A 576716-nucleotide genomic window follows, 5' to 3' on the forward strand; every position below is an offset into this window, starting at 1 on the left:
TCATCTGCCTTGGACCGTGCCATCCTGATCAACAGTTCCTACTCATGGCAGTAAAAATACTCCTCAAAAGTGAAGTGCTAGTAAAGACCAGCTTCCAGTGCTAGAGGAAGAACCACTTGTGTGGATCACTGAGCTGCAAGGCCCAGCCTTGATAAGAACATACGCCTCCAAACAGTTCTCTAAATGAAAATGAATTCTCAGAATAACTTCAAGATTTTTATACTACTGTTCAAGTAAAAGGAATAATCACTTTCTGTAGCACCAGCAAAATAACTGAATGCAGATCTTAGCAGATCATTATTGGTCCAAGAACAGTGGAAATCTACATCTCTGCTTTTGCAATGACAAATTGTTCAGAGGAATGCTTTTATTATAAATGTCTGTGATCTTCTTATATTAACTCTTTCATTACCTTAGCTGCTTTTGTCACCTCAGTTTTGTCCCGACAAGATTTCTTCTTTTCCCTCACTTTCCTTGGTTGCGTAATTATTTTATATAAGTATTTTATATTATTTTTCCCTGGTTCCAAGAGATTACTTCAACTATTAAATCAATAGTTTGGACTCAAAATGAAAATTGAAGTTAAAATGTTTTATCTTTTTGGCTCTGCATTGTAAATTGAAACATAAATAAAGCTTTTTAAATTTTGATAAAATTGATCTTTTATTGTTTGTTTGCTTTTATAGATGATACATTTTGAAGCCTGAAAACAGGGGCACAGATAAGGATATTGAGAAATAAATGGACAAAGTCGTGTTAGTAAGAGTCAATCTGAATGCTGTAAGTAAAAAAAAAATCAGTCAAATATGAAATTCTGCATTAAATATAATATTTTGTCTAAACATGGTAATTTGTGATGCTACCCCAAAAAAGCGTGTCTTTGGGGAGATGTGCCCAGCACGCAGAGGTGAATGACTAATCCATTCCTGCCAAAAGTGTCTCTTAGCAACTACGGGTCATCTGTGCTGCCCAGTTGCCTCATGAGCTATGTCATGCCATATCAAATGGATACTCAACAGCCCTGATATCATAATTTTATCATATTTTCAGTATTTATACATTTATCTTTTTTTAATTTAAGTGCATTGCAAAGATTTATTACGGAAAGAAAGCGTTTTAAATTACTTTTTCAAATCAACCCCTTCTATCCTATACAACAGTGAACTGTCTCCCATCTCTTCCCTTCCCAGCTCCTCACCGCAGGTGTGCCGTGCTGTCGTGGCTGGTAGACCTTTATCCTGTGACTAAACTCATCCTTCCTAACTTCACAAGACACACAAGAGTGATTCCCAGCACCTCTCACCGGGCAGGTGCTTCCTGCCGGTGCCTCCACCCTGACAGGGTCAGTGCCATTGATTTCCCCTCGTTTGGTCTCTGCAGGGCAGCGAGATGGAGAAACAGCAGTGCCCGGGTGGGATCAGATCCCAGATGGCCCCGCACGGCCCCGGCTGCACTGGCCGCTTCAGGGGGCTTCTGGAAAACGGGCAAAGCTGAGCACCGCAGGAGGCTGAGAATGGGTGCGGGCCAGATGATTACCATAATTTTTGACTTGTGGATAGCTACATGTTTTCTATCATGTACTAGCATAATGAATTTATTCCTAGAGATTGGTTATTTCTTCTCCTTTATGAAGTCCATAGGTTACAGGATGAAAAGCATGGGGAGTAACAAGACTCTGCCACCTTTTGCCTTTCTTCCCTCTTTCCACTCTTGCTCCTGTTTCTCCCCCTCCTTGGCTTGGTATTTGTCCCTCTGCATCTCCTTCCCTGCAGCAACCACCACTTCCCAGCTGATCCCTTCTTCTTGTCACTAAAATGGCCAGCCATGCAGTTATGAGTATTAAAATTCACCCACTGACTCTGCAGTGAGGTGGGCTCTGAGGAGCTCCTACCTCCCAGCTTGCTGTGCCACCCTGCCAGCAGATTCGGGAAGGCGACGCCACACTGGTTTGTCCTGGTTTTCTTCCCAAACCCTGACAGCTGGTTATGACTGGTTGAGCCATGGCTAGAGTTCAGCACAATTCAGATGTCTCAGACAGTCTATATAAACATCGTTACTACTTCGAGGTCCTACTGGAAGCAGGGTCTGTTGGGCACTTAGTGAATTACAGGCTTAAGGAATTACCTGGCAATTCTGGAGACCTTGAACCAGACACAAAACATCCACTTATGCAGCCTTTAGCGTCTAAAGTAGGTACTTGGCTGCCAATCGGTTTTAGGCACACTGTAAAGGGACTTTCTAAAAAATATCTGACTCTAGACCAGCATCGCCGTTTGTTTCATCTTGATTTGGAGTGGTTAAATGGGAATTTGTGAAGGAAATGAACAAGGGGACAAGCTTCTTTCATTTAAAAGGGTTCTCTAAGTAGAACCAAGCGACAAAAAAATTCAGTGTAAGGTTTGCAATGTTTGTCGCTCTCGTCTAACCAGATTTACGTCGTCAAAAACAAAACAAACAAACAAACCCCCAAGACCAACAGGAGAGAGCAAGAGCATTTCAGAACGCGTGCATTGCAAGTGATACAGAATATGTATTTATGATTCAAAATTTTGAACAGCTGAGAAATAAATATGCAAAGTAGATTGTTCTGTTTGCAGATGGTAATCCTGCCACACTGATTTTGCTCAGCTGTCTGATTTTTCAGTGTCTGCATTCCTGGTTCCTGGGGTTCCTGATTATGAAATAAAATATGAGTCACAGTGCACGGTTACCTTCTGCGCATCTGAAAGGGTGACTCAGTGACTGAAAACAGCTTATTGGAGGCTGATCCTGCCCTGCTAATTCAGCGCCATGTCAGGGGACTGAAAAACAAATCCCTTTCCCGCTTTGCCCCTCATTTTTACCAGCTCTTGCAGATCGGCTGGCAGTAAGTGGGCTGCCCGGCCCGGCTCTGCTGGAGGTCCCTGCGGGCGGGGATGGCCGGAGGGCAGCGCGCTGCGCGGCAAGGTGAGGCGCATCCCTTTCCCTCCCTCTCCCGAGGATGACTCAGTTGGTTATTAAAAATTTCCAGCTCCCAGCTAAAAATGGCATCAGAAGCGGTGCCCCGGGGGAAGAGGGGGGAGATGTGAGAAATGGGTTCTGTTCCCGTCTCGGCTTCCTAACACACACACACACACACACACGCATGCACACACACGCGCAGAGCTGATGTGCAGCTCGTCTGGGAAAAGTTTATTTTGCAATAAGAGGGGTTAGTATTCTGCTGAAGGCTGTTGCAAAGACTGGATCCAATTTTCGGAGCCCGTTGCCAATATTTGTGAGTCATTTCCTTGGAATCCTACCTTTGGTGTTTATTTCCCTTAGAAGGAAACTTGTAAAAGAATAATAATAGCTCTCATTCTTTGTGGAAAGTAGCACACAGCAAAGTGGGAGACAACTTGCTCTTTGTTCCAAAACACTTTTTTGTTTGTTTTGTTTACTTTCTTCAGCAGACAAAAAGTGAAGAAAGCAATATAATTAATCCCATAAACCATCTAATTTCGAGTGCCAGTGACATGCACGCGCTGCTGCACCGGAGTGAAAGTGAAGTGGGGAAGCGGCTTTAACTGGTACCTCTTCCGAAGAGCAAGCGATGAGAGCTGCCTTGTGATTTGGGAAGTCTCCTTTTCTAACAGAAGGGCTTTGCTTTTTCTCACCCTGCCTGGCTCCTGGGACCCCTTTTTCTCTCTGGCTTCAGTCCCAGTAATAACATCCACCACCTATTCAGTGTCACAACCCGCTGCAAAGGTGAACTAACCAGAAATACTGTCAGTTACAGGGTGCAGCAAGAGGAGAGCCTTTTGCCCTCGGGATGCTCAGGGGTTTTGCAGACGAAACTCCCACTGAGCTAAGTGGATCCTGGACGGAGCTTTATGCGTCTAGCAGGGCTGTGCAGCCACCGGCGGGGTGGAGGCAGGGAGTGTATGAGACATTTTGGCGAAGAACACTGGAAAAAACATTTATGCTTACTGAAGTAAATACCATGGGGCTTTATTGTTCTCCTAGAGCAGGCAGGCGAAGCCGCCTTCATGAGATGGCTGCAGTAAACTTGGTGTCACCTTTTCTCGTGTCTGCTAGACCCCTGTGGCAAAAACACGGGTTGCAAATTTGCTTGTATCTTCATATACTTGATGAATTCTAGTGCGAACTATAACTGTTAGAACCACCGTTCCAGGGTTTATTGCATATAGGCTACCGACAGTACTGATAGGTGACATATACCTACAAAGAAATAAAAGAGGAAACCTCTTTTCTGTCGGTATGGAAACCTCTTCTAGTTCTGCTTCACAGAGACCAGAAGCAGGAGAAAGCACAACTGTTAATAATTCAGAAGAACGTTTGCTTTTTTCCTTTTTTTTTTTTTTTTCTCTGAAAACAATGCTTGCTAAGAAAAACAGGGGAGCCTGACAAACTGAGGCAGAGTAACTCCAAAAAGTCTTTCTGGGAAGAACTCAGCTGAAAACTATGAAAAGAAAAAAAACTAGCATGTGGGAATTAGGAAAGCTAGAGAAATATTTGCGTGGAATTCTGCCTTGAGAAAGAGACACTTGAGCATCTGGAGTTGTATAAGCTAAACTAGGACAGAAGTGAAGTGAAGATACCTTTGAAACACTTCCATGGAAGGCTGTATCTTGACCCAGAAATCAATTTCTGATTTCAAGTTAATTCCTTTTCCACCGAACAGCAAGTCCAGCTCTAGAAAAAGAAGGGAAAAGAAGAAAGCAAAAAAAAAACAAAACCAGTGGATTCCTTGAAATTCCCTGAAGTGAGGGCCAAGAAATACAGGGAAAAACACTAGACTTGGCAAGTCTATAGTTTATCTATACCTCTGACGGACGAAGAGCTGAATTGACCCCGTTGGCACGCAGACCTGTTGTTCTACCAGTCTAGTTATTTCAGCCAGCCTTAACCCTTTCATTTCACCCCTGCGTCGTGTGTGTGTGAGATGGCGTTACACACGGTTCTGGTACGAGGTGCAGCTGAAGGAAAAGAAAATCGTCATCGCCCAGGGCCCGTGCTGTCGCTCTGCCACCATTCCCCTCTTCCCTCTGCCCCCTCCTGGCAGCTTCCAGCTTGCGGCTCAGCACCTCTCCCTCACCACAGACCAGGGACCATTCTGCGTGGGTGCGATGAGATACTGCCATTCGTCTCAGCTATTTGGTATTGACAAGAGAAGGAGGACGAACCTTTAACTCCTTGCTTCCATTTACTGTGACTGGGCTGCCCCAGCGCGCTGCGATCCAGTGCCCCCGGTGTTCCCACTGCTTCATTCACAATGTTACTGTAACTCCATGCATATCTAGCCAGACAATAAACATTTTAATGAAGGCCCTCGTTACCTCCCATCTCTGTTTGTAGCTTCCTCCTCCTTGAACCTGTGACATATCAGCCAGTTTGATCTATTTAAGCACAAGCTTCCAACATCCCCTTCCCTGTCCACTGCTGTGGTCAGAGCCAATCCGCCTCCCGCCTTTCCTGCTTATTTGCCTGCACTTAGTCTTTTATTTTCACGTGCTAGGTTGTCACAGCTCCGCCTTAGCTGTCATCGCCCCACCACTGTCTCTACTGCAGGGCTCTGCTCTCTTCGCCGGCACAGAGATGCTGCAGAGGACGGTGCTGGCGTCCTCGTGGGTTTACCTGCTGCTCCCAGGGGAGCCTTTCGGCCCTTTTCTGTGAGGCTCGTGCCCATAGGATGCCCTGCCTCCTGCAGCTGAGCTGGCGGTACCAAACTTGGTTGCAGCAACCAGAAAGAGCGGGTAGTTAACAGTGAGGTTAGCCTGGAGTCGCTGAAGTGTGATATAGTTGTTTTTTTGTTGGTTTTGATTGGTATGTACACCAGTCCATGCCTTTCACCTTCCTCTCTCCGGCTGTCGCTTGCTTTCCTACAGGGTGGGCCTGCACAGCCTGCGTGCAGTGCTCCTGCAGTGGGATTCCTGACTGCTTCTGCAGTCTAAATTTTCTGTAACGCCAGAAAGGTAACAGCTACCAAAATTATGGCATTTTTTGTTTTCTAAGCACTGCAATCCAGATGTTAACAATGGTGTAGTGCAGTTAAGAAACGCTGTTCTCTTCTCAAGTGGTGTTGTTATGCAGTGGAAACGCTCCAGAATATACGATGCAGCCTGAAACTGCTGCAGTACTAGGGTACAAACCCAGGAGTAAAGAAAGGAATAGTCATCTTAAGTCTTATCCCCTTGTCTTCGCTGATCTTGGTGAGACCTGCAGCATTGTCGCAGGCATTTTATATTTAAGTTTGGGTTTTTAGAGGCGTTCTGGAACTGTATAAAGAGCCCTTTTCACTGACATCACATCAGGCTTGTTATAATGTGAATGGCATCATTATAGTTCTCTCATTAACATCATAATGGCTCTGGAGGAATAGTGAGTGAAAAAACTCCAGCAAATGGAGTAGCGTGGCAATGTATAGTAGTCTTACCGTGTAAAACCGCATACGGAAAAAGTTTGACATTTTAACCCTCGGGCTGGTGTAGATGGCTCGGGGTGTCCTCCCACTGCATGCATTGGCTGACAAAATGGAAAAATTGTGGTAGCCTAAGGACGGAGGGCTGGGTTCAATAAAAAAAATGTGCCTGCTTTCCACACCACTGAAGCCCACACAAGGCTCCCAAATGGATTTTTCAAAATTGAATCCAGCCCCAAGTGTCAACCTTTTGCTGTAATTTTGTACAGTAAATGTATTGTATGCTCAAATGTACATCTTTCATCCTTTATTTCCAGTGGCGTTAATGGAAATGTAACAATGCGTGTGCTGTTCTGCAAAGTCTCATTGAAACGAATGGGATTTTGGATGAAATCCCTCCATTGCATATGATAATGTAATATAAATGGGCTGGGCTTACGGCTGGAGGATGATGAGATCTGGTTCTATTTCTGGCTCTAGCACTGATGTGCTGCGTGACTTCTGGCAAGACACTCGGGAGTGGATTTTGCCACCCTTAACAGGGAGAAAAAGGAGACTGGTTCTTCGGGAGCAATGCCAGAGGTCCTGTTAACGGAGCTAGGGCTGGTAGCGCTTTTTCAGTAAATATCACCTCGCACTTCAGGCTTTCAGTTTTGCCGTGCCCAGCTTCACCTTCAAGGAGGCTGAATTTCTGCTGTGCCGAGTGCTCGCAGCTCCCTTCCCACTCATTTGCAGCAGCTGGAAGTCAGTGCTTCTGCAAATCAAACGGGAACAAATAGCATGCCCAGAGTCACCAGCCCTTTTAAAAGCCTGGTGCTCAGCTTCTGTGTGCTAAAGCAATTCCTTCGCTACAAAATGGGGCTTATTTTGTAGCCAAGTGCCACCTGTACAGCTTTGTAACCCATGCTGAGACCTACAAGCTTGGTTTGGGGCTTTGGTTTTCTGGTTGTTGGGGTTTTTTTTCTCCTAGGGAAGCTCTATTATTTATGTCTTGTTTTTATACAATTTGGAAACATGGAGAATGTGCATGGACGGTAGCTGTTTAGAGAAGTTAACTGGCCTGCCTCTATTAATTTTGCATGTTGTAAATAGCAGAAGCAGTTCATTTACTTTACTGGCTGTCCAGAGAACTCAGTTTTTCAAGATAAATCAGCAGCGCTGCGCAGAAGGCATCCCAACGCTTCCTTCCTTCCTTCCTGTGTGTTTCTGCTTAAGGATAGAGAGTCCTATCTGTGATGAAATATGGTTAAAAAGAAAAAAAAAGCACAGTCAACATCTCTGATTCTCATAAAAACATTCCACAGGGAGATGCTAAATTCATTACGCGCAAAGAAATCCTGACTTTCCCAAAGCAGCAGCGAGTTTCTTCCAGCCCTTATTCTCTGAGGACAAACACTGCGTGTTGCCATCATGGCAACAGGAGAAGATCGGTGTCTCCCTGTGACTGATTCCTCGCTGCAGGTTAACAAGGAGGGCCCATGGGTGCTTTCTAATGACAGTGCAATCTTTTCAGCCACAAAATATATGACTTTTTAGCTGGTTCTTGTGCCACTTTTTGGCCCTGCTCTTAGGTCAGCAGACTGACCCACTTGCTGTTTTGACCGGTCTTTCTGTGTTCTGGTACTCAGCTGGTAAGAAAAGGTGCAGGGAGTAAATAACATGTATTGGCTGTGTCAGAGGTCACTTCCCACGGGCCAGCATCGTCTGGGCTTGCCGTTCCCCGTGTCCTCGTTTCTTTGCCCGGGAAAGGCAAGATGGCATCAACGGGCTGCTGCCAGAGAACGGCTGAGGACCACGGGCGGTCAGTCGGTTCCGAGGAAGGGGTTTAGGCCCCCTTCAGTGCGACTGCACCGAGGTCGGGTGGCCCCTACTCGGGGGTTTCCCCTTCGCCTCCCGTTTTCGCCCCGCTGAGGAGCCTGCGGCCGCCCCACGCACGCGGCTGAGGAACAGAGCTGGCGCGCGCTGGAAGCCCGTTTCTCAGTAAAGCAGCAGCCTGGGGCGTCCTTCCAGGATTCAGGAAAATAACTGGCAGATGCGAGCCGTTTATTTTTCCTCCCTCTTCTGCTGCGGTTGATTTTCTTCCTCTTGTTAGCGGGCGCTCGGCCGCTAACGCAAACAGCTGCCGAAATTCCACCTGCGGCCCCTCCCGCCCGCCGTCCTCCGGGGGGCCGCGCCGCGGGGAGCCCGCACCCCGCCGTCGGGGGGAGAGGAGGTGGAGGAGGAGGAAGGAGAGAGAGAGAGGGAGGAAGGGGGCCGGGCCGCGTCTGGGCGCTCCTCTGCCAAGAAGTAGGTGACTGCGAACTCACCCCCTGCCCCTCGCAGAAAGTTTGCTCCCTCCCCTCCCCTCCCCGCCCTGCCCTCTCCCCCCCCCGCCCGCCCGCCGCGGCGGGAGCTCGCAGCCTGGCGCTGGCCCCGCAGCCCCCGCTCCCGCTCGGCACTGCGCCGGCCCCGCCGCTGCTGGGCTCGGCTCCGGCGGGACGGTGGCTCCCGGCCTGAGACCGGAGCCAGTCCGCCGCCCGCCTCTCGCAGTGCTGCGGCTGGAGGCAGACCCGGCGCGTCCGAGCGGGACGGGTGGGAGCAGCCGGCTCGGGCTCCGCTGCTTGCCGCGCCGGGGAGGCGAGGGAGAAGAAAGGAGCGCGATCCCCAGCTGCTGGGCGCGCTCGCTCGCACACCCGCACACACCCGCACACGCACACACCCGCACGCAGAGGCAGAAGCTCTCCCGCCCGTCGGTGCCGAGCGCGCCGTGCCGCCGCCGCCGCCGCCGCCGGGAGGAGATGGGCAGCGAGTGAGCGGATCCCGCGCCGGTGCGGGAGCGGGAGCGGGAGCGGGGCCGGGGCCGGGGCGGCGGGGGGAGCGGCCGCGAACTCGCCGGCGCCGGGGACCCCGCGCCCTTTGTGGGAGAGGGCTGCGGTCTTTTTCCTGCCGTAAGGAGGGGGGGGGGGGGGGGGAGGAACCCAAGCCCGTGCGCGTCTGTGCAAGGTGCGTGTTACGCGTGTGTGTGCGCGTACCGAGGCGTGACGGCCGCTTGGCCCCCAGGTGCCGCCGCCCGCCATGACCCTGGTGCTGCCCACGCAGCGGCTGGGCCGCCCCATCGCCGCCCAGGGAGCCGCCGACCTCGCCGCCTACCGCGCCCTCTGGCAGCCGCCCTGCTGCGGCCGTCCCGGCCCCGCCGCCCCGCCGCCGCCCCCCCCGGCCCCGTCGCCGGGCCCCGGGCCCCCCGCCGCAGGTAGGCTCCGCGCCGCCGGGACCGGGCCGGGGGGGGGGGGGGGGGGGGGGTGGCCGCGGGGGCTCCGCCGGCTGGCGGGGGGGCCCGGGGCCGGCTGCGCGTTGGCGGTGGGTGCCTCGGGGAGGGGGGGGGAGGGGGTTCCCGGGGTGGCCGGTGCGAGCAGGTGAGGGTTTGGCTCTGTTCGCCGCCAAGGGCGGTGAGAAGCCGCGGCGAGTTGTGCTGCGGCGCGGGGGGAAGCACGAAGTGTTTCGCTGGGAGAGCCGCCGGCAGCCCGCGTGTCATTTGTCGTGTCTGATTTATTGCCCGCAGGATCACATTTCAGGGGAATTTCAAATCCTGTAACAACATCCAAGATCACATACTTTAAAAGGAAATATGTGGAAGAGGAGGATTTCCATCCACCGCTCGGCAGCTCTGCGCACAAAGTACGTGGTCCGATAGTCGTTGTTCTTACTCTGAGTTTCAGATGCGTAGTAACACTGGGCTGACCCATTTCCAGAAGGCTGAAACACTCTGCTGACATTGGGAGGGGGATCCAGCTGTTCGCTCAGAAACAAGTAGCTGTCACTTGTTCACATTTATTGTTTCATTGTCATCGAGTTGCTTAAGAAGCAAAGACGTCTCTTCGTTTGCAACGACTGTGAGCCGAAATGCTGAGAATAACTTTGTCTTTCAGGTCATTTTGTTTTCAGATTGTTTTGTTCTTAGAGAGCTTAGATTACGTTTACAGAAGGAGCTGCGTGACAGTATCTGAACAGCAGAAACGAGGAACGTGAATAAAAAGGGCCCAGGATTCCCCGCTTCATTCAAAACTTCTTCCAGGGGTGAAAATAGTAATAGGCTGCATCTACCCCAAACGGGGTGCAGGTCCTCTAGGAAAACAGAATGATTTGGAAAGCAAATACAAGCTCCTTCAGTATTTAATCCTGTTTATTAAAAAGCTAATAACTCTAAAAGAACAGATTAGTAAATGAAATAATTTTTTTTTTTTTCAATGAAAGCCGTCAAGGGAGGGATTAGAGCAAATGTTTCCCAGGCCAGCGAATACATAAATTGAAATCTAACTTTTTTTTTATTAGAGACTTTATGCTCTCATTCATTAAGGGCTCAGCCCTGCAAGGAGTTGAACGCCTCGAGTGATGCCGCATAAGGATAGCTCGTGCCTTGAGACACCGTCCGTACCTCGCTGGGTCGTACCTGGCCCGTGGCAGTGCAGTGCTGCCCCGATACTGCTGGCGATGGAGAGGGGACAACGCAGTCTGATTAAAGCGCAGCTTACAGGAGGCAGTAGTGCCGCGGCAGCCCCAGAGACGCAAAGCTAAACCAGGTCGAGGTGCGGAGCACGTTTATCCGCTACCTTTACGTGCGTCGCAGAGGCAGCCTTCTGAGGTGCGAGGAGAACCGAGTGCCTCGTCACTGCCGCCGGCGCTGGGCGTGCAGGTCTGCCCGCTGGGATGCCCTTTCGCTGGAGGGATTTCCGCAGAGCAGAAGCCAGCAGTAACGCTGAGCCTGCTTCCCAAGGACCTTGGAGGAGCCAAAGGAAATTTCGGCTACAAATAGCATTGGCTGTGGAAATAAGCACCTGACCGGGGAAGGTGAAAAACTGCCCCGCCGTTAATCCCAGACGGTGGCCGGTCTGCTGCCAGAGCAATGAAGAAATGGCACCGAGGCTGCTGAGAACGTGCTCTGGTTAGCGAGCGTGCCTCCCGCGTGCCGCGCCGCGCTCTGATTTCAGCCTTTTTTTTTTTTTTTTTCTTGGCTAGATAGTTGGGGTGTTGTACCGGTGATTATTTTCCTCGCACAGAGGAGGAACAGGGACATAGCCCTCTCCAACAGCATAAACCCCAGTGGCAGAGGCATTGGCAGGCTGGAGGTGTCCCAGACGTCGATTTGTGCTGTTGTGGAGGTGTTATCATGTCAGCAACCCCGGCTCACCGGTTTCTTCTGTTCAGCACAAATGTGCTTTGGAGTTGGCAGCAGTGAGCTCTGGGGAAGGGAGGGTGCCCACCAGGCTGCTTTGAATTTCGTACACGTTTTTATACCTCTGCTGTCCAGTAAATATAGAGCTGTGTTCTGAGATTCTTTGTCCCGTAGAGGGTGTGATGGTAGGGCCCAGAGGGCTGTTGGCAAGCGTTTGTAGTAGAAGGCCTTTGACAACTTGTTCCTACTGGTGGCCCTCCAGGACGTATCTCCAGGAGGATCACAGTTCAAGGCTTACTGGTTTGCTCCAGGCTTTTTTGGGGTTGCTGACTGTTGCTGCGGCAGGTAGAAAGGACGCAAATTAACCTATAGGCTTAATATAATTTAAAATGAGTCATTTATTATAGAATAATTACTCTCTCTTACAAAGAAGAGCTTCAGCTGTGAACTCGCATGAAAACACAGCCAATTTCTATTTTTATGAGGCACTGTGCTACTTCTAAGCCGTGCAGACAGGACCAGGCTGTGGAAAGAGCTAGAGGGCCGAGGAGGGTTGAATGGATGTGAAAAGCAGCTGTGCGTTAAGCTCTTTCAGTCCTCATAGCTACGACTTCCACCCCGCAAAAATGCTGTAACCATGTGGGAAAGGGAAGAATGATCAAGCCACAGATGGGGGGGATTTAGAGCAGTCTCTCTTTGTGCCGCGCTGCTCTCCTCCTACACAAACCAAATTCTTACTAAAAATGAAAATTAGTTAACGGTGCTTACAGTAGCGTGCGTTGCCCCCTCTCTTACTGAGATTCCCAGGGTAGCGATTACAGCGCAGAATCCGGGGCCTCCCGAGGGCAGTAACCTGCTCGTGCTGCCAGTGCTGAGAAAGGGCGTCCTGGAAGGACCACGGAAGGGAGAACAAATCTGCAGGCGTCAAGCCAGGATTTCTGCAAATCCCGATCCTCTCGTCGTTTCCTGACCTTGTCCCTGCCTCTCTGCGTTCCCACCGGTCCCATAGAGCGCAGGATGCAGTACGCAGGCCAACAGCTGCTCTCCAGATGCTGTGGTGCTTTGAGAGGGGTTTCTCCCTCCCCGCGTGCGCTTTTCTACACGAGAGCAGTGTAAGGGAGCTTGGCAAATGGAGACCTCCTCACTGGAGGGCCTCTTCCCACTGGCAGCGGATGAAATGCTCCGACACTTGCTGCGTGAGCCGATGGCTGCTGGCTGCGTCTTGCAAACCGTGAGGCTGCGGGAGGGGACCTTCGCTTGGCTCCAGAGCTTTGCAGAAGAAGCTCTGCAGGGGGTGGTGGAATTGGGTCCACTTACATCAAAAAGGCACCAGCCATCGCTGGAGCAAAACTGCACATCAAAATTTTATGTTTTAACCCCAAATGCAAATCACGAGCCAGATGTGTGCTTCTGGATTTCTCTCTCCCATGCTGGGTTTGTGCCCTGCGATGGCCTCTGCAGTGTAGCGCTCAGCAACTTAACTTCTCAAACCGGGGTGGAACACTGTGGCCAAGAAAACGCAGGTCCCCAGCTACGTGGGTGCGCAAAACGAAAAGCCAGCTCTGGGTGCCTCAGAAGGAGAACGAGAAAAGGAGTGGCACAGGGGGAATACTTCGTTTTATTTCTGGAACAAAACCGGTTGCCTTCACTTGTATCTTTTCTGTCTTTTACATTTTCAGACAATCTCCGTGTTTGAGGAGCGGGCCCATATTCTTTACATGTCTTTGGAGAAGCTGAAATTTATCGATGATCCTGAAGTCTACCTGCGGAGATCCGTCCTCATCAACAACCTGATGAAGAGAATCCACGGAGAAATCATCATGCAGAACAACTGGTGCTTCTCCGCCTGCTCCTTCGGCGGCACCTCGCCACAAGAGTGGTTTGTGCCTCAGGACTGTCCCTACCGAAAGCGCCTTCGAATGGCGAAGGAGGAATACGAGAAGCTCCACACGTGCTGCTTCTATCAAGAGTGTGGCAGTCACTATTTAAATCTACCCTACTCTGTTAATGCTGGTACAGAAAATACTTCCTCCTCCTCTTCCTCCTCCTCCTCCTCCTCCCCAGTCTCTTTGCCGAGCTGTTCCCAGCAGGTGGATTATGACATTGGCAGTGCCCCTGCCTACAGGAGTGATGACCAGATACCTGCTAACGAGATATTCATCACTGGTGCCAGGTCTCACGGGAATCAGGAAAAGGCGCGATTTAATGACGAGAAAGGAGGTGATGAACCTGAGCGAGAGAGCGCCGCCCTAAACTGTGAACCTGTAAGGGGCACCCATGCTCTCGAATGTAAAGGCAAATTTTATGACTGTTTTGAGACTGGATGTAATGACAAGAGCAACATAAGCGAATCTTGGAAAAAATCCTTCAGGAAAAAGGAATCATTACCAAGTAATAAAACGTGCTGCAGCAAAGGAAGTAAAATATGAGGCACCTTTCTTGCTCGGTTGAAGCATGCGCAGCATGTTCGTTTGTCTATCAAGTTTTTATTTTGAATGGATTTTTTATAGTTTTCTACAGATGATACAATCATGCCTCAAACACTGCGTATGGTTTTAAATGACTGGAGAGCAGATTGCCTACAGCGTCCCTGTGATCTGCATCAGCGGGCTGTTTATAAATATGGAGACTTCGTGGAGAACGCGGTTGCGTTCCTGCTTAGCGCTGTAGTCTGTACAGCTATGGTGTAGCTTTTGTTGCTGAAAATACCAGTCAGCCAGATGGGGAAAACGTATCGTTTTATACATCCCCACCCCCAAGAAGTCTGCCATTAATTAAGAAGAACGTCCATTATGTTTACCGAGGAATTAGAAGTCTGGTAAACAAATAGATGCTGCCAGCAAGGGTGATGTGCTCCTTCTAACTGAGTATTTGTTCTGAAAAAGGACTGTCTACATGGACTGGGAATAAACCATCCTTATGTTTTGTACTGATGCTCTTCCATTCGCTGGATTCAGCATCTTGTTCAACTGACAAAATAGGACATAGCATAAAGAAATAACCTGTTTGTGGGATCTTAATCAGAAACACAACGTGCAGCTCAAGTACTTGCACGTTTTCACCTCGGCTGTAATAACTAATGAGGCTTGTTGTTACACAGGGCAGGTTTTTTTTTGGTGCCTTACTTTTTGTCTTAATTTTTGCCAGTGTGAAAATTAAGTATAAATCAGTGATACAGCAGGGATTTAACCTAAACAGAGGAGAAAAAAAAAAACCACACCCCACAGGGTGGATCAATGTTATTAGAAACCTTTAACCTTTGAAGTACTGAGTTCAACTTCCTATTCAAACATCTCTGTTCTTCCTTTTTGATGCTCAATTGCTTTTTGATTTGCCATACTTAGGAAGGGATTTGAGAAACAATAGAGAGATGTCTCTTGTAAACAAGCATTCGATGCTTGAGTGTTTCTATGGCAACTGTCTGTTGCTGGGGCTCTTTTTTTTCCTTCTTCGTATAATGAAGTTCATGAACCAGTGGCATGTTTTATACTTTATTCTGTTTCGCATAATTTCTCTCTTTTAGATTGCAAAAGCATGCGGGATTTTTTCTATGACTTTTGCCGTTGATTTAAAGAAGACAAGAAAAGAAAGCAAAAAGCACAACGTTAATCGATAATGTGGCGATGAACATGATTTTATCTGAATGAATGTAAGGGGTTTAATTTTAAAAAAGAGCGTTTTGGAGAAATGAGCTGAGATTTCAGTGGCTAAGGACAACGTTTAGTCATCCCTAGGTAGACCGTTTGCAGAAGTGTGCTGTTTAAAATGCGCAGAAGACATTAGTCAGGGTTGGACCGAGAGTATGGCGAGTCGTAGATCCGCCAAATTAATGAGTTCCCACAGTCCCTGTAACAATTGGCGGGACATGCTCGCCAAAATAGCCACATCCGAGCCACGACTGACTCAGAATAGCTGCCTGTTCCCCCAGCGTCGTGCATCCAAGTGGCATCTTCTCCCCTTGGTTCTTGTCCAAAGGGTGAAATGCACCTCTGTGCTGGAGAAGCGGCCGGCTGGGCAAAGGGCCCGAGGGTCCCCGGGGGGCGCCACCACCCCGGGCTGTCCCCGCCTTGGCGCTGACCTCAGCCACGCCTCTGGGCCGGAGACCTCCTGCTCGGGGTTTCGCGGGTTCAGCCTGAGTCCTCCTGGGCCGTGGGTGTTTTGGGTCGCGTGCCCACCACAGTGACGTCTGTAAGCCGGACAGGTTTCGTGACTAAGCCTGGTGGTCGCAGCAAAAAGCTTCCCCACCCCAGCCAAAGTGACCACAAAGAGCGTATCTAGGACGTAAATCAATGATAACCTTTATGTGGTCAGGTGAGCTGGAACTGACGAGTTCTTAAGGGTTACTATTGTGAAGAACAGCAACTAAAGAAAGTGTAAATCTCACCTGATTCCTCCAAGACAGAAGCTTTTTTTTATTAATAATAATAATATTAAATATAGATCTCATTCATACAGTGTATGAGTAGGATCATCATTTAGACATTTGTCCACAAGGACCAATTTTTTAAAAGAAATGATTTTTCTTGTGTTATACCCAGATAGTCTAGTAATGTCTGCTCTTTTCCAATATTTGATAAACACTTGATGTTTTAAGCTTAAATATTAGATGCTTGTATACTAATGTGTTGTTGTAGTAAAGTGAAATTTCCTTGATATATATTTATTAAAATGACCAAAATTCATTTTAATTTTACATCTCCAATGGCTACTGGGTCCTTTCCCCCACGTTCCCCTCGCTCACCCAAGGAAATGCCGTTTAAGCTAACTGCTCCCTGCTGAAGAGGTTGGGCTGCAGTTGACTGCACGTCAGGTTGAGTCCAGGATGGAGCTCAGCCTTCTCCGGGTTTCAGGAGCCTTTAGGACAGTCTGAAGGTGCACTGAGAAGCAACAGACTTGTCTGTGGATTTGCACGTATGGCCAAGGATAACATGTGGCCAAATGCTGCCCAAACCACAGATCAGCTAATGCTTTTGGGGGGGCTGAAAGCTTTTTGACCCTAAGGGGCTCCTTGGTCTTCAAGAACAAGCCTGCACACATAACCCATTGCTGAGTTGAATTTGCATCAGCTGAAGTGATGGATCAGCAGAACTTTCTGTCTGCTCTGGCCTCTCTTTAGTTCCAGGGAGCCCTAGAAATTAACCCGTTACAGCTCTGGACAGTCTTAGTGAGTGTCATCAGGGTCTGTAAGGGATGAAATGTTGTCTAATGAAGGTTGGCCTAGGGATAAAGTGGCCTTTTATGCCTTTCTCAGGACCCTGCCTCACAAAATAGTAGCAAATACTGAAAGTAGATGTATTGGACTCTGGAGCCTGCTGAGTTACCCAGTTTGCTTCAGAAGAGACAGAGGTGTTTCATTGTAGAAAAAGGAGTTGGAAACACCCTTGTCCAGTTGCCAGAAACGCAATAGACCTCGATAGGATTTCCAGCCTGGGCTAGGCTGAATGGATTCCGTGGTTTAAATTTGGTTTGATTTATGGCATGCAATGAGTGTAAACCTGATAGGCCTTCTCCCCATTGCACATTCCAGTACTAAGGACATTTTCCTAGTATTACAAATTTTCAAGAAATAGTGCTTTTCCAAGATTATACTGATGTCTTTCATCCGTTATGTCCCATGCACCACTGCTAAATGAGTGCTCCTGAACTAGCTCCTGGCCTCCCTGCCTGGAAGAGCTGGACAGAAGAGCTGCTCTCTAGGGAGATTGCTTTACTCTCTATCATAAGATACTTTGCTCCCGGAGTGTAAGACTGTAAAGTACTGCGCCTTTCAGCAGGCTAATCCCTGCTTATAATGGTGCTTCAATAACGCGTGGAAAACAGCCACAGAGAAAGATGTTGCTGTTGTCAGGTCTGGTTTACTGTCACCAGGAACAGAAGTGTGATTTTATCTTCAGGATTGCTTTCCACCAGGTAATAGATTTCCCTTGGAAATGCATAGTTCATTTGAGTTGAAGAAAATAACACTCCTTTTTCAAAACATGCAGCGTAAGAACATTGTGCTTCGTATATACTTAATACTTTTGGTAAAATTTTGCTATTTTTACTGGATTAGCTAAACTGTTGAAACCGCTTAACAGGGTTCCTTAAGCATCCCCAGCACTCAGATAGCCTCAGCCGGCACCGATCTGCAACGCCGGCGTAGCAGCCGGCTCCACAGGGACAGCAAACGCAGGCTGAGCTGCCGGAGTGGAGCGCTGCTTTCAGCAAAGCCGTGGGCAGGAGATGTTCTTCTTCACGTCTCCTCTCCCTCCGTGCCCTCCATCCTCCGTTTACGTCGCTTGGCCACCGACTGTCCCTTGGCTGAGGACCATGACGTGTCGCCGGGGTGGGTATGCTTGGGTGCCATCGCCCTTCGGGCTTGCACAGGAGAAGCTGGGTCAGAGGTGCAGCACGATCTAAAGGGGAGTTTAAGCAAACTAACCTTGCTGCAGCGTGTCTCGCTGCCTTGTGGCCCCTCTGGAAGCCCATGCCAGTTGCGACCCACCCAGCTAAATGGCCTTTCCAGCTGCCGGTAGCTCAGATCGTGGTAGAGATCTGGTGATTAAAGGGCTGTGGCCGAAGCAGAGACGTGAAGGTGATTTCTGGCCTGTGTTCGACTCATGCCCTTTCATTGCCTTCTTGAGATAAAGGCTGTAGCCAGAGGTGTAGCAAACACAGTTGCTGCTTACTCATGCCAGGAACCTTGATAAAAGAAGTTTCTTAAGTTTTATCACAGAAAGAGCCAGTCAGTCACCTCAGAGCAAGGTTTAAACTGCTGTGGGGTAAAGGATTTCATCTGGGCTTTTATCCAGTGAAGGTGACTCTCGCGTGGAAGCCTCCCAAAGGGACCTAACCTCTTTCATTGCCTGTCACTTGCTTTGCAACCTCGAAGGAAGGGGCTGCCCTCACTTTCTGGAGGTAACCTTTGGGGCTCCTCGGTACGGGTAGGAGTTTTTCCGCAGCTGCATGAAGCACCCCAGAGGCTTTTCCTGGCAGGGTGTGCAGAGCCTGCTAAAAGATTGCAGCCGGGGAAGCGCTGCAAAGGATCTTGCTGGAAATGTGAGGAGATGTGAATCTTCCACAAGGCATCCCATGTAACAGCCAAGCCGCTCAGTCACGACTACTTGGAATACACAACAATTTCCTGTGTTTTTTCAGTCTCGCTTTAACTTCTCTGACAGATGGGGAAAGATGACTAAACCGAGGGAGTTGAGTTTACGAAAGTTCGTCTTGCGGTGTTTGCAAACTGTCTCTGTGAGGTCCATTCTCTCTAATGTAAACACAGCGGTGGCGGGGTGCCGAGTGCCTTCGCAGCGGTTAATCCTGCTCAGCTTAAGGCTGCTAACGCGAGGTGTGCCCGGCCGGCCGGCTCTGCGCCGGGGAGCTGGACACAAACCAGCCCTGGGGCGGAGGGGTGGTAGGACCAGACCTTCACTCCTCCTGGCTCTCCACCGACAGCGTGAAGCAAAGCAGCTGTGGCTGCAAGATCAGAATGAGTTTACCCCTCGGGGTCGGTGGCTTTCCATGTCAGGGGGCCTGGGGTCAGGTGTGGAAGATTAGGTTAAACTCCGGGGGAGTGATCATACGAGAATGGCTGCATCTGGGGCGGTATTTGGCCGGTCCTTGCGCTCCCTAGTCTTTAAGTCATCACAAGGAAGTGAATGAGCCCCTGGGGAAGGTGGAATTTCAGTTCCTCAGCTTTGCAAAAGTGGTGCAGACTGAAAAGTATGTGAAGCTTTCTCACTGGGTCCTGCTGAAAGGCCAGGTAGGCACGTATGTTAACTTCTTTTAATCTCTGTGTGCAAATTCTCCTCTGAGGAATGCAGGGAGTGTGAGGAGGAGTCACAGATGGGTGGTCTGTGTATGCTCAGAAGTATGCACTGTGAGCAAAAGAACCCCAAGCCCAACAAAAACCCCCAAACAGTGAGATACTGAATTTGAAAAATAGCTTCTCTTCCATGGCTAGTAATTCTTCCCCATTAATACAGCGTTGTTCTCGAATTTACCGCAGAGAGCATCTAATCTGTCATACTGAGATTGCTGAAATGAGATGAATGGTCTGTCTGCTCAAGGTCAATCCATTTAATACTACCTCCTGCAGGGGTACTTTCCTCGTGGAATGCCCCACTGGGCTCTTTTCGCTGTACCGCGGGCTGTGTCTGCCTCCTGAAAGAAAAAAGGGCTCTGGCTGCTGCGAAGGAGGGTGATGGGGTGGCAGTGGTTGGTGGCTGTGCCTCCCCCATGAGAAACTGGCCCATGGCTGTCACAGCCTCGTGTCTCTAGCACGTGCAGAGGGGCCTCCAGATGGCACTTCCACTGTCCCCTCACTACCCTGTATTTCTAATAGAGCATTTTCACTTGTACACTATGGCTGGTGTCATATGCTCTCTGACATTTGCTGTCTGATGTTTCAGACCTTTTGCAGCCAGGTGATGGGCAGTCAGACCCTCAGTTGGCATGAGATGATGCTGTGCCACTGATTTTTTGACAGGTTGTGCCTGGCCATATCAGCTGACCGCCCACACCCATGGCTATTGTTGGTTTTGTCTTTCCCCTGTGGCTCATTTTCTTAATCGGAACAAGTTTCAGATGGCAATCCCCCTCCTCTGGCGTAGGACCGGCTACTCTGTATTTACCCCTTTAGTTGGGCAATCATAGAATCATAGGGTAACTTGGGTTGGAAGGGACATTTAGAGCTCATCTAGTCCAACCTCCCTGCAATGACCAGGGACATCTTCAACTAGGTCAGGTTGCTCAGAGCCCAGTCCAGCCTGTCCCTGAATGTTTCCAAGGTCAGGGCATCTACCACCTCTCTGGGCAACCTCTGCCAGTATTTCACCACCATCACTGTTAAAAATTTCTTCCTTATACCCAGTCTAAATCTGCCTTCTTTTAGTTTAAAACTGTTGCCCCCTGTCCTATCGCAGCTGGCCCTGCTGAAAAGTCTGTCCCCGTGTTCCCTCTTAGGAAAAGCTCCTGCCACTGGGAATTGGAGTTGAGCAGCCGATTCTTTTCGAATCCAGTTTTATTCCCCAACTCCAAAATCACATCTGTCTCTCAATATAGGTGTAAAATCTGTGCTCTATTCCTTCATCAACCCTAAAAATCCTTGTAATTTTTTTTTTGGGTGCTTCTATCCATTGCTCTTTTGGGGCGAAATCCTGTGTACTTATTTCTGTGAGTAGGCCCTGCTTACCAGCCATATTCTCTTGGCCATGCCATGGGGCCATTTATTCCTTAGAATGAAGTAGTGTGGTTTTTGCTCAAAATGCAATTGCCATTTCTATTGCAAATCATCAGACGCTGCACATACATTGAGTGTTGTTATGCTGTAAGTGTAATGTACTTTCAATATTGTTTTCCCCAAACTTATCTTCTGTGAGTCTCAACAAGTATGACCAAAGCAACACCAATTTTTCCATTTCTATTAATATTATCATTATTATTGTCCTAAAAATAGAGTTTGACTAATTTTTAAATGTTGAGCAGCCTACATTTACCTGCGGAGGCTGAATACATATTATTCATTCTTTGACCCCTTTCTCTGCATGACAGATAGGATTCTGGTTCGCCAGCAGACTAATTAGTGTAATAGTGACAAATTTCATTTTGCGTTCGCTGTGAGAAGTAAGGTGCATAGTGTTAACGCAATCCGGAAATGTACCTTCATTGAAGAATTGCTCCAATACCGAAACTTTAAAATAACCTGTATAGTCATCGGTCATAAAGAAAATCTTAAAATATGAGTAGGGCATAAGCTACTGTCAGATAGATCATTTTCCTTATTCTGCATGCAGGCTGAGACAAGGATTTTTATTGTAGGAATTTATCCACCCGTTGAAAGTGCCTCTTTGGTTTCTGAGGCTTAAAGATGACAGTGTGATGTCAGCTTTTGAGGCGTTCCACTAGTGACCATTATAAATCAGACATTCAGCTAACGAGCTTGCCCCGCATTCCCAGTGGTCTTCTGAGCCTCTCAAGCTGCTGATGGCCCCCAGTAGTCCCTTTCCAGCTGCCAAAGCTCCTTTTTCCCTTTGAATGTTTCCATGTGCTATCAATAAAATATCTTCCTAGGCTCTAGAAACTCAGGGACAAGACAAACTCTCTTTTAACTGTATATCAACATAAATAATAGAAAGGCAACCAGGCCAATAATTTTATTCTTTCAGTTTTGAATACATGAAACCTTTTTTTTAACTATTATTTGGAAATTTAATTTTAATTTAATAATACAACCACAGAATTTTCTGGCTGTCATGAATCTGCCACCCATGCACTGAAAATCCTTCATGATCACATAGCGCTACCCTGGTGGGTGCCAAAATCAGAACCTCGGCGGAGCCTCTGAGGTTTGACTGGATGCTTTCCCACACTGCCTCGTTTTTCCCCTTTGCTCAGAAGTGCTGAGAAGATGCATGTGGAGGGGGAGGGGACCCGAGAGAAAAATGTAAATCATGGCAACCTGACTGTCAAGAGGGTATCACTTTTTAATTCCTAGCTCATGTTCCCAGCGGCAGTGCAGCTGCAATATTAAATTGTCCTGTTTTACCTCTTGACTTGGTTTACAGGTGCCAGAAGAGATGCAGCCCCAGCCCCTTGAGCGCAGAGGTAAGCGACCTTGCAGCAGAAAGCTCGCCTAGAGGTTTTATTCCCCTTTGATAGGTCGGGCTGGCACTCGTTGCAGGAGCAGCTGGGAAGAAATAATTAGCATAACAAAGAGCTATGTTATAGTATTGCATTGTGCATTTGAGCCTTCAGATACCTTGACATATTCGGTTGCACATTGCATAAATCTGAATTCCAGGTAGAACTGGGAAAACACAAAATAAAATGAAAATAGATGCCCCCATCTTTAAAGCAAAAACAATGGATACTCTAATTGCAAATATAGAAATCCTCAGTGTTATGTGTGTAGCCATGCTGCAAGTGCAGTCATCTAAAACCAGTTGCTGGCGGCATGGCTGCCCAGCACGCCATGGCAAAGGAGCGTGGATCTCCCTGGCTGGCGGAAGGGTCTGAGGGGGACGCAGGGAGAATTCTTCCTGGTGTACAGGAGCTGGTGGACTGGGGTGACTGGGGCATGTGGTCTTGGGCCGGTGGAGACGAGATGGATGGCCCCAGCCTCCCCGGCAGCTGCTTTCTGCCCCTCTCGGCACAGAGGTGGAAGGGCCGTGCCCGGGCGGTGGGTCACCAAGGAGAAGAACGCTTCGTGTTTTGCTCCGTTTTCATCACCAGCAAACAGCAAAGCTGCACGGTGGGAGCACCGGCGGTTTGTCCTGGTGTAGTTGCACAAGAGGTTACGAACCCAGCCGAAGGCTCCTCTGGCTGCCCGGGTGCTGTCCCTGCCCCGCGGCAGAGGCTGGACGGGGCCCGCAGCGGCTGCAGACCCCGCGCTCTGGTCCCTGGCTCATGCCAGACGCGCTGCGTTGTGCCGCTCGCGTGCACCGTGCCCACCGGCGGTCTGGTCGCCCACCCGCCGCAGCGTACCTCTCTTCTCCCTTCTGTCTGGTTTTTGACTGAGGAAAATTACCCACCCTAGGAGTCAGAAGAAATGCAGAGAACGAAGTAAAAGGAGCAAAAATATCCTGGGGAAGGTTTTTCAGAGCTGATCCTCCCCTGGGTCCAGTGTCTGTCAGACGTGCTTGCAGCACGCAGCTGCATCACGCTGTCAGAAAGAGGGGTTTAAAATCTAACCCGCATATGCAACTCTTTCTCTTGCTCCCTCGGACTGAGAGTCTCTGGCAGGGCGGGAGAGTAAATCCCAGCCTGGGAGGGTGGCTGCGTCGGCCCCGGGGGCAGTCTGTGTTGCAGCGGGGAGAAGCATAAGCTCTGTCATCCCGTGGCGGTGGCGATTTCTGCAAAACCTGAAAATACTTTGCTGAGGTATTTGTGTTCAGCACAGCCTCGTCAAGCGGGGAGATGCAAGCTGAGCAAAGAGCACGGAAGATCCTACAGCTCTGCCCTGGCTGTGCGCGGGGTTGGAAGGCTGCTGAGCCTCGGACAGGGGGAACCTGGGGGAAGAGCCGGAGGTGGGCTTTGAGGAAGGACAAAACCCCAGGGCATTATGGTAACACATTGTTGTTCTTAAATGGTTCTGGTAGTTTTAGGAAGCCATAACTTTCAAATGGTTACCAAAAACACAATGTTATTTAGGCTTTATGCCTCTGATAGTTATAATAAATTGTATCAGAGAAACATATTTGTCAAAACTAGTGAGACTTTTTACATTTAAAACACTCTGACATTGTGTTGCGCTTGCCTTCACGAGTAACGTCTAAAATAAGAATTGTAGTTGAAAGAGATTCGTGAGGAAAAATTACATAGATCTATTCTTTTGTTTACTTTGTGCACTTGACAGCCGCTGAACACAGTCAGGTTCTCCGCTTTGCCTGTACGGTCTGTCAGTCAGTTTTCTGGCATTTGTTTGAGCCTTTCACATAGCAGCGGAGAAGATGGAACTGGGTTTTATAAGGAAGATATGTCCGTGAAAACACAAAGGGTGCTGATGGATTCAGCAGTAGGGAGTGTCGTTGGGTGATGCTTTACATTCATTCATTTCAGGACGGCGGGGGGGGAATTTAAACACATTTTCTTTTTACAGCAGAGAATGCTTCTTTGCAGCCTGAGAGCATAAAACGCCACGCGAGCACTTAGGAAATTTTAAAAAGCAAGAGCCAAAAAAACAAGAATCTGAGGTAAGGTCCCTGCAGGTTTGGGAACGTGGGGCAGTGCCAGCCCACAGTGCTTCAGTCCTGCCCTCAGTGCGTAGCCACAGACCCTGAGACAGTCTCTTCTGTCCACAGCAAACCCAGTTTGCCCCAGGTGTGAAAAACCTCTTTCTTAGGGTCTGCAGTGGTGCTTACGCTGGGTCTCACGGAGGCACCATCAGGTCTGTTCGCTCTGAGCCTGTTTCTGCCACAGCTTCAGAAAATGGGTTGTTCCTTTCTGTAACAACCATATCGCTTCATCTACCACATCCGTTGCCAGTGTCCATTTTGCTAACCTCACACTGCTTACACAGAAAAACAGGCTCTACTACTTCTCTCATCCTAATTTTACTCATTTTCATAAGACATGTGGTCAATTTAAGCAAAGCATGCCAGACTTAGCAGAGGACGGGTGCATAATCTGCTCTGGTACAGAATCACAGAATGGTAGGGGTTGGAAGGGACCCCTGTGAGTCATCTAGTCCAACCCTCCTGCCGAAGCAGGGTCACCTACAGTAGGCTGCAGAGGACCTTGTCCAGGCGGGTCTTGAATATCTCCAGAGAAGGAGACTCCACAACCTCCCTGGGCAGCCTGTTCCAGTGCTCCGTCACCCTCAGAGGGAAGAAATTCTTCCTCATGTTCAGACGGAACTTCCTGTTCTTCAGTTTGTGCCCATTGCCCCTTGTCCTGTTACTGGACACCACTGAAAAGAGCTTGGCCCCATCCTCCTGACACCCACCCTTCAGATATTTGTAAGCATTTATAAGGTCCCCTCGCAGCCTTCTCTTCTCCAGGCTGAACAAGCCCAGCTCCCTCAGCCTCTCCTCGTAGGGGAGATGCTCCAGTCCCCTCACCATCCTCGTAGCCCTCCGCTGGACTCTCTCCAGTAGCTCCTCATCTTTCTTGAACTGGGGAGCCCAGAACTGGACAGAGTACTCCAGATGGGGCCTCACCAGGGCAGTGTAGAGGGGAAGGAGAACCTCCCTCGACCTGCTGGCCACACTCCTCTTGATGCATCCCAGAATGCCATTGGCCTTCTTGGCAGCCAGGGCACACTGCTGGCTCATGGTTAATCTGTTGTCCACCAGGACACCCAGGTCCCTCTCCGCAGAGCTGCTCTCCAGCAGGTCCACCCCAAGCCTGTACTGATGCATGGGGTTGTTCCTCCCCAGGTGCAGGACCCTGCATTTGCCTTTGTTGAACCTCATCAGGTTCCTCTCTGCCCAACTTTCCAGCCTATCCAGGTCACGCTGAATGGCAGCACAGCCTTCTGGTGTATCCACCACACCTCCCAGTTTGGTGTCATCAGCAAACTTGCTGAGGGTACACTCTAACTCTTCATCCAGGTCGCTGATGAAGAAGCTGAACAAGGGTGGGCCCAGTACTGACCCCTGGGGGACACCACTAGTTACCAGCCTCCAACTAGACTCAGCGCTACTGACGACAGCCCTCTGAGTTCTGTCATTCAGCCAGTTCTCAATCCACCCCACCGACCACTCATCCAGCCCATACTTCCTGAGCTTCCCTAGAAGGATATTATGGGAGACTGTGTCGAAAGCCTTGCTGAAGTCAAAGTAGACAACATCCACAGCTCTCCCTTCGTCTACCCAGCCAGTCATGTCATCGTAGAAAGCTATCAGATTGGTCAGGCATGATTTCCCCTTGGTGAATCCATGCTGACTACTCCTGATAACCTTCTTTTCTTCCACTTGCTTGATGATGACCTCCAGGATAAGCTGCTCCATCACCTTTCCTGGGATGGAGGTGAGGCTGACCGGCCTGTAGTTCCATGGGTCCTCCTTCTTGCCCTTTTTGAAGATTGGCGTGACATTGGCCTTTCTCCAGTCCTCAGGCACCTCTCCTGTCCTCCAGGACCTCTCAAAGATGATGGAGAGTGGCTCAGCAATGACATCCGCCAGCTCTCTCAGCACTCGTGGGTGCATTCCATCGGGGCCCATGGATTTGTGGACATCCAGATCACTTAAGCAATCCCTCACACAGTCCTCCTTGACCAAGGGAAAGTCATCCTCTCTGTAGGCTTCTTCTCTTACCTCCGGGGCCTGAGATTCCTGAGGGCCAGTCTTAGCACTGAAGACTGAAGCAAAGAAGGCATTCAGTAGCTCTGCCTTCTCCACATCCTCCGTCACCAGGACACCCGCCTCATTCAGCAGCGGCCCCACATTATCCCTAGCCTTCCTTTTGCTGCTGATGTAGTTGAAGAAGCCCTTCTTGTTGTTTTTGACATCCCTTGCCAGCTTCAATTCCAGGTGGGCTTTGGCCTTCCTCGTCGCATCCCTGCACGCTCTGACCACATTCCTGTATTCTTCCCAAGTGGCCTGTCCCTCCTTCCACATTCCATGGACCCTTCTCTTCCACCTGATCTCCTCTAGAAGCTCCTTGTTCAACCATGCAGGTCTCCTGCTTCCTTTGCTCGATTTCTTTCTCAGGGGGATGCACCGCTCCTGAGCATGGAGGAAGTGACGTTTAAAAAGTGACCAGCACTCTTGGATCCCCCTGCCTTTGAGAGCCCTGGCCCACAGGATTTCTGCCAGTAGCTCCTTGAAGAGGCCAAAGTTAGCCCTCCTGAGGTCCAAGGTTTTGATCCTGCTTATTGCCCTGCTTTTTCCACACAGGATCCTGAACTCGACCATTTCATGGTCACTGCAGCCAAGTCTACCTCCAACCTTCACATCCTCCACCAGTCCCTCCTTGTTTGTTCATACGAGGTCCAGCAGAGTGCCTTTCCTTGTTGGTTCCTCCACCACTTGCATCATACACCTCCAGTGAGATCGGTAACCTGGTGCGGGGGCAGACCCCTGGGCAAGGCTAGTCAGAGGAGATCTGCTGAGCATAGCAGGGCACCCATGGGGTCGTGGTTTCCTTCTCCTCACAGAGCTGGACTGAGGAAACAGATATTGAGCAAGATTGAGTGGTGCAGTCGACATTCCTGAGGGATGGAATGCCATCCAGAGGGACCTGGACAGGCTGGAGAGGTGGGCCTGTGTGAACCTCATGAGGTTCAACAAGGCCAAGTGCAAGGTCCTGCACCTGGGTCAGGGCAACCCCTGGATCAGTACAGGCTGGGAGATGAAGGGGCTGAGAGCAGCCCTGAGAAGAAAGACTTGGTGGTACTGATGGGTGAAAAGCTGGACATGAACTGACAGTGTACGCTCACAGCCCAGAAGGCCAACCTTATCTCTGGCTGCATCAAAAGCAGCATGGCCAGCAGGTTGAGGGAGGTGATTCTGCCATTCTGCTCTGTTCAAATTCCAGCTGGAGTCCTGTGTCCAGCTCTGGAGCCCTCCGCACAGGAAAGTCATGGACCTGTTGGAATGGGTCCAGAGGAGGGCCATAAAAATGATCCGAGGGCTGGAGCATCTCTGCTATGAGGACACGCTGAGAGAGTTGGGGTTGTTCAGCTTGGAGCAAAGAAGGCTCTAGGGAGACCTTACTGCAGCCATTCAGTACTTAAAGGAGGCTTATAAGAAAGATGAGGACAGACATTTTAGCAGGACCTGTTGTGACAGGACAAGGGGTAGTGGTTTTCAACTAGAAGAGGGTCGATTTAGGCTGGATATAAGGAAGAAATTTTTTACAGTGAGGGTGGTGAGACACTGGCACAGGTTGCCCAGAGAGGTGGCAGATGCCCCCTCCCTGGAAACATTCAACGCCAGATTGGATGGGGCTCTGAGCAACCTAATGTAGTTGAAGATGTCCCTGGACATTGCAGGGAGGTTGGCCTAGCTGAGCTTTGAAGGTCTGTTCCAACCCAAGCTATTTGATGATTCTATGATTGAGAAGTTTTGGGGGTCAGTGGGAGCAGATGCCTGCAATGCTTAAAACCCTTGATGCTTGCCAGACCCAGTGTACTTCCTTCAGGCCGATATTGCAGAGGTCTGTAAGAGATAACCTTCCCCGAGAAACAGGAGAAGATCAGAAAGAGCAGAGAGCTATATGTGTGGATTTTCCATAGATATATCTGTGTGCAACTTCTGACACCTACAAGGAATGGCAAATATTTGGAATTGTTTGGTGACGGCCAAATCTGCATGGTATGAAGGACCTTCATGCCCCAGCCCTGTGTGTGGCTAAGTGGTCTTGTCCAACTGTTGTCCATTTGTCCTTGCATTTGTCCTGAGTCCCGACTTCCCTGGGACATGCAGATTCTGCTCGAAAGCTCTGCTGATGTTTGAGTGAGACTTATTGGGAAGAAACAGCTGCCTTATGGCTCTTGTGTAGTTGTCTGGAGAAGAGCTGCAGTGTTGCTGAGGCTCCCAGAAGCGCGGCTGCACAGCACCCAAAGGCGCTCCAACGGGAAGATGCATCTTGGGCACAGCGCTCCACTATAGATGACCCTGTGAGTCCACCCTCCTGCCCCTGCTCTGTTCCTCCTAAAGTCTCTCTGATACTCAGAGGCTGTTGAAGGGACATGACCACATCAAATCCTGTGCCATTGAACCTGGGAAACTGGGGGTGATTTGGTGGTGGCTGAACTACAGCCTTAAGTCTTTTTTTTTTTTTTTTTCTTCTTTGCATCAACTCTGCCTTGACTCATTCTTTCAGACTCCGTATCATTGGACAAGAGCTGCTGCCAGACCCTCTGCTTTGAAGCAGAGCAGAAATGCCTCCATGATTCCCCTAGCCAGTGCCAGAATATGGAGGAAGTCTGCCATGGTGCATGCCCCAGTTCTGCTTTGGGGAATCACTTAGAACTGTTCCTGTTTTGACAGAGCTCATTTACCTCTCCCTAACTGCTGTAATCTCTTAAGAGTGCAATTCAGGTTGTTAATATGAGTACCTTCATAAAGAATTTCCATATGCAAATTCCCAGTCTGAACTTTGCTACAACAAAGTCTGTGTTGCTGGAATATATTTCGCTGCACCCACAATCATCTTTTTTTTTAATCCTCTGTGCACCATACCCTCCCCTACCTGCTCCAAGCTGCTTTCTGCAAGCTGGAAGTTGTGAGCGTGAGTCTAATTTCACCCTTCAGTAAGCAGGGAATTCAGAAAATTTAGAAATGCTGGGATCAACACCAGGCGCTCGCATTTGCGATAGCTCTCAGAGTTAAAATTGTGTGTGTAGCCGCATGGCTGCTACGCTGTTGCTTTTGCTGAATGGGAACCTGAAACCTCTCCGAAGCCGAGAGCCTGCAGGCAGCGGTAGGCTCTGTCTGGCGTGCAGCAGGGAGGCTGGGCGCAGCTCGTCGGAGGACACGCACATGTGTACACACATTCACTGGGCTGTTTCCTGGAGCCCTGGCCTTGTTCTGTCTTGTCTCTGGGCTCTTTAAAGCAAGGGTCATAAGGACTCTTCGCTCTGGCATTTGTTCATCCCACATCCTTCTCTGTATTAGACAATGTCTACCTTACAATGTCTGATCCTGATCCAGCAGAAAATATTCCATTAACGTGACTTGAAGAGAGGAACGTATTTTTCCCGGCCTCAGTCTGTGAAGTTAGTTGCAGCGGGCTGCTTTCTACATTATCACCAAATCAAACTTCCTTTCATTGGCACCAGCTGCAGCGCTTTATGCCTAAACCCAGAACGCAGAGTGGAAAACCTAGGGATCCAGCTCAGAGCAGGAACTGACCTGATGCCATCCATGCAGCCTCAGGTTGGGTCTGCAGCTATCTCCTGTCATACTAAGCTGTCCAAACCAATTATCTCGAAAAAGCCTTTCTTGTGTCTTTGCATCTCATTAATTGGTGGGTCCTGCTCTCTGTCGTGCTGGCACCTCATAAAGAGTCAAAAAGCAGGAGCAGGAAATGACATGATGAGTCAAACCACAGAAATTCAATGTCATCTGTCCAAAGAAATACTAGATTGGTTTAATGGAGGTTGGAAAGGCCATAGCATACATGGACGTATGCTATTTACTCTCGGCTGCTCTTGATCATGGGAAATGATGGCAAACAGAAAAAAAGATGTGAATTTACAAAGTGGCATAAGCGCAGAAAACAGCAACACAGAGACACCAGTGGGAGAGAGGACTATTTAAGATGGGAGTTGGATATAGAATGGAGCAAGATGAAATTAAATATCAAGTAAATATCAGCAAGATCTGCTTGAGTGTGGAACAGCTTCCAGAAAGAAACTGGAAGAGCTTTTGTTTCAGCCACTTAAAACTAGCCTGAACAAGGAGAGGTACACTACAGAGAACAACTCTGCAACAGCCATAGGGCTGCAATGATCTAATAGTTCTTTCCTACATTTAATCTCTGTGCTCTTGCAGTTAATCACAGAATGGTAGGGGTTGGAAGGGACCTCTGTGGATCATTTGGTCCAACCCCCCTGCCGAAGCAGGGTCACCTACAGCAGGCTGCACAGTACCTCGTTCAGGCAGGTTTTGAGTATCTCCAGAGAAGGAGAATCCACAACTCTAGGCAGCCTGTTCCGGTTCTCCGTCACCCTCAGAGGGAAGAAGTTCTTCCTCATGTTCAGATGGAATTTTCTATGCTTCAGTTTCTGCCCGTTTCCCCTTGTCTTGCTGCTGAGCACCACTGAAAAGAGTCTGGCCCCATCCTCCTGACACCCACCCTTCAGATATTTATAGGCATTTATAAGATCCTCTCTCAGCCTTCTCTGCTTCAGGCTAAACAAGCCCAGCTCCCTCAGCCTTTCCTCACATGAGAGATGCTCCAGTCCCCTCACCATCCTCGTAGCCCTCTGCTGGACTCTCTCCAGTAGCTCTTCATCTTTCTTGAACTGGGGAGCCCAGAACTGGACACAGTACTCCAGATGAGGCCTCACTAGGGCAGAGTAGAGGGGGAGAAGAACCTCCCTCGACCTGCTGGCCACACTCCTCTTGATGCACCCCAGGATCCCATTGGCCTTCTTGGCAACCAGGACACACTGCTGGCTCATGGTCAGCTTGTTGTCCACCAGCACTCCCAGGTATCTAATCATCACATACTTATTGTGAAATCTCTGCTCAGACCATTTGTTCAGCCTCTAAGTAGTTACATTTTATATTCTCTAGAGGAGGACAAACCTAGGAGTTTTAATCCTAAATTACACCAGCCAGTGGGCTTAGTGCCATGATTTTGCAGGCAGAAATTTGGATCTAGGTCCAAACTTTGTATCTCTACAATGGGCAGATCTGAAATGCAGCTTCTTTGTTTCTGCCTTGTGCTGCTGTAGAAGCTGCTGCCAAGAGATGTAGATAGTGAATCAAAGACAGGATCTTTTCCAGAGCTGTGACAGTGAGTAGCAATTAAATAGCTTTGGAACTCTTGAACGTAACAGCGTGAATGGAGGCTGTTTTTTCTTTATGCTATTTTTCCCTTGCATCTTCTCCCACCATTTCTGTAGAAGTGCAGAGGTTGGGACTTGGGTGCAATGAAGACAGAGGTGGCCCGAAAAGAGTCCAGACTGTTTGCATGATAAAACTGCCTTTCCAGAGCTACAGCAAGCGCTTCCTCTGGTTTGTGAGCTGCAAAGCATCGAGGTGGCAGAGGCAGCTGTGATCCAGAAATTTGTTTTTGACACTCTGAAAGATGATTATAGATCTGTTAGCAACCCCCTGGCACTATGTAGGCTTGCACAGCAATTACTTCTGCAATTACTTCTACATCACCCTGCTGGTTGTAGACTTTAAGAATATCCCCAAAATAATACGGAGTTTGGGGCTGATGGGTTCTGAAGCAATGAACTGTCAGATGAGCTGTGGCCTGTTGCTCTTCCTCAGTTGCAGAGCAGGTGCAGAGGAAAGCAAATAGCGCTGGTGTCCTCCCCCCTGATCGAAGGCTCATTGCTGCATGTTATCTGTAAATTGTACAATGTGGAGATGGCTAAAGAGCCACCAACAGCGGGCTGGAAGGACACAGGCAAGAGAAATGTGCTGTAACTGGGTCATGAATTGAAACATATTTCTCTGAAATTTGCTGCCTTCCTTCTCTCATCCAGTCATGAACAAGTCGCTTCTCATTAGAGTTTCCGTTTCCGTCCTTTATTTCACCACCAGTTCCACGTCACTCTTCCTTTGATTTTCTTTAAGCTGGTCTTCTCCCTGTTGACGCTGTTCCGTGTGCATGGACTAGTCCTTCTGCAGCCACAGAAGCAGAGACCTGCACTGTTCTTACCTTAACCACAACTTTCTGAATGTTTTTATTGATAACTCCTTTTTCCTTGCCACGTTACCAGAGGATCCTGACAGACAAATTGGGTCACTCTGACTTCCCATCCAAACTTAGTACTCCGTGCTCACTACATGCAGCACAGGTAAAAAGAACTCAGTTTTTTGCGTAAAAGTTGATTCTTTTTTTCTGTGCTTCTTGCGAGGAATGTGACAGGATATAGTTCAAGAATGCACTAATGTCTTGATGATTTTTTGCATCCAAATTATGCACATTAGTAACATGAGCAGTTCCTGGGTATGAATAGATCGGCTTCATATGGGATTTTCTGCTGTGTCAAGCATGGGAAGCAGGTGAAGCTGGAGGAACTGGAAGGAAGCAGTTTTGCTTACAAGGACTGTCGTTCTGAGTTTGGATTGGGGTTTTTTCACCCGAAAACTTCTTCATGATCTGAAGTTTGCAAGTGGGTTTTGTATATGAGTTCATTTTCTTCTGAATGTTGCTTTTGGGGTGCAAAGGGGAGGCTTGGAGGAGCTGAGGCAGTTGGGTCTTGGGAGTCAGTGCAATGCCGGTAATACTGTCCAGCCTCCCCAGCCCCTGATTCATTGCTGGTGGCTCCAAGAGGAAGAAGCAGCAACTGGTTATCCATGGGACTGCTTCAGGAAGGGGATTGCATATCATTCTGCAGCTCCTGCAGATCAGCTGATAAATGGCTAGAAAGAAGCTCTGCCAAAGAAAGAAGAAAGAAGTGAGAGCTTTGCCTTACCCAGCTTTAATGATGGCCCAGAACACTTACTGGGGAGGCCAGACGACCCATAAAAAAACCACAATTCAGTTATGCCTGGGAATAGGGTAAACTGAGATCAGCAATAAAGCAGCTTTTATACAAGTTGGGAGGATGCTGTAACATGCCAGCGTATTTTGCTAGCAGTGCCTTTCAGGGCTGTGTTACGGCAAGTTACATTTTGCATGGGCTATGTCCAGAGAGGATCTTCCTTTTGCGTTTCTTCTTTTTCTATTAATAAATTTTCTGCTGCATTCAGCCGTGGAGCAGAGGTGGTTTATGTGCTTGCCTGGCATTCCTAAGCAGTGGAGCTGGAAGCCAGGCTAAAGGAGTCCTGTGTGGAAAGGGCAGAGGAGTGCCTTAGTGCAGTAGTGCTACATCTGCCTACAGATACACCGGTTAGCAAAAGTTATGAGTAAAACCCACCCCAGTATTTTGTACTAGCTTTCTTAGCAGCCTCAAAAAACAATGTATTTTCACTGTCTTTCCAGTTATGGTGCAGATTACTGATCTGTGCCTTTCCTGACTTCTTTCATGGTTCTTCCCTTCAGTGGACTTTCCCTGGACTGCTTCAGGAAAGATCCTGTCCTACTTAAGAAGCTGTCTCTGGGCAGGAGGCAGGGATAGCCTTGCGCTTGCACATAACTAACTTCCAAATCCACAAATTCAACCTCATGATGAGCGCGTGTTGAAGGGGTGCTCTGTGTCCGGGGCAATCCTCAGATAATGGCCCGATTCATCAAGAAGCATCATGAGCACCAGCTCTGGACTGCCGTGTCAGGGTTACTCAGCTCTCTTCTTGTCCTCCTCTCTCTGCTTTCTCTCCTGTGGTCGGTCCAATTTATGCTTGTGTTGGGCTGACTGTGGCCAGCTGCCAGCCATCCACACAGCCGTGCTCTCGCTCCCTCTTCTCAGCAGGTCAGGGGTAGATAATAAGATAAAGAAAAGCTCATCGGTCAAGATAAAGGCAGGGAGATCTCTTACCAATTACTGTTACAGACAAAGCAGCCTTGACTTGGCAAAAATTAATTTATAACCAATTAAAAGAGATTGGATAGTGAAAAAAAATAAGACAAAACAGCACCTTCCCTCCTTCCTTTTTTTCAGGCACCACTTCACTCCCAACTGCTCTGTCTTTTCCCTCTTGAGCTGTGCAGGGGATGGGAAATGGGAGCTGTGGCGAGTCCATAACAGTTCCTCTGCCACTCCTTCCTCCTCACACTGTTCCCCTGCTCCAGCACAAGTCCCCTCCATGAGCTGCAGTCCTTCATGAACTTCTCCACCGTGGTCTCTCCACAGGCTGCAGGGGGATACCCTGCTCCACCACGGTCCCCTCCAGGGGAATCTCTGCTTCGGCACCTGCAGCACCTCCTTCTTCTCTGACCTGGGTGTCTGCAGATCTCGCTCCTACATTTTCCCTCACATGCTTTCCCTGAGGTGCCACCATCTTGGCTGGGGGGCTCAGCTGTGCCCTGCAATGGGTTCGCTGGAGCTGGCTGTGTCCAGCATGGGGCAGCCCCGCTTTCTCGTCACAGAGGCTGCCCTGCAGGCCCCCCCCCAGCACCTTGCCGTGGACACCCAGTGCAATGACTTCCACTCAGATGGTCAGAAAGTCCTTCCTGAGGGGCTGAAGTCAAGTTTTTGCTCTCTGTAACCCCGGGTGATGTGCTGTGGGTGCCTTGGGGTGTCTGCTGCTGCCTCCCAGGGGTGCTGCCAAGGGAGCCATGGTCGGAGACGCCAAGCATGGTGAGAAGGTGTGTGCTGGGGCAGACACTGCCAAGCGGGGCTCGCAGCAGGGGCAGCCGGAGGTGCAGTAACAGGGTGTCTCTGGAGGAGGGAGAGGGATGCTTCAGGAGGGCAGCGGTGGGCCCTTGGCAACACAGATCCCGAGCCGCAGCTCCCTCGTGATGTGGGCACTGCTGCATGGGCACTGCTGCACGGGCGCAGCGAGATCTGATGTGCAACATATGCTGCGCCATGGCAAAATTGTCGCTTTGGCCCTGGAGTGCTTCAGTCCTGAATTTTTTTTTTTTTGCCTGTTAAGGCTTCGTTACAGTCTGGGAGTCTTTGTCACTTGGGTACACGGCCAGAGTCAGAAGTCTTCTTCCTTTAGAATGTGCCACCAAGTAACTCCCTCTCTGACACTCGCTGTTGGTCAAGCGTTGCCCATGCTGCTGCACCCTGGGGAAGGGTGATGCTCCGTGGGGATTTCTCAGAGCTGAGAGGAGCTGAGAGGAAGAAGGTGAGGGTGGTTTTCTCCCCTGGGCTGAAAAGATGGCAGCCAGAGAGAAGCTCTTGGCCAGGAGCAGTATTTCAGGGAAAGGCGGGGAGGAGGCATGTGCAGCTGGAGGAAGGCTGGGGCTGAGGCTTTTTGGATTTCCTGAAGCTGTGGGATGTGGGAAGCACCGTGGGTGACAGACTTGGACGGAGCTGAGGAAACAGCCCGGCGCGCAGTGGGCACCGGCCCAGGAGGAGTGTCGGCCGCCCTTCTGCGGGCAGCCGTCCTCCCCTGCTCTGGGCCGTCGCGGGCGAGGCGTGCTTCATCGACCAGCTCCGGCAAAGCTAGCGCCAAGCTCCGACGGCTTTGCAGAGCCGTTCCCATCGCTCCCACACAGCAGGGCCCTGGCAGTCTCCCGTGCCCCGTTCCCAGCCCAGTGCAGCCTGGCCCGCAGAGCTGGGGGCTCCCAGCCTCCTGCCCGGGGGTGCTGGGGGGCTGCGCAACCCGGGGGCAATGCTGCTTCCCCAGCTGCCGGAGCCAAAATCGCTAACTGTTCGCCAGAGTGTCTTCTGACTGTGTTTTATGTAAGAAACCCAGGGCTTTAGCTCTTTTTCTTTCTAATCAAGAGTTCATCAAGACAACTGCAGTTGAGCATGGTTTAAAGTCACATGCGAATGTGGGCTCCTGTTAAAGTTTTAGTTTTGCGGATGGTTGCGCTTTGTAACAGATACCATCAGGAACCAAACTCCTAGATCCAAATAGCTCCCAGCTTTTAGACCTGAATCCTGTACGTTCAGAACACTTCTACTTAATCATTAGTAAACCAGAATATTAAACGGCATCAAAGTGTGGCCATGAGCTAGAGATTTTGTCAGTGAGGTTTAACCTTTGCAGTTTCAGAGCCAAAGCTTTGCATAAAGGAGAAATTCTAGGTAAATGTAAATAACACACACGTCTGGAGGATTAGCTGTCTCTTGTCCAGAAATGCCACACCTTGTAATTAAAGAAGAGGCTGTTAGTATGCGACATAGGAATGCAGAGGGTGTGGACCATCTCAGATTTACAGGCTATCAAGTTTTTGAGAGAGACTAAAAGCTATTTAGTGTTACAAAGGTGGTAAGACCTTTGTTCAGCGTTGCCCCAAAAATCTGGCAAGCCTCTGACGGGAAAACACTTTGCAAGTAAGATCTTGCTAGAAAAAGAATCTGTAGGAAAAATTCAGTAGGGAAACTCCAGCATCTTCTGAAATGACTGCTTTTCTTCCTGCGCTGCAACAGGATAATGGCGTATAGGCTGAATGGCAGTGTGTGTGTGCATGCAAGTTGCCTACTGTGAACTGGAAGGTTTGACTGAATATTTTAATTTAACTTTACAAGTATCCATTAAAATAAAAGTACGTGAGTGAGATTTAGTGCCAAAATAAGTGCAACAAAAGCATTTCAGCATGTGAAAAACAGTATCTGTGATGAAGATCTGAATGTAAGCACAGTGCTGAGGAAATCATTTTGGTCTTGTCCTTTCCAGTGAGTTGCTATACCTCAGGATATTTACAGCTTTGTAGAATAATGAATATTAACACTTGCCATCTCACATCCAAAGTGTCATGTTAAAAAAGGGATTTGAACTCTAGAGATTAATGCAATGAAAATTATGACATTTGGCTCAGTGAAAGAAAAGCTTTGAGTTAACCATAAAAGGCTCAAAATGGAAAATCTTTTTTTTTTTTTTTTGCCAGACTGCCATGGTGACTCTGTGCTCTGTGCCACGGTGTCCACATCTCGGATCTGGGTAAGTCTGCCTCCAGGACTCTTCTACAAGTCAGTCATAACACCTGTCAGTAAATCTAGGGAGTTTTATAGTGGGTTTGGTACTCATGAACGGGCTAGCGAAGAGAATCAAATGCACTAACAGGGTGCTAGAGAGAAAATAATCAGAGACCTACTCTAGCACAGCCATGCTTAGTAGAAGTTTGCACTAGGTCTCCTGCAATGAAGGCAAACTGAAGAGACTTGATTGCCTGACTCTCCTGCCTGGTGAATATGCTGTCTCTTTCATTCTTTTGCATGGGCGAAAGTTTCACTTTCTTGAAAGAATGGCAGAAATCCCCTCCTCTCAAGGCACTTGGATGTCTAATGGGATAAAGAAACATTAGCTACAGTGCTCTGAGTGAAGGGGGAAGCAGCTGATTCAGATGTTTGGAGTCTGGAGGGCGTCGTTATAATTCAAAGCTTGACCTCCAGTTGGACGATGTTTCCTTTCTATGCTAGGACTGGATTTGGTTGTGTCATTACAGACACACTATTGTGAGGCCAGATTTTGCCCAGCTGCTACAAGGGGACGCAAAATGCTGAGAAAGCTGCAGGGAGCCTCTTCGTTGTGTGTTCCTGGACAGCAGCCAACCTGCCATCAAAGGTTGCCCATTCCTTGAAAAAGCCCAGGGCTTCCTCCATCCCCCAGCAATGCCACCACCAAAAGGTGTCCGAAGAGAGATGGGAAGGGTATTTCCAGTGTCCCAGTTTGTGGGACAGAGTGTACAAGGTGGGCTGGAGAGGGAAATCTTCAGTGACAGAGAAGATAAGCAACGCCTGAATGGGAGGGTGCGGAAAACCGTCTCTCGGGGACAAAATGTAAGGCATGACAGAGCTTTTAATGGGTGAGCTGTCATCAGATTTCTAGTAATCTTTAGCAGTATGCCTCTGACTGATTTTTACATGCATTTGCAAAAACTCCTGAAACTCATCTGTAAGCTGGCCTGCCTCTGACCAGCACAATTCTTTGTGTGTGTGTTAGTTTGCATCAAATGCAGCCTGTTTCTTATGTAAAAATTCCATGGGAAAATCCAGGAATGACTGCATAACTGATTTGGTATGGCACTGGGCTTTAATTGTTTTCAGATTTCAGTTTTCAAGGCCAAGAAACCAAAACCCTAAATAATGTTTGATTTCTACCCCTTCGCAGACTGAGTCTCTGCGGAATGCACAACTGTAGCACTCAGCGCTGTATATAGAAAAGCACTTCCAGTGTCCTGCAGATGTCTGCTCAGTAGCTTCCATATGGCAAATTACTTGTTATTGGACCAGACTCTGCTCATGCTTGTGCAATTCTGTTGCAGTTGGCAAGGAGGTAAGGCAATCACAGATCGATCTGGCCCGCTGGGTCAGATAAACTCTCTGCACACTTGAGTAGAGGTTTCAAGCTGAATAATGTTGCTGGAAAAATTTCCAGCCCTCGCTCACGCTGGTGCAGCCCTGCCTTTCAGAGCACTTGAAAGGCTTAGGGGTCTAGTAACAGGTTAAGAGTTCTCTGCCACCTGAGTGCTGGGCTGGGTTGGAAACTCTTGGGTATTCCTGGCACCTGAGAAGCCTTTACTGGCCCAGTGCAATAAAATGGTGGTCTTAGTGAGGCGAAGGACCAGATAATTATAGAAACAAAATCTTCGTCCAGAAACTGTTCTCCCTGTCGAGGCTGAAATATTTTGGCAGGGGCAGCTTCCTCAGTGTCTCCCAAGCTCTATATTTTTTGTGGCTTAAGAGAACACTGCATTCACTCGGGGTTTTGAGCCACCAAACCCCATTCTGTTTTCTATTTATAATATTTTCCATGTTGGTTTTTGTGAGACTTCTGTGTGTATGTCTGAAACAAAGAACAAAATTTGAATTTAGACTCTGCAACCCAGTCTTGTCAGTACTCGTGTCTGTGCAGCCTGGCTCCGTGCCCACTTGGTTTCATGCTGGTGGCACTACGGTATGAGGAGGATATGTCTTTTGATGGTGTTGAGTGATGGCTGGAAATTGTTTCTTACATTCAGAACCTCATTCGGAGATATTTTTGATGCAAATGTGCTGGCTTCAGGTGAGTTGCACCTGCCTAGTTCAGGTCAGGTCAAATGCAAGCTCATGAGAGCCCACCTGAGGCTACCCTAAGCTTTAAAGATCCTTCTTCTTAATTAATCAAAAATTTTGCATTAAATCAAAGTTTGGTCCAATTAAAAGAGCTGAATTTGACCTAAAGTTTTTAGATAGATGCTGTAGTAGAAGAAGAGCTCAAGCAAGACCCTGGACAAATAAGGCAGAAATTCAGTGATCCTAACTTGTCCGCTTTTGCAATACAGGCAGTGGGGACACATAAATAAGAAGGTTTGTTCTTTTGGCTACTTTGTTTTAGTGTGCAATTTGCAAATCATATTTGCAGCTCAGCTAATCTGGAAATGGCAGGAAACTCCATTCTAGTTACGAAGAGACACTGGCCATCTGCAGTCTGGCAGTACTTGCCAACTATATGTTTGGGACACAGCAGTCTAGGCAAAAGTGGTATCATCTGACCCTAATATATCTGTTTCTCAGTTTAGGGTGTTGTAAGCATGTCAACAGAGCAGCTCTCAAACATGGCACATTTTGAAACAAGTAAATTACAGCACTAATCTAATGGCTGATTTTGTTTTTCTGACCTACTTAATTAAAAAAATTGTCTAAAAATGGAAATGCTGTTTAGCTTAACGCGAAGACAGAGCTGGCTTTTTTTTTTTTCCCCAACATCTGTGTCCAGAAAGGAAGAAAAATCCTGTTTTGACTGGCCTTCCTCCACCAGCCTTCTTTTTTTTTTTTTATTTCTTGTCTAAAGCAAAGTAAGTTACATAAACATTCCACCTCTTTCCATAAATTGGCTGCAGTTTCTGAACAATAGAGTTACTGTGAAGAGAAGAAAACCACAGACACACCCCACAACTGTTGGTCACACAGCCAAAGAGAACTAAAGACGCATTCTTTGAAAGTACCAAAAAGGAAATCCATGGTCTTAAGGCAAGACCTTTTATGTTATGTTTGGAAATGTTTCTCATTTCTCTCTTTCTTCCCCCACCCCCGCTTCTTTTTCAGCTTTCTTAGTTCAACATGTTTGAGGGAGTGAAATGGCTCTAGACAGAACTTTATTCTTTGTCGAGATGTGTTGATAGTATTTGTCAGTACTCACTAACCTGAGACTGGAGAGTGAAAGAAAACTGAAAAGTGGGATTTTAGAAAGAGGAAAGAAAACATGTTACTAATAATGCCTTCGAGGCTTCCTCAGTACAAAAAAAAACTTCACTTGCAAGAAGAGAGAGACTGAGACAGAAATATCTGTTTAAAGCTGATAGTTCTCAGTTGTAAAAGTAATAATTCTCTTCAGAGAACAATAACTCTGTAGAAACAATTGTTTGCCTCTCTGAAGCATCTCAACACACTTTCCAAATGGGAATTCACACCCATCATAGCCTGTGTTCCCCAGCTGGGCAAGCCGATGTGCTAGGAGGTTAGATGATCCTGTCAGAGTCACGCTACAGCAATAAATACACCCTGAATTACTCTCCTCTGCTGTATCCACCAGCCTGCACAGCCTTCTAAACACAGAACACCAAGTGGTTTGGCACTGTCTGTCGATATTCCCTCTTGGAGGCTCTGGGATTATGATCTCAATGAAGGCAAAGTTGCCGCTGATCTTACTGGGAGTTAAGCAAGCGTAAAGTCAGCAGAATCCTGCAGGCACCAGGACTGCACAAAAAAGCCATGCCTATAAATCAGCGACAAGGTGTCTGCTCGCCTCCTGCTTACTGGTATGTGCTGCGAATATAACAGCAGCCCTGCACGCAGCTGTAAAACCCAGCTGCTCTCCAGCCAGCAAGAGGGCACAGCAGCATTTACCAGCTCGCCTTCGCAGCAGCCCACGCTTGAGGGTCCCCCCGGCAGAGCCAGCGGGGCTCGAGCAGCCGTCCCACTCTCCCCACAGGTGCCAGGGCTCCCGGCTGCACGCCAGCCCTGCCGTCGCAGCCCTCCCCAGCAGGGACACTTCCTCTTGAGACCCCAGCTCTCGCTCCAGAGCAAGTCGGAAGCAACATTCAGATTATCAGCAAGGAGAGTGCTTGCATTTCTGAGTGCATCTCTCTATATGTTGTCGAATGTGCTTTGTTCAGGAGAGCAGCAGAAGTGAGCAAATGTTATACCGTGTAAGGAAGAAGACTATGAGCATAGCTGTTCTTCTGTTAAGGTACCAGCAGAAAGCACATTCACTTTTCTTCAAAAAAAAACAACCCACCCCACAAACATCGAGAGTAAACTTCAAATACAAGGAAATAAAGAAAAGTCTTCTGAAAACTGAAGACTGATTTTTAGAACATGAGATGGTTCTCTGCAATTTTGCTCTGTAGTCATAACTTGCAGTTGTTTGTGTCACGGTACTACTGAGGCATTTAGGCAGGATCGGGCTCCTCTAAGATACACAGTGTACATAAGCTGCTTCCAAGTCTCCAGCTTAAGACAGAACACAAACAAAGGAGGACAAAAATTAAAGAATTATAATCACTTACATGCTATTACAGCCAGATTTATACAGAAGCTAATCTGGTTTTAGACACTGCAGTGGCTGGTAGGTGCAGTACGCAGCATGTGGACTGAAAAAGGTTAATTTTTGCCTTTTGCCTGCCAAATCATTTCTCTACTCCACCCTTGGTGTCCAACTTTCCAATCCCTGAGTCAGTGTCTGAAGTCAAAACAACCAGCTGGGCCTCACTGAACCTTTCACTGTGGGAAAGCTCAGCTCAAAATGGCTGCATTGTTTCTCTGTAATCTTATCCTCAGTGTTTAATATCCTCAGCAATTCACAGAATTTTCAGGATTGTGTTTTGGCCCTATGGGAAATGCTGACCTAAATGGTGTGAAGTTTTTGCTCTTATGTTATAAGGGAAAATATTTTGAAAAAGTAAACTATCCATTTGCTATCTCTATTGATATATTTCACCTACCACTTTGAGCAGAAAGCTGCAGGATTGAACTACATACATCTTTTCTCAGGTTAATTCCTGAAACAGGATCTGATGACCTGCTAAGGTGATAGACACCAGAAATGTACCTGTCATAAAGAATGTGCCGTAGTAACATCTACTGACGGAGAATAGTTTGCCCCAAGATTTTCAAATAGCCTTACAAAATTGCTCATGGGCAAAGCATGCGGTATCTATTAACGTCTAAAGATCCTTATATAGGCAAAAAAAAAAAAGAAAAAGAAAAAAATGTGATTAATAGTAGGATTACAGGAGACAGGAATAATCTGAGAACAAGAAGACACATACTAATTTGGGGGATGTTGTGCTGTAGCAACACTTCCAAAATTTTTAATGTTGAGGTACAGCAAACAAAGGCCATGTTTGAAAAAAACACAGGAGGATCTCCAAATGTAAAGAAATAGGAAGTGTGAGCAGTGTGTTACATGTTGAAGGTTGGGAGGAAAGCTCTGCGAGTGTTTGCTGTGTGTCGGGCAGACAAGCTTGCCTCCCACTGAAGAGCCTGTTTTAGTGGTGCTGGCTAGTCTCATGGGTGCACTTGTTGCAGCAGGTATCAAGGCAGGTCTTGCAGGCTGACCTCAGCTTTGGCAAGGAAAACTCGAGAAGAATCCTGTTAGTACAGTTGTATCCTCAGCTGTGAGCTGAAGGCCAGAAATCCTACGTTTTGTGGCGAGGTTTGAGTATCAGGCCAATGTTGTGACAAGGTCTTTGAAGTCAGGTAGCTGTATGGTGAGGACCTGTTCATGTACCTGTTGTACAAATTGCTCATGTGTACCTGGGATGGCAGTGGTCAGGCAGGCTGGGAAGCAAAAGCAAGACTTTTCACAGCCAAGGTGGAGGGGTGAGGGGTGAATGGGCAAAGTCCCTAGGGTTTGGTTGGTTTAAACCATCTGATTCCCTCATTAAGAACTTGATGTTAATGCAGTGTCTGTGGTGATCGGATGATGATGATGTAAGAAAATCACATACTGGAGAAACTCTGAGAAGCTCTTGAGCTTCCTGGTCATTACAGATAAGTTCTGCTGGAGACTGAGTCTTACAGCAGACAGCTGCAGACTTCTGCTGCTGGACCTTGATCCCCAGTCTATGCCTGCTTCCACCCCATTCCATAGCCTTGCTCCTATATATGGTCTTTTAGTGGTAAGCTTTTTTTTGTCTGTGGGACATGTAAACATCTTTTATTTAACAGGGCACATTTCTAATCTAGTCTTGGGAACGGGATCCCAGGTCTTGAGATATCTGGTGACCGGGTTTTGTTTTGTATGTTCAACTTTGAGAATCAGGCAATTAGCGTCACTGCTGCACAATGTATGTACTCGTGTATGTAAATTAGGTTCCTGCTATTAAACATATGAGTCTGAAAGATTTGGACCTCCCATTTAGGGTTTTCTTCCCCTTAGGGAAAGGAACCCATGTTAGAAAACATAGATATGGAATGTCTGATTTAAGTTTTCACTATTACTTAGTTTACATGAAAAATCACCACTGACATTCCTCTGCAATTCTGTGGTTTTCACAGTTCGCTTCCCTATTGCTTCTGAGGGGATCCCTCCTCACCAGCCTGAAATTCAAAAGATCAATTGTGTTACAATTGCATGAAAAAAGAATGTTGCAATTGTGACCACAGCAAATTATACCAAAGCTCTGTTGCTGATCTATACACAGAATGTCAAAGCCCTTCCACAGATATTTGCTTTGGTGTTGTCCATGGCACTGTCCTCGGGCACCGTGCAAGGAACATGCAGGCGCCATACAAGCGATACTTGGGCTTTTGGCTTTCTTAGGAGCAGTCTGCCAGACAGATCACAGAGATTGTGCCACTGAGAACTCAAACTGATTAGACATGTGTTTTTAAGTGAAATTGTAAATGAGGAGATCAGTAAAGACAGATGCCACATTATGTATAAAAATCTGCAACTTGGTTAAACTGAGTTTCACATGACAATAGGTCCTTATAGTGATCTTAGTAGAGAAGAACTTTCCCTTCTGTTGACTATTCCTACTTCTGTTCTTTGTACTGCAATACTAAGGACTAAGAGGACATCATGTGATGATCTTAGGGCCATCATGCTACTGAAAGACATACCTGAGATCATTGCTTACAGTAAAAGCAGATTGATGTTTGTACTACTTTACAGCTTCTAACTTCTAAAAAAACCCCACATTTTCTAATGCAAAGTTGCAGCCTGGTAGACCTTTTCAAAAATCATTGTATGTGTGACAGGCTGTGGGCCAGTCTTGTGTAGCTACCTGAAATCCTGATACCAAAACAGTCAGAGATGTACTCCCGAGAGAACCAGAAACTTTTTTTTCTTAGCTAAATTACGCACAAATATCCTTACATAGTTCATCATTCCATTAAGTCTTTATTCCGTTTCCTTGTTAGCTGGACCAGGCAAGTTTGTGATGCCCTCAGCTGTACTGTGGTCTGCTTGTATTCCTCACTGTGTTAATTTTTCTCCCAGGTATGTTATTTTCATTAGAGAGAGTTTATACTTTCGCTTGTTTAGCTTTAGCCAGAAACGTCAGCTCTTTCTACTTGAAGTCCCCAGTCAAGCACTTCTACTGTTTTTCCTCAGAGCAAAACATAATCTTTATAAACCTTACTACCTTCTACAGCAACAAAAACATGTTGTATTTTCCAGTCAAAGGTCTCAGGTGCCAAGCACAACTCAACTAGCAGAAAGTGTCTCCCAAAAAGGTTGGTGAATATGTGCAAACATGAAGTGTTTTTCTAAAGGCACTTGCCAGAGCCCTTCTGACACACCAAGCTTAGAAAAATATTTGGCATCAGGCCCTTCTTCCAGAATTTCTCCATTTGTAGACAGTGGAAAATGCCTTCTTTTCATGTATTCAGATCTTCTGGGTCAATGCGTAAGCAAAGCCTTCAATCTTTAGTTCAGCAATGGCTGGTGAACACACCTGTTCTTTTAGCTTTTACTCATGACACAGTTCTTTGTTTGGTTGGACCATTTCAGTTTCCTAACTTCTCCCTTGAGATAAGAGGATATTTTCTAGGGCAGGAGCTGTAGGATGGCTGAGATCTTTTAGCTTTTTTCTTTACCCTGGAGGGAGTATGGTCCGCTGCACCTCCAGCTTGCCGGTCCTCCTGTGATATGGAACTTAACCTCTGCATAAAAAACATATGCCACAAACCATGAACAAGTTCAAAGACTGGGAATGAGGATTTCTGAAAGCCAAGCAGACATGAAGACTCATGGAGATGAGGGAAGACATGAACTAAGGTTACTCTTTTGTGCCACTAAGCTATCTCGGCGATCTGGCTGTATTCTTGGATGTCCTTCCCATCTGGCTTGCAGGTCTTCCTGTAGACCTGTTAAATTTCATCGGTTACCTGTTATACACTATATCATGCTGCATGGGCTTTTCCTCCATTGCAAAGTGCGAATTCATTAAGCAAGCATGGTGCAAATTCTGAAGTAGGTCATGATATGTCCACAGTAAGCTGGTAAGTAGGTCGATAGAGCAACCCAAGTCCATATGCAGGCTTCTCCAGCTACGCTTTCCAGGTATATCCACCACCCAGTTCTGAATACAACAGACTATCACTTGTTTTCACAGCTCCTTCATGAAAAACACAGTGTTAGTCTCTGTTAGAATTCATGGACCCAGCATGTGGACTCCCAGATTAGAGACTGAGACTAGATAAAACCCAACTAATATCTATGATTTTTTCCTAGTTTCATCTCTTGCCACTCACATTTAAGGTATTTCTGAAGTCGTGATGAAAAACCCCACTGGTTTATTTCTGCAGAAGCCAGGGTGCAATATCAATAATCTTTTATTGCTAAAATCTTTATGCAAAGCAACACCTTTCTATCAGCTCATCGCGTTGGTTTTTTTTTGCGTAATTTCCTTATCCTGACAGAAACAGGTGACCAAGAGTTACAAAGAAAAAAATTATTTGGGATTAAGTTCCAAAGAACAATTCCTTAAACAAGTCATTTATGACTTAAGCTACTTTATAATTATTGTAAATCATACCTGGTCATACATCCCACATACACTGAGGGCAATTTATTCCATTGCTTAAATGTCAATTAGTTTATAATTGCAGCACTTGAACATTAACAACATCTGTAGCGTCAAGTGATCCTGCAAATATTTCATTGAAATCCTTGATGTTGTAACTGTCCAGCTGCTATATACATAGGCCAAGATCCAAAGGTTTTGCTGCATTATTACCCAGTTAACAAAACCAAGGACCTTCTTCTGTATAGTAAATCTTCATAGCTACTCATACTAGTTAATAAGGCTCCCTTATCAATTAGACTCTCAAGGATTCTTTTTTTATTTTTTTCTATTTGAATTGCTGTAATTGCCCAGAGCTCTCAAATGCTCAACTCTAGATGGAGGCCAGGTCTGCTAACGTACGTTATATTACTCCATCAGAGTGAGTTACTACACAGGCAGGTAGCAGCATAATCTAATGTAGGGAAAACCTACAAACTTGCCCCATGAACATAATTTCTGGGTAACAGCAGAAATAATTACTCAAAGTCAGAGTTATTGCTGTGTGCTCTGGCTGATAGTAAATTAACAGAAAGTGGGTTTTTTTTTTCCTTTCACTTGTGGCTGATAAAGAAATGCAAAGTGTCTTCCTGAAGGGTCTCTTCATTGCTACGTAGAACCATAAGAGGTTGCAAGATATGGTCCTTCCCTCCTTCTGATTTCCACCTGCCTGTCATTTCTAGCAGCTGTCTCATTTGTTCCTAAACATCTACAAGGACAGGAATTGCTCCTTTGGTAACCTGTGCCAGCACTAACCTATCTCTTTAGCAACTGCCTGCTCCCCACTGCTCTGAAACAGATTTGGCTCTTCAATTTGTTCGCTCTCCAGACATAGCAGGACACTGGTGACTCATGTTAAAGCATGCAGATGGTACGTGCTTTTCAGGGAAGAACGTGTTTGGATGAACAATCTGTAAAACTGATGTTTCTTCCTTTTTCAATTAAACTGTTTGGCAAAAATAGACATTACTTTGCTTTCCTGTTAAAAAAAACTGTTCAGGAACTCTGTGGGAACCAGTCCCACCCAGCTCACGGTGACCAGCTGGTTGTCAATGTCTCTAAGTTCTCCGTGGGCCAGGTTATTGCAACTGTCCTCCCTTGTGTCCTTGTGCTCTCTCGCACACGGGTTGCAGCGTGCTTCCTCCCAGCCATGCGCTTGGGCTGGGCGCGGGGCTGAGTGCCCGCTGACTCTGCCCGGCTGCGAGGCCGGCCGTGCCTCTCTTAAGGGTGTATGGACCGTGCGTAGGTATGGATGGGATAGTCCCCCAGCCAAAAGAATTCCTTGCAATTTGTATCAGGATCATAAAATAGAGCATAAGAGAAAAAGCAACCAAAAGAAAGAGAAGCTCTACGTGCCTGCCATTTTGTCTGGTCACAAACAGGGACGGGCTGTTTCACGCAGCTCGGTTGGAGTCTGTGTTTCTCATCTGTTTCCCATAGTAGTTCCCTGTCAACTACCAGATCCTTAAAAAGAAAGTCACTTTTGTCCCTTTGTTTCAATTTCAGGGGCCTTTGTTATATCCTAAGTGTGGAAATGTGGATTTTTGGCTTGTAACTGGAAACACACACACACACAAATTTTTCCAGAAATTAAACCACCACAACTAAAGGATGTCTGGATTTTTTTTTTATATGGTCTTTATACATGGGTTGTTATGTGACCATGCTTTAAAACTATTTTCTATTAATAATCTTATTTCTTTTTATATGGAAGGAGGGCTCAATAGGCTAAAATTCACTCAGATATTTTGTCAGAACTGGCTAAAGTAAAATCCAAGTTCCTGCAAAATACCATTTTCCCTGAGACTTCTCTCTGTCACTGACAGCTAAATAAGTAATAGACAAAACAAGTGCTTCAAATAAGCTTGTTTGGGGGTTCTCTCCACAGGCAGTGTGAAATACAATGGGATTGGGAATTTCATGTTAATTCATCTCAGAATAAGCATGATAAAACTGTGGGCCACTTAGCAAGCCAGGAACTCCCCTAAGTGCACATACACTTGCAGACATCTCCAGTGTGTGTGCAGAGCCTGGATGTCCCTGCAAGCAGCATCTCCCACAGCAGGCAGGCCTGCCCGCCGCTGGCCCTTGCAGAAGGCAGAGGTGGCAGGGGCACATCAGGCTGCTCGATGTTACTCCCGGCCCCCAGCCAGTGTGGTTGCAAGCAGGGGAAGAGAGAGGGAGGGAACCTGGCATCCTGTTGGGCATGGGTTCCTCCTGCATTGCTGCCCATCGCTGTGGCAGGAAAGAGGCAGCAGGGCTGCGTTTGGCAGCATCCAGAGGGGACGGCATGGTGAGGGACCCCATGGCATTATGGCTGGACTTGGATGATCTTAGAGGTCTTTTCCAACCTTAGTGATTCTATGATTCTATGGCAGCACTGCAGAGCGAGGCTGCCCGAGGGGGCCATTCCGTGCCAGGGGTGAGAGTCCAGTCTGAAGACTGGAATGGAGAAATGAGAAGGGAAGGTAAAAAGAGGTGCTTGGTACAAAACAGAGAGAATCTAGGCTAAGAGAGTGTGTCTCCCGTGAAAACAGGTAGTGTAATGAGGGAGGAGGGGGTCACTTTGACTGAACAAGCAGCTGGAACAAGAGTGTGATGAAAGAGAATAAATCCAAACCAGAGGTCTGGCTGGCAAACTTTGATCCTCCTCAGAGAACTGGTCTTTTTTCTCTGCAGACTTGAGCACTGAAGGGCCTTGTGTAAAGAAAGAGCCATTTCCATTCTTCTGGTGATTAGGAGCCTGCACAATATTTGCAGGCAGAGAGAGACTTCTAAAAACATTTATGGTGGCATATGTTTATTAATTTGTTTTTCCCAATGAGGTTACAGTTTTCGTTGTTATGTGCTGCATTTAGGGTTCATGATCTATGGCAGCTGTTCAGCTTCACTCCAGCAGAGTTTCATTCAAATTTCAGATGATACTTTAACTTAATGGACACGTTTGAATCCCTAGAAGTATTTTTCCCCTTCTATCTTAAATTGACATTGCCATGCATATATGTATCTGCCATGCGTATGCTTTTCTGGTTTCTTCACGCATATCCTAATGATATACCATGATAGCATGTTCTGGTTATAGACTAGAATAATAACACTTTTTTTTAGCAAAGATGTTGAGAGCTTGGATGACTTTCCCTTCAGCCAAGCTATGTGCTTGCTTTTCTAAATTTAAACCTTGCTCAGTGAACACAGTCTCTGGCAGGAATCCATCAGGCGGCAAGTTTGTTAAAGGTGTGATGTTATCGGCCGTTCAGTTTCATGATTTTCCACGTGCTGCAGTACTGTACAAGACAAGGAAAGCAGCAGGGGAAGCATGCATGTTAGGCAGGATAATAGCATAGCAGAAAGCTTCCTGATTCTCAAACAAGTGGGAATTCCTTCTGATAACATGGGATTACAGTGGATTTGCAACCAGGACTTTGGGTTTTACTAAGTCGGTGTATCAAAGCTTTTTCTCCCCATTGTCAGCTGGTTGAGTGATGTTTGCTTGCTCCATCTCAGAGGAGAGGCTGGAAGTTGGTGTAGGACATTGTCTGCTAGATCCTGTAAAGTGATGGTGACTGCAAGGCATGGGGCTAAATGAAGGGGACTATATGCACACCCTTTTTGTACTGTGGAGTAGAGAGGGGCTCTGTGGGGAGAGCAGAGACCTGGAAGGCACAGCGTGTCTATGCAGGGTCCTGCTCCTAGCTTCATGCTGCTGTGTTTGGAGATGTACCTGTACCATGAGGCCTCATATTAAAGCATAGACTGTTTATATTTTTGTGGCATAGTTCTGAGGGACTCATCGACCATCATCCAGAAGGAAGATGTGGCTAGATAGCACCCAGTCTTCTACCCAGTCTGCCTAGGATTTATGGTGAGATCTTCACCATCAACTCTGTACATGGAGCTCCCTGCAAGTTTCATTCTCTGTTTCCCAGGACAGACTAGTCTTTTATATCCCATTACTTAACTCTGGAAAGTTAAACTAAATAAACAATACAAAACTAAAATACAAAATGACATTATGGCTAAGTTGTACCTGTAATTTCAGAGCCACATGCTATGGCAGACTGTGACTACTTTTCTGTCCAAAAACTTATATTTGGGAGGCTAAATAGCGAGTATGTGTCCAGGGGAGCAAGGAGCTAGAGGTCAATGGCACTGATACCACATTCACTTTGCCTCTGTAAGACAATTAATTAAGCTTCACACAGGCAGAAAAGTGAAGGATTGAAATAGTAAATGAAACCAGAATGAAAGGTAATTACACATTTTCTCATGTTTGATGCAAATCCGATTGAGTAAAAGATGGGACACCTTCCCTTCTCTTTGAACCTAAGAACAGCTGTAGTGAGTTAGACCAGACATTTGCCTGTTCCAATGTCTTGTACACAATATGGGCTAATAAGACAGCTCTGGGTAAAAAGTTTAAATACTAGACAGGCATTCAGTCTCTCTCTCAGTGTACCCTTCCAATTTCTGAAAGTCTGCAGCTAGGGGTTTCTTCAGCCAGAGATTGTATCCACATCTCCATGCTGAATAGTTTTTCATGGAGTTTTGCAGGGCTCAAAGTCACTGTGTTCACAGACCTGTCTTTGCTCTTGAGGATGGGACATGAAAAAGGCTGTAGAAATACAAACAACCACTCCACCAAGAGATGGTAGTTGCCAACTCTGTATTGTGGAAATGAGTTTCATTTCTTTGGTGTTACTCATGACTCGTACAGATGCAAAAAGAGAATTGGGCCCTTTTAGTATGTTGTTTAACAGGCAATGCCTGTGCACACAGCAAAAAACTTCAGATGTAGCACATACTGTCAGAAGCTATTAGCTTCCACCTGTTAACCATAATTTTTTTTCAGAAAATGAAATAAAAATTAAAAGCTCCTGAAGACTGCATAGCAAGTCTATAATTGATATGAAACAAGGATGAAGTGCACTTTGCATCACTTCCTAAATGGCAGCTTCTGGTACTTCTCCTGACCAAGGATTCAATGGAAGCAAAAATCTGCAAAAGAAACAACACTTTGTAGGAGTATCCAGGGTACTGGGTATGCACGTACAAGACTTCTTACCAGAAGTATATCTGTTCCATTTACCCCTTCTAAAGGGAGGGACTCTAACCAAATTTGATGGAATAGTCAAATAAATCCATCAAGGCTAATACAAGGAGAAGTAACATTTTATATTCCTTAATTATGCTAACTTTCCTTTTGGCTGCATGTTATACATAATTCTACATGTGCCCAGAAAAAAAACAGTCAGATAATCCTACATACACCCCAAAGTGTCCCCCCACATGCCCTGATATGGGTCTTTTCCAGATCAAAAACTCTTCAGGTGACTCTTAGGAGATTGCTTGTACACTGTCATTATCGCAGTACAGGAGCTCACTGTGCTTGTACCCTTGCCAAATTCCCAGAGCTTTCCTTTCAAATCATACTGCGTGATCAGATCCCATTAAAAATCTCAGCCTCTATATTAGCGTAAGCACTGTTCGGGTTTGAAATATAATTTGGTCCTTTATAGAAAAGCAGAATTTTCAGAAGAAATAGAATGCTATGATCTAATGATTTAGACTCACTGTTTTTGTAAAACATAAAAAATTGGCAGTATCCTCTCTTTGGTAATCCTTTCTCGGAAAAACTAAGCTTCTTAATAAATCTCAGTAGCCATGGATGGACATCCACCAAATGCAACAGTGTTTATTGACCTTTCCAAAGTGTTAGGTTTAATTAGACTTTCAGTAGTACAACTGTACATAAATTAGTCAAGTCAGCTCTTTTCCATGTTTGTGCTGATGAGGTTCTCAGCTTCTTTTAGCCTTGACCGGTTCTTCACTTTAAAGGACATGCTTGCACTTCAGTCTGGAGTGTGTTGTGGAAATACCTGAGTTGACTCAGATACTGGGATCAGTTTAATTGCAGTGGCCTGGAGATGAGCACAGGGCTTACCCCACTTCTTGGCAGGCCTGCAGTTTGACCATGTCCAGCACTTGAGCGAGCTCATTTGAAGCCAGCTTAGCCATCTCTGCACTACGCTACAGTTGTAACACAGACGTGCATCTCGGGTTTAGTGGTGATTGATCCTTTGCTCGTATGCTTGTTCAGTTTGCCTGCTGAGGGAGCATCTTGCACCAAAGAAATACGAGTGGGTCTTCATTATATACTTTTCTTCTTTCTTCCATGCTTGCAGTGTCGTACCAAAAGCAGCTGTAGTCAGGCCCAGGAGGGTGTCTAGTTTTGTCCAGCCATATTATTAGAGCAGTGCAGCTATGCAAACATGACTACAACGTTTAGGAAGTCTTTGTCTATCCAGTTTCAGTCTTATGCTGGACATGTGTCTTTCCACATAAGGGAGAGCATGGAGTGGGAATCAGATAAAAATGCCTGATGTCACACCAAACACAGGTATTCAAACCTTTAGCTTCATTGACATGTTTATTATGGACATTTACCTATCAAATTGCATACGGTGCCTTTTCAGGATATTTTTTCCCTTAGTAACACTGTCTGAAGTTGTAAGAACAGGTTTCCATATTTAAAAATACTGGCTGTAGCCGTATGCCCATCCACTTCTCAAGATTTGACTAGACAAAGCCATGGCTTTGCTGAAATACTGCCCTCCTTTCCATTGGTATTTTCTATATTCTTATGCAAAATACTTTGCTTTTCCCTCAATGTCTATATTCCATCATTTTTGGTATGTCATGTAGTTTAAGACTAGACTTAACCAGTACAATAATTTAATCTAATCATTTGCATTACCCAGACTCCAGAACTTTACCAGGTTTTCCTGGTGAAAGCTGTCTTGCAGTCATCTGACAATGTACACTCTAAGAAAGCAATTCAGTCTTGGCTTAAGGATTTTGGGTTGTAGTGCATGCCCCAGTAATGTGGAGGGTTGACCCAAGAGATAACTCTCCTTACAGCTGCTAATTTGCAGTTTGTTACCTGAATTTTTCCAGTTTCAACTTTTGTGTGTTTGTTTCTCCAGTATCTGATATAATCTTCCTCTGCAATGTTTACAATCAGAATTAAGACAGTATTTAGTACATTTAATTCCATTAATTTCTTGTTATAAGAATCTTCATTTTTTTATCATAAGATTTTAAGGTGGGTACAGGATCCAGGCTCTGTTATGATCTGTATTGATGCAGGCCTACAGAAGTATAGTTAAGGGACATTGTTTCTGTCTACTGCTCTGGAATGAAGCAGTAGAGCAGAATTCTTGAAAAAGCACATATATATATATAAATAAATACATACATGTATTTTAAACAGCTGTGGCCTCAGCAGGGACTTCAGGGTACATTTTCCAGAAAAAAAATCAGTTTAGTTCATTTACTGCTACTCAAATTGAGCAAGGTTAAATTGTACTCCTCAGCTATTGACATTCCCTTTTAGACCAAAAATTCTTCGCAGCGGAGAGCATGACTCTTGTTTACTTATGAAATCACTTGCTGCACTTTCAGGTGCTACAAGATAGATAATAAAAAGCACAGTTTGCAGAGGAAAATCTTCAGAACGATTCAGAAAACTATTATTGATTATTATAAATTACCAAAAGTGTGCAAGAAAAGTAACAGTAGAGAAAACATTTCAGAATGATAAACAGATTTTTTCATTCCCTGTTTGCTCAACCAGTTCAGAGGGGGAATCTTTTTTTCCTGACATTTCTTAATCTGCCTGAACCAAAATGTATGTAAACATAATTCCTGATGTGATTCAAATGATATTCCCAAATACTACTGTTGTGAGGACTACCATGGCCACATGTGAATGCTAATCAGCTGCACAGTAAATTCATCCCCAGATTTCTAAAGATAGCCTTGGGTTTGTTAAGGGTGCCTCATAGGTTTGTTCACCTAACACCTAGGCTAAGGTGTAGGTCAAAACCAAGGCTCTAATACTGGAACTTTTTAAGATCCCACAAGCCACAACAAACATTTAGGCTGACAGGAATCAGCTGTGCTGTGACAAATACTGTAATGCTGAGAGGGCAAGGACAAATCCACACATGGATGTGATACCTCGGTGGGGGGTGGGAATTACACACTAGTTTTCAGAAGATCCCAGTCTTGTGTCACTGTACCACGATGAAATAATGAAAGCTTGATGTAAGGCTTCAGATTAGTTTTTTCATTGGTTAAGTGTGCTGTGATTAGATACCCTGATGGAGAGATTTTTGGAGGGGAGAGGTTGAGCCCTGTGAAACCTCAAAGCACTTTCTTTCCATTGTGGGCATCTCAGTTAAGCTCTCATTAAACTCAGCTTTTTCTAATTTTGTAATTCATCTCCAGACATTTGCTTTTGCTCCAAACACAATATTAGCTGTAGATGTTTGTCTGTGTTTGTGGTGTGGGTTGTTTCATATCTTCTTGTTGTCTGGATTATCCTTTTCTACAGTCAGGTATCAATTAAATATTTGATCCTTCTTTGGCTATAAAATAGCTTGCTAATCATCAGACTAATGCTCTTGAATTCAGGACTTATTAAAGTTTGCTGGTGAAAAATACATGTATTTAGATATATTGGAAGTAACATTCTTAAACTTTTGTTTACATACAATGATCTATAAACAGTATAAGTTTTCTGGCATTGAAGATAAACTTAGTTGAATTCACTTCAGTATTATTTCTTGATCCACCACAATGCGCTTCCCTTTTCCTAGAAAAAAACCTTTTCAAGTCAGTTGCTCAAAATGCATTAAGTGATGAACTGCAGATAGCAAAATGAGCATTTGTTTGAGTTCATGCTTATTACAGCAGTGTTCTGGAAAGTGTCTGTGCTTAGGCTTTTAATAAACTCCCTCTAGAGATCAATTACCGTGATTTGTCTAGTTACTAAGAATAAGAGGTTTTGGGGGGTTGTTGTTGTTGAAATGTTTTTGTTAAATTGAAAGAGGCTTGAATGCTTTTAGTCAGGCAGAATAAAAAGAGAACGGGAAGCAGAACACTATCTCCAAGGAAAAAATAATAATTGATATAGTCTTAGTAAAAGGACTCAGCTACGTTACCAGGTCTTGTAGGACAATTTTGTCTGTATGTTTTTGGCTTGTTCACAGGTAGCCCAGAATGTAGGTCAGCAGGAGGAGATGTGTAGGAAGGAGGATAAGCACTGATAAGTTAATACTCTTGACAAAGTCTTCTCACTATAAGGTTTCAGTATAATCAAAACCAGTTTAGCATTTGAGGAAAAGCACCATGAAATGGAGTAATGGAATTAGCTTTTATGTTTTTCCAGGAACCTAAGCCACATTTCCTGTCACAACTGTATATTATTAATACAAGGCATCTGTTAAATCGGAGCTGCCCTAAAATGTGCACAAATATCATACATCTGGTTTAAATAATTTATTTTTTGACGTCTGTGGTGAAAAACTAAAGCAAGATGCTGCCTGAACCCATCATAAAAAAAGAGCATGATTTAGAATATAGCAAGTTTTCAACATGGTCTCACAGACAGATAATATGATTCTGTTAATTTAGCAGCCAGGACTGTTAGTGCCTGCATTTTTATGTCTTGCTTCCCTTTCATTTTGTATTCTGTGGTTGCAGCAATTAGTTTCCAGTCACAGAGGGAAATGGGCAGCTATCCTGAAACTCACTTTCCTAGCCCCCTGTCCTTTAGAATTGGGAGTAGAAAGTTGTTTGTTTTGTGATTTTTGAGGGCGTGGGGTGTGTGAGACAAAAGTAATCTTTTCTCACGTTGTAACCAGCCTCTGCAGGATTAAGGCAAAGGGCCAAAGTCTGATAACAAAAAGGGATGATCTCAGAACTATAATGTCCAGAATATAATTTCCCAGGGGACTAATGTCCTACCCAGACATTTTTCCACATTAATACCCACTCTGAAAAAAAAATCTGTTACCACATTTTGTTATAGATTACTTCAACATATACCAAGGATGACAGAGGCTTCTTTAGGAGCCAGACAAGCCTGAAAGTCTGGCAGTGAGTCCTGGGCTGTGAATCAGGACAACGAGACTCAGAAATTCCAGTGTAGTTTCCCCAGCCCTTTCCCAAAAGCCTGCGTGGAAGGGCTCTGGATAGTGTCACAGGTATCTGCTTCTGTGTGCTGCTTGTGTCACATTAGCTTCACCCTCTCCCACTGTTGATCATACTGATACCTGAAATCCCACCTGATTACACCAGATGATTTACCAGAGGCCTCTAAGACCAGCATAAACTTTGCACAAATGTAGCTGCAAGCCGAGATGACGAGAGCCCCGACATGGAGATCAGTTCCCTTGCAGAGCTGATCAGCTGGTTTCCCAGCCCTCAACAATTTGTTTTATGCTGACACCAACCTTGTCTTATTCGTCTCATGCCTGTGGTGCCAGTAATGCGTGACCACCTTAGCTTCGGTCTTCGCCCTGTCCCTTCTCCTGAACAGCTCTACCCATTCCCACAGATTGTGCCCTGAAAAAAATCTCATCAGCACTTTAAAGGATTTGCTCTCAATTAAAAATGAACATGTACTGAAACAAACAGTGTGAGGAGCCCCTCTTCTGCTTTCTTCGTTATTCTAACTGCGTCTTTCTTCATCCTTAATCTGTTGTGATCCCTTGGCCGTGTTATGTCTAATTTAGGGATTCTGAGATTAAAGGACAAAAGTGTTAACTAGTTCATGTCCATAGTGCTGTGCAGGTTGATACTGACAGAGCATCTGAATTCATGTGTGCTAAAAACCATTCTGCAGACAATTCAAGAGACATTTCACATACAGAGGGACTAACTTGCCTACCCAGCCGTACAGCTGGTTTGAGCCCTGAATATTTTGGCTGTAAAATAACGATGATATCCAGAACCCAATAGTGAAAGAAGAATTTTTATAACCTCTTTCTTAGAAGAAGATCCAGGGATCTGAAAGCCAAGCTGGGTGTTTTAAGGTTAGCACATCTGCCAGAATAAAGATTTTGCAATTAATTAATAATTTTCTTGGTTGGTGTACCAAAACCAAATCCTGCTCACCTAGTTCAGATTGTGAAAAGAGAAAATATTGTCTGGAGTTTACTCTCCAATGGGACTAATTATTCTCTATATTTCACCCATCAAATTATAATCCTCTTCAGAGAAAAGAAAGAATAAATGTTCTCATTAAATTCTGAAACAGGCATTTTTTTCTGACAAGTTGCTCTTGCTTTGAAGAGGCTAATATCCGATGATAGAAATTGTAAAGAATAAATAAAAAAGCTTTGTAGAGAACAATTTACTTACAATTACACTGTCAAAGAGCTTTTCACAATAATTAAAAAAAATTCACAATGTTTGTGATGAAAACACTATTGAAACCGCAATCTGCTTACTCACCTGGTGGTATTTTCATGTTCTTACTTAATGAACACTCTCCGTGTTTTGTTATTGTAAGGCTGCCTGGGAGACCTGGGCTGGTAGCATTGACTCTTTCTTCAAAGACAGAAGTCTCAGTTGAACAAATCAGCCCTATTCAGCAAACCACTTGAGCATACTCTCAAGTTCCATTAATCTGAATAATTTTCTGACCTGGAGACTAAAGGGTCCCTAGTAGCCACAGAAGACTTTTGCTCTCATTCTCTGCAGAAGGACCAGATGTTTTGGGTACAGTGTGTGTATTAGGGTGAAACTGGATGAGAATGCTTTCCTCAGTAGCTGTGTACAGAGAGTTCAGATTTCCCTATGAGAGCAGTGTGCGTTGATATCCAAGGGAGAACAGACTGCTGGGTGAACGAGAGTTACCTCTTATAGAGGACAGAGAGCAGCCGTTTAACACCTTCAAATTGTTTTGGTACTATGCCAGTTCAAAAGTGAACTCCCTTAAGAAGGCAGACATGGTCAAATGAGGCTCCTGTAGACTGTTATGAACCTGGACTTTTTCTCTTAAAGAGTAATTTCATCATTGCTGGAAGCCCATCATAGAAGTGTGCCTTTTGAAACATGCCTCTTGGCTGCCAGGTGAAGAAATAACTTTTCCTTAGTTAAGGAGTGTCTGTCCAAGTGAAGAAAAGCAGCTCCTCACTTAGCAGATCTATTTGTATATATGAAACAGTGTAATGTGGATCTGTGTGATGTTCCTACCTGAACATGCGAAAAAAGCTTCCCTCATACCTAGGAAAAAGTTGTCTTAGCCGGGAAGTAATTCATCTGGAGAAGTGTAGTCTAAAGTAAGCAATGGTTATGTACTTCTCCAGGCCTGTTTCTCTGCCAGAGGGTTAGTGAGGGGCAGAAAATGTCCCAGAGAAGATCATATCCAATTTTGGTGGTACTGTGCTTGTAGGCTGATACCAGTTACGTGAGGGCAGCCATGAGACTAAGTGGTGCTTCTACCAGTTTGACCAAAGTCTCCTGAACAACATGTCAATGTTTTAAACAGGCTTCCCTGCCCTGGTGCTACTGGCTCCTGCTGTCTGCTCTCCCCCAGCTGCAGGACTTCTTGCATTGCCCTGAGAAAGTGGCATTATCCTGTCCTAATTTTTAAAACTACACTGCACCTATTCTGTGTTCTGTTAACAAAAAATATGCTGCAGGCCATACCGAAGAAATATGTATCCCATAGCTAAGTCCACATGATTTTTTTTTTTAACACACAAGTTCAGACATGGTTTTCAAGCATGATGAATAGAGAACAATGTCCTGTTTGTGTGGGTGTGTGCACTGTCAAGCAGGCGAGGTTTAAGCGACTGCAGATTTTTGAATGGGAATCAAAAAAGGTCATTTGGAAACAGACTTTTGCTCCTGCACAGTTTGTGGCTAAACATCTGGGATTCACAGAGGACACTAGAAAAAGGTATTAGTACTAAACAGGATTTTGCTGGTTTCTTCCACAGAAAGAGCAATACCAAGAATAAAAATGGTAACAGAGTAGAAAATGATCAAAATTTGTACTATGTGCACTTAAGCTGCTTTTAAAAATTATGTTGTTCTTTCTTTGGTTTTTTTTTCCCTCACTCAGAGCCTCAAAAATTGACTAGTTCTAATGAAAAAGAAAAGATGCTGATCTTATGCAGTAGTGGAAAACAAACCAATTTGTTGAAAATTACTGTTGAAAAGTATTCTTCACTAATAGGTCACATTTATCCTCTTGAAACATTGTGCGAATTTTTAAAGTCTTCTGAGGCTGTAGTGAATGTTTCTCATTTTACAATAATGTTTTGAGGAATCGCAGATAGCAGGCATCTCAGAAGGGGAATATAAGTATCCTCCTGAAGCAGTTTTTACCATAATATCATACTTCTCCACCTATTTTCTCTCCTCTTCAGAAAATACCCCCCAAAATTACTTGCTTTTAAGCTATAATAACTTAGCAATTTCTTCATTTATGCCCTTCAAGAAGGTATATATCATACTTATAGTTGTTTCATCTGCCTCTTTTCTGTTGATTTCCCTCATTTCAGAAAATGGACATAAATGAGAGTAGCTATTTATGTGAAGAATACCGTTGCATTATTTTAACATATTTTTTCTCTGTAAACATTCATTAGTTAAAAAGGAACGCTTTTCTCAAAGCACTTCCCAGCACATTCTTGAAACACAATTATCCAGATAGACTACTCCAAGTGCAGGCATCGCCCAGGCATTAATAACCCAGCAGATGAAGGCTTGTTGGCTTTCCTACCAGCGCCATTCTCCTAGCTTCTCTCAGTTCAGGAAAGCAAATGTGCCTTGCAGCGTGCTCTGAAGGATGATAAAGTCAGACTATTATTGGCAATAGTTAGTCTTTAGAGGGGAAGCATGAAGTATTGTTCTGAGCACAAGACAAAATCTGAAACTCCCAGCCCCAGCTCTGACTATGATTCTGTCCAAGGCTTTGGGTAAATCACTTGATCTCTTCACCTCAGTTTGCCTGTAAAGTGGTGATAATATCACTTTGTTTTGCTGAGTAATTTTACAAGATGTTGGAAAACTAATGCTTGGAAAACACTTTGGTGACAAAAAGTGCTTTTTAAATCTGAGGTTCAATACAAACAGCTCATAAGAATGGTGTTCTGCACTCTGTTATAAAGTAATCCAGACAGATTAAATGCTTGACTCATACCGCAGGACCTACAACTGTGTTTTTAGAGCAATCCACAATAGCGTTTCCTTAGAAAAAGCTATAGAAAGTGGAAACCAAAAATGCTCCCCACTGTTTCCTTGTGGACAGAAAGTTGCAATAGAAATGGAGAAGAGAGATATTGTTAAGAATATTTTATTCAAAATGTCCACAGCATGTTTCAGCTGAAAACAAACTGACAGCTCAGTCGAGAGTCATACTGGGCATGCACTTGCCTCTTGAGTGTGGGTCAGCAGCAGCACTGCAGCTCAAGTGTCTTTCTTTTGTCTTGCAAAGTAGCCATGGATCAGGTGGCAGCAAGTCTGGAGCAGAACCAAGCAGACCATGTGAGTAGCAAAAAAAGGCAATAGAAGGCAGAGTTTTCTCAAAGACTACACTTTGAAACAAAAAGCAGTTTCAACCATGAATGGAATAGAAGACCTTTATTTTTTAGCCTTGCTCTCTATGTATGGGCTGCAACTCTGAACGATGAGGCTAGTTGAGGCAGGGCTATTGTCTGACCCTTCCTCTAGAAACTTCCTTCTAGAGAAAAGGCTGTGAACAGTCGGTTGAATGATGGGCTAATTCCAAAGAAGGACCGTCATCTGAAACAGAAATTGTGTAAACTGGAGGTACCTACCTGAACACTGCCACTTAAAACCAGCAGTGCTGAAATGCTCTAACATTTCCCTGTTCGACCCAAAATATCTTCAGGCACCTGGAGCTCTGCTTTATTTCTTGTGCAGACTCCCTCTGTCCCAGGAGTACTGTGAAAACTCGTAGGGTGTCTCTGAGTTTAGTGACAGTCCCTCTGCACTCCCCAACGGCTGCTAGGAACCTGCTTGCCCCAGCAGCCAGAGCAGGTCCAGCTCTCCACACCCTCAAGGCAGCCATCACCACTTTTGATTTAAAATATAATGGTTAGGCCCCTTTGGAACAACCTAAAGTTCAGAGCAAACTTCGGGATGTGTGAGTGACAGATACTGTATTCTCTTCAGCCTCAGAATTTCCACCTGTCTCCACAACAGAAGTGAGCTCATGGAAAACAATGAGGTGGGGTAAGAGAGCTGTCCACTTCTCCATGGAAGGGCTATCACCTGACAAAAAAAAGAATGCAGGGGGGGCAAAAAAGAGAAAAAAATGCAACTGTGGTGCTGTACCTAGTATCTGGGACTCAAGAGGGAAAGGATTTTTCTGGTTTTTGGTCTTACATACAATTGTATTTGTATTTTGCACTAAATCTCCATTGATTCAACTGTGTAAACCACTGTCCAGAGATGGTGATTCCCTGTTGTCTCCTCCAGGCAACCTAGAGGATGATCTGTCTTGTAGGGCTTCCATTGTTTGGATGGGCTGGTCCTTGATTCATTTTCCATGCCAAGGTGGGGCTTTAAAGAGGTGAATCTTCTTCTCGTTAAGGCAGGAAGATTATGGCAATTCATGGTAGATGTGAGGTTTGAAACCTAATCCAGATCTACAGTAGTCAATGAAGACATTGTGCACTGAAAGCAGCACCTTGTCCTGAGGCAGCAAGTTGATGTATTTGCAAATCATGTTGCAGTTATAAGCCACAGTTGGCAGTGACCCACTTTTTTATTGTACACAATGTTACTCAGCTGATTTGTGCTAGTCACAGAGCAACATTTTGGCATTTCAAATAGCTGTAAATATTTATGAGTTCCGTGCAATTTTTGCTAATATTTTAGCACCGTTACATGAAGAGATGATCTGCAAAGGGTGAGATGTTGCTGGTATTTTGCACAGGCACGAAGAGAGCTTTTGCATTCTTTTTCCTATTGAAAGGCATCACTTCAAGAACAGTCTAAAAAATGCTTCCAGTATGACAGAGCACTTCTTCTAATTTATATACGTTCATGGCCTATTACATAAACACAAAAGCAAAACAGAAGATGTCTGCATCCTAAAGTCAGGTTTTTATGACTTGGAAGCCCACCCTGGAGTACTACTCTCCCTTCAAGGGAGACATAAAATGGAGACAAATTCGGGGGAAGTGAATGTGCAAAGCAAGAAAGCTGCTCAGATAAAATATACAAAAGCATTTGTTTTCTGAAATTTCCTTAAAGGAAGGGTCCTCCTGGCCAGTAATATGATGTTAGCTTAGTTCTTAAGATGTTGTCCATGTACTTAGGTAGGAAGCCAGCTATAAGCTTTTTATTTACAATACAATGTGGAGGCAGGTGCAGACAGATCTAAGTGTGCACATGTGTAAAGGAAAAGGGACCCTGCAGCCACAAGGCCACAAATGCACCAGGTAGCCAAGGAGCATGCATGACTGTGGCCATGAACTGGCCACGTTGACTTCACTATTCAGTGACTTTTTAATATGTATGTTGTGGTGGATCTTAGAAGGAACAACTGGCAATGACAGCATCATTGACTAGGCCCCACACAGTCATGGAATAAGGAGACAGTCCCTGGAGAGAGGGCAGCCTGAATAATAAGGGCAACATTGGCATTGCTCATGAAGATAAGATGGAGCAAAATCCGTTCATAAAAGACATCAGAATGTACCCAATCCACTTAGAAATGTTTGTAAGAAATAATATTTTTACTAGAAAGTTGACATAAAAGACTGAGTTCTATATCTTTGCCTGATTGCTATGAGGGAGAAGTTTCTGAGTCCTCTGTGCGTTCTGTCTGGACAGGGCTGTATGGGCTCCATTTGTGATGTTGTGAACAGTCAGCTTCACTGAGTCCTCCTAGTTTCACAGACCTTAAAAAGACAAAAGAAAAATATTCTGCCAAATAGAAATAATCAACCTGGAATGTATTCCCACTCTGTCACAAAGATACAGCAAACAATAGGAAGTAAGGGATAAACCTGTAAAACACAGGTGGTTGTGGTAGCTGAAATGATCCTTTACTGGCTGCTCATACAGCGAAGAGATGGAGAGTTCAGAAAATTTGCTCAGTAGGAAGGAGAGAGAGCATTCTGTCTGAATATTTTTTGTCAATTATGATATAGTAATCTGAGATGTATTTTTTTGCTACGTTTATTCCATTCACTGAACTGATTAAAAAGGCAATGTTTTCAGGAATATAGCTATGGATTAAATACAGATGTGCACAGATAGGAGTAATTTCTTATGCCACTGAAAAAGATGTGTGTAATGCGGTATGATAGAATGAGATTTGCATCTGATTTACAACCTCAGCATAACTAAATTTAAAACACCTTTTGGATCACTTACATTTTGTCAGCTACTTGCCCTGTTTGAGTTCAGGTGGGAGTCTTGCCATCATTTGTAATAATGTAAATTATGATTGAGTAAACTGGCTGTGATCTGGCCTTTTTTTCTGAATTTAATTCCACTATTACTTAAAAATGGTAAGAAAAGTAATACCTGAAGTAGGGATTTTTTTGAAGAATTCCTTCTCCCATGTTTGGACTGGACCATCCTTTCTGCCCAAGGATGACTGAGATACTGAAATATTGAGGTGTTTAAATACTGCAGTAGTGGATTATCCACTTCCTCGCTAGGAATCACAGGTGATTTCAATGTGATGGCTAAAGTATTGTAGCAGTTGACTCACTGTCCCCTCAACTGACATCATTTCACACTTAAAGCTAGACAACTTCTAAGGAGTATTGTAGGAAAAACAAACAAAAAAACTCTTTGTGCTTAATAGGTGACTACTTTGAAATGAAGACTCAAGCATGATTAACTAAGACTCAGACATGATCTAGGTAGCACAGTTGAACCTCACCCCAGCTATGGTAACCGTACAGAAGTGGACTCTACATCCGTGGTGAGAGCAAGGCTGTATGATTTTGCTTACACTATTACTTTGCTTTCGTTGGAGGGAAGAATGGGTAATCAGCAGAGAAATCCATTAAAAGGCTCTGACCAGGAGCCATGGTTTTCAGGGCTTTAGTTAAGCAAAGCAGGTAGTGTATTGATGAGGAAGCCTCTGAGATGTTCAGCATGAATCCAACAGTGAGCTCCTTAGTTACAATACTGTATTAATTTACTGTATTTTTTGTAAAAGTAATTTTATGAATCCCCAGTCAGAAGCATGATGGTTATTTTCCAGCTTCAGAGCATGAAACAAGTTCTCAAAGATGCAAGGGATTCATTAAAAGGAAGCCAAGAAAATTATTGTATCTGCATGCACAGCAATACTGACTTTGCGATTGCAAGGATCTCTTTATAAACAATGTCTACATAGATACAGCTAAGGGTGATGGGGAAAAAAAAATGCTTGGCACTTCACAAAGACCCATTTTCAGAGTTGGGGATCAGAGGAGAGAGGAACCTGTAAAGATGGGGCTATCTGCGATGCTGACCAGTGTAATGTTCGCTTTTCAATAAGCCAAGCCAAACAAGACGAAAAGGGCAAACTTGCACGTTGTCTCCCTGGAGTCCATAACTCCATGCCTGAGATCTCTGGAGGGAGGGTTCACTTTAACGTCAGTTGTGTCATATTTAACTTGGCTGTTGGAAGACTCACTTGGCTCTCTTTGTAAATACCACACCTTTTATATTTCTGACTCTCCCCATTTTAATACTGCTATTTTGCTACGTGGAGATTTCTTGTCATACTTGTGATTTCTTCTAAGTATACATAGCTCGTCCTCCTGTCTGCTGCTGAACTTCTAACTGGCAGACTCTCAGTGGGTTGTGTCCTGTCATTCAGGTGTTACACATGGCGGGGATTGCTGTGTGATTTCCAGAGGGTGAATGAAAACAAGAGGCTTGGTTCAATGCTGTGCGATAGTAACCTGTGAGGGAAAGCTCTGGGGCACCGCTTGTAATTCCCAGGGGCACTTTATATTCAGGAAAGCAGTGAGAAGCCCTATGCTTTAGCCTGCCTGAGGACTTTACTGTTGTATTCATAAATACTCATTTTGACTTCTTAACCGCATGTGAAACAAATGACAAGTTGAAAAAAAGTGTTTCCTCAAAAACATGAGCTTTGGTTTACTTTCCCAGCTGCATCATGCTTCAGTTGCCCACCTCACTGCTTTTTATGGCCCCACTCTGCCCTGTCCCCAAGGCCATGACGAGGCGCTGGAAATAAAGAGTTCTATAAGGAGCTCACCTTGGAAGAACTTGCACAGGAAGGCAATAGTAAGGGCTGCTTAGTCCTGCTACCTCTGTCCTCCTTGATTCTGAAATCCTTTGTTTAAGTTTCCAATGATCACATCTGTAGCTAAAGAAAGGGAGACTCACCAAACAGCATTTGAACTTTACAGTCAAAACCCAACACTTCCAACTCAGCTGCTATACCAGCTTCAGAAGAGATGGAAATAAAAAAGGGGGACATGAACATCTTCTAGAGGTGGATTCTCTTCTAGTGATTCTTGAACCGATCTACAAGAGGCTGGCACTGCACCCTCCGCTCTTCATCGAGGCCATGGCGGAGACTGGATACCTTCCTGCTGGCTCCCAGTAGTGAAGACAGAGATGGACCTCTTTGGCAGGTTGCTGCTTCTGCACTCTGCAGCCATTCTGGTGGAGGGTAAGAGTGGTGCGAACCTTCAAGCATAAGTGATAGTCTGAATTTGCCCCAGAGAAACACCTCTACAATCACAAATCATCATTCTGCCCAAGGTGGATTGCTTTTATGGGCCTCGGAGAAACCTGCCGCACATGTACTCAGCATCACACCACTTTCTTCCCAAAGGGCAGATGCCTTGAAGAGGCATCCAGGCCTAGTCAGCTGCTGGGACACAGGGCAAGAGACATTTTAAAAAACCTCCTTGCTGATAAATGTGAAGTGGGGCTTTCTGCTGCTGCTTTTCTAGGATTTTTGCTCTCAGGTTCCTCCGCTGTCAGTAACTATAGCAGCAGCAGGACTCACTTTTTATTTGTCCCATCTAAAATGCTGAGGGCTGTGTTGATGCGTAGTTGTTCATGGCAGTGATGTCCAGCAGCTTAGTTTACAGCTGATCTTGCAAAGTCATTCATCAAGATTCTTGTCATTTTTCACTATATAAAATTATTTGAAGGGGAGGGGGGGGAGGAAAGGGGGGGGAAATCATCTAATGTAGAAGTCCAGGCAGAGAGATCTTCCAGCTGGGACTGTTGTCAGAGTTTGTCAGTGTTCCTGCTCAGTGGGCTTGGCAGTGACCTTTGTGAAAGAATAGCTGCTCACCTGATCACAGACAATGCTTGGGCTCCTGGATATCATAGAATCATAGAATGGTTTGGGTTGGAAGGGACCTTATAGATCACATAGTTCCAGCCCCCCTGCTGTGGGCAGAGACACCTTCCACTACACCAGGTTGCTCAAAGCCCCATGCAGCCTGGCCTTCAACGCTTCCAGGGAGGGGGCATCCACAACTTCTCCGGGCAACCTGTTCCAGTGCCTCACCACCCTCATAGTAAAGAATTTCTTCCTTACATGTAATCTAAACCTACCCTCTTTCAGTTTAAAGCCACTACTTGTCCTATCACTACATGCCCTTGTCAAAAGTCCCTCTCCAGCTTTCTTGAAGGTGCCTTTCAGGTACTGGAAGACTGCAATACGGTCTCCCCACAGCCTTCTCTTCTCCAGGCTGAACAGCCCCAACTCTCTCAGCCTTTCCTCACAGGAGAGGTGCTCCAGCCCTTGGATCATGTTTGTGGCCCTCCTCTGGACCTGTTCCAACAGGTCCATGTCTTCCCTGTGCTGAAGGCTCCAGAGCTGGACGCAGTACTCCAGGTGGGTTCTCACCAGACTGGAGTAGATGGGCAGAATTACCTCCCTCGACCTGCTGGCCCCAAGACACAGTTGGCCTTCTGAGCTACAAACGCACACTGCCGGGTCCTGTTGAGCTTCTCACCGACCAGCACCCCCAAGTCCTTTTCCTTAGGGCTGCTCTCAATCCATTCTCCGCCCAGCCTGTATTTGTGCTTGGGATTGCCCTGACCCATGTGCAGGACCTTGCACCTGGCCTTGTTGAACTTCATGAGGTTCGCACAGGCCCACCTCTCAAGCTGTCAAGGTCCCTCTGGATGGCATCCCTTCGCTCCAGCGTTGTTGACTGCACCACACAGCTTCTTGTTGTCGGCAAACTTGCTGAGGGTGCACTCAATCCCACTGTCCATGTCACTGACAAAGATGTTGAACAGCACTGGTGCCAGTACTGACCCCTTAGGAACGCCAGTCATCACTGGTCTCCACCTGGACATTAAGCTGTTGACCGCAACTCTTTGAGTGCAACCATCCAGCCAATTCCTTATCCATCGAGTGGTCCATCCACCAAATCCATGAGCCTCCAATTTAGAGACAAAAGATGTTGTGCGGGACAGCTTCAAGTGCTTTGCTTAAGTCCAGGTAGATGACATCACTTGCTCACCATGTAACTATGTCACTATGTCATCACACAACTAATGACAAAGATGTCCTTTTCAGTATAATCGGATGTAAAAGCTGTAACTTGTTATACTTTTCGCTTTTTGAAGCTGCAGCACGGCTCCGGCGTGCACACTGTGTTGTGCAGCCATCTAGAGGGCCTGCTGCCTGCACCGACTTCACACTGTTACCCAGAAACCACAGAACTGCAGGAAAATACAAGCTCTGCTGACCCTTAGTGGCCATAACTCGGCTGCGGTGCTGTGGGAATGTTTTTACCAATTCAGGAATGCTGTTCTGGTGCTTTTATACAGGTGATGGCATATTTTTGGGGGGGAGAAGGTACTGACTAACCTGCTGAGGGCAAAAATTGGGGAAGCACTGTCAGCAGAGAAGAGGATCTGGGTATTGTAGAGGAGAATGTACCTGACGTTGAGACTTTACAGCACTTCCACAGACCAAATGCAGTAGTCTTACGTGTAGGGGCTATCAAAGTTGACACGGTAAACTGAAGGTGAGCTGTTGCCTGGCAAAGGGAGATGGAAAGAAAAATTGGAGGCAAAAGGCAAAATGCTTAGAGACCACCACATGGCTCTCATGAACAGATGTGATTCTTGGAGACACCAGGAGATGCAGGTCTGGGTCAGACAGGGATGACTTGACACCTCATACTGGTGAGACTTCACCTGGAGTATCAGACAGAAGCCTGGCTTTCAAAGATCAGGAAACAGGAATTTGAATATGCAAAGAAGGCCTCAAGGTGATCAGGGGAAATGAAACCCTATTTTATAAGAGGAAATTAAAGATCCAGCCAGCCAGCATCCAAAAAAGGTTATGGTTACCCCCATTAAAAAACTGATATCACAGATGTCAGCCACAGAGAGGCATAAAAGTCACACGGTGTGAGGCCAGATGAACATAAATTGCCCGAACCTTTTGGGCTGGAAAGTCGATGTGTCTTTCACACTAAGAGCAGTGAGGTTCACTGGTTGTGTCTGAAGTGCCAAGAGGAGGGAACCCTCTCTCCTCGCTAAAACGCAGGTTGGTCCCCGAGGCGGCTGTCAGCACCAGGACTTCCAGCCCCACGTTCCTGCCTTGGTGGTGCTCCTCAGACCTGCTGCCTCCTCAGTTTATGTCGCGGTGCCAACAGCGTCCCTGCATCGGTGTGCTGCAGCGGGGGGGGGGGGGGGGGGGGGGGAAAGGCCTGTGAGAAGCTGTTACGGACATCCTTTTGGTCCGAACACAGCCCTCTGCTTTTGCTGCAGCGTTAGTTTACACAGCATCTCTTGGAACAACTTTTCAGCGACCGACAACGTTGAGGCAGACGTCTGTGGTTTTGCTCTTCCTTGCAGCGCTGGACTTGTCCCCTCAGTGCCACCCCCGTGGCTTGTCCCAGCTCCTGCAAAGCACTGAGGCCGGCACCCTCTTCCCAGGACGCTCCTCACGACCCCACCTCTGCGAGGGTGCCCGCGTCCGCAGTCAGGTCGCGACAGGCGCGACGGAAACGCAGACCGCAGCGAGAGCTCCTCGCCCAGCCGGCTCGTGCCTTCGCTCGAAGCCAGCCGGCAGGCTCTGGGCAGGTCTCAGCGCTTCGTGGCCACGGACAACGGCGCTTATCGGTGAAGGGGCCCTGCGGCCGCTCTCCCAGCACGCCGCGGCCAGCGAGGAGGCGGGAGCGGGGCCTGCGCCCGTCCCGTCTCCAGGGAGGAGCCGCAGCCCCGGGGCGTCCGGCGCGGCGAGGCCGCGCGGGCCGCGGGGTTCGCTGCGCCGCGGCGGGAGGGTTGTGGCGCCGCCCGGCGGCCGGCAGAGAGCGCGCAGAGGCGGGGAGCTCCGCCCCGCTCCCGCCCTCCCTCCCTCGGCGGCGGGTGGCCGAGCTGTGCGTTGCGTGGAGCGGCGGGGGCGGCTTGGCCCGGAGCTGCCCCTCGCCGGGGCACCGCCTGCTCGCCGCAGGGCCGGAGCCTCGCCTCGGCGCGCCTGGGGCCGCGGCTGCCGCTCCCGGCAGCGGAGCGCTCCGCAGGTAAGGGGGGAGCGGGATCCCCCCTCCGCCTCCTTCAGTCCCAGGTCAACGACAGCAGCCGCGGTCGGCCCTGGCCCTAGTCCTGCCCCGAGGGCCCCGCCGGGCCTGGGCCGCGCCCATCCCTCGGCCCCGGGGCCTCTGCAGTCGTCGCGGCCGGGCGAGGGCTCGCCTCCCCTCGCGGCAGCTGCCGGCGGAGCCCGGCCGCCTCCTTGCCCCGAGCCCGCCCCGCCGCAGGGCCCTGGCAGCGCGGGGGCCTGAAGCGCGCTCGGTGGCCGCTGTCCGGCCCGGCCGGCTCCCGCGCCCGGAGCCCGGCGTGCGGCGGCTGCGGTGCCCGGCGCGGGGTGTCCCGCTGCTCGGTGCCCGTCCGCCCTCCGCGGGAAAGCGTCTCCCGCCCTCTCTTTCCCCGCAGGGAGGTGGCCGGCGGGGTCTGCGGGGCAGCGGCTCCCGGGCCGATGCTGCTGCCGGCCTGGGAAATGTGTTTCTACGGGCTCCTCACCGTGGGCTCTCACCTCTACGCTTTCCACGAAGCGCACCGAGTGTCCCAAAGTAAGTCCGCGGTGCGGGTGTGCTCGCTCTTGCAGCGCTTCCCACCCGTGGCTGGTGAGGGTGCTGGGCTGGAGGTGTCCTCTCTGCCTTGGTTTCTGCTTTGCTCCGCTGCAGGGAGCGCCTGCAAACCAGCCCTGTGTGAGGAAGCAGAAGCCGTGGGCCAGCTGGGCAAAGAGCTTTGTCTCAAGGCTTTTCTGCCTCGGGTGCTGGGAAGTCCATGGCCAGTGGCGTCCTGGCACTTGACTGTCAGGGAGCTAAGGAGGGAGACCTCTGAGGTTTGGCTACTCAGACGGAGGAAGTTCAGGAAAGTTGAGTCTGAACTGGGGTTTTTCTAGTCTTGAACACTCTCGCCTGCAGCCCCTTGGAGGTGGATGGTTGAGAAGCAGCTGTGCCTCCTGAAGGTGCTTGCTTGGGGACTGAACCTGGGGAAGCCGCAGGGCAGGTGGGTGCTGCCCTGACTGGAGATCTGGGGCTCTTGTGCTGGGCTGTGGGCTCAGAGCAATGGCTGGATCGGGGTTGGGGTCAGTTTGTTTCCAAACACCCACCTGTGGCTTGTGTAACCTCTTGGTAGCTGCTACAGTGGCTTGGTTTTGTATCAGTGGGGCTGTGTAGCACAGCGTAGGAGTAGGTTTTTAAACAATTTAAATACAATTTGTAGGTGAAAAGAGGCTGTGTTCTGGCACATCGGTATTTTAAGGGAAGCGAAAGTATTGTCTAACAGAAGTCTAGCTAGTTAGATAGGCTCATTAGGGAAATGTGTATTGCAACTTGTTAGGCTTTAATCACAAGGTGTTCTACATTAATGACCCTAGCTGGCTCACAGAAGTGCTTAAGGGACAGACAGGAGTGCCAGAAAGGCAGTTGCAGGGCAGTGAGGGACGTGCTGGGTAAATGAGTACAGGGCTGTGCACCCACATGTGCAGCGCGTCTTCTGATGAGATGGCAGAAGGCTGTATGGGAGCAGGCTCTGGAGGCCACTTCTCTGAGCAGCTTTGTACTGGTCACTGTCAGGTCTGTGTGTCTCTTCTGCTCTGGTGGGAGAGACCGGGCAACCCTGAAAGAGGGGAAACAAGGATTAGTGCAGGTTTTGTGCCGTGAAAGGGTGGTTGCCACCTGCTACTGCCCCTGTTGCAAGGGGGAATCAAAGCATAGGTTTTGGGCAATTTGGTGGCTTTGCCTTTGCTGCAGGGCAGAGCCGTGGCCTGGTTGGGCAGCTTGGTTGCTGAGCAGTGACGTGGTGACCTGCCCTTCCCTGGCTCTGAATGTCCCCGTTGGCAGAGGCAATGTAGGAATGTGTTACTCTTGAGCAGCAGAGGTTATGTCTTTGACTCTCCATACTCTGACTGCTGTGTCCTTAGCAAAAGTTTGTTCCTCTCTGCAGAGTATGAAGCTGCAATGGACAGAAGGTTTGGGCTGGAACCAGGGACTGTCTTTCGGGGCCTCAAAAAGGTAGGATGGATGACTGGTACCAGCATCTTATATTTTGTGGCAATAATGCTAACATCATGTCTCTATGCCCTTTGCTCACCGAGCTTCTGATTTAGCTTCAGAGGTTTGTAGTAGCTTTGCAGATTTGGATGTTGATAGTTCATTTTAGTCTTTTTGTTTCTAATGAGGAAGGCGGCCTTGACAGGTGTGGTGATCTAAGAATCATAACCAGAGTTTTGTTTCTTTTCTTGATCCCTGGCCTTAAGTGTTTCTCCTTTGTTACATCACATAATAGCCTTCTGTTTGGCCTTAAAAGCTGTGATCACCCTTGACATTTCCTGCAGCCTTTTTCCCCCTTTTTCCTGTCACTGACGGCTTGGATAATGCTTAACAGCAGTGAGCACACATTTTCCTCTTAGTTGGCCTGTAGTCCAGCATAAAGGAGAACAGATTTTTTTGAGGCATAAGGGCCTAAAGAAACAAGCTTGGTCTCAAAAAATGAGTAAGAAAACTAGCACACCTCTACCTTGAACAAAAAAAACCACCAAACCTCCCCTGCCGTTGCTTGCTTTTAACCTCACTTCATTTTGAAGAAGTGCAACTAACATATGCAATAATGCAACTAACTTTGAGGATGACTTACACAAGACCAGGAATATATGTCTAATGGAAGTATTCTGGTGTTTTGGCCCACTGTCACTGCTGACAAGGACCCTTGACATGTCCTTTCCAGAAAACTATAAAGCAATTGTGGAGATGAACTTTTAGTGGGGCTCTGTAGGGGACACAAGGCTACCAACAGATCCCTCTTACCTAATTTAGGTAAAAACGCTGTGTCACAGGAATCTCTAGCTGAACTGGTTCATCTGATCCCACCTAGGCTTTGCTGAAACAGGGAGTGAAAATTCTCTTTGTTAAAGATTTTGTCCTCACACGAGTGGGTTACACTAGGTATTGCTTTATTCACAACTCAGAGTTGGGCCATCACCTCAGTGAGTGGCAAAGCTTAACTCGCTAGACCAGTTTATATACATTTATTAAACCGATTACATCAAGTCTAGAATCTTCACAAGTTTCTAAGCAACCGTTCCGTTCCTTTAAGTACATAATTTATTAAATTCTTTCTATTCTTCTGTCTTCGTAGAATTCTCCCTCGCTGGTTTCAGGCCTTGGTTGGTTTCAGGGTCGTCTCGGAGTCGTCGTCTGTCCTTCATCTTCTTTTGTGAATTCTGTTTGATACAATCCATACAATTGGTTTCTATCCCAATTGCAACATACCGATTGTATGGTGTCTTAACACAGCTGTGTTTACACAACTGAGTCTACCTTCTAGCTCTATGATTTTATTCTATTCTATAATCAATCTTTATAATCAATCTCTTAACACTCTTCCAGCAAGGTCCATTTTTACCCAAGCTCTTGGTTTTGTAAGGCAGAGCAGAGTTGCTCTCTGAACCCCACAGGAGAGGTGAGGGGCACGCACAGGAAGAGCAGTGCTCTGCTTCTGTGTTGCCTTTCTTAAAAAGGCTGACAGAAGTTGAAAAAAGAAAAATTCCTGGATAAACTTTGCACGAGTTAAGGATAGTGCAAAACTGCGGTTTTTTTTTCCCTTCTAAAGGAAGAAATCCTAAAATTAAAAGGATCAGGGCAAGCAGAGGTGTGAATTTGGATTTGAAGAGATGGCCAGGAAGAGTAGTAGCAGACTAATTTGTTTTCCAAGAAGCTTCCTGATGGGGAACCAAAGCAAGGACATGTTGGGGTAGGAAGCTCTGAGAAGTGGGACCCTTGTTCCGGGCTGCATCTCTGTGTAATCACCAGCCTGTTCCACATGTCCTGAGGAGACGTGTGTGCATATGAGTGCCTCCCTGCCTGCTTTGTGGTTAGAAGACTCCCACGGTGTTCATGGGGAATGGCAGTGATTGCTGCTCAGTCCGGTTCAATGCTAGCATGGGGTTTAGGAGTTACGACACCATCTGAAGCTCTTTTTCTGAATTTCACACCACTTGAAGTCAAATGGAACTCTTGGAAGTCACAGCTGTAAGCGATCAGACTGCATTGCTGAAACAAGACTTTCCCCAGGTGTTGAGTTCTGTGGTGTTGGGTAACAGACCTGATGTGTTACGGAAATTTTCCTTGTCCTGTAAGAGCATGCTTTTATGGCCAGATGCACATACTGACCAGTTCCCTTGATGCCCCAGGACCCCATGGACTTTGAGTGGAGCTACTGGATTGAATGGGGAAGGGAACGTATACTGTGGCTTCTGGCTGGTCACCTGCTGGTATCGCAAGTGTCCAGGCTCTTGGCGGAGAAGGTATGTATGGAATTTCTTCACAGCGGGGAGTTTCTGTGGGATTCAGTTAAGTGTGGGCATGGGAACCTTGGCTTTGGGGCTACAGAGTGTGGGAAATCCCATTCTGTGGGGTGAATTGTGTGAGTGGGTCTGTAACGATGCACAGGTGAGCATGAGTAGGTAGGTTGCCTGAGGTCTGTGTTTGGAGACTTCAGCTTCTAACCCTTGAAAGCATGTTACTTGTTGTGAACCATTAACCAGTGTCAATTGACCTGTTACACAAAAGGAGGGTGTAGTTATTCCCTTCCAAGACTATAAAGTGATGACTGCTTGGGTTTTGGCATGATTGCATGGTTCTGGGAAATGACTGGCATGTGGTGTCACACCTGCTAGTTTGCGGAAGCAAAGAAAGAAGTTGTGTGGTCCCTCAGATCAGGAAGGCTCTTAGTTTCGCATGTGCTGCTACAGAACCCCCTTATCTTCCATTTTTATGGATACAGTTGGGTTTCCCCGAGTTGTTTTATGTGTTCTTAACCTTGTTGACTGCATTTGTTTCTACTGTAGACCCTGCATAGGACAGCACAAATAGTGAGTGCTTGATTTCCTTTAGAAATAATAAAACTAAAAATTGTTCTTTTTTATTTTTCTAACAGTATAAACCATGGTGCTTAATGGTTTATGGAATGGCTGCCTGCTGGTTGTTACTGGGAATCAAGGGCTTTGCTGTCATTTTGTTACATGCAACTATTTCATTTGCTGTGGCTCAGTTTCAGCTGTCACTCCTGACATGGTTGTGCTCCCTTATCCTGCTATCCACTTTACGCGTACCAGCTGTGGAAGAAGCTAAGGTAATGTGAGAAAGACTAATTAAGCATCAAATTAATTATGGTGGTGTTTGTCCATTATGGCAGTTATCTTTATGACAGAGTGCTATCCCTTCAGTTGATGTAAGCAGAGGTTGGCTGGAAAAACCTTAGGTGGTAGAGCTGCAGTGACTTATGCTGGAGCTGCTCCAGTTAGAAAAGTTGTGTTTCTCAATCATGTTGGCTGGTGCATTGTGATGAAAGTATGTGCCTTAATGTGTAAGTGGTAGTCAGGAGAGCTGGAGCACAGTGATACTTCACTAGTGCTCTAGTAAACACATTTCTTATTTGTTGGAGCTATAATCATAACAAGATGCTGGATTTTGGGTTCATATCCAGGAGCTGCTTAGTCAAGCCTGTCCATGCTTTATTGGTGACTGCAGGCTTCTGTATGGGAAAGGAGACTGTTTCGCCAGCACTGTGGTTTGTACCAGATGAATTGCTTGCTTATGACTGGTTGGTGCAAGCTCAGTTTTTCTCTAAGGACTTTTGCTGGGCAGTACAGATTTTAGACAAACTGCTGCTCAGTTGTGAGGAAATGTCCTTATTGCATTTACTTGGACTAAGGGGAAGAACTTGGACATGTGTTTAAAGGCTTGTTGTTCTGATGTTCAGTGGGGTGGCAGAGGGGAGATGAGTGGGTAGGGTCTCCTCACATGGTGTAGACAGATTTGTGTCTCACTGAGGGGGGAAAAAGCCCACTGCAATATAAATGTAATCAGCCAGACTGTCTGCTGGTGTTTCCAAGTTTTCTTGTGATGATGTGTTCTTGCTGTGGGAAATAGGTGTGATGGTGTCAAAAACTAGATAAAGGCTCACTAGCATCTTTCCAGTCTTGGGCTTCCTTAGGAGTGACTTGATTCTCTTCAGATCTGGACAGCTGCCTTGGCTTCAGCCCTAGCAGTCCCTTGGCTGTCTGTAGGGTTGCCAGCTAGTTTGGATATTGTATTACTGGACCAAACCTGAGGGAGATAATGGCATCCTGTAAGAACAGCTCTCTGCTGTCATAGTTCTTCACAACCTAATATATTTCTGAAATCAAGCTATTATCTCTTTGTACTGGTTGCAGTAGCTCTTTCTCCATCAACAGCCAGTGTTTGTTGTTCATGCATTAAGTGGTGCTGTTCACTTCAGATGCTCGTTCCAACTGACGGAGGATGCTTCCTGCTGCTGGTGACCCTGAAAGTTAGGGTCTGGGTGGACATCGCTCTCCTGCCATATTGAAAATATACTGCTTTGCACCATTGTGATCCGGCTTTGTTTTGTCTTACAGAGAAAGTGGTACGACACAGAAAACGAGTATTATCTGCTGCTCTTCACAGTGTCTGTCCGCTGTCTCTTCTGCACTAGCTTCAGCTTGGAGTACTGCTGGCATGGACCTGCCCAGAAGTCATCCCACTCGTTCCTGTGGATGCTGGCATACGTGTTTTATTATCCCACGTTCCACAATGGACCGCTTTTGAATTTTGATGAATTCAGTAAGCAGGTAACAGTGTTCTTGAGATCAAGCAGTTACAGATTTTTAGTGCATCTGCACCTCGGGTGGATTGGGTGAAGAACTATTGAAGCGGCTGGTGATGTCTTTTCAGATGCCAAATCTAGACACAAATCCTGTACTTTGAGTAGATTGAAGCATGATAGGTTGTTTTTTTCCTCATCTTGAGAAATGTCAATACCAAGCATGAGAGTGTGTTATGTAGGCAATTTCATCCAGTTTTCCTTGAGAACTTTTTTAATAGTGTGTTTCATAATGTGGTTTATAGGTAAGCCTGAGTTTCTATTTATTTTCTAGTTACCTACTTGTCAAAAATTGCTACTGATGAGACTTTCAAACAGAAGGTGTTCCTAATGTTAGGCTGTATCTAATATCCTTTTCTCTGTAAGTGTTGAAGTACGCTGCATGTGAAAGGTGAGGCTGTAGTTAGAAACCTGTCTTGGGTATTCATGTTTGTATGCCAGCCATGGCATAATACTGAACTCACATAAGGCTGGTGACTAACACTGAGAATATATTTAGTCAAAACATATTGTCAAAATAACTCTTTATATGTAGTGCTTAGAAAGCAAAACAGTTTTTGAAGGCTGGATGACTAATCTTCTTTATCAGACTCTGATCTCTCTCCTTCTGAAATATTTTTCCCTCACGAGGTACTGGGGGGGGGGGGAAGGGGGAGGAAAAAAAACCCTGACCAAAGCCGAACTACAGAAAAGGAGTTTTCATTCATGTATATTTTGACTGCAGTTAAAGCGTCTGTAACTGGTTCTGTAATATTTTTTTGTCATTACTAATGATTTCAAGAATTTAAATTTTTACTTAGTCCTCGGAGTTTAAGAAGTGTTTGGGTGTCTAAAGCAATCTTCCACGTGATTTTGAAAATATCAAACAACGTTCTCGGATTGTGAAGACTGGACAATTTTGAGCATAGCATTGGGAATTTGACAATGTCTTGGATATCGTGTTTAAGACAAACCTTCCTCCCAAAGTTCTTTTACTTTACAAGATGTTTTTTTGTCTGGCATTAGATTCATCCTCTCAACCAGGGAGCCAGTGACACATGTTGTAACATTTGGAGAGTGTTCATAATTTTAGCACGTAGCTGCTGAGCTAGATTTTTGTTTTGCTTTCCTCTGTCAGGTGGAATAAAGCAACATTTTCAGTAGCAGCTGGCTGTTAACTCTGAAACAGATTTCAGAGTCACAGAAAGCTGCTGGTTTGTATTGGGAATTCCTGAAGACCCCAGTGTCCCTCATGTTGGTGTGAAAACAGCTGATGATTTATTTGGAATGCTTTTCCTCAGACTTTAGCAAGCTGACCAGCTCCTTTAATATGAAAGACCTTCCTATCTTACTGCACATTTTTTCTAGTGCCTTGCAGGCTGCTTTTCAAGCCTGCTTCTACGTGACAGGGCCAAACCCCAGACTTCTGTGCTTTATTGCTTTACTTATTTGCTTGCACACCGGAGTGATATGCGAAACCACCACCCGTGCTGTCTATAGCTAACGTCATTGGGATAAAGTGGATGAGTGGACGTTTCAGAAATTAAAACAACTGTTTCAGTTTATGTATAGAAGCCTAGGCATTGCTTGCTTCTGTTTATACTTGGAAATTTTCTGAAGCCACAGCAAATAAACTGAGCTTTATGAAGGTGAAAACTGAGATTCTGGTGGACCTCTGAGTGACAAGTCCTATGCTCATTTGTCTTCAGTAGCTTTAGAAGAGGCAAGGCTCAATGTTGTTATCCTGGGTCGGAAGTTGTAGGAAAAGTCCGCATAGACTTGCATAGAAACTGAGGTGTTTTTCTTTTTTTACTGCTTATTGTTTTGTAGCTTTTGAAGTGTGTTAAATTCCACCTATGTTCTTGTACCCCTAGCAAAGGAAGAGTTTTTTAAGGAACGTTCCAGTAGATGTGTGAGACTCCCAGGTTGAGAGCAGCTTGGAGGTAGCTGTTAGGAACAATTGGGGGGGGGCGAGGTCTTGCATTGAAACTGAGCTCATCTGATATGGCTCAGCAAAGGCCACCTGTATTCTTGGTGTGAGGAGAAAAAGGAAGATTGAGATGGGATGTCCGTATTTGCAGTGGGTTCTCGTTTAAATATGCACAGACTTGTTTTCTTAAAGCCGTAAAGAAGACAGAACAAACTGAACAACCTTAATGTGTTTCTTGTTGGTGTTTGAAGTGTGTTGTCAGAGCTCTTGCCTGAGCAGAGGGTGTTGCCTTGACAGTTGAGGTTGGAGAAGGTCTCTGAAGTTTGCAGTACCCAGCAGTTGATTCAAAGTGCACAATACAAAGAGTGCATTTATTGCTGCTATCAGAAAAGACCACCTGCAGAACCTTTTAACTGAAATTGAGACTGAGGTGGGAGATCCTGCTGAGCACACTGGAAAGCAGAAGTCCTGGAGAGGGAGACAGAAAAACTGCTGCATGGCCCAAACAGTGCAATACCAGTGCTGGCAATTGGCATCCATTGCCAGGCAAAAATGAGAGACTGTGACACTTCATCAGTGGCCTTGTTGAATTTCTGGGTTGAAGCAGGGTATAGCAGTTCTAGTCATGGGTTTGAAGGCCTGTTGTGCAAATCCCTGCAACTAAGTGGTAGTCTCCAAGCTTTCATCTAGCTGGTACAAGTGAACCTTCAAAATGAGCATCCTGCTTCATTTGTAAGTGAGCAGCACTAACTGCGTGTTAGCTGTACTGTGTGTTTGCAGTTATGAAGGAGGTTGGTTGGCTATCTTGTAGGTGCATTTTTGGTGGCCAGTTAGAGACTGGAGAAGGAGATGTTGTGCACACAACAATGATGGATGTACAAAACATTACTACATTTTTAGGCAATCCTATGTTTCTGTTATTTGATCATATTCTCTTTCACTGCGGAAAGAAGGTAAAAGAATGGTATACCAATGTGTTTGCTATAGTCGGCAACATAAGAGTCTGGGGCATCTGGAGAAGCCTGTGAACTGCAAACCTTGTCTTATCTGATACTTAACTTGCACTTAACTGCCATTTGTTCAGTACACCGTGTAGGTCTTGCTGACCTTGGCAATGCCACAGGAGAAGAATGAAGAACTGTCCTCAAATAATCAATCTCATGCAGCCTGGTAGAAGTTGGAGGTATTTTAAGTGCAAGCAGTCAAAGCCTTCCTAGCTGTAGTTTCTTTAAACTTCTTTGATTATCTCTGAGGCTGGTTAAGTTACAGGAATTAGTCTCATGCCTGGATTCTGTTCAGGTTAACAGCACTTGGCCTCTTCTACAACAGTTTGGTGCAGTTCTGTTCACATTTGGCCGCTTGTTGATTTCTACTGCTTACTGAGATTGAGAGTGGACAGACCAATCTCCCTCAAGAGTATGTCAGGAATTTCGAAATGGCGTTGTCAAATGGTCTGCTTAGTAATGAATAGCAAATGAAATTTAAAAAAATTCTCAGGATGAGTATTTGAGTAAAACAGTCAGTTGTGTGCCATATAATGTCTTTGGATTTCTTCTTTAGATGAGGAGACAAGAAGCCTTCAATTTGAAGACCAATCTCAGCATCTTAATCATGGGCGTAATTCGTGTTTTCTTTTGGTGGTGTCTGGCTGAGCTGATGATTCACCTCATGTATATCCATGCTCTCTACAGCAGTGCTGCACCTCTGGAAGCTGCATCATACTGGGCCTTGGGTGAGTATAGAAACAATAGCAGGAATCTCCCTTCACCCCCTCTTCAAGAACCTCGATCTACATCTCTTTTATGCCCATCTATAGGTACTTATGAATAGTACATTATGGCCAGTCACTGTTGGAAAGGTGTGTGTCTAAACTTTGGTCTAAAGTGGCTTTTCCCTCTCAAGTCATAGAAGTGGACTCTAAAGAAGTTTGTTTGATATGGAGATGGAGGAGGGGAGACGTTAATGATCTCCTTCTGTATTTGATGTTTCCAGTTTGTATTCAAGTTCAAAGGTAAAATGCCAGCACTCATGAAGAGAGCAGAGGGAAGGAACTGCAAATGGGGTGGCCTGAAAGTAGCAGTCAGAGTCTCTCAGCTCCGTTTTCCTGCTTGACTTCCCCCTCCCAGCTCCCTGTTATTTCGTTAAAATACCTAAGTGTAGGGGAGGAAATGAATGCTGATGAATGTAGTGCAAAATGGCAAGAGCTTTGGGTGCTGGTATGTGGGTAGGTGTCGATTGGTTTCATTTTTTCCACTGTCCTATGTGTATCACCAGGTAGGAAGAACAAAAGCAGAGAAACCCTAGGCCTTAAAACTGGGTTCTGAAAAAGCCTTGGTGATTGCTGAATTGAAGGAGATGCCTTTTGCTATACCAGCAAGTAACAAGAATCGATACACACACGCTGGTATGGTCCTGTCAAGCATTCATTAGAGATCATGTACGGGGTGGGGGGTGTGTGTTGGAGGATGCTTGTGTGTCGGACTTCAGTCAGTAGAGGGCATTGTGTACGCTTTGTCTCTACGCACTTAATATACATTTCAATATGTAATTTTGTATATATAAAACAAAGCAAGAGCAGATGGAGAGCAGCGAGATGTTTGCCTCCATGGTTCATTCTACTCGGTCTCTGTTGAGAAAGTGGATTCTGAGTTTTCATTTTCTGTTCTAAGTGCCAATTCATTGATGAATTAAATCTGTTGGCTTCCGGTGTTGTTGGTATGTTACACAAAAAGCTTTGCTGCATTACTGAGCATGTGGAACCTGGTAAGTGCTGGCCACTGGATAAGGTGGGCAAGGCTACAGAATTAGGGACGAAAATTTCCAGCTTTGGTGTTACTGGTGCATTCCTCCCTCCCTTCAAAACTACCAATGTTGATTTTTTTTAAAAAGAGGGGAAAATGTTACTTTCCAGACAATAGTGAAGTAGGCTATCTATTTATTTGATGAAATCAAGTGTTATATCCTAAGAATTAAAATGCATTTTGAACAGGTGATTAGAAAAGGCTAAAATGTCTCAAAGCAACAGGTGGTGAAAGTCAGTGTTTGGATTGTAAAGCTGCCTGATTACAAGATGATCATCTGAATTGAAACAAGTCCCCTGTGGAGACCCTGCTTTTAGGGAGAGGTATGTTCAAAGTGTTAACCCTACTCTTGTTGACCTTTGTCTTCGTGGTAGTGAGAGCAGGATGTTCAAGTATTATTGTACAAATGAGATTTTGAGGCAGAAGTTAGTCACTTTTTAAAATGTTTCCTCTACAAGTTTTACCACAATGATTATACAGGTGTCCTTAGACAAGTGTCAGGACACTGTTGTGACTTGCTTTAGGGAGCCAATGATATATGAATGAGGGTATTGGTTGTATTTTTCTGTTGACCCTTTCCGGATCCTTATGGATCTTACCAGCTTCTACACCAGTTCTTGCACAGAGCCAAACACTTCTCTCCGTTATTTCGCATTCCGTGTTATTAAAACCAATTACATCAGATAACTGAGTCTCGAGACCAAGGAGGCAGCTTGTTGTTGATTCAGGAGAATTAACCACATGGTATTTTAGCCTTTCTGCACTGCTTGTTTTTTTGTTCTTCTTTTGTTTCCCGTTTAACTATAGAAGCTTCAAAGCAGCATGGGGTGTCTAATTACGTCGTGATGCCTGGCTGCCCCAATAGCCTGGTAAACTTAGGGGAAAGGTTGTGAGGCTGCCTTGCAGTTATCTCTAATTAGGGAGGTTGTAAATGCTCCTGCATGATTCTTCTGGGATATTTTCGAACAACAGGCAATAAATGCCAGCGGTGCAGGTAAAGGCAACAGTGCTGTGAGATTTTGCTCTTAAGGGTGATGATGATAGTCAGTATACACCTCAGAAGTGTGAAGCTACATAGCATTCTGCATTACTTTGTGTGTTGTTCCTGTGAGATGAGAATGCAAAGAAATAAAAAAACAAAACACAGCCTGAGTTGCAATGCTGATTTAAAAATGCCAGTGTACAACATTAATAAATGTACATGGCCATAAATGACAAGGCGGAAATGCTGAAGTTACCTGAAGTAACATTACTGAGTGCACACAGGTATAAACTTAGGAAAATATAGTACATGGGAGAATGCGGTACCCAGCAGTAAAAGAAGTATTTTCTCTTGTGTGGAAGGAATTAGGCAAATGAGTTTCTAGAAGCAGCGATGTACAAGATGGTGCATGTATGGTTTTGATACCTGTGTGGTTAACTGTAACAAAGGTGCAAGCTGCCTTCAACATTACTGTTTGCATGCATTAGCTGCTACTGGTAGATTTTGTGAATTGTATGGTTGTTTTTTAAACTTTTTAAATTTTGAAACTTGTGTCCTTTTGCAACTAAGCCAAAGATCCTGTTAGGTAAAATATTCAGATTCTTGTCGCCTTTTACAAGCCAGTACCTGGATTACTGTAACAGCACTTTTGCCTATAGGTTGCGTTACCTCACTCCTTCCAATTCATTTGCAAATGCCTAGTTCTGTGTATTCCACTACTCTTCTGAATGTGAGCCTGTCAAGTCAGTGCAGAATTTCTCGCTTTCTAGAGGAAGCCACTTTCTGTCCCAGATAACCCAGCTGAGCAGTGTGTTTCTTGTGACACGTTACTGTAGTGTCTTAAAGGCTTGGAGGGTGTTGGAGCGTTGCCTTTACCCTTTGCTTGTTGAATATCCTCCAGTCTCTTTATTGGCTGTCTAATCAGGGTAGATCAAGCCTTTCTCTTCGATAAACAGTGATGTGGCACATACTTTCCTGCATTGTTGTACCGTGGATGGAAGAACTGCTGTAATTGAAGTATCTGTGCAATCTCTTTAATTGCTGTTATATGCAGGTTTTGTTTGTAACTGGCAAGTTTCAAGGTCATTAGCTGGGCGATAAGAGTGTTGGGAATTGTGAGCAAAAGACTAAACACAGTGCATGTGTAGTTCTTGTAAAGGTAGACCTTTCGATTGTCTCCAAGTCACCCCTGTTTTCCTGAATTACTCCTCTCCCTACTTTCCCTAACTTGTGCCTGGAAAGGCAGCTTATTTTCTTGCCCTGTGGGTCAGCGAGCCATGGAAGTACATAGTCAGCAACCTGCTCTGAGAGACAGCGGGTTGCATCCTCTGTGCATCAATCCTTTAATAAGTAGGAAAGTGTCTTGTTTGTACCGTGGGCCCTGGATTTTGGGAAGTTTAAATGAAAAATGGCTGGAGTCCTAGCTGGAGAGTCCTTTGAAGTACAGCTTTCTTAAAACTATTCTTTGTATTATTTAGAAGAACTTCTTTACTGAAAGAGAAAAAGGACGTTCATTATTTAAGCTTTTCAGCTAGACAGTACACTGTCTATTGTGTAATTGTTTTCTCTGTGTTGAAGATTTATAGCTGTATTTCTGTCCATGGTATGAGAAAAGCTGGTTGCATCCACATCTTCCATGGACTAAATGGAAAATTATTGTGGATCTGTTTTTGGGATGTCTCCTCCCCTGCTCAATACTGCAATACCCAGGTATTGCATAGATGTCAGAATTTCTTCTACCACATATTCCTCCTCACATTTAAATTGTTTCCTTTAGCATTCTGCACATACTTCTTTAAACTTGCATGCTTATATTGCAACAAGCTGCGGTACTGGAGACCGAATGCCATGTGCATTAACAAAAAGCTGCATTGTATGGGTCTGAAAAAAGTGTATTTTCATGCTGAGTACTCAGCATTAATTTAGTTTCTGCAGTCACCTATGTTTGGAAGCAAGAATAACCTCCAAGAGGAAATGTTAGCCTCTGGTATGGAGGAAGAGGAGGTGGTGAGAGCTAGCTTTGGATAGAGGTGCTTTTAGATATGCAAATATTAACTCTTTTGGGTAACTTTAAATTCTTTCCAGTCAGCACCCATAGCTCTAGCCCCCACAGAGACTTTATTCTTCTCTGTGTAGGGCCGTGGGAATCTTGCTCCCTGTCTGGATGTTGGGGAAGGCATTCAGCCATACCCTCTGGAGAGTGTGAGATAGAGAACACAAAATCCACATGAAATCTTGTACTTCAGTGACTCTTGTACTGGCCTGTGTATTCCTTTCATGGAGTTGGCTCCAGCGGTACCCCACTCTCCCAGCAGAAGACATTGCTGCTCTCCAAGACTCACCAGGCATGATGAGCATGTGACAGCACGCTATTAAGAGCTGCTCATGGGCTGGGCTTCGCTGCTCGCCTCTGAATAGCTCATTCCTCAGAACTCTTTATCCTGACACCCCTGTCCTTGCAGCAAACCTTGGCTTCAAATCCTTTTCTGCAATGCTGATCATCTGTGGTAGGATTTATATGAGAAGCCAGGTGATAGCAAGCAATATGGTTTTCCAGTGGTCAGATATTAAGTCCCACATCAGGAATAGAATGAAGAATGTGATGGGACTGTATCCTTAGTGTTTGGGTTTTTAATTGTCTATACCCGTTTGCTGTAAATGTATGGCCCTTCAGTTTGTGGGAGAGATGTTAATGTCTGAACACAGAACTAATTTAGAGATGTTAGCTGGGCAGCGTGGTACTGTTATTGATTGATCCCAGGAAGCCAGTGTTTGGAGAATGAGAGCATTTTCTAGAATTCACAAATCAGTGTGTCTATATTCACAAATATTTGTGTCTGTGAATAATTAGCTGTTTGCATATTGAACAAAATCAGAGCATTTGTGCTTATTTAACTCTGAGCACCAAATGCAGTGTTTATAGCAATTCCATGTGATTCTGTCAGTGCTGCATCTCATTCTGGTAGCATCGGTCAGATTGTCTGATAGAATTGGGTGCTTTCAGAATTAATGACACAGCGGGAAGACCCGTATTCCATGGTAATGGAAACCCTGATAATTAATTCTTCTCAGGTTTTTAAAGTTAATTTGGATTAATTTGCTGCTTTTACATTTTGCATTGTGAAGTGAAGATTTGCAGGCACTGAAGATAGCCAGTATGGATTCCAGTAATCCAGTATCCTGGTGAACTGCAGCATACCAGAAGAATAGCCACACTGGACCCGGTCAGAGGTTCATCTGCTCTAGTGAGTAATGTTTGGATGTGGTACGAGATGAAGCCTAAGAAAAGAAATAAAAAATAAAGGGCTGGTAGATTGGTGGTCCTTTCTAACATATATTCTTCAGGCTTCTGTAGCTGAATGGCAAGTTCACTGACTTATATAGTAACAGGGAGCTCAACAGCACTAATTGAAACATCTTACATTGAAATAAGTGATTTATTTTTTCCTTTACTATGACAACATAGAATATCAGTGGTAAAACTCACTCTGGTGGAGTACATTTGGTTATATAGAAACTAGAATGGATGTTGAGTGTTGGTAATTCATTTGTGTGTTGTGTGATTCTGAAAATGCACATGTTAAAAAAAAAAAACAACACTGCCTATATCTTGCTTATGAGGCTTCACATTTAGCCTGGTGATTCAGCACCATTTACTCATCTCTGCTCATATGAACAGAGCTTCGTGTCAGTCTCACAAGGTATAGGGAATGATGAAAGCCAGAGTTCTGCATGAAAATGTATTGTCTAATACAATCGTTGCCCTGGATTAATCCAGGATATTAGTAGATACTGTAGTTGTGGAAATATGTATGACTAAGAATCTGTATAAATGTGTTTTCTCAGAGGCGTGTGTCTGATGTAGAGACATCCGAGATGTGTATATGTATGATACAATGTTGTGAGTGTTCTGTGGATTTAATGTATTGGTCTTAACCATATGCCATTTGTTTGTTCTAGTGAAGCATGTACAAGTTAGTGTCAATTAGCTAGCATGTATTAATCATAAACTAGACTCTAGTACTCCAAAAGGGTGTTTATTTTCATGAGCAGCATGTAAGTCAATCTAGAATGATATGGTCTGGTCAAAGGTGGAGCCACCTGGTTTAATCTGTAATTGGTTATTTCATGTTTTGATTTGTTAAAAGAACTTTTACATAAGTTCCTCTATGAACGTGAGACCTACAGAGTAGTCCATGTAAGATGGATGTACGGTGCTGGTTTTGATATATTGCAGTTGTTTCTAATAAACCCATAGATAGGAAATTGATTTATAAATTCATTTTCAGAAGCATGCAGTGTTTTGCTGTTGAAATTGGGGTGTCTGTGCATCTATCCAAATGGTAATGAAATACTAGTAGAGTAATCTGAGATTTTTTTTTTTCCATTCTGCAAGATAATGATAAAGATAATCTGATAAAATATTTGGCATCTTGATGTCTGTTTTGCAAACTGCAAATACAAACATGAATAAGAAAGCTTAGTAAGATTTTATTCTCTAAAACACTAGTTCAGTGCTTTATAGAAAGAAGCAGTGGGAGGGGGAAGCTAAATTTTTTTATAAACTTTCCTGCAGGCTAAACTTCCAGACAATATTGACAATTAATCTACTTTTATGACTACTTTTTTCACTCATGTGATAACTTGATTTATTCAGGGAGTTCTTTCCTGCAAGTATTTGTTAATGAACATAATGCCTACTGTAGATGTTTTGGGAGTATTCAAGGTAGGTGGCTTTAAGGCATGTCTATCCTTGAAAAAACTTCTGGTTTTCTGCAAGTGGCCTGAAAGACCTGCCTGTGCCTTGACCAAGAGTCTCTTGGCAGTTCTATTTAGTCTTCAGTAACTTCACTTTGAGATCTTGATGTCCATTCAACTTTGCCTAAGAAGCAGCACTTAGCCTCCAGGGCAAACATGGTGGTATGTACTTTCCTGCCACTGCTCCATATGTTTTAGGATTTTTCTTGCTGCTTCTGTGCTACTGGAGGGCTGGGATACGAAGCCAGGCTGTTTGAATCCCTGTAGTACTTTTTTATTTCGTCATTCCTTTTGATTTTGTGAGCCAGTACCTCTTTCAAAGCACTGCCAAGCAGCAGTGAAAAACACTGCTGAGCAATGTGAGCCTAATTATTAATTGCATTGTTTTCTGTTCAGGTAATGAAATTAGGGCGCTTCATGTTTCTTGCGCGATGCTCTTTTTCAATGGCTAGAGATGGGAATAACAGAATTGAGTTGTCACTTTTGCGTTAATTTACGTCAGTGCAGCAGGTGTGAGTGGACGGTTAGCCCTGACCAGGGGACGGGACAGCACAGCATGGTGTGTTTGGGATCGCTGGCGATGGCTGCAGGGCTCTGCTTACCTGGCAGCTTATGCCAAGTTGACTTCTTGCTGTGGTAGCCATACGTTTGTGTGAAAGCTTCCCCCAGTGTGAGGTGTAGCCTGCTGCTGTGGTCAATACCAAACTAACTGGGTCGTAGTAGGTCCAGTCCTGGGGCTCTTGGCAGGGAGGAGTGTCCTGCTGTGAAGAAAACACTGTAGCCCAGTGTGTAATCATACTCTTATTGATCGATTAATGGAGCTGGAAATTCCTGATGCATCCTATGATTGTTGGCATTATTGCTGAGATAAATCTGTAGCCTGTCTGCTCCAGTGCAGAGCCATATTCTTTGAAGGAAACTTTAATTTGAGGGAGTTCCTGTGTAATTTTTAATTTTTTTTCTGTAGGAGAAGAGGTATGTAAAATAGAAGAGAAAGGGTAAATGGACCCCTAAAGCCTGATATTTTGAACTTGATGGTATGGCCCCAAATTCTGAGCTGTTTTAAATGTCTTGTTTCCCATTAGATTTGTGCCATGTGTCAGTAACCCTTTTGCAATATAACTGCATATTTCTCTGGTAGGTGTTTTCTAGTTGAACCTGCCCTGGTGCTTGACAGAAACAAGCATCTGTGATCATTAATGCTGTAGGGTCAATGTAGCTGCAAAAAGGGTACACTTGTGCTGTTGTGCTCTTAATAAAATTGCCTGCTAAGTTTCAGTTCTTCACCATGAGTTCTGGTGATGGTTTATGGACAGAAAAATGCCGTGTGGCTTCTAATGCCTGGATCCAAATCTTTTGTTGCTTACTTCTGAAAATGTTTTCTTTGATAATGTCTATCAAAAAATACCAGGCGGAGTTTTGAGAATATGAAAAAAAGGCAATTTAAAATTCTGTGAATAATCTAAATTCTAATTATCCTTGAAACAAGGCTCTCTGAAAATAATGAAATGCAGTTTTGTGGTAAATTTAGGGAAGGTAAATATTTGAAGGTCTAAAAATGCATTTTTAAAGCATAGGAAAATTTAGAATGTTTTAAGGATTGCAAGATGATAAATTGAAAATACCAGTTTCTATAAAAGTCAGATTAATGTGGGACTTAAAACAGCTTGATTTTTGAAGTACGTGGGTTTAAGATTGTGTGGGTACTTCAACTTGACACTTTTTTATCCCTTAACATGTTTCAGTTTTAAAAAAGAAAACTTAACCTTTACTCTGAATCCTTTGAATTAATTTATTCTGAGGACAAGATAGCATTTTTGCAATACTTTTTCCCTTAGGTGTGTTTTTAATATACACTTGATATAGCTTGCTTCCAATTTAAGATAATGCTCATGTGCAAGTTCTTTTTAAGCTTCAAATGGAACACTAGGGAACAAATTATGTGATGTTGCTAATGAATTTGAGAAATTTAGCATTGATCTTAAATTTCTTTTTTGTTTCATGTTTTTAAAGCAGGTGAAGATGTGTTCTTCTGGCTGCTTTGTGCTATAATGGAGCTAAATGCAAAGCAGCTGGAATGTCTCGGGTATGCAGGAGGGTTTTAAGCCTGTGCCTGTTGCCAGTGCAGCCCAGCTGTTTTGTGGCTGTGAATCTTGCCCTAAGGTTTCCATGTGTGGCCAGAACTCTCACACAGCTGGGATGAGTTGAAGACAATTGAGAACTGAATCTACATATTTTGATAGGGACTTTCACATTGCTGATATTGAGTCTTAGAATTGCCGTGTGCAAAGTAGCTAGTGCGTGCTGTGTAGTGATTGGTGATCTGATGTCTACATTTATTTAAGATATCAGTGCTATTGAGCTGTCTGCTATTTAGCGATGATGATAGATAGATGTTACTAGAGACAGTAACATACTTTTTTGCCCCTGAAACTCGCATATTGCAACTTTGTATCTGAGAACTTGGAATCTTTCATAATTATATTTAAAATCAAATTTATTGAATTTTCGGGTCTCGAGAGTGGTAGTCTGTGTCTCTAAATCTCTTTGTCATGCACAGCCAAAGGATTTTGAATTTTACCAGTGCACAGACAGCTGTGATCTTCATAATTAGTTTGTGTGGGTGTCAGCGTTCAGCTCTCCAATGAAATTTGTCAGAAAAGAAATGAGAAACTGAATGATATGGGAATTAAAGCAGAAAGTTGGCTGTATAGATGATTTAGCAGTAATCTAATGTGTAGCTAATTGGCTAGTATCCAAATTGTTCTTCTGATTGTTTGTTTTCCTCCAGGGAAGGATGTTACTGAATACTAGAGGACTGGTTCCCTGGAGGAAAACACATAAGCTTTATGTCTAGGTATTTTGTTCTAACATCAGTGTTTATATTGTATGGCACAACTGTTTCTTATATCATGCATAAAACTAAAAATGTTGGGCTGCAGCACCAAAATGCTAGCCGTGTGTAGGCCAGCAGGAGTTTTGCAATTTACATTATTAGTGCCAGAATATCACCCTAGGTTGTTATGTATTAGATGAATTTCTAATATTTAACTTTTGGTTGTCATCCTGTGAGGACAGGCTGAGAGAGTTGGGCTTGTTCAGCCTGGAGAAGAGAAGGCTGCTGGGAGACCTGATTGCAGCCTTTCAGTACTTAAAGGGATCCTATAGGAAAGATGGGGACAAACTTTTTAGTAGAGACAGCAGTGACAGGACGAGGGGTAATGGTTTTAAACTAAAACAGGGTAGGTTTAGGCTAGATATAAGGAAGAAGTTCTTTACAATGAGGGTTGTGAAACACTGGAACGGGTTGCCCAGAGAGGTAGTGCAGGCCCCATCCCTGGAAACATTCAAGACCAGGTTGGACAGGGCTCTGAGCAACCTGATCTAGTTAGTGGTGTCCCTGCTCGCTGCGGGGGGGTTGGACTAGATGACCTCTAGGGGTCCCTTCCAACCCAAAACTTTTTATGATTCTGTGATTCTATCCATAGTATACTGGTTAGTCAGCAGAATGCAAAAGGCATACTTTGCCAGAAAAGGCAGGTTGTTTAGATGTTCATGGACTTGTACTCCTGGAGTCAGACTGAAAACTTTGTCTCCAAGGAAAGTGTGCTGGAAGGTTTTAAAATTACATGAAGTATCTAATGTACTCTAGTCAAATCACAAGTTAGTTAATATCAATGAGGGAAAGCAAAACACTGGACAGGAACGAGATGTAACAATTGCATTTTATAATTTTTTTTTTTTTTTAAATTATAATAATTTTACTTTCCCTCCTTTGGGATTAGATTTTACTGATGTCAACTATCAGTCAGATGGAAAGTTCACCCAGGTCAGTGGAACTCTTGGGAGTGACCTCTCGCCAGTTGCTGCAAAGGTGTTGGCCTCTACTTTTTGCTGAGCTTTTTCATATGACTATTGGTCAAATACCATTTTATTCAGCAGAAAACATGTAGAATATTAATATGAATCATCTTGCTTTATTTAAAATGCGTTCCAAGATTGTTACTTGCATGACTAATAACTCTGAAAATAGCCAGTATGATTTTCATCTCGCACCTGTGCAAGATGCTGCATTTTGTGCAGTACCCTGAGGTTAAGCTGTGAGCAAACACGCTGCCAAAATTTCTCCTTTGGCCAGCTAAAGCACCTTAAGGAAGTCTTTGTCCTGTGGGTTTAAAAACTGAAATACGCCTTAAGCATTATGCCAGGTGGAGTTCCAGTCTTCTATGTCTCAGCTGCAGCAGGAGGGATCTTTTGTAGGGGGTGTTTTGGGGGACACAAAGAGCCTGACAGTACATGGGATGTTTGTGGAGCTGTCGGGGTCAGCTGCAAAGATAACCATTGTATATACCTGTTCTGGAGGAACAAGTAAAGAGTGGTTGTTTGGGTTTTTTTGCAAAGATCAAATTTATTGTCTCTATGGTAAATGTTCATCGCTTGTATCAGTATGTTCTGATTTTTAGCTCATCATAAGTCAGTATTTGATTTTCATAGCACTCAATACCCACAGTCCAAAGATTCTTGAAAGTAGAACTACAGACGCTTACTTATGGCTTCATATTGGAACGATGGTACTATTTTGTGTGTATGTGCCTAAGGTCATAATTACACATGCTTGAGTCCTATAGCTCTTGCAAAAGTAGGTATTGTATATCCCATCAACTGATGATGCTTGCTTTAGTTCTTTGAAGAACAGATGTTTAGAAGTGATTGGTATTATCAGGTTTTAAAAGTATTTCAGGACTTAAAGTATTTTTTTTTTCTTAAATTTTTTTTTCTTTTAGGTGGCCTGGCTTTAGCTCAAGTACTATTTTTTTATGTGAAATACTTGGTTCTGTATGGCGTTCCTGCCCTCCTCCTTCAACTGGATGGACTCAAACCTCCAGCTCTGCCTTGCTGTGTCAGCCTGATGCATAGTTTCACTAAAATGTGGAGGTTAGTCACTATTGCTTTTCAGACAGTTTATTACTGATATATAGCAGTCACTGTGTGAGAACATGCATGTGTGTTCATGGTCACATGTGTTTGCTTTCATGTCCTTGTGCTTTTTCTCTCCCCCCCATGAGAGACAACCTCGGGGGGTTGGACTAGATGACCCACAGAGGTCCCTTCCAACCCCTACTATTCTGTGATTCTGTGATTCTGTGATTCTGTGATTCATCTTTAGCGCTTTCTAAATGAACTTCAGTGTGGTGGTTACTTTTTTCATACTGCAGAGGGTAGGGGCAAGCATCCCTTTCAGCACTTTCATCCTCTATAATTATTAGAATTAGACTCAGCCTACGTAACTTCACTAACGTAGCAATTATTTTTTCCAGATATCTATTAAATGGTTCGTTTTTCAGAACTGGTCTAAAACCCACATTTCAGCTAGAAATTCTTCTTCCTAGAGAAGTGCTTGACTTTTCACCCTGTGAGGAAAGCTGTAGTTATAACACTTTAATACGTAGAGTCATGCAGTAGAGAAAGTCTCCAACACATTAAAAATACTATGAAAAATGGTAATTGTTTATAATGTAGGATGAATTTCTGGATCCCGTTTGCTTTTAAAGAGTTTCAGCACTGTTTCTCAAGGAAGTATCAGTTCTGGATTTTATGGTTGCTTTAAATCAAAGTTCACTGAAGCATTTTCCCTGAAAATTGTCTCCCGGGTGCATTCTGCTTGCTGTTTAGCCTGAGTGTAACAGTGCATTCACTTCACTTCTCCCCTCCCTTCTTTTCCTCTCTACTGTCTCTAGTTCCTCCAGTCTGTGCAGTGCTGTGCCCCAGACTTCTAGGAACATTACTTAAAATGATTTAGGCTTGTCAGCTTTATAGTGGAGAGACTTTTGTTGTGATGTGTTAGCGCAGAGCCTAGCACAATGGTGCTTACCCTGTTTAGTCTCCAACTGCTTTGCGATATGAATAAAGCTTTTTCATTTTAGTCATAAAAACAGCAGGCCTGCTATTATCAGAGTTTTATTGGATGAGATTTTAATTTTGCTTTTGGCTTGAAGCTAGTTGTAATAAGAAGACTTTATAAGAGTTAGCAAACGTAGATATGTGGTATTCAAAGAAATGTAGTAGAAACAGTGCAGAAAATGGATGAAGTGTTAATTATTTGAGCTACTAGCAAATGCCTTGACTTAAATTCTCTTTCAGAGTTTGAACTGAACTGATGACCTACAGAGTTCATAAAGAAGTTGGTTTTTTACCAGGCACTCTCCTGAGAGTAGCATCTTTTGGCCTGCTGGCCATTGCAAGCAGAGTTGCAAACAGCAGCATTTTTTTTTCATCCTCTCCCAGTTATTATTGCAGGGAATCTGTGTGTTGCTCTGGAGCTGCCAAATGAAACTGAACTTTAGCACATATACTAATGACACTGGTGTGTCAGGTAGTGGTAACAAACCATGAGAACGTAGTCTATGCCTGCAAAGGTGTATGGTGTATCACAGTAAAAACATTGGGTATACTTTAAAAAATATAATAATTACCTCATAAGAAAATTAAACTAGTACCTAAGCAGAAAATTCAATTATTTTTTTACAGAAGGAAAAAATGTGGACTGCTGATAATTACCATTTGCCCAAGTATTTTATTCGTATGTATTAAGCATTCACTGCCAGAAATAATGAAATTGTCGCATAAATGCGATTTGTTTGTTTGCTTTGAAGGTTGAAAAAATCAGTTCATGTACAGCTAACTTGATTTCTTGTTCTCAAAGCTGCGTGGTTAGTAGAATTTCCTATGGCTGCTAGTGAATTATGGGTCATTCTCAATTATCTAAGAAATCTCACATAGCTTGCCCTCTGAATCCCTGAATTATGATGCCCTGATGCCTGTACAGTTAAACTCTTCAATCACTACTACCCAGAGGCTTTGCAGTCTTTTTACGTGTTTATGTGATTTGATATGTTATATAGGAATGTCGATGTTAGAAGAGTGAATAGCCTTTGTTTCTAAACCATATGACTGTCTGAACAGGACCGTAAGTGTGGAAAAAGATGGATTTAGCATAAAAGCTAGCAAAAAATGGTGAAAGTATATAAGTTGTGTTGTGAAGCCTTAAGAACGGTGACACTGTGTTTTCGTAAAGTGCTTAATACTTTTTTTGTAGTTTGTGAACACATGGACTCTTAAGTAAATATTCCGAACAACTCTATCAGAGTGGGTCGAATTTGAATGTTAGTAACATGGTGCCTAGTTTTAATCTGATAGAGCGAGGAGATTTGTACTAGACTCTGTTTTCATAAAATGGTAGCCTGATAAAGCTTATGAAAACCTCCTAGGGCCAGGTTGGGAAATGGGAGTGGGGTGGAATGAGCCAGATGATTACCAGTATTACTATTTTTGTATCTTAAAGCTATTAGCAATGAAGATTTTGAACGAGAGAGGTAGCCTGAAGAGCAAGACAACACGAATGTCGCGATGTCAGGAATGCAAATACGCTACTGAGGACTCTTCCTCCACCACCTGGTGTCCTTTGAGCATAACAAGAAAGCTTTGGATCTGATACAGCATAAGTGACAGGTGTCAGTTATCAGTGCATGCAGACATAATTTACTATGTGACACAGCAGGTGGAAGAACTTTCAGATGGGAAGGTAGGAAAGATACCATGGTGTATCTACAATTTCTCTAGAGTTGAAAATCAAAGCAGGTATTAGAAAAACAAATCAGGTACTCTGCCTCCCTATTTATGGTATTAACAATAAACCAAATTGTATCCATTCAAACTTAAAAACAAAAGACTTTAATTAGAGGAGTTATCAATGTTATAGTAGATTTGGCCTAATTTGCATTTTATTTAATCAAGACAGTCTTTTGAGTCAAAAGATTAGCAGTCCTGTTTACTGGCTCAAGACAAATACAGGTGTTGAATGTGTTACTGTGGTTTCATTTTACCAGGATATCGTTATCTTGCTAAATATACAGCTGCATAGCTAATAAATGCATGATAAATGTATTACTATTCAAAAGCTTGATTAAACCTGTGAAAAAGAGTTTCTGAGCTCCTGATTTCCTGATAGGGCAGCAGTTCAGGGACACACTAACTTAGAGTTTTTAATGTCTGCTTTACCTGAAGTCATGAGGAATTAAAACTTGGCTGTTGTTACCAAGGTTAAAAGCAAGGTGATGAATTGTGTGAGAGCAACCAATGTTCTTGGAAACTTGCAAGTGCTTTTAAATAATTGGTCAAGGCTAATGTCTGGCATATAGCTTCTGAGGTGGAGGGGGGTGAGTTGTGTAGTGCAGCTGGCAAGTTATGCTACTGCTGAAAATTGTAAATTAGTTCAATATGAAAAATATTCTAGTGGAGGAGTAAGAGTGTGGAAACTACAGAAACAATAGATAGCACGTAACTAAGTCCTATATCAATTTTGACACATTGGTAAACGACTTCGGCAGTGTATTCCACAAAGCAACTTGTCAGTTTGTAAATTGGGACAACATTTAGCACAGATGCTGTTCATGGAAAAAAATCGTGCTTCCATTTTTGTTTTCATACTGTGTTACTGAGTGTAATGAGTGCTCTTCAAAGATGTGGGATGCATTGATTCGATGTGTTTTGACATGCTGTGGGAACAGCATGGCACAAGAAACCAGGTATCTGGTTGTAGAGTGACTGAAATGTGCAGAAGCGCAACTCCTCTACCTTTGCACCTTAAAATTTGCACATTCCCAATTATCTTATCCCAAATAATTTGGACACAAATGTGTTGGGGTCAAATTGTGCTAAAACTTAATGCATGTTTAATACAGGTTAGCTTCAGCAAGGGTAGAAGTTCTTCAGGAAGGCAGTAAGAAGTAGTATTGGAAAGGTAGATTTCACAGGAAAAAGAATTTCATCCAGAATAAAGAAAATGGGGTTGAAGCAGTGCTGCTGCCAGATAAAAATAAAGTAGTCTAATGATGGAGAAAGATTGGCCATTTTTAGCTACCATACTGTAAGTTTTAGATCCCACCTTGTATTTAACCCCCAATTCTTGACCAGACAGGAGTCTGACGTAAGTCAACCCGCCCTGTTTTCTTGCATGCTTGTAGGTAGACTAGAGGGCTGTTGTTTTGCGTGTACAGGCACACATACACACTTCATATGAACACGTTACGTTTATCCCACGGACATTTTGGTGACATCCAAAAATGGCATCTGGGTTATGGTTTGAAAGAAATTGTCTGCAATTCAGTCTGGTTTACCTGCCTCATTATTGCGAAAGCATTGCTTGCCTTATATGAGGAAAGTGGTCTGTATGCAAGGTCTCAGTGAATTGCTCCAAATTACGGATTAGAATTTTACCGTAGGCTAGTCAGATTCTCAGAGATAACCATGCCATAGAAAATGGATCTACAAATTAAAATATAATCTAATCTGCGTCTGCTTTCTCATCCTGAAACTTTTTTTGTCTGCTGTCACTGTTGCTCTTGAAACCTTCCCCCTTCTGGAAACAGTTCCTTCTGTATGTCTATCAGAAAGGACTGTACCAGGGTACTTTCCCTTCCTTTCACATTCTTTTCTAGGAAAAGACAAGTCTGATGCTGACGTTATGTGTGAGTGTGAGCGCAAGAGATCGCTGTGACCACATGCAGTAATTTTGGAATGATGAATAGCAAGCAAAAACCTACCATCTCTTATTTGTGGCCTAAAAACTTGATAGTATTTATATCTAATTGCCTATTCTTAGTTTGTGGTGAGGACTGAAATATATTTTTAAACAAGGAAAATAGTTTTTATGACCTGTAGGGGGGGAAAAAAGTAATTATTGAAGTCCATTTTCATCTGTGCTTTTCTCAGTCTGAGCCCAGTTTTATCACATACTTCCCTTCTTTGGGCTTCTGGTTTTTGTATTGGAATAAATAATTTTGGGAGTTAACTTACTAAATATATCAAGACGAATAAGCTGCTGAAAGGCTTTATATTATAAGATATAATGAAGTAGATTTTAAATAAAATCAGAAATGGTGTTTCTGTCAATGCTTAATTTGGGAAGCTCACCTCCTGAAATTCCTGAATAGCCGATGCCTGGCACATGTTAACACAAATGTAATTGTCCAACTAACTGCTACAGCTGTATGTAGTCAGGATGACATCCCTTCCTCTGGGCTCAGAAACAGGTGCCTTTACAAGTTTAGTACTGTACCAAACTCCTGTGGAAGGCTCTTGCTTTTTGTTTGAGTATTGTAGTGCTATTTTGCTGTGGTATTTCTGGATGAGTTGCTGGATGGTCTGAAATTTGAGATGGCAGATTTTCTACCTAAACCTCTCCTTCCTATGAGTTTAGTGCTCTGATTATATCCTAGTAATAACAGCAAATTGCTGTTGTTCAACCTGTCATTTGGAGGTAATTACAGGGGAAAAGGGAAGAATGCTAAATGATGGGTTGTAAATTTCTTCCCATGGCAGGTGTCCTCAGGAGTCAGTTGTGTTAAAAATCCTGGAAGAATTTGCATGAGGGAAAGAGAGGGAGGCAGGTAGTGAAAAGGAACTCTGCATCTCCATGGCAGTGTGAAGAAGGGATTCAGTGCAAATCACCCAGAGCCCAGTAGAAATTTGAATGGTACATCAAGATCTCTGGCTCAGACCTGCTGCCCGCCTTGCTGTGGAATGGGTTGCAGCAGCAGTTCACCAAAGCTGCTGGGAGGACCTTTGCTGGGGTTCTGTGCCTGAGGAGAAGATGCTGTCTGGGGATCAGAGCAGGGATGCTAGGCCAAGCCTACTTGTGCTATGAACTGAGAATCTCATTGTAAGTGCTATAAATGGGCTAGCAGTCAGCTTCAAAAGGATCAGGTATTTTGAGGTGATTTGTTTTGTATCTATCCTGTAGTTCTACACAACTGTGTTTTTGAAAGCTCTCTATTCCCTGCCTCTGATGGGACTTATCCAACAGCTGGAATCGAGAGGCAAGAAAAGGAAGGACAGGCTTATGCATATCTCCCTCTTGTTCAGAGGTTAGGAGTGTCACTTCTGGTATATTTCCAGCCTTTGGTATTTTCAAAGAAAAGGTTGGGCAGTGTGTTTCGGACAGTGTATCAGGTAAAACAAAAGTGTCTTTTAATGATCTAGCTTCTCACTGGTTTTAATCTTAAAAAATGTTAATGCTGCAGCGTTTCTATCTAAAAATCAAAAGGTACGTTTTCCCCAGCTGATATTTTTAAAGATGATCTCTTAAATCTGACGGATTTTTTTAAAATGATAGATGGATTAAATAGAATTACACCCACTGTGTTGAAGTGGCCTAGTGCTCATGAGTAAGGGGAAATTGTATTGAAATCGTGGGTACAGAAGAAATCAGTATTGCTAAAGTTTGCAGAAGTCCAAATACATCAATGGCCATGAGCCACATTAGGCCTTGTTTTGCAAAATTTAACACCCGGTCATAAGATTTGGTTTGTGTCCCCTGTCTGGACAAGTACACTGAATCAGATCCCAAATCATTAGTAACAAGAACGTGCATAAGAACAGTTTTGTTATGGAAAGCTTGTGTTTGCATATATTTGTGGATGATGTGCTTTAAAAAGCTGAAAGAATATTAGTTTTCATTCCTAAGAAGCTTTTTACCTGGTCTTTGAAGATGCTGGGTGAGAGTCTTGGAAAGGAAAGGGTGCTCTTTTTTTTTCTTCCTTCTGCTGATACATAAGGACTAGAGTTGAATGTAAGGCAAGTCACACTGTTGTGTCCTTGTCGCCTACAGCCCCTGTTGTACTTCTGAGCAGTATGCTTCTTTGTGAAGTGCCAGCTACTGTGTGGAGTACAGCTGGGGTCTGCATGGCCTTTCAAAGAGGAGAGCCCTCGTTAGGCTGTGGAGCTATACATAGCCTTTAAGTGTTACACCTGCTTGCCAGTATCAGAATATTTAAGCTGCTTGCCCCAAAGTTGGGCATTTAATTGCAGAATTACTACACATTTTTAGTAGTGGAATAACTTGTTTCTAAGTTGAAAAATAATGCTTTTCCAGATTTACTTGTTTTATTTTGCATTAACTGTTGAAATGCTTAAAGCTGAGCGTTGATCTGTGGCATGTTATTTTTAGCTAACATGTCACCTGAATATATATGAAAGACGCTTTAGTTCTGGACTGGTTAGTCTTTCCCTCACTGAAGGAAACAAAAGATTTAACTGCTTTTGACGTCAGCCAAATTAATGCATGCTACAGTTCTTATCGACTGTACAGCTCAATTTGCTGGTTATATTAAAGCTTTAAAAGGCTCCTTAAATCTTTTCAGCAGTGAAAAAAAAAAGTATTTGTCTCTTTGGAGTGTAAAAACAGGCAATAATGAAGCACCTTAATCCTTCTTGCATCTAAATTGCATAATTAGTGGAAATTTATTTGTGTAGTGACTGCTTTGTTACTGTAATTTGAAATTGCTGAGCTTTTTTAACAAACAAGCTAAGCCCACCTACTGCCGATAACCTGTGAAGCCCATTCTTCACACAATTTGACATGAGCTCTGGATAGATACAAACTATTTCTGCTTCTCACGTTTGGCAGACAGCACTCTGCCTACTCACAACCACTGTAGAAAATGAATAATGGCTATTAATAAACTTCATTGTTCTGTTTGCAGTAAGGATAGGGATCTCATAGTAATTGCACAATCACGCTGTGTTGCAAGGGTCTTACTCGAGGAAAACTGAAAAACTTACCCTATGGGAGTTCGCCACTAGCAGGTATTAGGTTTCATCCACTTTCCATGAGCTACCACAGGCTTTTGAAGAATCAGGGAAGGTATAAAATTAAAGTAATATTTCTTCTGAAGAGTTCTATGAGAGATTAACAGAATACAAGTGAGATTTGCTGTTTTAAGAAACTGTCTGCTGAACTGTATCACACAGATCCAATGTGAGAGATATGTGAGAGAAACAACTAATTTGTTGTGTTAAAGCCTCCTAAGTAGGCAGGCTTGTTAATGCTAGCAATGACTGATATCTGCTTAACGTTCTGCTTGTCTCTCAGGCCAGGAGATTTCAGGGATGGGAGGAAGTCTAGACTCATTAAAACTTTCCTCAGGCCTTCTGATTTAATACAAGTTGTGTGTTTAAGTTGAAATGAAACAACAAAACATATTAGATCGTGGATCCAATTTGTAGGCTGGAGGCCACTATCAGTTTCTGAAGTCTTTTTATGTGTTCCACGAAAGAACTTTCTCCTTGTGGCCATCTTACTGTAGATTTTCTGCTATGGAGGTCTCCAGCCTGAGCTGCTAGCCAGTTACTGAAACTCCACAGATCGAGCTTTGGGCCTCTTACTGGTATTTTCTCCGTAACAAAATGTATACCGAAGTTGGACCATATCCTGCCTTATGCAGGCTGTCCAGAGTCAGTCCAGGTGTTTCAGCTTCTGTTGAAATCAGTCATGGTTTTGCCGCTGTTTTGGACTGGGTCAGGATTTCATTGTGGATTCCCACCATTCTCATAGGTGTGGAAAGCCCTACCTTCTCCTTGTTATCCTATGCAGGAAATGCTTTGCAAGTAAAATGTTTAGCATTTGATCTGTTCAATCTTAAAGTAATCACATATTTACAAAGTATTCTTTTGTGAAGTAAAGTGAATGTTTAAGCATTGGCCATATTGGTGCCGAAGAGCTGTATGGCACTGAGCAGGAACTCCAGGTCGAGGCGTCCGGCACACGCTGAACGCAGCGGCAGTTTTGGTTATTCTAACAATGGAAGAAACCAAAAGGCAACTTAGTACTGCTGAATGATGCCAGGCAGAAACAGAACAGAAATGCAAAGTATTTTAAGCATGAAGTGTTAGAATTCCACTATGTCCTCAAGCAAGTGCCAGAGAACATGATAAAGATATCTTCATGTATATACAAGTCCTCCTTGTTATTACTGTAACAAGAAATTGCTTGTCAAAGACATGATATAAAAGCATTTGACAGTCTTCATATTTTTTCTTTCAGATAACATTGGTTTTCTTTTTTATTCTTAGTTGCGTTTTTACATTGAGATGAAAGCAAGCTGCTACTACTAGTTTGCTGCATTGCAGATGGTTAAAACTTAATCAAAGCTTGCAAACAAAAGACAATCCATTGAGGCTTGAGATCTAGGCTTAAACACGTTCTCATCATTCATCTTCCATCTTCATTTTAGAAACTAACAACACTAAACAGTCTGGGCTTTTTGAATGCTTTCAGTTTTCTAGCTATGTTTATTTCTACTGTAAAATATCTTGTGACAATTTAATTGTTGTTTTTCTATTTTAAATTGTGCATCTGCTTTCTGAGTAGTGTATCCTAGCATGGTGGCAGTTATATTAGGAAGAAGTGTGCTGGTTGTTGCTGGAGAGAGACAAGCTTTGCTGTGAAGGTGTAGGTTTCAAATAAACTGGTTGCAGAAAAAAATTGCAAAAAACAATATATCTGAATCCATGCAAGCTATAGACAGGCAAAAGTGTCTTTTAAAAATATGGATGGCTTTCCCATATCTTTATTTAATAATGAAGATGATAAATCAATTGGTAGCAGTCACTACTTGAAAGATGCTTATTATACTTGGTGGACCTACCCCCTCTAGGGGATTTGCTTTAGTGAAGTTTTATAGTTCATTGAGGCATTAACTAGTAGAACTTAGCAAAGTCTGTATGCAGGTTTTGTATCTGCTTTCCCTCTAGTAGTCTTATTCTTCCAGCAAGACTCTAAAGCATGTTTCAGATTTATGTTGCACACTTGCAATTACTTGTAATTTGAAAGCTTTCCTCTTTGAGGGATTGCCGGCTGGGGAGGCTGCCACAGGCAGTGTTGGAAGAAAGATGAGCAGAAATGGGAGGATCAGGAAAAGTAGTTTAGAACTGCTAAATGGTGGGGTATCCATCATGAATTCTGTCTTTACACAGTCTTCTGGGCATCCCTGCTGTAAGACATTGCTTGAGAAGGAGGGAGAGTGAAGTGACTTGAGTGTTATGTTGGTGAAAGCAGCTGTCATTCAGTGACCTCTCAGTCTCCAGTGCAAAATGCTCTGGTGTGGAGAGACCCTTAGTCAGCAGCTCACTGGTAAAATGCCAGATTTATTTGCAAAGACTGCTAATGCAAGTGCTGGTCTTGCAAATGCTGTTCTGTGGCTAAATAGGATGGGCTCCTCTGAGGATATGTGAATGAGTTTGACTTTCTAATGTCAAGTTTAGCCACATTTGTAGAAGTAAGGGCTGAGAACTGTTGTTGAAACATTAGAGCAACTACAGTGCTTCTTTTAAGAGATGGTGAATACCCACGGGTACAGAGTACAGAAGCTGTTAGAAATGGTGATTAAATTCAACAAGTGGGTTATCAACTTAAGTGGCAACTTGCTACAGTGAAGTGTGGGGTAGCGCTACAGCTTGAACTCCTTTCCTATGTGTAGAAGTTACACCATTCCTTTCTGTGTTCAAAAGTGTTTGTGTTCCAGTGGCAATGTGACTGTTTTTGAGATGACTGAGATATTTCTGTCTACAATACAACACAGTCCCTGGACACACAGTATCACATTTACCTGTCTCCATCTACATTGTTGACCTTGAACTCTTCACAAATGGCAAACTATCCACTTAGATCGATCCCCCTCGAAGGTAGAGCCTGACGTTAGAATTGTGCCACTATCCCTCTGCATGCTGCTAGTGTGATTTGTTGTCAAATTGTGTTTTACCTGCTGTAAAAATGGTTTACTAGTCCTTGACAGAACGGGCACAGACAAACAAATGTTCTCAATTCTTAAATAAAAATATTGACGTTTTTGAGAACACAGGTGATTCAATACAGGATCTCCAGAATTATGGAGTGTTGCAACTGCCAGTGATGGATCTTTTGTCTGTTCAAAGAAGTGCAGAACATACCTTATATTAGCCATAATAGCTCTCCTTATGTCCTTTTCATATTATAAATATATTTGTTTTCTGTATATATGGCTGACACATGCAGTTATTTTGAGTTGAGTAACAGTGTTGGATATATGCCAGTCGTGATATCTAACCTGTTACTTAGCACAGGAAAGATTGTGCTTTCTATGTGAGTTTTCCCTACATAATACTTTATATCCTGTAACAAAGACAAGTCCATTAACATCTAACTCTCTAGGCCATTGGGCTGATCAGAACCCTGATGGTGCGTATAAGACCTGCGTGGTTGTTGCACTTGTTATGAAAGTAATTATTTCTTCCTCTTTAGGAAATGTGGATTTGATTCTTGTCCCTCAACTAAGCGATGTCAGGGCAGTGACTCTCAATATATTTTTGTTACTTCATTTTTGTTTGGAGGGAGACTAGGGGATAATTAGCCCCCACTGCTTTCTCTGGAGTGTTTTGTCTTTAGTCTGTGCATAAGGCTTTTCAGAGTGGTGACATCCCGTGTGCTTGCAATGGGCATCTTTGCTGAAGTGTGCAGTTAGCCAAACACTTCCCAGATTATGATGCATGATTTTTGTGCTTTGTTTCCAGGAATAGCATGCAGCCCAGCAGTCCTGGGAAGGAACTAATGGAAAACAAAGCTGTGCTTGTTTCTCTTCAGCACGTGGTTTACAACATGTATATACAACATCTGCGTTTGACAACTCAAATTTTAGCGATTTTGATTAATAAAAAAAGGTTCTAGTAATGAGCTTAGCTTTAAATTGCTTCCTGTGATCCTGACGTGTGCTTGGTACTTAATTTTTTAATGCTGTAAATCATTGGGAATGAGGTCTCACAATCAAACCTTGTTGTGAGATGGGGTCCTGTAGCCAGCTCAATGGAGTCGTGGTCCCAAACACAGCTAATGAGTAGCAGTTTTCATCTGGATAGGTGTGGGGTTGGATCCTTAAGTAGTGTGAGCTGGCATAACTTCATTGAATTCAAAAGTCGTATACTAAAGCTCATATAACTCCTCTGTTACGGAACATGAGTTTAGACCTCAGTTAAAGGAAGGCACAGGTTTGCGAAGCGGGGCTGTAAGCAGTCCATTGGATAACGTGCACATAGTGCTGACCAGCATGGATATTTGGATGGTGATGCTCAGGAAACAAGAGTCTGTCACTGCATGTCAATCTGTAGCTCCACTGGGAGCCACCCTGACTGCTGGCCGGTGCTGGGCCCAGGGCATGGGGCCAGGAAAATGTGAACCAGCTCCTAGGAGAAGGTCCTGACCACTTTTTGATCCTGATTTTATATTAGTATGCATCAGCCTGCAGTAAGCAGATACAATTGGAAAACTATGCTCTAAAGCACTGTTGAGTGGCAAGTGGGAGGCACAAGATTTCAAAATAAGGATGGACTATAAGGAAACTGGACAAATGGAAATCTCAGAGCAAGTCCAAAGTACCCATGACACAAGGGGGAAACAGATGACTGGCTCCTCTGATACCCGAATTGCAGCATGAACAGAGACTTGTCACAGTTTTGCTCATTTGGCTTTCAGATATCTATATACGCCTTTTGCATCCTGGGGACAAAGAAGGGTGTTTACTCTTTCTTTTTTTTTTTTTTTTCTTTTGTTCCTGGGATTTATCAGGATTACAATTGTGGTGCATGTGCTATTGCTGCTGACAGTGTTTCATACATACCACCTTGTTTCTACCTTTTCATATTTCTTTATATAGGAGGACTCTTCTGCTTTTTTTCCTCTTTCCCCTCCTCAAGCTTTGCACTGAATGCAAATTTGGAGGCAGCTTGTTGCATTATGCATTTAGTTTCAAAGCAGAAACGGTGTGTCTGAAATAATTTTTAAAGTGTACCTTGAGGAGAGACATGTATGCTTGCAAGCAGAGACTTCAAAGATTATATTTTGGAAATGGGCCTTGTTGGTTTAGTGTATGTATATTGTTGGTCACTGATTTATAGTTATCACATACAGGTTCAAGATGAATTTGATTAGGAAGGATTATATGTATAACCTTTTGTTGAAATGTATCAGAAGCTAGAGCTTCCATGCTTAACAAAAGCATTAAAGTTGCATACAGAACAGAACTGTGATTTGAAACCGATGGCCTTCAGAGGATCAGAGTTAGGGACATTTTTATAAGGAAAATAGCTATCAGATTGTCTCCAATGCATAACGTGGTTATGAAATGGAGATTAAATAACTGTCCTTTATTGTTCTACTGACTAGTCAAGATTTTTACCTGCTCAGAGACAGCTATTACTATTTTGACAAACTAGATTTTACCCATTATTTCTAAAAAAAGAAATATATTGCTACTGATATTTGAGCAGTATAGAGAACTTAACTGGCAAATCATTGTTTTACTCGTATTGTTGTGGATATCTTTTCCCTTGTTTTAATTAAAAACCAAATAACCTTTTTTTCAGAAAATTGTGCTCATCATAGGATATAAAAAAGCATTTGTGACACTATGTAACTGAGGTACCCTAAATTGCAAGGACTACCAGATAAATCCTGTATTTTGCAGAGAAGCTCAGGAATGAACAAGCTGTATGAAGCTGATTATAAATTATTTTGGAATATCAAGTAAATATGGGTGTACTTCATAGACAGTAGATTATTATGTCCACATGCATACAGGAGGTGTATTTCTTAGTTAATTGTGGAGACACCCTGTCATGCTTGATGGGCAGATTCCTGTGATGTTGAAGGGATCACTATGACATTTTCAGTACAAATGCAGTGTGATGATTACTTTGTTCTCTTTTTTTTTTTTTTTCATTTAATGAAGTTACTTATTCCACCCTGAAGTTACAATTTGAACACTGCTGTACAACCTCTTTCTCCTGGTTAACTTCTCCATCTGAGAATGGAGGAATTACATCTACAAGATCTGTTTCCATTGCTACTTCACTGTATTTTCATTTCACTTGTAGAGTTAAATGTGGTGTGTATTTAAATATGAACAAGCAGAATGTTTGAAAGTGTTTGTGGTAGTGTTTTGTCAAAACCGGCCTCCCAGAATCCTAGTTTTTCAGTATTTTTGCCTTGCACCATGTCTCCATTATCTTCAGTGCGTAAAAGTGTATGTACCCAATATCCATAGCCTTAAGTAGGGCAACTATTTCTCGTATTTACAGTTTGAGATTGTTCGGCCTTGTTCTTCTTGCTTTGGGAACTGAGGGATGAGACTGACCTGAGGTGTCTTTAAGATCTAGTGGCACACTCTGCTACTGTATATGCTCATAATTCTGTTGGTCATAGTGTAGTTACATCTTTAAATGACTGCTTACAATGAGAATTTAGAAACTTAGGGAGTCAGTTGAAATATATCAGTACAGCATCAAACTGAGGCATAATGGAGCCTGTCTATCTACACTGAGTTATACCTTGTGAGGCTCTGATCTTCTTTCCTGCTTTCTGTGTATTCTAATAAATTGGTTCTATGCATATTCATTTTTAATACCTATTGAAGATTTTTGTGGAGATATTTTAATAGCTATTGCCCATATGAAATTAAATTTGAAATCTTTTTTAACAGCAAGTACATTAGTTTTTGGAAGGAGTGAAAAATGAGAGAAAAGATGGCATGTAAGTCCACAGCAAACTGTCTTATTCTCCCTCCCTATCTGAACCCACTCTGCCTCAGTTTTCTCCACCCAGCTTCCTTCAGATCTGATCATCTCAAGTTAGCAGCATCATTCAGTTTCCATGCTCATCGTAGGCCAAGTCCTTTGGCTTTTGGTTCACTGTCAAAAGTGGTGGTGTTTTTATGCTCCACACTGTTGTCCCTTCAGAGATGATAGCAGATTTGGTCGTTGTCACCAGAGGATAGCTAGGAGAACTTGAAAAGATGAGCTTGGCTGAAGATGTGCAAGATGGCTGTTTAGCATACAGCTGTTCCCTGGAACTGTGCAAGTTTCCTCTTCTCCCCATCCCAGCACAAACATACTGAAGTGCTTGGTTCTAGGAAGAAAATGTTTTCAGAATTATAAATATGGACTGTGGGCAGCTCTGGTACAGAAGACTGCCTGTATGACACAGAACATTTTAGTGAAGAGGGGTAGCCAATTTACAGTATGTGTCTAGGCAGGAGGAATGCAGAAAGATAACTGGATAGACTTCATGCAGTATAATTACACAGTAATAGAATGAGGTAAAATGGGGAATGACTTCAGGAAAGGAATGTGAAAACAGAAGTTTAATGATGACCATGTGCATGTTCGTAGTAGAATATTTTTTTCTGTTGTGAGGCAGCTTTTAAGTGAGAAATTCACTCCCCTCCTCTCCACCCTGCTGAGCCAGTGGACTTTCCCTCCCTGTTAACTCCTTAATTTTCTACAGCTGGTTATCAATCTGCTGCTAACAGGATGCCATTAACTAGCTGATGACTTCTTTCTGTTTTATGTAGAAGGCAGTACACTGCAAGTAATACTGTTAAAATAAAACCATGTTGTACTCAAATGGCCAATTAGTTTTTTTGGAACAGGATGCTTAAGACCTTATTGTATTCCAGAATGTTTCCTGTGTACAGAATGCAAGTCTATTTCAGAGCAAGTCCAGCACTGGAAAGGCATTTGCATTTTTTAGTTGTGCTGTTATGCATGCAGTTAATTGGATTATATTGATAGTCCCATAAAATAGACACATACTTCAGATATTAGGTAAATGTCTCAAATCAGCAGATAACTTCCTGTAGTGTCAAGGATTTGTTAGTGCATTTGTTTGAGCTTGGTTCTCCTGAGCTGGCTGAGGGATGGAGGAAACAGAAAAGGGGAAGAAACACTGGCACTAACTGCCAATGTATGTTGTTAGTGCTGAAGTTTTCAGGCATAGTTCTTGTAATTTAGTGTGATCTAACTTGTACTTACTGTCAAAAGTTCTCAGAGTTATTTTTCTCGCCAGATATAAGTGGAACACACTTGCAAGGCCTACTTCTTGGTGTATTCTGTGTATCTGAAGGATACATAAGGGGGTTCTTTGATTATGCTGTTTAATGGAGAGAATTCGCAGCAATCTTGCATTTTAATGCAGTACAGAGCAGAAAAGGGGAAAGAAAGCATTCCACAGTACTTTTGTATAGAGGATCTACCTGCATACATGACAGAAAATGTGCAGACTCACTGGTCATCAGGATGCTTAGAAAACTATTTTCAGGAACGAAATATACACAATTTAAGTTTTGTAGAGTACGCTACTCTGAATGTTACTGTTTTATTTAAGAAATACTCAAACAAGGAATCTGAGCTTTTTAACATGAATCTAAATCTTTCTATATGATAATAATCTTAAATTTCACATGTCATTACAGAAAGGAAACTGTATATTACACTTTTGCTTCTGTTTTGTTAACTCCAGTATTTTTATATTTCTTTAGTATTATGAATTATTTTGAAATACAGTGTTTGTACAACATCCAACAGTGATATGTTTTTAATAGTTAAAATATGGTGAATCTTTTTTCTTACAGAAGTTTTGACGTTGGGCTACATCGCTTTCTGGTCAGGTAAGCTAATGTTCATTTTGAATTGCAATTCCATGTTGAAAAGCGTTTCTGTTGTGGTAAGTAGAGATGGCCATGTTGTTGCACGCTGGGTAATGAACTGCTATGGTGCATCTTACGCAGAGCAATCCCGAAACAGAAACTGATACAGAACCAGAACCATATCTCCCACTCACCGAGATTTCTTTCTGCAGTCCCCTGATGGTATCTTGTTAAATTCATGTTGCGCTGTTGTGTCGCTTACCACCTGACTGCAGAAGGGAGGCCGAAGGGAATCCCTGAGCAACAGTGTGGTGTGCGCTGAATCCGTTCAGACTGTTGCTGCTTCCTGGTCAGGACAGCAAGATGATCTGGGCAAGGCTTGGTCACATCTGGGTTGCCAATATGTTGTCTCACAAATGGAGCTCGTTGGCTGGTGTGCAACGTACAGTATGCACACAGAGCTGAGATACCAGTTTATTTTGTGTCTGCACAGAGATGGGTGCTAGGTGGTAACTCCACAAAGCTGGTGCACCTGGTTACAGTCACATTGCATATTTATACAGTTAAAAATGTTAGTTCTGCATATTAGACATACCCTGTTATGATTGGTTAGTTCTCTTCTCATTTCAGTTTAAAGATACAGTAGTCCTAAAATTTACTACATGTGCTCAGTAAATAAGGGTGTCTCTGCTTGGGCTGGGGTCTCCAACTCAAGGGGTGTGATTTTTAGTATTATAGTGACAATAGTTCGTTTAAGGGCACTATTTGTCATTCTTCTGCTGTTAATTCCAACTTGTTCAAAAACATCTTAGTTAGCTTGCATATTTTTCTAAGATATACTTAATTCCCAAGGACAGTAGTTCCTGATTAGATGTTCCTGTATCAGCCACTCTCATCAACATCTTGGCCTTCTGTTAACCCTAGAGTACATATTCTAGCTAAATAATTAGGTTAGACTGACCTTCTATACATACTTGTATAATGCTGAGTTCAGCTGACTACAATCTGAACTCAGTGCTACTTGATATGTTCTATGGCAAGATCCTCTTTCTTATTCCATTTATATATTAGTTTGAGAAACATTTAACTATTTGGCTTGGATATCTACCCAATGCTGGTCACTAGGAACCTCTTCAGGTGTCATTCTGGAAAACCTTGGCTCAGGAAACTTCAGTGGCAATGTTCCTGAGGAAATCTTAATTTTTCTTGTACTGAAGAAAGACTTCTTTTTAAGTTTTTTCCACTGTAAATTCGGGTACCTTCCTACCTTCTAATAAGGGCTTTAATTTCCTAGAGAATTGTGACTGTGGAAGGGAGTTTTATTTTCTCAATAGAAAACTTGATTGATTTGATGAAGGGGATGGACCATGTTCTGAAGATGAATAAGGAAAGTGGAATAATTGTTGTGTTTTGTTTGCTGATATTTAGAAGAATTCAGTGATCAAAGCAGGGCACTTCAACAAGAAAAGGGAGGTTAATGCATTTGAATGCTACACCGAGGAGCTGGTTTCGCTATTTGGAATTCTTTTGTGCAAGCAAAGTCACAGGTGTTCACTAAGAATGCGTTTGCATTCATTTTTAACATACCTATCACTATCTATGGATGTATACAAAGAAGTGCGATGTGTATCATAAAAGATGAAATTTGCCATGGTCTTCAGGTCCTTAGAGAATTCATTCTATCAGTTAATTCATCCCACTAAAATGCTGTATTATCCATCTGTGAAGAACTTTACCTTGGGAGAATGAACCCAGTATGAACAGGGCTTTAAACTAGATGTGAAGGGGGAGGAGGGGCATATCAGGCTTGCTGATGACAACCTGTAGGATGATACACAAGGGTTGGAGGGATGGTGTGCTAGTATGGGCCCTCAGACTGTTGCTCAGAGTCACGCTGGGTCACTGCAGCACAGTTAAAGTCTTGTGGAGATGAGCTGGGGGTTCCTGAGGTAGTAGGAGCCAACAAGGAGACTTCTGTGACACACCCCGAGGAAAACAAGGGGTGTTCTGCTAAGAAGGTGGCATGACTGACAGCCCATATGAAATGCCTCTACACGAATGCATGCAGCATGGGAAAGAAACAGGAGGAGCTGGAAGCTACCATGCTGCTAGATAGCTGTGACCTGATTGCCATTACTGGAACTTGGTGGGACGAGTCCCATGGCTGGAATGCAGCTATTGATGGCTACAGGCTGTTCAGAAGGGGCAGGTGGGGAAAGAGGAGTGGAGGTGCTGCCCTGTACATCAACAAATGGATAGAGTGTGAAGAGCTGTGCCTGAAGGATAGCTATGGGTGGGTCGAAAGCTTATGGTTAAGAATCAGCGACAGAGACAACAAAGGGAACTTTGTGGGTAGTGTTTACTACAGGCCACCCGATCAAAGGGAGCCTACTGATGAAGCCTTCTTCCTCCAGCTCCAGGAGGCTTTGTGCTCACAGGCTCTCATCCTGCTGAGGGACTTCAACCACGCCAAGATCTGCTGGGAAAGTAACACAGCGAGCAGCAGGCAATCCAGGAGATTCCTAGAATGCACTGAGAGCCTGGTAATAGACAGCCCTACCAGAGGGGATGCAATACTGGACCTGATGGTCACCAGCACAAGCGAGCTCATCAGTAATATCAGGATTGGAGGCAGCCTGGGCTGCAGTGATTATGCATTGGTGGAGTTCACAGTCCTGAGGGAGATGGGAAAGGCGAGGAGTATAGTCAGGACCCTGAATTTTAGGAAAGGAAAATTCCAGCTCTTCAAGGAGTTAGTCAGTAGGACCCCCTGGGAAATGGTCCTCAGAGACAGGGGAGCAGAACAGAGCTGGCAGATGTTTAAGGATGCTTTCCACAGAGTGCAAGAGCTGTCAGTCCGCAGGTGTAAGAAATCAGGCAAGGAAGGGAAGAGACTGGCATGGCTGAGTTGAGACCTGCTGGTCGAACTAAAGATCAAGAGGGAACTGCACAGGCAGTGGCAGCAGGGACAGGTATCCTGGGAAGAATGTAGGGACACTGCCTGGTTGTGTAGGGATGGGGTCAGGAGGGCCAAGGCATGGCTGGAGCTGAATTTGGCAAGGGATACAAAGGATAAGATGACCTTCTACAGGTACGTCAGCCAGAAAAGGAAGGTTAAAGAAAGCATACCCCCCCAGTGAGCAACACTGGAAAACTGATAACAATGAATGAGGAGAAGGCTGAGGTACTGAACAACTTTTATGCCTCAGTCTTCACTGGTAGTCTCTCTCCTCTCCCCTTCCGAGTTGACGGACCACAAGATGGGGGATCAGGGGAGCAAAGTCCCTCCCACTGTAAGAGAAGATCAGGTTCGTGACCACCTGAGGAACCTGAACATACACAAGTCTATGGTACCTGATGAGATGCTTCCCAGAGACCTGAGGGAACTGGCTAATGTTGTTGCCAAGCCACCCTCCATGATATTTCAAAGGTTATGGCAGTCAGATGAAGTCCTTGGTGACTGGAAGAAGGGAAACATTGTTCTCATTTTTAAAAAGGGTGGAAAGGAGGACCCTGGGGACTGCCGACCTGTCAGCCTCACCTCTGTGCTTGGGAAGATCATGGAACAGATCCTCCTAGAAGCTCTACTAAGGCACATGGAGGACAGGGAGGTGATTTGAGACAGCCAGCATGGCTTCCCTAAGGGCAAGTCCTGCCTGACCAACCTAGTGGCCTCCCGTGATGGAGTGACTGCATCAGTGGGCAAGGGAAGAGCAACGGATGTCATCTATCTGGACTTCTGTAAGGCCTTTGACACCATCCCCCACAACATCCTTCTCTAAACTAGGGAGATACGGATTTCATGGATGGCCTGTTTGGTGGATAAGGAATTGGTTGGATGGTCGCTGCCAGAGGGTAATGGTCAACGACTCAATGTCCAAATGGACACTGGTGACAAGTGGTGTCCTTCAGGGGTCTGTACTGGGACCGGTACATCTGGATGCCATCCAGAGGGACCTGGACAAGGTGGAGTGGTGGGCCTGTGTGAACGTCAAGAGGTTCAACAATGCTGAGTGCCAGGTCCTGCATCTGGGTCGGGGCAACCCCTGATACCAATACAGGCTGGGGAGATGAAGGGATTGAGAGCAGCCCTGAGGAGAAGGTCTTGGGGGTACTGATAGAAGTAAAGTCTGACATGAGCCACCAATGTGTGCTCACAGTCTAGAAGGCCAGCTGTATCCTGTGTGGCCAGCAGGTCAAAGGACTACTACTCTGCTCCACTCTAGTGAGACCCCACCTGGAGTCCTGCGTCCAGCTCGGGAACCCTCAGCACAGGAAAGACATGGACCTGTTGGAGCGGGGTCAGAGGAGGCCACAAAAATGATTCGAGGGCTGGAGCACCTCTCTTATGAGGAAAGGCTGAGACAGTTGGGGCTGTTCAGCATGGAGAAGAGAAGGTTGCGGGGAGACCTTATTGCAGCCTTTCCGTACTTAAAGGAGGCTTATGAGAAAGATGGGGATAGACTTTTCAGCAGGGCCTGTTGTGACAGGACAAGGAGTAATAGCTTTAAACTAAGGGAGGGTACATTTAGACTGGGTATAAGGAAGAAGTTTTTTACAGCAAGGGTGGTGAAACACTGGAACAGGTTGCACAGAGAGGTAGTGGAGGCCCCATCCGTAGAAACATTCAGGGTCAAGTTGGACAGGGCTCTGAGCAACCTGATCTAGCTAAATATGTCCCTGCTCACTGTGGGGTGGGGGTGGGGGGGTGGCTAGATGCATCTAAAGGTCCAGTCCAACCCAAAGCATTCTGTGTTTCTGTGTGACCTAGAGCATGCTGTTTGGGTCACACCATAGGGTTCAGGTCGTCTTAGTCTTCCCTTGATTTGGCCTTGCTACTGAACTCATTGTTTTAGGCTACTTTGTCATATTTCCTGGATAAAGACTCTGTTAAGCCTTCACACTCGTGAGTCCTTGTGGCCTTAATGCGGAGGTTTTCAGCTCTGATTCGCAGACTCCCAGAGCTCTAACAGGTTGCTCCTGATTGCTTTTCACTCCTCTAGTCACTCAACTTGAAGCATGTTTTTTGTAATGTTTTTAGAACCCTGCTAATAGCTCTTGACTGTAGCTGGTACAAGAAGCATACAGCTCCAGACAGAATGATAAATACCTAGAAGCATTCCTCTGCCTTAGGCTCAGCATCACTTGTAAGTGTTCTTTTCGCCTTGATCTCGAAAGTGTCTAAGACAGCTCTTTCGGATTCAGCTTCTCCTCTAGATTATCAGTAATGTGGCAAAATCCAGGAAAAAATGGTAATTCTCTGTCCAAGGTCTGAGTACTAATCAGACAATAATACAAAGGGCATATGTTAAAGGGAAGAATACTGGGTAGTATCATATTGAACACCATACATTTGTGTTTTAAGCTAAATAGAAAAAACATGAAAGATATGAGATCACACAAAGTGTATGTCACAGGGAAAATCGAGTTTGTTTTAAGGTTGCATGGGTGAATGCCCATGCTGACATCTCGTACCCTTTGAGCAGTAGGCTTTGTGACATTAGGGGTTTTTTATGTGTGTCTTTGCATGTAACGTGACAGCTTTTAAGACAGCTCTCTTTACTAAGCCATAGTGTCAATATTGCTGAAGATACATATGTTTCAGTGTGTAGATATAGTTTTTTAGACTATGGAATGTATTTAAGTTCTGGTATAAGTTCTACAAAAATATTTGCATCTATTTTGACCAGCAGATTGATTTTTTTTTTTAACTATCATATAAGAAATAGAAATAATCATATAAGTCATGGTTTAGAAATATGCTACTGCTGTAAAGGGAAACAGTGCACAAGAAGGTGTCCTGAGAATGCGGACAACTACATAACCAACGATAGAATGATGGTAAGCATTGATCTATTAAGCTTGAGCCCCTGGGGTAATGCTTCTGTCACAAAAAACGCTTTCAGTTGCATTGTACAAAGGATGTAAGAAGATATTATTCTCTTATACTGCATTGTTTTACATCCTGTGGAGATGCAGTATTGGAGCTGTATGCTTGTGCAATCCCTGGACTGCAAATACCTGTTGAATTTGAATGAGTTGAGTGTCATCTTTGACTAATGTGTCATATTTTCAAAGCCCACTGTGCTTTCCATGCAGTGTGGTGTTCTAACCTTAGACAGCTTTAATACTTCATTCTCAGTCTGTCACCTACCCCTGTTAACAGCTTTGGAAGCCATCAGATACTTTCTCTGTAACTGTGCTGGTAGGGAGAAAATACTGTTCCCTTCTGTTGTAGCAGTGTGAGTTTTGCTTGGGTTTCCTTAACTAAAAAATTTGTCCTTTGTTTAGTACATGACTTTTGGACTAGGAAGTAGAGGACTTGGTGTTACATGTCTGCTGTTGACCTGCCATGTGGCCTTTAGAAAGTTACTGCTGTTGTTGTTTTTGCCTATTTAGACGGTCTGTGTTCCCGAGAACTTGCAGATCTTCTCCTTCTGTGTTCAGATAGTATCTGCCATAAGAGGTCGTCTTCACAGTTTGGGTTTCTATGTGTGAAATACAAACAGTGGGGAAAAAAACCCAAAACAAACCCAAACAAACCAGAGTTGCAGGAAGTGTTGAATGTCTATGAACTGAGATTTGAAATGTTGAAGAAATACTATATTGTGTTAAATATAAGGACACCACCCCACAGTGGAGCAGGGAACCAAGTATGATGCTTTGAAATATAGAATGTGGAGCCAACAAAAGTAAAACCAGTCTCTGCTAAAAGGACTATTTGTGCCTAATTACTAAAACGCTAATTGAAGGGACTGGGACTGTACGTAGCCTGGCATACAGTCAGTGGCTTGCCCAAGTGAACTGAGACAGAGAATTATAGCTACACAGTTACTTCTGTATTCTTAGCAAAAAAATAAATATAAAATAATTTCTCTCCATCTAGCTGTGACTTGAACTATGCTTCTGATACTTTTTTTTAAGACAGCTTAGAAAAGTTTAAAAATCCCATCTTTTTAAATGTATTTGTTATTGAAAATTATGTATTATACTGAAAATGTTAATTATGTGTTGTTTACTGACTTGGGCTGAACTGGATTTGTAGGACTAGATTTCTAATCACTTGCGTGCTGAAATATGGTGGCATCATGGAACCAGTGTTCGTGAAATGAAAGTGCAGTTGAGTACGTCAGAGTCTGGGCCTGGAGTATTTGTTAGCTACACCACAGTGTTTGAAGCAGGATCCTGGAAATTCATGGAGGAAAATGAGCAATTTAATGATGAAAACTCAGTTTTGATACTACCCATTAAAAATGTACTACAATACTTGAAAGGTCATTTGCCCACTGTTTTCACACAACGATATAAAAGAAAGTATTTGGTACTTCTAGGAACAGCAGAGTTATTAATCAATGTTGTTTAAATCACACGAGTACTATACAAACATATTAATATTTTTTCTTCATCACTACAAGAAAAACAACCCTGTCTTTCCTAAACCTAGGTATTCTCAGAATGGAGTAGTGAGTGTATTATCAGAGTTTAAAATGTGTTAAAATAGCCTTTGGGGTAGCAGTTAGGGGGGAAAGAGCAAGAGAGAGGCTGCCTGGTGCTGTTTGCTTGCTGAAGCTGTTTTATCCAGGCATTTCATCCAGTGCTGAGAACAGGGCATTGGATGGAATTAAATCATGAACATATGAGAGTAGTTTTACTGCCCTGATGCCAAATAGTGCTTCCTCTGGGGCAATGCTGGTGAGGACAGTAGAGAAGAATGACAGTTCCTGGAGGCATGATGCTTTTGAAAAATCTCCATGCTTTCAGCACTGCTGTGCCTTTGAAAAAGTGTGAATCGTGTTCATTCCAGTACAGATCTGGCTTTGAAAAGAGCTGCAGGACCATACACCCTCACTGTCTCCTGAAGGTGTCCATCTGTTAGCAGCGCTCACAGCTCACTCCATGGTTTGCAATGACTTGCTTGTTTAGAGTTGCAGGTTATTTAGGTTTAGCTTATTACCTGGTGCAAAGGTTCTCCAAATACATAACTTGAAAACTATCCCCTTTTCTAGTTTTCTCAGGTGAAGCAAGGCATAGTTTAGCTCTGGGAACAAAATTTAGTATATGTTGCCACCTCTATTAATTTTTAGTTAGAAACAGGGCACCTCCATGTAAGGGCAGGATGGTCCCATGGTGAAAGAGGGATTATGGTGCTAAATAATGTACACTCATGAAAGAAGATAAGGAAAAATCTGTTCATCAGCTGTCTCAACTCCTGTTCTCATTTTCTATGGAATCCCATAGAACCCCACATGTTTCCAAGCTTCCCAAAAGAAGAACAGAATAATGATGTTAATGAAATATCGGATAACTGGTTTAAGTAAACTTAAAAAAAAAAAATATCAGTTTTTTTCCTTGTTATTCTAATCTGTTCAGAAAGGTAGTACTGAGATCAGTTCCTGTGAGGTCAAACTTTTTCTGAGGTGCAGACATTTCCTCCCAAAAGACATCACAACTCTGTAGTTGAGATGGTGAGAAGTCACTATCTGAGTGCAACCCCTATGGGAAGCGTAGACTTACTGAAGTGCTGAATGATATTCAGGCCATCCCAAGCTGAAGATATCTATGCCCCTGCTTATAAAAAAACCAAGCTCTTCTTGGTATCGCTGTTTCTGTTTAAAAAAACAAACAAACAACCTTCCCCCACAAAAAAACTAATTAACAAACAAAAAAATCCCCCAAAACAAAAAAAACCACCAGCAAAAACCAAGGCATCCAAGTTTTCCCCATCTCTCTAATACAGCCAGGTCTTGGAAAGTCAACATCTGATGCAGCTGTCCCTTTCACTTTGTATTGCATCCCTCCTCTAACTCCATTGGTAGATAAGATCAGAGGCGATTCTGGACTCCCAACAGCTGGACACAACCTCCCTGCTGGGGTGCCACATGGGATGCAGTGTGAAGCGTGGCCCTCTTAGGAGCCAAATACCAGTGCTGATGATATACAGTCTCTCTGCTGCTGCTTTGAATGTGGCTGCCTGTAAAATACTATTGATGTTCTACTATACCGTAGCTGGGCTCAGCAGCGCAGTGTTAAAGAGATTCTGCTTTTCTTGCAGCAGGATCGATAGAGGTATTTGGATAACTACCTCTGCCTTTGAAATCTCTGGGTGTAAAGTCCTACAAGGATCCAACCTTTCTTATCTGCTCTGTCAAGAAGTTTGGCTTTTTGGTTCACTCTGTGCCCTAGTCATCTGGTCATCCTTACTGCATGCACAAGAATGTATGCCCAAACTGTCTGCTGGAGCAAAGCAAATCATTTCCTCGAGAACAAAAATCTGAGTGTGGTTCTGAGGATCGTTCATGCCACAGACCCTTTCCAGTAGGTGGTGTGGATACAAGTACACCAACTTTGTCTTCCTGCGCAGTTCCCTGGTGTTACCCAGTATCTTTTACCCTTAGGACTTCTCTTTTCAGGATGTGCTTTTAGTTGGTACACAGCATTAGTCTTCTACCATAAAAAAACGGCCGTAGGGCTGCCCTCGCCTTCCTACAGCCATCTTGAAAAACCACACGGTACCTGAAGGGGCAATTTCTGCATTGTGTGTATTTGGTCAATCTATTCCAAATGAAGTTAAGCCTAACCAATTTTGCCAAATCTTTGTACTGCTTTGCCTGGGAGTCCTGGGTGACTGGTTGGAGCAGATGCATTTAGCTTTTATATGTAGCCTGTGTGTCTATGGGAGACCCACTGAATAAGCAATAGACTTTGTTTTGTGTTACCTGTGGTGTGTCTATGATAATTTTGTATCTCAGTCTTTTTTTTCTCACTTGCATCAGAGCTGACACAAAGGTGCTGTATTGATTAAGCAGCAGTGGATGAAGGAAAATATTTTATATCTATCTGTAGTCAGCAAAGTAACATACGGGGTAAAAGACTTCCAAAGATGCAAGTGCACTGCATCATTCCACTGAAGTCTACTGATACACTTCCTGGGGAAGGATCCAGTGATGCTGGTACTTAGTTCACATGCAGGTGGGACCACTGCGTGTAGGATATGTGCAACTGCTGTACTTGCATTCTCTTTTATTCTCTTTTGGGTCCTTTCTGCCTCCACTCCCCAGCCTCTAAACCAAATGAGGACTAGTACAGCACGAGGCTATAGCAAGTATTCACCAGTCCTGACTCCCTTGGATCACTGTGCTGTTCTGGAGCAGTGCAGATTAAGCCAGTGGAAGTAGCAGAAGCAGTGTTTTCAGTCAAGGGTGTCCAGCTGTGAAACAAGCTTCCAGAGCACGCTAACAGAGAAACAGGCTGTTTCCAAGTTACACTACAAAAACATCCTTTTGGACAAAAAAGCCCTACTGTTACAGTACCTCCTTAGCCAGGGAGCTAGGAAGAACAAAAGGTGATTCTTACCATCTTTTGTACATCTTGCGATGTAGATATGATGTACTGGAGGCAGCCCTTGTAGAGACTGACTTGAAATTTTGTGACGAACTTAGCACATTGAAAACTCAAGTATGTAGTCTTGTTGCTAATAAAGGCAATTGTAGTAATCACTAGATGTGATAGAATGGCTTTGTGTTTAATTTATAAGTAGTTTTAAGGTTAAAGTGTTTATTTTATTACTGTGAAGAGGTAGTGGTATTAGCCTAGGAACTATTTCTTGTTTAAATTTACTTTCTATGTGGGGCCTTAGGGTTTCTGCGAAAATTGTTTTAAGGTTCTCTAACACAGAAGAGAGCAGCAATCAGTCTATCCATAGAGACCCCTGCATGGAGGAGCTGAAAGCTATAGGTCTATTTATAAAAGATTGCAGTTACATCCAGCTCCATCGCAGACTCCCGTGAGCTCTGCTTTCAGACGTGCTGGCGCTTTTGCAATGTTTGCCTGGTGTTGGCAATTTTTGAAGGGGTCAGCACCAGTCTAATTGTGTTCCTGTTGAAGGCAGTGGTAACACTGAAGTGGCATTAAAAAAAAAAAAAAAAAAAAACAAAGCCAAACTGGGGAGTGCTTGGAAGCTTCTAAACTGTGCCCAACCACAAGATCCAGCCTTACTGCCATTAAAGTCCATAGCTGAACTCCTGTGGGTTGCGGTGGGAGGCTCCGTGAACGTTCTGCTGCATGTGTGCTGAGCATAGGTGTGAACTGGGCAAGTGGCTGCCATGTGTAAAATCATTTGGGGTGTCTTGCTCAGAGTGGGACAGTGTCCAAAAAACTCAAATTAATTTAAGAAAAAAGAAAACACCGATGAACTAAACAACAAAAAACCTTGATCAGACATTAATGCAGAATGATGCAAAATTGCATCAGAGTAACTGCAGCCTCTCAAACACCTTCTCAGAATTAAACTCTCTTTTTCTTAATAGAGAAAACAATCTGATGTTACATAATGAATTAGCATGGAGTATGTTGCAAAAATAAGGCTGGGTTTTGTATAAACAAAACTGAATCTTTATGTAAATGTTATGTAAATGTGACATTTTACTTTAACTGTTGGAGTGGGGAAGTCGGGATTAACAAGGTGCAGATCTCATCTTGTTTATGTGTTGCAACTGTGAATTAAAACAGTTTATTATTTTTGTTGCAGGGTGTTTGAGTTACTATCTGTGAGCAAGAAGTACGTCATTTGTGGAACATGAAGTGTTTTGAGATCGAATTCAGGCCGCTTTTAAATGATTTTACAGAGTAGCATAATGGAGCTAGATCAAAGGTTGTGTTTCAGTATAATAGAAGACAGTGTATGCCTGGTAGTCTTGAACCACCTGAGATTGTAAGGATTCTGAATTTATTCTTTGTGAAGTCCAGGAATTTGTATCACAGGAATTACAGAGACATGGTGGGACAGCTTGCATGAGTGGAATGCTGTCATAGATGGCTACATATAGGAAAGACCGGCCAACAGGGCGAGCTGGTGCAGTTGTTCTTTGTGTGAGGGAGCAACTGGAACGTATCGAGCTCTGCCTGGGGGCGGATGAAGAATTAGTTGAGAGCTTATGGGTAAGAATTAAGGGACAGGCTTATATGGGTGTCACTGTTGTGGGTGTTTACTACAGGCCACCTGACCAGGAAGAGGAAGTCGATAAGGCCTTCTACAGACAGCTGAAAGTAGCCTCACAATCACAGGCCCTGGTTCTCGTGGGGGACTTTAACCACCCTGACATCTGCTGGAAAGACCACACAGCCAGGCACGCATAGTCCAGGAGGTTCCTGCAGAGCACTGATGATAACTTTTTGATGGAGATGGTGGAGGAGGCAACAAGGAGAGGTGTGCTGCTGGACCTGGTGCTGACAGAGATGGACTGGTTGAGGATGTGAAGGTTCGGGGCAGCCTTGGCTGAAGTGACCATGAGATGGAGTTCAGGACTCTGCATTGGAGGAAGCAGGGCAATAAGTAGGATCACAACGTTGGACTTCAGGAGAGCTAACGCTGGCCACTTCAAGGACCTACTTGGAGGAATCCCGTGGGTTAGGGCTCTAGAAGGTAGGGAAATCCAAGAGAATGTGTTGCTATTCAAGCATCACTTCATCTATGCTCAAGGTTGGTGCATCCCCATGAGTAAGAAATCTAGCAAAGGAGGCAGGACACCTGCATGGGTGAGCAAGTTGCTTCTAGCAAAACTCAAATGGAGGAGAAAGGTCTGTGGAATGTGGAAAGAGGGTCTCAAAAAATCTGGGAAGATTTTTGTCCCTGACTGACTCTAATGGCCATAATGTGGCTGGAGTTTAGGTGTAAGACTTTGTGTCTTTCATAACTGCAGCAAGCTGTATTTCAGTCACAAAACTGAGTATGTAAGAAATGTTATTTATATTAAAAAATACTATTTACATAGTGCTTCCAGTTCCACCAAGCACTTGTAGTTAACATATATATATATATAAAGATTTTATATGATCTGGAGTATAAATGTACAGATTTCTGCTGAACTTTGTTTTCTTTTTGATTAATTCTTTTGTCTTCCTCACTTTTAATGTTGTCCTTTTTTCTTCCATGTGTTGTGATCCATATTTGTACTCTGGCATACTGAGTGCCATGATTACAGCTTCCAAACAGTAGGATGTGGTTGGTATAAACTTCAACGTTGTATCACGTGTTGTGTTTTAGATGTGTTTTGGAAACGCATGTGCTATTTTTGCATGATAGTATATTGGAATTGAGATGTAGGCCAGCGCTGGGAAAAACTGTGGCAAAAAATAGGATGAAAAGAGCGCCAGTTTTTTTACTCCCAGCTTCTGGTAAATGAGTTGTATGTGGCCCAGCTGCTGTAAATTCCACCTTGGCCAGCCCACGCTTCGCACTGAACCTCTCTGCTCTGCACCGCTGCTGCTGTGTGGAGGTTACCCTCCGTCCTCCCCCAGAGCAACGCGTTGTCAGCCGGCCGCCCCGCTGCCCCGGCCCCGTGCCGCAGAGCCAAACCCGGGACCCGCACCGGCTCTGCTGCTGGCCGCCCGCTCCTTCGGAACCCGCGGGAGCCCTGCGGCGCCGGTCCCCGGGCAGCAGCGGTGTTGCCCAAAGCCCGCTCCGCCTTCGCGTCCCTGCGGCGAGTTTCGGCCGGCACCTTCCTGCCGCCAGGGGGCGGCCTTGCCCTGGCGCTGCCTGCGGGGCTGCGTGCGGGGCGGGCGGCCTGCCCTTGGCGGGGCTGCCTGCCTGCCTGGTGGGCTGCCTGCCCTTGGCGGAGCTGCCTGCTGCGGGGCTGCCTGCCCTTGGCGGGGCTGCTCGCTCGCCCTTGGTGGAGGGTTGCATCTCCTCCGCCCGGGGCCGGTGTTCAGCCGGTCGGTCAGAAACCGCAGACACCGAGCCTGCTCTAGCACATTCTGCCTTAACGCCAGCACGAAGAGCTGCCGTGTGTCTCGCTGCGCTTGCACCTAGCTCAGCTTGGGAGTGGATGAAACTTTGCGCGTTTAAGCTGTGCTTTCCCTCTAACGTTTTCCTTTGTGGGACAGATGTTGCAGGGAGTGACGTGGGAGCCCATAAGGCTGCCCTTATGTTTTTTGGAAGACGGTCCCATTCTAGGAAATGCGCGCCCCAGAAGATGCAATCTGTTACGCGACCTCCTCTGCTTTGGTGCCTTCTCTTTGTGAACATACCAGTGCAGACAGCAGGTAGTTCAGATAACATAAGGGATTCTAGGGACAGCTGCTCTGGGTTCACACAGTGGAATACAGAACGCCTCCCTCCGTCCCCGTGAGCAGGAAGGCTTGTATGCATTTCTCTTCCTTGGCTACCTACGCGCGGAGCGTTCTGGGGACTGAAGGGTTCTGAATGCTCTCCTGAAGATTGCGGCTCTTTGGCTGAGCTTTGTGCTTGGGCTCAGCTTGCTTAACTGCCTGGGTCCAAAGTGGTTTTGAGGCTGTTTGCAATACAGCATATCAAAACAACCACCCCTTAACTTTAATCTGGAGTCAGAAGTTACAAAGTTTTCTCAGATCGTCACACCTGGATAGTACGTTGTCAGATGTGTTGCGGAAGTGGATAGCATTACTTCTTATTTTATGGCACTGCAGTAGCATGCATTGGTTGCAGCCGCATCGCTACCCCAGTAACCTCTGTGGTTGTTAGTACGTAGTCTGCTTTCAGTCCTCGTCCCTGACTGTGTAAGCTCCAATACGTAGACTTGGTTCATGGTTCTCCGAATCGTCCAGGGGAGTTCCTAGAGTTAAGGAAGTCTATGAATTTAAACATCTACCTCAGAGCAAGGTGCAAAGGGTGAGAGTGAGAAACAAATCCAAAAGAGGGGAGGAAAGGATGGAGGCAGGAGGCTTGGTAACTCATACCTAAGTACGCACAGATCAGGTGCTTTGAGGGTTTCAGTGTGGAGGTGAAAATACTTAGAGACACCTGAGTGGTGTCGTTAGACCTTCATATCTGTATACGTGTCTGCAGCAGTATTGATTTCAGTAGTAAAGCTCGAGTAGAGGAGTTGACTGCAGTTATTTACAGCACTGATGGCAATGTTAGTGTGTTTAGAGCTGTAAGCAGGATACCTGGGAGAAGGTAAAAAGTGCTGTCATGGTAGGATGCGAGGCATCTTAGTGAATGTCAAACTGAATAAGATACCATATTGAAAGCCATACTTTCTCTGGATTGATTCCTAAATGGCGTGTGGAGTTGCTGAGTGCAAATTACAGACCACTGGTGTTATGGAAGGCTCTGGGATCCGTCTGAGGATAGGGATGCTGTTCTGGCTGACTGGTGGTGCAGCGATGTAAAGTGCAATCCTAGCTTCGCTGTGGACTGTGGGAATTCAGTGAGATCTGAATTTCACCCTGAAGATCTCCCATGTTTTTTTGTTCCCATAGCTGAAGCAGGATAATGATCATCCTTTGTAAAATGCTTTGAGATCTATGGATTAAGAATGCTGTATAAGAGCTAAACATTGATATTTAGTATAAGCTCTTTACGTAACACCAAGAACAGATGATAAAACAGGACAGGAAATAACTATTGGATTTGGAATTGTTCTATCACAGATATAAATTTAGGGTAAAAACAAAAAAAAAGGAAAGGCTGTGGTTTTTTGCAACCTGTAAGTGCTTTTAATTACAGTTACTTGGGTGGATTATAAATGTAAATAGGGAACTGTAGTAAGAAGTGATCTTTAAGCAGCTAAGGAAAAAGCAATAAAGCATGTATAAATTATGTCAGTTAACATCTTTGCAAATATATGTTGTTTATGATACGCAGTTTAAGGAGAAACTCTTCTTCCCTAGCTCCTGAAGAAATTCGCCTGTGTGAATCAAAATCTCATGCAGACTTCCATCTTAAAGGTCACAAACAGATAATTGGGTAGAGCTCATATTTCTGAAGGAATGAAGAGTCAGAACCTGCAGACTTCTATTTATCTTACTGTCTGAAATGAGAGTAAAGTAACAAGCTGCAAGCTTCCTAGTATATCCCAAAAATGTAATTGCACTGCTGAAGAACGAGCTAAGGTCGTGGCAACCAAAGGATAATACTTTTGATCAGCTGTCACACAGTTCTTGTTTGCTTTCTCCCAGAGAGGACTTAGCATTTTCTTGCAAGCAATGTAGCTGGACACTTGAAAACTAACTCCACCTTCCAGCCAGCCCCTGCTGTTCTGTTCCGTGTGAATAGCAAAATGCCGTTTGCTTGCCTGAGTTACATGATGTTACCCCAAACTTAAAAAGCATTAAATAAAGCAGAATTCCACCTTGACTGATGTAAAGACAGTCAGGATGTAGAAGTATTGCTTCACTATTTTTTTGTGAATACTGATATTATATAATGAATATTATCTACTCTAGCTATGAGGATAATGACATTCCATGTGCTAGTGTTTTTCAGAGACAGTTCTGGTAGATTTAGAGATTATTTCAAAATGTATATAGCATTTTGGTACAATGAATTGCTTTTCAAATCTGGATTAGACTGAAAATATTGAATATTAGACATTTATAACTTGCTAGTGAGACAGAGTGGTTTTAAATACTGACCTTAATTTGTTGATCAGTGATAGGGAGCTAACATTAGAATGTAAACTTCAATAGTGGATTTTTTTTGAGTTCTGCCAAACTCAAATATATATATATATATTTTATATATATATTTTATTTTATATATATATATATATATAATGTCTTCTCTGAATGGATGGCAAAGGGGAGCCAAAACAGGCCATGAGCTACTCAGGTAAATTTTCTCATTTGAGTGACCTCAGAGTGTAGCAACAACATAAGACCAAATCTTCCTCAAGAGTAACCTAGGTAGAGTTGGTCCTGCCATGGAGAAGAGATTAACTGACCTTTGCAGGATTCCCAGATTGTCTAAAAGAATAATAAATGTGTTCACTGATAGAAATTTTTGCAAACGCACAGCAACAGTGAAATGCAGAAGTTTGCATGTAGGATGGTGGACAGGCTGATCATGTTCAAGCTGCACAACAGTTTCCAGGACGCTTTTTGGCTAGCACACAGCAGGAAAAATGTTGTTTCTTAGAAAAATATGTCTGTCTTGGTCTCTGTGTACTACTTAAGTAGACTGTACTGTACTACTTGAGTCACCATCCCTTCAGGTATTTGAAAGAGGTGTAGATGTGGCGCTTAGGGGCATGGTTTAATGGTGGACTTGGTAGCATTAGGTTAATGGTTGGACTTGATCTTAAGGGTCTTTTCCATCCTAAATTATTCTGTGATTCTACTTATCACCTTGTACTGAAATTGGTACTACAGGACTGCTGTCAGTATTGGACTTAGCTACCTTGGGTTTATTTGTGCTTCTTTGCTGCATGAAGACTATGCATACAGGACATAAGGCTATGTGTCGCCTCTTAACTGAATGGAGTCGATATCCAAATACCAAGGACTCCAAAATATCTACAGACTTCCCTGCACTGGGGACTGTGTATAGAAATTCTCGTGTTTTGAGTGGGAGTCTGGAGTCTTCCCAGTACTAGTGGTATCGCAGAGTTACTTGTCATTCCTCCTCCAAATGAGAAGCCTAGCTAAAATAGAAGTTTCTAGGAAATCAAAACAAAAATGACCTGATTTAGATGACATTTTTGCTGAAAAGTGCTGTTATGCAGAATTAACCTTTCATTTAGGGTGATGACTCAAGATAAGAGGAACTTCTTTTGCGTTAGAAGTGCATGATTAACACCACAGCTGTTGACATGGATAGAGCTGGAGAGCGGCCTTTGGTGGTCAGTTTTAGCTGACAGCCAAGCGAGAGCTTTTACTTATAAGTGAGACACCTGCAATTTTATCATTGGTCTCAAGGCAAGGGATCATCTTCTACTGAAAATAAATTATAGACGAAATGAACTGGAGTCAAGGGCTTCCTCTGTGCATGTTTAATAGGGGTTTGTCCAATATAATGTACTTGATAGCACCAGCAGCTAGTAGATGCCAGTGCATCTTTTAGAGCTTCATCATACAGTCAGCTGTTGAAACAGACATGGCATAGGGTGGGAGCTTTCTGTAATGTAGATTTTAATAAATATTTAATTTCTTGTTTATAGTGTCTTGTAGTTTTTAAACTATGTAAACAGCAAAATGGAGATAGTTAATAAAGTAACCATGGAAACCTCCTTGATCCTCTTCCTCTCTCTCTCTCTCTCTGTGGAAATGTTTTTTGATGAAATCTATGATTTCTTTTCCTCCCTGATTTGAACTGAACCAATAAAATAATCCATTAAAATTGTATTTAAAGGTGTTGGTAATCTAGTCACAACCAATAGACCAATATTTGTGTGATCAGTGTAAAGAGAGAGTTTATATTCATGTTCTTGACTGGGGGTAGCACTGCAAGAATAAAGTAAGTGGTACCGAGTAACTGTGTGTAATGCTAGTAGCAAGCCATGACTGGACAAAATACATTTCTGCAGCGCTGAAGAATGGGATCTTCAAATTTGCAATGGCTTGTCATTGTGAAATGCTGGGTGAGGAAAACAGATAAGCGATCATTTGAATTTTTTATTGATATTTCAAGTATATGAGTGCTAACTTGCATAAGAGTAAAGCATCATGAGACAAAATTATTGCACCCTTTGGGCGGGGAGATTCATAAACTGAAGACAGTGCCTCCACTGTGAAGAAATGAAGGTGACATGAAGTCTTATTTAGTTCCTCAGGTTTTGGGAGACCTTCCTTTGGGGAACCTGGTAGGTTAGAGTAAAAGTTAACTACTAGTATAAGAGCAACCATGCGGGGTCAGAGCACAGCTCACCCTGGCCACGCGCTCTGTCTTTGCTAGCAGTGAGCACCTGGCGAGGAGCTGTGTACAGCTGGGTTAGGCCTTGTTGGAGAACTGTCTTCAGCAATTTGTGGTTTTGAACTGCTCAAGTCAGCAGTGACATCTTCGTGTGTGATGGTTTGTAGTGTGTGTTGGCTTTTGGACCTTATGTGTTTAGATCAGAATTACCACTGTGTAGGTGAAATGCCCTCTGAGGAGGGAGCTACCTGCAACACTTTGTTCTTTTTGAACTGTCAGAGTAGGAGCCACGCTCTCTTGGCACTTGTGGTCACTTAGCAGTATTTAAATGGGAGAGCGTTGCTTGCATTTTGGATCATGTAGCCTATTGCCAATATACAGGCAGGTTTCGCAGAGCTGATCAACCCTGAATGTACAGAACTGACAAAGAGAAATACAGAAGGAAATAATGGTTTATGTTTAGAAATCATTAGGCTTTAGCATTAGAAGTACCAGAAGAAAGAAAATCTGTATTAGGTATAATTTAGCTTTCTAATTAATTCCTCACAAAAAACAATTGCAAATACAAAATATGTATTTTACGTAATCTGAGACAATTTTAAGAAACACCCAAGTGTGTTAAAACTTGATGGCAGTGCTTCAGATTCATATTTTATTTCTGGACTATTATTTCAAGATGATTCTCTATGTTGGCATGACAGTAATTAAGCTTAAACTCAGCAGAAAAGGTTAGTGGTCTTTAATTTTTGTCAAATGAACAATTGATTTCAGTAACATAAAACCAAATTTTATTTCTTAGGTTAACTTAGTTTCAGTGATTAGATACAATGAGATATCTATTACCTGAATGTTTTTATTGTCCCTTGATTTCCATAGTTTGGAGTTGGAGAATAACTTCTTAGTCATCCTCCAGTGGACTGGACCATTACTCTTTTGTTTATTACAGTACAGGTTGTGCTGCATTCAGTCTGGTTTTAAGAATTTCAGTTGTCAGGATTTCCATCGCGTTTCTTGGAAATTTCATCCTTGCTTTTATGGGCAACAGTTCTAGTTCTTCGAGATACCTAGCTTTGCAAGATCTTCCCTGTCTTCTCCATTTTCTAATTCCAGAATTGAAGATGTGTTGATGTTTTGAACTGTCTGATCAGAGCTTTGCAAGACTCAAGAGCAGTGGTTAAGGAGCAAAAGTTAAAATGAGTAATTTTGCAATTTCTTATTCATGGTTTTGCCTTGGGTTTTGGTTTGTGGTACTGCAGGGCATTCTGTCCTATGCAGGTTTCCAGTTGCCTAGAGGAGTTGTTATAGCAGGTAGGAATTAAGCCCTGACTTCAAGTGAAGAAATTGTATAGAAGCCTTCTGTATAAAAAAATAGCCTTAATAGGGACAAAGTGTTGAATACAGCTGGCAGAAGATGCTCCTGCAGGCTGATCTTCTGTTATTTGTACTCTCCTGTAGATGTGAAGCTTACTCTTCTGGTTTTTGATCCTCAAAAATTAATAGTGGTAATGTTAGCACAGCTATAACTAAGTGAAAAGTTGTGATTGAATTGTTTGTGGTTGAATTTCTGGGCACAATCTGTGAAGAAGAGTTAAGGCATGTGCCAACAAAACTGCAGATGTCATACAGTGATACATAGATTGCTCAAAGTAGACATGGTCTTATTTGATTAATGTTATCAAGTTAAAATATACTTGGTACTAGGAGGCAAGTATCTGTATTACAGAACATTAACCTTCGTTGCTTTTTGGACAGTGCTTAGAGAAGGGTGTGTGCGGTGTGCAGGTTGGAGGCATAGCACTCAAAAGTGAGTTTCAAAAAGTGTGTGTCTAGTGGCATACATGCCTGTAGTTCCTCTCCCAAATTATTTTTGTGCCTCACATTGCTGTTTTAAATGCATTGTTTTCCTCTTCTTCGGTTGAACTGAGGAGAGATGAAAACTTGATCCACCTCAAACAAGGAGCAGTGGCACAAGGTTTTATGAAATGCTGTCAAGTGCACAGACCAAATCAGTGGGGAAGGCCTGAAATTCTTTTGTCAAATTTCTTTCACCTTAAGCATGGCTTGTAACAAAAGGCTCAGAAAGCAGTATTCAGGCAGAAGCATCTCGCTTCAGCTGATGGTGTCTCTGAAGAGGTCAGAAGTAAATTAGGAAAATAATGACTGCTTTCATTAAAATGTTTCAGCTGTGGAAGCAGATGTGTTGGAGTTACATGCTTTTGCTAAAGTTGTAGATGCACAGATCATTTTTAGGATCAGACTAACAAATCATTTAATCACAGAAAGCCAACCCATCTTTGTGCTGATAACGATCAGTGTCTCGGAGGCAGGATACATCTTGGCTGGGTGATGATCATTTCACTGAAGTAGCAGAGACCCTGCAGAACCCACGCAGAGTGGCTGCTGCATGCCAACTGCTCTCATGTATCCTATGGAAATCTCTTGAGGACGATACATAGGAAGCATATTGTTATGGGTTATTTTGTAGAAAGTAAACATTTGTATCATCAGTCCACAGAATTGCTGACTTGACGTTTTATGCCAGCCTATAGCAAGAAGAGAACTTTTTGTTAAAGTGTAGTAACAGGTGAACGACTGTGCATATGCGTGAGTAAATGTGAGGCCACTTTCCACAGGAGTAAAACGATTTTTTTCTCCTCATTATTAAACAACAAAGTTACTAATGTCATAATGTTGGGTCAGCATTTTGTGCTTTATTGTTTTTGTCCTCATAACATACAGCTGCAGACCTTGAAAATACATACAGTTTTCTTGAAAAAGATTGTCATGTTTGTGTTGATCAACAGACTTTTTGGTCTGTTTCTGTATGTTTTATAGAAATAAAGACTTTGTTTGTGAAGAACTATGTTACTTCAGGTTCTGATGCTGCCCCCAAAAACTGCTGATGCAAAAGTCTGCCCAGAAGTGCATGCGGTAGGTCCTAGTTTTGTTGGAGGGATCATTTGAAAATAAATCAGCAATCAAAATGTCCCATCCTGCTTACCCTCACGAGCTTATCCTGGTTGCTTGAAGAACGCCTTGTCTCCTCCTTCATGATCAGGGTAGCAGATACGCAGTAGAGTGACACCCATCCTCAGGAAGACCGCCATGTATTCCAACTGCTTTCTCACATATGGGGCAAGTCTCCCTCCTGGCCTTCCCATCCGGCCCTTCCTGCAGAGCCCGTATCCATCCATCACAGCACTCAAGTCATGGAACTGCACACAGACTTCCAGCTCCTCCTGGTTGTTCACCGTGCTGCCTGCGGTAATGCAGAGGTGTTCAAAGGAGCCACCTGAGCATGCTGAGTCCCCAGAGCGAGCAGGCTTGAGAGCTTTCCCCATAGGACTGTTCCACGTTGGCATTGTAGTCTTTTGAACAAAATGCACTGTAAAGTATAGAAAGATGTAGTTTTGTAGTCCTGAAACAAATTACGCAAGTGTTTCAAGCTGATATCCTTTGCTGGACATGTCTATTTTTCCTACATTATGATTTATTTTTAATTTACGATCAACATTAAAGAGGTATGGGGTTCTTTTTCAGTGTAATCAATTTAGTACTAGCCCTTAGGAAATTATGTTAATGAAGAAAGCTCCTAAATGATGCCATTTAGATGGACATTGGATAATGAACACGGCTTCCTCTGTTTTGTTGGTTTATCTTGGTTGTAGTTTTCAGACCAGTGTGTGGGTTGGTTTTTTTTGAAAGATGTTTAATTAATGAACATTTTTTTAATACAAAGAAATTAAAGGAAGCTCTAAAGAGAGCTGGTTTATTTGCATTCTTTTATATGTAATAAAACAGTTTGTGATCTATCTATATTAATTTATTCTGGGTTTAATAACATTCTGTCTGTGCTTATTTTGAGTTGTTGCTACTAAACAAAAAGATATCAATGAAATATTTATATATGAGCACCTGGCAACCAGTTGTGCAGTGCACAGTTCTGCCAACTTTGTGAGAAATCTCAGGTCAGAAAAGTTATTAGTGGCAGCTTGCAAGGTGGGGAGCACTGACATGGCAGTGCCAATGATCTTCTGGTCCTGACAGGAGTGGATAATACACATTGTCAATCACTAGACTTAGAAAATGGGGGAACAGTAAGGGAGAATGAGCAGAGGACAGTAGCACAGTTTTACTTGTTGTCTTGTATGTAGTACTGGAAATATAGTTGTGTTGGAAAATGCTTCTGTGTTTTCAATAACTTCGTGATTAATTATTATTTGTAGTCTTTCATCTTTGTAGAAGCACTCCTGTCTTGCAACTGATGTAACTGCATTCAGGGTTGAATCCATTGTTTTTAAAGTCGCTATTTACCACGCGTGAGGACGTAAGTATTGTTTCTCCTTGTTTCTGCATGTTTACCTGTACGTGCTCAGTGTACAGCGTGTGGTCCCAGCTCTGCTGAAATGCCCAAACATAGTGGAAAATGCTATTTAGTGGTTGCAGCTCTTTCCCCAGTACTGTTAGTGCTTTATTGATTTGATCTGAAATGTAAAGCCATACTGTTCAAACTTCTGAAAGAAGAAGGGGGAAAAAGAAAATCTGTTCCTACTATGCAGATTGTCTGAGACAAAACTTTGTTCCTCTGTGGTGTATGTGCTTGTTTCTCACTGCTTTTTTATATGCACAGTAATGTTGCCAATGTTTACAATACTGGGAAGTGAAGGGAAGAGCCTCAACCGATTCCATCTGACTGAAGGCACTTTATAATTTCATGATACCTGCCCCCTCACTGATTTGAGGTAAATTACACTAGAGGAGGTTTTTTCCTCCATTGCCATGGATCGAAGAGGAGGAGGAAACAGGGCTGTTTGTTATTTCTGTTGCATACGCAAATGCCTCAGAAGACATGATCTAAAGGCAGTTGGTGCTTCCAAGAGAGCAGGCTTTGATTCCTCTTCACTTTACAGAAACCATAGCCACAAAATGTACAAATAGGCTGAAAATTGCGATTGTTTTGCTTTTGGTAGTGTCTCCTACCCATGCTGCCAGAGGGTAAATCATAACACTGGGCACTGGAGAAGCAATTCCTCTGTATTCAGGGGAAGAGTGGAATGATGGGGAGTAGGAAGATGGTGCATGGATTGAGTTCTGACAGCGCAGCAGGCTGGGCTGCTTGGCAGCAGATGGCATTAAAATGTCAGAGCATTAAAATGTGCATGTCAGGAATAGGATTGGGCATGTAAGAGGTAATTATTCCACGGAAAAGTGATATTTCTATGAAACAGATTCTGAGAGGATTTAGGATGGTTGCTGCTGTAATTAGCTATGTTAGGCTTATTGCCTTGTCTTTCAGCCCTGGCAGGATACTGCCACAACCACTTTAGTTAACAGACTCTCAATTATTTAAATAAAGGCAGAAATGAATGAATCTTCCAATCCTGCCTTTCTGGTCTGAGAAAGCAAAGCCGCCTTTGCTTGGGAAAGGTCTCCAGAAAGTCTCTTTCCAAGTTGTTCAAGAGCTGCTCTGAGATAGGTTCCAGCTGATCATTTTAGGTAAGAGTATTCTTCCTCAGCTGATGTCCAGCATCTTTGCACCATTTGCTGTTCTAGCAGGACCATCTGTTTTCCTGGTCCTTAAAGATAAAAACCCCACTTCCTAAGAACGGTGTTCATGTATTTTGCTGTCAGTATTTTGCTGATGTCTGGATTCTGCAATCCTGGTAAATCATACAGGCTGGTAAATAAAGCACTGTATTAGTAGAGAAATGTGATGCTTTTATCTTATAAAAACAGTGGATAAGCAGTGTGTGCTGAGTCCTAGTTGTCTGTGTTCCTGGATATGCTCTTTACATATTATCCAAACTGATGGGCCTAGTGAATATTGTAGTAATGGCTGTCTGTGTGTGAAGGTAAAAGTACTCTGTAAGATGTTGCCTATAGATGCAGTATCTGCTTTATTTGGTTGCTTGTAGATGTTTTTTTCTAACACAACCACTGAAGGCCATGACTGCATCTGAATCTAAAATGGATTTTTGGCTGTGAATCTTCATCTCAAATAGATGCCATAGGACAGTTTTGTGTCAGGAACACTTGACTCTGGTGTTCATTTTTCAGTGGTCTAGCTGTTAAAAAAGTGTGTTCCTCCATCCTTCTGGTGCTTAATTCATCCTGTGTGTTATGATGGCTCTTTCGGCCATCTTGTGTGTCTCCTCCCTAAACCCTTGTTTTGAGCCAGAATCCCTGTATGACGCGGGCAGTGCACTGGTCTGTGTAACTATCTTCTCGACAAAGAAGAACGAAAGGCTGGCGGAGTCTGCTTATCCCTACATTCCCAGCTACTGTGGATGCTTCAAGAGAATTGTATAGGATTCATGAGTTGATTTAGGATTTTGTCTACAGCCAGGTCTTGTATTATTTGGTTATGTTTAGTATTAGGATTTCAATCCATTAATTACTTGTAACATTGGTCATTTAAAACCTCTTCTCATATCCTAAAGAAGGTAGCTTCTAAGTAGATTACTGCATTAGCCCGTGTTACTTCAACTCAATGTTCACACCAGTCACTTTTGCTATGAACTTTATACATAACTGAAGCTGAGAGTGAAACTTCCGTTGTCTTTCAGTTCCTTTACAGCTGTTTGTCTTAAACTATCTGGGAAGTCCTCCAATGACCAATTTTCCTTTGGTCATCTGTGCATCTTCTCCTTGTTTCCCCAGTAACTTGCACAAAAAGGGCAGTTCACTTACTACAATGCAGCTACCACAGTGAGAAAAGGTGAAGAAGTTGGTAACGTGATCTTTGCCTGCTTCCTAGATAATTACACTGAATTCAAGCTCAGATTGCTCTGACTTGGCCCTTGAAGTTTTTATGGTGTAGATCGAAGACTGTGATGAAAGATACCTATCTTTAAGGTGAAGGACATTTTAAATGTGACTGTTGTGAAGCACATATGTAAATTTGGTATAAGTTTTGCTATAATTATCCTTCCCTTTCTTAGACAAAAAACTGCATATATGTGCTTTAAATGGAGATACCTATTAAGTACCTTACCCTGGGTTTAGAAATTGTGGGTTTAATATCCTATTTTTGGATGTGTCTACATAAATATCTGAAATTCTTAACATTGAAATAGGTAGGCCGTTTTCACTTAGACACTTATTAGTTACAGAAAATTTTGTCCCAGTCATAATTTTATGGTACAACACCAACATTTTCTAACATCTTATTTGCAGTGTGTATGTTTAATAGATAGAATTGTAGAAAATGAAATGCAGTAGGCTTTGATTGTGAAGAAAAGAAATAGCATTGTCATGTTTACATGATACAGGACAAATAATTCTAGACAGCCAAACATTATCATCTGATGCCTCCTTGCTGTCAATCCCAAATTTTGCCTGAGATTTTTCACAGGTTCTGCGGCTTTTTGCCTAAAAAATGAAAACTGCTCATGAAAACTACTGCAAATTGCTGAAAATTACATTTTTGTATGATTGCACCTGAGCTGACTTTTCTGTTGCAGTGTGATCTCTTTTTAAGTTGTTTCTGTAGCTTGTGTTTTCTGGTAGCCGCTCACTCTCCGCCTTTTAAATGAATTTTAATGCTTTAGCATAACCTTTTCCATTCAGTGCATTTAAGAGTTTGGAATTTTGAGGGTGATGGGTAAATTTTTTTTGTCTCTTTTTAGAACATCTATTCATGTCATCTCTGCCTTTCTCTTTTTCTCGGTCAGATGGGGTTTTTTCTGGCCTTTATAATTTCTGTCACTCTTAACTTTTGGTTTTGCCCCTTCAGCTAGCCTGCTTAGTACTGTGGTGCCCTTATCTAGGCACTGTCTCAAAACAGAATAGAATCATAGAATCATTAAGGGTGGAAGAGACCTCTAAGATCATCGAGTCCAACAGTCAACCCAACACCACCATGCCTGCTAAACCATGTCCTGAAGTGCCACGTCTAGACATTTTTTGAACACCTCCAGACACGGTGACTCCACCACTTCCCTGGGCAGCCTGTTCCAATGCTTTACAACTTTCAGTACAGAAATTTTTCCTAATATCCAATCTAAACCTCCCCTGACGCAGCTTTAGGCCATAAATGTCAAATATAGTTCTCGATGATGATGGTAAAAAAAATCAACAGTGGCAAGGATGACCAGTAATTCCAGCTACTTACAGTGTCTGCTTCCTATCTATTAGCCCTACTCCGCATTCTCCCCAGTCTGTTTCCTTACTTTACAGAAGTCTGTCTTGTTAACTCCCGTGTAGGTAGCTGGAACAGATGTAGCACTGATGGACAGGGTAAGCGGTATTGTTGGCTGTTCTGGAAGTTTTACACGTCCCTGCATTTCCATGACGTTCTATGAGAAGTGTTCCTGTGTCTTGATGAACATTTCAAGGTTTCTCTAAAAATACCTGTGTTGAGCAATATCTATACATCCAGCGCATATAGAAACACTGTAAATGTAAAGTAGGCTCCATATGGTTCATGCAGGTTGTTCACTGTTACTCAGTATGGTGATTTCTTTTTGTGGGATAATAATGGGGGCAAGATCTACTCATTTTGTGGTGTTTCACATATTTCTCTCCCTCTTTTCCCTGCCTCCATGATGCGTGCTTTAGATCCAGTTACAAATTATGAACAATTGGCTTTACCCCTGGAAGGGTGACTTTGAGGATGGTTCTTATTATCCCTGCAGCGGATTGATTTAGGTTGTTTACAGCCTCTTTGTCATTGCTGTTGTTGGGTTTTTTTCCCCTGGTGACATAATGTGTTTGTAGGCTGTCGTTATGCAATGTTTCACATCTATAGAAGGCATCCCTATTTTCACACATAGTTATGGAAGTGTAATGGGTAATATAATAAGCAATTTCCTCCTCTGGTGCAGTCAAGTACTAGCTCATACAACTTAAGTGTCGGGGGAGGATAGAACAGGATTTGGAACTGGATTCTAGGGCAACGCTGCTTGATTTTGTATAGGGTTTGTTTTTTTTTTTATTGCTTTTTATACCATGTGATAGTCTCTAGCTTAGCTATCTTCAGCAGCACAATGCAGCATGCCCTTGAAACAGTACTGTTACATTCAGAGAGTGCTCTGTCTGGGATAGCTTTCATTGCTGAGAAACTTCTGTTGTTCCTGTATAGTGCCACAGTTTGATGATGTGCATTGAATGGTCCAATTGGTACTGCATAGTGCATTTTTTCACTACCATGGGCTACCACTAACACAAGAAAGCTAATCTGCATTCTCTATACTCTTACTCCGCTAGGTACTAATCATATTCAAGGTGTGGGCTTTGTGGGGTGCAGAGACCTGAGAGATTTCATTGTAAAGATCTAGAAGGCAGACCAGGGTCAGTAACCCTGATCTTCAAAGGGAATGAGGCCTTCCACCTGGAGGTGAAAGATGATCTTTTCAGGAGTTTATTCTGTTTGGTAATATAGCCCATGGTTTTGTAGTGAGCACCTACCCAAACTAAGGGCCACGGTATCATCTTTTAGTCCATAGGCAGAGCGGTGTTCTCAAACCTTGTTTATGTGATTTCCAAATAGACTTTGAAAAATGTATGCGCAGTCTCCTTTCACACCAAACTGCTATGCTGTAGAGCACACAAGTTTTTCCATTTGTGGTGAGTGAATATACGAGAGTATTGTGGGTTTAGATTTACTCTTTTTTTTTTTAAACTCAGTACCAGAATGCATTCAGATACTGTAGTGATTGGGATAGAGTAAGCATTTTTGTAGCATAAGCAAGAATGTGGTTTGGCAAGCACAGACTGTTTCAGAACACTTACCAGTGCCTGAAAAAAACTTTGGAGCAAACAGAAATCTTTTGAGTATTGTTTTGAATAGATGTGCTGTCCTGGATCACACTTGACGTGCAGAGTATGGACAGTATGTTAAGATGACATTCAATGTAACTTTGTTGTCCAAGTCAGGTAAGTCAAAAGAATGGAATCTGCATTTTTAACCATTACAATTGTGACAAGTCTTCTTTTGTTTACCTTTTATCTGACTTAATATGGCTTTCCATGTATCTTTTTCATTCAGACAATGTATTGGAAGCTTCACAGGACTCTGAGAGAATATGAATGAGCTGAACCCTATTAGATTGCATATTTTAAAGGTATTTTCCTATGCGTTTTAAGAGTCATTGCAACATGATAATTTGTCTACCTTGAAAGCAACTCTCCCTTCCCAAGTACGTAGAAGGAAATAATATATTTTCAGAAAAGCCATGAGAAACGTATTAAAAATAGTCTTTAGCATCAGGCACATCAGTACAGAATTCATTTGTGAGCAGAACGGTCTAGAGAATAAAGGACTACTGGCAGTGTTCTTCCTATTTGTTCTTTCACCCGTCAAGAGATACGTATTCGTACATTGATAATAATGATGCTTTATTCCTAAATCACTTTATAATTTCCAGGTGCTGCACAGATTTTAATTAGTGTCTCACCTTGCTTCCAGTCAGCTCATTCTCACTGAGTCAGAACACATTATTCCTTGGTATGCAGTGTTTCAGCATAATCAACTTTCAGCTTGCAAATAGTCTAAAATCTGTTCTTTCTAGCGTACAAGCAGTTCTTAAGACTTACACATGGCAAGGTCACTTGCATTTGAATAATTATGATATAATTTGAAAATATAATTACCATCTGGGCAGTAAAACCATTTCCATCATTATCGGTCAAATGGCAAATTTCTAAGATACACTTAATTTCTGTGTCTCATTCCTTTTTCAGCTCTGCTTTAATTTTCATAAATTGAGTCTTGTATTTTAGTTGCATAGGAAGAAAAAGGTGCTGGAAATGAACGAAGTACATGGTGGTTTTTTTCCCCTTCTGCAGTTCGTTTCCGCATAGACGTCTTTTCATGATCTTTTCTCCATCCGCAAACCTGCCAATGAAGACATGAAGTAGGGTGCTTGCAAGAGTATGTGTTCAGTCACTTAGCTATTAGATGAGGCTGATCCCAATGCAATGTAGTAGGGGTTAAAACTTCGGGTTGATATAAAATGTTTTTGGGAGTTTGTTTAGCCGTGTTTTATCTGTTGTTGATGTTGGAATCTTGATAACTTAAGAAAGCCTAGAATTTGAAGGTGAACATGTCAAGCAATTATTTTCTTATTATGATAGAGTTCTTGGTCATGTTTGACAACTTGAATATTTTGCATACTTGATCATGTTTTGCCAGCAGCAAACATAAATGAGAGATACTGATTTATGCTTACCTTTCGACTGACGAAGTGCTGTCAGTAAAACATTCTCCTCTTTCATCTTGGCCCTTTTTCTCTCTCACACGTGCATGCAAAAATTCACATGGAGTTAGCTCAGTGATAGCTGGGGGGGTGCAGGCCTTGCTGTGCTCCTTAGTGCTCTGGTAAGTCCAGTACCATGTTACCTGGCAGTAAGCTGTTAAGTGTTCCTCAGAAATGGAATCAGGGTAGTATTGTAAAATCCTGCCCAAGGCTTACTGGTTTCCTGCCAAAGCGTGAGATATGGCGAGTATTGAGCCAGGGATGCTGGATATTGTGTTGAGGGTGATAGAATTGCACTGTCCGAGTCACGATGTTGTCCTAGTTTCTGACCTTTTTGAGAGGCAGAGATGGGATAGCTGAGTACTTTGCACAAAGTGCTAAATCAGTCTGTGTGATTTAGATTTGGTGACTGGTAATCCTAAGGGAGTTTGGTTTTTGAGAGAGTCCTCTAGGCGTAGTAACTAAGAGAGAAATTTGCAACATGGAAAATGTTGGAAAAAATACTGTGGCTGTGCAGTCCAGGAGCCTGTGAGAAACAAAAAGTGGTGAGTGTTAGTCACTACTCGTTTGAAAAGAGCGTGAATGTATAAATGGAAACCATCTTGGATCACTGTAAAAGGTTTGGGTTCTACGTGTTATGTAAGTACGTGCCTGATGTTAAGCATGTACATACTGTCCCAATTAAGCAAGACAGGTCTATGCCTAACATGGGATCATAGAATCATTAAGGTTAGAAAAGACCTGTAAGATCACCAAGTCCAACCGTCAACCCAACACCACCATGCCTACTAACTCATGTCCCGAAGTGCCACATCTAGATGTTTTTTGAGCACCTCCAGAGATGGTGACTCCACCACTTCTCTGGGTAGCCTGTTCCAATGCTTTACAACTGCTTCAGTTAAAGAAATTTTTCCTAATATCCAATCTAAACCTTCCCTGACACAACTTGAGGCCATTGTCTCTCATCCTATTGTTTGGGGTGGTTAGTTGGGAGAAGAGACCAACACCCACCTCACTACAACTGCCTTCCAGGTAGTTGTAGAGAGTGATGAGGTCTCCCCTCAGCCTCCTCTTCTCCAGACTAAACAGCCCCAGCTCCCTCAGCTGCTCCTCATAAGACTTGTTCTCTAGGCCCTTAACCAGCTTTGTTGCCCTATCAGTAGAGTTTAAATATGGCATTGCTATGTAATTATATCACTTGCCTTGTTTTGTTCATTCACATAATGGCTTTCAGAGCCAGTAACAGCAGAATAGTGTTTGTGCTATAATGATTTTGTCTGAACTAGCAAAATGTTAAATCTAAGTAGCAGTATCAGCTAGAAGACTCTGGAACATGGACAGGACAGGCTTGTCTTACATGTCAAGCACTCTGTACAGTCTGCTGCCCGACATTGGATGATATCTGCAGCCTGTCTTCCTCAGTCTGACATGGCTGTATGGTATCATTGATCCTTGCAGGGTTACGTATGGAAAAGATAAGATACTTGCATCCAGAAAAAGGTTCTTTGCTGCTTTATTTCTTGCTATAAGGAACGTGGAAAGACACTTTCTTAATTACTAAATCTCAATGACTGGACTAGCAGTGGTATTGAAATACTGCTGAAATGTTTTTAGTATTAGCTAAAACAGGACTAGAGTGCATCAGCTGCAGTAAACAGGTGATGTGGTCTGTTTCTTTACCTTGTTTGCACCCAGTGCAAAAAAACCCGAGAGGCAGGAATCAAGCCTGCGTAGTTTAAGACTTCTCTGCCTCTTTTCCAGCAGACTAACATAAAATAAGCAATATATTTGTGTCATACTGCCAACCAGGCTCTTTCCTGCAATGGTCTGGTGGTGTTAGCATTTGTCAACACCAGTGGTTGGTACTTTTGTTTTCCTTCTCTCTCTCCTTCTTGAATAGTGGACTCAGCCCATACTTCCTTTGTCTCTGAAGCATACAAATAGTATTTGATACATGTTTTGTTCACAAACCCAAAGATTGATCATAAAGACATTTTCTTGATAATCTTACCTTTCAAAAATTCTGAGTTAAAATGGAACAGTGTGGTGGTTTTTTTGTATTGCTATTCTCCTTTAGAAAGTGAAAAAACATAGCGAAGGTGGCTGAAGGTTAGCCCTTGCTATTGATTTGAACTCTACCTACTCAGCAAAACAAGAGCAATAGGAATCACAGCTAGGTTTCCTTTACAGAATGTACTCATATTTAATACTGAACTCTATTTTAAAAAATGCTGTATGGTAACTAAGATCAGGTTTTCTTGCTGAGATACAGCTTGCAAATAAAAATATCTATCCTGTGTAAAGATCCTGTTGATCACAGGAGTTATCGTTAAGAAATGTGTATTTCAGAACTAGAATTAGGTCTTAAACTCAATTTACAGTTTAAATTTTGCCTGCACTCACTTTTGTCCACTCTTTGTTCTTCTTACATTAGGAGCTAAAAATCACCTTCTGTTCTGAATGGCAGTAGCCCTGTCTGAAATCCTCAACCTTCTGCCAGCAGTGTATGCTTTGAAGGTTTTAATACCGGCTGTTGCACTTGGCTTTATGCTGTCCCCTATAGCTTTAAAGGGATATTGGAACTCCCTTAAATGAATCTGTGATCAGATCCATTGCCTTCCAACCTTACTGCTTTCTCGTCATGCCAGGCAGGAGCAGAAAAGCCATCACCTGTTGGGATCTCAGGAGAAGCCCCAGCAGCTTGTGCTTTCCAGCTCAGAGGAGAGGTGGTGAGGGAGTGAGGAACAGCAGCTGTCTGAGAAGGATTACCTCAGGAGGCTGTGTCATACACTCAGCTTATCCCATAAAGGCACAGAAAAGAGTCTGAGACACAGAGAGCAGTGTTTGTACGTTTGTTTTCTTTAAACAAAATTTGAGCTTAACACTGATACCTCACAGCTTAGCCAGAGTTAGTACTGTGCATGCATGTGCTCGGAAAAGGATTTAACTGCCAGGCTTGGTGTTAAGGACTGCAGTTTAGATTGCACTATATTTTCTTGATGGTTTCTTCACCTTATGGAGATAATTACTTCTCAATGAATGTGCAAGTAAAAATATCAAGAGATCATGGAAGCGTAGTAAGAGTTTTCATACAAGAATGCTTAGAAGATTGGAACTGGATAGGCAGGTCATAATTATGTATGGCTATTCTGCCCAGCATATAAGACAAGCAAATCATTGTATCTTGCATGTAGTATTAGGTTTTTATAATAAATAATTTTTAACGTAGGAAACATTGTTTTTAACATTAAATCAAAATCCTTTAATGCTTATAGTCTGGAAACTGAACAAACTGAAATAACATTCAAATGGGAAAAAATATCTGTCAAGTTCACTCTGTTAAATCCAATCTCCAGACTAAGTTAGTAGTGAAATAATTTATTTTTGTCTTGCTAAATGTATGCTCTACTTAATGAACCCTGCCCCTGCATCCACAAAACCCACAAAACATGCAGGCATCCAACTGAAGCATTTGTGTGAATACATGCAGAAAAAGAAATATAAACATGCTGTTATTCAATGCTTTTTGTCTTGAAATGACAAGTTGTAGCATCATCTCTGTAACTACCGAAAGGTCAAGGAATCTTTCCTGTTCTTCTGTCCTCAAATTTTGAAAAGCTTTTGATTTGTGTAACTTTAGGGGTAGAACAGAGGAGCCTTAGTGCAAAAGGTACTTGGCAGTGAAAAGCAGCACAGAAAACAGATCCCTATCCATCTGAAATGGATTAAGAAAATCTTGCTGGCAATAAAAGAAAATATGGGCTGGCCTTTTCTCTTTGGAGAAAATAAACTGATCTTAGTTATCACTGTCCAAGAAATTCATTGCTCACCTTGGTAATACTTTGGTGCATGTGCATCAACAGAACACTTGTGTTTTCTCTTTGTCTTGGGAATAATCTAGCAATCTGAACTAATGATTTGTCTGTCTGGTGAAGTGTTCATAGCCGTTAATCATCATTCATGTTTTCAGTCAGCAGTGTCAGCCTGTTACTGTCTCTTCACTAGTGAATCGGCTCTACACTTTCACATTACTGTATTTAATTTCTTTTCAACAGTGTTAAAGTGTACAGGGTGGACTGGAGACTGAGGCACTCACAGAAGAATAGTGTTTTAGGACAAATGGGAATAAAGAGAGGATGGAGTGGGCTGCTGTTGTGGGATTGGGGTCTCTATAGTTTATAGAAAAAGGTGAGAAACATAAATGAAGAAGGGTAGCATCAGTAATAATCAAATGGGTGAGCGTGTAAAAATGAGAAAGTATCATTTTATGGCTACTGAACTTCACATTAATTCTCACTGAACATCAGTAAACAGTACTGTAGGGATGGATCATCATTATTCATCTGTGCAGTGGTGCTGTTAAACAAAACATTTGCAGTGTAAACGGAAGATGTTCCAGGACATTGTCAACACACTTAACACCGGACAATTATATTTGACTTTTTGGTATGCATGAATTCTGTCCCTATGGTTATGCTTTGCTGATGTATGAGGTCATAATTGAGAATCATGAGTTTTAGGTAAAAGATGGGGGAGAATGGGAGACGACTCCTTAACCTCGCTGAGCATTTCTGGTCTGCTTCAGGGCAAACAGTCAAATCACTGGTGAGGGTGCACCTGAAATTCAGGGTCCTTTTCATTGCCTCTTAGCTTTTGGTCTCAGCCAAGAGCTGATGAATGCCTAGTAGCCATGTAAATGCTGTACCCTTGCATCCTTCCTTCTGAAGTAACTTATCTGTAAAGGGGAAGAGTGCTCTGGGAGGCAGGGGTTGTCTCAGCTTGGAAGCAGAAAGCATTGGACAATTTTTTCTGCTTGTAGCTCTCCAGGTTGAGTGATACCTATGCAAGTGGTGATTTGTGACAGGGAGAAGCCATCTCCCGATCAGGGACTGGTCTCTGCAAGGTGGTGGAAAATCTACAGCCAAGAGAAGTGGTTGCCTACTGCCTCCCAGTTGAGGCTGGAGTCAAGGACAAGTGTTCCATCCAGTGTCACCCATGGTTTGTGAGCGTCTGATGCTCTCCCAGGTGTGGAGCTTACAGCCTTGAGAGGTACTCACACCCTGGTGTTGGGGAGTATGAGTTACTGAGTACTGAAGCAGTTTGAGTGCTTCATTCAGTATTTGGTGAATAATTCAAGCAGTTTCAAAGCTAAACCATAGCTATCCTACCATGATGTTCTTTATATTACTGTTCAGACTTTAACTAACAGATTTGGTTTTAGTTGAGGTTTTTCAGGGAAAACATGCCAGTTTGGTGTTGCTGTTTCTAACTCTTTGAAGCTACATGCTGTGTCTTAGCTGGTTAGCCCCAAGTGCTAAGGTTGATGGTAGCGCTGCTGTTTCATAGTTTGTTTCCAAGCTCCACCAAGAAATTGTTAGGCATTTCCCAATCTGTATGGGGTTTTCTTACTCTTGCTTGGTTACCCCCACTTCTGAAGAGAGAAGAGGAGTTTGTTTGCTTTTTACAGTCTGTTGAAATCTCAAGAAGCAGAAAACAGGAAAGAACAATCACTGATGACCCAGTAAACCAGACACTTCCTTGATTACCTTTCAGAATGCTACTGACAGTCTTCGTGGTCTTTAACCTGTTTTCTACCTTTTCTGGCCTACATTTGTACTTCCAAGTTAAAACCAGTTTTGTTCATTTCATTGTCTTGGGGCTTTTCATGAAGATCAGTGCAAAGCTGTCATTCTTTTATCCTTCATTATTTGTTCTCTCTTTGTAACAAACAGACTACCCTTAGAGATGGACAGATATGCAACTAAGTGGTGTAGGAGGATAAGAAGATTTATGGTACATTTTCTACTTACCTTTCTGTGATACCCTAACTGATGGTTTTTTCCTTGACAGGCTTTTATCATTCCTTTTTCCTTGAGCATGCATCTTTTTTTTACCCTATTTCTTTCCCTCCTTACATACATACTTAAAATTCTGGCTGTAGTTACAGCATTTCTTACTCAGGTATTACCTTTGTGTTGGGATAATTTGTTGCAGTATGTTTAAAAGTTATTGGTTTGTTTAGCTCTGGTCCCTTGTTGCTGCTGACTTAACAGGAACCGATATTCCCACTTAAGTTTTCCCATGTTCCCAGCTGGTGTTAGGAGAGTGTGTCTATGCTTTCTTTAGAAGTAAGAAAAAAGTAAAATCATTGTTATTTAAGGGTGCTGCTTCAAGAAAAGAAAATGTTTTGCTTCACTCTGCTTAATTAAATTCGATATCCATTCTCACATATAACAATTAGGCAATGTTGATTTGGGCTGGTAAATAGGGATTGTGCTCTACATCAGAGGGCATTTAACTCTGCTGATGTTTGAAGGGTTTTTGACACAGGCTGGAGAGTGTATAAAAGTTCTTTAGTGTGGAAGATGCTGTACAATCTTAAGTCATCCCAGTTTAGCCTATGCGTCTCAATGCCTTGGCTGTATTTTATAAATAGTCTTTTCCCAGAACTGCAGACAGTATTTTCTAAAAAATGTGGGCTCAGGAGAGGTGAGTGAATTACTCAGCTTGGAATAATGTCAGAAGTCTAACTCTTTAAATTGTGCAGATGCAACTTGGAGGAATATGTAATGCTGCTCAATATTTAAGTAGATACATTGATATTCATCAAGTTTCCTGCAGTATTTAAGCAAGATCTCTTCTATATTTCTGCTTTTTGTTAATTACATGCCTTCACTTTGTTTCAGAGATGCATTTGAAGGACATTTTGTCGACGTTGGTTTATAATCTGAAGGTTGTAACACCTACCGAGTCTTCACTGACTTTGGAACTTTGGATCTCAAACATTATTCTGGTCTCACAATAATTTGTCTTTCTGATGTACCCAGGTGAAGCTCTTCTGACACATTGGTTTCCACTTGTCTGTAGAACTCTACAGCCCAGACAGCCCAGTGAGGCAAAGGTATCGCATGGTTTGATGAAACTGCTGTGTGGTCTGTGGATACTAACAAAGCCCTTTGACATGCATGCGTACAAAGCGATACATAAATGCGAAAGACTCATCAAGCTCTCCACAAAAGGATCTGTGAAGATTAAACAATCTTTTCTGTTAACTAGCAATTTGCAGAGGGCTGTTTATCACTTCGTCACTATGCAAAAATATTTTAGTAAGGAAAATAATACAGGTTCTATTGTAGTGACTGCATTTCATGCACTCCTTTGGCAGAGGCATGCTGGAACAGGCAGCTGTTAAGTGCACAGTGGTGAGTGTATTTTAAACATCTGAATCCAGAGATGCAGATGGATCTGTGTTTTGTCTGATGTACCTGGCATATTAGGATTAGCAGGATAGCTAAATAGGTGTGCTTACACCTAAGGAATTTAAAGCGACTTTCTGAGGGGGGGGAGAAAATGTAGTACTTTATTCTTGGCATGGTCAAAGCAACAAATGACGCATACTTAACAGTTTTTCACTAACTTAACCACAAATAGTTTGATATGTGCAGACACACACGCGGGAAGAACTGTTCTCTGTTGCTTTAGCTGTAGTTGAAAACTTCTGTAAAATGTGCTATTGTGAATGTACGCATATGATGAGAGGGGAGACGGCAAGAGAAGAGGCTTGCTGCAAAGAATTTATTTGTGTGGAAAAATTATGGCTATTCAGCCTCCAGTGCAGATTTGCAGAGCTCCAAATGTTGAGCTGGGCCCTCCAATGTGAGAGTCAGAAGAAGTAAAGAAAATTAGGAAAAAAAAAAATTAATTCTTCTGTTTGTGGTGTTGCTTATGCATTTTGTGTAATGACTCTTTAGGGCATAGTGAGCAATTCCTGGTGCAGAAAGCAGGACTGGTGTCTCTGCATTTCTCTGGGTAATGCTCTAGCCACAGACTTGTTTTTTCTTGCATATTCACCCTCTGAATCTCATTTTCTTTTCTGCCTGGTGGCAGCCTGGTAACAGACAGCTGGAGCACTCCTCTGGGAGACAAGATATGTCGGTCTCCTTGGCAAAGAGCCTGACCTCTACCGTTTTATAAGCAAAGAGTGACAGTGCTATTAATAGATCTCTCCTCCAGCCAGGTTTTCAAAGGAGTATAGCCTGATTGCTGTGCTTCGCGCTGAGCTTGGGTATTATCAGTGCACGGTAGGTGTATTGTGAGTACCAGGAATGAATTGGGCCCCTGAGGGGAGCTGGTTCAGAACAGCTTCCGAGAGCTCTGCAGTCTCTACATGGGAGGAGGCTGCTGCTTCCCGGCTTTGTCAGCCAGCTGGGGACACAGTCCCCTCCTGCCCGGTAGCTGAGCTGTAGGCACTTCCCTCTAAGCTGTTTTGGCAATAACATATAGACTCCGACTGTCAGCAAAAAAGGTGGGGCCCTGGTTGGGACTTCGTGATTTAACCCATCTGTTGGCTCATTGGTCATCTGGAACCTCTCCCATTTCCACTGTGATCAAAGGTAGTTGACTGGTAGTTTTGCATTTGACTGCAAACAGGTGGTAGGCAGGGTTTCTTTCTTTCCTGGATGCGGCTGGGAGAAAACTAAACACAACAGTCCATCAGTAATGAGACTTTTTCTATTGAAAGGAAGTATTATCATTTAGATGAAAATTTCGTTTGAAGTAAATGAATCTCTTTGAAAACATGAGCTTCCTTGGAAGAGTGAGATCAAAATGATTTTTTCAGTATCCCCCAGTTATCTGCCCTTTGACATACGGACTTGACTCAGATCATTTTTGGTGTTGAACGCAAGGGAAGAAGAATGCATTAAGCACTTTTCAGTTTTTCAGTAGAAAAGTGCATACTCAGTCTTTGCGGGGAAACATTCTGACAACTGGAAAGTTAACTAAAATTCAGGTTATGTTTGTAAAGCCGAGTGTTCTTGCATATGAATATTCTCATTAATGCTTTGTAGCCTAAATGGACTTAATTTCTTATTAAACATTTTTGTGGTAATTTAACAAGGCTTGCCTGGAGCCAGCATGAGCTTAAATATTTTAAGGGGTCTGCATTTGTCAAGGTCTCTCTAAACATGGCATTAAGCTGGTGAGGTGAGGTGAGAGAATCTTACAGAGCTTAGAAAGCTTTGCCAATAGCTCAGCAAGATAATTAGACCGTGTAAAAAACTGGATTTCACAGTAAGAACAAGGCTTACCTCTCTTAATGGAAATTTTGCCAAAGAGTATTCCAAATACCTCTGGTTATTTTTTGATTTCAGGTGCAAATATGCGGGGCTCAGCCTTCAAAGTCTTGTTTGCAGGAGATGTTTCTGTGATTTAAAACAGATTTATTCATGTAAGACCCAGTCTTCCAAAGACTTAACAGGTGTGTTTTACTTGTACGCTTTGCCTAGCTCCATCCAAGTCAGTGAAAGCCTGAACTGACAAAATAGGAATCATAAGAGCTCGCCTAGAAGTAAGAATTTGCAGAACTGGGCCTGAAATCTTTTTATTATGCAGTAGAGAAAAAGTTTGAAATTGATTGTCTAAGGCCACAAAGAAGAAAACACACGATTAAAAATAAATACATTAAGGAAGCCCAACCCCAGTTCTGGAGGAAATTGCCTTCTAGTTCTCACGCTATGTCCACCACACTTTTCATTTCAGTCAAATCTTTTTTGTGATGACAATCCTTTAGAATTTAGAAGCAAAGTGAATAGTAACTTGACTGTTTAAGTTTATCCTCAGAATTGTTCAGGCTCACTTTGAGCACTGATTTTTATAACTTAATGATGAAGAACTTTTTATTGATTTAAAGGGTCAGATTCTCCAGGCATAGTGCTGCCCGGATGAACTTTTGTATACATGTCCCCAAATGGACACCATCATTGTACAGAACCTCAAGCGATTTCTGTTGTCAGGATGCAAGAAGGAAGACTTTATTATTGCTTTTTTAACTTTTACTATGTTGGCCATGTAACTGTCCAACTCATAACAGTATGATTGACCACTGAACACTTTGAAATTATAGAGAGGCACTGGAATTTTTAATATCGAATGTTCCCTGAAATAAAACACAAAAAGCTCAGAAATTAATTGTATTTACAAGAAGTTTGCCATTATAAGCAAATTAACATGTTTTTAAAAATTTACATTTCACCTGGTTCTGGATAAGATATTCCAAGACCAATAGTTAAGGAGAGGGAAAGAAAAATCATGGATAGTATGCATCTTGCTGTGTGGCCGTGCTTCAGGAAGAAATTTAAGTGCGTGTTGAAGAAAGCCCCTGGACAGAATAGCATTTAAACAGGTGCTTAACTTGCACTTACTTTGAGATTTAAATATGTTTAAAATTACACGCATGTGGAATTAAGAGCAGTGTATTGAGACCTCAAGGAATAAAAGCCCTTTGGAGTGATTCTTAACTAGTTGCAAATGCTCCTCTTAGTGGTTTTCTAAAGTTATCAGAATAAAGACTTTATAATGTAGATATCATTAAAAGAAATAATGTGTTTTCCAAGTGAATGGTTGTCAGGACTCTTATGATTGTTCTGCACATTACCACTTTAAGAAAACTAACAAGATGGTTATTTGATTTAAAAGTTATTCTCTGTAAGTAAATGTCACTTTTAAATACCTCAGCTATTGTGTTTGTGTTTGCATTACTTTAGGGATTTAAATGGTACCTTTTACATATTTTATCCAATTCTCTAATGCTCACTTGGTGAGTTAAAATGAAGGTAAATTGTGTAAATGGAACAGCTTGCTGGCTGTAGATAAGCTGATTTAAGCTACTGTAAGTGGGACTAAAAGTAAGGCACTTTGTTGTTCAAAAGACACATACACAGTTATGTTTTGTTTGGGAAAGTAACAGGTTTATTAGCATGTCAGTTTTAGTTTGAAATCAAAACATAGTCTATGGAAATATGGTAAAGACTGACAGCATCCTTGCCTTGGGAGGGGAAGGCTAAGACTGCATGTTTAGTGTTGTCAGGTATACGTTCAAATAATTCTTACTATATAACATTCTCTTAATATTTATTTGTATTTATGTGGCTCAAATGTCCCTCAGATATTTTGAGATATTTAATCTACATGGAGTTCTCTTCCCCCTTCTCTGCTCTACATCTAATATGCACAGCTTTTTCTTCTGAAAACGTGAAGTGCCTTTCCTTGTTGTCTTTAAAAGAGATCTCGCCAGTCTAGGAATGGTTGGCAAAGCCTGGCTGGTGGCATTCATGAGTTCCTCTTGGTAGTCTGCCTAGAAATCTTCTTCTCTGTTCCTTCACCTTCAAATTTGGCACAAGTTCTGTCAAGGATTGACTTTTGATCCTCGAAGTTGATGCTTTATTTTTAAATACTCACCTAGTCTGCATTTTTTGATACTAAGCACCTTTCACAGGTCTAATCTTCCCGTCTGTAACTTTCATGGATCTTAAGGGGAACCAGTATTACCCATCCCTCTAAAATAATTTTCATGAGTCTTAAGGGGGACCAGCATTACCCATCCCTCTAAATAACCTGGAGGGACGTGACCAATTACTGTCCTCAAATCTACTTGCCTTAACATCCTTTTCTTTTTGCAAAATACTTTGTTGCTTTCCTTCATTTATCTGTCTTTGGCTCATTAGCCACCAAATAACTGCTGAGTTTTCTTTTTCTGTGAGTATCTGAATTAAGATAAAGTCATTGCACGTTGGCACCATGTTTTTCAGCTCAGTCTGCCTTCCTTGCACGTCTACAGTAAACGTGTAATCTGCTTATGAGCTGTTAAGAAATTCTGCTATGAGGGTGTTCCTTTGAGTTGCATTAGTCTGCCACGAGGACCCATGATTACTTTTATGTGATACTAGTCCCTGAAGTGGGGGTTTTGAGCTTTTCTGTGGATTTTCTGTGATTAGAGATGGAAATAGTCTTAAAAACTATGTGGAAGCTTAAAATGAGGTATTTATGTAATGCCATTCTGCATATGGTGCAGCAGATCAGCATGCTGTACAGCAGCTTCTCCATTTGTGTAAATCCTGAGTTTCTAAACGCAGTACAGAAGGAATGTAGGATAGATGGAAGGTAGATGGTAGTATTGGTAAGCACAAAAAAGTTGGGAAGCATGCAGATATGTAACACATAAAATTGTAGTAGCCATTACCCCTTAATCTCCCTCTCTCCCTGCCTCCCTCCTTCCCCGCTCACAGATTTTGTAAGTGAACTGGAGGGCAGAACCACTTTCCTGATGTACTGGAAGAGGCTCCTTTTCTTCCTCATCCTGCCAGGGGGGAGTAAGCAAGGGGCTGTGTGAGGCTTAGCTGTTGCCCGGGGTTAAACCACAACAAATTATTAGTTACAAAGCATGTGTTGTGTCATAAATGATAATACAGAAGTAACATGTTTCTTCTGGCTTAATAATACTGTTCACTGGTTTATTCTCCCTTAAACTTCAGTGTAAATGTAGCTTTCGGTAATCAAATGAGTACTTTTCTGTGTAAACACGCAGGGTACGTATTGAGAAATTAGATTCCAAACTACTGTGATGCTCAAAAATAAGCAAAATCCATTTTTGTAAGGACAAGGGCTCTTGCAGTAGTTCTTTGCAAGACAGTTTTGATGATAGCAGAGAGTGCAAAGTGGCTGGCAGGGAGCCACGGTCTGGCCCTGGCTGCGCGCTGTCTGAGCTGCCTATTGCTTGTACGCAGCCTTGCCAATGGAAGAGTGGAAGTACAAGAACACATCGTGGTTATGGTGTGCGTGGGTAGCAAGGCAGCAAATACTACTTTTTTTCCTGATGTGTTCTGTAATGTAATAATGGATTTTTCACAAATTTTTCTGCGTGAAATCCACTGGAACATACAGAATTGTTCTTTATGCTGCTTGAGAGAAATGACTTAACATCCATCAGTGCTTTATACCTAGTTTAAAATGACCAGCGGGAATACCCTGAGGAGGGAAGGCAAGGCCATGCAGTCTGAGGGCAGTTACTGCCCATGTGACAAAAAATGGCAGCCAGCCTTCGTTCTGTTTTCTTATGGTAGACAGCAGGGCAGGAGAGAGGCATTGCTTTCTGCTTTACATTTCTCCTCCGGGCAAGGAGGCAGACTCTCCACAGTACTGGAGGGGAAAGTCAAAGCGCTGGTAAGGATTGCGTGACTCCTCTGGGCTTCTGTCCTTCAGACGGGTCTTCACAAAGATAGCCCAAGTGAATTTGCAGTCGCACAATTGCCATGGGCTTCACTAGGAGCTAAAACTTCACTGACCTTGAACATTAATCAGAATCATGAGTTGTTGCTGCTTATGTATCTAGCTGCTGTTGTTACACAACTAAAATCAGAAAATAGCCTACTTTTCTCTGCACAGGAATCTGAAAGCTATTCAGGCCAACCTAAACTGAGCTGCGACTGCAAACGAGCAAGCTGGTGCTGCTGGGCCGTTCTTGCCAGTGCTAGCAGCAGCTCCTGTGCTGACAAGATGGCTGGTGCCTACACCACAGGTCTGTCTCAGTGCAGGGGAAGGGACTGTACAGAAACCCAGTGCTGCTTCTCCAGTAAAAGCTACCTTTTGTGCCATGGATTTAACCCAGGACCGTAGGAGGTCAGCAGAAAGGTTTCCTTAGGGCTCAGAAAAAGGGCTCTGTCACAGAGATGTGTCTCTTCGATGGTGCATGGGTTGCTTTTAAATGCGGTGTTTCAGTAAACGTAGGACAGAGAGTGAGCTTCGCTGAGAGCGGCAGGGCCGGCCGTGTCCTGTTTCGGGCTCCTCTGGGTGAAGACTTGCGGAACAAGGGGCTGCCGCGCTTGCAGGGCGCAGGGCCACGGAGGTGCTGCTCGCAGGGCTGCGCTGTCCCAGCTGCTGCCGGCCTGCGAGGGGAACTGGTAATGACAGCGGGCCCTGCCTAAAAAATAAAACAGTTGGCGTTTGAAAAGGGAGAGCGAAGCTGCTGGGAAAGTATATCCTAAGAGGGGATGAGCTGCTTTGGTCTTTCATTTCTGTAGTCCTTTGCGCAGAAGACATTTGTGGCTCTGCTCTCTTCACCTTCCGTGCCAGAGCCCTGCAGGGCATCCCCCTGGTTACAGACTGCGGAGATGTGCCTCTCTCCACTTAGACTTACTGATTGCAATTGCAAGTGTCTGATTATTGCCACACAGTTTCTTTATATATGTGACGAGAAAAGACTAGACCCAAGAAAAACATAGGAAGGGGAGAACATAAATAAAAACTGTAGGTCTTCATTCCTATTTATTGTCATACGCTTAGTAAAAAGCACGCTTATACCAAAAATCACTATAAATGTAATCGTATGTTCCCTGTAGCAGGTTGGAGTAAAAAGGTGTATTGATGCTATGCTTAGAGAGAATTTGGAGCATTTGACAGTTGTTTTTTTAATTACTTTTCTTTTTACCTTTTGACTGCTCTCGTCACTTCATTTTACCCCATTACTGTATTTTCTCATTTCCTAAGATTAGGAATAAAGCATTGTGTTAATTTTCCATTTAAATTTTTAAGCTAGTGTTCATCTCTGAATGTAAGAACTAATAACCAGAGATAAACATTTCACTGCAAAAAATATCCTTTAATTATCTTAGCGAGTGGGAATAGTCTCAAATGTGAGTACAGTGCATCATGCTGAAGGAATGGCAGCTGAGGAGAACTGTCATCGGCAGTTCTCATATACCGCACCTCCTCGCCGGTACTCATGAGCTGGATGGTGACTCCGTTGCCTGATGAGCTTCTTCAAAGTGTTGACAGAAATATGTGACTTCTTCAGATAAAGGCTGGCCAGTGGCCATGCCTTACTTGGAAAACGCGAGGAGTGGATGTAGCTCTCTAGTCAGGAAGGAAGTAAAGTGACCCAGAAAATGGTGCCAGCATTCAGAATCCATTGCTTCTGGTATTTTTACTGAACAAGCACTTACAAGCATCAATTAAAGACTAAAGTTCCAACTCTTGGATTCAGTTTAAATACAGAATATAATTGCATGCAGAGTGATTCATATAGGTTTTGGGTTTTTTGGGGTACATGTGCTCTGAAGGTCATCAGGCAGGCATGATCCTGAGAGTATGATATGAGAACCAGATAGGACATGTTTTCAGTTCATATAATTTTAGTGAAAGATTTAAAAAGAAAGAAATTACAAGCTTTTAAAAATAAAACATGTTTGCATGTGTCTATGTTTCTGACAAACGAAAAACATACTATGAGTTATGACTATATATGACTTTTATATAATGTTTTACTTTTTTTTTGTTAAGGGTCTTATAATTTAAATTCACATGAACATTACATGTAATTTCTGTGTATATAAGTTCACTTACAATTACTGCAGTTTAAAAAACCTGAACATTTGTCTTCTGCAATTTTGAGAACATAGTTTATGTGATACATTTACTAATGCAGAGTTCCCATGACCGCAAAATTGTCTTTTTTCCAAATGGTATATGCACATACTTCATGAAGTGCTCTACAGCTTTGCAGAAACTAGGGCAAGCTCTGTAAATAGGGTATTTCAGGTAATTATTAAAATTCTTTTTTTATGCCACAAATAAACGGATTTATTCTGTAGTGGATGTTTTTCGGAGATTTCTGTGAAATCTCTAATAACGTTGCTTAACTGTTGTTTAACCCACAGGTACATTTATGTTCCGATGGGAGGATCTCAGTCCAGTCTCCTGGGAATGTTGTTTTCCACAGCCCTCACTTTTGCCTTTGTAAGCTATTGGCATGGAGGGCAAAGTTACCTGTGGTACTGGGGCGCACTTAATTGGCTTGGAGTAATTGTGGAAAATGGCGTCAAGAGGATACTTTCTATGTCACTTATTCAAGGCTTAATTGTAAGTTGAATCTCTCTTCATTTCATGTTCTGCTTTCCTGGCTCCGTGCTCATCTGAAGTTCTGGTTACTCGTTTGGTTTAATCTGGATTAAAAGTCGTAGATAATAGATAAAGAGTTAGTTTTCCCTTGACACACTCCACTATTTGAGGTAAGCCATATAACTAGAATTTTGCAATGTATCAGCAAGGAAAACACTGAAGTATGCATCTTAAAAGCTGGTGCTGCTGTCCTAGAGTAAGCAGCTGCTTGTCAGGTTGTATATGGCTGAACAGAAGCCAATTTTAACGTTTATATTCTGATTTCACTCAGGATGGCTTTAAAATATTAATCTTCATACAGTTAGGAGTGTAGATTTCTAACTGTGTGTTTCCTGGATATACGCATGTGTAGCAGCTGCTTGCATCTGGGAACAAGCTTACGCTGGGAAATCTTATGCCACTAAAGAACCAAATAAAGAAAATATTCTTTTGCTTTGAAGATCTCTGATACTTTCACATTATTTATACTTCTGACCTTCATGCTGTCATTTCGAAAAGACAAAATTGTCTTTGACATGCAATCATATGCAAAAAGCACTATTTTAATTTTCGTGATCATTTTAGTCTGCATTTAGTCTATTAAATCCTAAATCTTCTAATAACTGTTTGTAAGAATAAATAATTCCTATGTCTTGCTTCCTTAGTAGTGATAAGCGCACAGAATTAATACTCCTGTATAATGTTGTGGTGGTGGTAACTCAACCTGTGTCCTGATGAAGTCCACATGCTCAAGTAATTATGCTTGTTCTCCATCCCTCCCATCTCAGTTTTCACTGTTGTGGCATCTCATGTGTGGCAAATGATACAGCTAAGTAATTTAGTAGCCAATAACAGCCAGTACTACCTTATATCATCCAACTGTCCATCACTGTGAATTCAGTGACAGTCTGGAAGCAGCTTGCTTCCTTCCTAGAAAATTAGTTTATTAGATCTATGAGTCCTCCCTCTAGGGTGAAACTGAACTTCAGCATCTGACTGGCTGCATACTTTTGTCTCTGGACTGGAAGACAACATAGTTTTTTAGGCATCCAGCTGTATGAGAAAATATAAGTGTAGGGGCTTTTTGTATTTCATGTCACTGTATTAGAAATTTTAAAAGAACTCTTGAGGGATTAAGTGCTTAAATACCATAGAAATGGTAAGGATGTGGCGTTATGAAGGTGGGGTTGTATGTGTTGAATTAATTTCTGACATGTAATTCTAATTATAGTTATCCAGTTCTGGCAATAGAGTTCTTTTTTTGTATAAATTGACTCCGTAACAATGAACCAACTGCATTTCATAGAACCATAGAATGCTTTGGGATGGAAGGGGCCTTTAGAGGTCATCTAGCCCAACCCCCCTGCAGTGAGCAGGGACATCTTCAACTACACCAGGTTGCTCAGAGCTCCGTCCAACCTGACCTTGAATGTTTCTATGGATGGGGCCTCCACTACCTCTCTGGGCAACCTGTTCCAGTGTTTCACCACCCTCACTGTAAAAAATTTCTTCCTTATATGCAGTCTAAATCTGCCCTCCCTTAGTTTAAAACCATCCCTCCGTTTTCTCCCCTTTGGTTTCATCCAGTGTTTTTAAAGGCCTATCCAACGTCTCCCATGTCTCTCTTGTTTTCCGTTTCTATTTGGAAGCATGGCTGTAGATCTTCCTTAGAAGACACTTTCACATCTTTCCCTGAAATATTGCTGAAGGCACTATTTTCAATGTGAATAGTTTTGTCATGTTAATTAGTGCATTAGGCAGATCTTGCTGCATTTGGTTATGACTGAGACGTGCTTTGCCATGTGCCTGGAAGGTTTCTCTACAACAACATGAGCTACAGTCTTTGCAAACTGCCCCTCATTGCTCTGTCCTCACTCTTTGAACAATCTCCCATGTTCTTCTTGAACACTGAGACTGGGGAGCAGATGAGTAGTTGGACTTTCACCCTTCCTTATCAAGGGGTGGAGTAATGTGAGGTTCTCTAAGAAGCATCACTTACATTTAAAATGAACTGCAAATTCCCGAATGCCCTGTATAAATTTCCTTTTTTCCTTTGTAATCTGGCTTTTGGAAGCATTCCTGTAACCCTGTCTCAGCCAGAGGTGTGCTGCAAGCCTAGTCACCGTGGTGTTGAGAAACCTGTTCTGGTGGATGGGTTTTTCACTTTAAATTTATCTGTTGACAAGTTGAAATCCTTTGCATTCTTGTGCTTCACTCGCTGTGTTGGCTCTTGAAGGCTATTTTTGAAAAGGAAAGTTTATTTTTGTCCCCAGAGTAGCAGATGAGTTTCTGAAAAAATACAAAGCACAGGTATATGCTTTTTATAACCCATTCTATTTACCAAACCTCCTCATATATTGTTGTTACAGTTGAGTTATAGAATTCGGTTGAGCAGGAGGTGTCTAATTAGCAAAATATATTAAAAAATCTTGAAGAATAAGTTGAATTTTATTTCTGCTCTGTTTTTAGAATGGAATTCATCACAAAGAATAACAAGAATTATATCAAAACCACTTCCCTTTTTTCTCCACTATATTGTTTCAATTCTCTTGCAAAAGAAAGATTTAGAAATCTAAATAAAGCACCTTTGAGTCTCATCCATCTCTGAATCCTTGTGCTGACTAAAATATATATATAAAAAGAAGTGGACCCTATATTTATGCAGATTTTATGGTAGTTTAAATCTCAGCACTTGAAACCTACCGCAATATGGGTAAATAACACTTTTGTAGCAGTCTGACAGGTTTTAAATGTCATCTCAGGCATATCAAACTAGAATGAACAAAGAAGCATGAGCATTATTTGTGAGAAGTAAAATCAGTGTATAAAGAAATATTTACTGAAAAGAGTAAATTTCCTGACCCCCAAAACTGTTTCTGAAACTTTTAGTTCTGGTTGCAAACCAGTACCTGGCTTCCTGATTTCAGATCTAAAAGAGCTCATGCTCCTTCTTAGGTACTTTTCAGCTTACACTGCTCTGAACTTTCATGTTTCAGTGAATTGTGTTGTGAGAAGTTATTTATGTATCTTTTTTTCCCCTAGGGATTATTTGTTAAATATCAGTAAATTAGAGCTGAATTAAGTAATATTGTCTTTTCATTAAAAATTTTATATAAAACAACAATAAATGCTATGCATCATAAGCTAGGATGTAGCTGGGAACTTGTATTAAACTGGAGAAGTTTCATTGTGTTTTTATCAGTTCTTTTTTTCTTTGTTTTTCAAGAGTTATTTAGACCAGCACTGAGCAAAGCTGTGCTTTGTTTCAGTTTCTGTATTGATTTCTTACAGCTGAAGAGAGACTCCAGTAGTAACTCGTTTGAAATCAATGACAGAATTTGTATTGACTTTTAATAAGTGACGTGTCAGATTTCTGAAAGAAAATGCTAATGGCTATCATTCTTCCAGTGATTTAAATTTTATTCCTTCTCCTTTTTCCTGAAGGAAAACAAGATATAGATCTATACAAGAAATTAGATCTTGGTATAAAAATAGGTTTAGAATGATTTAAACCTTAGAATATCTGACAGCACCTTTAAACCAATAGACTTTTAAAAAAGAAATATTCAGAAATCATCCAAAAGAAGATGTGGCACAGGGGGTGAATTTGGCAGATTCTTAAAATTAATGTTTTAATTTCAATTGAAACAGCAACATCTATCTTCTTAGTTCTTTCATAAAGTGAAAGCATGTCATTCAGTCTAGTAAGAATTTTTAAAATTGAGACATAAAGATCTCTGTTCTAAAAATCATGCTGTAATGAATTTCTAGTTTAAGATCTTATTTCTATCTTTATTTAGTCTAACTAATTTTAAGCATGGCTTATTTTAAAGTACTTTGTACTATCCTTGTAAGTGTTTTGGTTTTTTAAAGTATAAAATACTTTGATTCTACATTTTCATTTATGGCTGTAATGAGGTGCACTAATTAAGTCCATTTCAGTACACTGTAATTGCCTTTCCAACCCCCCATAAAAAAAGGGAAATATTTTGTGTGATGTCCATGTTTTTGGTTAGTGTGTTAGATTAGATTTGGTCAATGTTTTGTTTCCCCCCCCCTCCCGAAGAATGAACTCCATACATTTGTCTCTCTATGGTTAAAATATCACCATTGTTTTGGGTACCAGAGATGTGGTCAATGAGAACTGGCATCCTCAACTCCACAGAAAACAGAATTTTAGATGTATTTCAAGAAGTTGGGTGTGGTGAGGGGCTTTTGTCTGTTTTTTTTTGTCTGTTTAATTTTGTTTGCTGTTTCTTTTGCTAGGTGCATGAAAATTTCTATAGTTATTCGTAGTAAGTTATGTGTTATGCAGTGATCCTGCAGATGCTGGTGTAGAGCATGGAAAGGCACTGACTGGTGGGCCTGACCTGTGGGCTATGGTTCAACAGGGAATTAAGCTGATCTAACGGCTCACTGCTATTGAAGGGGGAAAGGTTGAATTTCCCTTTTCTCCCTTCCTTGCAGTCGAATCACTGCTTCCTCTGCACGCCTTCTGCTGGAATCTTTGCTGAGCTGACCTAGCTCTTTACCCCTGCAGAAAGCTTTTCTTCTTCTAGTTATTTTATTGCTAGATGATTTGTCTTGTGGAGAGGAGTCTGAAAAGCACCCAAAGCAGTACATTGTAAGAGACAAAATGCAAGGAAAGGAAGTGGTAGAGGCGGAGCTCAACTACTTGCAAACATAGATAAGCAGTACGGCATAGTAGGCTGAGACTCCATATTTAGAGTCAGTGAGTCAAAGAAACCAATTGGGTTCTGCTGCAGTAATTACTCAGCCCTATGTTAGGGCCCAGATTCAGCCTAGCCAAGTTAAAGATTCCTGTGAATTTTACAAACATGTCCAATGTACACTGAGCAAATGCGTAAGTATCTCCTTTAATGACAAAATTTCTTTTTGCAACTATAAATCACTTTTAAACTACCATGAGATAACTATAAAGCTTCCTTCTGCAGATGGCTGAGGCAAGATCTGACCAAACATTAGGAACTCGTTCAAGGGAAGTATGCTTGTTGACCACCTTGTAAAATTAGATCTTTAATAAGATCTCTAATAAATAAAGACCCTTCTCAGCTATTCTTCAGCACACACTAGGCTTTGATCTTTATTTTGCTTCATTTGGTGGAAAGAGTATTTATATCACTGGTTTACTAATGTCAAGCCTGTCTGGCCTTTTCTTTTTTACTGATAGTTTTGGTAATTCATACGTATTTTTATTGCAACGTAGTGATTCAATGAAGTGGCGAGTATTGCCAATGATTACTTTCTTCATAACCTTTTTATGTGCTTGCTGTAGACTTCTCTTGGGTTTGTCGCTTCCCTCTTTGAGAATCTGTAAGAATGTATGGTGGGATAGTTGAACAAAGTCCCTTAATCAGTTCTAGTGCAGAACTAGTTTTTGAGGTATAGGTATCACCCATAATGTCAAAACCCAAACCAGAAAATGGAGCTTGCCCCTCGCTGCAACCTTGAGTTCAGCTATATCATTGCTCTAACTAGAAGTCTCTACTACCCAAAGCAGATGTACTCAGTCTCAAAATCAATGGAAACTCCTTGCCCCGGATGTGAACATTAGCCAGGGCATACTGGTGACAGGTGGCCTTTGTGTGTGGTACCCAGAAGCAGCAACCTGAGTTACTGAGCTGCTGTTTTGTACTGAGCTGCTGAATGACCATCAAAGGTGAATATGGGTTGGCTGATGCGTCCAAGTTTTTTTTCACTGACTTTAGCTTTACCAACAATAATTCTGAGTCGAGTAATTCTTGCCACATTTCCGCTTTTGCTTGATATCATTTTTTTCTCTCTTCTCCACCCTCTTGCTGTTAGTGTTCGTTTGTCTTCATGGAAGTGGATCCCAAAATATTGGGAGAGCCCTGCCAAAAATGCACTCATGCAGGCACACACTTGCACTCTGACTCTGATTTTCTTTACTGAGGAAACTTCTTGCCTCAGACTCGATTACAAAGACTGAAAATCTAGTAGGTGTCATTCTGTGTGAGCGACAAGCATATGCAATGTGATTTACACCACGAATGACAGAAGTGGCCGCAGTAAGATTTCAGAGATAACATTGTATCATTTCCTACCTTTTGAGTACAAGAATCTTTTTTTGTTGTCAAACCTGTGCAAGAAATATGATTTTGGATGCCAGCAGTGGAGAAACTGTTATAATTGTGCATCTGTCTTTAACCAGATGATTGCTGCTGTGCTTCAGACTGTAGTGTCAGGTGGGAAGTCGCTTGTGTAGCTGCTCAGTTGTCATAACAAAAAAATGTTTCTCCAACCTACCAGCATTATTTACTTCCTCTCCTGTTTTGGAGACATCAGGCAGTTTTCTAGTGCTCAGGCCATAATGCAGTTTGAAAAGGAAGTAAATCATGCTATGGGGTGAAGACAAGGCAGAGTGGTGCTGGTTATGCGCTTCCTTTTCACAATTACGTGACTACAGCCTCCCTCTGTTGTTCACAGCAAATATTAGTCCATACATTAGATGTCAGCAGTTAAGGAAATACAAGTTAAAGTACTGAGGAGCGGTCGCATTCTTGTCTTCCTGCTGTGCCTTGAGCTACAGAAACTTACCACAGGGAAAACAAGGTCTGTATTTGCTGAGAATGTTTATCAGACGTCTCCATGGGGATTATTACCGTGTATTATTTATTTGTTAAGTTTCACGGCGGCATTGTGGAAGGGCCATAAGTGCAGGAACAAAACGCAGCACTAGTGATTGGTGAAGTTAGATCCTTTCACAATTTGATTACAATTTAAAAGGTAAAAATGTTAAAATGCGGATGAGGCAACCGAGAGAACTAGAGTGGAAACGAGAAGAACAAAAACGAGGATGTCAGGGACCTGGACGCAGAGGGGAGTGCGTGGCTCTCTCAACCTGTCCTCCTTGGTGAGAGCTGAGACGTGTTTGTAGGAGTATGTCCACTGAATTACTTGGTTAAATTTCCTGCTTTAAACACAAAACAGAAAAGAGGATGGTGTATTTCAGTGCTGTTCATTTCGCACTTTTTACAAGCTGCTGCTTTTAAATAAAATGTTTCGGCAGGTTCTTTGAGGGTGAAGAGTTAAGTGTAGGAGCAAGTACAGAGATTTACTTCTGTGTATGTCAAACTTTCACACATGCATCTGTCAGAGTAGTGCATACATACGAGCTGGTAGGAGGCTTTCTTCAAACAGAAGGCGGGGTTGACTGTTTGCTGAAAGATGCTATAAAAGTAGATCTTTTGGAAAATCTAAAAATGAACCGATGCTAGTGCAAGACAGCATTTTGTGGAGTGAATGTTTAGTAAGACATCAATAGAGAAGATGAGTATCTTCTCAAATACTATATATAGCATTTACTCCTAAATTCAGAAACAAGTTCTATTTGTGAAAATAGATCTTAACTGACAGCTGCTTGATTTTAATTGCCCGGTCCCCTTTTTATAGGAGTGATGTAGGGAATTACAGGGCTTTTGCATCATCCTGTCTCTTGGAAAAACGTTGTCAGTTTCTGCCTTCATGTGCGAACCTCTAGGAGCTAATTTTTACCTTTGCTTTGGAAGGAAAATACATGCCTTGAAAAGAAACAGGAGATGACCTCAGGCCACAGTTCAGCTTGGGGAGAAGGGAGGGAACAACTGCAAGCAAAATAAAATGCCAGAAAAATAAAGCAAAGCAAAGGGGGCTGGTTCTGAGTTAGAGCTAGATGAAGAACAGAGCAAACAGCAATGATTGCCATGATTACTGAAGGGTAAAGTATATGTTGATGGGAAATTAAATTTATTCTTCCATGTGGTGTGGCAGTTGTTAATGGATAAGATCTGGTAGCACATCTCATTCACTTTCTGCTTGCAGGCCTGTTCCTTATCTTGTTACTGTTATAGCTCTGGGAATTCCACAATTTCTTTTGGATTATTTCATAAATTGATATTTTGCATGTGTATTCAACCAGAATTCTTTATTTTTGTTGGTTTTCTGTTCTGTGGTACAATCTCTACTCTTGTTCTAGTCAACTTCTGTCCTTCAGCTTCAGAGTGCAGAAGTAGGTATTATATTGATGTCAGCCTCTCATCAGCTGCCTTTCCCTTGCTCCTGCTGCTCTTCGAGCCTATCTTCCACCAGCATTAATGAGCATATGTAGTCCCTCCCTTTGTTTCTGCAGTCTCCCAAACACTCTTTTGTCACTATTACCCACTGACAATGTGTTTTTACAAATATTTTTAGAAGTTGCCCCACTGCTTGGACCCAAACCATCTTCATTTCTACTGCTCACTTTAAAAATTAAATATATTGACATTCTGTTTGGCAGAGCTTTGTCACAATTTTCAGCCTTTCCTCCATCCCATCTGCTCCCCCAGCTGCTCAGTCACACCCTGCCCTCCATTTTCAGTGTGCCTAACTGCAGAGAGATAAAATAGCCAGTAACTGTTAGTCAGGATGTGTCGCTTCCCTTCCCACCGTCCCATCTGCTCCTCGCTCTCTGTCAGCTTTTCACCCGTGCTCTTGTTTTTATGCTGTCCCATTATTTTTGGCAAATGGCTGCATTGCGGATGACCCAGATTCAAGGGATGCATTGAAGTGTTCGCTTTTGTGGTAATGGGGTGATTACCAGGGGTCAGGGATAGACACTGAAGAGCAGGCTTGTCAGTTATCTAAGAACATTTTCTAAAAGAAAGCACTTAAAAGTGCTTTTAAGATTGACTGGGTGGACTCTGTTGCTTCTGTAGAGAAGTAAACAAATTCGGGCTTTACTTTTCAGTTGTGATGCAATGGGGGTGAAAACCGAAGTTCAGATCCGTAAATTGCACTGGTGAATGGAACCCCAGCAAGCGATTTGGGGTTTTTTCCAAGCATTTTCCTGGGTCGCATAGTGGCACTGCCTGTATCCCTTCTGTACTGCAGCAATTTTACCCACAATCATTTTACCCATCCATCTCCTCCCCCCAAAAGTCCTTGCAAACCCTCTGTAACAGACCTTTGCAGAGAATATTTCATTTAGTTTTTGTGACGTAATGAGGACTCAGCATTACATTAGCTTTTAAGCATTGCTTCTCTAATAAAAACCTTGAGGAAATTGAAATGGTGGAGCTTTAATAACTGTAGGAAGCACACTTACACCATCTCGTACACTAGGAGAGGCAGTGAAAGAGAATGCAGGACTAGGTGTTATATTCATGGTAGTTAATTTCCTTGATTTCTTTAACACAACAAATAGTGCAGTTTGTGTATTTTATTTTAAAATTATTATGGATAAGTTGGCTGATAGGTTTAAGTGGGAGAGGATGAAATCTGTAGAACAGATAGTAATTAAATATTATATGTTTGAAAAAAAGACAACTCTCCTAAAAATTGTACTAGATTATTCTGACCCTTTAAAAACCAAAGGCAGATGAAAATAGAATTATGTAATCTGTAGTGTTGCAGTTTGTAGTATCAAGCACATGTTTCATGTCACTCTGGCCATAGTATCTGGCAGTCTTATTCCATGGTGCATATATTCCCCTAAGAAATATTCCACTGCTTCCCCAGTTTTAGCATGCGCTCTTATTTTGCCACATGCTTAGATTATCAAGTCTCTGGAAGGGTAGTTCAAAAGGAAATAAATGTTGTGACTCTGTGTTTTACTCCATAAAGATGACACTCGTTTAAATTGCAACAAATTTAATTCCCTTACATGGGACTTGTTAAAGTATTTTTAGTATGAACAAGCTTGATAAGGCCACTGACTTTATGTAGAAGTTTTCTTTAATCTGTCCCGGTGCAGCTATATAAATGAGATGTGTTGTGAATGCAGCACGCATAGAGATTTCCCATCTTCTGAGCACTTGCCAAGAAGTTGCCAGCTAATGTCAGTCAGGGGAGGTGAGGCTTCTTGCCACATGTCAACCTGTCATCAGGCTGGGTTTGCAGTGTGGTGGAAAATATGCACCTCAGTTCCTGAGACCTCCCTAAAACAGCGTGATGCATGTGACCTGCTCCCAGAATGATCTACTGCAAATGGATTCTGCAGCCTTCTGAAGAGCAAGCATTTGTGATGCCAAATGACCATAGTGCCACCGCTGTTGCTAGTGAAAGTTTAAGAGTGGTTGCTGTAGGAAGATGTAGGATTGGGTCCCTGATAAAATACTGGGCAATACATTTCTGTAAAAAAATATTTCAGCATGGTATTTTGTATAGGACTGCCTAGTTTTAACTGCTGTACGGATTTCAGTCTTGGATGTCTCTTCAGCTTCCACATGGGAGGGTGGAGGACTGGTCAGTATTCCCCAAAGTATTTTCTCTGTTGGCTAGCTAGGAGATGTAAGTGCATTTAGGAAAAACACTTCTGAACTTTCATTTTAATCTCTTCATGCTATTCAGTAATACTATTATACACAGTTCTGTAAATCTGTGAAAATGCAGATTTGTTGTTGATTAGCTCTAACTCAGAGAAGTTCTTTTAAATGATGCTCTGCTGTCTGAAGCCACTTCTCCTGCCATGTTTGTTTCTTTTATGCTCATAGTGGTGTTACCTTTCAAAGCAAACGAAATGAGTGTTTTCTCTCACATCCTCTCTGACTTAAAAATTCCACCATGTCCTTTAATTTGACTCTTTGTTCTAACCTAAGTGATATATTCTGGTGCATGTTGTCCTTCATGAGGTATCTTTCTCAGGAAACAACCATTATACAGGCTTCCTGTTTCTGGCTTGATTTTCACTTAGAGGCTAAATGTGACATGCATGTGTAACTGGAAATGGATTTAGGAATGGGTATGTTTGGACCATGCAAATGCTTTACACGCCTGTCTTCTTCCACCCCTCTCAAACGCATACACAGATTTACTGTTCAAGGTATCCCACTACATGATAATATGTCATTTATTTTTGCAAGATGAATGAGATGGCCCAGTTGAGAGAGGTCTGATGGCAGCCCATTTTGCTAGACCCAGTAATGTGCAGAGAGAGGTTTTTCTCAACATCTGGCAAAAATGTTTGAGGCTGATTTTCATTTACAGCAGGAACTGGATTGGAATAATAACCCAAACCAGTTCCAGGAGAGGTGGCGTGAGCCATCTGTTCCAAGTCACCTCCTATGTCATGCCGTATGCCTTTGGACTGAGTATCTTGACAATATGTCTGGTTTTTTGTGTAGTTTAAATGCTACAGTCCATTTATTTCACACTGCGTGAGAAGGTGGGCATGGTGGTGATTACTAAAAGTAAAGTATGATGAAGTAGTGATGCAAGATTACAAGTAAGATGTAGCATTGAGTAAGGATGCAATTGTAAGAGTTTCAGCCAGGCAGCTACGGCTCCTTTGTCATTTTAACGCTAGGTGCTCTTTCACCACTCTATCTTCTGGATGTATTTCCAACAGCAAAAGAGGAGAAAGAAAGAGAGAGCAGTAAAATCCAGAGAAACATCACAAATCCATAGCAGCTGCTTGTATTGTTGCAGTGGAACATACTGTTAGAAGCATTAAATAGCATAATGAAGAGTTGTGGGTGTGGAGGGTTTTTAAATTTTGTCTGCTTTGATGAAAACAACTCACTGTATATTCAGAAAAGTCCACATACTGGGAGATGTCTAAATCACAAATTTTATTATGGATTATCTAGACCAGCCTCATTCCTTTTTAATGGGTAAATTAATGCTTCCAGCGTATTAATTTGAGCACAATAACTGCTCAGGTACTTTCATAGTTAGCTTTTTCTAGATGATGTGAGATATTTAAAGAATGATTTATTTTTTTCACCTTCTTTGCAGCTGGGTAAAGGCTGCATTGACATCAAAGACTCTAAGGAAAATCTGTACTGCTTTTTGGATCAATGCCTAGCAAATTTAATGGAAATTTAGCTACAGCAAAGTCCAGAAAGAGTTCATTGTTTATTTAAACTCTTTCTGTCTTAAACTACTCTTTTATACCTCATAAATGACCAAAGGCTTTTATGGTCAGTACTACAGTTAACTTGTATTGTTTAACATATAGCACTTGCGTGGAGGGTGATGTATTATATATGACAATTTTATTTATTTTTTTAGTAACTGTATTCATTTAAAAAAAAAAAAGTGACAGAGCTTTTTTAGAGATTCGTGTTGTTTCTCTTAGTTGTACTTCTTTGGATTGTAAAACAGGCAGACCTCACAAACTTACCAGGTCTAATCAGTGCCTGGGTGGAAAATGCAGTCCGACACCAGATGCCTGATGGGTTGTCATCTCTAACTCTTTCTACAGTTTTACCAGAAGATTCTTTTTTTCCCTTTCCTAATCAGAACTGTTTCTCTATAGAGAGTTGATGAATAAGTTAGACAGACAAAGGGAGAGTGAAAGGTAGATCTGATGATGGACTATGCTATATAGATAAGCTACAGCTCAATCAGAATTAATTAGCATGGTGTAAGAAGAGGGTAAGTTTGGTGACTCTACACACAGAAATTTAAGCTAGCATGACCATAATGGCTCCTTATTGAAACTTGGTTGTTAACATGGATTTAATTGCAAGATTTCAAACATTTTCTGTGTGCATACAGTTATGCATTTTGAAAAGGTATACATTCTTCATTTATGGGACCACGCACTCATACTGTGCATTTCAGGAGGAGACAAACTTAAGATATCCTATACCTGTGTGTGAACTGAAGGAGAATGTTTTGGAAGTCCTTGGGCAGCTTTGGAGATGCAAAGTGCTAGAAAGGGAAAAAGTTGTTTCACTAAGTGACTGTAGGTATCTGTGAATATTTATATAATTATCTTATATTCTCTGCCCCTTTCCTATGATGCCCTAGTTTTCATCCAGAATTTTCAGAGAAAAATCTCAGTCTCTGTTTTCATACATGAATGCTTTTCATAGCACTGTATGGAAGATTGACTGTTGCTGTATTGCACATACAGCCTAATACAGAGTACTTTTCCTTGAAGCTTGCCTGTCCCCATTTTTGTGCTGATTCAGACTGACTTGTACACTAGATATAGTTCTGACTGGGGCTAACATTCAATTTACCAGACATCTACTTTGCAATAATAGGTTAAAAGTGTGCCTTTATGCTTGTAGCTGTTACTTATTTGAAGATTTGTCACTTCATAATCTAGCAGTTGAAACATTTGTTTTGATGCTTACAAAATTAGCAATTTAATTGTCTAGGAATGTATTTTTAGGTCTGCTTTGAGTTTATGTTGTTTCAGGTGTCTGAGCATGAATTCTGGTCCGGCTGCAGCTACTGAAGATTAATTGCTGCTCTTTTTTTTTTTGATGCTGCTGTCACAAGACTTTGTTTTCTGCAACATCAGTGTTTGTGACATGAAGGCTGAGCAGCTTCTCATATTTTCCTTAGTTCTCATACCCTGGCAAATGCTCATCACTTCACACAAAGCATTCAGTCTTTTGCAGATTCAGGCACCATGTAAAGAGACTTTCAGCCTGGGGCCATGATGAGCAAGATATTTTTCCTTATGCAGTAATGAGACAATTTTCCTTGCTCTTTAAAATTTGTTCTAACAACTGAATATTGAAGGAAGCTAAAACTTTCTCATCCTTCTTTCACCATCTTCTTGCAGTCTCCGTGCTGCACTCCCACCTCGGGTGATAATGCAAAATATAGATTCAGAAAAATGTAAACTAATATATGGTGGAGAGAGACCTACTTTATCTGTATCATTAGAACAACAGTACCAAAAACTTGGCAACAGATATTTACACTTCTTGAACATGAGCAGCAGTATTTGCATTGAAAAAAGAATTGGGATTGCATATGTATTTCAATTTTTTTTATATGGAAGTATCTGCTTATTAAGACTCATTGTGATAACAAGATTTTATCTGACTCCAAATTTTTCAGTGAAGTCTTGTTAATCAACCAAAGCATTAATGGCTTCTGAAGTTGTTTGCTGTTTGTTTTGTACTGAAGTGTTTTACTCCATGTTGGAACCTGTTGGATAGTATTATCCACCCCAGAAGCATGTCATTACTGCTTATGTCCACCAGAAAAAATTCATGAAGGAGTACATTTAATAAGAAAATAATTAAGATATGGGATGTATAGAACTGTGTCCAGTGCTGGGCTACCCCCTATAAGACAGACATGGACATGCTGGAGTGAGTCCAGCAAAGGGCCACAAAGATGGTGAAGGGCCTGGAGCATCTGCTAGAAGAGTAGAGGCTGAGAGAGTTGGGACTGTTCAGACCAGAGAAGAGGAGGCTTGGGAGGGATCTTACCCATGTGTAAAAATACCTAATTGTAGGGGGGAAGAAGACAAAGCCAGACTCTCCTCAATGGTATTTAGTGACAGGACAAAAGGCGATGGGCACAAACTGAAATACAAGAAATTCCAAAGATAAGAAAATCTTTTTTACTGTGAGGGTAGTCAAACACCGGCACAGGTTGCCCAGGGGGGTTATCCAGTCTCTTATTGTTGGAGATAGTCAAAACCCAACTGGACACAGTCCTGAGCAGCCTGCTCTAGCTGACTCTGCTTTAATGACCTTGCTAGGTAACCTCCAGAGGTCCCTTCCAACCTCAACTATGATTCAGCACTGCTTTTTGTCATGAAGTCTTACCCAAACTTCAATGGCATTGGTTGGAGTTCTGCTGGATATTTTTAAAGCTTTGAGATCTGTTCATAAGGATGTGAACTTCTGTATAAAAGTTGTTTGTCGTAACTACAATGACTTTTTTTAACATCTCTTGAGAAATCGTAGGGGTTGTTAACTTCATCTGCACATTGTCTTTTGCCCCTCAGGAACGTTTCTTCTCACCAAGAATTCGTCGTCGACTTCATGCTGTTCTAGCATCTGTTAGCACTTCGATGTTGATTTTATCAAATCTAATATTTCTTGGAGGAAATCACGTTGGAAAAATCTACTGGAACAGGATCTTTATGGAAGGCAAGTTTATTTTTTGTGTGCTTTCTAGATAACAGAACTTTCCAAATATTATCTTGAGTAGGGTGAGCCAGGCTCTTCTCTCAGTGCACTTACTGGGAGTAACTTTTTTTTCTGTTCCTGTTCAAAACCATCAAAAATCTGTCTGACAGAATCTAAATAACTATGCAGGCTGTGTGACTAAAATGAAACATTGACTTTCTCCCATCAAGTCCAGAAAGGGTTATCAGGCTTCTCTGTCAATGAAATCACTGAAGATTGAATAATTAACGTGTGACACATTAGCCAGGTTGGATTTTTTTTTTTTTTCTGCTCTGCATTTCATGTACATCAGTAAGAGTAGGCATACTAAAGCCAGCCCCATGGATTCTGTGGAAGGTTAGTGAATGAGATCTGCATAATACAGCATAAATGAGCTATTAAGTTTTTTTTTGTAGTGGATCTGTTGTCGGGTTAGGGACCTGCTGACTATTGAGGACAAGGTTTGAGGACAGGGGAACTTGGGGACAATATCAGTCTGTGGTGTTGCTGAATAAGCAGTATGCAGTGTTGTGCTGTGAGCTGACTCAGGAGACAAATCCAGCTTTAATTTTTTTTTCCAGATCTTAATGTAAGCAGGACTAGTTTACTTCTCAGGTTCTTATTGCTGCCAGAGCCCCACATTGTCAAATAAAGGTCTCGTAGAGAAGTATTTCTTCCTCATGAGGGAAGTACCAATAGGCTTCTGTGCTTAGAAGCACTCTCATACAAAGACCACCATTGTCTATTGCTCCTTCATGCAGTGTTTTGTCCTTTTGTTCCTTGTAATGGTTTAGAGGTCAGCTCTGGAGTTCCAAGGTCCTATGTAAGCATCCCAGAATAATGAAACTATTAAAGAGTAAGCTATGTACATAAAAGAAACGGTTTATCATCTTAGCTCAAGCAAAAAAACATTTAAACAGCCCTAAGAAAGGCACATTTTTAGCATAAAATGTAGTGAAGCTTTTTGTTAATACAGGGCAGGGAAGGCGGCGTGAAATACCTGCTCATGTTGGTTTTTGCTCTCAAAATGTAAAAGATTTGTTTTCCGTTTTCTTACAAAGGCTTCAGTTTCTCTTAAATTGTTTCTTCCCGTTTAGCTGACTAATAGTTTCAGTAGAAGAAAACAGCTGAGAGAAGAAGTTTGGAAGTAAAGTTAGATATGTATAGATATATATGTATATATATATAGTTAGAGATATATATAGCTAGATATAAATACAAACTAGGTTCGAAGGGGGAAGGGGACATCACCCAGCTCACTAGAGATGAGCCCAGGAGTGGCATGCCAGTGTTGGCGGTGAGATCGACAGCCCAGCTCAAGTGCATCTACACCAATGCACGTAGCATGGGCAATAAACAGGAGGAGCTGGAAGCCATTGTACAGCAGGACCGAGCTATGACTTGGTCGCCGTCACAGAAACGTGGTGGGACAGCTCGCATGACTGGAATGCTGTCATGGATGGCTACAGACTCTTCAGGAAAGACAGGCCAACAAGGCGAGGTGGTGGAGTTGCTCTGTATGTGAGGGAGCAACTGGAATGTATTGAGCTCTGCCTGGGGGCGGATGAAGAGCAAGTTGAGAGCTTATGAGTTAGAATAGCGTTGAAGGCTAGTGAAATCCCAAAGGACTATTCAGAACTATGGTCTTCAATTTAAAGTAAATTTAAGTGCTGGTCTGTAGGAGATGTAACAAAAATCTTTACGTATAGTTGGAGTATGCAATGCTAAAAGATAGAGACAAATAAATTTGTGTATAGTCTGCACTGTTCTGGTGAATTCAGTTCATCAACATATTCAGACCAAACTAAATACTACAGTATATATACTCTTTGGTCATTCCTTTGTCAGCGCAAGGACAGATGAGATGACCTAGCTGCTTGTCTTCAATGCAAGTTTTTGTCATTACCTTCATAAAAAATGAAATGGGGATTTCCTTGACTTGTTTGAAAAAGGTAAGGGTAGTGGTAGTGGGTGAGTGTTCTGTGGGGCAGGAGGGTGTTTGTTTTGGGTTTTTATTTTTACACTTTCTTTCTGGTGTGATGCAAGCAGTATGAAGTTCCCATGCATGAAGATTTTCTCTTGTGCACTATAATGTTGGAGAGCTTTCCTTAGAACAGATGTTGACCGCCCACCACTGTCTTGTGAAGACTAGTCAAGAAATCTGGCAAAGGACCCCCAAATGTCTTCTCTACATAATATCCAAGTCTATGTCCTTGCACTTGGTAGACAAAGCAATGTTATAAAGTCCAGTACATTACTAAGATCTGCTGGCTCTGTATCTAGTTACTTTGAGTCAATAATTGTTCGCTTTGGGTCGAGAAGAGAGAAGATACTTGGTGAATTTCAGGTTAAAATATTAAAAATAATATTTTTGCTCTATTAAGAAACTTTTTGATCTGTTTGAAAATCATCTTAGTTTAGGAAGCCCAAGCAGGTTTTTGCACTGCTTGAAAACCAAATCTAGAGAGTAGACATTTGGTTTTGGAGGATATATTCACATTCTCAGCAATCTGGGTAGCAGGACTTGAGATTGATTGACTGAGGTGGCAGAGGGCTCTGCAGCAATAGAGTGACATAAAAACCCTCTGAAGTAAGGAATAGAGAGCTGTGGAAACAAGGCTGTCCACCTGCACATCAGCTACAAAGAACTGTCAGTTCCTTTCCTGTATTCAAATTGCACAATATTATGTCTACAAAGATTTGTACGTATACGATTAGGAAGAAAATAAGAGAATAGATGTGCATTTCACAGTTTGTAAATGTAACTGGCATTTGTAGACCACTAACAAAATTGGTCAAGAACATATACAATAAACTCAAGCAATAAAACACATCTCAGAGCAGAAATCAGATCTCCAGATTTAGGTGCAGCGTTAGGTGTTGTGCATGGCATTTTCAGGTCTGGTCAGTAAATGAACCTCAGAGTATCAATATTTTAAAACCCTGAATGTCCAGCATATAGCACTTTGCAGTAAGAAATTATGAGTTCTATTGTATAATATCTAAAACCAGTGCTTGGAGAGCTGCTTCCCATTAGCATGTGTGTGACAGTGATGCAGATTTAAAATGGCTGACGCTTCAAAGGAAGTTTTACTGAAGCTGAAGGTGTACAGAATGCACTTCTAGTTTCTCTTTATTTGCTGATGAGGATCTACTGTGTTCTTTTGCAAAGACTGAGTATTATCAAAAATCTATACAGTTCTCTGAGAGTGGGAAGGACAGGACACGGTATGAAAGCAGTTAAACCCCAGGACAGCATAGGCAGTGCAGGGAGGACCATGCAAGTGAGCTACCTTTGTTATCAAAGCTTTGTGGATTGCTTTCCAGGAGCAGGATTTAGACGAGGTTGTTTCTCATGTGTTGTAAGCTTTGGACGCTGCAGTGCCCCTTGCCATGCCATAGTTAGACCTTTTCTTTTCCCAGAATTCTTGCTTGACTGATATTTGAACTGTTCTGTAGTGCCTTGGCAGTACTTCCCATAGCTCCCATACCACTGACAAGGGGAGTTTATATCTGGACATGCCAGGTAGGAGTATTTTTTATTGTTTGCTTTCCTCTTGTGAAAAATAAATTAAATTTATCTGGCTTTAAAATTAATTTCTGTGCATCATTAAAACCACTATTGTCAAAATTATGAGAGCAACAGTGTGTGTATCTTATGTGTATTTGTTCTTAAATTTGATCTTGAACTGTTGGACCAGCTTTAGTGCTTGTTTCTAAAACTGAACGGAGAGTCAACCCTGTAAGTTATTTACAAAGAAAAAAGTTCCTGCAGCAGACATTGACTTTTTAAGTAAGGCTTTTCTCATATGAGACAGTGTCATGCTAGTAAGAAAATGAGAAGAAATGTCTATATAATGAGCTGGTTTTAATCCTGTATTCGGAGTAATTAATACTTCACTTCAAAATGAGAGGCTCTGACAAGGGGGCTTCTCTTTGGAAAGGCGTTCTCCTGGGACAAGTGCTGTGCAATGCTTTTGGTTAAGCAGCTGAATTATCTTAGCAAGCATGGCCAAAGGCATTAAGCTGGGAGGGGACCCAAGTATATTGGGTGATAAAAGTGTAAAATGCTTCCTGCTCTTTCTCTGGTTTGCGAGGAACAGAGCCCAGATCAATGAGGAAAGCACACAGTGCATATCAGGCATATTTTGCTTTGAACAGCTGTCTGAAAATTAGACTTCACTGTAAACCAGTACTTTAACTATCCAATTTGCCTTGCTAAATTGTGAGGAGTGCCTCTCTTGAGGGCAGTTCATCCCACGTACATCTATGTTAGCATGGGATGTGATGCAGTCACTCTTCACTGAGCTCAGAGGCATTTTGTATAGGCTGGTTTAGATTAGATTGGACATCCAACCTTTGAGAAGGTGTCCTTTAGTAGACATCCAGCTAAGAGTGAATTGCACCCTTGGTTAGAAATGATTTACTGCAGGAGTACAGAACACCTGGCTGGGCAGAAGTCCTTCAATGGACGATATGTGACCATTCTACCAGATTGCAAACTTTGTGCATCAACAGCGTCATACCACTTACAACAAAAATAGACCTTATGCCGAGATGCATTGACAGCAGTGCAAAATGCATAAAATAACCTCTTCTCCTACATGATGTTCTGAAGGTTAAAGTTAGAATATGTCCAGTTTTGGTTACTGCAGTTTAAAAAAATTATAATCATCTGACAGCTAGGGAGAGGGAAATACAGCAACATGATTGGAAGTCTACGAGCCATGACCCTGAGATAAATTGCATTGCTTTGTTTTGAGAGGAAATTATTGAGGGGAGAAACAGTTACATAGAAGTTTCTGCGGAGAAGATGTTAACAAGCTATTCTGTATTGCCAGTGAGGTCAGGAGAAGAAAAAAAACCCTGTAAAATGTAGCAAGGAAGTTTTGGTTGAGGTAGGAGATATTTTGAACTGTAAGGCATGGAAAGTATTGAAACACATGACATGGTAAGCTGTTGGATTACCATCTTTGGAATCTGTCAAGCGGAGTAGATAATACTGATTTCATCGTGGTGTAGGGGAACCTCTGAATGGCTTTCAGACCCATTCCAGGCCCTGTTTTCTCTAGGTGTTTTGTCAGCAGATACAGGTATTTACATGGAAGAGGAATATGTGTACAGCTCAGCAGGATTGTTGTTTGAATTTATGTATTTCTTCAGTAAGTTAAGGACCTTGGTAATGTACAAAAATGCAGTTTCACTAACATTTTATAACAGTTTCTTTTTGAAGTTTCATGATCTGATAGGGGGAAAAAAGCCCATAGTGCTGTGGCTGAGGTGCAACTTATTGGAAGTCATGGTGCTATTTTAAACTACCAACAAATACTCTCATGGAGAAGTCTGAAAATATTTGCTGTTTCATACTTGCTCTTCTCTTCTAGCATTTAGGATGAAATGTTTAGTGTTGTATATGAATATTTCATTAGATAAATTTCTGAGAGAATTTAAAACCAATTGTACTATGCAAAACTATAGCTGATTTATCAATATTTGATATTTGTTCTTTAACTGATGATGGTGAAGCCTTTATTTTGCCTCCAGTTTTCCCTTTCAGTTTGCTTTGAAGCAAAATCAGGTTTTCTGCTGATCAGAATTCAGTTATTTGGTTAATTTATAGGGAAAAGAGATTTTCTCATCACTACTAGGTGATTACCTGAGCTACTTGATGGAGACAGAAAGCCTTCGGACTCCTTCACAGCTGTGCAGCACTATCTCAGATTGTGTTTCACGGGACGTCTTAGACATTGATTCGCTAGTGGGAATTTCCAGGATAATGGCATACAAGATCCAGAGGTTTCAGTGAACCGAAATTAAAAGTATGCGGTTTGCCAATTACACTGTATCACAGTAGTGAAGATTATGCTGAGAAATTATATTTGTTTCTTTTTATGTAAATCATGTAGTGGATGATTTGAGAATTGAAGGGGTATCAGGATCCTTCAAGGCAACATCCTGGACTGTTGTTACCTTTAGAAGTTTTCGCTTGATTTTGAAGACAGTGAGATTAGGTCCTTTTTCTGAAAAAACCCACTTGTGTATTAGTGGTTGAGATGCCTTTCTGTGTTCAGCAACTGAATCATTTAAAAACCACAAGTTGCTTATTGTATAGCTTCACTGCTGTGTGAGATGTCAATAACAAAAATAGATGAGAGATTCCTGCATCAGGTGTTGTATGGTCTAGTCTGGCTCATGTAAGACCACGTCTACCCATTAGATACGTTGCTGATCGTATGCCTCATTTGCTCCAATAAGGAGTGTAGGATAAACATCTCAGGATGATCAGCAGTTCATAAGACTCCATCTCTCCCTTCAGAAACTAGCTGAATATTGCTAGTTAGCTTAGTTAACAGATTTAACACGTTTTAAGGGCTGAAGGAAGCTAACAAAAAGAATTGGAGCAAAGTAGTTACAACTTGTTATTAAACAGGGTTTTGTTGGACTTTTTGACTCTGAGGTATTTCCAGATAACATACAATGATATATTAGGAGCCAGATTGCACTTCAGCAACTTCTGAGATTGGTAACAGTGATATCTGTAAATATTTAGTTTTGAAGGGGCTTAAATGTGCAGGAAGAATGAAATCACATAGTGAAGGAACTCAAAGGAGGCCACAAGACCTGTCAGCTGAGGTGTTCCTGTGACTGTGTGATACTTTGCTTTTCTGTGTATCTCTTGCAAAGCCTTCATTTGTGTTTCATTGCAGCTGAAAAAGGCAGGTTACTTCAGTGACTGACTGTTCAGAGTTGTCATTGCTTGTGTTTTCAGATGGCCCTTGTTTTGGTTTGGTAGCTTCTGCTGTAGAGTAGCTGGCATATGGTCTTCCAGCTTTCCTGTTCCTCCAGATTTTCACTTTCACTGAGAAATCCCACTTGCTGCTGTTATGCAGAAACTTACTTAAGGTCATTTTTTTGCAATAATACATTTATGAATACTATACTGATGGATTGCATAATTTAGAGAAATATTGCATAGTGACAGGAATAGTACTGAAGATGTCACATTTTTCTGAATGATTCATTCCTCTTCATGCACAAAAGAAACTTGGTTTTACAGTCATTTATGTGACCTTGCTTGGTGGGTGCAGTTCATTGGGAAACTGGGAAAATACCAAGAAATAGGAATTTTGTTCTGCAGTAATAAGGAAGCAGTGATTTCCCCCTCCTTGACCTCCCGAAGGATTAGAGCCGTATAAAAGGAAATATTCAGATTTTTTTGTGGGGTGGTGGGGAAGGGTTGGGGGTGTCTTTAGAGTTGAAACAATAAAGCATGTTCTGCCATTTTCTGTTGATTCATGTTGGTTTGAGCCTCTGTTCTACGTGAAAACTGTTTGAGCATTGCTGTGTTTAAATTCAGCTATTGATATTGAATCTCAATAGTTTACCATTTGTCTTTACAGTCTTAGGACCTGATCTTGAAATCGAATCAATACAGAAAGATCCTTCTGTCTAGAAAGTCCCAGAACATGTGCAGACATGTCTATTGGGATCAGTATGATTGCAGTGGCAGAATCGGTCACAAAGAACCTACATCTCATGTATCACGTTAAAGCCTTTATTTTACATATGGCATGTACAGGTACCAAAAAATGCAGAGGAGTCTGCACTAAGACTGCATGTACAGAGTTTATGTGCCTTATGTTGTATGTGACTTACAGAACTAAGTAAACTACACTGCACGCAGAAAATGGGGAGTTGTTCTTACATTGTGCTGCCTTCTTGGCAATCTGCAGCTCTTTTATGGAAAGGTAAGAAGTTTGCTGCTTAGTGAGCTTCGCTGATCACAGGCAAAATGCCCCCAGATTTTCAGTGACTTGGGCAAGGTTCTTACAACCTTTTTCATATCATTGTAATGATGCCAGTAAAGTGTAGGATGGTACGATGAGCAGTTGATGTAGTGGGTTGGTCAAGTCCATCTTAACATATGTAACCTTGCTGGTAGCAATGTGCGTAGTGTGGAAGCTGGAAAGAATGATACTGCCAAACATGTGCTGCTGGTGTAGCAGACCAGTATGTGCTGTTTTAGCATAGTCTTTCAGAGACTGAAGCAGTTTGAATGTTGTGGACTCTGTGTCTTAAACTGAGCATGAACATAAAAAATAAAACTATTTTTTTGTCTCAAAAAGCTTAAAATTACCATGACCTCATGACTGGTTTTCAACATGTAATTCAGCTTGTAATTCCTATAGCAGAGCTCAGCAAAGAGGGTGGGAATGGTTCTAAAATTCATGGGAGAACTTTTTTAAAAAAATAAACTTGTAACACCTCTAAAATGTCTTTCTCTTTTGGGTCCTTATGCACATAGTGTACAATGATAGACACATCAAAAGGCCGTGTAGAAATACCGAAGGAACCACGTTTTGTTGGAACTGTTCTTTGGGAATTACTAAGAAGACAGGAATAGTGCTCCTCATTTTCCCCTGTGAGTTGTAGATTAACTGGGAGGGACTGGGGCTGAGGGTTGGCAGAGGGAGCAGTGGTGTTGCTTCCAGAAGCAGCACTGGAAGATGGGAGTGTGGCTGTGGTTATGCCAGATATTTTTTGTCACACATTACCAGAAAGAGTAATTTTTGAGGACCATTAGCTTTCTTTTCCACTCCAGGTCCTTCTCATCCTCAGTGCTGAGGGGAGAAATTTAATTCTGGCTGTATCTTGCAGAGGAAGAAGTGTAGTGACCCACACTGACTGTTGCTGTTTCTCTTTCCTGCCATTGCGCTTGCTGGCTCTTGTCATGCAAAATAGCCCAGCCAAGAGCCTTAGAAGGGCAGAGGATGCACACAGTTTTGCCTTCACATTCCCCTGTATTTTTGCCATGCATAGCAGAAGTCTCACAGTGACTCACAGTAACATAGCCTGATATAAAATACTTGAATTGCTTTTTTTTGTACTTACAGTGTCACTATGCTTATTGGGAAATTTATACATAAATGAACTCATGGATGTGGTGGCATGTATGTAACTGATTAGTAAGAACCATAATTTCAGGTAAGGCTTGCAACCATTGAGAAAAGTTGTCTGAAGAATGATGCAATCTTTTTCTTTTCCCTATTCAGAAATTTCCATGAGTCTTGTAGCTGCTGCTTCTTTCTCATCACTGAATCCCGTGTCTTCCTTCTGTCAGCTCCTTTCATCTGTCTTCAGACTGGAACTAGTCCTGATTCTTTCACTTTTTTCAAATGCTTGTTGAGAGAGCAGTTCCCAAATACAGAAAGTAACCATCTAACAGCAGGAACTGGAACACCAGCTGTATTTAGCTTTGCAATCATTGAGACTTTCATGACAGCTTTCTAAATTGTTTATTTCCTGAAAAGTGATGTTAAAACAGCATTGTGGGGTTCCACAATTACTGCTGCTTGAAGCATGCTAGATCAAATTTTCTCAGCTTATAGGAAAAAAAGGACACTTTTTTTTTTCCCAAATGCCAGCCCTGCATATTAGTTTGAGATCGGAAATTCAAGCAGTGTTCATTCTGGCTCTTGCATCTTTAGCAGTGAAGTCAGAGATGTTCTGTTGTGAAGGTGCATGGGCCACAGAGGAGCCAGATCCTCTTCTAAAAGTTTTATTGCCTGTGCACGAGGAATGAAAAGCAGTTAAGAGTTTATTTTTCTCACTAAGAAAGCTTGACAGGAGTTTCTACTGCACTATAGCACAGTTCTGCGTAAGTAGACAACATTTTTACACTAATGCTGTTTTGTCTATAATTCTGTTCTAGGTTCATAAACGAAGATAGTTGTCTCAGCCTATTTTAGCATCTTATTTTTCTCTGAATGAATTTGAGTCATCCTTAAATAGCTACAGCTTTGAAGGATAGAAAAACTGAAAGTACAAGAATCGAGAAAAAACTTGACTGATTTGATTAAGGCGTTGACTGTTGGTTTTTTGGGTAGGGTTTTGTTTTTGGTTTTTTTTTTTTGAGAGGCGAGAGTGGAACATTGTACACATATTTGATAAAATTTATAGACTTACACCCTCATAAATGCTGACAGTTCTGTGAAATGTCTTCTAGCTCCCATCGTTACATTCCTTACTAAATTACATGCTGTGGCACAGTTTCTTAGTGCACTTGGCCCCAGCCCACAAAGATCTGAAACTGTGCCGAGTTGGGATTTAAGTTCATGCCCGACTTGGAACATATCAAACTTTATGTGGACTTGATGCAACCCTATGAGAAACGACACCCTACAGTGGGGCAAACTTAGCTCTGATGTCCCTAAGGAAGCACTTCTGGGAGGGCAGAAGTGGGTCTCCTTCCTAAACAGCTGGGATTTTTTGCTCAGGGTTATACCACTCTATTGATAGTCTTGCTGTCTAGTGAGGCGCCTGTAAAGGATGGATGAGCAGGGAGGAACATGGCTGTACTACTTTTCTGATGTATTTGGGCACTGTCTTCCCCTAAGAAAATGCAGAGATGTCTAACTCATGAAACCTCAGTTCTGTCTGCTGCACAGGCTGCACCCCTGGGATGCAGTGCTCTCCAGTGCTATCGTGTGTGTGACTTCTGACGACCATCTGAATACACGGGTTTGAAGTGCATGGTCCAGGTCCACCTAAGCTCTGTGAGACCAGGTCAAATTAGAGTACTAAATAGCACAGTTCCCAGATTTAACTTCAGTAATCCTAGAAATGCTACATTTTTCTGGTAGTGTGTGTTTGTGTGTGAGTAACAGTATGCAGCTGAGATACTAGACTAAAATGCAAGGAATATTAATGTTTAAATCCAGCTGTAACATCAGAGATCATCACAAGCGTTCCCAGTTATTGTTACAAATTACATCTGATGCCTGCTGTTCGTTCTGTAGTGAAATAATTATAAATTTCAGAGCAGGGAAATTCCTCAAGAACATTTCTTCCAAGAAAGTAATGGACTTAATATTAAGAGTAGCTTGTATTTAATAAACTGTCTTCCATTGTATCTTTCGCTTTTCTCACTTACTATTTCTAAAATTTCTAATATAAGGAGAGGATGTACTGATACCCAGTTGTAACTTATTAGGTTGTGGACATCTTCCTGGGTGTTGAATTTACTCTATTAGGTTAGCTTAAAAGCCTGATACAAATGTCTTAGCCCTTCATGCTTTAGAAAGATCCATTTTATTTGTGATAGTTGTTAAGATACCCGAGTCTTTTTTTCCACGAATATCTATCAAGCTGCCAGACCTGTGTATTCCTGCCCATTCTTCTAGTTAGCAGTAAATGGTGTGTCATCTGTAGCTAGAGTAGCACACCAGTATTTAAACATCTTAAGCAGAAAATATGGTCTGTTGTTAATAACTGATTTAGTGATTTTGATTTTTTTTTTTTTTAAGCGACTTCTTTATTTTTGCAATCTGCATGCAAAAACTGATAAATAACATGATAGGGTTTTATGTATTGTTCAGATTCGTGCTCCTAAACATATAACAACAGTGGACTATTGATTTTTATTACTTCTGCCTTCTTTCATGTGGCTTTTATTAGACCCACAGCTAAGCCTTCTATCAAATATAAGAATCCTTGTGCAAATTCTAACTTAGGCTTTGAAGCAATCCTGGGAGAAGAGGGATTTGTGTATTATAATACAAATTATCCATAAAAATTTTCCCAATAAGGGGACTTTTATGTCTGAATAAAGATTTATCTTGCATCTAGATTGGACAAAAACTCAAATCATGGTACTTGTGTGGAGTATTGTAGCGCTGGAGGGTTGTTTGTCTCTTTAGAAATAGCAATGAAGTGTTATTGAAGTAGTCCCATTGTTCAGATGGAAAAACATCTTCTTTACTAGTTCTTAACATTGAAAGAAAAGTGTAAGTATATTGTTCTGTTACCTGCAGGTTAATACGGATCCTACAGTGAGGAATAGTTTGCAAATAATTGAAAATGGTTTAAGCTTGAGTATTGTGACTGTAATGCTTTGCCAGCCCTTCTGTCTGTTAGTAATATTTATAGTGAAGGCACCTTCTATTTAGCAAAAAGTCTGTATGTACATAGTTGAAAACCAGCATATCATAAAATCAAAATGTTGTCCCAGTTGCTATTACTTTTGACTTAAAATGCTTAAAACAGTGATATTTTTTCTAGCATGTCTGTTTCATGCAGCTGAGAATATTTTATATAATTCTTCTGCCTCGGTTACGTTTTAGTGTAGCAAATCAGAAATGGAAACATTCATGTGGAATAAGATAATCGTCAAGACACAGGCACTGTTCATTACAGATGAAGTCCAACATCTGGATATCTTATTTTTTTACTCCAATATCGAGACTGGAGGCAGTTTGCACATTCCTGCCCAAATAGCATGTTTAAATGTTTAAGAACAGTCAACCTGTAGACTGATTAGCAGTGTGGAAAAAGAAATGACTGAAAAACTCTAGAGGTTGCTAATAGCATATCCAGTGTTTCACCTTAGCTGAAATTCAAATTTTTTCCAGGTCAGGAGCAACTGCGAGTTTGTACCACCTGATAGTTTTTTTTCCGGGCCTCTGGTACATAAACTGGGAAGAAGGGTTCAGGTAAAGTTGCTGTTGTTTAGTAGGAACGCAGCAGTATTGAGGTGGCTCTGCAGACTGCTCTAGCAGTGAAGTAAGCTGGGAGACTGAACTCCTTCTCTTGTCAATAGTTTGGCCATTTGAGACCACAGCTATTGCATAAAAGCTATCGAAAATTTAGGGATTCAGTTTTTGTTACACCCATGTAGCAAAGATGTGCTAGAAGGAGTATTTGCATGGCAGTTTGGATGTTACTTCCTGCAAAAACAGTCTCCCTCTAGCTGATCTTATTCCTAGCCTGACTAAAGACGTCCTAGCAGAATGAGATTCTGTTTTCTAGCAGTTTCTTACACAGGTTGATTACCGCTTCATCAGAAATAACAGGAAATCTGCATGACTAATACAGCACAGTGCCCCCTGTGAGTTGGCATGTAGAGCCAAAAGAGGGATCATCAAGACCCTCATGGGAAAACCATCACTAGAGCTCTGATGGAAAACCATCAATATCCCCCAAAGAGCCTTTTAACATTGTTTGACTCATAATTCTACGAGAGCAGATTACAGTATTTAGAATCCTTTTTTTGTCCATGTGCCAAAAGCCCTCATAGTGCTTACTGAGGTGTGTAAACAGTATTGTTCCCAGTTTAATACAACTCTCATAATGTGATTTGGGCAATGCTGCATATTGAGTCAGGGGCACAAGTAGATGGAGAAATCAGGAATCATGAGTCCTATTCACTAAATCCTCTTTCCATGAAAACTGAATGGTTATAACTTGAGCTCTATAATTAATATCTGGTTGCAGGCCAGCGATGTGATACACTGCTAATGGCTAACCTTGCCAGTGGAGAGGGAGGGATTTCATGCTGGACATTGCGAGTCTGTCTTAATTTTTCTTGGATGAGCATGCAGGAGAAACAGAGAAAGCAGTATTCGTTAGTTAGATGAGACTAATTCAGGTGTTACAAGCAAGCTGTGGCTGAAGACCCTCAAAAGTCTTTTGAGAAGTCCAAATATTCTTTCAGCATTGTGGCAGACTGTCATGAGGACTGAGTTTTAGTACATTGGCCAGTCCTGGCACACTCGAAGGTCTGTCTTCTGTGCTGTTGTGATAATGCTAGCACCCAATACCAGATGCTCGGGAAAAATGCATAAGAAGTAGGCCCGGTCTGGAGAGTGCAGCGAAAGCTTTTGTTCCAGTGAGAGCCAGTACACACCTCAGTCTGAGCAGTGCAAGCTAGGCAGGGGCAAGGTTGTGTAAACATGGGGTTTTGCTTCTCTTTTAGTAGGTCTGGGGAAGCTCTTGCCAGGGATGAAAGCTACATGGGCCTTGTTGAAAATCTGGTCAGTGAATGTGTTGCTGACTTTGACTACGATGAACACCCTCATGCATAGGGCAGGAGATAATTACTGGGCAGTACTGCATAATTGCATGGGACACCTCCATGGAACAGCAGGATTTAGTTTCTCTTAGGGAGCTGAGGAAACAGTTATTATTTCTTTATCTCACAAATATGTGTTTGGTCTCTGCACTCTTCTGTTGACAGAGGAGTCAGATATTTTGGCTTAACTACAACTAAAGCATGAGAACAACAAAAGACAAAAGCTAATTAGTATTCTTTTGACTGCTGCTCTGAAGGAATGGAGCTGTATTCTTGGCTCTTTCTTAAACTCCAGTGGAGATTAAAAGAAGAAAATGACTATGAGGGAGGACAGAAAAAAAGAAATGGAAACAAAGCAGATCCAGCCAAGAAAAATATCTGGCCTATGCTTTTCTTCACACTGCAAATTCATGCAAAATAAACCGTGAAGGGAGACCTGCATTGAAACCTGCTCTGTCTGCAGATTTCCTCCGTGGCTTCATGGCTTTTGCATGGGCTCTCACTCTTTCTTTACTTGGAGAAAATCTGTTCTCCAATTCATTTTACTGAACTGGTTTGTGAAGCAGACAGTCCCACTGCGAAGTAGCACAAGGAACATGGATGGTGTATCATGCGGTGCAAGATACCAGTAGGATCAGCAATATGCTGCAAGAGAACATTCCATTGAATGAATAAGTTATACCTACTTAAAAATGTAATATGGACCAACACTTTCAATCTATAAAAGTAGAGTGCAGATTAACATCTCATGGGTGGCTGCTTTAGCTTGCGCGGCTGGCACTGGCAGAACTGCCAAGGACAACCTGAGCAAGGTAACTGACCTTGGCACTGTAACGCAGCTAGTATGAACTGTAGAGTTAGGGGCATTTTTGGTTTTTTTATTTTCTTTTTTTTTTTTTTTACTGCCATGCAAATGGTTAGGTACAAATCGGCTTCTGTGGCACCAGGAGCAATTCAGAACCTCTGCTGAAGACCTAAACCTGTGGAATTATTGACATCTGCCATCTGAGATACTGATATATCCAAGGAAGTGCCGTTCTGACTTTGTCTCAATTCTTGTTCATCCCCTCTCCTCCAAGTTTTAAAAGGATTCTTTTTTTATTTTGCTTCTTTTCATCTTCAACACTTTCAGTCGCTGTGGCTGTTCTGACTGGCTTTGCTGGCAGCTCTCACTTGATAGTTGACAGTCACCTGGAAAGGACATCTCCCAAGGCTGCAGGATTGTGGGGCCAGTGTGAAGGAAGTGCATCAAGGCAGTTCATAGTTTGATCCTTTTCAATATGTGTAACGGCACATAACCATGAATTCCAGTTAACAAACCCAATAGATATCCAAGAGCACTTTGTTTGAAAGACCACTTTTTGTGCAAAAAGCTTTAGTTTGGGTTAATATTGGCTTTGATGTTGGACTATAGCACTTGTTTGTGTTGTGGGTACTGAGAGGCCAAAGCACGGGGTGCATTCATGTGGCTTATGAACTGCATGCATGCTGATTTTTATTTGAAGTGTAAACTGAATCTTTTCTGATCACTGTTAATGTCACCTAGAGATATGTACCCAGCCTGGGAAAGTTGCTTCAGCAAATCTCTCATGACTGTTACAGCTGGAAACAGATAGGGTTAATTCTCTCAAAAGAAGTTGGGTGGACAGGAGAGAAACAGCTCTTTGGACTGTCCGGTAATGAAGACAACTTTTTCATTGCTGGTAGAGGCTAGAGCAACTGTAAAGCTTTTCCAGGTTCCGCTGAAATTGATAACCCACAACAGCTGTTAGCAGGCTAGAGACTGCAGAATGCAGTAGACTCTACCGTGGTTTAAAATAGTCCAGCTAAGGTCTAGCAAAGATGTAAAGCCTACCTACTATGGCTGTGCTACCCCTCACCATTTGTTCTTTTACTTTCTCTCTAAACCAAAAATACCCATTTATCATGTGTAGAGTGACTTGTTTCTCCATTGAGCCCACTACTTTGAGGTGAAACATCATAAAGTATAACACCTTTTGGCTGTATTTCTCTTTCATTTACCTTAAAAAGAATATAAAACCTTAAGAAAGAATCAAAAAGTTTGTCCTTTCCTACAAAATAGTGTCATCTGGAATACAACCCAAACCATATTCAGCCATTTCAAATTTTTACAAATATGTACTGTCCCTGGCAATATCCCTTTCTGTATGTTCTTTCCCTAATTCCCTCAACAAACCAACCAACCAACCAGAGGGATGAGCCTTTATTATCATTATTATTAACAGAGCTGGCTCCAGGAAAACATACAGGAGTTTGACTTCATCAACACTTACATTTTGCTGAAATACCGTAAGACATTAGTGAGGCTTTGTGCTTAGCAGCCAGTGTACTTCCAAGGCATGAAAGCAGGCACGTTGCCCTTATTTTGTTCTTTTGTTCACATTTTAATCCTCTTAAATCCTCTTTCGTAGTATTTTCCAGGGAAGAATTAAATGCTTGACTATTTTTGTGACTACTTTTATTTCTGTTAATTCTTTGTCAGATCATTCCTTTTGACAGTTTTGGATTTTACTGGTGGTCGTTGAAAGGCATCAGGATTCACTCTAGGCTGGAGGATGTGTGATGGTTGGCCTCTTGGCTGACTGGCAGACTGATGGTAATGTTGTTCTGTGATAACTGTCATGTTCAGTGACCATTTAAGATACCATGGGTTTGGGAGGTCACTCCTTCCCCTGCGATCCCAGTATCATCCTGAATGTGTCTTGATATAGGGGAAAAGAATAGTTTGAGGGCATTGAAGAGCAGACAACTACCTGAGAAGACCGAGTAGCATACAAATGGTTAATGAAGTGATGTATTTGACACTGTTAGCATTATTTTTTGGATAATGTATTCAGAAGGAAGTATATCAGTAATGGGATGTAAAAAGCAGAAAAGGAGATTTCAGTATAATAAATTATGTTCACAAAGGTGTCACCAAATATCTATAGATATTACAGGAGCAGGGAGGATTTTTGTGTGAACTGCAAACACCATACCCAGATTTTTAACTCTGTTGAACACAGGATTAGTACAGTATCTGCTGAAGATGGCATTATTGCTTTGCATTACTTTCATCATTCACCCTACGCCTGTAGGGAACTAGGCAGGTTTCCCCACTGTGTAAGAAATACCAGATATTCACTGGTTCTTTGCTGGTTCCATGAAGAAACTGATAACTTTGTAGCACCTGAAATTATCTGTCTCACTGCTCACCAAATTTCCAGATTGTTTTATTGAAGCAAACAGCACCAATGTGAAATCTTCAAGAACCCCAACTTGCTATGTTTCGCAGAAAGGAATTGGCCTTTCCTCTTTGCATTCTGTCTCTGAACAGTTCTTTCTGTTTGCAAAATACTTTGTTTTTCTACTGGACTACTTGGTGTTCTTCAATACATTTTTGTGGTAACCTTACTAAAAGACTTCTGGAAGCCTATACACGTGAAGTATGCTAATTGAGTTTCTTTCATTCGCTGTCTTGGTGTTGTAATAATTACAACAATTTTCCTACATGAAACTATGCTGTCCTAATCATTGAAAATCTCTGGAAAACAGTGAACCGATACGATCATTTCACTCGTTCGATGGGTACATATATAGGATTTACCAGCCTATGACTCTGCAGATTGAACATGTGTTATTTTCTTCCTTGTTATACATGAACATGTCGGGCGAGGAGAGGGAGACCTGAATTGAGCGCAGACAGTCAGACACCAGAAAATCTAATTGACCGCATGTATTGAGTAGATGATTGTAACTCTGTGCGCTCTGTGTCACAGGTGGAGATAGCTAAGCAGGCCCAGGCAGGACCTTCAAGCAGATATTTTTGCTACCTCCTGTCCCAAGGTAGTGTATGCATCCTATAGCTGTGTAACTTGGGACAGGCACTTGTACAAGGTACTCCTGCAGACCTCCAGTGCTGGGCTTCCAGACTGCTTGCTCCTCAGGTTGCCAGGAGCCTGCCTTTCCTAGCATCCCTGTCAGGCAACCTGAGCTTTGCTGACACAAGGAACTCTTCTCCTTCCCTGGCCACTACAAGCTGGCGGGACAGATTAATTCTTACTTGTTTTAGGTGGCCTTTTACAGATTCGACTGCACCCTGCCATTATTTTTTCCATGTTTCTTTCCATCAGTCTTTCTTTTATGTTGTCTCCAGGTCTCTTACAATTCTTATTGGATGCTTTCTAGTATGCCCACATGTTCAGGTTAGGTAGCCTAGTGATGATGCAGAAATGCAGTCTTTATGTTTCATTAAAATTTCAGTCTGGTTCCAGTTACAATGGGGTAATTTCAAGTTTGAAGTTTCCATTTCAAATTCATTGAAATATCTACCCACGCAGAATTGGTTTGAATACAGCTGTCTTCCCCTTGACTAAAGGAGAGGGGTAAAATGCTTGCCTGGCATCATTTTACCATAGGCTAATTTCAGATAAGGAAGATAAACCATGTTTCTTTTATGAGTGTTCTCAGGTACTTGGTTTTGAAGAAGCTTTAGTCACAGTCCCAGAGCTGTTGTAAAGAGAGGCTGACTAAGTATTTCAGTTTACCTTGTACAAATTAGAAACAGGTTTGCTTATGCCATTGTTGGCATCAGTTTTACTGAGCTAGATTGGGAGTGCTCACATGGTCATTACTGCATTTGCTTAATTAAAATGAGCTGAAAACATACCTTTTCATTAGACCAATATTAAGCTACAATTTTGTTTAGGTAAAAGCAGAAGATTAAATAGGCGTTGAATATTAGCACTGATGTAACTATGATCCAAATACATCTATGTGTTTATGAATACACAAAAACTTAAACTGAAATGGCTCTGCCATTTTTCCTTTTGCTTGCCATAAACTGAGGGAAAACTCATGAGGTAACTCTGGTAGCTCTAACCTCCTGCACAGACCTTGTCTGGCCTCCAGATCACAAATGTAAACTGCTTTTCAGGCAATTGAGCTCTGGTTTCTTTTAATCTGGTTCTAGTGTCATGGCATTTTTCCCTTGAAAAAGAAGGAAAAAACAGTTTGCTAGAGTCATGGCATGGAGCTTTTTATCCCAACAAAGAGTCTGGTACCCCGGAACACTGATGGACATGCAAAACTGGTATGTCTTACAACCTGGATTATGGCAAGTGAAAAAATAGCTTGACGAAGTTTGACATGAGTGAGGGGCAGGTGAGTGGGAATTTGTGGGGACTCTTGTCTTGAGTGAGTTCTTTCTGCTAAAAACCATATATTTTCAGATGTATTTCATTAGAAATACTGCAATTTATCACTTCAGACAGGGAACAAGTACATTTTTCTTTTAAAACAAAGTTCTATTCTGAATTTTGGAGCAATATTGAAGAAGCCTGTAGATACACCATGAATGGTAATGCAGCAGGCTTGGTTTGTTGTTTTTTTTTCCCCCTAGACTTGCAAGCATACAGTAGTTCTTTTCAGAATATGAGTTTAACAAAGGATTTGGGTTTTTTTTAATATTTTCTGTTTACCTGTGGCACATCTGTTGAACATAGTGGACAGTAGAACCTTAAGGCATTGAAACTGCACCCCACTAGTTGCAGTTTGAACTTCAGGTGCTGTCTTTCTGTGAAGTGCAGAAAGGAAAACTTGCTAGGGGACGAGAAAATGCATTTTTGTCATTATGCTAAATGTATGTTAAGCAAATGACTGTACACAAGAGTGCATACATGGAGGTCATTCACTGAGGCCATGCTTTCACTGTGTCTTCATATTTGCAATCCAGTCTGTGTTGCTGCAAAAAAAAAAAGGCAGGAAGCTCATAGCAAAAGTAATATTGTGTGGTTGTTTTGTTGGGTTTTTTTGTTGTTTTTTATTTAATTTTTACTTTTAAAGCAGGTAACAGTGTTACACAATTTTAAAAAGTTACTATGTAAAAAAATCTGTATTTTTTTCCTGGCAATTCAAATTGAAATGCATAGATTAAAATGAATTGAGGCTGAAGTAGAATTTCTACAAGATTTCATTCTGTAACTTAAAAGAAGCAGCAAAAATCAGTTGTACAGCTTTGCATACTAATACGATCATTACCATATTAGGATTACAGCAGAATACTGTATTATCTGAATTTTGAGGTGCCTGTCATTTATTTCTTTTACTTAATGGCAAAGTTTAAGAGGCAAAATCAGCTTTCCTTTTGCTCTCATCACCATCCTGCTATTTGGTGTAGTTTTGACCTGCAATAACTAATTACCGTTCTTTAAGGACACTTAGGAATTCTTCCAAGTTTCTGTTGTTTGCATTTCTCCCAGAATGTCAAGTATAACCTTGTGAGGATAGTTTGACATTTCTGCAGCTGCACTCCATCCCACTATGTTTTGCTCATGACCAGATTTAGTAAATTTCCTGTGTTCTTTATCCAGAAAGAGAATAGATTTATTGGACATCATTAGTTTGGTTTAAATCATGGCTGCTTATCACTCTTACCTTTGTCATCACAGAGGTTGTTTGTAGTTTTTGTTATCTGAATACTTGCAGCATTATTTTACTAATTAGACATGCCAGCATTTACAACTGCTCTCCATGAAACTGAGCCTAACTGCCCTGCAGCCACCTTTTTCATCGTTCAAGAAAAATTGGTTTGTCATTTGGGAGGGCGATCAACTAACTGACTTGGCACCCTGGCAAGTGTATCGCGTAGCTCTTTGGAAACTCTGACTAGTGTCAATGGAGGAGCATTTGGGTATGTTAGCAAGGATGCGTCTGGTGGATGACAGCCTGGGTCAAGCAGAGAAAGGAGGGCTTCTTTTTGCTGTTTCTTGTCCTACTAATCATGAGGGCATCAAAGTAATGCAGTATCCGAAGAATGGCGGGACGTGTTTTGTCTGTGTAGCTAAAAGGTAAAGTTGGGCTGATTCAGACTTTCTGATTTTCAGGGGTTTTCCCCCTCATATATCTCTCTGCTTGTCATAGTTATCGTTACAGAGTAAAGAATGCCTGGCAAATGCAGCTAATTCCATGAATCTCTTAGCTTTATTGCAAAGGCAAATAAATCCAGAAGAGGCTTTGTAAAGGATTGGCAATGGAGTGGATTGCAGTTATAAATAGTCACCAGGGTTCATGATTGTGAGCTGCACTTACACACCTTGCCTCCCACAGAGAGTGACAGAAATAAATTCAAAGATGACAGGAAGGTGATGGATGGAGAGATGATGGATGCAATTGTCTTCTCTTGGTTACTTTAAAAAAAGGGAAAGAATTTTTTTTATATTATCATCTTGCACAAAGCCAATACCTTTCCCAAGTACTAGGGAAAAGGCAGTACAGGATTCAGCTTCGTGTTTGCAGCTTTGGAGCTTGGGGATCAGTCACTGCTTCATTAGTTCATGTGCAGGAGTGACAGTTCAGGACAGAAAGCAGATTAGCCTCTATTAATTACTGTAAATCCCTTATAGCATCTTCTGTGGTGGAATTAATGAACAATTAGTTGCTGCTGGCAGCAACTGAGATTTGAAACATACAAAAAAGTAGCGATGACTCAGAACTGTATCACATTAGCTTTGCATTGGTGTTGAGTTTGAGGATGACCATGAAATTGTGACGGTGGCAAAATGCCACCGCCCATCTAGACAACTGCCATTTCAGACTGACATTTGTAAGAGCTGAAATATTTTTAATTCTCCTTAATTCCTATCCAGAAACAATACCGAAGGAATGAGTTTGTATTCAAGGGTGTGTTTGTTGGCTGTCTGCTGGAAAGGTTTTACTGAATGACTTATTTGGGCTAATGTAATTAAGCTTCTTATGGCTTGTAGCCGAGCCAAAAAAATACCTGTTTAAGTGCGCTGCAGTGCTCGTGGGCATGCTGTGCTTGCGCTCCCTGTATGCAAACTGGCGGGGTCTGGCTGCGCCTGCATCAGCAAGTAGCTTTGTGCAGCCGGAGCAGATCCGTACAAGCAGCAGTCGATGCTGAGGGTCTGTTGATTACAAAATGTTTTTGACAAGAAAAATGAAAAAGTTAACATGGTGTAACAGTCTCAAGTGGATACTGTAACTTAGGTGCACGTCAAAGATTTCAGGCTGAAGGAGGGAAAGCTGAAGGGGATCTTTCTGCTTTCTTCAGCCATTAAGGGGGGGACATGGAGAAGACAGAAACAGAGTCGTCTTAGAGTTGTATGGTCACAGGATGAGAGACAGCAGTCGTAAGTTGAAACGAATGAATATCCAATTAAATATTATGGAAAAAGGTTTCAGAATTAGAATATTTAAGCACTGGAACAGATTGGCCAGAGGGGTTGTGGAGCTTAGCCGAGCAACCTAAGCTGGTGCTGCTGGCATCTGGAGCAGCTGACCTCTAGAGGTCTCTTCTGACCTAAATTAGTCTGTAGTCTCAGCCTCCATCCCCACGACCATGCATCGTGTGCTTCATGAAGAGAAGAGGTTCAGGCTGGGTTTGTTGGACAGCTTTTTAAGGTTTTAATTTCAGCAGAGAGGAATCCAGTTCAGGCAGATCGTGTTGCTCTGTGATGCAAATCAAAGTGCTGTAAGCAGAGACAATCAGAGGATTCACTTCCAAAGTGTCTTTTCTTCTTTAAAGTGACTTTTTAAAATTATTATTTTTTTAAACTCTCCCTAACACACTGGGTCAGGAAATTCCAGCATGAACTAGAGAAGTAACACTTACTCAGGATCAGACCTATTGTTTTAAATGAATCACAGGTGAAAAACTGTTGTTGCAGAACCACTCTGTGTAACAGTCTGGAAGAGTCAGCAGTCTGCAGCGGATTGGAAAAGCTCCAGCTCGCTTCTCATACTCGTATGTTTTCATGCTCTTTGGTGCTGTGATAGATTTTTGGTTTCTGAGATTGCAGTTTAGCTTTCAGATTTACTTGAGCTGCTATAACAGTGAAATGTGATTGTTCTTTGGTGAGGCTTGCAGCTGAGTATTGCAGATAAAACGCTTATCTCTCTTCTACTGTATTGTTCAACATTTTCTAAAGTTGCTTCTAGTTTCAAATGGGAACAATACAGAGAGGATTAGCTTTGTCTTAACAAGCGCAACAAAACAGTGCAAACGAGATGCAGAGGCATCCAGGCTGAAACTTTTACTATTTTGGGTACCTCAAAGATGGGTGCAGTGTAAGCAAGGTGACACACAATTCTGTGTTCCTCTTTATTCTGGCCCAAATGTCTGCTCTTTTGGGTTTTTATTTAATTTTTATTTTTTGTCTCCTTTTCTAGTTCCATTCCCATTTTCATTTTCACTTTGCACATACTGTTTTCTCATGCCCTGTCCCCAGAATTTCTGTTTTGCTGTGACTTATCTGCTCATCCTGCAGGTCTTTCCTCCTTTCACTTATTTATTTCTTTTTGCTACGTTTTTCCTGATAACTTCTCTGCCGTTTTTTTGAATCATCTGCAGCATTAGCTGTGCACCAGCCCAGTTTCATTTGTACCTTTAGTTACTGTTGTACAGTGGTGTTTTCCTTATTCCATTTTCAAGCATGGAATGTTGTGATTTTGCTGCTGCAGAGAAGTAAAATCTCCAGCAGTCCACTGAAATGGCTGTTTGCTACCAGTAATCATAACGCAGACCTCAGGCCTCCCAACACCATGATACTACTGAAATAGCAACAGGCATATGACTGGGTGCAGGTCCTGGGGGTCTGCAGAGATGGAGAGGTCTTTGAAGCAGGGAATTACCTGTGGGATTCGTGTTGCTGAGCTTTCCTGAGCATGCCCTTGCCACGCAGCAGAGTGCTGTGCTGATGCCTCTGTAGGCTTTCTCTTGGGGCTGTCAAGGGTGACCTGTTCCAGGAGTCCTTTCCAAAGCAGGTTTCTCTTCTTTGTCACCTCCGATAAGCCTGATACAAAAAGATGTTTATTCACTGTGCTGACTGCCACCGATTGATTCTGATCAATGACAGCCTCTTTCAAGTTTAATTGCTCAGCTTCATTTTTGCACATTAACTTAATTCTGTAAATCACTGCTTCCCCCCCCCCCCAATTTTTCATTATCTGATACTCTACTTGGTGCAGTTTTCTAAATGACAGTTCAGCAGTAGACCTTAAATGAGATGTGGCTTTGGCTCCTGAACCTGGTACTTAGAAAGATGGAAGCAAAGAAGCATAATGTGTTCAGCTCCTGGTTTTACTGGCTGTAGCTTCAGCCATGGTATGGGCTTAGTCAGTGTCAGGTCCAAAGCCAACACAGGGATATGGAAAGTTGCCAGGGTCCCATCGTCAACAGTGCTTGTCATCTTCATTGTGAGTTCTGTGGCTTTGTATGCTAGAAAACCTTCTAGCTATTAACTTGAATTTCACATATTAAAAGGAGAAATGGGTTTTTTAATTATAATTTATTATTTATTATGTATTTAAAAGGAGGAAAGGTTTTATTTCCCAGATGGCCTTCCTGTTTTTTTTCTACAGTAAAACTGGTGATGGGATGAACACAATCTACCTGCCTTTTTCATCTCTTGTCTGCCAATGATGCATCAAGTTACAGGGGATGAAACTGAGAGCAGCTCATGGTGGTGTCAAGCCAGCTTGCAGCGAGAGGGGCTGCCTCCAGAGCTGCTGCTAATGAAACGGCCCATTTCATTGATGGATATTGATCAGCGTTGGTGTGTATTCCTGAGGCTTGTTGCACAGACAGGGTTCTAGGGAAGAAAACAAGCTGTACACTATGATGGGTTGACCCTGGTTGGATGCCAGGTGCCCACCGAAGGCGCTCTATCCCTCCCCCTCCTCAGCTAGACAGGGGAGAGGAAATATAACGAGAGGCTCGTGGATCGAGATAAGGACAGGGAGATCACTCAGCAGTTGCCGTTATGGGCAAAACAGACTTGACTTGGGGAAAAATTAATTTAATTTATTACCAATCAAATCAGAGTGGGATAATGAGAAATAAAACCAGATCTTAAAACACCTTTCCCCCACCCCTCCCTTCTTCCCAGGCTCAACTTCATTCCTCATTTTCTGTAACTCCTCCCCCCTGAGCAGCGCAGGGGAATGGGGAATGGGGTTTACAGTCAGTTCATCAGACGTCTCTGCCAATGCTTCCTCCTCAGGGGGGGGACTCGTCACACTCTTCCCCTGCTCCAGTGTGAGGTCCCTGTCACGGGAGACAGTTCTCCACAACCTTCTCCAATGTGAGTCCTTCCCACGGGCTGCAGCTCTTCACAGACTGCCCCAGCATAGTCCTTCCATGGGATGCAGTCCTTCAGGAACGGGCTGCTCCAGTGTGTGTCCCCACGGGGTCACAAGCCCTGCCAGCAAACCTGCTCTGACATGGGCTCCTGTCTCCATGGGTCCGCAGGTCCTGGCAGGAGCCTGCTCCAGCACGGGCTCCCCACAGGGTCACAGCCTCCTTCAGGCATCCACCTGCTCCGGTGTGGGATCCCTTCCATGGGGAATATTCTGCAGGTGGATATCTGCTCCACCGTGGACCTCCATGGACTGCAGGGGGACAGCCTGCCTCCCCACGGTCTTTTCCACGGGCTGCAGGGGAATCTCTGCTCCAGTGCCTGGAGCAGCTCCTCCACTTCCTTCACAGACCTCGGTGTCTGCAGAGTTGGTTCTCTGACATATTCTCACTCCTCTCTCTGACTTGAATTGTGCAGTGTTTTCCCCCCCCCTTCTTAAATATGTTATCGCAGAGGTGCTACCACCGTTGCTGATGGGCTTGGCATTGGCAAGCAGTGAGTCTGTCTTGGAGCCAGCTGGCACTAGCTCTGTCGGACATAGGGTAAGCTTCTCACAACACCCCTGTAGCCCCCCTTCTACCGAAAGCTTGCCACACTAACCCAATACATAGACCATGGCTTTGCATCATGAGCTTGTGCAGGCTTTCTGTAAGGGCTGAAATAGCTGTAAGAAGTTGTGAGAGACGGGGGGATGCAGGTCCTGTTATGACAGGCGGTGCCAGCTCCTGATGGTCATATCAAGTCAAGTGCTGAGGACAAAGGGAGAAATGGTGGCATAGTGGAAAGTGCAGAGCAGGAAGGTGGCCCTGGTGTCCTATAAAGGAAGAAGCTGAGAAAAAACAGTGACACCGAACTGTATGTCTGTACTATTGTAAGTAATTGGTGGGAATGCTGCTTAGAGTCAGCAGAATGGATGGTCACTATACTGCAGGACTGTAGTGTGCTGTATCACCCTGGAAACATTTCTCTGAGAAGCCCTTTGTCCCTGTCTCAGTTGTGCCTTGCCCACGAGACACAATTGCGAGGTTGTAAGGGCTATTTCATAGTGCTGAGTCTGATGGAGGAAATGAGCCTCATAGAAACTGTTCTTTTGTGGTAGAAGAAGAAACAAGAAGATGTATTGACAATGTGCATGCAGCACAGGGAGTGTGTTCCTTCTCTGCCCCTAGCTAGATGGGGGACTGGCACTGTCATCCTCAAATGAGATTCAAAGTGCAGAAGCTAAAGGCGAGGAGAAATTGAATACTTGGAAACATTGGCGAGTGTTTTAGTGGCTGGCACTTAGGTGGAGGAGTTAGATCCATAAAACTCAGAGTGCAATGAGTTACTCATTTATTACAGAATTCGGCAAGTTACTGGGTAAAATGGAACAAGGCCACCCAATATTTAGGATATTGAACCCAAATTATACAGCTGATAAAAAGCAAAGAATAGGAGACTTCACTGTAGCACCTAACTAATAAATGTATTCTGAGAGAAAGAGCAGGAGCCACAGGAGTTTTGTTGCTGAGAGTCACTGGATTTGCTACATGGAAATTAGTGGGATTCTGCTCACGCTGCTATCGAGTGACAAAAATCTGTCTTTCATGTAGGTAAAATAAGGCCGTGCTTTGTAGTATTTCTCTGTAATAATGGGCTCCCTGCTTCTCTTTACTCATTCGTATTTGAACTAGTTGTAATTAGTAGCAGCATACATTTGGCAGGCAGTGATGGGCAGGTGGCCATGCCACTGAGCAGAACTGGAGCTTAGGAAGCAGTGATTGCTGTCCTAGCACTTCTCCTCCAACTCAGGTGTAGCAGTCGACCCAGCTGAAACCCTTGCTTCCCTAGCATGTGATTTTTGCATGCAAATTGTATTAGTGAACCAAACTTTGTATCTCATTTTGTAGTATTTGACAATGGCTTTCCAGTAACATTCAGCACATCTTCACATTCTTCTCTAACTGAGAAAAATCAGGCTTTGGGAAAAAAAATAGCTGTCTCATAATGTACAGATGAGTTTATCAGCTTGTCTAGTACTATTTTCATGATGCCCCTGATTAACTCCATTACTTCTTGCTGCCACGCAGTTTTGTTAAAGTGCAGTAGGGAACACTGTTATTTATTAAATCCAGTAAAGGCCAAATTTGAATAAATTTCAGCTATTAGAAATTCAGCTGGAAACATGATGTGTTGTAAAACAAGCTTATACAATTCCCCTTCTTCTGTTGTTGTTGAGTAATTGTTTTGCTTGCTAAATGCACTACCATGGTTTTCCTGAAGAACAGCCTCTCCTTTTTTTGTTGTATTACTTTCCAAAGTAGGTACCTTGAATTTTCAGGGTGGTGATTCAAAATAAATACTAAAATTGCAGCGATTATTTGAAACAGCTGAGGAAGTCCCCATCTACCTTCCCCTCCTTACCTGAGCAGGCACTATTAAATGTTAAATGAAAATGTCACAAAAGAACTAATTTGGCCATAGATTAAGACAGTCCCATTTTACAGTGGACTGTGAACTGGTGTCACTTGGATCTCCTCCTCAGCATTGCCAAAATGATCAAAAAATAATGTGTTAATGCCTTAAAAATCATTTTAGAGCTTTGCTTCATTTGCATTTTCTATCATAATTTTGATCTCTTGGCTTTTGGCTGCAGTCCAGCTGTGCTTCAGGTAGCTTTCTACTGGTGTGAAAGCTGAATACAAACTCTATTTTCAATGAAATGCTCAAATTTTTATGCTACTCCAAGATCTGGGGCTTTAAAATAATAATCTAGTTTTTCCAAGATAGGAATTTTGATTCTGATAGGTTCAACTACAAGTTCAGCATTACTATTTCTGTTTTTCCCCATCTTGAAGCTGTTTTCCAGGTCAGGAAAGAAAGAAAGAAAATTCGAGGTTTGAAGGTGCAAATAATCATACCAGGAGTACTCAAATGGACTTGCAGAGGTCATAGGGGATATGTGTTCCTTTCTATGTGCCAGTGTCAAGTTCTCTCTTTCCTAAGTACGTTGTTTCTGGTTAATTCCTAGTGCTATTTTAAGAGCAGTGGGATTTCTTTGTTTTGTTTTTTTTATAACAAATACGGCCTGCAAATTCTGCTCTGCCAAAAATGTTTGAGGATTTTCCATCTGGTCATTTCATGAGAAGAGAAAAAAAACTTAATGAAGGTGGACTCTGGCCATCACCTTCATTTATCTGAAAGGCTGAGAGCCTTTAGCCCTTTACCTTCCTGCATTTTGCAGATGTTACTTATGTCAACTTTCTGTTGTTCTCCACTCCTGCAGAGAAGTCCTGCTTTCAGCAGACTTCGCACAGAGGGGAATGATTTGTCTTGTGTTGCCTATCAAGACTGTAGCGGAGCCACAAATGGAAAGCAGATTCTCTGATTCTGGTCTAACACTTATCCTTTTACCGCAGTTTGAATTTTGCAGTTAAAGTGGTACATGCGCAGTACAGCACAAACACTTTTACTGGTCATGTAAGCTGTTGATTCTGGTGAGACAGACCGTTACATCCTTAACCTGTAGGGAGCTATAGAGACAAGTGATAGAAAATAGGCTCATGCAGAACATTATGGGCAGGGTTGTTGTCTCATTGTCACATGTAAGATGGAGACTACACTGAGTTCATTCATCCCTTGGCTTTGGTTGCATAGCCATATTATAAGAAAATGCACGATACAGTTATGGCACAAGCCACGGTCTGTCTGAGCAAAATAGTCTGTATAGAGTGAGTATAAAAAGAACCCCGATGCTCATACGTGCATGACAAAACTCACCTTCTGAACCTGTGCTTTTTACATCTTGTGATGATTCTGCTCTTTTATCAAAGTAGTCTGTGTACAGAGCAGCAAACGTGACCATATGTTATATCGTTGGGTTCTAATAAGGTTTTCCTTGAGATGAAGTACTTTAAGCAGCAATAATGAATCGTGGGAAGTGAATGCACTAAATAAATAAATGGGGTTTTAATAAAATTATCTCGTGCCATTTCCATATGCGTATGTCTGTGTGTATTCAAAGGGAAGAAATAAGTAAACATGACATCCTAGCATCCAAAGCTTGTGCCAGATGTCTTATGCTTGGAGACAAGTCCTACATGAATCAAGAAAAGCTGTTGAGTTTAATTGAAAGTCAACTCTGGTCTGCTTCGCTTGATCTCATGCTCAGTAGAGAGCTTGTCAAATAAAGGCCGCATCTGTGAAAGAATGGTTTCTTAGAGAGTAGGAAAACCTCTGTTGTGTTGTCTGCAGCGTATGGTTCCCCGTACCAAATATTTAAATCCCACTGCACTTACTGAGGCAGAGGAAAAGAACAGGCACAATTTTAGTTTTCTCTAATTCCTACTGGTATCCAAGGAGTTCCCCATGCTGCAGAACAGAAGTTCTCTAATCCCTAGAAATGAGAAGTTAGGAAGCCCTTGCTGAACAGGGAGGGGAGCTGTTGCATGGCTGGCACCACATGCTCAACCTTTGAATATAAAAGAAGAATTCTAGGGCTGGTCTGCAAATTGCTGTTGCAAACAGGGCAAATCAAAGTGCCAATATACTGCCATACAAATGAGAATGATAGTGAGATTGCTTTTTATTATGCACGTTATCGATGTTTTGTGATCATTGTCGTTTTCTCTTTTAGAAAGAGAGCTCCAGAGCAAAAATCAAATGAGAGCTGTCAAAGTGAATAGGAGCAATGGTAACTTGGGAAGTCTTCTAGGAACAGCAGTCTGCATATGGACCACAGCGTATGTGACTGACTGTAGCGTGATGTTTCTATCTTACATTTCCATTCACTCTCTACACAAAGAACATGAAACTTGTAGCTGGTGCAGAAATTCTTACAATATCCGGGGAAATGGATAATTTTTATTTTTAATTTCACAGAAGAGGAAACAATGAGGTATGGGAAGGCTTCTGCTCCTTGATGTGGCTGCTGCAGAGCCAGAAAGAGGACTTGGATTGCCTGTTATGGTTTTCCTCTTTGCAGTACTCAAATTCTGCAGGGCAGCTTTGAAACAAATAAAGCTAAGAGGACAGTACTTAATTTGAGCTCAATTTAGCTTTAAGTTGTGCAAGTGTAGTATACACACATACCTGACTGTCCACAGGTCAGGTGGGTAGAAACCTAGTTTGTGCTACTGTGCCTAAAATTACAAGACTGGATGATGGGAATGAGAGAGATTTCTGCTGTTTTCAGTGATGTCAGGACCCCACCTAAAACTACGGTCTCCAAAATAGACAGGCAAATGTGAGGTCAGTTTAAAACAATTAAAGATCAGTATCTGTACTGTGAAATACTGCAATATCCAGTGGAGTCAGTTTACGTCAAAAGGCAAAGGTACTTTTGTCTGAGGCTGGGGGCTCAGCTCTGGCTTTGTTCGTACACTATAGACAGGGAGTTAATTTTGGGAGGGCTGCACAGGGGTGGGACGGTTTCATTCAGTCACCTCCTTAGACCGTCCCGCTTCCTGTGGTAAAGGAAGGAAGACTCCATAGTGCCAGAACAAGTATGCTGAAGTTAGATGCCGGGATGTGTTTCGAACAATGCTGCATTCGGGAGTCCTGCCCTGTTTGCTCAGTGTGATGTGTTGTAAACTCTGCAACCATTTATTATAGCAAATAAGCCGGATGGCAGGAAGCAGCTTGCTGTGCATTTCTTTCCTGCTTAAATGGCTTGTTGAGCTGATAATTAATAAGCAACAGGACATTAGGCTTATCATAACTTTACGGGATGGGTGGTAAATTACTTGCCACTGGAGGTAGTCAGAAAGTACAGTAAACCTGTTGTCTGTCAAGACTTTTCACATCTATAGGAATTGCAGACATTGATGTATGGAATAGAGCACTCCTTAAGAACTGTAATATGCACATGAATTATTATTGTGTCGATATCCCACATGGGATTCTTAAATCATTCCCATTTGCTTCAGCTGAACACCCGGTACAAGAGTATCTCATGGTCTTACAACCGAAAGAAGAGAAACTTCTGTGTTGAATAGCAGAGTCATATGTGGTTTCTGTGTACGCACTTTCACAGAGCTGCACTTAAACCAAGACAATGGTTCAGGACTACACAGAGATGAAAGTATTACCTACTGAATTGTTAAAGACTAAAAATTCCTGAAGTGTCCTCAAAGTTTTCTTTATTAATTCTGCTCAAATCTGACTCTGTTTAGACGTGATGCTTTAGTGAGATGACTGTTCAGTGTCTCCTGCACATATGCATAATGATTAATATAGGCACTAGTATAAGGCATGCTTATATGTAGCAGGGCATGCTGGCTGACATGCAATCCATATCCTGCGGGCTAGGTCCTGCCGCAAATGGCAGGCTGCTGAGCATGGTGCTGTGTTGTCCTGTATCCTCCAGGAAGGTGATGGGGAGCAGGTGCTGCTGACTCACGCGCCTGTGAGAGTGCTGATGCTCATCATAAGCAGCTGGCTGTGAGTAACGCTGCTTCACAGGAAGCTTTTGTGTGCCTGTGGCTGTCTGTCATAGCGGTTTCTGTTCTTGTTTTCTCTTAAGGTCAGCTCTTCTATTAAGGTGATCAAAGTGTGTCTTTAAGACAGGAATGAGAAAAGCTTCAGGTGACGAGCATGTTGATCGTGCACACACCTGCACGCTTGCGGATTGCAGCAGTGGGCCTGTACTTTAAGAACGGACTGTATCAGCGGTTCCCTAATGTGCTGGTACCCACCTGTTCATCAGGGCTCAGTTCAGTGCACACGTAGGTGGTTGCTTATTCAGTCATCAAGCCCTGCAGTGAGGCAGCCTCACTTTCTGGAAACAAAGTAAAGCTGGGAGTTTGTGCATTGCCTTGGTGCTCTGCTTTGGTCACTGCACTGCAGCTAGTGGGAGCAAGACCTACAAAGTCTTGCCCCCACCGAAAATACAGTGCTAGTGTCTGTGAATATAAAAGACCTGTTAAAGCTGCAAGACTCTATGCCTGTTGTAAAGCTTCTTTTCATTGTTATTCTTTTTCCTATTGCTGCTAGAGCGATGTAAAAGAACCTGAAGGATTTTCAGTCCTTTGTGAGGAATCCTTACTCCCAAACTTCTGCTGGGGGATGGAGTGGAAATGGCATAGCTCCGAACTGAAGGCCTTTTTCAATTCATGCTTAACACACAGTGCTGTGAACATCGCTGAGCAGGAATTAAATTCTTGCATTTGAGCAGTTTAGTTCTTTGAAGAGGCACTTCTTAGTTCATCTTTAAAAGCTTGAGGCCATTTCTTCATGATAGTCTGCTAATGCAAGGCCACTGCTAACAGGTCGCTTCTAAAAGCTTGTCACATTTATTTATATCCTTAATGGAAGCGAGCGCTGCGAGAGCTTCTCTGTTAGGGCTGCGATGTAAGAGAAGTGAGTAAGGAACAGCTTTGAAAGAGCTGCATGATCAATCAGATAGGACAGTTGCAACACTTCTTTCTCTGTGCTTTGACAAGCACTGGCTGCGCCAAGCAGCTACTTGGAGCCACCTTCGCAGCAACAGCAAATGCTTTGGCCTGGATGCAGCCAGCCAGGTTTGTAGCAGTTACCTGGACTTTTTGGTATAGCATAAGGCTGCAGGTAATGGTCCCAGATTTGCCTCCTCCTGACAGGCAGTGGGCACTCTTTCAATTCAAATGGACAATCTTTGGCCAGCGTCCTGTGTTAGACTTGTCCTAATCCAACAAAGTCTGTCTTGGAAACAAGAGCAGGACAGGAAATGTTTTTCCTGTTTTGAGTAGGTATTGAGTCTCCAAAAAGTTTCCTGTCATAACATGGGATAAACCCAGTCAAAAAACAGTTGTTTGACCTGTCACACAGGGCTCAGGGAGATGTGTTTGCCTTAGGTTTGAGTTTCATTTAGATTAGAATTCTTTTTGTTGAAAAATAAAATCTTAGTTTGCATTTCAAAACAAGATTTTTGGGGCAGGGATTATATTTTTGCCCCCCCTCCTGTAGGAAATGGTAAAAGGTTGTGTTTCACTGGGGTTTTTTATGAGAAACCACACACACAGAAGGTTTGTATGAATTTGTCTCTCCCTGTCTGAAGTTGCAGAGTCAGTGCTGCAGTGTATCTTGGGTCAGAAAAGTCAGCTGGGTCAGCTGGCTGCTAATATCTAAATACCCGATGTTGAGTCATGGACATTTCAGTGGCGTCCTACTGCAACATCCTTGTGCATCGTGAGTTTGAATGTTTCTTCCTGCAGTTTTAGCATCAGATTCTTCAAAGGGAGAGAAGTTTGGTCAGGATTACAAAGAATTAGAAGTCCTGGATGGAGACAGTAGACCGCAATAACAGCGGGTCACCTGTAGTCCTCTCCAATTGCAGTCCTTCAGCAATCTTTGCCTCTTTAACCACTGGCAACCAATTCAGTGGCTTACAACTGGTCATATTCAGTCTGTAGCAAAATGTACCAATTTCTAGTAGCTCTGTAGAAAATACAAGACTAGATATTGGTCTAGTTACAGGCGCATAGGGAAATATAAATATATCTGTCTATAACTGGTTTCTTACTGTCTCATGCTCTGCAATGCTGCGTATAGCTGGTGAGTGTTTGCACTGTGAGCCTTCAGCTCTGACCTGAGTAGCTGGCTGATTTCTTACCTATTCAAGGCATTAAATGATCATTTGATGGAGAAGGATTTCAGCAGGTCTCAAGCTCACTGCACTCTCTGATTCTTACATCTTGTTATCCTCACTTTGCTAATTTTCTGGCAGACAGATGTGTTCTTTTGTTGCTGTCTGCATGCAAATATTTAATTAAAATACGAAGTCATAACACTTCTCAGTCAGAGGCAGCTGTTGTCCCTACCTCCAAATGCAAAGAGTCAGTTTAACAGTGGCTTCAAAATGCCCGAAAACAAGCAGTGACCTGGTCAGTAAGTCCATGCGGGCAGCAGGCACACGTGCAGCAGATCACGGAGAGGCCAGGAGCAGCGTGTGTCCGTCAGTGCATTTGGCAGCGCAGCTGGCTGCAGCCTGCCTCAGGATCACACAGCGGCACCCAGAGCTCTGCCTGCTGGAGAGCAAAACGTTCGTGAAACCAACGGGCTTTTAAAGAAACAAAGAACTTGGAGCTGCTGCGAAGCTGGCCAGGCTCGAGTCTCAAAGCGGAGGAGCTGGGATCCCTCACACCAGTCAGTGTTTCAGGGGGCAAAATCAGTCCGTTGGCTCTGCTGCAGCCCTCAGCTGCCCTCCAGGCCTTTCTGATGAACCAGCACACTCATCAGCACCATTGTGTGTTTTTTCTTTACCAGAAAGCAGCACACTGAAAACTGTAGCTAAAAACTTCAATTTTCTTTGATGCAGCAGAAGCAGTTTTGGTGTGTTAGGGTGACAGCGTTGCATTGACTGCTGCCTTTCTCATTAAAGTGTCTCAGCAAAAGATGTTGAACAGCTTGCTTGACCTGTTCCTCCCACAAGCATTCAGCCAGGGTATTCAGAAGTAGGACATTTTAAAAAACCCACATGGTGTATTTTTATTTAATAATGAGATCCATTTTCTCTGAGTTATAATCAAAACTTGGTGTATTCATAAATGAAAAAGATTTGTATAATTATCACAGAAAAGATTAAAAATATACAGCTATGGAGAGGAAAGGATTGGAGAAAAAAGCCTTCGGCATTGTCTTTCTGGTTTGATCTTGGGTTTTTTGATCATAAGTGTCCCAGTTAAAAGTGAGTGTTTCCTAGTAAACGTATATATGCTAATTCATTAACTTGCCAGCAGGTGACCAAGAGCCATAGTTGGAGAATGAATTACCAGTTCACTAATTAATCTGTTGGTTTTACCAGAATACAATATCCATGACAGTGACATAGAAGAATGATAGTTCTTTCTGTGAAAATCTGTTCCATGCTGCAGATTTAATAAAAAAATAAAATAAAACTGAAAGGGAAAAGAAAACAGTGAGAGAAATCCACACTCATTGAGGACTAAGCGGCAAGTATATGGAAATCAGTTTCATCATTCCTATTTGTCATTTTTATATCCAGTTTTGAAGGAAAACTAAAGTAATTGAAGTTATTTCTCTTGGTCTGGCATCCATTAAAATCCCCTTGAATATGTAATGAATGTGGTTAATATAACACAAGATCTAAACTGAGAAGGAAGAAGCTTTTTTATTCTGTCTCTCCTGCTATCACTTCACCCTGCTGCTATGTGTTTGAGCATATATTTTTTTTAGTGTAGTAGTGAATACACAAAATACTTTTGTTACGGTTCTCACTTTAACATATAGTGTCTTACCTTATCAGAGAAGGAAGAGCAAGACTGTTTCACTCTTCAGGATTGCTGGGCACCTTTTAAAATCAGTAAACATGGTTAAATGCTCTCTTATAACAGAGTGTATCTAGCTGTTCAGGTTTAAAAGAAAATCTCCACATTCAGGTGTGCGCATATGCGTGCACACACTTGAATGAAGTTGGTGTTATGGCAAATTCGATGCATCATCTGATTTGGAGGTGGATAAGCTGTCTGTCAACCCAAGAGGTGGAACAGTGCAGGCACATGCTCACCTGTTTCAAACTCAGCCGCCAGAGGCTTTCTCCACTAATGAGAAAGCAGCTCATTTTTGTTCTTTCAGCTGTTATTTGTGATGAGATCTCATTCAGGTAATACTGATCAACACCTGGTAGACTTTTCCTTTAAGAACTGGAGAGCATCTGCTCAGTGAGGCAATTTAACTGCCAGTATTCTATGATGTTTGACGTTCCAGTCACACAATTGACTAGTTACAGTAATGTTTATCGGTTGTCTCCATTTATTATAAACAGAATTCTCCAGATTTGTTTCAATTGTTCTGTCTGACACGGGAACCTGGGCGTTTGGAAATGAAATGCTGAGATTCAGCTTTCTAGCTGAACTTTTCTCACAAGCCAGTTTCATGCATTAAATTGTATGAATTTGGTCAAATAAACACAGGCAATAAGCTTGTGAAGATCCACTCGTTATTAGAGGACAATAGTCTTTACGAAGTTTGATTAAAATATTTTAAAGCAATGTTCTTAAAAGTTATGGGTATCTGAGCTATACACTTCAAATCTTGGGCTGTTTAATCAAAATCTAATTATGAGTTTTAAATAAGCTAAATAGTACACTTCCGTAACTGAATTAAGAAATATCACCCATCACCTCCTAGAAGATGGATAAACGGGTTGTATTTTGTCATATTTATACCTCCTTACTGAAACAAAACTTCTCTTTGAAATGATTTTATGAAAAAGCTTCAGCTGTTTTGTAAGAAAATTTGAGCAAACACACAAAAGGCAGACATTTTATATTATCTAATATTATTATGAGCACATTAGGTAAATGTGAAATCTGAACACTATTTATATTCTAATCCCCTTTGTTATATTATCACTTATATCATTTTAATGTTACTGTTTGCTTGCACCAGAGGTCTGTAGAGTGAAAGGAGAGTTTGCTTATCGTCAGGATTTTGAGATCATCTTTTTTTACCTGCTAAAACCATCTTGTAATGCAGTGATAAGCAGAGACCAGATGTTAAAATAGGAGTAGGACAGATGCTTTTTACCACTGGAAAGAGGACATGAACTTCTTGATTTTTCCTAGCTTCAAGGTTAAAGCAATGCTTGGACATTGCTCCTAATCTGAGTATAGGAAGATTACTACACCCATGCAAGTCATAAGGCAGATTGTGTGAAGCAAAGATTTTACTTAGTGTCAACACTCAGAGGTTTCTTTCTTGAAATCAGAAGTAGAAAAAAATGCATTAAAAATTTAGGAAATTCTTAAGTGCTTTTCAGAGTATGAGAAGGAGGAGGAGGCAATTCGTATTTTTCCTGATGGTTCTTATGCTTGGCAAAAGGAAGTTTCGGAGGTATGGGTTAGTTCTATGAAAAGCTTCTCATATTTTAAAACTGTGAATATGAATATTGTTATATTGGGACATCGACGTATTGTTTTCAAATATGCTGTAGGAGAATATAAAAATCTGCTGTTCAGTGCTGACAAGCTGCACAGATCTTCCTCTTAGACTTAAATTGTACAGCTTTCTGATGCTGTAGTTCACGCCTGTTCCCTAAACATAACCTGATACTTTGATCCAACCGAGTCACTGTTCCTCAGTATGAATGAAAACTCGGTGTCTTTCTCTGTACATAGATACCAACTTTGGATTTCAGTGCTTTTGTTGCGTTACTTTCTTTAATGAAAATTAGCAGAAAGTGTAGTGTGTCCTGTTACCATGAATGGATTTAATTGAAGAGCAGGGTTCAATAACAGGGATAAAAGCAAAGAGATTGTGAGTTTATACGCCATTTACAATCTGTAGCAGAACCGGCTTGATGGAGAAGTTTCTTAGTACAAAGTAGAGTAAGGTCAGCACTGAGGTCCCATTTTTTAAAAAACAAGGAGGTACGGATATACCTCTAAAGGCTGGTTTTTTAAATGGATGTAGTGTTGCTCTGCGTTGCCACAATAGCAATGATTTGGGGGCAGGGTGACGAAGAGGCTGCCTTCAGGCAGAAGTCATAGGAAATGGTACATCTTGGCAGCACAGAGCTGCTGAAGTCTTGGTTTGTTGGGCTGGCAATCACCTAGGCAAAGATGGGGAGGTGCTGGGACGAAGCAGCCCTGGCAGGAAGGAGAAGACCTCAGCAGGGAGGAGGACAGGGGTAGGCAGAGGTGCCTTGAAGGCAGGTACTAGCGGTGAGTGGTACGTGGGCTCTGCTTGGGACGAACAGTGTGAAATTCAAAGCGAGGCTTCCTTGAAACATGAATATCTCTAGAATACTATTGGGTCTACTAGTCACTAAGTTTTCATGGGTTTTGACAAGCATAGGAAAACAAAGGGACAGCAGTAAGTCTACTTCAGTCCAAAGTGAATTATTTAAAATCAGAAAGTTTCTACATTCTTGCTTGACCTTATGCTCACAGTAGATGAGGAAGAAACCTGAGGGAATTACTTTCAATCTTAATTTTTTGTTGCATTTGTTATTTTCCTAAAAAAAGGAAAAAAAGAGATATTTCTGATGGTCAGTACAAAAATTCATGGGTTTTTTCCCAAACAAATAATAATGTAATGACAGTCAGAGGCTTGGTGTTTATGGGTATTTTCAATAGCACTGAAGAACCTGTCAGCACCTTTGGATATCTAAGACCTTCAGAAAGTCTGGCCCATACTGAGTCCTTTAGCACCGGGCTCTTACACTCTCTGCCAGCTTTCATTTGCAGGTGAGAAGAGGAAGACAAAGAATATCAGTTTTAGATTCACATTGTGTTTCTAAGTTTTAGCTACTTTAAAGAAAATTTCCTGCATATCTCCTAAGAAAATGGAAACTGAAAATCAGTTAGGACAAAACTTCCTCATTTTCGTACTCCAAATAAAAAAATACTTGCATTTCTGGCAGAATAGTACTTAAAATAGGGCAGGAATTCACTTAGACTCTTCTGTCACAGGATTATTTGCGCATTATTTATAAAACTTGAATTGACATCCACAGCTACAGCTGTCATTTATTCCACTTCTATGTTTATATAAAATCGTCACCTTTTAACTTATTAAACTTCACAACATGAGTCAGTAATGCAATATTTCTTATATAAATTATTTGAACAGATTACAAAAAAATAAAAAATTCAGGAATGTCATCTTGGTTCTTACTAAATTTTAAACAAGTTTGTTTAAAAAGCAAAATGCATTAAAATGTAATTTACATGCTAAAAATTCATTTGAAATCAATTCTTTAATCTCCATCCAGTCATGGATGCAACTACTTAAAATAACTTTCTCTGAGTGTTGGACTGTATCTTCCCTCTTACCAGCTGTGCCTCAGGTCCCAAGTCTAACCTTGCCCTGTGCCGCGCCGTTTACACCAGCATATGCCGATTTCCACAGGTTTTGCTCCGTTGGCGTCTCCAGTCCTAAGTCTGAACTGCTCCTCCATTGTGTCTCCTTCCACTGCTGTATTTAAGTCTTCTGCTGCATTCCACCTTGTGCCTGCACCTCCTCTTTCCCTCTCTAACATGCCTTGCATCTACCATGGAAGCAAATTTCAGTGTCTCTGGCTGCCTTCTGCCAACAGATGTATGTATTATGATCTGTGAGATTAGGAGTAAGCCCTCAGGGAAGCTGGTGGAAGTCTCCTGACGTGGCATATTTAAACTGGAATTACTGACACCATTGTCCTGACAGAGGAGCATTTTATATTCCCTGAGTCTTTTATTGCAGCGTGCACGGGGACTATGAAGCACTTTGATGTTGGAGCTATTTTCAAGTGCCAGGCATTATTGTTTCAAATCTTTCAGCTTAAGAGTTCTCGTGGACTCGGGGAGGCTGCTTTTTATTAAGCTTTCCATTTTATCTTCTTTACACATGGTCTTCTGCTGCACGGACTTGGCTTAAAATTATAAAATGCATAATTAAGTATTAAAGAGGATTTTGGAAAGGTGACTGTCAGCCATGGGTGGCTGATGAACAATCTGGACTTACCACGTAAAATCACGTGGAGGAAAAATCCTCCTAAAGTAGAACTGGAAGAACTCCTCTTCCTTGCTCTGTGCCAGCATGCTGTGTGCCAGGCTGCAGAGTCCATCCAAGGCGGAGGCTGAACTAATGCGTACCTGAATTCATAAGGCTAACAGAAATGACGTCTTTTTCTCTCAGGAGTAGAAAATACAGTTTCCATTTTGATTGTCATGGTATTATTGCAATGTTAAGTCTTGGGAAATAATCTTGGGTAGAGGTTGTTTTGTACATGTTTGTCTGTGTTCCTGAAAAGCCCTTTTTTCTTTGCTGAAGACCCATCTTTTAGTTCTGCCTGGGTTCCTGGAGCTATTTGTTTGTGTTGGTGTATTTCTGTGTTCAGCAAAACCTAGAAAGCCTGGAGCTGCTCATTTAGGAGAGTCTGGCAGTGATTGCTCCTGCCACCTCCAGAGATCTTTCAAAGTGGAAAGAAGATTGGAAAAACCAGGAAAAAAACAATGTCCTAATGGAAATTCCAAGAGCGTATTGGAGAAGTAAATGTGTGGTGCTCTGTTGTTTTCAGACGAGTTGTGTGTTTTGCATACACAATGAAGGCAAAGCTGGGTTCCCAATATTGTGTGTGTGGTTGTTTTTTCAAGGCTGGCCAATCTTCTCTGCTGCTGTTCCCTAATCAGTGATTGATACAAGCTATGAAGACAATTCCAAACAGGCTGCAGGTTTCGGTTGTTGGAGAATTCTGTCAGATATTTTTTTCCAAACTGAAAGTATCTCAGATGCCCGAAACACATTCACTAAAGCAAAAACACATTTACAGGTGAGTTGGTACCTGCATGGCCGGCAAAGTCAAGGAGTGAGGCTTACTGCTAGTGCATCTCACTGACTCGGTGAGTTCTGCTTAGGCATGCTGGGACAGCCTTCCCTTTTAACATATGAGGAAAGTTACCAGACCTTTTAGAAGCTCTGGGGCTTTCAAATTTACTCCAGTGGGATGAGCTGCAAGGTAACGATGAGCAGTTTTCCCACCTACTAGTTAAAGACAGGTACCTATTAAGACCAACAAGCAATATAATTTTGAACGAATATGTTTAAGTTTCTGCCTAAATATTTCTATACATCTGCACCCTGAACACTTACTCATGCTAAAATAGGACTGCGTACTTTTGGTTTTTTCTTACAGTGAAATTAGGAGAAGGCTGAAGACTAATATCAGCATCGCTGTATAATACTAATACTGAGTGAAACTGAATTTATGTATTACAAATAGGGTTAGGAGGACCTCGGATTGCTGACTACAAGACCATTAATTCTTCATTTGCTTTTGGGGATTTTTTCGAGGTTTTATTTCTACTCTCCCTCAGGCCGATTCCTAGAAGAAAAGACTCAGCCAAAACACTTCAGGCATCTCCAGGCATGGGGCTGAAGCACCTACAACCAGGCTGGCAGCTTTCTTTGAAAGGCTAGAGGCAAGGCTTGGCATTTGGTTGGAGCTGAGGAGAAGGGAAAGGGGAGTGTGGGGTGGACTTCGGTTTGTGCCCCAGAGCTGAGCAACAACTGCATCTGTCAGGATTTAGCGTTTTGTCCTATGGGAATTGACCAGTCACTCTTTTCTTACTCAGAAATTCCTGCTTAGGTTAACGAGGGCAGTTGTGCTTTTTTGATGTATAACTGTTATTGGGTGTCTTAGCACCAGTGTAAATCAGTCTGGTGCCTGATCTGAAGCAGTTTGTGTCAGGACTGCAGGACAGAGCCGTAACGTTGGTATATGCTGTGGCTTCCTTGCATTCTTCTGCCTTGCTTGTTAGTGTTTGCTGGTTGTGTGCTCCGGTCTAGGCAGAGGTGCAGCCCGGAGCAGGCACCACTGGGCTTCCCCAAGAGCTGAGCTGGACTATAAAGGAAACGTGACTCTGACTTTACCCTGTTCTCTCTCTGCTTCTGGGGAAGAAGAAATTTTTGCCAGGTGCCTGGGAAGTACATATTACTTGCCTGCTCACCTCCTGTGCTAGGTGGTCCACTTTGCTGATGGCACTGAGTATTAATGGTAAAGAATAAATAGGTGCATGAGTAGGTGCAGAAGGAACTTACGAGGCTTCAGTGGCATAGCAGTAAAGTGGCGGATGAAATTTAGTTCACTTATATGTTAACTGTAGTTCACTTACATGTTAACTGTGTGTTGACAGAGCAGAAGGAGGGAACAAAATCCAGTCTTCGTATCTTTGAGTTGACTGTTGCCATCCAGGAGAGAGCCCCGCATTATCTCAATGACAGTCCAATGAAAACATCAGCTCAGCAGCAGGAAAAAACACACATAAGCATGGTCCATTCTTGGGAATGTGATTTTCCCATGGTACAAGGCTGTGCCATGCCCACATCATGACAGTTTCAAACTTGTCTATGGCTTGATTGGGGAGTAGGTGCAAAAAGCTCCAAAAAAGGCATCTGGCTTGGAGACTCATCTAGTTCTAGGTTGGGTTTCTGCGGTGCTGGAGTCTACCATATGCAAGTTCATAAATGCATTGCATGTAAGCATTTATCAGGCGTAAGCTATACAGCTCAAGCTTATACGGATTTATTGCATAGCTCTGAGTCAGCACAGCAGACTTCTGTCTGCACAATATGGAAAGTAGCATTTGCCCTTCTGCTCTCCTCACTCTGATGTTGTGTTATTTGCACCAGTTTTTCCTCATCTATTTCAACACGACAGCTTTGCTATATGGTCCTGCTTTTCAGACAGTTGTTCCTCTTGTGGTATCTGCTCTATAGACAGTTCCACCTGTGTTTGTTTCTATCCCTGCCACAACTTTTCCCTTTTACAGCTTGTTACTTTATTTGGACTTCCTTCTTCTGCTTTACCCTGCCGTGTTTATCAGTCCTGGATGGGACTTCTTTTACACACCACAGTATTCATGTACAGGCAACCCTCTGGTACTTATATTCAGGCTACTGTTGAGCTCTGTGGTCCCTGCAGCCTTCCCCCAATAGGAGAAAGCGTATCGCAGAGCCTGACATGTTTTGGAGAAGAACAGCAGGGATGATGAAAAGGTGGGACAGTTTTCATGCACAGAATGATCATGCAGGTAAATAAGTTGGTAGCTGTAAGGTAACTATACACTGCAGTGAAAATGTTGATAGATGAAGGAATTACTGCAAAGTTTGTTTGAGTGAAATTTACAGATTGAGAGCAGACGCGAGTGTCACCTTCTGTATTTTAAATGCTTTTCATGAAATTAGGAGTACAAGATCTAACACTTTACAGGAGTCTGGTAGTTACTTGTTAAACACTTTCATTTTACAGAAGTAGTTTGATCTGTCTATGCAAAATTGTGTCTGCTTTTTTTCACTGAAGTAGATTAAAAGTTCTGTTTATTTTCCTGTCCTCCAACTAATTTTACTAGAAAGATGCATCATTTTAATACCCAAGTGTTGCTATTTATTAAGATACTTAATGTATTCCTTTTCTCAGATGGGAAGGTGTGGGGGATAGTTTGGGGGTCGGGGGGGAGGGTTATGAGAGAAGTTCCTGGCATGTATTCGTAGATATCAAGTCCCCCAGGGTGTTGTTCTCAAGAAGTCTCCAAGCAGCGAGGCCATCTCACAAAAAGCTAGTTTGGGGTAAGCTGCATGCTGAATTTTACACAGCCTGCGTTCAGTACACTTGCTGCTTTTTACTGGGCTGAAGATCTATTGCCTGACTGAAAAAAATGAGTCCACGTTTTGTCCCATCAATTCTCTGCAGGAAGCGGCTGTTTTCAGCTATTGAGCTACTTCAGCTTCTGTAGTGGCAGTCATGCCTTTCATCACACAAACAGTTCAATGCACATTTCTTTTTATTCTATGTCATGCTGCAAAACAAAATGAAACAAAAATCTGAAGGAGCCAAAAGCTATTTTATACTTGACAGCAGCATATAATGAACTGTGCTTCCTGGGGGAAAATCACTAACTCCCTCTTGGTGTAAGGGACAGAGGCTAGCTCTAGTTAGAGTGGGAGCCACAGTAATTAAGTTCCTGTCCACTGTATTTAGGAGAGGTTAACCCTGAGGGATGCAGAGTAACTTCAAGATGTCAGATTTCTGAAGGACTAATGATTTCCTAAAGAATGTCTGGAGTTAGTCTGGGATTTCTTTGGAGGACCACTTTTCAAGAGGGAAGAACTGCAAAGGGATTTCTGTCCAGCTGTCTGTATTCTCAATCCACACCCTTGGGCACATTTGCAGGAACAGGAATACCCACAGGCTCTACCAGTAGGACATCTCACATAAATCCATGCTTTGTACCAGTTCAGTAAAACTTGCCTGGATTGAAACAGCATGTACTGGCAGGAATACTCACGTGACTTCTACCAGCAAAATTAAGTAGAACAGGGTTTGAACCTTATTACAGCATTACCTAATGTGGGCAGTTTAGTTGTAAGGGACATATAGCTTTGCTAGGACATTGGATATCATCTTGCTGCTTGATGCTGAACAGTAAAATCCCAGACCCTATCGCAGCAGCCAGGGTTAAAGGCCTTTCCTAGTAGCAACAAGATCATTATGGAGCTCCTGAGGCATCCTTTGCAATGAGCCTGATGTTGACTGACGGTGACACTGTCACGGAGCTCTACGCACACTGCTGTATGACTAACCTGTTTGATAAGATGCAAATTTTACATCATGATACCATTTATTAAAAAAAGTAATTAAATAGCACCTGTCTTTGTGGCAGTAAAACCAGTGTTGCACTGGCAACATGTTGGACAAAATTGCTCAAAAATGTCCCCAAACACCTATCCTTATAAACCTGCATTGTTTCTAATTGCCATTGCTGAAGAGAGAGCATGGTTTCTTCTCCTAATGTTGTTTGAATCTTCTTTGGCCAGCTTGGAGGTTGCAGCAGGTTGCCAGGTTTCTGACCAGTAAAATATGGCAATAGGCAGGTGTATCCTTTTGTTGTCCTGTATTTTATTTTTGACCTAAACATTTGAAGAATTTTGTGATTCCAGATGCTTTACAGCTTACAAAGGGAAACAGAGGCACAGAGAGAAGTAGTATGTCAGTTACAGAAGTGGGTATAGATCTTGGCTTGCATGCCTGCTGTCAGTCAGTGGTAGTTCAGCACTCATTCCTCCCTGTGATGTGCTGTTTCACAGCCCTGCTTAGATACGAAGCTCTTTGAGGTTTGTGAACAGAGCTCGGTAGCACAGAAGGAAGAGCCAGAAGTGATCATGAAACACAGTACTGTTAGAAGATCCTTTCAGTGCATTGGTTTCTGTGCTTCTTGAGGTGACAGTAAAGTCTGTAGTGATAGCAGTGCATGAAAAATCTGATGTATAGAGGGGGTTGCCGTGAGTTAGGCATGTCTCAATTTGTTTGAATTATGCCAAGTTTAGAAAGGTCAAGTCCTTGTTTAAACATCATCACTCACTAACATGAAGGTGTCTTTACATTGCAGTAAGATTGCTGATCTCTCTCTTGGTGAAGCTGGCTCCTGCATTACAGTCAAATACACAGGCTTTTTCTGGTGTTTCTATTTTAAGTAACATTATTGCTGATGAAAGGTTGTGAGATGAGGACAGGAGAAACTAGGAGAGACAGTCAGCATTTACCTGATTTCACAGTCTGGAGGAAATGGCTCTTTCTGTCCCATCACCCTTCTTTCCTCCAGGATTGTCTGTCTTAGCGTATGTGTCTGCGATGCATAGGTTAGGGGTCCTTTATGCTTTAATTGTGGGTCTTTTTCTTCCTCTGAAAATCTGTGCTTGGCTTTACTGCCCACTGCCCAGGTAAAGTGGAGTAATGAGAAATCCTCTGCATGGTCTAGCCTTTTGATGCCTCCTAGGGAGCGCTGAAGACAAGCTGGAAGCATTTGTAGGACGTGTTTGGTTTAGTTTCTGCCAGTTGGGCCACACTGGAAAGTCAGATTTACTTTAAACAGTTACTGGATAGAAACAAAATGTAGTCTGTGGAGCAGGGAGGGGACCTCTCTCTTCCATTCTGCTGTAGGGGAGTGTGCAAGCCACAATGATACAGAAAATCCTGAGGTTTTCATGTAGTGACTCTCTAGCTGAGCCATGGAGCAGCTTCCAAAGGAGGCAGAGAGCTGAGCCCAGCACTGGGGGCAGCTCCAGTGTCAGCCTCCAGCAGAAGCTTCCCAGGGTGAAGCATGTTTCCCTTTAGGAATCTGGTCCAATATAATCATTACCCCAGCAAATGCAGTAGGTATTGTTGCTGTAACATGGTGTGCAGCGACTACTACGAGCATGGCCACTAAGTGGAAAAAAAAAAACCAATCAAGAAAACCCACCATATACCCAGATGTCACATCTTAAAATGCTGAATTTTCAGATGATTGTGAAAAAATAAGGGTTGGTTGGGATTTTTTTGTCCTGCTTACACTTTGCACTTTCTGTATCATCACACTGTCTGTGGTGCTACAGTAAATATCTATAATTTCATTTCAGTGCAGGCACCGCAGTACGTAAAACAACTGTAAAGGTCTGCCTACAGTAACCTTCCTGTACGTAGGTTACAGTAGTAAGTGCTGACCCATCAGTTCTCTTGAAACTGGGACCATGGCAGTGCCGTGCTTAGCCAAGGGGACACTTTATGAGCATTTTAGTCACTGAAGTTAATTCCACCGAGACCCTGTATTACATGTACTACTTTGCCAAATCTGTACTGCTTCTGAAAGATGACACAAATTACTTCCATGACAATTTATAGATGATTCAAAATTAATGTGTAGTCTGATTAGATCTCCATTAATCAAAGATAGTGGTTATTTTGTATAGAAAATGTTCACATTTACTCAACACTTTTTACAGAGTGTTTCAACCGTCTTGTGAATTCTGCAGGAGTAATTTAATTAATAATTCAATTCAATTTATGTACTGCTGCCTTCATTAAAGAAGTTGGCTACTGACAGCACTTGTATTTAATGTTCTGTTAAGCTTGATTGAGGTACAAGATTAAGTCCACTTATATCTCCAAGAGGGAAGACAAGAAATTTTTTCTACATTAGTAAGACTGCAGCTATATTTAAGCTCCTGGTAAACCTGTACCAAGCCTACAGCTCTTCACTGTAGACTAACTTAAGTCTTCGGTCTCAAACAAAATTGGCATAATTAGCTCTAGAAGGCTTAAAAGACTGGACCTGTTTTTACCAGGTAAAGGCCACCCTAGTTAGTAATAACTGCAATTTACAGATTGATGATTTTTGAGGGTGTCTTTTGCCAAATGACCTTTGGTATGCGTTGTGCACGTACAGGATGCAGGTACACACCAAAGGCACAAGGCAAGGTGAGCTACTTAGTGTCCCTGCTGAGGCACACTCATGAGCAGTGGGGGAAGCTTATGTTGACATATGAACTTTGTTTGCGGTTACTTGTAAGACTAAGAATGACCACCTAAGATTTGAAAAAAAAATACTGTTATTGAATCTTTTTTCCTGTCTGCTTTTCTAAAAAACAAGTGTTGTTTAACAAGAGTACTTGAATATTTTAGTCTCTCATAACATACATGATTAAGACCATTTGTTGTCTAATGTAGCGTATAGTGCTCATTCTTTGCCCTTTTTCTAACTGGACTGTTAGATCAGTATTGATAAGTTGAGGAAACCTCTTATGGCTTCTTTTTTAGTGAAGACTTGATTTTTTCAAATCTGTGAGTTTGACTCTTGCTTCCCATCTTTTCTCTTTTAGTGTTTCCCTAATTTCATTCTCAGTCTACCTCTGACATTCTTCCTTCTTGCTGGAGATTCACTTGATCACTTTAACCCTTTGATCTTTGTTTTTTCAGAGTCTGTCTATAGTGATGACACTCACTATAGTGATTTGAGTCACCCTTCTGCTTCCGTCCTTTTCTGTACTTTATGTGTTGCGTTTTGAGGCCACCAGTAGCAAATCACAATGGAGACGTGCCACAGCCTCTTAAGGATTCCACCCAACAATTATAACATCTGTTGCAGTTTAGGTCAGGATTTAAAACAAATCAAGCTACATCACTCTCTGAAGAAAAAAAATAATTTATTAGTCTAAAGCCGTATAAGATACAGGGGCTTCAGCAAAAGGGAAGGTAGAGGTGTTACTAAATTGGTAATGACCTTGGTCCATCTGCCAGAGTAATTTTCCTGTCTTGGTAATTGAAATGTATTCAAATGCAATTTAAAGGTCATCAAGGACGCAGGTCAAAGACTTAAGCAGAATTTCTGATCAAAACATTAAGTACTGTGTTTGACTTTTATGAACAGCTGAAGGATTCTGCCAAATGGTAAATTTCTCTTATTTAATCAGGGTTCTTTCATTGTTACGACAAACTTTGACCGCAGCTGAGCTCTTCACTTGAGTCCAGTACTCGCTGAAACACTAAAGGACAGAGGAAGGTCTTTTATCCATAGTTCTTTTGCAGTTCTGCCGTAAAATGAACGCTGAGACAAATCCCAATGCAAAATAGTTCTTCAAAGGGGAAATATAGGGTCATCTGAGTAGCCTTGGCCCGTATGATGAATACAGAGTGAGCAGACACAAAGGATGCTGACACTGGTGTCAGAAAATTTGATCTGAAAAGCGGGACTTTCAAAATCTATGTTGGCTATGCAGTATCCATTCAAAAGATTTTTTGAAAGAAATGAGTAAGGTGAGATATGATGGCTGGACAACCAGATGGTGCCTTTAAGATTTCCAAGTAGAGTAAAGAGCCAATAAAATAAGTGGATACTATTATCTTATTCTCCATTTTCCTGGACAAAAATCAGCTGCATTAAGTGACCATGCACAAATTTTTGAGAAGCTCTTCCATTTCATCCAGAATGTGTAGTTCAGCATGAGGAATTGGTTTTTAGTAATAATTCATGTGGAACCAGTAGAAGATCCAACTGAGACTAAAGAGGAAGGGAAGATGAACCCTCTATCCTCTCTATTATGTATCCTAATTATTGCCAAAGAAATTGGCATTAATCTTGTCAAGATCAGGAGTAGTACTGCCTTCAGAAGAAAAATAGCCCATTTCAGCAGCGCAAGCCATATTCCCCGCCTCTCCCCCCAAAAATGGCAATCTTCTGGATCTTCTCCAGCTCATCAGTGGAAATGATGGACAGCTTGCGATCTTCATTTGGCAGTATGCTTTCACCAGCATACTAAGGATTGCCAACCTCTAGCTTTGGCAATCCTTACTAAAATGAAGCTGCTCCCAGTCCATTTAACCCCATGCTTGTTTTCACTGTATCCCCTATAAAATCACAGCTACTTTTCTTGGTAGCTTGTTTTCCATGGCTATCTTTCCTTCTGCCATCTTACCACTCCATCTAAGTGGATCAGATCTAATAAGATATTTTGTTCACCTCAGGTTTTAAAACACACAATTTTCATATTTCTTATGCCACGCTAAAAATATTAGCTGCATAGCCCAATTACCATTGGGTCATTTATTGACCGTAATGGTGATGTGAGGAATGATGCTAACAGAGAAACAGGACCTTTGGTCTATCACCTAGAGAGCTGTTCCCCATGTCTTGTTCTTCCCAGCGTATGCTCCATCCCATGCCTTGTGTGCCTGCATGGCTGGGCTTTGTGCTGCTCTGCAAGCCGAGAACTCCATCCTCCTTCCACGCTGGCTTTGCCCGAGCCCAGCCAGCCCTCTGTAACCACCGTGCTCTTTTCTTCAGGGAGGTTACTTCTCCACCTTGATGTTTTAGTTTCAAAATGGGAATGTGAGAAAGTGTTGTTTTGACATGTAGTGATTATAAACAAAGACATTTGAACATGGTCTGGGCCCACTGGAGATGCAAAATTCATTCATTAGCCCCAAATTATATTTAATCTGACTAATCTGTGTGGTGACACCATTGCGCGTGAACTATGATCTCAAATAAAACAAATCAGGTCCAGCTCTGCTCCTCTGAGCTGATGGGGTGGTGCCCAGATTAATTAATTATTCTAGTTGTGCGGCTGATCCCATGAAGAAAGGCAGCACGCAGCATGCACGCCGTGGAGAGGTTTGCTGAGAGGGTTGTTTAGCAGGGACTGTACATATGGAAATTTGTTCTCATTTCTTCCTTTGTGCTGTCCCTTTTACAAATGGAAATGACTGCTTCGTAGCCAGTTCTCATTTTATTTCTCCCCCTATGAGACATGAAATTAGCACTAGGAGAAATCCCCCGGTAGCTGGGGCTGAAGCCTAGTCTCTGCTGTTGAGGCTGCTCCTCCAGGAAAGGGGAGCCGGGAGGCAGCAAGGCTGGCAGAACCCTGCCCTCGCCAGCGGGCCTCAGCGAGGGGCAGAGACAGCCCACCAGTGTCAGCCCAGGCAGGGCGGTGGTGACGAGGCAGGGTGGTGGTGGAGCTGGGAAGTCACGTCATGATCAGGCACAGCATGCATGGAGGATATGCATAAACAATATACTTTTATACAGTTAAATACGGGGTGATGTTGGAGGCTTCTGCTACATCTGATCAGGGCAATGAGAACCCACTGGTGCCCTCACGTCCCCAACATCCATGTAGGGCCCAGCTATCTTCTGGTGAGGGGGTTGCCCCCTCGCTGCCCTCGGGGCTCACGCCATGTCACGTAGTCCAGGTTGTACAGCTGACTTCACTTAACTCCTGCTTTACATCAATAGCAAACAGGGTCAAGGCTGTGAATCACTGAAGTGTCACTTCATTGCACACCTGGGCAAGGAGACGAGAAACTAGCTGCAGACTGCAGAGCTGATGTATCCAAACAGGTCACTAGTTTCCTCTAGAGAGGTACGTGTGTGTGTTGGGGTTGGGCAAGGTGTGTATATTAGCGCTATCAGCAGTCTTGTTAAAACTTTGCTGTGCTACTTTTATTATGTTGAATAGCAGAGCACTGGTGGGACAGAGGGTGTTAACAGCTGTTCATCACATCATGCTCCTTGCGAATTTTAGTGGGCCAGGGAGGCACATGGAAAGATTCTATCTCATTGTGCTAAGCTGCACTATGTTAAAAAAGACAATTTAAATATAGGCACTAGCTTTCCGGCAAGGCATAGTAATACTGTTTGACTTGGTTATAGTATGATGTAATGTAAAGGAGGTGGTGGTTGTGAGAGTTTTCTTTCTTCTAGAAAAGCGAATATGCTGCTAAAGATTAAATAAAAGGGATGTTTTTTAGAAAATCTTTTTGCAGTCACGGGATCGTTCCTTTATATGCTTTGCTTGACCAGTGCAGCCATCATACCTGCAAGGAACATTGTGAGTGATCCCATTCAGCAGCTGTTTAGGAAGCTGTCTTAAAACAAGAAAGCAAGGAGAGTGGGTAGGCTGTTATAACAATATTTAAATCTTTCCCTGTGCGTTCCTCTGAGCCAGCTACAAGGCAAAGCAGTGTTGTTACCCTCAGTGTACAGATAAAGGGGGTCGGGCTGCTGGAATCGCTTTGATCTCGGTTACCACACTGGTAGGTAACTCGCTCAGATTTGTGCTGCTCAAACTCCCTCCCCTCGGGTGGCTGCTTACTGGCCTGAGACCAGATCCCAGGAAGGCGGAGTGGGGCTCTGGAAACGAACTCCCTGTGCTTGGCAATGCTGACAGATGTTGCATGTTGATGTGGCTGCCTGGGCATTTCCAATATGTGTTTTCTGACGTAGGTGATCAAGGGTTTGCTAGCTTTAGCGCCAGATGAGCTCCACGCTTGCAGAGCTCACATAGGTACAGCTGTGTTTTCAGGCATTCTCTGGGCTCCGTGTCCACTTCCAATTCACACAGAGAGCAGGGAATAAGGTATTTCCTCCCTAAACTCACTGGATGTACTCTTGAAATCCAGAATGGGTTTTCTGAGAATATACAATAAATTGTCTAATTTTGACCTTGAAGTCAATTAAATATTGGTATCTTTCAAGTAATTTTAACGGGGTTTTTGTTTTTTTCAAGTGGTCTTGATGGTGGACAAACACAGACTCCTTTTTCCAAAAAAAATGAAATTAATTTAATCTTACCCACAAGCTATATGTAATTGAATATTTTACTGTTAGTTTTTCTGTTTAGTTGCTATGACTGTGTGGGCTGCAGCAGGGTTAGGTTAGCTTGTGCAGGTGAGAAATGAAACAACTGTTTATTGCAAACGAGTCAACCAAGGTCAACCCTGTATGGCCCTTTTCCTACAGATATGCATGCAACAATTACATTTCGTGTGATATGCCACCAGTGGGTCGGAGATTGTTCGCTGTCAACATTTTCTGTTGGCTGATCGCCGCCTTCAGGCACCACTGTCCTTCCAGGGCTGCCTGCCTTAACTCTGCATCAGCCCTCTTCTTCGCCCTTTGGTGACGCTGTGAGAACAAGACACAAGCAGAAGGGGAGTAGCTTCATACAACCTGAGACCAGCAGCGTTACAAATGCCTTAGTCCTGAATCGATTGCTACGGCTCGGTAAGCGATGGCAGGATTGCCTGGTTACCTTATCTGTGCACTTCCACCCCTCAAGATGTTTGGATTTCTGTTAAGTGAGAACTCGGTTCAATGTCCTCACTTGTAGCGCTAGCTTTACACTGATCCAGCAATTATCCCAGGTGCAGTGTTCCCGTAAATTACCGATGTGCGTTCAGCCCTCCTCTCACTGCATCGCGCTCTAACAGGTAATGTAATTTTCATTACGCAGAGCACTTCAGGTACGAGAGCTCTGTGATAACAAGTTGCAGCTTGTTTATTGCTGGCATAGCTGGTTGTAAATAGTTGTTAAATTTGTCACGCTGTCTGCTTTTTCTTAAGGCTGTGAAGGGACAAGACAGTGCCACAGAATTGCTGCAATAGTCTGGGAACATAAGTGATTTTGAGGATGACAAGGAAAAATTGTAGATTAAAAAGTGTGTTCCAGGTAGGAAGGGGGCTGTGAGTAATTCATCCTTAAATAATTCTTCACATTTAAAATTTAATTATTTTATGGTTATTTAAGCATCTTATATTCGTGACCATTCTAGGGTACCTTAGCCAGAAATCGAGTTGGGGAAATCAGTTATAGTACTTCACCATTTTACTCAAATGTTTGCTTGCTGGTGACTGATGATATCCCTGGTTTAAATCCTCTGCTTTTGAGAGTATATAGCCTTGATTTCTCAAGAGATCCCTAGCACTAAAAGGCTAGAGAAGTATTGTTTTATGCAAAAAGGCTGACATACAAACCTAAATCCAAGAACCCGAATTAGATTGGTACAGAAATCTTCCTGAAATTCAAGCTCTAGTAGAGGGAGTTTAATTCCCCCTTCTGCTCAGCATGTCTTTCTATATATAACATGGGTATTTCTCTGCTCAGTAAGAGACAGATGCTCACCTCAGGATCCTGCCAGGCAGCAGCAGCATTCCTAGCTCTGCCTTTGGGACGTTCATGTTCTTCTAGGGACTTACCTTTTTATTCTTCTGTTTCATCTTGCAACTGTAATGAAAGGAGACTTCTGGGTCTGATGTTTTGATTGGTGTCTATAATGCTCTCAGCAAATAATTACAAGTGGAAAACACCCTAAACTTTTTGCGTTATCTTTCCATAGTTGTTCACACCGTGTTTAAGGAGGTTGTGCTGGGACTACCTGAGCAGACATTTATTAAGGATAGTGCTGTCCTTATGCATGCCAAGCTAGATACACTACTCTAAAATGTTTTCTTTGTATAATGCCTTGAACAGGTAGCTCTTTTGCCTTGCTTCCAGGTGAAGATGCATCTTTATTTACAATAATGGTTTTGAAAGCTTTTGTCTCTGTTCTAAAAATATATGAACAAACATTGAGATTTCATATTCTGTGGCCTTTGATTTCACATTATCTGTGTGTAGCTCTCAACTAAAGACCTGGGAGGAAGGTTGCTTTTACCTTGCAGAGTCACTCCTTAATCTGAAAACTAAAGCTGTTTGTTTGGTTTTCTTTTGCTTTCCTGTTAGCAGTTGTGGCAGAAAGATTCTGCCAGGCAATTTTAAGCAGTCTTCCTTACTGTTAATTGAAGTTCAGCAGCAGCGTGAATATGGTTCTTTTCATTTTAGTTGAATTACTCCAGAGTCAACTTGATATGCATGAGACCAGGATTACTGCCTAAAATCTCAGGCTTTCCAGCTCTGCTGGAAACACTAGTAGAGGGTGAAGCTTCTTTATTTTAAAACATGAAGCAGAAGCTATAACTTCTATCATTCTTTTGTGCTTTATGCAATGTCTAGAAGTAAAAATACTGAAGGTAGAATTATAGTCAGATAATACCACAAAACGCCAAGAAATACAGAGGCAAGTTATCAGCATCATCCTGCTCACATCATGTGATACATACAGAGAAAAATAATGCTTCTGATCTACGTTGCACAGCATCTGGAAAGCTGCCAGTGTCATGGTTAGGTAGCGTTAAATGAGGTTCTGGCTCCAAAGACAAAACGGAGAAGCAGTGCAGGCAGGCATATCCTGTGTGGATACCTGCATCCACGGAGCATTTACCAGCATTTGTAAATAAGACAGCAGGGTTGGGTTTTTTTTCTTTCATGTACATAATTAATGTAATGCAAATAGTTTTGGCATCATCATTGAATTGTGTTGAGGAGTGCTTTATAAAAGCTGTAGGGTAGGCCTATCTTTTGAGCTCTATCTATGAGTTTATTTGCAGCTTATCTAATTAATAGGGAAAAGTACGTTCAGCATCCTTAGCTCTAATGTAGGTTGAATTGATTTCTGGTTGTTTAAGAAAGTCCTTGTCAGCACGCAACTTTCTTCAGTGCCGTCAAGGATAGAAGTAAAATGATTTTAGCTATGGTAAAGTGTGGTTCCATGCACAGTAAGAACACAGAAATGCCACAACTTTCGTGACCTCTATCTGCTAAATAAAACCTGTTTGCATTATGAAAACACTAACAGACTATGGCTTTCTGCTCTCAGTAATGCTGATCTGGTTGAGTTGCGGTCATCTTGCATTGCAGATGGTGGTTTTGGACTGTTATCTGCCCATTTTCCGTTTTTCTGAGCAGTGATAAGTACTCCTCAGAAAGCCACAGAGGTAAGCGTTCTCCAGGATGATATAATTTAAAATTCACATAAGTAGACTACTATGTTATACATTTGTTAATGTCTTCAGCTGGAAACTACTTCATGTCTACTGTAGAGGAAGCTTTTGCGGTTACTGCCAGTGTACCTGGCTGAGGTTCAGGTCTAGACCTGGCACCTAAAGGATTTTGTCCTTTTCAGCCTTGTTTCCAGATGCTGCATGGGACAGCTTCTGAGTTATCCTTACAGCATTTCCCTGGTTTTCCTTTGAAATACCTCCTATTGTATAGTAATACTTTTTCTGAATATTTGGACCTTACCCACATTTGAAGCCTAAATATTTTCAACAGCTGGAAATCTATAGCAATAAGTAAGGTCAGCCTGGAATCTCCCAGGCTGGTTCCACTCGGTGGAGGCTTTTTGCTGCTCTGCTCCCAAGCTACACAGTGGATGGAGGAGACAGATGTGGGAGCTGTTTGCTGGGGGCTAAAAAATGGGATGAGGTGACATCTTGAATATAGAGACCCTGTGAACCTGTGGGGTGGGAGGATGGAGATGCCCAGCTGGGACTTTGCGAGCTGTGCATTTGCTGGCAGAATTGACTGCCTGTCCTTCACCATGGCACTGGCGTGCCTCCATCTTCGTGCAGCCTGGGGAGGAGCAACATGTGCAATGTGGAGGCCGAAAGTAGCAGCAAAAAAGCCCTGCCATGGCTAAAGTTAGGGCTTTGCTTGCCATATGTATTCTTTTGCAACTGAACTCACTATCCTCTGTGTACTGCATCTTACCTCACCATCCTTGCAGTTATCCCTGAATGCATGGCTGAAGGTGATCCGAGACCCCTGGTTTGAGTGCTCCCGCACAACAGCCCAGAAGCCAGTTAAATGGAATTGAAATTCTCTGCATCAGCTCTTTTTTCCTGTTAGCAACAGTATTTTATGTATCAGTAGCTGAAATGGAAGTATGCAAAAATAAAATGCTTATTAGTAAAAGCTCTTACACTAGGATACAGGCTGTTCACAGACAGTAGGGCCTAAGTTAGCCATTAATTTAGAAAAGCACCACAGCTGAATTTAAGCACTTTGGTAACACAAATTAGTAGACTCTTCATTTTACATTTTAAACACAGAAACTGGGAACCTTAATTAGCCTTTAGGTGAAGATTTCAAGTATTAAATATTCTGCTGGATTTGAAGAGGAGCAGCTAGAGCGAGCAATGCACATACTTGTATGTTTAAGGGCCTGTCCTCAAATGTGGATTATTTGAACAAACAAACAAACAAAACCAGAAAAAATCTGATTACCAACACCAGGAGATTAGGGAGAATTTAAATAATGAGAAGACTGCTTCCCTGACCACAGCTTTTTGTACAGCACTTGATGCACACAGAAAAAAGTCCTTTAATACCACTGCTCAAGAAAACACAGACTGGTGAAACACTGCATTTCTAGTCAAATTCTGCAGGTGGTACAGAGCAGTGGAAGGATAAACTGGGGAAAAAATTTTTGAATCATGTTTAGATCACTGGTCAGCTCAAGCAGAGCTTGCAGAGATCAGCAGAGATGGGCAGATGTGATTGGGATGGGGTGCAGCTGGGTGATTTAGATACATTAATAAGAATTCTGTCAATCTAATGTTGCTGTACCTACAGTATAGCAAATAATTTAGGTATGCTGCATACATGCAAAAGAGGAATTGCATGTCTTCATTTCATATTTTACGTGAATTTACTTCTCTGCTTTTTGGCCTTATATGATACTGCAGTAAGTTCACTTCATCGCAGAGAAGGTGTAATTCAACATACGTGAGAGCTTTTCCCAGCTTCCTACCAGCTCTGCTTGCATCTTCCCATCTCTAAGTTTTGTTCTTAGTATGAGCGGTAGCACAGAAGTGCTTAGGGGAACGCTGCCAGCCACTAATAAACCACTCCAGGGCTTGCTAAAGCTGAGTCCATCAATTTGAGGCACTAACAGAATTTGATTAGAAACTGAAGGGGAAAGGGAGGGAGGGAGAGAGAGAGAGAAGTGTGAAAGCTAACTTTACTGAATTCCAAATAGGTCTAATACTTCCATAATTGCTTCTGTTTTGTTTTCTTTACACCTGGGGGTGGACTTGTTTACTATTACGGGTTCCAGTTTTATTGAGATCTCTTAAATGTTTGACTTTATTTAATGAATGGTAAAATTACTTAAGCTAGAAAATGAAGGCTGTGCTTGATTCTTTTTCTTTGCGTTGTAATTGAAAATACCCAGTTTCCTGTCTGAGTTAGTTGTAAGTGAGGAAAGGGAGACAGGTAGGAAGGAATTAGCATCTAAAGGCAGTTTAAAGGGGTTTGTAGGAAACCCCTCTCTGTAAAGGGTGATTTGCTATTTATCATACGAATGCTTTTTTTTGAAGGGTGTATTATAAGGACACAAATATCCTTCAGAAATATCTTTTTAAACTATGAATTGAAAATTGTAATTTCTTTCATACTCTGCTTTGGTACCTTCAGAAGAGGAATGAGCTTCAGGAGAAAGAGAGAAGTCCCTTCCATTTCTCTCTGCCTTCAAACACTGAGCTTGGTCTGTTGGAAGAAGAACAGTATCTGTGAGAAGATAGCACAATGAATGTTAGGCTTCTGTTCAGCTGTCCAAATAGAGCACATACTGCATAATGCAGTGCTACCAAGACCCAGAATTGTGTAGGGCTGTGTGTGTCCTGTCTGTGTGTATGGAGCAGCTGGAGAACGTGATGCACAATGCACGGAGCAATTTTGTTTAAACTAATTAGATCACCTTTAATGTGCTTTAAAGTTATCCAGTCTCACATGTGCGTGCTGAATGCTAACACAGCTGAAAATATATAGAGTTTCCTTTTCCAAATACCTAAAGACTAATTGGGTGTCAGACTGCACAGTGTTTTCAATATATGCTGTTGGACATGCCCTGCTATTATGGTCAGCAGCAGTCCACCTGGAAGTGTTGAACAGACCTGAAATTAAAATTTAAAAATCCAGAGTTTATACTCTGCTTCAAATGTTGGGCTAGATAATAGGTTTCTTTCAACTGATCTTTAGTTTTGAATGTGTTATTTTTCCTGAAATTGTGGCAGTTTTACTCATCTTTTAAGGATGTTAGTAATTGTAGCTAAGAGAGGTTTTGGCCTCAAATGCTGGTTTGCTCTGGCTTTTTATTCTGCTTGACAAATTGGTGCCTCTTCCTCCTCCTCCCCCGAGTTGTGTCTCCTTAATTCCACTTTACAGGGGAGTTGCTTCAGTGTCTTGTCACATGCGAACTTTTGTTTGAGGATAAATTTTCCTGAGTTCTAAGTCTCAGAGCAGCTTAGGTACTTCGAAATCAGAGTAAGATGTACGCTCCTGAAATCAAGCTTTTCAAAGAGATTATTTTTCCTGACTTCTATTGATTTAATAACTACTCAGTGCTTGAAGACTTCTGAGGACTGCGTGGCCAAGTCACATCTGAAAATAGCATTAAAGTCCCAAATCTACTAAGGTGGTTTTGGAAAATGCAAAATGCAACTCCTGTCCCTTTCTCTTACATCTCACGGGTTGGAGGGAACAACGGGCCGTTTCCTAGTTATTTGATAATGTTGTGAAACCTGGGTATGCCCAAAACATTGCTGGTGTGATTCTTTTTCATTACTGTAGGTGATTAGGAGATTTGAAAGAGCTTCCTTATAGATACATAATTAAATGTTGATTCAGATGATTTGAACTGGGGTAATGAGGATGTAACTAGTCTTTTGAGAGCTGTGATACAGGCTTTTTGGGTTTAAAGCTTATTTTTACCCCACTCCCTTCAGTTCAGAAATCCAGAGCATGCCAGAAACATGACCTTTCTAGATGTTTGCAGAGTATCCAGAAGCACTCTGGAAGAGGAGGTAGGAAGTTCAAAGCAAGGAGCAACTCCAAAAGCTACTCCTGTTGCAGTTAGTGTTAATTCTGTTTTCACCGTGTAATGAAAACAAGTCTCCTATCCATTATGCTGAAAGTTGAGTACATAACATATCAAAATACAGCTTTAAACCAGCAAGACTACTAGGCAGTAGATCAGATGTGTGTGACAGAGTGTTGTCTCCTGCCTAGTTGGGACTGGAGAACTCTTTGTGAGGAGGTTGTGCGATAGACAGATAAAGCGCTGCCGTTACCTCAGCACAGAACTCGCAGTCCTTTTCAGAAGGGAGTTTGTGTTTTTTTTGCCTCATTTGCAAGTAGCATATTGAATTTGTTCTTGGATTTACAAATAGCATTTGTCGATGAATACTAATTCACCTTTCCACAAACAAAGATTATGAACATCCAAGTTGTGTCATGAAACTTCGCCTTCAAGCCTAAAATCAAATTACTGAAGACAGTCAAGAAATTGTAAGATTTAAGGCGTCATGTGACATGGTTTTGAACAGACAAACTTAACTCAGTCATTTTCTAACAGCTTAGTGCTTGATTTGACCCCAGTAATGTTTTTAAGAGTACATTTTATGTATATGATTTTGTAGAGAGATACTGATCTAGAACGCAGGCACGTATGCTTTCAAGCAGAGTTTAAAGAACGGTGCAGCATAGATGAGGATGCAGTGTTTTAGGGTGATACGGTAAAGCTGGGGAGCCATCGGAAAGAAGAGCCCCTGAAATTGTGTTTGAGGGTAGGAGCAGAATGAGGGTCAGCAAAAGGCCTGAGGGAAGAATGTACCTTATGCTGCTGGCTCAGGTTGAAAAGAGGGATTTCCTTGGAACTGGGGATCCGAGACCATCAGTACTGTTTGGCTGTTTATGTTTGCAAGAAGAAACTGTTTAAACAAGGAGGAGGTTCCTGTGAACTTATCTTGCAAGAGAGCATCTTATGCTGCTGTTTAATTATAGAGATCACACACAAGGACGACACACAGGTCATTTACATGCTAGGCAGAATTTGAAATTGTGTCCTTGCTGGACCGGCATTGCTCGATGTGTCCTTCCCTACAGCATCACCTTCTGGAGACCAAGTTCTTCAGTCTTTTCAACAAGTTTATTTTATATCCAATCCTAAAAAGGAAGAGATGAGTAAAAACAGTTTAAAGATCCCCTGCTCGCTTCAGGCTGTCCTTGGGCCGCTTCTCAGGTGTGGATGCACTTGTGCAAATCTCCTTGAGTGGACTGGAGCTAATCCAGGATTCTGCAGCAGCAGAACAGGATGCCTTTGCTTTGCTCACAGCAGAAGCACTGTATGCATTTCCCCAGCCCCAGCAGCCATGCATTTGGCTCCTGTATGGCAAGAACGGGCCAGCAAGGCAGAGTTGCCTTCTCTTTCAGCCCTGCTCGGAGATGGCTGCCTCCTGCTTGTGCAGCAAGAAATGCTTTGGAAGCTGTGCAGCTTCTCCTAGAATAACTGTAGCAAGATTAAATTTTAAAAATTCCTTTTCCCTTGCCCGTAGTGGGTCATGTTGTCATGCCCCTTCCTCGTAATCTTAATTATATCAGGAGGAGGTAATTTCCAAATGCACCTGTTACTGTACAGGAGAGAATCCCTACGTTCCAGAAGGATTACCACAAACCTGATTATAGTGGCATGAGAGCCCCTTGAAGCCAGGTTGTGGCCACTATGGTGGAATCTTACCATAAATCTAAGGCATCTAGGAAGGATTTCCAGTGCTTGCCTACATATTCCAACAAGATCTCTTATATCTTGGCTGGGGATAACAAACAAGTCAGACTAAAGACAACTGTTGGCCCATTTTCTGTGTGCCAGAGCTTTAAATTATATAAAAATGCAAAATATGTATCTAGCAAGATTTCCAAAAGTGCCCTTTAAAAAAAAAAAAAAGAAAAAATCCCCAACCACTTCTAGACTCAGTCCTTTTTTATCTTTCTGGCTTTGTCTGTATAAAGCACCCACCACGATATTGCTGCCAGAAGAGGTATGTTTTTATTACATCTATTGACATGCTTTCGCATGCAATTTTATCAGAGACAAAGCACAGCTGGGCTTTAGCTTGCTGTTGAAGGTGAAACCCAATCTACAGTAGCCTAATTTCACTGAAGAAAAAACAAGACTATTTTATTGTTAAAAATCCCTTTGGAAATAACTCAGCAATTTTGTTTTGTGAATTAAACAAAAAGTATAATTTTGCTTTAGTGTGATGTGAGGACAAGCGATTAATATTTGTAAATGTCTCAGTGAAAATCACTGAGGTTGCAAGACTATTTCACCACAAAACAAGGCCAGAACAATTAGAGATTCATGAAGCAAGCTTACAGCTCTTCACAGGTCAAAAAAGGTAACTTTTGCTGGACCTGTTTCAGAGTGAAGTGATACACTGCCCTGGCTCTCAGAGCACGGAGGAAGGGTCCCAGCACGTGCGGTCCGCAGAAGCACAGGACCGAGCCTAAGGCAGTGAGCCTGGCTGAGGGCAGGGTGTTCAGCTAAGGCTCAGCTGGACATCAGCACAATTAAACAGTCTCCAGACTGGCATCAGCTTGAAATCTGGACAAAGTCAGCCTCCAAAATACCTTGTAAAAAAGCTTCAGAAAGAGCTCTTCCTGGAGTATCGTGTTGTGGAGAGGTCACATCTTCTCTCCATCTCTTCTCCAGGCCAGTAGAGAATCTCAGTTCTGCTAGCAGGTTCCTTCAGACCAGAGTTTTCCCCAAGAGCAAGCACTGAAGCCCTTCTTTCAGAAGCAGCTGCTGGTAGTTCGAGGATGGTGTGAAGAAAACCAGTCATACACACAACCAAAATTCTTATGTCAACAACGACAATGAAAAAAGCCACCAAAAAAAACCCCTCAAACACCTTCCTCCCTCCCCCTTCCCACAGACAAAACACACAGAAGAACACTAGGGCCTAAAGCTGGGGCTTTCAACCTATAAACTCTACATTTCATAAGTTCTAAGGGGAGGAGGAGGAGGATGGAGGAAGGGAACGAAGGTGCCAGGAAAGGTGTCAAGAAAAGCAAAATCTTTTACCTGATTCAGAAGTCTACAGATACAGATTTTTCGAGTGATCTGCAACTCCACTGGAAAGCAATAGACCTTTTGGCTTGTGACCTCCTCCTTACTGCTTTAGCTGTGAAAGGTTCAAGTGAAAAGATGGTGACTTTCACTAAAAAGGATTTGAAATAATGAAAAAACATGTCATGTCCACAGCAAAAGTTTTATATATTAGAGGAGCTAGTCTTTTTAGTTTAAAAAAAAAAAAATCTAACAAGAACACATCAGGCAAATAAGGCTGGCTGTTCTGCATGGGCACAATGGTGTTCTGACCCCATTAGCTGTTACGGGGCTGTAGAGTCCGTACACCAATTTTACACCCAGCTGCAGGGTATCCAAAAGAGCCTTAATCAGAGGTTTCCCCAGACCCTTTTTGCAGAACAGGTAACTGGATTTATTGTGATTTTTAATAACCTGTATTGTGGCTATGCATCCCTTTGTGCCTAGGAAGCGCCATAGCCAGCTTAAAGTATCAGGGTTCGTTCAGGGATCTGCTTGATAGACGAACCCACCATAAAGGAGAGGATTGAAGCAGACCTCTTTAATTTGGCAAGTATCATTTGGAGGTGCAGAGCACGAATAAACCTGATCCAGTTCCCTGAAAATGGAAAAGATGAGGACTGCAGAGGGTCAGGAATTCCAGAAGCTCAAACAGTCCAGATTTCCCCTTTCAGATTTTGTGGGATGGCTCTACTTGCTTATGAGACTGAATTGCTAATAAAATTAATTAGAAGCGTCATAAGTTGGTCATCCCAAGAGTATTTCTACTTGAAGCAGTCATTAATTATTATGACTAGGATTGTCTGTCTTTCTATTTATAGGCTGGCCATGGGCGACACTGACTGTTCTCGGGTTCCTGTACTGCTACGCTCACGTTGGAATTGAATGGGAGCAAACGTACGCTGTGAATTAGGAATGACGCAGAATGATGATTTTTAAGACAGGTTGATGGCTTTTCTACACTGGATATCCTATCTGCAGAAGGATGCTCTGGGCCTAAGTATGTGGTTAATGTGTTAAAAGTAAAAGCTCTCATGTAATTGATTCTGGATTGTGAATGCAGGAATTGAACCAGAAACACTGATGGGCTATGGCCGGGGGTGTGGAGAAATTATGAAGCATTTTGAATTATGTTATTTTTATAAAACATCATCTCTGTGACTCTGCATACCTTGGAAGCATGCATATCAAAATAGGTATTTTATATATGTTGAAGATTGTGTTTGGTTCTTTCAATGTTTTGCTGCCTGTTTTGAGATACTGAAGAAAAAATTTTTCCTACCTTGCAGAATGGAAAAAGCCCAATCTCTCAGCCTCTGTCCAGGGGCACACAGGGCTGTGCCCTGCGCTTACATTACTCTACGAAGAGCAGGGTGCTCATCAGTTCTTTTTGATTGCTTTCTGATACAATTTAGAACATTTTTGCTGTTCTCAGCGATGGCAGTAGTTCAGTCTTAAGGTACTAGCAAAGTCTGCCTTTTCTCTTTAATTTCTTCATTTAAAATTTTGCCATTGAAACAACACTCTTTTTTTTTTTTTGTAGTCTTAGGAATTGTTTCGTTTGTTTCTTTAAAAAGAGGGAGTAGGGAGGCAGGTCTTTTCTTAATGAGCAGCTTTTCTTTTTAATCAAGTATGACCTTACAGCTCCTTGGGCTTTAAGTGCTCTCTGCCTTGTGTTAGAGCTAAAGCATATAATAATACCTTTATTATGGGGTGAATCCCACCTTCAAGGGAACTGCTCGCTCTGCCTCTTGTATTTTTCTGTTACGAAAGGAGATAACACAGGTCTGGCTGAATGGTAAATCTGTTCATTCTGCTTCATTCTCTGGTGTCCAGGCAATCAGCTCCTGCAATATTAAAGATGCCCTAGGAGTAGCATTTTAAGACCTTTAAAAAAACCCAAAATAGTCCAACACAGTGACACAACATTAGCCAGAGCTCCACGTTCCAAATTCGCCAGAGCTCCATATCCGTTGCCCACAGCCAGACCTGTTACAGTAGCATCTTTGCTAAAAGACCTGGTTGCCCAGAGCTGGGAAGGTCCTGCCTGCAAGCGTCAGAGCTGCTTCCCTGTTTTCTGAGGGAAGGGCAGACTCTACTCCCATCTGGCACAAGGGGTGTCTCCCAAGCTGTTATTTTTTAAACTGATACTGAAGAGCAGCCCAAAGATCTTTAGTCTTTCTAAAGTCTTTCACCCTAGGCCTGGTGAAAGGCCACCAGTTCTGGAGAGGGCTTCTTCCAAGAGCGGCGTCCTGCACCCAAAGCAGGACTCCTGTCAAAACTTGTTCCGTGCCCCCCGATAGGTATTGCCGCCTGTTGGGAGGCACAGTTGGCATCCTACTGCCCATCACTCCTGCAGCTTCAGCCAAGTCCGACTGAGCTTATCCCTTCAACAAGAAATTCAGTCCCTGAGATAGGATTCAGCTTAGTGCCTGCATTCCTGCTGTCTCTGCTGCTCAGAACTATGGCAGCCTTCTTCCCCTTCATTTGTTCCTGAAGAAATAAAAGCAGAGGCTTCAGCTCTCTACCCATCCGGAGAGTAAGCCTGTCTCTTGCTGTTTCAAAGCAGAATCTCCAGCCCTTTATGTTTAGGGAAAGGTTTTTCCACCATGAGAATGCAGTGATTTCCCTTGGAAGTCATTTCTAGGAGATACCGTGGACTGTTGAAAATAAGACTTAACCTTGAACGCTGCCTGGCCAGAGACTGGCCCTCCCGATTGACTTACAATGATTGCAGGGATCCTCTCAGCCACAAAGAGGTATATTGCTGTCAACCTCTGAATTTACTACAGGCATCTGAGATTAGCCTCCGTTTTGGAACAGAACTGAGCTAAGGGCAAGACCTTCCTCAAACTTAACTCAAACTTTGTAATTAAGTGGAATTAGCATTGGATTGAAAAGTCATGAATCTGTTCTCCAGTCTCATCGATTACCGTTATTACATGAAACAAGGGGCGACTAAGTGATTAGATTCCAATTTGTATGCGTGCAAAACTTCCTACTCCAATACGGAGATGACCTTGAAGGTCATCTAGAGTATGCTTATTTCTAAACTAAAGTGGTTTTGTATTTTTTTTCAGTGCTTTATACATCTTTCATAATTTTGTATCCTTTTCTGTTTCTAAAAATAAAGCTCAAACTGATTGTTGTCTTGAGAACTGCATCTTAGAAAGCTACGGTTTGGTGTAAGAAAGGTAAGTGCTTCACTCCCATGAAGAAACACCACTGTGCACTGGGAGCCTGCAGGGTGGGTGCAATGGAGACTGGTCACTTTATCCCTCTAGTGCCCTGCATGGAACATGCGTTCTCTGAGGGTGAGTTTAAAACACAGGTACACCTTCCGTAGATCAGTTAAGGTGAGACTTCAGCAGGTGAAACTTCTGGGAGTGGTCACTGAGAGCAGTACGCAAGTAAAATGATGCTTCCCTTTAGACTCTTGCTATCTTGGTCCACAGTCAGAAATATGAAGCGTGCTTGCACAATTTTTCTTATAGTTTAAATACTTGTCATATGAGCAAAAAATAGATTTCCTTCATGCTCAGTCTTTCCAGGGCTCTTTTTCCTGCTACTTTGAACCGTGTTTCAAGAACAAGCCCACTCACAAAGTTTCTGAGCTGTTTTGCTTATAAGAAGGACCAGTAGGCAACACATGATGCAAGGCATGGGGCATGCTTGGTCAAACACAAATCTCTCAGATGAATTGAGGCTGTGCACTTTAAATGGACGTAGTCAGCTACACCTTCAGCTTGGAGACACACTTCTCAGCATGACATGAGAATTGACTCTTTGTTATCATGTGGCACCTGAAGTAATTGGAATTATGTGGTAGCTGGAAGCGCATCCTCCATGCAAGTCCTCAGTGACGGTCCTAGAGGGGTTGGAACGTGGAGAGGCCTGGAAGAGACTGAAGTTGACACCCCACTTACCGAAGAAAAACAGGGGTGAGTGGAGGAGGAGAAGGAGACTTCCAAACACTAAAGAAAAGCTAGTTAAGGGACCTGGGAAACAGTTGACAAAGACAGAAATTGCCAAAGCAAGACATTGACCATTTTGAACCGAAAGGGAGGCACTTCTAGTCTGGTGGGGACACTACTGCTGATAGACCCTAAAAGTGACAAATGTGACCAAAAAAAAGATGATGGCTCTGAAACTGAGCTGGGCAGACATGTAATGGCTACTGACAAAAACAGTTTACAAGTGATTCTAAGCGGCTAGTGAGGACAGCGTATCGCAATACATGGCTTTGATTGCTACCACAAAGCTGCAGTCGTCAAGTCTCACACGCGCACGCGTCCTTCCCCGACCCCCCTCCTTGGCTAACACAGCCCTCACAGCCGTCGTTATTCCTGGGGACGGTCAGATTATGCTAAGTGGCTCTTTCTTTAATTCTGCATTCATTAGAGGGCGAGCCAGGCTTTGCTCACGTATCTCTTTCACATCTGAGAGCTAAAAGCAGCTTAGTTGGAATAACCAGCTTACCACAGGTCAGAAGAAAAACAGCTTAACTATGAAAACCTGCAGCAATTTTGTTATTAGCCCTAGCAACTACGCAGGGCCTGTCCTTTCTCTGCCGCACCCGCTTAATTTCCTCCGTCACCGCTACCCCCTGAGCCAGCTGCAGCTCACGCGCGCCAAGGGGCAAGGGGAGGCTTGCCATCCGCAGGCATGCTGGCAGGGTTTTCCTCAAGGAGCTGTGAAGAGCGAGGAGATTGCTATGCGTGGCCTGTCACAGCTTCTCCTGCCCGCGCTTTATAGTCCCCCCCTTCCCCGAGTGATGCTGCCCATTACTGCGCTGCAAAACAACCCTCTCGGTGCCCAGCCACTTGTTAGTCAAGGCGGGTACGTTCATCCGGCGGGGACAGCCGAAACACTGCTCGCCGCCAAGCCTGCGAAGAGCTCTCAGGCTGCAACGCCTTTGCGGAATGAGGGGAACTCTGCATTACAACAGCTCGTTTCTTGTATTAGGGGACCTCTGGGAGCAGCCCCCTCCGGTGGGGTCTCTGCTGACCCCCCGCAGACATGGGATGCGCATGGATGTTGCAGGCACGTGCACCGAATTCAGCAGCTTCATCAGCAGCTGCTTGTGGAGCGGTTCCTCCACTAGTTGCATGTAAAAGAAAGAAAACAGGAAGACAACTATTTTATCTGAGATTTCCTCTTCCAGCAAATGCCATCACGTCAGGCACAGGTCCTGCCAGAGCATCTGAGAACGAGCCGAGTCCCGGCTGTCCATGGCATGCATCGCCTACACCTGAGCACACTGCAGATGGGCCACATCGGCTCAGGCATCCCAAGCCTGGGGACAAGCACCAGCAGCTCCAGGTCTGAGAGGCTTTCAGGGATGCCGCCAGTGCCCAGGAGGAGAGGAAAAAGAAAAGAAAATGTCTCACGGATCCGTCCCACATACTTTAGAAAAAGCATCAAGGCCCAACTTGCAGGCAGCCTCGGCGCTGCTCCATTCCGGGCAGCTCCCAGAAGCAACTGAAGTCCTCCAGCCTTGGAAACGACTGCTCCAGGAGGAAACAGGCGCATGCGCTCCGTACCCACCACTGATAATGACAGGATGAAAACTACGCGGTGGCACTAGTCAGGGGAATCAAACATGCTTACAGATGCTCGAAAACCTCCTCATTCCTTGTGCTGGGAGCACAGAGGTCTGGATGAGAGCAAGTTAAGCTAACATCGGGATGTAACAGGCAAATTTTGACCACGAGCTAGGCTGCACCACCTTTTGTCCTATCCAGGGCCGGTTCGGTCTAAGTGTAAATACCCGCAGGTACCTGCGTGCCAGTGCCTTTCAGCAACGGGTCAAACGAAGCGGGCTACCTGTGGCACACGCCCTCCCCAGCAGCGGTCAGCCTCCGGGTAATAACACAGGGATTCCAGAAAAACTGTACATATGGTTGGGTAGCTGAAGTGAATCATTGCTGACAGATGCATCAGCCAACCTGAAAAATTAAAGTTTCCTGAAGAAATAATACAGAAACATAACTTTGGTTATGACCTGTGAAGTTTAAATTGCATTAGCACTCCCTCTAGAGCTGATCTTTCTTGACAAAATTAATTAATTTTTATGGACCACAGAACTTCCATCCCTGCACTACTGCATTTGAGTTTCCAAAATTAGGTGACAAAAAATAGAACAACTGGAAATGGTACTAGAAGACCAGAAACATGTACACTGTTAGTAAGTGAATTGAAAAGGGAAGCCCTAGGGAAAAGAGAAGATCCTGTTGATATTTTTTCAGACTGCTGCTGGAAGGGTTAAAGTTGTTTTAGGGCTCAGGTATGTGGGAGGATTACCTTATAGTAAGCCAAACTGCAGAGACAAAAATAAGCATTTATGAGACAGGTCTTTAAATTATGTTACTGCTGATTTATAGTTATGGGTTTCTTTACTCCTGTGGTGGCAGTTTTGTGCTGAGTTGGTGGTTTATGCTGAAGTTACAGGCTAATAACATTCATTTGGTCACATCTCTGCTCGAGGCTCCTTCAGTAATCTCTCAGCTGCCTTCCCCCACCTCTTGGCACCAGGTTCAGTTCTCATGGCGGTGCTGCAAACACAGCAAGGGCATGGCCCAGGTCTTGCCATGGCGAAGACCTGCCCAGGACCAGGCTGCCTAAGCAGGGAGCCCAGCCCTTGCCCAGCCCCACCGCTGCCTGCCGGGCCTGCCAGCATAGGCAGAGCCGTGGCTTCGGGCAGTACGTAACTCCCCTTTAGTACCCGCCCCACGTGTGGGCTCACCCTGGGCCCCCACGCTAAAACACCACGCAGCGGCAGCAGCACCCGGCCCGCCCTGGGCTCCCCGTTACCAGCCAGTTGCCACAGACCCATCGCGAATCGTGCTATGAAATGGAAAAACACAGAGGAGAAAGAACCGGGCAGAAAACCTTCTACAGACTTACAGACACAAGGACCCTGCAGCACAGGAGCCTCTGACTGCGCCTCCTTCCAGCCCAGCAACAAAGGTAGAGGTTTGGAGAAAGGAAGTGTTGTTAACCCCCCCAAGCCCCAGGGAGGTTTTGAGCCCCCATCACTCCAGACAGCCATGTCCCAGAAGGTCACCAGCGATGTGTGAGCGAGTGAGCTTGAGTCCTGAGCTCAGAGCTTGCCACCTGCGATGTCTCGACCCACACTTCACACTCCACTGCTGGTGCCGTCTGCCCAAACTTCAGCACCCTTCACTCAGTTATTCTCAGAGTTCCTCAGCCTGATCCAATCCTGCCAAACATCGCTTGGTGAAAATATGAGACCTCCAAAGGGTCTTTGGTCTCTGAAGATGTCCTGCTTGCCTTGAACAGTTAGGCCAATAACCACTGACACCAAGAACAGCTGCAAGTTCAGTATAAGCCCTGACATGGTATAAGGGTTTAAAAAGCGTGACGATCATTCCAAACACAACAGCATACTGCTGCTGGAGTACTTGGAGGCTATGAACTGCTTATGACTTAATGCTGGTTGAGGAAACTTCTGGTTTAAGAAAAAAGACATTTTCATAATAATGAGGTTTCCAAGCTCCATCTTTAAGGCTGCGGGGTGCCCTGTGACACTCGTGGGGACAACCTAGGCCGGGTGAAATGTCTCACAGCTCCTTCCTGAAGGCAGCCACACTCCACTAACCAAACTCCAGCAGCTGCTGGGCAGACAGCACGACGGCCCTTCCTAACCTCCAGCCTGAGGAGCTGCCTGGGTAGCCAGTCCCGTTTGCTCTTGTGCTGGTGTTGTGCTTTCATCTGGTGGCTCCTGCGGTCTGCCCCGTGGTGGGTTTGCAGACCGCGCTCACCCTCTCACCCTTTGTTGTCCTAGGCTTTCCTCAGAGGCCTTCTGCAGACACAGCTACGTCTCCTCTATAACCAGTTCTCCTGGACAAAGGAAATGCAGCAGATTCAACCCACCAGGACAGGTATCCAAGGCTGCGCTTCGGCTACATTATCTGCGCCTTCCATGTACTGCCACGACCTTAGCCTCTTCTCCCGACACCTGGTCTAGTGCTGAGGTGCGAGCAACCAGCCTGCAGCTTCTCAGCACGCTGCCTACAGCTGCTTTATTTGCTGCTCACACGTGAGACAGCCGTGCTCACCCCCAGTTCACAGAGCTGTTTACAATTCTTGTTACTGCAACTGTAATTTAATGCCGGAGTTCCTGCACAGTTCCTGCACACTTGCCTAAAGGGTGCTTTTTTCAACTTGGCTTTCAGCTGAGCTGGTTTAGTTTATATTTCTGTCTCCACACTTCCAATAGCCAGGTTCAATACGGCTTCACGCGCAGCATCACCACTCTAAAGGAAAGCCAAAAAACACTTCATTTTGACATGGGGCTACAGACGGATGATCTTAGCTCTCTTGCCTATCCTCACACCACAGCTGAGACTGTCCAACAAATTTTCCTGTTATCATTAGTTCTTCTAAAATACCTTCTGCTTAACAGTAAAACCTGCCAAAAAAAGATTGCCGGAGAGGTTTGAAAGCGATCTGTATTCCCCTTCACTGTGAGCTGCTGCTTGCGGGGAACTATTTGCTGTTCAGCTGTCTTGGTCCTGTTGCTGAGCATCCAGTAGGTTTAGTAACTCCCAGGTTTAGTGAACTGGAGTGAACTCCCAGGTTTAGTACTGCACTCGCTGTGCCACTGCTGCTTAGCGTGTCCCCTGACTGGTAACCCCTGCTGAAGAAGAGGCCTTAGTCCGCCTTTACAGAAAATCCATGCGTGTAACAGAGACTCCGGCACCGTTTCTTTCTCCCCGAGGCGTGTGTTTCAGCTCGGAGAATGGGGCTGTGGAGGCAAATACCCGAACCAAAGCACATCCCCCTCAGATTCGCACCTCTGAACTGCAGCGACATTCGCAGGGGCTACGTGGCCCCCAGGCAGGTGTTCACAGCAAAGCCGTACCTTCGCCTCATTCCTCAGCTGCCCCGACAGAAACGCATTCAAGGGAAATTCCACAGGTGAACAAAGCTTAAAAAAAACCCCAACAAAAACAAAAGAAACGCTGTGTAGAACAACACGAGTTGTCTCAAACACAAACTCTTGGCAGTTGCTCACACGCTCCTGCCTCCATCCGTACCAGGTGGGAATTTTAGGGAGAAAGGCTGAGCGTTGATCCTGATGGATGCACCTGCCAAAGTTAAGCTTGTTTTAAACCTACACCTGTGCCATGGGGGCAGCTTAAATTTGAACTTGACTGTGCTACATGAGAGCTTGAACTTAATTGGGAAGAGGAGAGGAAAAAAACTAAAAAGACAAGGCTTGAGCATGTGTATTTAGCAGATATGTCTGTGCACAAGCGTCTTCGTATCTGCTTCTGACAGATGTCTTAGGAATGCAGTTACTCTAATGCCGCCCTTGGAGCCCTCGCAGGTTTTTACTCAGTCTTTCAAGACCACGACAGGTTATTCCCCCCAGCTTCCACGGACCAGCACTGAGGCTGTGGTGGATTACAATGAAAGGAGCAAAAATGCAATCTTCTGGGTGAAAAATATTTGTATTTGCTGATATTCTTCATACGCTATATGCCTGTTGCAGTGAAACCCCTCACACCGCCAGCAGTAATAAATACCATAGCAACACCGCATCCTTCTCCGCATTTTTCCGGGTGGATCTGCAGCCTCACCACCCACCCTGCCCCAGTGGAGCACCAGGCAGGCAGGGAGAGCAGCTCCCAGCCGGGATGCCCTCGAGTCTCAGTGCCGGCCATGGGCAGCAGGTCGTAGCCCCCAGTAAATGCTCCGCGCCCCTGGGAGGGGTCCCCAGCAGCTGCCACTCGCACGGCAGCGTAGAGGTGAGGAAGGCTCCGTGGGTCCAGGCCCTCTGCCAGCCAGGACTGCCAGCAAGGGGCCCCTTTACAGCCCCACGGAGGCTGTCCGCCATTAGACAGGCTCTGTCTGAAAAAAGGTCTGGGGACCCTTTGTGCCTGCTGTGAAGGTACTCCCGGGTGCAGCGATGAGGAGGGGTCTGGCACAGGGGGTCCAGGGGCCGCTCGCTGCCGCCCGGGCTGCTGCTGCTCGGCTGAGGCCAGGCCTGACTGGCCAGCACGCAGAACACAAACATTTGCAATTCGTCACACAAATCTGGGCAAAACATGCTGCCAGTTGACACCCTTTGATTTGAAATGTTGTGGGGGCGACGAGGGGAGGGAAGCCGGGACAGGGAATGTTGTGTGGGCAATGCTATCCTGCTTTGCACTAATTTAAGCTTGCAGCACAACCAGGGAGGCTGCTAAGAATGAATGCAGGAGAAGCCTGAGCAAAGAAAATGGTGGAGAGTGCAGAAAATGAGAACAATGGCCTCTGGAGACCTCAAAAAAAAAAAAGAGTACATGCCTTCACTATCGGAATTTTCCCTTTTGCAGTAAGTACAAGGAACCCTGTATAACACTAGGGAAAAGAAAGCTGGATTTTCATCCTGGGCAGTGAAACAACGCTAGCGACACGAGATCCTGGCACACTGCATATACCGTGGGTGCAGAATCGGTGTTAAAAATAGCTCCTCGTTGTGCTCCGTGCCTGCTCTCAGCACAGTTGAGCCTCAGCTCCACAATCTGAAAGCTGATGCTTTATTGCTGTTCTTGCAAAGGCAAGATTCACAATCCCATGAAGTGTCTTCATACAGGTGGCAGCCACTTTCACCAGGCCCTCAAGCCAGAGGATGCAGAGTGAGCCACAAAAACGGATGCGAAGCTCACAGGGTCCGGGGCTGAAGACTGAACTTTGCAGACACATCCAGAGTGGCTGCTGGCCCGCAGGAATGGCTGCTGTGCATCATCCTGTCACATATGTCCCTCCTGACTTGAGGGGATTGCCCTTCCCCTCACCTTCAGCTGTGGGTTCCTTTGCTGAGGTAGCCAGCATGGTCACATTCATTGCTGCCTGCCGCAGCGGTGTCACTGACAGGCGACGCAGTACTAGCAGCTTCACTGCTGTTGGGTTTGTCTTCACTTAAGTCCATGGTGTGATCGCCTACTTCTGCAGCAGATGATGGGGCGGCAGCAGCCTGTTTGAGCCACAGTGCTCTGGTTTCCAGAGGTTTTGTAGTAGTTCTCAGGTACTGCAGTAGTGAACACAGTCTAAACCACAGACCGCCCACAGGCCAGTGTACCCTCAGGACAGCGAGTGACCATCTCAGGCAGGTCACAGCCAGTCCTCTGGCCATCCCCGTCCCACTCAGCAGAGCCTGGCCCAGACCGGAGGGCACAGCGCAGGACGCGGCCTGGGGTGCTGGCTCAGTCACTGCACAGAACACCCGAGCTCAGCTCACGGTGACCCTGGAAGGGTAAATCCCGACTGTACGGCTACGCAGCGGATGGAAAGCTGAGGAAACAACCCGAATTGTCTGCAACTGCAACAGTAATATCAAACTTCTCTACTGATAACAATTGAGACAGGTAGATAGATGCAAACCAACAGCAACAAAATGGCTGGGCAGAAGTTCCAGACAGTAACTTAAAACCCCCTTGTTGATCTTTTAAGCGCATATTCAACACATGGAAAAGCACACCATAGCAACTGTAATGTATAAAATAGTTTATTACTATAATAAATAAAATTAAACTTTTTTTTTACAAATATTATTTGTGCTTGTTTAAAAATGTTGAATAGGGATATCATTAACGTAGGTGGCTGCATTTGTAACTGAAACATTCCCAGACAGTGCGTATACATACATACATACATACACAGACTGTCTAGCTACTGGCAGCTGCTTTGCTGACCACAAAAATAGTATCTACTCGTTCTCTTTTTCTAGTCATGCTTCACTGAACAAAGTGACAAATGCAAAGAAAAAGAACCAAAGTATTTGGTGGATTTCTGAAAGGATAAAACCAAGTGAAGTACACTGAAAAGCGCCAAAGCAACTGCATTAACTGCGTATCGATAAAGTGTCCATGCAGTGGTGGGTGGCTACATACTGAAACGCAGACAGGTCTCCAACAGGTGTACAAATATTGATTGTATGTAGGTACAGTAACATAACACATTCATTAGAAAACTTGGTATTTCTTTATATAGCAGTTCATCCTGATAAAAGATTATTGAACTTCTTTCATCTACAGCTAAAATGATTCTTTTTCTATGTTGGTGGTCACAGATTCAGTGGGAGGAAAAAAAAAACCATGAGCCTTTCAGAACAGTTCGTGAAAACCCCAAACTGTTTTGTTAGTATTAGGCATTTAGATCCAGTAACAGAGATGTTCTGGGATTACACATCAAATATGTTTACACAACACTCAACAATCAGCTTGAAACAAATTACAGTCGCAAGTAAATTCACATTAGCTTTGTCGAACTGTAAAACAAAATCTTTGAAGCAAACACTTTTGCGATATGACAGGTTGGCTCCCTGATACACAGAAGTGTTTAGACAATAGTTACTTCTCTGTTTTGGGAGGGGAGAGGGCTATTGGCGTCATTCATTATCCTAACAAGAAGGCAATAAGTGGAGAAAGAAAGGTGATTACCAGCAAGTGATTTGCATTAGATTCAGAAAGCTAATCAAAGTGCTTCATCTTTAGGCAACACTGTAAATACTACAGAACATTAAGAAGGAAGGAGAATGGAATCACAGTTTCAATGATGCCACTTACGAAAGGGTCTTAAGGCTAAATGTTGGATATATCTTATTGCAAAAAGCTTTATTTTTATTCAGTTGAATCAATGCTTGCCACAACAATGTGGTCAAAACTATGTCAGATTGGAGGATACAGTAACCTACTGTGCCTGGAGCTTCCCCTGCACGGGAACCTCTCTGAAAGGTTTGTCGTAGTGAATCAGAAGTGCAGCTGCAACACAGACTTTGTTATTGCCAATACACCCACAGGAGACTATGTGGAAATGAAGAAATCCATAGAAGATGCTTTTTACCACCTAACAACAGGACAAGAAAGCAGACGCGCAGCGACCGTGTGTTACGCTGCCCAGGAGGAGGAGGATAGGCTCAGCACCTTGGAGACAGCGCCTGGTACCGGGGAAAAAGAAACCCGTTTATTCCACCATCCCTCTTCCAGGAGAAGCCACGAGAAGGACCTACCAGGGCAGCTTAGCTTCAGAGATACCGTGAGCAACAAATAGTGGCTTATGAGCCTTATTCCCACCGACTACGCTACAGCATTTTTCCAATTTCATGTGTATTTCTGTTTCCCGACCATCACAACGCTTGCCAGATCTTCTCTCAGTCACAGTATTCGCCAGAGTAACAGTGTAAAGTTGAGGCCAGCTAGAGAAAACAAAAGTCATGGCCTTAAAAGCTCAACAGTTAACAAACAAGAACCTATAGCTAGGGCCTTCGGTGGATGTCTGCTGGGAAGATTTAAGCTCCCTTCTTCAACCGGAATCACTAAATGAGGGATGTGCTTTTACATAACAAAAAAGCAATACATAGACTTATCTATACATAGATATTATATATATGTGTGTGTGTACACGCATCTGCACAAGTGTAATCATACACGGTGTTGTTTATATAGTAAAGACAAATCATGTATTAAATTCTTTCACAGACTGGTTAAGAGTGAAAATATATCACCAGACAGTCACAGTAAATATCTTGTTCGGTTCATTAAAGTGAAGTACTGTAGAAGCAGAACATCACCTTCGAAGCTGTTAAACAGGGTGTTCGCTGGGATTCAGGGCAGCGCTGTGAAAGAGATTTAAAGCAAGAATGGTGTTTTTATAAGCATACATGTAATACCAGACAGAAGCAAATGTATCTGAACACAGTAGGGGTGAGGGCTGGGTTTTGCTTTTTTAATCCTGTGCTGCGTATCAGTACGCTTTCTAATAGTTTAAGCATGAATTTTTAGAAGTTCCCATTTTACCAAACCATAACCCAGGCTCTTTTCTGAACTACCTGCTTTTGACTGAGATCTAACTCCATCGTATAGTAAAAATGGGACAAACAATCTCTTTCAGATTAATGCAGTTTGCTTAGCAGGTTGTAAAATGGCAGAAGCACTATGCCAGAACGTAGTTAAAGCTGAGGCCTTTTTGGTTTTTATTTTTTTCTTATAGTATAACAAGCATTTGCTTGTTAAGGGGCATAGTCTCATGTTCAGAGATCATTCATTTCTAAGCTGAAAAATAATTTAAGTGAAAAGGCTTCCCCAACATGGCGAGAGAAACAAAAGAAAAAGGAAAAGCTGACAGGTAAAATGAAAGAACAAGTAACAATCACGGCGAGTACACAGGACGCCCAGCCGCAGGCATCTAAGCGTAAGGCTCAATGGAGAAAGACAGATTTGTGACACGGGTGCTTTCAGCCACTCTCTGAAGGAGAAGGGCTGCGTCTGCGGAGCCTGGGCACCACAGCACAGGTCCAAATTAGTCCGAGGTTCAAAGGAGGGACTAGGCCCACAGCAGGCAAGGTTTTGCTTGTTTTAACTACTAGGTAGCCCAGGGAATCCAAAGATCAAAGCTCGTCCTAGATGGTATATTTTTTAAAAATTCTCTTACAACATATATGTGTTACTGAGGGATGATGCAGTCTCCTACAACTAGTTCTAGTGCCTGCCAGTTCATAAAATCGTAATAAAATGGGTCTAATCTCAGTGACAGCTGTGCAAATCTGAGTGACACTGACCGCTGTCAGTGCTGACCCGGAGCAGAGACCCTGAACGTGTTGTTGTAAGGAGTGGAGTTTCTCTGGAGTTTCATGACCGTAACAAAATCAAATTTGGCCATAACCTTCAAAGACATCAAATTTTAAGCATAATTTAGGAGTATATTACAATCTTAGGAAGTCTTTACAAATGGATTATAAATGGCTTTATAGGCCATTATAAAAGCCTCATAAAAGCCTTTAAAAAGGTCTCGGTGCTGCAACCACCGGGTGTCAAACAGGGTGTGCAGGAGCGCAGAATGGTGCTGAACTTCAGGCTGCACGAGAAGCACCCCCAGCAGATGGGGACCTGGGTTCCTTCACTCTCAGGTGTGGCCCAGTTACGGGGCTTCTAGGGCTGACTCTGCCGTGACTCCAGACCTGGGCAATCCGCAACACCAGAACAAGTTTTAACATATCCCTGAGGGCACGTAAAAATGCCGCTGAGAAGCATCAGCTCGGTATCAGCAACAAAGGGCCAGGTAACCTGCGACTGTACATTTAATTCTGCATCTGCACTGCAAGGCTGGAGATGCTAGGCACCTGCTTTGGAGGTTATAAACATTCCCTCCCTCATCCACCTGGGACGACCTAATTTCCACGTTGATCCAGCTGCAGGTAGGTGGGTGATGCTTTCACAAAGTGCTTGCTAAGTTCAGCAAGACTGTCAGCCTTTCAAAAATTTTATGAAGAAAACCTGGTTTCAGGAACATAACACTGGTGAGGAATTTGCCTGTGTTAGGAAACCAGCTCTGAGTCAGTCTCTGAAACCTTGCTGGAACTGTTGGGCATCAGTTATAAATCCTTGTATATCAGTGCAGCTGAGGTTTACTTAGGCAGAAGTTCATTATCCAATCAATTTACTGACTGAGGAGACTAGAAGGAAAACAAATCATTCAGCAGTTTCTAACTGAAACCACTGGTGTATGGATTTCTTACGGCAATCATTCCATAGCTATTACAGGTGACTGTCGCCACTCGCAGTGACCCATGCGCCAGACACACCGCGTGGCTTTGGTCAGAGAGAGCCTTCCTCGGCACTGCACGTCAGCAGTGCGTCGCTGTAAAAGGCACCAGTGACCGCTGGAAAAACCGAAACATGGGGCCAGAAAGAAGTCGAGGAAATGGCACCTCGGTTTCAGAGCAAGTCACCTCCCTACCGCCTTTTCCTGTGGGAGGGAAAAGGTAACCTCCAGATTTGATCCCGCTGGCTGTTTCTTGGGAATATTTCAGTCCTTGGGTAAGACTTCCGTAGGCACTTCCATATTGAACCAAGGTGTGAGACCCTTGAAAGCCAATGCTAAACCTCTGGACCTGGAAACGGTGGTGCTGCGCTCGGAATAATCAGTGTCCTCAAGAGCAAGGGCAGTAACCGCAGGAACAGCTACAAATACGCTGACTTCAAGACCTGAGCTGGTGGCTTTGCACAGCGCGGCCTCACCACTGTGCCGGTTCATCAGTGGACCTCGCACTTCGCCAGGGATGTCAGACACAGTTCTGCATTGCACCGTGCAAGCGTCAGGCCAGCAGAAATCCTTTCAAACGGCTCGGTTTCCTTGCCTCCTCCCTACTTAACATGAACAAAAATCTTCCTCCCAAAATCATGTGTTTTTTTGTAAATGACTTAGTGCCATGGAAAAAGAATGAGACTTAACTACTGCCACACTGTGTTAAGACCTATTGCCATTAAAAATGAAAACCCAAAAAGAGTGTTGCACCATGCTTCTGAGCTCTAACCTACCATTAAATAGTGAACATACCAAATCGGTGGACAGAATATACTGTGAACATACACCTGCCTCTGCAGGTGATGACCCAAGCCACACCACCAGCTATGCTACCCTACCTAATGACTAATGAAGAGTAGTTTTGGTAAAGTGCTTCAATCTTCCTCCAAAAAGAGTTATGAAAATATAAGTTTTGGAAACATCTGCTTCTTTAAGAAGTAGATCTTTTTGTTTCCTTGCTACAATAGCACTTGCATACAGTAAGCACTGTATCTCTACCTCTACTATCCATCTGCTTACCAGCTGGATTAGATCAGGAACAACACATCTGGATGTAGAGGAAAATGCCACCATCTAGAATCTTTAAGAGTTCTGTGAAAGCCTTTGGCTACAATGAACATTATCAAAACAGAAAATTCTGGATAATAATTTAACAAGAATTAAAAGAGCAGATTCATAGCAAAACCAGGACACAAATGCCACAGTATATTTTCATGGGGAGGCAAAACTCCAGGACCTGTTCCTGATGTTCACAATGTGTTGTGCAGTGGGCTGTGCTTGGGTACGCTGAACACCCAACCTTCTGTCCTCCGGCATCTGGAGTTAAAGGTCAAGGTAACAAGTATTCAAAAAGACATCTGAGATCGGAATTAAGTTTTAGAAAATCAGTATCTTTGACTCACTGCATGAGAATGTGGAAGATCCCATTTACTAACAGACCTGAAACACTGTGGCTATTGTTGTGGATGTTGTTAAAAGTAATTGCTTTAGCAATACGTTAGTTTGCAATTAAAAAGTACAACTTTTTCATCTTCTTAGCCCTTCCTTGACTACCCAAAAATAACTTCTATTGAACTGAAATACACCTCTCCTACTGCTCTTTGCATTATTACAGATATGTGAAAATATACTGTGACATTGAACATGCTGTACAGGTGACTGCAACGGTGACAGCAGCAGCGAAAAGAAACCCCCCCACCAAATGCTGAAAATGTAAGCACCCTGGCAAGTCCCGATGCACGTGGGCAAACCCCGAGCTAACGACGTAAGGCATGCTCCAAAAACCTCAGCGGTGACCTGGGGCTCACGGGGACGGCTGCTGCTGTCAGAATTCTTATTCCAACATCCCGAGGGAGAGAGGGGGAGCGGGGGGGAATGGGCACCAACGGAGAAAAAAAAAAAACTTTAGAAACTGTACCCTTGCTGTCAAAAAGGCTTCAGAGTCAGCTGCCATCTTGACATGAAGTTGCAGTTCCTGTTACCGCACCTTTTTAGACACGGGGAACATGCTTAGTGAACTGGTCCCTCACTCGTTTTCAAGAAAGATTAAATTTAAAATGTTAGGGGGGCTGTTTTTTTGTTTGTTGGTGTGTTGGTTTGTTTTTAAAAAGAAACACCTCAACTAGCTCCAAACATGTCTTTTTCTGATTCTGGAGACTGGGGCCTTGATATTTCAAACAATTCCTGTGGCGACTGGGAGCTTCTTCTTGAGGTTAATATCCTAAGTATCTCAGCCAGCTGTTTTTCTATATTGGTCATTTTTGTGTTTAAAGCCTTGATGTCCTCTTTCAACTCATGTTTCACTTCTAGCATGGTGGCCTGAAGAGTCTGTTCTGGGATGGGATAAAAGGAATGCTTGACCTCGGTGAGGACCGGGCTGCGGTCCTGCGGGCTTCTTGTCTCCCCAACGTTATCCAAGCGCAAGTCGCTTTTTGTAATGCCACTATCACAAGAGTCTGTCTTCTTCAGGGTAGCTTCTCCCGAAGCTTTAGTTCTCTCTGGTAAAGTCTCCATGGACTCGGCTTTCGAGACCTTGTTCCAGTCTTCACCTTTTCCACAGGCATCTCTGAATTTGGCCCAGCCTTTCCGTCGGGGGCAGTCCCCCGACACCCTACACCCCGCGTACTCCGACGTCGGGGCCTGCAGCTTTGCCTGGTCAGAGGCCCCAGACGTTGAAGCAGACTGGTATGACACGGGGGTCGCCGGGCTCTCCCGTACAGTCACAACGCTGGCTTTGACCACCGAGCGGGTGGAGGAGCGCTCCCCTAAAATGCTGCCCTTCTCCACGTCCAGGTCGTCCGGATCTCTGCCCCTCTCTGCTGCCAGCCGCGCTTCCTTCTGCTGCCTGAACCTCTGGAACAGCCGGCGGACTGGGTGGTCCGGGGGCAAGATCAGAGGCGCTTCGTTCTTCCTCTTCATTCTCTCCTCTTCCTCACGTTTGACATCACTGATTTTCCGGAACACAATCTACAGGGGGAAAGAGATTTCACTCTGTGATTAACTGCAGATTTGTTAGGGGGGACAGTCTGCAGAGAAAGAAGTATTCAAAAGAATTTATTTTCACTGACAAATGCACAACCTCTGCATATTTATAGCAACATTTTCAAGTGTCTTATCTTGTATGGAACGTGGCTTATTTCACTGTTTAAGAGCATACACCATCTGTCTTACAACACCAAAAAGAAAAAGAAAAAAAGAAGAAAAAGATTTCTCCAGTTCTGAGAGGTCAGCAAGGCAGCACACTGTAAATACAATGATCTCCGGAAGGTACTTCTTCTATTTTTTTGTTAAAAGTGACTTGTTTTCCTGACTCTATGGTTTAGCACCAAGTGTCTAACATTATGAAGAGCCATTCCCATGTCTTACCTCAGTCTCCTCCCAGAGGTCACTCACTACACGCCACGCAAAAGACCTGGTATTACTTTAGGGCAGCTTGGCCACTAACGGGGTCAGTACAGCAGAGGCTACTCTGGACTCTCCAACAGCAGTTTGCAAAGTGCCTCTTGCCCTCCCTTCCCTCCCGCACCCTCTCTAGAAGCAAGCTGCAGTTTAGGGATGAGGCAAAGCTCCAGTCAGTCGCGCAGTCAAGGGTACAAGGACAGTGAGGAACAGGCTCTGCAAGACATGGGGAAGCTGTTCGTGGCTTGATTGCTACAGCAGCTTGAAGAGCTTCATGTCTTGGTTTATTTCTTTATTGCTATGGAAAAGAGGACACTTTTGCACAAAGAAACATTAATTTTCCATCTACCTAGCCTGCAGACTAAGGGATCTCTGTGGGAGCAGCCCGAGGATCTCACGGCACTGCTGAAAGCCTCACAGTGCCCCCACACAACCCCAAAGTGCAGCCAGGCAATATTTCTTCCCTGGACTTGATGGCAACACATTCTCTTCAAAAACTCCATGTGTTTTACATCGGTGTTGGTATTTTCCAAGCAAAAAACCTCCAGTGTGGTATTAAAGGAGAACTAGTAAGTAGTCTGGTTTGAAAATTGCAGGTCCCCTAAGCTGAAGTTTTAAATACAGAGTACAAAAGATGTAGCCCCCAGCTTCTACTGAACATTGATATCTAAGCTGCTTTTGGGAAAATCCGCTGAAAGTCTTTACACTCCAATGCAGGAAGAACTTTCAGATTCAAATCATTATTAGGAAATGTGTAAATACACCCACCCCTCTGTTGCAGACAGACTTAAATTAACTAAACATAATAAGCACTGCTTCACCGGCACACACAAAACACATGTTCCTCCTGACTCCAATGATTCCTGACAGTTTTGTCATTGTGAAGCAGGGAAAAAACATCTTAACACTGCATCTTTGGAAGGAAGGAGTTGTCAGACTTGGCAGCGTTTCCCAAATACAAAAGAACAAAATTAGCAGGAAGGATAATTTATTTTCAAGCTGCAATTAGGAAACTAAATGTGAGATAAGAATAAGAAAACAGGGTACTTGACAGTGGTTTTTTTCCCCAGGAAACTCAGTCTGCAGTGAGCTCAGCAGAAAGCGGACAAAGCGGCGTAATCCTTAGAAGTGAAAGAACAGCACCTACTCACTGGGAAGGGAAAATCGATACCACGCTCCGTGCTAACGGCTTCGGCCCCAGCAGCAGCCCCCGCGTTAACTAAAGGACGAGTGTCAGCCCAGCGCTGCCCAGCCTGGAGCCCGGCGATGCTGGGCTGGGTCCCGGCAGGCCACTCTGGCAGCGGGCTGAGGCTGGCGCTGGCACAAAGCCCCAGCAAGCCAAGGCAACTATAAGCCAGATCAGTTTGTCTCTGCCAACCCCTGTGTCCCCAGGCCCCCTCCTCTCCTGGAGCTTGCGTATCTGGCGCTGGCGTGGACATCCACGTCTTGCGCAGCGCTGTGCCAGACGGTCACGCAGTTAACGGAGCTGGTGTCACTTTGCACGTGAGCAGTCTCAGTGTGTCTGGGCCGCGTCTTTTCCTTACATGCTCCGCAGGGGTGTGTGACCTGGGTGGTGCAATGGTCGCTCTCACGGGGATCACAGGGGAAGGCACTCGGGTGCTTGAAAGAGCTAGAGGCCGGGCTGCGTCGCAGAGTCCTTGTCTAGTCCAACCCCTGCATGATGCAGCCCGCTCAGCACCTTGCTGGCAAGCACTGGAGTACCTCTCACTAGCGAATGACTGGCTTTTGTAACGTAAGTGGGTAGTTATTTGACAGAAGCTGCCCCTACCCCTGCCACAGCACCATACAGATGAGATGGCAATGGAGCACATCTCAAGCAATAACTCACGTACAGCCTAGCCCACCCCATCCTTGCACTAGCCACCGCATCTCAGGCAGCTGGTAGCGCGGTCTCCGTGCTGGAGTACGCGAGAAGCAGATTTACTGGCAAACGCAAAAAGGTGAACACTGCTGGCAAATGCAAAAAGGTGAACACTGAGAGAAGAGTCGTGGGTAGTGCTTATCTCCCCACGCCCCCGCTGCTTTCCGCGGCGCTGCCCGGATGAGCCCTGCTGATGCGAAGCACGCTCAGTCATGGAGAAGCTGCCTCAGCTCTCTCGCTGTGTGGTGGTCAGCCTCAGGGCCCCGAGTGTGCCTTCGCTCCTCTGCCTTCAAGAGAGCAGACTGCAACAGGAGCAGGAACAGAAGTTGAGGGAGCAATTACGTAAACACCGCCTTTGCCATGGGTAACTGCTACCATGCTAGTGAGACCCTTAATTTCCATTTTCCACATGAGGCCTTACACCAGCTACAGGGCAAGCACACCACAGCAGCAATGACCTGCGGGAAGGCAGAAATACAACCCTCAGGTCTCCCATCCTGTCGAACATCTTTTATACATATACATTTATGTGACAAGCTGCACTCAGGCGGTGCAAATCAAACCTACGCACGCTTGCCAGAGGACACAGCCTCTGACTCCCCCGTTGGCTGCTTTTAACTAACTCCGAAGACACCGGATAAATACCTGTCAGAGCGCAACTTGTCTTTGGGAAGCCCAGGCGAAGCTGTCACTGGTCTCCTTTTCTGCAGGCTCCACAATGCCATATTTTCTCATGACAGCTCCATAGTTATATATTAAGCAAAAGTGTTGTAACTATGCAAACCTCGGCAGTAATTGAAAAGACTTTGCATAACTGCGTTTTGGATTTTTTTTTTGTTGCTGTTGTTTTTAAGATTAAATGCAAGTCTTTATAAATAAAAATACAAATAACTGCTTTAAATGGACTGTTCTCTTACAATTGTTAAGGAAAAAGCAATTTTTAAGTGGTTAAACAGCTTCAGCAGCATCTAAGGTATTCAGAAAATGTGGCTGTTACGCTGATGGAAAGAAAGGGAAAGAAAATAGGTTTCATTTTTTATAAGGAAGAGAAGTCTGGACCCACACAGCAATTTTCATGTGGAATTAGATATGGCTACAAATATGGATCTGAATCAAAGTTGAAACCCAAAATATTATGGCAAAGGTCCTAAGACAGCTTTTGGAGCAGTTCCTCTTTATCTCTCTCTCCAAGTATTCACTTTTGTCTATGAAGGGACAGTGTTTTGTAACCTCAAAATCTCCCAGCCTGTGTGTTATACGCCACGCAAACACAAGAGACATCTACTTTACAAGCTATGTGGTTCTCCATAACATCATCCTCTTCGGGACCTAAGCACGCAGAAAAAAATCTGGTGGGAGCATTTCGACAGTACATGGAGACCAAAATATGGGCAAAGAACCCAAAGTGAGATGAAATAACAAGAAATTTAAACCCCAGGCCTAAAAGTGCATACTTCACACATCCAATCTCAAGTCTCATTTCATAATTCCATTTTTATTAAGGTGCTGAATCTTGTAGCTTTGAGGGAAAGCCTCCCAAGCTGCCAGAAATGTGAGTGTTGTGGGGGTATCAGCCTAGATTTGCCAGAAACTTGAAAAATAGCTATGTTAGGCACAGATTACGGCAATCACATAAACGCGTAAGTGAGGCATGCAGTTATGATGACTCAATAACACTTCCATTTTTGGACAATGCCCTCAGAGCAGCGGAGAAATGTGCTGCCAGGTCCTGGTGCACTCCTGCACCCGTACGTCCCGCTGGGCTGTGAGAGCACACAGCCTGCACAGGAGCCCTGCCCGAGGGAGAAAGACGGGGTCACACCCCACACGTTTCCCTCCCCTCAGTATTAAGTAGCTGTGAAGGTGAAGTCTTCAGTAAGTTTTGGGGAAAGACTCTGACTCTTTTTAATCTTCAAAGAATTTTCAAGCTGTATTTGTAGAATCAATGTCTTTAGAAATTAAGATCAATATTTCTCCTCAAAGTATTAAAAAATCAGGCAGACATTAATGAATACTTGAAGTAGCTATTTTGTTGTCGAATGTGGAGTGCCCAGCAACTGTTACTTGGATTTGCCTGTGCTCAGCACCGAAACCCAAGCATCATTTAAATAACGCAACATGGACGTTTTTCATGAATGTGACATCCATAATTTCTTCACGATGAGACCAGAATAACAAACTGTAATGTGACCTCCAGCATAAGGTAGGCCATAGGATTGCTCTGAAGGAGCATTCCCTGAAGGGAATCATGTTACAGCTAGATTGCATCTTTTAGAAAAACATCCAGTTTGACGGCAATAAAGAATCCATCATCACATCTTGATAAAAGATTCCTGCAATTTTTGCTTCAGGACTGAGTTTATCTGACATCAGTGACATTTCTGCTCCTTGCTCCCTCAGACACTTAAAAATTCACTTTTAGAAACTGATCCCAGAGTCTTGTTTTTAAAAATCTCTGCAGAAGTATCACAGCTAGTCAGTCACCACTGTGAAGGGTTTAGGCAGTAATGTTTTACTGATATGAAAAAGGCAAAGTTCACACCTTTAGAATTTTTACTTTAACTCTAAGCTTTCCAAGTTTAACTCTTTGGAGATGTTTGAAATATTTTCTACCTTCCAGCATATTTAACTCAAATAGGCAGCGTTCAGTGCTCAAATTCTCACTCTTGCCCAGAGCTAGAATATGTAGTTGATTCAGTTAAATACAAGGTTCCTTTTAAAAAGTCAAATAAAACCAACTAATCCTACAATGAGTCTTCCAGCTGTTTCCCTCCTCTGGCCCACTGCTACCCAGTGCTCTTCCCATCTCACTACTTGCTGATGTTTATCTAGGACTATCTAGCATAGCTCCAAGTTGTTTTTCCTGAGCAGTAATAAGAGGGGAATGGGCACAGGGGTACTCACTTTGTTCCATGAAGACATTTCAGAGAACCTATGCTTAGTTGGCCTTTAATATTGAAGACTACCTTGCAACAAAACCAAAGGCTGACATGCTCGACAACAGCGGTATCTCATCTGCCCAGATGCAAATATAGATGCAGAAATTTAAGTGCCTGCTTCCTTTACACAAAGACAGGTGCGGGTGCTTGAAGAATATGCAAGGGATACATAAAATCACTGATGACTTGATCAGGGCTCGGCAGGGATTGATAATACAGTGTCTTATCCAATATGAAAACTACAGCATCAAATGACAGCAGGAGTCGTCACATACAAACCACAGACAAGTTCATGATTCTTCACCTGAATGCATTAGACACGTCAAAGATGTTGACAAAGGATGCTCTGAATGCAAAAGGTCTACGCGGATTTAACAGAAGAGGCAGGTACAGAATCACAGAATCACAGAATGGTAGGGGTTGGAAGGGACCTTTGTGGGTCATCTAGTCCAACCCTCCTGCCGAAGCAGGGTCACCTACAACAACCTGCACAGGACCTTGTCCGGGCGGGTCTTGAGTATCTCCAGAGAAGGAGACTCCACAACCTCCCTGGGCAGCCTGTTCCAGGGCTCAGTCACCCTCAGAGGGAAGAAGTTCTTCCTCATGTTCAGACGGAACTTCCTGTGCTTCAGTTTGTGCCCGTTGTCCCTTGTGCTGTTGCTGGGCACCACTGAAAAGAGCTTGGCCCCATCCTCCTGACACCCACCCTTCAGATATTTGTAAGTACATATTAGGTCCCCTCGCAGCCTTCTCTTCTTCAGGCTGAACAAGCCCAGTTCCCTCAACCTCTCCTCGTAGGAGAGATGTTCCAGTCCCCTCACCATCCTTGTAGCCCTCTGCTGGACTCTCTCCAGTAGCTCCTCATCTTTCTTGAACTGGGGAGCCCAGAACTGGACACAGTACTCCAGATGAGGCCTCACAAGGGCAGTATAGAGGGGAAGGAGAACCTCCCTCGACCTGCTGCCCACACGCCTCCTAATGCACCCCAGAATGCCATTGGCCTTCTTGGCAGCCAGGGCACACTGCTGGCTCATGGTTAATCTGTCGTCCACCAGGACACCCAGGTCACTCTCCACAGCACTGCTCTCCAGCAGGTCCACCCCAAGCCTGTAGTGGTGCATGGGGTTGTTCCTCCCCAGGTGCAGGACCCTGCATTTGGCTTTGTTGAACCTCATCAGGTTCCTCTCTGCCCAGCTTTCCAGCCTATCCAGGTCACGCTGAATGGCAGCACAGCCTTCTGGTGTATCTACCACACCTCCCAGTTTGGTGTCATCAGCAAACTTGCTGAGGGTACATTCTAACTCTTCATCCAGGTCGTTGATGAAGAAGTTAAACAAGGCTGGGCCCAGTACTGACCCCTGTCCTGGGTTCGGCTGACTCAACCCCAACCTGGCCAAACAGAGCCGGGTATTCCATACCATGTGCCATCATGCTGGGTTCCGGGGGGGGGGGGGGGCGGCACAGCGGGAACTCACTTGCGTTTCGGGAGTTGGCGGTGGCGGTCGTGGAGGGCGGCTCTCCGGGTTGTGCGGTTCGTGTTTTGTTTTCTCCTCATCTGTATCGTTGTTCCTGTTCTCTTTGTTTGCTGTTCTGTTAAACTGCCCTAATCCCGACCCACCGGTTTCTGCCTCTTTTTCTTTCCATTCTCCTCCGCACCGCGGCGGGGGGAGGGGCAGCCGCGTGGCACTTTTGTTGCCGGCTGCAGCTGAACCAGAACAACCCCTGAGGGACACCACTAGTTACCAGCCTCCAACTAGACTCAGCACCGCTGATGACAACCCTCTGAGTTCTGTCATTCAGCCAGTTCTCAATCCACTTCACCGACCACTCATCCAGCCCACACTTCCTGAGCTTCCCTAGGAGGATATTACGGGAGACTGTGTCGAAAGCCTTGCTGAAGTCAAGGTAGACAACATCCACAGCTCTCCCTTCATCTACCCAGCCAGTCATGTCATTGTAGAAAGCTACCAGATTGGTCAGGCATGATTTCCCCTTGGTGAATCCATGCTGACTACTCCTGATAACCTTCTTTTCTTCCACTTGCTTGTTGATGACCTCCAGGATAAGCTGCTCCATCACCTTTCCTGGGATGGAGGTGAGGCTGACCGGCCTGTAGTTCGCTGGGTCCTCCTTCTTGCCCTTTTTGAAGATTGGAGTGACGATGGCCTTTCTCCAGTCCTCGGGAACCTCTCCTGTCCTCCAGGACCTCTCAAAGATGATGGAGAGTGGCTCAGCAATGACATCCGCCAGCTCCCTCAGCACTCGTGGGTGCATTCCATCGGGCCCATGGATTTGTGGAGGTCCAGATCGCTTAAGCGATCCCTCACACAGTCCTCCTCGACCAAGGGAAAGTCATCCTCTTTGTAGGCTTCTTCTCTTACCTCCGGGACCTGGGATTTCTGAGGGCCAGTCTTAGCACTGAAGACTGAAGCAAAGAAGGCATTCAGTAGCTCTGCCTTGTCCGCATCCTCCGTCACCAGGACACCCGCCTCATTCAGCAGCAGCCCCACATTGTCCCTAGCCTTCCTTTTGCTGATGATGTAGTTGAAGAAGCCCTTCTTGTTGTTTTTGACATCCCTTTGCCAGCTTCAATTCCAGGTGGGCTTTGGCCTTCTTCGTCACATCCCTGCACGCTCTGACCACGTTCCTGTACTCTTCCCAAGTGGCCTGCCCCTCTTTCCACATTCCATGGACCTTTCTCTTCCACCTGATCTCCTCCAGAAGCTCCTTGTTTAACCATGCAGGTCTCCTGCCTCCTTTGCTCGATTTCTTTCTCAGGGGGATGCACCACTCCTGAGCCGGAGGAAGCGACGTTTAAACAGCGACCAGCACTCTTAGACCCCCCTGCCTTCGAGAGCCCTGGCCCACGGAATTCCTCCCAGTAGCTCCTTGAAGAGGGCAAAGTTAACCCTCCTGAGGTACAAGGTTTTGATCCTGCTTATCGCCATGCTTCCTCCACACAGGATCCTGAACTCGACCATTTCATGGTCACTGCAGCTGAGTCTACCTCCGACCTTCACATCCTCCACCAGTCCCTCCTTGTTTGTTAATACAAGGTCCAGCAGAGCGCCTTTCCTTGTTGGTTCCTCCACCACTTGCATCAGAAAGTTATCATCGATGCTCTGTAGGAACCTCCTGGACTGCGCCTGCCTAGATGTATGGTCTTCCCAACTGATGTCAGGGCGGTTGAAGTCCCCCATGAGAACCAGGACCTGTGATTGTGAGGCTGCTTGCAGGTACTCGGTAGAGAAAGCCACTGAGTGCTACCAAACAGACAAAACTGGTATCCTGCTCAGGAAATCCCCTGAGGTAAAATTAGTTGGAAGCTGCAAAAGTATTTGTAGGAACTGCCGCACAGGAAAGTTTGGGTTTTATTGCTTCCTTAGGCACCGCTAGGCAACCCAACGATAAATAATTACACAGGCCAAATCTGGAACTGCTGCCTCACTCACTACTGAGGAAACATCCCCAATGAGGGTGATAGGAGAAGTGCCAGAGTGAAAAGCATCAGAAGAAAATATAATAAAGGCTCAAAGATCTGAGCCTTAAACATCTGAGCAGGCTGTTCACCTATTTCAGACAAAGGTTCACTCTCATTGGGCCCTTCACCTGCACACAGGGAGGGGCAGGACCAACAAGCCATTAGTGTGTGGTACTACATAGATTCGGCATCGCTTTGGAACCTGACTGTGTTCAAATGAAACAACTAAAAATGGCATGTTGTTTTAGTACAGCAGGGAAAACTGCTTGGTGCACATGGGGAATTAAGAAGTCCACGGTCTCTAGTTACTCTTGTAACGAACAGCCCCCTGAGGAGCTTCACCGTCTCCCAATCATTGGTAGCCCACAAAACAGACTAGAACAATGGTGCCTGCCGAACCGTCACGAGTCATGTTCTTTACCACACTACGCACTCCCGGGAAGGTGACCAACGGAAGGGCGGGGCAGAAGTAACGTATTAACGTATCTGATTGTAAATGCAACCGCTGTGCCAACACTGCATGAGACAGTTTTAAAGATCAGGGGATGCTTCATTGAAAACACATTATAAATATATTGAAAACCTTATCTTGTCAAATGTTAAAAAAGACCTGCCTGCATCTGAAGTGGAAAGGATCATTTGGTCTTATGCAAAAACATTCAAATCCCTTTTTCAACTTTGATTTGTAAGAATTGATGCAAGACCCACAGGAATAGATAGAAATACGGACTTCACCATGTTTTGAATCAGACTGTCATCATGGAGTTACAATTCTGAGGCTCCTAGCCACAAAGCTGCTGCTATTATTAGCTCCGCAAGCTTCCCTTCTTTCCACCTCTATAGCATGCACAAACACTGCAAGATTTGGCAGGTCTTCCCCAGCATTAACAGCAAGTCGCATGGCAGCATTTTTCTCTGGTGCTTAATAACTCTCTTTCACAGATACAGAAACATTCACAGAGTCTGGAAGTGCTAGATATCATAAACAATTAAAAGCTTAAAATTACTTCATACGGTGCTCACACAAAATGGACTTACGTCTGAGGAAAACAATCACAAAAAGGCATTTATTAGTACGCGGTCCATCTAGCATCTGTCAAGAACTGATGAAAATATCTTCAGGCTCATGTTATTCCAATGAAAATTGGATCCAATCTTTCTTCCTCTTTTTTTTTAAAGAAGAAAACAAAAGAAAAAGAAAAAAAGGAAAGAGCCAGAAGGCTTGAAAATAAAAATGCTTTTGACACCGATGTTGAAGAAACCAAAGCTGCATGCGATCAACATAGTCTATGATGACAAAGAATCCCTGTAGTGTGTATTAGCAGGTGTCAGGGAAAACGGTGGAGAAATGAGACTATGTCTTTTGCAATTATATGGGATGGCTTGTCAGAAAGGAGGGAATTACTGCTCCTACCTTCTCACAAGACATAGGATCAACAGTGCATGCTCATGAAGCTTTCCACCAAAATCTACAATGGGTTTCATTTCCATTATCTATCACCATAGACAATTCCTGGGTTAAATGCTAGTCTCAGTTGCACCTCTGGGATGTGGAGGCATAGATGTGTGAGAAGGTGTGTACGTACACGGGTCACATTTATGACAGGTAAGAGTGCAGATCCCATTATGCAGCTCAAATTTCAAGGCACAATCCTCAAAGTCCACATACCTGTTAAAAGGCTGATGCCAGTTACCCAGTTTGTAGTCCCATGTTGTTTGGCTTTGACCCTGGGTTTCAGCAAATGATGTGTGCATGGGACTTAGGGCCACACTAAAAAGCAGAAGCCTGCAATAATGCAGCAGATGTCAGCAAGCTCTCTCCAGATTTACTGGCTTCAACAGCAAAATTTGGTTTCTGCTTCTGAAGAGGAAGAGGTTTCTCTACAGTTAATGTCACATCCCTCCAGGGCACTGCTGAATGTTTCTAGTTTTGAGTAATAACCTGAAAACTCAAAGCAAACTAAGATTTGGAAGGTCTTGGCAGTGAGGCTGCAAAGGAGCGCCAGTATCAGGGGTGCTGGTATCAGGAACGCTCAGGTATATAGCTGGGCACACACAGCCCAAGAGCCAACACGTGGATGGGCACAGCCCTTCTGCATCTCCAAGAAGCCTTTGTTCTGTGGGGAGTCAACCCTGCTCTTCAGACAGAGCAGTACCTGCTTATTTTTAAAAAATCAGACTTCTGTGCGCTACTGGATCATCAATATACAAGCATTCGGAAGAAATGCGACTTCGTAATTCAAGAAGCACCCACACTATCCAGATGAATAGAGGTAACAAGGTTTTTAGTCTGCGCAGAACAACATCTGGGCCAACTGTTACTGTCATGAGCACCTTCAGCTTCAACAGTACTGAAGGTCATCTCTGTGACAGCATATTTTGTAGCCTAATTACAAACTCTAGAAATACTGACTTGAATATTAGTGTTTAATCATGTCACTATTATTTATTTAGATGTTCTGCACAACTCAAGATTCCACTCCTTTATGTCAAACTCCTCATTCTAATTCATGTTTACAGGATATGGTAGTGTTGAGAGAAAAGGAAAAAGACTTTACAAAAATACTACTGAAAATAAAAAAGAATTCTAAGTCCAGAGCAATTAGTGGATATAATAGACAAAACCTGCCTGATCTACAACAGGCTAGCTAGCAAGTTTTGAGGCATCAAGATATGTCTCTTCCCCAAAACAGGCTCTAAAACATTGTCATTAGTAAACTTAGACAACCAATTAAAACTGAAAACCACACCATTAGCACTGGGCGATAGTTTGGATAGGCATTCACAACTACAGCCCATTATAGCTTGTTTAGCAACCTCCCTCACTAACTTACAAAAAGAATAAAAGAATAATATGAAAAACCACAGAAATATATATTACTAAAGATCTACTAGAATGTCATTATTTCTGAGAAGAAAAGGAGCTGTTGCAAGCAAATACCTAACATGTAGGCAAGGGCTTTGGGGAAATTTTGCTAGATCTGAGTGGGGGAATATTATACCACCTGAGAACTGCGGTGTCTGTCAAAATGTGAAATGCACTGCAGGGACTTCTTGTTTGTGGTAAAGCTGGAAAAAAGAACATTTCTGCTTCCTGTCTGCCAAGTGTTGGCAGTTTCTAGCAGCAACACCTATAAAATACTATTTTCATGGGTTTTTTTTTAACTTTTTGGCACATGGGGTGCTTTTGTGTCTGTGTACACACGTCAGACACACAAACAGCTGATGTAGACTCATCTTTTACTCCAGATCAACACACTACCCTCACTCTTGGGCAGACAACACTACCTCAAAAACTGCTTTAAGGAGAGCCCAAGGCACAGCAGGAACTTAGCTCTCTGTCACCTAAATTACAACCATACAAAATGTCATATAATCTGTACAATGTGCCTTCTCAGGAGTCAGAGCCTGTTTCCTCAAGCTCCCTGTGGCTTGTTGCCATTTACCAAGTGTTTCCTGAAAGAAATCAGGCAATTTGTGAGTCAAGAATTTGTGATTCCCCCCACCCCACTAAATCAGAGACAATTTCACTTGAGATCTGAAATGGATGCAGAGGTTGTAGAGCTGAGGAAAGCAATGATATGCTGAGATAACAGTTAAATTGTATAGTTTATTTTCAGAGATTACATTTTAGACACTAGCTGGTCGTTAAGATAATTGCTTCTTAGCCAATGTCCTTCTTTCACTCACTTTTTTTTCCTGCTTTCATTTATCTGCTTTCTGTCATTAGGCTTACAGTGATTGACAGGTATTTTACTTTCTAAGAGGCTATCAAATGCATTTTCAAATGTATTCAAATCCATCAGGCACCATCAGTCCCAAGAGCTGAGGAGTCATTCAGCTACCTTTGAATGCCCACTCACAAACCAATCCACACAAACACAATGCTCGGTGTCCCTGATGTACAAGGCTTGTGCAGCTCTTGAAATTATAAACTGAGAATTGCATTAAGCTCAGCTAAAGTTCCTTGCATAAACTGCCTCAGATAGCATGAACTCTTCCTTACGTGTCTCTCTGAGTTAACAGGCTTAAAGTTCAGTCATAGTATTGAAGAAAAACGAACTAACCTGCAGCTTTGCGTAGAAAGGGAGTAAGTCTTCCACCAGACAGTATGGCCACACAGCCGTGCACACCCAGATGCCCAGTGTCACTCAACCCGTTTGTCCTTTCCCTGTTCAAGAGCACTGCTTGGCTAACATGACGCAAGAAGGCAACAAACTGTTAATAACTGATGAGAAGCAGCAACAAAAAGTACATTGCTCACTATTTCCCAAAGCAGCTGTCAAATCTTTTCAGCCCTAACTAAAAGGTAGGAGCTTAAAGCCTTGAAGGGAAGAAAACAGTTGACCGTAGTGAGTTGTCTCAGATCTTCTCATTACGAGGAGCAGGTAGGAGGAGGGAGTAGGTCTCCACCAGTTTGCCGCAGTCCAGTTCCAGCTGATGGTAAGTGATGGCCCTGTCTTCCTTGTCAAGTGTCAAAACAGATAGCTGTCTCCCATCTGGTAAATGCACAGGTGAGCTAATTAAAATTGCCAAGAACTGACAGATCCCTCCAAAAAACCTCACAGAGAATCCTTTAGAGCTGTACTTCTTGATTTTGTTACAGGCATTTTTGTTTTGTAAAAGCAGACACTCAGGTCCCATGGCAAATACAGATTCAAACACTGACAGAAGTAGATACTTTCCATCCTATCAGTGTATTTCATTCACACATCTCCAAGTGATTTACAGCAATTTCTTAATCCTCCGAATACGACCAATGCCACTGTTTTTATTTATTATTTACATAGCAGCAACGCTTAGGGTTGTATTAGTCTTTCAGTTTATACACACACACGCAGAGCAAAATGCCATTATCCACTGAGGCACAATGACCTGTCTCCTGGGAGGACATCAGAGGCCCAGCGCATATTGCAATGACTGGTTACAAAACCCCTCAGCAAGTTTGCAGATGACACCAAGCTGAGTGGTGCAGTTGACACACTCGAGGGACAGGATGCCATCCAGAGAGACCTGGACAAGCTGGAGAGGTGGGCCTGTGTGAACCTCATGAGGTTCAACAAGGCCAAGAGCAAGGTCCTGCATCTGGGTCGGGGCAACCCCCAATATCAATACAGGCGGGGGAAAGAAGGGATTGAGAGCAGCCCTGCCGAGAATGGCTTGAGGGTACTGGTGGATGAAAAGCTGGACATGAGCCACCAATGTGCGCTTGCAGCCTAGAAGGCCAACTGTATCCTGGGCTGCATCAAAAGCAGCGTGGCCAGCAGGTCGAGGGAGGTGATTCTGTACTCTGCTCTGGTGAGACCTCACCCAGAGTCCTGCATCCAGCTATGGAGCTCCCAGCACAAGAAGAACATGGACCTGTTGGAGTGGGTCCAGAGGAGTGCCACAAAGATGATCCAAGGGCTGGAACACCTCTCCTATGAGGAAAGGCTGAGAGAGTTGGGGCTGTTCAGCCTGGAGAAGGGAAGGCGGCGGGGAGACCTGATTGCAGCCTTCCAGTACCTGAACGGGACCTAGAGGAAAGATGGGGAAAATATTTTCAGCAGGGCCTGTTGCGATAGGACAAGGCGTAATGGCTTTAAACTAAGGGAGGGCAGATTTAGACTGGATATAAGGAAGAAATTTTTTACAATGAGAGTGGTGAAACACTGGCACAGGTTGCCCAGAGAGGTAGTGGAGGCCCCATCCCTGGAAACATTCAAGGCCAGGTTGGACGGGGCTCTGAGCAACCTGATCTAATAAAAGATGTCCCTGCTCACTGCAGGGGGGTTGGGCTAGATGACCTCTGAAGGTCCCTTCCAACCCAAAGCATTCTATGATTCTGTGATGTCAGCCACACAAAAATTTATGAGCAGGCTGAAACGTTACTTGTGCAAAATGTCCCTTTCTGTTATGACTGGTAAAGGTTCACCCTTACAAGTTCCAGATAATAGATCCTGAATACAATTTGTCAAAAGAGTTATGATTTCAAACACACTTAACTTAAACATTCACGAATTTATCCTGAAGAAAACCGCAGCTCTAGAAAAGGAAAATCAGGATAATTCAGCACAAGCGCATTGTTTTCTCACAAGTATATTGATATATTCATTTTAAAAATATTTATGATTATGTGCATGTCATTCAAAAATGACAAAGTTAAATGTGAATATTGAAAACCTCTACATGCTGACCTCTATTAGCAGGAGCAGTAGGAACCGCAAACAAGAGAACTTGGCGCCATCAAATGCAAGCCTAAAACCTGCCTTTGGCCCAGCCCTCATTTGTATCGCACCTCTCCCCGTTGCATGCAGATACAGGCAGATATGTATTCACAGAGATTTATTCATCCTCAAACACCATTTCAGTCATCATAAATTCAGACTGCATTTGCAACTACTTTTGTTAAAAGGTTTTGTTTAGAAAAAAATGTGCTTGCATCTGACTCTTGGACTACACAGTCATGGTGTTGTCTACCTTTTCCTCAATAGTTGACAGCACTCAGACAGCAGAAAGCAAATTCCCTTTTTCCCTGTGCCAGAAGGCTTTGAACACCCTTCCAGGAGCATGCTCCAGTCACCACATTATGGGGCAGGGCTGCCCAGCCAGCACAGGGACTCAGTTCAAACTCCAAGGTGCAGAGACGCAACGAGGGAAGCTCTCTCTCCCTTTGCCTCCCCTCCCCTGCCCTCCCTCCCCAGAGCTTTGCACCGTGAGGAGGCATTTGTGACAAGAGATGCCTGCCGGCTGCAAGACACGGGCCAGAATGGCCAAGGTTACTCCGGGGAGAGCTGCTGGCAGCCTCCCCTACCGTTTCACTTCAGATACACTACAGGGCATCATGTCTTCCAGGCAACAGAGCCCGTCTCTGTCTTCTTCACCAAATCTGTTTCCAGAAGAGTGAAACGAGTCCAACAGGAAGGGCTGAAGGAAGTCCTCCTGCTGTTAAACGCAGCAGTTGGAACCGAGGTCGCCCAGCTTCCCTCAGGCAGGCGACAGAAATGGTGCTCCAGTCTGCAGACAGAGGCCCTTGCCAGGAATTGGGATCCCCACATTCCGGTTCCTGCTCTAGCAAATGCCCTCACCGTTGGTTCAAAACAGAAAGTCTCAGCTGGAGAGACAACACCACCTAATCCCAGAAACCCCATTGGACAGCAGTTTTACCATTCTCTTCATCTATCTTCTCAAATCAATGAGAAAAATGACCTTCCTGAGCCTGAAAGCTAGTTCAGTTTTATCTAACAGCCCAGTTTTATCTAACAGCCACCTCCTTCTGCTTTGCAACTCTAACCCTTCATTGCCCTAAACTGTTTCATTTCATCTTACAGGCAGCTTTTCATTTCAGCTTTATCCTCTTCTCCTGTTTTTCCACTTCACTGAGGCAATGCTAAACATTTCATTTGCATTTGAGAGGCAGGTTTGAGGAGTTCAGCTGTAGCTTAAATGAGGCAGAGCACAGACTGTACATCAACGTGGCTACATGCTTTTAAGTGATCAATAAAATATTGATTGTTTAACTGTCGTGCTTTGCCATCTCTACCTCTTCCATGTTCTAACATCACATTGGGCGAAACATATATACCTGGGGTGACATCTCCTTGCTTCCTCCTAAGGGGCACTGTAAAACAGTTTTCTCCTTGATCCACTGCTCTGAGATGAGGAGAGAGACGTGACACAGAGCTCGCCCTTGAGCAAGCTGCCTCTCTTCCACTGGTAACACTGGGACGGTAACTCTTAACCTCTAAGCCTCACTAAAACATGGCATATTTTGAGTTCCAGGGTTGCACCGGTATCCAGGAGAAGCCACCACTAAAGCCACCTCTCATGTTAGGAGTGCAGTGAAGCCTTGTAATCTCAGCTTAATTCCCCCACACATTGTACCACAGGCCCTTCAGTTCTCCATGTGCATTTATGGTTCATATTTACAGAGCAAAATTTTTTTATTTTTAAAACAAGAAAAAGGCTTTTTCAAGGAGGTTGTCATACTATGTTTTATGTTACCCATTTTCTAGTCCCATATTTCACATGAACTGATGCTTATCCCAAATGTAGGAATATAAGACACCACCATCTTGACCAGAAATAGAGGCTGTGAGCAGCATGCTACACTCTCACTTTCCTGAAAACAGGAAAAACTGCAGACACGGAGATGTTGGAGAAGCTGCTGGAAGCCCAGTGGGTTTCATGATGCCACAGCCCAGCGGCAGGTGCTGTGACATTCTGCTTCATCACCATCACATTGCGCTGTTGTGCTTGGGGAGAGGAAATAAAGGTTTGACATGTAGCTCATACAATTTGGGGGACACATCCAGGGCCTCATGCACTTGAGATCCAGTTGGGAACAATTCCCAATGCAAACCATAACCTAAGAGTGGACACTCAATAGTGCTGGAAAATTTTTCTGTTATGATAACGATTGTACTTGACTACAGTGTACAAATTTGTTTAACTGTTCAGAATTAAGCAAATGAAACCAAAAATCACTCTCTTCCTGCCTCCATAGAATCATTAAGTTGGAAAAGACCTCTAAGATCATCAAGTCCAACCATCAACCCAACACCACCATGCCTGCTAAACCATGTCCTGAAGTGCCACATCTACACATTGTTTGAACACCTCCAGGGAAGGTGACTCCACCACTTCCCTGGGCAGCCTGTTCCAGTGCCTGACCACTCTTCCCATAAAGAAATTTTTCCTAATATTCAATCTAAATCTCCCCTGATGCAACTTGAGGCCATTGCCTCTCGTCCTATCGCTAGTTACTTGGGAGCGGAGACCAACACCCACCTCACCACAACCTCCTTTCAGGTAGTTGTAGAGAGTGATAAGGTCTCCCCTCAGCCTCCTTTTCTCCAGACTGAACAACCCCAGTTCCCTCAGCTGCTCCTCATAAGACTTGTTCTCTAGGCCCTTCACGAGCCTCGTTGCTCTTCTCTGGACACACTCCAGCAATTCAATGTCCGTCTTGTACTGAGGGGCCCAAAACTGAACGCAGTGAGAGCTCTCCTCTCCTTTCCTTTCTGCTCTTTCTTGTGCCTTTGTAAGACATCTAGTCTGCAAGAGCTACTAGTCCCAAAACACCTTTAAATATGTTCAGGTGAGAAGATGGATGATCTTATACCACAAAAATAAGCTGAGACATGAAAAATACCTATCAAGAAAAGGAAAATATCTCCTCAGCAACTGAAGAGTGCAGTAGGAACTTCGGCAGTTAAGTACATGTAGAAATAATACCAGACTCCATGAAGAGAGTATTTCAATATAGTGGAAACAATTATTTAATGGAAAATTCTAATTAGAGACCAAAAAAAGACATTATTATGCAAAATAATGTTAGTTATGAACCTAAAGTCAAGCAAAGACAACAGCAGGTATGGCCCAGTGTACCACTCTGAATCTGAGTAAGCAATGGTTAGATCGACTTGTTACGTGTACGTATCTGACAAGGACGCAGCTGGACAATTTAACAGAGAGCTCAGAGAAAACAGAAGCGTTTGCACATACAGCAAACAACACTGCAGAACATCTTCCTGACATTGTTTTCAAATAAGAGGTTACGATCCTCAGAAACACAAAGCAGTCATCATTACACAACCAGCACCAGCGACCAAAGCTGTATTTTGGCAATAGCTTCAGCATTCCACACAAAGCAAAAGCACGCTCAGTTTTTTAAATAATGACATCCTAATCAAATGAACTGCACTTAGGGCCACCTCCCTTACTACCTAATAACCCCATTTACAACTCTTACAACTCCTGGCGTGGGGACTCCCCGTTGCCCCTGCTGAAGCAAGCCTATGGCACGTGCACACACCCAAGCTAGTCTGCATAAAGCAGGTTTGCATTCGTCTAATTAATCCACTTCCCAACACTTTGAGCTACTATTTTATACTAAGTTTAGAGAAACTAATTTTTTAAAGTTGTGAGGTCTACCCCTCCCTTCCCAATTTTTATCTAGTACTGGACTTTCTAGCAAACGTTTGACTACAAAGGCACAGAAGGGGCAAAGAGATCATGCATTCGTTACACCAGTGCACTGGCGAATTTGCTTCACATTCAGATGGAAACCATTTGGCTCAGAGGCATCGCTACTTCATATATCAGCTGTAATTTCCATTATTCTCATTGTGCTACAGGGGCATCCAGCCCAAAACGCCTGTTTGGCTGAACCGGCTGGAAGCGCCAGGCAATTGCCAGGATCCAGCTTTTGTTCTTCAGTGACAGAAGGCTCTGGAAAATGCCATCAAGGAGCGCATGGCAATGCCAGCACAGATCACTTAATTCCCCTGAACTCCAAAACCTGCTCATTTGTAACTTGGACCTGATGCCAGGCGTCAGGACAAGAGTTTCCCAGCAGGATGCCAGTAGTGGAGCATCTCTTGATGTGCCTCACGCTTTCTTTACATGGAAAAGCTGTCCTCTAGCTCAGTGGTGTGTAAACAAGCTGCCCCAGCACGCACTTCGCCTGGGCGGCTGTCCCTGTGCTCGGAGCAGAGCCCTCAGGACCACCAGCCCTGCAAGCAGAGGGTGGCATGGTGGCACAGAGGGCAGGTGGGGCAGCACAGGGTTGAGGCGGCACACTTGAGGGCTGTCACTGCCTGCAAAACGTGGGTGAGAACAGCAATTAAACTGCCTGCCTTTGCTCTCTCAGAGCCGGCTCTTGCATCAGAAAAGGTGAAGAACTATAAAGCTTGCAAACCGCCCTCTCCTCTCTCCAATCCCTAAAGCCCAGCAGCAGAACAGGTAGGGGACAAAAATCTTTTTCCATCAGACAAAGCTGGACCCACAAGCCCCCTCTTTCATGGGCAGACAGTGGGAAATGCTGGGTATCACCAGTTTCACCTGAAGTCCATTTATCTCTAACACAGTGCCAGCCTCTGAACTTTTTAAAAGAACTTTCTGAAAAAAAAAGGAAAAAGAAAGAGTCATACGTATTTGACCTCTCAACTCTTGGAAGGCCCTTGGGAAGATCTGTCAGAAATGTGCTGTGCCAGCTGAACACAGGCGTCGGGAGGTGAGGGAGACGCATCCCTAGCACCTGCTGCCTGGGCGGGCGTGATATGCAGGGTGGTGGGAGGTCTGCAGGCAGATGTGCAGTCTTTGATTGCAGACCACAGCAGAACGTCAGCTCAGCTGCTAACAGGCATTCCTGTCTACACAGACGCAATAAATTCCACAGCAGTTCCAAGGAATAAAGTAGGTTTCACTTGTGATGTTGGACTAAATGGAAACACCCTTTGAAGAAGTAGCGCTCAGGAATCTTTTCAATTGTGTTTCCAAATTCACTTCTTCCCCCCAAACAATCTTTCTCATTCAGTTAGGAAAAGCATAGCCCAGCCCAGCCTCTAATAGACATTTCGCTAACAGGAAAGTTTGCCAGAACCAACATTTTAAACAGGTATTGTCTTTTGTATTCCTTTTACTTAGCATTTGCCATTTCATATATGACTTCTTAGGAAAGAAAGCACTTGGTTTCTTAATAAATAAATAAATATTATTTCTAGAACATTGGTTTGGGGTGAAACACCTAAAATTCACACTACTGCTCTTCAAAATCACCATCCTTGGAACAATGTAGGTTGAAAAGCCGTTACTTTCCTAAGTTGTGCGTTTTTTCAGCATTTATCATCACCTGTTCTGCAAGCCAGCTCCCCTCACCACATGCTGTCTGGAACTCAGTTTGCTGAAAATATGAGTTACAACCGCGTCGTCTCTTTTTTCTTGCTTTGCTTTTTTTCACTCTTCTATCACCTGCATCCAAACTTCCAATCTTCTTCAGGTGCAGTGGTGATTAAAAGAAGACGCTTTTAATGTTGTTATTAGAGCTTCTCCCTTGGAAGAGCCCCAGGTTTGCCAGTAAGGAGTGCAGAGCTGGCTGCCTGCTGCTGCTGTAGCGTGCAGAAGGATTTACCAGAGGCGCAGGATGCTGCAGTGACTCCCAGTTAGCTGAGTCAAAGTACTTCACAGGGAATATTGTAACTAGTCAGCACACAAACCTCATCTCTGCCTGACTCAAGAGAACAGGATTCCTGAGAGGGAAGGCAGAAATTTTTCTGTCTTAATAAGATATTTGGCGTATCATGTTGCATTTGATTATCATCTTGAATCCGTCATTCACTGGATACACCTACCACATCAAAGCTTTCAAGAAGCAGTCATCAGGCAGACAAGACGACTTAGCTCAATGTGAGAATACTTTTAGCCCATACCTTAGGGGCGAGGAGAAGCTAAGCCCATCTCCACACCACATCCAGCTACACTGTGTTAGGCAAAGCCTCCACTCTCTGAAAACACTTGGCCCTTGTGCCTGTACTGGTTATTGAAACTGCATCTTGCCAAATGATCCCCAGCACCGGGGCTAAAGCAGTGAGTCACCCTCCATTGCCTGAGAATTTCCAAGGCGTTTGCATGCTTCAGTACAACATGCTGTTCTTGTTCTCAGAGAGGCTTCTTCACATTCAAAACCTGTTCAAGGACAAAGCTACAACAAACAAATACTGACAGCAAAGCAAATGACGAGGAAACATGCCATTCTTTGCCAAGGCACTCCAAAATTTCTTGTTGCTGTTGGCTTTGTAGCTGTTTCTGGTTTTCACATTGTCAGAGGCCGAGCGCTACCCCGTTACTGCTGTGTCCAGAACTTCAGCTGTGCTTCCAACCCATAATGGGCGGCAGGGCGAGGACGCAGCACAGCTCCTCTCCTGCCAGCTTCATGCAGCAATTCACTGGCCAGTCACACATCACAGATGTGACCTGCCTGCTCTGCAGCCTCCAGCTCATCCCCAGGGAAATGGGAGTCCGATAGCCAGGCTGCTCCGTTTCCCTTCTGGGTACCTCAGGGGACACAAACTGGCCTCCTGAACCGCACAAGAACATTCTGATGACTGTGGTGACACCTGCCAAACAGATGAAATCAAAGCTCTGAACAGACCACATTATGCTTTCCATACACACAGACCATTAATTCTCCTAGCAGCAGTCCAGCATGATGATGCCATATCTCTTTTATAGACAGGGAACAGAAGCCAGAAGAAAATAATTTTTTTGTTACAGGCCACCAGACAAATCTTTCTGCAGAGCAGAGAAGTGGACTAGTATCTCCCAAGTCTCAGACTAGTACACTGCACAAAGGTCCTCCTCCTCTTGTAGGCTTGGGACTAACTGATCAGAAGATTTCTATGCAGCTTAGTAATACCAGCCACTGCAGAGGTCCTGCAGGACCTAAATGCTGCATAGTGCTGCATAATGTCAACAGGCTGATGTAGGAATATGATGATCCAACTACGCCTTGCTGGATTTGTAGACAGCCACACACAGAGAAGCTAAACTCTGAAGGTTTCTGTCTAACCAAAATGGCTCCAAACACAGCAACGATTCCCAGACCAAATACCCAAAGGGAATATTGACTGGCCTATGACTTCACTCTAACTGCAGGAACAAATCGGGCAATGAATTTGCAAATGCATGATACACTGCACTGAGGTGTGTTTTGCATCTAAGGGAACCAGGACCATCATCTTTCATAAGGCCATTGCTCCAGTTAGATCTTCCAAAGTCAGATGTTTGTAAATGCCTAACCAGGAGAGAGTGACAGATTTTCTCCTTTCTCCTAGTTTCTCCTTTACTTTGTCAAAGCTGAGACAGGGTCTGGACTCAGATGTATTTCTTGCCTCTTCCCACACCTCACTGCCAGATTGAGGCCTAAATTTTGTGTATAAGTATAGGTGATGGCACCCTCTTAGCACTGGCAGCTTTAAGCAACAAGTAGATGTCACTATAGCTTCCAACACATTGCTGGACATAGCTTTAAAGCATCATGATTTTGTCAAAAACATTTCCAGTTTATACTAGTATTACAAAAGCAAACAAGTAGGACAGAGACAAAGTTCTAAGTGTTTAACAGATAATGAACTCTGCTTCATAGCACGCAGGAAGTACGTGTCACAAGCAAAAGGCTCAGAAAATCAGATCCTGGTCTCCGCGGAAGAGGCAGGCATCATCCATACCATTTCATTTCCTGGCCACTTTCTGTCAATTCTGTAAACATCTGGCAATTGAAATGTCTCCTGCACTCTGTCATATACAGGAAATGGACCCAGAATCAATACAAAACTAACAGTCAGAAGGGACACCCCCCCCCCCCCAATAATTCAACTAAATTAAGTGTCAGACTGTGGTTTTTACAGGTAGTTTGGTATTAACATGAAAGACCATACTTAAACCCCTCCACGGGACAGTTACAGCACATCTCGTTTAACTTCTTGGGCCTTGTCCCCTCATTTACAAAGATCTTTTTAAGATTAGAATAAAAAGCTCCAGCCATAGTCTTTAGGTCAGTAAAGATGTTTTTCTCCAGGAACTCCTGCAGCCGCTGCCCTCCTCACAGGAGGCTCCAAGACAAAAGCGTTCAAATGTTCCTGCTGGTGTAACAACACTGAGGAGGAAGACAGGAGGTGTATGTGAAGTCCTTCATTTCAACTGGAAAATTAATCAGCACTGTCAAAACATTGGTCTTGCTGCACGCATAAGAATCAGTAAAAAATCCCAGTAAAAATAAGTACTTTGGGATTTGATCCAAAGTTTATAAACAACAACAGTCAACTTAGCTTTTTTTGTGTGTGTGACTCCCTATCTAGGCTGTGGTATAAGCTTTAGTCTCTTAAATAGTATCCTTCCACTTCAATACCACCTTTTACCTGGGAATCTTAAGCAGATTCAACTTCATAACAGCTTCTGAGGCAAGGAATGTATTATTGCTTTTGCTGCCTGGATGGAGAGTGAAGAGAGTGAATAATCAGCCTAGCCTTTATACTAGATGCCTGCAGTAGCGAGAAAAGCAATCCCAATTTTCCCAGCATTACAGGATGTTCACTGTAAGAATAAATATTCCAGGGAGTCAAATATATTTGCAGACCAGTTATATACAGTGCATTTAATTACCAGGGCTGTAAATAAATTATTTTGACTTGTGTAGTGCAACAGGAATAAGTGGTCCCTAGTTTAAGTTCACAGTGATCAGCTGCTTTCAGGCAAAAAAGAAGACACAGTGGTAAGGCAGTGATTCTAACTGCTACCACCGTAACGGAAATGAGAGGAGTTAGTTAATCCAAGGGAATTAATTTGACTGTGCTCTACCAGACTTCCATACAGATAAAAATATTCACTTCAGGTGAATGCAAATTGATCTCACTCCCACAGTGGTGTGTAGGCCCCATGAATTTTCATTGCTGTGAAGAAGCTGGTATTGCCAGGTTAAGCTTCGCGGGCAGAAAACACTGCACGCATGAAGTCAGTAATCCGCGTATCTTTCCATCGCCAGAGGATGATACTTCAGCTTCTGAGCGCTGGGGGATTCTGGCAATTTCAAAATCAAAACCAGTTTGATTTAAAAGACTAAACAAGCTTAAAGAGCCGGATTCTGAATGGAGTTGAACACCCCCAGCCTCCCCGCAGCTCAGGGGCTACACAGCGTGCTCAGCACCGGCACCAGCCTCGAGCACCGCTCCCCAGTCCCGACGAAAGCCCCTGCGGGCAGCCCGCCCTCACACACACTGGCAGGGCTGGAGGGCTAAGGCACCCCAAGTTCTGGTTGCCTCTGACATCTCTCCCGTTACGCCACAGTCGTTATTTATGGAAGCCCTGCCCTCTAACCCCGGGCTCCTGCGTCAGGAGCAGTGCCGAGTTCATCAGGTGCTGTCTCTCACAGCATTTTGCACGACCTGGTCTGTCAACCACTAGCATAGGCAGCATCCAAAACCTGCACAGCAGACAAAGTAACTTCCTCACAGGCTTTTCTTGTTGCAGCAGCTTTATCCTTTCCAAAGATTAATGAATTCCTCTTCGCAACCTCTACCCATTTACCCGCAGAAGAAAGATTGCACGACTGCTCCTAGCACAGAGTTGTGCTTTACAATCCAGCCAGATTGTTTCTTTAATATCCATGCATGTAGTTCATCCTTTAACTCAAATCAATAAGGATCAAAATAGGTTATGACTTCTATGCATACAAAAAGGCTTGAGACAGTCTGTAAAGAGCTGTTTGGATTTCGTGGAGCCTGAAGGATGGCTTTGTCTGAAGCACGGAAAGTAGCACATTTTCAAGTAGTCAGAAAAGGGAGGAAATCTCATCAACTCGCGTCAGTGCAAGTGCATCTCTCAGGAATGCCAGAAAATAAGGATGACTGCAGAAATTATTAAAGCATATTGCAACACAACACTTACACATACACCTCAACCCATACTCCTTTATGTATGTAAGTGATAATTTAGGGAAAACTCATCAAACTATACCGTGATCTGTCTTCCTGTAAGATAGCTGTTTGCCATTTTTTTCTAGGTAGCTCTTTCAGGAAGAGACAGATACGAGGAAGAAACAGCAGTCAGGAGCAAAGGACTTCCTGAGAATGAAAAGTCTATTTTCAATAAATCAAAAAAATAATTCAAAAATAAATAAAACTGTATGTACATTGAATGTTTTTTGTGAGGAGAACCAGCACTGTGAAAATAAAATAATAAAAAAAACTCTCCAAAGAACTTTCTATGCTAGGGCAGTAGAAATTTTTCTTGAGTATCAGAAAAATTGAAACAGAGAGTAGCTATGACTCAAGAAAAGGTATCTCCTGAAATGTCTGGTTTACCAATTTGATCCATTTACATTGAAGAATGTTAAAAAAACCATGCAACGGAACAGAAGCATACGAGGCATGAGTCAGCAGTAGGACAGGATCCATCGTTCACTTGATTTAAAGGAGCTTGCAGAACCTCTGAAACATAGAAGCATTCAGAAGCAAGTAACTCGGGGAACTTTACACTTTTTTCAGTCTACACAATGGGGAACGATCGGACAGAATTAATGGGTGTTTTGCAAAATCCCTTCAGTCATAGTGAGATGACTGGTGCTACATTGTTCTTATACAGCATATGTGTAGGAAAATCTGTATATCATATTTATATGCTAGACTATACATAGACTGTATGCAAAGATTTCATGTGACCAGAACAAAAAAGTGCTTCCTACACTGAGAAAACATTATTTGTATTCTATTTTAATACAACTGACACCAAGCAAAGAACAGTCTGCAAAGCTCACACTGCAAAGCCACCCTCACCCTGAAAAGAAGGCACTGTCAGCTTCCCAACAGACACCTACTGTAACTGTGCAGTGGAGACAAGATGTCTCAGCTAATGGGGATTTCATTAAAAATAGGCAGCGAGACATCACTGAGATCCAGTACACCACTGAGCTCCAGTGAGGAGCTGCTTCTACTGCTGATGACAGCATAATGGAAGCACATCCTGGACAGATAACTTTTGAGAAAAAACTCACGGTTAAAAGTTTGTTTCATTGTTGTCCCGGTTTCAGTTAAAACAGAACTGATTCTCTTTCAGAGAATCTTCCTTACAGCTGAATTCTTCTAAGTAACTGCATTTTCCTGAAGCTGGCTGCACATTTTACAGACACTGTCCGCTCCAAAGCTGATAACACCTAATGTTTATAGTTTCACTCAGCTAACGGCAGCAAAGGAATGCAGAAAAAGGCCCCTGTTTAGAATTATTACTATAGCAGCCAAGATCACCGACAGACCTCTTAGGTCCCGCCACTGAGGAGTCGTAAAGGGTCGCACTTGCGGGGAGGGGCGGACAGGACAGGTGACCCGACACTGACCAACGCGGCTTTCCATGCCATGCACGTCATATTCAGCTTAAAGCTGGGGGATCATGAGGGTCTCGCTCTCTTTGTCCATGGCCGCCTTCCGAAGAGGACACTGCTCCTTGTCCTGCCTGCGATCCTGATCTGGATCCCGATCCGTGCATTGCTGAGTCCGGCTCCCGTCTGCTGCTGAGCCCAGTCCGGGACTGCCCGGTGCTCCCGGCAGCATCTGGCCGGGCACCAGCGCCCGGCACCCAACTCTGGGAAACCCAGTATCGGTTTTGTATATTTTGCATTATTCCTCTTATTAGCAGTGTTATTAGTAAAGCTGTTTTAATTTCCAACTTGTAAGTCTCTCTCTCTTCTCTCCTTTTTCCCCTCCCGTGGTGGGGAGGGCAGGGGTCAACAGAGAGCATCTGCCGCTCTGTTCATTGCTGTCTTGCTCTAAAGGGTGACAGATTTATTTGCACCCAACGCCAAGCTCGAGCGCTCAAGTGGGTATGAGTTCAAATCTGGGCTGTGGCAGGAGGAGACCCAGGCTCAGCTGAAAAATTATAAGGTTTTTTGTTTGAGAGTTTCGAGGAGTTTGGAATTAAAACAGGCAGCTTTCATTCATCATGCCAAGTGCCTTGTCATTAAGCTTGATATTATATGATATGTCTCTACAGCTCTGTTCTGAGCTAGGTATCTTGGTACTCTTTGGGTTGTTTGCCAATGGTTTCATGCGGTTTATGAATTTTAGGTGTAGGAAGAAAGACATTGTTTTGCTGTGTGGTTTATTACTGAGCTATGTTGTGGTAAAATTGGCCAGTATCGTTCCAATCTCTCATTTTTATCAAGTGATGAAAAAGAAAATTGCTAAACTCGAACCAGTGCCAACAACTTCATTTGAGTACTTCAAGAGTTACCTTCTGGACTTTGTCGGTAATTGTACTTCTATTCTGAGAAATCATATGTTTACTTGTTATGCTAACCTGACTTTACCAGAGTATGGGCATTTCAGATTTTCTTAGGACTATCAAACCATGTTTCTATTTTTTTTGGCTGCCCTGAATGTTTTTGTGATGTGGTGTATCATTAAACCTTGGTGCAGGCGTAAGTGCAATGGAACCATTTCAGCTTCTCCAAGGTGTGCTGATGCAGCCTCCACCCCCACCGCAGATACTGCAGCCTCGATGGCAAGCACTGCAAATATTGCTGCTCCTGCTACAGCCCCTGCAGCCACTCCACCTCTGATACCAGCCCCTGCAGCCACTCCACCTCTAACAATGGCCCCTGCAGCCACTCCACCGACAACAGCACCTGCAGCCACTCCACCTCCAACAATGGCCCCTGGAGCCATTCCGCTGACAACAGCCCCTGCAGCCACTCCACCTCCAACAACAGCCCCTGCAGCCACTTTGACCCTGACAACTGGCTCTGCAGCTATGTCAACCTCAGTGACAGCCCCTGTGGCCATTCAAACCCCCATGTCAGGTACTGTGATTACTCAGGGGTCAGTAGTATCAGTCACGCCTGCGGCCAAGAGGAAACACAGAGGAAGACCAGAGCAGGGAAAGGCCCCATTGTTAGAGGTGGAAGAGTCAGCACCAGAGGCAACCGTTCACTCCTTATCCCTGGAGGAGCTGCAAGGTATGCAAAAAGATTTTAGACGTCATGAAGGTGAGTCACTTACCACCTGGTTGCTTCGATGCTGGGATAACAGGGCTGATGGTTTGGACTTACAGGGCAGAGAAGCCATGCAGCTGGCATCCCTGGCCAGAGAAGGTGGCATTGATAAGGCAATTGGGGGAAAGAAAGAAACTCAAAGCCTCTGGATGCAAATCTTGTCAGCAGTGAAGAGCAGGTATCCCTTTAAGGGTGATATTGTATGCCGCTCAAACAAATGGACCACCACAGAGAAAGGTATTAAGTATCTGAGAGAACTGGCTGTGCAAGAGATAATTCACAGCAACCCACAGACAATTGTAGATCCTGACGAAGCGCCATCCACTCGACCTTTATTGTGGAAGTTTCTGCAGAGTGCACCATCGACATATGCCCACTCATTGGCAATATTTACCTTAGTACAAAAAGACAGGGCAGTAACTGTGGGTGAAGTGGCCAACAAATTGCGACAGTTAGAAGACAGCATATCTTCCTCCCTGCAGGCCTGCGTCTCAGCTGTGGAAAAGCTGACTGAGAAATCATTCTGGATGGAGGACAGATTCAACTCTCTACCTGCACTGGCCCGTGCCACAGCCATTAGAAGAAGACGCCCTTTTGTGGGATCAGTTCGAGAGAAGTGGAACACGCCATGAGGTGACTTGTGGTTTTTCCTGCGTGACCAGGGGGAAGATATGAGACAATGGGATGGAAGACCTACTGCTGACCTAGAGGCACGAGTATGTGAGTTAAAAAAGAAAATGCCCAAAAGAAAAGTTACTCTGGTTTCCCGTGGGGAGTCCTCCAGACAGGGTAGGTGGAATTCCTGTTCCTCCCTAACGGATTCGAATAAAAGGTATTAGAGGGCCCCTGCCTCCAGCCAGGAGGAGGAGAGGGACAACCGAGTTTATTGGACTGTGTTGATTCGACGGCCTGGTACGTCAGAACCACATGAGTATAAAGCTTTGGTAGACCCTGGCGCACAGCGTACTATAATGCCATCGAATCATAAAGGAGCAGAGTCAATCAGCATTTATGGAGTGAAGGGGGGATCTTAAGAGTTGTCTGTATTGGAGGCCGAACGGGAAATGAATGGGAAAGGCACCCTGTAGTAACTGGCCCAGATGCTCCGTACATCCTTGGTATAGACAACCTCACGAGAGGGTATTTTAAGGACCCAAAAGGGTATCGGTGGGCTCTTGGTATAGCAGCTGTATAGACTGAGGACATTAAACAGTTGTCTATCTTGCCTGGCCTCTCAAAGGACCCTTCTGTTGTGGGGTTGCTTAAGGCTGAAGAACAATAGGTGCTGATTGCTAGCACAACAGTGCACCAACGACAACATTGCACCAACCGAGACTCCCTGATCCCCAATTCAAAAACTGATTCGACAACTAGAGAATCAAGGAGCGATAAGTAAAACTCACTCACCCTTTAACAGTCCTAAATGGCCAGTGCAAAAGCCTAATGGAGAATGGAGTCTGATAGCAGACTATCGTGGCCTAAATGAAATTACACTGCCGTTAAGTGTTGCCATGCCAGACATGCTAGAACGGCAACTTGAACTGGAGTCCAAGGCAGCCAAATGGTATGCCACAAGTGAGTAACATTGCTAATGCTTTTTTCTCTATTCCTTTGGCAGCAGAGTGCAGGCCACAGTTTGCTTTTACCTGGAGTGGTATCCAGTACACCTGGAATCGACTGCCCCAGGGACAGGAACATAGCCCTACCATCTGCTATGGACTGATTCAGACTGTGTTGGAACAAGGTAAAAGCTCTGGAATACCTGCAATACATTGATGACATCATCATATGGGGTGACACAGCAGCAGAACTCTTTGAGAAAGGTGAGAAATTAATTAAAATTCTTTATGGCAAAAGCTGGTTTTGCCATAATGAGAGGTAAGGTCAAGGGACCTGCACAAGAGATCCAGTTTTTAGGAATTAAATGGCAAGATGGGTGTTGCCAGATCCCAACATAGGTGATTAACAAAATAACAGCAATGTTTCAACCAACTAACAAAAAGGAAACATAACCTTTCTTGGGCACTGTGGGTTTTTTGAGAATGGACATTCCAGATGACAGTCACATAGTGAGCCCTCTCTGTTGAGTGACTTGGAAAAAGAACGATTTCCAATGGGGCCCTGAACAACAACAGGCCTTAGAACAAATTAAACAAGAGATTGCGCAAGCAGTAGCCCTTGGACCAGTCCCAGCAGGACAAGATATTAAAATGTGCTCTACACTGCAGCTGGAGACAATGGTCCTACCTGGAGCCTCTGGCAACAGGCACCAGGTGAGACTCGGGGTCGAACCTTAGGTTTTTGGAGCCGAGGATACAAAGGGTCTGAGGCCAATTACACTCCAACTGAAAAAGAAATATTAGCAGCGTATGAAGGAGTTCGAGCTGCTTCAGAAGTGATTGGTACTGAAGCACTGCTCCTCCTAGCACCCCGACTGCCAGTACTTGGCTGGATGCTGAAGGGAAAGGTTTCTGCTACTCATCATGCAACCGATGCTACATGGAGTAAGAGGATTGCATTAATCACACAGCAGGCTCGAACAGATAACTACAATAGCCCAGGAATCTTAGAAGTGATCATGGACTGGCCAGAAGGTGAAGATTTCACAGTGTTGCCAGAAGAAGAGGAGGTGACGTGTGCTGAAGAAGCCTCGCCATATAACGAACTACCAGAGAATGAAAAGCAGTATGCCCTGTTCACTGACGGATCCTGCCATCTCGTAGGAAAACACCGTAAATGGACAGCTGCAGTATGGAGTCCTACACAACAAATCACAGAAGCTGATGAGGGACAAGGTGAGAAAAGCCAGTCTGCGGAGGTAAGAGCTATACAGCTGGCCTTAGACATTGCTGAATGGAAAAAGTGGCCAGTACTTTATACTAACTCATGGACGGTGGCAAATGCTTTGTGGGGGTGGTTAAAATAGTGGAAGCAGAGTAACTGGCAGCGCAGAAGCAAGCCCATTTGGGCTGCCCCACTGTGGCAAGATATTGCTGCCTGGCTAGAGAACTCGCCTGTTAAAGTACATCATGTGGATGCTCATGTCCCTAAGAGTCGGTCCACTGAAGAACATCAAAACAATCAGCAGGCGGATCAGGCTGCTAAGATTAAAGTGACTGAGGTGGATTTGGACTGGTAACATAAAGGTCAACTGTCTCTAGCTCGGTGGGACCATGATGGTTCAGGTCATCAAGGAAGAGATGCAACATATAGATGGGCTCGCGACCGAAGGGTGGATTTAGCCATGGACATTATTGCATAGGTTATCCACAATTGTGAAACATGCACTGCAATCAAGCAAGCCAAACAGTTAAAGCCTTTATGGCATGGGGGTGGTGGCTGACATATAAGTATGGGGAGGCCTGACAAATTGACTATATCATACTCCCTCAAATCCGACAGGGTAAATGCTATGTGCTTACCATTGTGGAGGCAACCACCGGATGGCTGGAAACATACCTTGTGCCTCATGCCACTGCTTGGAACACCATCCTGGGCCTTGAAAAGCAGGTTCTGTGGCGACACAGCACTCCAGAAAGAACTGAGTCAGACAATGGGACTCAATTTAAAAACAGTCTCATAAACAACTGGGCCAACGAACATGGCATTGAGTGGGTGTATCACATCCCCTATCATGCACCAGCCTCTGGGAAGATCGAACGATACAATGGATTGTTAAAAACTACCCTGAAAGCAGTGGGAGATGGAAATTTCAAAAACTGGGATAAGCATTTGGCACAAGTCACCTGGTGAGTTAACACCATGGGATCAATCAGTCGAGCTGGCTCTGCTCAGTCAGACCTTTTACATACAGAAGAAGGGGATAAAGTCCCTGCGACGCATGAAAGGAACATGTTGGGCAAAACTGTCTGGCTTATTCCTGCCTTGGGCAAAGGCAAACCCATTCGTGGGATTGTTTTTGCTCAAGGGCCTGGATGTACTTGGTGGGTGATGCTGAAGGATTGTGACGTCCGACGCATACCTGAAAAAGATCTGATTCTTGGTGAGAATACTCAGTTTTGAACAGTGTGATGTTAATTACTGCATGATACTAACAGTGTTCAGTAAGTGTCTTCCAGGTTAATGTAGTGCTGATGAAACCTGAGCTAGCTTCATCAAGTGGCTTCCAGTAACTTCCTCGAGATTAACATTGCTAACCTGCAATCCTTGGGCATGAACTGCACCAAATTACATACCACCTCTCCTGCCCAGAAAGACTGCTATGACAGACGGAGACCCACAGTTATGAACTAAATGAACTCAGTGAACGTTTTGTGTAAAAAGATGAATCATAACCTAGTGAGATATATATATGTCTGTATGTATGTGTATATATATATTTCAACATGAGAAAAGGCAACAGTGATTTGAGCATGACGTAAATGGTATGGAATAAGGGGTGGAATGTCCTGCTTTCGGTTAAAACAGAACTGATTCTCTTTCAGGGAATCTTCCTTACAGCTGAATTCTTCTAAGTAACTGCATTTTCCTGAAGCTGGCTGCACATTTTACAGACACTGTCCGCTCCAAAGCTGATAACACCTAATGTTTATAGTTTCACTCAGCTAACGGCAGCAAAGGAATGCAGAAAAAGGCCCCTGTTTAGAATTATTACTATAGCAGCCAAGGTCACCGACAGACCTCTTAGGTCCCGCCACTGAGGAGTCGTAAAGGGTCGCACTTGCGGGGAGGGGCGGACAGGACAGGTGACCCGACACTGACCAACGCGGCTTTCCATGCCATGCACGTCATATTCAGCTTAAAGCTGGGGGATCATGAGGGTCTCGCTCTCTTTGTCCATGGCCGCCTTCCGAAGAGGACACTGCTCCTTGTCCTGCCTGCGATCCTGATCTGGATCCCGATCCGTGCATTGCTGAGTCCGGCTCCCGTCTGCTGCTGAGCCCAGTCCGGGACTGCCCGGTGCTCCCGGCAGCGTCTGGCCGGGCACCAGCACCTGGCACCCAACTCTGGGAAACCCAGTATCGGTTTTGTATATTTTGCATTATTCCTCTTATTAGCAGTGTTATTAGTAAAGCTGTTTTAATTTCCAACTTGTAAGTCTCTCTCTCTTCTCTCCTTTTTCCCCTCCCACGGTGGGGAGGGCAGGGGTCAACAGAGAGCATCTGCCGCTCTGTTCATTGCCGTCTTGCTCTAAACGGTGATAATTGTGTATCTCTGTGGGATAACTGTAGGTAGCTCATCTCAAACAGTACAAAATTCCACACTTCTGAGGCCGGTCACACAGAATCCAAAACACTACAGGTTTTCTCAGTCTCCAGACTTGTTTCACCATCAGTTGCATTCATTGTCTTCTATTCTTATTTTCAGGAAAACACAGTTGGAATGTCTCTGTGAAATGTCACAACATGACTGCGATGCTCCTAAAAGAAAACTGTAAGGTGGGTATGGAGCAGAAGCCAAGCTCCTAAACCCAGAGTGAAATTAAATGCCAAACACTCAGCATATCAAGAAGGCAACTTCATTGTTTGTCTGGTGCACTGGAATTACATTTTCAGAAGTCTATTTAATCCCTCAGAGATGTCATCATTTTGGTTTGGTTTTGCAGCTATGTTAGAATCAGTTATCTCACATATTTTTTATTATTATGTCCAAAACATAACTTATCCTCCATTGGTTCAATCCCCCTTTACAATTAAAATCTTAGAGGATTTTGCCTTGGCTTCACTTCTTTTATTCTGCAGGAAAGGATAAGGATGCTGAAAAGGTGCCTTACAAACCTAGTCCCAGTCACTGAAACCCCTGGTTTCAGTAGTAAGAATAAAAACATACAAAAACACAACAAACAAAAAAAATCTGAGTAAGTTTGGAAGATGTTCAACCCTTTTCTTACTTCAGAGCTTGGCATCATCATATTTCTCTTACCAATTCCTCTAAAGAAGATTCACAATATTTTTTGTTATCACAAACATAAATGTTACCAAACATTTTTAAAGCTCTAGCTAAAGTAACTTCCACAGCAAGCTGAAACTGGGAGGCCAAGTGCTGCAAGTGCCTGTAGTTAGCGCCATACTGGAGCCCTCAGGACACTTGAGCCGCAGCACTTGCAGGTTCCCTACAAGTCACCAGCACTTCTGTTGAAGTGCTACACTTTTATAGCACACAGCTTTTAAAGAAAAAATGGCTTTGTGACAAATTAAAAGAAAGATTAAAAATTTCAAGTATCTAACAGCATCTTACAGTGATATTTGAAAGTGCAGTCATTATTCTGCCTTTATTCACTGACCCACATCACTTCCTTACTGTACTACGATGTTAAAGCCAATGACAGAGCAGAGCCTTTTCACATTCATGTCTTGCTCAGCCTGAATCTTTAATGCTCCTATTTTACCATCCCAGATAAGTAAAAAAGTACTACTGAATAGCAGTGCACAAATGAGTAATAGCATCGCCTATTAGATTTATCTTTGCTTCCCTCACCTGAGGTATGCTTTAAAGCATCAATCTACTTTCAGATCTGCAGAGCAAACCTGTTACAAATTTAATAAACCAAGGTTAAATGCAAGCGTGCAGCCTAAGCCTGCATTTTTTCAGAGCTGTAACTCTAGAAAGCGAGAAGTAGTCAGGAACCCACCTAACACACTACCATTTTGTCCTGCCTTTAAAATCCTACCGAAGGTTGAGAGGAAGGCAAGTACATGTCCACATTTGCTTTTCAGAGTCTCCAGTCCCTCTTCCCATTCTAGAAAGGAGCTCTTCTGGGTTGGGCGGCTCCAAAGTGTAGATGCAGATATTCCAAATCTGGCTTTTCATGGGCCATCAGCCATCTCTGCATATTGCTCTGTGTGTCTCTTGCAATGAAAAATGGGCAAATGTTCAGACCATGTGTTTATCACATTTATGTTGGAAGATGCAATGAACAAATTGGTCGACCTCAAGTGGGACTAAGCAGCAATTATATGGCACATCCCAAAGCCAGCAGATATAAAAAATAGCAATTACTAACCTGAGGAGAAACATTTTAATATATTGATGCCAATGATAAACAGTAGAACTTGTACTTGCATGGGCTGCCCTGTATAAGAGTTTCCTGGGAGTTTTTAAAAGCACATAAATTGAGGGGATTTTATTGTTTTGGGGTTTTTTCGCTTGGTTCATTGGGTTTGGGCGGTTTTTTTCACAAACTAGTATCTGTGCAAATCAGATTTGAAACCAAACACAGCACGCAAGAGAGGTATGAGGATTTACCTTACACTGCTGGGTTCAGAATCCAAAAGGCCATATTAAAACACTTTATTTAGAGACACACACTGGATTGCTTATGCCGTAGATAAAATTTTATTCCACTACTGTTCTGGTGACTCACAGGAGTACAATGCCAATTTTCTTCAATTCAATGCTTTTGCATTAGAGCAGGTAAGACATATTGCTCATGCTCAATAAACTGGGAAATACACACTTTATTGTTCATCCTTATAAGATGAGCAGAATGGGTACAACTTTTAAACTGGTTTTATAAACACTGTATTTGGTCAATCACAGGTGAAACGGAAAGCTCTCCTTCAAAATCTAAGAGATTTTTGCATGATTTGCCCTCAGTTCACACATAATCAACAAGAAATGCCATTGCAAAAAGATGGCTAGGAAATAGCAAAGCTAGGGGACATCACAATTGAAACAACAAGATTGTGCCCTGTATGCATGACCTTTGTGCTAAAATCTTTCATTCTGTTCTGTACAATGCTAGTCTATAAAAAGGTCAGATATACTGTATTACCAACCTATAAATAATTCAGGGTTATAAAGCTTCTTATCTGATGTTGAAAATGCAGAGGGCACACAAGAGTGCTCTTTGAATAAAGTCTTCATAAACCTTACGGATCAGAGTATATTAAACTGTGCTGCCTTTACCACAACCCCGATGAAGGATGCATTATTCCCTTAGCCTACATCACATGTCACTGGCAGGTCCCTGGGATTGTCTGCCCAAGTTCCAAGTGAAGATATATTGCAAAGAACTTTAGCTACCCCAGCTCCTGACTAAAAGCCTGAGTGCACAAGCTAGTCTGGGCTCAGAAGCTACAAAGAAACCGTTGATTTGCACGTGGGCTCTGTCACTCTAGACTTTGTACAAGCACAAAATAGTAGCTGATGTTTTCCACCATGAGCTTCGGCCTAAATGCTCAGGAGGAAAGATCACCGCAGCGATTTCTATCACCCCAGTGCAAACAGAGATATTTATCAGAAATCAGGATAACATTGACTCCATACTTCCATGCTCTAAACTCACAGATTGCTGCACCTGCAAACTCCTATGTAACAAAAATCAATTAATACTTTCTGGTGACAGGTCTAATACCGCTATCCATACACTGCCATTTTCATGTAATGTATAGCTTGCTTTCTCTATTTCTCTTAGTAGAAAGATTTCAAAGAATACTATCAGAATTTTTGGTTTCATAACTATTCCAAGCATTTTAGCATATAGCTTTTCAAGTTGTTGAAGTAGACCTGATATTAAATACCCAAACGCCAGCCATTTTAGAACCTTATCTTCTGACAATTATTAACAAGAATTAAATCATCTTTGTTGTTCTTTTTGTTACTTGTGACTTAGAAAGTTTACCCTGCTTCTGTACAAAAAGAGGGAAAGAGATGGCTTTGAAAATGACTGGACTTTATTAGCTAAATCAAAGCTAAATGTTTTTTCTTCCTAGATGACATTTTAAAATATTTGCAATAAAGCAAAAATATACCCTTAATCTGTTTGAACCATTTTTACTCTGTATATATTTTCCCATTGTTTTTATGGATTAAAAAAACATGTCAAGAAGAAACATCTGTTTGACCTTAAAGCATACAATCTGTCCATTGTCTCCTATGGAAAACAGAAATCATATTGATTTTCCAGCTTTTTTTCCTCCTCTGCAATGGAAAATTGAAAATGACTTCAGCATGCTTACAAGACTTTAGCCTAGATCTGCATGGTCCAGCTGGCAATTCTACAGGCGAAATTGATCCTTCAGGATTTTTCCTATCTGTACAACTATCTTTTCCTCCAAAGAGACAGAGAACAGCTGCAGAGAACAACTGCTCAGCACTGACAGATGACTGCCACTGCCTGTGTCTGTACCTACACCCCGAACTACAACCACATCATCCACTTTGATGGCATGCATAGGGTTATGATGCATCTACGACGCGGCTCAGCACTTAAGAACACTTATCAGTAGGAATGGGGGAGATGGGGGGGAACCACAATCCACCTCTGACAGCTTATGGGGATGCATCTGCAATATTATCGTCTGAATATGCCACTATCATTGCTGATTGTTTAAATACCAACCCAAAGCACACTATGTGCTATATAGGCATGTAAAAAGAAAAATCCTTGGCTTAAAGGGGGGCGTGTGGTCCAGTATTATATGGCTACCATGCAGAGACAGCCTTGAATTGCTTCCTCACATCTTCAAGCACATGTGTGGAGAAGCAAGCCACCTGCCTATCTGAACAGCGGCAAAACACAAGGGAGCCAACCCTCACCTCCTACCCCGATTAACCAGCCACCCAGCACAGGAAGGAAAAACTCCACTAGCCAGGACAGGTAACAAACGCAATGATTCTCCTGGAGGCTGCAAATTACAATTTTCTCAGAACAAAGTGGGGAAGAGACAATTTTTTTGGATGGCAAATCCTTTCTGAGGTGCTGTGAGGAGCAGCACAGCTATATACTGCAATTTACAGAAAGATTATGAACTGTGACCAAAGCCCATACTCTGCAAGTTAAATCATTTCTTATACAGGACTGAATTTTACCAGAGACCTACTGCAATCAATCACATTCTCAGAGAACAAGAACCGCAGAACATACAGCAGCAGAGCAGCATCTCAAATGGGAAGAGGAAAAGGAAGAAAGAATACAAGGAGAAATTGTCATGACTTTCGTTTTCTGAGAATTATTCTTCCTTTTCACTTGTTTATCTGTGCCAAAATTCTTATTTCTGATACAAAACAGGAAAGCAGGTCCCAAATGCATTATATAAGTGCCTTCATAATATAGTCTTAGAATTATAAAATGAGTGCTTATGAAGATTTTTTCATTTTATTTTGGTGAGAGAAATAATTAATATTAATGCAGGGAGTATGTTATCAATTTATATTCATTTTGCTTGCTGTTAAATTGCTGTAAATTCCCCACTCAATCTTATTACTCATTGCTATTTTCTTGCTCCCGTGGTTGCTGTAGGAGTGAACTCTCAGATGCTGTCTGTCCGCAGCACGTAGCTGTCTCTCAGTCAGCTTTTGAGCATTAACAGTCACGCTCTGATAAATCTGCCATGGTAGGAACGGGATTAGGTCTTATGTTACTTTAGTAGGATCAGAACTAAGCCTTGAATCCTCGCATATGTTACACACACACACAACAGCAAGCAAAATACTTTAAGTGATTCAAATGCCCTGTAGTACCTCAGCTTTGCACCATTTGTTATGTAGACTATGAGGTAATTCAATCAACAGGCGTCTCATGTCGGATGAGTCACGGCACGGGGATGGACACGCGGTTCAAATGAATGATACCAAAAAGGCCCCGCCAAGGTACCACAGCAGAGCCAGGGAGAGCATGGCTGCCCAGGGAAGGCACAGCAAGGGACGCTGAGCACAAAGCCCGCCCTGTCTCCTTGGCTGCTGTCACATACCAGAGGTTGGCCAAAGGAAAGGAGACTGTGATGCCCAGCAAGCAGCTAGAAAGGGCTGACCGCCGAGAACAGTTCAGTGGATGGCAGCAGTGACAACGGCTACAGACTGGTTCCCAGGCTGCGTGCAGGCGTGAGGCTTTTCAGGAATCTCTCTCCACACACTCCCCTGTGCCAAATGCCTGCTCCTACATCCCTGGCCAAGACTCCTTCCAGGGGCACAGGAGAGGACCATAAATGGAGACAACCTGTACATCCATCCTCTATCAAAAGCTTTGTGCATATGCACCCTTATCACATGACTTGGGGAACAGGAAAGCTTCCCATCTCCACGATAGCCCCTATGGTAATTGGTTTTGCATTAGAGAGCCAAACATCTCACTTATCCAGTGACCCAGCTGCAAAGACATTGCCCCTTCCACACAGTACAGAAATGGTGCCAGAGCAAACAGCACATTCCCTGAGATCCCACAGCACGGAACAAAATTTGCCCTGACGACTTCCATTGCAGCTTCTTGTCATGACTCTCCAAAGACAGCTGTGCCTTCAGCACAGACAAGTGTGACCCCCAGGAGGGGCAGAACTGCATCTGTAACATTAAATAACAAGTCACTGGCCATAGCCACCAATATCACTTACTGTGCAAAACCAGAGTTATGTAGAGATAAATTATCATAGCAATACATAAAATAGAAAAGCCTACTTTGTGCAAAACACACAGCAATGGTACAATGTAATGGGCACATCCACTGCTTCGATTTCCAAGGAAATCTAGTTTTCTGACTTTTTAAAGTACTTCAGAAGACAATGGTAGATCCTCTGTCACCTCTAATCAGCTGCAGCTGCAACTCTGGAATGAGCAATGACACCAATGAGTGTAAAATCTAGAGCAGATAACTGCTTGCAGAGTGGACAGTCCATCTGAACATTTGGGAGTCATGTTCTTTTTTTAAAAACTAGCTGATAGAAGCATATAGGCACATGGCAAGACACTGGAGAGAGGTTTCCCTTGACCTAAAATGTATGGCTAGGCTACCCAATTAACATTTCTGTAGTGATCTGTGAAATTGAAGATAAGATGAACTTTGCTGAAACGCTACTGCATTGGGAATCCACTGCTTCGTTATTATAAAGAAGAGTATTCATGTATTTTGTAATGGTTGTATGCTTTATCATATACCTTTAGATAGGAGTGATCATTATAACCACTACTTAACATTTTGCTTAAATCTACTTTGGTCTTAAAATACTCATTTTATAAGAAAACGGGGAATGCTCTTACATGGCACGCAGCTGGCTTGGAGGCACATTCTCTCCCAAAAGCAGTGCCTAATCTCTGTTTTGTCTATTAAGACTAGAAGTGCCATGCAGCTAAACCACATGTAGGCAACAAGTGCCTGAAGATCCATTTGCATTTACACTTTCCGTATTAAAGGAATTATTAAAGAAAAATAATCAGTCAGAAAGGGGTAGTTTTAGATTAAGGACAAATGAAACTTTTTAAAGTTCCCCCTCCCTCCTCAAAAGCTGTTTTTGGCTTCACTTTAAAACTGGCTGAAAGATGTCAGACATGCAAATCCCTTCCCCTGGCACCTGTTCCAAGAGGAGTAGAGCTGCTGCAAAAAGAGGAGGAGAGACCGAAGCTGAGCATCTGCTGCATTAAGTGGGAGCTCTGCGGCCCCTGGAGCACTCCCCGCTCCTTCCAGCCCCATCTGCCCTGTACCACCCCCCCTCTCCTATGAGCTATTGCTGGAAGAGATGGGTCTTCGTCCTTTATTTCTCCTTCCAGTCTCACAGCAGCCTTCTTGGAGCAGAGTCAACTCCCCTCCTGGAAGGTCTATTCCTCTCCTGAATGAGGGAACACCCACCTCGCACACAGTTGTCAGACAAAGCCCTTAAATAGCCCAGGTACTCTTCTTGGTGAGAAACCACCAAGCTGTTGGCTACCACTGCTACAACAGAAACTGCTACTGGACTGGGGACCCATTTAGGAAAATGTCAAAGGGACAGGAGGAAAAGGGCAAGCAGAGAAGAGAGGCTCAGCTCAATCTGATTTGTAAAGCCCTGGGCCGAGTATTGCTGTATTTGCTGTGTCCTTCTTTTGGGACCTGTACGTGTGCAAGGATAAGTCTATGAAATACATGCGCTTTTCTCCAGAAGGCACCTTTTCAGGGAAAACACTCAGTGAACTTCAAGTTAGGAAACTGTGGCTTCAGTTACCATCGCTGTCCCAAACAGCATTAAAACGCCTGTGTGGTTCATCATGTGAGCTACTGCCTGAACATCTCCTCCTGCCTCTTCAGAAAGCAGGAAAGCCTCACTCCGTTTCAGGGGAAGGCAACACCAATGCTTACATTAGACAATGGCAAAAAAATACCCATGTCTGTAGAAAATCAGAGGCAAATCTCATTCAGAAATGAGCACACCACTTGTGTAAGTGTGCAGCATCTAACCGTTAAGCAACACACATTCTTTAGTGTGTCCCCTCAAAAGACCTGAAGCAACTCCCCACTTCTAGCAAACTGTTCTGCAGACGGTCTGCAGATCTTGCAGACAGCAAGATGCTTTCCAGCCTTCCCATAGGACAGGCATGGAGCAGCAACTATTTTCTTCACAGCTCTGTGGCAGGGTTTTAGAGTACGAAAAGACTTAAGACACTGATTTCGTACCACAGAAAGGACCATCAGTATGCTTCTCCATGTGCTGGCTTCTCCAATACATGCTATAGAGATGGTCTTAACAACTGGGGCTCAATTTATTTCCCTTCAAAAAGTAAATGGAAAAGTCTGATGAAAACCAGTTTCTGCTTCTCACAGGAGGCATTTTCAGAACGATCGCACTAGGATGGCTTGCAGCGAGCTTGTATCAGAAGGGCAAAACACCAGGAGAAAGGCTTCCACGATAGGTAAGATCCATTTGCATAAGAAAGTGTGGCTATCCATTTCGTCACCTTTAGTGCAGACCCCAAGGAAGACAAGAAGTAGCCTGGCTGGAGAAATTGCGGTACCTCTATTCAAAAGGTCTAGAGGAAACACCTACTGACACATAACTCAGCACAGGGTCATTACTGCCACCATTTAATTCAAATAATTTCATAAATAACTGTATATACGTCACTTATATTGCATTGGTCAAGCCGATAGCTCTTGCTTATAAAATATAAACAGAGTAGATAACACCAGGATTAGTTCAGTTTCATCCAACTCAGCAGTGTTAGTATTTTTCCATAAAAATGCACTCAGGACTCTGCATTGCAATCACCCAGGCATAACTTGGTTATCATGAACTAATTATTATAGACAGTTTGCAATGGCTACAGATTTCAGTCTCTAGTAAACAGATTAAATCACTGCAAGATGTCTACAGCGATAATCACACAAGACTGTTACAGTGAAAACTCCATTTGCTAGGTCTTTTTCCTTAATGCTCTGAATATCACAGTCAACAAATACTGTAGTGAGGCTGCCTGTAGGACTACCCGTGAACATTCTGTATGAACACAGGGAAAAATGCTGGTATCTTTTGTGGAAGAACAAGGAAAAATGTAGCCTCACTCTCATATTTTTTTCCTCACAGTGACAAAACTGTATCTCAGTGCTACAAGACACAGTAAGTTAAAGGAAGTTCATCTTCTCGCCCTGCACAGGTGGTCAGAAAGAACAACTATGAGCCAACACACAGGGCAAGAGAGAGAGTGGACAGCCTATGGTAGTATAGGACACTGCTGGTAAGCAACAGCATTGCCAATGATCTGTCAGCCAGTCTGCAGTGATGTAAATGAAGCCCCATTTCACTGATGGTTATTTTTCTACCTGGGCCTCATCATTCTCCCGTAAATTCTTTCCTGGAATTTACTGGAACTGACATCAGCCACAGAGGCAAAAAGCAGGCACACTACCCATGCAAACCTTTTCCAAAGCAATTCTTTGCTCCTGGTGCATCTGGCATCTCCAACTGACTGACAATAAATCAGAGCTGTTGGCGGAGTCAAGGACTGTTTTAAATGCCATTGTCTGTAAAAACTCCTAGCAATTTACTGGTGCTATGCTCCAATGAATGGAAGACAACAGTGTCGAAATGCATTTTAGAGTGACACCTTTACTGTCAGTATTTTGTAAACAATGTTGAGGCTGGCCTGGCTATCAAAAAGGAGCCTGTAAATATTTTGTTACAGAATTTATTGCAAGGATTTTATAAATAAATAAATAACTGTATATACACAGAAATTGCAATGAAACATCTTGGTTGATTTTGTCCAGTCCCTTTGCTCTTTGAAGTAAAATTCAGGCTTGTAGGAACCTCACAGTACTGTCACAGCATTCAGTTGGAAACAGCTATTTTGCACCATTTGCTTTGATGATCCCCCGACGAAGTTTCGGTTTGCTCTCAAAAAAAACCTAAACTTGATGCAAAGTTCCAGAAATTAGTGAGACACATCTGCAGATCCTGAATTATAGATTTTGCTAATATTCAAAAAGGAAAAGGCAGAAGCAGATTATGTACACAATGAACTAGCAGTTTTCTGCCTTGATCTTAACCCGAGGGTTGAAACCAGACTGGCCAGCTAATCCAAGATTCACAAGAGTTTCCTAGATCCACTTTTATGAAGAGGACAAAAAAAATAAATGCAATCAAGTCCAATGGAACTTGTTTTTATCACTCAATTGCCTAGAAATTACCAGGTACATTCACAGTACTGTTGGAAACCTATTATCATTAACAACCATATTGATTTCCATTTACAAAGATTTCTCTGAAAGAGATAATGGCCAGGTTTGACTAGACAATTCTCTTTTAACAACACATAGAAATCTGTGGCATTACGACCCTCTACTCAACAGCTTGTTCTCTACCTATGTTATGAGTGAAAGACATAGTAAAGGAACACTTGCTCTTCTTGTATTTCATGATTTCTGGTATAATTCATGTGACGGCAGTGCTTTTTCCTTTACTGCCCTTCCAGCATGACTTAAATCTTACTTGGAAGAACGGTATTCAATATTTCTGTCTGCTCAAGCTGTGTGTAAACAAATGACAACCACTAAAACCATCAAGTTCTCTGTTTGTTAAGATGACAACCAAGTAACAGTTCTGGTTTTGTGATGTACACATCTGAAAAGGGCCCATTGGTATTGTTCTGCTCATTTAAAAGAGGAGGCTGTGATCTCTGAGGCACGATGCTGCAGGGGAAACCTTCGTGTAACCTAGGTGTCCCGTTCAGGTTTCATCAAAATATTGGAATAGATGGCGTCACCCTGCCACGAGCCCAGTCGCACAATGGAGCAGGTGTCCAAAGAGTAGCAGAGCTGGTCAAGGGTGCTGATCCCACACAAAAAAAGACAACAACTGTTGTTGTGACATTTTGTGACTTCTGCTTAGTCCCCAGATCCGTCAGTTCTGAACTATTTGAGGGTAGAAGCGCAGCTATCGGGAGAAGATTTGACCGCACCTCTGCTAAGTCAGCGGACAGTATGCTTCCTTCTAGAAGCAAATGATAAAGAAATTATGGATCTTCCTATGACTACCTCTAAAATAAAACTTGTGACATATAAATATGAAAGCACAAACCAGCAACAGCGTCACAATATTCAACATGGATAATTTGCCAGCAACTCCTAGACTCTAATTTGAGAAGGAAATAATATATTTAAATTACATTGCAGCTTCAACAGTTCATAACAGATTTCTCTCAATTATATGACAAAAAGCTTTTTCTTAGTTCTTTTATAATGCTTATTTGCCTTTTAACTAGTTTTCCTGCAGGCATATACTATAAAGGCATAAAGGCAAATTTTTAAGCTGCAACACATGAAAAGCTGTGTGCCTGCAGCTACCTTAATGTTATTCTTTATTGAAGTCAGCATCATCAAATTTATTCTTTTATCATTCATAATCTTCAAATAGCTGATACAACTGCACTAAGATCCAAACACTTTTATTTCCAATGCATCCAGGATCAAGCCATTTATTTTGCTTGACTGCTGACAGTCCTACACAGTAATAGAAAACATTTTTGATTAGCTGAACTAAAGCACCCTTCTAGCAAATGAACCCTTGATGAAGGTGTCATTTTCTACCATTCACTGAATTTGCTGGAGTTCTCAATATTTAAAGTTGCTAAGACTGATAGTTGGTTTGGGCTGGAATTTTATTCTTTATACCTATTTGTATCACACATTATAAATTATTGTTTTGATCCTGAATGCAACACCTGGAATGGGGCCACAGAAATATTTCAGTTGTTGTAGATTCAAAGATTTACCTTATCTGCTTCTCTGTCCAATATGGAGCCACAAAGATCTTACCCTCTAGCATTCCTGGGATCATATTTTTCACTGTTTTAAGCCAAGATCTTGAATTAGAATCATAGAATGCTTTGGGTTGGAAGGGATCTTATAGATCGTTGAGTTCCGACCCCCCCGGCCATGGGCAGGGACATCTTCTACTAGACCAGGTTGCTCAAAACCCCATCCAACCTGGCCTTGAACACTTCCAGGGAGGGGGCATCCACAACTTCTCTGGGCAACCTGTTCCAGTGCTTCACCACCCTCATGGTGAAGAATTTCTTCCTAATATCTAATCTAAATCTACCCTCTTTCAGTTTAAAACCATTACCCCTCATCCTATCATTACAGCCCCTGATAAAGAGTCCCTCCTCGTCTTTCCTGTAGGTCCCCTTTAAGAACTGGAAGGCTGCTACAAGGTCTCCCCAGACCCTTCTCTTCTCCACGCTAAAGAATCCAAATTCTCTCAGCCTGTCCTCACACAGGAGGTGCTCCAGTCCCCTGATCATCTTTATGGCCTTCCTCTGGACCTGCTCGAGCAGGTCCATGTCTTTCTTATGCTGGGGCCCCCCGAGCTGAACACAGTACTTCAGATGGGGCCTCATGAGAATGGAGTAGAGGGGTAGAATCACCTCCCTCAACCTGCTGGCCACGCTTCTTTTGACTTCTGTTCTTCTGTGAAAAATTCCCTAGTCATCCTCCCCTCCATCAGAGCCATTCAAAACTTTGACTTACTTAACGCCTACACCATCAATTGCAGTGATCCTCTCTGGTTATGAGACACAAACCAAGCATTATTCTCTGCTTTTTTTCTCCTACTAGAATTACATCAGACTTATGATGCTGTCAGAGGACAAAGTTGGACCTTTCCTAATGACTACACATAGAATCAATAAAACCCTAAAAACAGATTATCCAAATAATTCTATAAAAGTACCTTTTCTATTCTAGAAGTCCATTTTTGCTAAACACACTCTACAAATATTGGGTCTTACCTCTCGTAACAGCTCAACACTGAGATCTGCATTATCAGCGCTCTGTGCTGCAGGCTTTAGACCTATTCAGGAAGGTTTGTACAGTAGAACAGGAGTAGGCCAGTGGGCTGTGGGGCAACAGAAAGCAAAAGTAACCCTATGTGATTGAAACATAAAGGCAAACTCAGCCACAAGTGAAGAGTACTGTAGTGTCATTAGCCTATGTCAAATGTGCACGAAAACGTGGAGGAGATTGCCCCTACAGTTAGCTAAGCACAGACACTACCTCCACCTTTATAATCTTTATAGAGAGTTGAGAAATCTTCTCCTCCTCTCTCCCATCCTTCCCTTCATGTCAGCCATGGGCCTTTCTACACCAGACATTCCCTGAAACCACTGCTCATGTCCTGTGCCCAATTTGAACAGGAAGACACTTTTCCCCTTCCCTCAGAGGAAAAGGAATATTTCAAACACAAAGCAGCACAGATCTTCCAAAATCCCTCAGAGAAACTCATGGCCTCTCCCCAGTTCTGTTCATCTTTGATACTCTCCCTCGCAAATGCTGTGAGCCCAAGGAGCAGGGACTGCACGTTTGGGGACTGTTGGTGGTCCTCAGCCGAGGTTCCTGGACACTACCCCACCATAGGGAACAATGGAAGAAGAGATGACCTTTGTGATTAAGGAATATTTCCATTTCCCTCTGACATTTAATTGTCCACAGTCGCCTTTTCTTGGTTGTGAATGCTATTCTAAACATCAGCTCCTTGTTGCATTAAATGCTTGGTCGTTCCCAGAACTAGCAAACTCCTGCAATGTTTTGCTTCCAAGGCAGAGCACAGGTTCTGTAAAATGAATGGAAACAAAAAGCAGATTTGGGGGGCAGGGATGCAGAAGGGAATAGGAAGAGGTGTTCCCTACAGTGAACAGTTCATATAGGTAGACTTCTGTGTTTTTCTATCTAGAAGATGATAGCAATGCTTTTGGGGGGTACTAACAAGATCACTGTTAAAAATGTATTAGGAACAGCATCTCTTTTGTTTGTTGGGTCATGCTTTAAACACATCAAATAAAAATCAATTCATTTTGCAATCAATGGAGAAAGAAATCATAAAACATCTTTTCACCATTTCTTCACCAGGAATACTTCCACATCACCAAAACATTACAGCATACACCCCAAGTTAGCACACAAAATCTACCATTTTTAATGAATGTTGTGCTAAGATTGCTTTTTAGTGGGGTAAACTCACCAAGATAAAGACTGTTACTGTTGTGGCAGCCACCGTATAAATCAGAGATTCCTTGCACATTGACCTCTCCAGTCATGGGTAAGTGACAGAGAATCATTTATCCTTTCAAATGCCAGATTTCTTAAAATCTGAGCTGGGGTACTTGTATTTTCTGAGACATGTTCAAATCCCACTGTAATAAAGCCCATTTAAAATTAGCTAATAACACACCTCTGTCATGAGTCTAACTCTTTTCTTTCAAGAGGAGTTAGAAAAACTTCCCGTATTGCAATACTGCAACCTTATCAACAAAGCTAATTCTTAATAAGCTGTTATTCTTACTGTTTGAAATCCATTAATATGACAATTTAAATACAACTTACATTATTTTTGCATTTTAAAATGCTGCTTTAGAGAATTTATTAAGTTACAATCAAATGAGGATCTAGCCCAGGCTACAGAATACACCATCTGACAGCAAAATGGCACAGCCTAAAAACATATTAATTTTTCTTTCTACTCTGTAAGAGAAAGATTTTGCCTCTTTTAATTGTCTTAAATTAAGACAAAACAAACAAAAACCTCTTAGCTTAATCTCCTTGTGTCAAGGAATCACATTAGAGGTAGATACAAATCAGTGTTACCTTCTCAATCTCTTTCCTTTGCCCAGGCCAGACAGCCTATTGGCAAGCAGCAGATTTAGCACAGGGAGGTGACTCGCAGACATCCCACTACTGTATGATCATGCAGAAGAAGATGCAGTGGCATCAGCTCAAATTGCTTATGTGTGGAAGCAATTATAACTAAGAGCACAATAAGGCAGTTAGTAGATGTATTTATGTAATAATTCAGAGGCGATGAATGCAAAAACACAGGTAGGACATTTGCTGCAAAAGCTACTTGACTTGATGTCTCAAGGCTGACAAAAGCCAAGCAATTAGGCGTACACAGAAGGAAGCCATGCTGGAACAAATGCTGAAAGTGGAAGGCTTATAGACATCTCAAGTCAAAGACTCTCCCACAACTGGGCATGAAGATATGTACACACAGACATGTCTGCGTACTAACACGAAGATTTGAGAGGGCAAAGGAAGGAGGTGTGAAGAAGAGAAATGCCAAACATACTTTTTGGTCCCGTCTGGCCGTCCCAGCACCTCTGGCTTGGAAACACTGTGAAACAGAACTGACTCAGCAGGTTTCAGTCTTTGCACCTCAAGTGCAAACACCCTCACACATGCACAGTCCTAAGGGCCCATGCAATTCCTCCAATAACATGGAATAAACAGAGCAATAAAACAATTCTAGCCAGCAGGACAGGGGAACGTAGGCTTGCAGGGCAATGACAGCTCCTCCAAGCCTAATCCTGAGCTGTCACAGACAACTGCATCCTCTCCGTCAGCTTAACAAGTTCTGTCTTGGACCTACTTTGACTTTTTTTTCCCTCTTTAAAAGCCGGTTTCAATATCTCATCCTTTCAATAATTAGAAACCTTATTCTGAATTCCATCAAAATTTCTCCATGATCAGTGTAGATTTATTTGGCATAAGCCTTACTCTTTCTTTAGTAAGCAATGGTCCTGAAGTCCCATTTTATTCGTCTTGGAGTTCACCACTGTAATATTTTATATCAAAAGCAATGCTATGCCATTCTCTGCTTTCAAATTAAAGAAAACATATTGGCAGAAAATTGTTTGACCACCAACTCTAAAAGGGTTGGAAGAACAGTTTGTCTTAGAAGACGAGCACACGAAAAACAAAGATTACTGATGGATGCCATATTGACCTTGAATCAGCCTGCGAAACATTCATCATGGCCAGGAAAACACTTTCCAACAGCCAATTTTGGCAGCAAGGGCAGGCTCCCAGCTGGCAGTAAGGTTGCTCCATATCTGTTAAGAAGCAGTACCCTGTTTCCTATTACTTGGAAATTGTTGGGAATTCTCCAGAGTTTCTCCAGGTAGCTTTTGGTTTTTTTGGTACTATCATACTGTTTACTTACAAAAGAAGGACCACAATCATGAAAACATCTTGTCACAATATGTTTGTTTGTTATTCAAGTAAATACAGTAGGTTGAATTAAAAAAAGGTTTAGGGTATTTAATATTAATATATCAGTAGGTCTAGTAGAATTTCTATTTAGTCCTTTAATCAGATGCCTACAAAAGTTAACTGCACATGCATAAATATATATATGTTATACTTCTGTGTCAAGTAAAACATAGTTTTGCTATGAGTGTATGCCTACATCTTTACAACAGAATAACAAAATACATTTCTTTGAAAACCTTCTCCTACGCATAATCTTTAATGAAAGTCCTCTGGCTTGTGACTAGATTCTTTTTCCTTTCCCTTATTTCATACTGAGGCAGATATTTTATAAATAAATGTTATAGCAAACAAATATAAAAATTTTAATATAATTTTAGTGCTTTAAAAATTACAGCCTAATTAAAATAAAAATAAAACTGTTGATTTAAAAGATGTTGGTTATATATAAAACACTATCTACAAAAACCTTGAAATGTAATACTAAGAAGGGTATAAAATAATCTCATTGCTTTTTCCCTCTTCATAACAGCGAGAAGACCATGCTATCAACAATATTATTGCTTACTATCATTAAAATGCCATGAGAATAGCTTTGGAATTCACAAGATTAAAACCCCCAAATACCCTGCTTTTTCGGTTTTGTATCATACACATTTCCAAAGATTTATAATTGTGGGATTCCTAAACGTATGAGTTGGATTTCTTGCATAGATGCTTGTCTCCAGGAATTGTGCCATTGGGGGAAAGAGCACCAAATGGAGTCTTTTCATGAAATTACAGGAGCTGGCAAGCGCTGTGACTCTCGCTATTTTATTGTGAATCTTAAACTATAAAGGGGGGGGTTTTAATGGCCTAGTTCTCAGAACCAAATGGTGCTTGCAAATGAAAATACTTTCAACACACAAAAAGAAAGAACGAGCTGTTGGTCTACAATGGTAGGTTGGCTAGCACTCAGAGGTGTTAGTTTAAATGTATAGTTAAAAAATTCTTCACGATCATGTGAAATGAGATTTCTGGCCCATCCAGAACCCTTCACCTTATACCATCCGCTCTACCTCTCCTGTCTCACAAAGGCAGCTCTGCCCCCACCTTCGACTTCAGCAGAAGAGATGCATGCTGCCAAACATCGGGCAAGTGCACTTTTTTCTTCGACTCTTTCATTAATATCTCTCATTTTCCTTACACTGTAGTAAAGGTAGAAAACCAGTCAAATACAAGCCACTCATCATCCAGAGTCAGTGTAAAGAAACACTGCTGGAAATTAAGAAGTAAAAAAGAGTACATGCTTTTTTAACAGACGCAAACAGTAGAAGTCCATCAGCAAAAGGAAAAACCACTGAGAATTATCACAGCTTCAGAATCTGAAAAATTCAAAGCAACCAAAGGGAGAAAAGCAAATAGCTTGGGGAGTATGTCTGCAGCTTCGTTACACCTCACTCAAGCAACTAAGCCAGCTTCAAGTGGGTTTAGAATAGGGAAGTGCACTTTGGCTGTAAAGACCATTCAGAGCAAAACACAGTTTTGCACTAGGATTAGATTTCATGCAGCATCCACATCTCAGCGTAACCTGGAGGCTACACAGCAGCAGATGACAGAAACAAATTGGGGACGGAAGAGCAGTAAAAGAGGAAGAGCTTTATCCCATGTCATTGGTGTGCTGCTCTCCGTCTGTGGCTGCTTTGGGACTTTTTCAGCAGATCTCAGCTAGGATCAGACTTCTCTACAATTCCAAGTCTGTTTCACCCTTTCTAAAAATTAAAAATGTAAAGTAAATACCAAAAAGCAAACCATTTATATTGCAATACTTTGATTTTACTTTTCCCTGCTTTGAGAAATTCTCAGCACTAAGGCTTTTAAAATAAATCAAAGAGAATTACAATGATGTAAGCAAAATCATGGGTTTCACTGTAGAAAAACAAAGTCAACTAAGCACCTGAAAACCGAACTGAGTGCTCTGATAATAAATTGTACAATGAATGGAACTGAGTAAAAGTAGGTTGCTACACAATTTTAAATACCATGACAAAGTACATTTGGAAAAGAAACAAATTAAAGCCATTTCTACTAACATCAATGACTTCTCTTCCACAGGAATTACTCAGACAAGTTGCTCATCCACGTTCCCAAGGCTAATCAGCGTCTCTAACATATCTAGAGGACACCATGGAAAATGTCATTCAGCAGACAGATGTGCAAGAAGGGAATAGGGGCTGGCAACGGAGGAGCCAGTGCTGGAGTTGCTGTCATGGGGGAAGGAGGAGGAGCAGGGTCAGGCTACAACAAGTAACGTAGAGTGGTCACCACCCCCAGGGTCTGAAATCTGGAGCATCTGTATAAAGAATGTATTGCTTTGATGCTGTGGGGGAAACACTAAAGCACTTATCAGCCGAAGTCTTACAACCAGCTTCCTTATCGCTTCTGGTTGTACAGCAAGGTGTTAACAAGACCATACTCCACACAGTCTTGTGTGGCCTGGGACCTGACCATTTTCCATTGAAAGATCTATTTTACTCAGAATATTCTCCAAAAACACTTGAAGCAGCTCGTTCACTTCAACTCGCTCCCTTCTCCACGTTCAGCAGCTCACCAAAGCTCTGGTTCAACAACAGCAAAAGATGGTCCAGGTCACTGTTCATTTCGTACAACTTTTTTCAGTATCATTGACAAAACAACTCATTCTAATACTACTGACTACATCCAAATGTAATGAATTCATTACAGATTTCGTTTCATAAATAACCATTTTGCTCTTGCACTATTAGATGCTTTTAGAAGTAATAAATCAATTCATAAACACAGCAAGTGGCTTTCTTTTTCAGTGCTGACGAGGTACAAATTCTGTTAATTTTAGATGTCAAAGTCTATCATTAAACTAGTAGGCATATTCTGCATAATAAATACCCAACCATCACCCTTAATTCCAGTTTAATGTTTGCGCTATGACACTGCATTTACTTTTTCAAAAAAAAGGTTGTTGAAAATTGTCCCAGCTGTGACCAGTTATCCTGAAAGAAATGAGAAAATAAAATGACACTGTCAGATTGATTTTATTTCATTCTTTATGTTTTAATAATTCTACTTTCTTTTTTCTGTATGAATCTTTTTGTTCTTCACTGGAATGTTCTGATGGGAAATCACAGAACATACACGTTGGCAAAAAACTTGTAGGCAAGTTGTTAAAAAAATGGTAAGAACAGCAATAAATACGCAATTTAATCGCAATGTATGTGCAACTATGAAACAACTGCGTGCTTTATTCTGTCTGGAAATGCTGATTTCCAAACACTGAGGTAAGTAACAAGGTTCTAGAAGGACATTTCTATCCCATAGCAAAATGGATGTTCCCATTCCAGCAACATGAAGTATTTTTTCCTTTGGGATCAGCGAAGGAAAAACTGTAACCCAAACACTCAAAACTGGAGAGAAACTAAGCAGTTTGCCTTTTTAGAGGTATGCCCAGCAGATTTGAAACAGCCCACTCTGGGAGGAAAGTGCTTCAGAATGGCATCGTCAGGTTATACCAAACTATTCATATTTGAGCCCCTTTTTCTCTGCGTTGGTTTCTATATCTATTTCAGACAAGTATTTTCATATTCTCAAAGACCTAAGGTTGAACTTGGCTGTTAAACTTCTTCCTCTATACCGAAGAATATGCTTCTCTATCAAAGGCTTATAAAAATCACCTCAAAGAAGTTGACACCTATCTGCAGCACAGAATAACACAAACAGAAATCTAATCTGACGCTTTCGTTTCTGAAATTCTCAATGGCGTAACTCAGATGCAACCAAGAGAAAGGTGGCAAATAAATTTGCCCATCATGAACATTTTATGATCACTTGAAGTTTGAGTCATGTTACAGGCCATATACTTTTCAGAACTGGACAAATTAAATATGTCAGATATGTTCAAAAATATTGTTAAAAAAACTGAATTAGCCCAGAATTATTTTGGAGAAGTAGGGAAATATTTTTTTGTGGTTTCAAAAGATGTTCCCCAATAGTACTTTCCTGTATAATTTCTGCCCTACTCCTCGTAAGATTTATGGAAGGAGTCTGGGTTGATGGGGTTTTAGGACAAAAGGAACTAATATATACTATATAGCTAATAAAAGGTAACTAATATATGCAGCATATATGTTCTAAGTGCTAACCTTACTATGAAGATTTATTTTTAACAGTTACTTTTTCAAACTGCCTAACTCCCTAATTTTACTGACTAAAAAACAATTGAAACTGGGAAAAGGATTTTTTTCCCCTCCTTCCAAATTCTTTCTTTTTTTCAGCATTCCTGTTTGCTTGTTTTCTATTACATGATAATTCTCAAAAGGATGTTTTCAGCTAGAAATGTTTTTTTCTTTTAAAATTTCCAAGGAGATATGTGACCTTTTTAGTCATCTGCAGTATTGAATTTATGAAGAAAATGCTAGGTTATAGCTGCAGCCATTCTCACAGCTCAGACCAAGTCTGATTTCTGCTACCTGGTGATAACGCACTAACTTCCCGGAAGAGATCACTGCCTAACATTACACTGTTCATCATCTCACAGATGCTGATCAAGCTTTCAGTTTAATGAGTGGTTACCTTCAAGTAAAATAAATTTCCAATTTAAAAAAAAAAGTAATAAATTAAAGGTTTGTATCAAAGGAGGTAGAATACAGTCTGTACACTGCAGAATATAGTCTGTAGACATAAGTTCTTTGGTATATGCTCTTCACTATACATTGTTCAAAAAAGCATAATGTTGCCCTAAGAAAAATCATGTGGAATCTTCAATGAAGGTCGCTGTAGTGGTGGCTGAGCCACCTTGTCTCTGCATCCAAGAGGCGTGCAGATCCATTGCATGGAGAGGAGGTGGTCAACTCATGTCCTGCCAGTGAGAAGAACACAGGTAGCACGATCCAGCGAAAACATACGGTTTTCCATTGCTGCTCATGTACATGCATTAAGCAGAGTCAAATGGCTGCTAAGCATGATGACTATCGACCATACTTCTGTACGGCATTTTGGCAGATGAGAGTGCTAAACTTTAGACACAGGTAAATGTATTCACCATGGATAGGAAAATGCTTAAGAGCAGCAACAAAACAAATATCTTATTTGCATTGACTATCTCACATATTTCTTCACCATGCCATGGAAACCGAAGTTCACATATGTCCTGGTTTTGGCTGGGATACAGTTAATTTTCCTCCTAGTAGCTGCTGTGATTTGAATTTAGTACTAGAAGAATGTTGATAACACTGATGTTTCCAGTTGTTGCTATAAATCAAGGACTATTTGCAGTTTCTCGTATTCAGCTAATGAGCAGGTGTGCAGGAGCTGGGAGGCAGCACAGCCAGACAGACAGCCAAGTTGGCCAGTGGAAATAATCCATACCATAGACGTCATGCTCAGTTTATGAATGGAGTTGGCTGGGGGGCAGAGAGCTTTTGGCTTTTTGGTTTTCCCAGAGTTTTCAAATCCTTTCTTGGCTAGGAGTTTGAACCTTTTTTTGGGCTGCAAATCAGTCATAGGGTGGTGAGAAAAACTGTATTGTATATAGTTTGTTTTGCATATTCATTATTACCATTGTTATTATCATTAGTAGTAGTAGTAATATTAGTGTTAGTATTTACTCTGTTGTCGTATTAAACTGTCCTTCTCTCAGCCCATGAGTTTCCCCTTTTATCCATTTCTCCTCCCCATCCTACTGGGAGGGAAGGGGAGGGGTGAGTGAGCGGCTGTCTACTACGAGTTGCCTGCTGCTGGGTTAAACTACGATGTCTTCAGTATAATTTTAATTCTCTGCAAACACAATTCTGAATGGTATAGAGCTGTGATATTCCAACTTCAGTCTTCATATATGCAAAATCATTTACATTGGCTGCCATCAGGTTGTTGAAAATAGAAAAGGGAAAGAACTGCCCAACCATCTATTCCATTTCTAAGCCAAGGAAAGGTTTTTCTTTGTTGGGTTTGGGGGTTTTTTACAGTATATTGTTCAATGATCTGCCCAGAATAGATGGGCACTGTGATTTACATTTCTTTTGTGGCACTTTTAATGAACTAATTATTTCTACCAGTAACAACCTAGATAGTGCTTGATATTCTTCTTGCTATAGGAAATAATTTGCATAAAATAATAAAACAAGAGAAATTGTTTTCTTTTTGAACCGGTGCTGAAATATGGCACACAGAAAATCTTATCATGTAGCATGTTGCAGAGGAACATCTGTCCATCTAGGAAACAATTCAGACCCCACACAGCAACAAGCAAAAGTGCTTGTCCTCAGCCACTGCTGCTATTTGTGAAAAAGCAAACAGGGAGAAACCCAGTAGTTGAAATCTGCTGGCTTTGAACTACCCACTCATTGCTATTCACACAATTACCAGCCAATATGTGCATTTCTATTTCTCATTTCTCCCTGGAACTCATCTCTGGGCTGAATCACAACCACATGAAAGATGACTTTTTCCAAGGCAGTAGCATTTCAAAACTTAGTGTGTGCATCAAATGTTGCTTGCCTAGTTTGATCACATTGCTTTTACTGAACACTCACTGAATTACTGCAAGCAACACCCCACCCTCTCTGCTGTCCCTATAGCCAGTGGATTCTCTGCAAACCACCTCACGATGAAAAAAGTAGAAACGGTTTGGTTAAAAGGTACTTTTCAGGAAGTCTGACAGCCTTCCTCAGCTATAGCGAACAGATCTGATTCCATACATTTGCTTCATGGGCAAAACCAGCTGCACAGTCTCAACTACGTAATGAAAAAGACACCGGTTATGAAGGTTTCAAAGCAATAGTGAAAATGCTTTTTTACTGGAAAAGCAATTCCAATATTTTACAAGAAAAGAAATCCAAATGTTCTGGAAGGGAAGAAGGACTACAAGAAATCCTTCTGAAATATAAAGCAAGGTCTCTGCTTTGACATACTTACTTGCACATCCAACCCAGTCACTTCATCCTTCTGTTGAGATTTAGGAAAACAATGACTGAAGGTTAGTCAGGCAGCATAACCCCAAACCAGATTACTATATCCCTCGGTCTTTTCACCCTTTAAAGATCCCAGGCACCACTGTAAAGTGTGATTAGGCCTGTGGTTGTACTAGTTATGTTTTTGGTTTAAAATAAAGAGGTAAATTCATAAAAACATAACTCTGAAAACAACAGCAGGCTCCAAAATTATTCTCTGCTATCCCGCTGACACACAGATTATTTGTTTTTAATTTCCACCCAGTGAGCTGAAAGCTGTATGCTTTTCCAGAATTTCTTACATGCACATCCAGCTTTCATGCTGCTCACTCCTCCGAGCAACTTCGCATTACCATCTCTTGTTTTTCAAAATGCCTCTGCTGTGTGAAAAATAAATAGCTTCCCTCCTCTACAGCGCTATTCACTTAACATTGTGGTGTTAAATAAATATTAATATAAGACTAGACTCGGGCTGTTTTATTAGTAGTAAGTGGTACCTTACTCTGCAAATATTTCCATTCTCTTTAACAGAGCAAGGTATCACTCTGCAGAAGCAAAGGAGGCTGAGCCTGGTGCAGCCCAGCAGCACCATTTACTTCTCTGCACCCCTGGCTCAACACAGTCCACACAGGTTTCAACATAGAAACCCTGCTGCCTCTGGGGAGGAGAGTAAAAGGTGGAGACAGCTCTGCAAGACCCCACACTCAGCTCCAGAGCACAGTGACAACCAGATACATCAACCCCTTCCACCACACCGCAACACCAGGTCCCTTCCATCTCTGTTCTTCTTGAAGAAGTGCATGTGAGAGAGGCCCTTCTGAAAGGGGACAAAATACAATGTGGAGTTATGCAGGCTTGTAGCCACTTACCCATCTAACCAATTTACCTTGCTGCATATTGTCAGTTTGTGAAATATTCCTCTCGCTTCAAAGGTCCATCTTAATTTCCTCAGTTTTACTTTGTGGTACTTACAATAAAACACCAAACTTTATGCTTTCTGTGCTGCTTCTTCACAGTAAAAAAAAAATAAATAAAAAAAATAAAAAATTAAAAGCTGCAGCTTTTTTTGCTCTTGTTTTCTGCTGATTTTTCTTTCTTGACTATTGTTTACTATTTGTATTTTAAGGTATACTGGAGTGAAAGATATTTTTAAAAGAAAATTTTTAAAGGTATTGAATCATATGCCACATTCAATCCAATTCATATACTGAATTTCTATTGAGCTTCCTTCTGTTTGTCTTCCTACATCTTTCTAATAACAAGATGCCATCAACTAAAAGCAACACTTAAGTTCAGCCCATACACAAGTTACATACAAAAAAGCATGTAACATTCATCTCTGTATCCCCCATCTAGCACTATTTCCAGATTTTTCTCACCATTTTTATTACACGAACTGCTCTAGAGTTTGCTGAGCACATTTTCTCTTAAACAGGGGGGCTCTGACTTGCCACTTTAAGCTTTTTGACATGCCACATCACTGAAGAAATTGTAAAAGGATAAAATGTGACTTGTCTTCAATCTACTTTTTCCAGAGTTTGTGCTAATCATCTAGGGGCCAGCTGGCTTGAGATGTGCACTGATGTTTCTATAGAGCACAACCATTTTCCTACACATATGTAGAGTACTTTTCCTCTCTATCAGATTTCTCACATTTTTTGCCATCACAAAGAAAACTGAGCAATAACAGCTTAACAAATCACTCATCAATCCCCATCTCATTTCCTCGAATATTCAGCCTCCATGTACCTCCATAATGTTCCAAATGGATAAAGTCTGTTGAGAGTCACTAAATAAAAAATTCTCACTATCCTCATTATGTTCGTTATTGCTAGCTAATACATAATTACACATCAGAACAGTTACTTTGCAGTGGAACAGATGGCATCATTTTCCTGTTTCACCTGTTTGTAAACTGAGTCAGAGAAAGGTCAGTTCACATTTACAAAGTGATATCTGTTTTGACCAAGTCCCTTTTAGACCTCTGATTCAAGGCAGGCATGGCAGGGACTGCAGAAATGTCCCAGTTTCTCTGGTAACCAGGTCCAAAATAACTCCAACCAGACAATCAAAGATTTGGTCACCTCAAAATCAGACATATTTGGCAGTGAGTGTTTAGGTAATGTCTGTGGACACCACTGCCACAGTACGTAGGAGCCAAATAATGTATTCAACTGCACAGAATTTCAGATTTGTCAACAAAACTCATCTATCAGAGTTAATACTGCAGAGAAGATTTGATGATTCTGCAGGTTAGCTATAAAAAGAGATTAAAGATAACTGAAGGCCTGATGACGTACTTGTGGTTTCTGAAGTTGACAGTTTGTACCTAAGAAGACCAAATTTTCTTGTGTCCATATCTGCCTGTAGTTTTGTGTAGTCTTAAAACTGAAAAAATAAAAGAGAAAAGACAAGATTTAAGCTGGGGCTCTTTTTGCTTTATTTTTAACTTTCCAATAAGCAGTCAGACTGAAACTTCAAGAGTTAAACTGATGATCAGCCTGAGCCCTGTTAAATCAGTCAGAAAAGGTATGAAACCAAACCAGAAGCAGCAAAACCAAAACGTCTTGTATCGAGATCTGCATAAAGGCTGCAGGGAGAATAACTTCTTCACAGTGAAACTTGTTTTCATACAGACCCTGTGTATCCTGGATTTTGGCTAGAAGATGGTGTCCCACAGCTGGGGTGGAGCCAGCCGGCACTGCCAGCCTGACCCGGCTCCCACCGTGGAACAGGCACAGGTCCGAGGGCCCGGAGCGCTGCTAAGCACAGCAAGGGCTGGGGAAGATAAACAAATTCTCCAAAAGAGGAAAAAACCCTGTTACCTGCCTTGCATGGTACAAACTCAAAAAATGATGCTTTATCATGGAAGTAAGTAAGCTCCTGAAAACATCCTCTAAAGATCTACTTGGAGTCAAGCAAAATGCTTCATTTTATTCTCAAGGGGTTTTTTCTGCTTAGATTGTTTTGTGCTTCCAAATTAAACCATTATGAAATGAAACACCTGACTTTGAAAATGTGAAAACAATTTTATATCATCATTTTTTCTCATCATGCTTTATTAGACAAATTCAGCATGAAGCTGTGAATGACAAGTAGTCTCACATTTACCTTGGGGGTGGGGGAGAGAAAGAGAAGAGAGGGAAGGAGCAGAGTAAGGAAAGCACGAAGGGACCTACAGGGAGCTATAAAATCATTAATGTCATGCTAGAGGACAGCGAACAGTTGCTCATCCTCTCTTCTGATAAAAGAATTAAGGGGTATCAAATGACATTAGAAGGTTCAAAACAAGAAAGGCAGGTCTTCTCACGCAGCTGGCTACTAACCTTCAGATCTCCTTGTCACCGGCCTTATGATTCTTAAAATTTTAGCTTTAAGGAGACTCATAAGGTACCAGGATAAAGTCATAGAAGAAAATCACACAGAGGGTTATGAAAGACAAACTGCTTCTGATCCTTTCCCCTAACTGGATGGATGCCAGGAGATTATTCCAAAAAGTACTGTGACATTTTCATCCTGCACTTGTGCTGTCCTCTAGGCAGTACCTACCACTGGACACTGGCCAGCACCGGACACCAGGTCAGATGGACCTCTGAGAGGAGCAATCTCCTTATGCTTGCACCCGTGCTCTTAAGGAGGTTGAGTAAATACTTGTTGTAAGATACCAACACAGCTAGAGCCACATAACTGTGTATTCCACAGTCATTATCCTGGACCACGCTCTTCTTTTTTTCCCTGTTTTACATCACTGATAGAAAAGCAGAGATCCCACTTTATCTTCACCAGATAGTTTCACTGGCTTTGCAAAACTGCATTCCCCCCAGATGAAGGTGGTTTAGAAACCACAGCACTCAAACACATTCTCAAAAGATGTGTTGGTAAAAATGCAAGCGCAAGCACTCTCATTTATTAGGACAAACTGAATGATTGCGTGCATAGTTCTGGAGCACAACTGCACCAAAGCCATGCATGCTAATGCTTGCAGGCAGACATGGATACAGAGTAACCCCGGAGCTGCCTCTGCCACCAAGTCTGAATCATAACACTGTAAGTCAGGTTTTCATCAGGTCCAAGTTTGTATATTTTTAAATGTTCTAGGGCAAAAAATTATATTTGCACTTACGGTGTTCAGGCACAATTTGATTTGCTTAACTATTACATCAGAAATTCAGTAGACTGATAATATATTTTGGACTTAATAAGGAAGAGTATATATTTCCTAAGAACTTGATAAAAGCTTTTAAAAAAGATAACTAACGTAAAAACCACAGACTTCAGTTTCAGCCACAGTGTAAATTAAAAATTGCAAACAGTGACAGTAAGGAAAGAAAGGAGCCTAAAGTCATGGATTTAGACTGAACAGACTTTATCTTGACATGTAAAATGGCTCCTATCATGTTCTTCTGTAATCTTGAAATTCTAACACGATGATACAAGCCCTAGACAAGAGCTGGAACTAAGCAGCATTTGTCCCTGCAAGCTCTCTGGAGTTTACTCCAAACCTGCTCTTCTGCACAGGAGCAGAAGCCAGAAAGAGATATGATTTATTAATTTTTAACAGTTTATAGATCCATTAATTCTTACCAAGCAAACTATGACCTGAGAAGCTATGTGCAGTCTCCCAGACTTTATCAAAACCCTTCCTTACTTAATAGCTTATAGGCAATGCACTGCATCATAAAAAGATCTGACAGGAAAGCAGAAAGATGCTGCAACAGCCACAAAATTTATATGATTGATGGTTATTTGCACTACAAAATAGGAGGCTCAACATAACAATAAAAGATTGCAGGAGCATTCCATTGTGATTTTTGATATAATAAGTAATACTTAGTATTCTGTCAGATATCTTTACAGTAATGCAAAGAAGAATGCAACACAAAGGCGCAGTATCTCTTACTATTCAGGCTGACGCACAAGGTTAGAAAGAAAATCAGATTTCTATTTTTGGTCTCTGTGACGTTGCATACATTGGGCACATGTAAACCTAACAACTACCATTTACTGATTGCAAGCATTTAGCAGGCATACTGACACACTCTTCATTGTAGCTCTGCAGAGACAATGCCATGAAGGAGACGTAGTGCGAGAAGGAAAAGCTGCCTGGTCCCTCACACTGTGAGCGGGAGGCTTGCCTGCTGAGCAGCCCCATCCCACCAGCCGCCTGCGTCTCGCAGCTCTTTCTCAGGGCAGAGAGGGCTACGTGTGACATGGGGTCCTGTCAGCACCCCAGGAAAGTGGGAAGCTGAAATGGGGTGCAGCCAGTGAGGGACTCCTGTGCAGTCTGTTCCCAGTTGCTCCCTTTTTGGACACAACGTGGGAACTCGCTGTGGGCTCCTGGCTGTCATTGTCACTGCGGATTAATGAAAAGGTCCTGAGCAACTCGCTGTAGGTGACCCTGCCTGAGCATGGGGAGGTTGAAAAGATGACCTCCAGAGATCCCTTCCGACCCCAATCAGTCTGTGATTCAGTGCACAAGTGAACCGAGAGAAGAGTCACCAAGGTACGAGGGATGCTAGCATATTCCCACATGCTGTATCTGAGCCTGTTATCACAGACGAGGCTGTAAGTGCTTTTATACTCCAGAGAAAGATGAGTGGAACCCAGCCAGCCCTTGCTCTGCTCCTGAGGGGCCCTCAGGAAAAAGAGTACCACAGCTGGGTATGGCACCAACCAAACTGTCCTTGAAGGTTCACAGATTGGACACTCCTCCTCTAGGTAATTAATTTCATATCTCATAGCAAGAGTCCAAAAGAAATAAAAAGTATTTCAATATCATGGCTGCACTGGAGAGAGCAGAACTGTGTCGCTTGGAGCTCCTTTAGGGTGACAGAGCTCTGCCCCACTGTTTGAGCTGCACCCAAAGCTGGTAGGAGACTGTAGTTCCAGCCAGCCCACAGAGAAATCTCTCAAGGCCACAGGGCCCCACTACATCTCGAGACTAAAGCCAAACTGCCACAACAGCACAAGGCAACAGTGAAATTAAAATGCATTCCCTCACTCTCTGAAACTTTACCATCAGATAAATGACATCACCACAAATTAGGTATTATGGACGTATATAATTAAGTCAAGGTCAGTCATGTCTCCATAAGGTTGTCTAGCTAAGCATAGGATTGTGATTAAAATAAGACTCAGAAATTTCTATAATTCAGATTTCAAATTACAGTTTTTAGTGATGTGTCACTAATACAGTGCAAAGATGGCTACAAAATGCAGGTTTACTTTCCAGGTTTCTAGTCTAAGAGGTATTATGGCCTGCTGGAAGTGACACTTGGCTGACAGGCTCTTTTTCAGGGTCTAGCTCACAGAGAAGCCACCCCAGAAAGTGCCTAAGGACCTGGACTAGGAATATGGCCACCTGGATTTAGCTCCTGAGTCTATCACAGATTTCCTGTGTGAACTTGGGCAAGTCATTTAATGTTGAGGGATCAAAAATAAGAAAGATGTAGAGTAAAATTATTAATAAGGTTAAGCAACTTTTATGGGCGACTGGACCCCGATGGGCTTAGGAAACCCCACAAGGTACTAAACTCTTTTGTAATTTCCAACCCTTCAGACAGAGAGAGATTAATTCCCCGTCAGTACAACAGGAATCATGCATCCTCTGCCCTAACCTGTTTTGCTTCAGACCAGTATCTTTGACATCCTGACTGCTCCTTGCAGGCAGCAATAGGCAAGTCTGAGGGTCTCAATTTTCTAAGGATGCTTTACTGTTACTGAATTGAAATAGCGAGATATCATCATCACAGCCACTGCCTTCAACCCTCAGTGAAGGCACAGGTAAGCAGGAACTTTTCAGCACCTTGCAGTAACACTCATCGCTGCCCAAACCCAACTTTTTAAAATTAAGTCTGGAGTCGGAATAGCGTCAGACAAGTAAATAGCCATCACTGGTGTATTTTGTGTTCTGAGCCAGATCTCTTCAAGTTGAAAAACAAAATAAGCTTATTCTGTTTGGCATGGAAAAGTCAATTCATCCACTCAGGAGTAGCCTGCACCATGAGCAACATTTTTACCATCTCAGTGTCTGACAGAGATTCCATCCCTTCCTCTCCAATGCTGAGCTTATTTACTCATCTCCATTCTTAATTAGACTATAGACTGATACACAATGCACAATTTCTAATTACTGTAGACCACTAATGTGAATCCTCAGTACCATAATCTTTTGTGATAATAGCATATACAACCTCAACTTTTCACTGAATTCCCACGGAATGTAAAATCTTGTTCCATTTCCCACTTTCTCCTCAGCTCCATAACTTCCAGGGGTATGTCAAAACCATTTAAGTTCTAGGGAGAATCCTTGTAAAATCTTCTTTCCGTTGGTATGGAATCACTTTGTACTGTAAAGGCAAAGCCTACTTGCGCAGGACATGAAGGTCTCTTAAAGGTCAGAAATACCAATTGAAAAAGGACCTTCACAAACCTTTCAACCTTCAGTTTAAAGTTGCTAGCTCTTTCCTTGGCCTTTTCTAACAAAAATAATGCCACGTGCAAAAAAAATAATGTAAATATATCATGAAAAGTGAGAATAGCCAACTCTCCCCCAAGGGAAGAGAGAGAGAAGTCATGTTGCTCATGTTGTCAGATGCCTTAGACGGGGGGCAGCCTCTACACTAAAAATGTAATGCAAGAACCTGCCCAGAATCAGAGAAAATGAAAGGGATGGAGGAATGGCAGCGTGACCCACAGCCCACTGCAAGACTCCACAGAGCTGGCAGACCAGGGAGGGGAAAAAGGCAGCAAGAGATGACAAACCTTTTTTTCACAGAGAAACCTCCATGCAACAGTTGAATCTATCAGCTTGTGCCACCAAAAAGGGGGAGACCTCACTAACCTGCTTTCCACTCCAGCTCCTTTCTCATCCCCACTTCCCAACTACCTCTTGTCCCTTGTTGACACCTAATGGTGCTTATCAGACTGGATTTCCCATGACCCAGCCTCTCTCTTTTTCCCAGGTCAGTGAACTGGATGGGCCGGCAGATGGAGTATGAACAGTGTTGGAGTTGCTGGACACAAAATAAGTGAAAACAGTATGCAGCCAGAAACAGGGAAACGGAGATGTCAGGAATTCCTCCCTCTAAGCCACTGAGGACTACCACATCAGGTCAAGTCACCTCATGCAATTTTAAGTTCCTTGCAGCTACTCAAGCTTCTAGAATATAAATTGTCTTTCAAAGGAAGTCTCTCAACTGAAGAACAACCTGAGGAGCCCTCTGTGTAACTTTTTGGATTAATGGTATGTTCCAGAATCACACACAGGAGAATGCATTTTTGGAAGATTGCAGCACTACCTGAGTGCAGAAAAACTCTCCCTCTGAAAAAGTGTACAGAAATTTTTCTTACATTTATGAAATGTTATCCATTCTTCATTGTTCAATGGAGATGCAAAGCTGATTTTTTTTTGTGAATTATTAGCATCTTTATTTCTATACATACAGAAAAGCTCCATTTTTCTCAATACTCACAAAACCTCCTTAGGTATGAGATCTCATGGAAGGAGTTGCATGAATGGCTCCTTACCCTGGAATGCCTAACAGGGCAATAAGAATGATAATAGGCCTCCAGCACTGAAGAAATGATCACAGATAATGAAGAAGAACTGTTCTACGGGAGGAAGGCAATTCACAGAAGACTTCAAAGTGATTTCCTTGCAGTTCCCAATACTATTAAAGGATGACAAAAAAGAAACTTGAATAAATATAAGACAGATGAAACAAAGAGGGTGAAGATTAAAGAGCTACTAGGAATGGAAAGGACAGAAGTTAAAAGCAAAAAGAAAGGTGATTATCTAAATTTCTTAACGCACGAAGTACCGGGAGATGTATTGAAAGAAGATGTGTCAGTTCCAAGAGACACCACATCCCCGCTGCGTTTTCCCCAAGAGCCAAACTCATTACCTGGAATTATCATTAGGAAGAGGAAAGAGCAAGCACCCACAGGCTTCACCTTGTTCAGCTCAGCTCGACCAGTAGGTGTCACAGCAGTCAACGTTATCGCCATACAGCAATTCCAATCCACAGAGGTATCTACTTTGAAGAAAGCTAAATTACGGTAGTTAAAATAAATCGGGTTTAATTAAAAAAGAAAAAAGTCATTAGTCTTTTCCATTACTTTCTATCAGATATTTCAAGTATCCTTAAAGAGCTTGGAAAAAATGCAAACCAAACAGATTGCCAAACATGTCAGCAAATACCACCACTCTTAACGCCTGCACTTAGGGCTTTAGTGAGGCATTGAATACTCCGTGCTGGCACAGGTAAAAAGAACAGAGAGGCTTACTGCCCCCTCCGCAGCTGTACTAGTCAGCCTAACCGGCACGCAGGGCTGAGGGCTGAGGTTTGTTCCCAGACATGCCTCGTCTGTAAACTCCAGCTACCAAACGTCCGCCTGTCATAATGTGAACATAAAGCCAGAGCAGTATGAACTGCAGAAGGAAGAGAATTTCAAAGCAATTTTTAAAATTCTGCACTTCAGAAGAAATGGAAAACAAACATATCTGAGAGACCTCCTTGGGTTTAGCTTCCTTTTTCCTGGTGCATATGCTCCAGCAGCAAAACTTTGGGCTGAATGTTCTCCTACCCTTCCCCAGCGCTGAGGGAAGCAGATGGGCTCCAATCATGCCCCGATATAGCAAAGCAGAAGAAAAGCATATGATGGCATCCCTCATCACGAGTCTGCCTCTATGCTTGCCAGTCAGCTGTGCACATATAAAGTGATCATGACTTTGTTTGGCATTTCCTCTGGAACATATGGTGATTTACTATGCAGTTTCCAGCACGTATTGACACTGTTTTGAATTGCACTTAAATCCTTCTCTACTACACGCACAAACATAAATACATGTGCTTTATGTTTTGGGGCATGTCTACCTGATAGCAGAAGAGTCTTGCCAATAGCTATACAGCAGTTGCTGAAAGCCCTCCTGTCCCCAGTGCTCAGAAATTTAAGTGGGAGGAAACGGCTCTGTATTTTGGGGGAGACCGTGACAACTTGCTACAAAGCAAGTCAGCTTTAAACAGACCACCTGTGGGGCTGAGCACACCAAATGGTTTATGTTTATCAGCATCCAGTCCTGCCCTATCCCTTTCTGCCTAGTCCCACTGAGTAGTGGGTTGCATAGTGATCCAAAAATAGATCACTAAAATATGAAAATTATTAGGCATATTTAATAATAATCCCTGCAGCTACAACATTTTTCATGGCAGGCAAGTGGCTCGCAGGTTACACAATTAAACATCCAAGATGTGAGTCAGAGCAAAAAGAGGGAAGTTATCAGCACATCAGTTAAAAAGCCCCACAGACTTCGGCAGTGCTCAGTTCATTACCAAGATACAGCAACTGTGACAACTGGATCTTCAAAAACCGTGCACCTTTGGAACAAGTAACAGTTTTCTTTTCTCACCAGCAACTGAAGAAATCATCCAACAATTACTCTTCTCATGCCAGAAAATACACCTTTTTTTTCCAAGCAGCATTAATATGTTTCAGTTAGATTTAGCAGAGTGAGATTTCACTCAAATTTTCTAAAATGAAGAGAAATATGAAATAACATGTCCTGTGAAACACCAAGCTTGGAATATTCTTTTCATGTTTGTTTTTCTTAAAACAAAACAAGAAAACCCATTGGATTGCCACTGTATTGTCTGCTGACCTTTACATAGTCATATTTGTAACACTCTTCAAACACTGAAGAGGGGAATCATAGTTTGTCTTTTAAAAGAAGTAATTCCAGTGAGCAACCTTTTAGTCCTTCACTCCTAGAGTAACCTTCCTGCCCACAAGATGCATCTCATCAAGGAAATGTAATTACGTATAATATTAGATGGGGTTCTACTTCACCATGCTTTTAAGAAGCTATTATCATTTGCTGTTCTCAGTGCATAGACTCCATCTTCTTTAACACAGACAAACCAAGAAACCCTACCAAAACAAACCAGCATACTGAACGTACATCTACTTCTCCGAGAAAAAGAGATGAGAAAGAACAAACTACATATGGTAGACGTTCAGGTGTTAGTGCTTTTGCTTTATGGCTCACCAGAAGACACTGGGATAACATGGTTATAAAGGCAGAAGGAGAGCCTGCATAAACCTGAATAGAACTAAAGTTAAAAAAAAAAAAAAAAGTAAATATACTACTGCTATTTTAGTGCTACAAGAACTAAAATTAATTAGGTGAAAACAGGTTACTAATAGCACTTTTAGAGCCTGAAAAAGTGTCACGAAGTCTGCCTTTAAACATCTTACCTTAGAGTGTGTTAAGCAAGCCAGATAAGAAGCACTCCTGATTACTCAAGGTACTTCGGTTAGTGCTTCACTCACTTTAAGGTCCCACGCTTCTGCGAAAAGCTGCTGACTACTGGCTTTGTGATCTGAGAAAACTTACTAGAGACCAGGAATGACACAAACAAGAGCATTTCAAAGTATCACATTCAGTCATCAAAACACTGATTTCAACAATGGTCTTACCAAAACAGTTAGATTTATAAGTTAAAATTAGACTACTGTTGTCTTCCAAAGCCCCTGCTCCAATCTCACATAATGCTGCATGCACGCAGATCCCCACTTCAAGGAGGTTGAGAAAAAGCTTCAGTGTTCTGCATTAAATAGCTTTCTGGAGACAAGTCATAGCCTTGTAACTCGGGCTCTCGCAATGTAATTCACTCCAGGTTGTAGAGGGGAGATGTTTTCTGGAAAGCACAGGTTTCAAGGGAAATCAAAGTGGGAGCTCCTGCCTAGACGAAATAAAAGGACGTTGATGGAACCCTAACAAGCATGAGTCAATGTATTTCAGGCTTGTCTGCCATCAGGAAAGGCAGAGACGCTTTACCAGTGCCCAATAAAAAGAGCAGTTTAATTTCCAAGGTCTAGCAAAAAGCTTGTTCCAAATCTGTTGTTTGCTTCATTGGAGTATAAAACAAAATCAAAATTAAATCATTTGTCTGCTTCTCTAAATCACTTAGGATGTCTAAAGGCAACTGAAGCTTTTCAATAGTTAACAAAGAACATTTGTATTGCAAAACAATCTTTATCAATTAATATTATGCTACTAAAGAAAGCCTTTCTGAAATCTTTTATTGTTCACTCTCCTTCTCCACTAAGTGCAAGTTACAATATCTATACCCTAAAGAAAAAATAAAATGGGAAGCTTTCTACTGCAATGATGATTAGAATGTCCTAAAATAAGCATATGGAAACAAAAGAGCCACTGATCCACCAATAGCCAAATAGCAACTAACATGAGCTACCTTTACACTACATCCATTACAAAGGTTATTTGTTTAGCTTCTTATTATTGTATTAAAAGACTTCTTCCCACCCTCCTCCTATCTGCTCACTCTTGCCTTACTGACCATGCAGAGTTGATTCAGCATGTTACAGAAACCTCTGGTTAAAGAAGGATCAGGAATTTCTTAAATAGAAGTGTTCTCCACTGATGTCAGATCCATTTTAGGAGGCTCCCAGCCAAAAGAACTATTCCTGTTTATTTGTTGTACAACTCCATGAACCACAAAATACCCTCCATTGAACTGTGCTGGATTTCAACGCAACAGTTCATGCTTTGAACAGTTTGCGCTAGCAAACTCAGAATAGCTCAGAAGAACAGTAATCTTTTTTTAAAAGCTTGTTTTCTTCCAGATCAATTAACGTTGACACTTCTACAGTAAAATTAATGATAACCAGTGTCACACTACCCTTTCAGAGCATTCCTGAGTACTGCATATGCAAGATAGCCTCAGGCTGGAGCATGAATGTTGTCTTCCCTGCTGCTGCCCAGCCTGGTGTCTCCAGCAGGTCCTAGCTGGTCTTCAGTGCATTCCTGAGAGGGCACCTACTGCCACAGATACCACCATCCCTTGCAGCTAAGCCAATTTAGTCTCTAATACACACACTGTTCATCCACACCATGCACATGCCCATAACACAACACAGTCCTATGGAAGAGGTTCTGCCTAGTTCTGCTACCTCCCAGCATCTCTTCAGGCAAGGTGAGGGGAATGGAGAAGAAATCAGAACGAGGAGAGATCCAGATCTCTGAGAGGTCAGCCTTCCTCATCTGTCTCCCCAGGCCCATCTGGGGCCATACCTGAAAAGCCAGCCACCACTGACCTCTAGGTGCTTGGCCCAGCAGACCTGTTTGCTCACATGGGGCAGAACACCCCTTCTCCCCCCTTCCTCCAGCTCTTGGCTCCAGTACCTGCTGGTGGGCAGATCAGAGCAAAACACACATGCAGAGTAAATCTCAAGGGAAAACGTGACCTGGCGGCATGCTCAGGCAGGGGTAGGCAGCGTGGTGTGCTGAGGCTGGCTCGGCACCTCCCAAGCCCACACATGGTTGCTAAGTGAGTCTGGGTAGTCTGACAAACCCACATTCGGCACTCATCCAGCAACTGTACAGCAGCAGCCTCCAGCTTGAACACATGTGGTTTCTCTAAGGTGGGAGGGACGCAGGATGCAAGTGTTACATCTCTTCTGGTCCTTAAAGCAGCTTTGTTGCTCATGTTCACATGGGAGGAGCAGGAGCAGCAGGATAAATCATGCACCATTTGGGTTACCATGAGGAAATATCAATTAAGATTGCTTTTGATGATCACCATGGCACAGGCCCAGCAGCATGACCTGCCCAGTGGGAGAGGTGGGCTCCATATCCATGCCACACAGCTTCTGAAGAAGCATGTGAGGTACCTCTGGCTCTAGGATGCTTTGTGGTAGTAGTAAGACATGATGCAGCCTGTACCACCATGGTCTCGCGTCAGACTTTCTAGCAGGCACTGTACTGGTAGGGTTAGACTTGGGTACTAGAGCAACCTCGGATACGAGGTCATCCAAATAGCTGAGAAAGCACCTCAAGTGCAGTAATGTCACTAGAAGGTGCTCCTGATTTCATCACCTTCTGTTGGCTGCTTTAAAGTATTTCTCGGGGATCATGAGAGTGTAGATGTTGCTGTACTGCAAATTCTGTTGGCAGGAAGGGGTAGCAGATAGGCTGTCAAATGGTGTAATCAGAAGGGTTTCCTTGGTGGCCAGCTAGGGGAAAAACTGGTGAATAAGACAATTCCAAGTTGCCCTTTATCACTTTTACTGTGTCCACCTGGTCTAGGAAAACAATGAAAGACAATGAGCTACCTCTGTTCCCAATCATCTACCGCTATCCTATAGCCTCATGGATCACACGCCACCAGCTGCTTCAGTCATTCATTTTTTTTCCACCCATCTCCATGGAGAGATACCAGATGCTCCACTCCTTTTCTCTCCTGCCTCTTTCTCTGTTTAACTTGCTTATCTGCTGAGCAGCTCTCTTTGTACATGCAGTATTCAACAGGGGAAGAGGGACATGCTTGTGTTCCAAGTACTATTTTTCTCGTCTCTCCTGGTAACCTTATCCTTGTTTTTGCTCACTCAGTTGCTTCCTTTAGCACACTTTGTATGTACTATCAAATACTTATTATTCATAGAGTGGCTTGCTTTTCAGACAGGGAACAGACACAAGGGCCTTTTACAAGACTGCAGCACAAAATTAAGAGTCTGCTCTTCCACTACACATAGCATAATTCAACATGTTACGCTACATGCTGCAGACCTTCAAAGTTCTTCCACACTGTGTAGACCATATGGCTAGAAAATCCCGGTTCTGTTCCTCATCACCACTGGGAGACACTGTACAATCCAGCAAGTCACTTAATCCTCTACATTTAAGTTTCCCTTCACATAAGGAAAAGAAATTATTCAATATCTTATAAAAAAATAAAGAAATAAAACCCCACATGAGACCTTTGGATGAAGTGCTCCATTTGTACACCTTAAAATGTTCATTAAGGAAATTCCAATATGTAAGAACATGACAATATTATTAAAAGTAATCTGGTAGGGGTCTTCTAATTCTACAAAGTATGCCTTTCTGAACAGCTCTGTGGTGACAATGATGGGATTTGGAAAATCTTACTGACTGGAAAATGTAGTGAACCAAGCAATATGCAATAATAGATTTTCAGAGAATGCAATAAGAAACACCCCCTCAGTATTTTTTAAGTTATGCCTTCATATCACTAAAAAATATGCTAGATATCATAAAAATAACAGAACAATAACAAATTTCGACAAACTGTCATAAATTTCTGAACTGTATTACAAACCAGAAGCCCCAAGTTTTTCAAACTCCCTTCATGGCTGCATCTGTGTTATAGGATGGTTTGGTTATGAATGAAGGTCGTTTATGAACTGTCTTGATTATCAAAAGCAAATTACAGTTTTGAATGTTACTGACAAACAATACCATAATGCTTTTATGTTACAGGATAAAACTGTTCCCAAACGACATCCCAAATATAAGCTTTATTGCTTCTTCCACTTACTCCAATGAATTTGTCATTGGACTAAATGCAAATCTCCTCTTTCGGAAAGGGTACAGGATAATCACTGAAAGCATCTAAGCCACTGAACTACCCGATACAACTTTTACTCGTACAAGACTTGCTGCTTGAGCAATTTCAAAAACGCGGGTGAGGGAAATCGAAGGCTAGTAATATGTTTTTAGACTAGGCAAAAGTTCTAATAGCAAAGCCAATATCCATTTGTTAGAGCTAACACTATTTTCTTCCTGTGCTATCACTTCGTATCTTAACACGAGCAAAGGCTACTGCATCCTCATATTTCATCTGTAGCCTAAACCATCTGATCAAGTATATGATGGAAGTCAATAGCAATTTTGTTTTCATTAATCGAGATAATAACTGGCCATAAATAACATCTTTCCTGTTACTGTAAAGTCACAGTGGAACTTTGGAAAACAATTCTCACATTGCCCATCTCCTTACTTAGAGCAAGACTGTAACATGCCTAACTTCTGCAACAGTGCAAAGAACGGTGAAGTTTACACAATTTATTCAAATTTGGTACAAAAACCTGGCATCAGCTTTGAAGATTTGAAGATTTATCTATTATGGTCAACCTGGGTATTTGCTCTTCTTAAAGAGTAACACCCTGAGATTTTTCTAGGGTTTTTGTTTGGGTTTTGGGGGTGAGGGTGGTTAAGAATAAAGGAAAGAAAGATATTGAAAAGAGATATATAAATCTGCATTTTCACACAAAGACAATGCTTATGGCAGTTTACAAAGTAAACCATCCAAAGTGTTACAAAATTATTTCGGCAGAAATTTTCTTGGATTCTCTGATGTCAGCTGTTTAAATGAATCACAAAAAAAATTTGTTGTGTGGTATATTTATTACAGAGCATACGGGAGAAATGACCAAATGTGAAGTTTATCAGGATGGTGGAAGCACATCCTCTGAAATTATAACATGAAGGCATAGAACCTTTAGACAAATTACAAGAAAAGGCCAGGCAGGCTGGCTGCATGGTTCCTGTGGACACATGCTGGGAGCCTGGTGTAGGTGTGGCTTGCCAGAGTCACAAAGACTTGGAACAAGGCACGTGTCAAGCATTTTCCTTTCTGTATTTGGAAGAGACCCCAGAAGATGGTGACAAAAAGACGAAACACCTAAGTATATGGCAACAAAAGCACATAGCATTGAAGTCTCAAATATTATCTTCAATGGGTGTCAGGTTTTCACATTCATAATGTTTTCACATTCATAATACTAATTAAAAATTGATTTAGCAGACTTAGCTCCTGCTAAAAATCTGTTGAAAACATTGCGCAGTCTCACAGCTGCACAGAGAGACAATGGATTTGGACCTGTGATTAATTAAGAACACATCCAGCTGCACAGTTGTTTGTGGATAATGCCATTCCCGCTCCAAGTCCTGCATGGACAGCATTCTGGGACACTGAGTATACTCAGAGTAGCCTACCACAGTATGCTCCTGGTTCAGTTGAGGGAAATATGACTGAACTCAGTATATATATATATATATATATACACACACACACGTAAGTGCCCTTACACAAGATACTGAAGTTCACACCCCATTTTGGAATGTAGTAGGTAGAAAGAAAATGAATGGGAACCAAAAAAAAAGTGATAGCAAGAGGGAGAATACTGAGTGTTTTCAAGTGGAGCTGAGTGTAAGTCCCCTCTGCAGTTTGCCAATGTAGAAAAATTACCCTGAAAACACTGAGTACACTCATTTGCATAGGGCTTTAATATTCTACATCAGTGTCAGGTAACATTTCTATTTGAAAATGTGAATCCAAATAGGTGTTTGACATGATAATGCACTTCTTTTTGAGGAAGGAATCAAGCACAGTTAAAGAAGAACCCCAGCTGCCCACCGCAGAAATAATACCAAATAAAGAGGGGCTGATTCACCATCCTACTCTCAAAGTATTTCAGTAAGTTCTCACACTGAGCCACAGCCCAACACAACACCCTCCTTACCACTTGACTTTAGCTGTGGCAATAGTCAGTAGCTACGGTCATAGAAGGCGATTGGCAAGGTGCCATATGAAGTTTTGTTTGCAATCAGTTCATTCCCATGATGGTAAAGCTTACTGGATTTCAAATTCAAAAACCTTCACCAGGCCACACCTAGTAGTTACTCCACTTCACATCCAGCAGTCAAACACTTCAACATCATATTGGAATCGGCAGCAGCCTGTAAAGCAGGTTGACGTCAGACACCACATTACCTGTGGGACTCTCTCGGGATAGGCTTGAGACTAAGGAATGTAGTACCCTCCTGGCTGTGTCCCCCCAGCAAGTTCAAAGGCAACTAGAGGGCTGATTCTCAAGGACAGGTACAAGAAAAACATCAGTTGTCTAACCATGTAGGAGAGTTTGACAAAGACACTGTGGGCACCTCCCAGTGCTCATGAATCAAGCGGGAAAACTGCTCTGTTTCACACAAAATCTTAACAGCATTTGTCACAGTTAAAGTGAGTTACTTGTTTTATGCTCATCACGGTGCGTATCAAATAGAGTCCTTGGAAAAGCTGTGGAGACCTGGCTCAGGCATGCAAAGAGGAGGAGGACATCCTTTGTCTTGCTGTCCGAGAGATCACAGTTACAACACACGCCTCAAAACTTAAGCAAGTAAACAGAACACTCATAGCTAGGGTTTGATGTGGAGCAGGGATCACAAAGTCTCTGTGCAACATTATTAGTAACCTCCAAAATTCTATTCCTTTTGTACAGGGGGCAGTTATTTCAGCTTTCACTGGAGAGCTGAAGAAAGGACCGATCTGATCACTCAGATTATAAAGTTTGAATGCTCAAGGGTGTAAGCTTGTCGTTGTAACTCAGCATTCATATTGCACAGCTATCTACATTCTCTCTACTTCATGGAGTGCCTTGAATGGGTTGAGTATTTGGATTTGCAGACCTATGAGTTGGGCTTTTAGTGACCTTAAAGAAGACCAGAAGATCAAAGCCGTTATGCCAGGTAATCACATCCTTTCAGTAAAAGTTTGTCCTAGAGTCAGCTGGTTCCCAGAACACGGACACCAGAGATCATTTCTGGAGTTGAAAAAAAATAATACAGGAGGGTATTTGGTCACTGTTCTGTCTTTTGCTTGGTCAGTAGTGCTCCACAATGTATGAAGCACCAGGGTATACCAGAAAATACAATCACCAGGGCACGGAGATTATGAAGGCATTGACATAATTAGTGCAGTTATAATACATGATTATAATCACCAGGGCACGGAGATTATGAAGGCATTGACATAATTAGTGCAGTTATAATACATGATTAGAACATGGTGCATACAGGCAAAAAACCATGGGCAAGAGCATTCATATATTAGAAAAAGAGCATATTTGAATTACGAGATTCAGCAAAAGGCCCATCATCATACATATATATACATATGCACACAGAGGGATGACAGGCACTAATAATACATACATTTGATTTTTTAAATAAATAAAAACATACAGAGATTTTGAAACTCTGGCCACTCAGTCATTGTAAGTGGTAGAAGATAGACTCCAAGCTTTGGAGGAAGGGTAGAAACTCTGAATTCCCTTGGAACATCCCTTTTCTCTTTGCCAGCATGGTCCAAAAGCGGACTAAGGCACCTCAGTGCACTTAACTGCGAGCATATGGTAGTGCTCCATGCAGATTGAAAACAGGTGTAAAAAACTACACAGGCTGCTGTTCAGCCTCCCTTGCCTTTCTGTATTACACTTCTATTTATCTAAGTCAACACAACAGTACGAAAAATATGAGTTTAAACTAAGAACTGATCCCTCCTACTGTAACACATACTAGAGAACATTTCACTGTTTTCACAATGAAGATCAGATTCCCAGACTGCGTGAGAGCAGTCACACTGTCTTCTGGATTATTGTCTTCCGTCCCCGGTGGTGGGCCAACATTTAGAACTTCCTTAGTTCCTAGGAAATTCATCTTCGATTTTAGAAAGGCTTCGGGGAGCTATTCTGGGGAATTCTCATTCACACTAAGTAACTTTTATCTATATTAAAATTATTTCTATGCTTCAGTCTATGTGGGTGGAGGAGGGCAAAAATCAAAGTAACGCATTTTCTTCTGTTGTGATAAACAAGTTGGTGTGGGTGGTTGTGCACGTTAAAAATGAGAGAAACCCCTTTTTCTACGTTAATTTTCTATTACTCATCTGAAAATAGCTTCACAGAAGCCAAATATGCCCCCTTTTTTTTAAGGATTAAAATAGTCTGAAAACAATTTTTATTTTAATTCACTATCAACCTTGTTAACTGCATTTTTCATCTACTCAGAATAGCTTTACCATATATGGAAAGACTTTACAAATACTCTACAGATTTTGAAAAGGCCAGAATTTTTTTCTTTTATATTTAAGGCTGCGTACTTTATGGGTCTTCAAGAAAAAAAAACCCTTTCAAAAACAATTCAAGCGGGTCTACTCAAAGTGTGATAAAACAAACAAAATATTGATCCTATTTCTGGATAATGAATAAAGTGCTTAACCTCAATTTCAGGACAACCAGAACTTGTTCCATTTACCATATCTCTCTTCCAAGTACTGACATACAATTGGAATGTCTTTCACTGACATAACATTGACATAGTTTTCCATGCTTAGAAAACACATTGGGAAACGGCTAAAAGTCTGATTTTATAAATTCAGTCTGTACAAATTGAATTTTGAGTGATTAGAACACAAACGATCGTCAAGTCTTTGTCTCCTTCTCTGGAGATATTCAAGACCCACCTGGACAAGGTCCTGTGCAGCCTGCTGTATGTGACCCTGCTTCGGCAGGAGGGTTGGACTAGATGACCCACAGAGGTCCCTTCCAACCCCTACCATTCTGTGATTCTGTGATTCTGTGAAGTATTTAGCAACCAACATGGGAAAACCTATAAATCTATGATAGCACAGAAGAGGAAATATTCTCTTACCGAGTATAATTCAAGGCAGTTATGCTTTTAGTATCAGCTTCATACAAGAATCATATTCTTCCATTTTAAGACGAATTGTAATTCAAAATTCACCCCTACCAGCTCTTCCATTAATTTATTTTATTGATGGTTATTAATACCTATTGATCACTATGTTACTTTTTTTTAATGGGATTTACTAGTGAACCACCTATCAGAATTTCAACAATTTAATATTCCTTTGAGGAAATACACATCTTACTTTGTATGGTATACTAAGTTATTTCCTTATAACAATTGTACAGATATTACACTACAGCATCTATATGTAGGAAAAATTTTTCATCATTCATAGCAGGAGAAAGCATTTCACTTGATGAATTCATCAAATCAGTTTAGAAGGTATTAGTTATTTAAGAGTATTTTAAAGAAGCATTTCACTGCTTACCTGCATAGTCTAAGTTACAGCTAAAATTTACATGAAAATGTATCATGTAGTGAATACAAGCAATAGAAGAGTTTTGTTGTCTGTATTGGGTTTATGTGCCAAGGATTTGGCAGCGAGGGGCTGCAGGGGTGGCTTCTGTGAGAAGGCACCAGAAGCTGTTCTCATGCTGGGCACAGTTCCAGCCAGCTCCGAGACAGACTCGCAGCTGACCAAGGCTGAGCCCATCAGCAATGGTGGTAGCACCTCTGGGATAACATATTTAAGAAGGGGAGAAAAAAACCCCTGCATAACTGCCACCAGGGAGAGGAGTGTGAATATGTGAGAGAAACAATTCTGCAGACAGCCAGGTCAGTGAAGAAGCAGGGAGAGGAGGTGCTCCAGGCGCCACCGCAGGGGCTCCCCTGCAACCCATGGACAAGACCATGGTGAGGCAGGCTGTGCGCCTGCAGCACATGGAGGTCCACGGTGGAGCAGATATCTACTTGCAGCCCACTCAGGGGACCCCATGCCAGAGCAGGTTTGCTGGCAGGGCTTGTGACCCCGTGGGGGACCCACACTGGAACAGCCTGTTCCTGGAGGACAGGAAGGGACCCCATGGAAGGGAGCCACGCTGGGACAGTTTGTGAAGAGCTGCAGCCTGTGGGAAGGACTCACATTGGAGAGGTTGTGAAGGACTGTCTCCTGTGGGAGGGCCCCCACACTGGAGCAGGAGAGGAGAGTGAGGAGGAAGGAGCAGCAGAGACCAAGCATTCTGAACTGACTGCAACCCCCATTCCCCAACCCCCTGCACTGCTCAGGGGGAGGAGGTGGAAGATCTGGGAGTGAAGTCGAGCCTGGAAAGAAGGGAGGGGTGGGGGAAAGGTGTTTTTTAGATTTGTTCACATTTGTCATTATGCTACTCTGATTAACTGCTAATAAATTAAATTAGCTTCCCTGAGTCCAGTTTGTTTGTTGCACAGTTGGAATGATGTGGAATAAGCACATCACCACGTGTACAAACACAAGCAACTTACTCTGGCAGGGAGACGGACTATTCTGTTGCAACCACTGCTCTCTCAAGAAATATCTCCTGACTACGAACTTTGGCTTTAAATCACTAAATCATGCTTGCTTTGTAAAAATGCAGAGTGTTCTTTGCTATTTCTTTCAGTCTTACAAAATCCCAAATAGCATATCTACATCCTACTGCATTCCTTCTTTTATTCCAGGACACAGATTTCAACTTCTGGAAAAACTACTTGTGCTTTCTATAACGATACTCCAAAGCATTCAGAATTAGTTATTTAATCTTTATCCAGGCTAAAATGGCTTACTAGAGAAATCTCAGCTTAATAAATTATGTATAAGAATTCTCTCTTTTATGTAGCATGTGCGATCATTTGAGCTATAACATCATTTAGGGCTGCAGCAGAATGAACTGAACAAACACACTGTGGTACAACCCAGTGTAAGTTAATATTGGTCACAAAGCTCATACACATGGAAAGAAGCAACTGCCAACACCAGAACACTTGCAAGTGCTGCCAAAGGCCCTACACATTCCTAAAGAAGGTGCCAGCAAACCTGCATCCCTCATCACAAGCAAAAGACAAGGACAAGCAGCTATCATGCAAGCTTCTCTCTTTTTACGCTTCTACTAATCCAGAGTTACGAAGTCCAGGCTGGAAACCCAACAGTGTTCAAATACTTGTTGGGGAAAAATAGACCTCCACGCAGCCTGTGAATCCTGCTGCCCTCCAAACCTGCAATATTTTCCTTTCCTCTACCGCACCCTTCATAAGGGTGAGTTTGTCACTTGGCCATCCCACACACTCCCAGTGTCTACACTGTGATTCCTCTCTGAGGTCCCAAAACCAGATAAAAACATCAAGTTAACCTGCTTTAATTTCACAGCATTGTTACAGCAGGAAGTGTGCTGAGAAATGCTCTGTCAGCTTCCTTTCAGCTGCGAAGCCCTTGAGTCTGACACAGCCACCTGCAGCCACAGACTGCAGTTCCAGTATCTTAAGATGTTGGAGAGACAGATGCGGCAGCTGATTCTCCCCCTGCTTCCAGTTAGATGAAAATTTCAACGACTGACAGCAGAAAGGAGTTAAGTAAAGGTCTCCTTTCTCTTCCCCTTTAGGAAAAATAAAGTTTTCTAAGCCTGAGCTCCAGTCACAGCTAACTAGACAGCCAGTAACTTCCACGAGGGATTCCAGCTGCTTGAGGAAACTGCTCGAGGAGTCACCTGACAGTGAGCTGACAGTTTTAGGAAAGAGGTTACTTCACTGGTGTTTGTCGACAAAGTGAGTGAAAGGAAACTGTTTTCACAGCACAGACACGGACAGCCACAGCATGCCAGGGACAGAGCACTGGACGTGTCTCCCTTGGCCACGAAGTCCTAAGACGTCATGGGCAGTAACATTTCATAGCTGCTGCCCTGTCCTAGGGAGGGCATAAAGGGGACACACAGCAGTGTCCTGCCCTCCCACCTCAGCTCAAAGCACACTCAAGGCCAGTAGGAAGAGCAGCAAAAGGGATGGAGGGAGAGGCAGTGTCCTGGTTTTGGCTGGGATAGAGTTAGACTACAGCTGCGTAGTGGCCAGCTGCCGGGTTAAACTACAACAGGCAGGAAAGGGAAGATGCTTTTTACTTTGCCTAATGCAGCTCTAGAGTTAGCTAAGGTCAAGACCAATTGGTTTTTGTACCTTGCAATGCGCGCCTGCATGTCTGTTTATCTCTGTCACAGTCATTAGCAAGTGGATCCAGACCCTAGTAAGTGTGGGGGACACCTGTAAGTACTGCTCACTGGCACCGGAGGGTCTGGGACAGGCAGTCCCATCTCCACGAGAGAAGGGATCGCTGGAGGAGACCCAGCAGCCAAGGAATCGTGAGCATGGTGAAAGAGCAGACCAGTGCTAAAGCTCACTTAAGCTGAGTGAAACTTGGCAAGAAAGCACCTTGCACTATGCAGTGAGACTCACTACCAGGGCCAAGTGAAGGCATATGCAGGCTGGAGATGGGGACACCTCAGAGGAATAACCAAGTCTAAAATATACTCACAAGATCCTTCAGGTAAAAAAAATCCCAAAGGTGCTTTTTCACGTATTTGGAATCTGTATGAATATATTTGTGATGAATATACAGTATCTACACTTCAATTAGTTGAACACTTTTGGAGCCAGAGATGAAACTGTTTATTGAAATGAAAAGTGTAATTCTGGTACTTATATTCCAAAGAATATGCAATATATCACAAACATAATTCACAGAAGGTACCAGTTCATCTCAGTTCTACAAAATTCCATTTGCAGAAATAGACCAGGAGAAGTGTTAGTAAGTGACAGGCTGGTGAGCTATTTCTATAAAAGATTCACAGTTCTTTTAACCAGATTAAATTCCAAACTCTAAAAAGTTGCCTTTTAATGTGCATTACCACCAATCTCTAAAGTCTCATACCTTCTACACATTTTCAAAAGCATATATTATTTACATTATTTAACGTTTGCGTTCTGATTGCAATCAGCCTTCTTTCAATAAAATAAATAAAATGAGTCTGTTAACCTGAAATCACCAAACTCTCACTTCCATTATCAATCAACGTCACTTTTCTGCTGACTGCAACTCAATTAAAATCCAATTATTTGAATAACTGGATGGAAATTGCTATCATAAAATGTACCTTTTTATTAGGAACATTTTGTGTAGAAAATTGACAGCACAGGATTACGATACTGTGGCTAAAAAGTGTTCTGTAACCTGAGCTAGGAAAAGCTATGACGATGAACATAGAGGGAAAGAGTGTCATTCTGGAGTAGCCGTTTGATTCTAAAATTGGAACTTCTGGCTCAGAACAGATACAAAATGATGAGACTCTGCTAGTATTACTGTGGCCTTTAAGAGAGTTGGTCCTGCTATGCCTTAAAGTTTGTTATTTCGACTGATGCTAAAAAAAAAAGTAGTTACATATTCTTAGACCATCTTACCACATTTGCACAGTGTTATTTTAAAATATGCCAGCCAGTGATACCGATGCTTTAGGTCATCTCCATACCAAATTCTTTCATTTTCTTTTACTTCTTACATTAATTAACACCAAGTAAGTAGCTGGGTTTTTAAACTTAGTTTTTAAAACATCTCTCTTCTTCTTCTTGCAGCTATATACTTCTCCTTGTCCTGCAGGAACTCAATGTCATTTGAAAAAAATGTCCTATTAGGAAATCCTCAAGTAAAAATTTGCTTCTTAGTTTTTAATTACATTAATTTTCAACCAGACCTTTGATTTATTTGACCAAAGTGTGGGTGGCACATTCTTCTCTGCCCACTACTGAAAAGCTGGATTCTTTGCTATTGATAACATATGCACATAGAAAACAATCACACTATTTTAATTTCAATATGCCAATTCTAGGTAGAAAAAAAAAATGATACTCTAGGCTTAAAGTCTGATTTTACAAAACAGACTTCAAAGATGAAAAGGTTTCTATTTTTTCAGGTGTAATTATCTAGGACTTACTTGGCACCTGGAAGTTACCATGGAGAACTGGTTTTAGGAACAAAAAAAAAAAATCTCATATCACATGTTTCTCTAGCTGGTCTCACATATCTTTACATCATAATATTTTAAAGCAAGTATATGTGCTGCAATGTATTTATTTGCATTGCAATATTATTGTCTTCTATACTGCATCATAAAATCATATCAACTGAATTAAACCTAATACACTTTTAATAAATTTTTACAGAGATGGTTCACTTCAGATTACACAGAGAATTTAAAATGATATACTAGGCTATGATGATTCACGTTTGATGAAATAACTTGGACTGGCATGCAGGAAAAAATGGTAAGCGACAAAAAAACAAGGATAAGAAAATGGAAATATTACAGATAAGCAAAGTAATTCCAAAATGTGATTGATACTAAAAGAAACATCTCTTGATCGAATCAGTCATGTTCATATTACTTTTCCATTGTGATTACTGTTGTTGACTTTTGTTCCATATATGAGATTTCATGCCTCTCCTTCCACCTTCATCATCACTTCAGGCAACAACCCTAACATCTTTTTAGCTGCTCTACAAACTAAAGTTGTAGAAAGTAGTCAACACTTTATCACAAGGGCATGACAATTCATAAATATGCTGGAATCTGTCCACTTCATAGAAATGCAAAATACTTTCACATATACACAGTCCAGCTCCCTATAAAACTAGCACTGGAATAAATACTTACAGCCTTTCGACTCTGAACACTAGCAGTGTCTCTCAGGCAAACTCTGAAAAACCTTCTTATAAGAAAGGCTATAAAGAATTCCAGAATTCAAGCAATTCAATTTTTTTTTCATACAGACAGTCCTTAAAAGTGATCATGTATATGGTGTATGTTCAAATCAAAGCTACTTACCCTTTTTCTCAAGTTGTAGGTCAAAATGAGATTTCTGGAGAAGGAGTGTGAAAAAGCTGTATAGAACTCCAGCACTTTCTGCAAGGCATCTCTCTTAATCACATGAAGATCACAGTAAGTCAAAGCCCTTACATTAGCACAGGACTGGGCAAGGGTAGACTCCTTCCAGAACACATCACCAAAAACGTCTCCTTTGCCTAGAGAAAAGCAGTAGCATTGCTTTCAGTAACAGTACTATTTCCACCAAAAGTATAGAAGAACATACATCTCATTTACGCATTCAAAGTTCTTCTATTTTATGAGGTCAGAAAAAAAATCTGTCTGCAAGAAAAAAAAATATTTTCAATATTTCCTTGATAACCTTTTCCATTACCCTTTTGTTAATTACTACAGACCAGCAAAATTTCATAGGAATAAACCACAATCAAGAAGTGTTTCATGTGACAAATCCCCTTTCAACATCAGTAAAGGTTTTCCTCTAGAAATCAAGACAAGTGGGTCATTCTTGGTTCTTATTCTCTTCTGAACCCTTTTAAAGTGATTAATTAAGAGGAAATGCTTTTTCCCTTCCTTCTTTTAACTGGCATGCAAAGACTTTGTTTCTTACGTCTATGTTGTAGAGCTTTCTTAATCTGGCTAACAATTACCCACTATTGTGTCAATAAAACTATCTTGTATAATACATCAGTGCAGCTACAGGCTGTAACAAAACACTGCTATACACCAGTATTAAAGAAAGTCTGCCTTACTTCGCTAGATCATTGCCAGAAAAGTCTGTCTTTACAACGGTATAAAAGAGCAGATCTCACAACTCTCGTGGCTCTAACGCTTTGCAGCTCGTAAGAGTCTCAACAAAATCCTTCAGTAGTTGTGCATGTGTGACCTCACATAACACAGCAGAGGTTTAAGGTAACAAGGTTGTCCAAAACAAGAAGAGTACAGGTTAGTTATCACCACAACGATACTGAAAAGGCAAGAATATTTAGCTGTTGCACTTTGGCAAAAAGAAAACATGGCTATTTCCTTACAACCATTCCACGTGCCTGTCTTTATGAGCTTGGGGCAGCCAGTGAAATCCCTGCCGAGAAATATTGCAACGAGGGCATCTGCACCCATCTGGGCACTACACCGCAGGGCAAGTATGCCAAAATCTGCCTGAGGAGCAGCCCCCAGTCAAGATTTTCACTGGTTCTACCCCAGCTGAGGCTGGGCACAAAAAGGAATGCTTAAGGAGAAAGGTACAAGCTCCTTTACAGAGTAACAGTCAGTTTCTTATCAGTTCTTATCTTGATAATGAATAACTACACTGTTCTTGTTTTGAATTATATTTTTCTCTTAAACCTCTGCTGTGGTGAAATATCACCACCGCACATCACTTTTACGACAAACAACAAATAAATACATTCATAATGTCTATCAAGTTGCGGCAGGGAGGGACCAGATGGTCCCTTGCCTTACAAGTAATACCTTGCCCATAGCAATTCCTAAAGCTAAAGCACGAAAATATGTATTAGTTTATTGACTTCACCTGGGCCCTTTTAGATTTCGTTCCCTAAATAAATAGTTATGTATGAAAGTCTATATGAAAGTCAAGAGAACTATCATGAGTAAAGAGGTCAAGAAAACTTCTAAATTAAGCCCAGAACTCCCATCTCAGCCCTTGAGCTGTACTTCCACCATTATGTAATCTCTTCCATTAGATGATAAACGTTTTCTCTTTGAGAAGAAGCTGTCAGCCTGACACCAAGCTACACTGTAATGCAATAAGCTGCGGTTCACACTGATGTGCTCCCAGTCTTCCACAAAAGCCCTATGCAGCCCACCTACCAGGGACCAGTTCCGTCCCTAAACGTGCTGCAGGAGCATAGACTGTATTTCCATTTTAAATGCATATATACACTGAAACCATCAGTTCCACAAGCACATTTTTTCCCCCACAAAGTTAGGCAAAGGCATCATAATGGTACCCCTTCTTCCACCTTTAGACTCTACACACGACAGTGCCAACATCCAGAAACACTACAAAGGCTGCATACCAGTAAGCACGGTGGCAGTCCAATAGCCTGGTGCAGTAAGCAACTTCTCATTTTATTGGCAATGACTTTTTACATTTTCAATTATTTAAATGTATGCTTTTCCAGTAGATACATTAGAAATGGCCTAAGAAAGCTTCTACGCACTTAAAATAGATCATAATCTACAAGGCTTTTAGACAGACAAACACACAATATATTCAAAATTGAAGTGAAACAATTTTTATGCACCATAAAAACTGATATGCTTCACTGGGTAAAAATGTATTGTTTGCCTTTGGAATACATATGCTTTTACTTGCAATATTCCAGACAATTAGCTAAACAACTGTTTTAATTAACGCTCTGGAATCTATCAAGTATAGAAATGTGCCATCACTGATGAGCAACAGTTAGAGCCCGTAGTCCAAGCATAAGGGAATTTTAGCTCATTTCTAAGTTTATTTATTAACATCTCCACACAAGTCTCCCTACCTTAAAATAACAATAATTATTTTACTGCCCCACTGTAGCATGAAGCATAATTAGTACAAGGCAAATACAACCAGTATGGTCCTGCTTTGCCTACATATGAAATGGCATGCAAAAGAAGTTAATTATGTCTTACTCTTAAAAAATTAATTCTGCTTGTCATGTAACACAGAAAAACACAACTGTATCCTTCACCTGTGGCAAGGACTCCAGTTTCCCCTTGTTATTTCTAACTCCCAAAAAACTCCCCCTCCTGCAGTTCCCTGCCGCCCCAGGGAGCTGCTTCCCATTCACGGCAAGAGCAGCACACGAAGGAGCTGCGGGGTCTGCCGGGTGCCCACTGAGCCAAACCAAACAGAGAAAAGCAACGCATGAATCACAAACTGAGTCAGATCACAGAAGCCTCAATTTTTAAGAAACAAACCAGGCTAAACCAAGAAGTTGTACTGTTTTCTATCACTAACCATGTCCTTGAAGTTAATCAAGTTAACAGCCAGTGATCTAGCTGAAAATCAATCCTACTTTACAGTCCGATTTGCAAAGCAAGGCAAACATGCAGGCATCACACCGCTTTGTTTCTGTCAAGTGTGTTTTCTAAATGATACATATCGAAAGTATCAGTCTAGATTGTTGGATTCCAAAAAAACACTTGTGTTTGACATTCATAGAAAAATGGGGGGGGGGGGGGGGGGAAGAAGGAGCAGGAAGTCTTCATAGTAAGCAGGAATCAAAATTCCACCCAGGAGTATCTGCACTGGATTAGAATAATCCTCCTCTTATACATGATAAGGTACTGTATACTATCTCCCTTCATTTATACGTTCTCCATAAAGTAAGATCAATCACTCAGGAAAAAGGAAGAAAAAAGATTACATTGCTGTTTTATCACAAACATCTGTAACCGGAAAGCAAGAAGAGTAAGGTGCAACTTCTAAGAGTGTCAGATGTTGGCTGGCAAAGTCCAATGGCTGCATTAGAGAACTTGAGTCAAAAGCCTCTTTTTATGTATAACTCCAGGCTTTACATATTTCACCTTACCTGTGAAGAAAGGTAAAAAAGCTAGAGAAATGCAGATGGCCGTTTGTTTATCAGTACTTTGCATTTCTCATTCCCAGCTTGCTGAATTCCAGACATTTGCCATGAACACTATCTGTCAATCACACTTAAAGTGGATGATCTAAGCTTTTACCATCAATCATTTATATTCCCTGCTGGATTTGTGGGCTCAGGACCTTTTCCACCGTTAGCTCAGTATGCACTGGAAAGCCAATCAGTTTTCTGCCTTTTATGATTGCTTGTTTGTTTTAATTATAATAACAGCTCCCCAAACTCTGCTATATTTAAACACTGAAGAATTATCTTATAAAACCAGCACCTTCTGTTTCCATATTTATTCTTTCTCAATCTTTTCTCCATATCAAATTTGCTATTCATCTTAAAAGTGAAAAGAGGACTTCTCTGTTACCACTGCAAATTCAGACTGAGTCAGGTCAAGCCACATCTACTCTGTCTCCTGAAAGAAGGTCCAGTTATGAAGATCTGATTACTGAAACTTAGCCAAGTGTTTTGCTGGTTCTGTTCGAGAAAAGAACCATGTTCACACATTACAGCTGTGTTGCCTTGGTGTTCCTACCAGAACAATCCCTTAGCTTTTCCACTTCTACAAACAGGGAGCATTAAAGAGCTCTCAGATAGAAGACACTCCATCCTACTCTGAAAAAATACAACTCTACATGGAAAATTTTGACTGGTAACCTATTTAGTTCACTGTTGGGTTCTCAGTGTCTGGCTGCCATGGTGCAGTTTTGGTGTGATAGCAACAGGGTGAGAAGATGAGGCCATGTATTTATGTGTTGAAGGTTTTCCAAGTCAGTATGGACTGCAATGGATTCACGTGAATCCATGGATTTTAAGTACATCAGACAAAATATTCATGGTAGAATCATTCTCAAATCAATACTAATAGTTTTTACAGCAGTCAACACCAGAATCTAGCTCAGGTTCCTTTCAGATCTGCCTTCATCTGCATGTTTCAACTACAGAAGAATTGTGATCTGACTCAGCAGACCCAAAGATAAGCTAGAATGACTAAAAACTGCTTGATGGTACCTTGGCAGCAATGCAGCACTAAGCATATCTTGGAAATCAGCTGTTAGAAAATACTGTTATCTGTGATGCTGATCCACAGCAGCTGCCCACCTGCGCAACGACTTTCCCAACACAGCTCCCCGAAGCACCCACACTGGCCTGTGCCCTCGGGATTTGTTCTGCAACTCCAAGCAGTGGGAGACACCAATGTCTGTAAAGGCAAACACAGATTCTCTGTATGTTCGTCTCTATTCTAGCAACTGCTCAGTTAAGATCACAGAATCACAGAATAGTAGGGGTTGGAAGGGACCTCTGTGGGTCATCTAGTCCAACCCCCCTGCCGAAGCAGGGTCACCTACAACAGGCTGCACAGGATCTTGTCCGGGCGGGTCTTGAATATCTCCAGAGAAGGAGACTCCACAACCTCCCTGGGCAGCCTGTTCCAGGGCTCCGTCACCCTCAGAGGGAAGAAATTCTTCCTCATGTTCAGACGGAACTTCCTGTGCCTCAGTTTGTGCCCATTGCCCCTTCTCCTGTCACTGGGCACCACTGAAAAGAGCTTGGCCCCATCCTCCTGACACCCACCCTTCAGATATTTATAAGCATTTCCACTAAGGACAGTATATTTACCCCTAGTGTTCAAAGCCAGTGATGTGAGACTCCGGTCAAACCCTCTCCATGATCACTACATGTCTATTTGGCTTCAACTGAAACACCTTTCCCTCTCCTCTCTTCCCTCATCTCCTCCTTATCTGAGTAAGGCATGCAATTTAAATTTTCCCATTTCACAGAGAGAAGAAAGATTCAAGGAAAGTAGAGGCATTTTCCAACAATGTTGGTGCATTGTTTTAAGGCAATGAATATCTGTCAGCCAGAAAAGACAGCTACCATTTGCCATCAAGGCAGAGTATTCAGTATCCAGCCCACAGATGAATTGCACAACTTGACAGCCACTGAATAGCCTGTAGTTTGGTCCTCCAACACCACACAGCTGGTAGGAGATGATGCACAGAAGTGATTTGCTGCTTTGTATTTCCTTAAGATTTCTCAAGCACAAACTGAGACATGTAATGAGAAGTGAATCATTGAATCATAGAAAGTTTTGGGTCGGAAGGGACCCCTAGAGGTCATCTAGTCCAACCCCCCCTGCAGCGAGCAGGGACACCACTAACTAGATCAGGTTGCTCAGAGCCCTGTCCAACCTGGTCTTGAATGTTTCCAGGGATGGGGCCTCCACTACCTCTCTGGGCAACCCGTTCCAGTGTTTCACAACCCTCATTGTAAAGAATTTCTTCCTTATATCTAGCCTAAACCTACCCTGTTTTAGTTTAAAACCATTACCCCTCGTCCTGTCACTGTTGTCTCTACTAAAAAGTTTGTCCCCATCTTTCCTATAGGCTCCCTTTAAGTACTGAAAGGCTGCAATCAGGTCTCCCCGCAGCCTTCTCTTCTCCAGGCTGAACAAGCCCAACTCTCTCAGCCTGTCCTCATAGGAGAGGTGTTCCAGCCCTCGGATCATTTTTGTAGCCCTCCTTTGGATCCGCTCCAACAGTTCCATGTCCTTCTTGTGCTGAGGGCTCCAGAGCTGAACGCAGTACTACATTTGAATGACCAACTGCACTGCAGAGAACATACTATTTTTCATTAACAAGAGGTTTTAAACACTCTTCTCCTCTTATAAGAACTTATGGGGAAAAAAGCCAGCGTATCAGTGCCACAGAAACCAAAAGAACTGCTACAGTGATAACAAAATGAAGTTGCATTTTCAGTGATTCGCCTGCTGGACAAATAGAAACACAGTGTATCAGTTTGTCTTTTAAAACACAGCTTAGTAACATTTTGCAGACAGTTTACTACTCAACTGCATCGATTTTGTCTGTTGAAGCACATTACTGCACAGACAAAATAAAAACGTTTATTTTAGAGCAGGGATGAGTAGCAACAACATGAATTAGTTACAGCTAAGACTTCTATTATTATTATAATTAATGTGTTTATTTGTCTTTCTGACTAGATCATGGATTTTATTTCACTACTTGACTTACTGTGATGAGAAGAAGTTTCTAAATGTCAACTGGGCCCTACCAGGCTTATTCACAAAAAGCTAGGAGGCTTCACCAGAATGTGAATCATTTATCCTTATTTGCTTTTTAATGGTTACTGTAAAAAATGTTCTAAATATGTGGCCAGTTTGTATAAACTCAGAAGATATGGAAGTTGCTAGCTCAAATAACTGGAGTCACAAATGTATTTGAATTTATTTGCATTGGTTGAGTAATAGGAAAAGCGCAGGTCAATCTGTGTTGTGACTGCTTGGACAGTGCTAGTTCTCTGATCAAAAAACCTATACGAGAGGCTCAAATTGCAATATCCTCAGAGTTATCCCCCAATGACTTAGAATCAGGCTTTATGTTATAGCTATTGCTTGAAGCTTATATTAAAGCCCCACAACCTGATTTTTTTCTTTTAGACAAAGTGATTCACAAAAGTTTAAAATAGTAGATTTTACTTTCTGAAATGTATAAATATTTTAAAACCCTCACAAAGTTCACAGCTATAGCATACTCCATTTTATTTTATATTTCTAGCAACTCCTCAAGGATAAATTTAAAAATGTTTCAGAAACTTACCTCTGAAAAAAGTTTTAATTTGAAACTTGGAGAAAACAAAGACAGACAAGTGTTTCATGAAGATTTCCTTTTTTGACTTTTTTTTTTTAACCTGGCTTTTCAGTGGAAAAAAATAATTCTTCTTCCTCCAAAATTCTGAGACAGAAACAAAACCCTACCCAAAATAAAAATGAAAATTAATTTACAGGTTTATCTGCCAGAAATCAGGGCCTCTATAGAAATCCGACTTCTTTGTTAAATTATAATTTCTACCTCTGTTTGGAGTATGCACACAAAGATGCTCTACTCTGCTCTGGTGAGACCCCACCTGGAGTACTGTGTTCAGCTCTGGAGCCCTCAGCACAAGAAGGACATGGAACTGTTGGAGCGGATCCAAAGGAGGGCTACAAAAATGATCCGAGGGCTGGAGCACCTCTCCTATGAGGACAGGCTGAGAGAGTTGGGCTTGTTCAGCCTGGAGAAGAGAAGGCTGCGGGGAGACCTGATTGCAGCCTTTCAGTACTTAAAGGGAGCCTATAGGAAAGTTGGGGACAAACTTTTTAGTAGAGACAACAGTGACAGGACGAGGGGTAATGGTTTTAAACTAAAACAGGGTAGGTTTAGGCTAGATATAAGGAAGAAATTCTTTACAATGAGGGTTGTGAAACACTGGAACGGGTTGCCCTACTAGGAGAGGCTGAGAGGGCTGGGCTTGTTCAGCCTGAAGAAGAGAAGGCTGCGAGGGGACCTAATAAATGCTTATAAATATCTGGAGGGTGGGTGTCAGGAGGATGGGGCCAAACTCTTTTCAGTGGTGCCCAGTGACAGGACAAGGGGCAATGGGCACAAACTGAGGCACAGGAAGTTCCGTCTGAACATGAGGAAGAATTTCTTCCCTCTGAGGGTGACGGAGCCCTGGAACAGGCTGCCCAGGGAGGTTGTGGAGTCTCCTTCTCTGGAGATATTCAAGACCCGCCTGGACAAGGTCCTGTGCAGCCTGCTGTAGGTGACCCTGCTTCGGCAGGGGGGTTGGACTAGATGACCCACAGAGGTCCCTTCCAACCCCTACTATTCTGTGATTCTGTGAGAGGCAGTGGAGGCCCCATCCCTGGAAACATTCAAGACCAGGCTGGACAGGGCTCTGAGCAACCTGATCTAGTTAGCGGTGTCCCTGCTCGCTGCAGGGGGGTTGGACTAGATGACCTCTAGGGGTCCCTTCCGACCCAAAACTTTCTATGATTCTATGATTCTATGCTGGGCAAGCCTTCCCAACACAGCCTGAGATAGCAAGGAACATGGTGGACAAAGACCCTCACCTCCACCACATCTCGATTTCAGTCACCAGTGCATCATGGATCACCTGCCAGTAGCCTGTCAGGCATCACCATCTTCCCAAGGGGACCTCTTCCACATGTGGTGGTGTCAGACTACTTAAGAGCACATTATGCAAAGTTACATAAATTTGCAACAATAAAACATGAAACCATAGGGAAAAAAAAAAAATATCAACTAATTTGAAGTGCCAAGAAGTTCACGACTGAAGCCTCTGTTCACAGGGAATCTCCCTCTTCCCCAGTTATTCCAGCAAGCCGTTAATCCTAAGTGTTTTAAAAATCTGTTTCTCTAATACCCTGCACAGTCTTAGATCATCTATAGACAGCAGTGGACAGGAGCTTTGGCGATTCCTACCTTTAATGCTCTGCCAGAAGTTAGCCATACAACAAGTAATGTCTGGCTGAAGTCTCAAAACAGGCAACTCCTGATGTCAATCCACATTGCATTTTCTAGATGTCTGGAGCACAGGAATAAGGAATACTCTCTGTCCAAAAACACCATTCGGAATAAACCTGTATTTCTCAATAGAAGTTTTAGTGCTGCTCCTACATCCACCGTGAAACTAAGATTTTGTATTAATGTAGACCTCTTCATGCCACTGTCTTTTAAGAAGTTTAGCCAGATCTCCATTTCTAATATTTTTGCTAATAATGTGCTTAGACACGCATTGAGGAAATCAGACTTCTAAAACAGTTCCTTCAGCTGATGTTCGCTGAATCACTTCATAGAAACATGCAAGTTGTCCAACTTGCCTATATATGTCAACCTGGAAAAAAGCTTTAAACTATAAATAGAAAAAGCACTTTAGAACTACTGAAGATAAAGCTGGATTTTAATTTCAATCATTCCTTTTTCAAAGCACCGCTGGTCACATTACAGTCTTATTCAATAGCACATACAATGCCGTGATGTTAGATACTGTCTTTAAAAATAATAAGAAAACTCTAATGCCATCCATAATCCTGCAACCACTTCTTAAGCCTAAGAGCACAGCAGCTTGGCGTTTTTGACACAGGGAGGTGTACCTAAAGCTAAAACTCAGGTGAAAAATGAAGTAGAGAATTAAAGGACTTTTTCAAAGATTTGTCATTAAATCACAACAGGACCCAAACCACACAACTAAATTTTGAAAATGGGGTTGTACACAAAGCAGCTTAGCTTAGGGAAACCTGAGTTAGCTCAGGTACCGGGGACAGTCTAAAGATAGCAGCCTGGGCTCAGCACAGTTAACTTATCTGACACCTTCAAGTCTGCTGAGAAGCAATCTTCACACAATGGTCTGGAAGATGCAATGCTTTTCCACTGAGAAGGTCTAAACCAGACAATACTTAGACAATTAGACAATACAAAACAGCACCGCTGCTTTCCTTCCTCTAAAATAAACCATCCCTGTGGTGCCGTTGCCCTTGCAGTTTGCGCTGTCTTAAGCAGATGCAAATCTGTCCCACCAAAATCTGAATCAAACCTCTTGTGTCTACATCCACATGAAATGCTTATGGCTAAATGAGTAAGCTAAAGCAATTGTAAAGAAAACAAACAATTATTTTTCTAACGTTCCTTTAAGATTGCAATTAGATCAAATTAAATCAGCAGGAATTTCTCCACAGAAAGCAAATGGAGCATTTAATATCCTGCCGAAACAAAACATGGCGCACCAAGCTCTCCTACAATATCACGTTAAAACCACAGTCTCCCCTCTTATCAATGTTACAGCTTTGTAAATAACGATAAAAGATCTGTGTTTCAGGGACACTCAATTTTCATGTCCTCAACCCACACGTGATCTTAAAGTAAATCTTTGTGCATCCTTTGCACACTTTCCTCCTCTCAAAAAAAAAGTTATATATCCCACTTGCCCCCTGATGGTGAAGAAGGCAGTCAGGTCTAGATTATAAATTCCCATTCTTGACATTCTGTTACTGCACACTTTCATACTTATATAATATCTACATCTCGTTATTTCCCTTCAGATTTGATAACAGCAAAAGGAATAGCAACAGCAAACTCTCCTTGTGGAGGGCAATGGTTTTCCTTGCTCACAATTACTGCCTTGATTTCCCTTCCTACCTCATTCACTTTACCTGTCTCCTGTGGAGTCAGGAGTTGGACTCAACAATTCCCACGGGTCCCGTCCAACTCATGATATTCTATGATTCTACGATTAATACTCTTAGCTAACCAACAGTCAATTAAAAAGTTTATTGTTTTGAAAGTTTTTAGCTCAAATAAGGATAGCAAGAACATAATAAACGCAGAACAGCTGGGATGCAACACTTGGGATAAACTGCTTTACTCTTGGGATTAACTGTTTTGTGTGAGGGTTTTGTTTTTTCATTTACATAAAACCTTCTAGTAAATGTTATTTTTCTCATCCATTGCTCAGCTCTGAAGATCACAGTGGTTTCCAAGGTTTTGTTTTTGTAATTGCTAAATAAAGGCTTAAATGCTCCCAGTCTCTAATCAAGTCCGCAAGACTAACCTCCAGTCCTACCATCCATACACACAGGGCCCCCTTGCAGGGATCATCAAGACCACTTCAGCAACTCTGAACAACTCACGTAAATGAAGATCTGCTGCTCGGTCAGGCCGTCTAGGAGTCGTTAACTTACAAATTTTGCAGCAGTCTGAAAATTTAAGGACAAGACACTGCTTTCCCTACTGCTATCCAGAAAAACACCCTAATTTCAAAGGTCTTCTTCCTCTCTCGCCTTTCACTGGAATGTTTTCCTAAATTTCAAAGATTACCCCAATTTCAAGCAAAAAGGGTTGGAATCAACCTGGGTTCAAGAATCACTTGCTTCCTTCAGATTTCCTAGGAAGAGGGATTTTCTCTTCAATCTTGGAGTACAATTACGTCAGTCATATCTAACTTTGAACTGATTATTTTCTAGCAAGATCAAAAATGGTTTTCTCAGTTATACAGATATTTGTACATACACATTAACACAACATAAACTCTTTTCTAACAAGGCTTCCAATCCAGTCCTTCCACGTATTTCCAGAAAATGCTTACGAAAAGTTAATTTTGCTACTATGCCATTATTTTCTATAATTTTCATTAAATTATCTATGCACTCATGCAATTGGAGACATAACAGAAGAACTAGCACTTCCTATAGCAATGGTGAGGAGAGATTAAAAAGGTCCAGACTAACAGGCTGGGGGACCAGGCAGGCACCCTGTTGGCCCCAGCGACAGCAGATCATCTCCTCAGTTGGACTTCTAACATCAGCTTCCTGGCTACTGCTGTTCCAAACCATCTACACTCTCACACTGCCCTAAGAAAATGCGTACCTTCATAGTGCAGAGGAATGTAAAAAGTGCATTGAAAGACAGTTTAGGTCTTCAAGCTTCCCCAAATAAAGAAACAACAACTAGCTATGCAGGCTTATTTCACGCTTCTACTACAATCCCTTTCCCCCTCCATATTTCAAGAAAGCTGCAGCCAGACCTTATGGTCCCTGCCTGGAACACAGTTAATTCAGGAGGAATCTTTTAAGAAGGTATTTGTTAAACTAAAATGTAGCAAATCTCTCCTGAGCATGAGTAAATTTTAACTTTTCAAAGACCTGTGATCAGGTCAGGTTTTCAGATGGCCAGTGGCTCAGCCTGAAAGGTCTGCTCCAAAGCAGCACAGAGCTGCCAAATGAAGTGCATACAAATGCTTCATTGTTTTTAACAGTGAAAAAAACAACCCATTTTCTCTATTCACATTTGGATAAATGGGTAAGTTTTTAAGCAAGAGTAGTTCAAAGAGATATGTCAGTCTCAGATGGATAAAGCAGCATCAGCCCAAACGGGAAGGCTTAGAAAAGTTAAAAGCAAAGCTAAGTTGAAAACAGTCTCTTAATGGAAGTCCTGCACGACCTGTGCTTTGCCCAGTTCTTTTCAGGGCAGGGACTGTGTGATTTGTCTCTATCTTTCACAAAGTGCTGAGGGTACGTCAGCACTTCACCTTACAAAATAACAACAGTGTAAATGGAAGAACAGTGAACTACAGAAAACAGAACTGTATTACATCCAAGCAGCTTCCTACTACCTAATCTTCACTTCCACATAATCCCACTCACATACTTGCACATCAGCATAGCAAACCATAGTAATACAGTGGCTTTTCTTGCTGGCTTCTTTTTCTGACCCATTTGTATCAGAATGAATCACAAATAAATAAATCACCTGGCTTCAAGGCAACTTTCTATTCTTTTGGTTTTGTTTCCTCAACACATCAAATCGAAAGATTGTGTTGCGTGAACTTCCACAATTCCTTTATTTCAGCAGAAATTTTGGATAGAATTCAGAAAGACATCTTTCATTCCAACAAATCAAACTGCACAAAAAACTCATCAATTTCTTTAAATTTTTACTGTAAACATTGCAAAGAATTTTTTGTTCTAAATTTACTTATTTCTGTGTTTGTCTCTAAGTCAGATTCCAGGGGAACGCAATCTTAGGGGACACAAAAAAAATGTACATTTCTTCACTGCTGGTTTGTGTGCAATTTCTTCCAACTCAGTACTCGTACTAATCCAAGTCAATCAAAGTCAGCACTTTGTTGCAAGAACATAAGCCTGAACTGAGAATACACCTGTCTCTTGGGTATTACACAGAACTGATATGGAAGGATATTTTGCAAGTGTACACAATACACTCCAAATTCCAGGGCTACACAATACACTTTTATATGCTAGCCTGTGAGGTTAAATGATTTCAGAACTTGAAAACGTCTCATATGAATTGGATCCTTTAAGGATTAAGTGTAGTTTGCCTTTGGTTTATGTAATGCTGTACAGCAGTCACACAGACTAATTTAGAGATGCAATTTATTTCTCTGTTGTAAGGAAGATACAGGCTACATTGCAAATTTCAAAGGCTGCTTTATTAAGTGACAGCTAAAGCTGAGCAAATAATTCACTCTGAATAATTTATGCACTTATTTTTTATTTTTATTTCAAGAATGTCAGAGACAAGATTACGGTCTCTCCAACATACCTGTTAACTGAAACAGCCCTACAGAATTCCTCACATGGTTTGCTGTTGCACATCTGATGTTCATAGCTATGCTTAGTTTTGACTGGTAAACAAAACTTCTGGCATAGGCTGTTCTGGTTGAACGGTCAGCAACAATCACATTTCTTGCACAATGTAGACATTATTTTTTTCCCCCCTGTAGTGCCTCATTTTATCTGGTGTACTTTTATTAAGAACTTGACAAGTTTAGCTGAACATGACATTACAAAAATCACTGGTATTCTACAGATAAGAAAACTGAGAGTACAAAGAAGTTAGGGATGAAATCCTGACCAACCTCCTTGCAGCATCCCTTGGTAATGTGGTGGTTACATTTGGCAATGCTGAAGGAGAAGAAAGTCCAACTGATTTAGAACAGTGAAAAACTTTGTTAACTACATCATTTCTTAACAGTATAGATAAACTTTCAACAGAAGGCTTCACAGCCTGGGGGAGGAAAGTACAATCACCTGTGGAAGGAAAGGGATTCCTTAGTCCAGAAACTGAAACACAAAAATTGATACAAATTTATCCAAACTGAAATCTCACAGAATCACAAACAGATTGCACTTCATTTTACTTTCCTCTTTGATTATAATACTCACACAGAAAATGACAGAGCTCATCAACTTTAATGCGAGCCAGAGAACTGACTCCAAATTCCAAAAATTAAAGGTGTGCAGGGAAGAGGATCAATAGTTACTGGCCCAGGAGAACAGCAATAACAAAATATTTCTATTCATTCAGATAGCACGGGATTAGCCTCATTTACCGGTAGCTATCACTCTGCAGCAGCAGAGATCAGAGTCTCACGTTTCCTTAACACTGATCGCTCTAGGTCGAGTGTTTTCTAAAGTATTATGATAAAACAAAGAAGTTACTGGTTAAGATGAGGATAAAATTGGTTTCTTTAAAGGACATTTTTAAAAAATGTATTTCAGTGATTTTGACCTATACTGATTAAATAAAGCAGCAAGATGTTTTCAGGTTTTCTTCTTGTGATGGACAGAGGAGGAGGCATTATAGGACGGGAGGTGACACAAAACTGAGAGGCTTTAGTTTGTTCTACATTTGCCATGTTAATTCATGAGAGTTCAACATGGCAAAAGGTAGTAAATTCTCGATGTGCAACTTAGAAAAGCAGAAGTTGCTAATATCATACAGCACTGAACAGCACAGGTGATTCCAGAACAAAAGAGAATCAGTTATTCCCCTACTTTTCACCTTTTTAGTTTCTTGTGTGGCACAAAATATTATGAACTTTACTACTCAGGACACTAAATTCATCCTATGCTATCTATGTAATCCTGTGTAGAAGTAGAGAAAAACTGAACTCAGCATATTTATTAGCCACCTCATTTTCCAGTAGACATTCCTCTTAGGAGAGTTGGGTGTATGTGTTCAGAAAGAGTAAGATTACCAAGATGTTTTCTTCTTCTTTTTCCAGGCTGCTATGAGTGACAGGTACTGGATTAAGCCACCATGAGAATTTACCTTATCACAAAAGGGTCTGACAGAATCAAACGGTAAGTATCACCTCCTCAATGCTCCAGCCACCCCATGATTCATCTACATCTATTGGATTACCACACTCTTTTCTTCTAGCTTTGCCTCAGAATGTTGTTCACACCACTATCAGCTTCTTTTTAATGCCTCCAGCCTAAAGCTGTTATTCCAAGTTAATGCAAATCGGCTCTAAATTTTTACATTACTTTGACTTTGAAAGAGATAGATATCATTTCAACACGAGATCTTAAATAAATCTATTTGGAAAATTTTCAGCAAAAGTGGATTATTACTGGGGAGGGAGGCAGGGCACTTTAAAAATAAGTTTTCTGAAGTCCTCAATGGAATTTCTAGTGAAAAGAGATTCAGCGAGACAGGCAGAACCCCAAGAATGACCAGAATCCCAATGCTCAAGTAGAGTTTCCACTGACCAGAAGAAATAGGGTTGAAGCAATCTAGAGATGAAATGATTGCTCTTCCTATTTACCTATGTGGAACAGGAAGGAAAATAAAATATACCTCACCAGGCTGTGGTAAAGCTAACTTGACTGAAGCTTTTTAAAGAATGAGTTAAGTGCTCGAGTAGAAGAGGCTGTAAAAATGCAGCTATATTTGTGCACAATGCATATTATCAGCTGTGAAACTCACCCAATATAGCAACGACTTCATCATCCTGGATTACTTCCAAAGACCCCGAAACCACAAAGCAAAGGCTGTCGACGCTCTCGCCAGCGTGGTAGATCAGGTCTCCCGGGGCACAGTGCACTGTCTGAAATTCCATGGCAAGTGCTCGAAGGCACCCATCACTCGCCAACCTGAAGGCTGGGTGCTCCTTGAAAACTTTGCGGTTCAGATGCACGCAGATGTCTGCTCTCATGTCCTTAGGGCATATCTGCAAAACCTGAGAAGGAGATTAGGCAATCAATTCCTGTGCATGGCTTATATGCGCCTATTGTCCCTAGTTTACTACACAGGGTTTAAGAACTACTTTCCTCCTTCTTATAAAATTTCTAATCTCAGTCCATATATTTATTTTTATATTATTTATATACACAAGCCACAATACTAACTTAGTCTACTGTACAATACCTGAAGGAAAATAATGTTTTCATCTCAGCAACGTACTCTGCTGGATATTGAATTACCAGGATAAGGTCTCAGGTTTTTAAGTCAACAAAAGCAAGAAGCACAGCAGTACACAAAGTGGTGCAGAAAAGCCTCCTGACAGACTGCTTCTAGAGGGTAGGTCACTCTTTTCATAGGCAGATTTCATGAAAAGCCTGCACAAATTATATGCTCCAAGTGAGAGAATATTGTATGAAGGAGAAGTATAATCTCACATCCCTTTAGCAAAAAGAAAATATCATTAAAAGTTTCATTAACTCATAATATTGAGATCTGCAGGTAATCAAATTCACCCCTCAGTGGCAGTAACAAGTTTTTTGTTCACACAAGAAAGGGACTTTATTTAAGGTATGATACTGTGTTGGGCAACTTTTGAACTTCCAAATGCAAGCTCCTCCCGGCAATTCCTGATGTGTGCTCCTACAGATACACAAACTGATGCTTAGCACAGCAGGTACCAGTCATTGCTGCAGGTTTTTAAGATAATACAGACAGCCGAGTGGAAAGAATATAGAATTACTACTCATATACAGATTAAAAGTTCCTGGCAAAAACACTGGAAATACGTAACACAAACAGGGTTTTGGGATGACACAATCCTTGGAGGACAGTCTGTGATGAAGTACATCTCAGCACGTATTATCTGAGAAAAACATTGAGTAGTAGAAGTCTGCCTCACTTTTTTTTTCCTCAGTAATTAACTATTCCATCCAATTAAGGAATACTCTGGGTGAGCTTCAGAGCTACTCACACACATTTTCCTGGATGGAAAGAGATGGCTGCTTCAATGCAAACACTCCTGGAAAACATAAAGGTAACACAGGAAACACTATGGCTATGCCTATACCTTGCCATGGGGCTCTGTGCAAGATCCGAGCAGAGAACCAAGCTCATAACTCTGTGTATGTCACTGGTTCCAGATACTATGCTTGCTGCTCCAAAGGCAAATGACTCTATCGCCGGTATCATCATCTTTGGCCCAACTCCAAGCAGACCCCCTATTACAGATATTACCTCTGAAAGAGATATATTTCTATAGCACCCAAGTGTAGCGCCCTCATGGATGATCTCTCTTGGCTGTCCCACAGGGAGGAGCAGCTGAACCTGCCAGTTCTCAATTTTCCAGGCTCACAGAAATGGGTTGGGGCAGCAAGACCAGCATTTAACACGGAACACAGGCAGCAGCCGTAACTGTCTTTGCAATTATATCATTTACTCCGACAACAAAAACATTCTGTGTTTGCAGATGCTTGCCAAACTTTGCTGTTGGAGTTATACACACACACACTTCACAGTTACTTGAATACCACTCACAAAAAGGGTTGTAATAGAAATAGTAGTAAAGAAACCTGAACATACAAGAGAATATTTAAGTGAGGCTCTTATCCAAAACTTCCTTGGTTTCCTAGTCTAAGAAGTTAACTCATTTTCCATTTCCTATTTAGAGAAGTTGTCTCCAGACTTCACAAAAATTAAAGGGATTAAAGACATTTGAGAGGTACAGACAAATGGCAGAAGTCTTTCACTTGTATGGGAGGTAAGAAACATATCTTCATGGATTAATTTTAGAATCTTTTAGCAGCTCTTGGTTAAATTTTGTTATACTGGCATTTTCTAGACTTACAGACTTTGCTCTTAGCTGATTATTTACTCTTTGGCATGCCTGCAGTGAACACTGAACTGACAAATTTGTGGCCTACAAAACAGTGAGAAGAACGATTCTGTTGCTAGGTTCATCTTTAAATATCTGCCTCCTCTGTAGCAAGCTGCACAGCATTACACAGCAGCCCAACAACCACTGTTCTGTCACAGGAGCAACACATGTTTTATTCATTGCATGAGACCCTAGAAGTTATACACAGGCATCAAAACAACAGAGCTCAGACCTGCGAGTTTACAGATCGCCACAGCCATTAGTCAGTCTCATATCTGCTAGCTTTTGCTCTGCAGATGAAAGCTGATTTCTTGGTTTTACAGTTATCACTACTGGCAGTTCAGCTATGAACACACCAGTTATTGAAAATAACACCATATTACCCTCTTTGATGTCCTGATAATTGGAAACTTTTTTTCCTGTTTATTAAGATAATTCTCAAAGGCTACAGTGATTTCTGCTTGGTTTGGTTATCCTGCTGTCTCCAAAGGCATTCTTAAAGCATTTCTCTCCTTATCAGAGGGAGCCAAGAAAGAACTTAGAAGATAAGCTAAAACAAACATGTTTTACATAGCAATTTTTTCTTGTTGCTTTGTTAAAATGATGAGAGGAGCTTGTACTGGGGAGTGAATGAAAGTACCACCATTCATTACACTACGTATCCTCAGATGTTGTCTCTCCACCTTCCCCAAACCCATAACCCCGCACAAAGATACTTCGTGAGAAAACAGGCAAAGCAGCTTCTAATCAGCACTATCCAGTCCTAAAATACCATTTCTGAAAGCTAGTATGACGGACGGTGCTTCTCAGAATCATGGTCTGGGATCTAAATGGCAGATATACTGAAGGCCATTTAGGAAAGCAAACAGTACCCTGTGTACCCACAGGTCTCCAGGCAGCCCAGCGTAAGGCCACATCTGTTCTACTCTTTCATAACAACGCTTTAACAGCTAGACAGAAATGAGATTGTTTGCTCTTTAACTGCACCATCTACAGTTTAGAACACTAAATTAAGCTGCCAACCAGAAGGCTAGTGACAAGAGCATTGGTATGATTTCCTGAATGATCCACCCCACAAATCACATCTCTTTACAAGCAGAAGAAAAACAGTATCTATCTCCATAAAAGCTGGCAACTAATATGAAAGTGGCAAGTAGTTGCTTTTGTACATTTGTTCTGATGAAGGGCCATCTATTATTTTAAAAGACATTATGGGAATTTACTTCTAAATTCAGTGAACTAGGATGATAACATTTGCCTCATAAGGCAGATTTCAAACAATACATTACTATTACAGTAATGACTTCCAGCTTTTTTTATTATCTTTAACCCACACAGAATATTACATTCAAATTCTATGAAGACAAAACAAATTTTACTTCATGTTCAGGCCTGCAGTGCTGCCAACAACCTCACAAAATAGAAATAGTGCAAAAAAAATCTCATTTGAAGAAATCATGAGGTTGTATTAGAACCTGGAAATTTTTACTTAATTATCTTCTTTATTTACTGAAAACAAGCTCTTTCCTTTATAATTTTTATACTATTTCATGCCATATCACCAGCAAAACATACATACTTTTACCACTAACATTTGTCAGTATGACAGAATAACTGAAATACTGTATTTGAAAGTTGAAAATTAAGGGAAGCTACTATTTGGAACTATTTAAAGACTATTTATCTTCTTTACTAAGAAACTACCTCCTGTTTATTTTAATGAAATACTTTCAGGATGTGACTTCTTTCCTTGCAGTTTAATTTACTTACCTTTTCAGTATCTATTCCTCTGGACATTGACCAGGTGGAAACGATGTAATCCATCACACGTTCACTCAGTCCTTTAGGGACCTGGTAGAGCTTTAGAAAGTCCCGGACACTGTTCAGCATTTCATGATACCTGTTTGTATTAGCATACATTTGCTGAAATATGGTTGTCACATTACCAAAAATGGTTGCATATAGAAGGGCTGTAAAAAAAGAAGAAAAACAATAGATATAATACATAATAATAAGTTGTGATGATCAGTCTGTGTTCCACTGTGCTTTAAGACTGGAAAGGCGCGACCCACAGAAATGCATGCAATATCAGTGCTTTGTTAGAAAGACTTGATGAGCACAAGCATTTTATAGGTCACCTTCAGCACTACAAATTCACAACCATCACCTACTTATTGAGTCCTGCAACACAGAGTTCCTGAAACACAAATATCTGTCTTTGTCCATCAAACAATTCAGTAGTATCCAAAACCTCATGAAACCACAACAGAAGGCACAAGAATTTTAAGACAAATAGCTTGACAGCAAATACTTCAAAATTTCATCTCTGGTTTATAGCACCTGTGTTGAAATGCCATCAGTGACAGATTTCCAAGCTTTAAGTGCATTACCACAGTAGTAAGCCGAGTCATCATTACCCACCTCAGTGTGACAACAACAATGCATCAAAGCAGAAGATGGAATATGCAATAAACAGCTACCATGGGTCAGTGATTTATAGATGTAAGTTTAATAATACATAAAAACACACATTATGGTTTATATTCTTCAGGCAGAAGAACAGCAAGGCCTGAGGCAAGAGCTAGAGCCCTCAAACACAGACCAAATGCTGTGGAGCCCTTCTGACTTCATTCAGCATAGTTACAAAGCCAGCTGGTTTGTCAAGATGGGTTTAAGAATAAACAGGAGAAGGAAAAAAAGGCAATACTTCCAGGTGTGTAGAGAAGCCGATGAAAACACACTTGAGAAGATCCGCCTGCAAAAGCCCAAGATAGAACAGCAGGCTGGTGGAAGTCTCAATGCTCATGTTTTGATGGCTTGCAGATCAAAATCTGCAGCCAATCCAGCCCTGAATGCAAGGGAAGGACAAGAAACCTCAAGGGGAGTTTTCCCGTGTTGTGAATCAGGTCAGTGATAAATGAGAGGCTGGCTGTACAGGGAGCAGAACAGTCAGATGGGAGATGAGCTGATAACCACCAGTAAGCGCTCTGGCTTGCTGTGGTAGTTCTTCCTCTTTATCATTTCCCGTCCCTCAAAACAGGCACCAAATTGTCAGTATCTCTTCCACTCGAGATAAAAATAAATAACTGAGAAGTCACATTTAAAACAATAAGAGCATATTTTGCCTTACCTAAATACCCCTTTTTGCTCTTTATTTCCTCCCTCACCCTCTTTTTTTAAAACAAAAAAATATTCCTCATCCCATTCATTCCTTTGAGAATGCAGCTATTTATTCAGGTCAGTGTTATAGACAGATATCCTTAAGGCAACTGAGATGCTTCAGGGTTTTCTGGCCAACAAAAAACCTTTAATAATGTGCAAGAGAAACTTACAGGATTGTCTTCTCCCTGATCATCAAGAGATGCGATTTAAATTTAGACTTGCTCAAGGCCTTTACACAGCTGATTCTCTACAGAATTCCTTCTCGACACAGTATGAATTCTTTTCTTTTTATGAGTTCCTGTAGAGACCAACTCTCCCCTTTTGCAACTACCCCTCTATACAGACAGGTATAAACATATATATAAAATGTGCGAACTCAGTTAAAAAATAAAAAAAAAAAGAGTATGAGTAAGGATTCGGTGACCAGAAATGTATAGATTACGTCTCTGCTTAACCTTAACTTGTGCCTGAGCTAAACCATTCCAGGAAGTCTGCTGAAATAGGTACTGAAGAATGAAGAAACACTTTAAAAGACAGATTAACTATAAAAGCTTCTTAATCCTTGAGTATTTTGCACTTGAACAGCATTACCTTTCCCTAACTATGTCCTGTTTCACTCTCTGTTACCCAAACACAACCCTACAATATTGCTACCTTAGGCCCCACTTACCCAGACTTTTACCAGGTTCTCTAAGAGAAACCAAACCCAGGGCCTCCAAAAACCATGAAGTCCCACTGGCAGGACACCGCAGCAGGGCAAGGCATCCACAAACATCGTGCTTCTGCAAGCCAGTACAGCACTGAAAATAGGTGACACATTAGGAAGAGGGTCACAAGCACATTCTTATCTGTAGATTTCTGGGCAGCCATACTTGTGTGCATACAGCTATCTCTTGCTCTCTGGCGAACAGTGAGACCTGCTGGTTCAGTATCTTGGTCTACACCAGCAAAGGTAAAATGGAGTCCCCACTCTGTCCCATTACCGTCCAGCTACTCGAAGCCTAAATTAAAAATGGAAATTGGGTTCTTCATTTTGATTATTCTGAAGCAAGCAGTCCTAGAGCAATTTCCACTGCAAATTGCAGCTACTGTGCTCCAGTACGACAATTATCTTGGCAAGAAAAATTATTCCTGCCTACATTAATCTTTTATTTTAAAAAAAATCCCGAAACTTACAATCCTTAATTTATCATTAGTTAACCACTTGACTACTATTAAAGACACATTAAAGCCAAGGATTTTTGCAGCCTAATATTGGGTAGATACATTAGCATATTAAACATTGACCTCTTCTGCATAGAAATAGCTAGCTGCATGCCTTTCCTTCTTTTCAAAGGAATAATGAAATGAACCCACTGCAGTACACTGCAGCCCCAGAAAGATTTCAGAAGCACATGCTCTTCCACAGGAACAAATCTGGGCAATTCATGACAGAACAAAATCTCCAAATCTTTGTTTCAAGACTGATTAAACACTGACATTAGACCACTGTCTTTTAATAGCAACAGTCCAGGTCATCTGCCAACATCCAAAGGTCCCTGGAGCCCCTGGCCAGAGTTTGTAGTGTTGTCCTACAGACTCTACATAATCTATCAACTCCTCAGCAGTCCTATGTGCAGGGGATCACAGGAATTAAGGAAAAGTATTTTAAGGGGTGTAGGAAGATGGGAGGGGGAAGCATCCTTGTATGGGATGGATTTGACTCAAGCAAGGCTACAAGTGCACCATGCAGAAAGGTCACAAATTAACCTGACTCCAGCAGCTCCCTTGGATGCATCAGCTGGATGGAGGCTGTGTGGTGATTTTTGAGGAACCTGGCCAGGAATTAGCCTGTAGCAACCATGCCTATATATCAAGCAAGGAGAAAACTTCTTCTACAGAACAAGCAATAGCCTGTCCTAACACCGTATACAAAGCTGCAGCACATCAAGCAGACAGCAAACACCTCCTCTCCATGAATGTCAAGATCTCTCAGAAAAGACAGAGCCCCCCCTCGACATCAATATTCTTTTCTGACAAATGATAAAGAAAAAGCACATCGTCCACATCAATGTGGCTACCCATTTACAATGCAGTCTGTGTCACCCCATATAAACCAGTGTTTAAATAACATCAAAGATAAAAGCATAGTAATTTCAATAGCCAATTACCCGCACAAGTGAATCATGAAGGTCAGACACAGGTTGGAAAGGTCATCAAATCATCTGCGACTTTTAATGATGTAACAAATAAGAACAGAGAAATAAATACCAGTCAGTGTAGGTCTCAGCTACCACAGTAAAAGATCTGCGATCTGATTTTAGAATTATAAGAGGAAGAATTTCTATCTGTAAGAATGAGAGGTTTGCAATTACCCCAATTACAGATGTAAGTGCTGCATGCGGTTCCTGAGATGAATCATCAGATTGATGATGATTTGTTCAAAATGCACTCATCCAAAGCCCTTGCATACAAAACGTGTGCCTAAGAACTCTACAGCAACAAGTGAAACCAACATCAACCAGTGAACAACCTCTTGCATCTTGCCCCCAAGACTTGCAGTGCTTTCTAAAACTGAATCTGCCTTCCTTTTCACTTTCTGGAAAGCTGATCCAGAAAGTCTGTCTGTCTGCATGTAAGTTCAACTTAACAACTAAAAAAAACCCAACAACCTTTTACATACTTAAGGAGTAGCCTGTGCTAATCTAAATATTATTCAAAGAGCAAGCACCTGGATTTACAAATACTAGATGACTTAAATGTACAATTGCACTTTTGTTTCATTAACAAGTTCCTAGTTTACAATAAATTGAGTTCATAGATGGCTGAAAGAAAGCACAGTCTTGAAAACCTGTTACGCTGTATCACGTCTCACTGAAGATGAAACATAACTGTAAATTAACCACAAAAATTGCATGCCTCAAAGGCATTTTTCAGATAACACCTTGTGAGGTCACACAAAATTAACACTGATCAGATAAAAAGAAAAACAGAAATTAATAATTGTACATATTATAACATAATTATATGAGAAAACCACATTGGTTTTAAATGTGCAATTAGAACAATGTAAGAGCTTATAATTGCTTGAGATTAGGGGTCTTGATTAGTGGCAATCATGCCTACTTATGGGTAGAGAGCATGCAGTTAAAAGAAAAACACTGAACTGTTAATTACAATCTGCAAGCAAATACCTAACTGAACAGGTATCTATCAACAAATTGTTTACAGCACTAGTTTTGGTAGAATTGTTATTTGTAATCATGCAACTTGAAAGCAAAGCATCTAAAGTAAGACTTACTTATTGAGTATCTATATAACCTTCTAGAATAGTACAGAATTTAAACACATTCCCCCATTTTATATCAAGATAGATGCAGAGATGCTTAACTTGCTATTTCTTAGGAAGCTCTGTGTATTATAGTTTCCTTTTACTTTTTATTAATACATTGTATAGAGATATCATTTAATTTATCTCGTAAAGAATAAATGTAAACATCTTAGCCATAATCTAATAGGTCAATCAATATTATGCACTTTATGAATTTCCACAATATATTTACATAATATTTTCACATGGTATAAAACAAATTATAATTGCTACTAGCTACTTCGCATGCTCATCAATTCCTGAATTTCAAAACTTGGGGAAAAAGATGGTTTTTGAAGTGAAAGTATATTCCCAGAGGAGCTCTCCCCCATGCTGTTCCAGTGGCTGTTGGATCCTGCTCTTCCCACGGCTCTCTATTCTCCTGGACTAAACTGACACACTGCTCCACCTCCCTCCTCTTTCACTCCACCAGCTTGTAATTTGCACCTCAGCTTAGGTACCCCACAAGCAAAAGCAAGGCAGTAGCAATGACAAAGGTCAAATAACTGGCACAATACTACCAACTGAGCACGTCTGAAAATCAATTCAACGGCAAAGAGCAAAGCAGAAAGCCTGAACAGGCCATGAGGCACAGGAGCGTCAAGCTATGTGGCAGAATCACTTGACTTCTAGCATGCAAGATGAGAGACCACAGGCCAATTTTATTAAACTCTTAGAAAAATCCTACTGCAGATCTTCTCACACTCATCATCACACTTGCTGAAATCACCCTGCTAATGACAGACAGGACATAGAAGGACCACAATGGGCTTCAATTACAATGGAAATGTCCCCCCTGCAGAAGGACAGGCCACCAGTGAGAGCACAGCTGATAAAGGCTAAACAACACAGCATCAGAGACATGATTTTTTTTCCTCTTCCCATCACCAAAACACCAAGAACTGCAATGAAATGAAAGTCAGAGACGTAAACAAGGGAACAGCTGCTCTAAGAAGCCACTTAAACAACTACCAAGGACTAGAGCAGCAGAAACATCTGTGCACCTTAAAATAGGCTGTCTGCAGTGTGTAAGGGCAGAAAGGGAAGAGCTGGGAACAGCTATGGAACAAACACCAGAAACAGCTCCCACTGCTTCTCTCCTCACACCCTTTCCTAACTCTACAAAATAAAAGCAGACTGCTACTACAGCAGCACAGACCCACAGGCGAATAACCTCCTGCTATCTCAGGGACTTGAAACCACTTGCATTTTGCCAGTTTAAGACTTAATATGGAAGAAGAGAGGTACGTGTTGGTAAAACACCAAACCTTTCAAAGATGATGAACTCCAGCACCCCTAAGGATGCTTCAAAACTGAAGTTTTTTTATTTTGATTTGATCTGGTAGCACCACACAGCTGGTCACACCAATCACAGGTGTTTTGGCTCACAAGAATTTCACAAGCCTGGGCATCGTGGGCAGCACAAATCTCTAACAGGTTTTGCTTTTGCCTTCAGCATGTTTGGGCTGAGATAAACAGCATGGGAAAACACATAGACCAAAACTGATCAGGGGAGCGATCAGAGCCAAAATGAGTAAAAGCCAATAAAACAAACATCATCATCAGCTCTGCAAGAAAGCTCTCCAACGCAAACAGCTCTCTCTAAATTCACAGTGAAAGGCCAACACCAGTTTGCACTCTATGAAAGGCTCCATCTTGGATCCAAGAGCCTGCTTATGAAAAGAGGATGACGGGCCCGCTGGCAATCCATACAAAGGAAGGGTGGCTGTTACCTCCAGGGCCAAGGCTCCTACCTCTGCACAGCAGCACCTGACTAAATTAACACAATCCCACTAATTAACACTGCAAAGTCTGGATTTTGGCAAATTAAGAAGTATCCAAACAAGTAAAATGGCAAGAATCCTGATTCACAAAACTCATCATTCATTTGTTTTGACAGCTACAGTTTAGTATTATATTTACACTGAAAGGCGCTAACAGTCATCTGGAGGGGGATTTAATGACAGCCACAGACTGCACTGCAGCCAATATGCTTGCAGAAAAGCAGATTACTACAGCAGTGAGATGCACAAGTCAGAACTAGCCTGTGAGGACTCGGATGAGTTCTTGGTTGCAAAAATAAGGAGTAAGAGGAGTAAGAGTCTGGTCGTACATTACATTTGTGCTGTAATGTGAAGCCAACAGAAGACAAACACAAGCATGACACCAAAAGGAATTAAAGAGAAGAACATGCTGGATACAGAGACACTTCAAGCTGCTAAACTTTGAAATTCTTAACCACAAGCTTCTCTCACCTTCAGGAAAACAAGGCTGCATGTTCTTATTCTATAAACAAACAGCACTTGTAGACCAACAAGTTCATCTGATTCACTTACATTATCTGGAGGCATCAATATTTCTGCAAGGCCCTGTACTTCCACTGACTGGTTAGTCCCAACAGGGTAACATCACTTTATATCCAAAGGTGCACTATAAACCACATCTGAAGATATATGTTCTGCCTCAAGTTACAGGTAAATTCTTAAAACTGACAGATAGCCATGACTAACTGCAAACACAGTTAACACCTAGTTATAAATTGAAATTAGGGCTTTAGCCCTTGACATGAAAAAAACTTTCAAAGAACCATTACAGTTTGATCAATGAGTCCACAGAAAGCTCCTTGCTGAAGCAAATTTTATGTCAGTCAAAATACAACAATATGGGATAGCAAGAGCAACAGGCAAGAAGATTCGCAAGGAGAAACGTCAGCGTGGTTACTCAAAGGTAAGACTAGAGAAAAAGGAAGATAATTCCACAGAAATGGCACTTTCCAGTTATCTTTCCATGTTTTATCCTCCACATGATAGGTTCATCTCTGATAAGGCAAGACAGAATGGCCAGGAAATGTACTGATTTTCACAACTAGTTAAAGAAGTACAATTCCTGTAAAGAACAAGATATTTATCAGAATATCTTCAGGGAGGTCATAGAGGGTTTTAAATGTGGAGCAGGATCTTGATGATGCTCTATGTTTTAAGCATGTGCACTTCAGTGAGTGCTAAGCCTTGCTCTAGACTAAGCCAATTTGATTATCATGAGGAAACTAACTGTACGAACAGATTACAGCTGCAAACACCATCTGTGTTCCAAACATATGAGGCCAGACTCACCAGCGGGACACTTTTATCAACAAGGGATGACTTCAGCTCAATGTATTCACCAGCAGGTTTTACCATTATAAGAATTATTAAAAAGGCAAAATCTGATTAAATCCTCTGCAATTTGCAAGAAAGGACACTATTTTACTGTTTTGTAGAATTCTGTGGACAATAAAATTTAAATTGTCTAGAAAATTGAAATGGATTTCCATTTCATTTCCCAGCACTAATGAACAGATCACCATTTAAATGACAACTGAGCCATTTAAGGGCATCATTTTTCTTCTACAATTTATACAGGGTAATGCATGGCCATTTTCAATTACTTGGTTAAAATTAAATCTCCAGATACCACTTCTAGGTTTTTTACTGACTTGCACCAATATGAAGGCTTTTGCTTTGAGAGCTGTTTTTTATCTACCCTCAACTTATCTGAAATGGTTACCACTAATTAGAAGCAAACTCTCACTTTTAGAAGTCTGTTACTAAAATAGAGCTACACATAAAAAATCAGTTAGGGAAAGATTAAAGAAAGGAGTGAATAAATAGGAAAAGCTTTTCTCTTTTCATGTGAAACTGTTTACATACATAGTTTTTATGGTTCCTCTGTTTACCTTACTTCCTCTACTATTTGTATGATGTTTTCTACAAAGCCTTGCAGGAGGGATATCTAGAGAGGCTCAAGAATATCGTCTTTCATCCAAACTTTCTGGCTCTTTCCCTACAACGCTGCCACAGGTTCTGCCTGGCTTTGTACTGCTGGCTCAGGCCCATTCCTGTTGGCAATTCCTGAGCCTGATTTTTGCAATAATCTACCTGCGGCCTTTGAGAGTTCCAAACTGGATCTGAATTTTGCACACCAAAGGCATCATCCAGTACTTATGCACACTGAATTCTGGACTGCACTTCCCCCGACCATTGATGCAACGCTTTTGGTCATTGCTCCAGTCCTCATTTAATTAAGATATCTCACATTTGAATGACATATGTTGCATAATCCTTTGTTCCCAACAATAAATTGATTCAGGTAGATTCCCTCTGCTCCCATCAGAGTGCCCATGTGAGAAGTTGGTAGCTGGCTCCATTTCTTGCTCAGTATGTTCAGATCTGAATCCACCAGTAAAGACTACAAGGAGGAAGGACCCAAGGCCTCCATTGAGGCTGCAGTCATCTCACTTGCCATTAGGCTTAAAACCTGAATTCACCTATGGACTTAATCATAGGCTTTAAACACTACTCCACAGGTGTGAGCACATATGCCTGTGATTAAAGTTAAGGACACAGTCAGGAGAAACACTGAGACAGAGCAGCTCGCTTCAACCGCTGCTTTCATCTGATGGCTTAACAAAAGCTTTTGCAGTCTATGTAGCAAGTACATCACAGTCTTTTTTCAGGCTCTGTCTTCTCTGAGAACAAAAGAAAAGGTAAAATGTTAATGCCTACAAATTATCCCAATATAAAAGCAGAGTGAGATGAAGGTACTATGGTTTCATTGTGAAGTGAACCAGAGGTGGGTGGTAGAGTGCTGGCCTCACCCAGCCAGCTGATGCAAAAATTGCACATCCTTTGTCCCACAGATTCCAGAGAGAAGTAACTTCTCCGGATTGTCCCCAAACCAAAAACTAGTTGAACAAAATTCTCAAAACAACAGAAAGTGTGTAATTGAGATGAAGCCTGGGTCCTCTGTAGCTTACCTGGCTTACACTCACTAGCACCCTTCAAGCCAACTTTGCTCCAAGCAGTCATGCTGCAGAACAACCAGTGATCTATACATTGGCTGCCCAGAGAGGTTCTGTTTATCACCAAGGAGCTGTCAAGCCTGTTCAGTTGACAGGACAGCCAGCTAGACTTAAGGGCACGTCTGCACCTGACAGGACAAATGGATACCTGAGTTAAGGACAACAATTAATTCTCAGTTCAGATCAACTTTGCTGTGAAACTAAGCCCCTAAAGCCATTGCACTTTACTGGACTGTGCTGTACCTTACTGCTTTGCTTCCCCATAGCTCAGGCTCTGAAGCTTCTGATGCAGTAACCTTGGTAAGCCAGGCTCCCGGAGTGGTGTCCCTTCAGTAACCACAGAAAGACTGCAAGATGCTCTTCAGCCGACACCGCGTGGCCTGCCAATCCGCTCTTGGACATATGCATCTTTTCCTTCTGGGCGCAACAAGTACAAACAAGTTATGTGACTCTATTCCATACAGGGTTTTCAAACACTTCCCAAACAACCCTAAAGACAAACTGGTCCAAAAACTTCCCTCTCCTGGTGTCACTACATAGTTACAAATATTTAATGGTGTTTATAACACAAATAAGAATACTGAAGTTTTTAATTGTGTTGAGGAAGCCAATGAGGTCTGAGATACAGACAATATTCACAGATTAAGACTAATTTGAGGTGGTTAAAGAATATTTGTCAGTGGAATGACTAGGTCTGAGTCATGCTCCTCCCACACACTAATCACAGATGTGCTTACAGACCATAGTCAATAGGTACATACAGTATGCACAGGAATGTGAATTGGGAAAAAGCTCACAGACAGTGGCGTCTCTAGGGGGCCTGCATTACTGACGAGTGGAATGACAGGTTAGTGAAGACACATATGGCTTTTCAAAAAGTAACTGAAGCAACTGTTTGTTTTTTTTAATGAGAAACCATGGATGACTGCATGTGAGAAGAATACTTTTCTCTGGAGTGGTGAAGCAGGTTACAGCCTAACTTTCAGAAATGGGTAATCATTACTGTTCCTATGGCTCCAATCTCGAAGATGCTTGTCTTCCAGGCTGACTCTGCTGTTGTATTAGAACTCAGCAGGACTAAAAGCAGCAAAGGCAAGCATGCATACAGCCAAGAGTTCCACACCTAACTTCTAAAAAAGATACATCATTATACTCAGAGGTAAATGTCATTGCATAAGAGATACTGCCTAATTTCTTTTTAAAGCAAACATTACATAGAAATCCTCTGACATCTAAAAAATGTCAGGTAGCTGTGTTTTGTGCTTTGGTGAGTTTGTTACCAACCCAGCACAAAATGCAAATATATTTGCACATATACAAACTTCTACAGTCAGAAGTAATGATGTAGTAATACCTCCCTGGGACCTTTCTAGGCAGCTATACTGCTTGTGCAGTGCCTGAACCAGCACGGCACACAAGAATGGCATTTGCAGAGGCTAATAAGCTGAAGCTGGCCAAACAAAAGTACAGAGAACTCTCAAAGGTAATGAAATACCTCTGTCAATAATTTTCGGCTACAAACCTCATCCAGTAGTTAGGCACACAAAGCTTTTCCTTGCTTAGGGAAGAATGATTTAGGGAAACTGCAACTATATTGCCCTGCAACCAATGTACATCTGGGATACAACAGGCCCATGTTTCAAATCTCCGTGCAGGAGTAGAGACTTGAACTCAAGTCTCCTGTTTTCCTGTAGAGTTCCTTCACTTTCAGGTGACTGGGTAATTTGAAAGAAAAACAAAGGAGAAGAAAACAGTTTTTACTGTTAGACCTGTTCCAGTCTCCATAAATACAGCAGGGATATGAACCAAACATTTCCATGTCCTTGGAACCTTTTAACCATGAAGTAACTGACCAGGATGGGAGAGGCAGATATCTCTGGCCGTAAAAACAGACCCCTCTGTTCATGGCTCCCCATAGAGTAACGCATTTTCTGGCAGGCATGCTCTGGGAAGCTTTACTTTGCCAGCCCCAGCAGGTGAAGAATACCTACTATCCTAGCACTCCCAAATTATCCTAGGACAAAAGGTAATTTCTAAGATTGGTTTAAGTGATCAACACCATCTTAGGAACCACAGTGATGTAAGGTGCCTGTAGCAATTGGTAAAAGCAGCCAGAATCTCCCCTCCTGAACTTAAATCCTGGTCTTTGGATTCCAAAACAAAAAGTCCTGACAGTTCAGATCCCTACTCTCTGCTGACACAACACTGGATCTAGCCTAATCCTGCAGCAGTCCCAAAGCAGTTGTTAAGGAAGCATCCCCTGATACTTCTTGCAGATCCGGAATAACTTTCAGAACATCAGAGGACTTCCAGAAGAGGAGTCTTTGCAGTCATCACAAGTCTTTCCCTTGTTTAAGTACTGAGGAACTTGCCTTCTGTAATTCTCTGCCACATGCAGTATCACCTAAGCAGCATCTACCAGTTCTGAAATTCTTCCTTCCCACTGATGGATGCAACAAGAAGATCTTACAGCTCATATAGTAATTGCAGACCAACAATAGGAGCTGGTCAAATAATTGTGGTAATATATTCCATGTCATCTACAGGCACTGAAGTTATCAAATTATAAAGAACCAAAAATGCAGGAACTCATTTTAGCACTTAACAACTTGTGGTAATAACCTGCATGCTCATCTTTTAAAAGCTATGTGAAATGAAGAACTGTTTGTAAGCTCTGTGTGCTACCACGAATATTAATTTACTGGTCTTGGGAACAAGGCAAGGATAGAATGCTTTCCAACAGCTCAGATTTTTCATATTCTACAGCTACTACTGCCTGACAGATATTAATGATTCTTGACAGAATACTTATCTTTGATCTGTTGCTGTAATCAATCAGCACATGAGCACCAGGCTATTAAAATATTTTTCTGTCAAGTTCACTTGACATGCTTTGAACGGTACACAGCCTCAGCACAGGTTTTTTTCAGCTTTTTGGTTTGTTGGTCTGTTGTCTTTGAGAGTCTACCCACAAACCACACCGCTAGATTTTCGGGATAAGCGTCTCTTGAAGCTGTCCCTAAATATCGCTCCTGATGTTCAGCATTCAGGATCCAGTCACCATGGTTTCAGCTCACCCTGGCAAATGTCCCTCTGACGGGTAACTATCTATCCTGCCTTTCTCCATCCACCCCACACGTACATACATACTTTAAACCACTTCCCCTATCAAATTCTTGTCATCTACCTGGCCCAAAAATTACTCTTCATGCTTCCTTCCAGAAGTCGTGCCCTCCTGTTTTCTCTCACCTCTTCCAATTTTCTATTCAGTACTTTGTCTCCCTCCAGCCTTTCAGAAACCTGTCATGGGAGCAGTGATTTAGCAGTCTCTCTGTATCGCAGAGCCTGCAAAATTTAAACCAACAGCTTAGCAGACCCATCAAAGAGGCTGCCAGATCTTCTTGGCCTCAATAGCAAAGCCTAATGACTGGGAGGGAATCAAAGTTAAATTGGATGGTCAAGAGAACAGGGAGTCTTCAGAGGTTGGAGGATGGGAGGAAGGGGAGGGGTTGGGATTCAAGCCTAAATAAGTAAGAGCAGGATGCAGGAGCAGAAAAGGAATGTAGGTGAGGTTGGGAAGGTGGAACACAAAGCACCGAACAATAGCTGAACTGGTGAAAAACACAGAGTTTAAACATCCAGTTTTCTGCACAGGCTTGCCTTTACTGATACCAAAATCCTCGAAGTCAAAAAGACACACTTCAGTAGCCCTGCAGAGGGAGGGAATAGCTACACAGTGATATGGTATGTATAGAGCACAGTAAAAGACATTCTGTACTAGCAAGATGTGAAGAGTTAGAGAGGCAAGGCAGGCAAAGCAGACACACAGAGCGTTTTGCAAAAGGTCACATGGGACGGAGTGTGACAGAGCTGGGAACTCAGCCCAAACCTGCCAACTCAGGTCCTCTCCGCTATTCACTAGCCCCCACTGGCTCCTGCACTGTATTTGCAGTGTTTTTCAGCATTGATGAGATAATGAGTAGGGTTTTTTTCTCCCTGTGCTTTGTTCTTTGCCTATCAGGTTATTTCCTTCGCAGGCCATAACACCCATTTTCTGTGTCCAGAATCTTCTGCGGCTTCTAGCAGCTAACAAGCACCGATTCTCTCCGAACATTTGGTAACCAGCTCCCAAGAGAAAGCAGAGACGCTGTCTCTGGGTGAATCTCCATTTCTCCAGGAAAAAGAAATCATAGAAAAAACCTCCTTAATGAAGAAACTGTTTTGAGTTAGGATGACATTCACTAAGATCAGTAAGTGTAATGCAGCAGTAGTAGGCTGAGCTGTGGCTAACAACCATCCCTAAAAGCTTTGTTTGAAGAGTGTGTCAGCACTGTGACTGCAATGCAAGACGCTAGACCGTGCAAGTCACACCATAGAAACACAGTGCCTGTAATAACAAATAGTACAGTGAGAATGTCATCTTTGCTAGAAGCTAATGAAAATAAATTGCTCATATTTTTTTAATATCTTAAAGTAAATACTCTACAATTTTTATTTACTTTTCTCCATTTTTTTCAATGCTGAAAGCTTAGGCAATAAGAAAGATGAAAGAATAAACACTTCAGAACAAGCCAAGGGGACTACACAACAAATCTAAAGATGTTATCACAGAGGGCACTAAAGAGAACAAAAATTTTGGGTCCTAACAGTATGCTTCACACAAAGTCTAAGTAAACACGTTGTCACAAGCAGGGTGTGAAAGGGAGGGAGGAAGTGCTTTGTGCTACTCTGCACACTGACAGAACAGAACTTCAAGAGCTTCTGCACAACTACAAGACTTAACAGCATTGTCACTTGCCCAGGTTCTCCTTGTCACTGCGTCATCAGAGACAGCATCCATCCATCCAGAGATCACTGCTACGCAGTTGGAAGGAGAGGAGATACTGGTTCTTCTGAGTGTGCTGCCAGTATTTTGAACCTTCTTCCTCCCCAGCTGTGTGGGTCTATCTTGCTAGAAGCTTTTCCTATTTGACATTATTTTTCTACCACTGACAAGGCAGAGACGTGAAATCCCAAACAGTTCTAAATGCTACCCCATTCCATGCTTCATATTAGTGTGGTCTGAGAAGGGCACGGGAAAAAGGGAAATTGCTCAGTAAACAATTTTTGACTGCAATGTGTTTTCATGTCCCTAATCCAAGTGCAGGAAGGAGAAAACACATAGTGTATCACATAGAATGCAGAAGATTCTTAAAGGAAGTCTTTTTATACTTCACCCCACACATCAAGAATATGTTTCCCCTTCCAGATGATGACCACTACAATCTGAAAATCTCCAGCAGACAATGCCCAGTCCTAACTCCCTCTGCTGGTACTTGGATAGAGTCTCCCCTTCCTCAGACTTAGAAGAGGAGCTACGTCCTTTAGTGTTCACAACAGCAGTATGACAGTGGGAATGTGTTGTCACAGCAGTTTCACAAACATTTATAAATACTTTGTGAAGTATTTGAAAAAAAATGCTTCAGAATGTTTGAGTGTTCATTATCACAATTTTTTTCCTTCCTGCACTGTACTACCTTTGCACTGTCTGATAGACTCATACTTCCAACGAGACTGAAGTTAGAACAGAATTAAGGCGCAATGAATATAAAACCTTTACTTGCCTTAATCCATGGTTTCATACTCCACACCAAAAGGACAACCGCTAATAAAAGCCTCTTCAAAAAAAAAAAACACAACACATTTCATCAATATTAAAATAAGAGCGAAAGCACAGAGAAAGTTGCAAGCTGGAAATGTGGGAGCTCATTAAAAAAGCACTGCACAAGAATGCTCAAGGCAAATGCCATTCAAACTTTTTCTACTCTGAAGTTATTTAATCGTCACTGCAATCACAAGGGATAAGGCAATGTATAAAGGAATTGGCTCCTGTTGGCTTGCTGCTGCTCAGCCTTCCGGAAAAGTATCCACTGTAAAAGTGTCATCAATTTAAAATGCTTCTCAGTTCTGAAAAGCAGTATTTCTAACCTGAGGTTTGATACTTCAAGCTGCAGAGCACCCTCAGCTGAAAGAAGCCAAATGACATGGGGTTTCCAAGTGCCTCAAAAGGCAAGAATGCCAAAACAGGGGCAAACAGAAGTCATCAGCAAGTAGCAACACTTGTTTTCCACACACAGGCACAAAAGCTAAATTCCTCTCATTTTTTGTGTCACTGATTCCAATAATCCACCATTAAGACAGCATAGTTCCTGCATTAGTTCTTTCTGCTCATTCCCTGAGCACTGAAAGCTAAACTAGCGGTGCAGCATCAGGGAAGTCTACATTTCCATGTAATACACATTTTCATGGAACTGCCCGCTTTCCCTTTTCACTTCATTTACAGTCAATTACACTGTTCTGCACAGGCTGGATGAAAACACGCTACAAAATCAGCATGGAAATTTTTATAGGCATATAAATTATTACAATTGCTACAAGGCTGTGGACAAACCAGTCCTAGGCATGTGCTTAAGTAGTCAAATTTAAAAGATCTGAGGTATTCCGAAAAAGGTGTAGCAGCATGCAGGTTACCACAGTACTCACTCCACTGGAGTTACAGTCTTTTCTTGCTAAAGTAACCATTTAGTCATTGCTTTCTGTCAGCTAACAGTCCATATAGAAGACCTGTATTTCTCCTAACTTTCAGCAAAGCCACAATCTGGCCCAGCCTTCCCAGCTGTATGTTCAACGAATGGCTGATTGCTGTGAGTGGACAGAAGTGTGGCTGATTACAGGTGCTTGGGTGAGCTGAACCTAGCTACCATCTCTGATATTCAGCTTCTAGGCACAAACTTTTCGTATTGGCTTTATATGCAATGCATCTCACTGTAAAACTAGCACCATCTCCCTATGTACACACCTCCTTATCCCTCTAAGGTACTGCCAAATTACCCCTGAGGAAGACTACTCAGTTCAAGAAGAACTAACACAAACCACTATGTCATGAAATGATAACAGTCTATCTCCAGGCTCCCATTCAACAGCCTAACATTTGCACTGTGCTTGAATTGCTATTATCTGGTCTAGAAAGTCAGTCCAAAGGCTGGAGCTTTCACACAGAGAAACAACTAGACAACACCATGAGTGGGGAAGGAAAGGACTTTCTTCACTGACCAAGTCCTTTTCGCTCTTGTGGATACTCAATCCGGGCACTCTTTGGCTGACAAACACTGAACCAGCACATTGACTCCTCTGCAACGAGAATTAACAGCCACTGCAGTATCTCCATGCAGAAGATACAAGAGAGGCAACCAGAACTGAAGAGTGCAAGATTTAATCAGTAAGTCTGTGCCATTATCTACTTCCAAGAAGTCAAAGATGCTACATTTCTTTTCTACCTTGAAAGAAATTTAAAAAGTGCTTTCCACTGAAAATCCACATCCTTTCTGATTTGCACCAGACCTCTGCAGACTTTCTGGACACCAAAAACACCAAAACTCACTGCTCATTTCAGTATGGCTACCAAAGATGGGAATCTCATAAAGCCCAAAACCAGCACCTTCACTTTCCTATCATGCTATGCCATTGCTGGTTCTGCCAAAGCTGACTATGGAGTTCATTATGGCTCAGCTCCCAAATCCTGCCTTTACAAGTCAACAGCTCTCCAAAACAAGCTGTGATGCAAAACAGCTAATTGTACTGGGGGGAAAAAAAAAAAAAAAAAAGAAATGCTACAGCAACAAAGCAACACGTAGTTTTTCTCTCGGGGTCTGTGCATCCAGCACAGCCTCCATAAGCATAATGCAAAGTGCACATATGCACCAAAAGGCAAATTAGTGTAAACTGGTGCAAAAGTCTGTCTCCCACCGCATTGGAGAAGAGTCACACTTTCAAGCGCTTCCAAAGAACAGCAGTATAAGAGAAAGCTTAAACTTCAGGGGAAAAATGTCAGGGCCCTGTTGGTGCCAACACACTTGTGTCAGTATCACACACTCCCTACTCAACTCCGCCAACCCAAGGGGTCAGGTTTCGGAAAGACCCAAACGGAGGGGGAGCCTGAAGGCAACTGATTAAACAGCTGCTGTCCAGGACAAAAGTTTAATTAATGTAATCAAACCCATAATTAGGTTAATTGCAGCGTGCAGACATTAACTCACAAATTGCCAGTCCCACATATCTAAAAATCAGTGCCTGAAATGAAATGCACACAGCACTCTCTGGTATCACAGTGGCCTAAAGAGGAACACAGCAGAAGGGAATTCACTGACCCACAGAAGACACAAAGAGGATGCTTTTAAGGATCTCGGCAAACAAAATAGTGCAAAGAGATCCAACTTTAGAAAACACAAAACACGCCAAAAAGTCACACTTGGCTGACAAACAGACATGCTAACAAACACCTGTGCACAGGAGCATTGCTTGGGCAAGGTCTAGCACTGTGCAGAAAACTGTGTCTGTGCTCTCTGAGGCAAGCTTACAAAGAGACAGGTACCAAAGACCAGCTTAGCTAACCAGTAGGTACATACTGTCCAGTATTTAAAAGTTCACTCTGTCCCTCACCTATCACCTTTTCCCAGATGCTCCTAAGTTTCACCCGTGCCTTTGCCTCTAGCAGCACCACTCCTTCTCCAGATGCTACTGCTGCCGCAGCTGGGTGCTTCCTCGTAGCATGTGGATATGGTCAGCCTGCCAGGCTGGGCTGCAGGCAATGGCAGCTAAAGGGTGTCTATATGTCTTAGCTTGTCCTCAGGACAGTGGCTTTCAGCAGCCCATCTTTTCCTGACTCATGCTGAAGTCAGGTATCTCCCTGTCACTTCCATGACTCATTCTCTTGTGATTCATCCGGAGAAGGTAATATATATAATTTTTATGTCCATTCAGCACTTCTACTGACATTAAAGTATGTATATGGCTCGCTCAGTAACAGCATTATCGTGCGTGTAACTAGTGGTGTCCCCCAGGGGTCAGTACTCAGCCCAGTCTTGTTCAACTTCTTCATCAACGACCTGGATGAAGAGTTAGAATGTACCCTCAGCAGGTTTGCTGATGACACAAAACTGGGAGGTGTGGTGGATACACCAGAAGGCTGTTGCTGCCATTCAGTGAGACCTGGACAGGATGGAAAATTGGGCAGAGAGGAACCTGATGAGGTTCAACACGGGCAAATGCAGGATCCTGCACCTGGGGAGGAACAAATCCATGCACCAGTACAGGCTTGGGGCGGACCTGATGGACTGCAGCTCTGCGGAGAGGGACCTGGGCGTCCCGGTGGACGACAGGTTGACCATGAGCCAGCAGTGTGCACTGGTTGTCAATAAGGCCAATGGGATCCTGGGGTGCATCAAGAGGAGCGTGGCCAGCAGGTCAAGGGAGGTTCTCCTTCCCCTTTACACTGCCCTGGTGAGGCCCCATCTGGAGTACTGTGTCCAGTTCTGGGCTCCCCAGTTCAAGAAAGATGAGGAGCTACTGGAGAGAGTCCAGCAGAGGGCTATGAGGATGATGAGGGGACTGGAGCATCTCTCCTCCGAGGATAGGCTGAGGGAGCTGGGCTTGTTCAGCCTGGAGAAGAGAAGGCTGTGAGGGGACCTTATAGGTGCTTAGAAATATCTTAAGGGTGGGTGTCAGAAGGATGGGGCCAAGCTCTTTTCAGTGGTGCCCAGCCACAGGACAAGGGGCAATGGGCACAAACTGAAGCACAGGAAGTTCCAGCTGAACATGAGGAAGAACTTCTTCCCTCTGAGGGTGACGGAGCACTGGAACAGGCTGCCCAGGGAGGTTGTGGAGTCTCCTTCTCTGGAGATATTCAAGACCCGCCTGGACAAGGTCCTGTGCAGCCTGCTGTAGGCGACCCTGCTTCGGCAGGAGGGTTGGACTAGATGACCCACAGAGGTCCCTTCCAACCCCTACCATTCCGTGATTCTGTGTCTTTTGAGGCCAGCATTTTCCAGTGGGTCACAATTAAACATCCTCACACTCTTGGTATTTCTCTTGAAAAAAGGCTTGGGTTTTTTCTAAGAATTCTCCTCTATAAGTGTTCTCTTGCTGCCAAATTTCAATTTCCATCCCTGCTGCTCTTATATATCTGCTATGAAGATCAAAATCTTGCTTTGTTAAATAGACAAACAACACCCTTACTCTCAGAAATGGCTAACCTTGATTATCTCAACTTGGAAACGGAAAAATTTAGAAAGTTAGGAACATGAGTCAAATGGAAAATAGAAAGGAAGAAAAAAGTGTAGACAACCCTAATTACAGATGTTGCTGCATTTTGTTTCTAATACTATCATGATGGCAGCAGACAAATAATAGCAGTAAAATCAGAAATGGCAGGAAGGACTCAGAACACAAGCAATAACATAAAACACATCATCAGCCTATGGAAGGCACAAAGCCATCAGTAAAAAAGCTCTTTGTTTTGGGGTTGAGTTTTTTTCCCTTTCTAATGGGAAGACACTGGTCCAATCAAGCTGTTTTGAATTGATGATCACAGTTGTTATGCTCTGTTTACTTGTCTGATTGTAATTTTTAAAGTCCACAGTCTGAATTACAGCATACCCAGTGTATTCAATACACAGTGATAAAACACAGAAACAGCACAGAGATCACGCAAGGAATACAGAAGCACAGTATGGTTTTGTTGTTGCACAGATATCGGCGCTAAGCTTATCAGTTGATCCTGGGAAGGTGCAGTCATCTCTCTCACAAGGCACACTGCCTATCTGCAAGTTGCAGCTCCTTCCTGACAGGACCAGAAAAATTAATACCAGCATTGAAAGTGCAGTTGTTTCCACAAATAACCAGGGGATATAAGCTGACAGAATTAGCCTATGCTACGAGGCTTCTCTATTAAAGTTTTTCATTCGCATTTTAACTTTATAATTCCATCCAAATTTTCTCTGTTAAACATCCTCCTTAGGTGCCACTGACATCTAGGTATGTACATCATTAACCTGAAAAATCATATACTCTTACACCCATTCCCTGTCTTCCAAGGTCAGGGTTTTCTGCTGGGTCACCAGTAATAAATACTTATAATTGAGTCCAGGTTCGCTGGGGTCTTTCATAGGTGCTAAGCACTCATAGCTATATTTTGTGTCAGGGCCTTAGCAACATGAACTCAGGTTTGCTGCATACCAAGTGCGGAAAATCAGAAGTTAAAACACAAATTATCGAGCACCCATGAAAATACTGGTCAAAATAACTTGCCAAGGGTTAACAGAAAAATGACGTGACAGCACACAAAGCTATCTCTAATTCTGTCAACGGGCAATTTTTTGTTTGAACATGCAAAATCTACATCATTTGAAAATCTGCCATAACAACATTATATGAGGGAAATGTAAGTGCATTTACAAGCAAAGATTCTGAGTCAACCTCAAAAGAAATCCAGCCCTTCAATAAAAGATGTTTTGCCTTCCTTTACTGCAAAAGCTCTCGAAAGACTGGCAGGTCCTGCGGGGTCAGAGCCTTTGAAACTCCTCCCGAAAGCTTGAGGAACAGCACTGCTGAAGTCAGCAGAGGAGAAGTCTGTGTGAAAGTAAAATCTGATCCTTAGGGTAAACAGGTTTTGTGGATTGTGTCTTGATTATTGCCTTCAGTTGGCACATTCACATGCTGCCCACTCTCTCCTGGAGGACCTGATCATTCAGAACTGGAGCACAGAAGTGCAGCTTGCTTTTCCCACCCACCCTGGACATGGGCTCATCAAGTATGGCAGTGGAAAATAATTACAGCAAGTGCTCTTTTTTCACTTTAGATGAATCTATAGCCTGTTGGACTGTGAGAAGCAAGCAATCCTGTAGCATTTAAAATGACCTGCAATTAATAGGCATTTCAAACAGCAGGTCATTTGGGAAAGTAGCCCTGCTTTACAGGAATGCACTTGGTCCACCAGGCAGCCGGCGTCTGATGGCAAGGTCCTCCAAAGCTGTTAAAACAGAAGTACTGCTGTGTAGCTACTGAAGGACAAAACTTTCCTATTGGCAAGCAGTGGGGAATTTGGCTGTGCAGCCTCAGGCAAATATTACTGCGTAGCAACCATTTTGTGCATCGCTGCATAGAAAATGGTACAAAACCAGATACCTTCGTTTTAAAAGTATAAAGCAGTACTCTCTGGCAGTATAAGGTTAGAGACAGCAATTACAAGAGGAAAGCAATGCTAGCAGTACACATACATGCACAAACATAGCAGTCTTATTTAAGTTCGTTCTTTTTCTCCACCCATACTGCTGTCTTCTGGGAAGCAGCTTCTTTCACTGCCCATTTACCCAAAATTAATCAAACTCTTCAGCCATCTCCAGTGTTACCTTAAAGCCTGGGCCTACAGACTCTGGCCCCAACCGCTCCCCAGCCCTACCAGGTCAGTACACTACGTTTGCATATTATACGGGATATCTGGCAATATCCAACATCAAAAGCTTGCAGAAAACAGCATTTCTCATTCATGTGCAGCCGCCAAATGCTTTCCCAGATTCCTTCCCCACTGCTCTCCACTGCTGACTCCGTCTCATATTAAATCTCTGCTAAAGAGACACCACAGCCATGATGCTGCTCACAGACAGCTATAGGAAAGAGAATACATAAATACTACTACTACTGCAAGAGCTGTATTTATGTCATCAGCACCGATTTACACGTTTGTGCAGAGTATGTAAGGCTAGCAAGTTAGTTCTGTTCCTGACCAGTTCTACTACAGCTACTTCCCCAATGCATCAGCAAAAGACAAGCTTCATAGCAGACTGCTGTCCTTCCCAACTGAAGGCGAACATCTTGAGAAGTATGGTTGCCCTCAGGATCTCTTATCTTCCCTGCTTTTCTGAGTGTCTTACCTGACCCAGTATTTAACTGGCCACTGAACTATAGAACTGCCCATTTCACTGCGCTGTGGACCCTTGCAATCATACCAGTACTCTATGTACTGAACCACTCATACCTTTCTGCTATAGCTGCCTGCTGCATCATATTTTCCATTTCAACCCAAACTGGTAATGACTGAGAATTTTCTTCCGTCTGGCTGCCCAACACAATGGTCCCACAAAATAGTAGCCTCCCCTCCAGAGTTCTGTATTGTTGATGTCTGTGTATGAATACAAGAGAACTCCATTCTGGATCTGAACTGCACCCTCATGAAGGGAGGTATCTTTTATATTGCTACAATCACAATTAGAATCTCATACACTTTGTACAGTACAATAATCACACCTGATAAAATCAGTACAGTCAACTGGCTATACTTACCTCATGCCCCAGCATGCACTCTTCCTCCTCACATAAATAAGTATCTCAAATTCCCTTTTCAAGTCTTTGTCTGCTTCAAACCATTATGCTTCAAACCATGCTTTTTCAGTCGCAAAGACCAAAGACTAGAAATACTGATCATCTGCTGGACTACAGGTCTGTAAGTAGTATGAGGAAACAACCATCTTAAACATGCACCGTTTAAGATTCTGTTCATTTTGGAAAGCAGTCAAAAAGAAGTTTAAGAGTTTGCAAAGGAAAAAGAAGAAACTTTAGTTTCAACTTCAGGTTCTATTTCTCTCTCAATGCCTGTTCCGCCTTTTGTCCACCCACACACTCCCCCAAAAGAAGCAAGGGAAACTCAGTAGCTACATGCTTCCATCTCACACCTGTCAGTGCATTTACTACCAGACCAGCAGGAGCCCAAAAAGCAGATGGTCAGCTGTACTGCCCTGAAAGGACAACCTTCTGATGCCATCATTGGAAAACAGGAGCATCCATCCATTTGGCAGCTTCAAGTCACACCCCAGAAGATGCCTGGCAGTGTTACACAGATCTCTGCCTCCCGGGTACTGCTGTTCCCATACTTCTAAACACAAGTGGAGAAGCTTTGATTGATTTGTCTGTTGTAGTTTTCACAAGGAGTGTGCTGACTTACCTTATACCAGTGAGAACAACATAATTTCCGCGCACCTGCCTCTCCTCTTTTCCCATTTTTCCAGAAAGCATATTCCAGAGCCATTCCCAGCCTGTACTGGGGACTCGGCGTGCTCAGGTGCCTCTCGGAAACACCAACACAGGCAGCATGGGGAACAAACAGGAGGAGCTAGAAAGACCATGTACAGTTACAGGGAGATGACTTTACTGGGATCATGGAGACATGGTGGGACGGTTCACACAAGCAAAGTCCTGCAACGGATGGACACAGGCTCTTCAGGAAGGGCAGGCTGGGAGAGTGACAAAGGGGACTTGCTCTTTATTTGAGAGAGCAGCTGGATGCATGGAGCTCTCCCTGGGTATGGTTCAGGAGCCAGTGGAGAACTTATGGGTCATGACTGGGTACACTAACACAGGTGCCATTGTAGTGAGTATCTGTAATAACATTTATCTGTATTTTAGCAGAACTTCAAGCTGAAGTTAAGACTGATGCTCTTTTGAGGGGCAGGTCCCTCCCTGCCTTCCCACACAAAGTCTAAATACATAAGAAGGACAAAGGAGGGAAAATAGGTTATGGAAGGTTAACACCACAGGTTAACACCTCAGCTGGGTATGGGACTCGGCTCCCCTGTGTCACACTACAGGGCACTAGCATCTGGATCCCAATGCCTCTTCCAGACAGCTTCTCGCATGGCTTTCTGTCACTTAAGTTTATTACATACATGAAGCTTCAAAGCAGTACTGGACATTATTTTCTCTGCATGAGCAGATCAGAGCAGCATAACAGGCCAAACGTGGCACACAGGTAGGTATTCTCCTTTCAGCTGCCCAGAGTCAGTGTGGCACCTACATGACACAGCGGTTTGCTCAAAGTAATTTGCCTGTTTCGTAATTCGTCTATGATTTTCACAGGAGATTGCTAACTATGTGGAACAAGGCTCCCTTCCAGAAAATGCTCATTTTCCCCTCCCACATTCTGTAGCTGTTACCTCATTATTAACCTGCAGTCAAGTTATTGGCAAGGAATGTGAGAAAGCCAGTTCCTAGAAACTTTAGTTTTTGGCATACTTGGTTCCCGATCAAATTTATTTTATAATCTTCCCAGTCATGTGAAGAAAGGCTTTTATGAAGAAATAATAAGTACAATTAAAAATATTAAAAACAAAATTTTTTGAATCATGAAATCAAAGCCTATTTGTATCTTTGCAATACAGGAAATCACCTTCCTTTCCCCCCATTTAATCACACCAAACTGAATGAGAAGCTTAAAGAAAAACAAATGTTTAAGGAATAAGAAGTTCAAAGAATTACATCTTATAATAACTTCCCTCTCTAAAAGCAAAGGGACAGAACAAGGTAAGTTGAGTATCTTTTCCAGTTCCTTGTTTCTTATGAAATTCTCTGTGGGAAACAAAAAACAAACAAACCAGGATAAAGCTGCTAGTGTGGGATGGCAAAGCTCAGAGCAGTGACAGGCCGAGAAATGAAGGTTTATGCAGGGAAATAAGAGAAAAGTAGGAAGAAGGAACTGATGGTCCGTTACACGAAAGAGAACTGGAAATAGGAGCATGGCCACGTCAGATTTAAGGTGCACTTATATGAACTGTTCTCAGTGGATACTGGGCTTTTTCCAACAACACAAAATCATTGCCAAACCTGTGTGTCAGATGAAAAAGGACGCATCCTGTCCAGACCACACACACAAAGTGCCACGGTAGACCTGACCACTAGGAGGTAGAATTCCATTCATTTGCCCTCTGAGTATGAAGGGGGTGAAAGATTTTGAAAAAGGAAAATTAAGATACGTTTGGTTCAAAATTGGAGCGAGTGTACTACTTTATATTTTACAAAAGTTGTACTAAAAGTACAAATTGTCAATAAGTGATACAGCTGTAATAAATAACCTTATGGTTTTCAGAATTCACTTAATGAGCTGCCTAGAAGCTCTGAGAGTGTTTCAGGTCTTCGTGGACCAGGATAATCCCAAAACCCTGGCATTATTTTCCATGCTTTTGCAGTAAATCCTAATTTTAGCAGAAAATAACTCACAAAAAACCTCGTTCAATTTCAAAGACAGAAATTAATTCTTGATCTTAAGTCTTATTTTCTCTCCTTCAATTTGGCCTCTGAACACTTGGAAGATGGTACCAGTCTCCAGCTCCCTCTTCTTTTGCAGTGAAAATCCCTTAGGATCTTTCCAATAACATTGAAGAACTACTGAAACATGACCCTGAGTCATCCCACTCATTTGCACTTACCAAGCAATCCATTTCTGCTTTTGAGATGGTGACTGGGGAGGGCAAGGTTTGCCTATTGTCTGACCAGAAGAATTTACTTCCACACCACCTGGTACAGGTACTGATTTGATTTCAAAGAAGAAGGAAAAAAGTCTTCCAAATTCATGTTGAGGTGAGTCAAAACAGTCAGGCCTTAATACCTCAACTACTTCATTCTTTACCATAAGGCACTTAGGATTTTAGACCCTACTGGCTGTCAAAAATCTTTGGTCAGAAGAATAAATTTTCTACTTTCCTTCCAGGCAGGAAGACCTATTAATAAGATACTTGTCTCCTTCCACATTTTTCACACCAGTTGCAGCAAGAGTTGCTGTACTGTGGATAAAAGATACTGACATTTTCACATAGATTCCATATTTTCTCAGGAGATCAGAATTTCTTCTGTCAAGCTGCTGCTTATGATGTGTCTTCAGACAGCAAGTCAAGTTCAGATCTAGAATATTTCAGAGCTCTCATCTCCAAGAAACAAACTGCATGTGACCCACAGCAGCATCTACATCCTCTAGAACATTACTTATCATTTTTATAAACTGACAAATCTTTCTTTGAAATATAAAAGCCACCAAATGCATTAAAACTCACTGATCTGACAATCACAGCTAATCCTTACTCATTCTCAAGGTGTCATGAGACAGCTCATCTGAGTGGTTAGGGACATATCATGATCTCTAAACTACTTCTATATTACAGCTAGGCAAGTTGTTTCTACTCCAACATTTTGTAACCTACAGCAGGCCTGTTTGAATCCAGCAGCAATTAAGATATGAAAATAACTATATCATTTCTGAAGCTGATGCAGAAGTGAAAGGTGCTTAGAAGATGCTTCAGATCTTCTGTCATATTCCACATATTAGATGACAAGTGGCACGATGTGTCATATGAATGGATGTGTTATTTTGCTGTTTTTCCCCCTGACTATCTAAATGGATTTTTCTTTGATAGAAATGGACTTTGAAATACATATTATTCTTGTGTAAAACCAAATCCTTGTCCAGGATTTCTATCCCTCGGCAATCGAGTTGCTGCTTAAGGAAAGGCCTCTCAGGACTGCAAAGAGAAAGAAAAATCTGTCACCTTTTTTGTGTGCTATAGGTATTTAGCCAATTTCACAGGTGGGACCCCAGAATAAAACTCCGACAAGACAAACCATGCTTTTCTAGATTACACTTGTGTGTCTCAGTAATTTAAGGACAAAATTATAAACTGAACCCCCAGGTTTGCTGTCCTGCATATCAAAACGCAGTGTCTCTTGCAGATTCTTGATTTTTTTTTCATAGGGAACAAAACACTCATCTTGTATATTATCCCCTGGTTCACCTACCTGAAATATTCCTTTTACGCTCCTCTGCCCTCTCGGTCCATGTTCTAGATGCATCAGGTACTTGCCTCTCAAACATCAACTTGAGTTAATGATGTTCCTTCAGAACTCAGAACAAGTTGATTGCACATGCTGATGAAAGTTTGAAAGAGCCAGCACATTTCAGCGTTTTAACTCTACTTATAGGAAGAAGTGTTAGAAATGGCCTAAAGAAAGCAAACTTCTGCCCTAATAAGCATGTGATATGAACGACATCAGGTGAAAAAGAGAGACACCCACAGCTGGGATACCTATTTATTTTCCTTATCCTCCTCATTATAATTAAATAATTTAAGGTAAAAATTTAGAAACACTGTGCAAAGAGAAAAAAGCAATTATCTATAACATTACTGTAGTGTGAGCTCTCCCCCATATGCTGAAAAAACCCAAACCATTAACACTTTATAGCTTTCATCTTCTCTCCTGCCAAACAGAACTATTTTTTCTCTATTTGCATTTATACTCCTTTCAAAAGTTGTCCAGTGTCTTGGAGAGCAAGGTTAAGCTCTGCAGGAGACAACAGACTGTAAGAACCTTGAGAATTAAATATTTTCACAAAAATCTCACTTCAAAAATTATCCTGATTGGATTTGCATGATACTGACAGTGATTTGGAGCAAAACTTCCTGGGACTATGCTAGCAATTAAGGTCTAGCATGTTCTGAGGTAGGGCCATTCCCTAGATCCATTAGGCTGAAGTACAGCCTGAAATTTTTGAAGTCATCAAAGCAAGATGACACATCACAAGACAATTCATCAAGCATATATATGTGATACAGCTCTGGAATTTTTATCTTCTTCCCCCCCCACACCCAAAATTACATGGACAATTTACCCTTGCCATTTGCAAATCGCATTTTGTGGGAAATTTAATAGCAATAATTTAACCTAGCTTTAATCTGGTCATACACACTTTAAATAACAAGAAAAAGAATATTGCTTACTCCTTTTGCATAGTAAGAAATAACATCTCACACAAAGTTAGTTTATGTTTCCCCAAACCAGGCCAGCAAACAAAGTACTACCATATTAATATACTCACAAAAACCATTTTCTTTCTTCTATAAATACTGCTTTGAAGTGTATTATGGTGAGGAGATGACTAACCACATACAAATGGACCGCTCCTCATATAGCCATGGTCGTTAGCTCAGGCAGATTTATTACAGCATTAGCACTGGTGTTGTGAACCTGAAAAAACCTTCCAGTCCATCCTGGCCTGGAGACAACGATTTCTGTAGGAGTTCACTATTTACATACGTGTCACCTAAAGGCTGCCCTTTTGCTGGCTTTGACACCAATGTTTTACGTTTCAGTAGAAACGATCCTTAAAAAAATTTGCAGGCCTTGGATGTCTTTATCCAAAGAGGAGGCGACTTTGAAGAGCTACAGTTCAGAGTCTGGAGCCTGCTATGTTGTGAAGCCTGTCAGCACTGACCGCGTTTCTCCAGCATGCCCTGTCTGTACTGAATATCAATGATGTAACTCTGTACGGGCCAGATGCTCTGGCTCATCGGTGGGTCCAAAAATGCCACCATGACCTGCTGCAGTCCCATGCTTACTGATAAGAAATACCGATGTGCTTCACTGAAAACTGCATCCCTTAGGACGCAACTGTCCAAAAGATTGTTTACATAGCCAAAAAGCTTAAAACAATTTTGTCTGTCTGTTTTTTTTCTTCCCCACAATGACTTTGGGATTTTGGTAGGTGGGGTTTTTTTTTGTTTTTTGGAGGGACTTTTTTTTGTTTGGTTTTTACTCTTTTTTTTCCACTCATTCTTTACTGTTAGCAAGAAAAATTGATGTGTTTTTCACATTTAGAGATAACCAGACCAAATTGTGCCCTAACAGCCAAACCCTCCTTCTAACCTTCAGAGAAACTCTATCTGGATTTTCTGCTGACCCTACATCTTTGCTCAAACTTGGTGTAGCTCAGAAGAAACATATCCACAACACTTCTGGAGGTTCATTCTAACTGAGAAAGTATCCAAGCGAAATAAACATTCACAAATCCCAAACAGTTGCTTAATAATTCTAGCAATAATGCACTAGCTCTTCAAAAAGCTGAGGGAATAGATCTGCAAAGACTGTCTCTACTTATTAAAAAGAAATAAAAATTTAAAAAATAAAATAAATCCAGGCCTTTAAATTAGGAATTACTACCTTGAGTAGTGTTGCTGGTGGCTGAGACAGATGGGAATGAAAAGCAATGCTGAACTATCAGCCATACGGAAAGCATGCCAACTGCAGCCTCAGTGGCCAGCAAGAAGTCTGTGCCATTCAAGAGGTTTTTGTCATCTTGTCAGGGTTAGTGACAAAGAGCAGGTATCCAAGAGACCACTTTTGCCAGGCAAGGTCTTTTTCCTTTCCCAGCATGTCCCCAGATCAGAACATCACACTTGCAATAACCATGAATACAGAAAAAGTTTCTTTGGGTTTGAAGTCTCACAGGTCTTTGTGCTCAGCCCGAGTGATACCCTCAGCAAACGCAGCCAGCACTTGGCTGGCCCTCAGTTTCAGGCCACCAGCTTCCAGCAAAACCAATTTCAACATGCCCCTGCCCGCCATCCCCTAGAAGGGATACTAGGCATACAAGTGCTCTTACGATTAGATACGTGTTTGCTAAGTACCCACACAGCATGGCCACATCCATTTGCTCTAACAACTGACGAGCTGCATTACTGGGGAAAAATCATGCCTCAGGAACATCATCAAAGATGATGCGCAATGCACCTGTATCTCGTTCATGCATTTTGATAACAACAGTCTCATTTTCATCAGTTCCTGGCTATCCCTGTTCACAAGAGCCTCTGAGCACTTCCTACCCTGCTGGGGGTCACCGAAGCACACTACTCCTCTGTGAGGCTGTGATGGAGCAACACTGACCCATGTGTCAACACAAGTCACCAAGATTCCCTGATAGTCCAGAGGGATGCTCACATTACTAGGGCAGAGTTCTGTTCCTTTCAGCAAGAGTGCTGTAAATAAAACTACCTAATTATGTTCTCAAATTTACTTAATATTATCCTCATTCCTGGTTTTATGTCTAATGAGAAAGAAGCTATTCACAGACAAAGCGGAACAAAGCTGAGCCAGCTACTCCACGCTCCTGGGATCTGTGTCTACCTTAACCAAGACAACAGCTGACATGCTGCAGGACTGCACGATGCTTGTGTTGCACAAGATCAATAGAGATGAGCGGTTTTGGTCGCCGGTCTGTTTTGATTAATGAACTCATTGGCTGAAAGTTTATTACAGTAGATGAGCACACATGTCCTCAACTCCGACCTTTTAACTCCTACTTTTGTTCTTTTTCCATGATCCCTCTCACTATCCAGTCTAATTTTAGTGTTCACAGGGGAATTTACGATTTAGTTTAGCATTCAAACACATGCCTTTTCCTCAGTGAACTTCATACTTTGGCTAAGCAAGGCCCTGTGGTTCCAGGGAGTTCCTGCCTAACAAGGAGAATTTAGCAGGAACAGGCACGAAAAACTTGGGATCTTTCAGTGCAACGAAGACGACTAAGAAAAGGCTCCCGAAATGACAGATTTTGCTCAGTTGCTCAAAATTCAGATAGGCAAGCATCCATCAGTATTGTGGTATGTTAAAAGTGGAAAATGCAAAGCATTTTTAGAACTGTTCATTCCTACTCCACCTGCACAGCAAGGAGACTGCTGACACAGTGCCCAGATACAAAAACTGCAAATGAAAGTCCTCGGGTTTCTGCTATTGCTTAGGAAAAATAAATAATACGCAACCCAACCTGACAGCTTCACTGAACAAAATATACGAGAACTATTATTTCAAGGCATATGTCTCCACAGGGAAGAAACTAAAAACTGAAATAGCAGGTTTTTTTCACCCCAAGTATTAAAAATGGAAAATATATATCTTTCTACAGACTCAGACAGTGGTTTTAAACCTGGTTTTATGTAACATCAGCCCCTCTGAAAGATCTGTCTGTGGACATACTCCCTATTAATTAGCAATTTAGTGGTCATCTATAAAAAGGGATAAGCAAATACGTTTTGATTCATTTAAAATGAAGCTGAGGAGTTAGTTGCTTTTACTTCCAGTAGTAACACTCATACTTTTTTATATATATACACACATACACTCAATAAATAAAGTGATGCAAAACTATGCAGGTCAGTACATTGACAGATGTGAAAACAGTTTGCTTTACAAAACTGTAATTTACCTTATGTTCAGGAAAAACAGCTATGTAGCAATATGAATTGCATATCCTATTAGAATCATCAAGCATCCACAGAACAGCAATCTTTAAGTGCAGCCACTGGATACTTCATCTCTACTTTAAAATAAATTGTTTGTCCCAAATAGATGTGTATTATTTGAGGTCAAGAATTAAGAGCATTTTTCACCTACCCACGTCCCCGTTTGGTGGAGCTGACCAATGGACCATACATCCCCAGGGCTACACAATGACTATGCTGCAGTCCCTCGCAAATCTACATAAGGGGCTGCATCTACCCATGTCAAAATAAGCAACAGTAAAACACCTTCTCCCTGAAAACTGCAGCCACAATGAGATCCGTAGGACAGTGCATGCAGTCATTGCATTCAAGAGCACAAGAACACTTCCCTGCAGAAGGTGGCCCTGAAACAGACCAGGGCCGCTCAGAGCAAGCAATGCTTTCTTGTACTTTGCCCCAAGTGTAAAACCAACCAACGCAGCCAGCCACACAGGCTCAATACCCACATGCAGCGCATTCACCTCAATCATCCCCTCCCAGTGTCTACACACTGCTAACATGACACACCCACCCCTCCTTCTACAAGCTCACATACCTTAAACTTCTGACTAGGCTAAACTCAGCCGAAATTCCCACTGGTCCAGGACAGCTTCACTAACATATCTCGAAATTTTTAATTAAAAATTGCCTGAATTTATAATGAAAGATTGAATGAAAAGGAAAATGAGGAGTGGTCTTACCTACTTTTTTAAACAACTCTGACATTATAGCAAAGTACTATTACTAGTGGCCAATGGGTCTACAGGGTTAATGCATCACAAGTGTATTTCTGTCACAGGATCAGCTTTACAGAGGGAGTAAACAGGGAGCAGAAAGGGATATATCAGTGGCTGAGCCGCAGAAAAAAAACAGATTTCTTCTTACAGACAATGGATCATAATTACAGAGTATTAATTCCATCCCTCTGTGCATAAGCATACTAAACGCACATGGAAAGACACCAGTTATGAACTGCCTACACTTTCAAATACCTGTAATACTCTGAGCCCTTCTGACACAAACAGCCTCTCTGGATCTCACCACAGTCCTGTGCTGACTGTACCACAAGCCTTTCAGTCAGTTTACCAGTGAAGAAGACAGCAAGTCTTAAAATCACTTGTTTACACTGTAACTCCCCTCCTGAAACACAGAGGCTCAATAGACAACACTCAAAGACCAAAGAAAAAAGGTATTGCTGCTATTCACAACTTTGCCTCCCCAGAAACTATTCAAGATACTCAGCCAATAAATCAAGTAAACTAAAACAAAACTGAAAACTCAGTTTGCTAGAAACAAGGACCAGAAAGCCTGGCAAAACTGTGCCTCCTAGCAATGCTCCTCAGGGCAGCACACACCGTGTCCAGCCTTCCCCAGAGACACAAGAACTTTGCACAATCAAATACGTTCTATTAAAAATAATTCTAGACTATCAAACATGAAGAAAAAAACACATATTCTCTCTTTCTCTTCTTTTAAGTATCACAATATATGTGCACACTCTCTCTGTGTAGATGTATACACTTATGCTATGTATGTGTGTGTATATACATCATTTATTTATTTTTAAGTTCACTGAGTATGAAGAGTTCACACTTCCAAAAGTAAATTCTTCCTTTCCCTCCACTTGATGCCAATATTTGTGCTCCAGGGAAGCAGTTCCTGAGTGCCCCTACCAAATCATGGCTGCACAGCTCACAGAGCAAACTGAAGACCACTGACACCAAAAACCAGAGGGAGAGTACCAAGGCAGGGCTATGGCCCTAAGCTGGATCCAGGAAGGAGCAAGCACCACACTGTTGTGGTTTCTCAGTCAGCCACCAGCAAGAGAGAAGTCCCTACCATGCACTGAAATGGGACCTGCACCCTAACCTTCTGCAGGGTAGCAACACCTACAGCCCATGCAAGGAAGGTGGGTGCTGCAGGCGTTTTCACATGTTGACCACCATCTCAAGATAAATTCAGTTTCTTTTACAAATAAAGAGAAGAGCAAAATTTCTAAGGTGTTCTTCCTAACAAAATAGTGACCATGAGCTTAGCTGGCCATAGTATTGTTTAACAAGCCACTAGTTTTTTGACCCAGTACTTATTGCTATTCAAAAAGAGCAAAGGATAAAATGCACAAAGAGAAGGAAATTATATCATTTTCTCTCCACTCGTCTAAATCTGTCCCCATCAGGCTAATGGAAGTTTTACTATTTATTCACAGGAGGTTAATTGGCCCAAGGGGAAAAAATTACCCTCCTATTAAAAATTTCCAGCCTATTTAAAGTAAAATTTTTCTGGAATCACTTTGAAATATTAATGCTGGCTGTTATACATTTGTCCCTAAATACTCTTTTTTTTCATGACACTATAGTGGCAGTTTTGGAATCTCAAAATCAATCTTGTTAACATATTCTCTTCCTCAACTAAATAAAAATGATAACATCCTCAAAGAAAAAGTGACAGTGTTGTTTTCATTTCATATAGAAAAGGTTGTAAAATTACTTTATTTATTTTACTGGTCTATTTAAATATATAGGTATGTATTTTTGCCCAGACTACAGCCAACCACTTCAAAACCAAGATAAATTCACACAGTTCTTAAAGGCTTATCTTTTAGCAAAGAAGAAGTTAATGGAGCAGTATGTTTGAGGTTGGACCCAGCAAATCCCACCTATCTTCAATTGGAATTTTAGATAGTCAAACAAGTAGGCTCTCTCTGCATCCTTCATGGAAGGAAAATGGCATTCCCTGTGCTACTGAAAGACAGTAGTAGCTTTTGAGAGTGTATCACTAGATAAGTGCTAAAATGAATGCAGTATTACTGGAAAAGTATAAACAAGAAGTCATATACCCTTTTCTTTTATTAGTGGGCAGTAACACATTAGCAGAACTGATTTGAAACTCCTTATTTTTGATGCTTTGGACATCCACAGCCCCTGTCGATCCCATGCACAAATCTATGTGATCTGACAGCTGCAAAATTAGGACCATAACAGGAACATGTAGCCACCAACTGTGATACAAGCGAGTAGCTCAATTCCTAACAACCATGTTAATTGGCCAGGGACAAATATGAATTTTCCTGAATGATGTACAAAAGTTTTGGCCACGAAACTTCTTTTCCCTCCCCCACATCTATCCCCCATAATTTTGCTATGTATCTTTCAGGTTCCCAACAGATCAGACAAAATTCTTATATAATAGCCCTAGTTCATGAGAGCTTAATTCTATAGGAAAAACAATGTTATTTTAACATAAATGTTTATGATGGAAGAATGTCTGTCAACAGTTAAGCTCTAAATAGCTGCAAACAACACAAATCAGTTTGGTTCCTCCCATTCTGAGGAATGACCACAGCTCAAAACTTCAGCATGTTAAAAGCAATCAAGGCCCCAGAAATACCAGAGAAGTAAACTCAAAGACTGGATTACTTAGTTGCCACTCCCGCAAATGCATATTGCAAATGGTCCTAATGGTTTCCAAGTAGTTGTTCACAGGATAAAGGTGTTCAGCTACATTTCTAACCCTATAACTGTCTGTGTAAGGTTCCAGAAGCTCATATTCAAACAAAATTGTTTCCCTCAAACATGATTGCATTCACGAGATTTAAAATTGCCAGAACACTATTTTTTACAACTTGCTACAATTAAAGTTCATTTCAGAATTCAGAGCAGATATCTATCAACAACAATCCTGCACAAATTCAGTTTCTTTCCACCACATTTTCATATGAAGAGTTTGGAGCAGCTACAACTCCAAAATATCCCCATCTACATTCTTGATTTTATGAAGGTTACGTTCATTCAGTATTCATAGTACTAAATAATAATACTGAATAATACTAGCTGTTGGTGTCTAGCTAGTGTCATGAGCACAACCCGATGAAAAACAAGACAAAGGTCAGGATATTTTCTATTAAACAGGTACCTTCAGCAGGAAATATTTTTGGAAGCTTGTTTTGAACTACACTGCTACATTGTCTAATGCACCTTCTCATGATGAAACCGCTAATTGTCTCCAAGATTTATACAAATTTCCCTTCTGCTATACAGGTGTTTTATTAGGATGATGGGATTCCTAGCAGTGGAAAAAGCTAGAAGAACAAAGTTAACAACTTTTATGGCTAGAATATCCCAATCCCTACGCGATCAAGAAAGCTTGTCTTTATACTTCTTCTCACTAACCTTCAGTCTGCTTAGCACTGCACACATAATCTCAGTACATGATTGCAGTGTTGCTGTAAAATGACACATCAGAATCAAAGCTTCGTATTTCTATCATAGCAGGCACTGTGCTGCTAACTGAGTTTCATTACATATTTGGTTTTAATTTTCTGCTTAGCAAGGACTGACTTTTTTCTCCTCTAGATGCAATATTACTGTACAGAAGCTTCTCTCTCTCTCCATATAACAATATGCTCCTCCATGCACAAAATATTTTGGATGAAATTCCAATTGAATTATGTAGAAAAACGTGACCTAGTTTACCAGTGGCCACCGTATGGTTCTCAACTACCAGTAGCTCTCAAGGTACTTTGAGTGCAGATCCTGCACTGAAGTGACACACATGGCCAAAAACTGGACAGCTTGGCAACATGAATCCGTTGCAACAAGGAAATGTGAGCCAGATGTGCCTACGGGCAGTATCATCCCGGTTGCTTTAGGATCTGACTGTATGCTCAGTCCACAGCAGCGTTCGTGGCCTGTAGAGAGCTACTGTTCTCTCTCCCTTACAAGACACTCTCGGACATCCTCCCACTCACCAACCCACTTGTCCAATATATACAGCTCTCAGACATACAAAGATTTTGCCACATACCAAGTGGAGGCACAAAGGTCTGTGCCCACTCTGGTGCATTAATTTTTAATACTTCAGGCTTTACACATTTTATGGTTTACTTACAAGAGAATATTGAAAGGATATTGACAGAATATTGCTTCCAAAATGACTGAATTTTTGCTAGTCACAGCAATACTTCCCCTTGGGATTTTAAAAGTAACAGGTAAGAAAGTGTGCAATAACTATCTTGCCACCAAAAATATTTTAAGCTGCATAAGAATATTTGACACAATTCCAGACGTTCTTATGATATCAGTATTCATGACACACAGCTATTTGGCATTGTGACAGACAGAATTTCTAATACTTACAGCCAATCATCATCATAGCAACAGCAAAGATCTTCTCCCCATCTGTAGTCGGAGCGATGTTCCCAAATCCAACGCTGGTGAGGCTGGTCATCGTAAAATACAACGATGAGATGTAGACTGAATCTTTGCTTGGTCCGCCTTCCCATTTTCCAAACCCTGATGTGTTAAAGCGGTAAGGTGTTCCTATTGACATCCCCAGCTGATACAGCCAGCTCTCAGTTCGGATCGTGTTTGTATCCTCATCGATAACTTCATAGTCTCCTATGCTGTACCAAATGCAGGCCAACCAGTGTGCTGCAAGACCAAACACACACACCAGCAGAACCAAGACTGCTGCTCCATATTCAATGTAGTGGTCCAACTTTCGAGCTACGCGACCCAGCCGAAGTAGCCTGACCACTTTGAGCGAACTGAAGAGACTACTGATGCCCTAGAACGACAAAGCATGGTGACCATTAGAATTTACTATTAAAGCAAACTGTGGTTTCCAAAGACATGAGGTCATCCATCACAAATAGATGGTCAGCAGATAACACCTGAAAAGAGAGGTTGTGAAACATGACAAGGTTAGTGACCCTTTTCAGGTATGGATATACGCGCTCTTGTCTTCATTCACTAACATTTTGTGAGTTGCTCTCTGAACTCCCCTTGCCAATTATCTGAATAGGTCTACAAACATGTTTGTAAAGGCTTCAAATGACAGGCTCTTTATTGCACATCCTATTGTGCAAGTAGATCGTCCCTGAGCATCCCGATGCTACTTTACACTGACTGAAAATAAACGTGGCTGTCACTGACCATTAAACTATACAAACCCAATACCGAAAGGAACATAACCAGACACCGACTGCATTCACTCCAGCGTTTGGAGTCACGAACCTCTTACGGCTACTCCTGACTTCCTTGTGATTGTGGGCAACATGTGTCCTCTCATGTCTCAGATATAACACAGTTTGCAGTATTTAGCTCAGACATACTAGGAAGGCAAAAAAATACTCAAAGTACCTGGTGATTTGTAATTTTTCAGTGTAACAGTGTTTTTCCTATGACTTTACTTTCACACAAGAATTCACGCACATTTCTCACACGGACTACACAAAGCTTAACTATTTCAATTATCTCACTGTCTAATCCCCACATCATATTCTTTTTATGACGGCTTTGTTATCAATGTAGTATTTCTGTGCTGATACTAACATGGCTCTCATGAAACAGAATTAAGCCAGCATGTAAGATTTCATATTGTTAACTTTTAGACAGATTCGCAACTCCATGCACAAGAAGTGAAATGAAAAAAATTCAATGCCATTTGGGGCACTAGAAGGTCTGAAGAGCCTTTCATAAAAATCCTTTTTTTTCTACTCCCTCTTATCAAGACTGTTTCATACATAGAAGTCTGATTAAAATTTAAGCAGACTGGTTTAATGAGTATTTCTGGAAATGCATAATTGCATACTTCTGGTCACCAGCTTTTACTGGAAGTTTGTTTATTCCTGCATAAATACAACTGCTTCAGTATCTTAGGCTGGTTCAATGCACTGAAGAGATGTTTTATTAAATAATTACATAAAGCATATTGACTCATGTTCCCCAGGACTGCAGCAATGTATTTCCCCTTTATTTCATGAATTTGTCATGATTACATTGACACATTTTCAGAGACAGATGTAATTTGTTACCTGGGAACACACTATCAATTTCTACTAAGTATTTGGACAAGATATAACACAACCAGGGGGAAGGGAGTAAAAAGAAAGAATAAAAGAGAAAAAAACAGCCTTCCCGTAAATTAGATATATTTGCAGAGATCTAGAAGAGATCAAGTGATCTATTTTTTTCATTATTATCTATGTCAAACTTCTCAAGTCACTGATGCAAAAATTCCTTCACAAAGTAAAAGTTAATTTCCATTTTCCATTCATTCCATACCCAGCTTTGTTTTGTAAACAATGGTGCAAAGAATATGTTCACAGAACATGACACAGAAGGCATAAGGCCTTCATTTCCCGGGGAGGGAAAGCAGGTACTTCTGAACACTCAGTATGGACAGGAAAAGCAAAGAGGAAAACACATAAAACTACAACATGATAATGACACTTTAGAACTGGATATGCAAGTCACTGAGTGAACAGCACATATAATCTCCACATTGTAAATATCCACATTCTGCCCTTACAATAGAGCCTTCTGGCCTTTTTCCTGAGGACCAATGCCCTTTTCTCCCTTTCCTCTTTACAAAATTTAACAGCAAAACAATAATGTTCTACATTTGGAGAAGTCTCCAGTAATGGCCCGTTTTTAGCTTCAGTCTCAAATCCAAGTTTTTTAATCACGCAGTGCTTACAAGTCTCAGGCAAGGGCACGAAATTTTTACGTCCCAACATTTTAAACACCAGTTCTATTTTTGCTCAAAAATAGTGGTGCAAAACTTGTTCTTAAAATTAAAACTCATCACTGGGATTTAAAAAAAAAAAAAAACACAAAAACAAAACCAAACCACTGTTTGTCAGTATGAGTCCTACCAAAGACAAAAATAATCATGATTCAGGAAGGACTTAAAAGTTTGGAATTTAGTTAATTCTTGGGGGGGGGGGGGGGGGGGGGAGAAGTCAAGGATTAGAAATACTTGGGGACAAAAAAAAAAAAAACCACAAGAGTTTAAGAAATTGGATATAAAAAATGGGAATACAAAATCAAATATCGGAAATTAGATTTAAAATATTTAAGCAAATGGCTTTGCTTTCAGAGTGCTCTTGTCCTAATTTCCCTTGTGAAATTCACAAAAAGAAATTTTGTAAAAACATTTCAAATGTGATAGAACTGCTTCATTTGGGAGAACGGGATTCTACAAATTCTGACCAGAGGTAGAGAAAATTAGGGGTTTTGTACAAACAGAACTTGCTTATTTACAGAAAATAAATACTTGATTTGGTTGCCTTGAAAGGATGCATTTAATATTCAAATTAGTCACAATATTTCACCTAACTGCATTGCCAGTAAGATTCTAAAAGTTCAGAAAACACTAAAAAAAAAAAAGTTTATTTTTATCTCAGTATTAACAGTATTTTCTATTTTATTTCCTCAGAGGAAGGATTTGTCTGTTCTAAATGGATCAATATCAAGAGGAAGAAATGCCCAGGGAAAGAATTATTCATATAACTCTTAAAAATTTCTAAGTGACAGAATTTCAAATGGGTATAAACAATGGAAACTTAATAGACTGTTTAATAGATGATACAGTAGGAAAAAAAATCAGATCGTTGTCCAATACTTTAAAACAATACTTCTTGTCACTAAATTTAGCAAGTAATATTTTAATACTTACAGGAATAGCTCTGCTGGATTCAAAATTGACATTTTTAGATTACCACTTTCCAAAATAGAACTGTACTTTTAGATTACTGACCGTTTTAATGCTTTTATCAGTGCAGATTATTTTTATGCTTTTATCATACAGGTGGCTCCAAGATGTCACGCAAAAGAGCCTGAACTCAATTTACTCTTCTTGATGCACGTCCCACCCTCTCAGATCTTCTACTCCTACAACCTTCAAAAGGCAAACTAAGAGACACCCAGAGCTCCTTCCGCTCAAAGGACATAGATGAACCTCAGTTCATAAAGGGATAGCAACTGCACTACAGGTCCCAAACAGGCACCTCCAGAAGCTCTGCTCTAAAGGATCATGACAAGGAACTTCTGGGTGTCAGGCCGGGAAAGGACAAGACTAAGTAATAACGCACAAAGTCCTACCTAGGCCTGATTTACTCAGGCACAGTTCCACTTTTTAGTACTCTATCAACAGATCCCTTCCCCTGGGGGTATGCAGAAGCTAAGAAATCTGTTAGATGTCCTGGTTAGAAAAACAGTACATTTTTACTACACTTTGTTCCAGAGACAACTTGGGTGCAGCACTTACTTAAATATGCAGCATGTAGTCAAATACGGCAGAAAATGCTGAATTTCATACAAACTTAAATTTCAAATTGTTTGAAGTAACTGAGTGACACTAAATGAAGATTCCACTGTTGATACATGCATATTGTTGTTGACAAATCTTAAATACACTGGCAGCTTTACTTTCTTTGCCAGTGATGGCTGATGCATGAAAACGGAAGAATCTGCAGCAAGTCCTCTTCAAATCAAAGGGCAAGCTCAAAGCACTGACAGCCAGAAGAGATAACTCTATATTCGCTGATTAAGCAAACCTGAGTGTCAAAAGCCCTTAAAATAATAAATACAATCAATCCCCCTTTCTCTCCTCCTATGCAATCTTTGCAGAGTGGAACGGCATCTCAAACACAACAGAAAAACAGATTGGCCTCAGGCCTGGAGGAAAGCAGGACCTGCATTTTACAGTCAAAGAGAATGCCTCAGAAGTTTATGCAGGAAATACTGCCAAAACAAAATTTCCGTGTATAATTTGTCATTAATTAGATCTACTCACTAGGTACTACGCACATTTGCACAGGTTTTCTTTTGTACCTCCTTGTTTTCTGCAAGACATGATCTACTGTCAGTGCACCCCTTGTCTCACACTGGTATCTCAGCCATGTAATCATCTCTCCAAACACAGGATCCAAGGTTATCCATGTTTTGGCTCCAGCTTTGCATCAGACAACATAAGATTTGTGCCATTACTTCCATATCCATAAAAAGAGATAGAGAAGAGATGCTGTGATTAATTACTTTGTGAAGTGTTTGGAAAACATACAGGTTGTAGCAGAGTAATTATTAGTTACTTATGCCATTATGATCCCCAAGGACAGCAACAGTGGACATTACAGTGCTACATGCTGTATAAATAAAATCCAGTTACTGCAGTTCATTTGCCATGGAAAATTAAATTCAACTCAATTCATTGAATAATTGAATTCCATCTAGAAAAAATAAAATACAAATTGTTTAAAGAACAGCAATAAAAATTAACTACAGCCAAAAAAAAAAAAAAAGTGAGATAGAATTCATTTTCCCTTCCAAAAAAGATGTAGGATGAACAACTTTAGGAAAGAACTAAAATCCAACTTTCATCCCACCTCGTACAGCTATAGTAACGCTAGAACTTTCTGGAGAGAGTCCAGCAGAGGGCTACAAGGATGGTGAGGGGACTGGAACATCTCTCCTACGAGGATAGGCTGAGGGAGCTGGGCTTGTTCAGCCTGAAGAAGAGAAGGCTGCGAGGGTACCTAATATATACTTACAAATATCTGAAGGGTGGGTGTCAAGAGGATCGGGCCAAGCTCTTTCCAGTGGTGCCCAGTGACAGGACAAGGGGCAATGGGCACAAACTGAGGCACAGGAAGTTCCATCTGAACATGAGGAAGAACTTCTTCCCTCTGAGGGTGACGGAGCACTGGAACAGGCTGCCCAGGGAGGTGCTGGAGTCTCCTTCTCTGGAGATATTCAAGACCCGCCTGGACAAGGTCCTCTACAGCCTACTGTAGGTGACCCTGCTTCAGCAGGAGGGTTGGACTAGATGACCCACAGAGATCCTTTCCAACCCCTACCATTCTGTGATTCTGTGAACTTCAGTAATAATTCAATCTGCATGACAGTATTCATTTTTTAAGCCATTATTTACTTTCCACGTGTGCAGAAAGTAAATGCACTTAACCCAAGCATTAAGGTTTTTTCTAGGATCAAAGGAAATACAATTTACTTCCTGCTTACTATCTATTTTAAAAAAAACAGAAATACTCAGTATTGACACAAATCTGTTCAAAGTTTTCCAGCACTTTCCTCTCATATGGAACCGCTACAGTTCTGGCTTCATCTCAGTTAAATGGAGATGCAGGAGACTAAAAGCTAACCATTAAAAGAATAAGAAACAGAACAAAAGAATAAATTAATTATTTATCCAAAAAAAGGAGGCAATGAACCGAATTTATCACTACCGTAAGTGAGGCAAGAGCCATGGCAAGCACTGCCTTGTTTCTTGACATTTGATTCTGAAGTCAGCTGTGCCACAGCCTGGCTCTGCCTATCTGCAGTAACATGGCAGCCCTGTCAGGTCATTATTAGGACTGTTCATTTCTGCTATTCGCCTCTTCTGATTTTCTTAATTAGGGCTGAGAACATGACCTTTCCTACAGATTGCCATCTTTAGCAGCCAACAGATGAGATCACGTTATGCGCACAGGTCAAAATCAATATCTAAACCCTCTGCTGCAGTTTTCAGCACTGAAAAAAGCAGATTTCTAGATCCACAAAGCTTATTTTAGTCAAACATCTGTGAGCTTCATTAGAATTGCGGGAGAAACAGCAATAATTCATGTAAAGTGCACAGGGTGTGAGAAGAGATGGAAAGGCTGATTTTTCATTTATAAAACTATGTCCATGCTTGCCTTACACACATATATGCACAGTCAGAAAACCAACAAATCCAGGAAACACTTTTTTTTTACTTTGAGAGGAAGAACAAGGATAAAGATAACATGAAAGTAACCAAAAGAACAGAATCATAAAATGGTTTGGGTTGGAAGGCACCTTATAGATCATCGAGTTCCAGCCCCCCTGCAATGGGCAGGGACACCTTCCACTAGACCAGGTTGCTCAGAGCTCCATCCAACCTGTCCCTGAACACTTCCAGGGAGGGGGCATCCCCAGCTTCTCTGGGCAACCTGTTCCAGTGCCTCACCACTCTCACAGTAAAGAATTTCTTCCAAATATCTAATCTAAATCTACCCTCTTTCAGTTTAAAGCCATTACCCCTTGTCCTATCACTACATGCCCTTGTCAAAAGTTCCTCTCCAGCTTTCTTGCAGGCCCCTTCAGGTACTGGAAGGCTGCCATAAAGTCTGCCCGGAGCCTCTTCTTCTCCAGGCTGAACAGCCCCAACTCTCTCACCCTTTCTTCATAGGAAAGGTGCTCCAGCCCTTGGATCATTTTTGTGGCCTCCTCTGGACCTCCACTTCCCACAGTATTAAGTAAAAAATTTACCCCTGACAGACAGCAATCTGCTTCCCAATGATTCCGATTCAAAGAAGCCATCAGTTCCAGAAGCTTTTTACTTATCTTGAAGAGGCAAAACACCCAAATAAGATTTAGTGTTACTGACATCTAATACCACTTCATCTTTCCAATTCTAATCCAATCCCTAATATGAAATAGACTATAAAGCAACCATTTAGCTACTCAAATAAATACCCTTTGCCGTCTCATCTGACTTTCTGCCTCAGATCGATACAAGTATGCTGAATGGGGGAAAAAGAACAGAATAACTGATCCCCGTCTCTGAAACATGCTTCCCTTTATATGCAGAGTAAGTATCACTCTAATAGCAGCTTTTTGAAATAATACAGAATCTAACATATTCAATTATCTCTCCTTCTTGGACAAAGGCTATCACCATACATTATCACTGAAAATGTAATTCAGGGTTTTAATTCTTTTAGCCTTATACAGATTGAATAGCTTATGTAGACTGCTATTCTCTCTTTAACAGTATGATAAATCATATCATGCTTTTCAAAGCTATGAAGTAGCCCTGAAACACAGAAGCACCCTTACTTATCTGTGACTTAGCAAAAAGACTAATCTGAACATTAGTACTGCATAAGAGGAGGCTAATTTGCATCTTAACAAGCACAGCACAACCTACAGAATAGGTGCTGTCCTCTGGTATTCTCTTTTGGGAGGGGCTATCCATCAGCAGACAGCATAGATCTCTCTGAGCCACCAAGGTGTATGAACCTGGGGGAGACCAGGGAAGCAAGCAGAATTTAGATTCACTAAACACCTTAAGCAGGCTTGGAGCAGAGGAAGGAATTTAACCCTAAATCGGTTAAATGGCAGAAGAGCTCTGCAGCATTTATGTACAATACCAACACAATTTGGAAAACAGGATTTAGGAGGAAAAGGCAGTCTGCCCCTTGAGAGGGCAGCATAAAAGAGGCACATCATTAGTAGCATGGAAGTTGGGTTTTTAAGGAGGGAAGTCCGAGAAACTCGTATTTGACTGAAAAAATGGGAGGAAAAAAAACTTAAGACAATAAAGAGAGACACCCTGAATCAAATTCTCAAGAGACTGTGAACAGTAAGCGCTTCTTTGCCTCCCTGGTTCATATCCTGGCAGTCTGCTTTACCCCAAGTCACGTTACCCCATTTGCATTTCCCCAAATGCTCCTTCCCCCTACCTGCCTGTTAAGGAGTAATTCCTGCCTGGTAGCACAGAGGCATCTACAGAAGTCAGACAAGCAGCCCTCGTCCCCCACAACCACCTTTTCTTTCTTTTGCTCTCCCCTTCTTTCACAAGTCAAGGCCCCCAAGCTGCTTCTGAAGCTCCCAACACCACCGAGGAGCCACACAAACAACCCCCCAGCCTTGCTCCAGGGGCCTCTGGCCAGTTACAGCCCAGCGCACGCACCGCCCTTGAGCTTTGCCCTGTTTCTCAGGGGTTTCTCACAAGGGGACACCCAACCAAGGAAACCTCCACCACCACCACGGCCCCCAACCCAAGGCCCATGCTCCAGCCCAGAAAGTAGGTTATGACTACTTTAATTTTAATTAGCCACAGAAAAATATTCATTCATTACCAGATTTATCAATAGACTCACATGTAAACACAGCATTGCCTAACTGGATGGATCCAAATAAGAGTGGTGAAGTACACACCGTTTCGAACAGATTTCATGTTATACAGCTGTTTACAGTTCCAAAGACTTTTAAAATTATATTTTCCAGTTTGCAAAATTCATCTACTGCAAAATCTTTCTTTATAGGCCCTTGTTTATTCCACAAAACTATAAATATGATAATTTATTCTTCTGCCCATTATTGCAAGCAAATGGTAAAACAAGTCTAGGGAAGTTCCATGCTTTTCAGTGCAGTCACTTCAGTAATTCCTAGATAGCTAATTTGTATTAGCAGGAGAGATTATTCCACTAATAAGGTTTAAATTAATCTATTGCAAAAGTACTGCCTCAGAGAGTTGCCAACAATCTGACCAACACCACATTCATTTTTGCCTCTCAACTCACTATTTACTTTCCAGCTACACCATGCTCACTTAGCACTAAATAGCTTAATTTACTTCTATTACTTCTGTATTGTGTTTTTTCTGGGACTTTTTTTAACATCATAAATTTTGTCCTTTCGAAGCTGTGTATCTTCTTTGCCTAAATGCTTGCTTCTCTCTTATTCATCCACTTAAGCGAACACTAGATCATTTATATTGAATACATCTTTCCTGATGAACCTTTACTATGCATTTATTTCTCTTCTGCCTCAACTAATAAGAGTGATATATGGTTCTCAGTTTGGCATCAGCCAACAATTGATCATAGTGTTCTGTTCAAATACAGATAGCAATTACTACTAAAACTCCCTATTTCATAGATTTATACGGTGGTGACATGACTGGATTCCACTCCTACCATGAGATTTCACAACAGTGTCACATGTAATCAGTCAAATTTTTTCCAATATAAATTACATCTTAGGGTATTACAGCTGAAAACCACAGTATAAAATTGCTTAAGCTGACACTGCAAAAAATATGGTTCAACTTGCCTTTGGAATTCAAAGTCTTAAATTGCATTGTTCTTGGTAAAAATTGTGGAATTTTCTTTAAGCCTGCTTTTTATTAAATCTACTCATTGATGTCTGAACCTAAAAACATAACATTATCCCCTAAAGTAGGTGGCACTTCCTTAAGTGAGGAATAATACTAATTACTGTAAAGGATTACTGACAAACGTTATTGTGATCATTCAAATTCAAAAGAGACTAATACCACGTTTTAACAGCTGTGTGAATTTTAGAGCAATATTTCATTTTCTTACTCAAACTATACTACGGTATGATATATTGTCTTACCAGCAGAAAGTCTAAGCCTAGCATTAAGTTGATTCATCAATCAATGGAATATTTTCTTTTCTTGAAGTTCTATGGCACATCAAGAAATTAATTTGTATTTAACTGTATAATTAGCTTGCCATATAGAAAAGCCAGGAGAACATTTATAACTTTTACTTTCATTTGGGTAGCAATGGAAATTTCTCCACAGCTGTTCGCTCCTTCATTTGTGGAATTCTGTTCATGTCTGAATATGAGATACTGTACCGTCTCTTAGAGCACAGCACTTGAGATCAGAAACTTCATACATTCTCATATTTAATTCTATGCCCTTTAACAAAGACATTAATGTTTTTTCTTTCCTCTTCCATCTGTAGAATGTGACTATTCATACTTAAGTGCCTCTTGTATTAATTGTAGTTATTAATAGTTGTATTGATTAATAGTTAATGAATTCAAGTATTTTTGAGGACAAAAATATTCCCAATGCAGAGAGGAAACTGGAATTTCAATTATATTAAAAAATGTGCATTGAAAATATACTAATGTTCCAAAGTGCAACAAACCCAAAGAATTTTGAAATTGCCTGAAAAACACAGAACTCACACTCAATTTTGTTTCAAGACAATATTTTCCATTACAAAATATAATGGAATAATGAAGTAAATAGCAAAACAAAAAGTTACTTCAAAATGGAAAAAACCCCCAACATCAGATTTTTTAAATTAACATCTGCTTGTCAAAAATACTGATCAACTCTAGTTTCATATGTTACAATTAATCTTATATTGGTGGATCACCTTAAAGAAGACAAAAATGTTTTCACTATTGATCTACCAAGAGCTAAGTGATGGGACAGTCCCAAAATTACCCAGAGCCGAAAGAGCCTCAAGACCATACGTACACAGTTTTTTATTTCTTCAGCTCCAGGTCCTGTGTCACCTGCAAATCAATTCATCGTCTCCATCACAATAATTACAGCATTCTTAAAAACAAACTGACTTGTCAAGTTAGTTCCTCCATGACATCCCCAATGTCTTCAGTGACATTTCTTTCAACAGAGAATGACAGTAGGCAGAAAAAACAATGAGCTTCCACCTGTCCCAGTCCCCCTTCACTATATGGATTGCAACAAAGCCAGGATTGTATGTCCTCCTGTTTAAAATCATATATGGAAGACACCAAATCAAGAAAATAGCAATTCATATTCTTCATCTCATTCTACCACCACTGTTGACACTGGGTATCATTTAATCTCTGGCATTTTTTTAGGAGTATTCACATTAGGACTAAAAAAAAAAAAAAAATCCCACCTACTAACTCTAGTCTCATGGTTCCAAGGGAATATCCTGTGGAAAAATCAAAGTGACACACACATAACAATCCAGTCTGGCTACTTATAACTTGAGCCATGCAGCCTTGCAGCTGACTTAATCCAGCTGTGAAGTAATGTGGTGTGTAATCCAGGATGAGAGACAGGTAAAATTTAAACCAGTAAGTTTGAAAGAAAGAGAGTTGACCTGCAAGGGACTGCTCTACATAACAGAGAAGAAGATACAATGCAAAGCCTTTCTACTTTCAAGACTCTTTGAATGTGGCTTTTTTTTGTTGTTGTTGTTCTTTAATAAAAGGTTATCTTTCTCTCTACAGGCAGTTCATGAAACAGTAATCAGCATATACTGTCCTAAATCCGCACCTGACGTGCACTACATTATTCTGCTGGCATTGCTGGCAAAGCCCTTCAGGTCCTGTAAACCAGTCTATCAGCCCTTAAGAGAAGTACAGCAATTTACACCGTTGGAAACTCTGCTCTAATGACCCTACAACGGTTTACGCAGTTAAATGTCAGAACCCACTAGGGAAAACAGAGATGAACAACCTTGAAAGAACAGCACCAAGAAAAATGTTTTTTTTCTTGGGCACAATAGCTAGAATAACTAAAACACTGTTATACTGATTAAGGAGACTGTTGAAGAGCCATAGGAAAACTCAAGTACCAATCAGCTCCTCATTGTTACAAGGCAACACAGGCAGAGAATCTGGAGAAACTCAAACTCACAAACCAAGAATTTCTCTGCAGAATTGCTACCATGAGGCTGAGAGCTCGTGCTCAGCTCATGGGCTGTCACAGCCACTGGTACAGACATCTTCCTCGGGGATGTTTCGTAGGTCACATCACCAGTCTACAGTTATGAAATGTTCCTCCAGCAAAATCATCAGCAGATTGCTACTATCAGCAGCGGGTGAGGAAAGCTTCTTTCCTTTTATTTTTGTCTCTTGATTTTATTTTTTTTAACTCTTTCAGTCTAAATGTCAGAAACTGACATACAGCCACTCCTTCTATTGCTTTATCAGTGCCACGGCAAAGTAATACATGAAAGCCTTGCACAGTAATCTGCAGCCTAGGTCCTTTTCATGACAAACAAATATTTAAGGACAGGTCTCAAGGCTTTTTTGCTTGATCTCATTTGCATTATTTCAGTCTGTAGCTTTATATAAAATGAAAACCTCTCTAGGGATTTAAATATCAAATAACATTATGGTTTTTCCACTGCATCCAATAGTTTGCCTGCTTGTCCTCAAGTCATTGAGGAAAAATACTTTAAATACTTTAAATCTGATAAAAACCTGTGTAGTGTATTTTTACAAAAGTAATGCAGTTTTATGTTTTTACCCAGATATTTCGCTTTGTATAATTTTCTTTTAATAGCTAGGTTGTCCTTTATAACATGGCCATATTTTAAAGGAATTCACAAAAGTTAAATTTTACAGGCTAAAAACGAAATACAAAGCACTGATGAGATGTGTATGTACGTTACAGGTTTAGTATGTCACAGATAAATACAGACACATAATTAGTTGATGGTAAAGATTTTATAGCATGTAATTAAAAAATGGGCTGCTGGAATCCTCTAAGATTTTATTAACAATTCATTAACTCTCTGAACTATTCAGGCATAGAACCTTACTATATTTAGTTTAGGAATATTTTCTGGGCAGCCTGAACCAGTAGGAGAATAAACAGTTGAAACAGGGCAGTATTGTGGTTGTAAGCATCTGAATGTTAGTTCTTTTGCTGGCTTGTGGCCTGTTCCCAAAGAAATGAGCAAGAATTAAGGAAGAGTCTAGATTTCCAGATTTCTGCCTGTCCTTTCTTCCAATTATGGAATTACCAAACAAGCATCAAAACGGTGTCTTCAACTGCTTCACCTTCCTCTAAAACAACTGTTGCCAAACAATGCTGCATGGATCACCAGATACCCACACTGCATTTTCTGGTAGTCTAAGAAGATTTAGTGAATCACTGCCTGCCTCTTTACTACCTGCTATATTGTATTAGAAGCATCTGAGAAAAATGTATTATACTTTCCAATTGTTCATGTGAAGAATTGCTATTAGCAGACATATCCTGTTCAGTCAACAGTGAATGCAAGAGAACCCTGCCCCCCAGAAACTATCTTGACACACCAGTTCAAGCTACTCATGGTAACTCAGATGAAGCATCTTCCTCAGCGCTGTACAGAGGTTCTGCTGTCTGCTTCTGCCTGCCCTCCTGAACTCTGAGCATGCAGAGTGAAGGAAAATAAACACAGATTTCTGCCACCAAAATCCTCTTCCTCTCCCAGAGCAGCTGAAGACGGACCCTTCTGGCTAGGACTCATAAGCAAAGTTTCAAGTCCACTGAGGGCAGCTACTAGAAACATATGTACACTGATTCAATACATTTAAAAGCATACATTTCTTTCTTCTCTCTCTCATCTCCCCCAGACCATTAAGTACTAATTAATGGGTGGAAGTGGAACAGTATACTGACCTCGTCGACATTCTCAAAGGCATTGATGACATCATACGGCAAGCATGAGAGCAGATCGATCACAAACCAGGTCTTCAAGTAATTCATACGAATCAGCTTTGGGTCAGAGATCACCTCTCCTGCTGGCCCCACAAAGGTGGTATGGAAATTAAGCACAATGTCTACCAAAAAAATAACATCTACAATGCTGTCGACTACTAGCCATGCCACATTGTTCTGTTTGGTTTTAAAGGAGACATTGTAGGGGACCAAAATAGCAGTGTAGAAAGTTAAAATCAAGATGATCCAGTCCCAGGTAGTCTTGAAAACACAATAATGCAAAATTATATGCGGCGGAGTCTTTGGTGCCTCTTGCTTGTACTGTGGGAGGATTTCAGAGCCCAGCTGCAGTACCTGTAGTGACAGAGATTTCAGGAGAAAAAGAAAACATGATTAATTTTTTAATGTAATTTTTCACATTGTGGATTCTTCAAGCTCAGTACAATAGATGGTAAAAATACATGTCCATTAACTCTTTTCAACACCACCAAATCATAAGCAAGTCAGGATAAGTATTCTCTTAAACAAATCAGCATCACCCTAAGAACAGTTGTTGTTTCTTTTAATGCCATTAATTATTTTTTTACACTAAGCCTAATGTGCTGGATCTCCAAGACATACAGAGAAGAGACAGCTCCTTCAGCACAGATGAGACAGATACACGGTGGGCAGGAAGGCAGCTGCAAATAGAAATCAGTGGTAAAACCAGGAACAATACTGCAACTTCCGAGTTCCAGTCCAGCACCAGGACCGCTGGACCACATTGTTTTTCAACAATGCCTATTTAATTCTTCACTATACAGTATCTGAAGTAGTCTTATACTATAATCTATCATGAATGCATGGGCCTTTGTTCCTCTTCTCTGGGCCGTGCAGGACCAAAGCACACAGATAACTATCATTAGCCTCAATAAACTCATTTTGAACTTTAACTTCTCACTGAGAGAAGATCAGCATCTTCACTATCTGATGGTGTACAGTAAAGTTACAATGCAGTTAGGTCTGAATTCAAAACAGCAGTAGAGCAAAAGATGATCTGTCAGCATGTGTTTTAAACCCTGGACCTCAAGTTGAGGACATGCTCCAAGTGTTTTGCATAACTGCAATCCTGATCAGTGCTGCCCATTTTAAGTCTACTATCTCTCCAGTTCTGCACACTAGTGCAAAAAGAGTATGATCATGTATTTAATTCTTGGGAACTAAAGTTTGGTTTACATACCTATGAACAAGAATATGTTTGTTTACATCTATGGATATACATGAGGGTGGAACCAACACGAAGGATCTGTCTCCAAAGAAAGACAAGTAAAATTTTAAAATGAAATATACCCTGGACGAGTTACGGGTGAAAACTGAAACGAAGATGGAGGTTTGCTTGAGTGAGATGTGTTTGCTAATGCCAAACTCACAAAACCTGGGAGAACTATTTGGGAGCGTGGTTCCTTTATCACATTTATTATATTATAGTTCAAAGCAACAGGGAATAGAGAAGGAAATTAAATGGCCACCTTTTCAGGGAAAAGATCAGACAACACAGCTATAATAGGAGGACGTCTTCCTTTCATGCTCCTTATCTCAGCTTTTTTTAACATCAATTGTTTAGACACGGATTTTTATCTGCAGGCTTTTCTGAGTGCTTTTTATTATTCTTTTTTTTTTTTTTTTCTGTGGGCTTTTTTCAAACAGATTAAGCCAAAGGGGACAAAAGAAAACAATCAGCTACAAGAGTCCTACTTGGACAAAACAGCCTCAGATCAAGTTCCCTGTCGCTTTCAACCTCACATAATTACTTACTCTTGTGCACAACGGGGGTGAGACGCTGTCAGATCACAGTCCCTTGCACATGTGTAAAAGGCAATGGGAGTTGTAAGCCTGCTGTCTTTGAGCCCAGTACGTTCTCCAGAAAATAAGTAGCATGACTTGCTCAGAGACCTGCCTGTTAGCACAGAGGCATCAACAGTTTAAAAAAATAAGAGGATTTAGTATTTTTGTTTCACCGAGCTTCTAGAATGATAGCAAAGAGAGGAAAGGAACATTTTCCCCTAAGTAGAACCCTTGCAGACCAAGGACACTGCTCTGACATGTCCACTGCAGTATTAAGTACTCTGCCACTCCTGACCCTGATTTGCGCAAGTTCTCTGTACAAAAAAAAAGCCCACCAAAAAACCACCACAACAACAAAACCACCACAAAAACATGGATCTGGAAACAGCACAGGATAGAAGCAGTCTCTTCTCTGCAGGAGGCACTGGCCAGCCAATGCAGTCCCCAGAAGTCGCTGGTAGTGACTGGAAGAGGCACAGGTTGTGTACTGAGTTAGTGTGTGTACTCAGAGCATTGTTCCCTTCAGGGCTTGTTTGCAGTCCCAGCAACAAATACTAGGATGTCTTTTCTCAACAGAAGCTCTAGCCCAACATCAATACTGCAAATACCTCCTGTCCCCCCTTCTGAACATCACGGCTGTACCTGAATCAGTTGGAAAGCACTGAGCTACTACTGGCTTTTATGAGGATTTGCATGAGTAGCAAGCTCCAACATAAGATCCCAAGCCTGAAACACGCTTCACTGGGCAGGGAGAGTCCTCTGCAATATTCACTCACTGGAATAACTGATCAGCAAAACCAAGCACTTTCTATCACACAGTAACATTTTTCAGTGAGTTAACTGGATTTCAGTTCTAATGCTGAGATCTTACTAGTGTGAGGAGATTGTATCACCTCTTAAATGTAGGGTGAGAACATAATTGCTACTTTTGCAATCACGTGTCTCCTAAAGCTTATTTTTTAGCCTCCAATATTATATGAAAAAGTCAAACATTTTGGTAACCATTCTAATCAGCACAAGAACCTCAACCATGAAAGAATGAAAAAAATAATCTTGTTAGTTCTTGTCAGATTGATTCTTATATATACATACATAAGTTCTAAACTGAGAATTGTATGATGTACTGGATTTTGGCCACTATTGGTCTCTTTGCACTATGAGAACTTGTGGAAATTTTGCATCATCCAAACTAAAGTTACTGGAAAATGTACTAATGTATTCCCACATACCTGAATAATAGGAACAATAGCAATGGCAACAATAGGAAAAATAGGAAAAAATGCAAGTTTGGCAATAAAGAAGGGACTAAACTTAGGTGTCCATTATTTTGATATAAACAAACAAACAAAAAAACCAAACAAACAACAGTAAAGCCAGTAGAACTGCAGGGATGTAAAACTGAACTGAATGCAGAGAAAAACAGACTTCTAGTTTCAACTCGCTGAGAAAATAAACAACTTTCTGCTTTAGTGTTTTCAAATGTCATCACCATCACCAAGCACTCTCCTCTAGCTTATTGCTACAGCACAGGAAACTAAAAGGATTGATGCCTCCTTCCCTTTTTATTTAGGAGGTAAATGTACTCTAAACTATCTGAATGGCTAGTGACCTTATTAACAAATGTTTTGAACTTCTGTTACCACCTTGGAGTCTCTGGTTAAGCTCTACCAAAGGCTGTTTGAAGTGACCAGGGGCCATGGCTTTAGCTGGTCTCCAGTGGAAGGATGTGCACCAGCAGTGTGGGTGTGAATCTTCAAAGGAGGGGCATGGACAGGACAGGAGATGGGCATCAAGGAATGATGTAGGGATATCAACCACTTGCAAGGTGGGGAAAGCCGCCTACGGCCAGCCTAGGGTGTCTTCAGTCTTTTGTTTGGGTGGGAGAGACAAGTTCTAGCCCTGGCTCCCACTCACTACATCACTAATGCGCTCCTTGTAAAACCACTCCAACATCTTGGTGGCATTGCTAGAGAGATGAACTGTAATTTCACAGCTTGAGATGGAAGAAGGGCACTGTCCCAGCTCACACTACCTCTCCCAGGAAAGGCAACTTGGTTTACAGATTGGCAAAGGTCTTGCAGCCTCCGGGACTGCCAGCCAAGAGCTTTCAAAGGTACCAAATTCTTCTTTTCATTGAATGAAGAGAAAAACCCCTATAATGAAGCTTAAATTATCTCAGAGAACAAGCATGTGCTGTTAGCATGAAGTACAACAGGAGAGCTCAGTGCTGTACAGAAACGATGGAAGGAGGTCCACAGAGCTTAGTGCTAAAGATCCAGGTTTTGTCAGGTTGCTGCACGGGAAGTTAGGAGGGCTCTTTTCTCCACTTCTTACCAAGGGCCACACACAGCCTATTTCTTCACCATCATTCCAGACACACACACACAACACCTCTGCATCACCTGGAGATTAAGAGCTATAAACCCCACTCTGCACTATATAGCAAAGCAAGGTAGATGCAAAGAGAAGTACCTTCTGCCCTATTCCAAAGCACGCTTGCTACACTCCAGCCTCTAGGGAGTGTAGTGCCAACCTGAAACACAATGTTTGCCAAAGCAGTCAGGTGTGGTTACCCACCCACATGAACTAACTAGATTCAAATTGCTGGTAAACGTACTTTTTCCTGGAGAGTAAAAAAAAACCAAAGAGATTAATATAAAGGTAATCATGAAGAAAATGTACGCAACTATATAAACTGATAAGCTGAGCTTCCACCCATGTGCACTGAACAAATATTTCATTACTGTAATTTTCTAAATAACTGAAACAGCCCTGGTTTTGGAAGATTTTTCTCTATTATGTAGTTATACCATAGTAAAAGAAATATTTGTTCCAGAAAGTTATTAATGAAAGTATTATTTCAATTACTTATGATTCATCGGCCACTACAGTTGTATTACCTGCATTTATTATTTGTGGTAATGATGTATGATGTTTTAATAGCTCTCTAAAGCCAGAGAATATTATTTCAAGAGCAGAAATGACAAATTTCATCATGGGTTTCACAAGGCTGTGTTTGTGGGGTTTTTTTAACATCACAAAATAAAAAAAAGCTATCCTAGATTTGTTTAAAAATGGTGACTATATCACCAGTTAGGACTCATAAAAGTGCATCAACAAGTCGTTACAATGATTTATTTCTTTTTAAGATTGCATGACTGGGGAAAAAATCCCCACACAAACAATCATTCATTTTCAGCTTAATCTCTCTCTTACATGTTTTCAAAAGCACGTATTTGCTTTCTCTCACTCTCCCTTGCTTTTGTTTTCACAGGCACCCACACAAATTGCTCCCAAGCCAAGGGCTAGGTGCTAAGCCTCCACTTGCAGAAGATTTTAATGGCAGCTACAAGTCCCTGGTAGATAGGCTTTAAAAAAAAAAAAGTGGCAGAAGTTCCATTATTAAGCAGTGCTGCTAAGCACCATTATAATTTTTCTGCTTTTATTTCTCATAACGATCACATTTCTTAAATTATGACACAATCTTGTTCACCCAGAACTGCCTGGTAAACATACAGAATACATCAGCTAACACCGTAGGTGCAAAGGACACATGTGATGAAGAACGATTCTTACGAACAGCTCCTTGGTGATAAAGCCACAGAAATGTATCAATTACTTTATACTCTTACTGCAAACTATACTCTCAGAGTTACCTAACACCCTTTCATTAATTGCATAATTAATTTAAGCAGTTTTCGTATGACTGCTATGAGAGAAGTCAGTCTAAACAAATCTACACATAATGCGAAAGTCAGAGACTGAGGCTTAACAGACACTGCTTGTGTTATTCATGGCCTGTGGATAAAACAAAGTAGCTTGTCACTAACACCTTTCTTAAACTGATATTTCATAAACGATAAAAGAAACTGTAAGCTTTTGTGGCAGGCTCCTGTTTTGTATTTGTATAACACCTTGCCCCACTCAGGTTCTAGGACACAACCAGCTCCTCAGATGTTCAAAAACATAAGTGATAAAGAACGAAGAGCAACACAAACAATATTTCAATAAATGAAGAGCCTTCTCAAGCAAACAAGATTAATGTGAAATGCCATAGTAAGCAGAAAAAGGATGAATTTTAACTTAAGATTTCAAATAGGCTACTGCAGAGATGAAGAAAAAATAAAAATATTTGAAAATACAACAAGGAACAGTTAAGAGATCTCATGTTCAATATTATCGAGAGATCTTTCCAGGATAAGAAGGCTGTACCCCATATATCTTCAAAGGAAGAAAAGTGGGCTTGTCTGTACGATTATCTGCACTCTGCTTTTCTCTAGTGTTGTTCTATTGACTTCAGTGGAATTACAGAAGATATACAACGAGGCACCTAACATCACAGTTGGGGCTAATATTCTTTTAAAATAATGACTGCAATATTCAGCTGGCAATTAAAGAAACTCATTTCAGACATGTAAACTACACACTTGCCCTTTACTATTTGTAATGAATCAACCAGCTCTGCCAGTTAGAATACTTGGCAAAGACTTGTTGAGCACGTCGACTTGCAAGAAGTTTCAGCAATGTGTGGTCGCTTAGGTCCAGACTGAGGTTCACTAAGCCAAACAGAATAACTTCAGAGCCTTTGCCTTACATTCTACTGACTACATTTTTAAATGAACCAAAATTCAAGGATAGACATCTAAAGAGAAGGCAGGATTATTTGGTGCTAAGCCTTGAGTAAGATGAGGAGCAAATCAATTCCAAATCCCAGGACACTAAAGTAACCTCAGGGTGGACGTGCAATAATCACATGGTATTCCTGCAGTATAGTGCACATGTGAATGTCTGCCCCTCCCCTGTGCTAGTATGATCCATGTTATTTCTGCACTTCCAACAGAAATCAGTCTTCCATTCTTGAGTGCATCTGTATCAAATACTGAAAAGGTAAGATCCTGCCCGTGAGAATTTCATCATCACATGTGATAATAGTACAGGCCTGGGCAGGAGCTGTTTATTTAGCATAGAAACTAAGACAGCAATAGGGCAAAATTAACAGAGTACTGACTATGTGGAGACCCCATGGAGCCCATCAATGGCTTACGCCTCCAGCTATACAGGAAGATGAACAATTATTGACAAGAGTCACAGCTGCTGCCATGGCATTCACAGCAATAGGTGATACAGGAGTACCATGTTATATTTGCCATGCTGTCACTAACATCACATCAAGATTTTCCCCATGCTGTTTTTACACCAGAGAGACCCTGCTACGGGCCCAGGAGACGGCTATAGGAAACCTGGGACAGTCTCTCCCCCTCGTGGCAGAAGCCCTAAAACCGTAAGTACTTCAAGGAGACTTCTTTGCCTGGAGTTTTTCTCAAAACTTTGAGAGTCTACTTAAATCATGCCTGTTGCTTTTCTCAAAACTTTGAAAATCTACTTAAATCACAAAGTTTCATTTTCCTAATCTGTCTGCAGTGTTGCTTGTGGGATCTTACAGCTGTTCTGTCCGTAAAACCAGTAACTCACACAGATGTTTTAACCAGTTTGTAAAGCAGGATTGGGATTCCACTGGCAAAGAACTAGACATAAATGAATGCTGAGAACAACCACGTCAAGGATTCTCCAGAATGTCCTTCTGTACTAGCCCGAGTTTTTCTCACTTCAATTTTACACGAGTGAACAGTCCAAGATTCTACTAAAACTAAGACCCTCAGAAGAATGGAAACTAAGCAAGAAAGTGTTACCTTAATAATAATGCCATTGTAAGACTTCACCGAGATGTGGAACACAACACTGCAATTAGGTTACATGAAGTCTCTTGGACACCTATTTCCATCCCACTGTCACAGGACACATTTCACAGCACATGTGCCATATTCTGAGCTCCCATGCCTGCCACCAGGCTTCAGACTCCCAGGGCAAGGGGGACAGACAGTGCTTGGCTCATGCAGAGACAACATACCCACAAAGGCTAAAAACACTTCTTTATGGTCTCACAGGGAAAGAAAACGTTACCTCAGCAAGTCGTGAATGCTTGTGAACGTTCTCTCCTTTCTGCACGCTCGGAGCAAGCTGCTGCAGCACGCCTCGGCTGCTTGTGAGAGCACGGGTCAAGCGAGCAAACTTTCCCCAACCTTGAGAAAAAATTCAAGATTATTCACGTTACCAAAAAAAAGCTGCAAGTGAACCACATAAAGCCTCTCATAATTAAAAAAAAAGTTAAAACAGATCAATCTGCTGTAATAGTGACCACAAGGGAGTATGATTTAACCGAGTACCAGATAAAATCAAGTCACAAAATAGGTGTCAGGGTGGTAATGTAATAAAACCCATGACTGCAGCGTCTTTGTATTCAATGGCTGTACAAGAGTGCTGTTACATGAACTGCATCTTTCATAAAGATAAATGTCCAATTTACAATAATCTTCTATTAAATCCAATGGCCAGATTTGGATCTCACAGCACCGCAGAAGACAGTCCAGACCAACAAGATGTAAGCCTAGAATCACACACAACGAAAATTACAGTTGCCTGTAACAGAAGTGAATCTGGCCTCAGATGTACCAAGCACAGATCTGGCAGAAGTAGAGAAATATACATAAGATAATAAAAAGCAGAGCAGACAAAGCAAAAAAAAATCATTAATTTTATCTTCTCTAAACAAAAGGGGGAAATATACAAGTAGATTTTTTCAAGCTCTAATAAAACATTTAGTAGCTTCTGGCTGAGAAGTCATATACTGAATTTTAATTCAGAATATTTTTTACAGTCATTTCAAATACCCAACAAAATAGAAGACCTTGAATGACAGTCACAAAAGCTAGTTACAACTCTAATTTTTATGAGCAGTACTTTGCCATAACAGAAAGTCAGGCAGAGTATACATCTGGATATTTTTGGAACTCTGAAAAGAAAGTATTAGTGCATTTAGTCTCAATCTTGAAAAATGCTAGCACCACCTGGGAACTGTTGAGCAGTCTCACCTCCTACTCCAACTGAGGATGCTCAGCACTTTGCAGATTCATTTCTTAATGAGAACCTGGTTCTGGAAGAAGACCTCTCCGCATTATGGTTTTATCACCAAAAGAAATTATACTATTAGCCGTGACTGTTCTTAAAGACTAGTCTGAAATTTAGCCTGCAAGCAATCCATGACAAGTACATGAATATGGATGGTTAAAATACTACCCAGTACTCTGAATATATCCTACACTAAAGGACTATTTCCCAGAGAAATAAATCAACATGACAGAACCTCGAGTGACATCAGTTTGTATCTCTTATAAACCTGACTCAAAGCAGTTGATTTATGACAATAGATTTCTATGGAAGGTGGGGGGGGCTGGGGGGTTTGGCTTTTTTTAAAAGATATGTTTATAAATGAGTACTCTACGTGAAGAAATCCAACTACAATTGACAGGCTAAGGCTTGAAGGCCTTACTACCTTCTGACTAAAGCCAGCAGAAGTTAAAAGAATGGCTCAGGTGGGAGAAACCATTCGTAACGGCTAAGCTTCAGCTAATATAACCCAGACTAGCCTTTGTAAAGCCAACGCAGCAATATAGGCCAAGCTAAGCCTTTGCTTTTGCGGGACTTGCATGCCAGCACTGCTGCGTTTCCTCGCTGTTTGAGGACGAGGGGAGCACGCCAGCAGCCCCGGTGCCTGTTCAGCGATGCACAGGCGGGCTGGCGAGGCCCGGGGGCTGCTCCCAGCGGACGGGCGCAAGGGCCCGGTTCTCCGGCCCCGGCGGCGGGGGAGCGCCGGGCGCGGGGGCCGCCCTGGCTGCTGGCCATGGTGCTGAAGCGAAGGCGGCGCCGCGCCCCGCCGGCGGCAGCCCAACGGGGCCTGCTGACAAACGGCAGCCCCGGGCGACGAACGGAACGGGCGACAAGAGCTCGAGCTTCACACGGGAACTCGAAAACTGCCTCCCTTACCAGGCACATACCGCTTCTAACGACAGCTAATATAGGCAGTCCCCTTTACTAAGTCAGAACAGGTAGGGCATTTTCTTGTAAGATATAAAAACTAGTTCGAAACCGTGAGCGTGTGTTTTCTTCCTTCCATCGAGTTTTCTACGAATTGGGCTATCCAGAGACAGAGAGGGGAGCAAAAGCAAAGCCCTTCATCTGAGCTTTCTTGTACAAAAGCACTGCCAGAAGTGTCTGTGGCATGGTTTGTGGCTATGAATGCTGAGCACTTTGGGTACCTCCCCCTCTTCCTGAGAGTCATCTCCTGAACGGTACAGCTTATCCCATTCCTCTGTCCACTGCGACCCTATAAGCACCTCCCCTGACCTACATGTTGCAAATCTCGTTTGTGGGTGCTAAATGGCATGCAAAAGGACTGTTCCCATGAACATCGTATCTCTCAACATATACTCCAAACTCTGATCTGAAAACAATACAACTGTTTGTTATCGGATAGAGACTGTGTCAAGAGGCAGGGCTTTCCAGCTTGGGTTTTTGAACCAGTGCTGGCAGGCTGGGAGTATGTCATACACTGGGTGCAGCACAGGAGCCCAGCCTGGAGCTGCACATGCCACTGTGTGATGATATGCCTAAAATGAGGCACTGAATCACTGTGGAAATGCCTCAGGTGTATGAATCTCATCTTTAGGACAGAACCCTCTCCTCCTTGTATTGCCTTTTTTGTGTGTGTGTGTGAAAGGAAGATAAAAATGTGGGAACTTTGAAGTATAATCATAGTAGACCTGCAGATTGTGGCACAGAAAAAAGAAAAAGAAAATGAGAATGACAGTACTAATCCTATTGAATGATAACTTCTCCAATACTGCTTGAAAAGACAGCAGTACCTGTTGAATTCATTGCAATTTTTCCTCCAGAATCCTAAGGACAGACACAGCCTACAGCAAGTCAGATATTTATCCAGTGAAGACAGGTGAAATAATGGACTTAAGCCACAGGAGATAACATAAACATTAAATTCTAAGGGTCGTGGAGCTGATCAGAGGAAGAAGATGGGGCTTTCCAAGACAAGAAACTAGGTTTCAGAATGGTGTAAGAATATATTGATGTTAATCCTGCTAGAACAGGGGGACCAGAGGATATGGATTAGGAGTTCTCTTTCAATACAAGCTGTTGGTATGTCCCTACATCCATTCTTTTCCTCTAGAAATAGAGAAAATATAAATTCAACTGAAGTCTAATGACCTCAGGTGATTCTCATATAGGGGTATATATCCCTCAAACAGACAAGAGCTCACATAGCAGAGAAGACAGCCTGGAATCTAGGAGCCAACAAAGCTGGATGCCAGCCCCATGGTTGTGCTTGCCTGTGCCTCTGTCTTTGATTCTAACCCATTTTTATCACTGTTTGGTCTCCTTTTTTAGTTCTGCAGAAAACATCATGCAGGGACAAAGCAATGAGAGGGTACTAAAACATCTCCAGATTCTAAAGGATGAAGAGCCTTCAAGATCAACAGCATTGATTTCAGCTGTCCTGTATTCCACAATGCTCTTTGTTTCCCACCCTTTCATTGCAAAAAGCTGAATAGAAACTGCTTCTGAAAACATCCAAGAACGTCCCTACAACAGGGACAACAGCTGTCACCTGAGCTTTGTTTCATGGGTAAACATGGCACTGAAATACACCTTTGTCATGTGATGTTTAACTCATCAAGACTTCTTTTCTTTAAGGGCTGAAGCTTCATTTAACAATGTTCTTAAGTTGAAGAAACCAATTTTCTGTGTCTTGAGGTGAGCATGACCTGTTAATACTGACTCACAACAACATTTACTATTTATTTGTAGATAGTTATTTGTTTCCTACCACTCTCCTCAATCTGATGATGATGACTCGTAAATTCAAACATTAGGAACTGTGGCAGTTACAGAACCCTTGTTATCAAGTTGCTGATCCATGGCTTACACAATCCCTCGAGTTACAACAAGGAGCCACTGCCTGCTAGAGAATAAGCTCGCTTGGTCACAGGTCTGTTGTTCATATAGAACTGTGTAAATGTGAGTAAATCAGGATTCTAGCAGTTTTTGCCTCCACTCAAACCACCTTTGTTTTCTTGCACAAAGATCCTTGCTTACATCCATCATGCCTCTCTGCAGTCTTAATGCTCCTTCCCTTTGAAACTTCATGACTAAAACCGTCTTATTTTTCCATCTGGACTGGGAAAGCATACCAAAGTTTTTTAATATACTCACCACTTCCCTTTCATTTGTTTCCTTTTTTAAGAAAACATTTCATCTAGACAAAAGTAGAGTATAACTTAATCAAAATATTTCTAACACTGGCTCTGCTCATATAAATACATCTTTAAAAGCAGAACAAAAAAACTAGACAGCAACAAAAAAAAAAAACAGAAACAAAAAGGAAAAAAGGAAACACTTGGAGTTTTCCCTGAATTAAGATGAGAGAGGCAATCAAAATATTTTTTGTGTAGCCCTGCTTGTGATGCGAAGGACACAGAAGCTTAGCTGCAAAACGAAATAAAGCTTTTTCTGCAGAGGAGATGGTAACTGGTAACTGCTACAAAGCACAGGAGGTTACAATAGCTAGAAGGCTAACAACCATTCTCCTGTAGGATTCAGTGATGTTGAATTTGATCATCTTTTTTTGTATAAAAACAAAGTATCAAAAGCAAAAATTAGGATCCAAAGAATAATTTCTAAACTTTTATAGAGCAGCATAGATGCATCTGAGTATGTTCACATTGTATTCATACGTGCAAAACCTGTTCAGGCAAACTTCTTACTAGCTACTCGGAGTGCAGGCACAGATCCTATTTGTCTGCACAAATGACTGTTTTCATGAAGTGATGCATTCTACTTTATACATTATTCTCAAATATCTCGTACTTGGTGTGTTAGATCTCAAACCAAAAAAAGACATACACAGACAAAATGCATGAATTCCAAATATAGCATATACTCTAAAATTCAGCTGAGAAGGTGACCTATCACTTCACAAGCCAAATTTAGCTACGCTATAGCTTGATTTTGCCTACTTCTATTCAAGTAAACTATTTTTCCCCGATTTTTTTAAAGGGGCAAGCATATGAGGAAGAGTGGAAAGAGGCTGTTTAAAAATACTATATCAACATCACTGACACACTATTTTTAAGTTGCTTTATTTAGAATGCACTATTTTTAAAGCTGCTGCATTTAAAAGCAAATATACACAACTTCTATGGCAGTCATAAAATAAACATCTTCTAAATTATCTGAATCAATTAACAAAGAGACTACGATTAGAAGTCTACTTTCTACATTACTTTAGAAATATTTTCTTGTTTCATCTATTCCAATGTCTGGTATTATTAATAAAAAAAATATTGAGAATGAAAAATGGTACTGGAATCTTCTATCTAAGTCACCTTCAGATAAAAGATGTCTATTTATTTTTGTGTACAAGTCAAACACCTGTCATTAAAGCTCAACACTTTTCACTCAAGGAGCCACTACATCATTTGCAGCTGAACAATCATGCTTGAAATTGCCAGCAGGTGATAGAAAACTAAAATATACCACAGCTAAGGTTTCACTAGGTTTAGCCTGACAGATTAGTTGCTCTTTGAATTGACCATGTTCTTGTACTACATAACAGTATTCTCCACATAGACATACAGGCATTGATTTTGAAAAACTCAAAATACTTTATGCTATGCCACTCTGCAACTATGCAAATAGCACATATGATAATAAAATACTTGCATCTGCAGGCAGCCTACTACATGTTAAGTGGTCATATGCATAGGAAACTGATTTCACATACAAACACACTAAAAGAAAAGTAGTTCCTAAAAGCTGACTGAAGGTGAAAGAAGGAAAAATAATTGATTTAGCAATCAGTTTTCAGTTGTTTCAATTAAACAATAAATCTCTAAGGTCACAGTTTTAGGTTTTCAGATTGGGAGTTCATTTGATTTTAGAATATGAGAAACGTTGCAACAAAATTCCTATGTAATGTTGTACACAGCAAAAAGAATAGGCCCTTTTCAAAGCTCAGGACTGTAAAAGCAATGATTTTTAGCAGCTAATACAATTTTACCTTTTTTAGATCTTCCAAGAATCTTTTTCCTTTCCGTGAATCCTAGAACCCACTGCAGACAATGGTCTGACAGTCCATGCCTGCCTTTTTGCCCCCTCACAGTATACAACTGCACAAAGAGATCTAATATTAAAGACATGGTCATGCATGTACAATTCTTTAACTGTTTGACAAATCAGCTGTTCTTTTCCAAGAAAATGCTCATCTAGCCATCAAGTGACTGATATATCACCTCCTGAGATGCATGCAGCAAAATTCCAAAGCTAGCCTACAGCAAGTAACTTACAGAAGAAAGGCAGGCCTAGGGGATAAAATAAGGATTAGAACAGAATGTGCAGTTTCATTTATATCGTGTTTGATTTGTGTATACAGCAACAGAGAACCCTTTACCAGCATGAAACTGGTGCAACTTAATTAATTTTAGGAGATTCAGAAACAGATTCTGGAGGACTCATTTAGCACATGAACTCTTCTGTACATTAAGTCACAGCACTCAGGGAAGGAGTACAGAACTGTGAATCAGTGGCCTCTAAATAATGAGTCCAGTTCTTCTGCTCCATCTGGAACTTTTGGTAGTCACCTAGCCAGTTTCCATGGGCCAGATGAAGAAATTTTGCTTATCATTTTAATTCCTCTACCAGTTGGTGCACCTATTTAGTGCTTATATTGCTTTAGATATGGAGCTGCTAAGAATTACCATGATCACTGTAAGAATAGCATAATTTCAAGATCTAAAGGAGATTTTTTAAAAACTAGCATTCCCTTGCTTCAACATACTTCTCTTGCAAACAAAAAAATTACAGTGTTTCCTTGTGTTGAAAGTGAAGGACAAACTCTTTTCACAAGAGTGCATATCACTATGGCATTAAAGATCTGTGAAAGCAAAGAGAAAAGGCACAGCTACCACTCTTGACAGAAAGCCCTACTCATCAACTGACTAAATGAAGCAAGGACCTTCACTCCCAGCAAATGAACAAGAGCCAGCTTTACTGCATCATGTTGATTTATCTTTGTTGTCAATCCTCATCAGGATATAGTGAAGACTACTAGGCACGAAAAAAAAATACTGTAGACCCAACCTTTGTGACAAGATACATTTTTTAGTTTTATTAAAGCAAAGAAGAACCAAACAAACAGTATTAAGAAGAGAAAAAAGTAACCACATAGCTTGGAAGGGGGTATGTTTGTCAAGGTTGTACTTCCTTTTTCATGGTAACAGGTGTTTCCACTTTGAGAAAGTACATTTTTTAAGAATAACATTTTGAGAATAAATGTAAATCAGTTCACCTTCACAGTAAGTTTCCTGTTTAATTTAATACTACAAATATTATTAAATACTACAAAAATGCAAACAACAGGAGAACCTACGTCTTTTTTTTACCCCAGAGGACGCAAGTCTCTGTGGTTCTCCATATGGGTACAAAAGGTCTATTTCTGACAGGCTCTGAACCTGAGTATAAGTTTATGCTGCTGTCACAGCTGAGTTTGTTTCCAGGTTTCCAGGGTGTAACTCAGCAAAGGGTTAACAGCAAAACACAGCAATGCTACTTCACTCACCAGGACAGCTTAAGACGATGGGAATTTCTTCACATATGTCAAAGGAAACTAGTCCAGAACTTTAATATATAGAATCCCATGATAATGGCAAGTAACATCAAGCCAGACAGGATTAAATTATTCGGAGTTTTGCTAGACTCAGGCAGGGTTGATTCCTCAGTTTTTGCATATAGTGTCATGCACAATTTGTACAAGGCCCAAGACCCTTCAACTCCTTCTGACACCAAAGAGGCTGTTTAGCAACACTGCGACTCCTTGAAGGCTATGCTGGAGTGTGGATTAATAATGAATTTTAAAGGAAGAGCAGCACCTATTTACTAAACTCTGCTTCCTGAAGCACCTGTGGGTTTCACTAGCAATGACCCTTTCCAGCGCAGGCCAGAGCCAACTCGCTTAAGAAACCAGCAACCATTTCTTGCACAAATGCTGTTGCCGGTGGCACAGCTAGATGCTATTTTAGCATCTAATTATTTGGCTTTGGTATTTAAAGGACTTCAGCTCTTGCAAGACCAGGGCAAACAAACAGAAGCAGCATAAATATATAATTGTTAGAAAGACAAACCTTTACATGAATCATCCTCAATGGGCTGCTTGAAAGCCGTTATGTCATTGAAAGTGCAAAGAAATAAAACCACTTTATCCTGCTCATTTCGAATTGGAGCAATTTTCACAAAGAACCAGACAGGTGTTCCTGGAAATAAACATATCAAAAAGTTGGTCAATGGTAGGCAGAACAGTAAAGGTACTAGTTTAGATGTTTACACTTCAAAATCAGCGATCTGTAAATGTTACTTTAATGTTGGGTTTTAATCTTCAGGAATCACTCACTATTTCTGGGCTTCATCTATAAAGTGAATACTTGACTTATGAAGTGCTTCGTGATCTCCTGAAAGAAGAGTCCCACGTGGGCGGACACAACACAGTCTTGCTGGTTCTGTGCAGGACTTGAGAACAGGCCAACTGTGCCAAGACCATGACCATAATATAGAGTCTGAGCTTGAGCACGACTGATTTGGTTGACCTTATACTTCTCTGCAAACGGAGCACCATGCCCTAACAAATACATCAGCCTACACCCAGCTTCAAGATCCAGGCTCTGGGAGCTCTGGTCTAGCCTGCAAATCCTCCCATGCAAGGGAAATCTTTTGCAAGCTGCCTTTCAGCTTGCCTTGTCCTGAGTCTGCTCACAATCACTCTAGTGTGAAGCAAGACTCCACTGAATTCAGGACAGAACAAGCCATCAGGACCAGGCCATGGGCTGTGGACAGGAATAAGTTGTACTGCATAGAACTGTACTTTTCCAAGTACTGCAGCAGATAAACTACTAATGCAAACTGCTTAAGAGATCAGAGCCTCCACTTCATAGAAGATATTATCCCAGATAATGACCCTTCAGATACTGCTGTCAATCTTCCTGGACATCTATCCACACAGATCACCTCGTGGAGTGAAACTGTCAGTCAGCCCTGCCTTTCTATACTTCTGGCAGTTCTGCCGAGGCTGCTGAAAAGACCCTAGTGAAGGCAATGAAGCTCCATGTAACAAGACAGTGTCTACCACTCTCGTTTCACAGGAGTCACCACGCCAATGTCAGTGACATTTGAATATAAGCCGATTGAACAGCTCAGAACAAAGCTGAGGGCTCCTGTATGTCATAACATGGCGTCCTTGAAGGCACCATTTTTTAGTCTGCAGTCTTACCTTTGGTCACAAAAACTGCAACTGTGAGGTACACGGCAATCGGGATACTCCAGGGTCTGCCAGGCCTGGGCCTGCAGGGAGCTTGTATGCAGGTTTTCAGAGTGTCCCTACACCCTTAATGATGATGACAAACCTCACCATTGCTTTTGCAGGCATAAGATGCAAGAGCCAAAGAGAGGATTCAGGCTTGCTTGCTGTGAGCAGCATTTCTCTCGAGTGTCCCTTGTGAGCTATGCTTGGAGAGACACTGGTCTACATACCAGTGGCCAACATAAGATGTAAAAATAAGCAGAATTTTGACCATCTGGGAAAGCCAGAATAAACAGCACCACACGTAATTTTTGTCATTAATGCAGGAAAGCCTGTTTTCAAGGTGATCTTAGAAGACTATTTCTTTTCTTTCTCAATCACAGGGCCTTCCTCTAGGCTAGAGATCAGATTCTCTTTCACCTGAATTGCTTAGTATTTTAACATGAGTATTACATAGCATATTTCATGCAACAGTTAGTTATAGCTAGGGCCACTTGTGTTTCCTGACTGTCAAAGGGTGACAGGGAAATCTCAGGTAGTTCACAAGTTACTGCTCAGCAAAGCAAGCAAAGGCAGCTTTTTTTTCCAACTATGTTAATATAACAGAGGTTGTTGCTACTAGTGCCTCACCTGGCTGCTTCCCAGCCTCTGCACTTAGCAATCTTTTCTGGCCACAGAAAGCCAGGGCATCTCCAAGACCCATGGACAACTTCCATAAAAGAAGTTCAATTCCTAAGGCTCCCACTGTGCCTGGATAGCACAGGCAGTTTTAAACCCTGGCTGAGACTCCGTGCCATATGTACAGCCACCTCTATAAACAGCAGGGTATACAATGCATGGAGGCCTCTGCTCAAAAAGCAGACAAATCCAGATGGAATCACTGATGGACATTTCTGGAGCATGCCTGCATGGCAGAAAGTATTCAGGGGGGTGTATATATATATATATATATATATATATGTTTTTTTAAAGAGTTAACATTCCTGAACAACCCCTTCCTGTGCCAAAAAAATCATCACTAACTTGCTAATGAGCTTAGAAGACACTGCCACAAAGCAGCCAACAGCCATTTTCAAGACAGTAACACCCTTCACACTACTCTTTCTCAGGAGCTCCTAAAATTGCCTATCTCCATTTCTTCTTGCCTACTTGTTTTTGCCATCTTCACATGTGACATGTGAAGTATTCTGAGGTTGATCAAATCCATATCTTGCTTTTACACAGACTTCTTGGTGACTAATTGCTTTTTATTTTACCCACTTTGACACCCTTTACTAACACTGCAACTTTTTAATCAGACGGGATCTCCATCTACAGCCTTGCTTTTTGATCTCCATGTACTTGCTTTTCTGATTAGGGATTTTTTTCCCCTCCCAAAACCACTTTGTATTGTTTCGCTACTTCATGCTACAGCCATTCTGCTACTGGCTGCTCATAATATTAACCTTCACAGCACTGAGGCTGAATTACATACTCAGATTCATCTCTGCCTCTCACAGCTATAAAAACTTATTACCTTGCTTTTGAAGATGCTGTACACATCACAGAAACAGAAAGGATGCAATTCACCCTCTTATTCTGGCTATTTGTCAGATGCATGCTGTCATCTTCTCTTTATGATTATCATATGATATGTTATTGCAAGATTTTTTTAACATGTTCTGAATCCAGCAAGAGGAAGGACTTTTCCTGAGAACCTGTAGAAGGCTGATGCAGGGCAAGGAGCTTATATCAGCAAGGTTCTCACCTTCTGACTCCCATGCCTGTCCTGCATTATTTATAGAAAACAGGAAAACAAAATACTGTTTTACCTAGAACCAAGTGTAGATCTTAGTGATGTGCCCCACAGACAATGAGAAAGAGTCAGATATACTTGACAGCTAAAAGTAGGTGTTTTTGATGACTGTCACTATTTGGGTACCCTTATAACTTCCAGAGTGTCAGAGTGCCACAAACAGGGGGTATTCCAGAGCAGGGTGTAAAATCAAGGTGGCAAACGTGGTCTGCGTAAATGATGTTCCAGTTTTGCATCTACACAGTAACACAGCCACAGCAGAAATAAGTAGATGGAAAATTCTGCCAGGCTCTGTATCTGTCTCCCCAACACTACTCAGTATTTTTCCCTGCAGTCTGTTCCCCACCACCTTATCAGTCTCTTTTGTGAATAGGAGACAATTGGATATAAAAATACAGTCATGAGTAGCGCTCAGAGTCCTGGGTTACATGGCTTTTCCCCAGTGCTCTGCAACCAGGAGCTCATTCATAGCACAAGTGGGATCTGAACTGTGGGAACACACTGAAAGGCATAGTCAAGATGTGGCTGTGCTCAGCTTTTTTTCCTGCATACTGGTTTAATTATCAGAAGAATTTTACTTTTTAAACATTAAACAGTTTATTTAACTATTAAACAGGAAAGCTTAAAGTATAAACCACTTATAAATCAGGTCGGAAACTAGCATTTCAACCTCCTACAGCCAGCCCTCATACTCTTGGTGTCAAAGCGGATGTTCCTGCTCATCCAGACAATCACAACTGGCAAGAGGCACAAACAAGGCCATATTATTGAAAAATGTGACAGTCAGATTCAGCCTATGGGTTATTCAGGCAGTGAAACTGCAGCATGTTTCAGGGCTCTCTTAGCCAAACAAGCGTAACTTCCGCATATGCCCCCAGTCCGCACTGATGTACAGCCATGCAGAAACTGTTTACCAGTGTTTCCAACAATACATCTACTTTCATTTACGTTTGGTGTTCAGTCCTGGCAAACTCTCTCACTAGCAAAGTTCAATGATAATGCCAATGCACAAACAAAGAAGTAAACACTCGTGAGCCACGTTGGCTTCTGTTAGATTTGGAATCAACAGTAAAAGAATCCAGAGTTTGTCTAATGGCATAGGACCAGTCCTGCTGGAAAAGGTAATGTCACTTCAAAGCTGGTGAAGAAGCAGTGTGAACAACCGGGAAGAAATGAAAATCCACAGTGAACTTCTGACAGTAGCCATAGAACTAGCCTGTCTCACAGTACCAAAGTTACGTAGCTAATTCTAAAATTAAAAGATGCAGCTCTTCATAGTCTTCACTGGCCTGAGTACAGTACTTAGTGTTGCCTCAAAGGCAAGACAATTTTAAGAGCTGTGGTTGAGGTCCTCAAGTCTTCTACAGACTAACACACAAAAAATGTCTCCGCACCTTGTAATTTCCTATCTGTAACACAACTACTATTGTCTCTTCCCTCTCCTCTTTTCCAGTGTATTTCAACAGTGATATGTTCAGTCTCTTGCTGAGTAGGAAAACCAACATTTAACATGCTATTTAACTTTGGTTGAGGTCCTTCATAAACTCTCATAGCATCAAAGTGAATGAGACATTAAAGATCTATTGCAGCTTCCCCCCCGAGCACACTGATGACCTCTCCTTCAATTTTCCCTCCTGTCAAACAAAAATAGGCTAGAACGAAAATGAAAATCACTGTCTAAATACACTCTTTCCCCATACCTTGAACCATTTAACCAAAGAGGTCAGCTGTTTTTCAAAACTAGAAAATGCATATTGTTTAAATAAAACTGCAATACACAATTTTTCTTTCCACAAAGTAAAACAATACTTGTCTATAAATACAATGAAAAAAACATGTTTTGACAATTCAGCTGATGTCTTCACTGCCCTTACTGAATGGGGCAAGTTTCCTAACAGCAGCACAACCCCTGCATGACTTGATAATGTCTCAATCAAAGATCATCAGACAGGGATTGCCCTGAAAGTCAAGCAGCAGGGAAACAAAAAGGATAGAAGCATGTGCTGTGTCTCCACCAATTCCTACGTGTAGCAATGCAGACAGCAGGGCTTCAGTTATATAAACAGCATGGCTGACTGTTACAGTCACCCCTTTTGGGGTTTCACTTATGCCCAGGTACTCCGTATGAGATTGTTTCTCTCTATCCCACACAGATCGAACAGTTTGTCCAGCATCAAATTGGCAAACCAGCTGATCAGGTGTGATCAGAAAGAGTTAGGCAACCCACTATATCCACACAGATTTTAACTAGGAGCACAGAGAAGCCTCTGACATGTGACCATGCATGACAAATAGCAAAAGTCTTCCTATAGACTTTACCTTCCAGCAGAGAGCATGCACTAAAAGAGAACAAACCAACGCAGTATGTAAGAGCTCACCACTCTAAGCCAATATTAATAGACCTTACAATACATTTCCAGCACTTTAAAAGCTGTTACCTTCAAGTTTTCCATATCTGGTGCTGCAATGCTCTGGCAGCTAATGCTTCTAAAGGTCAGATCTTTACATGCTAAGATAAGGAAAATCAATTTTAGTCCCCAAAGGTGGAATTGCTACACACTGGGGTTATCCTATGACACTGAAACAACACAGCAGGAAAAAAGATCAGCACACACCCTTGTACTGCAGCAGTGTTGATATGGTTTACCTGATGCCGAGTTCTCTGAAGAACAGAAAGTGAGGAAGAACAGAAGAGGAAGACACAGGGAAGTCTTGAAATCTTCTTTCAATTTACTCCAGATAAAATATTCAAGGACTACTACTTGGAAGTCTTACTGTTCTGTACATGTTTGAGGAGATGACAGCAGGTCTTGCTTGGCAACACATTTGAAGTTGACAAGATCAACGGGAATTATCACTTTCATGAATCCAAAATACTTTGATTTGATCTTCCTGAAGGTAAGTGAACTTATGCAGATGGATTTCACAGAAGAGGAGATGCAGATGTGCATGCTGCTTGACCAATATGGAGGTAGATTTCAATGGGAGGCTCAGGATGATACATGCCAGTTTACTCTGACACCCTCATTCTTTCCTGCTTCTGGTCCTATGCAATGACCTGTTTTAGCAATTTATGTACCAAAGATTTCCGTCTGCAGACACTGAAGGCACAGCGCACACAAATATAAATGGTTTTAACCAACACCGTTTATGAGAAATTCTTCCGTGGTGGGAAATCACAGGTCTACCACCCCGCAGTGAATTTTGCTCTCTATAATTAGGACCGGGTGTTTGGTTGTTTGGTTTTTAACCTCTGTAGAAAGCACTGATCCCAAAGATACGTGCAAGTAGAATCTGCCAAATCAGTATTTTGGGTTTATTTGTCATACCTAAGAGCCTTCTAATACACTGTGAGGGAGTGGTGCATGTATTATTAAAAACAAAAAAAAACATCCAACACGCAAAACAAAAAAACCCACACAAAAATCTTCATGGTATTAAATTTGTTAAATATTCAAGCAGTCAGAAAACCAGAGAAGTGAACTCCCACACAAATTGAAAGTGAAGCCCAGCCTGTGGGACTCTCACCGTAATAGATGTACTCAGAGCAGAGCTACTGCCTATCCAAATCACTTCACAGTGCGCAAAATAATTGCCTACAGCCAGCCCTTTAGCTACTGCCATTCCACTGGCCTCACCTGTAGAAAACCTTTGAGAAAGGAAAAAAAAAGCTATCTTATTGCTCTCTGCAGCACTGTTGCAGACCGTAAGCAATGGGAACGTCTTTGCTGAGACAAAAGACACTTGAAGATTTTTTGTAACTCTTCACGCACTTTAGTTTTGAAGAGTCCAGCCCACTTCAGATATTCTTCCACTGAAGCAGACCAAGTACTGCATATAAAAGGGGGTTAGATTTCAGATGAGCACCACCTCTTCATAGGCAGACAGAAGCAAGTAAGTTTATATTCTTACAAAAATTTACTTCAGCAATAATGGAAGCAAATGCGTCTAGAAGCAGCCTGCTTATGCACTGCTTGTAACTCAGACCTGTGTTGTAGATGGAAAACTAGGCAATGAAAGTCTAAGTTTAATTTACTCAGCCATTTTAATTTATGAGGTGGATCATAAAGTGTAAAAACCTAACAAATGGCCATCAAAGTCTCATAAGAAGTGAGATGTTTAAGCTACATCAGTTCAGATAAGCTAAGATATGACTAAGACTAGATACAAAATATTTTCTCATACCTTAGGCCATATCCTTCCTTGGTGTAAGTTAACATAACTCCACTGATTTCAGGGAGACTTAGCAATTTTGATTTTCCCATCTAGACATAAACAATACTTCCAGCATCACTGGACACTCGCATCTAATCAAACAATGGAACTGGAGCTCTCACATGAAACTACTGTCAACCTGTCTGTTGTCATTTTGCAGTACAGATTAAAGAAAGCTTTCAGTTTGTCTTCTTCCAGGTATGACCATGAATCCCCACTGAATGCAACAGGATGGCATCAGAGCAACAATGACAAAAATCTGGTGGCTGTGCACCTGCTTGCTCCAATTGCTTCCAATTATCCTCAAGGAGCTCTGCATTTCCAGGAGGCAATTCTTCCAGAAAATAACAATGACTGTCACGTATCTGCTGAGTAATCAAAGGCCTAGCCCAAGGAACCACCAAACCTCTATCATGTCTTAATTTCAGGTTCTGAAAAGAGGGAGGATAGTCATTTCTGGATGAGGAGAGGGCTGGACAGAGAAAGGGGAGGCCAGGTTAGAGACAGTATCCACAAATGCAAACATGATGAAGGCAGAAGACTACATCATTCTTCCAAATACTACAGCCTATGCTGTTTCTAGAGTGGATACTGTGAATTGCAATGAAGCTGGTGGATATACTGTAGCTATCAACATCTGGATGGGGTATTCTTATCAGACACCCAAGTAAATACTAGCACTGGCTCACCACCATGGAGAGTGCAATGTCAAAAAAAAAGCCTATCACTTCTAGTAGCACTATCAAACATCTCAATCTATTGTTGACACGTCTAGTGTAAGATCAGGACATAACTGTCACTCAGACAGAGAAAGACAGAAGGTTGGTGCTCATAAAAATACAAGATGAAGATTGACCTGCACTAGCAACATCATAGTTAACTTGAAACTCTGCTTTGTTTTCCTTTTTTCTCCTGAAAGCATAGAGATCGTATTGTTAAAACAGCTACAAGTACATTAAATGTACAGGCTGTGGAAAATGTACCAATTATTCAACAACACTAAAATGGAAGAAAAACTTGCTATTTATCATGACTGTTAGTTTATAGGGAGGGAATGGACAGGTAAACAACAACAACAAAAATCTATTTCCTGTCTAATTTTCTGGCTAATTTGAAGCAGAAAAATATAATGAGGGAAGAATAGAGAGACAAAAAAAGAAGCAAAGGGCAAGAAAAGAGACGTCTAACAAAATTCTGGGTCCCTTCCGAAACCTTCAAACTGAGAGTAGGTTGAAACCAATCACGTTCATTGCCTGAGCAGGCAACTGCCATAGTTGCAGGCAGAGGTAAAGTCACCACAAAGGCAAGGCTGCTTAGCAGTCTGGGTGCCAAGTGACTGGTAAGCAAGACAGTGTTTTTCCATGATGTGGCTTATTGTGAGAAAAAGCTCCAGGACGTCCCCTTTTTTGTATTTTTCAGTTACAACTCTCTAGTGTTATTAGTCAGTCTCTGTAACAGTAGTTAATGTACCTCTAAGGCTATGAATCTAACAAACATAAGAGCACTGTGTTTTGTTAAACTTAAAAGCAAGCTCTGTGCTTTCCTTTTTCCCACGCCTGTGACTCTGCGCACACAGCAGAAACATCGCAGCTCTGCTTTTTGGCATGTCGCACAACACAGCTTCTGCACAGCTGGACTTTGTTCTAGGCCACCTCTCCTCAGGGAAGTGCACAGCAGGGCAGGAAACATTCCTCACGCCACGATTACCTTGCTTTAAATCTGCATAAAAGACAGAGGCCCCAGGCTCTACTACAGGCCATATGCTGCAGCAATGACAGAAGAGTAGCTGCATAGCCTCTTGATGCCAAATCGCTATTAACTAAGAGACAACTCCAGACCCTCCGAGATCCCACGACTGCAGTTTATTCACTTGGCTCTGGATGCATAGATGTGAGCTGCATATGGTCCCTACGGCCACTAACTGAGCTAGGAACAGAAATCAGCTTTAAGAAATAGGTAAGCATTGGAGGCAGAAAACACTAGAAGGAAAGAAGCACAAAGCCAGGCCATTCAGATAGCACATACAGCTTTTCAAATGAGTTGGACCTGCAAAGCTGTGCTCCAGAAGGACCCTGAGCAGTGGCACTGTGTCAGAGATCATGATGCTTTGAACAGGCTAAAAAGAGAAGAAAAAGACTGGAGTAGAGATGAAGCAAAAATCTCTGAAGGATTTTTCTTTCTCTCTAAAAGATGACAAAAAACAATTCCATGTACTTTGGCACCACCACTTCTTAGAACAGATTAATTGGAAATCATGCCTGACCAATCTGATAGCTTTCTATGATGACATGACTGGCTGGGTAGACGAAGGGAGAGCTGTGGATGTTATCTACCTTGACTTCAGCAAGGCTTTCGACACAGTCTCCCATGATATCCTCCTGGGGAAGCTGAGGAAGTGTGGGCTGGATGAGTGGTCGGTGAAGTGGATAGAGAACTGGCTGAATGGCAGAACTCAGAGGGTTGTCATCAGGGGCGCTGAGTCTAGTTGGAGGCTGGTGACAAGTGGTGTCCCTCAGGGGTCAGTACTGGGCCCAGTCTTGTTTAACTTCTTCATCAACGACCTGGATGAAGAGTTAGAATGTACCCTCAGCAAGTTTGCTGACGACACCAAACTGGGAGGTGTGGTAGATACACCGGAAGGCTGTGCTGCCATTCAGCGTGACCTGGATAGGCTGGAGAGCTGGGCAGAGAGGAACCTGATGAGGTTCAACAAGGGCAAGTGCAGGGTCCTGCACCTGGGGAGGAACAACCTCATGCACCAGTACAGGCTTGGGGTGGAGCTGCTGGAGAGCAGCTCTGCGGAGAGGGACCTGGGTGTCCTGGTGGACGACAGGTTAACTATGAGCCAGCAGTGTGCCCTGGCTGCCAAGAAGGCCAATGGGATCCTGGGGTGCATCAAGAAGAGTGTGGCCAGCAGGACAAGGGAGGTTCTCCTTCCCCTCTACACTACCCTGGTGAGGCCTCATCTGGAGTACTGTGTCCAGTTCTGGGCTCCCCAGTTCAAGAAGGATGAAGAGCTACTGGAGAGAGTCCAGCGGAGGGCTACAAGGATGGTGAGGGGACTGGAGCATCTCCACTACGAGGAGAGGTTGAGGGAACTGGGCTTGTTCAGCCTGAAGAAGAGAAGGCTGCGAGGGGACCTTATAAATGCCTACAAATATCTGAAGGGTGGGTGTCAGGAGGATGGGGCCAAGCTCTTTTCAGTGGTGCCCAGTGACAGGACAAGGGGTAATGGGCACAAACTGAGGCACAGGAAGTTCCGTCTGAACATGAGGAGGAACTTCTTCTCTCTGAGGGTGACGGAGCACTGGAACAGGCTGCCCAGGGAGGTTGTGGAGTCTCCTTCTCTGGAGATATTCAAGACCCGACTGGACAAGGTCCTGTGCAGCCTGCTGTAGGTGACCCTGCTTCGGCGGGGGGGTTGGACTAGATGACCCACAGAGGTCCCTTCCAACCCCTACTATTCTGTGATTCTGTGATTCTGTGTAATTCTGATAGAAAACAAGCAGTTCCACATATTCACAGATCAGCACTAGCATAACTAACTACTATCTTTTAGCTTTTGTGAAGCACCTGTGGTTCTCTCTTCAAACTCCAACAGCCAGCACTAGCTGGTCATTTCAACAGAAAGACCAATGGTTTACGCATATAGGTAGATTGGAGTACCTTTCCCCAGAAAACTCGTCTTTCAAACAAAAAACAAGGCAGAAACGAGGTTAACTGTCAAAAATTACATCACAACTGTTTCTGTTATGTTTTGTGGTTGAAGTCCGCCATGCCCGCTAATGCAGAACTGATCAAACTGATCTTCACAGCTGTGATGGAAAGGAGCTGAGAGCAGGACGCTTCTGCAAGGTACCCTCCCCTGTACACAGATACTACCAGTTTCATGATTAGAAGGCAAAATTGTTAGGAGCAAAATAAGTTACAGAATGCAGACTTTCAGAAGAACATTTAGCCAGGCTGAAGACTCCAGAATATTTACATTTCAGGTCACATTAAGTAGATTAAAATAACTGTGCCATGACACAGTCCAAACTAGATGGGGCAACAAGTTTGGGGCAAGTAGTTCATCTGCTGACAAGGGCAGTTGGAGACAGACCGAAATTCGTACAAAAAAAAATCATATCCCAATTAAGGGATTTTTGTCCAAAACTAAAGACAGTTTCATCTGAAAATGTCAGAAGTAGTTTAGCTTCTAGAACAAAATATGTGTTCTTTTTATTCCGAAACTACATCTAAATACTAGCTTTGCTATATTTTTAAAAATTAAGTATGTTCTCTGTACTGGAAACCATTTGCACAAACCTAGCTTGTGTATTATCATTGCTGATGGAATCTTGAATGTTGTCTTAAAGCATTACACACAAACTGCTCTAAATGTCAGAACAAATTAGAGAGCTTCGTCTGCCTCCCTGAGTGACTTTCACCCCTAATGTTCTCATTTCTCCTTTGTAGATCAACTGGTAGAACTGGGGCTTATTTAGCCCTAGATAAAGCACAGTCCTCCAGGCTGAGAGACTTGCAGTTTACACTATAATTTAAAACAACTTACACACCTATGTTAACGAATGAACCAATCAACTACTTACTGTTCTTCTTGTACATCAAGATTTCAAAGGAGTTCATCTCATAGTTCTCAAACGTTTGCCGGACCTTGTCAATTGTATCTTTGTCTGTCAGCTCTCCATACATAAAACTGCAAATAAGGCAAGAAATTCAAGTCAGAGACTAGACAAAGACAGAAAGCCATTTGTTTACAGTGTGAAAAGGACCTATTTAGAAATAGCCCTTCTTTGATTTTGTTTCACCTGGAAAGTATATTTGACACATGCAGCCCCAGGAGATAAAAGACAAAACTGGAATAAACAGATTACTTTTCTCCTCAAGCAGCAAGCACAACACTACAAGCTATTTAACAGAAAATAAATCTGTTCTCAAATACCTGCAGGTGCTGCTTTTTTGCATAACTTCTGCTCTGTGATATCCTGATAGCTTGCAAAATCCATCGTTGCTGTAGACAATGGGCCAATCCACTATCTGGGCATTACCCAAGACAAAATTCGTATCTGTTTGAAAGAACACATCAGTTAGACATTAGACAAGGCTGTGGCTGCATTAGAGGAAATACTCATTTTGGAATCCAATTGCTCCAGTCCCTGCACAGTTTTTCCCAGCTACTGTTCCCACTGCAGTCAACAGGATTATTCCCGGTTTTAATGTGAAGTCTTATTTAAAACATTAATTACTTATGCAAAGCTTAAGAGGATGATTTTATGCAAGTGAAACACATGATGGTTAAGCAGGTAAAATTCATCCCTTGACTGTGGACAGATTCACCAAGCTGTTTCCCTCTCTGCCACACACACTGATGTACCATGACACTCAGTTTGAATGTGAAGCCTCTTACACACAGCCAAAACAGCACATGGGCAATATTTCTCCTCTCTGACTCTAGACACAGTGGCTCCTCTCAGTACAGCCTTCGCTGCCGGCCACACAAGCTCAAATACTTCTCGTGTGACGTGTACGGCACCGTGCTCCAAACTAGACACCACACAACTAGGCCTAGTACTCGCACCAGTAGAAAGAACTTTGCTGTACAGGCCAGGAGGAGTTTCAATCAGTAAGAAAAAAACTGAGCAGGATTCACACCTCCACTCTCACTGGATCTGTGAGTGCTACCTTTTTTATGATTGATATCTAGTTCAAATGACAAACATACTCAATGCTGTGCCCAGACCTTGCTTTTCTCTGCTGCTTCGGCTCTTGTGCAGTCAACCAACTACACCTGCACCAGGACAGACAGCAGTGCTGCGGCTGCTTGGGCACTGGCAGGCAGGAGGAGGTGGTGGCTCCTTTCACAGCTGCAAAGACCCCCTGGCTTCTGAAAGTCAGGCCAGACAGCCACATGAGATTAACAGGCTTTCATACTTAAGGGGAGCCTTTCAGGGAGTCCACTACACCGTGTGCTTTTCAGGATCTACCCCCAACACAGCCCTCATTAATGCTTCCTGCAACCAAGACACACAAACATTTTACCTATTCATTGCAAAAAGGTTTGTTTATTTCAACTTTCAGAATCTTTTGTCCTGTTGCAAACTTCAAGTGGATTTAAATAAAAAACTCCTCCAGCTATCTAAATCCACTGCCCAGTCCTATGAGCATGATGAAGTGTATCTTTATAGACTCTTTAGAATGAAATACACCAGTAGTATAACTTCAGGACATTTTAACTGCTTTGTTTCTCACAGCCTCTTTTGAATACCATGGTTTTTGCTTGGTTGAAGCACTTTGTTCCAAAAACAATACAGGTCTTTTACCCCTTCCTATGAATAAGTAAGCCAAGTCATTTCTCATTGCTAAAGCAAGTGCTTTTGAGTGTCTGTTATAAACACTGCATTGTACTGTGTTAGGATGTTTTTAAATTTTCATCAGGAAGTACAAAAAAATGACAAAAAAATATGCATATACAAATGTTAGGCCAGGTCTCGCCCTGATCTGAATGGTGTTGCTTCATGCATGCATCTCTTCTCACTGTCTCCCCTTCTCAAAAGGTAACCTACCCTTCTCTCCACTTCCTCAAGAGCTTTTTCAAGAGTTTCTATTAACGTAAACCGTGGCCTTCCTTTCACATTTAAGCCTCAACATTGTCTTTGGACAAATAACCTCTTTTTTCTTAAAAGCTATCTAGGCCTCTTTTCTGATGACCATTGCAGTGCTAATCCTGCTTTTATCCAGCCTTGCAATGCTTCTGTGAGGTACGACAGTGCTCTTATCCCCTTTTTACAGGTAAAAACAAGTCACTAAGTCCACAAGGGGATTTAAGCACCAAAAGATGAGACTGCTACAGCCTAGCCCCTAGATGCCCAGCTCTCAGAGGCTCTGGAGCTGGAAGCTCAGTGCACAGTGCTGGTGAGATAGAACTGAAAAACATTAGCACAGCAAATAGAAACCTGCCCAAGTTAAACTATGGAAAAGAATGAATAAAGGGGATATTTTAAGGGGTTTTTTTTCCCCTTTCTGATACCTAATATTTTAACATAAGCCCAGTTGTCACAGATAATACCCAAGATTCTTTGCCATTATTACAGGAGCTAAAGAATCACGTTCCCACTTGCTTACCTTTTGGCCCAATGAAGCCTGATTTTTTTGGACTGGCACTTTCCAAAGAATGCTTAGAGAACACGCAAATATTTCCCTCCCTGCTGACAACCTAGCAGTTTGTGTGTTCTCCTACGAGACATGGGGTTACCTGAGGGCAGTGAAAGCTTAGCCTTCATTTCAACTCCTGAATGACCATTCTAATTATCAAGCTACTGAAGAGAACAGATGCCAGCATCCTCACCATATGAGTTTTAATTTAAGACAGTGTGACTTAGCTGTTTTATTTCATGCATCCCTATTAGGCAATCCTGTTGGTCTATGTTGGATGAGCCTCTCCAGGAGGTGGAGGTAGATTGCTTCACTGGACAGTCCAGGCTGGGTTCAGTTGCAAGTTAAAACCAAGCTGAGAGATCTTTATGTATCTACAACACTTTAAAGGCAGAAACTTGGGCACCTATTAATCCAAAAAGCAAGTCAGAGATTTTGATGATCCCACTGTTTTCTCATTTCTAGCTAGTTCCCATTTCATGCATCTTCACCCTTCTTTGATCCAGGCTTTCCAGAGCTCACAAACACACAGCAAGTAAATGCTGAAGTTGGATCCATTCTCTGGAATCAACACCACACCCCTGACTCATCTCTGGACTTGCTCTTCCAACTCCATTGCCACACTTTTTTAGTGCTTGCCCTTGATCCAAAAAAAGTCCCTGCAGAGATCAGTGCTAGGAAACTACCCATGTAGCTGAAAGCCTGCAGAGAAGTCGTTGGCCCTGCAAGCACAGCAGCCGGGCAGCTGAAGGGGCTATAGCATAGCACCATCCAAACTGCTAGCCCAGGAAAGAGGTTTACAACCCAACACCAGCTTTCCTTGGGAGGCTACTAGGCTGAGGATGATCAGTTCCTTTGTTCCTGATTTTGTTGCAAAGGGAGAGACAATCTGCATTGGTGGTTTCCAAACTGCCTGTACCCACTTTTTGTTTTTTTTTAAAACTCGCTGTGGCCTAACAGCCCGCAGAGTGGGAGTCCCAGCATCTGCAAAGAAAGGGTCTTAGAGACAAATAGCAATTTCTTTCCAGTTACTCACTCCTCTTCACAGATCTCTTTAAAGACAAAACAATGACACAACGGTGGTTCTCTGCCTACATGGAGAGCACGCCTGCATTTCTTCAGGCGTGTCTCTGACAATGGTGCTTTGCCTGTGTGAACACTGGCAGGATACAGCATAAATTAAGGACTCCCACTTATGACTCCCCTGTATAGTTTATTCTGACAGATAACCTGGAGGTAGAAGGGCTGTCCTCATTCCTATCATTTACATTCAATTGCATTGATGTCCCTGACAATGTGCTGCTTGGAGACAGCTCATAATCTGTTAAACAATTGTTCCTAGCATAAGAAAATATTAAATAACATCCACTGAGGCAAATATCGCCTCTCCATCTGCAGGGACACAAAGTCCCAGAGGCCAGGAAACAGCTGTGGCTTTGTTGCACAACAAGCACAAGGGATGCTCTAGTGAACTCTTTGAGCATCACAGGGCAAAGCCTCTTGGGCACTCACAAGTGGGTCAACAAGGCCAGGAAAGGAGTTGATCAGAGGAAGACCATGAAGAAATCCACTGCTAAATTCTCTTCAAAGACAGGAGGTAAAATGTGCACGTAATAGCTGCAGTACTCAAACTATTTAGTGACTTGAGGCACCTCTTTGAAAGGACTCAAAGGACTCCCTTACTAGGAAATCAATCTCTATCACAATGTCGATTGGGTTAGCGGTATTGCCTGGCACAAGGAGAAGCTGTAAGCATCACTGGCCCGTCTTATCAGCTCCAAGAAGAATTCAGCTAGGAACTGGAGAGGGTGGGCTCATAGAAAGAAGACATGGGGTTCTGGCTTGTGCTACATTCGTCACAGTATGAGCAAGACCACTGAGAGGCACAGAAATACGTCAAGCGCAGCACAGAGCACCTCATGCTACAGAAACACAAGAAAGAACTGCAGCACCTCAAAGGCAGCAAAATTACCTGCATGAGTAGGGCGGGCTTCTATGATGAGGGTCTGCAGCACTGGTTACTTTGTGAAGTACCCCACTTTGTATTTCCCAGCCTGCACTGTCCACAAGTCAGTTCAGTTCACTGCAGTATATCCGCATGTCGGCCTTTACACACGCAAATGTCAGACACATTTTGCATTATTACTTTAAAATAGTCACAGCTGCTTTAAAGCAACAAAAAAAACCCATTTTAACTCCTTCCAAAAATGCAAGCATGGGTTTTGCTCAGTCACTGAAACCACTACTTTCCTTCACTCACAAAATACATCATCACAGAAGAATCAGAAAACGTCTTTCCAAATAAGTGATCCTTTAACAGCGACAGCAAGTCTCTAGAACACCCAGCTTCTCCAAAACTACCATATCAACTGAATCTTGTTGCTACGTATAGTGCTTTATTTAACCGAAACAGTCCATCAGCTCAAACCTCCAAAACACCTGAGGACAAGAAGCACCTCACAGACATGCAGGTGGTCAAGACTAGCTGGCTGAGGAGAGCTCATCTCACAGAATCACAGAATGTTCGGGGTTGGAAGGGACCTCTGTGGGTCATCTAGTCCAACCCCCCTGCTGAAGCAGGGTCACCTACAGCAGGCTGCACAGGACCGCGTCCAGGCAGGTCTTGAATATCTCCAGAGAAGGAGACTCCACAACCTCCCTGGGCAGCCTGTTCCAGTGCTCCGTCACCCTCAGAGGGAAGAAGTTCTTCCTCATGTTCAGACGAAAAAGAGCAAAGAGCACCGAGCAAGTTACTGCAATGCTTCCTCCGGTCCACTCCCCTGTACTGCCTCACCTTCGCACCATCCCAGCCTCTCCTGTCAGGTGGACCTTGCCACACTGAGCCCCCTGTCCTGGGTTTGGCCAGGACAGGGTTAATTTTCACCAGACTCCAGGAAGGGGCACAGCCAGGGGGTGGGGGCTGACCCCACCTGGCCTAACAGAGCCGGGTATTCCATACCATGGGACGTCACGCTGGGTTCCGGTGGGGGGGGGGGGGGGGGCGGCAGGAAGGCTCTCGCGGCTTGGGCGGGCGCAGCACCGGTCCTGTTTCGGGAGAGCGGCTGTTGTACGGTTCGTGGTTGTGTTTTCTCCTTATTTGTATCGTTGTTGTTCCTGTTTTCCCTCTGTTTGCTGTTCTGTTAAACTGCCCTTATCCCGACCCACCAGTTTCTGCCTCTTTCCTTCCATTCTCCTCCGCACGCCGGCGGGGGGAGGGGCGGCCGCGTGGCGCTTTTGTTGCCGGCGGCAGCCGAAACCAAAACATTAAATTGGCGCCCAACGTGGGGCGGGGATAACGGCAGGGCTGAGCAGCGGGTGTTAAAACTGCTTTCTTACATTTTGTTAAATTTTGTTATACGCATTTTTCTGTGTTAAAATAGTCGCCGGTAAAAATGTTTCTGACTTTGATCAAATATCTCTGCTACGTAAATCCTTACTTGCTGTATGTGTTTGCCGCCGTGCTGTTTGTTACCTCGGGAAAGAAGATCAGGATGATGATTTTGCTCTACCTTACGATATCGACTTATGATATGATAACATCACTGTGCATGAAATTAGTCTTGTATTTGCATGCGGCACTGCGGTCATTTCCGTACCTCGGATCCTATGTCTTAGATTTTGTTAATAATCAAACCCAGTCTGTGGGGAAAGCCGAAGGGGATACCTTCCCCCACTCTTTCGCCCCCCCTCTCTTCCTCAGGCTGGTCCTAACTGCTTTTGAGAATTTCGAGTACCCGTGGGATGCTCAGGGCAGCACTCTCCTTTTGTTCTGCCTGCTGAACGGGTTCTGGGTTTTGTTTAGGGTTAAGCAAGTCGTTAAGAACATCCTGCAGAGACCTGCCCCGGGGCTGGATAGCTGTGAGTGGCTGGGTGTGTGGGACAGCATGGGCAGATGTCTAGAGCAGTGGGCACCACCGGTGTTTTAAACTCACCCCTGAACAAATACAGAATCCGGATAATCTGGTAAAATATCTGAAAAAAGTGTGCTGCCACCCTGGGAACTCCAGAGAGACACAGATCACCACAATGTGCTGGGGTCTGGCCCACGCCTACCGAGCCATGTTCAACACTGTTCAGTGCCTTAAAGGGGAAAGGGGGGGAAGCGAAGCGGCAGGCGCTGCAACTGGCGCTGCCCCCCCAGCCGGCCCTGCAGCCCCTCCAGCCCAGCAGGCAGTCACAGCCCCCCAGACTGGCACCGCCACTGCCACAGCTGCAGGGTCTGCCTCGGTTTCCCTGGCAGGCACAGCAGCTGCTCCAGCCCCAGCTCCAGCCGCAGGCATCGCGGCTGAGCCCAATGACCAACCTGTGCCGGTAGCAGTCGCCCCCGTAAAACTAAAGAAAGACGCAAAGAGAGCAGATCGCTCCGGGAGGGATGACGATGAGCCAGGGTCATCGCGGGAGATAGAGACAGAGATCATCACCCGGTCCCTGTCCCTGAGCGAGCTGCGAGACATGCGGAAAGACTTCAGCCGCCACCCAGGCGAGCACATTGCCACCTGGCTGCTGCGGTGCTGGGATAACGGGGCCAGCAGCTTGGAATTAGAGGGCAAGGAAGCCAAGCAGCTGGGATCCCTGGCCAGGGATGGGGGCATTGACAAGGCCATTGGGAAGAAGGAACAAATCCTCAGCCTCTGGAGGAGACTTCTGTCAGGCGTGAGGGAGAGGTACCCCTTCAGTGACGATTTTGTATGCTATCCTGGCAAGTGGACCAATATGGAAAGGGGTATTCAGTACTTGAGGGAATTAGCTGTGCGGGAGCTGGTTTACTGTGACACAGACGATGAGCAGGTACCCACAGACCCAGATGAACTCCAGTGCTCACAATCCATGTGGAGGAAGTTTGTGCGGAGCGCACCCTCCTCATATGCCAACTCACTGGCAGTTGTAAACTGGAAAGGTAAAGACGTACCAACAGTGGACGAGGTGGCTGTCAGACTCCGCCAATATGAGGAAAGTCTCTCTTCCTCCCTTGTCTCAGCTGTGGAGAAACTGGCCCGGGAGGTGCGGCAAATCAAAGAGAACATGTCCTACTCCCCACCTGTACGGGCCAGTGTCTCAGCTATTAGGGGCAAGCGTTTCCCTGCTCAGGAGAGGGAATACAGAGGCTATACACCCCGAGGCACCCTGTGGTTTTACCTGCGTGACCACGGAGAGGACATGAGGAAGTGGGATGGAAAACCCACCTCAAGTCTAGAGGCCCGAGTACGTGAGTTGCGAGGTAAAACAATCACAAAAGGGGACTCTGTTAGGAAAAATGCCGCTCCAGTTTCCAAAAGCCAGCTCTCCAGACCAGGTAGACAGTTTGACCTTGATTCCGATCCTCTGGAGGGGACCTCCAAGTCATTTTTACAGCAGGTGAGCAGCAATTTCTCTGACGAGGATTAGAGGGGCCCTGCCTCCAGCCAGGTGGAGGAAAGGGACAACCGTGTCTATTGGACGGTGTGGATTCGGTGGCCTGGCACGTCAGATCCACAAGAGTATAAAGCTCTAGTGGACACTGGTGCACAGTGTACTTTAATGCCATCAGAGTTCAAAGGGTCAGAGCCCATTTGCATTTCGGGAGTGACAGGGGGGTCCCAAGAGCTGAGTCTACTGGAGGCTGAAGTGAGCCTCACTGGGCAGGACTGGCAGAAGCACCCCATTGTAACTGGCCCCGAGGCTCCGTGCATCCTTGGGATAGACTATCTTAGGAGAGGCTATTTCAAGGACCCAAAGGGGTATCGGTGGGCTTTTGGCATAGCTGCTGTGGAGACGGAAGAAATTAAACAGCTGTCCATTTTGCCTGGTCTCTCGGAGGATCCTTCCGTTGTGGGGTTGCTGAGGGTTGAAGAACAACAGGTACCCATCGCGACCACAACGGTGCACCGGCGACAGTATCGTACCAACCGAGACTCCCTTCTCCCCATTCATCAGCTGATCCGCCAGCTGGAGAGTCAAGGAGTGATCAGCAAAACTCGCTCACCCTTTAATAGTCCCATATGGCCAGTGAGAAAATCTACTGGAGAGTGGAGACTGACAATAGACTACCGTGGCCTGAATGAAGTCACACCACCGCTGAGTGCTGCTGTGCCAGACATGCTAGAACTTCAATATCAGCTGGAGTCAAAGGCAGCCAAGTGGTACGCTACAATTGACATCGCTAATGCATTCTTCTCCATCCCTTTGGCAGCAGAGTGCAGGCCACAGTTTGCTTTCACCTGGAGGGGCATCCAGTACACCTGGAATCGACTGCCCCAGGGGTGGAAACACAGTCCCACCATTTGCCACGGACTAATCCAGACTGCACTGGAAAAGGGTGAAGCCCCAGAACATCTGCAGTACATCGATGACATCATTATATGGGGCGACACAGCGGAGGAAGTTTTTGAGGAAGGGGAGAAAATAGTTCAGATCCTTCTGAAAGCCGGTTTCGCCATTAAGCGAAGTAAAGTCAAGGGACCTGCTCAAGAGATCCAGTTTTTGGGAATAAAATGGCAGGATGGGCGCCGTCAAATCCCAATGGATGTCATCAACAAAATAGCAGCTATGTCTCCAACAACCAGCAAAAAGGAAGCACAGACCTTCCTGGGTGTTGTGGGTTTTTGGAGGATGCACATCCCAAATTACAGCCAAATTGTGAGTCCTCTGTACCACGTGACCCGGAAGAAGAATGATTTTGAATGGGGCCCTGAGCAACGACAGGCATTTGAACAGATTAAACGGGAGATAGTTCATGCCGTAGCCCTTGGTCCAGTCCGGTCAGGGCAAGATGTTAAAAACGTGCTCTACACCGCAGCCGGGGAGAATGGCCCAACCTGGAGTCTCTGGCAGAAAGCACCAGGGGAGACTCGAGGTCGACCCCTGGGGTTCTGGAGCCGGGGATACAAAGGATCCGAGGCCCGCTATACTCCCACTGAAAAAGAGATTCTGGCAGCATATGAAGGCGTTCGAGCTGCTTCAGAAGTGGTCGGCACTGAAGCACAGCTCCTCCTAGCTCCACGATTGCCGGTCCTGGGCTGGATGTTCAAAGAGAGGGTCCCCTCTACGCATCATGCCACCGATGCTACGTGGAGTAAGTGGGTCGCTCTGATCACCCAGCGCGCCCGAATGGGAAACCCCAGTCGCCCAGGAATTCTGGAGGTAATCATGGACTGGCCAGAAGGCAAAGATTTTGGAGCATCGCCAGAGGAGGAGGTGACACGTGCTGAAGAGGCCCCACTGTATAACCAGCTGCCAGAAGATAAGAAACAGTATGCCCTGTTCACGGATGGGTCCTGTCGCATTGTGGGGAAGCAGCGGAGGTGGAAGGCTACTGTATGGAGCCCTACACGACAAGTCGCGGAAATTGCCGAGGGAGAAGGTGAGTCAAGCCAGTTTGCAGAGGTGAAAGCCATCCAGCTGGCTTTAGACATTGCCAGTCGAGAGAAGTGGCCAGTGCTCTATCTTTACACCGACTCTTGGATGGTGGCCAATGCCTTGTGGGGGTGGCTGCAGCAATGGAAGAAGAACAACTGGCAGCGCAGAGGCAAACCTATCTGGGCTGCCCCATTGTGGCAAGATATTGCTGCCCGGCTAGAGCAGTTGGCTGTAAAAGTCTGTCACGTGGACGCCCACGTCCCTAAGAGTCGGGCCACTGAAGAACATCAAAACAACCACCAGGTAGATCAGGCTGCTAAGATTGAAGTGGCTCAGGTGGATCTGGACTGGCAACATAAGGGTGAACTCTTTATAGCTCGGTGGGCCCATGACACCTCGGGCCACCAAGGAAGAGACGCGACATACAGATGGGCTCGTGACCGAGGGGTGGACTTGACCATGGACACTATCGCACAGGTTATCCATGAATGTGAGACATGCGCTGCAGTCAAGCAAGCCAAGCGGGTAAAGCCTCAGTGGTATGGAGGACGATGGCTAAAATATAAATACGGGGAGGCTTGGCAGATTGACTACATTACACTGCCACAAACCCGCCAAGGCAAGCGCTATGTGCTCACAATGGTGGAGGCCACCACCGGATGGCTGGAAACCTACCCTGTGCCCCATGCCACCGCCCGGAATACCATCCTGGGCCTGGAAAAACAAGTCTTGTGGCGACATGGCACTCCCGAAAGAATCGAGTCAGACAACGGGACTCACTTTCGCAACAGACTCATAGACACCTGGGCCAAAGAACACGGTATTGAGTGGGTGTATCACATCCCCTACCATGCACCAGCCTCTGGAAAGATTGAACGTTACAATGGGCTGCTAAAAACCACTTTGAGGGCAATGGGGGGTGGGACTTTCAAAAATTGGGATACCCATTTAGCAAAGGCCAACTGGTTGGTCAACACCAGAGGGTCCACCAACAGGGCTGGTCCTGCCCAGTCAAAACCTCAGCGCCCAGTAGAAGGGGATAAAGTCCCTGTAGTGCACATGCGGAACATGTTAGGGAAGACAGTTTGGGTTAGTCCTGCCTCGGGCAAAGGCAAGCCCGTCCGTGGGATTGCTTTTGCTCAAGGACCTGGGTGTACCTGGTGGGTAATGCGGAAGGATGGGGAAGTCCGATGTGTACCTCATGGGGATTTAATTTTGGGCGAGAATAGTCCATAAATAAATTGTATAAAGTTAATTGTTAAATAACCCTGTCACTGTCTGTTATCACTGTTATAATTGTTATATTTTGTACCAGTAGTAGCATAGTAAGAATCGTCCAGATTAAAGAAGGATGGACTTTTTCGATGAAAACCTAGCAGAGCACAGCAATGATGGAACTGGACCTGGTTTTCAACAACTGGCATCCAGCAACTTCATCAAGATCAACATCTCCTGCAGACTGTGGGCACGGGCCGCACCAGATACATCAGCCGTGAGCTCGGGATGCAGCAAGTGACCGCCCATCACCACACATCACCTCCCCTGCCACGGAAGACCGTAACGACAGATGGAGCCTGAAGTCATGGATTAAATGAACTCAACGGACACTTTAGAGTGATGATCCATAGACTAAGGGAATGATATCTGGAGACAGGAGAAGTGGTGGTGATCGACCGGACAATGGGGGACCTGGGCATGACGTAGATGGTATGGAATAAGGGGTGGATAATGTCCTGGGTTTGGCCAGGACAGGGTTAATTTTCACCAGACTCCAGGAAGGGGCACAGCCAGGGGGTGGGGGCTGACCCCACCTGGCCTAACAGAGCCGGGTATTCCATACCATGGGACGTCACGCTGGGTTCCGGTGGGGGGGGGGGGGGGCGGCGGGAAGGCTCTCGCGGCTTGGGCGGGCGCAGCACCGGTCCTGTTTCGGGAGAGCGGCTGTTGTACGGTTCGTGGTTGTGTTTTCTCCTTATTTGTATCGTTGTTGTTCCTGTTTTCCCTCTGTTTGCTGTTCTGTTAAACTGCCCTTATCCCGACCCACCGGTTTCTGCCTCTTTCCTTCCATTCTCCTCCGCACGCCGGCGGGGGGAGGGGCGGCCGCGTGGCGCTTTTGTTGCCGGCGGCAGCCGAAACCAAAACACCCCCCCACCTCTTTCCAGAGGCCAGCACACCAGTTGTGCCTTCCCTGTTCCTTCAGTGACACAAGGGCCCTCCTCTGGGACACACTGATCAGAGACCAGCAGGCAGACATATTCCCAGGATGCTGCCAGACACGGTCCCACTTTGCTGCCTGCACAGAGGAAGAACTCGGGGCAACCAAGAAACCTCTGCTGAGTGAGCTGTAGCGCAGACCTTGGTAACAGAGGCTGGTCTCCACTGCACTTTCAAATATGTATGCAGGTCTGTCAAAGCCCCCCAGAGCCCCCAAAGTGTGCTCAGATTGGTGCTACGCACAAATGTAACTTAAAAGTGTTAATATATTTTCCCACAGACATCACACAAATAAAAAACTCAAAAGATTTGCTCCTAATTTATTCCCCTCTCAGTGAAATGCTACCCATAGTCACCGGGGACGGGGGCAGGGGATACAGCCGCCTTAGCTGCTGTTCCCTTAGCTGGGCATAAAGCAGCACAGGGGCTACAGCCCAGCCAGCGTAAGAAGCGTGCAGCAGGCAGAAATCACGTGCAACTGTTGCATGATTAAAGACTGTATCATAGAGTGTAAGCACAAGGGACAGATGAGTTTCTAAACAATTCTGGTATTTACAAACTTGTGACTTTGCATCACAAGTAGCATCATTTGGATACAGGGAAAAAAAGAGATGGGTTCATTTTTGGTAAGGAACACAATGCACCAAAATAGAACATTGTTTGTAAGTAGGCCTGTCAAAATTGCTACAATCACACAGCTCATATTGTGATTTTGCTTTAACAATTTGCATAGGATAGGTATCCATGAATTTTTACTCGTGTTTAGTCTTAGCTCTGAAAAAAGTAAACCAGCAGATTTAGTCACATGGATTGGTTGCACTGTGAAGTGTAACTTCTGAGATCAAAATATGGTCCTAAATTAGCACAAACAAGTCAAACTGAATTTCAAGCATCTACTCAATCCTTCATTCGCATACATGGGATTCAAGGCTCACACTTCAGGGAGGAAAGACACAGGAACCAACTAAATTTTCATCTCAACAGAAGTGCTGTAACTGTATTCAAAGCAAGTACAGAGCTGCTCAAAGGATCAAAAGGCTATTCACATAGTAGAATAAGAGTAATAGGACAAAATTCTGCTCTTCCACTTACATTCTCCTGCAGAAGCCAATCGTGTTACATGGCTACACACATCCACTCAGTATCTTCTTGTATTCATTCCTAGAGTGGGAGTGCATCAATGTTTAAATACCCCATTGAACAACTTGATCTCTCTATAGGATGGATGATATAGGGGCCTCAAAAATGTATATCCTTAATATTGAGACCAAATTATTTTAAGCTGTAGCTTCACTCTACACAAAACATATTATAAAATCCTATCAATAGGTTAATTTGGGCTTACATGTTTTATAAAAGTTTCATATAACTATTTATTTTACAAAAACAAAAAAGGATTTAAAAGCTCCTTGACTGCTAAAGCATGAACACAATCCACTACATGCAGGCATTTCGTGCTTTATTCAAACATGACTTGCACTGTCGTGTGTACTCCAGAGCCTAGTGCACGTACAGGCTGAAAAGAATTATTAAAAAATGCATTTCATCACACTTACCACAAATAAAAAAAGAGACACTAACTAAAACAACAACTTCAAGTGACTCAGGATCATTACAGAAAATTAATGTTAATTTCAGCCAGCAGTATAGATAACAACTACTGGTTCCATCTCAACATTTGTTATTTTGCATTGTTATAGGAAATATTTCACAGTAGGCCTCTACCATTAGAAAAGTTTAAATTGAAAAGAATACATTCTTCCAACACTAGTAGCTGTAAAATCTTCATAATTATTTGTATTTTTAAAATATAAAACAAATCAGTGCAGAACAATGGAACAAGAATAGCTAAAATGGAAAGTGCACAGAAGCTGTCACATGTATTTTCTGCATAGCATCATTCCTTGCCTATCCCTGAAGTACTGTCCACACAGAGAAATTAAAAAAAAAAAAGAAAAAAATACATTTAGACATGTGACATTAGCATGAGATAATTTTCAGAAATTAGAAAGTTCATCAGCTGTAAGAGTCCTACATGGCACCATTCTTAATAAAGGACAAAAATACAGCTTAGAAGTGAGACTTCACCATTTAATTGGTTAGGGGGGTTTTCCTCCCCCATCTCCTCTTAAAAGAAAACCAGGAAAAAGCATGGTTTAGTTGCATTAATTATATGGGTCTTCCATGAGTTTAAAGAAGCCATTTGATTTACTGATTATAGCTACAGCCATCAAAATCCTTAAGAGCATTTGACAAGATCTAACTCCCTGCTCACTTTTAGCTATATGAGTTACAAAAATGCATTAACAAATTCTCCAATGAATGGCTTTCATTAAGATTTGTTTTATGATCTTGTTCTAGGATTAATGCAGAAATGGACTGATATGTTGAATTATCACAGTAGAATTCCTTCAGCTTTCAGAACATTAATTTTAAAACACATTATCTATCATCTCTGTGTTGTACAGTTTTTTTCTTACTATCTATAAAAGTCGTTTTAAGGAAATCAGGTCGTACATTTCTAAATGCATAAAGATACACACACCAAACTAGAAGCTTCTGGACTAGTAAAAGTCAGCAAAAAATTATTTTATATTCGACTCAAGTGATGCTGAGAAAAAAAACGTCAACAGCAAATAGATATTTTGATGTACTGACCAACTGTATGAAAAACATGGATGAAAATAAACATAACTCCACAGCTGTTAACTTAGAAAAGGAAGATCAGGAAGACACAAAACTCTTTCCTTTGTTTCATTCTCAATTTGGGAAAATGGCCTTAACACGGAACCTAACAATTTGACCCCTTGTGATTTGTGAAGGTGTGCTGCTTTCACAGCTAAAGGTCTTGTTTTAATCAGTGCCAACACACAGACTTACACTCGTGGACTTCAGTCAGCCATAAGTGATTTTACAAGAAATCTTGAATAAACTGGGTCTTACAGGTTTAGATACAAAAGAGTACAGACTGAGATTCAAATACCGGATGCCAGATTTGTAGAGGGTAACACTCACTCTGCCTTGCACAGGGCAAGCCATAGTAATGGCAAGAGAAACAAAACCTTCAGCTCAAGGCACTTCATACATATAGCACCATCTTATTATTGACTGAGCAGTTTTCCATGCACTTTTTGCAAGGTGTGGCTCTGGCAAAGAGCTTTCCATGCAGGGCAAGGGAAGCATTCTCCAGGCCAGACCTCCTAATCCATTAAATTGGGTTATTTATGCTGAAATTAACCCACTGAAGTCTGGAAGGTGGATGAGATTTTAAACCGGCAGCATTGAGCAGAAAAACTCCTGCATATCTGCTACAGCCTTCCAAGTCAGCCTGTTTGGGAGCTTTAAGAACTAGGATAGCTTAATCCAGACATTGCACCTCATAAGGAACACCTCCATATTGCTGTTCCCTGTGCACAGTTAACTTCACCCTTTTCAGTACTTCCATGTCTAAAACAGTCACTAAAATGCATTTCTGCATTCAATAGAACCTCACTAGATCATACTAGGATGTAATTTACCTGCAGCACAAGGCCTCTGAGCTGGTCCTCTGCAAATAATGAATTTCACCCGGTGCTTGTTTGAACAGCCATTGATAATTATGCAAATTTATGAACTGTCAGGAAACCAAACATATTCTGTCAAAAGGAAACAAAAAAGTATAGTCCACCCCAAAAATGCGCTTGTTAATTTCATCAAAAGCAGTCCTGTTCTCAGCATGAAAATACTTTCTTGAGGACTGATGCTATTTACCAAAAGTGTTGCACTGGTATGGGGTACCCCAGTGAAGCCCAGGACCTGACTGCCTTTGGCACATCACATATGGAAGAGTGATGCACAGCATGATGTGTTCATACAACAACATAACAGCTCAGTAGTCTGAAAGTGACCCACAGTCCTTCAGACAGTAAACCCTATGTTTGGGGAAGCATGTCTATACTGCTGCTGGACCCACATCGCACTAGCTGCAGCCAGGTCTGCATCTCCCTACCATGCTGCTCACTGCTTCAGGTTTTGAAGGGAAGGCCGGCAGGGCCAGGCTGCAGCAGACACAGCAATGACAGGTTAAGGATCCTTTGCAAACATTTCACTTCAATGAACATTTTATTCAAGTGCAAAAGTATGAAAATAAAACTCGGTTCAGTTCTTAATTCTCTGTTACTTTCCTTTGTATTTCTCTCTGGCTGAACACAAAACCAGTTTCAGAGCTGTTTATAATGGAGTTTATTTCTCTCCTAGGTCTCAGGCAATGGTACAAGGTTAGCATGCCCAGGTTGCAGAATGTTTATTGTACTGGGACTTTATAGTCTCCAATGAAAGTAATGCCATAAATCATGGAAACGTCTCTTATTCTCAGGATTTGTGTCTGAAGGTGCTTTTTCTTTCCCTCTACAGGGAACCTGCTACATTCTCCATCAAAGGGTGCAGGTTTGCTTCCAACCTTAGGGCGTTCCCACAGAATCTAGTGAAAGCAAGACCAAATTCACACGAGCCTTGTGCCCTCTAACATCCCCTTCATCCAACCTACTCGTGTTGTCAGTAAATCAGAAAAGTGTCTATGACTTTCACTGGAATTCCAAAGACATGTAAACACAGGGCTTGCTTTTGCCACCCTTACACATGCACAGTTATCACATACTTCAGTGAGAATTTTGACCAAGGAAGGACTGCAGAATCTATCTGGCATTTACATAAACTGCAAAGTATTTTCGCCTCCCATTATTGATAAACCATTGGAATATCACCAAGAATCAGTATTCTCTATAACATATTGCACCATTTGAATTGGGTGCCTTGGCCATGAACCAAGATTATAACTGTTCTCGTTATAGTGCTTGTATACTGTGGGTGCACTACATCACCCGAGAAAAACATTAATATCACATTAGCAGTAACCATCAGGAGCTAGTGATTCTTTACATATTGCACTGGTTTACAGCATGGGCTCATTTTCTGTTCCACTGGGTGTTCTGTCTTCAAATATTTCAATGCTTCAAACAAATTTTTGTCAACCAAGCACTACATGCAACATTTACTTTTCTAGCTCTACACGGCTAGTATGGAAACATGGCTATTAAACCTTACATACAAGCCAAGCAAGATTATGGTGTCCCTCGTTTCAAAGAAGAACTTTAAGTTCACACTTCATGCAAAAGGTCCTCTTGTGAGAAGAAATCACAAAGGACCAGATGAGGTCCACAGGTCTCAGTGGATGACGTTTTATATATTCTTTCCTCTGTGTGCGCTATCTTAAGGCCATCCCATCCCAGGATGGGCCGAGAAATCCTCCATTCTTTCTTTACTCCAACATGTGCAGAGGAAATACTGTGCAGCTTCTAACACTAGCATAGCTCTTTTGGCTGGCATTTAGTGCACAAGAACCCATTTCAGCCGATTTGCAACCTAAGAAGAAACTCTTGTCCCTAATAACTCTAAAGGAGATGATTCAGACCAATGGAGTTTGAGGTGAGTCTTGCTGCAGATGGTGTGATACAAACACGAGCAAAATACTAACCCTAGAGGAGAAACCCTGAACTTGCATGCCTATGCACACTGCTATTACTTTTAGCCACTGAAGGTGCATCAGCTTATCAGTCCCACATCTAGTATGAAAAGCTGTTCAAAAAATTACTTGTTAAACTGCTGGTAAAAAAAAAAAAAAAAAAAAAAAAGTATAATTAGTGCTGTCCTTAAAGCAATGCTTCCAAAAGTGGTTGCATGCTAATTGCTTTGTTATTACCATACGGCCTCTTTCACCGAGTTAACACCCCCTGCCCCAAAACAGAACACGTAGCCAGAATGTGTTGTCCACAGCTCACCTGTGACTGTGGATGCATGTCATATACCAGTACCTTTAAGTGAAGCACTTATTCAGTATCTGATTCTGTTCTATGACCAAATTCCTCTCCTTTCAAAGGCAGTCCTCCCCCAGTTAGGAATATTCCTGTATCAACTCAGTATCTGTTGGCACTACTTCACTTGCTTGCATGTGCCAGCAAACACGGTTTGACAACAAGCCCAAGGTTGATTTGGCAAATCCCAAACGGCCTAGATAGTTTCATTGTGGGTCGCATTACTACCCAGCCAAATAAAGCCAAGAAGGGGGAGCCAAACCTCAAGCTTTATGGGTTCTTTTAAGCACTCATCCTGTGGGCATCCCAAATCACTCAAAGGCCAAGTAGGCAGTCCAAGACGAGCCACACAACAAGGAAACAGCATGTTTCCCTGCTGGCCAGCACGGCCCTGCCTCATAAGGAGAGTAGAGACTAACCTTGTCTCCTGGAAGAGACAGAGGTTAGAAGAGGCTGATGGTCCCACGTTAGAACTGATTCACACACCACTCATGTGTGACGGCATCACATTTACAGCAAAGCTGGACTGGGTTCAGCAAAAACTAGAAGGCTTATTACAGAAGAAGTGGGCTTCTAAACCTGACTCACTTCCCTAAGCTTCTCCTAATATATCTGAACTGTGCATCACTTCCTACCAGGCTTAACCTAAAAATTTGTATTGATTACAGCCCTCAGGACTCACTGAGCATTTGGAAATGGAGTGCTGTCATTCCACCTGTGCTGCCTAGCACCACACTGTTATGACACGTTGTTAATAACAGGGGAAGAGAGAAGGAAACAGAGCACAGCTTCTGCTGCATGATTCCCCTCACCTCCAAACCTCAACCGATTTACTGCACCAAGGTTTTGGCACTGGAAGTCAAAAGAAAAAATCGGGTTTTAATGAAGAAAATAATCTACAAACTTAAGACAGTTTTGCATAAAACCTTAGATAACTGGTGTTGTAAGATTACAGAAGCAGCCTGCATGTGATGAAATGCAATGTTTCATTTTTTTAAAAAAGAGGGCAAGATTCACTGGAAGAATCAGAGTATTATTTCAGGAATGCAGCTTCCAACCCCTTCCCTTCTATAGGAAAGTTGCAGAGAAAAACAACCTATAAAAACAGTCTTACAATTCTATGTGAAAACACGGTCTTACCAAAGGCTATTTCTCCAATAACATCACCTGATTAAAAAAAAATCTTTGGATAATTTGAGTTTTTAGCTGCTTATCAAGACAGTTAATTGTCTCTGCCTTATCAGAAGAAGGGGAGTACATTTTACATAATTAACTTGTCTTGTCTGGTCTTCAAAAGGAGCTTGATCCTCCATAGTCTCAATCACGCTACAAGTTCTTAATCCCTTAAGCAACCCCACCGAAGTCAATGGGAGCCCTGAGAACGGCAGAACTTGGGCTCAGAGCTCGAACAAAATGCCCATGCCCAGGTTTACACAGAGACACGGCCGGCCGCAGGCTCGCTGAGGGAGCAGCTTTTGGGAAGTCCCTCAGTGGAAGAATCTGGGTAACATTAACGCACACTTGCACGACATTGGGAAATTCGAGGCATTTTCCGCGCCACAGCTTTCCAGGGGAAAGACCCGGTTGCAGCGCACTAGGGAAAAACAAAAATTATGTACCCTCGGCCCTCAAAATGGCAAACTCTCTCCTCACTCACGGCAAACCTTCCCTTCCAACTCGGCCAGGCGGCCCTCGCCGGGCTCTCCCCTCGCAGGGACCATCTTGACTCCCGCACCGCCTCCCCGCCCGAAGCCCCCGGACCCCCCTCGCCCCCCGCCGCCGGGTCAGGCCCCGGCGCTCCCCCCCGCTCGCCCCTCGGCGCCGATCTCGCCCGGCACCGGGCGCAGCCCGGCCGGCGGCTCTGCTCGGGCCGCCCCGCCGTGCCGGCGCACCTGCAGCCGGAGCCCGGCCCGGGGGCGGCCGCCGCGCTGCCCTGGCCGGGCGCTCTCCGCAGGGCTCGGGCGGATCGCCCGGCCGGCGGCACCGGCGTCGGCCCCGGCACCTGGATGCGCCGCTCCGGTGGAACCGCCGCCGGGGCTCAACGCCCCTCGCCCGGGGCTGCCCCCGCCGAGGAGGCGGCGGGCTGCTTCGCCGCGGTGAGAGCTCGCCCTCAGCCCCGGGGCGCGGTCCCCCCTTACCGTTAGACCTTCGCACGATGTTCTCCAGAAACGTGTTCTGAGGCGCCACCAGCCCTCGCCTTCCCCCGGCCATAGTCGCTCTGCGGGAGCGCGGCGCGGAGGCTCCGCTCAGGGCCGCGCCGCCCCGCGCTCTGCCGCGCCGCTCCCCGCCCGCCCCGCACTCCTCATGCCTCCGCCGGGACCGGCACGGCTGTGCAGCACCGGCCCTCCCGCCGCCTCCCGCGCACCGCACACCCGCGCCCGCCACCGCCGGACCTCCGCGCAGCGCCCCCTGCCGTGCGCCGCCGCCCTGCGCCGCCGCTCCGCAAGCCCGGTGCTGCAGCGCCATCGTCTGAGGGCGGGCGGCCGGCCGGGGAGCCCGCCCGCACCGGGAGCTCAGCGCTTCACCGCGCCCTCGTCACCGGCCCGGGGCGGCTGCGGCGGGGCTCGGCCCCTCACCGGTTCTCCCCCGGGGGCCGAGGGGCTCGGAGCGCTTGGAAACCGCTCGCCAACTCTCGGCGGCGGGAGCCACCTCCGCCTCCGCCCCGGGTCGGGCGCCGCCGCGAAGCACCGGCGGCTCCGCTCCCGGTCCCCCGGCGGGCCGCGGGCCGCTGCCGGCCCGGCTGGCGTTTCGCGCCTGCCTGCGATGGCTGCTGCCTAGTGTTAGGGGGTCAAGCTGATCAGCACCTCAGTGGGAGCACTGAGGTAAACTACACACAGCCTTTGGCAGGTCTTCAACTCTTCGAAATATTTAACTTACAACGGTTTTTCACTCAGGGATCAGCCGACTTCGTTCTTTCCCCCTTTACCAATCTATCAATAAAAGGGGAAGGAACAACCCCATGCACCAGTACAGGCTTGGGGTGGACCTGCTGGAGAGCAGCTCTGTGGAGAGGGACCTGGGTGTGCTGGTGGACGACAGGTTGACCATGAGCCAGCAGTGTGCCCTGGCTGCCAAGAAAGCCAATGGGATCCTGGGGTGCATCAAGAGGAGTGTGGCCAGCAGGTCGAGGGAGGTTCTTCCTCCCCTCTACACTGCCCTAGTGAGGCCTCATCTGGAGTACTGTGTCCAGTTCTGGGCTCCCCAGTTCAAGAAAGATGAGGAGCTACTGGAGAGAGTCCAGCAGAGGGCTACGAGGATGGTGAGGGGACTGGAGCATCTCTCCTCCGAGGAAAGGCTGAGGGAGCTGGGCTTGTTTAGCCTGAAGAAGAGAAGGCTGCGAGGGGACCTTATAAATGCTTATAAATATCTCAAGGGTGGGTGTCAAGAGGATGGGGCCAAACTCTTTTCAGTGGTGCCCGGCTACAGGACAAGGGGCAATGGGCACAAACTGAAGCACAGGAAGTTCCAGCTGAACATGAGGAAGAATTTCTTCCCTCTGAGGGTGACAGAGCACTGGAACAGGCTGCCCAGGGAGGTTTTGGAGTCTCCTTCTCTGGAGATATTCAAGACTCGCCTGGACGAGGTCCTGTGCAGCCTGCTGTAGGTGACCCTGCTTCGGCAGGGGGGTTGGACTAGATGACCCACAGAGGTCCCTTCCAACCCCTTACATTCTGTGATTCCGTGAAAAGGAAAATACTCAGATCGTTTTAATTTTAAAGGCAGGTTTTCTTGCTGGCGATGGCATTTACCAGCTGTAAGGCCCCATTACACGCAGCACCTCCGGGCTCCGCAATTCAGGGCGTGCTTGGGCCACAGGTGCATGTCCATGTGGTCACGGGCCTGGGGAACCACGGCATCCCTCAGCGCGAGCACGTGCAGCGCGGCAGGCGATGGCCCGTGTCAGTCCGCTCTATCAGCCTCAGCGCTGCTCCCGCAGAATTGCACGGTCGGGCTCAGCTACGCAGCGGGACATGCGGCTGTGACCACACGCTGACCGCACGCACGCGCTGCCGCAGCAGCCCAATCCGCCCGCCGCCGGCCTCCTGCCTCCCACCGCATTTTGTAAGCGAAGGGACATGCGCTTTGTGCTGTGGAGAGTTGAGGGGTGGAGGCAGGCGATGATGACTTTGCTGCAGCAGGAGCTACAGATCAAGTCCCAGAGCATCCTGGTGCCGGCAGCCACTCGCGCAGCCGGAGACCCGGGTGACTCCTCAACACCCCGAGCAGCCCAGTCCCGCTGCCACGCGTAGGAACCAGCTGTGTCATGGAAACCGCTTTTAAACTGGCTGTTAGCTGTGAACTGGCCATCCCTGGATTTGCTGCCAGAGCAAGACAGGTTAGGAGAGAAAAACCAGGCACCTGAAGTCGCAAAAAGGCTCCTAGTTCTCCCCCAAAAGTTGTTGGATTTTGAAAAATCCCATGGAAGCACTCATTTGCATCTTCACACATCCAAATCCCCAACATGTCTACATACGGAGACCCCAGGTTATTTTGTTACCGCTAGCTAGCCACACAGGCCAAACCTAAAGAGATCTTAAACTCTCTGGCAATTTCCCCAGAAAAACTGTAACCGTAACCTTTGACACCGACTTTACACAACTGCGAACAGCCGGGAGTGAGGTTTTGAAAAACTGGGATCTGGAATACCGTTTCGTTATTCCTCTAAGCCACTGTGCCGGGGGCGAGGTAAGTGCATGCTATCCCAGCTTCTGCTGGGCTCGGCAGGACTGTCTGTGACTTGGGGACACCTGGCAGCTGGCACACATCACAGAAACTTTAAGGCCTTTAAAGAAAAAAAGATTTCAAACTGAATCAGCAAGTACACAGAAGCAGGAGGAAGCAGACACAGAGTAAGACAGAAAAGCTGTATTTTTTTCTGGAACTCCATGAAGCGTGGGCCAACTGCAGTTCGTGCTGCATTGCGTGGTCCAGTCTTTGATTATCTAGCTCCCATTAACTAATTTTTCAGAGCATCACAAGTTCCATGTCAAAGGTACCATTTTCGCTAGGTTGGGGTTTACATCTACCTTGTAACACTGGAAATGAATAAAATGCTACAGCAAATGGAAGTTTTCTCCTTTATCTTCTACATCCTTTAGAGTTTCTTCTCACTGCAAAATATGATTCCTGGTGGTGATATGAATTTTTCAGCGCTAGCACAGAGGGACACTCTGCTAGTGTTTCACTGGGATTATTTTGAATTCTACACTCATTTTCTTGCCATTACTGGTAAATCTTGCAAACCCCACAAAGCTGGAAGCAAAGCCCCACTTGAAGCGGCACACGTACGCTGTCTGACTTCATTATTAGATGGTTACCTCCCTCCAGCTATCTTTTTCTGGGAAGCTGAACACTGGAATTGCTTAATTTGCTTGTTTGGCTACTGGACAGGACTTAATACCCAACACTTCCACTTACGGCTAACACAAAAGGTCGCAGTTTGCAATAGAGGACACGCCGCTGTATTTTATTACGCTGCTCTTTCAGCGTAGTGTTTTTTCCTGAAAAAGGCCCCAAGTCGGGAGTTGTAGTACCCCAGTAAGTGACTGTCCCTGGGCTGCAAAGCCTCAAGCTCCGGTTCCACAGTCACTTTGAGCAGCTGCTGCTGCAGAAATGACAGATTTGCCTTCATCTAAGCCGTCCATATTTGTCACCCCACTTGAATTAAAAACCAGCCTGAAAAGAAACCCAGCACTGGTGGTGAATGAGGAAAGGCAGCTGAGACCCCTCCCTTTTTGGCAGCAGCCTGTATCTATGCCAACCCATTTACTAACATGACCGAAACTTCCAGTGTTGGTACACATAAACATGTTGAAAACTCTATCATCAATAAATAACATTAGTTCCAGGCACTAATTCGTGGGAATGTCACTAAACCCCACGGTATCTATGAAATAAAAACGTTGGAACAGACAGAGGTCCTTTCTTTCATCTCATCAGAAAGTTCACTCCCGTAATTTCCGTTAAAAACTTGCCCTTAGTCAGCCATACAGCGTCCGTAGGTAATCTGTTCCAGCACCTAACAAACCTCGTAAGAGAGCTTTTCCTAACATACGGCTAAGTCACCTGGTCTTTAAAGCTAGTTAAAACTCTTTCTCCTGCAGACACAGAAATCACCAACTCTTCTGCAAGTTTTCAAATGCATGAAAAGTTGCCATAATGCTCCTCTGTCTGCTCTTGCTGCCTTTGGGTCTGAACAAACCCAGTTCTTCCGAAGTTGCAGAAGACTTTTGCTGTTAGACTCTGCCAGTTCTTTGGGACTTGTCATTTCACTTTCACAGCACCAAATCAGTAAAGAAACACAGTGGCTAGGGAAGTCTCATATGCTCAAAATTTCATTAATTTGTATAGAAAAGCACCGATTTTATTCAAGGCCTTTTTCATTTCTAACCTGTTTCGCACACTACACGAAACACCTTTCCTTCTTTGTAAAAAATAAACTGTCAAAAAACAGACTAATAACAACTCCAAGTTATAACAAACTACCACCAACCCTGAAAATAAAAAGAACATTCGATCTTTAAATTCAGTTCCATTTGTATACTACCATGTGGTTTTTGCTAAACTGTCAAAATACAATACATTATTTGATAGGATAACAAATTACAGAAAGTAATGCACAAGTTACTCTGCTATACAGACACTAAATAGAAAAAGGAAATTCTGAATTCAAACTGAGATGGAAAAACCATGATAATTTTTTTTTTAACATTAAAATAAATAAAGCAGTTACTATTCTACAAATTCTTACCACCGACAGTTTGCAGGCTAAGGTCCCTATCTAAGTACACACATACATGAATACTTAGTTGCTTTTGACTATTATATGTTACCTTCTGGAAAAAGCAATGAGAAACAAAAGTCAGACCTGAAAACTAACGTGAGTCCATAGTCTAACAAGTGCATGCATGTCCATCAAAAGGAAAGAATTTGGGAAAACATCTGTGCATGTTACCGAAACTGTTCTACTTATTTCTACAACTTGTTTCAACCAAAACGCTCCAGACATTGTCAAAGTTCAGCCTGAAGGTTCCTAAAGGTCCAATTATTTCTGTGGTCTAAAATCAAATGAAACTTTTAACCCAAAGAAATGTCCAGTTGCACAGCAGACTGTAGACCTAAGAATTGAGGAATGTGAGTGTTCCCAAAGAGCCATAATAAACTTGTCAAAAAATGAACACGGACATTTCTCCAGTTTTGGAATTACTGAATTTCCTCCAAACTTTTTATAGGTAACAAATACAGAAAACTAACTAAAACATCCTATGTTCTGAATGGAAGGGAAAAAAATCTCAAAATAAAACTGATGAGTGAGTACACAGCCAGTCTTTTATTTATACATCTAACATTTGGAGTGTGGGCTAACAGGGAAGAACTGTTCCTTCTTAGAACAGCTCAAAAGGGCATAGAAAAATTTTCCCCATTTGGACAGCATGTCCATCTCCACTTATTTCAACAGGAGATGGCATGCTGTCCTTCCAGATTCAGGAAAAAAAAAAAAAAAAACAACAGCAAAACAAAACACAGCTCAACACAAAAAAAATCCGCACACATCCCAGTTAGGACATCAGGTACTACCACCATTCTCCTGGCTGCAGGTGTCTCTACCCAGCCCTCTTGGCTCAACCTGTCCTGCCCTGCCCACGTTCTCTCCCAGTCTCAGAGCAGAGGCTGTCATCCACTGAAGTGTTAGACTCAGAGGAGGAAAAGAAAATAACCACAGTTTCTTTGGTTCCAGGTCTGGTAGGTTTTTTGCTAGCATTTTTATTGCGTACTTCAGTCGGGTTCGTTTTTCCTGTGTCTGGGTCAATACAAAACAAGGCAAAATGAAGCAACTAGGGTGCAGCTTGCTTGAATTCTAACAGAATGCAGGGTCCCCCACTAAGTAATTGTAATAAATATTTTTATTTGCATGCCCTATCCACAATAAGCCTAGGAACCCATAGTTGTAGGTGATAGTTTTTTGTTAAGCAGCAAGGAGCACTGCAGGCTGTATTACTGTGTTGTTACTGACTGCACTTTTCTGTCTCAACTCTGGTCCATTAGTCCCTGATTTAACAATATAAAAAAGCCACTTTTAATCCTATATTTTCATAATACGCTGTACAAACAATAAAACCAAAACCTAGCTATTTTAGGCCTAGATTCAGATATATAACTCCTAGTTAGGAATATGCTTGCGCTAGCTGGCAGCTCTTCCATCTCTTTTTTTTTTCCTACTTCAGCCCTAAAACATCCCCTTTTGGCCACTGCCCTTGATCCAAACCACGTGATTAGCTTTCTGAACAAACCTCAGATTCTACAGTACAGCAGTTTCCAAGTAAGTAATAACACAAAGAATAATTCCTAACTAATATGGAGATAGACTCCCCAAATTAAAATATATAGCCTAAACTCTGTAGTTAAATTAAAAAAGCAGAACAATCTTAAAAACCTTATTGCTCGTTCTCTGGACAGAAGCATCCTACCTGTGAGGCTGACAGTAGTAAAGACACTGCTAGCGCCTCTTTTACAGTAGCCTCTTCAAGAAGCACATCTCCAGAAGTACCCAGTGTAAAAACTATTCTCAACACAGTGAATAATTTTCTTGCACAGGGCCTGTATTTCATAGCTTTTGCCCTACATGTGCTCAGAATCCCTGTTTTGGATTGTTATATTTCATAAAGTTGATCTCTTACCTCAAGACATTATTGACCATATCTGCTCCTTGTACTATTTCAATTTTAAAAGGTTTGTCAACACACAGAAACCAACCCCCCCTCCAAAAAAAAAACCCTACAACAGGCAAGGGAAAAAAAGCAAAAAACAAACTCTTCTCACTTCATTTCAGTTTTATCAAGCCTAACATTTCATCGTGTATTTCCCACTTTCTGATCTTCCTGTCAGCAGGCTGGATTACTCGCAGTATTTGCTTTCTATGTAGACGGAATTTTGTTGCATTCTCTGACAGTGGGAGGGATATGCAGAAGTAGCCAAACAGCGCAGGAGCACAAATCTGGAAAGAAAGAAAGAAAAAGAGAAAATGAAAAAAAAAAAAAAACCCACAACATTTTGTAACTAGCTTAATACTGCCTTTTTTTAAAATTTAATTTAAATATAGTGATTATTGATTTTCTCACTCTAACTAATCTCTTACTGTTATCTTCTGCAGTTGCACTGAGAAAAAATCCTAATTTTCTAAGTTTGATCATATCTTAATAGCATTTTTTCCAGGGCCTTTATCAGCACTGGACTCATATCTAGGCCTAGTGACTAATATCACACAACCCTAAAGTCTGATGGGCTATTGGTTTTTGTAAACACACGGATACCTGCCATGGTTTTTTTACGCCTTTTCTAATTTTGGTTAATTTTTGTACCATATATTCTGCTCAGGCACTGCCAGGTACAATGTTCATAAGGAGCTCATATTTTACAGACATTCAGTCATGAATACAGATGCTCTGTGAAATTCAAAGTGTTTAAACAAGTAGAACAGCACTCCTTTTTGTGCTTCCATTGATTATTGTGAAGCAAAGACTTCTACCAGTTAATCGATACAAAAGCTTCTGTGTAAAGTCACGCAGTATAGTGAAATATCAGGACATTCCTTGTAAAAGATGAACCATAATATCCAAACCTACCTCCGGCTACCTAACCAAAATACAGTGTATGGCACAAACGAAGGTGAAGTTAGGGAATGAGTGGATGGGCTGGGACACATGCTTGTTAGAAGTGAACGTTTATACAGGAGACATCAGCCGCAGCGTCATCTATCAAAGGTGCTTTTGGCAGTTCTGCAGTATCTGCAGGGAGCAGATCTCTAGCAGTAGGCTCAGAGTGCAGCTTTGAAACTGGATCGTCTCTTTGGTTTTTCAGAATACTAGATGTCCAACACAAATGGACCTCATGACAGGCTCCCAGACTAAAACGTGTTTCAAGCTTTAATTAGGTAAACCCTTAAACCGAGGATAAAAGCCACCTTCATTAAAAGAGATGTAATTTAGATGAAAGATAGTGAACTATATATGAGCAAGTAAAAACCTCACCTCCAGCATAAGAGTATTTTACCAGAGTGAATTTGAAGGCGGTATTTTTCCAAAAAATACCATGGGAAACAGCATTTTCATCTTAAAGTGAAATAAGCATGAGTTTTTGGTTTTCCTCTTGGTCTAACAAACACTCCAGCAGAAACACTGTGAACTGCTGAATCTTCCCAAGGAGAATTTTCCTAGCGTAGACTGCCTCTTTATGTATTCACCCATACCCTCAAATGCAAGGTTGTGCATTTCAGTTTTATATTTATGTAGTTTTTATCTGTCGTCTCAGACAGGAGAAGAGAGAATCATCATTGCTGAAAGCATTATATAATACAACCTGAAAAGCCAGACACAGCCATATTGATTTGTTTGTTGTTAGCTTTTTTATTAACAGAATACACTTAAGAAAACCATTTGCACTCCTAGAAAAATCCAGTGAAATGGTATTATAATAACAGTTACCACGTGGGAAAATAAATCTTACATATTTCAGAAAAATTAATTAGCAACTATATTTTTATTGCTTGCAACTCCATCTTGTAGGTACTCTCAAAGTGGAACCTCTCGCTGATCTTTCCTAAACTGCATACCTGAACTGCAGACCATTACATCAGCCAAAAAATAGTTACAGTAGGAACAGATAAGTTATTTGAATCGCAATAATGTTTTGGTATCTACACGATCCAGCCACAATGACCTCCAAAATCCAGCATAGCTCCATAATGCAGGGATTTCTAAGAAACAGTATATACTTTTCTATAGAAACCAGAAGATGGAAAACAAAAATACAAACACTTGTAATACCTCAGGAACCTGCTTTTGGTCATACACAGTCAGGATTATTTTCCACTTTATTCTCTCCCTCTTTAAACCATAAGAAGCCAGGTAGCATAACCTATGGAGAACAAAATTTAGCAGGAGGTGCCAGTTATGCTGTAGCATAAAATGTAATTATAGTCCAAGGCCCAAGACATACAGCAAAACAAGCTGCCACTACTGATTACTACACCACACTTTATACTTTTTTTCACATGCAAACAGACATCATCTTCCTCAGATGAGGTTCTTAACACTAATACCTTTGGTTCTTTCAAGTCCCCCAAGACTACTCCTACAATAACACTGTGTCTTAAACGGATGGGCAGTACAGGGTTACAGTAATTTTACCTGGTTTGTTCACATTAACATATTGCTGATGCTTCCCTTATTCTCCCTTGTTTTTCCTAATGTTGGTTACACATGCTGACTGGATCTGCATTAAACGGTAAGCTGTTTGGGGCAAGGGTAGCTCTTTTTCAGCATTAGGCACACAGCATAGTAACGTACTAGAACATGATTTTTTTATTCTGATAGGTGTTAAAGGACACTTCTCTCAAGGAAGCGAGTGTTTGGTATTATTAAGTCCAAGGGTAAAAACTTGCACAGTATGTTCCTTTTGTTGCGTTACTTCAAAGAAGGAAAAGGAAGAGAGAAAAATAAGAGGGAGCATAAACATCATTAACTCACAGCAAATGGTCACCTCTCCAGGTACAATAGCAATGGACAACCTGACAAGAAAGAACAAAGCAGTTTATCACACATTTGACTAAGTGCACAAAATCAAAGCACTTGTTTTGCTTTGCCCTTACAAAAAAAAACCAAAACCCCAAATAAACAAAAAAAAAAACCCAGGAAAAATCCAGACGTCATTCAGGAGAAGTAAAATTGCATTTCTTACGGAAGTCCAACTGTAATGATTAAGTGAGATCTGCTTTTCACTGAACAGTCCTACAAAAACTAGTTTAAGTAACTGTATGCAAAAGAAAGACAGTACAAAGCAAAAGCAAACTAGCTTACTAAAACAATTACAATGCCGGGTTTTTTCCTATGGGAAACAACTGGCCCTAAATCAAAATTATTTGTAATGAAATGCTGCCATTTCAGCCACACACGCAAACTATTCAGACACAAAGAATCTTCCCTGACAAAACCAAATGCCAGTGTTCTGATTCAAAGACCTACTGTCAGCTGTTACCAAAATTCACTTTGAAGAGGGTATGGAAAAAATATAAGTAGTTAAATGATGCCTGTAAACTGTCTTTCTGAAATGACCTGTTGTCCTGAGTAGCCTGTGTAACATGAGGTTAAGCCAGCTAAACTCAGGTTTTTCCCACAGTGTGTCATGATAATCAACTGGACACAGAATCCCCTCTACTTTCTCTAAACAGTACAGCTTATCTGCTATTTAGGTTAACTGTGAAGAAATGAAATAATGAGACTGAAAGGGCTGATCAGGAACACCTGTCCCTTCTGTCAAGAAAAAGAGGGTATTTGGAGAATTTCTCATTTTTTTTTAAAGGAAAAAAAATCATCATATAGTGTCAGTGGGACTTACTGCTATAATGAGTCACTGAAACAAGAATCTACAAATGCATAAAGGTGGAACAGATATTTTCTTAACACATCTAGAGGAATCTAAAATTTTTTTTTTCAAAAGATATCAAGCTTTACACTTCAGAGATTCAACAAATCTTTCGAAGACCAAGAATAGGCTTCTTGCCAAGACAGAATGGAGATTATGGCATCTGCCCCCAAACGAGTTCCTCTGTAGACTTTGCTGTTTGTAACTGTCAGGACCAAAGCACTAAACAAGATGGGTGTTAGTACTAACCCATTACACTAGTTCTCAGATAAGCCTTCCTACAGTGCAAAAAAACCACTTCAAAATATAATTTTTAACAGAGTGCCAATTGCTAACACTCCCAGCTTCATTCAACATATCAACCACCCACACCGTACAACACAACCTAAGTCTCAAATTTTGGCAAAGGTTTCAGAGGAGTATAATCGGGTCAGTTAGTGGCAGGTATTTAAATACAGAAAAGTGTTTACAACTGCTGAAGTCCTTAGACTTCTCAAAAAACTACAATGTGATTTTCTCCATTTCCCAAGAATAAGTTAATGACTGTCCTTATACAGACAGTCTATACTATATGATGAGTTGCAAAATAATTGCATCTAGATTTGAAGAGCAGATACCTCTTGAAGCCTATAGCTGGAAGACAGCACTACAAAAATAAAGCAAAGAAAAAAAATCTCAAACCTCAGTTAGGGGATCTTAACAGCAGCAAGTCAGTCAGCAAATGTTCCATTGTTGCATTTCACCAACCAGTTGTAGAACAAATTTTTACCGATTTCTGCCTTAAAAAAAATTAATAATAGAATTCAGAAATACTAGTAAGTGCCCAGCTTGACACCAATGGCCTGATTTTCCAGAGCTGCAGAAAACCCATGGCTTCCATCATCTTCCACTGGTTCCACTAAAATACAGTCTTTGGAAAATTCAAGAATGTTGCATGGAACAAAGCAACCACCACCAGTCTGAAAGAACTAATAAATTTCACCCTGTCCACTCTAAGCCTCCCACTTACCACCCAGCAGGCCCAATTATGTTTTATATAAAAGAAACACAGTACCTGACAGACGATGCCTATATATTTTCCAGCAGAGGAGCGAACAGACTCCAAGCAGTGTAATTTATCTGAAATCACCTTGATTCCAGGCATGCTTTTCTTAAGGTGTTTATGAAGACAAAGAGCATATTTTTCTTCTGAAACATTCATACCAAAGGAAATTACAAATCTTCACATTAAAGCACAAGTTTCCAGGCAGTATATTGCCAAAAGAGTTCACAGTCATCCATTTTTCTCTGTGTTTCACACAACACACGCTATCCAGTTATAATTTTTCTGAAGAAGCAACACATAATAATTTGACCTGTTTCTAAAAAGACACAGATGTTAAATGGCATAAAGCGACATATCCCAAGCTGGGGAACTGTCAAAATGCTCTTTCCAAAAATCCTGAGAGAGTAAACTATCACCATAAGATAAAAAGGCCACACATGCGATCCGCAGTACCTTTCACGAACTAGAAATTTCATAGGCAAGATGGACATAACATACAAGAAAGACATTGAGGTGCTGGAGCGTGTCCAGAGAAGAGCAACAAGGCTGGTGAGGGGTCTGGAGGACAAGTCTTACAAGGAGGCTGAGGGAACTGGGGTTGGTTAGCCAGGAGAAAGGGAGGCTCAGGGGACACCTTATTGCTCTCTACAACTACCTCAAAGGAGGTTGCAGTGAGGTGGCTGTCGGTCTCTACTCTCAAGTAACAAGCAACAGCACAAGAGGAAACAGCCTCAAGTTGCTCCAGGGGAGGTTTAGATTGGATATCGGGAAAAATTTCTTCACCGAAACGGTTCTCAAGCATTGGAACAGGCTGCTCAGGGAAGTGGCAGAGTCACCATCCATGGAGGTATTTAAAAGATGCGTAGATGTGGTGCTTAGGGACATGGTTCAGTGGGGGACTTGACAGTGTGAGGTTAATGGTTGGAGCTGACAATCTTAAGGGTCTTTTCCAACCTCAATGATTCTATGGTAATATAGGCATGTGAAACCATCTAGCGTTTTAAGAAATTATTTTGCTCTGAACAGTCTTTGCTTTCCCATAGCTCACCACTCAACAGTTAATACTATCGTTATCCCTCACTGCAAAGCAATAATAATGAATCGCAAGAGTCCACAGTCTAAGAGCCTGATTTTAAGCAATGAATTCCAAGAACCTACTCTGACAAAGATAATTGCAAGAGGCCTCAAACCTGTGTGGAGCAACCTCAGAAGCCATGTGGGTTTGAAGTGCAGTTAACTCACAGATAGTGAAAGGTATTTTCCTTGAGCTTCTATTTCTACTAAAGCCTTTTAGCAGCTCTGTTAAAAGGCAGAAGCAACTGCTTCACCTTCCTTCGTCTGCAACCTCTCCATTCTTTTATTCCCTTCCTCTCCGTTGCCGTTCGTTTTGCACTCCAGCAATCCCTCCCCTCCTGCCCAAACACAACCCTTCCCTCCAAAACTATGACTTGGGAAGTAAATTTTAAGAAGAAATGCACAACCTCCAAGAGTGAAAAACTGAGAAGCTCAGAAGAAGAATCTTTAGACTGGCCTGAGTCATATCTTCTGAATGCACTGGTTACTGTCCTCTGTGGCTTATGTTTAGAAAGAAAAATTAAGAACAAGGATATATAGTAATATGGCAATATTAGTCTAAGCTAATTCCCTATATGTAGTTTCTACAACAAATGCAGGACCAATCTGACAAACAGTCTACTTCAGCATACAACATCTAATCCAGGAGCTCCCAGACACTGAATGTGACAGAGGAACTGTGGAGAGGGGAAAAAAAATTAAAAAAAAAAATAAAAAAAAGGAAGACTTCTATACAAGTGAAAACATATTCCAAGGCAAGCCAAATCTTAAAATTGCATGGGGAAAAACCTCACTACACGCATTTGCCACTATCTAAGTGCTTGACTCAATGAACTTACGCTGTTTTAATGTAACCTCTGAAATGCAGTTTTAACAGTAGCCATACAAATAACAGAAACAAAAAGGGGCAAGCTCTTAAGACAATTCTCATCCCAAACATACTGACAAGGAATCTTTTTTTTCCTTTCAGCTGATTCCCTTTACAACACTTGGAACAACTTAGCATTCCTGAAAGCTGTTAATAGCTTATTAACATTTGCAGTGGCTTTATCAATTAAGAGAAGAACTGACAGACATATGCGGCTGGACGGGATCCACCCAAGAGTACCGAGACAGCTGGCGGAGGTGCTCACCAAGCCACTTTCCATCATTTATCAGGAATCCTGGCTCACTGGGGAGGTCCCAGATGACTGGAGGTTAGCAAATGTGACACCAATGTACAAGAACAGCCAGAAGGAGGATCTGAAGAACTGCAGGCCAGTCAGTCTGACCTCCGTGCCAGGGAAAGTTACAGCGCAGATCACCTTGACAACCAGACAATCAGGCCCAGCCAGTATGGGTTTATGAAAGGCAGGTCCTGCCTGACTAACCTGATCTCCTTCCATGACAAGGTGTCCCGCCCAGTGGATGAGGGAAAGGCTGTGGATGCTGTCTACCTGCATTTTAGTAAAGGCTTTGACACCCCTTCCTCCAGCATTCTCCTGGAGAAACTGGCTGCTCATGGCTTGGATGGGTGCACTCTTCACTGGGTAAAAATCTGGCTGGAAGGTGGGCCTAAAGAATTGTAGTGAATGGAGTTAAATCCAGTTGGCAGCCGGTCACGAGTGGTGTTCCCCAGGGCTCAGTATTGGGGCCAGTTCTGTTTAGTACCTTTCTCGACGATCTGGACAAGGGGATCGAGTGCTCCCTCAGTAAGTTTGCAGATGACACCAAGTTAGGCGGGAGTGTTGATCTGCTCAAGGGAGGAAGGCTCTGCAGAGGGATCTGGACAGGCAGGGTTGATGGGCCAAGGCCAACTGTATGACATTTATCAAGGCCAAGTGCCGGGTTCTGCAGCTGGGTCACAACCCCATGCAACTCTACAGGCGCCACAGGCTTGGGGAAGAGTGGCTGGAGAGCTGCCTGGCAGAAAAGGACCTGGAGGTGCTGGTTGACAGCCAGCTGAACATGAGCCAGCAGTGTGCCCAGGTGGCCAACAAGGCCAACAGCATCCTGGCTTGTATCAGGAATAGTGTGACCAGCAGAAGTAGGGAGGTGATTGTGCCCCTGTACTCGGTGTTGGTGAGGCCACACCTGGAGTACTGTGTTCAGTTTTGGGCCCCTCAGTAGAAGAACGACATTGAGGTGCTGGAGCGTGTCCAGAGAAGAGCAACAAGGCTGGTGAGGGGTCTAGAGCGCAAGTATTACGAGGAGCGGCTGAGGGAACTGAGGTTGGTTAGCCAGGAGCAAGGGAGGCTCAGGGGACACCTTATTGCTCTCTAGAACTACCTCAAAGGAGGTTGCAGTGAGGTGGCTGTCGGTCTCCACTCCCAAGTAACAAGAGACAGCCCAAGAGGAAATGGCCTCAAGTTGCACCAGGGGAGGTTTAGACTGGATATCAGGAAAAATTTCTTCACCGAAAGGGTTGTCAAGCATTGGAACAGGCTGCTCAGGGAAGTGGCAGAGTCACCATCCCTGGAGGTATTTAAAAGACGTGTAGATGTGGTGCTTAAGGGACATGGTTTAGTGGGGGACTTGACAGTGCGAGGTTAATGGTTGGACTCGATGATCTTAAAAGTTCTTTTCCAACCTAAATGGTTCAATGATTCTATAATGCTGCACATATGCCCAAATCTCACATCCTTAGAATACAAAACTAAAAAGCCTAAAATACTCAGTTTTAGAACTAGAATAACAAAGCCCAGTTTCCTGCAAGTTCTCCTACTGATTTTGCATCTAAAAAGTACAAACATAGGTTCAAGATTTTCCTGTAGTTCTGATACTTGTGAGTGCTTTCTCTTCTGTAAATTCTTTTGTGTACATTAAAATGTTAGATCACATTACAGCTTTTTTCCTCTACTGTTGAGGCACCTGCAGGTAGTCAACCACCTTTGCTTCTACCTTTTCCTTACTAGTCCTTTCTTCCGACTCTTGGAGAGAGAGAGAACAGCAAGCATACAGGAGTCAGAGCTTCTTTTCTTGCATTTTTAATGGTCAGCTGCCAAAAGCTATCACAAAAACAATTCTTCAAAGACCACAATATTCCCTGAGCAGAAAGAATCTTGACAATATTTCTGCATCACATTATAGGAATCCCACATAAATCAGGGGTTTTTCAAGAGTATAGAATTTGACCACACTGGGCTGATTTCAAGGCAAGTATCAAACAACAGCTCCCTGCAAACATGGCAAACTACATCACGTTACAATCCTACTGTAAAACACTAGAGACACTTAGTAGTCACAAGTAGGGACACAAATAGTCATCTTTCCTTAATCTCACTGTAAGCAAGCAGCTGTACCTTTCTATCTAGCATTTTTCAATCAATAAATCAACCTACTTGGGGCAGACAGCTGCCAGGGCGCAGTTTGGGAAGAATGGCTGAGATGTGACAAAGTGTAACGAGTTGTGACAGACGGTCCAAGTTGTAACATGAGACTTGACTACAAGATATAGCAATGGTAACTTTAACAGTTAAGTTTATACTTTTTTTGCTACATCAGGAAATCAGACTGCCAAGTTTTCACTGCATCATTAAAAATCCCTCTAACGCATAAAGTATAGCCATAACGACATTAAACATATTTGCATAGAAACAAACCAGACTAAGGTATCTCCAGGTTAAGCAACAAGACCGCTACCAGCTCTGTAACTCAGCCTCTACCTGGAGCCAAGCTCAGCCCTTTTTTCCTCTTAAAACCTGGACATTTTGATATGAACTGGCTGGTGACACCTGAGCACGTGGTAACACACTGTAATTACGTTAAATAAATTAATAAACAAATAAATACATTTTGCGCATTTATAAAGAAAAGCGGCACCGCGTCACACACGCTTCGCAACACCTGGAACCACCTGCCATGAGGCCTATTTCTGGCGCCGGCTTCCCCGCGCCCTCAATCCCCTCAGCCTGAGCTGACCCCGGTCTGAAGCGTTCTCCGAGAGCCCCGAGCTCGGCAGGCAGCGCCGCTCACCGCGCCGGGCCCCGCCCGCCGCCGGCACCAGCTGCCGCCGCCCCGCCCCGCCAGATGACCGCGCTCCGGCCCCGCAGCCGGCCATTGCCCTCCGGCCCGGCGCAGCTCCGCCGGCCCAGCCTTGCCCGGACGCTGCCCCGCAGCCGGGCCTCCCGCCCGCCTCGCCCACGCAGCCCCCTCGCCCACGCAGCCCCCTCGCTGCGACCATGGTGGCCCAGCGCCTCCCGCCCCTCAACGCAGGCCGCCGCACCACCCCTCCCCCACCGGGATCCTTGCGCCTCCGGGGGAAATAGTCCCTCTCCCCTCCGCCCCCGCCCGCCGGGGGAGCCCCGCGAGGCGGCAGCGGGGCTGCCCACATCGCCGCGGCGGAGGAATCCTTTCTACGCGCCGTCGGCGCTCTCTGCCGGCATCCCCGCCCCCTCGGCTAGATCCGGCCGGGCCGGCGCGGAGGGATTCCCGGGGGCTGCGCGGCTCCGGGGGAGCGCGGGGAGGCGGGGGGCGGTGTGAGGGGGGGAGGAGGTGCCGGCGCCGCGGCGGTCCGAGGGGGGGCGGGGAGGGGGCAACATGGCGGCTCCGTATTAACTTCCCCCCGTCGGCAGCCCGTGCTGCCGCCGCTCTCCCCCGCTCCCTTCCCCCCCTTCCCTTCCAAGCCCTGACATGCCGGGCATGATGGAGAAGGGAGCGGAGCTCTTGGGGGGCAAGAGCCGGGCAGCCCCCAACGGCGCCAAGAGCAGCAGCCCCTCCAACGGGCACTACTCGGAGCCGGAGAGCGGCGGCGGCGACAGTGGCGACGAGCACGGTGCGAGCCTGGGGCCGGCCCCAGGCCGCCCCGCCAGCGGGGGAGGGGGGGAGGTGAGGGGTGGCGGGAGGGGCGCCGAGACCGAGCCGCCTCCTCCTTCCCGGTGCCGGCGCTGCCGCCGCCGCTGCCGTTACTCCGCCGCGCGCCTGTACTGCGGAGGGCCGGGGGGGGGGGGGAGGGGGGAGGGTGCGCGGGAGCGCGCGGCGCGGCCCCGCGGCTGCCGGGCGGCCCCGCGGTGCTTAACGACGGGGAGTGTCTCCCGGGAGCCGCCGCCGCCGCCGTCCCCATTGTTCCGCTGAAATAATAAACTCCCCCCGTCCCTCGCCGGCCCCCTCCCCGCCGGTCGTCGGGGGCTTCATCCGCGGCAGCGGGCGGGGTAGCGGGGGGGGGAGGTGGCTTATTCCGCACGGCCGCGGCGGGGGCTCCCGGGCGGCGCGTCCGCCAGCCCGCCCGCCCGCCCGCCGCACGGCGGTAGCCTGGGACGGCGCCGGCCCGGGGACACCCAAGGCGTTAATTTCTCCCTCCCTCCCCCCCCTCCCCCTTTGCGTTGCAGATGTAGGAATGAGGGTCGGAGCGGAATACCAGGCGCGCATTCCTGACTTCGAGCCCGGTAAATCCCCGTTCGGCTGTGACCTGACATCTCGCCGCCGCCGTTCCCGGGGCGGGAGGGGACGGGTTTGGTGCCGGGGTGGGCTCGGCGCTCTCCCGCCGGCGGGGCTCTATTGATTTTTGCTTTCGAGCCTTTTGTGTTGGCGGTGGGGGGTGGCGGCGGCGGGAGGCTGGCGGGGGCCGCGGCTGCTCCCGGTGCGCCCCGGGGGCGATGGGGGGGGCGGACATCGCGGTGGGAAATTTTCACTTCGTTACCAGCCCTGTTATGTGTGTCCGGCGGGAGGCGGCGGAGCGGAAAAAGGTTGGATACTCCCCCCCCCCCCCACCCCGCCATAAACCATATAATATATAAAGAAGGTGATTTAAAAATGTTTGCCGAGGGGTGATGGATGCGGCCGGGCCGGAAGCGGAGCCGGCCGGGCTGGGGGAGGATGCGCTTCGGGGGGGGAGGTGGTGGTGTTGAGGGAACCCCTGCCCCGGGTTTTGTCTGCTGCGGTAGCCCCGCCGGTGCGGGGTGGGCTGCTTCCCCCCCCCCCCAGCCCCGGGGAAGAACCCTGGCTGCGCTCGCATAGCCTGGCGCTCGGTTTTAGCGAGTTAATGGCCAGCACGCTGTCTGGCGTTACTACGCCGAGCAGCGAGGCCGTAGGAGCGCCGGTCGGTTTTGCCGTCGCGGTCAGATGAAGCCTATCTGCTTTCCCGTTCTCCAGACAGGCTCCATGGGTGTCAGACGGTTCCCTACCGGAAGAGGACCGGGCCGGAGCTGCTCACGTAGTGCCCTGCTAGAGCTGGAGCGAGCCCCCCGGGACGGGCGCGGGTCCCCGCAGGCCGGAGAAAGGGCCGGGGAAAGAAAGGGGGAGGGTGGGATTAATGGATGCGTGGCCTTGGCAGAAGGGAATGCCTTTCCCTGAGAAAGGAGCGCCTGGTCTAGGTCTCTTTGTTAGTGAGGCTAACCGTTTGCACCCTTTTATTTTTACGTTGCCGACATAAAAATAAACATAAATAAAAATGATCGTTTTTAACGTGCAGCCTGGGCTTGTTTTTCCTACAGGCCACTTAAATTAGAAAAATACATAGTGTTTGTTTTTCTTTTAATCAAAAGAACTCTTCACCCCTTGTAGGACAGCTGAGGTTCTGTGGTTTCAATTTTGTAAACTACATATGCAATAGTATCATTGCGTTTGTAACTACGGAACTAATTTTAGGCTCTCTCGTAACCAGACTTTTGGGAGCTCCTAAGTGTTCCTGGGGGGTAGGATTCAACTGATGCTCCTTTCCTCAGTAACTGGGATTAATATATACTCCTTTACTTGATCAGTTTCCTTAATGATGGAAGTCTTTCTTCAGTAGGTTCTGTGTACGAGGCATGATGTATAGTATTGTTCTTCTCAGTGTGTGCATTTTGATTATGAGGGCAAGAAGATAGTAACTTTTACGGAACACTTAAGTCTCTTATAAAATAATTTTTAAAAGTGTAAAAGTGCTTTCATCCGTTTGGTGGTTTTTTTCTGATGAATCTCAAGGCATCATTTTTTAGAGATGGAAGTAATGCTGGACAAAAAGCTGTGCTCCTGTTTTTTTTTTTTTTTGTAGCAGATGATGTAACGGACACTCCGTCATACTTCTAGGTTTGCAAATATGGACACAGGCACTATCTCTAATTTACTAACTTTAATGCTGTTTCTTCTTGGAATTGTTTTAATGCCTTTTTTTGAGGTCTTTCCAGATACATTAGAATGTGTGTTTATTTACAGTACTTTGAGTGCTGTTTTTTTCTAACCCCCTTAAAACAGGTAGGTGGGAGAAGGGAATCAGTGATGGATGATGAAACTAGATAGAAGTCTAAGATAAAAGTCAGCCTGTGGGACACACAGCACAGAGAATACAAAAATGAGTTGAATAGATACCAATCCTTTGCCCTCACTTAGCCTGTGTTTAAAAAATATTTGTAAGCTGTGCTCTATGACAATACATTGAGGAACAAAATATTCGTGATTGAAGTTGTGATGGTAGTAAACTTTTTTTTTTAACCTGAGTTCATGTATAAAATAAATTCTTTCAGGAAGAAGAGTATCAGCTCTATGTCAGTGTCTCCTGGAAGAAGTGGATTGTGGTTAGAAGCAACAATTAGGAGAAGCTTAGGAGAATTTTCTCACTGCCAAAAATCAGTTTTCATAAAGTAAAAATCCTAAATCTCCTTACCTAATTTGCTGAGTTAATAAACCATCTCCTGTACTCCAGATTTTTGTTTTGTCCTGATGGTTTTCCTGTAGTACTTTATATTCGTGATGTGAAATTGTTTGTGCTTGTACAGTCTGTTGCACCTATAGATGCAGCAGGATGTTACTGAGATTGTATCCTTAGGTTGTGGGCTGTTTGCGTTCTCATGGAAAGTGGAGAATGCCATCCGTGGAGATGCACCATACTGTTGTGTCATCCACATAGGAGATAACTGCTAGAGAAGTTTTATGCTACCCAGATTTGGACTTCCCGAAGGCTTTAGTATGAATTTTGCTTACTTAATGCTGAAATACTTGTTTCCCATTTACTCTTCTCTCAGGGCAGGGGCCTGTTGAGAAGAATGTTTTATACTGTTTGAGGTCACTTATGGAATCCATTTCTGTGTATGTCCTTACAAGTTTTCTCTTTCTAGTCTTCCTGTGCGAAAGCAGACTTTCTTAAATTGAAACTATTAAATGGTGTGGTGAAGTATGTAAAACTTTCAGTTTTTTCCATGTCATCTGTCCTCACGTTCCCTGATTTTTAATTTATTTATTTATTTATTTTAAAGATTTTCAGTCCTTGATTTTTAGAAAATGACTTCTTACTCCTGTTAGTTTCTGTGATTCTGTTCCTACTCTCAAAGCTTGATCTTAAGCAGATGATGGTACTTTGTATGCTGGAAAACAATATGCTTCTAAATTGCCATTCTGCCCCACAATTCCTGTAAATCTTGTATGCTGCCAGATTTTCGTTGTATTCTCAGTACTTGGAGTTGTCTACAGAACAGCATCATCAGCGTGTACCTAACTTATAATGCTAAGCTGAAGTTTAGAAAGCGTTACTTTGCTGCTACAGTTTCTCTGTTCTGGAAGCAGTGGAGAGTGCCTGTGGGTCATCTTCAGCTAGCCCTGTTGTCCAAGTGGTATTGGCGGAGGAGCACAGCAGCTGAAGTACAGAAACCTTTTCCTAAGTGGCTTGAATGTGGGGTTTCAGCAGAGGGAGACTTGTATTTGACATGTAGCTCGTGGTCTTTCTCTACCTTACTGGCTTGCAACTCTGCTCTTTAACATGCTTTGGTTAACATGTTGCCTGGTATTTCCAGCCACTGTCAATGGATCTTGCAGATGAAGATCATGTTGCCCTGGAGATACAACACAGCCTTTGTGGGGGGAGGGAGTGCTGCTCACTTGAATACTTGGGACACAAAGGACAAGAAGCAGTTCTGATAAAGGTAGATCATGGTACTGAATATGGAGATGGAGGGATCCCTGATGCTGTAGCTGTGGACATCCTGTGCTGAGGACAGGATGCCTGCCTTCGAGCACAGACCTACCTGTATGCATCCCATCCTTCCTTTGTCATCCTTGCTTTCCTTTTGGTAGTGTGAAGATACCACCTGAAAGGAAACAGTTGTCTGATTCCTGATGGAGAAACAGCACTTCTTCCAAAAGGGGTGTTCTGGTGGGAGCTGCTTGTTAGCCACGTGAGGGTGGCACCTCCGTAGGGCGAGTGTCACCACATAGGTGATCTCCTCCAGGCGCAAGTGATAGGACTCTGAAACTAAGTTTTTTTGCTTTAGTACTTGAATATTCAATACCTGGTAATATCCATGTTACCTATTTGTTTGCAGGTGTCTATCTGGTATTTTTTTTTGAAGGAAAAACATATACTCAAGTTTAGACATTTCTTGCTCACAACCTGAAATTCTGATGCATTTTCTAGTAGTCCTGTTTTCTCCTCATCTCTTAGTTAGTGGAATACAGGGTAGAGGTCATCTACTTGTGATAAAAATGAAGTGGACAAGAGAAGGGTGCCTGTAACGTCTTTGCATTGCTCTTCATGAAATACTGCATTCCTAATGACTAGAAATGGCATGCTTTTTTGTTCTAAAGTAGAATGCTGTATTAAGGAATTTGTTCTCATATACCAAAACCCTTTCAGAGTTTAGTGCTGCGTATGCCTTGAAACTGGTCCTTTATGAATGTATGTACATTTTTAACTTGTGACAGGGTTTATGGTGCATTTAGGTTATCTGTCTTACACATCTCATTTTGGAAGACACATGAACTCTTTTAGTTTTTCTAATTAACTGGTTTTCAAGTTCACAGTCATAATGGATCTAAAGATTGCAAAGATGATAGCAAATACAAAACTGCCAAACTAAAGAGAGAAGAGCAACAAAACATAGTACATCATTAGAAAACACTAAGTTACTCTCTTTTCCAAAGCATTGAATTGGTTTGCTTTGTATCCTTCAATGAGATATAGAACCTGAATATAAAGTATAGAAGCTTAAAGTGTAGTGAAAAGTTATTTGTTTCACTGAATGAAAAAAATCTGTCCTGTTACAAAAAGGATGCAAGGAGAGTTCCTCCGAGCGCAATCCCTCAAGGAATTCATACTGACACAAGTGTAAATGCTCCAATCGTTGAGCAATGTCTTAGCTAGATAAACTGTTGTAAGAAAAATAGATTGTGAGAGGCTTTATGTAATAGCATACCTTTGTAAAATATTAATGAAAAGTAACTATTAGTTAATGCTTTTCCAGTATTGGGGAATCTCCTTTTCATTTACAATGTGTTTTTAAAAATCAAATACTCTGTGATTTAGTGCTTTGTACAAAGTTGCAGCAGTATTGCAAAATCGCTCTGTCCTCCTGATAGATTAGGTAACTTGGACTGTTTGCCTTGCCACACTGAGGTGCAGCTGAAGCAGAAACAAACAGAAAAACCCACCTCCCCCCCAAAAACCAACCAAACAAGAAAAGATTACTTGTACACCCAACTCCTTTCTACAGCTACACAAATTGTTTGGCTATCGATATCAAAATTACATGGCTATGAAAATCAACATAAGAGAGATTGATGAACAGAATTGTTTCTGGCAAGTTACTGGTATAATGCCTTATTGAAAGGATCGGGGATGGTGACTGTATTCTACCCCCTATCGCTTTTTGCTTGTTTGTTTGAAGGAAGCCTCACTTAACACAGTAGATCCTGATACTCCTATAATAGTGATAAATGTTAGAGTACTAATAGACAATCATAACTTCTGGGGGACTGCTCCAACACAAATACCTCTAAATTTGCATCCATGCCAACTTCAGCAATGCACTTTAATGCTCCAGTTGTGGTAACCAGGATCCTGTCTAATATCCAGGTATAATTGAACCTCTTAAGAGTAGTGTTCAAATTCAGCCATTTGGTGTCTTAAGGAAATAATACGGAATTAATGTTTTGTTGGTTCCCCCCCCCCACCCCGAGTAGCTGGACTGGACTTTTTAATACGGTTGACTTTTACTTACTGTCCCATGACTAGTTGTTCGCTAGATCATATTTATAAATACTGAGACTGGCTTGTTTTCTTACAGGTGCTACAAAATATACTGATAAAGATAATGGAGGGATGCTTGTATGGTCTCCATATCATAATATTCCAGATGCCAAGTGTAAGTCCTTCCCTGCTTAGGAACTTGGATTCTTAAGTATAACTAAATAATGGTTTCTGATGTGCCTGTTTGCTCTTTATTGTACACACAGTGAAATTGTAAATTAGTAAATTAAACACAAGGCTTCTCTTTTTTATTTAGAAAACACTGGGTAAAGGAAGGTTCACCTTCTCTTATTTTATAGTTAAGTCTTTGTTTCAAATCACACCACTTGTATCATCATCACAGTCTGTGAAATGTTTAGTTGTTAATGAAAGAATAAGACATCTAAACATGAGGAACTTGCTGCTCAAAACTGGTGGGAAAAGGCGTTGCAGTGGATGAATTCAGAAGAGATATGTTGAGGCCCAGTTCAAGGGGAGCTCTCTTATCAGGAAAACCTGAGCATTTTCTCCCTTCGAAAACGACGTGAAATACAGGAGTCATCTGACTAAATGTGATCAGTTATCTGTTTAATGTAGTTTGAACTTGCCTCCTATGCTAGAATTTCCCATATGTAAAACTGTGTAAACTTTGAGGATGTGGTCTTGAGAACCTGGTCCTCAGGACAGTTTCTACCTATTACCCGTAGTTAGAGATTTATGTCCCTCTACATTTGAGGGAACATACCTTCTACCACTGCAGAACAGTTAGAAATAAAATACAACTATGATTATTAAACACTTTCTTCATTCCTTTAAAGTACAATTAACTCTTTACTGCAACAGTTTATGGCAAGGACGTCTCTGGTCCATTTGAATAATGAGGATATAATTGTTTCCTTTCTCAGTCATGCTTCCTTTCAACTACGTTTAGTTGCCACTCAATTGTGAACTGTAGAAGGTGAATGGGAAGAGTCTGTTTCTCAAAAAATAATTTTAAAAAAGTACCCATTGAAGATCAAAACTAGCAGGACTTAATTGCAAAATGATGGAAAGTGTTCAGCTCAAAGCTGGCTCTAATATGGCCAAATATGATTTTAAAAAATGTGTTATTGGCGAATTTCACCTGATTATTGTATTTTCATATTCTATATTGAAAAGTGACTTCATGCCATGGTTAAAATTAATATTGGTCAGTGAACACTATATTAATATCGAGGATATGCATAATCATGGATCTAGGAACTCTTTACATTAATTCTTAACATGTTTGGGAATACAAACAGTAGTAGTTAGGTTTAAAACTAACTTGGATGTCTGGACACCCCCCCCCCAAGTGTGTCTGTGTCCTTAGGAGTGGGTTCCAAGAAGGCACAGCTTTTGCAAAACCAGCTAGTCTCCAATTTAAATAAATGATAAGTCTCTGTGGCTTTGTTGTAGTGAAAAATGTGAAAGAAAGAATTTTTTTCACTGAGAATTAGCTTGTATAAAAAGTTTATAAACTTAAATGTTGGATTAAAGACAGTGGGCTTATTAGTTATTAACATGAATGAATATATTTAATGTTTTGGGGGACCTGGACCTATGCATTGTATTAAAGTATGGGAAGACTGTTTCCCTGTGTTATATGGCCATTTCTGTATCACCTTATAGCAGAACTAAAAGTACTGAAGAATAATTCTGACATTGCTTTGTTACAGTGGATGAATATGTAGCAATAGCAAAGGAAAAACATGGATACAATGTGGAACAGGTAAGTGCTATGAAATGAGAGTGCTCGTTTAAAGGATTTTTTAATATAAAAGTATGACACAACTCTATTTTTTTTTCCCCCCTTGATTACCATTAATTAACGCTGTTTCTCTTCAGGCACGGCAGCAAACACTGCAGTTAAATGGATCTGCATACAGTTGTGGTCTGGATTCTCTGCAAAAGATTGAGCTCTTTGTTTTCATGACATGCTCAGCTTTTAATGTGCACTTTTGAAAGGTTTGGTATGTTTCTTGATACACTGGGCATGTCATGCAATTGTGTGTGTATATCTAGCTAAAGAATTTCCTAGGAAAGTAGCTTATAAATTTAATGTTAAATACTAGAATTCAAATATAGTACAGATTTGAACCATTAATTGCGATAGGGACAGCACTGGAAAGGTTTCTTGCCTATTAAAAAAAAAAAAGGCAAACCACCTTTAAGTGAGTGTTTTTGCAGAGACAGGAAAACAGAATTAAATTCTAGGTTCCAGAGTAATAAACAAGTTTGCTTTTTTTTTTTAATAGCCTTTAGTCACCATCCTGTAAAAAGTACAGTATAAAACTTTGCTGGTTTGCACTTAGTTCTGTTGCAATTTTCTTCATAAATTAACCAATTTATGTAAAAGTGAGATTACCTATTGCAAGAAAATATTTGGCACACAAGTGGAAACAAGTTGTGTGTGTTTTGGAGGATGGAAGCTCATGATAGCAAAGACTTGCTAGTCAACTGCTACTGGAAAGAGAGGCTGACAGTGTTGCGGTGTCCAGAGTACCTGCAGTTTGGCGATACTTGTTTATGGCTTGGCTTTTGTTAGGGGAGAGAGGGAACCAACCAAGGGATCTCAAAATAGATCTGGAAAAAAGACTTAATTTTCAAAGCATCTTCTGGTACAAAATACTTGTAGACTGTTCACAGTGGAATAGAAATTATCTTTGCAAGAGGTGCTCGTTGCTTGCCATTTTAATAAGTAAGTAAGTTTGCTATGTCTGGGTAATTAGATGATGTGAAATCAGGGGTTTGGAGAGCTGATGAACAGCTGGTGATCGTGTCTGCACTGTACGGTTGAAACTGAGTGGATTACATTTGCCCACTCCCGTGCCAGATTTGGCATCAAATCTGTCATTGATTCTCTGGCAGAAAGTCTAATCAGCATAAAATTCTTAAAGAATATTCAGAAATGAAATTATGTAAGAAAGTGTATTTAAATTTCCATTCCTTATTAGGTGCATGTGACATGGAAGTGGCCGTGCTGCTATTTATGGATTGGAGAGTTGTAGAAAGACCACTCTCACTTTGAACTTTAAGACTTACATTTTGGATGATCCTCTGGCTGCTGAAAAGTATTTTTATTTTCTTTTTCAAGTGGGCTAGTAATAAAGGCCTGAAAAAGAGCTATAAGGAAGTGTGTAGGTGATACATGCTTGTGAAGGAAGAAAGCCAGTCAAGTTTGAGCCTGTCAGCCTAGTTCATGCTACTTCAGAATTACTGCTGCCATGCCAACCTTAGATTGTCTAACTTTCATAACTTTAATAAAGTACAGATGTGCCCACTCTTCATATCATCTCCAATAAGAATCTTTTAACTTATAGTACATAGCCAATGAAATTATAAATACATTGTGAGAAGGGGTTCTGTAGTCAAATTTTGTTTTAAATAAATATATTGCATTTTTTTTAATTTAACTTGTCTCAACATTTTAGAAAGTTGACTAAAACCAAAAAGGGACTATTTCTTTTCAAAGGCTCTCGGCATGTTGTTCTGGCATAAACACAATATTGAGAAGTCCCTTGCGGATCTCCCTAACTTCACTCCTTTCCCTGATGAATGGACGGTTGAAGATAAAGTCCTATTTGAACAAGCATTTAGTTTCCATGGAAAGAGCTTTCACAGGATCCAGCAAATGGTAAAGTAATATTTTAATCAAAAGCATTAAACAGTTCAGATGCACTAAGAAAAAGGCTGCTGTTGGGCTAAAATTTCATGTTGATTTCTGTGTAAAAGCTTCAGGATCAGCCTTGAATCTAAGATTTAAGTTAATTTCAGCATGTCTCTTGGACTTATAGCTTTTTCACTCTAGTAAAAAAAGCCTCTCCCCACCTTCTCCCTTTTTTAAAAATGTATATGAAGTACATCCCTCCTTTCCATCTCATCCATGCATTTAAAACATTTCGGTAAAGGTGGCTGTAAATAGAGCAGAATTATAATCTTGGGTGGAATTTTAATTTTAAAAAGTATTAACATGTTAATGAATTCTTCTAGCTTCCAGACAAGACTATTGCAAGCCTTGTAAAATATTACTATTCTTGGAAAAAAACTCGCTCTAGGACAAGTTTGATGGATCGACAGGCTCGAAAACTAGCTAATAGAAATAATCAAGGTGACAGGTAAGTTTTATATTCTTAAATAGGTAACCAGAGACTGAAGTGTTTCTAGGTCGAGATGTTGGAGTAATTTCCAGCCATTATGTATCAGCATGAGCAGTGTTTTTAAGTTTGAGCATCTATGGCTATGTCTCTGCTTTTGGTAGGGCGTTTGGTACCTGTGCTTTAAGAACTGTATCACTCTGGTTGGTGTGAGTTGTAATAACACGCTTGAGTGCTTTAATGGGTAACTGTAAAAACAAAGGGTTAAAAAAAACCTGAAGTCTGGGAATGTGATTTAGAAATAATGCTTTATTTGAGAAATCCAACCCTGTATTATTGTGTGGGGAGGAGAGTGTTTTTGTGGGTGTGAGAAGTTACATTGTATGAATGACCGGATTGGATTTGGCTAAACCTACTGTTATCTTCTCAACTTTTTCTCTTCGATTTAGTTCAGCAGATTTCATTTTCGCCCCCCCAATGCCTAGATCTTGAGCACTTTGGTGAAAAAGCAGCCCTGTGTTTTCCCATGTTACATTGTCCCCTTTTGCTCCCCACAGACATCAACAAGGCTTTATTCATACGCCTGATGCAGTGGTTTGAAAATTGATCTTTTAAAACTAACATGGCAACTGAAAGGTTATTTCTATCCTTGGTATAGTTGACCATGTAAGTGTTTATGCTGGCACAAGTAGTAGAACTGGAGAAAGGTGACACCAGATTTTTTGGCAGCAATACCAGTACTACACAAAGTCATTTTGAAACTACAGTTTAGGATTTCTTGTTTATCATAGTAATTATTATAATTTAATAAATGAAATAATGTTTGTAACAGCTTTCTTTTGAAAACTACAAATAACTTAGAGGTGCCATATACTTAGAGTAGATATTTTAGAGTAGATAATTCTGTCTTACCCTGGTAGATATTTATATTTGGGGTTAAAAAATATATAAAATGACCAGCTTCTTATCATCTGTCCTCAGTGATGATGACGTAGAAGAAGCTCATCCAATGGATGGAAATGATAGTGATTATGATCCCAAAAAAGAAGCCAAAAAGGAGGTAACAGATAGCTTAACGGTGAATGTCAGTTTGTTTGTTTTCTGTGAATGTGTTACTGTGAAGAATATGACTTGTAGTGAAGAGGTTTAGCTTGTCGCGTGCTGAAATCACGGGATTACTAGGTGATCAAGATCTTGACAACTTCCGGTTGAAACAAAATTTTAGTGTGTGTTTTTGCCATTCTGTGGATGTAAATGCATCTCATCTTCACTATTTCATGAGACGTCTTCAAGTGTTAAGAGATGTATGCTACACTACCTGCTAAAACAACATTCCCTCTGCCTCTGTGTTAATATGTTTACAGTTTTACTGGTTGTGAATTACTGGAATCTAAATGTGTTCTTTGCATTTTAAAATTTAATGACATTTTTCCAAGAATAACTTTTTTTTTTGTTCTTTCAAAGCCATACTGAGGTTATGAATTTCAACTAATTTATGGCTTTATTGAGGAGCTTGCTACTAATAAATGTAGAGAAAAACATTTTTGTCTCCTCTAATGAGCACTTACTGTTAGCTTTGCAGAGAAGTGCTGTGTTTGGGGTATGTTCAGGTTTAGCGTTTTTAGGGGGTTCTTTTGGTAAACATTTTTTATGAACAAGACTAGAAGAACACAGTTAAGTGTGTAAGCATTTGATTGTTTCCTTGATCAACTTAGTGCATTTGTGATTTTCCTAAAATAGGACAGTTCATGCTTCTTGAGAATCTGTGAGAGGAGAGTTAGTGCAAAACCTCAGCAATCCCATAAAGTGGTATCTAGGATTATTAATAAAGCTTTGCAGTTCTACCAGAAGTGATGATGAGCAAAAGATTGACAGGTTTAGATTCCATTATCAGCTTTGCAGTGACCTTCAATGTGTTGCTTTACCTATACTGCCTCAAGGGAGGGGAAAAAAGGACAATTGCTATTGGCCCTTTTTGTAAAAGAGTTTGAGATTTCTTTTTTTTTTTTGTTAATATGCCAGGTTATGTTTTTTAGAATTTGAAATGGCACAAGGTCTAATAATGAACTTTTTTACTTTTCCTTCTGCTGTTGTAACAATGTTCTCGCTATCTGCTCATTGAGTTGCTGCATAAGCCACTTCTAAATAAGGGCTATTTTGTTCAATTTACTTTCCTTAGTTATTGTTTGAATCACTGCACACAGTACAGAGTGAAAGTGTGCGTTCATAGACTTCTAGGAACAGGACAAATAGGTTTGTAGTTTCTGATGAGCTATTCGGATCTATATAAGATAATTTTGTGACCTAATATTTCTGTTAGGATTTGCGTACTTTCACCTCCTAAGTAAAATCTAAACCAAGTAGGCTACTTGAATGTGCAGAGCAATGGAAACTTTCTGTTACCAGAGAAGACTAAAACAGGCCAAACACTAGCTTGGCAAGACAAAAGCTTGAGAGAGTATTTTCACTTTAAATCCAGATTGAACAGATGGGATCTGCAATTTCATACTGAAAGAGCAATGCAGAACCAAAAAACAAATGGTATAAATGGGCCAGAAGTAAACTCCACCTTGGGATTTTTAGATGTCAAAGATGCAAGGCTCTATATCAACTTTCCAAGGAAAAGCAAATATCTTAAATGCTTTTGAGATGGCCTCTATGAAGTCTGTGGGCTGGATTAAGATGTTACATTAGCTGGGAAGAGGATGTGGCAGAAGGTCAAGCATAGTGGAGCAAAACACTGTTTGCTGGTCTGTGCTAATGCTACGGAACATAATAATAATGGCTGCTGCAGTTTGTTTTCTCTTCACTGTGATCAGATGACGACCTCCTCTTAGCATGCATGGATGCCAGCAGGGAGGAGCAGTAGGGAGCTGCTTGAAGTAGCAAAAAGCCTGCATCCCACCTCTGTTCCGGTACTAAGCGTTGCTTTGAATTGGAAGATCCTTGCAGGGAAAGTAATTTTTGCTGCTCTACTCCTGGTCTGTAGGGAACCTACCCGGTTGCTCTGCGGGAGTCACATACATGCAGACTAGCTGTTGTGCAGCAGTGCCTACTGAAGACAAAGCTGAAATTTTTAGGTGTCCTAACATATTGAAACAGCAGCTACAAAGATTTCTTCTCCTCTGTGCTATCGCTTTCCACTTTAAAAAAAGCAAGCAACAAAGGTTTAAGTTTGTGAAATGACATGGATTTTTGTAATGACTGCAAAAGTAAATCCACCCTCTCTCTTCCAAACCTCAAATCCCCTCCCACCGCAAACAGCACTATTGCATTCCAAGTTAGAGTGCTTGCAGCAGGGGAAAGTGTCATCTTGCATTCTTGCCCATCCTGGTTGACTTTCTCTCATTCTTCTCCCCCAGTCTTCACCTGAACTCTTTGTATCTGGCCAGAAATAAATGTGTAAATTCATTGATTATTTGGTTTAAGCATGTAGCATACATATTCTTTACCTTCTGCGTACACAACAGGTTTTCAGTTTTTTGCCCTCTTTTACACTATTTAGACTGTGATTTCTGTACCTTTTAATTGTGTTTTTAGCCATATTAAAAAAAAAAAAAAGTTTTGAAAACTGGCTTTTTTAAGACTAACACAGCCTTATCCAGCAAATGACTGATATGCTCCATCAGCTCATCTGCAAGACTTAATTTGGATACTACATGCAGAGGAGGATGTTAGCTTAAGTTTTCTTGGTCATAAATTTGACATTACAATGCTATGTGATACTTTAATAAAGTTGTATATGAGATACTGTTATTCTTTAATGATTTATTTCTTGTAAATTAAAGGGCAGTAATGAGCAGCCTGTTCAGACCAGCAAAATAGGTCTGGGTAGAAGAGAGTATCAGAGCTTGCAGCATCGCCACCACTCTCAGCGTTCCAAATGCCGTCCACCAAAAGGCATGTACCTGACCCAGGAAGATGTGATAGCTGTTTCCTGTAGTCCCAATGCAGCCAACACAATTCTTAGACAGCTGGATATGGAACTAATCTCATTAAAGCGACAGGTACCATGGGTTATTGGTCTTGTTTTGTTTTCATCTTGGTTTGTTCTGATTGTAATGATTTTGAAGATTATCTATGAAGATTCTGAAACGTCTTTAATGTGAGTCTTCCTGACTTTGTTCCACAGTTGTCACCAGAAATGCTGGACACTAGCTGACTAGCTATTCTTCGGTTTTGTTTATGTTCATCTGCTCTTGTAGATAACATGAAACAAGATGACTTCCTTTAAAAAAAAGGGGGGCGGGGGTATGGCATGAAAACAATGTTACAGATCTGAGGACAGGAGAAAACCAAAGTGACACTTTTTTTTTTTTTTTTTTAAAGTTTGTTAAAAGTATTTGTGTGACAAGTGAGAATAAGACCAATGAAGCAGTGGAAGTTACATCTGTTATGCTTAAAATAGTAGCTGTTTTTCTGGATGTCCTTCCCCACATACTGTGGAATTATAGGGGGGTGAAATCATGGACCGAGTTATTTCTCTGTTTGAATTGATGAGTCTTCTACTTCTCATTAAATTTAGAAAAGCTTTGTAGTCTTCAACTTTAAGAGGACAATTGCCTGCATCCTTTGCATGAAGAACTTAACTTTTGGCACTTAAAGTTGAAACACAGAATCTATTCAGCTTCTAAGGGTGTAGCAGTATGTGCATGCTTGCTTTCTAGGAGCGATGGGGCTACAAAGTCAAGGCTTATCTCCTGGAATTTCTGCCTCCTTATAGACTGCTAACAGCTGCCATGTTGCAAAATCATGGAGTAAATAAAGGGTTTCATGGGGTTTTTGCTCCCTTCTATTCTTTTACAGGATAAAAGTGCTTCTTTCTGTCACAGCAGGACTCTGGGGCTAAATAGCATAGGTGGGTTTCACTCTTTAGCCTAAGTGTAGGTGAGTTACAGCCTTGAGGTTGTGTTTCTCTTTTTTTCTTCCAGTGATGTCAGCAATGCAGCCTTTGGAATATCCCACTGAGTTGTCTGCTTTTTTGTCCATACTTAAAGAACACTTATAATAGCTGTGCAACATAGTGTGCGAAACTATTTCTGTGCCTGTGTTACCTTTTGTGCATCACTGTCAGGTTTAAATGGGTAATAGATATGTGTGTATGATTTGGAAGCTCTAGCCTTTTTGTAGACTAAAATATTTTATTTAAATATTTTAAGTAATTTCAAGAATCACCTTTAAAGGAAATCATGATCATTTAAGGTCAATAAAAAGCAGTCTGTCAGAAAGAACTAGCTGGAAATACTTCATGAATCTTTACCTTTTTTCCAAAGTGCATTTTAGAGAAGAAAGAAGTTAATGTATACAGTACATATTACTTAGATTTCTAAGAACCAAGTTTTATGTCTAGAATATTCTGCATTCTTCTTCAAGAACACATGCATCATTATCAAAACTTGCTTGCTGTGTCCTACTTTTTATATTCCTGCAGATAAACTGTTCTTTTGAAAGACTGGCTTAAATATTTTTCTCTCTGTAGTAAACTGTGCTGTATTTTTTTTTTTTTTTTTAACAGTTAAAAGTAGTGAAGCCTTAAACCATAATATTTCTCTTTCTAACTTAGGAGGTACACTTGTGGCAATCCTAGTGAAGATATATGTGTAAAGTGACCAACTTTCTTTGTGGAGCTGATTAACTTTGTTGTTTTTGACCAAGGTTCAAAATGCTAAGCAAGTAAACAGTGCACTTAAACAGAAAATGGAAGGCGGGATTGAAGAATTCAAACCTCCTGAGGTAAATCAGAATAAATGTTAGAACTTGTGGCCTTGCACTTACGTTAGTGGGAAGCTACAGAAATGTATTTTGCTGCAGCATAGTGTTTGCATTCCAGCAGCAGCTTAAACAGGATCCATTGAATTACATGCAGGGGTGAGTCTGTGTGACTTCTTTACAAGAAATCAGTGGTATACTTTTTTATGGCAACTGGCTGAATAAAGAAGCAGAAGAAACTGAAATGTCGTGTCTGTTCATGACAGTAGGGAGCTGAAATTGAGCCCTGGGTTTTTTCTGATTAAAAGTAGTTACTGTAGATTGCTAGCAGTAAATTCTGTGTTCTGTGTGAAAACATTATATACATTTGGGCATCCAAAGAGAATGATTTATTACTACTGAAGTTCTCTTTTTGCTTGTTTTAAAGGCTTGGATATGAAACATAACACGAATGCAGAACACTCCAGGCACCAAGTCCTAATAGTTTAGATAAATGTAACTATAAATTCAGATTCTGTCTGCATAAAGATCATTAGCTTGTGCATAAGGTATGATATAGCTAATATTAAGAACTGCAATAAAACAAGGGAAAACTGTTGGTATAGTTCTGAGCTCAAATCCTTAAATGCTACTTCCTCTTCGTGAAAGCAATCATAAACTATAAATTTATGGCTTTATAAGCAAGAGATTTTTACCTATGTTTCTAAATGTAGTGCAGGTAAAACACATTCTGATGCTCAGAAGCAGCTGTTGAAACATTTTAATGATCTTTGTGCCATTTCTCTAATTTTAATAGTCTAATCAGAAAATCAATGCCCGTTGGACCACAGAAGAGCAGCTTCTTGCAGTACAAGGTATGTTAATAGTAGTAGCGACTTGAAATCTGATGCAAAGGATTTGAAGAGGTACTCAGGCTTATGTTTGTGTTTCCCTCTCATGAAAAGCTAAACTTTATCTGGTCTTATGAGAAAGTCACTGGGAAAATGGCAGAACTAGTGAGAATATTTAGCACATTCATTCAAGCAATGTGACACTAGTCTTTGTTAGCCATGTTAAATCTTGAATAGAAAAGCTAAGCTGAGTTTAACAACTGTAGTAGTACCAAAAAGTCTCTTCAATCATCTTCTAAATAACCTTACAATAATTTCTCTAAAGTGGAAGACTGACGTAATAGTTGAAGTAATAAAATTTGAAGCAAATGCTCGTTAAGACATCTCTCCATATTCTTAAAGTAGGAAAACGTAGAAGTAAAACTGCTTTACAGTTACTTTTCTCTGTTCGTGAGGGAGTAAAAGAGCAGGTATCTGCCCAGGGGAGGCCTTTTAAAGAGTCTGAAGCTGGATCTGGATACTTCATTAACAGTCTTATTGGAGAAAACCCAACATTTTCTAGCAGGCTATTGATACAGCTAATTTGCAGTTACTTCATTCATACGAAGGAAAACTGACTCTTGTCTTGCTTTAACATGCACTGCCTAATCAAGGAACATGCAAGCGAAATATCTGGAGAGCCTAATGCTGTCTTGAAGTCACTATGTAATGACTCACTTCTATGGATCATCTCTTTTAAGATAATATAATCAGCTCAGTTATACGCATCTGCTTGAATTTTAGTATAAAAGGAGATGAAGAATACAGAGAAATAAGTCTTTCATTTTAAACCTTAAGTTGGATCAGGATATCAGTGTAAAGTTGTCAGGTGTGCTATACCTGGTAGTTGTTAGCCAGATGATTGGACCTAAAGTTAGGTTTACTGTGAAGTGCGAATGGAAATGCTGAAGAGCGTGGTGTATCTGAAGTCATGCTTCTCAACTTAAATGCCTCAGACAGGGATTTGCATCTCCAAACCATTTTCTGTCCCAAGTTTGTTCTCTCAGTATTGCTAACAAGCTCACTTTTTTAAAGTTTTGTTTCCAAATGCAACTGAGGGAGATGCCCATCTTTGATAGGATAGTGTAGTAAGTAGAATACTTGCTGGGGAAGTGGGAAGAATCCAGGTTCATTGTGCCTGCCTTAGCATGAAAGGATTCAGACCGTCTTACATTTTCATGGTTTAGTTATCAGAGGTCTCACCAAGCATGAGTTTGGGAAGTGATAAGAATGCATTGAGCTTTTGTTAAGCTATGGCACTATATGACCAAAAAGGTAAATAATATAACTGGAGAATGGGCAAAAGAGAATGAGGGTTGATGCTGACTTACTGGAGAGGAGTTCTAGTCTTCTGTTCTCTTCTCCAGGGAAGGTTTCCTGTTTTATAAAGGTAGTCAGCATCAGTACTTAAGGGTGGGGTGAGAAATCAGGCCTTCTGGAAGGAACATGTTTTCATTGAATTTTTATGTGTTTCTTGTATTGTTTGCTTTTTATTCACCTTCTTTTGCTGCTGTATAAAATGGAGATGGGAGAGCACCTTAATGCCAGGGACAAAGTATTCTTATTATCCCTCCCTTACCTGCTACCCAGGAGTAGAGTCTCCCTCCTGGAATGAGAGTGCTGTAGGTATTATCGTCCCATCCCTCAGGCTAAGGACCCTGATCTCTTGCTTCAAAGTAATTGCTTGAGCTGGTAGACTTATGCGTGAAGGAGCCATGCTGTCTTTTGCCCTGACTCTGCTTTTAAAAGAAAGTAGCCATGGTTGCTGTACTAAAAGCTGCCATAATGCGTGTTAGGCTTGAACTTGGAAGTTGACTTGAGCACGGGGACATTTGGTTTGTACATTTAAAATACAGTTATTTAATCAAATGTATTGATACAATTTGGCATGTGCTTTTAATAATTTTACAGAAATCATAAGCATTAAGCAGGTAGGTGGCACTTCTGTGGTTTGTTCACTTGAATTCAGACATCATTTTGCTACTGTTTTTCCTAAACATGAAAAAAACCTCTTGTCATCTATAGGCTAATCTCAAGAGATAGGCCGTAACTGAAGAGTAGGTAATGAGAAAACCCACCTTAAATTAGAGCTAAGTGTGTAATGTTAAAAGCAGTGTGAGTGCCTGCTGTGGTGTTGTGGACTAAGGCTTACGATCTCTAAGCCAATCTTTTGCAGTATAACTTAATCAGGTTACTGTTCAACTTTGTCTGAATAGTTACTGAATGTAACAGGCCAAGTTCATCCCTTGAGGTGTTCTTAAGTTACAAACTTTTATGTATAGAAATGTATGAGAACAATAATCCTTTCAAACTAAGATCTCAGCCATACGAAAACTGCAATTGCAAAAATGTTTTAAGACTTGTTTGAAACAAAAAAATTTGCATTGGAAGGCAATGCGTGACTTTCATAGCATTGCAGTGGAAAACAGTTGAGACAACCAGGATCTAACCCTACATAAGGTGGTTGCCATTAGTGCTGTAATCGCAATGAAACTGCAGCACTCGTAACCTGGAGGTTGTCGTTAACTATTTCTGCCTTGTTGCAGTGCTGTGTTGCATCGCTTTGGACCCAGGCTTGTGTTTTGTGTGCCTCGGTGTCTGCTGTACTGCACGGCATTAAGCAACGTAGGCAGCATCAGGATTTTCAAAATCATTGGATTTTTGAGTGTCTCCGGGTTAGACATTTAAGGGGAAACATTGTAACAGTGAGCACGAACATGTTCAAGTGCACCTTTGCAACTGGGCGAAGTTTTGCAGAGCTTGAAGGATTCCCATGATCAGGGCTACTTTCAGATGAGCCAGGAGAAAGACATTCGTACATGTGAAGTGAGGCTATGCAGTCGTCTTTTGAGCTTCAGTTTCAGCAACCTAATAAAGTTATTCTTATTGAGTAACAGATTAAACAGTTTAGAAATAATTTGGGTGGTGTGTAGCACAGAATTTGTAAAGGATGTGTAAGTAATGCGCGCCAATTTGAAAGAGATGATGAGTTGGCATCAACTCTTACAGATATGCCAGCACCTTATGCATAAAGCTGTCATAAACATATATTGAACTTTTTGTTTCTGATGCAGATTAAAAGGGTTCTACTACACCATTGTGTGGAAGCCATTGTGGTGATGCTAGAGCAGTAGTAAATAACACGCTGAAAAGAATCCAAAAGGAGTAGTGTTGTGTGTAGCTAAACTAAGGAAATTTTGTTTTCTTTAGGTATTTCTTATAGTTGGGCTCTCAGTGAAGGCAAGATACACTGTTTTCAAGCTGTTTGCTTGGTAATAAGCTTTAAGAAATTTTCTTTTTGATAACTTCAGTTGAAGTTAGCCAACAGGCTCATTTTTGCAGATTAAGGTGAAGGAAGAAGTATAGACAGCGTAGTAACAGAAAAGGCTGAAATCACTAAAAGTCTGAGTGAAGTTTCAAACAAAAATGTGGTTTGTGCTACTGTGTACTTTGTTCACTTGATTAATTGTACAGGATGTTAGATATGTTGCAGTGGACATCTAATGATAATTATAAATTAGTAAGGGTGGTAATGACAGGGCAATCAAGGAGTAATAAAACACTGGAGGGAGTGCTCTGTGGGCACACGCAGCTTTTAAGGAGTGCAGCTGATACCTTGCACAAGTGATAAAGTGCAGAGCCACATCCCTGTCTTTGCTTTGCCTAGATACATGCCCTCCCATGCGGCTCTGCTAGGTCCCTTTGTTTCCTTTCCAAGGTTCTTGCAGTCAGGATGGTTGGATTGTTCTGTGTGCCCCAGAAAAGATCTTAAATAGTGTAGCTGGGCTCTTGATAGTTGAAACATCAGCTTCAGCTGCAGAAATTGTTATTGTCCTAGAGCTGAACTTTTCTCTTAGTTTGCAGTGAGTGTACATTACCACATCAGAAGTGCCTATTAACGAAGAAAGTAGAAAAGAGCAGAACAAGCTGAAGGTCATACTCTTCACCATTAAGTTGAAAAGGAACATAGCTTTCAGAATTGGAATGACTCTCACTTTCTGAATCCTTTGCTTTACTTTCTGAAGTGAAGCATGAAATCAGGCATAAATTTCTCTTCCTGTAATGAGAGTGCCTGTCCTCTAAACACTGTAATACGTTCCGAATTACTTTAGTTATCAGGAGCTTCACAGAAGAAGTGAAATTGTAATTCACTCATGCATAGCTGAGAGCAAAAAAGGAGTCTTCTGTTTACTGAGTCTGGAATAAAACTCTGTTTTACTTCTTTTGGTCTCCAAACTTTTGGGCTCCTGTGATTAAAAATATACTTTGTGCAGCTAAAAGCTATGTTCTACGATGCTGAAGAGTTTGAGGATTTTCTTCTTAAGCAGGAGAGAGGAGGAACTAGACACATACCCTAAATACAACTGAGAGAAAGTTAATAACTTTAGATCATAATTCCAATTTTAGGTTAAAAACTATGGAATGTTGTACTAAAGTGATTTTTTTTGTTGTATGCAAATGTAGTTTTAGAACTTTAGAAAGTACATGCTGGAATTTTTGGCAAGGACCAGCAGCGTTTTCTTGTGAAGTGTTTGTAAATGAAAGTGACCTACTGATGTCAACATGAAAATGAATGAAAAGAACGATGCAAAGATCTTCTGTCATGCTGCTTCTTGCTGGAGGATTTGATCCTTGGAGGCTTGTGCTGAGCTGTCTTACAAACAGATACCAAGAGCTTAGATTTACCCAAGGTGATTGTTCCAAAACCCCAGATTCTTCTACCCATCTCGAATAGTGAATGAAAGCTTTAAAAAGACCTTGTCAGGTGAATGCTTGCCAGTTCCCCTTTGTAGCCTCGGTAGAGCATGTCACAAGTGGAGGAGTGAGCAGTGTGTCGTGACTGATGGAGCTGTGCCCCCTGTTCTGCCCTGTGCCAGGAGCTGCTGCCCTCTACCACTCCTGCTGCACAGGTTGTGGCCAAAGACACATCTGTGTACAGCTGGCGTGGAGGGAACCTATAGAAGCTGTCAGCATTTGTCACTTGACATTTCTAGTGTTATACCCTGTTTACGGCTCTACACACATGCTCGGTCCCCCTCACTCTCCCATCTTGAACTTGTCTTGGGCTTCTGCCCTTACTGCAGGCACACTGAAGGATTTGCTTTATTTGTCAGAGGCCAGATCTCTGTAGTTTTAGGTTGGGAGGCTCGGTGAGTAAGCCAGGATCTTTAAGAAAAGTGGGTAATGACCTTTTAATAAAGTTCTTGATTTGTATGTTGATAGCTGTGCAATTAAAAATTACTTTGTTATAATGGAAACTGAGGCCTTCTCCTAATTGAGAAGTCCTCGTAATTAGCGAGTCCTTGGTTTGCAGGTCCCATAGGTTCTCTCTATAAATACATCACACGTAGCTGTGTCTGACTGATTCTTCACAGCTATGTTATTTACTTTGCCTTCCAGGTGTCCGAAAATATGGTAAAGATTTTCAAGCTATTGCAGATGTAATTGGCAACAAGACTGTTGGCCAAGTGAAGAACTTCTTTGTAAACTACAGGCGTCGGTTTAACTTAGAGGAGGTATTGCAGGAATGGGAAGCGGAACAAGGAACCCTGGCTTCTAATGGTGATGCTTCTGCTTTAGGGGAGGACACAAAAAATACTTCTAATGTGCCATCAGGAAAGAGCACTGATGAAGAAGATGAGGTGTGTTTTGTGTACCAGAAATAAGTAAGCATGGGTTGAGGAACAGCATTTTATTTAGTGATATAATGTAAGGTTAACTGGTGTGGAGTGGCAAACCGCATTCTAAAGAATGATGATGAGCTTGCATAGAACTTCAGCCAATGTCGTTAACCAGCTGGGAGCAGGACTGCACCTTTCATAGTGACGAGCACGTTACTGTTTTATTGTTAAAATACAGTTCTTGTTCTAGAAAGAAGACTCTTGCTTCGTAAATATTTTTAGTTCTGCTGTCTATAATGTTTTGGTTGATGATTTCTTTTCAGTAACTTCTCAGTTTTTCGGTTTTGTTTTTTAAATGCTGTTTCCTGTGTAGTGGACAGTGGCAGCCCAACTGGATCATGTTCTGGCTGGGGTGGCTGTTCACGCGGTCTTGTCTTTATCCTTTGTGCAGGCACAAAGCACTCCGGCCACTCAGTGTTTAGGCCCTTCACCTCCAGCACAGGCATCTGCTCCAGCACCTACCGCTCCCATGGCAACTTTAAATCAGCCGCCCCCGTTACTTCGTCCAGCGCTTCCTGCTGCTCCTGCTCTCCATCGTCAGCCTCCGCCGCTTCAACAGCAGGCGCGATTTATTCAGCCAAGGCCGACTCTAAATCAGCCTCCCCCGCCACTCATCCGCCCAGCTAATTCCATGCCTCCTCGTCTAAACCCAAGGCCGGTGTTAACCACAGTTAGCGGCCAGCAGCCACCCTCGCTTATCGGAATTCAGACAGAATCTCAGTCCACTCTGCACTGAAGAAATAAAGCGGAATTGTGCTAACTCCTACATTTGAAAAATTCTATCAGTGTACTTTTTTCTTTTTTCTTTTTTCCAAATAATGAAGGGAAGAAAAGAGCAAACCTTCCACAGGTATCGGTCCAGTTTTACAGAGGAGCAAGCTAATAACTAGAAACGGAACCACGTGAATGACCACCTGTATAAAAATATTTTTATGCCGAAGACTTGTACAGCAGAACAATGCCTACAATACAGCCCTCCTCTGTATGAATAACTGTTGAAGGAAGCTAACTTCTTAAATGAATAAATGTTCAACACACCAAGATTTTGTTTAACTGATTTTTACTCTATTTATTTTATTACAGTTCTTTGTAGTCAAGCATCTAACTACAGGAGAGTAGTCTGGCAAATCTAGGAATAGGATAATATTGTAGGAGACTTAAATGTAGCATTGTTTTTTTGTGTGTGTGTGAATTTTTCTTTTTACTTTCTAGTGAAAAAAAAATAATGGCCTTAGGTTCAGAATTTTTGGCCCTGTTTAGATAGCAGTAGAAGCATTTCACGCACTTGTAAAATGTAGGTGTTTCTTCTCCTTTCTGAGAAGACTTTTTCGTGTTTAAAAGGTACTGTCTTAGTAAATACTCCTCTGAAAGAGTATTCTGAAGATTCAGTGAGCTATTGTACCAAACTTACTAAATCTCACGCGTGTTCTACTCGTAGAAGTTAACTGGAAACAGGATTCCAGTTTCCTGATGCAGTATCTCTTGTGGGCTGGGGTGGAGAGAGCGGCAGCAACTTCCACCACCCAGGGGGATGACAGGAGAGGAACCATAAAGCAAGAGCCATTAATTTAATTTGTCATTCCACTAGTTCTTCTTATTTAAGTATAGTAGAATTTCATTCCTCTGAGAATGGCTGTCTGCAGTTCGTGTGTGTTAGATCATTGATATCTCGCCTAAGAATTCATGAGGGAAGAATAGAGGCTGATGGTGGTAGTAGAATACTGGGGCAGTGGAGTTACCTGCTGCCAGCCCAGCCTTACCGTTCAGTGATTGTCTCTGATCTCTGCTGTCTCTGGCGGAGTTGATTAGCTGGGTTGAGGGTATTGTGGGAGGGTTTTTTGTTTGTTTTGTTTTATTGACAAAGCAAAATCTGCATTTGGGTATTCATTATTGCTTCCAAATTTTAGGAAATGGAAAGGTTTTCTTTCCACTACATTCATCAAACTGTCCTTGTCTGAAACCTTGATTTATGCCCAGCAGTGGGGGACGGGGGTGGTTTCGAAAAGTGGATGCCCCTACCTCCAAGTAAACCAGGCTGCAAATCTGAGTAGCAGTGTTTGAAACTGTGTGATCTGTATCAAGCTATTGAAAAATTTTGCATTCTTGACTATGTAATAATGTTCATGTTAACTACCATACTATTGTAGAAAATTATTTTTGCTTGTAGCTGAAATGGTATTTGAAAATGCTTTTAAATCCGTTCTGTTATTAACTAGATTTGCCCTTGACTAAAATGAGATGTTTCTTGAAAATGGGATGTGCTCTCCCTACGCTTTTTCACCGATAAATTGAGTAGTCTAACGATCAGTTTAGCAGCTGGCTAAGGCCTTTTTTATGTGCAAAGGGAAGTTCTTATAGGATCAGATCCTATTTCATTTGTAAATCTAGTATTAAAGTTTGATAGTTGTGGCCTGACTTGCAGTTAAGGTGTTGACCTTTATGCTTTAGTTCTTCATTTAAAAATATTTTCAGACCAAACTTGAGAAATTTTCCTTTCAGAACATCTTTCACTAGTGTGCTGAGGTCTCGTACAAAAGGTCCTTCTTAGAATTTTTCTTTTGCATCAGAGTAGATGCTTAGCCACTACGTGAGCATCGCATGACCTCTCGTCTAAGCAAAGCAGCACTGTAAAACGAGCACCGAAGAATTCGTGGTCACTGAAACTTGTCTTCTGGGAGTCATAAAGTGTCCCCTCACCAGCTACACACAAATCTGGCTGCTCCCCAGACTTTAAAACTGACACAAAACCGATCTGGTACATTTTGACATCCTAAGTATCTCAGTTTAATTGTTAACAGTGATAAGCTACATCTTCAGGATTTTTTTTCTTTTTATTTGTTTTTTAGCATTGAGTCTCCCAGGTGTGTGTATTGTACCTTTTGCTAATTTTTGTCTCTTGTCGATAGACTTCAGTATGCAGAATGTTGGGTGTTGCAGTACAGTTGGCCACCACCAACTGCTATAAAACTGTTCAGTACATTGTAATTCCTTTAAATCTTGTTTAAATATTCTATAACTGGGCGCAAAGGTGCTGTATTTGAAGGGGGGAGGGAGGGTCAGAGATGGGTAGTATTTCTTAATTTACATACACTGTAGCACACAGTAGGGAACTCCTAGCATTTGTAGTACTAAATAAGTATGTACATAGCAAAATGTCTTTATTGTGTGCTTTGCAGAATATGTGCATACAGTTTGCACGTCCTGTTCTGGGGGGTAGGGTTTGTTTTAAGCAGTGTTTGCCTGGAGAGTGATATGCTTGCTGCTTAATCAAAGGATTAAAGTTTCAAAGAAATCTGTGTCTTCTATTTTTATGTACCTTGTAATGGTCTGATATGTTAGGGCCCTTATACTGTGATTCTCTTCTAAATTCATTTATATTTTTTTAAGAATTAGAAATAAAATTATACAATGGTGTTGATTTCGGTGGGGAATTTCTTTTGCCATATCTAGTCTCCTGTTTTGTAATGTAGTAATGAACTCTGACTTCGAGGTTGGCTTAATTTTGTCACTTTAAAAAATGTACAATGTTTGCACACTAAAGTTGGGCGGAGAACGTGTATCCTACATTGTTCAAAGCTAATGTAACTCTACAGCTTTTTGTACAGTTTATTTTAGTTAATAAAGCAAAACGGTACTAAAAAATGACAGGTTTTACAAATGCAAGGCATGATCCGAACAACATGTCTTCTAGGAACGACACTTGCAAAACACGGCTGTACAAGAACTATCAGATTTAATTGTTGCACTTTAAATCAGAATGGGTATGAAGTTAAGCAGGTGTTTCTGCTTTAATAAAACAATCGCTAAACATTGCGCATCATAGTAAAGCACTTTAATTTGTCTTACAGTTGATCATGAGCAAAAGGCATTACAGTTACCTCTGTCCTTAGGTTTTTGTTCATCTTTATATTGTTGGGATTTTTCTGGAACCATATAGAGTTTATTCTGGAAACCTTACAGTTCATAGAACACAGACCGGTGGGTTATGTGCGTGGGAGTTTGTGTACCAGGAGAGCAGAACTGCAGAGTTTAGGGAAGAGTTGAGGATGAAGGTTACTGAAACAACGTTGTCGTGCCTCTTGCTAGCAAAAGAAAGGAACAGGCTGAAGTCCCCGCTGGTGCTAGGCAGAAATGGGATTGTCGGACAAGAGCAAAGCCAGGGCAGAAGCAAACTTGTCGAAATCGTTTGCTGGGAGAGGTGCGCTTCAGAGCGCAAAGGAAGCCGTAGAGGAGCCAGCAGCTGTCACAGCTCCGGTACAAAATGGTGCACTGCAAACTGCACTGAATACAGCTTGGTGGTTTTGATCAATGTGGTGAACCTCCAGGTTTTCTGGAGGTTGAAATAGCTACACCTCAGAGTTTGCCTTTCTGGGCAAGTTAAAAGCAAGCACTGTCACAACAGGCATTTGCTTTAAGATCACAGGAAGTTGTGTGCGAGATACAAAATTTTTAACACCACTTGTAGTCGGTTACTGATGAATTAGGCATCAGAAGTCTGTAGCTGGGTAGGGACAAGAGGCAAAATATACCAGCAACGGTATCTGGACTATTTAATAAGCAACGGGCCCATTTTTTTGTAACAGACATCCTTAAACTTGATACTAAAGTAGAACTTCAGCAAAGTAGATCCTCAGGGCTGTTGCTCATGTGGAAGTTCTCCCTTGGACCGGCACAAAAGGAAGCACCGAGATTCGGGGGTTGTGATCTCTGCTGCTGCTGCTTCAGGGCTGTGGCTTTGTCTTGATGCAAGCCAGGCCTCCTGTTACGCTTGCTGACTTTTAAGAGCTGTGGTTTTAAAAGTAACACCTGCACCCTAATATTTGATGATCCATGTGGTGGCAGATCTTTGTCACCACAAAGCTCCGTTCTGGGGGACTGCAGTGTTCTGCAGGAGGAGGAGGATTGTGAGTGTAGAAAATGACTGCCTTGGGCACTTGACCCCATCTCCAAAGAAACCATTTACCTTTATAAATATTTAGTTACAGAAATACAGTGCCTGTTGTTCTGACGGACGTCCCTGTGAACCTCACAGACTAATCAGGATAAGGATGAAAAGAAGAAAGTCCTCAATTTTTGCAAGAGGGAGTGTTTTAAAAGGTCTCTGGTGTAGTAACGGCTGCTACGCCTTTGCTGGACTCCCTGATGCGATAGTGACAGACACCCCTGGGAGCGGCAAGTCCGAGTCATTTTAGCAAAAGCAGGATCTGAAGCCGTTTTATTTCCATGACTTTTAGAGCTCACCTTCAGCCAACCCAGATAACACGGCCCGGGTGTTTCTTTTTCCGACCGTTTCTTTCTTGTCAGCCTCGGCGCTTCCGTGCGTGTGCGGGACGGAGTTTTCCCTGGGGACCGGCGCTGCCAGGAGCGGCTGGGTGGAAGGACGGCGCAAGGCGCAGCAGCGGGTGGTGGGGGGCGAGCGGCGGGGCCGATGCCCCGGCACCGGGGGCGGGAGGGCGGCCGCGTCGCCCGCCTCTGTGCGGGAGCCCTCGGGGCGCCCTGAGGAACGCGCTGAGCGGCGCGGCCGGGCGGCCGCAGGGCCCCGCGGTGAGCTCCCGGCGGCCCGGGCTGAAGCGAAGCCCGGCCCCCCCCGCCGCCGGGGTCTCCCCGCCCGGGGGTTGCCATGAAACCGAAAGCGGCTCCCGCCCGCTTCCTCGCCGCGCCCCCCGCCCCGCACGAGCCGCGCCCCGCGCAGCCCGGGCCGGCCCCGCAGCTCCCGCGCCCGGAGGGCAGCGAGCGCAGGTGCGGCGGGGGGAGCCGGGCCGGGCCGGGCGGTGCGGCGGGCGCGGGGGTCACGCCGGGGCCGGGAGCGGGGCCGGCAGGTGCCGCGGCCGAGGGCGCGTCGGGAGCGGGGCCGGGGCTGCGCGGGGCCCGCCGGCGGTGCGGGCCGGGGGTCGTGGAGGGCGGGAGGCCCCCGCGGAGGCTCCTCGGCTCGGAGGGGACGCGTCCGCGCCGCGCCCGTTCCCTCAGGGAGGGAGGCCCGCGCGGGGAGCCCGAGCCCGGGACCGCCGGGGGCCGCGCGTGGGCGGGCAGGAGCCCCTCCCCCCCCCAGCGGCGCGGGGGCGACCGCGGGGCCGCGCCGGGCGGGGCCGATGCGGCGGGGACGCGCAGGCCCGGTGCCCGCCTCCCGCGCTGGGGGGGCCGAGGAGGGAACAAGGGAGCGGGGAGCGCCCGGGTGAACGCCCCGGCCGCGGTCGCCTCAGGTTGCCGGGAAGCGCAGCCGGCGTCCCCGCCGGCGTCAGCGGAGTTCCGCCGGGGAGGGGGAGTTTCCCCTCCGTGCGTGTGTGCGCGGGCGGGCCCGGCCGGCCGCTGGCTCTCCCGGGCCGGCAGCGCGCCGAGGCGGTAGGCTCCCGCCGGAGGCTTCCGACGCCCTGAGGATTCGGGAGGAAGAATGGGGAGCCCGTCTCGTCGCGCTGCTGGAGCCGCTCTGCCCGCTGTTCCCGTGGCTGCCCGCTGCCAGCCCAGAACAGCGTTCTTCACAGCGTCCGTCCCGCTGGTGCGGGACGGCCGGGAGCTGTGCGGCCACGCGCTCGGAACGGCCGCGTGTGTCGGGGCACTCGGGGATGGGCCCATGCGGGAGCACCGGCCTGGCCCTACTGCGCATCGTCGCGTTTCGTCTGAGGCCTGCGCTGCCTGCTGGTTTTCGATCCCAGCGCGAGTCGTGGTGGCCGTGTGCCCCGCCCGGCCTAAAGCCACCCAGAGTAGCCACCCTTGCTGTTAGCCTTGGCCATCCTCTTCGTCGCTGTCCCGTGGAGGAGCGTTTGCCGTGGGTGAGGACCCCGGCGTGCCGGGAGCTGTGTGAGCAGAGGGCAAAACCGCAGCCCTTGGCTGAGGGGGGTTTCGGGTTCGCGTCGGGCAGCAGGAGCACGCCTGGGTGCGGGAGCAGGGGGAGACAGCAGGGCCCTCCAGACCAGCGTGATGGTCGGTGGTCGCAGTTGGTCAGAAGCCCGTTGCTCCCAGCTGCTTGGCAAAGGAGATCTTGCGAAAGAGATTTGAAGTAGAACAGTCAGCGAATGTCCCTCCAGAAAGTCTGCCCTCGCAGTACGCACTTGGTCAAACTCAGAACAAGGAGGCAGCGGAGCCTGGTATCATTGTTTGGCCAGAGATGAAACCAGTCCTTTGAAATAGTTGGAGGGGGTGTAGGGGCAAGTGGAGGGGGACTACAACAGGCCTTGAAAGTCCGGAGCCTTTGGTGCAGCAGGAAGTGGAGGGACAGACAGAGCAGCGATGTGGTTGTAGCTGTGGCTCAGAATAATGATCCCTGCAGCAGCACACTGGGTGGAAAAATAAGTTAAAGACTGCGTTTCAAGAGAAATGAGTGTTTGGAAAACCAGAGGGTGATGGTGATGATGATGACGGAGTTTTATTTGTGTAAAAGTGGACAAGAAATACTGTATCACATAGAGATAGAGACAAAGCAGGAGAAGTTGTGAGACATTGTGAAGATCTAACGCTTCAGGGCAGAGAGGGAGATGGAGGTTACGGACCTGTGCGGAATACGGGCTGGCTGTGCTAGCTCTGGGCGCTGGGGGGCTGTGCGGAAGATGGCTTTTTGGGGAGGGCTGGGGGCAGCGGGCTGCCTCCGAGCTGGTAGTCCCCCTCTGCCAGCATACCGGCGCACCGGCCGAGAGCTCAGCCTGCGCAGGAAGATGGTCTGTGGCAATAGGGCACGTCTGCGAGCAGCTGGCAGGAAACTTTGGCTGAAGAGGTGTAAGCTGCTGAAAGATAAGATTCCGAGTAACGTCAGGAAGGAAGAAAGAAAAGCTTGTGGCAGTGCTAGAGACTGTGGAGGGCTTGGGAGGATACACCAAAGTAGTAACTGCAGAGTTTAGAGGGGATGAGGAACGACATCCAGGAGGGGAAAAGATTTGAAAGCTAGAGAGCTGCTGTTGAAGACTTTGACAAAAGGAATTTCAAGTGAGTGCAAAAAGCAGAAACCAGACAGCTCTTTATTTTACCCCACAGGCTTCCTAATCGGTCTCGCTAAGAGAGGAGCATAGTTTTGGTGTAGCCATCAGAGAGCAGAGCTGTGGGCCAGGTCAGGAACTCTTCATTCTGTGCTGCATATTGTTTGGGTCACTTCGCCAAATCCCTTCAGTGGGCTGCTGCGGACTTGTAGGGTGCTTGATCTCCTGGGCTTTATTTGTGTCCCATCTTTTAGCTAAGCTGTAGCCCTCTATCTTCTTCAATTCCTTGTCTGAGCCTTTGGTTTTACATAAATAGATGTCATTTATCATCAATGAAGAGCTGACTGTGGAGAGGTATTCCTTTCTGGCCCTCCGGGGAGTCTATATGAGTTGTAACTTTTCTTGGGCTTCTGATCTTCTGGAGACAGTTGGTGGTGGCTGCAGTGATACAGGTTTCTTTCACCCCGCAGACGCGTCATCCTCAGCGGGGGTTCGGAGCAGAGTGCCAAGCGTGGTGCTGCGGCCGGCACCCAGCTGCCCGTGTACCTCACGGCCAGCGCGCCCACGGGTCTGCGCCCTGACTTGCGCTGAGGATTTCAGAACCTCTGCTTTTGCTTCCTGGTCCTTTTCTGTCCAAGTTGCCCGGCGACTGACTGTGAAGAGTTAATTTTCGCGCTGTTAGTCGTCAGCCCCTTATCTGTACCAGTTTGTGCTGCAGTGTGCAGTTGTTCCACCCTCTTCCCTCAGCCCAGGGAAGAAGCTAACTGCTTCGCCCTGGTGTGTGGCTCAGGAAGGTGAGGGAACTTGAGTCCTGCGTATTGTTAATAAAAATGTTGCAAAAAAACTCCATAATCTCCCCAGCTTGGTCTTGCAAGAAATAAACAAGTGTGTGAGAAACTGTCTGCAGCCTAAACCACGGTAGTTTTGGTATGGGACTGCCCAGAGTGCTCTGTAGTTAAAAGTGTGTTCATCGCTGGGCCAGGGGAATGATAAAGCAAGTTTTTGTATGTAATATACTGATATTTGCATACAGGGATTCTCTAAGGGTAAGTATGTTGCTGTGTGCTTATTTTGCAGAAGATAATATTGAAATGTAAAAGGTATTTTCTATTATTACTCAAAGCCACCTAGTGACTAACCAGACCTCAGGGAGAGGAACAATCTGCAAGGCAGTTTTTCCCGAAGTAGTCACTGTGAGACATGCGATGATCAGACCTGCACTAAGTCATATGGTTTCCAGTCTCTTCCACTATAGCCATGCGCTTGAAACTGGAATGCAGCCCTTACTGGCTATGAAAGAAACAAAAATCAAGGGTTTAATTTCTTAATGTTGCCTCAGAAACAGCAGGTACAAGCGGTTGTCAGATCACGTATTCAATGAAAGATATTGTGGAAGGTTGCTGGGCAGTATCTATAAAGAAAAAAAACTTGTCCGTTTGTCTGTCTCGCCGCCATCGACATTAAACCTTGTGTTGTGGCAGTTTTTTACTGAGGAATGATGAGCGTGGACCTCGGTGATGCCTGAGATGCGCCTTGACTGCACTGAAAACAGCAGCATTGTTTGCTGCTGGGAGCAGTACAGATAAAACTGGTGCCAACAGCGAGAGCAGGGTTGGCTGCTGGCCACGGCGTGCTCAGCACCCTTCTCCCACGGCACCGCGCCTGATGCCAGAAGGGGCGGTTCTGCCTTCCACCCCTCATGGCAGATCACTACCCATCCTCCCACCACCCATCCGGCCCGTGGCGGGGCTTGCTGGGCGGCTGCGCTTCTGCCCGCCTGCGGCAGCGTGCATGGATGGGTGGACGCAAACTTTTGACGGCAGATCGCGTTTAGGGAAGGGGCTGCGGGAAAGCACCGCTCCCAGGTCGTACCCTCATAAGTCTCCAGCTTGTCCTGTTTGATCTCATGGGAAGGACTTCTTAAGAACGTGTCCTTCCCCTGGTTTTTTAGGACAATAAAATGGTGACAATCTTTGCTGCCACTGCTTTCCCAACAGCAAGTCCATGGGGTGCCCGATAGCGTTTGGGTTTTGACGTTAGCAATTACCTTTTCAGTGAGGACTGTGACTAGAAAAATGTGCATCCATCAAATACGTATGTGCGGTAGAGCAAAATCCACTGAACTCGTGAATTCCTGAGGCTGCAGCAGGGGGAATCGTTTACCCCTGGAACACGGGAACATGTCGGAAGAAGGGGTGGCCAGCCCTAGCGACGTTTGAGTGAATAACCATTAAGTGGATTCATAGGTTTACGTATACACGCTGATTAAGGTCTTCATGAAGACTAAGTCAAACGGTCAGGGGTGTGGAAAATTGAAGCCAAGACTCTCTTATGCCTGGAGTAGGTATTCATGGCCAAACTGACTGAGTGGTCAAAGCAACCGAAGTCCCGCATAGCATGTCCCCTTCGGGCAAGGAAGGAGACGTAATCTTAAAAGCCCCGAAAGACTTAGTTCTGCAAAATGTGTAGTGGTCTATTATTTGTTAGGAAAAGTGAGGACTTCCCTTTGGCTCCAATATACTAAAAAAAAAAAAAAGACAGCCTGTTAGTTGTCTTGCTCTCCATCCCTTACTGTTACCTCTTTTCAGTAACTTTTGTTTCTATATGTTGTTCTTGTGTCTCTCTTTCTTTCCTTTCTTTCTGGTTCCTAAATGCTGTTGCTGTCTGTCTTTTCAACCACTTTCATCCCCTTGAGCCTGCTTGAAACTTGGTCAGGGTTTCAGCCCTGCAGTTGGCGCTGGAGATCGAGGGCTGCCCACGAGCAATAACACCGGCCTGTCGCTCTCTACTCATCTGCAGAGTGAAATTGTTTAAAATTCAGATCCTGCTCCTACTCAACTTCTCCATTTGGGGGTTTCCCCAAAGCTTCCCAGAAGCAGATGGCGGTTCCTGGAGCTGTGCTCGCAGAGCACTCAGCGTTCCGCAGCGCTGCCTCCTCCCGATGAAACCGGCCGGATCCGTCCGTTCTCCAGAGCTGCCGGGCTCGAAGAAAGCCTGCGTACGCGCGGTTTTGCTGTTCTGATGTCAGCCTGTGCGGAGGCTGTGTGGAGTCAACAGCCTGACCAGGATGCACCCTGAGGACAGGAGTTCATGGCAAGGACAAAAGAGTATCTGCTGGGTTAAAAAGCTTGACTGTAGAAGTGAGCTTAGGCTGCATCTAGAAATACAAGTGGGATCAATTTAATTGATCCCATAAAGAAGCAGCATGACTTCGAATCGATGCCTTTCCCTTTGACGCTGACTTCAGCGATGACTTGTCTGTTCCTCAGCTTCGGGGAACGTTCAGAATAACATGCCGTAGGTGGAGATGCCTCCTGGGAGGGGAGGTGGAAATTGAAATAGGCTAGAAACGCTCTGGGAGCAAGCTCGGTTAAAGGGAAAAGGCTGAAGAGGGTATGTGTGGCATTCACTACAAGACCGAATAGAAGCTTTCTTTGGAGAACTAGTATTTTAAGTAACAGGAGACTTAAAAATTATTGCTTTTATGGAAAATAAGATACCTTACTTTAGGAGAGGCAAAAAAAAAAAAAAAAAAAAAGACAGAAATCCAGGGGAGGAGGCAGAGGGGAATAAGGAAAGAGTGGGGTTAGTGATGGAGCCCGTGGCGCTGCCGCGAGGGCAGCACGTTTTGTGGTCTGGGGAGGGAGGCTGAGACGGCGTCAGGGGAGATGGAGGCTGCCAGGAATCCTGTGTGCGCAGTTATGTTCAGGCTACAAAATCGTGAGGGTTTATGGCCACTCAGATTATTACAAACCCAAATATAAACATTTCTTAAAACGAATTTTATCTCAGTTGGAGAGTTCTGGTTTAAATGCGGAATGCTTGTGCAGCCTGTAGCGTGGCTTGACGGAGTCGGGCTGCGACCGAGCCGGTGCCGTTTCCTCCGTGAGCCGTCCCTTTGCTTCCTGCAGCGACCGGGTCCGCCCGGGCTCGCCAGAGCTGCCCTGGAGGGGTTCACAAGGCTGGACACGGGTTTTCCTTATGTCCTGACGTAGTTCCTGCTGTCCATGTGTTTTTTCTTTGGTCACACCACTCGCAGCTTTTGTGAAAGGTGAGAACTCCTCTGCATCTCGGACAAAAACTGGGAGAAAAGTTCTTGGTAACCTTGTGTTGCTCCAGGTGGTAAAATCTGCAGTCCCTACATCAACGCAGTAAGGGAAAATACTTTTGTCCTAACACTTTATAATGTTTTTAGACGTGATCTTTTCAAAGCTACGCCGGGGGATTTCCACTCTCTCGCTGTTTTAAAATGCTCGTACTGTTGTTTTAACCACAAAGCTTACGCTGGCGCACTCTCTCTCTCGCTCTCTCTCTCATTTTCTCCCCATTGAGGACCAACTGCAGTTTTCAGGTACGGCTTTACCAAAATGTGTCTTGTTAATGCTGGCAGGAGCCTAACGTTGCTGGAATTATTTTGCATCTCTGAAGGGCTCTTCAGGCACGAGCTGTGGGACAGGGGGGTGTGAGTGGCGCAGGGCTGCATTGGGGGAAGGCTGCAGACCCCGAAACATCTCAGGAACTGAAGTCACCCTTTGAACTGGCAAAGCAGTGTTGTGGGGGTGAGTGGCGGTGCCTTTTTACCAAAATTTCTGTTGGCGCTTGGGAACGTGGTAGCACCTCCAGGTATTGGTACAGAAGTGATGGGAACAAAATTATTTTCCAGCTGTGAATGAGATTATTTTAAGACAAAAATTTTCCATGTTACTGTAATAATATTGTGTTGATTAGATGTAGAGAGATTTCTTGATAATACCAAATTGATTAATTAATTGTTAAGAGATCCAGGGAAAATAGCAGATGTAGCAAATAAGCAAGTTTTCCATAAAATTAAAGCTACTTCAGCGCCAGACACACTTCATTAGCTGTAAGAGTGTATTTTTTTTTTGTCAAATGCTGTCTGTGTTGTAATCTATGCCTTAAAAAAAAAAATGAAGTCAAGTCTTATGGGGATTTATTGTTATGCTTGACTGTAACTCTATGCAAAGGAAACCTTACCGTCTTACTCTGCTTAGTGAAAATTTGCCTATGGATATTAGTAAATTGCTGCTTGCTTAGTAACGTTCTACTGTGCCTTGAGAGTAAGGTAATACTGGAATTCAAAGGGGATAATATTGTCTGTATAGAAAGGAAAACAAATTTGTTCTGCTGCCCTCTGCAGCGACATCCCCTGTGGGGCCTCAGGCACATATCCAGTAGCAAATTATTGCCGTTAGAAAAATTCTTTCCTGGGTACCAGCTGGTCATTGCACCGCAGTTTTTAAGGAATGAGGACAAGAGCAGAACAGCTCCTGAGGCTGAATTGCTGCCTGGTGAAGGAGGAGCGAGCCCTGAGTGTCAGTGGTGGGTCTGTGCTGGTGCAGCGGGGGGATCCTTCCCTCCACCCCCTCGGGGCTGGGGGGCACAAGCGACACAGCCGGGGTCCTTCTGCCCCATGGGGACTCCGCAAGTGCGGTTCGTTGTCAGCAGTCAAGATGTTGCAACTCCTCCTGGGTTGGAAGGAACAAGGGCGATCCCTCAGTGATGCCAGATGTCATTGTCTGCTGTTTTCACATGTCTCCATATAATCTGCTCGTTGTTAAATATGTATTTCAAAGTGTATAGATATTTTTAGTCGTTCTTTAGCAGACTCTGTTACTTGTTCCACTCTGTATGTTAGGAGTTGGGGCGTATATTTCTTGTCCCCAAAATACAGTGTTTTTGTGGAGGACTTTATATTAGTAGTAAATCATATAACTTTGTCATTTTAATTAAAAAATACTAGAGGCAGCTAATCTACCTAGTTTATAAGGCAGCTTGGAGAGGGTCATTTTAATGCAAGGTATGTTCCTCTCCATCACATTTCTGCCTGTCAGCTCCCAATGAAGTGAGTTGATCTTAGGCTTCTAAATTTGATAATTTGATAGAACTTTCCCCACCGTGACTAAGACAGGCTTCCAGTTCTGACGTACCATAAAAGGCAGATAATTTTCAGAGAGAGGGACAGGGCATCTTCTAAGATTTCTCCCTACCAGGTGCCTTAGGGCAAAGCAATAGACCTGAACTAGAGCTTTGTATAAGAGGAATGTAGGTTTGTAACTTTTTCCTATGCCCTGTTACATGTATTTCATGGAAACATGGTAAGTAAGGAAGCTATCACAGTGCTTTTTCCTGAGCAATATCCCAATCCTGGAGAGCAGCTGAGCGTTGCCCTCCCCTCACGCAGTGAACCTGATGGAAGCCGTGCTCTCAGCCTCTGTTTGCTGGGCAGCAGGACCAAGGATCCTGTCTTCTGGTGCGTGCAGGGTGACCAAATCTGTGATAACAACTCACCTATTTGCCCTGCTCAGTCTAAAAGATGTGGTGGTGTTCAGTGCCTGTTCCTCGGGTCTGCCATGCTGGAGGTTTCGGAGCTGCAGCCTGCCGTAGGGGTGCACTCGTAGCTCGTGGGGTCGCCTGCTGACATTTCGGGGGGGCTTGGCTTCGCGTCAGAGGAAACAGGAAAAACATATCCTCTTAATAAAGAACAGCTGCATTATAGGGATGGTTTTCTCAGTGTGCAGTAAGTATGTTTTCATGGCTAATAAAAGTTAACCTGTGCACCACAGTTCAGTGCGATGCTGGAGTTTCACACCGCTCCTCTCCATGCTGGCTCTGGTGGGGAACTGTTTGAACACAGCTTTAAAAATGTTAATGTAATTTCTGTATTATAGTAAGTCATGTCGATGCTGATTTTTGTTCTTATACCATGTTCTGCTCATCTCTTACTCAGTTTCTGAACAGTAAGATAAAACAAGTGTGGAGCATTTTACTGGAAAACGTTTGGGCTCAGTTTGGTGTGGTGGCAGTTAAAAGAGGATAGCCCACATTTAAGAAAGTTTATTCTTGTTGCAAAAACTCTCCCTTTTGGGTTATTTCCAGTGAGGCTGAAGCATCTGCACACAACGCAGTTCTAGAGGGCTGTTCCCAACGCGGTTTGCGCGTGCTGCTGTTGGTGCAGGCAGGGCTGGGATGCTGAAATGGTGGGAAGGTGCAGCTGGGGGCTCTGGGTACTGCGCTGCCACTGAGCTCCCGCTTTTGGTAGCTCTTTACAGGGCTTGGGCTTAGCCTCTAGTGATTCAAACTGCTTTTCTATGTGTGGTCACAATTCATTTGGTGTGCGGAAATCCATTTTTCTGACATGTAGATTTTCAGTGTTCATGGATTGTTGGGGGGGGGGGTTGTTGTGCTGTTGCAGCAGAGTTGCAATGAAAATCCCCTTGCCATGTGTGTTGTGCATCTGCCCCGAGAGCATCATTGTGCAGCCTGAGCCTGCCGCTCTCTAATACTTTAAAACAGCATTGCAGTTCACACACATGCTGAAAAATTGCAATATACACAGAGAAAGGACACCTTCCCATTTCTCTTAGCTGTGAATAGGCAGAAGTGAAAGCGTCGCTGGTCTCCTACGCGGGCCAGGCATTCACGTCAGCAGGAAATTGATTCAGTTAACCACTGGTGTGCTCTCGCGGTCACAAAAAAGCACTTTTTTCCCTGACGGTTTCTCTCTGGTTTCAGTTCCAGTGGGGGTGCTGGAATCCAGAAGTGGAAGCAGAGCTTCTGCGATCCTCCCTGAGTCACTGGTGGGCACTGGGACGGGAATTGCGCGCTGCCTGCGATGGCTTGGATTGCACGCCACCGAGCACTGGCTGGCAGCAGGTCTGGCACGGGGCTGCTATTTCTCGGCTCCCCTGAGCCTGTTGATTCACATGGGCACCTCTCCAGCTCGGGTGAAGCATCGCCATCCACAGGCCCGCTCCTGGGGCAGCCCCTCACCTCCAGCAACGCAGCTGCAAACCCCACAGCAAACCTCCCGCAAGGCTGGCAGTGGTGGCAAACATCCTCGGTGTTCTGGGCACGCAGAGGTTTTCCGTTCCGCCCTCTGAGCAGGCAGGCTTGCCTTTCACCCAAGGTGCTCTTTGCTGTGCCCTGAGGTGCCCTCAGCTGGGCAACGAGCTCCTGAGCAAGGCTCAGGTGGAAGAGGCACTTTCATGGAAATGCTGAGAGTCTCCGTCTGTAGGGATGGAATCTGGGCTGAGAATATTGGTGCATTGTGAAGGTGTTTAAGGAGATGAAGGTTCTCGTTTCCGCAAGAGAGTTGGAAGGCATTGTACGACAGCAAAGTGCTCCTTGCAGAAAGAAATGGGAATGAATGTGGTTGGTTCAGTTAGCAGCAAGAGCTCTGAAGGAGTTTCTGGATGGTATTTTGGGCTGGTGACTCTGCATCTTCTTAAGGCATCCCATGACTTTGTGGTCTAAAACATCTGTAACATTGTTTACCCCAGCTGGAAGTACTTGAGGAGTTAAGGCAGACTCTTAAAGGCAAAAAAGGGTAAAACACAGATTTTTGTTTGTTTGTTTGTTTACATGTGTTTACATAGTGCAGCATTAACTTGCTAAACCATGCCATGAGATGATGTAAGTCCTGGAGTGTGATAGGACTCAGGAAACTGGATGCTGTGTAAGTGGGAGGAAGCACTAATAACAGAGAGGAAGGAAACGTGTTTCGGGGTTGTCACCGACCAACGACAGAATGAGTTCACAGGAAATTCATCCTGCAGGTAGTCTGTGCTGTGGAAGTTAACGGTGACAGCTCTCCATCTGCCTTTGAAACAGCAAGTGTGCTCTGCTGCTGGCGTCCACTACTGAGGCAGCCCAGGCACGAGGCAGGGGATCCCTCGGGCTGCATTTTGGTGTCTCTGGTTGACGTGAGGAAAATAAAATTGCTCCTTATGAAGCGTCAGAGAACCAGGAACCCCATTTTCAGAGGAGAAAAGGTCAGCTGCGTAAAAACAAAAGGAGCGAGATGGACAGTCATCTCTGGTTTGAAGCAGAAGGCTGTTCAATTGGAGTGACCGAACAGGGTAGTTTGTAAACTCTAGTTGGAATAAGAAGTCTCTATGCCTGGAACATGATTAGGGCTCGTAATCCTGTGGGTTACCGATGTTAGATGATCAGTTGTGCTGGAGTAACTCTGACATTCACCCTGGTGGAGAGCAGGGAGGCTCTCACAAGCTGGGCAGGTAAATACTGTGTACAACCATGAACAACGGTTCAAGAGTTACAGGAGCACGTAATGTTTGCTGTGAAAGACATTTTTGTTGGTTAAGTGCTTTGGCTTGTTCTTGAATCAGGTACTTCATGTGTCCGCAGGATTTCCTCACCCAGTATGGGATATTAAAGTAGCAAGGAAAATGGATATTACTTTGTGAAGCCTAAGGTGGTCTGTGGCAGTGCTTGATCTGTGCGTAGCACAGTACTAATCGCTGCTTTCGTGGGCCAAGAATCCGTCGCAGCAGGGAGGTAGGGCAGTATATCAGTACTTGGCATACTATTTCGTGCAGCCCTAAAGTTATTAATGGTGATGTATTGGCCCGGCTTGCCTTCGAAAGCAGCAGATACACTCGGTGACCTTAAAGAGCTGAGTCAGAGCTCTCAGAGAGGTGCTGATGCCAGTAAGAGTGACTCGAGTGACTGACAGGGCGGGTGATGCACATGGAGGAGAAGTAGCATCCCACAGGACAGCTATAAAATCAAGGACTTCCCTCGTGAAACAATCTGAGAGCTCAGGTGCATTGTGCTTTCGTACACACCCTGTAAGGAAAAATTGCCTTCTGAATGCAAAGCCGCGAGAAATGAAAACCAGAGTGGCTCTAGGTCTTGAGCTACTTGCATAAAAAACAACTGCAAGATCGAGAGACCAGTGACAAATATCAAGGTTTGTGACTTAGGGCTGGAAACAAGTGTTGCTGGGTTTCTTATTAGAAAATTAACATTGCATTCCTGTGCTGTGCGTGAGCTTTGGTGGGCTGAGAGAAAAACGTATGTCACGCTTCTGATTGCAGTCTTACTTTTCTGTCTTTTTTTTCCCACCACTTCTTTTAGGCAGGATTAATATAGCCAAGAACTTGCACATAATTAAGTAAAACTTTGAAAAAGTAGGATTAGAGTTTACCGCTATAAATGAGCGATCAGCGGGAAAAACGAAGATGCCAAGATAAGAGGCTTTCACTCCTGTAACACCTAAACCAGAGGTAAAATCCCCTTGCTGCCTTTGGTTTTTTTATTTGCATGCTCCTTGCTGTGAATCCCAAAGCTGTCTCCTGCTTGAACCAGCACGACGAACTTGCAAAGTCACGTGGGCAGCCTCTGTGCTAAGCGTAGACTTCCCTGGCAGACATTAGGGCCAAGACTTGGCCTCTGCTTTCCCCAGCCGTGTCTGTGACTCTTGTCATTTTTTTGAGACTAAGAGCTGCTGCAAGAACATTTTAAAAAGCATAAAAATCTCTATTCTGTGGAATAATTTTCAGATTGTGAAACTCTTTTCCAAAGAAGTGTGCTTTGATGCTTGTCGCGTAACCATCGTTTTGTGGTTCTCCGAGCATTTTATTCTTCTTCCACAGTTGGTGCCGCTTTTCCCCCCGAAACCTGTCGCGCCCGGCTGCAGATGACAACCCTCCCGCGAGCGGCAGCCTGCTGCAAGCCATAGCTGAGGCAGCCTGGCCACCGTTGAATATTTGAAGGGGTTCTCCCTGCGTCTGGCTCCCAGCGCAGCTCCCATGGCCTGTGACGAACTCGCTGGTCTCTCGGGCATCTTCACACGCCAGAACTCTGCCAGCGCCGCCTCTCTGGACTTCGAGCCTGATGCCGACTACAAGTTTGTCGAAACCTTAGAAGACCGGTACAAGTGTGCCTACTGCCACCTCGTCCTTCGCAATCCCCACCAGACGGGATGCGGCCACCGATTCTGCCAGCAGTGCATTCTTTCTCTGAGGTCAGTGCAAACTCCCTCTGCGGCCACGAGCTCCCCATCCTCCCCTTCTTAAAACGAAGTTAACGCCTTCTATAAATCAGCAGTGAGTGCCATAGTAGTAGTACCAATCCGAGAAAATGATGAAGGAGTGAATGGCAAGACTGCGAGCTCAGTGTTTTAAAGGTGTCTTTAAAGACCTGACCCGAAGCTGGTGAGGAATACTTTGGTAACTGCAGCGAAGTCAGTGTAAAGAAATTTTTGATGTAAGCTTAAGCAGTGCTGCGTGAGATGCTGTCTCAGTCTGTCTGTCTCGTATTGTGCTGTTCAGGTGAATTTGCTGCATTAGTGTCTCACAGTATGGGCACTGGTGGTTAGGTGAAGCTGTTTTCAGTTGCTTCTGTATCGTTCCTTTGATTTTAGCGGAGTTACGAAACTAATGTTAGTATTACCTGAAGCTACAGTCAGATCACAAGGCTGCTGGCATCCAGCTGCTTGGGATTTACCTGCAGGAACAAATGAGTTCACCCCGCAGACCTGTCTGGAAATACCCTGCGTCCTGGCTGGCGTACCCGCGGGCAGCGTTTGGGAGGGCTGCAGAGAAGCCTGATCACGCGGATGGACGTCTCCATTCACCTTTTATGAAATTCAGATGCTTCGTGTTTGCCGCTTTCTCTCTCTGGGTTGCCTCCCTTTTGCACTGCCCCACTGAGTGTTTTCCCATCCTTTACCAGAGGACTGCTGGAGGCCCCTCAAGACAGGAGCAGTTGGATCTTGCTGGCATAGCAAGGAGTGCGCTGCTCGCACTGGGCAAAGGCTGGGTTTAATGCACACAGTGGGTTTTTTTCAGATACGACATTTGCAAGCAACAGATGGCCAGAGAGTGACAAAGTCCTTTTAATTGAAAACCATCTTATCAACACTTGTAGGACAAACTCTGCTTTCTGTTACATATTCACTGTCACAGCTTAATGCCCTCTTAGAGCTGTGGGCAGAATTTGGCTGTGTAGTTGCCAGAATAAAGAGTTTTCAAAGCACTTTTTTTGGTTTTTACGGTATCTAGTACTGACTTCTGCCAGAGCCAGGTTCTACCATAGCCCAATTTCATAAAATAAATCAAATTTTCTGTAGGTTAACATGACTTTTCTTTTGATCTAGAGAGTTGAATGCAGTACCCACCTGTCCTGTTGACAAAGAAACAATAAAAATGCACGAGGTAAGTGGCTGTAGTTTTGCGTCAGCAGTCAACATCTGCATGGAAAAAACAAGACAGCTGAGAACAAGGTGGCTCATAGTCTGTTAGTCCTCAGGGGCAGAGCGGTGTTTGTCTCCACAATGATGCTAGGGGAAGCAGTGTATTCAGTGATGCTCTCCCGAAAAGGAAGTAGGGGTGTATAGCTAAAGCTTTATTTTATACCTCATGTTCTGAAGTTATTTCATTTTAGTCCTGTGTATTTCCAGTAGTGTCGAAGAGTTTCACAAAAGTTTCAAATTTTCTCTAGATTTCACATGTCTTTTTTTTTAGGGGAGAGTTTATTGACTTACTTTTTAATGCCCTGTCTCGCTGGGGGATCTTTTTTATTGGATTGTCTTTGTTTTGACTTGGCTATAATTTGCTGCCTTAACTATTTCAACTGCATATCATCAACCCTGCAGACTTAAACTTACTTTTTGGTAACTTTTTAGAGGAAAAGACAAGTTCATGCTTCTTATTTTGCAAGCTCCTGATTTTTTTTTTCTTGGTAATGGATTAGTTTGTCCTTATTTATATGCCACAGCTTGAAAGTATGCTACATACTTGGTGCCAGAATGAGTTTTCCAGTGAAATCGAAGGTCTCCTTCCTCTCTCTCTCCTATTGCTGATAGGAAATTGTAATCAGACTTTCCATGTCATTTTTGTTTTTCACTCGTTGTCTTCTACTTTGTGCAAATTTGAATTTTGATGGCAGTAGTGGAACAGCGAGCAGCTTTATAATGCTTCTTGCAGGAAGATCTCTAAATAAGACTGAAAGTTTGCTCTGGGGACTTATTCGCTTCTGCATACATGACTGGGAACAGTGCTGTTTCTCAGAGTCTATACAAGGGATATCTCAGCATCGTCTCCATCCCAAAGGCACGCTGCGCTGCTCGAACATCGGAGGAGCGTGCACAGAGCTGGTTTGGCCTTTGGGGCCCATTAGCTCCAGCTGCTTTCTTCTACATACAGGCAGGCTCTGGCAGCAGTTTTATAGCTCCTGAGCTACTAATCCTGCTGTCTGTGGGATGGATCAGCATCTGTGGAATAACTATATGTGAGGAAAAACTTTATACTTACTAGAAAATTCATATATGCTTTAATATATATTTTTAGTATACATTTTCAATATGAATTAACAAGAACCACACTCACAATTACGGAGTCTACACTTGTGTGCTGAAAAGATTTGTTGTGATGTTTTGCTTTTTTATATTCTTTATAACATCCCATGTGACCACATATGAAGGCTGGTTTGCTTCCTTTACAGGTATTCAAAGATAACTGCTGTAAAAGAGAAGTTCTCAACTTGCATGTGTTCTGCAAAAACATTCCTGACTGCAATTCAAAAATAATTCTGGGACGATATCAGGTTAGTTTGTTTGATCAAATTTGAAGCCTTTCATTTTCATGTGAACTCTGTGTGTTTATTGTAAGCTAAATTCCAGTGATTGCCTTCAGACCTCACAGTTATTGTAGCAATGTGGTTTAAGTACAAAGGTTATGACTTAGCTATACACTGTAAGTAATAAATGTGAAGCTCAAAATCTTATGGCTTTTAGCTTGTCCCAGCTTTGCCTTAGGTTATTTATTTGACAAGAACCATTTGCTTTATGCAGCTTTAGTATATCCACAGTGTCTATACATACCTTCTGTATGCCTAGGTGCCACACGATGATTGATTCAAGAAAACTTGCAAAGACATACTGGCCATTTGCACCTTTTCTCAGTATATCAATTGAATGAAAAGCGGAAGCCATACAAAGGAGTGTCCAAATTTTCATGTTCAGTTTAGTTTTGAGGTTGGAAAAGAAGAAAGTTTGTAGAGGAAAGAGTATTTGGAGTTTTGTCTGTTACCAAACTGCCGAATAATTGGAACTGTAGAACTTCCAGAGGAGGCCACAAAGATGATCCGAGGGCTGGAGCACCTCTTCTGTGAGGAAAGGCTGAGAGAGTTGGGGTTGTTCAGCCTGGAGAAGAGAAGGCTCCGGGGAGACCTTATAGCAGCTTTCCAGTACCTGAAGGGGCCTACAGGAAAGATGGGGAAAATATTTTTGGCAGGGCCTGTTGCGATAGGACAAGGAGTAATGGCTTTAAACTAACGGAGGGTAGATTTAGACTGGATATAAGGAAGAAATATTTTACAGTGAGGGTGGTGAAACACTGGAACAGGTTGCGCAGAGAGGTAGTGGAGGCCCCATCCCTGGAAACATTCCAGGCCAGGTTGGACGGGGCTCTGAGCAACCTGGTCTAGTTGAAAATGTCCCTGCTCACTGCAGGGGGGTTGGGCTAGATGACCTCTAAAGGTCCCTTCCAACCCAAAGCATTCTGTGATTCTATATTTCTGTGCATCTGCTGGGCAACTGCAGGTGCAGTGAAATGCTTTGGGGTTTAATTTGCTGTTGCATGTTGCAGGAACATCTTCAGCAGTGTTTGTTTGAAAACGTGCAATGCAGTAATGATGGATGTTGTGATCAAATTCTTCGGAAAGACTTGAAAGATCATTTGAGCCAGCACTGTAAATTTCGAGAAGAAATCTGTCAGTACTGTAATAAATATGTGGTGTTAAATAACATAAAGGTAAGATTATAAGGCATTCCATGGGAATCTGTAGCATGTGTTTCCTTTTAATGTTGCTGAGTGAAAAGTTTCCAGCATTGCAATGGGTCTTAACAACTCCTGAAACAAAATTTGGCTGAGTATCTGAAGGAGAAAGTATAATAAATGTGCTTTAAACAATACCAGTTATTGTTGCTCTCTTCTGAAACACAGTGTGATATGGGGCTTGCTCATCTATGTTTGGGATTACTTTTTGCATAGTTCCTCTATGTATACTACTTCACAAAAATGCAAACCATTGCCTTTTTTTGTTTCTTTTTTTCCCAGAATCATGAGGAAAATGACTGTCCTGATTACCCTGTGCCTTGTCTCCAAAACTGTTCACAAATAATTCTGAAAAAGGAGGTACTATTATTTTTTTCATATACTGTGATTCAGCAGATCACACATGTTTATGAAAACTGAAATTTACATTGCAGAGCACATTGGCCTGTGCCAATAAAACTTCATTGCTCTAAATACTTTCTTTGTTTGGTCCTAAAAGGGATGTACGTCCCATCTTGCAAGTGAGGTATTCGGTCACTGCAGACCACTGGCATTTCGCAGTATGGAACAATATCTGGCTTGCTTATGGACTCTGAATACTCCTTTTCTTGTTTACGTGATGGGTGGTGTCATGACATGGGCCTTTATTCACCCTTTATGCAGGCATTCAGATTTTATCAGTGCGGCAAGGTACTTAATGTTTGTTTTATTACGAGTTTCTTTGTTAATATACGCAGATGGAAAAGCACCACACGGTGTGCCCTGAGGCAGAAGTGGACTGCCCATATAAGCAGTACGGCTGTCTCGTAAAGGTACTGTTCGATAGATCTTGTTTGTTCTGGGACTGGAATTTGTCTCCCAAACCAATCAGAGTAATTAATCAAAATAACCAATTTCTTTCACAACCATTTCTAGTATTGGCTAAGGTGCTGTACTAGAGAATCAGCACTGCCATTCCCTCACTTTCAAAGCACAGAGGAGACATTTTAAATGCTTGCATCAATAAATTTTTTACTAACAAACCGCTTCTAAAATCTGTGTATCTTATTATTTCACTCTTTCGCTTTCCCCTCTGCCACATGAAGGTTAAAAGAGGGAAACTTGCTGAACATGAAAACAGTGCCCTGAGGGAACACATGCTGCAGATTTTAGACAAGAACTCTCGGTTGGAAGAGCAGGTAGGTTGTATTTAACGAGCAATCTTCAGCCATTCTTGGCTGGCTGGAGGACGATACGAGATTCTGCATTTGTTGCCTGGTTTAGCTCAGCTACATTTTAAAAGACTCTTTTTATCACCTTTGCACACCTCAGAAGTCAGAATAAGCTCTTCCAGTGAAGGCAATCAATTAGATGGAAACCCCTCTGTGCTCAGGCATGTGTATTCTCCACCAAGCACGGTGGGAGGCTCTCGTTGCCATCACTCACCTCATTTGCTTTCAGTCTCTGCTTCCAGTGGATACGAGGTTTGGAGATAAAGCATTTTAAAGTTTCAGTGGCCGGTCAGTTTGCTCTGAAAAGGAGCCTTTAGATACCCAAGTCACCCACTCTGTAGAGGCAGCACGGAGTAGTGCAGAGCCAGTTGCAAGCACCTTTCCACTCATGATCGCTTCTGAGGCTCCCTGAGGTGACACTGGGTGTATGCCCAGTCCTGCCAAGGTGAATGCATCCAGACTGATGGTTGACTTACTCTTCTGCTTGTTTATGCTAAAAATAAGTCTCCCAAAATGCTACAGCTTGGTTTTGGAGTTAGTACTACTCACTGACTCATCTCTTTTACTGGTTAGACCCTAGTATAGGCAAAAAAGTATATACATACACACGGAAACACGCATGCACATGTGCGCATGTAGGTATGTATTATCCCCCTATAGAGCCCAATGGCTCGTCATGCTGGGGATGAGATACACCAGTCTCTCTGCACCTGTTGTCACACAGATCGATTAAAGAGTACGACTACCTTACGTTCAGTACTTGCCAGTGCTTATCCAGGAATTGTGAATTAAGTAGTGCAACATCTACCTAAGTTAGAGGCTTTGCGTTGTAAACTTTTCCACTTTCTCCTATGTAGTCACATATGTTTTAATTTGTTTGTTCTATATTTTGGCGAGCCTTAGTGTTCTTACTCGTTTTTTTCCCATCTATAGATATCTGACCTGTATAAGAGCCTGGAATGTAAAGAAATTAAAATCCAGCAGCTAGCAGAGGCCGTTAAAAAGTGTGAGAAAGAATTCAGACAGTTTGCACAACTGTTTGGTAAAAATAGCAACCTGATGGTAAGCACGCAGGTGAGACATGAATTTTATCTTTTTTGGCCAATTGCTTTCTTAATCCTGAAACGTGTTTATCCAGTAAGAGTCGGCATTAATAGCAGGGCAGTAACAAATCTCCCAGATGCTTCACAAGCCCTTCTTGTTCTTTTACAGTACAGCACTCTCTTTTCATTTTAACCAGTAAAGAAGTTTGGATATCTGATCTGTGCAAAAAGCACTGTATAAATCCTCATGGCCAGATCCTCATGGCAAATATGCAGGTGTAAATCTGAATAATCCATTGAATGAAGTGCTGCAGTACGAATGGATCTGAGTAAGGGGTGGCTTCTCAGTCACTAAATGCCAAATTAATTGTGAAGGAGCATTTGGATACATTCCTAAGCCAGCAGAGTACTTTCGAATGCACCGTATAGTTGATATTGGCTAAAGGCTTCTTTATTTCAAATGATGGCTGATGTTACGAATGTCTCTTGTCTCCCCTTCCACCCTCTTCCAATGGCATGAACTGGGAAGGCTCTGGCCAGTCACCTGGATAAGTCTGCGCGCCTGGAATCGCAAGTGAAACAGCTAATACAGATGGCGAACCAGCAACAAAGCAAATTAGACTTGCGACCCCTGTTTGACACAATTGAAAATGTAAAACAGAAGATTGCCCTGATGGAGACATATGATCAGCGCTTGGGTGCGTTGCGACTCTCAGTTCTTACCTGCACGGGTGCGGGGTTTTTGCTGATTGACTGGTGGCTAAGCAGAGGCTCTGGTGCTGCAGTCAGTCAGCTCTTCGCCAGAAAGCGCTTTCTTCTTCTCGCTTTCTAAGACCAAGCCGTGGTGGTGCGTGCTGCGTCCTCCCGCCTTCCCCTGTTACACAAAGCCTCTGGAATTCTTGTGGCGCTACAGGGCCAGAGAGCCGGGCTTGGTCGGGCTGAGGCACTGTGGTGGAGGCAGCGGTACTGTCCGCAGCTGGGCATTAAATCTTATTGGTAGTTACCTATTTTCCCTATTCAACTAGAAGCTGCAATTACAATAAACAAAAAAGTTAACAGGTGTAGTAACACTAGTCAACAGCCTGTACTCAGGCTTGAGTAGTTCAGTATTGTCAGCTTGAGTCTGGTTGCTCTTTGTATCCAGTGCTCTGACAGTTTTATTTTATCAGATGTTTCTCTTTTTCTCCCCCCCCACCTTTTTTTCTTTTTTTTGTTTGTCCTCAGTTGTTTTGGAAGGTCAGTCCAGCAAACATGATCTCCAGATCAATATTCACAAAGCACAGCTCAATAAAAATGAAGAACGATTTAAGCTTTTGGAAGGCACTTGCTACAATGGGAAATTAATCTGGAAAATCACGGACTACAAGATGAAGAAAAAAGAAGCGGTGGAAGGCCGCGTCCTCTCCATATTCAGCCAGCCCTTCTACACCAGCCGCTGCGGGTACAGGTTATGCGCGAGAGCCTACCTGAACGGGGATGGCTCAGGAAAGGGAACACACGTCTCCCTCTACTTTGTAGTGATGAGAGGGGAATTTGACTCGCTGCTACTGTGGCCTTTCAAGCAAAAAGTCACACTTATGCTTTTGGACCAAAGTGGGAAAAAAAATCACATTGTGGAAGTCTTTAGAGCTGACCCCAACAGCAGCAGTTTCAAAAGGCCGGACGGAGAAATGAATATTGCCTCCGGATGTCCACGCTTCGTGCCACACACCGTCCTGGAGAACACGAAGAATACGTACATCAGAGATGATACACTGTTTTTGAAAGTGGTTGTGGATTTAACCGATCTGGAGGAATTGTGAAAAGCATGCCTGATCAGTGTGACTGCTTTAACTATTAAGAAATCCTTTCTTGGTGACTACCAGCCATGCAATAGTGAATTGCCACTTGTCAAGCTACTGATAATGTTTCGAGGCTTTCGGACTGCATAGCAGATAATGAATTGCCAAAGCATCAGCCTTTCCTTTAACCTTTTTTTCAAGACTGCGTTTTTAAGGCAGCTAGAAGTCCAGTTTGATGCGAGCATGCATTCGATCCAGGCTTGGCTGAGTCCAGGCTGGGGGGAATGCCTGGCTCCCACCACCAGACTGGCGCCTGGAGACGAAACTCCTCCAGGAAGCCCTTTCGGAGCCCAAGCAGGCCTGTGAGCTTCCACCCCTCATGCAGAGCTGAAGCCATGCCCAAGCGTGCAAGTGCATTTCACCTGTCTGAAATGGAAACGTTTCAACATCAGCACATTTGAATCAATGTGTCTCGATCCCTCCATCTCCTGGATTTTTGAAGCGGGGAGAACGGCTTCGGTTAAGCAGGGAAAACATTTGCCTGGGATCTTGCGTTTTGTTTAATAGTTTTTTTTCCAGAAAGCCCAGAGGAAGATGCCAACCCCTCTTACTTTTCTAGCCTGGTATTTCAGCTGTGTACAGTACCCCCAGGTCGCAATAGCCGTGTTATGTCCTTCCTGTTCCTGCCTAGTGCCTTGGGACTGATGTCCGTTGGTGGTGAACATCCACGGTCCCCATCCGAAGTCAGAAGAAGCCGCAGGTGCTTCTCACCTCTCAGGACATGGCCAGAAGCAGGGTATGCAGCCAGCATAACAGCTCTCCGCTGCACTGCTGCGAGAAGAGGGGCAAAACTCCCGCACTTTTGCTCCTGCATCTGCACAAAAGAGATGTTTTCTGGCCTACCAGCTCTACAGAAGGCAGGAAGAGCTTTGGATATCTGCCTGGGATAAAGCCGATGTAACATGCACTGTCCCCCTCTGCTAGAAACGGGGATGTTTGGGAAACAAGGAGGAAAATGGGCTAGGGAGGGAGGTTGCTTTAAGAACCCAGTTCTCACAGGTAGTGCAGCTCTAGCGTTTGTTAAAAGGCAAGACACGCTGACTACGAAGTTACGTCTGAAGATCTGAATTTTTATTCCAGTTTCTCTCCAAAGGAACATGTGCATTGTGTGGGGTTTACTGGAGACGCACTGAAACCACCATGATCAGGCACTGAGGAACAAGTGACAAAGAATACACGTGCCTTTTTAAAGCCTTTTGGGTGCCTGGAGAGGGATGTAATTTTGCACACTCGGTCCTTTTATTATTACAGGTGACAGAATTCTGTATCTCTCATCTCTCACAGATCAGGTAGCGAAACATTGCAGCGTTACCCATTGCTCCTGCAGTCCACTGGCAGAGCAAACCTGGAACTTGTTGGGAGGCAGCAAGAAACCAAGCTGGGTTTAGACTACGAGTAAACTAGGCAGGATAAAAATCAAAACGGGGCACAGACTGCAAAGCGAAAGGTAAAAAACTCAAGAGGGCAAATGTGGCAAAATCAAAATGCCCTTTCTGTGCGGGACGCTGATATCCACTGAAATAATACAATTTGGGGAATTGATACCAAGACGAAGGCAAAATACCGTATTTTATATCTGCAGTCTCATTGCTAGGCACTTACTTTCCCACGGGGTTTCTAGGACATAATTCAGACAAATATTTTCAAATTCAGGGGCGGGAGGGAAGAGACCTTCATTATCTGTACCTTATGGTGAGTTAGCACATCTGAAATCTTCATTTTGGTCTAGATGTCCTTTTCTTTGTATGATGTCAGGATGTACTGGGCCGCTGTAAGGGCTTTCTGTGTTCCCAGCGATGGATGGTGAGAGTCATATTTTATTTTGTACGGCCATGACTGACTTTAAGAGTCATTTTGGCTGTACAACAGAATTAAGTCTTGTGTCCATAACACTTCATTACAGAAAGAGCAAGCTTGGTTTGAAAATGGTGTGGCATTCTAGGACATCAGTCCCGAGCCTTGGATGTGGACTTCATGTTGATCATTACTTTAATATTTGTCATGTAACTTTCAAAGTGGCACAACTTGCATAATAACCACTAATAACTGATGTAAACGTACCACCCAGGTTTCCTGGGACTCTCCAGTGCATTGAGTGTAAAATACAGAAAGCGATAAAGAACTTGGAGAATCGAGGGAGGCAAGAGGGAAGGGATACAGTCTGTATCCCGGCAAATTCCCAGCCCTCTCGGCCTCCGCCACCCCAAGCATAAAATGGGGATAATAATACTTGCGGAAGCGTTAGGACTATTTAAATGTTTGTGAAGAAATGTGAGCATGAAAAGAGCTAAGTATTATTAAAACTCCATTTCTAATTGTTAGAGTAGGTGATGGCATAGTGACGTGGGTAAGTGTTTAGTGTGTTCCTGGGCAGAGTTTGAAAGCATGTTCGGTTCTAGCCAGTTCGTACTGCAGTCTCTCCTCTACCTGCCAGCTGGGTTTAGGTTTTTGCCACGAATATTCGTTTTAAAATTTTGAAGCACAAATGATTCTTCCTGGGCAAGGGAAACATCCCTTTTGAAATACTGCCTGTTTTATAAAGAGTTAGTTGAGAAAATTAATTTTTTTAAAGACAACCGTCTTTAAATTGGTTCTTTTTATTACAGCAATTGAGACATTTATGTTAAGATTTTCAGCAGTTTTTACTACTCGTGAACAGGATTTTAAATTTCATCCCATTCCTAATAAAGTAAAAAATGTTCCATAGCATGAATCGTCAGGAAGAATTTTGATGTTGCATGAAAAACACCAAAAAACTTTTCAATAATATTGTACTGCGCAAGTAACCAAAAGAGCGTAGGGCATTTCTAGATCAGCATACAGTATGTTTTTAATGTATTTATTGACAGTTTGTAGTCGTTTTAGTATCTCTTACAGGCATTTTTCTAGTCAAATGTCATCACTGTATGTGTAAACTAAGAATAAATGATCTTACCATCCTTCTGGAGTGAGTGTGGCACACATTCCTTTTGTGTGGATTTAAGCAGACTTCTTGGTAAGAAGGATGTGGAGTGCTGGATATTTGCATTTACGTTTATGTATTCTAAGCTAAGCTGGATCAGGCGAAGACCCGCGAGGTCTGAGGCTCCATCAGAGTCAAACCAGGAGGCGATTTCCGTGCGGAGCGGGTTGGGGCTCAGCTGACGCTGGGTTTGTTTCAGACCCGGCCGGCAAGGGAGGAATTGCTTCCAGTGTCCCGCGATTACCTCACGCTCGAGAGCGCGGTGTTTTAAAAACAAGAACGGAAAACTCGCCGGGGCTCGGGGCCGGCGGGCAGGGCCCCGCGGCGGGACGCCCCAAGCGCCCGCCCAGCCAAGCCCGGGGAAGGCGGAGGGGCCTCGGCCCCTGGAAGCCCCCGCGGGCCGGGCCGGGCCCGCAGGCCGACCCCCACCCTCCGCTCCCCGGGCAGGAAGCGGCCGGCACTTCCGGGTCGCAGCCGTGCGCGGCCGGCCCGGGCCGCCCCTCGGTGAGCGCGACGGCGGGCGGGCAGCCGGGACGGGAGCGGCCGCCTCCCTCCCGGGGTGCCCGGGCGGGGGGGTCCTGCGAGCCGCCGCGCCGAGCCCGGTCGCGGGGAGGGGGCGGGAGCCCGTCTTCCCCCAGGAAATGGCGGCGCGGCCCGGCTCGGGGCCCTCCCGGCGGCCGCGGGCCCTAGGGCTCCCTGCTCGGCCGGGCCCGGCGGGCTGCTGCGGTGCGGTGCGGCGGCTGGGGCGGACTCCGCGCCTGGGCTGCGGGAGGTGGCGCGGGAACGGGATTCTGGCCCCGACGCAGAGGGCCGAGAGCCTGGCCTGGTGCTTCACCGCAGCGTGAGGCCGTGAGGCGGGAGCGGCGGGGACGGGGGGGCTGCGCTGGGGCGTGTCGCTGTCCTCTGTCGCCGCGCTGCGCCTTTTTCTTCCCCAAAAAATGGAAATTATGTTGTCGAACGTCTTTTGGAAATGATGCTGCTGAACGTGCTGTTGTCTTTCGCTAGACATGGACAGCGGGAAGGATGAGAAGAGTAGGACGCTGTGTGCAGCTTCGCAGGCAGAGCTGGAAGTCGGAGGTAGGCCTCGCTGCGCTGTTTCGGTGCTGTGGCGTTACCCCTTGGGTCAGCTGCCACGGCTGACCCAGGTGCAGAGCGCTGTCACCTGCTAATGGTAATAAACCATGGAGCACTGGAAGAGGGGGAAAAAAACCCCGCCGCCCCTGCAGAACAGGGGTTCGTTGTGGTTAAGTTCTGTGAAGAGTCGTTGTTGTAGACTGTAGTTACCAGCGTGCTTGTCACTGTTGCCTTGTGTTGTCCTAAGGAAAAGAAAAAAGGAAGCGGAAACGCAGTAGAAGCAGATCATCATCCATTTCATCCACATCGTCTTCTAGCACTACATCCGCTTCTTCCTCCTCATCACGCTCGTCATCAAGGTCGTCTTCAAGTAGTAGAGGTAAGCTACCTCCATGCATACACAGGATGTTTACCAGTGTTGATAGCACTCCTGGAAGCATTTAGAGCTTATTTTAAATGTGGCTAAGCCACCGCAGAGGGACAGTGTAGCATACCAGTACTGCATGTTCAGAGTGGTTCCCTCATAACCCTTTCCAATTGCTGTGTTAAGGTACCCCTGCGCACAGTGTGCAGTGTTCCTGTGTTAATTTAAATCACTTGAGAATAGAAACAGCCATTCAAATAAGTGTTACTTTGTAACAATGCTGTATATATTTATAATTCTGTATTTGTTACACTTTAAAAACACAGATCTTTTCTACCTGACCCATCTATCTAGACCAGAGTTGGGGTTTTTGACTTAGTCTTATTTTGGTCTTAACATTTCAAGTATTTAGCTTTGAGGGCTTGGGTGAAGTTTATTAATACCAATGACCAAGTTCAATGGGAACACATGTGCAAGCATTACAGGACGAAGACTTTCCATACTAAGCTGCTGCTTACTTAGAGGACTTGGGGTAGAAGCTATCTGGGAGTAAGTGCAGATTTTTTCTATGGGTATAACTTGAGACATCGAAGGGAATGTATTGCTGATTATATCAGGACTGCATTGTTTTGGTATTCTGTATCAGAATATTTGGTATCACTGCAGGTAAAGTGACCAAATTGCTGTTTTGTATTAAAAAGTGTCAGGCTAAACACTGAACTTCATGATCTGGCACAGTACTTTATGTTTGTGACTGTGTGTTCCGCAGTTTAACAAAGAGTTATTTCTGCTTCTTGTGAATCAGATTTACATCTGTATGGAAATACTACTTGTTCTCCTACTTCAGTGGCTTGATTCAATGTATCTGACGTAAATAAATTCTGAAAATATTCAGACCTGCGAACTTGTACATTTGACGGGGGGACGTCTTCCTTTCTTCTTGAATGAATTTTATCCCATGTGATACACTCTAGAAAACTTCTAAAAAGAATTAAAATGTCATGTCAGGCACTCACTGTGTGAATGTGCTTGGCATGCTGTCTGGGTCACCTTTTGGAGGGATGTCGAGAAACGGACCTGAGGGAAAAGTTGTTCTGAATTAGGCTCAAGTTCTCAGTCTGGTTGCTAAGAGATTTGCTAAAACTTCACAGCTAAAAATTCCCTAAGTTTTCCCATTCACAGGGGAGAGCAGATGATCTAGCAAAAATGTCCTGCAAGGGCATGTTTAAACAACTCTGTTTACTCCATCTAGGGAAGAAAAGAGGTGAGGTAACTGAGCTAAGATGGGTATGTAGATGTAGGTAGTTTCCACTATAGAGAGGGAGTGAAAAATTATTCTGTGACTTTCAGAGCAAGGAATAATGACCATAAATTGCAACAGGAAGAATTTGAATTAGTAAAAATACATCCTAATAGCAGAACAGTGGAATAGCTTGTACAACTATTCCAGTTAAAGACCTTGAATGATGAAGGTAGCCCCAGTCTCATGTGTCGGGTACAGCGGGAGTGGAGTTAACGTTCCTTGGGATAGCAAAACGGAGATTTCTTGTGGCTTTTTTATATCTGTGTTTCTCCTTGCTTATTTAATGAGTGGAGCTGTAACACTGGCTGTTAGACACTGGGCAGTGCCTGGGAAAACTGAGAGGAAAGTGGGGGAAAGCTGTCTTCTGTATGCCCTGTGCACCTTCCTCAGCCTTGCTGCTAGCATAGGTTAGATGGAAAGTGAAGCTAACCTGAATGCAGCAAGGACGCATTTTGCTGTGCAAACAGAGACATCGGGATATAGAAACTGGGAATGCAGCTTGTTACATGGAGCTGGCAAAGGGGTTCCCCTCAGACAGGAGACAAGCAGGCAAATCAGTGCTAGTAGCAGGGAGGTAGGATGGCTGAGTATGGAAATGAATTGAGCTAGCGAGTAGGCCAGGTGGTGAGGGATGTCAACTCGAAAAGAGTGAACAGGAGGAAAAGATGGCCTGGCTTAGCCTAGGAAGTCAATGGTTCAGTGCAGAAACCTAGAGAAATTCTTCCAGGGTTTGCAGTCATGAGAACCGTGGCTAGGATGGTGGGAGATAAAAACTGATTCTGGAAGAGATGTGGGCAAAGGGATAAAACCAGGCAAGTGTCTGTTTAGCATAGCGTACTGATTTTCAGTCTCTCGGAGGAAACACAGTTTTCTTGAATGTACCGCTTTCCTGACGTTGCCAAACATTTGTAAAAGCCCTCTGGCCAGGCATACCGTCCCCTGTGGGTGCTTAGTCCGGTCCGTTGTTACCAAGAGGCTGAATGTGCTGATAGAATTACCATTTTCATAGTTTCTTCTGACGTGCTTGTGCTGCATTTATCATTAGGAGGCCAAAAGAAGATGGCTTGGGCGGTCTTACCTTAGACTTTTCTAACTTTGGAGTCTGGCTGTGCTCTTGTACATTCCTAATGCTACCTATTGCTTGGAATTTATTGTAAAGAAGCTGCAGAGCCGATAGCTTGAAGGCAGTCTGTTGGAAGACTAGTAAGCTATTTCACAGTCTCTCTAGGGTTACGGCCCCATAGTCAAAGCTGGTGCTTCAAAATCTGCTTCCTCACATACCAGCCACAAGGTAGTCTTTAAAACCTGTGATTTGCTTATAGAACTTGCGAGTTTCTTCTTTACAGAATTTACTAAAAACTTGAAGTCGGAAGGTGAGCTGAGTAAGTATGAAAAGTTTTTCATTTGCCTTGAACAGTGATAATATTTTCAGTGGTTTGTCAGCCCCAACAGTACTTCTTGTTGCCTTCTTTGTAAGTCAGGATCCCTGGCTATAAAACCAATATTTGCAATCTGTTGAGCACAGCTGCAGAAAGAAGAGAGAAGTACTGTCCCCATTAATATAATATATTGGTATAAGTAATTGGTGAGTAAATTGGGTATTTTCAGTTTCTGCGTTAGACCAGTAAGTGGCAGTAAGTTAATGTGTTGCTTTGCTCAGGGTTAGTTTCAACCAGTGCTAATATATATAGCTGAATTAAAGCATTTTCTTCCTACGTTTTACGTTTCTATGTGCCTTATCTGTAAAACCAAGTGCCTTTTTCGGAATGTTAAATTTAGAGGTTTGGTGTTTTTTTCAGATTCTCCAAAGTCTAAATCAAAGAAAAAGAAAAAAGAAAAACACAACAAAAAGGTAAACATTTACTAAGAGAAATAAGTACTTAAAGAACTGAAAGTAGTTCTTTGCATTTCGATAACCTTCAGTGTCATGTAAGATGTAATGCTTTTGTCTGTGGCTATGTAAATCTGAATTGCACTTTTAGGGTTACAGCAGAGGAGCTGACAGGTTGGCGTATACTTGACTGTATACTAGAGGAGAAATATTTTAAAGGTTCCTTTTGCCAGTCGTTGCTGGTCCAGCTAGAATTTAGAGTAGTCTGTGAAGAAAAGAGAACTGGGGAGTCTTGATAACTATATACAATTTCTGTTAGAAGAAAGTATTTGTAGTCGGAGTGAGTGGTAGATTCTTGCTGTTGTAATTTTTCTTTTTTGTTTTATTAGGACCTTCTGTTCAGAGATTTTATATATTAGGGTTACATTTAAAGAGAGATAATCAGGGATCAGACTATTTCTGTTTCTCAAGATCTCAAGGGTTGCTAACTCTGCTGCATTACTTTCTGTGTACTTCAGATAGTACCTGTTCAGCAGTGGTAAGGGCAAGCAGTAGCGGCTGTCTTGACTAGCCGGAAGTGTGAAGAGCTACCCATGGGTTTCTTTTTATTGCCCTTGTAAATCTGTAAGCGTAAGAGTACATGTCTTATACTTGTAGAAAAGGAAAAAAGAGAACAAAATGAAGAAAAAGAAAGAAAAGAAGAAAAAGAGAGAGAAAACAGGACCTGTCCAGCTTTCAAAGGTATGCGTGTGTGAGTCTGAAGTCCCTTTATATTTCTTATCTAAACACTTAGTCTGTCCTGTCGTAAAAATGTTGATACCACCACCAATTTTGTCATCAGCAAACAGAAACCTATTGCTTTGGACAGTTAGGAAGCATAAAATATTATTGTCTGTAATTTTATTGAAGATTTGTAACATTACAAAATAAAGCAAAGCTTACGTGTTTCTTGCATCTTTCTAATGTGTGATCTCATTTTAGTTCTTTAAAAACAAAAAGAAGAATGAGAACTACAGCATGATAACTGGAAAGAAAATTAAGATGAAAATAAAGAAGACTAAGCAGGATAAAGAGGTAAGAGTTCTAATAGTAGTCTTTTGTAGAAGAGTAGCTCTTACAGTGAGGAGTTGTAAATTGATTGTAGCTTTTAATGTGGCTATGATGCCATCTGAGAAATTTTAAATTCATTCTTTTGGCAGGTTTTGTGTTAGAGTGGAATGCTCGGGCATGGGTAGACAAACCAAAGGATGCTTGTGCAGGTTCTTAGAATTCCAGTCTGTAATGTTTTGCTGTTTGTGGCTTTCTCTGTTGATTTAATTTGCACTGGTTTTAATTGTCCTCATCTTCTTCCAGTCTCTTGTGATCAGTTGTAGTAATTGCTGCTTTACTGTGTTTTTCTAATGCTTGTGAGACTAGCCGTTATTTAGAGAGGAATTAAAAAAAGATGATAGTGGTACTAGGACCACGTACTCATGCATTCTCTCAAAGCAGTCAGATGATTTTGCTGAGATACCCAGGGAAATAGATGTAATGAATAGCATTTTGTGATATTGCTGTGCGTGTTGGGACTCAGCACTTAAACAACACGCTCACTCTTTTCAGCAGTTTCCACACCTTGGAGGGATCTGCAGAGGGCTTCTGGTACTAGTCACTAGGCGTTAAAAGTGATACTTCGCTGAGGTATCCAGTTTGGTGGATTCAGATTCAGCCGTAACAGTTCATTCTATAGCTACCAAAACAGACCTGAGCATTCCAAGTTAAATTTGATCAAAAATACATTATCTTCTTTCTGTGGCACTGATGTTTGTGTTAAATTACACTGAACGCTTTCTAGCCTTATCCCAGTAACCTGCTTCTTACAGTATTTGGTGTCAAATATTTGATATTGGTCCTCTTCTGATAGGTGTTCATGGTCATGAACATGCTGAATTGAACAAGTTCCATTCTGCACAATAGTTTAAGATTCAATCATTGTTTTATAAATTGTGATTTTTAAAAACACTGGAAACAAGTGTTTTGTCTGTTTGGGCCATCTGTTATGTGAAGAAAGAACCTAAATTCATGGTTCCCTTTCTGTTGTGCGGCAAACTGATGCTTATGAATAGAAAAAAATGATACTTCTCAAAGCATAAGACTTGCTGTGTGTACAGTGAAAGTTGCCTCAGACACCAGAGAATTGCATCTCTTCTGCTGGCGAGTTCCCTCCTGAGCAGGCTGTGAGCTACATGATGACAACCCAACGGAGCCTCCACAGGGAGCCACCTAGAAAATGTATCGCGAAATAGTACAGCGACAGCTTGTCTCCTATAGCATCACTCCTGAGTACCCATTGCCGTGCAGTTCCTCCAGGCACTCACACCAATCTGGTACCTGGTCATACCCAGCTGTTTGAATGTGGTGGTGTTTGTTGTGCGGTGTGCGGAGATGTGAAGGCCCCACGGAAAGCAGGGTTATGCAGCCTTGGTCCGCTGAGTGCAGGTCTGTTTGTTAAACTGCTGCCTCTGCTTTTCTGCTCTGCAGAGAGACCGGAACCGTGCAGAACTCCTCGAATTTCTGAACTCTGCCTTATAATGGGAAGAGTGCTGACCAAGGACTTTTAAATACTAAGCCAACGATCATCATGCCTAGCAAAACACTAAAGGGAAACTCAGGGAAGAGGACACCAAGTTTGACAAGACCAGACTCTCCTGCTGAGAAGACAGTCGGGATGTCCTATTTTAATGGCAAAACAAAGAGTAACTGATAACTTGTTAATGAAGATCCATGTCCTCCTTTTGAGATCCTAAGGTAATAGCCAGGCTGTGGTGTTACAGAAGAGCCTAAGAGTGTGTCAGTGACAATGATAAGAAATGACACGCCAAAGTCCAATAATGTAATTTCTGTCCTAACTGCATGCAGAACGCGCTCTGAATTTCGAATGTCTTAATGTTTCTAGTAGTTTAAGCAAAGCGGAGTATTTGTAAATGTCTATTTGAAAGATGAGGCGTTTCTATATGTATATTTTTTCCAGTAGTGGTTTTACTTGTCCTAAAGAGCAAGTTGACCTTTGTAAATAGAACGTGCTTTTACATAAATGATTTTTTGACAGTTCATTCACTTATATATAATTTTCTTTCAGAGTTTGAGATACGATCTTTCTCTGGACAGTTTATTGCTCTCTCTCACTAGAAAGTTTAACAGTAAAATACTCTAGAGCAGTAATGGTAGCTGAATTATTTTTATCCTAAAATAGACGCAGGAATGGTCTCTGGTTTTGTTTATCTGAATCAGCTTTTCAAAGGCAGTGCACAATAGATGGTTTACCCCTGACATCTGGAGCTGCAGTTCCTAGACCTAAAAGTTCTGGAGTTCTGGTCTGCCTTTCTGATCCCGTGAGCTGTGTATCAAATCTTTCTCTGTCGGAAGTGTGGCAAGGCACGTATCCAATGTGTTAGTCTAATGTAAAGAGAGAGAGCCGTAGGAATGATGCCAGGGCAGGCAGTGACAGTGACTCTCCAGGTGTGTTGACAGTCCACTCTGAGACAGGTCTGGATGTGCAGCTAGACCACAGCATAACTTGCGTGTGTGAGCTGTGGTAGTTTGCTCAGTTCTGGCTCGCTTCCTTCAGGAGTCTTGACTTTTGATTACCCAGCAGGCCCCTGTGTACAGAACCCTGATGTGGGAATTCCACTTGAACCCCTTGTGTAGCAAGTGCTTCTTGGGAACCACATTTCAGGAATGCCTGAAGAAAAGGAATCAAGGGTGGTTAACCTTGACAAGAATATCAGGTGTACAGTGGTCAGAGTGTGGGGAGTTCATTAAAGAGCAAACAAACAGAAAACTCTGTCTGCCGTGGTGTTTTAAGTAAATCTGAAGATTTGTACCATTGCACAAGGGGTAATTTTAGAACTGTTTTGACATGTGAAACCTTCTGAAGGTGATCGAATCCTGTCTCTTCCCTAAGGTTGTTTTTTTGTGAAACATTTTGCAATTGTAGAGATGCAACTTTTTAGAGACTAAAGTTCTGATCAGAGGAGGAAGTCCTTACATCCTTATGAACATAAAACACGAAAACACATAGGTAAGAACTGCAGTTTCCCAGACTTTTAATGTGGTGATGGAAGCTTTATTTACAGGCACTGTTCTGAAATGTCAGTAGGGGAAGAAACAAACAAACAAAACCCCTCCTTCTTTGTTTCATGTAGATTGTGCTTTGATTTATGCTAATTTGGTATCTTCTACCTAGAGATGTCAAAGCATCTTGCTCAGATAAGCAGCTTTTATCTCTGGACTTCTCTTAACAAGGTTAATCTCAAACATACTCTTAGAAGGCACTAACATCCTTGCCATTCCCTAGGTTATATGTAAAGATAGTATAATTTCCTGAAAATTTAGGAGGAGAGGGAAAAAAACCTAGAAATTTGGAAGACAGAAAGCAAACAGGAATGGGAAACCCAGAGATCTCACTTGTAAAGAACTGTGTTCAGACTTAATTGAAATAATCTGCTTTTTGCTGCCTTATTCAAGCTTGGTCAAGACAGTAAAACTCCTCCACTGTTCCATGCTAGTATGGAAGAGGCCAAGGATCTTTAGTAAGATGATGTGGTCTGTTCCTGTTTTAATCTTTTGGGGTTTTGGTAGTTGCCAACTCTGACTGTACAAAAATGAGTCAGACTTAAAAAAAAAACAACAAAACACCACCCAAACTTTTTTTTTTTGCTGTTTCAGGACAGAGGAATTTTTCCTATTTGGTTTTGACACGCTGGATATGCTTTGGTGACACTTCAAAGTATTTCTATGCCAGCGTGTATTTCTGAGCTATCATTTCTTTTAGAAAGCCAGGCTGCTTAAGTTCTGTGGCAGTGATTCAGTTTTATTCTCTCCTGCCCAGCCAGTTACGAGTGCTGTCTGAAACTTCCCAGCAGATGTGCTTTTATAAGCCTCCTTTTCTTTCCCACCCATCTCCGTATAGATTCTCGCCTTTCTAAAGAGGTTTGAGTTCATGTTGCCTCCTTCCCTTCCCTGTCTTTCCCCACGAGCACTGAGATTACGTGCATCTTCTGGGGACCGAGTGTCTCTGAGGTTGCTGTGTGGAGCTGGCCAACAGATTGCAGTCTCCCTGGTGACCCCAGGCCCATACAGCCGGAGTAACTGTCCATGCCTTGCTACCTCAGGAATGAAATTCATTTTGTTGACCTTTCACTAAAGCATAGCTTCTTAAAACTGCTTCAGATTACTATCATGGCAGCTGAACAAAAGATGGAGCCAGTTGTGAAGGTTATGGTAGTAAGGTAAGAGATGTAGAGAAATGTGATGAAATACAGACAGAGAAATTTGTGTGAGGGAACTGTGAAGCAGTGTGGGATGTTGACCTGATATGCAAATAGCTGACAGAGAGCCTTGCTACCAGGTCTCAAAAAAGTGCATATCATGGGGGAAGATGAAGGCTGGAACAATAGAAAAATAGAAAAGGTATGAGGTAGGGATAGAGGGAGACTGCTGCTGTCAGACATCATGGAGTGGGGCAGAGGTCAGGTGATAAGGAAGGGGCTGCAGAAGCTTACCTGGCTGGACAAGTTGAGATTCTTGCTAAAATGCTGAATAATAGAAGTCTTGCAGATGTGAAACGTACATTTTTGTGTGTGCGTGACAGTCTTCTCTATCACACCCACTTTCTGCGTCTCTGCACCATTTTCCATTCTGGGACTCAGAACTCAACTGATTTTTTTTTTTAACAACAGAAATTCCAGAAACAGAAATCACGGGGGTGGGAAGGAGGGGAAAGATATCTTCTCTGAGCCGCTGCCGCCATGCCCATCCTCCTTGGCACCGTTCTTTCTAAGTATTCTGTGCCGTTCATGAGAAGTTGTGCCACAAGCAGCAGAATTGGTAAGGCTCGATCTCTTAGGATTTGTGCCTGTTGCTCTTTAAGCCCTTGGTACCACACTAGTCCTGCCTCCTGCTTGTGTGCTGTAGTCAGGCAGGCATAAATATAAAATAGCTGTGTGGTTTTCATCAGTCCCATGGTGGAGGGTGTTCATTTCGACCTCCTGGATCTAGTGAGTAATTGTCATGAAGCGGGAAAGGATCCAAGAATTTCTGAAGATCTCTCCACACTTGATACAACTGGTAGTAGTCTCAAAAGCTGTGGGAAGGGAATGGAGCACAGTTACATAAGTTTTGTTTCTTACACAGGGAAGATGGGCAAACCCCCAAACATTAAGGAGTGGTTGATGCAAGTAATGAAGTGCTTCAGCCAGTTCTCGTGGGCAGTGCAGTTCTTTGTTACTCTTGTTTCCTTTGTGATTTGCCTGAACTTGACTTCTTTGCCCATGCAAAAATGTACAAGAGATCAAGATGACAAAATGCTTATTAAATACCACTTTCTCCTGCAAGTACTCGCCTCCATTGAGCTAAGATGTATCGTTCTGCAGTGCTGAGCAGGGCCTGCAATTCCAATACCCGTTCAGTACTGAGTGTGGTTAACCTTAGGCAAGTTGTGCTGTTTTGATGTACCTGGATGTGTCGCACTGCAGGAATATATAAGCTTCCCAGTCATCCTCTGCAGTGGGGAAAACTGAGTGAGCTCTATAGGCAGGGGAAAAGCAGGGGTCAAGGGCTGCAGTAACCTGCTCGGGTGAGGTGCGGGTGGGGGCCTTGGCCACTGGATGGAGCTCTGATACGCTTTGTTGTACAGGTTAAACAGGATCTTGGTCTTCACTGTGCATATTTAGAAGCAAGCTTCCAAAGTTCTTGCTCAGCTCTCAAGGTTGGGAGCTCCACTCTCATTTGGGCACTCTATGAAATGGCTGGATTTTAAGTGGTAGTGGGTCCTCCTGAAGGATACAAGGTCCTGGGCACACCTGAAAATCCTCCAGTCTGCTACTTGGTCGTATTTGAAACTGTAGGGGGATAAGCTGTTGAGGAGCTACTTCTTAAAAGTATTGGCCAACAGCCAGCCTTCCATTTCCATCTCTGGACAAGATGAATGATCAAAATTACTGTCCAGTGCAGAGATCATAATTTATTTGGCTGTTGAGAGCAGGTTTTTTTTTCCTGCCTCTTCAATTTCGGTCTTAAATTGTGATTCACAAGGAGTATGAAACATCTAGTGCTGTCTGAGTGGACAGTAGGACATGATGCAAAGGGCTGTAAGGGAGCAGTTTTCGAGCCTTTTCAAGCAGCGTGAAGAACATCATTAATACCAGTCCGATAAGCGTACATCGATCGCAGAGGCACAGTATTTAAGACGACGACTGTCCTAATACCAACACGCTGGCCACTGGTGCTGCCTTCCAGTAAGGCACTGAACGCTACTGCTAACATCAGCTGTGTTTATCTTGCTCTCCATTCTTAAGCTGTTCTGTGGGTGACAGTGGTGTGAGAGAAAGGTAGTGTGAGAGTGAGGAATCTGTGTTTGTCGGGAGAGGCCTGGTTGGAAAGTTGGTCCCTGTTTCCTTGTTAATCAGTGCTGGGAAATGTGCCGGCAGGTGGCATTGCTGTCCAGCTGGACTGTCACGGATTGTTTTTTTGTTTTTTGTTTTTTTTTTAACCTTTGGACATTGGCTTTGCACTTTCTTATTCTGAAACCCTATAATTAGCCTGCAAAGGCCTAATTATGTGTTGTTGATGGGGAACATTTGTTATTGCTGTCCTCTGAATTTAATCCAGTCTTTGTTCATTTCTTGCTCTTGGCTTTGCTGTGGACAGACAATAGTCTCTCCTGCTGGTGCTTGTGTGCCGAAGGCAGAAGGAAGCCTGTAACTTGTAAGCAGGTGAATGCAACAGCAGCAAATTGCTGAGAGCCAGCAGGGGCCTGGAAGGACCAGGTGTTCTTGCACCATTCCTACCTGGGGCTGCCGAGTTCTTCAGCAACTGCACCTTGCTCGCCTCCATCTCATAAATAATTTCAGACCTACATTGCCAGAATATAGAAAAAAAAATTACTTGAGGAGTATTTCACTGTCACTGCTTCATACGCCATCTGGTTATTAAATAGTCTTCAGACTAAATAAGGTGCAATTTGTTGCTTTATGCAACTGGACACTGCAAAGAATAAGTTTGGAAAAGCTACTGCAGACGGACTGTGACCTGATAGAGGCCTCAGAGAATATGACGTTATGATCACTAAACAGGTATAACAGTAATTACATTCTGAGAGTATATGCTCTGATGTGGGAAACACCCATGCTCTTTCCTATATTGTTGCAGTATCTGCTACTGGGTCAGGTTAGATTTATTTGGTAGAGGCAAAATGTAATTGTGACTAAAATCATAGAATCATAGAATGGTAAGGGTTGGAAGGGACCTTAAAGATGCTATAATCTGGTTATCTAGCCAAGACCCTAGGAATTTACATTTTTATGAAGTGTACAGTATACCCAGATGACCATAAATCACCACATCATTCACTGTGCTTCTTGTAGCCCTTTGCCTTGCCTTTCTGCAATTTTTCTTAAGATCTCAGCCTGCAAAGATTGTTCCTGAGTTTGAGATCTTTGTGCAGCAACTGCACAGAAAATACATCGCAGTCATTGGGAGACCTAGGCCTGAGACCCAACTCTTGAGGGCCAGCACCGTATCATTCTGACGTAAGCCAGCTTGACATGTGGCGTGTCTGTTCATGGAAAGGGAACAAGAGGTCCCTTGTGCTGACAGCCCACAGCACAGACAGCAGTACCAGGGAATAGCAGGGGCAGAGATGACGACGTCTGTGCCTGGCACAGGTGGGTGGAACTGAGGGAGGGTTAATAGCCCTTCCTCTATTGCAGGGCACAACCAAAAAGGCTTTGACTCCTGCAGCCCAGTGCTTCTCGGAAAGCTTTTTGGGCAAAACTACAGTGCAGTGTCCCTTATCAGGGAGGTGTAGCAGAACACAGGAATATCAGAATGGCCATCCAGTCAAGGCCTAGCCATGTATGGTTTTCCTCTGGGAGAGGCCTATAGCAATGTTTTGGGGAATCAGTGTAAGCAACAACACAGAGAGATTTGCTTGTCCACAGCTTCTGGCAAGGAGTGGCTTAAGCCTTGTGCTGTAGGCTGCATCCTGACCACTGTGGTTTAATAACCCTCTGAATGCACGTAGTCACCTTTTGGAACCACTCATCTGTCTGATCTCCAGAATGTGCTGAGCAATGCAATCCATACTTCAGTAATATTTTGTGTGAGGGAAAAATTACTTCCTTTTGTTTAACATTTGCATGTACAACGCTCAGCAGAAGGAGCCATCTGGGGCCATCTGCTATATTAAGGTGTTCTAATACCCAGGATCAGGTACAGAATCAACAGGAGTGACTCAAAAGTATCTGGAGACAAAACATCCATTTTGTCACTTATACCTTCTCATTTCCTGGTAATACTGGTTCATGTAAGACGTGCTTGGAAGCTGGTTGATGAAGACGTAAGTTCAAAGTTGTATCTGTAAACCACTTTGCTTCAGAGAATTTCAGACCTTTGCAGTTGTTTAATCATGGTTATTTATCACCTTAAATCTTGGGATCTGTTTGCAGAGGTAGCAAGATTGAAGACAGGTGGCTGCATTTGTAGTCTGTACAGAGAGGGTAGATTTTTTTGTTTAGCTGAAGTGCCGTTACCATTATTGCCTTTCTCCTTCCACATGTACGCAGGCAGTGTCAGGGCAGTGGAACAGCTGTTGTGTTTGGCTAGATGTGGACAGATTATATTTCAGGAGATCTTTAATTAAAGACAACAAATACAAAAAATTGTTTTCTATTTCACAGCTTTGCTTTAATTCTCTGAGGTTCCATGATGAAATGTATAAACAGTGCAATCTCAGCAGACAGGTATTTCCTGCGAAGCTTACTCCCAGTTCCCCACGGCATGATAGCTGATGTTACGCTAATCTGGGTGAGGAACCTCACCTCTTGCACGCCTTTGCTGGCTACCACAGCCTGTGGGCCAGGCTCACCTGTAGAGTCCATAGAAGCAGGGCTGCATAGTCTCTCTCAGGTGAGTAGTGACTCTGAGGAGTGTTGTTAGCCCCGTGAAGCTGAGCAGTGGTGTTACCGATAGAGGTGTTGCCATTATTTGTTAGAATGTATAGTAAGTCTAGAACTGCTTTTTCCCGGATGTAATAATGTCCTTTGGACAGCATAACACTATCAGCTATGGGACAACAGTGATGCTCTGCGATGATACCAAAATCCTTGCTCACTGAGGATTTAGAATGATTTGTGTTCAGTTCAGTTGTTTGTTAATGATGTGCTGCTATTTCACTTTTTATTCTTGTTAAAGAATTAAGACTTTAAGTAATCACTGGACTAGCTCTCAGGAGGGGCTACAAACAAATTGGAGAGTCTCATCAGGGCTGTGTAGAAATGCTGGGTTTTCCTACACTAGCAGATAGTGCAGCCCAGGAGGAGTAGAGCTGCAGAGTCAGACAGTTGTCGGTGAGGACCTGATGTTCACACTATACAAATTTCATGAGCGTTTACTTCAGACCAGCGTTAGTCCAGCTTTATGGTCCGTGAGCCAGCTGCGATGGATCATTTGGGTTAACTTCATCCAAAAGCAGCCTAGTTTTCCCACTGTGCCTGCCCCATGCCATGGCCCATAGCACAGTAGGTGAGGACAATCAGGAGTTGCATGCTCCTGATTTGAACTAAAATACTAATTTAGCCACACAGAACGTGAAATTAGGACAAGGCAAACATGGGTGGGTAGTTGTTGCCATGTGCTGTGACCAAAGGATCATTTATGGTTCAGTCCATGGCATTCCTAAGAAAAATGAGCACAAGTACAGTGCAGCAGTCATGCATCCTAACCACCTCCCCAGCTCTGCTTCAGTACCTGCTGGTGCACACACAATGCAGAAGGTCACAGTCAGTCTAAGCAGCTGGCTACAAGCAAACATGATACTATTTCTAATACTTTTAAGAGTACTGGATAGCAGGCAGTAAGAACAGAAGCCTCATAGCTTGATATCTGAATATCCCTTTGTCATCAGATGCTACTGTGAGCCTAGTGTAACTTGCAGAAGTGGCACAGGGAGAAGGGTACTGTTTAAAAGCCTGGGTTACATTTTATTGTGGAAATAGAAATTATAGGTAAGTTGAGGCACAGCCTGGCCTCCATAGCATACATGGCTTTGACCAAAGGTCAGATTTGTCTGTTTACTGGCTGTTAAATGAGAATGGTGTCTGCTAGCTGGATGTTGTTAATGAAGGACACAGTATGATCACAGGCTGCTGCGACAGTGTGAACACCCTTCAGGTGATTTCCTTGGCTTTGTATATTGCTGTAGGGAAGTTAGTTACTCCTGATTCTCCTTAAGGAAGAGTAAGCACATTACAGACACTGTACTGTAACAAAGAGCTTTATGTCAGTGTGTCAGAGTGTCCCATCTCTCCCAGCAGTCCATCAAATATTGCATCAATACAGTCAATACTGAAGGTGTCAAAATAGAACGTGAGTGCAAATAAAATGACTACAGAGCTGTAGCATGAAATTCGTGAACTCATCTCAGCCTTCAGTACCATACAGTAGCTTGCAAATGTATATAAAAACGATGGTTAACTTTTTGCCAAACAAGAGTTTTCCTGCAAATTGTGGTGATCTGTTGCTAGACATCCCACATCTTCTAGACAGCTACAGCTACGCTAAGTATGTCAAGCCTTTGTCTTTTACTTCATATACACAATCACATTACTTCACAAGGACATAACAGCCGAAAAACACCAAGCTGATTGTCGGAAGGCTTTAAACTCTCCCTCATTGACCTAGAGTTGAAATAGCCCATCCCAAACTGGATGCTGTAAGTGGAAGCCCTGAGTTTTTAATTAAAAGCAAGCTTCTGCTTTCAGGCCCAAGGAGGGTTGCTGGCAGCAGCGTTTACCAAGGGACTAGAAACTACAGCCTGGTGCTAGTAAGAAAGCCTTGTGTTCCATCTTAGATAGCCCAAAGGGGAGAGAGGAAGAGCCAGAATCCCACAGTCTCAGAGAGCTCTTAAGGGTTTGATCTTGATCTTTGTTTTATGCTGCCCTCCCCAATCTCTGGAAGAAACTGCACGTTTCTACTCTAGGATAGATTTCATGTGCTGGAATTCTTCCCAGAGCTGGCACAGCTTCAAAGGGTTTTGTCTTGGCTGTAGTACCCACATGGTGCTGCAAAGGTCCCCAGGGAAAGGAGTTGGAAATGGGTAAAAGAACAACAAAGCTACAGGGTCCTCCAGGAGGCTATACCCCACAGGGATGATTCCCCAAAAGCCAGTCATACAGGGAAATCCTCATCTCCTGTTGGTCATCACAAAGCATCCTAGCCCTTGGCTTCTCAACAAGACCCATGATCTTCACAGTGTGCCACTCTCATTCCTTTGCTGGTGAGAGTTGTCCTTACAGACGCTGAGTTAGGGCCCTGGTAGCTTTTCTGCAGCAGCATTTTCCTGTTTCTTCAAGGTCTCAGCAGAGCCATGCTGGCCTACAAGCTACCCAGCTTGCATTAAAGATTTTTTGTAATAGTATCAACTCACTGGCCAACAGCCTGTGATACACTGGAAAGCTCTCTTCTGAACACTCAAGAGAGAAGACTAAGGGAACAAATCTCCATCTACCAGAGCCCTTCAGTCGCTTAGAGAAGCAGCTTGTTAAAATGATCTCAACTATTGCAGCTGTACAAAGAACCCTGTAGATGACTGCTGATTCCCTTCACCCTTCTCTATACGTTGATACTATACTTCAATACTCTCTCAGGCTTAGCCATAAACATTAATTTTGGCCCACTGACTTATTACTGGCATGTGGGATGGAGCACTTACCTCAGCAAGACAGAACATTGAGGACCAAGAACAGCACTTGACACAGCACTGATGTATCCACCTGTATATCTACACAGCAAGTTGCTAAATTTGTATCATCTGCTCTGCAGGTGCAAGGTTCAGGGGGTTCTGCATGCACAAAAGAGAAAATACCCAAGAAACCTGAGCATGCCTAAACTGGTTACTATAGAATAATATTGGTCTTTCATCTAAAAAAGCTTGGGTCTGTTTCTACTCAGGTTGGATTGCTAACTGTCAGCAAAAAGCTGATCAAGAGCAGTGCTGAGGTTACCTGTGAAGTTTGTTGTAGCACTGAGGAAGGTTATTAGTTGGAAAAGGAAGTTCAGTTCCAAATCAGATACTAGCTTTAGCTCACAGGCCTGATCATGCAAGCCTTACTCATGTAAGTGGCTGCCTTGCTTTCAGCAAGATTGGTCCAGCCAGCAGCTCTCACTAGCTTGGGCCAAAAGCTTTTATAGATAACTACATCCAGGCTGGGGGGCAAAAGGGAAGACGACAGACATCACAAAGCTAATTCATTTTTCACAAGAAAGCAGTAATGAAAATGAGATAGTAAGTGAGCCTTGCCCTTAAGGTTGTGGAATAACTACAAAATTAAAGGAAAAGCTAGCATGTTTGGTAATAAATTATGTCACACACTGTGGGCATCAGCAGCAGTTACTATGGACACAACTTCCAAGAGAGAGACAGGCAGGAAGAGAGAGCCGGAACAAAGTAGAAACAGTAGAGCTAAAAAAGGGTTAACTGGGATTTTGAGAGATCACTGTCTAAAAACCTTGGTCAGTATAGAGTCAGTAATCCTTGGCATTCCGAAATTCTGGCATGCTCCAAACCCTCCTGGTGGGCTGGGTGCCCCGTTCCACATCCTCAGAGATGGTCTTGATGTCACTGATGAATGGGGAAATCCTGGACCGGGATTTAAACGTTGTTAAGGAGAGGCTGGTTTTGTTCTTTGTGTTCCATTGCCTGGCAAGCTTCTTGGCCTCTTCCTCCTCCTTGATCTTCTCAGCAGCTTCCTGCAGGACAGAGCGGAAGAGCCGGGATACTTCCTGCACTTCTGGTTCATATTCAGCAATGAGTTGCCGGAATCTGAAAGCACAGTCAAGGCACAGCTTTGATTAAAAACATCAAATTAGGGATTGCTGCCAAGTCACTGTGCTAGGCTTGGAACTTGCACTGTCCTGCAAAATGGGACTCCCTGGACTGAAGGGAACAACAACAGGGAGGGGCCCTGAAGATAGGCTCAAGGTCTCTAAAATCACAAGCAAGCCAGAGAATGTAAGGAAGCAATGAATCACCATTTCTCATAAGCACAAGAAGTAGTAGGGAGCACCAAACAAAGCTAGAAGGTGGCAAGTGTGAAAGCGAAGAAAGTGCTCTTCTCACACATCACCTATTAAATCAGAACTCAGTGCTATCAATCGCTTAAAAACCAAAATTATTAGGCAAGTTTGTGGAAAATGTCCCCATCACTGCTGATGAAACGTGATTTTCCAAATGTAAATCCTCGCTCAAGTAGTCCTTGAACTGCTTACTAGAAGCTGAGGATAAACCAGGGAAAGTCCCACTAGACTCCCCCTTTTTCCAGTTTTCATTCCCCATAGCATTACCCAGTGGCCACCAGACAGAACAAAATCCTGTAAAACTCTTCCTTTTGTTACATGTTTGATAGTCTCTCAATATTCAAATTTCAGTGAAGCAGTATTTCTTCCTCCCATGGCTTTCTGTAAGATAACGGACTGACTCAGCTGATAACACCTTTATTGGCAGCATGATGCTGTATCTAATTAGACAACTGTGAATTACTCCACTGCCTTCTTAGCAAAGAGGTCAAAATGGTTTTTGATGTATATTAAGCTAGATTAATACCAAGGAAGTGAAGAATTATCACTGTTTATTTTGCAGGTGAGGAAGATGAGATTCAGAGCAGGATAGTTTTCTTGAAGTCACTGGCTGGGCCAAGAGGAGAACATACCATTGCTGACACCTTGTTGGGCGATTTGGTCCCCAGCCTGGAGAGTGTGGGATCCACTCCCAAGGCTCACACACTGGTCACATAGGTATTCTGATTGTTCTGTAATAATATGTGTTTATGACAGATGGTAATATGACTACTCTTCTACTAAATATTCAGTTCTTAACATAATTATATCTACAAGCAGACAGAACGCTAAACTAGTACTTCACTAAAATCCAGGTATTTCTACTTCATGAAAGGTAAAGCGTCTACGGTCTGTAAGCATTTTGATATTTTTCTCCAAGAGAACTGAATGAGGATGGAAAATAGTAGGACTGCATTTAAATAAGCCTAATACAGCAGAAGCTGATAAGAGTAAGATCCCACTTGTTTTTTTGATAAGCCCTAGCAATGTAACAAATGCACTATGGAACTGCACTGCTTAATGGTGTACCAAAGGGTACCCAAGATTATATGTACAGAAAGAAAACCAGAGATAAACCAAGAAGACTCTTTGTACATTTATACCTTTTGACTCTTACTGTGGAGGCCTGGTATTGGACATAGATCTTTACATCATGCTGTATCCCAGATATTTCAGTGTGCTTCTCTCACAGCAAGTATTGGCAGCTACGTGTACAGCTGTGGAGACACCAGTACTGCACGCTGAGGGAACTTGGTATCAGCAGAAGCACCAGTCCCTTTCGGGGTCAAGCTAGAGGAATTTGACACAAAACCTACCAAAGTCACCAAGATGTTCCTTAACCATTGCTCCGGCTGAATTCCTGATCTCCTTCCTCCACCCCCTGACCGAAAAAACCCTCTAAACTTTGAACATTTGGGTGCACAAAGCCTCTGAGACACTGCAGTTCACACTGGTACGCAAATACTTACACAGTGATGCTAAACGGAATTGTGCAGAGCCTGTAAGAGCAAGAGACTAGGTCTTGCCAAGGGTTAGCACATAGCAGTGGTAACAGATTTGCTGTACATTGCAAGCATCCTGTCTTCCTTCTGAGAGGGCACTTCAGTGGCATTATCAAAGAGCCAAAAATACAGTTCTCATAATAAATACACTTTTTCCTTTATCTGAGTCAGAAGCATAGACAGATGAGTCCATCGAAACCCAAGTCTTTGCAACATTATTATTATTATTATTATTATTATACCAGGGAAAGCACCTTCAAAGGACTTCTATTGCAGAGGTGAACTGAATGAGTCATCCTGTTATTGTGTGTTTTAAAGACAGATGCTGTCATATTATATATATCTATCAGTACATCCTCTTCTTTTGTATTGGCAATTGTGCACCCAAAAGGCCTCATCACTGCCTCCAGTTTTAAAGTCTGTGTGTCATACTGCTGGATTGTGGCTTCAGAGCAAGTAGCAGCATGTCAGGCTGTTACTGGACCAGTGACAGGCTCTGGGAACAAGAGGGAAAATGGGTGGTACGATGGCAAATTTGCCCCCTGAGCACAGAGCTCTAATGCTAATGTCCCATGTTGCTAATAATACTCCCAACCAATCTAGCTGAAATAGTTTTCTAAAATCCATGTAGCTTCCCACCTTCATAGCTATCTGCCTGTTTGCACTCTCCTTAGCTATGGCAGCAAGAATTGTTCTGTGAACTCTGCTTTTGCTGTTAAGATTTAAACCTGACTTTTCAGGACCAATACAAAAACTACTTCATATGGAGCAGATCTAAGAAACAGAGAGAAAGCAATCCAACAGACTGTCTGCCAGTCACCCAAAGAAAAGCCAGTCTTATTCAGAGGAGAAGGGAAAGGGGGCCCCTTCCTCTCCCCTACTAGGATGAACTAACTTTGCCCCTTTATTAACGCCCACCTAATGTCAGTACCAGCATGTCTGTGTAAGGGACAGCTCAGGTATGAACTCCAAAAGGTGTGTGTACTACAAATATGTCTCAGCAGAAAGGATGGACAGGTTGTCAGGGGCTCAGGTCTAGCTAAACCAGTCTGTGTGTCAGAAAATAGATGATGTTTGCTGCAGCCACCTACGTATAATTGAAACCATCTTGCCCAACTATCAATGAAAGCCAGTTGATGTGCTGGATGATCCAGCAGTCTGCTCCGCCCAAAACACGCAACGTATAAAACAGTAAAACCACTGGAATCAAGGAATATGGGCTTGTATCCTGGGAAACCAACTCCACACAAAGCTGCTCACTGGAATTAAGCACACAAAATTGCACAAGGCTCACCTATCTTCTAGCACAGGTTAACGCCCTTACACTTTTGCATGGAATACTTTCAAACTAGGCAACTTCACAACCCTATCTAGAAATCCCTCCACAGGGTTTCCTTACTCATAAGAAAAGTATACCTGTCTGTCTTATTTGTGAAACAAGTTATGATACTACTGGTAGCTAATCTATAATATATTATGCTCGTCCCGCAGTCTTAGACGTGACTGTCAACAAAACTCACCTTGAGCCAGCACAGAAGCCTGGGGAGTGTGTATATGCACACATAGGGATGAGCACATTCCCCAGTCCAGGCTGTGTTTTAATCACAGCTCAAACAAATTTGTTCTTTAAATTGTGACCCTTGCGTTTACTCATACGGCCACTGGATTTTAAGAATCTGGCTGCACTTGGCTCATACTGGCACTGCTTTTGTTAAAGCACTGTCACCTGCTCATGTTATTCTGTAGGTCCCCAATTCAGTTGGTTTCCTCAGTACAGCCGGAACATTAAAGACCTGTTAAATGCAATGGAAGTCTGTGGACTTAATATGCTTATAGTTCAGTGTATTGCTGAGTGCCTGTCTGAACTGGGAGCTCTAAGTAGATTTAGTCATTCAAAGAAAACGTGGGGTGCTTAGTGCCAATAATTAGCTGCTGACTCCTGAATCTATATTTTGAGCAAGAATTCTGGTTATATTGTAAAGCTATGAATAGCTTTGCTAGAGGCTACTTGACTCCCAAAAGGACTATGGCATTCCCACTAACTGCAACACTTGTGTCACATCACCTCAAACTTAAGGTCACAATTGTAAACAAATCCATTTCTGATTTTAGGCATTTGTCTTACATTCAAGCATGCTAGGAAGTCCTCTTCTGCTCTACACAATCCTTAGAAAATTGCAGTACTTAGGCTGTGGTATTAATAACATCTCAGATCACAAAATGTGGGTTTACATTTCCATATTAGGGTTTTTTGTTTGTTTCTCTCTGGGCACAGAAGGACAGAAACCAACTGTTTCACTTTTGCTGAAACCGAAAGAAATGAAACGGACTGTAACTAGCTCTGATTAGAGCTAACGCTCTGACTAAAGATGGCAAAAATCTACCATTCTGTATTAGCAAGCTGCTAGTTTACTCATTCAGTTTAACCATGGCAGTTAGGTATTAAGGGCTTCACCAAAGTCATTGTCACTTCCTTCAAATGCCTCCAGGATTTACTTTTAAATATAGTCAGCGATCTTCAACCCAGTAATCTAAAGCAAAGTTACACCTAAATGCAATAGCTTTATTGGTATGAGGTGAATCAGAATGTCCAGATATCTGATGGTATTTGCAGTGTACTTGAATCCTTCCAGAATTTCAAGAGACTCAAAAGAAAAGTTTCTATTGACCCAAAATACAAAACAGGCCAACTGGATCTGAAAAAAACCTCCCATTTAAGAAGTGCTCCTTTCCAGCCTCCTCCACATCTAAAGAAACAAATTTATGGAAACTCCACCTCTCAGTACATGTGACTGTAGCCACAGAAAAGGACAATTTGGATAATCATTTAGACCTTTGGAGAATAAAGTGACATCTCTGACAACTTGTACAAAAATGCTTTGTTCGGGCTTTGAGTCCAAGCTTGGAATCTCACAAAGAAGGAGACCTTGCATGACACAAAACAAACTCTGCAGTCTTGCAAGATGCATGGTACTTGTGTTATTCAAGTATTGCACGCTTGTCGAGTACATCAAAAAAGACATCTGAAGTCCAAGATGGAAGGGAAGGAATCAAGCTTAATATTTTGGACAGAATCAAGGGCTTCAGTAAGGTACATGCTTTGCATTTAAATTTCCAAATGCAAGCTTGTAGATTTTTTTTTTTGGTGGAACTTTTTTCTGAAAGTTACTACACGTTAGAAAATCACAGTATATTCAAGAGGAAACACCAGCAGATCTTGTGATTAAAGTACTTCACTGGAAATGTGAAGATTTCAGTTGAATTCCTATTATACTCATCTTGTGCAATTTTGGGGAAGTTATTAAAATTTCCATGCTATCTCACTTTTTGAGAGAAGAATTTATCCAATTTTGGCTGTCTCTTAGTTAGATGGCGCGCTCCTTATTTCTCCTGTGCATTTTCAGCTCCTAGTATGGCATGCTCCATTCTTTTTCATTGTTTCCACAGCAGCAATGAAAATTTCTGAACCACAGGGTTCTCAGTTAGAAGGTAGAAAAGAAGAAGGGTCAACTTTTCACATTTCCAACACAAGAAGAAGGGATTATCAAATAAAACTAATACACATTAGTCTGAGATAAGCAAAATACAGTTTTTTACAGCAGAGTTGTAGTTCAGATGTGGAATTCTGCCACGGGGTGCCACAAATGCTGAAAGTTTACAAGAGTTCAAAAAAGGAAAACCAAACCCCACAACCTAAACAAACTGCTGAAAGAAAAAGCCACGCAGGGCAATTACAGACAGAAGGACCACTTCTGGCTCCAAAAGTCTCCAAGTTACAAGGCACGGCAAGTTGGAGGCAATATACAAGATACTGTAATTGTCCATACTGTTTTATTTGCTTGCCTTGTTCTTTTCTCTCTTTCTTACACTGATGCTAGTGGCCATTATCTCACATACAGATTGCACATCAGATCAAACAGACCTTTGACCCAGTCCAGTTCTGGCATTTTTGTGGCTATGACATTCTCTTCTCAGTCATGGAATTGAACCAACAGAGGCTATGCAAGCCTCATTTTTTAAATGTGGCCCTGCTAACCATGCAAAGTCCATAGTACAGAACAAACAAAAACATGCCACGTCTTGAATCATACTGTAATACAATTTCTGGTAGCCTTATAATAGCAATTTATAGAAGGATGAGTTTATCCCTTTTCAGTTATACCCACATAGAGCCCACCAGTGTCGCTGAGTACGTTTACTGTGAGCAGTGTGCTGAATCCTGAACAACAGTGAACAACCACTACAAGCTGCACTGAAATCACGCATCTTGCATGATCTCAGTTTGAAAAAAAAGAAAAAAGCAGAGTCGCAGCAAGTTGACATGGCTCAGCTTAATACTCTTTTCTGAAGGAGATGATGAACCTTGGGGCCTCCCAACCCCGGCAACCAAAGCCTGCTCTCATGGAAATAGCCTGCTTGCCAGACAGGCCTTGCTCAGTGGCCCTAGGGATGGTGAAAATAACTCAGAACCCCACGGGGTTTGTAGTGGCTTGTTTACAGCATAGTTTGGAGTTACACAAACACAAGGCAGGTACCATTCCCAGCAAACTCACTGGAGAGAACTCAGCCCCTGAATGATCCCAAATCTCTGATTCTGCCACCCTAGCAACCTTGCAAAAGCCAAAGCCTTGTGCCAGCTTGCTTCCAAGCTTCAGCCTCGGACAAGACTGGGCCTAGAGAGGTAGCTTTGGAATTCTTTCCTGGCCACCCCCACTGTAAGACAGAGGACCAGCTATTTCCAACCCTCTTCGCTTGTAGTTCAGGAGTTGTAGATTCATTTGCTCATGAGAAAACAGGTGCCACCATATGCAGTGAGGGACTGCAGGGTGCTAAGCACCCCATTGTATATGGCCTGCCAGGACTGTCTTCTTTCTAATCCCAACTGACGAACATGTTGGAACAAGGGAAGTGGCTTATAAAGGCCCATTTCACAACTTTGCTTTGGCTAAGGTGGACTTCAGAGTCACTACTCCTCACTTGCACTGTTCTAAGTGAGAGGGTTTAACTTGGAAGACCCTCCCCCCAAGGGAGGGGTCACCTTTCTCACTTCCGGTTTGCATGCTACAGCAGACTTAGATCCATTTATGAAAACATTTCACAGGTTACTCAGCTGGCAAGCAGCAGTCCTATGTCTAGCACCTGAAAATCTCAACACCAAGTCCAAGAGGCTCTGTCTACAGCTATGCTGCAGAAGGTAGAAGCACCACCCACCTATGCAAGCCAACTGCATGCCCCGCCTGCATCCTACTCCACGCCAAGGCTGTGGAGGGAGAAGCATGCAATACCTCCTTTCTCTGGGAACACCTGGCTCACAGGCTGAAGAACACAACAGCACCTCTTGGCTAGTCTGGACACTGGGGACAAGTGCCTTCACAAACCTGCTGCACAGCTGAAATCAAGGAAGGAAGGGTCCAAGGAGAGCGGACGAATACCAAAGCGGGTTGTTCAGAGGCTTTGGAATCTCCATCCTCACAGATATTCAACAATGGACAGGACAAGACCCTGAGCAACCTGATCTAACTTTGAAGTTGGCCCTACTCTGAGTAGGAGGTTGAGATACATACCTCCAGAGCTCCCTTTAAACCCCAATTATGCTACAATTCTAAAGACTGAAGCAAAAGCCATCACAATACTGAAATGCTAACTGTTTATCAGGCATGATAAAACTTCCCTGGCTGCTCAGGAGCATGAAGTACTCAACCCAGTCTCAGAGGAAAATGACATTTAGTAGCTTTTGGAGGAAATGATACCATGTTAAACTGACTTAAAACATTAGATTTCTCTTCTTCCACAAAGACACCATCACAACATGACTAATGGTACAGGATGCCAGGTTTTTGTTTTGTTAGTGCTAACAACTCTCATTCCCTCCTCACATGTCGCAAACAGTAGAGGGGGAAAGGAAAGGTCTGTAGCATCAGATCATTTACTGTACCTGAGTATGACAGGCCCACAGTAGGAAGGATGTATTTTGGTACACATATCCTCCAGCTGCAGCCGTTCTCCTGGGCTGATATCATAGCTCTGCTTTGGATAGCTGACCAGCCAGCCGTAGTCCACCCCAGTCTTGATCTTGCGATACTCATTCTCCCGCTCTCGCTGCTGCTTCTCTGCCTGCTTGGTCTGCCAGTTCAGCTCCATCATTAGTGTCTCAACCACCATTTCTGTGGGGTTCCTCTGGGAAATGCGGTTTGAGGGCTCATTCCACCTGAACCAGGATGCCAATGACATAGCGCTCTGTGTTTCTTCATTGGGAGCGGATTGAGCGTGAGGAGGGAGAGAAAAAGAACAGTGCTATCATCAACACACCTCAGCTGAGAACATTCTCCCACACATACCCCTTGAGTCTGTTGTTCACCTAAAAGTGCTCCTGGATTAGCCACTTAGAACTCACTGGTGCTGCGCACCTTGAGAAATCTCACCCATAGCACCCAGCTTGTGCAGAGGGTGAGACAAAGGGCAAAGAGGCACTATTTCTCTTGAACTTCCAGCCACTACGTAATTAAAATGACAGTCACAGTTCTTATGTCTGAAGTCAAGTTATAAGGATACCTTGCTCCCTCTGGGTTAGGCTGGGGAAGTGTTCTCCTGCCCACATGGAAGGGCTGGGGCTATGGCTTGCCTGTCTGAACCCTCATGGGAGGGCATGACCTTGCAGCCTCTTACATGCAAAAACTTAACACATGCAGTCAAACTATTGCTGGGAGCCACATTCTAGTCAGCAGGAGATCCTCAGGGAAGAGGGGAGGATAGGTGGCCTGGGTGGGTTTGCTGCTTGCTGTGACATAAGTGGTAGAGCTCACCTGTACTTAGGTAGTACTGGCACGAACAATAGCTGCATGAACTACAAGGCCAGGCAGAGCTTTAACCATTATTTTGCAAATGTGTTGTTGCATGCAGAAGGGGAGGCTGTGCCATCTTCTACGAGCTGAAGTCCAACTGTCAGCTATGCTGGAAGAGCACACTTTGGGCACTACCACCAGCGCCAAGGGAACTGAGGCTGGGCTGAGAGAGATGTGGCAGCACATCAAGGTTTAAAGCGTTACTGCTTCTAAGTGAGAGATTTCTGCTGCTGGGGAGTTAGCCAGCACTTAGAAGGCAGAACAAACTGCACCAATCAGCTCATCAAAAATGGAATTAACTCCCCACCCAGCCAATCCCTTCAGGTAGTCACTTCAAGAAGACAATGCATGGAACAAAGTTATTAACTATTGTATCTGTATATAAACACACTGGAGTCCAAAGCAGGCACTAGGGACCTGAACAGGAGCAAAACAGCATCTGTTTCTTCACACAGCACAGTTATGTGCCTTGTTGCTCCCTTCCATTAGTCCCCAGGGAGAAGGGGTGGCACAAATAATGGTTGCAGCTGGGATTATTAAAAGGCTGCTCCTTGGCAGCAGCTCGAGCAGGATATGGCGTCAAACGTTAACATGAGGGCAATGGATTAAAGAGCCTGATTCTGCAGGGCCTGAGCAAATCCTCACTACTGAGAGACACAAACACGAAGACAGACATAAAAGGGAGAAAAATACTCTTTCGATTTAAGCTACCATACTAGGGCGTAGAGCCTTTAGTGACAATGCAAATCACCAGAAGCTCCTAACTACCCAGTACTCCCACTAGAGTTGAGAGCCAGGAGCTCCCAGACTCCCTAGAAGAACAATGGTCTACAGGATTCTGCCTTCAGTGTCTGGAAAACTGTCACCGTCTGCACCAGGTGAAAAGGGTGCCTCAGTTCCTTTTATGCCTTTATCACTTGCTGTAATGTAGCCTTGTTCTCTTTCAAAAATGTTCATCTTATCTAAATATGTCACACCATTAAAGGAAAATGCTCCACAAATCTGGATAGTCTGTACAGCATCCCAAGTTTAAAACAACTTCAGGGTCTAATGCTTAGGCTTTTCTAGAATCAGGAAGCTTGCCAAACTGCATCAAAGGACTAGTTTCTCTACTAATATATCCTACCTCTTCCAGCAAGCAATACTGGTTTCTTCAGAAGGAAGACATAAAAGGGTTGAAATCTTCCACAGGACACAGATCCAGCTACCTAGGTGTGTAAGGCTACAGGCCTGTATAAACATTAACACCTTTGCTAGTTTACAGTGCTTATACATGAGGAATCGCTGTAGCGACTGTTTTCGCCCTGGAGTATCAGCTATGATTATCCTTATGGTACCAGCCGTAGTCAGCAGCTGCTGGAAGTAATCCTGCTCCTGTCTCATTTCTGTGCTCTGGACGAGGAGCAGCAGGTCCTCTGATGTGCTTGCATCGCCAGGGTGACTCCAGCTAACAGCTCTTTGGCTGCCTGCCGCTGACTTACGTGCCCAAGACACACGAATGAACTCGGGCTGAAACTGAAGTGCTGAGAGCTTCAACTCTATAATCCCGCCATCCTAACATGTACCTGGATCTTGCTACATGGTGGCCTCCACTCACTGTTACACATTATTAAGGATGAAGATCTTAAAACTTAAGACATTTCCCTTGGTCTTATCACCCCTTATGTATCACATTGGTGAGTCCTCTGCTAGCAAAAGTGAGTAGCAGAACAGACCACAGGTGGTTGTGAAAGATTTGGCCTCCCATTTCTTTTCAGCTCACTTGACAATAGGAATTTTTCATAAGCTTTTACAGGTATCTGACCAATTAAGATATCATTATTTCCATCTGCACCTTCACCCAATGAAGATGAACATGCCCTTCTGTAGTCTATCAGCAAAGAGTTAGCTTACTTGCTTTTATTCTGGCTATGACATGGTCTCACATTGGTTTAACTGCTGACTTCAGTGGCGTTAGGGGTAAACCAGTATAAAGCAGTATAACTGTGAAGCTGCAGAATGTCCTCCCAGCTCTTCCTAGCTCACCGCTGGTTTCATTAGCAGAGGAGCAAGGGCGGAATTTAGTGGTCAGAACTGGGAAAGACAGCAAGGAGACCTGGGCTTTCATTTGACCTGCTCTGGCTTTCACATGGTCCCGGACTATTCTTATTGCCTTATCTTTTTATCTCGCAGGTCTCCCTCAAAGCAAGTAGTTCTGCATGATGAGAACCATTTTGCCTAGCACTAGTATTGCAGAGGACAATCAGTTACAAACATATTTTGGATACCTTGTCTTAGCAAGATCTGCTGAAACCAAGCTTTGCACTATCCCAGAGCTTTCATAAAACACTGGCAACAGACAGATTTGCTTTTGATATGGGAACATGAACACCACTGACTCTGAACAGGACTTCCATTTGTCTTCCTCAAGTTACTTGAAAAATCTACTTCCACGTGAGAAGACTATAAAGCAAGGAACACACCTTACCTGCAGTTGAAATGGCCTGTTCTGAAATGAAAGAAAATCCTATCCAAGCATTTCTTGCACACTGGCAGCTTGTGCTGGCTGTTCCTAAGGGAATCTTGTTTGTATGAGCTTGTTTCCTTCCCCATCTCTCATCCATCATCTCCTCCTTTTGAGACCTGGAAACTGGCCATCGCTATTTAGCAGGCTTGACAAGCAACCACTCTTCCCACTACTGGTCTTTTCAGCCTGCAGAAGATACTGTGGGCTCCATTAATTGTTGCTGCTGTTTTCAATTTAAAGTTCACAGGCAGGCTAATCATTAAATGACTCAAAATGGCTTTCCTATTAGGAAAGACTCAAAGGACTGTCAGCAGGATGTGGGCAACCAACGGAAGCAAAAGTTTCAGCCTGACCTTCTTGTTGGGGAAAAGGACAAATATACACGTTGCAAGCATTCACGTTAAAATTATTAAAAGAAAGGAAGAAAGAGAAATAAAGTGAAAAAGATCTGAATACAGATCTTTATGTTGTACAATTAGTCCATTTTGTCGTTCCCTGTAAGAGGCTGTCCTGGGAGCTGACGTTAATCCAGTTGGTGAACTACTCTGATGTTATTCAAGAAAAATTTCAGAGTGGTTTATGTAAGTTCCACTCTGGAGACAGTTCTGAGTTTCAAGACTTTTGCCTCATTGACCCTACACCTTTGTCTAGAAGACAAACCTTCCCCTCACAAAGTTGACTGCAAGTGTGACCAACCACCTCACAAGCTTTCAAGTGTGCATTTACCTTAGCTAAGTTAAAGTCTGGAATACCTCACTTTCTCACACAGCCTCTGAGGGGTTTCTTCAATTTTTAGCAATTATTACTGAGACTTTTTGATGTAAAAGTTTCCTGTTAGCTTTAGTTCTAAAGAAGCTTTTTGCCTCTCTCCCAATCTCATTTTTGTTCTCCACTTTGTCAGCAATCCCTGCATTTTTCTCCTTCTCACATACTTTACAGCTTTCTCCATTCTCTCCTTGCAGCATTTTCTGTACAATTTCACCTCATCTTCCACTTTTTTACCTTCTCCAATATTTCCCCTTCTTGCTCCAGAGAACAGACCAAAGAATCATCAGAAGTATCAAAGTCTACACGTCTTATTTGTTTTTTAACCTTCCTAAAACAGGATTTCAGCCTTTCCTAGCTCTTTTACTAACAAAGGGAATGTTTCCATAGCTTGGTCTCTGGATGTTCCTTGGCCAAATTTGGCCTGACAGACATCATTGTCTTCAGACTCTTGTAGGCTAGATCACCACTTGCTAAGACTTGTTACAGCAGGGTTGCTTTCTGGTAAATCATGAGTCAATCAGCAGGACCTGTTTGCCTTGTAGAAGACGAACCTCTGAGAATAAAAAATTCCCTTTCCATTGATCCATTTCCTGGTTTACAGCTTCCAACATCCTCCAGGACAGGAAAGGAGTAGGCAGAGGTTGGGAAATGAGCATTTGTGGGGGGAAAAAAATAGAACAGAATACAGCTGGCCTCTCTATAAAGGCATGTCCTCAGCTTGACAAGTCTCCTGTGGTTTCCCTTTGCCTTCAGAGTCTGACAGTCCGGGAGTACTACTGACAACCCTCAGTGACTCTCAATAGTCTTAGAGGTATGGTAGTCGTGTCAGAGCAGAAGGAGAAAAGTCTTAAGGGGCTGGATGAGGAGCCCAGTCCAAAGTCTAGTGATGTCAATGGAAATGTTGTCACTTGGCTAGCTATAGACAGAGTCCCAGGAAATCCACTGTCATCCAGGCAAAGCACATCGACAAACGGGGCTAAGGAGCCGAGAGAGGCCTTCCCTCCCTTCTTGCAGGTGGTAGTTCCTTACTACTACAGTCACAGAGCAGAGAGACAGAATTTGCTCATGCAAGATATCCACTCAGCCTTTTTCCACACATGCCAGAGCAGAGGGTAATAAACAAGGAAGGTTATTTCTAAAAGAAGTGGGACAAACTCCATCCCCAAATTGTGGTGGTAAGTGTACTTTTTAAAGACATGCAGTCATGGAGAAAACAGATGATGTGAAATTGCAGAGCATATTAATTTTTTTGGTTTTAATTTGCTTCTTTAGTAGTTTGGCTTACGTTAACCAGAAAAGTCCAGTGTCCTTCAGATAGCAAAGGTTATCTAGTATCTCCCTGGACTGCAGCTCATAGGTAGATTAAGGCTGGTTTGGCTACACCCATCTCTGAAGTCTGTATGTGCTAACTGATACAACATTTAACCAGCTTCTCAGGCAGAATTTGTGGTCATGGCTATGCTGCTAGCTATACCTGCATGAAGTAGCATCAAGTAGCGACATCATCATAGATGAACCCCAAATTCTATTTCTCCTGTGATAAAGATATTTTAATTTTGTTCCAAACAAAGAATCTTAGCAAGTTCTAATTCAGAAACTGCTGCCAACACCTTCTCAATTTTATATATAAATAGCCCACCATAGCTTTGTAAAAGAATCCCTGTTCTCCACTGCTTTTCTGCAGAGTTGCTTACCATTGTCCTCTCCATACAGAGCCTTTTACCTCACAAGGGCCCAAAGAACCCTACTTCCTACCTGTCTGGAATGTCCCTTCTTGTTCAGTGACATGGAAGTCTATGGCGTTCACAGCTACTTGCCATGCGACTGTTATCTCACTGGAAATTACTATAACCTCAGACATCTGTCTCCCAAAGTGGCTATGAGGCAATTAATGCTGAAAAAGCAGTAGACAGGCTTTTCAATCAGGGAACTTAAAAGCAATGCAAATATAAGGATATTAATACAGCAGCATTCCTCATTCTGACCTGCACAATAGAGAGTGAACTCTTGGGGACATTCAGGGTCTGCTTATAGACCACAGCAGAGAACCTGCGTTTTGCTTTACAAGCATACCAGTTCTCTTGTGATGGACACAAGCTACTTGTGGACAAAAAACTTTCACAGTGGTTAAAATATATCCAGGGACATGACCCTGTTACAAGTAGCAGGGAATTTTGAATAACAGAACCATGGGGGATCAAGCCAACACTTCAAATGAAACATAACTGGCAAGTCTTCATGGCTGCAGGTGTTTAAGGAAAGCAAAAAGAGCCTCACAGCAGTGTCTAGAAGCGAGCTAACTGTGGCAGGGCACTGCGGGCCAGGTAATGCCTGTCTGCCCCTAGCAGGGCAGTGCTCGTGGTCCAACCAGCCTGCTGCAGGCTGACAGCTCCTGATGCTGCCCGAGTCTGCTTCTGAACGACAAGCACTCTCAAATACCTGTGAGAAGCATGCTGCTGTTCGGCATACAGTACAATTTCTGTATTAGTTTTTCTCCAGCAGACTTTGCATTCTCAGCACTATAGAAACAGGCTGGCTCTTTGTCTGGCGTAATTGCCACAGGGAGTTACAAGTCACTTAAGCCATTTGTGAATGTGCACGACTGTAAAAGTCACCGCTAGGTAGCATAACAGGAGGACAGTCAGGGCATATCACAAGGTGCTGCAAGACAAAAGAGAAACAAAAGCGGTACCACTTCTACCAAGGCAAAGCTTGAGTGGCCTTCTGAAAATACCACAGCAGTAATGGTATACATGGGTACATCACATTTTCTACAGCTAGTAGCCCTCAGAAGATTTTTTGTAATGAAACTCTTTAAAATTGAGAACACGCAAAAATTACTGCTCTCATCTCCCCAGCATTTGTGCAGTTTGTAATACATTCTTAGAGCTTCAACCTTTCAGAAAACAAGCCTATCATCTGGTGCACTTTACATCTGCACTTTGATTGCAAGGGGAGTAAAGAAAGAAGAATTCAACATGAACTGGGGTCAAAGCTCAGGTATGAATGAGAAAGGTATTTTTCAATCACTAGTCAAAACATGAGGAGAAAAGGTAGCTGATCTAACTGGTACAGCTTCACAATCTTCAGCAGAGCTGCACTAATATAAAACAGATTTGCCTCACTGAAATAAATAAAAGAGCTGTGTTGATTAACTCCAGATGAAAATCCAGTCTACAGATCTTAAAGTGAAGGCAGGGCCCAATAGCCTAGAGCTCTACTAATGGCTCGGACTCTCTAGAGCAGATAATCTTTGTGATAGCTGCAGAAGCAAAAAGGTGGGCGTTACTCAAATCTGCTTTTGAAGCAGAGTAGCATTTTACAGTTTGTCTGCTTATCAGAGCAAATGAGTTCCATCTGCTGAGAACCAGGACTATTTTCATGCCAAGTTCCCACTCACGCTTTATACAATATTTTCTAATACCAACCATAAAAACACACATATAACTTACACTGGACTGTTACCTAAACCTGCTGAAGCCAGAAAGTTAAAACACACCGATTTGCCCTGTTTGCCTAACTTGTTCTTAAAACTCCTGTATTTTGCTCAGATATGGCTATCTTGCTGTAGTGGATCAAACACACCTTTCATTCTATATCTTACTTTGATCTCTGCAGACTACAAAGTCAGGTTTCCAGTCAGGACAGAGGGATCTAAAGTGTTCTTCATCATTCATTCAGCCACATAAATGAGTTCAGAATGTAACACAGACACATAGCTTTCCTGTTATTAAAAATACTCAAACCACAAAAAAGTGTTGCTGCAATAAAGCAGCAATAGCATCTGATGGAAGGCTCCAGCACAAAAGGCTTTCAAAATCAAAACTCGGAGAGACCCTCGTCTCATCTCTCTCTATTCTACCATCATTGTAACTACACAATGTTATTAAAGGGGCAGTAATGTCACAAACTGCAGTTTCTAATACTGTCATTCACAGTAGATACTTATATCTATAGAATTATATAAAGTAAGAGCTTGAAACTCACACTCAAAAACGTATTTCTTCTGTTGTCAGGTCCACTGAAGTTTGGGGATTTTTTAAATTCATATATTGTGGCACAGATGAGACTAAAGGCTGTGAAAATGGGTGGGCGAGATGTGCATTCTCCATCCAGACTGAGGACTGATTCTGCTGTGAAAGCAGGAGTAACTCATTACATCATAAGGTGAGAATGCATTTTAACAGATGGTTGTACATTTCTGTTCAGTACTGAACCTTGGTTACAGTATCTGTAAGAAAAAATATTTACTGGAGATCCCCAAAGTTTCACTCTGTTTCAGTTCACTGCACAGCGATTAACTTGTGGGAGTTTTCCCTGTACTGGAGAATATGAAGACCAGTATTAAAGTTTGGTCCTTGTGACAGGAGTTGCTAAAAGAACACATGTTGTTTTAAAGTTAGTACTCAACAGAAAAATGCTAAATTTACAGTATGAAAACTTAAGCCTGTCTTTGTCGAGATCGTGTACAGCATAGGGAGCAACTGGCAGAGCTGTGGGAAAGCTCGTGCTTCTCTTCCGCAGTAGCTGGATGACCCACCAACAGCCCACCCGCAGAGCACAGCCACACAAGCAGTGATGAGCGCTGCCTTGAGACAGATTTTAATTAATGTGTTAGCACTGAGAGATGTACAGTGTAGTCTACGCTGTTACGCTACCACAACTCCAAAGCTACCCGACTGAGCTCAGTAGTACCACGCCGGGGTTGCTACACGTTGGACTTCCGCACCGAAGACGCTTGGTAGGGCAGATGTCTAACCCGAGAGATCCTGAACAAGAGCGGGCACAAGCAAAAGGCGGCACAAACCACGCTTTCCTCCTCGGCTGCCCGTTCTCCACGCAGCCGGTCCCCCAGCGCCAAGGCACGCAGGCTGGGGGGACACCCCGGCCCCCTTCCCTGCCCACCCATCCCGCCTCACCTTCGACGGTGGGGCTCCCGCTGCTTGCTTGCGCGGACGGACGGACCCAGCGAGAGCGGAGAGGGGCCCAGGGAGAGGACGTGGCTTCACGTCAAGCCCCCTAAAATGGCACAGCAGCTTCAGCCCGCGCTGGGGTAGGGATTAGCCCTGGTGACGAGGGATGGCAGCTGGGCTGGCAGCAGTGCTTTGGAGCTACTGGGGTTTTGTCCAGTACCTGCACAACCCACAGCTGCCCGCCAGAAAGCTGACACCCCTCCACTTAGGCAGACTTCGGCACCCGTGTGAAAATCCCTCCAAAACCTGAAAACTTTGCGGGGTTTTCTAGTCCGCGGACGAGCCGACGCTCCGCAGGAACGAACGCAGTTCGCAGAACTCGGACTCTCTCCAGCCGTTACAGCTGGGCTGCGCTCCCTGCGCCCCGTGCCCCCGCCCCGGGGCTCCGCGCCTCCCGCGCCGGGGCTGCGGGGAGCCGCCGGCCCTGACGCGCGGCCGCCGCTCCCTCACAGGAGCCTCTCGTACCGGGCAGCGACACCCACCCCGGCGGCAAGCGCCCACGCCGCCCGGAGGGCCGCTCTCCGCGGAAACCCCAACCCCGGACGCTTCGCGGCGAGGGCCGGGAAACGCGGCGGTCCCCACGGCCGCGGCAGCCCGCCCGCCGCCGGCGGCGTCCCCTCCTCCTTACCGCGGCCACCCGCTCCCGTCCCGCCGCCGAGGCTGAGGCGAGCGGCCGCGCCGGGGCAGCGCCGCCTCGACACCGCCGAAGTTGAGCGGAGCCGCCGCCACCGCCCGCTGCCGCCGGCCCCAGCCGCGCCGCCCGCCCGCCCGCCGCTCCCCCGCCGGCAGCCGCTGTTGCCATAGCGACCACGCTAAAGCGGCTTGGCCCGGGGGCGGCGCGCTCCGCCGGGGCGTCCGTCCGTCCGTCCGTCCGTCCGTCCGCCCGCCCGGCCCCGGGACGGCGCCGGCCCTCCGCGGGGACTCACCTCTGAGCAGCGGCACGGTGAACGGCTCAGTTTCATTTATCCCTTCCCAGGGCGGTCAGTCACAGCCGCAGCCGTCCGAGGGGCTTCGGTCAGCGGAGTCCCGCTGGGTTCGGAGGGGTGAGGCGGGACGAGGGGTCGGCGCGGGGGCTGGGAGGACGTGTGGGAGGCGAAGAGGAGGAGGAGGAGGAGGAGGAGGGTGGGGGGGGGGTAGCTGCGCTGCTGGGAAGGTGAAGGGCAGGCGGTGTCGGAGGGCAGCGCTTCGTCTCAGAAACGGGCTCTTTGCAAGAGGGGCTCTGGGCACCGGGAGCTGCGAGGGACGCGGAGGTTTTGGCAACCCCGAGAAGCGGCTGTGTTTAGTAAGGGGTCAGTGAGCAGAGCTGTGACTAGCGAGGGGTCAGCAGGGTGGCGAAGGAGCGAAAACCGGCCTGGAGACTGCCGGAGAGACGGGCGGCTACATGGGGCCGCGGGCGGCGAGGGAGCGGGCCCTGGTCCCAGCCAGGCGCGGCTGGAGAGACCCCTGCGAGCCCACGGCCGCTCACCCTGCCTCTTCCCGCAGCACAAAACCTGGTGGAGACCTCCCCACCGTCGCTGGCCAAACCCCCGCCAGATTCGAGGGGCGCCGAGCCGTGCCAGAGGGCCGCAGAGCCGTGGCCTTGGCTAAGGAAAGCACAGGGACCGGTGACACCGCCCGAGGACAAGTGAAACCCAAGTGTGTGTCTAAAGTCAAGCAAGTCCCTACTGAAAAGCGTTCCTAAGTTAGGGCCCAGGTTCTGACATCTTGGTATTTACCCTGTGCTTGCACAGCCAGGAGACAGTGGCGTTTCAGACCGTGTGTGTCCATAGAGTACACGCATAAATCAAAACAGACCAGCTAAACATTTACAGGTTAAAAGATGCCCAGTGCAGTCTAAATTAAAATGTATGAGGAGGTGGGTTTCTTTTAATGTCTAGTTTATTATTAGATCAAATAGCACAACCAGACTAACAAAGAGATTAGAAGCATTTTCTGCTCTAATTATTTCTGGAGGATTATGTGTCCGTCCTGAGCTTCAGCTCCAGCCCAGCATACTACCCAGCTTGCAGAGGCTTGTAACAGTCTGGGTATGCTCTGCTCAGCACGGGATTGTTGAGTTTGAAAGTCATTTTACATGGCTAAAGACCATTATGTTTCCATCCATTAAAACTTATTTCAAAAGTCATCAGCTCTGACTAATACAGAACAAACTCCATATTGAAAATACTTAGGTACCAGGTAAATGAGTTGTTGTATTTTCAATGCAGTGAAATCCAGGGAAATTCCTGCCATGAATCAGAGACACCGAAGGCTGGGGAATATCTTCAGGAGCAGTTCTTTGCAGATATATAAGCCTCACAATGGGAAAGTCATTCATTTCTCCTATACCTTATTTAGCAGTTGAAACCAATGATTCTTAGACTGTTGTACTGGTATGACTTCCCTGATCAGTCAGCACTCAAACCATCAGTTGCTTAGTAGCAGCACTCTGGTAACATAGACGGAGTAAATCTTTACTCAGCGGTCCATTTTCCAGCATGTGCCATGACAATCAAGGTTCACCATACTGTAGTTCGTAGTGCTGTCCGTTTGGGACTGCTGTTTTTCATGATTTATCAGATGCTGCCCTGACTCATCTGAGCATGTTACTAACACCGCAGCTGCAGCCCCTGTGATGTTAGTGGCAGGGCCTTCACATTTCAATGTCAAAGTCATAGGCCTCTGACAATGGCACTAAAGATGGACTTCTTCAATTGGTAGCAATCATGCTGCTGCTGTCTTCTGCATGGGTCCAACCGCAAGCAAATAATCTCACTTAATCACTGACAAAAATCAAATATAGTGTGGTAGGGTTCTATGTGGCCTGCTGGTTTTTGGCTAAGTTGAAGTGTGTCAATGAATATAATGGGGCTCACAGAGCGAACGTTGCCTTTTTCATAGGCTTAAAACCTTGCTTAGAAAAGTGCCACTTCTAGAGCTATTTGTCATATTTTTGCAGCACTTGTTTTCCCTCAGCAAAGCAGTTTTTCATTCACTGGGAAGATCTTCTTCCTGCTGTTTACTTCAAATCCAGTCAGCCCACCCACGCAGAAGTGCACTATGAGCAAAAGTGAGAAAGTTCATTCAGTCTTTAGCAGCAGTCCCCAGCTTTTTCGTGGCTGAGGCTCATCTGAGAAAAACCGGCAGTGTTACCGTGTCTCTTCTAGTGAATCTCTCTGTCTCTCTCCCCTCACTGTGGGGCTGCTCCTTTCTCCCTTCATGGGAGGGTGTGGGGCTGTGCCCAGCAAGGCTTAAATGCTTGGGTTTGGTACCTCAGCTGCTGCGGGGCGTGACCTCACCCGAGAGGTATGCTATCAGGGACCACTGATCGTTAAAAAAAAACATAGAATCATCATAGAATGGTTTGGGTTGGAAGGGACCTTAAAGATCATCTAGTTCCCACCCCCCTGCCATGGGCAAGGACACCTTCCACTAGACCAGGGTGCTCAAAGCCCCATCCAGAAAACAGTATCCTGAGTCAGTAGAAGAGGTAGATACTTGGATATTGTGTTCGAGGGCACAGCTGGATGAAGAACACGGTATACAGGTCTTTCTCAGGAAAACCTGTTAGGTAAGTCTATTACAGAGAGGGTTGTACCTCATCAAGGACTTTCGTCTTCGGATAAACATACCATGATGGTCTTGCAAAGATAGCTCTTGCTGAAGTGAACATCCGTTCTCCTGTCACCTTATACAAGCTCCTGAGTGATAGGCCTGTTACTGTATCTCAGTAGGCTCTGATGTTGGTTTTTTGCTCTCCTTCCCTCTTTTAGGAGATGACAGTTGCTATGGTTTACTAAAACCTAGAGATCCTGAAGCCATAGAAAAGAGAATCATGGGGTGCTATAATGCCAGGAGTGGAAGAAGATTGCTTAAAATGAGTATTGACTAGAGTAAAGGAAGAAAGTTAAGGCAAGAAAATTAGGCAGAAGCAGTGACTTCAGATAAAAGATTTGTATCATGGCCAAATATTTATTGTGGATGAGCCCCCAAGCTAAACATTTCAAAGGACTCTGGGAAAGCAATAGGAATTGTTGGCTTCACTGTAGAGAGGTGGAATGAGTTACATACTAGGAGCACTCTGCCCCTAACCTCAGCGGCACTAGGAAGCAAAAACCTACAGATGTTTCTTCTTTGCTGCAGGCATTGCACACTCAGTGCAGTCATCTTTAATGGCTTATTCCTTCTGATGTGCTGTAGTCAGTGAAGAGAGGCTGGAGGCACGCCGATCCTTGTGTTCTTCAGAGCATCCTTAACCCTGATGCAGTGAGTGCAGTTAGCTACGGCCCTCAGAAACACTTATACGCATGGAGATTATCCAGAGCACAACAACCCAATAATCCTCCAGCCATGACATATCCCCTTCTCTCGGAAACACCCGGTAAGCTGGGGATTCAGAGCGTGCGCTGCAGTAGCTGGCAGAGCCACTGATGGTTTTAACTCTGTGCACCAGAGGTAAGCAGCACCACAAAACCTGATAGGCAGTTCTTAAAATGCTGTTGCTTCCTTCTTGCCTTTCTGCTCGCCATTATAAAGAGTCACTGAACAGCAGCACTGTTTTAATTGCTGATTATCTTAACCGACCAACTTAACTGAGCAAATATTAGTTCTGTATTTTTAGCACTGTGAGTGAAAATGATGAAGTGTCATGAAATATTCAGCCAAAAAACAGATGTAGAAAGGCAAGCTGAGCAGCAAAAATTACAACACAGATGGTCATGATAAATTAATTGAAGGCACTAGGCTGCAGGGGGGGAGATGCAAAAAAATGCCATGGAGCCTTAAAGTAGACAGATGTCAAAAATATCTGTGATTATGCGCTTAATTACTCTCTCTATGATTGCTTGATTCCTAATGTACACTATTAGCAAACAATAATCTCCAAAGGACATTATCAAGGTTGTTGGCTTTTGAAATGACCACATCTCAAAAGCTGACACAGTCCATAATGTCACCTTTACAGGGCTAATATTTTTTTAACCATTAGTTTTCATTATGTGATCCAGATTCCTCCGGTACCAGAGACATAACTGCTTTCACACCATATTTGCAGGGGTTTTGCCTCTGTCTTACCCAAATATGTCTTATTTTCTCTTACACGGTTTCATGCAAATCTAACTGACAGTGATTGACAGATTTTCATTAGTCTCAGTGGGCTTTGAATTGTTTATTCTCTTTCATCTGAAAGTGAATTTTGTCCAAAATTCAGTACAACAGGAATATTGCCATTAAATTCAACAGGACTAAGACTTTGTCCATACTGTGTTTGAGTTTGTTCCAGAGTCTACTGAAATCAATGGAGGGATTTGAGCTCATCTAGAAAGGAATTAAAGAAAAAAAGGGGAGAGGCGGAGGGAGGGAGGAAGATGATCATGCTCTAGTTTCTTCTAATACATATACGGAGCATATAAGGAATCTAATTGTTGCTCCATACAGTGTATAACCTAATTATATCACTGAAACTTTATGGGATGTGTTGTTCAAGAAATACTAGCAGATACACCTCCTTCAGGAGAGATCAGTAGGAAGAAATGAGACAAGAATACCTATGAAACTGCTTGGGGATTTGAGACTGGAGGACACAACAGCGGGAAGATCCTCTGGAGGCAGGAACTGAAAACTCAAACAAGTCCCAGTGGGGTGACGCTGTTTGTGTAGTGCCTCCTAAAGAAAGTTGTGCCACCTCTTCCCACTCCAGGGCAGGCAGAGCTCTGGAAGGTGCCCGTATCCTCGGTGGGTCTAACTGATGCTTCTTTGAAACACTTAAGAAAGATGCAGGATACAAAAATCTCCTTGTCGCTACATCTTAAGGCCTTAAAGCCTACATCCCACAGTTAGGGAAGTAGGATCACCCCTTTCCCATTGCCAACAACCGCTTATGAACAACGGTTTCTGAAATGGTGGTGTTTCAGACGGGAGCACCCTGTGGGCAGTTGAATTAAGCCCACGTTCCCTGGGGTATCACTTCTATCCGTGGATTCTTTCCCGAGTCACCCACCCAGTGCGTGGAAAGCACTGGTATCTAAGCAGGTTTCAAGCCAGCATTTGGGATGCCCCTTGCACTGCTCCACCAACCTGCTGAGCATCCAAGCGCTGGCCATGAACACCAAATGCCTTTTGGCACAGCTGGAAACAAGAGCTGGCATACTGCAACACTTACACCGACTTGGCCCTGGAGAGGTCTTTCCCTTCAGGGTGGCTGTTCCCCACTTTCCCCATACTTGCTCCACTCAAGCCTCCAGCTGGAAGGGGCTGCTGCTGCAGAAGCTGCAAGAGCCACTCCAGTTCAGCTGGACTAGGAAAAGTGGGGGAGTTCCCAACAATTTACACATTCCTGCACACTGGGTTTGGGACAGGCGAAGTGAGTGAGCCGCCTCTGCAGCCTCCTGACTGCGCTTTAAAGCCTGGAGAGTCTGAGTGTTGCAGGGGTGAGAGAAGATTTTTAGTCGCTGCTTCTAGGTCATGAGGAAGCCATTAAAGTAGGATCACAAGGGGAGGGTGTGGAACCGGGGAACCCCAGCACGGTTTTTTTTCTTCAGATCTTAGCAAATTTGTTCTCTTTAAAATGTGAATTCTTCAGGTAAATCTTAAGACAAATGTCTTGAAAGCAATTCCTTCAGTTAAACGCCTGTTTTCCAAAAGATATGAAGCATTACCCACCCCCAGACCTGTATTTCTTTCAGCGTGGGAAGTCAACATTTGAAACTCTAATCCCACAGATGCTGAGATTTATTCTAAATCTAGAGCCTGTGATTTTTTATTTTTTTTTAAATTTCATTTAAATTCAGCCGAACAATTTCTCTTTCCTTATGGCCAGCCCCAGGCCACCCCATTCATCCATTACCCAGCGTTACGCTGAGGCTATCAGCAACCAAAGACAGTACATGCCGCAGGGAAGCTTCACTGGGGAAGATGTTAAATGCAGCGATTTAGCAACAGCACATGTTTTCAGTCTCTTAAGCAGACGGTGATCTATGGAAGCAGATGCATCTAGTAAATTGTATTCACAACACGTAGAGAGTCAGTTCAATCAGTCCTGAGCCTCTGCGCCCACGAGTGAGTTGTAGTATCTCACTGCGGCATGGTTCTGCACACCACTGGAGGGTAAAACTCCATACCTGTGGCATGAGGCAGCAAATGCCAGAGAACGTGCAGAGGCTGTTGGACAGCAGCTATCAAGATATATTTGAAATAACTCAGGCTCAGCCTACAGGACATCTTCTAATTTGATGCTTATCCACCCCACCCTTCCATATGACAGAAATGCTTATGAGACTGCCATTAGAATGTTCTATATTGTAACTCAAAATATTAATTATTTGACAAGCTAGTGCTCATTTTCTTATCATTGCAGTCATCAGTTTTCTGTTGTGATTCTAAATGGTTAAGCAAGCTGTATACTAGGAGGAGTAATCTGCTGTAATACACTGTGGTGTGATGCATGCACCTAGATTGGAGTGTTACTTAAGCTTTAATCCCCTAGAAATCAGTGATTACCCACAGGAGACAAATGGAGGGCAGTTTATAGTACAGTTGCTAGACAACAGCTCACCATTTAAAGTCTATTTGTCCAAAGATTAACTGCATTTCTGAGGCTATCAACTTTTTCAACAAGCTGTTTATTAAAAACAAAGTTTAAAACATCTAGATTTTCAAAAGAGAAAAGAGTAGCCAAATTATTGCTTGGCATTTGCAGTGACAGAGAGAAACAGTGAGAGTGGTGCAGAATGTACAGGAAGGGGCTCCTAGGGCTGCAGAGAAGAAATGAGGGAGCAGCACAGTGGGGACAGTGCACAGGCCCCTGCCACCCCCCTGCACATGCAAGATATGCATTTCCCCAGCATTTATATAGTAGTGCCAGGCAGCTGCTTGAAAGCGTTTCGTTCATCAGCTCCCTCAGAGAGTAGAACTGAAAATAGTAAAAAATTACAAAAAAATGTATATTAAATCCATCTCTTTTTCCCCCTTTTCCTCTCCTGCGAGCATTACAACAACTACCTTTGTTCCTTTTGGCAAAGGGGATATGTAAAATGTGCAGAGCTGGGTTGCATTTATCAAGATCTATTTGGAAATGCTCAAATACAGACTGCATGACTGTCTAACTTAACTGGGGTTTCCTTACTTACTGCAATGCTGTCACACTTCGTTTTGCCTCTTCTTATAGTTTTTTGTTGTCTCTCTGACCTCATTTTTTTTTTCCTTCTTCACAATAAAGAAAATGAAGCAAGGAAGGAATATGGTGGGCAGGGGAGGGGGTTCTGTGTGTGGAGGGTGCAGAGGGACAAGAAACCCCACAGAGGCTCAGAAAAGCAAGATTTTCCTGATCTCTCCTTCAGATCCTGTTTTTGTTTTTTAAGACACGAGTGTCTGGATTATATAGTCTTTACAATATATGGCCTCTGTGTTGCTTGGCAACTTTCTGAAATAATCTTGGGTTTTAGCAGAGAAGGAGCTGTTCGAAGTGTACATGAGTGCTTCAAAATCCAATCTTCTTAAATTATTTTCGCAACGCATCGTCAGTGCTCTTTTGTGTCTTCTTAACATACGGCAACAAAGACTGTCACTTTCCCTTTTCTTTTTGTAAAGTCCGTGTAGGACCTTACAGGCACATGGTGGCTGAAACGCCCTCTTATGACCTCTTCTTCCACATGGAGAAATTCAGCAAGTTTGTGCAGTTGTCCCACAGCTTGCACTGAATAAATAGCCTATCCTCCCAGGCCTTATTCTTGCTGCCCACTGACATTCGGGGACTATTTGCATGGTGAAAGTGTATTTCCTCAAATAAGGCCTTAAGGATAAGGTCTGCTTTGCTGCCAGATGAAGGCAGGACCAGCTCCAAGCCTAGCAGTGAAAGAGCAAGGAGGGACCAGCAACACAGTGCTGACTTGACCATCCCTGTGCCCATGCTGTGGAAGCCCAGGTGTTGAAGGTGGCCAGCGCTGGTGGTGAAGCCTCTTCCTGACAGCAGTGGCTAGTGCCAGCGGCATCCCCGGGCCCCACAGCAGCAGCATGAGCAGTAGCACCTCCCCAGCACGCCCCATTCCTAGCTCCGGATCATCAGCTGGCCCAAGCACAGGGAAGGACTTTGCTGGAGGAGCTGCGAGGCAGATATGACTGATGTTGCAACAGGCTTCATCATGCACAGAGCTGCAGGGGCCGGGGAGGTCACCTCACCTACAGCCGGCGCTGGGACAGCATGAAGCACAAAGTGTTGGTCCCTGACAGGACTTCAGCTAATCTATTCTTACACCCACGATGGCAGGTATCCTGTGGCCTCTCTTGGCTACTAGCTGTGCTTCACAGATTTCACAGTAACAACATTTTTCTTCATATCTAGCATAAGTTCTCCTTCACACAAATTAACCTGATTTGTCCTCATCGCATACCAAGTAGAAGGGGAGAACAACTGCCACAGTAGAATGCCTGTGACTTGTATTTATCTCGTGACCTGCTGTGACCCCTGGGTCTTATTTTGAAGTACTTCTGCCACTTATGTAGCTCTATAGTACATTTCTAAACGTATCATTTCATCTTCATCATTACTAAATTTCATTCTGGGCCATTTGCCCTGTTAGTCCAGATCATTTTTAACTCAGGCCCTCACTCCAGGTGCTTTCAGTCATTTCTGGCAAGAAGGTCATTGCAAAATAATATAAATATCTTCTCCAGTCAGTCCCACTGGACACTAATAAAAATATCCAGCAGAGCCAGGCTCATAGCACATCCCTGTGAGACCTTGTCTGAAATTACCTCCTACTCTGACATAAAGGAACCAGAGAGCTCTGAGAGTGGTTTTTCAACCAGCACTTCTTTGTTACGGTACTTCATCTACACCACAGCCTCCCTAGTGCATCATTAACTTTTAAATTGTTGCACAGAAGTCTGTGCAGCCAAGAGCAGGATTTGGCCTGGATATTACTAAGATTTGCTGTTGTAGTCCATGCTGTTTCAACAGCCATCGAGATGAAGACTTTCTATTCTTAGCTTGAGTAACAGCATTAATACACAGAGTTGCAAGAAAAGCAGAGAAATAGGTCCCCCAAAGCACTGCCCTTTTGTGAGACAGTCAGGGCCAACCGTGACTCCCAGGCTGCCCATTTAGACACATGTACACAAAGCCCCCTAAGTGCATGGCATGCATCCTCCCAGCCTGAAGCTGTGACTTGTTTGCAAATTCAGAGGAAGACGCGATCCTGGATTATCTGTGTGAATTTGAAGGGACAAATGGGAACCAATATGGACTTGATTGAATATTTTCTCCCCCATAGATGAGCCAGCCAAATTGCAGCCACTGTGCCAGAGAATTTTGTTTCTTTTCTATGATTAGTGTCTCAGGGAGAAAATTCAGAACATGCAGGCTCTGGTTTTCGAGGTGCTGGGTGCCCTGTGTCCCTTACCTACCAGGAGATCCCAGAACGTGAGGGATTTAGGTACTTTATGCCCCTTGTGGAAAATACCAGATTAGTAAGTGGGATCATTTGTGAAATAAATGGACCGGTGCTGCTGAAAAGCCAAGGACTGGGTGATCAGGCAGTTCTGCGGGCAAGAGCAGAGGCAGCGTGGAGAGAAAACGTAGAAGCAAGAAGTTCTTTCACATGCAAAAGCTGTCCGCCCCCTTATATCAAGAAAAGACAAGCCATTCCCTTGTGAAAGTTACAAAAAAATACTGAACATCTCTGTTCAACATTGTCTTCAAGTAATTCTCTATAAAAAGACAATCTCTGTCCCATCTTACTTACCTGGCCTCTCCACGGACTTATTGAGGAAAAAGAAGCTTGAAATGCAGCAGTGGGTACTGTTCCCAGCCCAGTCTTGGAGAAGGTTGCTCTCCACACCCCCCATTTCCAGCGCTTGTGGTCTGGAGAGAAAGACCATGCGTGGAAATGGGCGTGGAGATTGATGTGAGATTGCACAGCTTCCCCAGTGGCTCTGCCTGTTCGGAGATGGATGCCGTGGCTCTGCTTACCAAGGGCTGATGGGCTGCAAATGGCGCCAGCACTAAATTCACACCGGTTACTTTCTCAACTCATGGCTGACCTGGAAAGCAATGGTTTAAAAATTGTAGCCCACTTTCTTTCCAGAGTATTGATATTACTGTGAAATGGTAGCCTGCTCAGAGCTTGCCTCCCGGGAGGAAGAGACTGTCTCATTTGAGAGCAGCTACTGCAAGGACACGCTTATTCTGCTACAAGACTGTTTTTTCCCAATTCTCTCAAATAATATATTCCATAATATTCAATGTCATCTTATTTTTTTCATGCAGACAAGCCTTAAGTGCCAGCAGAAGATGAAACAGAAACCTGAATGACCAGGCTACGCTCTTGAAGAGGGAAGGCTGGGCGCCGTTGTCTCTGAGGACCCATTTTAGCAGCAGGTAGCAAAACTAGAGAGATTCCCTTGGAAAATTCCCGACAAAAAGTAAAACGCAAACCAAATAACCCATTCCACTTTCAGCTGCTTTTCAGCTGTCAGCAAGGAGGACAAAAATGCACAGAGTGCTGTCCATGCCTGGCAGCTCACATCATCTTCATTTTGCGAGCAGAGTCCAGCAGAGCTTCCCGCGGGCAGTGGCCAGCTTTCTTTGACAGTCTGAGTGACTTTAAGAGGGAAGTTCACACACAGCCGTAATGGTGAGGAGAAAAGTAACTTTTAGAGGGACATTTCAGTGGCAAACAAACTACAACATTCCAAGTGGAGGGTGCAACTGCCACCTTAGCTTTCCCTTCTGCTACTGTTAGGTCGCACCAGAAAGCAAACCATCCTGCCAGTGCTGGTCTGTGGAGGGGCTGCACCAACGCGGGGGATGCTGCCTCTGAGGAGTGGGCTGCATTTTGGCAGTGGCAGATTGTCTCCTCGTGTTATGGTGCCCAGCAGCTGGCAGCCTGCCTCATCGCAAAGCGGTATGTCTTCCTCGCTGCCCCGAATGTGCATGCCGTACAGCTCGGGGCACTGGCCTCCCTCTGCTGCCCAGGGATGTGAGCACATCTCCCTGCCCAGGCTCCCAGGTGGTCCCTGCATCTGCTGAGACAGCTGAGCCAGAGAAATGAACCCTGGCATTGCTTACCTCGCTCTCATTTTCTGATGTGCTTATGAACATATTGCTGTCACAAAGTAGTGCTCTTGATGCGTAGAAACACCAACCCCAGCCTCTCCAGCTTCTGTGCGGGGACACTGTTCCTCAGTTGCTCTGCCTTCCTCCATCTTGGTCTTTCACAACCTAAGACTCACTAAAGGCCTCCCAATAACCTGGAGACAGACCAGGGCCCCCTTGGGATCTGTGCTGCGTTCGGATACGGATGGCTTTGGTTCCTCCGCAGAATTCAGCTCTACATCCTCATAGGAAATGTGGTGTGGAGAGGCTCTGGGGCTGGACCCTGGTGCCCACACTGTCCAGCCACCTCACAGGAATGACGGGTCCTGCACAGCTCTGAAGCTGCTCCATTTCGCAAAGGGCTGTGCTGCCCTGTGCAGAAGGAGCAGGTGGAGAAAAGGTCGTCTGAACATCTTGTTGCTGATCTAGTGATTGCGAAGGAGTAGATAGGCTAAAATAAACAGTGCAGCAGCAGTTAGCACTCTGTCGTGTGTGCATCTGAGGGAGACCGAGTCCCACCCTAGAAGGTCAAACAGCAGACCTGGTAAGCTAATGTCTCGGGCTTTTTCCTTTCAATGAGGTACGTTTCTGATGGTTCCAGTTCAGTAACTATTAGCCTGAAGGACTTCATATTCAGCTGGAGTTATACCACCACAGTTGTATTAACTTCATTGTGTTCACACCAGCATGGGATCTAACCCATGCATACATCAGAGCAGTCTGTGACTTGAGATGCCTTCACCCCCTCTTTACTCTCATTTAAGCCCTGCTCTGGGCAAATCATCTGTGTCTGTCATACACTCAAGCTTTAGACTGGAGATGAGCTCAAAGCAGACGGTCAGATTTTAACCCAGCTCAGCCATGGGGAGTTGAGGTCTCTTTTGCTGCAAATATTTATCCAGCACATTCCTGATGCTTTGGGAGATAATGATAGAAGATTAGAATGATTATCATCTCTGCAAGTAGTAGCTTGCCATGATTCATGACACACAGCTCAGCTGGGATGAACGTGGTCCCATACCAGTATCTGAAATGCAAGGAAGTGGTAATGAAGGGGAGAAACGCTGATGTGTTTTCAGTGACGGGGCTACAGGAGGATTAGTTCTGTGATTTCTGAATCCAGCGTTCCAGAAACCGCCTGGCCTCTGCAGAATAGTTCATTAACTCTACTCAAAGGCTTTGCTATGGATTTGAAAACGGCCACAGAGAGTGGCCAAAAAATCACACTGACTCATGGGGCCCAATCCTTGGTGTTGGACTGATGGTCATTGTATGCTAGTGAGAAAGAACTGGAAGGTGGAGGTGGGCACCTGTGGGCACTATGACACTTTATAAAGTAGCAGGGCCAGCACTCAAAAACAGTTGAGGCAGTAGCACAAGGGAAAGAAGAAAGACTGAGTTGTGGTAAGCTGAAGTGTTCTCTGAGCTTGTACAACAGCACCTTTTTTTTCCCCCCTGTCACGCTGTACTAGTGCTTGACAAAGACAGATAAATGCATTTTTTAATTACGATACCAACTGTAATGAAATCATAACACCAGCAAGGAATGCTGTTTTCAGCAGAAACAGATCAGTCAGCTCTCACAGGGGTTTCAGCATTCTGGTTCAGATAGCTCTGTGACAGGATTTATCTGCACATTTATTCTTTAAGGTGTTTCCAGGCTATTGGAACTATTATTTGGCTCAATGGGTGGTTTATTTATTCTTTATGGAAGCTGTAACAGTCCTGAGAACCAATCTTTTCAGCGACCAAACAGGTACCATACGGAGAGCTTCTCACCTGCCATCTGCTCCAGCCTGGCTGGAAGGGATCAGCTGCGGAGGCAGCAATCATTCAGTTTCCACTGACACTTAGTCCTTGAGGTCTTTGCTGACTGCCCATAACAGTTCAATAAGTCTTACTTGTGATGTGCACAACTATCCCATAAGAAGAGGATTAAGACCATCTGGCTCATTAATAGCCCAGATTCCTATATGGTGATTACGCACTGCAAATGCAGGTAACTCCTCTGAGGTTAGCATGGCCCTAACAATTTATGGCAGCTGAGGATCTGGTCACTTCTCTGAGCCTGCGCTTAACAGATGCAACGCTGCGGTCTTCTGCTTGACTGAGGGCACTGGCAGCCCTTACACAGCAAAATGTGACATGACTGCTGGGACAGTTTTTTGGCAGAGGTCAACCAGTGTGTAACTAGTGATGTGTGATGTGAGGGATGACAGCCTGGGCGCAGCTGGCACCCAGCATGTTGCTTACCTCGTGTCTGAGAAATGTGGAGTCCTGGAATCTGTAATGAGTGATTGTTCTGTAACAGCAGGAAAATGTCTGTGTGCCCTCTTAGCGTTGTTTGGGGTGATTTAATGACGGACATGTCTACGAAAGTGCATTCCATACACAACAGTTCTGGGAAAAGATTATGTGCATTTAGCTGTCCTCTCAGGTAGGCTTTGGGCTGAGGAAGAAGACTCTATGTCTGGGTAAACTGTATTTCAGGCACTACAGGACTCAGGAGTTGTGCTGTAGGAACTCAATGAGGCAGGGAATTAGTCTTTCAGGTCAGGAAAAAAAAAGAAATAAAAATAAAAATGACAGAGTGGAGTGCCATCACTGCAGATTGCACTGCGTGGCTGTGGAGCACCTTGTTTTAGGGGTACCTGAAAGCAACAGAAAGAACGGGAAATTCAGAGCTCCCATTGTCCTCTATTACCAGCTCTCACTCCCGCTGGCCTGCTGTGCACAAACCTGCAGATACACACCTGGGATTTTTAAACACATATTTAGCAGCCATCTTGAAGGGAAGAAGATATGAGAGTCATAGAAATCTGGTTTTAGTAAGCGTGCAATTAAGAAACTTAAAAAGAGGAACTGACTCTGAAGCAAAAGATGCTTAGCTATAAAATGGCCCATTATCTTTAAAGTTAAAAACCCCAATGCTCCTGTTGTTTTAATACCAGGTTTTGGATTAGACATCTACTCCTGCATTGCCCAAAGTGACTGTGCAGGTCACTTAAATGTTTGCGGAAAGCCAAGCTCTCCTTTTGCTCTTCACAGTGGCTGCAAGGAAGTCACACCAGGCACCGGTCCTGAGAGGAGACCTCATCTCTGCTACAGACAGCTGAAACTCCACTGGAGCCACCGCCGCTGCTCTGCTTCGTATTAAGAGCTTGGCTTGGTCTAATGAAACTGTGTGGAAAGCAGCTCCTGTGCACAGCTGCATCTGCTGCCTGGTGCACAGGACAGCCCAGCAGCCACTCACCAGGGTCTGTGAGGGGACCACAGACACGGTGGGAGCTACCTGCATCCCCTCTGCAAGGATCCCTGTTGGACCGAGCTGGCAGGTGAGCCCTGGTCTCTCCAGCATATGAGTTAATGCCAAGCTGTCTTGTATCTCCCTGGCCTTTGGGAGGGAGGTGTCACCTGGAAGTCACGGTCACAGTTCCAGGGAAATGCAAAGGAAATGTCCTTCTTCTTCTGGCATATCAGTCTCTGCGTTCTGCAAACACAAAGCCTCTCCTCCCAAATGTTTTTCTGGGAAAGGTGGTCACGTACTACCCCGCGTCCCGCTGCTGCAGAGTAACGGGATGCAGCACAGCTGATCAAAGAGGGGCTCAGCAACCTGCAAGCCACAGCAGTGCAAATTCCAGCTCCTCCTGGGTCAAATCACAGTTACTGAAAAAAACCCCTCCATTTATTTCTTTATAATATTTCTGATAGTTTCACATAACTTAGGAAAGTGTTGATGCCATTCACCAATAGCAGGACCAGCCAGAGCTTTTTGAGGCACCGGTAATGTTGCCATCACTGAGTAAACTGTTATTCTCGCTGGAGCGCAACTCTAAAAACACAGGCAGATGTGTGGAGGTGTAAAAAGCAGAGTGAGGGGGGTGAGTCACTGCTCACCCCAAAGGCTTGCGATGGGCTGGCCCCGGAGTCCCAGGCGCGGCAGCGCTGAGCAGAGATGAACTTCAGTGGTGCATGAGGCACATTTCATTCATTCCTTCCCAACACCGCTGCTTTTGCTTCCTGTGACTGTAGCAGAAGTTTCAAGGCTCTCTGAGAAAGTTAAAAAGCATATTTTCAAAGTGGGGCATTCTTTCAGAAACCGATGCCTTTCAGCTGCAGCCACCGCCGCCTTTGAAAGGAAAATAGCTATCAACCCAGAGACAAGCTGAGCTCACTGCACTCCAAGGGAATCTGGGATCAAGCGTGGGCTGATCTCTGTAAGCAGAGGTGAGCTGCCAGGAGCACTGACATCTCTTCCTAGGTGGGAACCAAGCAGGACCCAGGAGCGAGCAGCCTCTCCTGATGCAACTCGGGTTAGTGGTGACAATAACCAAACCAGTCCCAAGTCTGGATGATCTCTGTCTATCAGTAGCAAACGTCCTTCACGTTGCTTAACATGACTGACAGTTTCTGCTGAAAAAAAAGCTTACCAAATCTTACAGGCCAAAAGTGAGCCACTGTGTAGAGCTGGAGGAAGGACTTGGCCCTGGCCAGCACTCCCTGTCAGCAGCACCGAAGGCACACAACAGCTTTCAAATGAACAGGAATAGAGACTGATTAGGAGAAGCAGGGTAGTTCTACTGCAAGATCATGCACCCCCTGTACCACGGGCAGGCTTTTAGCTATTTTAAAATTTCTACTGCTCATTCTGAATGTGGCAAGTGTCAGCACCAAGGCGTCCCTTCCTCCCAAAGTCTGCTTTCCCCACCAGTAAAAACCCTGCTTCACAGTTACTTTCTAGCCTGTAACTGGCTATTTGACTGCTAGAAACAGCTTAACTCGGATTTCATCACCAGGCACCTGAACCTGGCAGACAGGACAGCCCAGCAGCAGCTCACCAGGGTCTGTGAGGGGACCACTGACACGGTGGGAGCTACCTGCATCCCCCCTTCCAGGATCCCCGTCAGACCAAGCTGGCAGGCGAGCCCTAGTCTCTCCATTGCGTGAGTGACCGACCGCCTGTGCCTGAACATGTCTGCACCAGGTTGCTCATGTTGTGTGCTCAAGCACTGCTCTGGAAGGAGTTGGTGTGGTGGCAAATACTGACCAGCTTTGCCTTAGCTCTGTCCTCAGGAACGGTCACTGCTATTAATGCTGGATCACACCTGCTTTGACCTGGCATTCTTGCACACAAGGACTGCTTGGAGGCTGCACCGTGGCTAAAACTGGTTTCAACTGGCATACATTTTTTGGTCCTAGTGATATGATGTATGGACATTTCAACCTGGGGAGGAAAAGCAAGGCCAAGCTACGTCTCCAAACTACTGGTGAAATCCTAAAATTAGCATCAAGCAGAGGGACTGTTTGAAAAATCAGTGGTGGCCTGTAGATGGAAGAAATAAAACTGAGAGACTGAGAATTTGCACCAGGTGAAGTGCTTCGGCAGGCTTTGGGCAGGGCCTCTGCATCGGCTGTGCGCCAGCCAACACACGCACGGAGTCCTCCAGCTCTCCAGCTAAAAATAGAAACATATTCACTTCTGGATTCTCCTCAGGCTTTTAAAAAATCTCCTTTCGATCCTGACAGCTCAAAGATAAAACTGAGAAGCTCAGGACAAGTAAACCACCACAGGAGCAGAATCTCAGATGGAGTTTAGCCCATTTGCCTGGCCAATAGATCAAAGACACTCAGCAGCAGGGAGCAGCGTGGGCCTCTTCACAATCCAGCAGAGAAAAAATTTCCTCCAGCACCAAAACAGCCAAACCAAATGAGAATGCGTGTTACTACCCAAATAGCACTGCCTCCTATCCATTAGATAAGGCACACTTGTAACCTATGATGTACTGCAAAAACTGACAGGGTTCTCTGCCGGCGGCAGAAATCCCAGCGCCGTTCTGCAGAGGGACTCTCCCCAGCATCAGCGGGGTGATGCTGCCTTAGAGCTGACCTGCACCTCTTGCTTTCGACAGAGTAAGGTGTCTCCTTATGGCACGTGCCGAGACCATCAGCCAACTTGCCTTTCTCCTGCTCGCCCTCTCGTGCGGATGCTTGGGGTCTTGCCAGGGCTGGTCTCTGTGCCATCTGAGCTGAGTCCAGCTTCATCCCAACACTGGAGATTTGCCGTGAAGGAGAAGAGATTGTTCCTCCTGCTCACATCTGGACTCCTCCCCCAGCTCGCTCCTGAGGATCACAGCAGGTTCCCACTGGTCTCACAAAGCTCCCAGCAAAACACCCCGAGCCACCCCCTGGTTCCCAACACCAGCACACAGCAGCGCAGCTGCCTCGGCTCTCTGCACGATGCAGGGAGCTGTGCTGGGGCAGGCTGCCAGCCCCATTTGTCCTTGCCAGGGGCACGGAGTAACCATGAGGGTCCCTGGCACAGCAGGGAAGGGCTGGACATCCCATGGAGCCCAGTTTGGGCATGCAGGCAGGAGAGTGGGCCTGCGCTCCTAGCCGGGTTTGCTACAAGAGGGTCTTTGTGGGAAGAAGCAGCCAAATTTCCCTTCGAGTAAGCAGTGAGCAGGACAGCCCTGGCCAGGCAGGGCGTGCTTGGAGGAGGCGAAGGTTGGATGGGTTTAGGGTCAATTGCTGCTGCTGCTGAAATTCCATACACCTGCCACAAGGTATTTTAATGGAAATTAAAAAGCTTTGCAGAAGGACAGCTTGAATCTCAAATGAGCAACAGAAAAATGACAGGCTAATTTTAGGTTTCATTTTTAGCAGCATTATTCTGAAGTGTATGATAATGGTTAGCTGATTTAACCAGGTTCTTACTTCAGTTAAGAAGGGCAGAACAAAGAGAACTACTTTTTTTTTCTTTCTTTTTGCAATTTGTCATTATAATCAAGCAGCAGCATTGGTATCTTTAGCACAATTTCCATATGTCAATGGAAATCTTTTAATTAATCTTTAATTAATCTTTTAATTGTCAATGAATGTGATTATCAGAATAGCTTTGCTTGAAAACAATACATAGCACAGTAAGTGTGCATTTAGTTCAGTTTGTGTAGGAACAAATAGTTTTACTTTTAAACTCCATGCAATTTCAGTCACCCTCAGGCTGGCTGAACACACTGGTGTGCAGTTCTTTGGGACACCCAAAAACATACCGAAATCGAGCCAAAGAGAAAGCAGCTCTCCCTGGCCAGATGGCCCCAAAGACCGTGCCCAGGGATGGATTCCCAAACCAGCCAGGCTGCCCTAGGGAGGGGGCGGGGATGGTGGCCATCAGCCAGGATGAGTGCAACAGGTGGGTCCTTTCCGGATCCCAAGCCCATCCTTTCCACAGAGAGTAGCTGAGGTACTACATCTCAGCCTCAGTGGGCTCCAGCCTGAGGGACAGAGGTGCACTCCCACTTTCTTTGGAATCGCGCCTAAAGGCTCAGGTGCCAGCATCGGTCCCCAGTGGTAAAGGAACTTGTGATTAAATGCACAAACAAAACTGCTGGTAGGGGTCGTGCCCACATTAGGCTGAGGTGGGGTGTAAGGTTAGGTTAATAACCAGCTGTGTGTCTTGTGTGCTATGATTTACACTGGGAGCAGGAATCTCCCAGGTGAACAAGGGATCCTTTCTCCTTCGCCAAATTATAGCAAAGATCTAGTGCTTGGCAGATGGTGGCAGGATGAAAGAAATTCCCCTCTTTCCTCTCCAGCTGCCTCTTGGCAGGGATAGGGTGGAGACAGATGCAGAAGGCAAGCCTCCACAGCCCTTTCAGCCCCTCCTTTCCTGGGAAAGCCCAGGAGAGCTCTCGTGGTTCAAAGGTATTCCTCTCCTGTTCTCTCTTCATTAGATCCCATCAGGGTCTCTCGGCAGTAATACATGCACTCATGACCCAGGCTTGACTACTGTAATTCCTCTTCGCAGGGCTTGCAGCTTAGCTCCCGCGGCACTCGCTGCTTTGGCAGAAGGGACCAGCGTGTCGCAGCCGTCTCAGAGCAGCCTCTACCCTGCACCCCACCTGCACGCCCAGCAGTGCTTCTCCAACTTGCAGCTGGCACCGGTGGCTTCCCAGGCCTTCAGCCAGCACTCGGCTGCCAGGTTCCCACCGAGGCATCTCAGCTCAGCAGAACAGACTGTGCTGCCCTTAAACACAATAGAAGCTGTCCCCCCGCCTTTCTCCAGTCACCTAAGATACACCAACAGCTTTCCTAATAACATTTTTAAAATCTGAAAATCCATAACGTTTAGGTGGTTCACCAATTCTGCTTTCTTTTCCTCTCTTACATGGGTCTGGTCTCCCTCCTCACAGAGAATGGCATTTTTAGGACACTGTTCAATACGACTTTTTCACAGTGGCAAGATCCTCATTAGCGAGCCAGTGAGTAATGCTTATTATGCTGCCTATGAAAGGGCTGTCATATTTGCACTTCCTTTCCTTCCTGATCACCTGTGTGCTAGTCTGAACCAGACCTTTATTAGCAACATGGGCAAACTGGACTTGTGTAGGCTAAGCTGGGAAGGAGAATCATCTGCTCTGTTACAGGAGGTGGGGAGGGCAGACTCTGACCTCAGCTATGACTGGTATAAGCCCTTTACACTCAAATTCTCTCAGAGTTCAGGAGAATCCAGAATCTGACACACATTTCTGAAGGTGAGGTGTATGGTGCAGTCAAGAGACAGGTGTTTTAGGGTGCCATAACCCTGGCCAGCCCTCTGTAGCTGCTCTTCTTCCTTTACCCATCTTTTCTGTTTGGTCCGAGATACATCCTTGGTGGCAAACATTCTGTTGTGTGCCATTTCTGCTCCGCAACAGCACTGTCATTTCTAAGTGCCACTGGAGCATAAGCAGCAACACAAGGTGGGGGGAAGAAACTACCACGGTGCGTCTCCTGCTCAAACAACCTCCAAGCAGCTCCTTCCCTCTTTTCCCAAGTTCTTCATGTGAAGTTTTCCCTCTTGTCTGCAGAGCAGCTTCTGCTGTTGCCGTGAGGTCCATACATGCCCCCACTCCTTAGCTGCTATGGCACCTTGGTAGCGTTGGGGTTTGGTACAGCCTCACAAGGCAGAGTTGGTACAGAAATCCACACAGGCAGAGAGAAAAAGTAGTCTTACAACAGTGACCAACTTTTTAAACTATTTTTTAAAAAAGCTGAGCCTGCATCTGATCTCCTAAGGCAGATCTTTTTGGGTAAAGGGCACTGCCAGGGAACGCGCTTTTATTGAGCTCTCTTACGGCAACAAACTGAAAACCCTCTCCCATCACTGCTCTGCCATGTGGAGCACGGGGAATAGGAAACAAACCCTGTGTTCCTCAATCCTCTAATCTCCTGTAATCCAGCCCGCTAGCCTTCTGCAGCAATTTTCTCCATCACCCACCATGCAGAGCATGCCCTCATTGCCCTGGGCCTGCTTAACCCGGCTCTACCTCGGACTAGCAGCAGCATTACATAAATTACTTACTCACTAATGATGCCTCTCTTAAGTAAGCAAATGGGATGACATCACCCACCAGCAAAACACCAGCTGCTGGGGGAGGGAGGGAGGGAAGGGGCAAGCTTGTGTCTGCGTGGGTGTGCACACAGAGACCGTATAAGGCACAGCTGCATGGCAAAGCCCAGTCCTTCCAGGAACGGAGACAGGATCAAGGATAATTCAAGATGGAAGGGACCTCAGCAGGTCTCAGCCCAACCTTCTGCTCACAGCAAGATCAGTGATGAGGCCAGAACAGGCTGCTCAGGGCTTTATACAGCTGAATCTTGAAAACTTCTGAGGATGCAGACTGCACAGCCTCTCTGGGCAACCTGCTCCAGTGTTCAACCGTCCTCACGGTGAAAAAAAATGTTTCCTTATGACCAGCCTGACTTTTTTTCAACTTAAGGCAATTTTGCCAATTATAAAGTTGGTTTAAAATAATCCCATACACAAAAATATCATGTAGATGCATTCAAATCAATCCACATCTCTGCCCACATCTTTGTTCATGGCAGCCCAGGCCTTCTCCAGCCTTTAATAAGCTTGTTACACAATATTTGTTGTTCACAGCATCATTTAATTTATCTGTGGGAGTGCAGGAATTTGTTCATCTCTTAAATACCTCAAGCAAGCAGGACCATATGCATGAACACAGCTAAAATGACTGTGTAGTTTGTGTTTTGTCCACATGCTACATTACGCCCTTCATGCCACAGCAACTTACCACGCACAACTTGTTCACTGCCTTCTTCCATGCAGGAGGAGCTCTGTCGGGTCCTTGTCTCCAGAAAGTTTCCTCCTGCCCAGCTCAGCCTTCCCCTTGGGGCTGGACAATCCCATGCTGGGGGCAGTGCTGCTCAGGCCCAAGTTGGCTGGCGACAGAGACATCACCAGAGGCCACAAAGTCTCCTGAATGCTGGGGCTCTAGCGCCAGCCTTGAGTATCCATAAGCCATGATCTGAGGGGCAGATCATCAGCGCCCTCAAAGTCATTGCTGCTCCACAGGGCTCTACCCACCAGCGCCTAATTCTGCATCTCCCAAAAGGGCAGTAAGTGGGATCTGGTGTGAGCTGCTGCAACGGTCACGAAAGGAAATTGCATCCACCTGCCACACTCAGAAATCATCTAGCAAACCGACAGCTGGTGAAGAGGAGGGAGCGAAGAAAGGCACCGGCAAGCACCAAAACAAGTGGTGCTTGTTAATACCCATCTGTGGGAAGGCAGATTTGCATGAGACGGTTTGGTGGCATAATACGCAACCAGGATAGCACCAGCTTGCATCTCTGGGCCCACATGTCTCTAAAACTAATTCAGATGAGAACAGTCCTGCCAAGTCTCGGCAGCCATCATTTACTCTATAGTTTTACATACAGGCCAGCTCTGCATTAGGCGTGTGGCCGAATCAAATACTTCCACCTGCCCTGAGACAGCTATTTCCAACTCCAAAATCAAGGAGTGAATCAAAATCCACTCATTCCACACACCTGCACATAAAATGTGCTTTCAAAATTGCCAGCTTTAACATAAAATCGAATGCAGGATATTTTAATTTCTCTTCTGATTTTCAGCCTCTTGGGTGCACTCCAGTTGTGAAGCTTCCTTCTACAAAGATTAGTGTTAGAATTGATTTTTTTTTTTTCCCAAACCAAAAGCAAGACTGCCACAGAATTCCATAATTCTGTGGCAGCACTTGGGGAGAACAACAAACTATGAGACCTTGCACAGAAGCGATGATAGCAGCCCGTATTGCTGCAGCTCAGATCACTCTCACTGGAAGGTACCTGTATCTGGGGAGGAGCCCTTTAAACTGAGGAACACCCCTAATAGGCAAAAGACCAGTGAATGGAGTAAACCCCTAGGAAGCTTACGGAAGGAAGGAGGTTTGCTGCTCACGTGTTTTGGTCCCTGCCTTGCTCGAGGGACTGTTGGCCACACCAGCACCCAAAGCAAACATCAGTTGCAGGTTGATTCCCTGCCATCCCTGGCCCCCCAGAGACAGTGACCTACTGCTTGTAAAGTGCTTTGAACACATATGCCAAAACCTGTGTGCACAGAAATGCAAACAAGCCAAGGGTGCTGGAGATTAAGTGTGCCCAGGAAATACTGGGCTTTTCCTTACAAAGCTACCCCGAGTGAGCGAGTTGTACCAGAGGGCAGGAGCCTGCTGAGATGCTGTTGTTCAGCGTCTCCCCCGCTGTATGAAATTCTTGTCTGTCATCTCCTATTAGATTGGTAACTTGTTCAAACTGGAGGAGACAATGGATTTGTGTAGGAAATTTCAGGCATCATAAAGAAGCATGTGAAATCTGAGGTTCTTTAATTATGAAGGCAAATTCTGAAGCCAAAGGAAGCAGAGAAAAGCTATTAAAATCCACTCAAAGGAGAGTTAAGATTGCTTGAAAATGTAGCCTGGGTAAATGCTGCCATTTGCTCCTCGTGAGCGCAAGGTTCCTGGCTCAGATACGTCTGTTTGTTGGGAGAAAGGACTCCTCCGCAGCAACCCTGCTGAACAGGCTGCTGGCGAGAAGGGAAAGTCGGCTCCCCCGGGTGAGCGGGTTGATGCCGCGCTCGCGGAGGTTGCCGGGGAGCTGAAGGAGCTCCCTTCTCCCCGTGGCTGGATTCCCACGCAGAGCCTGCAGGAGACTCCTCCCGAAAGTAAAGCGCAGGGGCAAGCGCGTTCAGCCTGGGGGCTGCCGAATTCGGTCTCCCCGTGCCCAAAGAAGAGCATCCAACATACGCCAGAACAGCCCCATCTGCCCCGGACTCCCGTCTGGCAGTGCGCAAGCCCCAGCACAACCCGCGCAGTGCCAGACGCGGCCTGGCCGGGCGGAGCGGGAGGC

At 43.1% G+C, this 576716-nt stretch overlaps 6 protein-coding genes and 2 long non-coding RNA genes across 24 annotated transcripts; 5 read left to right on the forward strand and 3 right to left on the reverse strand.

Moving 5' to 3' along the window:
* Positions 1 to 8843: 8843 nt before the first annotated feature.
* On the forward strand, positions 8844 to 16214 carry SERTAD4 (SERTA domain containing 4). Its single transcript, XM_075445850.1, has 4 exons — positions 8844 to 9207; positions 9440 to 9629; positions 9939 to 10054; positions 13229 to 16214. Exons 2-4 carry the CDS (start codon positions 9455 to 9457, stop codon positions 13976 to 13978), a joined length of 1041 nt encoding a protein of 346 aa, XP_075301965.1. The 5' UTR covers positions 8844 to 9207; positions 9440 to 9454; the 3' UTR covers positions 13979 to 16214.
* A 20836-nt stretch (positions 16215 to 37050) lies between these two features.
* HHAT (hedgehog acyltransferase) lies at positions 37051 to 232698 on the forward strand. 4 transcript variants are annotated; one of them, XM_075412935.1, is made up of 12 exons: positions 69370 to 69478; positions 69888 to 70024; positions 71406 to 71473; positions 73651 to 73764; positions 74397 to 74591; positions 75880 to 76092; positions 79594 to 79765; positions 91359 to 91509; positions 107850 to 107885; positions 153161 to 153362; positions 168085 to 168229; positions 230393 to 232698. In XM_075412935.1, exons 2-12 carry the CDS (start codon positions 69931 to 69933, stop codon positions 230482 to 230484), a joined length of 1482 nt encoding a protein of 493 aa, XP_075269050.1. In that variant the 5' UTR covers positions 69370 to 69478; positions 69888 to 69930; the 3' UTR covers positions 230485 to 232698. The 4 variants fall into 4 exon arrangements, with proteins under 4 accessions (XP_075269048.1, XP_075269050.1, XP_075269049.1 ...); XM_075412934.1 differs by having other exon boundaries at positions 69423 to 69478; positions 74511 to 74591; XM_075412933.1 differs by lacking the exons at positions 69370 to 69478; positions 69888 to 70024 and adding an exon at positions 37051 to 37105.
* Positions 232699 to 241144: 8446 nt separating this feature from the next.
* On the reverse strand, positions 241145 to 448053 carry KCNH1 (potassium voltage-gated channel subfamily H member 1). 3 transcript variants are annotated; one of them, XR_012763082.1, is made up of 12 exons: positions 447905 to 448053; positions 428159 to 428282; positions 427806 to 427912; positions 416035 to 416163; positions 407909 to 408027; positions 400085 to 400477; positions 386479 to 386908; positions 350038 to 350237; positions 346137 to 346389; positions 330440 to 330636; positions 247084 to 248132; positions 241145 to 243198 (listed from the first exon to the last, which is right to left on the reverse strand). XR_012763082.1 is itself a non-coding variant. In XM_075412947.1 (11 exons), the coding sequence occupies exons 1-11, from the start codon at positions 447975 to 447977 to the stop codon at positions 247284 to 247286; spliced, it is 2874 nt and encodes a 957-aa protein (XP_075269062.1). In that variant the 5' UTR covers positions 447978 to 448053; the 3' UTR covers positions 241145 to 247283. The 3 variants fall into 3 exon arrangements, 2 of the variants coding, with proteins under 2 accessions (XP_075269062.1, XP_075269063.1); XM_075412947.1 differs by having other exon boundaries at positions 241145 to 248132; XM_075412948.1 differs by lacking the exons at positions 241145 to 243198; positions 247084 to 248132 and adding an exon at positions 294123 to 294204.
* A 4074-nt stretch (positions 448054 to 452127) lies between these two features.
* On the reverse strand, positions 452128 to 464649 carry LOC142365217 (uncharacterized). Its single transcript, XR_012766402.1, has 4 exons — positions 464524 to 464649; positions 457292 to 457332; positions 456590 to 456680; positions 452128 to 454761 (listed from the first exon to the last, which is right to left on the reverse strand). It is a non-coding gene; the product is annotated as an uncharacterized LOC142365217 (long non-coding RNA).
* A 146-nt stretch (positions 464650 to 464795) lies between these two features.
* On the forward strand, positions 464796 to 488614 carry RCOR3 (REST corepressor 3). Of its 7 annotated transcripts, none has more exons than XM_075412936.1 (12): positions 464796 to 465058; positions 465612 to 465668; positions 471258 to 471335; positions 472897 to 472949; positions 474693 to 474854; positions 475211 to 475335; positions 476296 to 476392; positions 479103 to 479321; positions 480970 to 481047; positions 481820 to 481877; positions 487293 to 487534; positions 487965 to 488614. In XM_075412936.1, exons 1-12 carry the CDS (start codon positions 464917 to 464919, stop codon positions 488307 to 488309), a joined length of 1656 nt encoding a protein of 551 aa, XP_075269051.1. In that variant the 5' UTR covers positions 464796 to 464916; the 3' UTR covers positions 488310 to 488614. The 7 variants fall into 7 exon arrangements, with proteins under 7 accessions (XP_075269051.1, XP_075269052.1, XP_075269053.1 ...); XM_075412937.1 differs by having other exon boundaries at positions 476296 to 476374; XM_075412938.1 differs by lacking the exon at positions 465612 to 465668.
* Positions 488615 to 493233: 4619 nt separating this feature from the next.
* Positions 493234 to 517112, forward strand: TRAF5 (TNF receptor associated factor 5). 3 transcript variants are annotated; one of them, XM_075412952.1, is made up of 12 exons: positions 493234 to 493312; positions 505382 to 505526; positions 505896 to 506266; positions 507401 to 507458; positions 508747 to 508848; positions 509892 to 510056; positions 510363 to 510440; positions 510818 to 510892; positions 511166 to 511258; positions 512225 to 512365; positions 512864 to 513032; positions 513559 to 517112. In XM_075412952.1, exons 3-12 carry the CDS (start codon positions 506052 to 506054, stop codon positions 514134 to 514136), a joined length of 1674 nt encoding a protein of 557 aa, XP_075269067.1. In that variant the 5' UTR covers positions 493234 to 493312; positions 505382 to 505526; positions 505896 to 506051; the 3' UTR covers positions 514137 to 517112. The 3 variants fall into 3 exon arrangements, with proteins under 3 accessions (XP_075269067.1, XP_075269065.1, XP_075269066.1); XM_075412950.1 differs by having other exon boundaries at positions 493247 to 493312; positions 505378 to 505526; XM_075412951.1 differs by lacking the exon at positions 493234 to 493312 and adding an exon at positions 493941 to 494340 and having other exon boundaries at positions 505378 to 505526.
* A 15895-nt stretch (positions 517113 to 533007) lies between these two features.
* RD3 (RD3 regulator of GUCY2D) lies at positions 533008 to 553497 on the reverse strand. 4 transcript variants are annotated; one of them, XM_075412963.1, is made up of 3 exons: positions 553381 to 553497; positions 543301 to 543610; positions 533008 to 535570 (listed from the first exon to the last, which is right to left on the reverse strand). In XM_075412963.1, exons 2-3 carry the CDS (start codon positions 543594 to 543596, stop codon positions 535273 to 535275), a joined length of 594 nt encoding a protein of 197 aa, XP_075269078.1. In that variant the 5' UTR covers positions 543597 to 543610; positions 553381 to 553497; the 3' UTR covers positions 533008 to 535272. The 4 variants fall into 4 exon arrangements, with proteins under 4 accessions (XP_075269078.1, XP_075269076.1, XP_075269077.1 ...); XM_075412961.1 differs by lacking the exon at positions 553381 to 553497 and adding an exon at positions 553083 to 553194; XM_075412962.1 differs by lacking the exon at positions 553381 to 553497 and adding an exon at positions 552401 to 552780.
* Positions 553344 to 573905, forward strand: LOC142360475 (uncharacterized). The gene is made up of 3 exons (XR_012763084.1): positions 553344 to 553497; positions 563697 to 563807; positions 567573 to 573905. It is a non-coding gene; the product is annotated as an uncharacterized LOC142360475 (long non-coding RNA).
* Positions 573906 to 576716: the final 2811 nt, after the last annotated feature.

This window comes from Opisthocomus hoazin, chromosome 2 (genome assembly GCF_030867145.1).
Source record: "Opisthocomus hoazin isolate bOpiHoa1 chromosome 2, bOpiHoa1.hap1, whole genome shotgun sequence".
NCBI lineage: Eukaryota > Metazoa > Chordata > Aves > Opisthocomiformes > Opisthocomidae > Opisthocomus > Opisthocomus hoazin.

Bases quoted from the DNA above. Each gene is read 5' to 3' on its own strand.
- KCNH1 (XM_075412947.1), bottom strand. From the start codon at position 447,977: ATGGCCGGGGGAAGGCGAGGGCTGGTGGCGCCTCAGAACACGTTTCTG. The intron at 400,478-407,908 runs GTAACGTTTTCT...CTGTCACTACAG, and splicing joins AGCATTCACGACTTGCTGAG to GTACTGCAGCTGGGCTCTGA. The intron at 350,238-386,478 runs GTAAGTATTAGA...CTTTTTTTACAG, and splicing joins TGCTATGATGATGATTGGCT to CCCTTCTATATGCAACCATT.
- HHAT (XM_075412935.1), top strand. From the start codon at position 69,931: ATGCTGCTGCCGGCCTGGGAAATGTGTTTCTACGGGCTCCTCACCGTG. The intron at 91,510-107,849 runs GTTAGTCACTAT...TTTTTCTTACAG, and splicing joins AGTTTCACTAAAATGTGGAG to AAGTTTTGACGTTGGGCTAC. The intron at 153,363-168,084 runs GTAAGTTGAATC...TTTGCCCCTCAG, and splicing joins CACTTATTCAAGGCTTAATT to GAACGTTTCTTCTCACCAAG.
- SERTAD4 (XM_075445850.1), top strand. From the start codon at position 9,455: ATGACCCTGGTGCTGCCCACGCAGCGGCTGGGCCGCCCCATCGCCGCC. The intron at 9,630-9,938 runs GTAGGCTCCGCG...TATTGCCCGCAG, and splicing joins CCCCGGGCCCCCCGCCGCAG to GATCACATTTCAGGGGAATT. The intron at 10,055-13,228 runs GTACGTGGTCCG...TTACATTTTCAG, and splicing joins TCGGCAGCTCTGCGCACAAA to ACAATCTCCGTGTTTGAGGA.
- RD3 (XM_075412963.1), bottom strand. From the start codon at position 543,596: ATGTCATTGGCATCCTGGTTCAGGTGGAATGAGCCCTCAAACCGCATT. The intron at 535,571-543,300 runs GTACAGTAAATG...CTGTGCTTTCAG, and splicing joins TGTGGGCCTGTCATACTCAG to ATTCCGGCAACTCATTGCTG.
- TRAF5 (XM_075412952.1), top strand. From the start codon at position 506,052: ATGGCCTGTGACGAACTCGCTGGTCTCTCGGGCATCTTCACACGCCAG. The intron at 510,893-511,165 runs GTACTGTTCGAT...TGCCACATGAAG, and splicing joins AGTACGGCTGTCTCGTAAAG to GTTAAAAGAGGGAAACTTGC. The intron at 512,366-512,863 runs GTGAGACATGAA...TGAACTGGGAAG, and splicing joins ACCTGATGGTAAGCACGCAG to GCTCTGGCCAGTCACCTGGA.
- RCOR3 (XM_075412936.1), top strand. From the start codon at position 464,917: ATGCCGGGCATGATGGAGAAGGGAGCGGAGCTCTTGGGGGGCAAGAGC. The intron at 471,336-472,896 runs GTAAGTCCTTCC...GCTTTGTTACAG, and splicing joins TAATATTCCAGATGCCAAGT to TGGATGAATATGTAGCAATA. The intron at 475,336-476,295 runs GTAAGTTTTATA...ATCTGTCCTCAG, and splicing joins AGAAATAATCAAGGTGACAG to TGATGATGACGTAGAAGAAG.